The sequence below is a fragment of the Phyllostomus hastatus genome, unplaced genomic scaffold (assembly GCF_019186645.2).
Source record: "Phyllostomus hastatus isolate PE091 unplaced genomic scaffold, TTU_PhHast_1.1 phas_scaffold_1066, whole genome shotgun sequence".
In the NCBI taxonomy this organism is placed as follows: domain Eukaryota; kingdom Metazoa; phylum Chordata; class Mammalia; order Chiroptera; family Phyllostomidae; genus Phyllostomus; species Phyllostomus hastatus.
Genome location: NW_025334004.1, coordinates 26,917,373 through 27,437,411, shown reverse-complemented (window position 1 = coordinate 27,437,411; position 520,039 = coordinate 26,917,373). Strand labels below are relative to the sequence as shown.

At 52.7% G+C, this 520,039-nt stretch overlaps 9 protein-coding genes, 1 non-coding gene and 2 pseudogenes across 21 annotated transcripts; 7 read left to right on the top strand and 5 right to left on the bottom strand.

Annotated features, from left to right (window-relative positions):
• The first annotated feature begins 2,221 nt into the window (after positions 1 to 2,221).
• On the top strand, positions 2,222 to 2,482 carry LOC123829102 (annotated as a pseudogene).
• Positions 2,483 to 27,091: 24,609 nt separating this feature from the next.
• Positions 27,092 to 27,192, bottom strand: LOC123829177 (annotated as a pseudogene).
• Positions 27,193 to 39,641: 12,449 nt separating this feature from the next.
• Positions 39,642 to 61,526, bottom strand: BAG3 (BAG cochaperone 3). Of its 2 annotated transcripts, none has more exons than XM_045854570.1 (4): positions 61,023 to 61,526; positions 45,596 to 45,910; positions 43,796 to 44,200; positions 39,642 to 40,984 (listed from the first exon to the last, which is right to left on the bottom strand). In XM_045854570.1, exons 1-4 carry the CDS (start codon positions 61,206 to 61,208, stop codon positions 40,178 to 40,180), a joined length of 1,713 nt encoding a protein of 570 aa, XP_045710526.1. In that variant the 5' UTR covers positions 61,209 to 61,526; the 3' UTR covers positions 39,642 to 40,177. The 2 variants fall into 2 exon arrangements, with proteins under 2 accessions (XP_045710526.1, XP_045710525.1); XM_045854569.1 differs by having other exon boundaries at positions 39,642 to 40,987; positions 61,023 to 61,525.
• Positions 61,527 to 95,654: 34,128 nt separating this feature from the next.
• On the top strand, positions 95,655 to 113,098 carry TIAL1 (TIA1 cytotoxic granule associated RNA binding protein like 1). Of its 6 annotated transcripts, none has more exons than XM_045853842.1 (14): positions 95,664 to 95,796; positions 97,711 to 97,920; positions 98,415 to 98,476; positions 101,772 to 101,868; positions 106,662 to 106,760; positions 106,991 to 107,045; positions 107,201 to 107,288; positions 109,199 to 109,274; positions 110,102 to 110,210; positions 110,523 to 110,618; positions 110,732 to 110,816; positions 111,072 to 111,195; positions 111,521 to 111,660; positions 112,718 to 113,098. In XM_045853842.1, the coding sequence occupies exons 4-14, from the start codon at positions 101,857 to 101,859 to the stop codon at positions 112,845 to 112,847; spliced, it is 1,014 nt and encodes a 337-aa protein (XP_045709798.1). In that variant the 5' UTR covers positions 95,664 to 95,796; positions 97,711 to 97,920; positions 98,415 to 98,476; positions 101,772 to 101,856; the 3' UTR covers positions 112,848 to 113,098. The 6 variants fall into 6 exon arrangements, with proteins under 6 accessions (XP_045709794.1, XP_045709793.1, XP_045709798.1 ...); XM_045853839.1 differs by having other exon boundaries at positions 106,611 to 106,760; XM_045853841.1 differs by lacking the exon at positions 97,711 to 97,920 and having other exon boundaries at positions 95,718 to 95,796; positions 106,611 to 106,760.
• Positions 113,099 to 135,447: 22,349 nt separating this feature from the next.
• Positions 135,448 to 168,933, top strand: RGS10 (regulator of G protein signaling 10). 2 transcript variants are annotated; one of them, XM_045854382.1, is made up of 5 exons: positions 135,448 to 135,593; positions 146,975 to 147,093; positions 148,279 to 148,365; positions 157,734 to 157,877; positions 168,473 to 168,933. In XM_045854382.1, the coding sequence occupies exons 1-5, from the start codon at positions 135,545 to 135,547 to the stop codon at positions 168,617 to 168,619; spliced, it is 546 nt and encodes a 181-aa protein (XP_045710338.1). In that variant the 5' UTR covers positions 135,448 to 135,544; the 3' UTR covers positions 168,620 to 168,933. The 2 variants fall into 2 exon arrangements, with proteins under 2 accessions (XP_045710338.1, XP_045710339.1); XM_045854383.1 differs by lacking the exon at positions 135,448 to 135,593 and adding an exon at positions 140,903 to 141,012.
• Positions 168,934 to 192,910: 23,977 nt separating this feature from the next.
• Positions 192,911 to 379,746, bottom strand: GRK5 (G protein-coupled receptor kinase 5). 3 transcript variants are annotated; one of them, XM_045854447.1, is made up of 16 exons: positions 379,475 to 379,746; positions 288,234 to 288,329; positions 243,026 to 243,138; positions 231,905 to 231,982; positions 212,782 to 212,882; positions 210,996 to 211,088; positions 206,807 to 206,870; positions 205,875 to 206,015; positions 203,271 to 203,461; positions 201,027 to 201,064; positions 199,136 to 199,225; positions 198,732 to 198,940; positions 195,991 to 196,128; positions 194,852 to 194,989; positions 194,180 to 194,311; positions 192,911 to 193,593 (listed from the first exon to the last, which is right to left on the bottom strand). In XM_045854447.1, exons 1-16 carry the CDS (start codon positions 379,524 to 379,526, stop codon positions 193,495 to 193,497), a joined length of 1,773 nt encoding a protein of 590 aa, XP_045710403.1. In that variant the 5' UTR covers positions 379,527 to 379,746; the 3' UTR covers positions 192,911 to 193,494. The 3 variants fall into 3 exon arrangements, with proteins under 3 accessions (XP_045710403.1, XP_045710404.1, XP_045710405.1); XM_045854448.1 differs by lacking the exon at positions 288,234 to 288,329; XM_045854449.1 differs by lacking the exons at positions 231,905 to 231,982; positions 243,026 to 243,138; positions 288,234 to 288,329; positions 379,475 to 379,746 and having other exon boundaries at positions 210,996 to 211,092; positions 212,782 to 212,878.
• Positions 379,747 to 392,446: 12,700 nt separating this feature from the next.
• Positions 392,447 to 401,087, top strand: PRDX3 (peroxiredoxin 3). The gene is made up of 7 exons (XM_045854111.1): positions 392,447 to 392,542; positions 393,906 to 394,029; positions 396,179 to 396,320; positions 396,887 to 397,022; positions 397,817 to 397,920; positions 399,769 to 399,934; positions 400,235 to 401,087. The coding sequence occupies exons 1-7, from the start codon at positions 392,507 to 392,509 to the stop codon at positions 400,286 to 400,288; spliced, it is 762 nt and encodes a 253-aa protein (XP_045710067.1). The 5' UTR covers positions 392,447 to 392,506; the 3' UTR covers positions 400,289 to 401,087.
• Positions 401,088 to 402,966: 1,879 nt separating this feature from the next.
• Positions 402,967 to 421,523, top strand: SFXN4 (sideroflexin 4). Its single transcript, XM_045854236.1, has 14 exons — positions 402,967 to 403,142; positions 404,307 to 404,372; positions 406,215 to 406,289; positions 407,152 to 407,178; positions 407,267 to 407,321; positions 408,508 to 408,533; positions 409,275 to 409,328; positions 409,410 to 409,466; positions 409,592 to 409,657; positions 410,686 to 410,764; positions 411,633 to 411,748; positions 417,490 to 417,575; positions 419,109 to 419,226; positions 421,120 to 421,523. The coding sequence occupies exons 1-14, from the start codon at positions 403,104 to 403,106 to the stop codon at positions 421,195 to 421,197; spliced, it is 942 nt and encodes a 313-aa protein (XP_045710192.1). The 5' UTR covers positions 402,967 to 403,103; the 3' UTR covers positions 421,198 to 421,523.
• A 1,876-nt stretch (positions 421,524 to 423,399) lies between these two features.
• On the bottom strand, positions 423,400 to 442,478 carry DENND10 (DENN domain containing 10). 3 transcript variants are annotated; one of them, XM_045854561.1, is made up of 9 exons: positions 442,374 to 442,478; positions 439,455 to 439,651; positions 437,874 to 437,953; positions 434,596 to 434,744; positions 433,380 to 433,491; positions 431,516 to 431,616; positions 429,357 to 429,464; positions 427,359 to 427,453; positions 423,400 to 424,944 (listed from the first exon to the last, which is right to left on the bottom strand). In XM_045854561.1, exons 1-9 carry the CDS (start codon positions 442,426 to 442,428, stop codon positions 424,768 to 424,770), a joined length of 1,074 nt encoding a protein of 357 aa, XP_045710517.1. In that variant the 5' UTR covers positions 442,429 to 442,478; the 3' UTR covers positions 423,400 to 424,767. The 3 variants fall into 3 exon arrangements, with proteins under 3 accessions (XP_045710517.1, XP_045710518.1, XP_045710519.1); XM_045854562.1 differs by lacking the exon at positions 437,874 to 437,953 and having other exon boundaries at positions 439,455 to 439,671; positions 442,374 to 442,461; XM_045854563.1 differs by lacking the exons at positions 437,874 to 437,953; positions 439,455 to 439,651; positions 442,374 to 442,478 and adding an exon at positions 434,980 to 435,310.
• A 14,327-nt stretch (positions 442,479 to 456,805) lies between these two features.
• Positions 456,806 to 493,946, top strand: EIF3A (eukaryotic translation initiation factor 3 subunit A). Its single transcript, XM_045854112.1, has 22 exons — positions 456,806 to 457,004; positions 463,495 to 463,685; positions 464,543 to 464,679; positions 465,063 to 465,226; positions 467,055 to 467,254; positions 468,514 to 468,722; positions 470,375 to 470,546; positions 472,175 to 472,279; positions 472,902 to 473,000; positions 474,369 to 474,485; positions 474,735 to 474,920; positions 475,505 to 475,852; positions 476,468 to 476,572; positions 476,656 to 476,769; positions 478,549 to 478,671; positions 479,201 to 479,354; positions 480,499 to 480,683; positions 484,350 to 484,438; positions 484,968 to 485,899; positions 489,792 to 489,993; positions 490,860 to 491,041; positions 492,723 to 493,946. Exons 1-22 carry the CDS (start codon positions 456,956 to 456,958, stop codon positions 492,962 to 492,964), a joined length of 4,305 nt encoding a protein of 1,434 aa, XP_045710068.1. The 5' UTR covers positions 456,806 to 456,955; the 3' UTR covers positions 492,965 to 493,946.
• Positions 473,911 to 474,042, top strand: LOC123829186. Its single transcript, XR_006787572.1, has one exon. It is a non-coding gene; the product is annotated as a small nucleolar RNA SNORA19 (small nucleolar RNA).
• Positions 493,947 to 496,974: 3,028 nt separating the features above from the next.
• On the bottom strand, positions 496,975 to 499,441 carry NANOS1 (nanos C2HC-type zinc finger 1). Its single transcript, XM_045854327.1, has one exon. It carries the CDS (start codon positions 499,356 to 499,358, stop codon positions 498,501 to 498,503), a length of 858 nt encoding a protein of 285 aa, XP_045710283.1. The 5' UTR covers positions 499,359 to 499,441; the 3' UTR covers positions 496,975 to 498,500.
• Positions 499,442 to 520,039: the final 20,598 nt, after the last annotated feature.

Here is a 520,039-nt window from a genome sequence, read left to right as displayed (position 1 = left end):
TGTCCCCAGTCGACTGCCTCAGCTGGCTGGCCTGTCAGGTGTTCCTGAAGCTTCTCCCTGGCTGGCCTCCCTATCTTCATCCCTCCCTTCCAGCTTCCAAATTCAAGGCCACCCTGCCCCTGAATGGTGTCACCCAGGTTATAGTGCAAAGTTTATGATGCTGTTCTGTTTTTTTTTAAAACGAGAAAACCATCATACATATTTTACATCTTCTTTTACATGTGTGGTATACTTATACTAATTGAAGTATACTCACTAGGGTGTTAGGTTCTAGCCAATTCTGTGTAGCTCAGCCAAGCCACGAAATCTCTCAGTCTCAGTTTGCTTATTTATTAAAAGATATGATCACTAGGGTTTTTCCAGCCCTGCAATCAAAGAATTTGAGAAAATGAGTCCACGTAGTTAAGCCTACACAAACAATGATGGCAAATGTCTCAACTTTGATGATCGGTTTGGCCTTCAATGTCAAGTTTATCATTTGTCTCTGAGATTTGGGGTTCTGATCAAACTCTAGTATCCCCTGGTGCAATCTGACTTTTGACATCATCTCCTGTCACACGTGACCACAGCCTTGTGTGTGGTCTGTAAGAACTTTCTTCAGTCTTGTTTGCATATGAGAAATCTCCTACAGGAGAGATTTAAAAACAAAAAAACATATTCTGCCTTCCAGAAGGCTGCTAATTTCTTAAGTCAGCAGTTGGGGGTACTTAAGGTCCCAACACACTCAGAAGCCAATTGTTACATTTGATCAAACATCAGCCAATTTCTCATGGATTTGCCTGCCAGGAAACATGTGCTACTTCCTCCTATAACTTTATCAGGAACAACTGGAAATTGTAATTACCACTTTGGAGCACTGAGACATACATAAAATTAAACAAATATGGAACAGAAAGGGGGAAAGTCCCTCAGGGGACCATTACATTGCTCTAAATGAGGGGGGCTACTTTGTTTAATGAAGAAGACCATCTCTCCTTCATTTCTATGCTTTGGGGGTTAAAAAGTACCGGCTTTTTCATTGCGTGGCCTGATAAATTAGTCAAGGACCCAAGTTACTGTTTAAACCAGCTGGAATAACTAACTCTGTGTGTGTGAGAGAGAAGAAAAATGAACTGTGTTCTCTGTATCTAAGCCCCTTCCAGAGGAAAAATACAGACTTTCACAGTGATAATTTCATATTTTTGGAAAGCCAGCTTTCTCGGTTCCTTTCTGTTATGCACTTACTTTTCAATGAAAAAAGAAGATAAGACAGTTGAAAAATTAGGGAGTTCTAAAGTACAGCATAGGGAATATAGTCAATAATATTGTAATAACTCTGTATGGTGCCAGGTGGTACTGGAAATATTGAGGGAAACACTTTGTAATATATGTGGTTGTCTAACCACTCTGCTATACACCTGGAACTAATACAAAATAGTATTGAATGTGAACTGTAATTAAAAATAAATTTTTTTAATGCAGGAATCAGAAGTAAACTTTTAAAAAAGATTTTATTTATTTATTTTTAGAGAGGGAAGGGAGGGAAAAAGAGAGAGAGAGAGAGGAACATCAATGTGCGGTTGCTGGGGGTTATGGCCTGCAACCCAGGCATGTACCCTGGCTGGGAATCGAACCTGGGACACTTTGGTTCCCAGCCCACGCTCAATCCACTGAGCTACGCCAGCCAGGGCTAAAATAAAATTTTTTAAAAAAGTGTCTTAAAAATTTTTTTAAATACTCCTAAATAAACTAGTTTGAAAAATGTCCAAGGTATACCATTAAATAGAAAAAAAATCCAAGTTGCAGAATAGTATTTTAAAGTATTCCATTTGCATTTTTCAAAGGGGAGGATGGGATAGAGATCATTTTTGACATGTCCAGCACACGCTGACACGGAACGTAACTAGGCGCGGTTGCCTCTGAGGAAGGCAAATGGAGGCGAGATGTGGCAGTGGGCAGCAGTCAGGAATAAAGGGAGCGTAGAAACTTCTCCTTGTCATTTAAAGATAATTTTTAAAGAGAGAGAGAGGGAAACCTTGATGTGTTGTTCCACTTATTTATGCATTCTTTGGTTGATTCTTGTAAGTGCCCCGATCAGGGATCAAACCTACAACCTTGATGTATCTGTACGATGCTCTAACCAACTGGACTACCCAGCCAGGGCTTATAACCATGTGCTTTTAATGCTTTAACACTTTTTTAAAAAAAGCATAAGTTAGTGTGCTCTTTGTCAGCTTCCACTATGGCGTACTGTGGCCAGGGCTAAAAAGTACAGAAGGTGATGGTGCAGCCCATCAGCCTCATCTTCAAATACTTGCAGAATAGATCTCAGATTCAGGTATGGCTTTTGGAGCAAGTGAACATGCAGACAGAGGACTGTATCATTGGTTTTGATGAGTATATGAACCGTATTAGATGATGCAAAAGGGACTCATTCTAAAACAAAGTCAAGAAAACAACTGTGTCAGATAATATTACTCTGCTCCAAAGTGTCTCTAATTAGAAATAGCTAATAAAGTGAGAAATTGTTTCGAAGTTATCACAGGTTGTGTTTTTTAGGTGTCCTTTGTTGGGGGTATAGTCATTAAACATTTATTCATATTGCTTTGATCACCCTTATGTTATTACCAGATGACAATAAATCCTGTGGGATTGTTTTTATTTTTTAAAAATTATACTTATCTTGCACATGTGTGCAATGTATGTATGTAAAACTCATTCTTCCATCGCAACCAAAAAGACATGTTTAGGTAACTTATCACCTAAGGATCTAGGACATTTTGCCTTGACAAGCCAGGAGTCCCAGACCTAGCTGATTTTATTCTTCATACATTGCTTTTTATTTTTAGATTTCCTAATACCTTTTTAAAAATATTATATTTTATCATTTATGCTATTACAGTTGTCCGAATTTTTCCTCTTTGCCCCTCTCCACCCAGACAGCCCCCACTCCCTCAGGCAATCCCCACACCATTGTCCATGTCCATGGGTCACGAGTGTATGTTCTTTGGCTGCTCTATTCTCCATGCTGTACTTTACATCCCCATAACTATTTTGTAACCATGAATTTGTACTTCTTAATCCCTTCACCTTTTTTGCCCATACCTCTAACCCCCTCCCATCTGGCAACCATCAAAACGTACTCTGTATCTATGATTCTGTTTCTGTTCTGCTTGTTTATTTTGTTTTTTAGAATCAATTGTTGATAGATAGATAGACAGGTATCTGTCTATTTATTGCCATACTATTGTTCACATTTTTATTTTCTTCTTCTTAAAGAAGACCCTTTAACATTTCTTGTCATACTGTTTTGGTGGTAATGACCTCCTTTAGCTTTTTCTTGTCTGGGACACTTTTTATGTGTCCTTTGATTCTAAATGATAGCTTTGCTGGGTAGAGTAATCTTGGTTGTAGGTCCTTGCGTTTCATCTCTTTGAATATCTCTTGCCAGTCCCTTCTAGCCTGCAAAGTTTCTTTTCAGAAATCAGCTGACAATCGTATGGGAGCTCCCTTGCAGGTAACTAACTCCTTTTTTCTTAATGCTTTTAGAATTCTCTCTTTAACGTTTGGCATTTTAATTATGATGTGTCTTGGAGTGGGCCTCTTTGCATCCATCTGGTTTGGGACTCCCTGTGCTTCCTGGACTTGTATGTCTATTTCCTTCACCAAGTTAGGGAAGCTTTCTGTCATTATTGTTTTCAAATAGGTTTTCAATTTCTTGCTCTCTCTCTTCTCCTTCCAGCAGTCCCATGATGGAAATACTGGTACATTTGAAGTTGTCCCAGAGGCTCCTTACACTGTCTTCATAATTTTGGATTCTTTTTTCTTCTTGCCATTCTGATTGGTTGTTTTTTTGCTTCCTTATATTCCAAATTGCTGATTTGATTCTTGGTTTCATCCACTCCACTATAAATTGTTCTTTATTTCAACTAGTATATCCTTCATTTCTGACTGGATCTATTTTATGTTGTTGAGGTCCTCACTAAGTTTATTAAACATTCTTAAAACCAGTGTTATAACTCTGCATCTAGTAGATTGCTTGTCTCCATTTTGCCTAGTTAATTTTTTGGAGTTTTGTTGTGTTCTTTCATTTGGGTTATGTTTCTTTGTCTCCTCATTTTGGCAGCCTCCCTGCGTTTGATCCGATGTATTAGGTAGAGCTGCTGTGTTTCCCAAGCTTGGTAGAGTGTTCTAATGTAGTAGGTGTCCTATGGGGTTCAGTGACACTGCCTCCCCTATTACCTAAGCTGGGTACTCAAGGTACATCTACCACGTGGGCTGTGCACTCCCTCCTGTTGTAGTTGAGCTTTGATCGCTGTTGGCACATCCAAGGTCAGCCGTCCCTGTGTTCTGTCCAGGGTCACACAGCATAAGCTATAAAGGGATCTGTAGATGGTGTTACTTGTGCTGGGCTTGGAGGTGCCCAGATGAGGCCAAGCTGTGTACAAAGGCCAGCTGCTGCGGGTGCTAGGTCTGGGGCAACTTAGGTAGAAGTATGCAGCTTGCTAAAGCCAGGTGCTGCTTGTTTGAGAGAATTTAATAAAATCTGAGTCTCGGGCCAAGACAAGTCATTTGTATGGAAAAACCATTGGAAACAGCTCGGGTGGGCCCAGAAGTTGGGTGGGGCCAGGCTTCAGGGAATCATCAGGGTGAGGCAAACAGGGATAGCCAGGTTGATGGAGTCTCAGACATGCCACCTGCCTGCCTTCTCTGTGGCTCTGTTGGGGGAGCGCTCAGAAAAGACACCATGGCTTCTGCCAGCACTTCTGTCTGGGGAAGAACCTGCCCCACATCTCTCCCCCTGATAACGGACAATTCACTTTCTCCATGTATGTCTCCGATGCCTTCCAATCTGCTGCCCCAATGCTGGAGTTCAGAGGGCTTGAGTGTAATTAAGTCTGTGTGTGGGCCACGTAAGAGAAACTGCCTCAGATGCCAGCAGTTTCTATCTTTCACAGTCTCCACCCCCACCAGTTTTTGCAGCTAGAAGATATGGGAACTTATCTTCCTGGCACTGGAACCCTGGGCTGGAGGGCCTGGTGTGGGGCCGGGACCCCTCACTCCTCAGAAATCCCTCCCGATTTTTACCCACCACGTGTGGGCGTGGGACCAGCCCGGTCCACATCCTCGCCCCTCCTACCAGTCTCAGTGTGGTTTCTTTTTGAATTCTGTAGTTGTAGGGCATCCATGTAGCTTGATTTCTGATGGTTCTGAAGGGCGGTTGTTCTATAGTTTAGTTACAATTTTGATGTGGTTATGCGAGGAGATGTGCCATGTTTACCTATGCTGCCATCTTGACTGGAAGTCCTAATATCTTAAATGCTGTTAAAGTGAGGTATAGTTAAATATATAAGCCATCTTTCTGCACTGTATAGTCTTTTAAATGGAGTGTAAGGAACAGAGGTTTTTTGTTTGTTTTTTTTTTTCCTTTGGCACTTTTTCTAAACCACAGGAGTGGCTGTGGCCTGTTCTTCCTCTCTGCCAATTTTAATTCTCAAGCTGATGGCCTTCTGGGGTCTGTACCATTGCAAATCAATAACAATGGCCAAAATGCTTCCTGTTAGATAATCACATTAGAGATTTTTCAAGGAATGCTTTGTTCTGCACCAGAACACAACAGGGGCAAAATTACTTCTGTAGAAACTTGGTATTTACATCCTTGGAAAAATCAGATTTTAAACCCATTGTTTCTTCTCCTGCTTAAAAAAAATAATAAGAAAGAGGGCATGGGGGAATAAATGCTAATAGGAAAAAATACAATAAAATAAATTTAAAAAAATAAAGAAAGAAAAATAATACCTTAATGTTCCATCATTTTGTCAAATCAGCCCTTAGTTTCCAGGGAAAGATAGAGTTTGGGTTTTCCTAATACCGCTCCACCCTTTCTCTCAATTTTACAGCGATTCTTCAGTGAACTGGAGGAAGCACAGTGAAGGGTGTGTGTTGGGGGAAGGGTGTTTGGATGAGCAAAGGGAGTGGGGGAACATGGGTGGGGGGAGTGAAGAGTGGACTGTGATTAGCAGTCTTCAAGATAGTGGTTTTAATGAGGCTCAGAGTGGGCAACCAGAGACCAGATGCAAAAGTGGCAAATATATTTTTAAAATTTGGACCGCAGTCCGATTTCAGAAGTAGAGTGCCGTCGCTGTTTCTTGAATATGATGAGATACTAACATTTAAACTGTCTGCACATTATGCATTATTTCTCATCGCTGTTCTATAAGTTAATCAAGTAGGGGTTCTAGGTTGTAGGGCTAGTGCTTCTAAAGCTGCAACCCAAAGGGTTCTGTCTAAGGCAACATTGAAATTTTAAAAAGATCCATACCACACAATGAAAAATCATTTGAGAAAGTGGAGGTCCCCTGAGTGTGTTTCCCCAATACTATAAACCCCTTAATAAGGTTTTTTTTATATATATAATCTTATTTCTTTTCTTCTCACCGTCGCCCTCATACAGCACAGATCCTCCCATACCCCTGCTGGCCAAACTGCTCTCTAGACTCCTTTTTCATTTCGGCTCTTTGCTGTGAAATCTGACCTCTTAGGGCTACTTCCGCTGGAGAGGCCTGGTCCTCCTCGGAAGGGAGGGTGGCGGGGAGAAACAGCGGGAGGCTAAGCCACAAAGCTCTCCTGCTGCGGAGAAAGGGGACAAGTTGATCCCTCCGCTCCAGCAGGAGCCTGATTTTCCCCCTTGGAACTCAGTGAAACTATTTTCATTTTGAATGGGGGAAAAAAAGGTAGCTCGTAAACCATTTTATTTGGGGCCCTCACATTCAAAGTTCCCACGCTAGTCTCTGGACTTTTCTCCCCTTGTGATTTCACGGTTGGAATTCGAGCGTCTGGCTCAGAGGACAAGGACAAGCTTGGGGACAGGCAAAACCGCCTGCAGAAACAGACCGCTCCGGACCCGTAGGCAATCCCCAAGGCTTCCGCAGACCCGCGTTTTCCGCTGACCCGCCCTACTCAGAGCAAATGCCTTACTGACTTCTGCTTGTTAAGCTTGGAGCTGAGAAGCCAAGGGGGTGGAGAGCGACAAGTGGGGAAGGGTCGATGTGGAGAAACAGGCAGTTTAGAGGAACCCTCTCCCCTGGTTCTCCCCTACCCCTTGTAAGATGTACTTGCCAACAGTGTTTACGCCGCCCGCCTGCCTGCCCGGCCGGTCCACAACGGCGGGTCAAACCCTGGGTCCCAACCACTTCCTGTCTTAACCTAAGCCTTACAAACTTGGGCAAATCTCCCAACTCTCCTAAGTTACCCTCCCTTGTGTAAAATGGAGATAAAATATAAAATGTCTTCCCGAGGTTCTTGTCAGGATTAAATGAAGTCAAGTCTTTGAAAGAGTGCCCTAAACAATGAAGTGTTATAGAAATGTTATTTTATAATTTTTTAAAGATTTTATTTATTTATTTTTAGAGAGGGAAGGGAGGGAGAAAGAGAGAGAGAGAGAAACATCAATGTGCGGTTGCTGGGGGCTGTGGCCTGCAACCCAGGCATGTGCCCTGACTGGGAATCGAACCTGCGACACTTTGGTTCGCAGCCCGTGCTCAATCCACTGAGCTACACCAGCCAGGGCATTTTATAATTTTTTAAATCTGCTTTATCTGTGAAGTTTTCCTCTCTAGATCTCAGGTTACTTGACACATTCATAACATTATATATTATAATTATAAATTCCTAACATTAAATAGCATGTATATTTAGAGTCCTAATATTACACACACACACACACACACACACACACACACACGATTCAAATGTTTTTACCTGGAACCACATCTCTGGGAGGTAGGAGGAATAGATACTGATCATGTAAATAGTAGTAGGCTATTGGTCTTGATTCCCAACCAGAGATGGAGGATTCGCCCTGCAGCTAATAACGATTAAGCTTCACGACTTTTCGATTTCATCCAAAGCCCAATACTTAATTCTGTACTCATTATTTTGTGTTCTTCTTTCTAAAGAGGACCTTCTCTATTTTAAAAAACTCCAGGTGCCACAATCTTTGCTCCCAACACTAGCATGAAAGAGTGTTCTGCGCTTCTATTCTACACTACTGGAGAATTGGGGAGCTGGGGGCCCACTCTGTCTTCTCTTGATATGTCCTCCCTTCTCTGATCATTCTCTTGTGTCATTGTAGTCCCTTCTCTCTTTCCAAATGCAGATATACTTTCCGCTTCTCTCCAGTTCTCTAATTCATCAACAGTCATATAGCTGGGTGCACACACCCACCCACCCACACACCCTACATACTCACTCCTATGGAGAGATAAATTTAGAGATCGGAAACAGCGTGTTCAAAGATAGCACCATTCATCCCAAATGACTCAGAGAGAGAGAGAGCTATTCCCAGCCAGTGTGGAGCCCTTAGCGTGAAAACAGAGCGAGGAAGAATTCTTTGATTTAATAATGGTAGAGTTATAGATTTTTCCAGGAGTGGATCCAAAAGTGCTATTAATAGGAAGAGAGTGTTTTCATCATGGGATATCACACTAGGTTTTCTTTGGAAGAAATGTAACACTCCACGTAGCAAGGTGTGCTTGTCTGTGGGCGATTCAGAAGGAGCCAGGCCACAGCCCTTTCTGGTCAAAGAACTCCCTGGAAACAAGGCACCCCAGCTCTTCCCCAGTTTGCGGGAACCCAGGCTCACTCTCACCACACACACACACACACACACACACACACACACACACACTCCAGAGCCAACAAAGGGACATCCTCAGTAACATCAGGCTGAAGCCCAGAGCAGTAAATACTTGGGGAGACAAGGACAGGTTCCAACCTGTTGGAAGGGTTGGAATTTTCAAAACAGGGACTGGGAGACATCAGACTGGGACTGGGATGACAGGGGGACAGGAGACAGACACTCAAAAATTGCAGAGATCGAACTGAGGAAGCAGGTAGTATCCATTCAGAAGAGTCTCTGAAGGCCTACATGGAGAGGACTTGCCCCACCCCACCCTCACCCCGAATGGCATGAGGAGAAGAGTCAGTTCGAGGAAGACGAAGCTGCCAGCCCTGTTACTGGACCGCTTCAGTTCGCTTATCTGACATTTCAACGAAAGTACAGCCCTGTGGCCAGCTGAGTAATAGCCCCCCAAGATATGAGGTCCTAATCCCGGGAACTTCCAAATGCTGCTCATACGGAAAAGGAGTCTTTGCAAATAAGATTAAGGACCTTGAGAGGTGACTCAGGATCTCGTCCTGGATTGTCTGGGCGGGCCCTCAGTGCAGTCACAGGTGTCCTCATGAAAAGGGGGCTGAGGGAGACGTTACACGCACAGAGCAGAAGTTTGCATGAAGACAGAGCGGAGAGAGATCTGAAGATGCTGGCCTTGCAGGTGCAAATGGCATGGCCACAAGCCAGGGAATGCCAGCAGCCGCCAGAAGCTGGAAGGGGCAAGGAACTGAGCCTGCCCTGAGGCCTCTGAAGGGAACAGGGCCCTGCTGACACCTTGATTTTGTCTGGCCCCGTGAGGCTGATTTTGGACTTCTGCGCCCGAGAGCCATAAGAGAATAAAAAGTGTATTGTTTTAAGTCACACAGGAAGCTAATGCAACCCCTGTTAGAATTCTGTAAGTGTTTGCTCTGCCAAAGATTGGCAGACCTGGGCAGCACTGGCTTTTTTCCAATCATCAGATGCATCAAGATTACTTGTGGTTGCCTTGGCTGGTGTGTGCAGCTCAGTGGACTGAGTGTCAGCCTGTGAACCAAAAGGTCACCCGTTCAATTCCTGGTCAGGGCACATGCCTGGGTCGTGGGCCAGGTCCCCAGTTGGGGGTGTGCAAGAGGCAGCAGATCTGTGTATAATCTCTCACACATCGGTGTTTCTCTCTTTCTTTCTCCCTCCCTTCCCCTCTCTTCAAAAATAAATAAATAAAATATTTTTTAAAAGATTACGGGGGTCTCTAGTGGAGAAAGCCTATTTTGCCAGAGCCCTCCCGACTGCAGGAGACTGCATTAGTTTGCTGGGGTGGCCATAGAAATGATCACAAACTCGATGTCTTAAAGCAACAGGAATGTGTACCGTCAAGGTAGTGGAAGCCAGAATACAAAACAAAGGTGTTGGCAGAACTGCTTCCTTCTAGAGGCTCTGAGGGCGACTCCGTTCCCTGCCTCTCTCCTGCGGTCCGGGGGCTTCCTCCATCCTTGGTCTGCGGCTGCACAATTCCAGCCTCTGCCTCTGTCTTCACGTGGATCTTCACCTGGCCGTCTCCCCTGTGTCTCTGTGTATCGTCTCCTTTTCTGTCTCCTAGGAGGACATGGGCCATTGGATTTAGGACCCACCCTAGTCCAGGATGATCTCATTCAGAGAAAGAGAATTGCATCTGTGAAGACCCTGTTTCCAAATAAGGTCACGTTCACAGATACTGAGTGTTAGAACTTGGACATACCTTTGCAGGGGTTGTGGGGGGGACATGCTATTCTACCCACTGCAGGGGCCAGCGCCCCTACCTTCTTGTTCAGTGGGGAGTGGTAGAGAACTCTAGCAATCATCTAGCCTAATGAAGACTCAGCAAGTTAGCCCTGGCTGGCGCAGCTCAGTGGATGGAGGGTGGGCTGCGAACCAAAGTGTCTCAGGTTCGATTCCCAGTCAGGGTACATGCCTGGGTTGCAGGCCATGACCCCCAGCAACCGCACATTGATGTTTCTCTCTCTCTTTCTCCCTCCCTTCCCTCTCTGAAAATAAATAAATAAAATCTTTAAAATACAAATTTTAGAAAAAAATAATAAAAAAAAGACTCAGCAAGTTGCAGGAACTTGGCGAGGATCAGGCAGCACAGCTCTGATGTCGGGCCCCCTGGGAACCAACCTTGGAGTTGCTAGTCCAGGGGGATTCCCAGCACACCACCCAGCCACACCAGCCTCTCGGTGACCCCCTCCCGCCCTAGGCTCGCACCCCCGGTCCTCCAGTCTCTGCCTCCGTCATCACATGGCCTTTCTCCCTCTGCATCCATATGTGTCTCTCGGTTCTCCTCTTCTTATAAGGACTCCCATCATATTGGATTTAGGGCCCACCCTAATCCTTATGACATTATGTAAACAATTAATTATGTCTACAAAGAGCCTTATTTCCAAATGAGGTCACACTCACAGTTTCCTGATGGACATGACGTGGGGAGACACTATAAAGCTAAGTACGCTTGCCCAAGGGAGATTTGTAGATCTCTTAAATGGCTTTCTTTTCTTTTACTGCCCCTTTTAATTCACTGATTCCTCATTGCTCAGATAAAAATTCATGTAGAGAATAACAGAAGCCCATACAAGTGAACAGTTTTGTTTCCTTCTATTTCTGAAAAGTGGAGTTTTATCTGCTCTTAAGGAAAGGCACAACACCAGCCACCAGGGAACCAAGCACGACAGGAGCCAGACTACTACATTGTGAATATTCGCAGCCATCTCTCTGTCCCAGGAGCGTGTGTTGTCACCACCCGCACAGCGTCCCCTTCCCCGTCTGTGCTAGCCAGCCTACACACGATGACGTACTCAGAGATTTCAGAGTGCTACCAAGCTGATGTCCCAATCGACGGTTCTGCCACCGTCCTTCTCCTCCCTGCCCCTCCCCCTGCCCTTCAAGCTGAGCTCCACAGTAGGCAAGGACTTGTGGCCCGTCCCCAGGTCCCCAGCCGTATAAGCACCTCCGGCTGCCGTAACAAAGTGCCACTGACCAGGTGGCTTAAACAACAGAAATTTATTACCTCACAACTCTGGAGGCTGGAAGTCCAAGAAAAATGTATCATCAGGGTTGATTTCTTGTGAGGCCTCCCTCCTTGGCTCGCAACTGGCTACCTCCTTGCCGTGTCCTCACGTGATTGTCTCTCTGTCACATGTTGTATGCGCCCTATTTTCCTCTTCTCATGGGAACACCACTCACAGGGGATTCAGGCCCACTCACATGACCTTATTTTACATGAATTACCTCTGTAAAGGCCCTAGATATAGACACAGTTTGAGGATTTCAACGTAAGACCATGGGGGAGACGCAATTCAGCCCATACTATCAGGCAAAGATCTCATCTTCAGCTTACCTACCCTCCTCTCTTAATCCCATCATCCCATACCCATTCTTCGGGCCATCCAAAAATGTAGAATCTTTTGGCTAAGCACAATGTGAAATATAGAAAATAACATAGAGCCCTGGCCAAGTGGCACAGCTGGTTGAGCATCGTCCCAAATACCAAAGGTCTGCAGGTTCAATTGTCAGTCAGGGCATATGCCTAGGTTGCAGGTTTGATCCCTGGATGGGGCACATAGGGATGTTATGTGCCCACTTCCTCTTCTCCCTAAGCATATCCTCAGGTGAGGAAGGAAGGAAGGAAGGAAGGAAAGAAGGGGGGGGGGGAAGAGAAAGAAAGAAAGAAAGAAAGAAAGAAAGAAAGAAAGAAAGAAAACATGTATAAACTGAATACTTGTAATAATCCACCCATAATTGATATATTGTGCAAAATTCCTGGATAAATTAGAGTACCTCTGAAAAATGATCATTTCAGACACTTGGCAAGTATTTTGTTAGCTGAGAAAATGGAAAAACACAGAGTCAAGAAATTTAGTTCCATTCTTAATCTAATCTAAAACAGCAGGTGCGAGATACGCTGTGTGCTAAAAATAGCACCATCAGTCTGAATAAGCAAGATGCCTGAGAATAATCACAGGTTTCTAAAAACAATCATAAAAACCTCAGTCATAACCAACATCCAATGTGAAAAAAAAGCGCCTTCTTCTGAAAGCACAGAAAAAAGGTGAAAAGTGGCAACAATAAAGTCTAAGTGGTAGAGATGGCAGAGAGCCATGAGGTTGTGTTTATAGAAATACAAAACCAAATAGCTGTCCATACTTTTCTTTAGGGCCTGAGGAAAGAGAACACTGGGAATGCTCTAGAGAAGAGTTAACCCTGAAGCCAGAAAGGAGCACGAAAAACTATCCCTAGCACCAGGACAGAGGATTCCTCGTTCGACAGGCAGAACGGAACCTTCTTTGGAGTTAGAAAGTATGAGACCAGAGAGCTTATCACTAACGATGTAATTCAGTGATGGGTCCTTTTTCAGGTCACCCATTTATGTCAGCTCCAAGTTCTACGTGACTCACTGTAGTAGTGAGAGAAACCAAAACAAAACAAAATAAGAAAATCCATGAGGTCCACAGAGTGTATATCAATTTCACATATTTAAAAAAAAACCCCACAGTGCTAGGGATGCATCTATAATCTGATAAGTCAGGGAATATAGTCCACCCAAATATCCTTCTCTGCTACAAGTCTATGAATGGGTTGAAATAAACAGCTGAGTTCCTGATAGGCTAGAAAAATACCGCCTTTGCTCACGTGTGGACTCACCGATGATATCAGAGCAAGAATTATTGCTGTCAGGTACCAAGGAGAAGATGTCTTAAGGAAAAAGATATGAATAACAAGTTCGGAGGAAAGGAAAGTCAGTTTAAAAAAACCCAGCTGGGTGGGCGAGGTTGGGGGAAAAAAGGAGGCTAAGGACGATGATGCTGCATCTAATGCAAATACACATTTTTCCACAGCAGCCTCTATAGAGCTCAAAATACTTGTAAGACATGCTTTTACTGTGAGGTAGCAGGAAGTGAGTGTCAGCAGCCCTTACAGATGGTTCCGAGGGTGCCTGGGTTTTCCCGGCAGGATCTCCAGCCCCGACGGAGCAGCAGAGATGACTTACAGGGAGAGTGTCTCTCTTCTTCCTAGGAGCTTACAAACTCATCACCAGAAAGGTTCCCCAACCCAAAGATGTGCTATTGCAATATAAAGATACCACATATTAATGACTATATTAAAATTTCTATTAGAAATCTCCAAGCTGATAAGAGAAAGAAGTAGTCCTGTTTCACAGATTAAATAAGAGAAGGGACGGAGAAATGCGGCCATTCGGTCAGCATGTTAGTTTCCTCGGGCTGCCGAGACACATTATACCATGCTGGGTGGTTGAAACAGCAGAAGTCCATGCTCTCACAGTCTGACGGCTGGAGATCCAAAATCAGGGTGTTGACAAGGCCGTGTTGCCTCCGAAGGCTCTAGGGACCATCCTTCTTGCCTCTTCCAGCTCCTGGCGGTTGCTAGCGCTGCTTGCCTTCCTTGGCTTGCAGACACATCACCCTGATTTCTGCCTCCCTTGTGTCATGGTGTTCTCCCTCTGCGTCTGTGTCCAAATTTTCTTCCTCTTACAAAGACACCAGCAGTTGGATTGGGGCTCTGGTGAGACCTCATCTTAACTTGATTACATCTGGAAAGACCCTGTTTCCATTCAGGTCATATTCACAGCTATTGGGGGTGGGGCTTGAACATGTCTTTTGAGGGGATATAATTCAACCCACAACAATCAGCTTAAACACAGGCTAATTGCTTCCTAGGGGTAGACATGTCAAAACCACCAAGGGCCATGTCTCTACAGGCAAAAAAGGAGATACCACCACATTTGCTGGTGAAATAGCCCAGAATCTTTTTCTAAATAAGCTCTCTAGGAGTTCTCCCATCTCTAATATTCATGATGCTATCACTCGAAACTTATCCCACAGAATCTATCTATTACATCTTATGTGACTTTTCCGTTACGAAATGTTTGTATTCCCATCCATAAAGCTAGTAGCAGTGTTTTTCAGAGGAAACTTCTTCCAAAAGCGATGATCTCCTTTTTATAAAGAAAGGAGAATATCCAGAGACATAAATACCTACGATAGCAATAATTAACATTTTCGAATTTCCATTCTGCATAAGACTCTGTGGTAGGCACCATCAGTCTATTTACTGTGTGTGCATGATTGTCCCCATTTAGGGTTGTGGAAGACGAGAGGAAGCGAGCAGGAATTGCCAAGGTCTCCTAGGCCCTAAGAGGGTAGAAGGGTAGCTACAGACGGGGGGACCCTGCTTCTGACCCAAGAGCAAGACAACTAGGGCTAGAGAGAAGGAGACAGAGTGTGGGAGAGAAAGGCCTGGAAGAGAACCTTCCTTCCCTCTGTACCAAGCAATGGTTTGTGTAGGGGCTGCCGTTTCTGTGTGCGCCGTGTTGTCTCTGACCAATTGACCGAATCAGAATAAGCCGCTCACATCGCCCTGCGTCAGGTGGCCAGGAGCGAGGCACTGTTCTCCTTATCTGTAGAGTGCTTTGTCGGGAGGCTGACGGAAATCATGAAACACAATCATTCTTTCTAAGTCTGTGAAGAACCAATGAAAGCGAGTGATTCATTCGTGGGCGACCCCACATTGTCTTGTTATATGTTACAATGTTCTTTGTCCACTTCCCCTTAGAAAGCATTTATTTACTCAGCAGTGACTACATACTAGCTTGCACAGAACGATAGCTCCACGCAACTGCTGGGTGTCAGCTGGGTTTTTTCCTTCACGACTGCTAAGTCCTAGGGGGCGCGAGTCACAGTAGCTCCTGAAGATGTCATCTCCGGGCAAGAGAAATATAAATAACCAGAGTTCTTCCTTCTCTTCGGGCTTAAAAATAAAATTTCACATGATTCAGTTATGCAATTCCAAAACAACATCTAACCTTCCATTTCCTCATTTTCACCTTCTCTTATGTCACTCCACTTCCTGCTGTTCTGAATTATGTTATATTGTCTTCTCCATCTTTGGGCTAGAAAATTTAAGGAATTTGTTCAAAGGGATGCAGTTAATTTGTGGGAGGACCCGACATGAGATCCCACATGTCTTGATCACCGAGACACAGAACTGACTCCTTCTTTGTATCTACGTGTACATTCATGTAGATATTTTTATATCCCTGCCAAGCTTGCTGATCTCCTGTGCTGTGCAATCATATCAAATCATAGGCTTGGGATCATCAAGGACAGATTTAGAAAAGTTACTCTGGTACTTAAACATTTTGAGGAGTCATTCCTGGGTAAAAGATTTCATAAAAGTTTGAGAAATGTGGCATCCTTATTATTTAACTTCACAAAAAAAAAGAGAGAGAAAGAGAAAACAAGGAGAAGAAGAAAAAGTGGAAATTTTGATACAGTATTACCAATAGTAAAAGTGTTAAGAAAAAGGAAGTGAAATTATACACTCAAAACTACACTCATGGTTTACTCATAGATTTCCCTTGTGAGCACAATCTAATAATAACCAACATTTAGGTCATAGGTCAAACAAATAACTGTAATCAACAGAGGAAAGGCAATGTTTTCCATAAACTAAAATGAGACCAAATTGTATTCAATGGTGTATCCCCACAGTCCTCATAGTTCATTGTTCATAGTTCAGTTAGTTCAATTAGGGGCGTCATTAGTGCTCAATGCACTTTGTCTAATAAATGCTGATTGAAAGAGATATGTGGTCTACAGAAAGTTAAATTACAAGATTGCCTCGAGTCTGGATTCAGGGTTCTTTTAATGCCAGCACATTGTAATTCTAATTTTAAAAATAAGCACAAAAATATTCCCAGTTAGAGATAAAGAGTCCTCAGTTTTCAGCTCCCTCCATATAGCAGATGTCGAGACACGTGTATAGAATGGATATGATTTGAATTCCTTGGTTACAAGGAAGAGCAACCACCTTGAGCTAGCTTAAGCAAAACAGAGAATGCATCACGTGACACGACTAGGTCTCATGGAACCCAGTGTCTCATGGGACTCACGAAATATTCCAGGTGCTCCTCTGTATTTTCCCAGCCTCCCCTGCAGTTCATCTGGGGTCATGTGACCAGATCTAGCCAATGAACCTCAACAACATGTATTGCTTCAGAGCCGAGGCATTTATAAATGACATTCCCTCCTTGAAGACACTGTGCTAAATGAAATAAGTCCGTTACAAAGACACATATTGTATGATTCTGCTTAGGTGAAGTACTTAGACTGGTCAAACTCAGAGGGACAGAAAGCAGAATAGTGGTTGCCAGGGTTGGAGGGGAGAATGAGAAGTTAGTGTAAATTTAACGGGAATAGAGTTTCAGTTTGAGAAGCTGAAAGAAGTTCTGTAGACGGCGGTGACGATGGTTGCACAGAACTGTGAATGTACTTAGTGCCGCTGTGCTGCACGCTTAAAAATGGTGAAGATGATAAACTTCATGTTATAAATATTTTACCATAATAAAAAAACAAAGTTAAAAAAGCAAGGTAGAGAAATTTTGTATAGTATTGAATAAGGAGAAAGAGGAACCTATGTACATAATTGTATATATATGTATATATGCATATATGTATATATGTGTGTATGCATATATGTGTATATATATATGTATGTGTGCATATATGTATATATAAAATCCTCACCCAAAGATATGCTTATTGATTTTTGAGAGGAAGGGAGAGAGAAACATCAGTCGGTTGCCTCCCATACATGCCCCAAACAGGGATCAAACCTGCAACCTTTTGGCGTAGACAATGGTGCTCCAGCCAACTGAGTCAGCCAGCCAGGACATAACGGCTTATATTTTAAAAAGAAAAAAAAAACCTTTATAATTCACTTTCGTAGAAAAGAGGGAATAGAGCAGAGGGGACAGGGCTATAAGCTAGATTTATCTGAATGTATTTTGCTTTGTAGATTGGGCTTTGAAACTCTGTAGGTATTTCACATAATAATAACACAAAATGAACAAGCTTTAAAAAAAAGGGTGGCTGTACCTGCTCCATCTCTGTCTTCCCCTACTCCAGCAACCTTGCAGCCACGCATTCCAAACAGTGTAGGTGCAAGAGAGAAGGGGCTGCTTGACCACTCAGGACTTCGTGAGAGGGAAGACTTCTAGCCTCCCGCACTGTGAGAGAGAGTCCGTTTCTGCTGAATTAAACCACTCAGTTACTGGTAACTTGTTATGGCAGCCACAGAAAACTAGTACAGTGTTTCTCCGGGCACCTGGGAGCCAGGTTACTTCCAGCTTCCTCTCCGCCATCCCTGGGAGGTGGCCCTCAACTTCACGGCCCAAGATGGATCTGCAGTCTTCATGTCCATGGTGCACTAGGGTGGGAAGGAAAGAAAAAGGAGATCCCCCTCCTTATAAGGACATTCCTCATAGCAGCGCTGCCGTTTCCCTCCTGCAGCCGAGCCCGGCTACGAAGGCGGTAGGGAAATCATCTGTACTCTGTGTGTCCAAAGACTCAGCTCAAACTTAGGTTCCTATTACCAAAGGGGGGAAGTGGATACTGGGAGGCAATGCACAGTCCCTATCCCTATGATGAAATTATTTCTAAAGTGTTTTGTAACACCCTAGCATCTCCTTATTTTATGTTTTATTTTTTTAAATCCTCACCCAAGGACATTTTTTCATTGCTTTTTAGAGAAAGAGAGAGGAAGAGAGAGAGAGAAATCAATGCGAGAGAGGAACATCAACTGGTTGCCTCCCATACATGCCTGGACCAAGGAGCATACACACCCGGACCAGGGATGGAACCCACAGCCCAGGCATGTGCCCTGACCAGGAATCAAACCCGCAAACTTTCTGGTACAGGACAACACTCCAACCAACTGAGCCATACCAGCTAAGGCTTCTTTATATTATAACAAAAATATTAATGTCGGACTGAGACAGGATAGTAAGAAGCTAGGAAAATTCCTTGGCAAGTGGAACAGGGAAACTGAGAGAGCTGAACACAATGGCTGGGCAATTTACAGCCAGATACCGAAGGTCACCTCCCTGGAGATAACATCCAGGCCTCAGTTGTGTTTCAGCTCCAGGCCCAGAGAAGCAGCAAAACCAGGTGGGCGAGGGCGATGCCAGAACCCAGTGCAATGACTAAACACCCCCTGCCCTGCCACTGACCAATCAGGAGGCCATGACCCTCAAAGGGCACACCTGGAGAACTGATGAATATTGTGCTGAAACCCTCCCCTGAGGCCTCCTTTAGGATTCCTGCCTGCAAGAAAGAAAAGGCCTCAGGCCCTGCCTGGTGGGGCTCAGTGGATTGAGCGCTGGTCTGCAAACCAAAAGATCCCCAGTTCATCCCTCGTGAGGGCGCATGCCTGGGTAGTGGGCCAGATCCCCAGTTGGGGGCATGCAAGGGGCAACCAATCAATGTTTCTCTTGCACATCAATATTTCTCTCCCTCTCTTTCTTCCTTCCTTCCCTCTCTTTAAAAATAAATAAATAAAGCATTTTTTTTTTAAAGCCTCAAGACAAAGGACCCAGATCTCCAACTCTCCCTTCAGGGAGCAGCTGGTGCCACCTTCCTTTTCCTTCCCCCTACACCCACATGTTTCCTCACAAGCATGCATCTCCTGAACTCCAAGGCCGGTGCAGCTTGCCCCAGGCTAATCCCCTGAACTTGTCCCTGAGGCCCCTTTCCTCTGACTTCCCGCTGAGCTGAGGCAGCCCCGCCCAGGCCCTCCTGTTGCTTCTTCTACGCTAAGCTTTTCTCACCACCCTCCCTTGAGAACACACTCATAGAACTCTAACTCATCCACTTCCAGCTCACTGATCTGTAATTCTTTGCTGCATCCCTGAGAAGAACAGAGCGTCTAGAATCAAGGCTCCTGGAGTTTTAACTAGATCTGGATGTCGAAAGACTGAGGGAGGCCAGTGGAAACCAGCAGCAAGGGCACCCTGACCCAAGGGGCGGCCTGAGCAAGCATGCAGAGGCCTTAGTTCACAGTGACCACTTCTTCAGGTCCACCTTCCCCGGCTCCCCAAATCAGGGCAGCCATCTGACACCCCGACTCAGCCCACAGTTTGCCTTTGCAGCACTCACTGTATTTGCTCAAGTCTGTTGATCTAGTCAAGGAAAGCTCCCGGAGGGCAGGAAACGTGTCTGCCTTGATTACCCGCTATGTCCTCAGTACCTGCTTCCACACTCAGCACATGGCAGATGCTCAAGAAATACTTGTGGTTGAATGAACGCAGGAACTAAGGCAGGAGAGTGCGGGTTCCCACAAGACCAATAACGCATGAGGCCCACACAGAGGTGCCTCGTGCTCTGCGCCACCTCAGAGTGGGCCAGAATGAGGACCGGATGGGTGACTCAGATGTCGGGAAAATTTTAGCTTAGGTGACAGTTAATAAGCTTATAAGTTAATAGGCATATAAAAAGCTATTGTTTCAGGAACTGATAGTATGACCCACCCTGACTCCAGGAGACAGCAAGCAGTCCACCTTTGTGCCTTAGGAGGACTGCAAGCTGTCGAGATGGTATCTGAGCCATTGTGCTCCAGGGGGAGATGCAGATAAAGACCACCCCCTGGGGTGCAGATGAAAGAATGCTGCAGCTTTTATCTGATGAACTTTCCCCCTGAATTCCAAACCCCTGACCTACTCTTTTCTTCTCCTTATAAAAAGAGTTGGTTTAAAATGGAATTTAATTCTGTACCCTCTGTTAGGGTACAGAACCCATCGTCTTGGTCATCTGAGTACAGCGCCAGTAAAGATTCAACCCCTGTCACCGTTCTTTGGTCTGGTCCATTGCTCTGGTTGTGACAGGCAGCCCGAACGCCGGCTTTTCCGGTTTCAGACTGGAGACTGGGGCCAGATTTGGTGAGGAATGGGGGGCTGCTACTTTTCAGAGCAGAGATTTGTTTTGGGATAGTTAATAGGGTAGTGCTATATAGGATTTCCTCTTTTATAAAACGGAAATAATGATACCTATGATAGGGTTTGGGGGAGGATGCAATGAGATCACAGTGTCTGGCCCATGGAAAGTATGTCGTAAACAGTAGCTGTGTCCAGAGGAAGGAAAGGCTGGGATACTCGATCAGTTCACTCATTTGGTGAGGCAGTGACAGAGTCACCCCCCACGCCAGGATGCACACCAATCGATGTCCGAGGATCTCCAGTCAAATGGAAAACCCAAAACAATCCTCATGCAAAACTCCGGTGAAAGTTGGGTTTGAACATGACCTAAACCTAGGCCCAAGGGAGACGTGGCCATCCTCTCTCTCCACTGAAACGCATGGGGCAGGGCCCACAGGACAAGGGTCACTGGGCCTACGCATCCAATCACAGTGGAGATCGTACACGCCCTTCCTCCAGGAGGGCGGCCTGTAAGGGTCTGTTAACCACACAAATCTGAACTTGGGAAGTGAAAGAAGGGTGGGGCCCTGAGGCCCTGCCTTTCAGAGCAGTTACCCCACCCACTGATGAAGAGAGCAATGAAAACGAGAAGAGAGGGGCAGCAAGTTTGGTTCCTCGAACATTCTCTCAAATGGGGAGAGAAGCAGGAGTCTTCTTTCCTGTATCTTGGGTCTAATGAGAAATTAAAATTTTACCTGATTCTCTTTTTTAAAAAAATTTTTTAAAGATTTTATTTATTTATTTTTTAGAGAGGGAAGGGAGGGAGAAAGAGAGAGAGAGAGAAACATCAATGTGCGGTTGCTGGGGGCCGTGGCCTGCAACCCAGGCATGTGCCCTAACTGGGAATCGAACCTGCAATGCTTTGGTTCGCAGCCTGCGCTCGATCCACTGAGCTACGCCAGCCAGGATTATCTGGTTCTCTTTAAGCTGCCAGCCATTGAGTGTTGGAGAGGGTGTTGCTGGGATGAGGAAGGGGGTGCACAAAGGCATGGAGCCACGCAAGAACAGCCACTCTGGAAAAGAGGCTGTAGCTCATTCTGTTCATAACGTGGTGAGCGTGTGGAGAAAACCCAGGAGAGGTCCTGGACAGGTAGGCAAGAACAAGATGGTGCGTCAAGGCTGATTAACTTGAAGAAAGGTGTCCGCTAGAATCTGAATGTTTATGTCTTCCCAAAACTCATGTGCTGAAATCCTAACCCCCAAAGGTAACGGGATCAGTAGGTGGGGTTTGGGGGAGTGCTCACGTCATGAGGGTGGAGCCCTCACACGTGGGGTTAGTGCCCTCAGAAAAAGAGGCTCTAGAAAGTTCTCTAGCCCTTTCCATCTTGTGAGGATCCAATAAGAAGTCTGTGACCCAGAAGGAAGGCCTCACCCCATTATGCTGGCACCCTGACTTCCAGCCTCTAGAACTGTGAGGAGCAAATTGTGACCAACTAGAAGCTCTCCAGTCTGCGGTATTTTGTTATAGCAGCTTGAATGGATTGAACTCAGAAATAAAAAGCAAACATATTTACCCACAAAATACTAGAGACATTCTCATTAAGACACAGGACAAGGACATCTGTTATTCCTGATACCATTCAGCATTTTTCCGGAGGTTCTAGATAACGCGATAACATGATATAGAAATACCTCAGCGATACTGCAGGTTCGGTTCCAGACCACCATAATAAAGAGAATTTCTCAATAATGCGAGTCATAATCTTTTTGCTGATGGAGGGTCTTGCCTTCTGTTTGTAAAAAAGTGCAATATCTGTGAAGTACAATAAAGTGAAGCCCAATAAAATGAGGTCTATTAAAAAAAAGAATAAGGCATGACAATTAGAAAAGACAAGACAAAATCACCACTATTTACAGATGGTGATTGCCTACGTCTTGCTCTATTACAGAAACAATTGGATTGGAAACTGTATTAGTCAGGTTGCTATAACAAATACCAAAGACGGGTGGTTTAAACAACAGGAGTTTATTTTCTCCTGGTTCTGGAGACTGGAAGTCCAAATTCAAGGTGTCAAGCAGGTATGGATTCTTCTAAGGCCTCTCGGCTTGGAGATGGCTGCCTTCTCTCTGAGTCTCCTACATGTGCTCTGTGTGAGCACACCCCCCCCCCCCCGTGGTGTCTCTTCCTCTTCTTACGAGGATAGGACTTCACTTTTATGAGCTCGTTTAACCTTAACTACCTCTTCACAGGCCTTATGCCCAGATATAGTTACATTGGGGATTAGGACTTCGACGTCTGAATTTTGGGGATCCGATTCAGTCCATAACAGGCCATAATCGGGCGTCTTGATATCTTTCCTGCTGCACTGGTCTAGAGGGGGAGGAGAAATAGGAAGGGTGAGAGACAGAGACCCACAGTAAGCAAGCATGCAGACTCTGTGTCTGCCCAGTTTCTTCACTTCTTGGAGAGAAGCGTGATGGGGAGAGAGGGAGCAGTCATGTGACACTAACTGAGGTTCTCAAGCGTGGCTGCTCATTAGAATAACCGGGGAGCGTCACAAAGTGGTCACTGCCTGGGCCCCAGCCACAGAGGTTTTGAGTTAATTGGTCTGGGGAGAGTCTGGGATGGTGTATTTTTTTTTTTTTTAGTTGAGATACACTTCACATACCATAAAACGTGCCTTTTTAAAGCGTACAATTTAGTGGTTTTAGTATAGCCACAAAGTTGCACAACTATCACATCTAATTCCAGAATATTTTCATCATCCCCCAAAGAAACCTCAGGCTCGCTGGCAGTCACTGCCCCTTCCTCCTGATCCCCAGCCCCTGGCAACCACCAGCCGACTTGGGATTTGTCTGCGCTGAACATTCCACGTGAACAAAATCATGCGGGACACGGCCTTTTGTGTCTGGCTTCTCTCACAGGCTTGCGTATTGTTTCTAAACCTCGCTGGGTGTGCAGCCAGGTTTAAGAACCGCTGTGCTAGCAGAGGTCCTTTCATGAGAACAAGAGAACTCCCAGAGGAATTCCTCTGAGCCTCATGGGGGAGTAATTACACAGTAAAATAAAAAATGAAATGAAATAAAATAAAATAAAATGAAATGAAATAAAATAAAATAAAATAAAATAAAATAAAATAAAATAAAATAAAATAAAATAAAATAAAATAAAATAAAATAAAATAAAATAAAATAAAATAAAATAAAATAAAATAAAATAAAATAATTTTAAAAATCCCAGCAGCTCCGGCAGGAAAAGCTGATAAAGAGCTGTGATGCCCCCCCCCCCGCCCACTGGGTGACATGCTCCCCCCTGACCAATCACAGTGGCCAAGGAATAATTGTAAGATTACTTCTTCAGACTTTAGCCAAAGGAAAATAAGAGAGTTGCTGATAGATTTTAAGTAGGGGGTCAGGGGTGGGGGAGAACATAATTAGATGTAGAAACACTTGTCTAGAAAGTTTAAACTGAAAAGGAAAATCGATTAGCCTGAGACAGCATATTGAGAGTCTCATGCAATGATTCTTCTACCAGTGGGGGGAAAAAAAGATATCCTTTGTTATCGGCTGAATGTTTATGTCCCGCAGAATTTCTGTGTTGAAGCTCTAATCCCCAGTGTGATGGTATTTGGAGGTGGGGCCTTGGAGAGATAATTAAGTTAAGGTCACGAGGGTGGGAGCCCATGCTGGATTTAGTGTCCTTGGAAGAAGAGGAAGAGAGACCAGAGCTCTCTGTCCACCATTTGAAGACACAGCATGAAAAGGGCTCTCATGGAATGCAGCCATGTTGGCACCCTGACCTTGGACTTCCCAGCCTCCAGCACTGTGGGAAGTAAACTTCTGTTGTTTCAGCTACCCAGTCTATGGTATTCTGTCTTGGCAGCCCACCCCGACTAACACATTCTCAAAATCCAGCTAGCCTACCCAGAAAACAAAGGAGCCTGAGTGAGGATCTAGTTAAATGACACCATGGGCTCGCAATCAACAGAAGCCAGATCGTGGCAAACTGCAGAACAGATGATGTGTTTCTTTTTACTTTCAGTAAATAAATGCAAGGAAAATAAAGAGATAGAAGGAGAACCAGGGAATTGCAAGACATTTAAAGGCGCAGCAACCAGTCACCACGTACGGATCTTATTTGGATCCTAAATTCTAAAAACTCATGACATATATGAGGAAATTAGAAATCTGGAAAATAGCTATTTAGCGATATTAAAAAAAATTTTAATTCTTTTTAGGTGTAACATTTTTAAAATCTTTCTCTTTTAGACACGCACACTAAAATATTTGTGAATCAAATGCTAGGTTATGTGATACGTGCTTCAGAGTATAGCGTGATGGCCTAGAGATTGCAATAGGGGTGAAGCGGGCCTGGCCTGGGTTGATGGCTGCTGGTTCTGGGTGTATGGGAACACCAGAAAATTACAATAGTCTGTCTTCTTTAATGCATCTACAAAATTTTGCATAAAAAGTTTAAAAGTAACAAAAATTTCTATTTATAGCAAAGCAGTCCTGCCTCCACTTTTATAGTGGTTAGAGTCTTTGCTTATATGTCAAAGTACTGAAACTACATTTCCTTTAAAGAGGAGGAGGAAAAAGAACACCCTGGGTTGGGGGGGGCAGGTGGAAAACTGCAGGAGAAAAGTCCAATTAGGGGGTTATTTGAATGCCCCCCGGGATGATGATGATGATGGCAGGAGGGAAAAAGGAAAGATAAAGAGATACTTAGAAAGTGAAACACTGGGTATTTGGTATATAAAGGAATTATGGCCAATGCTTCCATATCTGGTGTCTGGTTGGGTGTGGGGAGTGACAAGAGAGACGGCCCTTGAGTGTGAGGCCCAGTCTCTGGGTTGGGGCAGAGGGTGGCACCGTTTGCTGAAGTAGAAAACATCAGAAGAGGAGAAAGTTCGAGGGGGAAATGGTAAGTTCAAGTGTTCCCACAGAGACTTGGAGGTTCCCATGGGACACCCAGGTGGAGCTGTGCAGTTGATAAAGAGGCCCGGAAGGAGGTCAGGGCGATCCCTCACTCTGGAACCTGTTAGGGTAGGGCAGGCAACTGGGGCCACGGGGGACAATGAACGTGCGTGCGGAGGGGGACTAGGAAGAAATAAAGAACTTGGAGAGGGAAGGAACATCCGGACCCAGAAGAAGGCCAACTTTAAAAGGACAGGTGGAGAAAGAGGAGCCCACAAAACAATGGGAAGGAAACAGAAAAGCAGAACTAAGGAGTGTACACTTTATGGAGTTATAAGAAAAGCAACCGGGAAAGGGAAATAAGTCCAAGAAGAGAAGAACTTCCTACAGGTGTGAGCAAGCTGAGGCACTCTTCAGTGATACACACGGCTGGTTACTGATTCTAAAGAACGTCCGTAATCGTCCGTCCTTGCGGCCAGGATGTCTGCTCTCCTGTTAGCCTTATAAACACTGTCTGCAGGACATGTTGCTCTGGCCTGGGGCAAAGGCTATTTTGCCCAGTCCAAATATTCCAAAAGTTCAAGGAGCAAGATGTGCAAGCAGTTCCCTTGCAACGGCTGCTCTGGCTCTATTTTATTTTATTTTTTTATAAGAACTTTTTTATTTTTCAGTTAGTTGACATACAACAGTACATTAGTTTCCAGTGTACAACCCAGCGATCATACATTTATGTAACTTACGAAGCAATCACCGGATAAATCTAGTACCCATCTGACACCACGCATAGTTATCACAATATTGTTGCTCTGGCTCGATTTTAAAATGGCTCCACTTAGAGCCCTGTTGGTTAGAGTGTCATCCTCAAACTCCAAGGTTGTGGGTTTGGTACCTGGTCAGGGCGCATCCAAGAATCAACCAATGAATGCATCAGTAAGTGGAACAACAAATCGATGTTTCCCCCTCTCTCCCTCTGGCTGGCGTAGCTCAGTGGATTGAGTGCGGGCTGCGAACCAAAGTATCGCAGGTTCGATTCCCAGTCAGGGCACATGCCTGGGTTGCAGGCCATGGCCCCCAGCAACCGCACATAGATGTTTCTCTCTCTCTCTCTCTTTCTCCCTCCCTTCCCTCTCTAAAAAATAAATAAATAAAATCTTTTAAAAAATAAATAAATTAATATGTCTTCACTTATGTCAATTTCTCACATCAGTTTGTCTATTTTTTTTTTATTTCTAGCAATTTTGTTATCTATTTTGAAGCTCCGTTATTTATTAGGTACTAGACATCATGTATGAAATACAGATATAATTTGAGGTTCTGGGTGACGGTAAGATTTATTTTGGATTCTGGCAGGCAGTTAGGGTCTGGAACAGATACCCTTAGTTTCCATTATTAGAAGGAAATTCTAATCAGATGGTGAATTAGATGATTTCTGATACCCATATCTCCCAATTTTAGAAAACGGGGATGTGGTGTGTACTCGTGGAGTGAAAGAGTGAATGAACTCGTGCCTGTGTTCCTTTCTCTGGACCAGCAGGGCATCCTGTGTTTGCTCCCTTTATTTGGTTTTCCAATGAGGCCTTAGTGTCTGTTAGTACATCACTTGTATAACATGAAATGAGAAATAGTAAAAGAAGTAATTCATTCGGAAGCGGGATCCTGCACTTCACAGGAATGTCTTCCTGAGAAAGCGGGAAAAGGGTACTTGGGCCTGGGGTAAAAATGGAAGGCACAGTCAGGAGTCGCCCCCTATTGGTCAATAAGGTGAAATCCCTCGTCTCAGATTTTATTTTATTGTCTTTATTTTAAATGTGGAACACTTCACGAACTTGCGTGTCGTCCTTGCGCAGGGGCCACGCTAACCTCCGCTGCATCGTTCCAATTTGAGCACGGCGTAGGGGCTGCCGAAGCCAGCACTCGTCCCAGATTTAATGATCTGTGGGACTGAGCCCTCTATGAACAACCGAACAAACTCAGAATTTCAGGAAACCAAGGGCAAGCCGTTTGCTGAAACACACAGGGAGTTACCAATGCTGCTGCGGTGAAGAGCCAGGATCTCAGGGCTCCAAGGTCAGAGGCCTCCAAGGCCAAAGACTGCCAGCCTTAACCTTATCCTCATAAATCAATCCTCCTGGGGATGTCAGACCTGCCACTAGCTTTGGTGACCCATTAGCTGTAAAGAAATATTTCGAACTTAACTTTCCAATGTATCATAAATATATCACACTTGTTCAAAATGAACCACTTCACCCATACATTTCCTCCCTCCCTCCCTTCCTTCCTTCCTCGCTTCCTTTCTTCCTCCTTACATCCCTCCCTGCCCGCCTGCCTCCCTCCCCTCCCCCTCCTCCTTCTCTCTCTCTTTCCTGTCTAAGAAACTTTATCCTTAAAACTGTTCATGAAATAATTATAGAGTGTCTCTTTATTTTTAAACTATGTATTCTCTGATGTCGTGATATTTAGGGTGAAACCTAATGAACAAAATGGAAAAATTACCATTTTTTTACCATTTTTTGTTCCTAAGGGTTTAAAATGTATTAGAGATAATGATCTTTTTGTCTAAAAAGAACTTTGCCACCCCGTAATTCATCAAAATTATCTTAAAAAAATTTTCAGTGTAAGTCGTCACCTATGGAGAGAAATTTCTACACTATTCCAGCTGCTTCTATGTCCAAGGGCAGACCCAGAGTCATCTTAGGATTTTCATTATTTTTTTAGTTTTGAACACGTAGGGCAAGCAGGCACTCGTTGCCCTGAGTGGAAAGTGGCATTATGCTTTTTAAGGGGTTGATGAAAGCTGCCCCTCCCTTAATTCCTCTGGATGAGCATCCAGTGCGGTTGCCTGGGAGAAAGAGTGTAAACTCGCCTGACAGTCGAGGAGCCTCGTGGGGCCAAATATTCCGGGTCCCTCTCTCTCTTTGAGAGTCAAAGGCAGGAGAACCTTTTGGGATAGATGAAGGCTCTTTTGACAGAAAAGAAAACCAAAGTCTCCGAGGAACAATTCTGGGAAGGACATCTGGACTGGAGGCCAGGGGTGGGAGGGTGGAGAGGTGGTTGGGGGGTGTCAAGGGGCTTAGTGAGGATTCATGGGGACACACCTGGAGGCTCAAGGGTGAATGCACACAGGTGACAGTTAGTAGACTCTACTCGGCTGCTGCGTTCTGTTGAAGGCGGCTGGGGCTCCTGTTCTGGTGAAAGTGTTCAGGAGAGTCTTGTTCTAGGGATCAGTGCCTCCTCCACACCACACCTGGAAGGGAATGTCAAAGGTCAAAGTGGAGGGCTTCTCAGGGCGCCTCCTGGCTTTGCCACTTGACAAAGGCCATGGATTTGCAGGCCCCTCTGTTAGCAGTACATATTTTGTGCATCCTCTTACTAGCCATATTCTTTATGCTGAGTAAACTGTGTATCTGTTTGTACTAATAGGGGTGTGAGTTTGCAATCCAACGACCTAGAGAAGTCTGCGTTCATCAGTCCTGGGCCTCAGGCCTGGGCTGAGTCTTCATGGGGATCCTGTGCTGTTTTCTGAACAGGGTGCGGCTGAGGAGGAGGCTCTGGACTCAACTGCTGGACGCATTGGCGTGATCCAAGATAGCTTTGAACTGAGAGCGTGGGGGGCGTCCTGGTGGCAGCCTTAGGGATCCAGGCCGGGCCTCTGCAAAAAGAGCAAGTGTCCACCTAACAAGGAGAGGCCATGGTCAACAGCCTCATGTTTATGGTCAACACTGAGGGTGGCTGGAAGTGCTGGAGAACTAACCATACTTCCTGTTCTCTCTGCCAACGCCTGTAGTGGGATTGACTCCCACTGACCCACATGAGTGCACCCCTGACATTCCTGGACATTTCAGGGAGGAAAGGAAATATTTTCAAGTGGAGACTCAGAACTTTTTGTCCATACAGGCAGGCGGGTACTCCAAAAAATTAATTGGAAAAATTAGAGACCTGACTTTGTGTGGGCCCCTAACAGTATGTGGTTGAAGCAGGTCAGCTAAGTACAAGGTCTCCTAATTTGTCGCACTGATAGTCCCCCAAGTCAATGCCATTATCTTTCTGTGGCCTTCTGCCCTCTTCGTGCATATGGGTCCTGGGGTGGAGCTGGTATCATCCTCGAGTTCTCTGCCTCCAGGGAACCGTGTTCAGACCTCGTCACTTCCTCAGAGGCTCGGCTGAAGGATGAGCGTTTTGTAGCCACGTTTTGAATTACTCGGCTTCATTGCTCTGGCCCCCGCTGATTGGACCAGGGGCGAGAAACTGGCCCAGGGAGACAGTCCGTGAGCTAGTCCGTGAACTCTACCACCTGGCACTAAGAGATGAGCTGCAGTGAACTGGTGGTCTTAAACATTTTAACTAAGATATATAGAGAATGAGATATGGAGACATTGGAATCTTCCCATCCTACTGGTAGAAATGTGAACGGGCGCCCTGGCTGGTGTGGCTCAGTGGATTGAACACTGGCCTGTGAACCAAAAGGTCGCTGGTTCAATACCCAGTCAGGGCACATGCCTGGGTTGTGGGCCAGGTCCCCAGTTGGGGGTGTGCGAGAGGAAACTGATTGGTGTTTCTCTCCCTCTCTTTCTTCCTCCCTTCCCCTCGCTCTAAAAGTAAATAAAAAATAAAATCTTTTAAAAAGAAGAAATGTAAAATGTGCTGCCACTGTGGAAGACAATCTGGCAGGTCCTCAAAAAGTTACAGAGTTACCATATGATCCAGCAATTCCACTGCTAGGTACACACCCAAGTGAAGTACAAACACGTGTCCACACAAAAATGTGTACACAGATGTTCATAGCAGCATCATTTAAAATAGCCGAAAAGTGGAAACAGCCCAAATGTCATAAACTGATAAGGGGTCAACGAAACTCGGCATAAGCACACTCTGTGTTTTCGGCCATGAAAAAGGAGGGAAGCACTGATCCACGCTATGACACGGATACACCTTGAATCCTTGTGTGAAAGAAGCCAGAGTGAAAGAAGCCAGTCACAAAAGACCACGTATTACATGATTCCATTTACAGGAAACATCCAGAGCTATAGAGACAGGAAGTGACTTAGTGGTTTCCAGGGGTGGGGAGGCAGGGAGGGGTAGGGGAAATGGGGAGGAAATGCTAACGAGTACGGACTTTCTTTTTAGGGATGAAAATGTTCTGCAATTGATTGTGATTAACGTTGCACAACTCTATGGGTATACTAAAAATCACTAAATTGTCCTGGGTGGTATGGCTCAGTGCATTGAGTGCTGGCCTGTGAACTGAAAGGTCGCTGGTTCAATTCCCAGTCAGGGCACATGCCTGGGTTGCAGGCCAGGTCCCTAGTTGGGGTCGATGTATATATTGTACATTGATGTTTCTCATCCTCTTTGTCTGTCCCTTCCCGTCTCTCTAACGCTAAATAAATAAAATCTTTAAAAAAAACAAAAAATATAAAAATCATTAAATTATATGCTTTAAACCGATCAATTGTATGGTATGTGAATTATATCTCAGGAAGGCTGAAGTTGAAAACAAGGTATGCGGAGAACGGGACAGTGGAAGAGGAAGCTAAAAGGCTCAGATGAGACCACGTGTAAAGAGAGACCACACGGCCGTGGAGAGCCTGCGGAACCAAAGCTGGGAGTGTACAGAAGCTGTGTCATTCCACTGCCACCAGGGCAGTGGCCGCCCTCTCTGGAGACCCTTCTACGACTTCCCAGAACGCTGCCCCACAGAGCTGTAAGCCAGAAGAAGCCCACCCTGCCCCCCAGGATGCGAGAAATCAGCTCCACCGGCCTTCTGACTTGCGAGTTCATGCCACTGTTTACTCCCACACCGCGGTGATCGTTGGAAGGAAACAGTTCCAAGACTCTGTAGCTCACGGGGTACCATGTTACAGATGTTCCCAGGACTTGTCCCCCGTGATTTTCCATGTGACTGGTTCCCGACTGAGGCCTCTTTGCTGGAGGGTTGTCTGTCTGTCTTACCCTGCCGGTCTCGCTGGGAGAATGACAGCAGACGTGTGGGGTTTTGTGAGGCTGGGCACGCACGCCTTGGACTGTCCCTCTTAATCGTTACCCTTCCACATACAAAATGTCGGGGGACCCTGACGGGTGACTGCTATGGTTAGGGACCAACTGCCGGGGCATGAAGGGCCGGTGGGCTCCTACAGCCCCCACTTCTATGATCCTTTGTGTGTACCAACTGTGGGGTCCAGCTCCCAGCGCCACGCTGCTTCCGGTTGTCCTTTGCTGAGGTCATTCTCCCTGGAATGGCCAGAGATCGCCAACTCCAGTGCTTCCCTGATGGCATCCCCTGCCCTGACTCCTGCGTCCTCATCACTGCTGGGAGAGAAGAACAGAGCAAGTGCGGGAAGGGCCGGCAGTTAGTCCGAGACCTGACCCTGGGTCCCTCCGGGTCCGCACTGCCCTTCAGCTCTGCTCCCCCAAGGCCTGGCCTGGGTGTTGCCTGGGTCCCTGGACTCAAAGATCTTTGCAGTACACCCCGTAGCTTGAGACCCTTTTGTGGGGGCGGGTGTCTCTGTGTTCCCTGTTCTTCGCGACTGTGAAAGCCCTGCCTGGAATGCACTGTGTAAAGCTGTCATCCAGACGTGAGCAGGAGGTAGCAGAGCGGGGGAGGGACGCAGGGAGGGAACTGAGCGATGTGCCATTGCCCCTCCCCCGCCTCTGCCCAGGAGCCGCCTGGAGGCTGGAAGGCAGGAGCAACAGCGCAGACCTGTTCCTTGGCCCTTTGCTCCTTGCCATCAGGCCGCACAAGGGCAGACTCGTAGGAACAGGGCTCAGGCAGGGCAAGCTGTCTTCAGGATCAAATGTGTTACGTGGTGTAGGATCAGGTACATTTATTCTCACTGTTTAACTGAGGGAGAAGCCGAGGCTCACACAGGTTAAGAGCCTGCCTGAGCTCACAGGGAGGCAGCGAGTGAGGAAGCTGGGATGCGAGCTCAGCCTATCGGACGGACGGCAGAGCCCACTCTCGACCACTGCCCTTAAAATGCACGTGGACGGTGCCGGCCGGTGAAAGAGAAGGGACTTGACTGCGAGTCTCCACGTGGGGACCTGCAGGCAGCCCGCTGACGTGCTCAGCACAGGACAGCTTGACGGTAGACCTGCTCTGAACTAGACGCAACAGGTGCTGCTGGCAGCCTTTGGGTGAAAGGGTGAAGGACGGGTGGGCCGGGTGGGAGAAGAGAAAAGAGCTTCAGCGAGACAGAGAGAATGGGAACAGGGAGCCCAGTTCCCTCTCCCTGCAGCCATTTCTCCCCTTGGTTTCTTCCTCTCCACGTGAGGGACAGCTGAGCTGGGGAACCCCGGGCCCCAGTTGTTGCTCTCTCCACCCACAGGGGCCGAGGGACGGACAGGAGGACTGGAGACAGAATTAATTATTCAGAGCACAGTGGGGCTTGAAACTTGCTTACTGGCAGCTGAGGGCCGACTCTGGCCCGCAGATGGATTTTTGGGGGGCCTGCAGGGTTTTTAAAACATTTAAAAATATTTAAAAATTGAGAGATTTCCCCCAAACAGACTTCTGGTATTTTTGAAAATTGGAAAGTGTTTATTATAACATTGGACTCATTGACCCCACCAAGCAACCACTGGCTGGGGCTGAGCAGCACCTGTCTGCCCCCTGCCCACCCCCCACACACACACTGTGGCAGCTGACTCTGCCACTCCTCCACCTGGTGGCCCTGTGAGCACTGGAGATTGTACCCACGGAAGGCCTGGGCTGCCGCAGAGCTGACTGGGTGCAGAAGGAACCCTGGGACTGGAATCCAAGGTTCCTGGAGAACACCAGGCGGTGTTCGCTTTCCCATGTGCCTTTAGGCAGCAGCGCACATCAGATGGATGTTCGGCAGGAACAGGGTCCCAGAAATATGGACCCAGAGGAGCCTGGGGTCTGGAAAGTGGGAGCCAGTGACCCAGGGAGAACCCCAGCAGTATGTATCAGTCAGGGTTCTCCAGAGAAACACGTGCATGTATGTGAGTGTGTGTGTGTATGTGTGTGTGTGTTTTAAGAGATTTATTTTAAGGAATTGGCTCACACAATTGTGGGGACAGGCACGTTGGAAATCTCTAGGTCAAGCCAGCAGGCCGGAAACTCAAGCAGGAGCTGATGCTGCAGTCTTGGGGCAGAATGTCTTCTTTGCTGAGAAACCTGTTTTGCTCGTGAGGCCTTCAACTGATTGGATGAGGCCCACCCACACTATCAAGGGTCATCTCCTTCACTGAAAGTCAGCTGATTGTGGGTGGTAACCACAACTGCAAAATACCTCCACAGTAATCCCTAGGCTAGGGTTTGACTAAATAGCTGGGTACTATCCCCTAGCCAAGCTGACTACACAGTGGTAAGAGCCATGGGTCGAGGAAGGGAGCCAGGGGTCCTTATGGTTTCCCAGTGGGTAAGCAGGAGGGTGAGCTGGGCAGTTGTGATGGTAGGAGTCCTGGGAGGAGTCTCCTGGGAGGACCGCCCCCCCCTCCACCCAGGACTGCGCCCTTTGCCCACAGGAGAGAGGGGTTGCAGAGGGGAATGTGGTGGATGGGACACCAGGGGGTGACCTCAGCTGGCTCCTTCCAGATATTTGGGAATAAAGGGGGTAAACTGAGAAGCAAGAAAGGCTCCTTTATGGTCTGCATTTTAGTAGGCGAAGGACAAGGAAGGAGTCAGTTAGTTGGCAAGGAGGAAGTGGAAAGGCGCAAGGGAGGGGCCAGTGGTGGGATTTCCCTTTGGACGAGAGGGGATCTTCTTCAGCAGCAGGGCTGTGGAGGGATCACAGCCTCCGTGTGGGCCAACCCAGGACATCAGGGCCAAGCCCTGGCTAGAGCAACAAGGACAGGAAAGGGAGTGTTCTAGAAAAGTCCCCCTCTCCCTGGGATACTTTTTCCAGTCCCCTCCTCACCTCCTCCAGGCTGGCTTCCAGTTGCACCTGGAACTCTGCCCCCCTTGTCTGGGCCTCAGGTCTGGCAAGGACCCACGCGGGTGACCTGTGGCCACCTCCCGCTCCCTTCCACTGAGTGCGACAGTATGACACAGCTGGCTCCTCTCCTGTCTCACTCCGCGGGTCCTGGCCCCGCCTCACCCTGCACAGCACTGTGCCCAGGGACTGCAGCGGCTCTTCCTGGCTTCCACGGGTCCCTAGTGGGCAGTGCTGGACAACAGGCAGCTTGAGTAGCAGGAAAGCAGGGGCACGCCCAAGCACGCACAACTGGAGGAATTTAATGTTTAATGTTTCCATAGCAACAGAGTACACAACACGGCAAATTCAGATCATCCTTACACTTCTCTTGAGGCTTACTATTGTTTTTATTTTATGCAGAGGGGGAGGGACCACACTTTTTTTTCCACGTTCACGGCCTCCGAGGGATTCATCGAGCCCTGGCTGTTGCCCTTCCACACAGCTCAGAGGATGTGGGGGCACGTCCCAGAGACGGGGAGCACTGCTCAGGAAGGGCTCGCTGGAACACAGAGGGCGTGTGCGCCTGCCTGAGCTTTTCTCTGTGCCGCCTCAAAGTTGAAAACATGCTGGAACACGGAAAGAAAGGTATTTGCCTGAGTGACTCAGACGTGTTCCAGCATTTTCCCACAGGCTCCTGCACGGCCCAAAATAACTGCAACCCTGGATCCCGTCCCCTGGCATAGGGTTACATTTGTATAGTGTTACAGAACAGTGGGCACAGTGGCCACGCTCACATGGGAGCTGCAAGAATGCACAGCCCAGCATGGAGACCTTGCGGCCCGGCTGGGCCGGGAACCGAGGGAGAACACGGGGACCACAGCGGGAAGAAGTGTGGACTCACCAGGATCACCCAGGCCACCGCGAGGGGCTGTGGTGAACACCCATCTCTCGCAGAGGAGGAGAAAAAAGCCCAGAAAGAGGCAAGTTCAACTTGCCCAAACTTATACATCTGGGGATTACAAGAAAAAGTTGCTGGGGGAGCTGGCCCTGAAGTCTCGTTGGCTAATACTGGTATTTGTTTCGGAATAAACGCCAGGTTAGCCCGGGAATCATGAAGCTCTCAGGTCAAGGGAACTCGAAGGGCCTCCTGGCCGTCCAGGGTGCCTGTGTGCCCAGATCCGGACACCAACACAGGAGTAAGGCGGTGTCAGAGGGGGCCTGCCCTCGGGGTATGTCCAGCCTCGTGCAGGAAATGACTGAAGACCTTACACCTGGAAAACAACTGGGCCCCGGCAGACAGACCACAGGCCGGTGGGAGTTTGGGGGAAGTCGGGTCTGAGAAGGGCGCACTCCAAAGTGAGGAGGTTTCACAAAAAGCCGGGCCAGATCTGGAAAAGGAGGCAGAGTGCGCAAGCGCAGGCACTAAAGGCAGGACGGGACCAGAGGAGGAATATGGACACGGAGGGAGGGAGGAAGGAGAGGTGTTCTAGAAAGCCCTGGACACCAAAGCCAGGGGTCTAGGCCTCCGGCGTTAAAGCCGCAAGTGACTTTCAGTGTAGACGTCCTTACTTACTAGTTCAAGATCACTTGCTTTATCTGGGAGACAGGAACGATCTCACAGAATTTGGACACTTTATATAAAACCAACCAATGCCCTGACCTAGGAAGAGGTGAGTGGTTCTTAGACAGCCCTTTCTCTCTTGGCCACCGCAGCCCAGTCGGTGCTAAAAATGGTGAGACGAACAAGGCCTTTGATGTCTCCTGGGCCTGGGCCTCTGCCCCTGGCTCTGCGGGCGTGGGCACGGCACTTCCTGTTTCCTCGCCCAGTACACGAGGACGTTAACAGCTAATGCTCGTCGTGTGCCAGGCACACGTGTGTCTGAGCTTCCCTTGTCTGAATTCATTCAATTATTCTCCCCCCCCATCCCCCCGCAACCACCGATTTGACAACTGAAGACACCAGGAAGGAAAAGGCCATGTAACGTGTCCATTGACCTCGAGCTGTTCCATGAAGCTGTGACTTGAACTGTGGAGCTCTGAGTCAAGTCTGTGTTCTAAACTGTGTTCTCACAGAGGCCGTGGGGATGATTACATCAGCTCAAACCCTGACACCAGGAGATCCTCAGTGGATGTCTGCCCCCGGATGTGTGCAGGAGTGAGGACCGTTGTGTTAGCAGCGGCCTTGCCGCCAGCTCTACAGCCAGCCCGTTGCCCCCAGGCCAGGCCCAGGGCCCACCAACACAGGCCCTGATACCCAGGCACCATCTCATATGGGCTAAAACTATTCTCACGACATTCGAGGGCTGCCTAGGATGATGTTTAGAGACAAAAATAACATCAACCTAATTCAGTAACCATTCGAGAAGCGTTAATGCTGAGGTCCATTGAGAATAGATGCCCAAGTCACAAGAAGAAATGGTCATATTCTTTCTCTTTGATTCATTTCAGCAACAGTCCCCTGTTGACACAGTTGAGTTTCTGGAATCAGCGGCGCGTCTTTAGCAGTCCCCAAATGAGTTCGCCCAGGAATGATGCTGGCAGACTCCCACGGGCATAACTTCAACCTCTCTCAGCAAGCTAAGAGTGGCAAGTGCACCAGCGTGTACTTCTCCGCCAGCGTGCAGCCCCGCCAGTCAGGCACCAATATTAAACTCAACCCAGTCACGAGGGATCCAGCTCCGGGCTCTCTTAAGCCAATGGGTTCCCTGGGAGTTCCAGTATCTCGGGCCTGTCTTTCTCTTCACTTTTGTTTTCAGGTTAACTTGGTAAGCAGTTAAGAAAAAAATCTACGAGAAATTCTGGGGCTGTGGTCCTTCCCAAGCCTTTAGAAGACACCGGCACAGGAAGCAGGATCTCCTTCCAGCCAGGGGCTTCGAAGTGCATCTGATCCTTGACCTCGGTGGCTTCTAGGAATCCAATCTGGGCAAATAAACCTGGTTCTGAACTGGTTTGGTGACTCAGAGACGTGTCAGGTAAAGATGACCCCAGGACTCTCAGAGCTCACGTTTCCAACCCCCTGTGACCTGGACTCCGAGGAACGCTCTGGCCAGCCTTGGGCCGTGCTGGGAACTGGCCTCCCCGCGCACGTCTGAAGCATCTTGGCAACTCGGTGAGACGTGCGGACGGCCGAGGCCAGCGGGGCAGAGACGCTGCCCACGTCGCACCTCGGCGGGGGCAGCCTGAGGAGGCGTGGCACACACCCCCCCATCACCAGGGTTCTCGACCCCAAGTGTGCCTGGGATGCAGCGTGATCTGAAACTGAGACACGACCAGGACCCCACTGTCCAGATGGAGGTGGAACCACAGCTCGCCTTCTCGCACAATCACAGAAAAAATTACAACTGAACTACGGAACAACTATCCCCCTGAATCGTCAGAAAACTGAGCTGTATGGGAGTCTGACACCCAAGGAATTAGAGAAGTCACATTAATCCAGATGGGCGGGAGGGGCAGAGACACGGGGAGGCGGAATGGGTGGTGGATAAAAATCAGGAGGGATACCTTGTGAGCGAGGGGTCCCAGCCCCACACCAGGCACCCCCAGCCCAGGGTTCCAGTGCCAGGAAGATGAGTCCCCATAACTTCTGGCTGTAACAAGAAGTGGGGGAAGGGGCAGAAGAAACAGGGATTATTATCAGGCATCTGCTCTTAAAGGGCCCGCAATGGATGTAGGACTCACATAGACTCACTCCCTCCGGGCTCCAGCACCAGGGCAGCAGCTGGAAGGGCACCAGTGGCATATGGGGAGAAACTTAAGTATCCGGCATCAGGGCGCATGCTGGGCAACAGCCTCCTCCTAAACAAAACTCCGGAGGCCGGGCAACAACCATAGTCCCCTTTGAGCCCTCCCCCATAGAGCCACAGAGCAGCGACACCATATCAGAGACTCCATCAATCAGGTTCACACGAGTTGCCCTGCCCTGGTGAATACCTAAGGCTGTACCCCACCCAATTTACCAGTGTGCTTTTCTACAACAGGCCACACTACTAAGACAGAGTCAAAGCAGCTCTACCTAATACATAGAAACAAACACAGGGAGGCTGCCAAAATGAGGAGACAAAGAAATATGGCCCAAATGAAAAGAACAGAGCAAAACTGAAAGAACAGAGCAAAACTCCAAAAAAAGAAGTAAACAAAATGGAGATAAGCAATCTATCAGATGCAGAGGTCAAAACACTGGTTATCAGGATGCTCAAGGAACTCACTGGGTACTTCAATAGCATAAAAATGACCCAGGCAGAAATGAAGGTTACAATAACTGAAATAAAGAAAATTTTACAGGGAATCAACAGTGGAGTGGATGAAACCAAGAATCAAATCAAGGACTTGAAACAGGAAGAAAGAAACAGGAAGGAAGAAAAAAAAACATTCAATCGGAACAGCAAGAAGAAAAAAGAATCCAAAAAATGAGGATAGGATAAGATGTCTCTCGGACAACTTCAAAAGTATCAACATTCAAATCACAGGGGTGCTGGAAAGAGAAGGGAAAGAGCAAGAAATTGAAAACATATTTGAAAAAAACAACGAAGGAAAACTTCCCTAATTTGGTGAAGCAAACAGACATCCAATTCCAGGAAGCACAGAGTCCCAAACAAGAGGGACACAAAGAAAACCACACCAAGACACATCATAATTAAAATGCCAAAGATTAAAGATAAAGAGAGAAGCTTAAAAGCACCAAGAAAAAAGCAGAGTTACCGGCAAAGGAGTTCCCATAAGACTGTCAGCTGATTTCTCAAAAGAAACTTCACAGGCTACAGGAGACTGGCAAGCAGTATTCAAAGTGATGAAAAGCAAGGACCTACATCCACGCTGACTCTGTCCAGCAAAGCTATCATTTAGAATGGAAGGGCAGATGAAGTCCTCCCCAGGCAAGGTAAAGCTAAGGGACTCCATCATCACATGCAATGTTAAAGGGACTTATTTAAGAAAAAGATCAAAACTATGAACATTAAAATGGCAAAAAAAGGTCACAACTATCAAGAACTGAATCTAAAAAAAAAACAAACTAAGCAAGCCACCAGAACAGGAAGAGAATCATAGGTATGGAGATCACTTGAATTGTTACCAGTTGGGAAGGGGAAGACCAAGGGAAAGTACAGGAATTAAGAAGTGCAAATTGGCAGGTACAGGGTAGACAAGCAAATGTGAAAAACAGTACAGGAAATGGAGTAGCAAAAGAACTTATATGTGTGACCCATGGACGTGAACTAAGGGGGGGGGACTGCCGGAGGGAATGGGGGGTACTAGGTGGAGGGGGACAAAGAGGAAAAAACTGGGACAACTGTAACAGCACAACCAATAAAATATATTGTAAAAAATGACCAAGGCTCATGTCCTCGTGAGCTGGGCCAGCAGAGACGGCACGAATCCCAGAGCAGACTCACAGACATGCCCACCCTTCCTCACTGGGGCCAGCGAGAGGCCATCTTGCTGCCGCCACTCTCTTCCAAGTTTACAAACCACAAAAAACTCTGAGTCGCGTTATTCCTTTATTTTCCTTTTTTAAAATGTAGCATTGAAGTCATCCAACATACAGAGATTCCTATGGCTCCTTACACATTTTATTCTATCTAAAGTTAGGTATTTGAGCTCTGAGATGAAGGAAATCATCTCATTAAAATGGCAACATCTCTGGAAAATGGGTTTGATATTTATGTGATGGGAAATCGACTCCTCGTCTACCCCCCACCCCCACAAAACTCCAGTCCAGAGCTACAGGAAGACAGCTCACAACCACGGCTAGCATGCGGTGCCCTTGCGGAGAGAGGGCCCCAAACAACAAGCGGTGTGGTTCAACTTCTGCAACAAGCGACTTCTTTATTGTACAGAGTAAGAATACTGAAGAAAAGCATCATTTTCCTTTTAGCCCTTTTGCCGTTTTGCCTCCACCCAGGTTACTGCATACCAAGCGGCTATGAAGAGTAAAAACCGACGGATCTCGAGTCCCTGAAATGCATGCAGTTTAGAATTCCCTAACGCACACAATCAGTTCCCAGTCTCCGAGCCTGCTTGTTACTGAGACTGCGGGGCTGCTGGGCCACCAGCCGCGTCTGTCGTGCTGCCGGGGTTCGGAGTGGCTGCCGCTTTGGCTTCTGGCTGCTGGGTTTCAGTTTTGGGATCTTCTCCGTTTCCGGCACTTTTCTTACCGTCGTCTGCTGCCGCGGCACCCATGATTTCCTGCAGTGGCTGATGGCTTTCAAAGGAGCTGGGCTGGAGTTCATAAACCTGGACTTGACCTGGGACATCTATTGCTTTCTGTTCAAGTTTTTCCAGGATGGTCTGAACCTTCCTGACGCCATCTCTCCTGGCCTGACGGACGTCAGCTCGTCCTTCGGGGTCTACTGAATCCAGGGCCAGCAGCTCTTTGGTCAAATACTCTTCTATCATCAGGTACTTTTTATCTGTCTTCTTACCTTCAAAGTTGTCCACAGCCTGTTCCAGCCCCTGCACCCTCTCCAGGATGGCTTCCACTTTCAGCACACCTGGATGTTTTGGGGGTGCCTCGGCTTCTGCTGGCTTTTGGGGTGTGGCTTCTGCTGGGGCAGGGCTGGGGGCTGCCCTCTCTTCCGCAGCCACATTCTTGGGGGCCGAGGGGGCGGCAGAAGGGGCAGGGCTGGGAGAAGGGCCGGGAACCGGAACAGAGGAAACTTTCACTTCCACCTTCTCAGAGGAGGGCGGGGGCTTCTGGGAAACAGGTTGAGAATCCACCTCCTTTCGGATCACTTGAATTGGGATGTGTCCAGGCAGGACATCTGGTCCAGCTGGGCCTGGTTTGCTTTCGGGCTGGGGACCAAGCGAAGATTCTCGATGGGTCACGGGCTGCTGAGAAGAGGCAAGGACACAGAGATATTTTTAATACCTGGCTGAGAGTCACAGGACGATGTTTATAGCTAGTACAGTACTGGTTAGAAAAACTGAGAAATGGCCTCTTTAAAAAAAGTGTAACAGTACAGAGATTTTCAAAGGCGGCAACAGCTGTCACCAAATAAAAATGTATTACGCGTGTGTGTGACCAAACCATTGGTCATGCTTCTGTGGTCACGCTGGTCTACTAAGCCTTTACCCAATACCTCTCACTGGATTCTTCGTGCAATAAAAAGAAAACCAAAATAATTTTCAAACGTGTAAACACTAAAAACTCATGCTGACCGCTGAGTGAGTTCAGCTCAAAGCAAGGTCCTGAGTGACTCAGACTCGAAGGCGAAGCAGCCGTGGAAGAGTAACCGCCACCTGTGCCTCCCGCACCCTGCGTGGCCAGTCCCCGTGTTCAGGGTGTGACCTTCCCATCTCCTGTGTCCGAAAAGTTACACATTTTTTTTTAAACCTAGGACAGCCTAGTGGTTTCTGCGCAGACTGACATGTTTTTCGAGAAGAAGCAAGGTGCCTAAAATAGTTACCCTGGCAAGAACTCCGCCGGCACGCCTGGGCCGAACTCACGCTCGGCTGCGCACCTCTGCACTGACTCCCGGCCGCACGGGCTGGGCTTCTCTCTAATTTAATGTGACTGTAAGCCAGAGCCGTATTTTTTCTTAAATGAGCTATGCTTAAAACCAAAATATCTTGTCTCTTCCACATTTAGGTGAGTATCTAAACCCCCTTAAACATCTTACACACCCCCATTTCACCCACTGGAAAATAAGAAGTGAACTACATCACTGCTAAAGTATTCCCAATCTAGAGTACCAAATTTCACGATCATGTTCAGTTAGCTCAAATCCTTACAAGTCTCCAAACAGGGACCTTTGAACAAGCTTTAAAAGGGAGGCCACTGCTCACAGACAAGGTGAAGGGAAACCGAAAGAGGGTTAAATACCATTTTACCGTTTATGGGGAACATCTGGGAAAGACAGGCGGCGAAAAAGGTCTTGCTCTGCAAAGGAGCACCTCTTGTCGCGAACTGTGGAGCCTGAGCCAGGACCTGGTGGGCACTTCGCTGTCCGGACGCCAGCGACCCCCTTTCCCACCAGAGCTCCTCCGCCCAGCCAGTGGGGTCCTCCGCTTGGCCCTCACCGCTCACGAACCAGCCACGTGCCCCCCTCTTTGGGTTTTAAAACGGCTAGGTAGGAAGTGATTTTAGCAACACTTAAGAAGGGGCTGCCTTATGGCTACGCTTTCAAGAGTGTCAAGGTCACAAAAGCAAAGAAAGGCCGCCGAAGATCTGTTTCAGACTGTGACAGACCGAAGGGAAGTGACGTTTCAGCGCGGTGCTCACGACCCTGGGTTAGATCTGGGAACAGGGGAAATGGCTACAGAGGAAACTTGAGGACGGACTGTGTGTTGGATGGCAATGGTGCAGGCATGTTGCATTTCCGGATTCTGGAAGTCTACTGCGGTTAAGAAGGAGGAGGTCTTCCACTTGGAAAAATATTTACTGAAGTAGTCCGGGTAAAGGGACATGACACCTGCCAGTAAATCTCAAACAACTGAGATACGCAGGTGATGCAGAGAGAAGAGATGACACAGCAAACGTAGGAAAATGTTGACAGTAAATATGGGTGAAGGGTATAATGGACTTTTTTTGTATGATTCTTAAAACTCCTCAGCAAGGTTGAAGTTAATTTATAAACAAAAAGCAAAAAAAGAAATCGTAATAATAAGAGAAGGGTGCTGTTACAGGGCTCCGGACAGTGTCGCTATTGGAGGTAAAAAGACCCTTGTGCATTTGTTTACAGGGGGACTTCCTCCTAGAGACTGTGGCAGAGAATTCCTCCCGCTGCGTGAGCTGCAGCCAGAGGCGGCCTGGGACTGCTGGACGCCCTGCTGCCAGGGCACAAGCTGCTAAAGCTCCATGACCGCTTCCTCCGGGAACCCGGGCCCGCCCCATCCACTGGAAGGTGAGTGGGCTGCGCCTGGGACTTCCACCCGACCGGAAGGCATTCCCACCCACTCACACGGCCCACTCGTCAGCCAGGCAGCGTGGTCCTCCACTGCGGAGGAGGAGACAAGAGGTGTAAGGCCCAGTCCCTGCTGCCCAAGGCAGAGCTGAGTGGAAGGGAAAAAACGCACCCTTCTGAGATGCGCAGAGTGATCGCACGCTGAACTGTGAGGCACTCGCGAGGTGCCATGAGAAAGGGGAGTGGGCTTCACAGGGGCAAGACTGGTGTGCCCCCTGCAGGATGGGGGGAACTGGAGGGTGAAGGCATTTCAGGGAGTGGGTTCAGCACGAGCCAAGACTTGGAGATGGGAAGGACAGAATGGGTTTGCAGCGTGGAGAAGGAGCATCAGTGAGGAAGGAGGCAAGCTGCCTAGAAGACCGGAGACGAGGCCGTGGCTGGGGTGTGGACGGGGGTTTGCAGGGCCCTGGAAGGTGCACACTAAGTCACCTGGGCACCAGGTGTGTGAGTGATGCTGCGTTCTGCCCAGCCGTTTCCTGCCGTGGTGGGTGGAGCCTGCCCCTATTGCAGCTGCACTGAAAGATGAGCGAAGGCTGTTGAAAGTACTGAGGGTTTACAGCCAGCCCCGGTCCTGCATGTCTGTGGATGGCCAGCCATTTCCAGGAATTACTTTCCTCTAGTCACATGTTTATAACAATCTAGGGAGGGCTGACGGGGAACCCAGAACCCTTGCACAGAGCTCCTTGCTCCTGAGCGGATGCTGCCATCGTTAGTCTGGCGACACCAGCTCTCATACCTGAGGCCTGTCCACCACGGTGTGCACACGCTGGGGCGATGGGGAGTGCACTGGTGTGCCGCTTCTGCCCGGAGAGCTCTCCCGGCTGGACGCGCCCCGGACAGACGACAGGAACGGGGATGCGGCCCGCACGGGCCGGGGCTCCCAGTCATCCCCCTGGATCTTGTGGAACACGGGCTGGTAGGCCTGGTATTCGCCCTGCTGAGCTGGGTAGTGGGTCTTCTGGGCTTGGTGGAAGGAGGGCTGGGCTGCCGGCCGGGTGACGTTCTGCTCGTGGATCACAGGAATGGGGATGTAGCCCCGGGGCAGCTGGTGGCTGCCCAGGCTGCTCCTGCCGGAGGAGGAGGGCAGGCTGGCGGTGGAGGACGAGGACGAGCAGTCCGAGGCAGCTGGAGACTGGGATCGCTGCAAGACACAAGGGCAGAGGCGTGGCTCCGTGAGGGACCTCCGCCTGGCACTCCGACCGTCCCTGTCACGCGTCTAATCAGGAGAACAGGTTTAACAGGACCTCCCCCTGCAAGCCTTTCTGTTCCCCAGCTGTAGTGTTAGGACTGGGAGCCGTGCAGTCCAGAGGCCTAGGTTCAACTTCTTACCAGCTCAATAGCTGCCCGAGCCTCGTCTACGATACAGGAAAGGCTACCCTGTCGGGCGTCCTCCCTGGGCTGGCCTGACGTTTCAGTGATCTACCTGCACGTGCCTCAGCGCAAGTGCCACGAACAAGAAGTGCTCAACACACTGTGTCTGTTATTCGATGTCACTTCATTTCCTTTGTCCTTAACCCTTTTCCTGCTAGTCCACAGAGAACTCGGGGTCTTGTGGGGCCCAAGGTCGGCCAGGCCCTTTCTGCAGCTGGCTTCTAAGGGTCCTGGCTAGCTCAGATGTGCTACGATTTTTCTGACGGATGCGTCGTGTTTGACTTTTACAATAAAAACACTGTAAGTATAGGTACGCTTCTATAAAAAAATGCCAAGAGCCTCCCGGTGTGCCCCCAAGGAGACAGTGAAGCCAGCCATGCTGCCTAGAGCTGGGGGAGGCATCCCGGGTCCGGGTGCAGACAGGGGGCGAGAACTTCTGCTGCAGAACTGTGCCTGTGGACACCGCGGGCTGGTCTGCAAACAGGAAAAACAAGAGGACTGACTGCTCAGGAACCGCGCTTGGGTCCCCTGGCCCTCCAATCTTGGCTGAGAACTGCATTAAGAATCATTCTTTGACATCTGTATACAAGTACTGCCTTTGGGTTTAAAACCCTATCACAAAACCGCTGCCTTCCGGATGCCTGACTTTGGGGTTCCACATAAACTGTGGGACACTGTGAGGGCAGCTATGCTGTCTCACTGTCACACCAATGTAGCTCCAAGCAGCCAACGCCTCTCCGTGAACAGCGAACTTAACCTAACTAACACGCAGCATCTCTGTGCTGCTGAACCAGAAAGCCCAGTGAGATAAAGAGCATCAGATCGGGAGCCGGAAGGCCGGGCTCTCATCCCAGCGACGGACAACACTTCTCCCTCATGCATCTGGGCCAAGCTCTTCACCCTTTCTGCGCTGCAATCCCTGAGCTACAAAAATGAGCCATGATCCCTGCCCACCTGAACAACACACACCTGTGAAACGCTGGTGGACAATGTGGGCGGTCAGGCTGTCTTTGCTGGGTGACCTCTGACGCTGCAGGCCAGGCCCGGATGCCCCGCACTTTGTCGGGTGCGAGGCCCAGGACGCCGACAGAGCCTGGGGCCAGCCTCAGCAGCAGGCCAGCTCCCGGGGTGCACCCACGGGCCCAAGAGCCAGGCCTCTCCTTACCTCAGGTCTGTGGGAGGCCGGGGGCTGGGCTGCCACAGCTGCTGCGGCCTGCCCACTCGGTCTCTCCGGCTGGGTGGTTTCCGCCACACCCGGCAGAGGTGACTGAGGCCTCGGGGCCGCCTCGGTGCGGAACCGCTGCGCCCCGAGCGGAGGAGAGGCAAAGACCGGGTGCGGCTGCCGGCCCTCGGCGCCTTCGTGGAGGACCGGAATGGGAATGTAGCCTGGTCGGAGCTGGGGGTACACGGCGTGGCCTTCCCTGGCGGGCAGCGGCCTGGAGCCCTCCCGGGAAGGGCCGTTTGCAGAGGACGGAGTTTCCTAAAACAAAAAGGGAAACGCAGACAGGTTGGAAACTGGGAAAGAAACCCCTGTGAAGAGGAAAAAGCATGGTGTTGAGTGTTCCCACCTTCCAGAATGATCCTGGGCCCGGCAGCGTAGGTCAGCACAGCTGACCCTACAGGGAGCAGCCCAGCCCATACGCCCGCCCCCCTACACCCAGAGGCTGCGATCGGGCCGGCAGTTTCAGAACTAGAGGCATCAAGGGAAATCAGACGGGCCGGGGTGTCTGCTGAGCACAGAGGCGGCTCCTTTTCCCACACCGGTAAGACCGGCTTCTTTCCTGGGTGACGACCAGGCAGCATGGTACACAGGACAGCCACTGACTGTCTCCCAAACCCTCAGGGACCCAGATCAGGAGACGCGAGGAGGATTCGATTCCAACTCGAAAAATTATAGCCGGCTTCTGTGCTTCCTCAAAAGTCCGCCCGTCTCCTAACAGTCCAGAGGGGTGCTGGCCCAAACACAGGCCTTTGCAAAGATGGGGCAGCAGGGGGAGGCCTCCTCCTCCTCTGGAATATTTTCAGAACGAGCTGCAAAGAGGGGGAGATACAAAGGGACGAAACAGGAGCCCAGGAAGAGAATAAAACCCTGGGATTAAATGTGCTGTATTTCCGATGCCCACAGACAAGAGCCCGCTTGGCGAGGGGCTGCCAGGGTCCCTCCCCGTCCCCTGATGAAGTTCTCCCTGCAGCAGCCTGGCTATTTTGGGACCCTCGCGAAGGCCAAGTTCCAGATGTACCACGGAGAGAGATCTCGTTTCGGATGACAAGGCTGGCCAGTCACTCACCGGGCACTGTCATTCTCACCGAGCAGAGGCTGGGCAACCAAAGCAGCCGGGGAGCCCCCAGGCTTTCGGTCCCGGCCACCTCCTGAGCGTTAGAGGGTCCTTTCAGCCAGGAGGGGGGGCTGTGGATTTGTGCCACTCCCACACACCCAGGCGGGTCGGCGATTAAGAAGGGGCCACCCCTGCTTGAGGAGGCATCTCTGAACCGTGAACAGACGCCAAAAGCCAAGACTCTAGGAGCTTGCGGGGCGTATAATTCCCAGTGGGACAACTCGGTCGCCAGTAAGGGAGGCTGAGGCCCGATGCGTTTTTTGGGTGACGCACCACTAGAATCCTGCCATGCTTCTCTATCTGTGCGCACCAGGCGGCTGGCCCCTGAGTTTAGCCCTTTCAAACCCTCCCACTGCTCCCCTCCCTCTGAGCCCCTGCACAGAGGGCCTCTAGCACACAGGAGAGCCAAGGGTGTCGCCGTGCCCTTGGGGACACCGACTAACAGGCACTCTCAGATTAGAAGACCCACGTGCTCAGGGCGGCTGCATTATTTTAGCCTGCCCCGCCCTCAGGTCACCCAAGAGCAGGGAGCGGGTCCAGGCCTCACTCTCAAAACCGAGTTCCTGCCGGGAGACAGGCACCGGGAGACAGGCACCGAGAGGAGGCAGCAAGAAGCGGCCCAAAAACCCTGAGCTCCTTGGCACTCACTCCTAACACGCCGCCCGGGCGTTTTTATCCCCTCCCTGGGCACCCTTCCTCCAGGCTCAATCCAGGGCCTGGACAAGTTCGGGGGGTTGGGGTCTCTGCTGGCTGCCCAGGGGCCTGGCTCCCTCCAGGCCACCACGAAAGCCTCCCGCCACCCGAACACCCCACGGAGCTGAGCAGTCATCAAGCCCACAGACTGCCTCCTGGAGAACGTGCTGGGTGCTAGGGGATGACCAAACCGGCAGGCACAATCCTTGCCAGCTAGGGGTTCATCCAAGGCAGCTCAAGGCGGCATGGAACAAGTGGGGGGCCCCGCAGGTGGGGAAACTCACAGGTTTTTCCAGCCAGGACAGGACTCAAGCTCATTCTGACCCCCGTTAGTAACGGTTCTGGGCAATGCTCTTAACCTCTGTGAGCCTACTCCCCCGGCCCAGAGAGTGGAGCCAGCAACCCCCATGCCGGGACTGCTGTGAGGTTTCATGACAGCAGCCACGGGGGATGCCCAGGAAGCCGAAACACATGTGCGTTTCCTCCTGAAACAGGCCTGTTGATGCCACTCAGACCCCAAAGCGTGGAAGGAAGCGAAACGGAAGGAAAAGTTCCCCGTGGTGACTGGAGTCAGAATGGTGGCCGCCCCGGAGGAAATGGGAAGGACGGGAGAGGGTCTAGAAAGAACCTTCTGGGGGAACAGAAAGGTACTCTATCTTCTTCTGAGCAGTGGTACATGGGTGTGCACCTGTGTACAAAACTATCCAATCTTGAACTTCTCTGGGACCCCCACGGTGCCTACTCCCTGCCATAGCCCACCCACACCGTCGGTTTTCACAGATGTGGAGCCTACCATCCCCGCACAGCCAAGGGCTGGCTGTGCCCCCAACTCAGAGCCTTCCTGGGCCCACGAACCTCAGACGGGCCTGGCTGAGGCTTGGCTCCCCGCAAGGGCACTGCAGCCAGCCTGCCAAGAGCTGTGCGTTGACTGCATCTCACCAAACACATTTTGTGCTCAGTGCTGAAGAAAAGGGAAGGAAGCAGAGGGTGGGAGTCCCTCTGCCTGCCCAAGGGACTGTGACAGCAGAGACAACTGACTTCCCGGGTCTCTGAAGAAGTTCCACTCTGAGGTTAGTGGGGGAAAGCACGTGGTCACCACAGGCAGGGGTGGGGTGTCAGAGTCTCAGTGGGGAAGGGGGTGATGGCCTTTGAAGGTAAGTGCTGAGCTGAAGAACGGAGGCCCAGAGGGCTGAGCTGCAAGGGAGACCCCGCATCCACTGTCCTATGAGCTGTGGACGAGACACGGCACCAAGGTGGGAGGCGCCGAGAGGAGAAACCAGGACACGTTGGGAAACAAGAGCAAGGAAGTGAGGGCAAGGCTGGGGCCCAGACCTGAGTGCTGAGCCTGGTGCTGACTGAAAACGGGGCTGTCCCCTGGCACGGGAGGGGGGTGGGGGGCAGGAGGGCTGCTCATCCTGCAGGCCAGGGGCCGGCGCTCCTGGTTCCGGGTGCATGAGTGCCCCATCTATCCGTCTGATAAAAAACCACGCCTCTCTCTTCGTGGGCCTCCCGCCTAAAAGGCAGCGGCTTCCCTCCCACTTGGGCGCGTGTTTTTGTTTAGAAAGGCGCTGCTTTAGGTAAATTAGTAAACCACATCAGTTTTACAGGACAGGTGGCTGAACGCTTCCGTACGGATGAGTGATTTAAACCAAAAATGAGACGCCCACCACAACAGGGTCTGCACCAGGAATGCAGACGCCACCTGCTGTTTCTCCTCCGTTGTTAGAGCCCAGGCAATGGCAAGTGCTTTGGCGTCTACCTAAAACCACCACCCAAAAGAGGGAATTGAATTGCCCTTTTCTATCTTCCATGGGTTTTTTTTTTTATTATTACAATCCAGTAAAGACAGATACAATTTTGTTTTGTTTTTTTTTTTAAAGATTTTATTTATTTATTTTTAGAGAGGGAAGGGAGGGAGAAAGAGAGAGAGAGAGGAACATCAATGTGCGGTTGCTGGGGGTTATGGCCTGCAACCCAGGCATGTACCCTGGCTGGGAATCGAACCTGGGACACTTTGGTTCCCAGCCTGCGCTCAATCCACTGAACTACGCCAGCCAGGGCTACAACTTTGTTTTAATGAAAGAAGTTGTAAAATATGACTAGATGTCTCTTCAGTTTCATACGAATTGGCCCTGGCTGGTGTGGCTCAGTGGATCGAGTGCCAGCCTGGGAATCACGGGGTCGCCAGTTCGATTCCCAGTCAGGACACACATGCCTGGGCTGCAGGCCAGGTCCCCAGCTGGGGGTGTGTGTGAGAGGCAACTGATCAATGTATCTCTCACACACTTATGTTCCTCTCCCTCCCTTCCCCTCTCTCTAAAAGTAAGTAAAATAAAAAAAAGAAAAAAAAAAAAGAATTGTTCTCAAGTTCAAACACAAGTTCAGAAGAAGCCTACTGGTTACACCAGAAGCTTGTACAGAAGATTCACAATCTGTCTGCCCCCTTCTGATTTCAATGGGGACCTCACCCCCTTAGGGTTATTCCATGTGATCACGTGATAGGGACGGGGCACAATCACGTGATAGGGACAGTCAGGCGAGGGCTGATCCTCCTTGCTTCAGGACCTGCCTGCAGTAAGGGGCAATGATAACATCACAGAAATTATTTTCCAGTGCAGCTCAGTCCACGGCCCTTATCTGTGGCCAGAGGCAAGGAACACGACACACACGTGCAAACCCAATTTGGAGCTAGCCAGCATCCTGACGTCACTGTCTCACCACATGAATGTATATAATCAACTGTTTAATTCTTCTTCATCTGTGCACACAGCAAAATCCTCTGGGGCGTGCCCCAGAGAGCGCCAAACAACTCCGTGAGACACCCAGGACAAAAAGCAGGAAAAACGACCCCAGATGAGCCCAAATCTGCTCTACTGAGTAGAAGACGTTGTTATTATTAATAGAGAGGCCTGGGGTCAGGTTCTGAGCTTGGGTGAGCCCTTGGGTTTACACACACCTTGTCTGCTCATTAACAACACACCCAAACGTCATTTCCTGTTTTTGATCACAACATGGGCACCACGTACGGCCCAGCGAGGAGACACGGAGGGAGGCTGCAGTTGGTCCTAACCCTAGCTCGCCCCTAGATACTTGTGCTGCGTAAGCAGCTCACGTTTCCTGCCTGGACCTTGGTTTCCTCGGCTGTAAAACAAAGGGGAGGCCCAGATGTTCTGGAAAGCAGCGGTCCTCAGCCTCCAGGGGGCTTGAGGAGCACCCAGGAAACGCAGGAACAACGCAGATGCTAAGCCCAGACCCGACACAGTCCGATTCCACGGAAGGGTGGGGCAGCCAGCTGGACGGGACTGAGGAACACCGATCGCAGTGAAGTTCCTTTCAGCTCTCACAGGCTCTGGGGGCCTCTGACTCCCAAGGGCCCTTCCAGCTCTAAGCATCTACCTGAAGCTCAAAAACAAGGAGAAGCAGATGCCACAGAAATCTAAAGAGGACCCTCCGAACTGCCTGGACTCCAGGGGCCCCTACCAAATGAAGAGGGGGAAGCTGCTCACCCCCCCGCTTCCCCAGAAGGGCTCCTTCCTTAGAATCAATGCAGGGATGACTGTTCTCGGGGACTTGCGAGGAGGATGCCAGCCTCTGGGCTGAGGTGTCGCATGTACATGGCCTCAGCCTCAACCCATCCACCGTTGGTTCCCTGCATGCACAAAGAGCGAGACCCTGAACCCTAAAAATTGGCCTCACTAAAAGCCCCCAACCTCAGCTCCCTGGTGCACACACCACGGCTCCCACCAGTGTGGTCGAAACGGAGACACCACAGCTCCCACTAGTGTGGTCGAAACGGAGGCAGCAGCGGCCACAAGGGAACTCTGGGGCCTCCCCCGGAGTTGGCCGGCGGCTCTGGAGTCTGAAGTAGGGCACTGACTCTAATAACTGGGTTTTTAGGCCGGAAGAGCCTTCACACACCGGTCAGATGTTGACTTTTACTAACGACACTTCAAAACTTCTCCAACGAAGAGAAAAAGATGGAGGGAAACAAGAATCCTGGACACCCCCCACGTGTCTAGGACCCAGATCAAAATTAAGCGGCTTGGTGCACCTCTCGCCGGCGGGAAACCAAACAGAAGGCAAGCTTCCTTCTAGAGCACAGGCAGAGAGCTGAACCTCAACAGCCTGCCAGAACTCGCCACAGGTATCGCGGGCCACGGAAATGAATGAAGTGTTACTGCCCATTCGATGCATAAACAGTCATTTGCATGCCCATGGCCAAACTCAGAATTCTTTCAGTTCCCACTGGATTGTGATCAAGGGTCTTTCCCATGGCCCAGCCCCGTTCTGGGCACGTTCTGGGCAAATTCTGAATAATAAGTGAAGGCCACACCCGCCCAAGTCCACTTATGGCACACCTGCTGAGACACGAGTCTGTGCCGACCACAAACTCCGTACGCAATCCAGTCACAGTGGGCGGCAGCGTTTAGCTGGTACGTGTTATTAAAACACGCGCATCTTGTCCTAGGACTCATGAGACAGACGTCGCTATGAGCTTCTACTGGCAACCCATTGCCATGCAACTCAACACTGCTGCCCTGCACAGCTGTGCCCAACAAGCAGGACAACCCAGCAGGAGCCCCGGTCTTCCAGTCATCACCCTGGGCTCTGGCCCCGCCTCCTGCTCGCCAGCTGTGTGCTCTCAGACAGGACTCCTTGCTACTGCAGACTCAGTTTCCCCAGCTGTAAAAATCCCCACATCTGCCAGGGGTTTTTGGCAAGATTTAAATGAGGTGCGGCACAAGGAAGTCTTTGTAAACGCTGAGCTGTTCCGTGCCCTACACCATCACGTTTCTCCATCCCACAGTGGCCAATGGACCCAGCTCTGCTGACCCACCGTGGGCTGGACCTGTTGTTTGCAGAGCCTAATCCCTCGGCGGTCTCATCGCGTTGGTAATGAGACTGTCAAGAGTTCAGAGGCCCTACTGCTGAGTCTTAAGGGCACTGATGGGCAAGGACACCATCTTCTCTGCTGAGAACTGTATCTAACGTTTCACAACCTGGAAGCAAACACAGCCAAAAACAACTCTAGGCGCAGGAGTCCTAAACTCCCCCTCCCTCCAACAGGCCCCAGCCAGCTGCCCTGAACAGGCCTGCACCGAGGACAAAGTCACTGCTGAGAATCCACACTCAACCTGCAGTGACTGTGGTTCGTGGCGCACATGCCCAGGACCCAGCCAGGCCAGGCTGGGGCGCAGGAGGATCTGCCTGGGAGCAGAAGGTCGGCTGGTGTCCCCCCCAAACTCCTCAGTGCACCCCCCACCAGGGGAGTGATTTCCAGGCCAGGCACCAGCACCTACAGCTGCGTGCTCCCCTGCTGGAGGGAGTACTTGGGGCTCAGAGTCACCACCCGGCTTCCCCGGTCCCCCACCCCCTGGAGTCTTCCTCCGGGGTTCCATGGGGATGTGGCCCAAGGTCACACAGGAAGTTACTGCAGAACCAGGCTGAGAACTCTGGTCAGGAAACTCCCAGCTCCTAAACTCACAGCTACAGGGAAATTAAAAACTACCGACCTTCCCTTCAGAAAACAGGAGGAGTTGGAGCACCTTCTTGAATCATCTAAAGCCAGAATCAGAGATGGAAAAGTACCTGAAATTTCCACACCAGGAAGCACACTGGTCTAAAGTTAGATTAAGCGACCTCCTCCTGGTACATTTCCATGGGCTTCTGGAGCATTTCTCCCATACTAGCCAATCAACAGGCTCTTCCACCTGCTAGGAGCCAGCCACGCAAGTGTCTGTTGGTATCAGGGCACAGGGCTTCACTAGACACGCATCTCTGTATAAAACACAGTTTCCCCAAAGAAAAAACCTGTAATTCATCAGCTGTGACTCAGAGAACCCCTCTGACTGATGGTGTCAGCCTTGGGGGAATTCCTGGGGGACTCTCCTCCCCACCCTACGCAGCTGCTCAAGGCATTCCTCCCCAACAGCCACACTCCCCAAAAAGGGCAGTGACGACTAGAGAACCCTCCTTCTCCTTCTGCATCGTGACATTTCTGCTCCTTAGAGCTGGGTCCAGAGCGGCTGTGCAGATGGCCAGCCCCAGGCTAATGTGACTCAGTTTCTCCCCCAATACTGACTGGCACCTAGTTCCTGCCTGGCTAGTCCTTAGGCCAGTGCAGAGATGGGCGGGTCAGGGGGTGGGGAGAAGGGGTCAGGAATGAGTCCACAGGCTGCCGGGGCTGTGGCTGCAGGTCTGGCTGTGGCTCCAGAAGGCCCCACAGCCTTCGTGTGACGCCCGTGCTGCATCCTTGTGCTACTGCCCAGCGATGCCCTCCCCTCATGAGGGGCACAGGAACATTCCAGGAAGGGTGATGAGGACGCGTGGACACTGGTTGAGGGATAGTCAGTTAAAGTGACCCAAGGGGGATAATCAGCACCTTCCATGTGCCACCCGCCACGATCCTCACCACCTGCTGGATGGGTACTGCTGTGTGCCCATTTCACAGAAGGGGAGACTGAGGCTGTAGGAGGGAGAGTGGTTTATCACAGATCACCAGAACCTGACGCCAAGGCCAGGATGTGTTAACCTGACACTGCTCCTGCCACACCCATACGCTTTTTGTGGCTGATGTCTTCAGAGCCTTCATCCTCCCAGTGTACAACGCAGGAAGAGAAAAAGCCCTTCATTTTGCCCAGGCGAGCCGGGCTGAGGCTCAGACCTGGAACATTCAGTTCAAGTGCACTCTGGGTCAGGGAGCCGGCGCTGGTGCTGAGTCACTGCCTGGCTGAGGCAAGGCAGAGAGAGTGTGGGCACTCGGCTTGCTTCTGAGTCCCCACAGTTCCAACCGGGCAGCAGAGCCGGCCTCGCTCTGACACTCAGGACCCGCAGGACTAATCTGTACGGTCCAAAAAAGGAAGTGGCTGCCTTCTCTCCTGCATGTGCATGGGCTTCTGGTCACTCAGTGTCCAAGAAGAATCTAAAATAACTGGGGAAAAACTACCACTGTTCTACTTCACGGACGCCGAGGAAGTTATTTTGAAATAGGAGATGTTTGTTCTTCCGCACGATCGAAGGAATCTGCAGAGGACAGTCTCACCTCAAGCACCAGGGCCACCGCTCTGTGCTGGGAGCTCCTGGGTCAGGTTCCTGATACAGGCGGGCCGTGAGCAGTCGTCTGCAGTCCTGGGCTTTTCTGAACTGACAGTGGATAAGCAGCTCACTCCGCAGTGTCTGATCTTACTGACAGCCACAAGGGACAATTACCAAAAAGCTCCTCCTGCCACAGCACCGAGAGGCTCTCCGTGCAGCTGTGGGTTAGGGAGTCTGGCTGCTGTCTGCCACCAGCCTCTCGAGCAGGCCTGCTCCAAGATGCTGTGTCATTGGTGGGGACAAAAAAAGACTTTCTCCAGACGGATAAGAATGAACCTCTGCCGTCCGTGGATAAAAGGCCATTCAGAAATGAGACGAAAGGGACCCTGCTCTTAGGGGGCATGTGGGACCCCAGGACAACACTGCAGCGCTGGGGAACCAACAGAAGGCTTCCTGAGACACACACACATGGTCTGCGCTTCTGGAAGGGCCCCTTTTCTCTAAGCAGCCTGCCCGCTCTGGGCCCGGGCCCGTGTTTTACTCTTCTCCGCACAGGATCACTGCATCGTTACCTTTACCGAGCCTGCAGACCCTGCCAGGCGCAGAGAGGCAGAGAAAGGAGACAGACGCACACTCTGCCTCTGGAACTATCCCCCCCACCCCCACAGGGACGCGGCCCAAAGGCGAAGCAGCAAGTGCCACCTCTTGGAGGAAAGATTCAAACTAAAGTGACGTGAAGTCCAGAGCAGGGACAGCCTGCCTAACCCGAGAGATGTAGGCAATGTGTCGTGGGGAATGGCACTGAAGGGGGTGTGAGTGTCCTCTGGGTGGCACCCACACGGTGACTTACAGAGAGCAGGCGCTCAGGAAATTTGGGATGGGATGAATGAGGGAAGGAAGACTTGGGCCCATCTCCTAAGGTCGGACCCAGGCTCAGGAAGCGAGCCCACGTTGCTCATCCGCTGTACAGAGGTGTGCTCGGGCTGTTTGTCCGTGGGGCCGTGCCTGCTGAGCTCTGAGTGTGAGGGACTTTCAGGAAGGCGCACCAGGAGCCAACCTGTCTGTCACCCCTTGCTGGCTGCAGCCGGGTGGGGTGGGAGTCAGTCACTGGCCACAACAGCCTTTCTGTTTTGTCACAGCGGACAGTCCTCAGGCCCACCACCTCTCCAACACTGTTTTCTCATGGAGACAATGCCCCTGAATGTTTCCATTCTAGAGAGCTGCTTTGAGGATTTAAAGACACAAGGTTTGTAAAAGCACCACAAGTGTCTGGCACGTACGTGTAAATACGCTGACAGACAAAAAAATGTTAGGTTCATTTCTTCCTAAAGACACTCTCTGGGTAAGCGTTTGCAAACTGCCTGGCTTCCTGAAGAGCTGCCAAGCCCCTCCCCCCGAGAAATCTTCACAGGAGTATGCGAAGACTTAATAACCCCAGACAGCTCACCCGGATGGCACAATGCCAAGGTGGGGGGTGGGGGGAGGTTAACACCCACATCTGCCCAAGGTCGGCACCTGGAGCTGAGCTCCCGAAGCCCAGCTGTGAGCCTGAGAGCTGAGGCCGAGGCCGGCCCCAGGGTGCAGACCTGACTCAGGGCGACGGGGGCCAGCAAGGTCTGGAGAGGTCCTGGCAGGGAGGTTTCTCCGGGTTTCGCCAGCACCAGAGGGTCCTCAGAGGTTCCCAACAAGCAAAACCTCTCTACCTTCTGCCCCCGCCTTTTCTCTGTCAGGTGCCTTAAATCCTGAAAAGCAGTGTTAAACCGGCAAAAATGTGAAGGAGAAAGAGTGGGTTTGGATTGTGCGTGGTCTCCCATTTTTGATGATAAACATCTGATAATTTTAAACCATCACAATAGGAAATGATAAACACATAGAGTGGTTTACAGAAGGCAACCATGTGTCATTCTAGAAAGGAGGACGGCATCAAGACTCCCGGGGGCGGGGGGGGGGGGGGGGCGGCGGCGAAGCTTTCTGACTCACAGCCAGCCCCAGCAGCAGCCAGCGGCTAAGCCTTCCCGAGCCTGGCTAACGTCACGCACCTGCAGTTGCCGTGCGCCGACCCTGCCTGCGTCAAGGGCACATCTGCCTGACGGAACAGGGGACAAGTGATGTTCAGTGCCTGCATTAGCCAGACACGGAATGTTCTCCAGAGGGGGAAAAGGCAGGCCCGGATGGGCTGGACTGCTGAGACGTCTAGCCATGCTCTTTATCCACTGTACCACCCCCCACCAGTCACTGTTCACCAGCCGCAAAGGAACCTGCTTCTTGGTAACCGCAATGTGCTGGACATGCAAAGGAGAGAACGGCCACTCCCTTCCTGGCTGCTCTGACCCTTCCAAGAAGCACAAGAGCTGGCAATCGATCCTCAGAGAGCAAAACGATCTCACCTTCAGGAAAAACCAGGAGGCCCTGCCGAACCTGAAGCAGAATAAATGGGTGTCTCTGCCGCAAATCATAGCTCAGAACACATTGTCAATGCCCCCTGAAAGGATGTTTCTACCTCTCTCTCACAGGGCCGAGCATACTCTGTCAAATTATTATGGCGAGCTTCTGCTGGGAGGGCAAGGCAGGAAGAGAATGCCGGCTCACCTCTTCCTGGGGTGCAGGAGGGCCCTGGGGCCTGCCACACCACCCCCACAGTCGCACTCCCAGAAGCCAGGTACTGGGGAGTCTCACCAAGGAAACTGGGAGCTCCCACAAAGCCTCTGCAGGTCAGACGGTATGCAGGTGTCCCGTGAGGGACTCCAGGGCCTACACGCAGGCGCACCGTACTCTGAGTCACGACCTGCCACCCTTCTTCCCCACCAGTGAGACCACTGCCACTCACTGCCTCCAAATGCCAATCTAGCGGAGTCAAGAATCATCAGGGAGGGTTGTTTGTTTTTTTTTGAGTGACAGATTTCTGGACCCTCCCTGAGTGATTTGGATTCAACACAGGGAGCAGATGGAGTGGGGCAGGGGTACAGGGTGATGCAACTGGCGGTCCGTGTTCTTAAAAGGCTTCCCCGGAGACTGCCAGGCCTGGAACCCACGCTGGTGACCTCTGAGATCCGGAGAGCTAGAAAAACCCTGCTCCTGGAGAGAGCAGGGTCCCCGGGGGTTGCGACCTAGCAGTACAGCGACCTGCTCCAAGGTGGCCTCCAAGGTGGCCGGCCTCTGTTTATTCAGTGAGGAGAGCCCAGAACGGGGGAGGGGGGGGCTGCAAGGGAACGGGTCACCTCCTGCCTCCAAAGCGAACACCAGCCTCTCTGCCAGGGAAGGGGCCTGGGCTGGTAGGAACCTGCCAGGAGATTAGTGGGAAGCCCGTGTGTGCGGAAAATCGACACCCGGGAGGACTACAAGCAGGGAGGGAGGTTCGCTCAGAGTGGAGCTGGGTAAAGCCCAAGGTCCTTGCCTCCAGCAGGCCTGCCTCTGCACTGAAGGGCAAGGCACTTGTTTTCACTGGCCGCCCCCCTCCCCTGCCCCCGTGAAAATAGAGATAGAGAGTCATGCTCTCCACTTCAGGGGAATGTGGGAGGATCCACTGTGAGAAAACTGAGGGTAAGACCAAATGAAAGCCATTCCTTTAGCAACACTGTTAAACGGTAAAACACACGGAAGCTGCCTTCCCCCAAAGAGGGCTTTCTCGGTTATTCCTGCTCGGTGAATACCTCTTTATGGATTGACAGCATCCCCTTTGAAGGTAAGGATGCTCAGAGGCTCCTCTTAGCCCAGGTCCTCCGAAACAACCCTTTGTTTTGTGCCAGAGCCTTTTCTCATTATGCATTAACCAGTTTCTGCCCTGGCTGGCATAGCTCAGTGGATTGAGCGTGGGCTGCGAACCAGTGTCGCAAGTTTGATTCCCAGTCAGGGCACATGCCTGGGTTGCAGGCCACGACCCCCAGCAACCGCACTTTGATGTTTCTCTCTCTCTCTCTCTCTCTCTCTCTCTGTCGCTCCCTTCCCTCTCTAAAAATAAATAAATAAAATCTTAAAAAAAAAAAAAAGAAAGAAACCAGTTTCTAATATAAAGTAATACTGAAGGGTTTTTTTCATTGTATTCAGCCTGGAGACGGATGTAATTCATAGAAGTGAAACTGCATTAGTCACCCCGATATTCTGTGTATATCAAAGCACAGGTTTGAAAGCAAGGAAGCCCAAAGAGCTAATGAACTGAACATTAGTTTCTGCCTTATGTGTTGGTGCCGTACTAACAAATCTCCAATAATTAATTTGGTAACAAGAACTCTTTTCTGGAGTGATCACAACCAGCCACCACCATTCAAGTAATCACAGCACAGAAATCAGCCACCCAATACTTGGTGGCCAGGAGGATACAAAAACAATCAAGCATTCCAGCCCATGTACTTCATGGTTTCATAAAAATTCAAGATGCTTCCACCTGCTCCTCAACAGATATACCGCCTCTTCTTACGACTTTTGGGTGTGGTTCTTTCTTTGCTCTTCGTACCAGCTGACTGACCTCTGAAACACACTTGAACTCCCTGAGCTTCTCCGTATAATAAAGAGGCTGGACTAAAAGTTCTCTAAGGGCCTTTCAGTCAAAAATTCTGACTTGAATTTTCAAATAAGCTTTTCCGACGTCAGATTTCTGATGCAGTTGCTCTTATTTTCTATTTGTTTTGAGAATAATGGTGATCCAACCTGTTTTTTTTTTCCCCTGCCTTCATGAAACCACAGTCTAACCCACCCACCCACCCACCGGATGGGCACACAGGGATCTCGACTTGCTGGGTGAGTTTCGTACTGAAAACAAAGCGCTGGCAATCGGCGTCGGCTACCACGCTCCCAGGGGATATGTTCAAACTTGACCTTCGCTCACAACAGAAGGTGCCAGCAGCTTCTGCCGGTCCCTGACTCGACAGGAAGGAAGCCTCAGAATGATTTTTTTTTTTTTAACCACACTAAAGGTCTACATCCACACAGGTTGCAGTAGCAGAGCTTGCCTGAGACGGGCGTTCGTCTCCCCCAATAACAGACTGAACAGATGCACACAAATGTGTCATTATGTCTCTTGTACCAACTCCAGCTGCCTGCACAACTTTCAGAAATAAATATATCATCAATTTCTTATAAATGCAAGTGGCTGAATGCTCAATGTCTCACGATCCCGCATCAGAATTTTATCAATAATTTAAAGAAAAAAGTTCAAAAAATGAAGGTGAATAATATAAATCTATCTTCTAAAATAATAACACTTTTAAGTTTGTGAATGTTTATGTTTTCAAAAATAACTGACTAGTTCCTTATAGCTTTTTTTAAATTGATTTGAGAGAGAAAGAGAGACATCACTTTGTTGTTCCGTTTATTTATGGATTCGTTAGCTGCTTCTTAGTATGTGTCCTGACCTGGGATCGAACCTGCAACCTTGGCCTATGAGGAGGATGCCCTAACCAACTGGGCTACCCAGCCAGGGCCTCTTTCCCACTTTTATTTTCATTTTGCCTAGAAAACATGAACAGCTACCCTATAAGAATACTTCCTTTTGAAAAAGCTCAAATTTATAGAAAATGGCAATAATTGTACAATGAGTTGTCATTTTTAAAATCAGTGGACTCATTTCACATTTTGTATTTTCAAATCTCATGCTCCTAAGGGTTAAGTGTATATCCTTACATATATGTAAACGAAGCGTACTTCTGTGTTCACGAAAGTATTACTACTCAATTATTCGTGTATTAAAAACAAGTCCTAGATGCTTGAATACCATAACAAGGAAGGGAATGCACGCCCTTTAAAAATTTTTCTCCTTCTCGCCAGTGTGAGGCAGTGTGGTCAGGCAATGGCCAACCATAGGCAGTCTCACATCTGTAGTTCCGAAACGCCTGGAAGAAGGGAATCTTGTTTTTTAACAAGTCATGCTAGAAGAGATTGCCATGGGAAACAGTTTCAAACAATACAATTTTAATTCCAAATGTAAAATGGAAAGAAAAAAGAATGCATTTACATGAGTCTCCTGAGTCACTCTGCCTGAGACAGGATAGTAAAGTCAACGTACGCCTCAACCAAGTTGTGGAACGGTGGGTGGGAGGTGAAGCTCCAGGGACCACCACCCAAGCTTACCAATGCCCCCCTGGCGCCGGCCGAAGAGTGCTCAGCGCAATGAAACCAGGATCTGCCTTTGGGAAGCCCGGCTGCGACCGGGTCTGCCCCGGGCCTCGGGTGCTGACCAGGCCGGCTGTCCCTCGCGCAGCCCAGGCCAGGTCCAGCCACCCAGCCCTCGGCCCTTAGAATCCAGCTGGTGAATGGGACCTGGCGCCACCGCACGGGTCACGCTTCCCGGGTTTACCCCTAGAAGCCCCCTGCGGCCCCGGGTGGGGGCTTGTAAGGGCGCAAAAGGCCGACCCTCGGGAGCTGGTGCCGCCAAGAGGTCCAGGCGCCCCAGGTGGCCTTCACCGACCTCCGGGGCTGGGGCGCGGGGTGCTGCGGGCACCCGGCGTCTCGTGTCTCCGCATTCCGGCCCAGTCCAGCCGCCCCCCCCCCCTACCCAGCCCCGCCGCTCGCCGTCTAGAGGGGGGCCTGGCTCACCTTAGGGCCCTCAGGGGGCACGCGTGGGTCGTTCCACGTCGTGGTGCGGCTGTTGTGATCCACGAAGAACGGCCAGCCGGTCTGCGGGTCGATCTTGATCTCCCAGCCGGGGGGCAGGGGGTCGCGGTCGCCCGCGCCGTTGCCGGACGCCGTCTGCACCATCGGCGAGTGGGTGGCAGCGCTCATGCTGGCTCGGGGGGTCGGCCCGGACGGGAGGCCGGCGGGGCGCGGAGTCGCGGGGTGCCGGGTCTCGGGGTGCGGGGCCTCAAGGCGCTGAGTCGCTCGCGGGCCGCGGCCGGAGCAGGAGCCGTGCGCGCCGCCGACGTGTCCGGGAAGCCGGCGCCGGGCACCTTTATGAATTAAAGGAGGGGGTGACGTGGCCCGAGAGGGGTGGAAGTGTCTGGAAATAGCCTCCTCGCTGCCAGAGGGGAGAGGAGGAGATAAAGGGAGGCAGCAACTGGCCGGCTAGAAACTTCTGGTCCCATCCAGAGAAGTTGGCGGCGGCGCGGCTTGGAAGCGGAGCTCCGCCCTGAGTCATCGGCTATAATCGAGGCCCGGCGGGGCGGGGCCTCGGCGCGCGCCCCTCCTCCCCCGGCGCCGCGGTGGGGGTGGGGGCCGGGCTGCGCCCGCGAGAGCCGCCTGTGGCCGCGGGCGTGGTCTCCGTGTCCCAGACCGGTTTCGGTTTTCGGGCTCGGTCCGTTTTCTCCTTGGGAGCCGCGCGGCTGTGCCCGGGACTGGAGTCCGCGCGTGGAGTGCCTGCTGCGGCTCTTTCGTGTAAAAACAAACTCGTTTTTAGCCTTTAAAAGACGCTGGATGTAAACTAGTTTCGCCCAGCCCTTACCCCCTCTGCTCCCTCCTAGACTGATTCTCGGAATACTGGCGTCTCTCGGTTACGTTTTAATCACTTTGTTTTTGCCCAAAGGGCTCTGGAATGTTGATGTGACACAAGGAGCCCAGGGAGAAAATGGAAGTGCGAGTGGAAATTCACCTGCCTTCCTTTCGAAACCTGAAGAGAATGAAAGATTGCATCAGCGCGTGGTTTTGTACTCCTGAACCTTGTGTCTCAAATACAGAAACTGTCATTGCAGCAAGCGACTGTAAGGGTTTTACATTCTTTTGGGTTTGGGTCATTTTCACGGCAGAGGTTGGTTCTTGCTGTCTTAAATCTTGACCTCCCTTTGGGAAGTAAGAACCAAATTGAAATGAAAAATTCGTGTTTGGTTGATGCAGTGGTGGTTGCGCTTGTAACCTCAACCAAGCAGCCAATTTTGGTGGCGGGGTGGGGGAGAGAATGTGTCCTCAGAGGGAGAATGTTTGGGGAGGTTCCCTTTTAGATCCTTAGGCATGCGGGCTCATTCCCATCCCCAGGAACATTTGAGAAGTTGCCTTGGACTGATAACTGGACTCAGTTTTCCAACTCAAATTCAGAGACTATGCTGGAAGCCTCAGAGACAACACCTCTTGTCTCTTCCAGCCCTCAAATTACTGCTTTTGGAGCAAATGCTAAAGAGGCCTGCCCATCATTTCCGGTGGCACGGCTCCGGCTTACACAGGTCTCATCAGCTCTGAAGTCCAAAAGCTCAGTGTTGCACAAATACAGAGACGGTTGAGCCCCAGGGACTGACTCAGGTCACCAAACCCACAAGAGACTGTTGTATAAATTAGTGTAGTGCACTAATTTACCATAAGAAGTATTACTATTGAAGGAGATGGACCCTGGAGGTCACTGGTCAGTAGCTATCTTATCCTTTCTTATGTTTAAAGCCCCGGGCACAGGACTGGGCCAGGAGTTCAAACTCAATAAATATTGATGTTTACCAAAGATTGAATCGGAAGTGAATTTTTTATTTCTATTTTCTTTGCTTTCCAGTACAACTACAGCCCCGGGAGCATTCTTTGCGGGGCCTCCCTGCCCCACAAGACGAAAGCAAGGAGGAAGTAGGTTCCTCTGGGATTAATATAGCTGCTTCTGAGATTCTGAGAGTCATGCTCCCCCAGGAGCTTCTAATGGGTTTGTCTAACACGTAGCATTAAAGCCTTGGAGAGCCGGCTGGAAGAAGCTCCACTGAACCATGCTGAGTAAGGAGGAATATGTCTGTCCTTAGTAGGGTTTTTTTTTCTCTCCAGGTCTTAGGATACACATTTCCCAAGTTTAGTAGACTGCATGTTTGTGTACCCTCAACATTTGTATGTTGAAACCTGTTCCCTAATGTGATGCTCTTGGAGGTGGGGCCTTTAGGAGGTGATTACGTCATGAAGGCTGAGCCCTAACAAATAGGAGCAGCGCCCTATAAAAAAGACCTCAGAAAGCTTCCTCACCCCTTCCACCCCGTGAAGACAGAGTGGGGAGACAGCCAACTGTGACCTGGGATGTAGTGACCTCAGCAGACGCAGAATCCACTGGTGTCCTGATCTTGGACTTCCCAGCCTCCGGAACTGTGAGGAACACATCTCTTGTTCCTTAGCCACCCAGTGTGGTATTCTGTCATAGTGGCCCGATTGGACTGAGATACCAGGCCTTCCGGAATTCATTTTCCCAGATCAGAAACCTGAACACGATCCTGGATTTCTGTTTTTCTGTCACCATCCAATCATCACCAGATCTGCAGATTCCACTTCCTCAGTATTTTTGACACTGTGCTCTCTCTTTCTTCAGTGCCACCAGCCTTGTCCTCGTCACCCTTAGCTCTCATTTGGATCTGTCAAAGCCTCTAACCTTGTGCAGGTCCCGTCCGTTGCTGACATGGCAGCTGAGTGATGTTTTCAAGCACAAATGGGCATTCCGTGCATTTATTGTCCTCTCTCTGGTTAAAATGCTTTAATGGCTTCCCACTGACGCCCCCTATGTCCAAGTCCACACTCCTTGGCCTGGTGTGCAAAGACCCTCCCTCCCTCCTCCCTAGTGCGTGCTCTGTGCTGGCCCTACTGAACTGTGTCACGCATGCGCTGTGCTTTCTCTTGTCTGCACACACAGCTTCTTCCATCTGCCCGGCCCCCTCCCGCACCGTGCTTCCCACGGCCGTTGCCTGGCTGCCTCCTCTTCACATCCAGGCATTGCCTGCAGCATCACTCTCCTTCACCTTCCTAGTCTGGATCGTGTACCCCTTCTTGATGCCCCCACACAAATCCTGGGCCACCCTATCAAGTGCAGTACTTGCCAGTGTTGTTCGAGGGTCTGATTAGCTTACAGGTTGAGTTTCTTGAGGACAGACGAAGAATCTTAATCGCCACTGTGTCCGCAGCCTCTGGCACAGTGCCTGGTCAACAAGTTATAATAACAACAATCGTAATGGCTAGCATTTATTAAGCACTTACTGCATGCCAAGTGCTGTGTTATGGGCTTTATGTGGACTATCTTACTTAATCTTTGTGGAGGGGGCCGTGATCCCGTTTCAGCAATGAAGGACTTGCTCTCCCAGAGGCTGGATGCAGTGCAGGAAATGAGTCTCGGCTGTCGTTTGGGGATTGGCTCAGTTGACGGAAAGTTCCCTGATCAACCTCCTGAGGGGCATCATGGCCCGCCCTTTTGATCCAATCTGGCTCCCTTCCTCTCTCAGCTCCAGAGCGCCCTCTGGGGGTTGGCTGCTGCTTTCTTTGGCACTGCAGGGCCACTCAACTTCCCCTCTGCCCACTCCCAGCTCCTGCTCTCCCTTTTACTGGCTTTGCTGTTAAGAGAATTCCCTCATAAAGTCCTGCTTGCTCACTATGTCTCACAGTCTGCTTCCCAAGGACCCCAACCGGGATCAATCTGCTCAGCCAGCAGCCTTATGGGTACGTATCAGTATGAGTCTCCCTTTGCAAACAAAACGAGGTTTAGAGACGCTAAGTGATTTGCTCAGTGTCACAAAACTCATGATTTGTAGAGGTGGGATTTGAATTTAGGCCACTGGTGCTAGAGCCCATGTTATTAACCAGGCACTCGATAAATATACTATGTGAATTGCCCTGACGGGTGTGGCTCCGTTGGTTGGGCATCATCTGGCAAGGCAAAAGGTCGCTGGTTGGATTCCTGGTCAGGCCACACGCCTGGGTTGCAGATCTGGGCCCCAGTCAGGGTGTGTACACGAGGCAACTGATCGAAGTACTTCTGTCACATCAGTGTGTCTCTTCCCCTCTTTTTTTATGTTAAATTACCATAGTTTTTTAAAAAAGATTTTATTTATTTATTTTTAGAGAGGGAAGGGAGAGAGAAAGAAAGAGACAGAGAGAGAGAAACATCAATGTGCGGTTGCTGGGGGCCATGACCTGCAACCTAGGCATGTGCCCTGACTGGGAATCAAACCTGCGATACCTGGTTCGCAGCCCATGCTCAATCCACTGAGCTATACCAGCCAGGACTCTCTCCCTCTTTTTCTCCATTTCTTCTCCTCTCTCTAAAAAAACTTAGTTCTACTGGCCACCAAGGAAAATGTTTAAAAAGCTGCAACTCAGAAACAAAGCTGTGTGCACAAACTGCTCTCAGTGCCTGGGAAACAGGGCGGCTGCAGGTGCTGTGGCAGATGGCAGGCGGCCCCGTCAATGGTGTGGACAGGCCTGGCGGGCTCACAGCACGGGTCACGAAGAGGGGACTCAAGCCCAACTGTAACGGCGAGTTCTCCAAGAAAATGATCTCAGTCTCTGCATGATCTAATCCATTTCTAATGCAACACGGGAGCTGGTGTAGGAGAACAGCCAGTCTTCCCAGACCTGTGCAACGTGCGGATCAGCCCAAGTAGTTTTGCTTTGTCTCTGGGCTGTTACAGTTATCAACGTACACAGCCATGCACAGCCCCTCTAGCCAACCTGTCCCAACCCCTTCCACTGTGGGCAGCCAAGACGATGGGAGGCCAGGTCCATCTGAATGGACGCTGTGGCCCCTCTGTAATGTCCTGATGGCCAAGTGCATTGGGACGGAGCGGCCTCAGCAGTGGGAGTTAGAGCAGAGAGGGGGACAGGAGGTGTCTGGTCTGGTTATGCTGTGGAGCCTCAGTGATACACTCTAGAAATACACCCTGGAAGAGGGTGAGAGAAATACGATTTAGCTGCCGAGTTTCAGATTATAGCACTAACTCCACGTCGGTTTATTTTTAAAACCTGAAGTTCATCCACCCTGTGCTCTCTGACCTCCTGTGGCAGGTACATCTTGTGCCTGCCCTCAGGGCCCTTAATCATAAATTGTCCTGTTTTGCTCATTAACTGTCTACATTCTTTCCTGAAAGAATAGCAGGAGCAGTGGAAAGGGGGACTCTGGCATTAAAAGCTAATTAAAAAAAAAAAGTCAGGGTCCGGGCTAAGCATGCCAGGACCTGATCTTGCTCGTTTCAGCCCAGCAGCCCCAGGAGGCACTGCGCCCTTTGCACAGGTGGGAAAACAGGGTTGGAGATGCCGAGTAACTTACGCAAGTCCACACGGCTGACCAGCAGGTAGGTCCAGGATTAGAAACCAGGCCTGTCTGATCCCGCAGCCTGTACTTAACTACAAGGTTAAATGCTTCTTGCCCTTTGCTGCTTCTCTGTCCTCAGTGAGTTCTAGCTCAGCAGCGGTAATGGGTTGAATGATATTCCCCCCAAATTTGTATCTACCCAGAACTTCAGAATGTGACCTTCCTTTGCAGGGGTAATCAAGTTAAGATGATGTCATACTGGATTAGGTTGGGCCCTAATCCAATGTCTGGTGTCCTTATAAAAAGAGGAAAATTTGGACACACAGGGAGAAGGCGATGTGATGGCAGAGGCAGAGACTGGAGTGATGTGTCTGCAAACCAAGGATTGCCAGCAAACACAGAAGACAGAGAGGCAAGAATGGATCCTCTCCTAAATTCTCCCAGCAGAAGAACATGGCCCTGCTGACACCTCGATTTCCAACTCCTGGCCTCCAGGACTTGAGACAACAAATTCCTGTCGTTTTAAGGCCCCCAGTTTGTGGTACATTGTTAATGCAGCCTAGGAAAAAAATAGGGCAGCCTGACTCTCCATCTTTGTCACCCACACAGAGGGCACCGTGTAATCCACAGCCAGAGCCATCCCTCCAAGCATGATTGACAGTTTCTTCCATTTGCCCCCCATCAAGCACAGGAGCTCAACGAGGAAGACTTTCTTCATTCCTCATCTCCCCACCAAGCAGGAAATCAACCCTCTTTCTTTTTAAGGAACTATTTCCTCCGAAAAGTTTCAAAGGCTCAACTCATCTGATATGAAGCTCTTCTTTTTAAGATTTTATTTATTTATTTTTAGAGAGCAGGGAAAAGAGGGAGAAAGAGAGAGAAACATTAATGTGTGGCTGTGTCTCGTGCGCCCCCTGCTGGGGACCTGGCCCACAACCCAGGCAAGTGCCCTGACTGCGAATTAAACCAGCGACTTTTTGGTTCACAGGTGGGTATTCAGTCCACTGAGCCGCACCAGTCAGGGCTGAAATGAAACTCTGAAATGTGTATTTAAATGGTGTTTTTTTCCCCTTCCATCTGTCCTCCAAACCTTAAGGTCCTGTTTCAGTCATGTCACTGAGACTAAACATAAATCACCTGATAGCTTACTAAGCACCAAAACAATAAATAGTGATAGAAATGTAGGAAGGGAGTAAAAAATACCTAGTGACCCATATTCATTCACTTCGGCACACACTGGGGGGCCAGGCTTGGGGACTGTAACGATGAGGGGAATTTATGTAATCTTGGCCCTTTTTGTGGAGACAATGGCCCTGTGAAGGGTTGGGTTATATTACAACCTCGTGAGAGCTGTTGCAGAAATAAAGTCTTCTCAGAACCTGAAAGACGGAGCAATCAAACCAGCCTGCTGAATCTGGGAAGGCTTCAGGGAGGAATGGACATTTGTGATGAAAAAAGTTGTAATTGCTAGCACAGATGCATAACACAGAACTCAGAAGACACCAGAGGATACTGGTTCAGTTTGCTAGGGCTGCTGCCCCAAAGTACCACACGTTGGTTGGTTTAGAAAAACAGAAATGCATTCTCTCAAATGTATTGTCTCAAGGTCAAGGCGTCTGCCGGGTTGGCACCTTCTAAGGACTGCAAGGGGAAAATGTGCTCCCTGTGTCTCTCCTGGCTTCTAGGGGTTCGCTGAGAATCACCTCAACCTGCCTTCGTCTTCATACAGTGTTCTCCCTGCACCCCAGTTCCCCTTTGTATAAAGAGACGTGTCGCACTGGATTAGGGGCTCACCCTACTCCCCCCGACCTCATCTTAACTGATTGCATCTACAATGACCCTACTGGCAACTATTTTTTGAGATGGTGAGGGTTAGGACTTCAACATATGAATTTTATGAGTCATAATCCAACCCATAATAGGTACTCAGTTAAAAAAAAATCTCCTTCCCTCTGATGTTCCAAAGCCTCCCAGGTCCCTCCCTGCTCCAGAGGCAACCAGTACCGTCAGGTTACCGGGTATTATTCCGGATTCCTCCATGTATTGACCGACATATACGTGCGCAGTCTTCACTCACAAATGATAGCGCACCGTGCGCACCGGCATCCGCCTTGCCCTTGCCACTGAACAATACCCCTGTGAAATTTTCCACATCTGTCCACACAGACCTTCCTCATTCCTCCGAGTGGCTGTACAGGAGTCCGCAATTTAATGGGTCCCCTGTTAATAGCCATCTAGTCTTCAGATACTACAAACAATGCCACAACGTACCTTCTTGGGCATGTGACATCTTGCATGAATGCAGGAGGAGTACATCTGTTAATGCCTGGACACAGAAGTGCTTGGTCATTGAACTAGTGCATTTTAAAACGTGAGGTATTTTGCCAAATTGCTCTCTGAGGAGGTCAGGGGAGGTGGGCCTTGCACCAGCTGTGTTCACAGCCCGAGCCTTCCACAACCCCTCCAGACTGTGTTCACTGAGGTCTGATCTTCGCCCATCTGGTACATTCCCTTTGTACTTTTAGTTTGCATTCCTATTATGATGAGCATAATTGAGCATTCTTTTATGTGCTTAGACACTTGGAATTCCTTGTCTCTAAACAGTCTGTACCTATCTTTTGCCCATTTTTCTACTGGGACTGAGGAAGAACGACAAGGATTTTTACAGATGCAGAAGAGGGAGTGAAAAAGGGCACCTGGTAATTGTGGGGCACTTGGACATGGAGGCTGACATTGAAAGGTTGCTTGAGATTTCTGGCCCAGGCCTGCCTCATCCTCTGGCCTAAGCAACAGCCTGCTCTGGAGTTTAGGGGAAGCCTAGAAATCAGACACTGGGTTTAGAATTGCCCATTTGAGACTGTGAATTGGCTGAGAAAGCACGAAGCCCCTCCTCTGAGCCTGGGGGCTTGACTGGGGGGAGGGGACAGATAAGAGGTGTGAGCTTGTTGCACGAATTATCAAAGGCTTGGGAGAAAGAGAAAGACTGAAACAGGTATACGCGTGTATATATATATATACGTCATCAAAAGACCTTCAGAGACCAGGGGCAGAAATTCCTTTCTAGGTCACGACAGACCTTTGCGTTGTTCTTTTGTCTTTTCTTCACTGGCTAAGGCTGTGCTGAGGTCAAACTACATGAACAGACATCGCTGCCTAAACCTGTTATTACCCTGAAAGGTATGACTGAGTCTGGCTGGAGCGCGGTTTGCGGAACGGAGGGAGAGTCAGGGTTATGCGTTTGCTGTTTCTGCTGCCAGGTGTCTGGCACCCTGGGAATCGGGCGGATGTTGGTTATGCCTCCTCTGTCATTTCCGGAGGTGCAGGAGGTTGCCTCCAGAGGGTCTCCCAAGTCTTGCTATGCTATTTCTCCACTCTTGTGGGGATTTACTAAGCAGCTCCTGACAATAATTCCTGAGCTTAGCCTGTGGGCAGATTTAAACATGAAAGAGCTGACCCGTGCCTTCCAAGAGGGTAGATCCTAATTAGGGAAATAAGATTCCTGTGAGGCTTAATTTTATGTAACGACTTGGCCTTGATGCTCAGATATTCGGTCAAATGTTATTCTGGATATTTTTGTGAAGATGCTTTTCAGATGAGATTAAGGTTTAAATTGGAGGACTCCGAGTAAAGCAGATTGCCCTCCCTAACGTGGGTGGGCCTCATCCAATCAGTTGAAGGCCTTAAGGAAACAAAGTCTACTCCCTAGAGCAAGAGGGATTTCGACAGCAGACTGCCATTGGACCCAGACTGCAACTCTTCCCCGGGCCCCCAGCCTGCTGGCCCTCCTGGCAGATGGTGGACTTGCCCCTCCATAATCGAATGAGCCAACTCCTTAATCTCTCTCTCTCTCGCTCTCACCCTTGCTCTCTCTGACTAAAACAACTGCTAGTAAGCTACGTGATCCTCAAGGCAGTATCTGACTTAGCACGAGATGGCAGAGATGCAGAGAAGAAGGAGGAAGTGAGGACCTCAGCAGTCAGGGCGGCCTTCAGCAGGAACTGGAGACCTGAGCAGGATTCTGAAGCAAGGTCAAGTTTGGATAGGTGGAAGAAGGAGAAAGGGCCTTCTGGGAGGGGAAACAGCAGGAAGAAATGTGTGGGGTTTGGCCCAAGCGGGGGGATTCACCCTGGAGACACAGGTGCTCCTAGCACTGGGCGCCTTCCGAGGTAGCTGTCACACCTGCACTGTACGCGTGTTAGTGGGACTATGGCTTCCATGCCCGTCTCCCTCTCAGGCCGTGAACTGGTGTTTTTCCAGCATGTATTCCTCCCGCCTCCCTCGATCAGTAAGTAGGTGTCGAATAAATATTTGTGGGGTGATTAAATCTACTTCGTCCTCCTGTTGAATTTAATCGATGACATAATTAAATCCCTAACTTGTTTCAAAAGGAGTCAAGACATCGGTGAGGATGGTTATGAGAATTACTTTTTTTTTCCCAAGGGGGAAATAATTTTATTACATTGCCTCTCAAAAAAACATACTCACAAGCAATTCAGACAATGCAGAAAAATAGAAGACAGATCATCTGTCGTCCCGCCGCCCAGAGACCGGATGGGACTAAAACAATGTTAAATCACTTTTCACTGTGAGACGTAATGCATTATCAAGGCCATGTTATCAGGTTTTTCCTGGCTGTTGAACCAGCGTATTCATGGAGCATTTACTTCTTGTGCGTTAGGGACCGAAATGCAAAGGTCAGGTAGACAGGCACGCGGCTTCCTCGATTTCTGGAATTGTCTAGCTGCTGAAGGAGAGTCTTCTAAACTCCCAGCGTTTCTTGGCGTCGGTGTTTCTGAACGTCTCTTGGCCGCTGGATGCACAGTCTCTTGTCGTTGCTGTGCCCGAATACGCACCTTGCTTTGCCCTTCCAGGTGAGCACAGCTCCCAGAGCGGGTCTCTGGAGCCGTTTCCATGGCAGACAAACCGGGTCGCTAGATGTGAAGGGCCCTTTTCATTTCTTTTCTTGGATCCCCCTGGAAACTTGGCCACCCTAGATAGTGATTTGGGGGGTTGTTTGTGTTTAAAGAGCTCATTCTTCTACTGGGCAGCAGCGATTCAGGCTGACAGGCCAGACTGGTTTCGCTTTTCTCCCTTTTCACTAACAAAAGGGAACATTATTCTTAGTAAATAAAGAGGAGTGATTAGCACCATTCCCTTTGTTCATGTTTACATTTTTAAAAGTTACTAAGTTTAAAGTCCACAAACAATCTACAAACTACACCCTTGTTTGAAAATGTGTTTTGAATTTTAAACTCATGTGTAAATCAAGCATTTCATCCGGTGAGTCTTAATCTGGCCAGCATTCTTCGTATTCTTTACGGTTCTTCTTACAGGGCAGAAGCTAGAGTTTAACCCCCTTGCACCTGGGAAAAACCTGTTTATGATTTTCCAAAATTCTTCTGTTTCCCAGGCTAACTTTATTCAAAACCTGTTGATACCCATAGCAATGCCCTGCGGTTGATTGGCCACAAGATACCAGGACTGAACTGGAACGGGTGGTGGTTGCCGTCACAGTGTTTATAAGCTGTTGGCCCCTGGGACTCCACACAGGATTCCAGGCCCACGGCACCAGGCTGGTCCCGGCACCCTCGAAAGCTGGGACAGCGCGAACCTGCGTGATCTCAATCCAACCGCATGCTTAGCGCCAGTTATTATGACTATGACTGTTACCTCCAAATGAAACTTTGTGGCAGGTACAGCTTCCTTGGAGAAAAGTGACAGATCAATTAATTGCCACTGAAGTAATCCAAATAACGGCGAACACTTCTGTGGAGCTTTCCACGGGCCAAGCTCTCCTCTTCTGTGAGGATTAATTCATGTGATCATCACAAGAACTCTAAGAAGGAGGCGCTAGTATTATCCCTGCTAGGGTCTGCCTGAATGTTTGTGTTCTCCCCTCCCCAAATTCACCTTTGGAAACCTTACTCCTCTTTCTCACCCCCCCCCCCCATGCTCCCCTCAAGGTGATGGTATTAGGAGGTGGGGCCTGCGGGAAGCGCTCAAGTCCTGAGGGTGGAGCCCTCACAAGTGGGATCAGTGCCCGCGCAGTAAACCAGGCTCTGGAGAGGCCCCTGAGGCCTCCCACCAGGTGAGTAAGTGCAAAGTTACCTGCCGTGAAACAGGAAGAGGGCTTCCACCTGAACAGGACCGTGCTGGTGCCTCGACCTTAGACACTGGCCTCCAGAACTGAGGGAAGTAAATCTCTGTTGATTATGCGCTATCTCGCCTATGCTATTATTGTGTGTCAGCAACCTGAGCAGACTAAGTCCCTGTTTCACAGACAAGAAGCAGAGGTTCACAAGGCGCAGGTACCTTACCCAAGGACACACGGCTGGAAGTGTCAGAGCCTGGATATGAGCCCAGGTGGGCCCGCTGCAGAAGAGCACGTGGCTTCCAAGGTCTCTGCAACGTTGTGGTCCCCTGCCCAAGGCCAGACTTCACCAAAGCAACTGTGTCTCCCAGTGAAGCTCAGGAGCTTGTTTGGCCTCTTAAGTCACCCTGCAGAGGTGGCCTGTGAGACATGCAGTTGGCCCTAGGACATGGAAATAGTAAAACCTGCAGCCAGCGTCCCTGGATTTTGCTCGCTAAAGGCAGGAATCCCGGGGCTGCTGTAAGTGGCTTACCAGTAGGCCCTGAACTTCTAAAAGGAGTCTCTTTTCCAGACATTATTTTCTGAATTGGTTGGGAGGTTGTTTGTAGGATTGATAAGTTATTTGATGAGGAGGACACAGGGAGACTTTTCTTAGGTTTTCAATGAAATCCTTCCATCATGCAGACTTCCGGTCAAGAGGGAGGCATAGGTAAACACAGTTTGCCTCTTTGAACAGCTACAGAAAACATTACAACCAAACTTCAAAACAAACAACACCCAGAACTGTCAGAAAATCAAGCTGTAAGGAAGCCTGACAGCCAAGGATTTAAAGAAGCCACATTCACCCAGGCCGGTAGGAGGGGTGGAGATGTGGAGATGGGTGGAGAGGCGAGGAGACGCAATGTGGCACAGAGAGGCGGCAGCTCAGGTGGTCCCACATTCAACGGTGGTGGATGAAAATCAGGAGGGGCACCTCAAGAGTGAAGGACCCCAGCCCCAGGCCAGACCACACAGCCCAGGGTTCTAGCGCCAGGAAGATAAATCCCCATAACTTCTGGCTGTAAAAATCAGTGGGGGTTGGGCTGTCAGAAGAAATGGCTGGATTTTCAGGAGACACTGCTGAAAGGGCCTGCATGGACTTCAGACTGACACAGACACACCTGCTTTGGGATTCAGCACCAGGGCAACAGCTAGAAGGGCGCCGGCCACTTACAGAGAGTAAGGGAAGTGGTTGGAAAGAGAGCGCGTGCTGGGCAAACCTCCAGCAGCCAGGCAGTGGCACTGTCCCCTCTCTGAGACCTCCCCACACACAGAGCCCCAACGCGGTGAAGTGGGTTGTCCAACCCTGGCAAATACATAAGGCTCCACTCCACACGATCTAGAGGTGCATTTTCTGCAACAGCGTGCTACTAGGGCAGGGAGTCAAAGCAGCTCTACCTAATACGTGGAAAGAAACACAGGGAGGCTGCCAAAATGAGGAGACACAGAAATATGGCCCAAATGAAAGAACGGAACAAAACTCCAGAAAGAAAAAGCTAAACAAAACAGAGATAATCAACCTAACAGATGCAGAGTTCAAAACACTGGTGATCGGGATGCTCAGAGAACTCACTGTATATGGCAACAGCATAAAAAAGACCCAGGTGGAAGTGAAGGTTACACTAAGTGAAATAAAAATCTACACCAAACCAACAATGGAGGGGATTTCGCTGAGATTCAAATCAATGATTTGGAACATAAGGAAGAAATAAGCACTCAACTAGAACAGCAAGAAGGAAAAAGAATAAAAAAAAAAACAGATAGTATAAGGATCCTCTGTGACATCTCCAAACATACCAACATCTGAATCACAGGGATGCCAGAAGGAGAAGAGGAAGAGCAAGAAACTGAAAACTTGTTTGAAAAAATTATGAAGGAAAACTTCCCTGTTTTGGTGAAGGAAATAGACATAGAAGCCCAGGAAGCACAAAGAGTCCCAAATGAGTTGGACCCAAAGAGGACCACACCAAGGCACATCATAATTAAAATGCTAAAAGTTAAAGAGAGAATCTTCAAAACAGCAAGAGAAAAGCAGAGAGTTACCTACAAAGGAGTTCCCATTGGACTGTCAGCTGATCTCTCAAAAGAAACTTTGCAGGCAAGAAGGGACTGGCAAGAAGTATTCAAAGTCATGAAAAGCAAGGACCTACATCCAAGATTACCCTATCCAGCAAAGCTATCATTTAGAATGGAAGGGCAGATAAAGTGCTTCCCAGACAAGGTAAACCTGAAGAAATTCGTCATCAGCAAGCCATTATTACATGAAATATTAAAGGGACTTATCTAAGAAAAAGAAGATCAAAACTAGGAACATTAAAATGACAACAAACTCACAACTATCAACAACTGAATCTAAAAAACAAACAAAGCAAACAGCCAGAATAGGGAGAGAAGCATAGATATGGAGATCACTTAGAGGGCTATCAGTTGGGAAGGGGAAGGGGGAAAAGGTGCAGGGATTAAGAAGCAGAACTGGTAGGTACAGCAGAGACCTCCCCCTGGGTGTTAAGAATAGTTTAGAAAATGGAGAAGCCGGAGAACTTACATGTATGGCCCCCTGGTCGTGAACTGAGGGAGGATTGCTGGAGGGAATGGGGGTACTGGGTGAAGGGGGGCAAAGGAAGAAAAATGGGGACAACTGTAATAACATAATCAATAGAATGTATTTTAAAAAATAAATCATTTTGCCCTGGCTGGCGTAGCTCAGTGGATTGAGCGCGGGCTGTGAACCAAAGCATCGCAGGTTCGATTCCCCAGTCAGGGCACATGCCTGGGTTGTGGGCCACGGCCCCCAGCAACCGCACACTGATGTTTCTCTCTCTCTCTCTTTCTCCCTCCCTTTCCTCTCTAAAAAATAAATAAAATCTTAAAAAAAAGAAAGTGACTTCTGAATAATCTTTTAAAAATAAATAAATAAATAATTTCTTTTTGCGAGTGTGCCGTCTTGCTGCTGAATAAAGCTTTGTTTCACTTAGATGCCTGGGGAATGATACTTGTAGGGATTGCTATGAAAGGCAACTATGAAGGAGCAGTCATTAGTTCCTCATAGGAATCGGGGGATCTTTGTTGTAGAGACGACAGCGTACCTCAGATCACACCCAGCCCCTTTGAACCTCGACCTGAAGGGGAAGGATGGCGCCGGCCTCCCTTCCAGGTTGCTTTTGGGCTGAGCTCTCGTTCCCCTCTCAGACCCACCGATCTCCAGAGAGCCCAAGTCCTTCACCGAGCCTGCCAGCCCCGTCATGGCGTCGCCCCAGACAACCTCACCAGCTTTCCTCCCGTGCACCCTGCCCTCAAGTCTCACCACAGCGTCTCCCTTCCCCCCAAAATAGCCAGCGTGGGTTCCCTCCTGCTGGAAATGCCATCGTCTCTTCTCTTCATCCAGCTCCTCCCCATCGCATCCTTCAAGACCCTGGTAGGAGTCTCCGTAAGGAGTCTTGCGCATATGCCCAGGTACTTCCAGTCTAGACTTACCATAAATGCATCATAGTTACTTGGTTTTGGGTGTCTTTCTCTCTAGACAGAGAGGCCAGGGGTCGGCTTGTTTGCTTTCATTTTTCTTCATTCTGTCCACCTGTGGCCCTCGGTCCAGCACATACCTGGTCAGCAGCAGCTCTCCTGGGTGGGCTTCTCTCCTTGAGTTCTATCCCACCCACTATCTCACCTTAGCAAGGCTGTCCTGACCACAGCCCTGGGCTGGGCTGTCCATGTTTGGGACCATGTGAACCTTGCCTCCCCCAAAAGTCTGAGCTAGGAGCGAATCCCAAGAAGCCAGCCCATAGGCCTGTGATGTGACCTGTGACCTGTGATGGATGTGACCTGTGATGGGTGACCTGGGAGAAAAGATGAACTGAGCCGTCAGGCTCTGCTTTGGGGAATGTAGGGTAAGAAACATGGAAAGAAGTGGCAGGAGAAGACAGGAGGGGTGTGGCTGAGTCGCGTGAAGGGGAGCAAGCAGGGGTGAAGATTTAGGAACACCTGCCAGTAAAGCACCCAGAGCTGCCTGGGCTCCGGGACACCCTCCGGGAGGCCTGGCTGGGCTGTGGCCACTGTTCCTGACTTCTGAGCCCCATTCGCCTTTGTGGTAGCCAGCCTGCAAGACCCTCGGTCATTGCCTCCAGGCACTCGCTCTGTGTGGGCGATGTGGGTACTACCCTCCCACACTGAGTAGGGCTGACTCGGGTGACTAGTAGGATTTGCAGAGGAGATGGTGCAGGACTTCCAAGATAGAGCATAAAAGATACTGCAGATTCTGCTCCGTCTCTTGAATGGCTCTCGCAGTGGCGAGCTGTCTCCATGCCGTGGGGACACTCAAGCAGCCTTGTGGGAGGCCCACATGGGGAGGAGCTGAGCCTTCCCACTGCGGACCAGCACCGGCGAGTGAGTGAGTCACCTGGGGTGTGTGAGGCTCCGGTTAAGCCTTCGGATGACTGCAGACCTGGCTGACACCTTGACTGCGTGAGACACTGAGCTGAAACCGCCCAGCTAAGCTGCTCCCAAATTCCTGACCCACAGAACCTGTGTGGGATAATCAATGTTTGCTACTGTGTTAAGCCACTAAATGTTGGGGAAATACGTTACGCAGCAATGGATAACTAACACACCTTTTTGTTTCTTTACAATAAGAACTCCTTGCCCTGGCTGGTGTAGCTCAGTGGATTGAGCGCAGGCCTGCAAACCAAAAGGGTCGCTGGTTCGATTCCCAGTCAGGACACATGCCTGGGTTATGGGCCAGGTCCCTGGTGGGGGAGGCTCATGAGAGGCAACCACACATTGGTATTTCTCTCCCTCTCTTTCTCTCTCCCTCCCCCTCTCTAAAAATAGATAAATAAAATCTTTTTTAAAAAGAATTCGTTGTGTTGGCTTGTGTGAAAACACTTGCTGTTCACACACTGCTATCTCATGTGGTTGGTGGTTGCCATCCACATGCTGGGGGCGGTTTGTGTCCTGGGGTTGCATTCGCGGCACCGGAAGCACGGGGGAGCAGACGCCTCTCTCCCTCCCCCCTTCTCTCTCTGCAAAACGTGTAGCACATGGCAGACGCTGGACGTGGTACAGTTTTCAAAAGGCTTTCCATGCACATCTCCTGTGGTCCCCTTAGCAACGGACACGTATGTCTGTATCTCACAGGTACTTACAGCTGTAGATGAACTCTCCTTGGACGATGTCTGCATTCACACATGGGTGGGGCGCTTTTCACACTTCTTTCATGTACACACAGGGTCAACAGGTTTCCTTACTCAACCAGCATTCACTGACTTCCTACCATGTCTAGGGAGTTAGAAGACGTATAGAAACAAAGGAGACACTCATCTCTCCATTCAGGAGTTTATAATGTAGTAGGAGCGTTAAGACGTGCCCATGAATGAATAAAATACCGTGCAGAAACTTCTAAAGCCCCAACAACCAGAACTGAGCACTGGCCTAGCCCTGAATGCTGTGCTAAAAGCATCAGAGGGATACTATTTCTTCTAGAATGTGGCATCCACGGGCTTTGGATGGGCAGGGCTTTGCCCTTCACTCTGACACCTGGAACGGTACTTGGCACACAGGAAGTAGTTACTGAGTGTGTCTCACCGAATCCTCACAGCCTTACGAAAAAATCTGAGTGGCACGGGAGTTAGCACGTGGGCTCTAGAATCAGTCTCCTGGATGTGGGTCCTGGCTCTGTTACTTGTAGGGAAGTGATCTCGGAGAAGTCACTGACTCTCTCTGTGGCTTGGTTGCCTGACATGAAAAGCGAGAATGGTAACAGGACCTAGTTACAGCACCTAGTGACAGTGGTACGCGTCAGAGAGAGCATTGGTGCTGCCAGCGTTCCCTGGGGACCGGCCGAGACAATCCAGGTGCAGTGCGGGGAACAGAGCCCGGTGCGTGACAAGCACTGAAAGGTCAACCCTCATTACCGCTGCTGCCACATGACCCCCCTGCACAGAGAAGGAAATGGAGGCCCGGAGAGGTTCAGCAAGCCGCGTCCACGTGTTTAACTGTATCGAGCAAATGTTTCCCGACACGGCGGTGCAGGAAGGCAGACCTAGGTCGGTGTCCGTAAAGATAAGGAAGCGGTAGTTTGCATCAGAAGACGATGATCAAATTAGTGGCGCAGCTCCTCTGAAAGCAGTCTGCTCTAAACCAAGGTCAGCTGGATTGTGGCCAGAGTTGCTCTCACGACTTCCTCTTGGGGGGGGGGGGCGGGGGTGTTCCTGGCAGAGGAGCCCGCCAGCGCCAGCGTGGGGGGAAGGAGGGGGCTCCCTGTTGGGACAACCGCTCTGGGCGACTCACCAGGCAGTTTATAGCACCGTGTAGCTCCACCGGGGATAGCACGATTACTAATCATGCAGTCTGCTGATGTAAACTCTATTTGGATACAATCATGTTTTTAAATAACCTCAAATACAATGATCACCCCGAGGATGAGGCTGGGGGAATGACTAGAGAAATGTCGTTCAGATAGTTCACTAACTAATTACAGAGCTCTGCGAACAGCCCCCGCCGGGGGCAGGGGCTGCTACGGGAACGGATGAGTCACGGAGCCGAGCTCAGGGGCCTGCCGGCGCTCCCTCCTGGCGCCAGCGTCCGGAGCTGGCAGTCCTGATTGACAAAGGGGGGCTCTCCCCCGCCGTGCCGTCTCCCTAGCGTTCGTGGGAAGGTGCTAATCCATGCTGGGGCCGTTCACAGGGCTTCAAGGCTCTCGAGTCCCCTCCCTGGTTGCTCACCGCACTTGTGACCAAAGGCCGCCGGTCTCTCGTTCAGTTAATGAATCTGTTGCTTTTGCTGTCTTTTTTGGCACTGCGTGGAAGAATGTTTACTAGGGGCAAAGGGCACCTCTGCCCTACTGCCGGGAGAACCCTCCGCCCAGGGACTTGAATTCTCAGTGCACAGGACAGGGTGGCCGCCCGGAGGCAGGGCTGGCTGCATTGCCCCAGAGTTCCAGAATCTGTTTAAAGTTGTGGAAGCGTTTGCAAAGCCGGGGGAGGCCTGCCACCTTGGACCACTGGCCCTTGGAGCCTTGTTGTTTTTTTTTCCCCTCGGCTGTAAATGTGGATAATTTTAACGCCCACCTTCAAGACCTCCTGGATCAAAGGACCGGAGGGAGGTAAAGTTTCCAGCGAACAGCTCGGCCACAAGCAAGGGCTTGGGCAGCGTGAGCTCTTGTCCTGCTGGCTGCTGTTTGACCACGCACGCAGTCTCACTGACCTCCTCAGAAGGGAACGGTTCCGCTCCCCTATCCCCTGCCCCCGCCCCCAGCTCCTCCTGTCGCCATTCGGGTCCTGTCCACATTTGGCCCGCCTTGTGAGGCCACAGAGACTGACCACGCACAAATTCTTTTCCTAAAGTTTTCTTTAAAATTTTTATTTATTTATTTTTAGACAGAGGGGAAGGGAAGGAGAGATACGGAAACATCAATGTGTGGTTGCCTCTCATGTAGCCCCCACTGGGGACCTAGCCCACAACCCAGGCACATGCGCCCTGACTGGGAATCGAACTAGCAACCCTTTGGTTCACAGGCCGGCACTCAATCCACTGAGCCACACCAGCCAGGGCTTTTTCCTGAAGTTTTAGAGTCAATGGCAGTTGCACCTTGTCTCCTGAACAGCAAAGTGCCCTGCCCCCAACAATTCCAGGTTAAAATTGGTGGACCCTGTCACCCCCCGACCACTGTTCTGGAAAAAAAAAAAAAAATCTTTAAGAGAAATATAATCGAGTCTAGCTGGCTGTACTACCCCATTTTTCTATTTTCCTCCAAAGTGAAGGCCATTTGGGGGGCCAGAGACAGGATTAACATTTCTTAGCCTGGCAAACACACTCATCTGGGAGCATTGGGGCTCCCACCATTTCCAGTAATTAGTGGAAGGATCCAGGCCACAAGCTCAGAAATTAGATTCCAGAAGTAATATTTCCACCTTGGAAGCTCTTTCAACCACAGCTCAGATACGCGGCAATCTTAGAAGCCCTGGCACCTATGTGACTGACTTTTCTGCGCAAAGGGGACCTTGTTGTGACACGAAGGAGAGGCCACCTGGGGGCTGAGAACACCGCCACTGGGAAGAGCGACGTCCCTGCTCTGAGCACCTGCAGACGTGCCAGACAGGAGGGGAGACTCTGGGCCATGCCAGGGGACGCAACCCTGGGTCCCATCCTTAAACACGTGCAGTCCGGAGTGGGAGGCACGTGTCCATGCAGTAGGCTGGTGCGAGGAAAGCTGTGTAACCCCCCGCTGGGGGTTGAGGATGTGATTGATGTCGCAGCCGAACCTCCAGGATGAAGCAACAGTCAGGGGTGTGAAGAAAGGTGGGAAGGGCATTTCAGGCAGAAGCAAGCGGAGACCCAAGGCCTGAAACCGTGTGTGTGTGTGTGTGTGTGTGTGTGTGTGTGTGTGTGTTTGCACGCATGCACATGCATGCAGCTCCAGGCAGCCCCCAGTATTCAAGTCCAGCTAGACGGGGACTGGCTGGGTACACGTTTGCCCGTCACCGTCCTTTTGAGCACGAGGAAGTTCTCCAGGAACCGCCCCAGGGGCCAGTCTTCAAGACACCAGAGTTCTAGGGCACGCGATGCAGGCCGTGAGGAGGCCTCCCAAGACGACGCGCCCGGGCCAAGCGCCCCCAGCTTCCAGCTCCACCTCCGAGTGCAATGGGCCCGCGTGTCAGAGTTGGGGCCCGACGGGTGGCAGATTGGTCCGAGGCACCAGAGCCCGGGGGAGAGGGGGAAACTTCCGGACACCGCCATCAGAACAGAAAGGTCTGGGCTGTCGGCCACAGGAACAAGAACCAGGGCAGTTTTAGGGGTCCCTGGGCAGGTAGCCATAGGGCTATCGATAGCAGATTCCACTCTGCTGAACGTTTGGAGCACGCAGAGCCTGGCTCATGGGGCGGGAGCCTTGAACTTTGGGTGCATTCGAGGATGCTGCGCCATTTGGGTGAAGGGTGCTCCTTGAGGGAGGGCTGACCATATGACACCTGTGACACCCGGCCACCATCAGCTCACCCATGGAAACCCCTGTGTGGGAGTTTACAGGAGCAGACAGGCCTGAGTTCAAGTCCTAACCTTGCAGTTTGCTGGGACTTAAATTACTGAATCTCACAAAGTGCCAGGTCTTTGCTGGTGATATGGGGATAACGTTGCTCACGGGCTATTGTGCGTATCGAACGAAGTGTTAGCATGAGGTCTGGCATCAAAACGAGCGTTGAATAATAATGGTTTCGTTCAGGAGCCCTGGGTGAAGGGCTGCAGCCAGTCGCTCATCTCAAATTGTTCAGGCTTCCTGGGGCGAGTGCTGCCCTTCAGTTGGAAGGCCTCCTTTGTCCTGGCTGGCGTAGCTCAGTGGATTGAGCTCGGGCTGTGAACCAGGCATCGCAGGTTCGATTCCCAGCCAGGGTACATGCCTAGGTTGCAGACCATGGCCCCCAGCAACCGCACATTGATGTTTCTCTCTCTCTCTCCCTTCCCTCTCTCTAAATAAATTAAATCTTTAAAAAGAAAAGGCCTCCTTTAATGTCGCCGTGGCGGGCCGTGGGGTCAGCTCACCCGGATCACACGCTTAGGAAACCGAAGTTGGTTGTCCCAGAGGGCCTCCAGCCGGCTTTTCCTCCGTCCTGAGCTCCTGTCTCTGCTGAACTCCATCCGGGACTCCAGCAGCTTCTGACCGCCTCCTCCCCACAAGGCTGCCGGAAAAAGGGCACCCGGCTGGAAGTGACTGCAACCAGGGTTTGCCTTCACTGGTTGACACTGAGCATCTCCACTGTCCTCTCGGTTTCCAAATCAAAGAGGGAGTGATTTTAAATTATTAATGAGTTTGTTTTTTTAATAATGAAAGTAATGCAGATCCAAGGTTTAAAAGAACACCTCAAATCGTACAGGACACTGAGGCTGAGTTACTTTATTTCTCTGGGCTTCAGCTTCCTCAGGTGTAAACGAGAGCTAATAGTAATTAATACCTTCCTCCAAGGGGATATGGAGATTTAAATGAAGGCATTTGAAAAATGCTCGGTGCTGTGCCTGCAGAGAGCAAGCCCCTGGCAGGCTGGTGAATGTGATCACAGCCGTGCTCCTTCTGGAGGTGACAGAGGGTCTTTTTCCAGGAGGATGCCAGAAGAAATACACATGCATACACATGCACACGGAGGGATGTTTACTCAACACTCTGCGACTTGCTGCTTTCAGTTGACAGTAACCTTGGACGCTTCCACATCAGTGCATACCGATCGCCCACGTGCTTTTTAAATAACGGGGCAGGCTTTCTTTCATTGAGTGGTTTACCACAATTGTGTGACCAAAGGCGAGCGTTTAAAATATATCATTACGTCTTTGTTCAGAGGTTTTACATTAAAAAAATGTATGCATCCATGTAAATAATTCAAACACCCTCTTCAACATTCACAAATCCCACGAACCTGACCCTCCTCGTGCACCAACAGCGCTGCTGAGAGGCACATCAGAGCTCTGAATCAAGGGTACAGCGGCCCTGGCTGGTGTGGCTCCGAGGACTGAGTGTCGGCCTGCCAATTAAAAGGTTACCGGACACATGCCTGAGTTTCCGGCCAGGTCCTCAGTTGGGGGCATGCAAGAGGTGACTGACAGATATAGCTCTCTCTTTTCCCTTCCCCTTTCTCTAAAAAAAAAAAAAAAAGGAAAGATTTTTTTAAAAATGTTTTATTTATTTATTTTTAGACAGAGGGGAAGGGGGGCAGAAAGAGAGGGAGAGAAACATCAATGTGTGGTTGCTTCTCATGCACCCCCCGGCTGGGGCACTGGCCTGCAACCCAGGCATGTGCCCTGACTGGGAATCAAACCAGCAAACCTTTTGATTCACAGGCCAGTGCTCAATTCACTGAGCCACACTAGCCAGGGGCCAGGAAAGATTCTTTTTTAATATTTAAAAAGAAAAAAGAGCACGTGGACCAGACTGGACACATATACCTACTGAGGTCAGTTAAAAACAGAGTATGTTACTGTACTTATTGCAGATTAATTTGGAATAGAACAGAATGTTAAAAAAGGTGTAATAGTCATTTGTTAGAGCTTTTAACTACAATATAAACGGACCAGTGGTTTTACTATTATTTTCTATTTGGCTTCCTGGCACCTCGAATTCAATCAGTGTCCCGCTGTTCAGAGGTATTTTGAAGTGTGTGAGTCTTAATTGAAACGGTGGTGCCTAAAACTGGAGTTAATACCACGAGCAACAGGGAGTCCAATTCATGGAGGTGAATCGTTACTAGCTGTGCCTTTCAACTACCTTTGGCTCCTGGGGTCAATTGCAATTCTGATGGCGGGCTGGGTGGTTGGGAGTCGGATGGGGCCAGAGCTGCAGCTCCAGCGATTCTGCTGAGCTTTGGGTTCGCTTGGAATGTAACAAAGGAGACTTCTCTCTACAATAATAGAAGCCAGAGAAGAGTGGACAATATCTTCAAAATGCTGAGAGAAAGTAAACAGAAGCATGGAGGTGAAATACGAGAACAAGCGTTTTGATTGCCTTATGACTCTTACCTGGGGATAAAAGGATCTTACTTCAAATCAAATACAGGGAGCAAAAGCGCAAGAATCACCAACAGATGCTAAAACCACTGGCAACGATGGTGGGGAAAGGATATTTACATGGACTCACATGATGATCTCACAGATGACGTTTTAAGGACAAAAGGTAAAAGGTGTCTTTCCAGAGGAGACACCTGGTGGACATCATCGTCACCAAGAGATCCAACTTAACATGACTAGTAACGGGACACACCAACACCACGTCGCTTCTGATGGGGTGTGTTGAGGACAGAGCGTCACCTATACACAGTATTGCGACCAAAAATATTTAGCCTGAGTGTAATTTGAGGACACAGTAAGACAAATTCAAGCTGATGGCCTGAACTTTCAAAAAGTGTCAATGTACTGGAATGGCCAAAAAGTTCATCTGGTTTTTTTCTATAAGATGGCTCTAGTAGCACTTAGTTGTCTTTAACTTCATTCGAAACAATTCCGTTAGATTGTATTGTGACAGCTGTCATATCAGTGTACATTTTTAAAAAAGTATCAAAATTATACATTTTTGTGTAGCTATTTTAATATCGAAGGTGGAAGAAAATATGCAACATTTTTGGCACATTATGCTTTATTATCTCGAGAAAGGTAAAAATGTAACTGAAACTCAAAAAAAAGATTTGTACAGTGTGTGGAGAAGGTGCTGTGACTGATTGAACATGTCAAAAGTGGTTTGCAAAGTTTCGTGCCGGAGATTTCTCGCTGGACGATGCTCCATGGATGGGTAGACCAGGTGAAGTTGATAGTGATCAAATTGAGACATTAATCGAGAACAGTCAACATTGTACCATGTGGGAGACAGCCGACATACTCAAAATGTCCAAATCAATCAAGTTACTGGTGCAAATGAAAAATGTGTCTTTTATTTTGCAGAAAAAAACCATCTGGGGTTTTTGGTCAACCCAATAATTAAAGAACAAATACAATTATGACACATCAGTATCTGAGACAGGGGAGTGGAAGCAATGACAGCCTAAAGTTACCTCTTCAGGGAGACTGGAGGAGGACCCTGCGTGTAGACGGAAACCCGGGGTGCGTAATGTATTAATTCTTAGGTCGGGTGGCAGGTTCCTAAGAATTCACTGTGTTATTCTCGATCATATCATATGTCGTCTTCAGTGTGGGTTACATATTACATCATGTTTTAAAAATAGCATTTTGGTTGGGGGAAGTCAGGAATACCCAGGTTCTGCCTTTAGCCTATCCCTTCTACCTGGACCTAGCTCCAAGGCGGGTATATGTACAAAGGAGGCAATGGTGACAAGGGCCGGGGAGTTCCAGGGATCAGTGACCCCTGACTGATCCCCTGAGGGTCCCCAGACCCTCGTGCAGGGAGCAGAGGGGAGCTGGGCTGGACAGGCGCCGCCCCTTTTTCCGGTGTTGGTGGGACTACGAGACCTGCGTACGGGTTCTGAGGTCCAGGATTTGCTATCACACTTGACGGGAGGTGAAGTCAGGATGTGCCCAGAGGACAAGACGGAGGGAGCTCCCAGAGCCAAGTGCAAGGCTGGTGCGGGCTGAAGGGGGAGGGAGGAGGTGGAGGCAGGGCGGTCAAGTATTCAGGGGGCAGGCCTGCCCTTTCTCACTCCTGTTACCGCTGTGCCGGAGAGGACTTAGGAAAGAGCCATACCGTACTCCACGGTCCCTTTTACTCAGTGACTGTCCCCTGCAGGAGTGGCCCCCTCGGGAGAAAGTCCTGCTAACGTCAGGGTGGAATCAGGCTTGGGTGGCAGGAGAGCAGGAAGCGACCCTGGGTTCCTTCTCCTGGGCAATGTGCTCCAAACGGGGCAAGCCCAGTTTAATGGCATTTAAATGGACGCAATTGCTGGGGCTTGATGAATGTGACATTGCCTCCTTTCTTTCCCTTCCACTCAAGGAGCCTCCTGTCTCTAGGATGAAGGGCCTGCCCAGTCCTTTTTGATCAGCCTTATTCCCTGTGGGGCGAGAGTGGCTGGGTCCTCAGGGACAGAGCTCCCCCTGCTGGCTCACCAGCTGGAGCCTTCCGGATGTTAAACAGAACCCTCCCGGGGGTGACATCTTCAAATTATTGTCCTCATCAAAATCTACAACAAGGTGTTTATTAGAGAGCACAGTGATCTATTGCTGTACATTGGTAACGTTAATATGAAGTGTAGCAAGGGCTCTGGAGTCAGCCTGGGGCCCTGATTAGCAGCGACCTTTGGAATATGGGTCTCTGTGAGCCTCAGTCTTCCCGCCTGTCAAATGGGTATAACGATGCTGTATTAGTCAGGGGCCGCTGAGGCAAACAGGAATTAAACTAGTTAGACACGCACTGGAGGAACAGACAAACTAAATGGGTAGCCACCATCCCTTTGGTGGAAGGAAGGGGTTGGGATGATCGGAGCTGTTTCGGTCATCCCTGACTACAAGTCACCCCAGAGCATAGAGGTTTGGTGATCTCTGGGTTGGCCAAGCAGGTCGTCTGCTGGGCTCACCCGGGCTCGCCTGTCCCTCATGGGATGGTGGCACAGCTGTCCTAGAGGACAAGTCCCAGTGCACAAGTGCTCCCCCAGCCTCTGCCTGCCTCTTTACTGGCATCCCCTTGGCCAGAGGAGGCCACCCGCTCAGCCGGAGTCACGGCGGAGGCCAAGGTGAGGGCATGGACTTCAGGAGGACTGACGGACTCCTCAAGGGTCACTGGTGTGACCATCAGTCACGAGAACCTGCCAGTTCCCGGGGACGGGGCTGCCAGCTGCTGGGAGCTCGCAGGAGGCATCTGGGGAGTTCAGGCTTCTGGAGAGTGGGCGCACCTGGCTGTGCGGGGAAGGTGCAAAGAGGTCGGAAACCAGAACCATTTGCTGCTCCGAGGGAGTCAGCAAACAAGCCGGAAGGAAGAAGTCCCATCTCCCCTCCTCCATCTTCCAAGTCCCCCCCCACCCAGGGACCCCTTATTGGGCAGCTGACCAAGGAGAAATGCAGCTTGCAGACCCCCAGTCCTGGCCCGACAGGGCAAAACGGTGGGCGCAGAAACCACCTCACTGCCTGGCAGGCGTGTAAAAGGCCAGCGCCGTTTGCACAGTGCCCGGCACAGACGAAATGCACAATAAGGGGTATAACTTCTCGTTATCACTCACTCTTATTTTTAAGCGTAACTGCACTGAACGCTCACTATAGTGGGTACCACGTGGTGGGGTAAAATTTAGAGATAACTAAGATGTTATTCCACCCCCACATTTCCTCCCTGCCCCTTGGCCCTCACCCACCAAGGGAGGGCCAGGGGCCAGGCCTGCCCTAAAAGCCACGGAGCCCGAAGTGGACTCTGCAAACACGAACGGAGACAGCGGTCTGGACAGCACACAGTTCAACGGCACGAGCTGGGCTTCCTGAGCGAGAGAGCGTTCCCTCCCGAGGTCTCAAAGACCAAGGGCCCGGAGGGCTCAGAGCACGGAGCTCACACCAGAGGGGTGGAGCGGCGGGGAGGGGAGGAGGCCCGGGAACGGTGTGTTCTCTGCCCCACAGGAGGCAGTAGTGACCAACTAGCAAGAGAGAAAGAAGCCAGAGGGCTTACCTGGATCGCACACGCAGGGCCTGAGAGAGATGCCCACACTCTGGGCCTCTCCGGGAGTTGCGAGCGCACGAAGTGCTGTGGCCATGACGAGAAAGGACAGGTCTGTGTATTCTGTCCCCAAGAGCCAGGAACGGCCTCGTGTCTGCGCAGCAGGACATGCACACCCCGCTCCCAGTGGAGTGTTGGAAAGAATAAAATCAAGGCACTATGTACAGAAGTGTGTGTGGGGCTCATGAACGGGGGCTGTGAAGAAGAGTGGGCACGACCCTGGTACTGGCGCTGGCTGGGAGTTTCTAGCTGCCACTCTTAGGCCGGAGGGAGCGAGAGAAAGGACCAATGACGCACCTGGTGAGCGGTGCGTGGAGGGCTGCCGGACAGGAGTTCTAACAGGAGGTCCAGTTTGCAGCCAGCCCACGGCAGCCACGCAGCCCACGGGGAGTTGGGGGGACACTATCCTCTTTCTCTCCCTTCCTTCCTCCGGGGACCAGGGTTGCCAAATCAGACGGGAAATATTTATGCTAAAAAAATTGTTTACCTGAAATTCAAACGTTAACTGGGTGTTCTGTATTTTACCTGGCAAACACAGCCAGCATTCCCCACTGGCTAACTCCGGAGAGAAGCCAGAGCACAGGCCAGTTGACTGATGCAGCCCCAAGGGGCCCTTGGGTTTTATCCTGTAGGGACAAGGGTGTCCAACTCGCGGCCCGCAGGCCCCATGTGGCCCAGGGTGGCTATGAATGCGGCCCAACACACAATTGTAAATTTACTTAAAACCTTTGTTTTGCTCATCAGTGTTCATTAGCGTCTGTGTATTTAATGTGCGGCCCCAGACAACTCTTCTTCTTCCAGTGTGGCCCAGAGACACCACGAGGTTGGATGCCCCTGCTTAGGTTGGTCACGTTGCTTAGGCAATGGGGATTGTGGAAGATTTTCAGGAAAAAGACAAGTACTTTATTAAATAATAGTTTACTTAACGTGCACAGCAACACTATTCATAATAACATGAAATGCACACTGATAAATGAATGAATAAATTGCAATGGTCACATAATGGGTTGTACAGCAGTAAAAATCAATTACAGCCACAGGCAACAACATGGATGTTTTCCTGTGTTATCAGTCTTCGTTTATTGGTGGGTTTTTTAATACAAATTTCTTAAATAATAATATTTAAATTAAAAAAATCAAAGCATGTTTAACTTATGTGGGATACATACCTTAATCAAATTACTTACTATACTGCAGAATTATTCTCCATCTCTGTGTGTCATTAACATATTTAAGGAGGCATTTTTGTGTTACCACACAGTTTCTTCTCAATAGAAGAATCTTCTTTGTACAACAGCCTCCTATTCATTTTTACAATGTTTTTATGAAGGCATAATTTGCATACAGCAATGTAATTCACAAAATTAAACCACAGAACAGCCCTCAGCACACAAAGTGTCCCCGCACCACAGTCACCCCCTCCTTCGGGCCTCGGCCTCTGGCGACGCCGGCTCCGTCTTCCGTCCCCCCCGTCTGCCTTCCAGAACCGGTGTGAACGGAGTCCAGCCGTAGGCGGCCTCCCGACCCAGTCTGCCTTCCAGAAGCTTGTGTGAATGGAGTCCAGCAGTAGGTGGCCTCCTGACCCTGGCCCCTTTCACGGAGCGTAATGCATTTGGGACTCACTCCCAGGGTGCAGGCCCATTTCATTCTTTTTCATTGCTAAGCGTTACTCCACTGAATGGATGACGGACCCGTTGTTCATTCATTCAGAAGTTTAAGGACATTTGTGAAATGCATCCGTCAGGGTTCTCCAGAGAAACAGATCCATTAGGACATATATATATATATATGCATGCATAAAGACATCTCTATCTATCCGTATCATCTACATCAACATCTACCTACCAGGAAAGATAATCTGCAAGTACAAAACCAAACTCACTTTCCCTAAAACCTGTCCTTCTCCCTGTGTTTCCCAGCTCAGTGCCAGGCCCCACAGTCTGCGTGGGCAGCCCAGCCCCACCCCAGGAGTCGTCCCACTTCCCTTTCTCCCACCCTTCTTCCTCCGTGCACTTGTATCCACGACTTTCCCCATTGCTACCAGCTAAACCCACTCACTCTACGTCACCCTATCTCTTGACCAGACTGTTGAAATTATGTCACAGAGCTATCTGAGCCTGAAATCTCTCATTCCTGCAATAATCGATACAACCGGTTGAGTTATCCTGCTACAGTACACATCTGACATGCCCCCCTGCTTAAAGCCTCTGAACACATGTGGAAGAGGAGAGGACCAAGAGGAGCCAGGACACTTCTAAAGAGCAGGAAGGAGGAGACTAACTACCAGAATTCACTTCTTGTTTTAGGGACTCACTTACAAAGACACGGTTTTGTACTTACAGGCACACATAGGAAATCCGCAGCTCTAAGAAAACCTTGGCCAGGCCACTGGAGAACCCCAGAGCAGAGAGAGTTGCCCCTGGAGGGGTCCCGCGTCAGGCAGACAGGGCCCCGCCCGCTCCAGGACCCCTGCCATCTCCTGTCACCGGCTGGGAGCAGCCCTGGGGGAGAACAGGGTCTCCGCGTGAATGCTGCAGCGGACGTGAAGTTGCCGCCTCCTGACGTGGAGACGACCTGCAGGCTGCCCAGGGACCACTCTCCTTGTGCAGGTTCTCTCTAGGAGGAAGGTCTGAGTAGGACACCGTTATGGTCACCAGCGTCACCTACCAGGGTTTAACATGGGCACGGCTTTGTTTCTGGGCTCTCTATTCCACACCAGCCAGGGTTCTCAGCAAACAAAGCGTTTAAAAAGAATGGCTCTCCATATTAAAAAATATGAAATTAGCCTGGCTGGTATGGAATAGAGAGCTCAGTGGATTGAGCACTGGCCTGTGAACCAAAGGGTTGCTGGTTCGATTCCCAGTCAGGGCACATGCTTGGGTTGTGGGCCAAGTCTTCAGTAGAGGGCGCTCAAGAGGCAACCACATATTGATGTGTCTCTCCCTCTCTTTTTCCCTCCCTTGCTCTCCCTTAAAATAAATAAATAAATAAAATCTTAAAAAAAAATATATATATATATATATTTGGATCCTTAACTCTACATGTATATGAAATTTAACTCCGAGTAGATTAGTGACTTAAACTTCAAATACGAAGTTTTAAAACTTTTAGTAGACTTTATAGGTGAGTATCTCTTAGAGTCTGTAATTTAGCCCTTGAGGAAAGGGAATAGTTCTTAAAGACACACACACACACACACACACACACACACACACACTGGATTGAGTACTTTGAAATTAAGAATTTTGATCATTAAAGGCATTTAAAAAGAGAGCCAAGTTACAAACTGGGAGAAGATATTTTGCAATATATCTGAGAAAGGACTAGCATTAAAAATTCCTTCAAATCTATGAGAAAAGCACATATAACCTAATAGAAAAATAGGCAAAAGATAGGCAAATAGGCTTTTTTTTTTTCAGAAGAGGAAACACACACAGATAATAAAATATGAAGAAATGCTCAATCTTACCGATCGGGTAAATGCAAATGAAGACCACATTGAGCTAAGACTTCGATTGATGAAAAGTCTGGAAAAGCAAGTGTTGAAGAGGAAGTGGATCCCTTCAAAAGCCCTCCTACACAGTGCTAGTGGGAGTGCAGGTGCATGTCTGCTTTGGGGAAAAAAAAAAAAACCTTGACATTATTATTTTTTTTTAGTGATTTTCTTTTAAACTTTAAAAAAAGAGATTTATTTATTTATTTTTAGAGAGGGAAGGGAGGGGGAGAGAGAGAAACATCAATGTGCGGTTGCTGGGGGTCATGGCCTGCAACCCAGGCATGTACCCTGACTGGGAATCGAACCTGCGATGCTTTGGTTCACAGCCCGCGCTCAATCCACTGAGCTACACCAGCCAGGGCGACATTATCTTTTAAAACCGAACCTTCACATAACTGGGACCGGACCATTCTGCTTTTAGGAACGGACCTGAGCAGGCCAAGGAAAGCCCTCACGTGTCTCTAACAGGAGACACGGGCAAGAACGTTCCCAGCAGCACTGGGAAGACCGGGAAGCAACTCGGTCGCCCATCAGTGAGAAATCAAAGTGGGGTACGTTCACACACTGTAATATCATACAATAGCAAAGGTGATTGAACTACATACATAAAGATGGCTGAATCTTACCCACATTATGTTACATTCAAAAAAAAGTATCAAAAGGATACGAAGGCATGTTTTCCCTTTGCAACAGACTTTATTTTTTAGAGCAGTTTTAGGTTTATAGAAAGAGTGCAGGAGTTACAAAGTTCCAATATACACTCTTCCCACCAGCATAGTTTCCCCCTTTGTTAGTGGTCCACTTGTTGCAACTGATGAACCAATATTGTTATGCTACTAATGAAAGTCCATAGTTTACATTAGGATTCACTTTGTGTTGTGTGCTTCTCCGGAATGTCACATCGTTGCAATCACACAGTGTGTAGCCTTTTAAGACTAGCTTCTTCCACTCGGCAGGATGCAGTTACAAGTCCTCCATGTCTTTTTGTGGCTAGACAGTTCATTTCTTTCTGTCACTGAGTAACATTCCACTGGCAGGAAGCACTAGTTTACCCATTCATTATGGAATCTTGGTCGCTCCCAATTTTTATGAATAAAGCTGCCGTAATCGTTCATGTGCATGTCTGCATGTGAACATAAGTTTTTAACTCACCTCGGCAAACATGATGGGGCTATGTTTAGCTGTGTAAGAAACTCCCTAGATAGCTTCCAAAGTGGCTGCACCATTTTGTGTCCCCACTGGCAATGAATGAATGCCTGTTTCTTCACATCCACACCAGCATTTGGTGTGTTTTGGATTTTAGCCATTTTAACAGCTGTGTAGTGGGCGCATTCCTTTGATTACGTCAAAAACAATTCAGCCCTGGCTGAGTAGCTCAGCTGATTAAAATGCTGTCCTGATATGCCAAGGCTGAGGATTCAATTCCCAGTAAGGACACATACAAGAATCAACCAATAAATTAAAAAAAAAAAAGCAGTCCTGACTGGTATAGCTCAGTGGGTTGGGCATCGTCCTGCAAATCAAAAAGTCACTGTTTTGATTCCCAGTCAGAGCACATGCCTGGGTTGCAGGCCAGGTCCCCAGTGGGGTGTGTGCAAGAGGCAAGTCATACATTGATGTTTCTCTCCCTCTTTCTCCTTCCCTTCCCCTCTCTAAAATAAGTATTTTTTTTAAGGAAAGGAAATGTAATTGCTGCCATTACAACTTTTTTCAGGGTGGAGGGTTCACGGCTATATTTTACATTGTTTAAAAGTATCTAACTTAATAAAGGTGGGTGTGGTGGGCTGACCAATGGCCCACCAAAGAGGTCTGTGCCCTGATCTCCAGGACCAGTAAAAACGTTCTGGTAGAAGGGGCTCCGCTGATGTGATTAAGGTTCTTGAGACGGGGAGACTGTCTCGGCCCAGAGTGACCACAGAGGGTCCTCCCTTGTACACGGTGTAACACACAGACACTGACAACAGTGTGGCGACAGCCAGAGGGACGGGGTGGGGGCAGGGGGAGGTGGGCAAAGCGGGTATAAATGGGGACGGACGGAGACTTGCTCCGGGCGATGGGCGCGCACACACTGGGTGCACACACACAGGGCGCAGACGACATCCTGTCGAGTAGCACACTTGAAACCTGCAAGCTTTTGGGGGCTGGTGTCACCCCAATAAATCCAGTTTAGAAAAACAAAAATACACACACACACACACACACACACACACAAAGTGTCCTTCCTTGTAAGTCGAAGAGGCAGGACTATCCGTCAGAAAGAGCTGGAGAGCCTGAAGCAGAGGTCGGAGAGGACAGATGCTGCTGCTTGTGAAGATGGAAGGAGCCAGACGCCAAGATGCAGGCCGCCTCGAGAAGCTGGGAACTGGAAACGGCAAAGAACCCACCCTTCTCCAAACTTCAGAAGGAACCAGCCCTGCCATGACCTCGATTTCAGCCCGGGGAAACTGACTGCAGACTTCTGATCTCTAGAGCTGCAAGGTGACACATTCCTGCTGAAAGCCACTAAGTTGCTTGTAGCAGCAGCAGGAAACTGAAACGAACAGGAGTGGGGCAGGCATGGATCACTGACACATGGGATTGCGGTAAGTACAGCTGTATACCTAGATCCAGTGGAAAAACAAACAAACAAACAAACTGAAGCCTTTGAAGAGCTCCTCACCGCCTGGAAAACAAGGCCCAAACCCACCAGCTCCACATAAACCCTTAACAAATGCCCGCCCTCTTCTCCAACTTAGCTCACGATCCCTATTCCATGCCTTCCCCCCACTCCTCCCTCCGAAAAATAAAAAACAAACAAACAAACAAACCAAGCCACACAGCTTGGCCCCGAGGCTTGGCCTCTGTGCCCCTTTGCTGCTCCCACTGACTCTTACCGGGGCCCAATGCCCTGGCCACGGCCTCTCGGAAGCCTCCCGTGTAGGCAGGAATCCACGCTCCCGCCTGGCTGGCCTTAAAACGCTGCTGCTGCGCTGTTGGCTGCTCTTACCGGGTTGGGGTTCGGGGTCGGCGGGGCCCGCAGCGCGCCGCGGCCGGCCGAGTCGGCCCCTCGGTGCGCGTCTGCAGAACCAGCTCCCGAGGCGGTTTCCCTGGGACCCCTGAGCTCGGGGCTGGAAAAGCCTGTCTTCATGAAGACAGGTTTTCATGAAGTTACAAGAGCCGGTACGAACTCGGTACCGCTCTCCTAGAGGCCTGCGGTGGGAGCTGCGGAAAGAAAAGCGTTTCCAACACTTAACTGCGTGCTGGAAAGAAAAGAAAGAAAAAAAAATCCCAGAGGGCTGCAGAGCCAGTGGGAACGTGGCCTCCCACGTGCTCCAGCGAGACTTCACTCGGTCCACACGATAGATCCGTAGAAACACAACCTTAAGCCTGTGCACACCGCTGCCCAAAGGTTTTGTTTTGTTTTTTGTTTCCACTCTAAGAATTGCATAAGGGGGTAGGAGGGTATCGCCGCTGCACCTTACGCGGACTCATCAAGTCGCTTTAATGGAGGGAGGACGGCTCGTCTCACCCGCTCACCCCAGGAAATAACGGATGGGGAAACCTCTGGCAACGTGTACGGTACTCCGCGACGCAGGCTACCGAAGCTGGGCCCTGCTGGCGGAAGAGCGAGCCCGAAGGACGCGGCCGGCCCTTGGGAAGCCCGAGGAGAGCCTGGAGAGTGCAACTCCCGGGCCACCCCCCGCCCGAGGCCCGGCTGAGCTCCCCAGGCCCGCCGCGCGGGGTGGCGGTTGGCGACTGCGGCCCGGACGTTCTCACAGAGGGCCGTCAAGCCCTGCCAGTTCGGACGCCATGCGGAGCCAGCGCACACACCGAGCCGCAGTTGAAGAAACCGCTCTCGGGGCTGGGAGGAGGCGGAGCAGCAACTCGGGTTGAGCCAACTGAAGAGTCTTAAAATGCTGGTCGCAGGCCTCGGACAGCCCCCAGCGCCAGGCACTCTGGGACTCGTAGTTTATGTCCCGGACAGCTTTTCTGACCACCTCGTTGGCCGGCCTTCTAACATCGCCTTTATTCTCGCCCTCCCCGCCCGGCACGCCGACTCCCTGGTCGCCGCACGTCCTCACGTACGACTACACTACCCAGAAGTCTCTTCTTCGCGTCCCAGCGCGGCGCCCGTCTCCTTTGGACTACAGTTCCCAGAAGTCCTCTGGAGAAGTGCTTCCCTCTCTCCTTTCCAAGACCACAATTCCCAGAGACTTCAGTTTCACGGCGATTGTCTTCTTACTCTATCTCTCCCTGAGCTGGCCAGGCTTCGAGCGGCCAAGAGGCGCACGGCGACGACGTGACCCCTCGTAACCGGACACGGGGTTCCCTCAGCGGCCCTTTTACCCCCTCGCTCAGTTATCCCCTTTGCAGGCCGTCGCGTCTGGCCTGAGCGGTGACCTGGCGGGCCGCGCCTGCGCTGTGCCCCGTTTCCTGCCTGGCTGGTGGCGGCAGCCATTTTGTTCATCCTCCTCCTCCTCCTGCTCCTCCTGGTTGGAGCGCAGTGTCCGGAGCAGGCTGGGGGGAGAGAACCCGAGAGCAGGGTTCGGTGCCTTTTCCTCTGACCCCCTCTGGTGCCCGGAGTCCCCCTCCCCTTCCTCCCCACCCCCTCCCCTCCCCAACCCTGCCCTCCCCCTTGTCCCGGGATCACTCCGTCGCACCCACCATGATGGAAGACGACGGGCAGCCCCGGACTCTGTGAGTACCCGAGATGAGGGGTGCCTGGCGCCGAGAGGCCCGGGCACCGCGGGACGCTGTGGGAGGGAACAGGAGAGTGGGGCCGAAGCCAGGACTTCCGGCGGCTCCCTGGCCGGGGTAGCGGGGACGCGAAGTGCATTCCTCATTTGTCCCCTTTTCCTTGGGAAGGAAGCCCTCCCTTCCCCCAACAGTCACTTCCTGGGGCCTGGGGTTTGTTTCGACCTTTTCCTCTCGTGCCCCTCTTTGCACTCTTTTCCTAGGCTGGGTTTCTGCACAGCAGAGGCTGTCAGGCCCGGGAGAGGTCCAGCTCTGCTTGAGGGGCCCTGGGCTGGGCCGGGAGCTGTCCCCTTGGGGGCAGGGCCTGGTAGGGGTGGGACCGGGGGTGGGGCCGCATCCCGCGAGCCCCGACGAATTAACACTCCTGTGCTCCGGGTCCCCCTGCTCCATTCGCTCCCAGCTCTTCTCCCAAGCTAATCTCTCCGAAGAAGCTGCACACTCTTCGGCGGCTCAAGCCCTTACTCTCTGCCCCCACGTGCCCCCGCCCACGCTGTCAGACACATTCGCCAAGCGCCCGCTACTTTTGAAGTGCGAAAGGGATGCCTCTGGCCGCGGGAGCATCTTTCCCTTCTTGGATAACGAAGTTTACTTCGAGCTCTGCCTACGCTAAACTGACAGCCAGTTGTCAAATTGCATTTGCCCTTTTGGTGTTAACTCTTCTTAATCTCTTCGTGTGTCGAGACCTTCAGAGTTGGATAAAATGATGTCTTTTTATCCACTATTCGTTGTGTGTCTTTTAAGCGCTTTTTCTTCTAGCTTGCTGTTGCTTTTTACCTGGAGCCCAATCTAATGAATGAATTTCATCTTCCAACCGCTGATACGAGTTTCCTTCCTAATGAAGACTGATGACTCAGCGTTTGCATTCCTTTCCGGATAGTGTGTCCCTCCTTTCTTTTTCCCTGCACTTTTTTAAAGTCAGTAATTTCTAATTAAACGTTTAAATTGGGAACCTCTCGTTTTCCTACCCTCTGGAAGCTCAACACACCTACCTCCAGTGCAAGGGGTCAGATCGCTGCTTTGTTTTCTCTTGCCTCTGCCTGGTGTTAGGATCACAGTTCACCTGGCTCTGCTGTTCAACAGGGAAGTTACTTTTGGGGAGTAGGTGAAGGCGGGTGGGAACCCAGGAAACTGGACCAGCTTCTCATCTCTGTAGTACCACCAAAGAAAAGTCCGCTCCGTCAAGTACATATCTGTTCGATATTGATCCAGATTTTCCTTTCGTTTTGGCGGGGTTTGCACTTTTTCATTCCTACTTCTCTGTCTCACTAAAGCATTTGTCATCCTATTTTGAGAATCTGAGGGCAACTTAAGAACATCAAATGCTTGAATGAAAAGCCTGCTCAGTGAAACTTTGTTTTGTTCTGTCTTTCATTTCAGCCTTCTTTTCCCAGAACAGAGAATTAGGACGAATTGAAATTTGTCTTTAACATCTCTTGGAGCCAAGGCCTGGTATTTAGTTAACAGTGTGTATTGGGTGGAAGCATCTGGGAAAGCTGAATTTAGGGCCTAGCTAGCATGTATTTTAAAAAGATAAAAGTTACATTGTATCTAAAACTCTGAACTGTCATCATTGCATCATAATAGCTGCTGAATAATTGGTAGATGCTCGTGGCATATTTTTCACTAACTATCTGTTCCTTATGAGGAGACATTCTTGTTTTCGCCATGCTAAATAATGTGCTATTTCAATACTTTTAATTCATGTACTTAACTATCTTTGCATCTGCCTTGTCTTCATCTCCATCGTACCTTAGACTTTCTCCAATAGACGGATAAGGTAACTTCTTTGAAACTTATTTCCTACCTCCGGTTTCCTGGTTTCTTCTCAAACACACTGAAGTTGTCTGTGTTTTACAGCTGGCTAGAAACGCGACGTGTGCCCACATAAGTAAGGAAACGTCCTGAGCGGCGGTGCCCCCGTGTGTCAGTCCATGCTCACACCTCTGTCCTCCTTGTCCTCCTCCCACTCTCCTCGCGGGAAGGGGTGTTTTTTTTTTAGACAAAGACTGCTCCACCTTCCTAGGTCTTCCCCCTGCAGCACTTAGTTCACTGCCTGGAAGATAAGAGGTATTCAAACGTTTTACAATGATTATACTTCTTTTCATTACGTTAGTATTAAGTCCATTTTTAAAGAACTCCTGACTGTGGGCAGGTATGCCTGTCATCCGTACATGGTGCTGTCCGTTGATTTTATATATATTTTAAAATCTTCGAATGTAAAATTTTGAGGTAAAAGCAGATGTTTCACAACTGGGATTTTTTTTTTTGGTCAGATTTTAATTTAAAAAATGCATAGTAGTTTTTTTTAAGTGTTTATTTTACATATTCTTAGAATTCTTTAGATACAAGTAATGTAATGAAAACTTTGAACGTGACTTTAGAAGTTGGTATCTATTAGGGTTTTATTTGTTCATTTATGGAGCTCCTTTTATTTTACATTGTGACTATGGATTAGTTTTTCAAGTGGCTAGTATGTTTTAAAAAAATGTACTCTTAACAAAGCTTATCTTAAACTGTTCCTTAAATGCCTGTGTGTTACTAGTGAGGTTTTTTTCCTGCAGACACACACAAGCTAAGACATATGGTTCTATCATCAGAAAACAATATGGTGTTTATAGCCTAGGTAGGTCTTTAAATATTCATTACCTACAGTATTACTAATTTATTTATAGTATTTAAAGTGGTATAGAATTGCTTTGATGTTGAGCCTAAAGTTTTTCATATAGTTGCTTTAAAGGTCTATTTTCTGATGCTCTCCGTTCTTAATTGACATTTTATCTGGGGGTGGTGTGGGTTGGGTAACTGTGACCTGAAGCAAACAAACCAGACAATGCCATGTGACGCTGGCGTTGGGACGAGACTGGCCAACCCCGGCCTCGGCCTCGCAGGACACACGTTTCAGCCGTGTGGCGGGTGGCTCTGCGTGCAGTGATTGGAGCCACGGTATATCTGGGTGTGTCACGCAGCGTTAAATTGTAACGGCGCCCCGTTGCCGTTGACTCACGCAGTCTCTCCGGTGTGCCAGAGTGAGGAGGAACGGTGGCTCTGGGATTGTACCCTGTCATGCAATGCCACCTTTCGGGCTGCTCTTCCTGGTGCTCGGTCCGAAGGAGGAAATAAAGCAAAGTGTATAAACTGAGTAGCTGAGGGCAATAGCGGAAGAAAATGCTACTGAGTCCCATTATAAAATTGGCTTGCTACACCATGGATCTGTCTGTATTGTGGGTTTAATTAAGCTCTTCATTCAACTTTTAATTATATTCTCTGTTTGTTTAAAATATATGTGTATGTCAATATATCCCTTATCTAGTTGGTCAGTTCACTTGGACCTCCTGTACCTTTTCCACACCCTGCCGCCTACCTAAAATGTGATATTGACAGATTGATTGATTCATTAGAGGCCCATTGAAGGGTATTTTTACAAAATCTCTTATGTAAGAACTTGTTAAGAACAAAAGCAAAAATGTTACTTTATTACAGAAATTTGGCAACAATATGTTTTGTGAAAGTGCTGGTAATTTCAGCCCTGTGGTAGGGCCACTCTTTTCAGAGTGAGAGCACATTCAATGTTGAAAAAGTGTGGTTTGTGTTTTCTCTGAAAGGCATGATCTTAACTTAAAAATCTGCCTGTTGGGACGTAAGAAGGAGTTTGGCAATGTGAACTTTTGTCTGCTGTGAGACTGCCAAGTTCCTAGTCTCAAATTGGATTTTAACCCTGACATTAGGGATACAGGCATCATTTTCCATTGTTAATGCTTTAGTTCCTACAGTTCCTGTTCTTAGAAGACAAAATAGACCTAAGGTATGCCTTCTTTTTTCTCCTTGAGTTAAAAATCTTTTCGGAATTTCCTAAGTGTTTACTCTTTGAATTGACCTCTCCATACAAAAATTTGTCTTCTTCTGTTATTTTTATATATGTTTTTCAAGTAGAAATTTTATATTTAAACACTTGGAACACTTTAGAATATGTGACTGCTTCATAAGCAGAGCAGAAAGAAGTTTGCTGTTTTACCACAGAACTTTTAGTAGAGATGTTTCGTGCCATTTCATGCCATTCTAAACTTAGATTAGCAGTTTGCTCTTTGGTATGGGTGCCTGAAATGTAAGTCAGTATATCTAAGTGTGCCTCTAGAAATTCTTCAAAATCTATACCTGCTTGGAAATAAGTTGACTTGAAATAAAAATCATATGAAACGCTAACAGCTTTAATTGTGACTGTTACAAGTGGAAAGTAATTGATACCCATGCAGCTTTTCCTGAACAAATCAAATGTTTTAAACAGTAATGCAAATTTAAAACTACTTAAAATTTGTCTATCATAACGATCATTGTTTTAACTTAGTTATATCTAGCTTCAGTATGTGAAAATTAGTTTTATCCACACCAATTCTTTTAAAAATCCGCTAACTAGCCTTCAGGTTAGATGAGGGTAACACCTAGGAGGTCAGGGTTACTTGTTCCTTTTCTTTGTAGATAGGTCTGCAAAAAGAAATTATTCCATGCACGCTTGCTCACAAACCCCTGTGAGCTAGAAGGGGACAGGCAGTTGTCTGGCCAGCTCATAATCCTGCGGCCTGTCACTGCTGCTGGAAGAAGTGTGCCCCTGCGTGGCCTGCCAAGGGGTCTGTTCTGGTTGTAAGGGAAAGGTAGCATGACGGGGCCTAAACCAGTCTGCCACTGGTTTAGTCTTCCCTTTAAGTAACACTGGGTTTTAGAGCATGTAAATGAAAGGTATTAGTACCTTTCAGAACTGCAATGAAATTCTTAGATGAACTGCAAAATTACTATTCATTCCTAATCAGTTAATTTTAACTACACATATCCTTACCTGTCCCAGTCTGTTTTTCCCTTTCAAAGTGTTCCATCTTAAAGCGGTTCTGTATTTAACGTGGTGACAAATGATGGAGAGTTTACTTTGGTCTCAGTGCTAAGTGTTCAGATGTTACATGTTAGGAAAATAAAGACTCACATCCATTTCCTTTGCTGAAGAAACTGCATTAATTTTTACAAGTGTCATTTGCTTAGTGAGGTTTGTAACAGGCAGATTTTAAAAATTATACTCTGAGTACCAAAAAGACTTGAAAGTTTGAGAATTAAGTAAACTAAATTAAAAGAAGTCTGTGGCACAAGAGAAACCAAGGTGGTTTTCTCTGGGTGGTAGTCTTTTTTTTCCTTCTCTCTTTTTTAAAGAATTTATCTGGGTTTTAAATGTCTTATACAAAATAATATGTTCAATTTATAATTAAAAACAATCCCAATTTAAATATGCATAGTCAGAAGTATACCTATGTTTGTCTTAAATTTTTTCTGAGTTTCTAAAGAAGTCTTTATATTTGCTTTATCTACATAAATGTGTATTTTGTTGATTCTGATGTGTTTTAGGCTAGGAAATTTTATTACTTTATTCTGCTCTTCTAAAACAAGACATAACTAGCAATTTTATTTATACTTTGGTTGAAAGTCTAAGATAAACTCACATTATAGTCCTTTATATCTAATAATCAGGTGTTTTGATGAATCATTTTGTGTGTATGTGGGATACATTTTTTTTTGAGATACATTATTTTGAATTGTGTTTCACACCCTGAAATTGTAGTTATCTTGAGACTGGTTTAAATTTTTGTTATTTTTATTATAACAAATAAGATGAGGAAACACTATGCTTTTGGTATGCAAGGTTATATTGATTTGTTCTTTATAAAGTGTTTTGAAGTTGTACTTCAGTGACCTAAGACTGTTTGTTGCTTCCCTAAATAAGGAATAACCTTACTTTCTTAGGATCAGGATTAATTGGAAAATTTTTATTGAAGACAGAGCAAGTTAAAGTGAACTAAAAGGTGATGCGTTACATGATAACGCGTTGGAGCTGAAGAAAAGAGCTGCAAGAAAATTGCTGATGTTTCTGTTTTCTTGCCCAGATACGTAGGCAACCTCTCCAGAGATGTGACAGAAGTCCTTATCCTTCAGTTGTTCAGTCAGATTGGACCCTGTAAAAGCTGTAAAATGATAACAGAGGTAAGACCTCCCCAGTTCCAGTGCTGACAGTGGGCATGGTGGTGGTCAGCGTTTTGAGATACTGAGTTGGTTTGTATTATCTTAAAATAACTTTTTAAGCCTCAAGTTATTCTGATGGAGAGATTTGTGTTTGTTGTGTTGACTTACTACTTTGATCTGACTGACAATCTAGGTTTGGAAGGGGGTTTTCTTTTTGAGGACGACTTACCTCGGTGTTGAAAAACCAGATGACATTTCATGCGATTCAACAAGAGTGTTATGGGTTCAGATAGTATGCGTTTAAGTTTAGGGGTTGGTGTGTGTGAAAGAATACTGGGTTAGTACCTGCATAGTGCAGCACTGTGCGTCTTGTGTATTTTTAGTAGATACTACTGACTGAGCAGCCTATTGTAGGTAGGAGTTTAAATTGTTAGCATAATAATTTTGTTTTCCTTTTTTTTTTTTTTGAAAGAAAACTACCTTTGATACTTTTGTGGTTATGACTCTGGCAGTGTCCAGTGACACTTGTGTTTCAGTTTATTCTCTTCCTCTTTGTTTAATCAACACATTTTTTTGGTATTATTTACTGTGTACAGGGTATTATGGTAAGTGCTAGGGAAAGATTGGTGAATGAGTTTCTAGCCCCAGAGAGTTGTCCAGTGTAACGAGGGAGACAGAGGAGTTCGCGGGCACTGATGATACAGGGTAATACATGCCGTGGGAGCAGTTTCCAGTGCGGTGGGAGCACAGGGTCCCAGCACAGTCTGCAGTCTGGAGAGGCTTCTCAGAGGAGTCAGTGTCCAGGCTGAAACTGAAAAGGGTGGTAATGGGAACTGGCTAGAAAGGAATCAGAGGGAGAAGGGATTCCAGGTCGAGGAGTATTGATCTGCTCTGGTAGACGGAGTGGAAATGCTTGTGAGAGCCAGAGAGGGCGTGTAGACATTGCAGCACGCCTGGAGTTTCCAGGGGGTTGAGTAGTCCTGGAGGTGCGGGGAGACGGGACAGGAGGGTTCGGGAGCGGCCGGAGGCTGCTCGGGAGTTTGGTTACGTCCCGAGACGGGGGAAGTGTGGAAGAACCTGTGAAGCACATCGGCCTTTCCATCTTTTTTCCTAACGGTCCTCATCGGTCTTTTCTGGCGTATTGTGGTTTCTCTCCTTCCTAGCTCTGATTATTTATTTATTCTTTTCTCTCTCTTTTTTTTTTCATTAACCAGAATTTATTTTGTGCTAGGCAACATTCAAAGCTGGGACTATGAAGAGACTGGGGCAGTTCTGTGATGGAGCTTGGAGGGCTGGTCTCTGTGGGCTAGGTGGTGGAGGAAGGTGTCGCCTCCTGGAGCGGAGAGGCGCTCCAGGAGGCGACACCTCCTGTCCAGCCTGGACAGGGCTGACAAAATAGCACCATCAGTGTCAAGAGCCGGAAGCGTAGGGCACGGCGCATGCAAAGGTCTTGAGTTGGTAACGAGCGTGGTGTGTCGGCGCGATCGAAGTCAGGATAGCTGGAGGCTGGTGCGTGGGGGCAGGCTTCGGGGCGTGAGTCTGAAAGAGGTGGGCAGGCAGGGCTTGGAATCGCATAGGGCAGTGCAGTCCCTGATAGAGACTGGCTTCTACTCTGCTTGCCCTGAGGTGTTAAATAGGGTGATGCTTTCTGGTGTGTATTTTTAAGTTGCTCTATTTGGAGAATGACTGTGGGGAGAAGGGATCGTTCGGGCAGGAGCGGCAAGAAGGAGAGCAGCTGGGTTATTTCACTCGTCTAGGTAAGAGGTGACGTGGACCTGTTCTCTAGAATGGTGGCTGTAAAAACAGGTGTGTAAATTTGGGGTACATTTTGGAGGTAGATACAATAGGACTAAGTTGGCTGTGGGACATAATGGAAAAGAAGACATCAGGAATGACCCTAAGATTCTTGTTTGTTTAGTTACATGGATGGTAGTGCTGTTCATTTGCTAAAATGGGCATGACTGCGGGAGACGCAGGATGCGTGGGAGGAGTGGTGGGATCGGGAACTTTGTTTCTGCAATGCAGAATTTAAGGTGTGCGTTAGACAGCTAAACGGACTTCATATGTAGCCAGTGGGATAAACTAGGTGGGAACTCTAGAGAGCCAGTGCCGCGACACCAGCTTGCAGCAGTGTTTGAGCCACGGGGCTCAGTGGCATCTGGTTCCTGGACCAGAGGGAGTGCTGAGGGGAAGAGTGGGGGGCCCCGGGGTGGCAGCACTTGGGCAGTTGGAGTCTGAGCCCGGGAGGAGGGACTGCCTTTTGAAAGACCTCCACCCCCACCCCGCCCCCCGCCCTGCACCCCGCAAGGGGCAAACAGAAAAGCCCAGAGAGTCTAGTGGCATGTAAAGAAGAATGCTTAAAGGAGGGCAGGGGAGTTGTCGGCTGTTCTGAATTCTGCGTGCAGGTCAAGGTGAGGACAGAAGAGGGACCGCAGAGGAGGTGGCAGGGAGGTCATCGGTGACTTCCACATGAAGTTTCCGTGGCAGTGGGTTTAGGAGAGAATGGGATGTGAAAAACTGGGAAGGGTCACTAGAAAATTTTGGGGGAACATTTGATAAAGATTCAGTGTTTTAAAAAACCTGCAGGACCAGCCATTTTAGAGGTAGAGGGATTTGAAATGAACTTTCAGAATTTATCCAAATTCTACAGCTCCCACACCTAAATTTGTGAATAGTCATGAGACTTCGTATTTCTCTGTCCTGACCTTCATGTCATCCAGCAAACATTGGTGAGGACAGTAGTTGAGGCCACAGGTGATGTTAGTGTCACTTGCAGTGGTGCGCGGGAAGCTTCTGAAGGGCGTGAACTCTGCTAGGGACTGTGGGGGCATTTATCTTCCGTTCATGCGTTTCATTGCAGCATGTGAAAAATTCTTACTGTTAGATTCTAGCTTTCCCTGTATACTATAATAAATGTATATTATTCAGTCTAAGGCAAACCTGAGTGTTTTTTGAAGATTTTATTTATTTATTTTTAGAGAGGGGGAAGGGAAGGAGATAGAGAAGGAGAGAAATATCAGTGCGTGGTTGCCTCCCATAAAACACCCACTGGGGACCTGGCCTGCAACGCAGGCATGTGCCCTGACTGGGAATCGGACCGGCAGCCTTTGGTTTGCAGGCCGTTGTTCAATCTACTGAGCTACACCAGCCAGGGCCAAACATTAAAAGTTTTTAATACATCTGCCAGCTGGGATGTGAGCGAAGTCAGTGGGGCCTTAGATGGGACCCCACCTGAGTGATGTGAGTGTATAGAATGTGTGTGCGCGCGCATTGTGTTGAGGGGTCCGGCCTGCTGCCGCTTAGATGAACTCGAGTCAGTGTGCGTGAAGAGAGTGGTCACCAGAGCCTGGGGCTGCCGCGGGGCTGCCGTCCCTCTGCCGCGGTTCTCCGCGCTCCGCGGACAGCGCAGGGCAGGGGAGGCGGCACCGGTACCCACAAGCACAGTTCCAGCCTGTTTACCTTTAGCACCCTGTCTTCAGTGAGTGTTATTGGTAAACGTCAGCTTTTTTACAAGAGGAATCTAAGTGCAACTTTTATTTGGAGTCTTTCCCCTCGTTTTCTTTCCTAATTTTTAAGGACAGCGCCATGTGGCTGTGATGGTAGGATTTCGTGTGGGGTCCCGGTAGTTTTCTTGGCGGTATTAATGAGCATGCTTTTCTTCCCCCTCAAGGAAGTGCCTCTGGTTGCTTCGCCACTGTTGTTTTATGCGGCTTACTTTGGATTTTTCTTCTAAAACTTTCCTGGAGTGAAAAACAGTGGTTGTTGAAAAAAGCTCTTTATTTTATCTGACATTTTTATATTTTGTGAGTGCAACTAGAATTCCACATTTTAAATATTATTTTTAGGGCATTTTACCTGAACCATGATGAATATTTTTAACCTTACATAAAAAATATATATTTTACAGTTGTATAGCTCTCTGATGTAGGCTGCAGTTTTATAAAATTGACTTTCATTTAGGTTTTTGGGTGATAGAGTTGCTATAACAGTAGTACTACTTTCTCATTGTCTTTCTAAATACTTGCCAATTACTGTCAAGCGTGAGGTAGAATATATTTAATAAAGATTTCTTGGCAGTGTTTTTGTGATATAAAATTGTAGCTTTGTCCTGAAACATTTTATTCAGACATTTTTAGAAATTTTTTTCTTGACCACTGGTGTGTTTTCCTGGTCTTTGAAGACCAAATTCAAAAGTATATAGAATCTCCAGTACATTAATATATTTGGAAAGATGGGGAATTCATTTCAATAGCTTGTTTTCTGAACTTTTTCAAGTTTTATTCTCATTCCTTTCTGATCTATAAAAAGTACATAATCTCGTCTCATCATATACAGTGCTAGTCAGGAGTAAAGTTTGTCAAGTTCGTTCATTTCTATATTTTTTATCGTCATGGCCTACAGTTAATGAAGGATTATGGTGCATAAATAGAATTCATCCTTTTGAAAATAATGTTGGGAGAGAAGAGCAGTGGTAAGGAAGTAGTCCTCCTCCATCAGCTCCGAACCCGAGGTTTTGTTTGGTCTAATACAGACTTCTGCCTTACACTCATCACACTTCACCAGGGTTCTGCAGTTCGGTTTCGTATTGACAGTCATGCTTCTGTGCTGCTGACAGTCCTGTTGAGGCACGACAGTAGCCCGCGATGTAAAGTCAGGTCTAGCTGTGAATCTGTTTGTAAAGTGTTAGGCTTTCATAAGCTTATGCAATCTCATCTGTACATTCCTAGCTATCAGTAATGTTTTTTCCTGGATTTTCTTCTCAGCAACCCGATAGCAGAAGGGTCAACTCTTCTGTTGGATTTTCTGTTTTGCAGCATACAAGCAATGACCCATATTGCTTTGTGGAATTTTATGAACACAGAGATGCAGCTGCTGCATTAGCTGCTATGAATGGGAGAAAAATTTTGGGGAAGGTAAGATAAGAGAATGAGTGTCTGAGTGTATGTATTCGCATGTCATACTAATTGGCATTCCTTCTGAGCAAGTTTTTAAATGAATATTCAGCTCTGCTGGGTGATGGTTTTGCTTTATTCAGCCTAGTGCTTTTACAAATATTATCCTTGATAAGTGATTTTAAAGTGGTAAGTGTTACTGTTTTTAATGACATGTCTAATAATTGTATTAAATATAATCTTTATTTTAGGAGGTCAAAGTAAACTGGGCAACAACACCAAGTAGCCAGAAAAAAGATACTTCCAGTAAGTACACCTGCTGCATTTTACTGTGGAAGAGTTCTGAAATTATCCTGGCAGCATTACCAGCTTAAATAGGGTTTTTCTTCCCTTAGTGTTGCCTATAAAAGGTTTAGCAGCTGACTTCTTAAGTATTTGATTACCAAATGCTTTGATTTCAGATCACTTCCATGTGTTTGTTGGGGATTTGAGTCCAGAAATTACAACAGAAGATATCAAATCAGCATTCGCCCCCTTTGGTAAAATATCGTAAGTATCATAATTAATATTATACTCAGTAGTGACAGGCAAAATTGTGTATAATTAACTTGTATTAGAATTAAGCTTTTCTTTCCCTGGTTAGTGTGATTTTTTTGTTTGTTTCATTATTTTTGATTAGTAGATGTTGTTGAAAATGTTAATGTCATTTTACTGTTTTGGGGTCTTGTTTTTATCTAATCCTCTGTATAATATGTTTAAAAATTTTAAGTGATTCTGTTTGTTATCTTTGAAGCAAGATGTTTGGGTGGTAAAAACTATTATAACGTTCAACTTTTTGTCAAATGTTTTCAGTATTTGGTGGGTAAAGATAATGGGTTAACCAAAAATAAATGTGATTTATATTGTGTATTAAACTTTTTATAAGTGGGGGAAAATAGCTAAATCCTTGGGTATATCGTGGTTAAGTTGGAAATGTGTATGTTTAATTATAATGATAAATGTGTTTTACTATTATAGCTGAAAAGTAGTACTGTTATAATATTAAAATGTTTCAATGTCCGAGCCATAAATTTGGGATTAATTAGTAGTTTGTGGGGGTGGGGGGTTGTTTTTTCTGTGTTGTTCTTTTTGTTAGTGGTGTTTTACTCTGCTAGTCAGGGCTCACATGTGGTTTGATTTTTAACACAGTTTATGCTCAAGTTTCACTGTATGTTACTTGATCAAATATATTGGAAAATTAAAAGTGGTTATGATTCTATAAAATGTTTATCCTAATTTATCTTTTGATTAAGATCTGCTTATTTTATGTATTTCCTGTAGATGTAAATTAAATGTTCTAATATTACAGGAATATGTTTCAACTAAGAACAACAATATTATTCTGTGTACAATTTGTTGTTCTATAGATTTAACTTATTTGAAAGAAAGACTTAATTCTTAATTTTCTATTTTGATATTTGCTTTGCTTTTTAATCTTTAATGTGGTAAGTAGTGCTGTTTTAAAAATCAGTGTAAAAAATAATACAGGTTGCTGTTTTTCAGTCTTTATTTATACCTGAGACCTGCAGTTTTTCTAAGTCCAAGTCACAATTAAAAGTAATAGCATTCTGGTTATTTTGCAGAATTGCTCATAAGAATGGACAGGATCTTGAAGGCTAACTGCAAGGAACTGTGCACACTGGAACTCAGTTGTAGATTTTTTTCTCATTTCTATTTATTCTTATTATACATTATTTATATATACATACTTTAGTATTTACATTTTAACATTCTATATTCAGTGGAGTTCTATATTTCCAATCATTTTAACTTACTCACTAAAATTTCTGTGTAAATTTGTTGTTTTCGTACTGGTGTGCTTAGCATTGTTGTTAGTTTTTTATTCTCCTTTCTTAAATTTCTGAAAATGTCAATTTTTCAAAATTTACAGCTGCCCAAACTCCAAAATGATGATAGAGAATTGACCAAGAAAAATAAAGAAATCTGTTAACAGGCCATGTATGCCTTTTTAATTCCTATTTTTTCCTCTTTTTCAATTTTTTAATATTTCATATATTTTGTATCACTAGGCAGAAGACATTTAACTATTTAGAGATTGCATGGTAAAGTAGTTAGCATTGTTACAGTAATTTATAGAATCAGTAAACCTTAGAGGACACTAGCCTATAGAGTATTAGAAAAGGAAACTATTGTTCCTGTTAATCTTCAGATTTGAGCATTTAGTTTAGAAAGCACAGGCTATTTGATTAGGTTGCATGTTTATTACATGTTTTTGTCCTACTGCTTTTTTCTAACAGGTAAAGAAGCGTTAGGGAGAGTTCAGGAATGGTTGTAGTTAAATAGGGCTAACTGAAATTTTATTTAAAAAAATGCTCACAATACAGTGTGTGTGGTTCCTTTTAGTTTTTATTTGGAGAATAACTCTTACTTCCCTCATTTAGCTGTGCTTCTTTTCACAGGGATGCCCGAGTAGTTAAAGACATGGCGACTGGAAAATCCAAAGGCTATGGTTTTGTGTCTTTTTATAACAAACTGGTACGTTCTTTCAGCTTAACTTAAATGTAATACAGAATTTAGTCATTAATTAATCTGAAACTTCAATATTCTGAGATGTTAACTACAAACAGCTTTGGTGTAGTTTTTGGTGTTTTAATAATAGAGTATAATTCACTGACTTTCCGCAAGTGTGGAGGTAAATAGCTGGTTATAGGAAGAGTATCAGTGCTGCCTTTGTGCTTTGGTGAGGGTCAGAGGCAGTGCCGGAGCAGGTGATGTAAATGAAAATTGACACAGTTCATCTTGATTTTTTTAAAGCATTTGCATTAACTATAACATGAGATAGTAAAGTAGATTTTATTAGCATTTTAGAACTGTTTCTAAATTAAACTTAAACTTAAATTACCTTTATTTTATTGAAGCAGTCAGATAAAGGATAGGAGTCATATACTTTGCTTAGGTTCATTAAAAATTCAAATTCTGAGAGTCTAAACTCATTTTTTATTGGCAGTTATTTTATGGCATTCTACTATAATGTAGAGACTTCAATGGGTTTTTTTTTGTTTCTTTTGTAATCGATGGGGTTATGGTGTTTTTCTTGCACATTTGAATTGATAAATTTCCCTGATGCTTAACTGCTGTCCTGGTATTTTGAAATCTATAAATAATAATAGTTTTTATTAATTGCTTGATTTAAGTCTTTTCTTGTGGTACTAGCTCAGTTTTGTTTAGAATGTCTAGCGAATCCATTTACTGATAAGACTCACGGGCTCCAACAGTGCCAGCATTTTGTTTTGTCTTACTGGGTATCTACACCAGTATTTCCTGTTTGAGCGCTCTCCCTTTCTCTCTCTCTCTCCCCGTAGGATGCAGAAAATGCAATCGTGCACATGGGAGGTCAGTGGTTGGGTGGTCGTCAAATCAGAACCAACTGGGCCACGCGGAAACCGCCTGCACCTAAAAGTACACAAGAAAGTAAGACACGCCTGCCGTGTACAGTGAACTTGTGGCTGCTTCGCACAATCGTGTATTAGCCTAGTCTTAATTTCTTAAAAATTTCATTAGTATTGCAAGACTCATTTCATCTTGAGTATAATTGTCTGAAAATGATTGGACTTTGATATAAGTGTATTTGGAGCTGTGAACCAGCTGATACTGTAGATCAAATCACAGTATCAAGAAAAAAATTCCGTTTTCCCCCAAATGGGGCATATCTTAACTAAAATATAGTAGTCGTTTTATAATACTGTACAGCCATCAGCATTCTTGTTCTCTCTGTGTGTATAGATAACACTAAGCAGCTGAGATTTGAAGATGTAGTGAACCAGTCAAGTCCAAAAAATTGTACTGTGTACTGTGGAGGAATCGCTTCTGGGTTAACAGGTACAGCGTTTGGTTTTCTGACCTCCTCCTTTGTGGGGCTTCATCACCATTGGTACCGACGTCATGGTAAACGTGAACCTTAAGTCGTCTTTTTGGATGTTTTTGTTTTTCAGATCAACTTATGAGACAAACATTCTCACCATTTGGACAAATCATGGAAATAAGAGTTTTTCCAGAGAAGGGCTATTCATTTGTCAGGTAAAATTTTACTTGCAATACTATTACTCTTGCACGTGACCCATCCCTTTCGGTGGAGGTGGTTGACCCCCCCAGGTGTCCGAGTCTGTTTTGTTGGCACTTCCTTGCAGTGTAGAACTTCAGACTGCCTGCATGGTGTACTGTGGGGTGCCGGTACCAAGGTGGTGCTTGTAGACTAACGAGTGCCTGTTATTTGTTGTGTTAAATTCTTTTTAAAAAAAGACACACCAAAAAACCTTACTTTTTTTCTCTTAGATTTTCGACCCACGAGAGTGCGGCCCATGCCATTGTTTCGGTGAATGGCACCACGATCGAAGGACATGTTGTTAAATGCTATTGGGGTAAAGAATCTCCTGATATGACTAAAAACTTCCAACAGGTAATTCGATTTTTCACAGCACTTTTTACGGTTTCTGTCTTACACGTCTACATAAATGCTTTAGAAGCTGAAACAAAAAAATAAGGCATATATCTGCTTTCAGTTGATTTTATTAATGCTATTTCAAAAGTGATTATTTTGTGGTATTAACTGAATCTTAATACTTTCTTTTCGCAGGTGTCACCACCCCAATAAACTTAGACAATGATAAATAACAGAGTCCTATTCACATAAGGGTGCTTAGTTTTTCTCTTCCTTGTCTCCCACTTTCTTCAAATACTGTGTTCTTACTTGTTCCCTAAAACAGCCATCTGCTTTGTCCTAGGTCGACTACAGCCAGTGGGGCCAGTGGGGCCAGGTCTACGGCAACCCGCAGCAGTACGGGCAGTACATGGCCAACGGGTGGCAAGTGCCGCCCTACGGAGTGTACGGGCAGCCGTGGAACCAGCAAGGATTCGGAGTAGAGTAAGTTTGGGTCTTTCCGGTACAGAAACAGGCACGGTTCTGACAAAAGACAGAAAAAGGTGTTCTCCTAGGGAGGATCTATTTAAGTTAAATATACTGAACTATTTGGAATTATAAACACTTCAGAAATCTTATGAAAAATGATTCATGATGCTAAATCTGTTTCTTACTACCTAGGTGAAAAGAGAGGTGGGGGTAGCATTTGGCGTGTCCTGCTTCCTCCATAAGCAGTTGGTAGAATTTGATTTAATTTCTGACATACTATTTTATGTACTTATTTTTGTATGGAGAAGATTTTTGTCCAGATAGGTTCAGAAATCGAATGATTCATACCTGTTGGCTTGTGTCAGAAGTCTGAGAGAGTTACCCGATTTAAAAAAAAAAAAAGTAGCTTGCTTCCCCGGCTCGGTTGCCCAGTTGGTCAGAGCGTGGTCCCTGCACACCAAGGTGGCAGATGTGACCCCAGTCAGGGCACCTCTAGGGGTCAGCCAGTGAGTGGTAAATAAGTGGAGCAACAAAGAGATGTTTTCTTCTTCTTCTCTCTCTCTCTCTCTCCCCCTCTCTCCCCCCCTCCCCCTCTCCCCCCTCTCTCAAAATAAATAAATAAATAATTTTTAAAGTAGCTTGCTTTTTTGTTGTTGTTGCTGCTGCTGGAGTGGGCTGGTCCTTCGTCCTTTTATCCCCCCGGGTCAGCCCACTCGTTCCTTCTACCTTCTCTTTTCAACATGAAGTTGTGTTTTTAAAGTTTCTTGTAATTTTACAGTGTCATGTGCAGGTAGATGATGTGTTGAATCATTTCGTCATTTTTAAAGAAATTAGTTTTGAGATACTCTTCAGAGAAGTCATTGTGTTAAGTTGTGGTTATTAACAAAAATTTAAGACCAATATTGTAATATGTATTTTACGTATATGGCTATGCATCTTTTTTTTTCGCTCTTTATTACAGGTTTGTTGATTTCTTGTCTATTCTATGATTTTGCTGTGCTTGATTTTTATATAAATGTATAGATAATTTTTCCTTTGTGTTTACTGAAGATTTTCCTTTTTCCTTTCCAAGTCAATCACCTTCTGCTGCTTGGATGGGTGGATTTGGTGCTCAGCCTCCCCAAGGACAAGCTCCTCCCCCCCCTGTAATACCTCCTCCTAACCAAGCTGGATATGGTATGGCAAGTTACCAAACGCAGTGAGCTGGGACTCTGAACACAGTTGTAATTCACGATAGCTTCAGTTTCCTGTGACACTCTGAAGACATGGAAGTAGACATCGGAAAATGGAAATATTTATTTTAAAAATGGAAATGTTTGGAACCTTTAGCACAGCTTTGCTTTGGTGAAGGACACGTGTCTTCTAGTTCTGCCTTTTTAAGTTTTTGTTCATGATGGATATGAACATGATTTTTCTTTGTGTACAAAAACTAAAATAAAGTCAATAAAGACAATTCTGACTACAAATTTTGATATAATAGGAAAAAATGGGTAATACATTTTGATTATTAGATACGATTCCATTTTTATCTTGCTGTTCAGTATTTTAACCCACTGTTTTTAAAAGAGTGAAAACAGGGAGGATCGTGAACCACCGGGAATCACACATAAGTTCGTCCTGAACCTTGGTGTGCCCCCCCTCCCCTGAGGTGGACCGCATTTGGAGTCAGCGGGGGGAAAATTGCTATTGAGAAGAAATGCGTGGTTTTGGAGTCGCGTTGGAGGAAGTACTTTATGCTTAAAGAAACTGAAGCCAGACTGATAAAGAAATTTTGCAACCTAAATAAGAAACAGCATTGAGTTACTTGAGCAAATATTGGTGGTCCACGTTAAGACATATTTTTAAGAATTTAAGAAGTGTTACTTATTAAAACTGTAGTAAATGACATTTCATTTTGGGGGGAAATTCCAAGTATGGTGTTTGTATTAAAGTCAGACATTCATACTTGTGCTTTCACATGAAGTTTAAATGATAGACATTGTAAATATTAACTACAGTGTTTAAAAGCATGCTTCACCATAGAAGTAGCAATGTAATTATTCGAAGTAACATTTAACGCAGTCCACTGCATTGAGTGCAATGGACTGATGAGAATGTTTCAGACTGACATTTCCAAGGTTGGCTACTATGTAAAATTAAAATTATACAAATTACAGAAAAAGCCTTAATTTTAATTTCATACAAATCTTTGATGCATTAGTACATTTTAAAATGTCATCGGAAATTAGATTTTTTCTTTGATTTTTTTTTTCCTTTGCTTTACATCACTTGGTATGTAAATACCTTGACTAAAACCTTATAAACTATTTCAAGGTTCCTATAAATTGTATAATACAAGTGTTTTTTAAAAAATCTTGGGGTGTTTTTTAAAATTAGATATATTTTGCCCAAGAATTTTTTAAATAAGATGGCTGAAACATTAGACCATTCCGTGTACCAATTTGTAATCGGATATTCAGCTTACCGAGTACACGGAGTTGGGACTTTTATTTCTCACTGAACGGCTTTTCTTGTGCGGTGGGGTGCCCGGGTGCCACGCCTGAACAGAGGCGGGGCTGTGTGCCTGCAGGGTTCGAGGTGAGTCCGCCGGGTGGGTCGGTAAGGCTGGGGTCTGCCTCTGAGGTACTTCTCAGGCTATGTGGGTGAAACCTGCCTCAAATTTCTGTCGTAATAGGAATGTAAACAAGAAGACCCTATGTGTTTCAGTTCCGACAGCTAGGGGGTGCAAGTGTGCAGGCAGTGAACGCGAGGTGTCTCGGGGCCTGTGCACAAAAATGAGAAAGCGCTACAGTTAAGTAGTAAGTTGCCACTGATACCGCAGATTGCTGCTTAAAGTTACGTCTTACAGTTTGCTTTGGAATAATGATGGCTTTATACATTGGTAACTACGATAATTCTGGTATTTTCTCCCCCCGTTTAGAAATACAGCCAGATGTTCTTAAAGCTGAGAACGAACGGAGGGGGAAGTCCGCCCGGGGGCCGGTTTCTCCGGCACACTGGTTGTGGCCGCGGCGGTCCCCTCCCGTGCTCCTCTGTCCCAGCGCGTCCCCGTGTTCCTTCTGTCCGTGGTCCGTGTCTCGGGGGGGTCGTGGAAAAGTTCTATTTTATAAGGAAAACACTCAAATTATATCAATTATGCCTCCTAGTGAAAAATTTCTTGAATACATGTGAAACTTGAACAATTAAAGACTTTTTTAATATATTGATAAAAGCCTATTAAATTCTCAGTTTGCCTTTTTTGGTCTGCCAGTAAATTGAGTAGCTTGTGGCGGTAACAGCGAAATACAGCTACGGTGTTTCCTAGTTGTGCATTCTGTGAGTTAATAAAAGCATAAGGACTGATTATATTGCCATAGTAAACATACGAAGTGTCCTTTGTCTTAATCTGGAAGAGAACAAGATTTCATGATCAGTTAAGTTAATGGAAGCATCTCGTAGCGAATGGGTTTTTAAAAACGTGAAGCTCCTTATCCGAGTGGAATGCGCCATTTATTTTTTGTTGTACTTTCCATCACCACTTAGTCCCCCATACTCCCTTTCCCCCGCCGCCACCACACCGTTGCCCACGTGCGTGAGTCCCCGCTCCCTTACGAAATGCCCGGTGTCAGCGTGCAGCTGTCAGCTCACAGACTGAGAACGGTGAGGCCCGTGCTCTCTCCGTCTGATTTAAGCCCAGCAATCATTGCCTTCTTCCACGCTCACTCGAAGCCCCAGATTCTGCGGCATGCAGGCTCTGTCTCTCGTTTTGTAATTCTTTCAAGATGGGTTCTGGTGATGTGTCTCTGACTGCCATCTTGAATAAATCTCTCTACTAGGATTTCCCCACGTGGCATTCGCACTTGATTTTGATGTCTGCTGGCAGGGAGAGGCTAAAGTGACTGGCCAACTTAAGCCCAAAACTGTAAACCGTAGTTGAAGTAAGTCTTTCAATAAACACTAGACTGTATGCTAAGTGGCCTTTTCTTATTGTCATTTATTTATTATGTAATTATTCCTTCCAGGCTGCCGTGAAGTAAGCAATTTTATTCGGAAGGCATGTGGAGTACACACATTCAGGACCTGTTTCTGTGTTCTGTATAAGCATTAAAAGTCCATTAGCTTATTAGTCCCTGACCAGCGTTGCTCAGTGGGTTGGGCGTCAACCCGCAAAGCGAAAGGTCGCACGCAGGTTTGGTTCCGGTCCGGGCCCGTGCCTGGGTTGCAGGCCAGGTCCCTGGGTGGGGGTGTGCAAGAGGCAACTGGTAACTGTTTCTCTCCCTCTCTTCCTCCCTCCCTGCTTTCCCCTCTAAAAATCAATAATAAAGAAACAACATTTTAAGGCTTTAAAAATGCATTAGCTTTGTTGAAGTAAAACTTAATTTCTAGATATGGAGGAGTAGAAACTTCTGTCCTTCTGGAAATATGTGCTCTGTTGAATACTAATGTAATAACAACCTCAGTTTAGAGTCCACACATGGAAAACACTATTCACTCTGCCTAGGTTGATCCTCAGTAGTGAGTAAAGATTGCATTTGACAAAAAAATAAGAGTTCAGTAAATTATGTGGACACTTCTGTGGCAGGTATGCCCGATTTAAATCTCACCTATTAAAGTCAGCAGTTGGGCCCTGGCTGGTGTGAGTGAGCGGACTGTGTGCTGGTCTGCAAACCGGAAGGTCATCGGTTCGATTCCCAGTCAGGCCACGTGCCTGGATTGCAGGCCAGGTCCTCAGCTCGGGGCGTGCCAGACGCACCCGACAGATGTATCTCTCACACATCAATGTTTCCTTCTCTCTAAAAATAAAATCTTTTAAAAAAATAGCATTTGGGCTTCTACTTGGTAGTACATTAAACATTGAACTTGCATTTTTAGTATGCATTGGAAAGGAAAGAATGACTTAGGTTTTTACTAATAATTTATGTAAGCCTTAAATGGTCCAAATGAGCAAGTTTTGTTAAATATGAATTCTGCTATTGTGTAGTAATAAAATGCCCTCCTTAATTGTGTTCAAATAGGTTAATATGAATTAGATTGCTATGTGCTATTTCTAAATAAGGAAATAATGTGAATAATTATGACTTTAAAAAATGTTTGTTATTCCCAATTGTAATATAGTAGTTAAATACTGTACTAATATGAAACCTGGGCTTCTGAAACTGAGTCTGTTTTGAAAATCAATGCAGGTAGGCTAGAAACTCATTCACCAGGTCCTTTGTGTAAAGATCTCTTAGGGACAAGAATGACTTCGTTTTAGAATTGCCTAAATGTGAAGGAAGTTCAATTTCTCTTTAGGAAATAGAGAAGGGAAAATATGTAATATTTATCTTAGTCAAAGGAAGGGGAGGGGGCACTAATAGTAATTGACCCGCTTGCCAAGTTAGGCTTTTGTTCAAGGGAAGAGAGAGGGTCATCCACACAACGCTCGGTAGTTGGGTTGTTACACAGAAAGGTCAGTAATGGTTCATGAAAGGTGTGTATCTAATAAATGATTTCCACAACTTAGTTGTAACACTTAAGCTAAATTTTAACTTTCCCAAATTGCTGTTTGGCTGTTTTTATTTAACTGAGTAGCCGTTGCCTTTCTAAGCCGTTGCTCTGGAGAGGTGACTGTTCACACCCACTGTCAGCATCTTGGCGTCAGCTTGGGGAGTTCACCAAACCTGGAGAACACTGAGGTGTACTGGGGAGCTGTTACAGGAGAGCCTGGACGATTGTGCGTTGAAAAGGAGTCTGTGCACTCGTTGGTTTTGCAGCTGGGCCTAGCGCGCCTGTGGGCGCTGCTTCATTCTCGTGAACTGACGGGGCATGCAGAGGGCCTGGTTGTCGGGCAGTACTGTAGAATCGCGCTTTTAAGGTAAACCAGATTTTGCTGTGCACCATCCTTGCCCAACTGTGATTTTTTTTTTTAATTTGTTTTAGGTTTCTATATCTTTTTTATTTTTCTTGGGTCTTGGTGTACCAATGAAGAGAGGTTCAAGACCTTCTGGACAAAATGGGCATGAAATATGTAGCCATATGCAACTCTGCCTGTTTGGAGGATTGATACTACTATTATATACATTTCATATTTTTACAGTTCATGTAACTGGTTGAGGTATGACTTGAATTGTTGAATTCATGAGTTGGATGTGATTTATGTGTTTACCTTGGCTCACAAAAAATAAAGTTAATTCCTAAGTCTTAACAGAGCTAAACAAAATTGAGAATGCCCACTTAATACATTTTAGTTTGCTTCTTGTTGCAAAAAGATTTTTAGCTAATTTCCTTCGGCTTGGTTATGTGTTAACGTATGGCCTAGGTAAGTCCATGCACATCTTACCAAGAAGACGATGAGACTTACCAAGTTTGCGAAAATAAAATACTATAGACATCTTTGCTTTACTTACAGGCCCTGATCATTTTTACTCAATTTCCTTAAGATGGGTTTTTATTAGCGTGTCTCCTTGTGCATTAGAACGCTGGGCAAATGCTGCTCTTTCAAAGTGCTTCCTTTGAGCATTTTCAGTAAAATGATGCAATCAGGATATCTGTCAAAATCCACATTTAGTTTATGAAAACCAGGACTCCGTTTGCTTTTGTAAATGGACGAGCTCATTCCCAGGTTGCTTTGCTACTTTTATGTTTCCGGTCCTGTCAGCCTGCCTCCATCAGAATGTAAGCTCCGTGGGGGCAGGGACCTCCTTTCGGTAGCTGCACAAACCTTAGGACTTAAGTCACACATGACCAGTACCGGGCGCGTGTGCCGTAGGTGTTCAGAAAGTGTTGAACGCATAAATGCGATGGAGGAAGTGAAAGGCCAATGTGTACTTCAGTCTCCCTTGGAAACAAGAACACCAGTTACTGTTCTACTTTGGCAGACCTTGACCAGAATCAACTAAGTGCTTGCTTGTTAAAATGCAGGTTCTGAAGCCCAAGCCACACACTTGTGGAAGGTGATCTGAAATAAAGTTGATAGGGGCTCCTTTTTCCCTCTTCTGACTCTTGTCAGGGATAAAAACAAACAGACCTGTTGGCCATGGGCACACATTTTCCAGAAAACGGGTGTTTGGGGGAGTTCACGATCTCCGCAGTTGCTACCGAGTCTAGTTGGTCAAGCACCCTCCAGAGCGGGGCGAGCAGGGCACACTCCTCATGGTAACGCACCTGGTGCGCCGTGAGAACCAGAGCCGCCCCTGCGCGCACTCTTCGAGAATGTGGGTGAGACTGGACCGAGGTGCTGGCGGGTGTGGGGAGGGCTGTGGTTTAGGCAGAGGAGCTGCGGGCGAGGCAGAATTGGGTTCCTGGACAGGCAGCATCTGCGTACAACAGACAACTTGGAAATAGCCATAGGAAGTGACGGCTAAGATTCTTGAAGTGGCACTTATATTTATAGCACATAGACATTGAAAGTCTGTGCTTCAGCACATTTACTGAAACTGCTTAGAATAGAAGGAACTTTCTTAATCGTTTAAGCGAGAATAATACGACTTGGAAAAGACTGGAAGCCGCAAGTAGTAATTTGGACAGTTGGTCTTTCACAGTGTGGTCTCCCCACATGAGTGCACAATTAAAACGGTGCGTTATTTAAAGTGTGCTCTGCCTTTCTGTGAAAAGGGGTCAGTGTTTCAGAAGGCCTCATGTTCCACAGTCGTCGTTCCCTTGGGCTGTAAGTGTGCCGTGACTCTAGTTGTGTCGTCATGGTCAAATGCAGAGGTTTTAAATTCTAATATATCTGGAAATTGCTTGCATTGACTCTTACGTGTTCATAACCTCACTCAAACTTATTGTCTCTCTCAAGCAAATGCTTGGTTTTGACATTACATTTGGTGATGATTTTGTCAGGCTCACCGGACTGCAAAAGCGGAAACAACAAAACCGAAACCACATGGCTCTGCAGGTCTTGTCCTCACCTGCTCCCTGTTCCCACCTGGTCTGCACCGCCACCTTCCGTCCGCACGGCTGCGGTAGCTCTCTGCCTGGCCTAGAGCTTCAAAAATTACAGCGCGACCCCCAGAAAAGTACACACACGAGGTCTGTCCAGAAGGTATCCAGCCATGTACTATGAAAAATAGAGACATTTATTGAAGAAGATACGAGACACAAGAAACATTGCACACAGGACTAGGACACCTCAGACGCCTTCAAAGCAGCCACCTTGAGACCTCGCACAGTTCTCCCAGTCCCCATCAGCTGCCCTGTCATGTTTGCCTGAATCTCATCAACAGTCTGAAATCTCTTCCCTTTCAAAGGTGATTTTAGTTTTGGGAAAAGCCGTAAGTCGCAAGCTATAATCTGGGCTATAATGGGACTGAGTCACCTTGGTGGTGTGATGTTTCGCCAAAAAACTCTGCATGAGATGTGATGCGTGAGCAGATGTGTTGTTGTGATGAAGCTGCCAGTCACCAGTTGCCCATAGCTGCGGCCTTCTGAGTCATCCAGATAGTTTCTGTGGAGGAATGTTCAAGCTTCATGCAAAATCTGATGCAGATTTGTTGCTCTACTCAGTCATGTTGAATGGGACGGCCACACAGTACACACGCTCACTCAATGGTGTCTCCCGCCCCCACTGACTGGTACAGTGGAGTCGTCACTATTCATGCACATGCGCGTTCCAGTCCACTCTCCTTGGCTGCCAGGTTACACTGATGTCATGCAAACCATTCTCGTATCAACAAGGGCTGGACTTTCTGGACAGACTGCGTCTATGCACAACTCCGAATTTTCACAGAGTGGACATACTCAGGCCATGGCACCCAGGTTGGGAAACAGGCTCTTGCTGGTACCCCAGAGTCCATGCTCTTTTCTAGTCTCTAACCTCCACTCTCCCCTTAAATACTCACTAGCTTGCCTTCCATGACCGTAGATGAATTTGCGTATTTTTGAACTACATAAATGTGGCATTCAATAGTGTACAGGTGTGGGCAGAAGGAAGTTTACAATTAATAATACAAGAATAAACAGTTTCATGTAAACCTACTTTTGCCTGCCCCGTATATTCTTTTTTTAAAATGGAGTTGTTTTTTATTTATTTTTAGAGAGAAGGGAAGGAAGGGAGAGAAACAGCAATCCATTGCCTCTCACATGCCCCCATCTGGGGACCTGGCTCGCGACCCAGGCCCGTGCCCTGACAGGGAATCGAACCGGCGACCTTTCGGTTCGCAGGCTGGCACTCAATGCACCGAGCCACACCAGCCAGGGTGAGCTTCTTTTGTATCTGATAACTGGGCTTCCTGTCGCATACAGCTAAGTTTCTCAGGGCTGCAGCGTTACGATGTGCCACAGTTTGTCCGTTCTGCTCTTCATTAGACACTTGGATTTCCATTCCAAGCATAGTTGCAAGCATAGTGCTGTGATGACTTTGTATACATGTTTTGGGCAGCATGTATACACTTTCCGGCTGCGTGTACACTAAGGGATGCAACTCCAGGGGACGGGACATGTGCCCGGTGGTCAGTTTGAGTGGGCGTCGCCCAGCAACTTCCCGAAACGGCTGCCTCGGCTTGCACTTGCGATGCGGCAGGAGGTGGACACCCCAGTTCCTCCCCACACTGCCAATGCTAGATACCAGTCTTTTAAAAATATATATTTTATTTAATTTTAGAGAGGGGAAGGGAAGGATCAGGGATGGAGAGAAACATCAATCTGTGGTTGCTCTCGCGTGTTCCCTACTGGGGACCTGGCCTGCTACCCAGGCATGTGCTCTGACTGGGAATCGAACCAGCGACTCTTTGGTTTTCAGGCCGGTACTTAGTCCACTGGGCCACACCAGCCAGGGCTGGATATTATGAGTCTTTATCACTTAACTCTTCTGCTATCTGTGTCTTACCTAATTTCTTAACCCTTCTAGTCTTTTCTGTACAATAGCCAGAGTGATTTTTAATTTTATGTCAGTAATTCTTAGGCATGATGCATAATTCAAAAGAAACAAAAAGGATAGACAATAAAAAAAAATTGTTCCTTCCACTCATCTCCCAGCCTTCGATTTCCTTCTGAAGAGGAATCAGCGTGAACCGGTGGCCTACGTACATGTCCAGAGATGCCCATTTGCATAGGAACATCCTCTCTTGTTCTGAGAAGTGCCAGCATGTTGTGCACACTGTTCTGCACCTTTCTTTGCCACGTAATAAACCCTAGAGACCGCGCTGTAACGCAGCCCCAGGCGCCTCCGTCACTCCCTGCTGCACTCAGCAGGGAGTCCCAGTCCCTCACTCGGCTTTGTGAAGCCCCGCACGGCCGGCCCGGTGCCTGCCTACACCTCTAGCCTTGCCCCATCTTTCTGTCTGTCGGCAAGCTCCAGACGTTTCCTCACGGAGCTCTCCTGCCTCAGGGCCCTTGCACAGGCCTTCTTAATCTAGAAAGCTCTTTCACCACCGTCTACCACGCTCTATTCCCCAGAAAAGTCCTCCTGACTCGGCCTCACCCCCACATCTAATTTAAGGGCCCCCGGTTATACTTTTATTATCTCTTTTTTTATGGTCCTTGAAATGATAGGATACTTACATGTTTATTTAATTAATGACGTTCTACCAGATTATAAATTCCCCAGGGTAGCGATTTTGCCTCCTGTGTACCATCTCACGGTGTCTGTGCATTAGGTGCTTAATGAATACTTGCTGACTGTGTGAGTTCCTAGGAGGTAAGTTTGCAAACTGTTCTTCAAAAAGGGCGTCACGGCAAATGATAGGGGAGGGCTGGGGCCCGGAGGCGTCGGGTGCACACCTGGATCAGCAGTCCGGTTATGTCTGGTAGAGGAAGGTTCGTGCGTTGGCAAAGGGAGCAGTATGCAGGTCATTCCGTTTTCCAAGGCACAGTTGCGGCACCTCCCGCCTTGTCGCTGAGGTATCTCCCAAGGTCTAGGGGGCCACTGAGCACTTCCTGCGGCAGCCACATGGCTACTGCTGGGGATGGGAGCCTATCTTGAGGTTAAAAAAAATTTTAGTTTCTGCCCTGGCTGATGTGGCTCAGTGGATTGAGCGCGGGCTGTGAACCAAAGGGTCGCTGGTTCGATTCCCAGTCAGGGCACATGCCTGGGTTGCAGGCCAGATCCCTAGTGGGGGCCATGTGAGAGGCAACCAACCACACATAATGTTTCTCCTCTCTTTCTCCTTCCCTTCCCTTCTCTCTAAAAATAAATTAAAAATTTAAAAAGAAAGGATTGTAAAGACCTTAAAAAATTTTTTTTTTAGTTTTTGGGAACAATGGTGTAGTCAAACTATATATATATATATATATAATTATTTATATATATAAATAATTATTTGAAAAATTTTAGACAATTGTTTCCACTTTTTTCAATTTTTTGAAAAAAAATTTTCAAAAAAATTTTTTTTTAGTTTTTGGGAACAATGGTGTAGTCAAACTATATATATAATATAATATAATATAATATAATATAATATAATATAATATATATTATATTATATAATTATTTATATATATAAATAATTATTTGAAAAATTTTAGACAATTGTTTCCACTTTTTTTTCAATTTTTAGTAACTTAAATTGAAAAGTGTACTGCAGATATAAAAAGTGAGCGAAAGTAGGTTTGAAGTTGTTTGTATGGAAAAACATATAATACAAGAATAAACTTTTGCTTACTCACAATTGTAAACCTACTTTTGCCCATCCCTGTATATATTTTTATCCAAAAGAAAAAAAGCAAACTGGGGAAATAATAAGTGTTGGGGAGGACATGGAGAAACTGAAACTCTTGTGTTGGTGGGATGGCTAAATGGTGCTACCGTTTTGAAAACCAATGCGGAGGTTCTTCAAACAACTGAAAACAGAATCGCCGTAGGATCCAGCAACTGCCCTTCTGGGTGTAAACACAAAAGAACTGAAAGCAGACACTCGAACAGACACTTGCGGACCCTTGTTCACAGCAGCACTATTCACAGTAGCCAAGAGGCGGAAGCAACTCAAAGGTCCACTGACAGGTAAACAAAACGTACACGCAGACAGTAGATTATTATCCAGCCTTAAAGGGAAGGCAGTTCCAACACAGCTGTACTTCGATGAACCTTGAAGGCATTATGCTCAGTGAAATAAGCGAGTCACAAAAAGATGAACGCCGATATGATTCCACTTCCATGGGGTGTCCAGAGCAGTCGGGTTCACTGAGACAGAAGAAACTGGAGTGGTGGCCTGGCCTGGCCTGGGCTGGGGGGGAGGTGCGGAGAGAGGGGGGTAAGGGGAGGGGAGTGTTTGAGGGTACAGTTTTAGCTCCGCGAGATGAAAATGTCCCGGAGACATCTCACGACGAGGTGAATGCACATAACCTTACAGAACCCTGCACTGAAAAGTGGCTGAGACGGTAAGTTTTACCTTGTGCGTTTTCAGCACAGTCAAGTGTGTGATTTTCTAATCATGTAGATCACAATGAAAAACAAACAGGAGAATCACTGCTGCTTGGACCGAGATCCTGTTTTCTTTGCAGGTGGCAGCCGCTCTCCAAATGCTTATTTTCTCTCCGACAGACTTAGAGTCTCCCAGTGAATTCACTCGGCTTTCTTTTAGTAGGTGACTGTTCTCAGCTAGTTTTCCCCTCGAGAAACGGCGCTCTTCCACGCCTTTCTCCGCCGCGTCAAGTGTCCATTTTATATGACAGAACGGAGTTACATCTCAGCTAGTAGTCATCAGCCTACTAGTGTGGTTCCAGTTGACTCAAATTGCCTTAAGATGGTTTTAATCTAGCATGGGGGGGGTGGATAATAAAGGTTAACTTTTATTTTTTTTATTAGTGACAGAAATGGCAAAGACCAGTAATGACGTCTATATTAATCTGCTTGAGCTACCATAACCGAGTACCACAGACCGGGTGGCTCCAACAACTGACTATTGTTTTCTTGCCATTCTGGGGGCTGGAAGTTCAAGATCAAGGTGTCGGCAGGTTTGGTTTTGATGAGGCCTCTCCCCAGGTCCCTACACGGTCTCCTCTGCATGTACAACCCCAGTGTCTCTGATCTTTGGGGATTTCTAACCGAATGGCATACACGTATTAAACATGGAGAAATAAGGTAGATCACCGGCCTCAGCAACGCTAGGAGGTTTTACATGCCTGCGGAAGAGCAGATTATAGCCTGCGAAGTCAAGAATGGTATGTTTGCACTTGGAGAATTTACTGCTGTTTATGTTAAGAGTGAAACAGCTCGCTGGTGACCCCGGCTAAAAAAGGCCGAGGGAGTGGTGGCTGAGAACAGACTCGGCCCCCGCGGGAACGATTGTTTGAGGCTGCAGATAGTGCCTGGCAACAGATTCCACCTGTATCTACAAATCCCTTCAAAATACGGGCCAGACCCCGCAGGGCCCCTCATAGCCTACTGTGCACGCGTGTGGGTTTACGTCGTAGGGGAGAGTGTCTTGGCGTTCATGACTGGGAGCACGGGACACCAGGAACCATTAATGGACCCTCTCGTCTTTATCAACGGAGATCACCGGACGATCCTGATAACCAGAAAGGGTGCCGTTTGCTTCCCCATAGAGGGAACTCCTTTTTAGGGAAACATCTTTGGGCTTCAAACTTCAGAACTGACGATGGCCAGGTCTCTGGAATTCATGCCTACTCGTGAGAGATGTAAGCTGTTCGACGGCTCTAAAGAGCATATATCAGCTGCTGTGCCAACAGCCTCCGCTGCTTTGCAGCTTGCTTGCAAACTAACTCAAATACGTGCATCTGTATATATATATACACACAGGCATGCCTACATGTACACACACACATCTGTTCATATGTGTATACACATATATATACATAGACACATGCATCTTTTTACCCTAAGTATCTTCAAAATCTGAGTTATGGCTTTGTGTATTATTTTAGCTTTTTAAAAAATCCCTTTGGAGTACAAAAATTCCCATGTAATATTCCTTTAACACCTGATAAAAATATCTAACTTACGAGCAGAGCCAAAGTCCATTTTCTGAGAATTTGATCAATGTGTATCTAGGAAATAGTGATTTAGGAAAGTTTCCATCTGGCTAAAATTTAAGCAAGAACAAATTGATTGGCAGTCCCTGCATTTTTGTCCGGTGATTTTTAAAATACGTTTACTACTTTTTAAATTTATTTTCTATGACCATGTGTACAGTGGGTATAAAATAGCTTTTAGGTGCAATTTGGTGGCTGATCAGAAGGGAGTTGGAAATCAGAAATGGGGACATTTTAATAAATGATCTCTCTCACTTTTTAAAAAAGATTTTATTTATGTATTCTACAGAGAGGGGAAGGGAGGAAGGAAGGGAGAGAAACATCAACGTGCAAAAGAAACATCAATTAGTTGCCTGCTGCCTCTCGCTCGCCCCCATCCTGGGACCCGGCCCACAACCCAGACATGTGCCCTGACCGGGGATCAAACCAGAGGACAAGCTTCTGCTTGGCGGGACGATGCCCAGCCCACTGAGCCACACCGGTCAGGGCACGACCTCTCTTTTGAAGATTGCTTTCTACTTCTTGGTTGGGTTTTATGATTTTAAAAAACATTTTAACCCCTGGCTGGCGTAGCTCAGTGGATTGAGCGTGGGCTGCGAACCAAAGTGTCGCAGGTTCGATTCCCAGTCAGGGTACATGCCTGGGTTGCAGGCCACGGCCCCCAGCAACCGCACATTGATGTTTCTCTCTCTCTCTCTCTTTCTCCCTCCCTTCCCTCTCTAAAAATAAATATAAATAAATAAATCTTTTAAAAAAAGAAAATACAGAATTAAAAAAAACATTTTAGAGTTTTAGAGATTGGTTCATAAACATAGATGCATAACCAGAAAACTTTTGAACAAAAATCAACATTTTATGGCTTTAAATACCTATTAAAAACACTAAAAAGGCTTACTGAATTCTGTCGTGATGAGTCCACAAAATGTCTACTGAGTAGTGACGAGCATTTGTAAGTGTGTATGTGATGCCGTAAACTTCAGCGACGAACCCTGCTGCTTTTGTAAAGTGAGTCGCTTTTACTCAGGCCAGTTTTCATATATGGAAAACGTGGGGCTTCCGGCAAGAGGGAGGCATAGGTGGACGCACCGCACCTCCACGCACAACCGAGATTAGAACAACAACAATTTAGAGGCAGAATAACACCCGGAACTGACAGGGAATTTACCTGAACGGAAGTCGGACAGCCAAGGAGTTGAAGTAGACCTGTTCATCCAGCCGGGTAGGAGGGGCGGAGAGGAGCAGCCGGGTGGGGTCACGGCGCGGAGATCGAGGAGAACTGGGCGCATAAGGCAATTGGGGGCTCGTAGGGCATCCGGGGCGCGCAGGATCGCAGCGGGTAGACCCGGAGTGTGCGAGCGGCGGCTGGCGGACCCAGTGAGGTGGCGACTGGGAACCAGGGCAGAGCACGCAACCAAGGATCCCAGGGAAGGGACTGAGGTCCCAGGAGAATGGAGCTACCGCCATCGTTCCCTCCCACTCCTGCGCCCACATACAACGTCACAATCTAGCGACTGGGGTACCCAGCCCGGTAAACACCTAAGGCTCCGCCCCTCACCGTAACAGGAGCGACCAGACCAAAAAGGAGAGAGAGAGAGACACGTCTCCAACAGAAGAACAGATCAATGCCCCAGGACTCGTCCTTTTGAGTGACTAAGAGATAGCCAATCTATAAGATGCACAGCTCAAAACACTGGTGATCAGGAAGCTCACAGAATTGGTTGATTTTGGGCACAAATTTAGATAAAAAAAAAATGCAGGTTACCATAAAAGAGATAAAGGAAGATGCACGGAGAACCAATAGTGATGGGAAGGAAACTGGGACTCAAAACAATAGAGTGGACCAAAAGGAAGAAAAAAACAACCAAACAGGAAAGAATGGAGAAATAAGAATTCAAAAAAATGAGGAGAAGCTTAGGAACCTCCAGGACATCTTTAAACATTCCAACATCTGAATTATAGGGGTACCAGAAAGGGAAGAGGAAAAGCAACAGATTGAACACATATTTGAACAAATAATAAAGAAGAACTTCCCCATTCTGGCAAAGGAAATAGACTTCCAGGAAATCCAGGAAGCTCAGAGAACCCCAAAGAAGTTGGACCCAAGAAGAAACACACCAAGGCACATCATAATTACATTAGCCAAGGTAAAAATGAAGGAGAGAATCCTAGAAGCAGCAAGAGATAAGGGGACAGTAACCTACAAAGGAGTTCCCATCAGACTCTCAGCTGATTTCTCAAAAGAGGCCTTACAAGCAAGAAGGGGCTGGGAAGAAGTATTCCAAGTCATGAAAGACAAGGATCTATATCCCAGATTACTCTATCCAGCACAGCTTTCATTTAGAATGGAAGGGCAGATAAAGTGCTTCTCAGATAAGGCCAAGTTCAAGGAGTTCATCATCACCAAGCCCTTATTTTATGAAATGTTAAAGGGACTTATCTAAGAAAAGAAGATAAAGAAAAAACATGTATAGTAAAAGGACAGCAAACTCACAATTATGAACAACCACACCTAAAGCAAAACCAAAAAAAACTAAGCAAACAACTAGAACAGGAACAGAACCACAGAAAGGGAGATCACATGGAGGGTTAGCAGCAGGGGGGTGGGAGGAGGAGAGAGGGGGAAAAGGTACAGGGAATAAGTAGCATAGATGGTAGGTTGAAAATAGGGGGAGGGTAAGAATAGTATGGGAAATGTAGAAGCTAAAGAACTTATAAATATGACACATGGACATGACTAAAGGGGGGATGTGGGTGGGAGAGGGTGTACAGGGGGGAGGGGAGTGAAGGGGGAAAATGGGACAACAGTAATAGCATAATCAATAAAATATATTAAAAAAAAGAAAATGTGAAAAGTGTGTTTGTCCTAAAAAGTAGTCGCCCATAATCCTCTTCCCAGATGCTGACTCTTTGAAGCGCTTTCTCGCTTTCTCGGCGCAGGATGGAAGCCACAGCGGTGAAGGGCCCCGCTGTGTCAGAGCTGCATCTCCCCTCCACCCTGGCCGCGCCTCGTCACGGGATCCACCCCCCGCCTCCCTCTGCCTGTGTCCTCCAACGAGCTTTGGGAAGTTTCCAAAACCCAGTCAGGTCCACAAGATATTGCTCGCTATTAGAACTGCCCAAGAGGCGACGACATTCCGAGGAAGTGTTTAAAAGGCCTTGGCAGTGGCGGCCGCCGCCTGGCTGGGCGGAGTCTGCGTGGTCACACCGGACAGGCCAGCACTTTGTGGGAGGCGAGTGTGGCAGGGCGGTTGTGTGCAAAACAACCCAAACCGTGTCACGATGTTATGGCAACTGACCTTGTACGTGTGTGTGTGTCGGTATGCGCGCACAAATAAACTTTCTCCCTTGCTTTTCAGAGGACACTTCTGTATCTAGACTTGAAGGAAGACCCTGGTTAAGATGCTTGGAAGTGCCAAACCCTTTACTCCTCTAACATTTAAAAATATTACAAGGGAACAGTGTTACAAAGGAGATACCTGGAACCCTGATGTTTTTAAAAACCATTTTTCGGGGGTGGCGGGCGGTGAGGCAGCTGTGTAAAGAGTGCTGGAGGCTGAGAGACCTGAATGCTAGCCCGACTTTGCCACTTGCGCCTGTGGTGCCGAGCAGGTCCTAGAGCTCCCTGAGACTCAGTTTCTACGTCTGCGCATTCCTGCGCCACGAGGTTCCGTGGAGACCACATGAAAATATGTCTGCACATGCTTTCTAATCCACGCAGACCGCAGCATTCCTGCCGTAGGTGTTCCCTCTAGGAGGGCGATTACGACCCTCTGAGGGGTTGTTGAATGAGATCAGTATTGAAATAGCTCTTAGACTCGGGCTGGTGTGGCTCAGGGGATCGAACACCGGCCTGAGAACCAAAGGGTCACCGGTTCAATTCCCACTCAGGGCACACGCCTGGGTTGCGGGCCAGGTCCCTAAAAGGTGGGGGAGGGGGGTGCAAGAGGCAAACCACACATTGAGGTTTCTCTGCCTCTCTTTCTCCCTCCCTTCCCCTCCCTCTAAAAGTAAAGAAATAAAATCTTTTAAAAAAAGGCCATGAGGCTTGGTAAAGTGGTCAAGGGTTAGGGGAGTAAGCGTGCAAGAGACGAGACCCAAAGATTGCATGTGCAGTACCTACTTTTAAGAGGAGGGGGAGCTGGCGGAGAGGACAGCAAATGTGACAAGGAAAGCTGGGAGAGCGTGGCATCCTAGAAGTCGAAGGAAGAAAGTGGTTCCAGAGGGAGGGCAGGTCCCTGCCTGACGGTGGGCCAGCTGAGATGGGGCCAGAGCCGACCACCCCAGGCCAGGCACTGTGAACTCGCAAGAGCGGTTCAGTGGGGTGACATTTTAAAAAAGAAGCTGTAGAAAGTTGGCAGGGTTTGTAACAGCGATGCAATTGACGAGCTGAGTGAAGAGAAGAAAGTAAATTGTTACTTCTCTGGAAGCTCAGAGAGGCAGATGCCTAAAATGTGCATCTGGCAACATGTGTAAGAGTCTTTGAACCCTTTGAACGGGGGCGGGGCGGGGCGGGGGGCGCTGGCCAGCGAGCATTGGGAGAGTAGGAGGAGGGGAGTGGGAGGCGGTGGGTGCAGACAGCCCCTTTGAGGCACTTTGCTGAAAAGTGCTGCGCTGAAACAGGGCGACATTGTTGTCTTGAGATGGGATAAATGTGAACACGACTGCATGCGGACGTAACGAATCTGCCTCCTGAGCAGGAATCCCAATGAAACGTAACAGTGCACGGAGGTCTTCCTTTTCGGGGGCATCTCCACCGTGTAGCGGGGCACAAGGCAGAGCGCTGTGCCGGGAGGACCACGGGCCTGGCCCACGGCCCCGGGGGACCCAGACCCATGTCCGTGGCAGTTGAAGCTGTCGGGGCCTCTGTTTCCGGTCTGCGGTGCGGCATGCTGACCTCCCAAGGTCCCTTCAGCTGTGATAGGGCATGAAAGTGTGACGTGAGATGAAAGGAAGATCAAAGATGGGAAAGACGGTCAAGACTGCGAGCTCCTTCCGTGGGAAGTTAGGAGTTTAAAGGAAGCAAAACTGGGCCCGCTCCCCCTCTCCCAAGCACGCCCGCGCCTCGCCCTTCCCCCTCCGCTTCCCACCAGGCGTGTTACCTTTGCCTTTCTCTCTCCTGCGGTCCACCGGCCCTTCCTTTGCCTCTGGAACCAGTCTCGTCAGCCCACCTCTTCTACGGCCCCTTTTTACTACCTCTGTAACGTTCTAAATAAACCTCTAAAAAAAAAAAAAAACAACCCAGCAGAACTGATGTTGTAAAAACCTGGGCTTCAATATTTATAGATTAAACCCAGCAGAGATTTTGACCAGTTTCCAACTGCTGATTCCCCCTCTCTTGGTTTAAAAAGCATATAGACTGCCGGAATTTTGCCCAACAGGAAAATACAGTAATGGAAATTAAACTCACCCATCGTCCCCTCGTCTGGAGATAAAAGGACAGGCGCATCTCCGAGGAGACGCTGAGGGTTCAGTTCCAGACCACTGCCAATAAAGTGCATCCTAACCTTTCTGCTGGTGGAGCAAGTGTCTTGTCTTCGGTTTGTTTGAAAAAGAAAATCTGTGAAGCACTACAAAGCGAAGCACTATAAAATGTTCTGTACAAGTAACATTTTGGCATAGTTTTCAGGAACTAAATCCACTATATTTTCTCCCCTCCCTGAGGGAACATTTTCTCTGTATTTGTATTCTGATTTTTTTTTCAGTGAAAGTTTCATCGTAAGCATGTCCCTACATCACCAAATATTCTTTTTTTTTAGACATACCCACCTTCCTTTTTTAAAAAGATTTTATTTATTTATTTTTAGAAAGGGAAGGGAGGGAGAAAGAGAGAGAGAGAGAAACATCAATGTGCGGTTGCTGGGGGCCATGGCCTGCAACCCAGGCATGTGCCCTGACTGGGAATTGAACCTATGATGCTTTGGTTCATAGCCTGTGCTCAATCCATTGAACTACGCCAGCCAGGACCAAACATTCTTTATGCAGTTCTTCCAACTGTTCAGTATTCCATCACAGGGGTATACCACTGTAACTTAGTCATCCATTAGTGGTCATTTATAGCTACCATAAATAGCTCTGATAAAAGAAGTGTTATGATGTTCAACTCTGCACCTAAATCTTTGCTTCTCTTATTCTTTCTTTGGCATAAATCACCAGCTACAGAATTATTCACTGGTCCAAATGAGTGTAAACAGTTCGAAGGCTCTTACACGTGTTGCCAGATGCACATTTTACGCATCTGCCTCTCTGAGCTTCCAGAGAAGTAACAATTTACTTTCCTCTCTTCACTCAGCTTGTCAATTGCGTCACTGTTACAAACCCTGCCAACTTTCTACAGCTTCTTTTTAAAATGTCACTTTTTTACTACATATGGGCTAGAGTTTGTTATTTGTTGAAACAACGTTGTAGGGGGAACAATTCAGACTGGAATTTTTGTGCGCCCACGTAGACCAGATGCTCCCTTGTTTACTGCCACTGAATGCCACACCCTTGCAGTGTAGGTGGTGACCTTTCCTTGTCCAATCCCGTGAGACTGTGTTTAGGGACACACAGTTGGTCTGCTATATGGCCTGGATTGGTACCCAGATCGCTTGACTCAAATAAATACAATTTGTTTACTTATCGTACTATACCTCACCTGCCTCCAAGACTATTCTTTGTAAGAAACTCTAAAATACATTTTAAGAGACTCTATACTATTATTTACAGCTTAGCAATGTCTTAAAGTTTCTGAGTAGAATAAAAATGATCAAACTGGAAAGTCAATAATCACTCCGGAATTCTGCTTTACCAGAAGACACCTTGGTCTCCTGCTCCTTGTCTGGTCGGAATGAAGGGCTGTCCAACCAAAAGGCCCAAGGGCTTGCTCTCTTTTTGCCCAGATTGGCTGCCCGTGTTTGCGAAGGGTTGAACGTGGGTGATGCTGCTCGGATGGCAGGCACTTCAGCCCACATGCAAACTACAGGTGGCACTGAATCATGTGTTCTGTGTGTGCGTGTGTGCGTTTGTGCGTTTTCTTATGGCAAGTTTCAGGGACAGTGAGGCTCTGTACTTTTACATTTCTGGGCAGGGCACGTCGAAAACTGGCTCCTAGATCTTTAGGCACAAAATAGACACTGTAGCAATTTCAGGACCGTCTGTTTATGCGTGTTGGGGACCTCATCTGGGTCCAGGATGGGCCCGGAGCTGAACAGTCCTCCTCTTGCAGCAGGGGAACCTGCTGCCTTTAGCCGCGGTATCACCGCTGGACTCCATCACAGCGGGGTGGCAGCTTGATCCCCCACGTGGGCCAACAGCAGGAGCCGGTTTTATTGCTATTTCTTTATCATTTTTAATTCATTGGGGTGCGATTGGTTAATAAAATTATATAGGTTTCAGTCATACACTTTTATAATACATCATTTGTATATTGCATTCTATGTTCACCCACAGGATGCAAAATCGAGCTTCTGGCTCCCGCCAACACTCACTCTTTCCCTAGTCTCCGGCCGAAACGGCCTCCCACCCCACCCCGCGCCTGCCCAAAGCTCAAGCAACCTCGCAGCCTGCAGCAGCACTGGGCTCGGCTGCCGGCGCGCGGGGCGGGGCGCGTGCGCGGCTCGGGGGCGGGGCTCGCTGGGACGTGGGCGGGGCCTGCTGGAACCTGGGCGGGCCCGGGTTGGCCTGGGCCGCGATCCGACCCAGGCCCGCGCTGAGGCTTTTCCTGGGAAGTAGAGGCATCGGCTCTGAAAGAGTCACCATCATTTACCGTTTTCCTCCCTAGAAGGAAGTCGAGGGTTCCAGCCCCAAGTGTGCCAGACTGTTCATTCTGCTGGCATTTATGAAGCTTACACAGTACCGTGTTAAGAGTCGCTATGATTTTGGGGTGTCATCTTCTACCAAGCTTGGCGCTAGGTGCTAGGAATCCAAATAACTGTAGTCATCACCAGCCTACTTTAGAGATGCAGAAACTGAAGTCTGGAAAGATTAGGTCTTATCTAGGTCACACAACTAGTGAGTGACAGTTCATCAAGTCCAAGTTTCCTGCTAAATATCCCTGGAGCCCACCCCACCGTGCGCTCGCGCTGCACCACTCTGTCCCAGACCCCTCCGTCTCTCTGCTCCAGACGACCCCGACCTCCCACCTGGCCCGCAGGGGTCTGCTTCTTTCCCTGTTCGGTCTGTTCTCCTCGTTATGTACAGATTTAGCCCCGGAGATGGATGGGTGGTAGGTTTACAGAGGGTTCATGTTGTGACTGCTTTATACTTCACATATGTTAGCAAGTTTTTGGATGTGTTTAATGTTTAATTTAAGACGTTTTAAAGGGAGGGAAAAAAACCCCTAACTTTGGAGCTGGGTTCTAACGCTGTTCCTAGCCATCACGGTCTCCTCCAGTTGCAGTGGAAAACACCTGTAACCTCCACGGCCAGGAAAGCCTCTCCCAGCAGCAGAGGGGAAAGTGCTTAGAAACACTCGGAGGGGAACGGCTTTGAGAGGGGAAGGCTGGGGAGAGAGATGAGAAGCAATCTCAGGGCCGGAGATGGGGTGAACTGGGACGGAGAGGGTGGGTGGAGAAATTAGCCGAACGGGAAGCTCAGAATAGACGATATGAAAGAAAGTGCCAACTAGTGAAAATACTGCGAAAGGATGGGTGGAGGGGGGCCAACGACTGGGGATCGGTTTAGAAAAATAGCAATTAGCACGGCTAAAAATAAAGTCCAATTTAGAGACAAAGCCCAATACACAAGGAGAAAAATAAGACTCGCTAGAAAGGCAGTTCTTCGTAAAGCAAATGCTCAAGGAAATGGGGCTAATGATATCCCTTTGGGGGATGTTTTGCAGAAGAAATGAGATAATAGATTAGAATGGGGCGCGTGGCGCTGAGCAGGTGACTAGCGGCGGGAGAGGGGAAAAAAAAAATCAGATTCAGAGCGCAGTCGAGCGCTGAGCGCAGTGTCCCGACCGGAAGATGTGCCACGTGTCCCCAAAGTTAGAGAACTGTCCTCTGCCAGCCTGTGTGCAGGGCAGAGGCATTGCTCTGCGCTGGAACCCGTGGAGTTTCTACGGAAGTCCCCCGGAGGTCCGCCACTGTAGCCTCAAGGCCAAGGGCAGAAGACGCCCAAGTTGCAGCTTGAACGCCGCGCAGCCGGGGAGAGGGTGCCCACCGTGGAGTCTCGGCTCACTCCGCTTGAGGGCACCGTGCGGGGCCCGGACCCTGGAGACACCCCGCAGGCATTCGCTGCCGTAGGAAGGCCCAGAGCCCACGGAGTCGCGGGGGGGCGGGGGCGGGTGGCAGGCCCAAGAGCTCTGGATACTGGATACTGGGCGGGGGCGGAGAATCGAGGAAGCGAAAGCCCTGGATCACACCCGGGTTTTGCAGAACCACGAGGCCTCGGCTTCCCAGTCTGTGAACCTGGAGATGACCCCGCCTGCCACCCGCGGGGAATTTGTGCAGCACCGGTCCCCAGAAAACACATGGAGAAGGGCACAACGGATAAAAAGTTAGGCACAAATGTCGTACAGGTGGCCGGGTCCACCCCTGTCGGTGCGCCCGCCGCATCGTGCCCGTTTCTCGCGGCTGCAGGGAGAGAGCAGGGCACCAGGGTAGACACTGGAGTTGGGAGCCGGACGGGCGGGGCCCGGGGCAGCATCTCCCGCCAGTCCCGGAGCGGCGAAGGGACTCGGGGCGCGCGAACCTCTGGGTTCCTAAATCCCCGGTAGCGCGGGCTCTTTCAGGGCGAGTGCACTCATCCCAGGCGCAGGGCCGGGTCCCAGGTTTCGGAGAGTCACCGGGCTCCGCCCTGGCCCGCCCTGGCACCCCGGGGCGGGACCCCGAGGCCCTCTCCGGGTGGGCGGGCAGGAGCACGGAGTGCGCCACGCGGCGTCAAGTCAGAAGGGCGGCGGGGCGGGGGCCAGCCGCGCCGGGGCGGTGCTGAGCCGGCTCCTCCTCTCCTCCGCGTCCTCCTCCTCGCCCTCCTCCGGCTCAGCAGCCGCGCGCCTAGCTGCACCACCTCCCAAACCCGGGCGCCCGCGGAGATGTTTAACCGCGCGGTGAGCCGCCTGAGCAGGAAACGACCGCCGTCCGGTAAGCTGCTCCCGGGGCCCGCGGGCTGGGGGGTCGGGGCGCCCCGCGGGGCCTCGAGGAGCCGTGGGGCATCCTTCCCTCCCTCCTGGACTCGGGCGCGGCTGGGCGATGCCGCCCGGACCAGAACCCCGGCCGCCCGCGCCACTTCTCCCCGCGCGGTCCAGCGTTCCTGTGGTTCCAACCGCCGTGGGAGCGCGGAGCCCGAGAGGCTTCTGGGGGAGGAATTTTGGCCGAAAGGAGGAACAGCAGCAGTTTTCTTTTTAGTGATTGGGAGAGAAGGAGATGCAAAAATACCTCCAAACTTTGCATTTAGTACGGGCTCTAGACTTCCAAAGCAGAACGTCGTGCGGGTCCCCGGGGTCCTGGAGTTCTCTGCGCTGCAGGCGTTGGAGCGCAGGACGCCTGTGCGGCGCCCGGAGGAGGCACGGCTTGACCCCGGGCATCTATCTGCCTGGGCATCCGGGCTTTGGCGCCTTCAGCCCTGCACCACCGCGCCTCGAAGGGGGGCCGTGAGGGAGCGTGGACATCAGGGTGGAGAGGGCCACCTCTGTAGTTCGCGCCAGGGAAGCGCTGACATTACAAAGGTATCGCCTTGGCTGTCACTCGGGACCACCCTGAGCTACAATCTGGGGCAACCTGACAGGACAGAAAACCTGGTGAAGATGAAACCATGCCCTGGATGCCAACCTTTTTGTTCGTAATAAAGGCTACGCCCCTTGGAGCGCTTACTGTGGGTCCAGGTCTGTGTTCCCCCTTCGGACAGCCCCGTGAGACAGACAGCGTCCTGACCACCTCACAGAGGGAGGCAGTGGAGCCAGGGCCTGTTAGTAACTTGCCCCCCCCCCCGCCCCCACCCAACACACACACAGAAGTGGATACCTCACCCTGGACTTCAGAGGCTTTTTCCCCTGCCTCCCACTTCCAGAGTGCCTTCTGCTTCAGTAAGAGTCTGCACATGTCAGTCAGTCCCTACCCTCTTTCCACCGAATGTCTTTTTATGGGGGACACTGCGTTTAAGAGGATGGGCCCGCATCCAGACTGGCTGGGCCCTCAATCCCATCTCCACCACTTAGGAGCTGGGGCACCTCTGTGTGTGTGTGTGTGTGTGTGTGTGTGTGTGTGTGTGTGTGCAGAGAAGGTTCTGCGAGATGGAATGATCGTAGCTACGCCTTTTAGAGCACTTAATTGGAGCTGGTTTCCCATCCATCAGGTTATGCAAATCGTGGCAGTCAGTATTTAGGACAGCCCTAATAAAGGAGAACTTCATCGGGCGATTGTAAGGAGCTTGTTTGAGTGCTCATGGTCATGTAAACATTGCCTTGTGGGCTGTGGGTCAAAGCAGTCCCTTGTGGGTGCTCATGTTCGCTCTTCTCTGCTGGGGGATGATCTCAGACCTGGGGAGCAGTAGCCAGAGCCTACACCCTGGAGTGAGACTCCCGCTTCCCAGCCTCACTATCACTTAGCAACCTGGGCCAAGTTCCTCGACCTCTGAGCCAACTGCTAAATTATCGAAAATTTGGGTGCTGGTTGCTCAAGCATGGCTAGCTTGAAATTGGCTATCGCTGGATATTTATACCAGGGAAATTGGCAAATGCTAAACATCCAGCTTTTTTTCTGTCTCCCTAGGGAGAGCTGGTTTGCCAGTACGCCTCTGTGTCTGTTCCCCCTCCATAAAGTGAGTTCCACAGAGTTGGAGGATTAAATACGTACAATGGATGAAGCCCCTAGTGCAACGCCTGGCACGCAATAAGTGCTCACTTATGGTTAGTTGTTATCCTCCCCCCCCCCCCGCCCTCTGTCCCTGTTACAATGGAGCTGCTGTGCACAGGTTGTTCCTTGCTGTGGATCATTGTGGGTTTGAAGTCTCCAACAGAAGGACCGAATTATGGGTCCAGGCATGGTTTTTAGGGTACTGGTGCCTGTTGGCAGGTTGCACCCCAGGAAGATGGGGGCAGTTTTAGGGGTACTGGTGGAATATTCCTCTCTCAGGAACACATTTTAAGGCTGATGAAATGTTGTTGGGTCGCTGACAGGAAGATCAGTAGTTACCAGTTGTGATTTGGTGTTGGATGCCTGGTGTCCAAGGGCCAGATTTCTGTATGATGTTTAGGTTTAAACCCCCCCCCCCAAAAAAAGGACAAATTAGGTTCTGCCAGTTGGTCCTCACCCAGCAGGGGAGAAAGAAGGAGCCAGTGAGAAAGGGGGAGTGTGGGCCCCCAAAGCACGGGTACTGCTCACAAAGCCAGCCAAGTGACCCACAGGACCCTATACGGATTTTCTCTCTTTTTGGTGATTCTGAATTCATGTTCTTAAAGTGGCCCCATGAAGCAGGGTCCACCCCTGCAGGGCCCCTGGTTTGGCCCCGGCCGAGGAGGTCCTGTCTCCCACGGCTTTTTACTCTCCCAGAGGTGTCCAACCTGCAGCCCAGGATGGCTGGGAATGCGGCCCAACACCAAACCATAAATTTACTGAACACATTGTGATTTATTTTCGTGATTACATGTCTCAGTGTATTTAATGTGTGGCCGGAGACACCTCTTCTTCTTCCAGCGTAGCCCAGAGATGCTAGAAGTTTGGACACCCCTGCTCCTTTCTGGTTGGAGACTATGTCTTTAAGCTGAGCGTTTGGGGTTCCCAGCCCCTTATCCTCCTTCCTGAGGTTTCTCAAAATGTGTTCACCAACCAAGTGGGGGGAGATGGGGGAGGAGCTGGTAAAATGCAGCTTTCCAGGCCGCACCCCAGACTCACTGATTTAATCCTGGGCACCAGGGCTGGAGAGCGAGAGGTCACGTCGCTGAAGTGTGAAGTCCCACTGAGGGGTTCTGCCCCCCACCCTGCCCCCCACAACCACCTGCACTGTTGCTAGTAACCACAAAAGCAAAGCCAAAGCCACAGCCCTGGGGCCAGACTAAGGCCCGCCAGGGAATCCCCACCTGCCCGCCAGGCCTCGGCCCACCCCCGGGCCTGTTCTGCATTATCCCACTAAACTTTTGGGACCCGTTTCAGATTTATTGCTGGGCTTAAGTTTTTATTTAAAGATGACAGTTGACATAGCAATTTCAAGTCTTTGTTTTAACAATCCAGCAGCAGAGCAGGATGGGCCCCTGGGGAAACTTTCCCTGCAGAACATCCCTGGCTGGGGCTTTGGCGTTTAGCGGGGAGGAAACCAGGGTCACAGAGAGGCCGGGCAGGGCCCAGGGGGGTCACTGAGTTCGGGTGCGATCCATGCCTAGCTGGCGGAGTCCGCGGTGCCAGCTCTGAGCACCACCGAGGGCGACCTGCGGACTGGTGGCTGGAGAACCTCATGGTGCTTTACTTTCACTGCCTTTGTAGTTGAACTGCTGTCTCCGATCCCCACGGTTAAGGAAACCTAGACAGGTGCCCATTTCCTGGGTGAACTGAGTCACTTCCCCCTGGGGTTGAGTAATCCCCTCAGCCCCCTGACGCTGGGCTCTGGGAACTGGTTGTTTATACTAAATTTACTCTCACCAGTTTCTTCTGCTTCCCCGAGATAGCCTCCCCGGCAGCTGCCCCGGGGGGTGGCTGTGGGGGCCTCGGGGGCCCCGGCAGGCAACAGCAGCAGGTCCTCGATAAGGGCTGTCGGGAGGTGGACACTGCAGTGCAACGGTCCCTTGCAGACTTCCTGGGACAAATTTCCCTTCCAAGCAAGTTCCCATTTCTTGAGGGCCCTGCGCATGGGTCAGCTTTTCTCTGTCCGGTGCAGGGTGCTCAGGGACCCCGTCATCTGGCCTGCCCAGCCCCGTTCCCCTCTCACCCCAACTCTGCCCCTGGATGACTAAACCGTCGTCACCTCTGTGCCTTTGCTCCTGAGGCCGTCCCCTGGCCAGACCCGGGCTCCCTGCGCCAGCAAACCTGCTCCTCCAGGCCCCCTGCCTCCCTCTCTCTCTGCCCCTGAAACGCAGCCTGTCCATTTCAAATTCCCTGGACAGCTGCGGAGGCCACCTGGGGCAGGGACCGGGCCGGAGCCTCCCCTTTCACAAGGGACAGACAGAACCCAGAACTCAGATCTCTGACCCATGTCTGGAGCCGCACAGACTCACACAGTATCCATTTAGTCACCGCATGAAAATATATTTAGAGAATGAGGATGGAGAAGATGACTTCTCTCTTTCCTTCCTGCCTCCCCGCCTCCCTTTCTTCTTCCTTTTTTTTTAAACTCCTGTCTCCAGAAAGGACATTACAAACAAACACCACCATCACCAGCCATCTTTACCATTGCCCGGACGCAAGGATGTGTTAGGGCCCCAGCTAGTAGGAAAGATACAGTCGGAAAGATACAGTCGGAAAGATACATGTGAAGGGCTGTTCTGACGCACAGGCATCCTCTCACACGGTAGGGGGAGAGGAAGGCCTGTCCTCCTCTTCATAGCCCTTGAATTTTGCACCATGTAAGTGAGTACAGTTATGTATTAGAAAAACAGAAAACCAAACCACCAAAACCCCAGACTGTCTTCCTCTATCCACACAACTCACTTGGTGAATATTTCCTTATTCTCATTCTTGTCTCTTCGTGGGCCGGTAAAGAGAACTCCATGCTTGCCTGTGGCACTATGTGGACAGACGGCCGGTCCTGTGGGAACTGTTGGCCTCATCGCAATTAATTTTCAGTTCTGTGAGAAAAGGGGCCCCACCTTTCATTTCTTGCCCCTTCCGGCCCGACTACCTCAGATTGAATCCCAACTCGTCTGCTTCCTTGCCTGCTCCTTTGTAGCAAGTGATTTCACGGCTTCGTGCCTCAGTTTCCTCATCTGTGAAATGGGCCTACAGTGCACTCACCTTCCAGGGGTGGTTGGGAAGTTGGGATGGGATCTAGTAAGCGCTCAGTGAATGCCAGCTGTTTTTATAGCTGTCATTCCCCTCTCTGCCTTGCCCCCCAGTCTGTCAGACAGACACAGCTCTCATGCTCAGCACATGCACCGTCTAGGCGACCCATATGGGAGGGACAGAGCCATGTGCCTCGAGGTAAGGCTCAGGGGAGAGCGACACAGACCAGGAGAGTGAGGGAACGTGCATGCGTACAGCTGAGGTCCCAGAGGAGGCACGGGGGCTTCTGGAAAGTGAAAAACGTGCCAATGAGGCCTTCACTTTCACCCCCGGGAGAGGGCTCCTGGGTAGCCTTATGTTCTCTGGGCCTTTGCTTAGAAAGTGAAGATTCTAGGGAGGCTGCAAATAACAGCCGGGCGTTCTTATTTCCTTCCCTCTGGTAGAAACTAGAAACCAGTGGCCATCTGTTGTTTGGTCCACTCAAAAGAGGATGTTGAGGGTTATTTTTCCTTCGGACCCAAGGGTGCTGGGGAGCCCCAGAGCCCCGGGGCCTGTCTCGCACGACGCGTCTCTGAGAAGGCAGTGGATCTCGGGGCCGCTCGGAACGCCCCCCGTGGAGCCCAGAGCATGGCACGTAAGGAACGGCCCCCACCCCCCTGTGGCAGGTGTCCTCAGCTTGTCCATCCCCAGGGCGCCGGCAGGGTGGAGTGGGAGCTGGGGGAGCGTGGGGCACAGACCCAGGTGCGCTGGTGACCTTTGGAGTCACAGCCCGAGCGGCCTCAGACCCCGAGTGAAAGGCCTCGCAGTTTCCGAGCCGAGCCAGCTCCTCTCCCAGCCAACCACCTGCTCTGCTCTTTGGTGCTCGCTCTTACTACGACTACTTTCACACTTTCATATTTTTATTACTTTCTGCTAATTGCAGTTCACACAAACCTTCCCTCCCTGGGAGTTGCGTGCCTGAGGGTGGTTATTCTCAGAAGCTAGATACTGGAGCTGACAAACATTTAAGTGATATTTAGATAGAAGATACAGTGTTTCCATGACCCAGTTTCTCGGGAGCCTTACACAGATCATGGGTTCGAGCAAACGGATTCGCTGCTTCTGAGTTGGGGCGACTTTTTTCTTTTCATGTTGTATGTGTGACGTGGTCTGTACAGGTGGTCTGAGGTTTGCAGTGAGTGTTGTAGGGTGTGCACTGTGCTCGAGTGTTCTCCAGCAGTGTGGTGTGTATGGGGCGCCTGGGGTGCCTGGCGGGCCTGGCGTACCAAACCACTCAAGAAGTTAGGGTTAACACTTTTGCCTTTTCCTGGGCTTGAACGTTTCTTTTCTTTTTTAAAAAAGGATTTATTTATTTATTTTTTAGAGAGGGAAGGGAGGGAGAAAGAGAGAGAGAGAGAAACATCAATGTGCAGTTGCTGGGGGTCATGGCCTGCAACCCAGGCACGTACCCTGACTGGGAATTGAACCTGCGACACTTTGGTTCGCAGCCCGCACTCAATCCACTGAGCTACTCCAGCCAGGGTTATTTTCTTTAGTAGACTATCAGTGTTAGAGGTACTTGAGACAGACCCTTTGAGGGTGGAAGTGGACTCTGCTGTAGAGGAAGCTGGATATTGAGATTTTGCTACCATGTTATGTGCCTTGAGGGGACTGCCCATCAGGAGCACTGCCCAGACCTTGCTGCAGACGAATAGCAGGAACGCATATTGTACGCAGTCAATTACAGGTGCCTCCTGAGTATGCATGCCCAAGGAGTTAGCGTGTGGGGAAGGTCTCTGGGAGATATGACATCACAGCCCCTATAAATAATGCATGACGCAATATGCTGCGGGCAGCCAGCCTCAGCCATCTGCAACTGCAGGCTGCGCGGCTTTGAAAGAATGGCTCTTCCTGACGCCAGAAACCACACGGAGCCGCACGGATGCAAATGGAAAGCGTATACACATGTGTTTGCATGCTAGATGATTCTGGCGCAGTCTTAGAGGAGTTTTTTTTTGCATGGAGTTGGACTTTCACCCAGTTTCTCCCAGTCTTCTCCCACAGCGTGAGTGTCTCTTCAAGGCCGTCATGTTCTGGCCTCTGGGAGTGTGAAGTTCAACAGACAACAGAAATGAAAAAGACAGCAGGGTCTCGGGGTAAAGGGCATGCGCTCTGCAGCAGGACTGTGTGCGCTTGGCCGTGGTTCCCATTTCCTGGCTGGGCGACCTCGCAGACTGCTGTGCCTCAGTTTTCTTACCTGTGAAGCGGGGATACTGTGAACCACACCAGCGGGCCAGCGTGAGAACTGAGCGGGGTGGCCTATGCAAAAAACTCAGAGCAGCGCCCAGAACACTGTAAACAATTTGTGTTTATTATTAGCTAGTGGCAGATTAATCTGAAGTAAATTTATTTAAAAAATAAGGATTGTGCCTGCAAAACTCTGAAGATCTAAAGTGCTTTCCAGAGCCCATGCGGTACAAAACCATTTTTTTTTTCATTACAAACATGTTTTACAATTACACTAAACAACCATAAAAAGTGAACAGAGCTGGACAAAAGGGAATCAAATGTTATCACCAACAGCTTCTTACTAGCTGGAAGTTCTCAAAGCTGCTCTTACAAAAATATGTAACTTTTTTCTACCTGTGCCTTCCCAACCTACCTTCTTGTGTAATCCATCCAAAATGAAAACTTTATCAATGAAAGAAGGAAAGAAGACCACCCAAGTGCCAGGATTTGGAAGGTGGGTTTTACTTTAATCTTAAGTCCAGAGAGTAAACCTGCTTGCTATGGAGAAAGGTTATTTCTTTCTCCTGCACATTATTGGACTGACTAGAACATTTAAAGTGAGCTGAGGTGGCTTAGGGGAGCCCTTACTTACATATCGGGTTGGCCAAAAAGTGCATATGATTCTTTCCGTAAAATAGAAAACACATTTTTGTTTTCACCAATCACTTTATTGATTTGTGTATGTTGAGTATGTCGTCTATCTCCCATGTGGTAGAACACTGACTGTTCTCCATTAATGTCTCAGTTTGATCGCTATCAACTTCCACTGGTCTACCCAACCATAGAGCGTTGTCCAGCGAGAAATCTCCAGCACGAAACTTCGCAAACCACTTTTGACACATTCGACCAGTCACAGCACCTCTCCATACACTGCACAAATATTTTTTTTTGCATTCCAGTTGCATTTTTACCTTTCTTGAAATAATAAAGCGTAGTGTGCTGAAAATGTTGTGTATTATCTTCCATCTTCAATATTCAAATGGCTACACAAAAAATCACCAAATCTGATGCTTTTTAAAAATGCATGCTGATATGACAGCTGTCACAATACAATCTAACAAAGCTGTTTTGAGTGAAATTAAAGACAACTAAGTGCTACTAAAGCCATCTTACAGAAAAAACCGAAACGAACTTTTTGGCCAACCCAGTACATCAGAAAATAGTGGCTGTCTGCTAAGTAGGGGACAGACCCTGAGACAGGAAATGCCCCGAGTGAAGGGGCAATCCCTAGGGCAGTGCCACATGGGGGGGCCTCTGCTCAGTCTCTTTGGACGTGGGGGTAAGGGCTTGGAGAAGAGAGACACCGTTAAGTGGACCGAGTTTGCAAACGGCAACCTATCCAGACCTGTCTATCTTTCTCTCTCTCTTGTCTTAATACCAGTCAAGAAGGATGCTGGGAAAAAAGCGTAGCCAAAAGCCTTCATCAAAATGGAAAGACAATGAGGTTCTATCCAGCTGTTCCTTAGCTGGCTCACCTTGGATAAGTCATTTACCCTCTGGACTTTTATTTCCCAGGCTATAGAAAATAAATTGACTAGGTTAGATGAGTGGATTTTGAATTTTATTTATTATTATTTTTTTAATGTAAACTCTTTTTTTAGAAGTATTTTTTAAAGATTTTATTTATTTCTTTTTAGAGAGGGGAGGGAGGGAGATAAAGAAAAACATCAATGTGCAGTTGCTGGGGGCCGTAGACTGCAACCCAGGCATGTGCCCTGACTGGGAATCAAACCTGCGATGCTTTGGTTCGCAGCCTGTGCTCAATCCACTGAGCTACGCCAGCCAGGGAGGATTTTGGATTTTAAAACTTTTTGTGCGAATGAAAGCTGACATGGAAACCTAACGTGCCAAAGGATGAGAGTGTGACATAGAGGGTGGGGGGGGTGGCAGTCCTGGAGTCTGGGGACAGCCCTCTTACCTCTTCGTTAACCAGGAGGTCTGGTTAAACACCCTTTGGCTGAATGGGAACCCACTGAACGTATTTATTTGCATGACAGCGAGTCAGTGAAAACCTCAGTGTGGTCTGGTTTATTACTGAAAAGAACATCAAGAGCTTTGGAACCCACGGAGGCCGAGGCCGAAAACCGAGGACCCAGGTTCTGCCACAGCCAGAGAGACGTGCAGCTGCCTAAGACCGTTCCTGGGACAGCGAACTTGTGTCTCCACATTTATTTACTCAAGGGAGGGTCTGCTGGGGAAGTGGGTCAACTGTCAAACTGTGTCCTCGGGGTAAATCAGTGACACGCTCGGGAGAACGGACCCTGCAGCAGCAATGTCTTATAAGAACGATCTCTTCATTCGATGCACACTTCGCTGGGAGGAACCTCCATGTTCAGAGGCATGCCATGGTAGCTAGCATTTGCAGAGAGAGAGAGAGAGAGGGCGGAAGACTAATTTAATGTCCACAGACCGGAGGTTCGCTTGGGAGAAGCATCAGATCCATTTGTGAAGTGTTCGAGCGAGCTTGCCTCTCGATGAGAGGGATGGAGCTGCCCCAGATCATTCCCTGGCGTGCTCCATCACCAGTGCGTATGGACACAGCCTTCCCCTGGGGTCTGGCTTCTGCTTCGCTTAGCCCGAGTCAGCCCAAGGGTGACTCAAATCCAGGTAGTTTTCCCAGATGCTGGGAGAAGGGGTCTCAGCTGTTTGAGAAGTATGTGTTGACCTCCCAGCGGAACACGAGAGGTCACGCAAGCTGAGTTACTGTGAATTCCAACGTACTCGGATACAACTCTCTTCCCAGATCACCTAACGCTGTGCGGCCCCTAGTTATTTGCAGCAGTTAACACATATAATGCTTTTTCACTTGTCCTTTTAAGATGATTTGCTTGGCTGATGTCTTTTATTTTATTAGTTTTTATTTTTCAATTAGACGTGACTTCCCATATTATTCTGTATTAGTCTCAAGCGTACAGCGTAGTGGTGTTACAATCACATACTTTACAAAACGTACCCCCATCCCCGATTTAGCTGATTTCTTACTTAAAAGCTTATTTCCTCCTACATTCAAACCTTTCTTCTTTTTTAAATAGAAATGTGTCTCTAGTTTAAAAAAAAAAAGGCAATGGTGAAAAAAGTATTAGCGATAAAGGTAGCTCATGCGATAGGCCATACGGTCAGGAAGGGGAGAGAGGAAGGGACACCTTCTGGACAACCTGAGACCCGGGGGGTCGCCTTTATTTCACCTGCAGACTGTGGCCCACGGTCACACCGTCTGAACCGGCCACACCGGGTGTGGAAGGTGGGCCCATCCCCGGTGACCTGTCCGGGTTTTCCTTTGCCTTTAGGCAGGGGCCGCCTGCTGCAGAATGAGACCTGTTTGTGTTGTCACTCTCCTCCACGCCAGCGGTGCCCCGTCCCCTCTCCTTTAGTCCAGAGGCTTTTCCGGAGTCTGCAGTCAGAGAGGGCGCACATGGGCAGGAACGGGGGGCCACGCATTCGTTCGGGCTGCACGCGTAGCTGACGGTGTGGCTCCCTGCCACGCTGGCACCTGGGGCAAGAGGAACAATCGGCAATAATAATAATAATAATAATAATAATAATAATAATAATCCTGCCTTTATTTAAAATGTTGGTCTTTTGCTCATAATAGAATGTTTTGCACTAATTCTTATTTTTCAAAATAGTGCACGGACATATCATTTCTCTTGAGACCCGAGTGTTTTGGCCACTCCCTCACACTTTTGTGCCTGTGGTCAGTGCCTCCCTTGCCCCACCCTCGTGCCGGCCCTGGCACATACTTTTATGAGTGTGCCAGGCGAGGAACTAGGTGCTGGAGATACAGGATGGGGTGGACAGGAGCTTTCAGCCGAGTAAGAGTCAGCCGCGCAAATAGGCATGACTCAGCACGATCGCTATATGACGGTGCGGAAAGTGCGGCGGGGAAGGGGTCTCTGCTGAGCCAGGGAGCCTGGGAGGAGGGCTTGAGTCAGACTTGCAGGCTGCCCGCACTTGGCTAGTGGACACAGGGGTGCGGAAAGGATGTAAGGGGAGTGTCGGGAAATGACACCTCCTTTCATCGCTCCAAGCCTCAGTTTTCCTCATCTGCAAAATGGGGGAGAAGGGAGCACCCGCTTCATAAGGTTGTGTGTTGTCAGGGTGAGCATGGGTTCACTGGGCTCAGCACCTAAAACAGATTCGGGTGCCTCACGTAACACTGGTCAGCCGCGGCAGTGGTGATGACAAAGACCATTGCATGCAGTGGCGATGACGACGACCATTGCATGCAGTGGTGATGACGACGACCATTGCATGCAGTGGTGATGACGACGACCATTGCATGCAGGTGTGTCTCTGGGCCACCCCCACAGTCTGACTTTGCTTTGCAGACATCCACGACAGTGACGGGAGTTCCAGCAGCGGCCACCAGCACCCCAAGAGCACAGCCAAATGGGCGGCCTCTCTGGAGAATCTGCTCGAAGACCCAGAAGGCGTGAAAAGATTTCGGGTTTGCCTTTTTCCTTGTTGACGGGATCGATGCGACACGTGAAGGGCAGATGCGTGTGGGGGAAGCACAGGCCAGTTTTTAGCACTGCCCCAGCTCGAGAACAAGAACGTCTCCCCCGTCGAGGCCAAGGTGGAAAGGCTTTCCCCGGTAGCCAGGGCCCAGCACCCAGGGCGGTGTGCAGACTGTTTCCGGATGTCACATAGCTGGGTGCGGGGTGGCGTGGGCTCTGGGGAAGAGATGCCGTGTTTATTGACAGGACCTACAAAGAGTGTCAGCTCTGTGATACCCAGGAGGGGCGGTCTGGGTCTTCTGTGTATCTTGTTCTCTTGTGTGTTGGGATTATTAACAGCGTGAGACAGGCTAGACAACAACCGGCAAAGTGAGGCTGAACTTCAAGAGCAGGCTGATGGATGGGGGAGTGGCGGTGCTGCCTAGAAATAACTTTTTCGGCCAGCTGCAGCCCCAGGTGCTGGTTAGAGGCCGCTCGTGTGAGTTTGAAGAATGCCCTGTGTCTGCCTGAGCTCCCCCAGAGTCTGGCCTCAAGTCCAGGGTCAGGCCGGGACAAGCCCTCGGGCTGTGGGTCCTTTAGTGCCCGGGGAGGGGGCGGCAGGCGGGCTCTTGCCCTTGCTGGGCACTAGGCCACTGTGAGCTCTGTCTAGCTCTGCTGGGGACACTGCTCTGTGCCACTGACCCCCAACATCCGCCACAAGAGGAAAATATACACCTCCAACTTAAAATAGCTCTCATCGGGATGGTTCTGGACATGCTGTCTATGTTTTTTTTTTGTTTTGTTTAAAAAAAAAATGGGCCTGCTTTTAGAGGAATGTACTTTGTTTAAACACTGTCTGGAAGGAACTAATATTTCTTCCACTGCAATTTACTTTTTGGTAATTTATTGTCAGCTTAGAACTGGGAGGGGACACTTACTTCATTTTTACTCTTCCCTGCAATGTCAAAGCCATTGAGTTCAGGTGCACGTGGCATTCTGGCGTTAACATGAAATATGAGCTTGGTTTTTGGGAGCAGAGTTTTCCTGCTCAGAGTGTTTTGGATTTTGCCAAATTCAAATCCTTGAAGGGAAATGCATTCTCTCCCATCCCTGGTCCCTGAGGGGAAATGCGTTATTTATTTGTTTGTTTTTTAAAGCAGATTGCTGTTTTACACTTTGCTTCTCTGTACTTATAGGAATTTTTAAAAAAGGAGTTCAGTGAAGAAAATGTTTTATTTTGGCTAGCATGTGAAGATTTTAAGAAAACGCAAGATAAGAAACAGGTATTTCTTCCACTTTATCATTATGTTCTCCACAATTTACTTTTCTCTCCTTATAAGCTTACAGCCGCCATTCCAAATCTATTTGGAAATTGCCTCGAGAAATCTGATCCACTTGGACTTGGGGGAAGATTTAAGCTCCAGGTTAGGTACCCTGTGTTGCTCAAATACGCCTAATTTTAAACAGAGGGTGTTACTCCATGTTTAAATGGAGCCGTGCAAACGGACAAACAGTTAAAGCAAAAAGGACAACGTACGTCATTCAGAGTTCGTCACCGTGCACGATTTGTTTCTGCGTGAATAGGTTCTTAGGAGGCGGCCCCCGGAGTGGGGCCGGTCGGCGTTTCGTACAGAGGCCGTGAAATGATAAGCAGACGTGGCGGCAAAAGCAGGCTGCCTCCGATGGATCGTCAATTATTCAGTATATCTTTACGGAACGTCCCGGAGTTGGCAGGCGTCCCACGTAAAACGTTCCTGCCTATCCTCCTGGGTGGCTGGCTATGTGCTCTTGGCCAGGTTCGGGGGAGGGGCAGCCAGCATCTTCTGCCGCTGAAGGTTGGGGATAAGGCGGGTGGAAGAGGTGGAAGAGGTTATGGGGAAGGAGGCCGGGGGACTGGGAGGGTTTACGAGGCCGGTGCCTGTGTATTTCTAAGAGGCTACCAGCGAAATGCCAGCAGGGCCCGGTGGGGAAGGTACCTGAGCGAGGCTGTTGGTGTGAGGCTGTCGGGAGTGGTGGGGACTGGGGTCGTCAGGGGCAGCTGCGCTGCCTGCAGCGGCTGCTGCAACTGGTTGTTGAGCTGACTTTGGCAGTGAATGCTTTGGGGTCTGTGGCGATCTGGGCTTTCCCTGCTTCGAGTTCTGCCCACCTCGGTCTTCGCCTGCCCACGCCTGGGCCCAGAACCCTGAGGGGCCTTTCCTCCTGACGCATCTAACCCAGAGAAGCTGGACGCTTGGATTCTTGTGTAAACCCATCCGACTTGATAAGCATGCAAACTAATTTTTAAAGAAAAGTTAAGCCCTGCCGGCCAAACGGGACACATCCCTGGGCAGAGGTGGGCTGCCAGGTACTGAGCACCTGTCTGCAAGGCCCCACTCCCCACGGCCAGCAGTCACTGCGCGTTTGCAGGCCACGGCTTGGAGAATGTCCATCGTCGGCTTCCTCGGAGGGTCTTGTGGACCCAGACACACTCTCCCCAAGGAGGAGCCGGGGGGCCTTCCTCTCCACAGGGGCAAGGCTGGGTTCTGAGGTAGCTTCCCTGTGGGTTGCATTTCCTAGGTCCACCTAGAAGGACGGCCAGGGCATTTGCTTTTGTCCACTGCGGCTTTGATTCCCCCATGACTTTGCCCAAGCCTCCAGGGGGCGTGGCCTCAGAGTGCAGGAGAGAGGGCCCGCTTTGGAAGGCCAGGACATTGGCCTTCCGACAGCCCTCAGGAAGGAGTGCCCACCATTCTCTGTGCCCTGGGCACCCGGGACAGGGCTCCGGGACAGCCTCCCATAAATGCTGGACTGGGCAGTTGTTCGTCCAGCCTCACCCGACACCCCAGCTCAGAGTCAAGCGGTAGATCGGGTGTCCGTTCCTCTGCCTTATCCTTTGCGTGTTGGAGGTGAGAGGAGCCTACAGGGTGGCCAGCCCACCTCTCCCTGGACAAACCAGGGAGCCGAGGCCCCTCCTGGGCCAACCTGGGACCCGAGCCTGCACTCCGAGGTCACCCAGCCATTTCCCCTGCAGACCGTGCCGGCGGGTCTCTCAGGTCAGCTGCGTTCGCCAGATCTTGTGGGGTTTCTGCTCAGGGCCAGGCCTTCCAAAAAGCATGGGGGACACACAGGGAGAGGACGGATGAGCTGCTTTGGGGAACAGGCACCGGGAGGGGAAGCCGCTTGTGAGTGTGACGAGTCCAGAAACGGGAAGTGCAGGTTCTGTGGGAACGCAGGCAGGGGGCGGTCTGGAAAGCCCCCGAGGGGAAGTGACTTCTCAGCCGATGACACCTGAAGCGGAGTCTGGGGGTGGGGTCGTGTGGCTGGACGAGGGGACAGCAGATGGGGAGAAATTTCTGGAGAGGAGAGCTGGAGGAAGACCAGATGGCTGCAGGGTCACGCTCTGCGGAGCTGAGGCTGGGGGGCAGGTGGGGCCACACCTGCAGGACACTGGGAAGCTACGTGGTAGGTGGCACCGGCCCATCCACATCCTGCAGACAGAGCTGCCGGAATCTGGCAGCCCCTGTCTGCACCCCACACCCCTGACACCCAAACTGTGACTCCTTGGAGGTTTGTGTCCCTAAGCCTGGCATGTGCCCAGTGACGGCTGCAGTGCAGCATGTGCTCCTCACCGTCAAGTGCCTGAGCAAGCAGACGGTGCTGGAAGGGAGGAGGCGGCCGTGAGCCCGCGGTGTCCGGGCCTGTCTGGGTGACCGCACGGAGCCTTGTGGCTCCGCCCGTCCACCCAGGGGCTGTGGTGGGACAGATGCAGCAGCAGCTGGCTCAAGCCGCCAGCTGTGGCGCAGACAGAGCCAGCGCGCAGACCAGCCTCCGACTCCAGGGCCTGCGAGTTCCGTAGTGGGTCTGCTGCAGGGGAAGTAAAACCAGGAGCAAGTTCAAAACCACTCACTTAGAGAAGCGGAGGAGGAGAGCCGCACGGGGAGAAGTCGGCCCGGTGGAATTCCGCCATCAGACTTACAGCATCTGGAGTGTGTTGAGGGTTTCTCTCTGCAGCGACCTAAGGCAGTGGGGGGATCCATGCGGACCTCATTTTTGCTTCCTTTATTTTCAATAGGGCCCGAGCTGGCTTGGTTTCCGTTCTTTTACTGGGTGTCTCCAGCCAGATCTCCCCTTCCCACTGGCTGACTTAGCTGGGCTCCTGTATAATGTATTTCTTGTCTGTATCGCTGGCGGTTCCCTCTTACAGGCAGTCTCCAGAGGTTTGCGGTCCTTTTCTTCCCCAGTGTATCCAAGTGCCTGGGTCAGTGCCAGGCACACGGGACTTCCAGCCCTTCCCACTCAGATCAGCTGACACCTGAAGATCCCCCGTGGGTGGGGGCCTAGCCTTCCTGGGTCTCACTTGGTGCTGCCGTTGCAGCCCTGGACTTGAGAGGTGAACCTGAGTCCATCCTGCTGCTGCTGGGTCCTCCCTGGGCTGCGACTTGGCCCCGGGCAGGCAGGAAAGCAGCCCCAGGTTCGGGAGGGTCTCGATACTCTGCCTTTGTGGTGGGGGTGGTGGGGCTCTAGGGACTTGGGAGGGCGTCCCCCCCCTTGCCCCCTCCCTCCTCGGGGTTCCGGGGGTGGTAGCACCTTCCAGGTGTTCATATTCAGCAATCAGCATTCAAAGCAGTTCCCTCTGTTTGCACTTGCTTTTTTTTTTAAAGATTTATTTATTTATTTTTAGAGAGGGAAGGGAGGGAGAAAGAGAGAGAAACATCAATGTGCGGTTGCTGGGGGCCTTGGCCTGCAACCCAGGCATGTACCCTGACTGGGAATTGAACCTGCGATGCTTTGGTTCGCAGCCTGCGCTCAGTCCACTGAGCTACGCCAGCCAGGGCTATTTGCACTTTCTTTATGGGTTAACATTTTTCTATGAAGTGCCTTTTCCCCATGGATTAGCACGTGAGATGTATCTGTCTTCTAAAACAAAGCAGTATTGATGTTTTATAAAACCTCAGCAAAAACTCCACCAAGGTGTTCATTCTTGGGTTACCTCTGAATTCCTTCCTTCCTTCCTTCCTTCCTTCCTTCCTTCCTTCCTTCCTTCCTCCCTCCTTCCCTCCTTCCTTCCCTCCCTCCCTCCCTCCCCCCTCGGCACATGCACCTTGGGCCGGTTTACAATGTGACAAGGACCGACATGGACATGGCAGCCTGTGCAGCTTTGTAAAAACCAAACTGAGAGTCGGGGTGGGGAAGTGGGGGGGTGGTGCAGGGTTTCTAGTCATAGCTCTGAGAGCTGCTTGTCCTGGTATTTAAGTGTGATGGTGCCTTTTAGAGCTGACCAAGTTATGGGGACAGTTTATCGTATTTATTCTTCTTATTGTGTTGAACACTGCAACCAGGTCCAGGATTTTGGAGTGATTGCTATTCTTGGTTAAAGTAATAGTAAAGATTTTCCTAAAAGGCTGAAACACCGCCCTCTTTATGTAAAAAATAAAAGTGTCTAAAAATCCAAAAGTGACATGTGTCCTCCTTAGGGGAAATTCATTCATTCGGCAGTGGGTGCAGTAGAAAGGGCTGTTCCCTTCACCCCTCAGCTCACCCTCCCTCTGGTCTGGGCTGTGTCTTCCCAGCCTTTGCCTCTCGACGTGGGCCTGGCTGGGTCCAGGCTGAGCCCATTCCGAGCTCAGCTGTTCTCGGTGCGGCCTCAGGCCCGCCCGGCGCCTCATTCCTTCCCCGCGCACTTTACCGTGTTTAGATGTTATCTGCCAACTTCCTCTTACTATAACCGAGGTGTCACCGACCTCCCTGTGTACTGCATTTTCATTACGAAAATATTTATTGTTTGCTGTTTGCAGCTGAGTCAAAGAGGATACTACAGTTGCATGTTTCTTCCTGGACTATTTTTTGCTTTGCTTCTTTTCATAGCCCTGTACCATGCGTCTCGATACCATGTTGCACGGGTTCGTGCCTCTCAGTTCACCTCTGCAGTTACGGTTCACCCGGGGACAGTCCTCCTGGGCCCTCTGGCCACAGCCCCCTGGGTCTTCCTTTACCGCCTCTGGCCACTCCCTGGGCCCCTGTCCTGCCCCCTGCACCCAGGCGCTCCCGTCGGAGTCACTCACTCACTGCAGTGGAGGATGGCCAGCAGTAGCCTCTCGAGAAAGGGGATGTGGCAGGTGGATGTGTAAAGATCTTGTTGAATGAAAATGTAATTTCCCCCCTACTCTCCCCCTTCGTTGATGATCTGACAGGGCATAGAACGGAATGAATTCTAGGTTGAAACTCATTCAGAAATTTAAAGACATTTCCCACTGTCTTCCCTTCTGTGACGCATCAGTAGTTTATAGGGGAGCCGATTTGTTTTCTTTGCTGTTTTATCTCCGGAAGAGGACAGGATTTTTTTTTCAACACCAGTATTCTAAACCTGTACCGTTTGGGGCCTTGGAGGGATTGGGGTTCATTCATAGTGTGGGCATTTTATGGAGCCATTTAGTCTGGAAAGGTATAGTTCTGGAAAGTGTTCTTACGTTATTTTTTTATCATTATTTTTTCATCTCTTTGGCTTTTAGTTCCTACTTTTCTTTGGAGATTTCAGCTTTATCTTTAAATCCCTCTGTTGAAAGTTTTATGTGTTTTTTTTTGTTATTGTTTGTTTTCTTTAGACCCTCTAGTCTCTTTTGGGTGGCCGCAAGCCTAATACGTTTGTAGACTAGATACATCTGTGATCAGCTAGCCTGGGAAACATGTGCTGTGGGGTTTGTATGCAGAGTTTAACCTCACCCTCGTGCTCAGTTCGGCGCCTCGTCCTTGCCCTCTTTCCTGCTTCTGTTCCGCAGCCCCCCCCCCTCTGCCCCCAGTCAAGTTCATTAGAGGAGAGACCTCGGGGGCCAGGAGGAAGGGGAGAAGGAGAGAGAGGGGGGCGGGAGGTGCTCACCTGAATGTTCAGAGTTGGGGGTCGGCGACCTGGGGGCCTGACGGTTTCTTTCTGCGACGCCCCCTTCCGGCGGGACTGCCCGATGCCCACGCTTCTGCCACTTTTGAGCGTTTCTCGCCGCCGCCCGCCCCGACCTTGCAGGCGCCTGGGGTCGCTCGGGCTGTCTGCGGCCTCATTCGCTGTCCCCCCGCCGCCTGCTTTGCGTTTCCTGAGCCCGTTCTCGGCAATATTCTCAGATCATGTCCTTGACATTTTCTTTGCCTCATTCTCTGTCTGAGGCTGATCTCAATAAAGGCGGTGGCTTGCGCCTTTGATTGTCCTACGCGGCCTCCCCCACTGTCCACCTCTGGCGCAGTGACAGGCTGGGGAGGACCAGCTGACGGAGATGGGCGCAGGAAGCAGCGTGACCAGAGCTTGGTGGCAGGCAGGGTGGCGGGGTGAGGCAGGTGTCCGGGGAGCTCAGTCCCCAGCTTCCTGGAGGAGAGACGGCAGGACCCACTGGCCAGGAGGGGGCCACTCCTTTCCGTGGTCTCTGCGGGCGGCGGGGGGTGGGGGGGAGCCTAGAAATCAGCCACCTGCGTGGTCCGCAGCTTGGGGGGAGGGTTGGACTGACATCTTGGGAGACCGTATGACTAGGAAGCAGTCAGCCTAGGGCATAACTCTGGGGAACCCCAGAATCTTTGGGGGGGGACAGAGAGATGGGAGCTGGCCAGGGAGACAGGGAGCAGCTGGAGAGCCCCAAGAGGGCAGCGGTGCTGGGCAGGCCCAGGGCCGCCGGGCGGGCGGTGCAGAGGGAGGGCTGAGCTGGCCGGCCGGTGGGCAGGAGCCATGCGGAGGGGGCAGGGAGCGGGTGGGGGCAGGGAGAAAGCAGGGACTCGGTGCACACTCCTGTTTTGCGGGGTTTCAGTACGAAACCGGGGTGGGGGGGGTCATCAGCTCTGGGAGGGTGTGAGTAAAGGGGGTGTTCTTTTATCTTCCCAGTGGGAAAAGTTGAAGCTCGTTTGTTGGGCGAGGGTGAGGAGACAGAACAAACAGCAGCGCCCTTCTGGGCTTCGGGGGGCTGGTGCCCCTGCTGCTCCTCGGGGCCAGTGCCTGGTTCGGGGGCTGACAGGAGAGGGCACCTGCCCCCCCCCCACCCGCACCTGCACGTGCTGGGAGCGGAGCCTGGGCACCCGCACGGCTGGTGTCAGGCTGGAAGGGAGGCCCAGACTCGGGTGTCTGGGAAGAGCTCCTCTGGGTGTCCTCGCAGGCCGCCCTCGAGCTGACGCCAAGGGAGGGTCCCAAGTCCTCCCTTGGGCCCCGGGGGGGTCCTCTTCCAGCACCTCCTGGGGCTGCCAGGGCGGGGTGCCGGGCACATCTGCCCTCCGCAGGGGGCCGTCCTCCGGGTCACAGCCCGAGTCATGGACCTGTTCCTGTCCTGGCCGGAGCCAGAATAGGGTTAACAAAGCTCTGGAAAATCGACCAAAATAGCTCGAGAGACGAGGTTCTTCTTTTAAGTCTTCTCACCATGGACACCAGGCCCTCCCGTGACCAGCTTGCGGTCGGCCGGCTCAGGGTTTCCCTTTTCAGTCACGCTTCCTACCCCGGCCCAGATAAGCCCTGCGGCTGCTGCAGCCCGTTCAGCCGGACGTGGGGGCACTGTGGGGACGCGCACCCCCGATGCTGTCCCCAGACAGAGACCCAGGAGGGGGGGCCTGGAGATGTACCTGCCGGCAGGCCCCCAGAACCCGCCTCCTCTCCTCTGGGCCTCTCCTCCCTCCCACCCCACACCTCGAGCTACTGGCTCATTACACTTCTTTTCAGAACCACCCAGGACAGCCTGGGCTCCCCTGGAACAGCGTGTGTGTGTGTGTGTGTGTGTGTGATTGTTCCGGGGGAGGGGAGGCCTGACGTGCTGTCTGCCCCCCGAGCTTTGCACGGGGTCCGTTCACCTGACTGGCTGACATGTCCGTGGGGTCTGAGAGCAGGCGGGAGTGTCCAAAGGTGGTCCCTCCCGGCAGAACGGCGGTGATGGGAGGGGGGTTTCTTCGAGAGGCGGGAGCAGCCGCAAAGTGCTGTCCCCCCTGGGTCTGGCGGACGGTCCCCAGACGGGCCCCCGGGAGGAGCCGCGCTGGTCTGAAGAGGCTCCTCGTGTCTTCGAGCCTGGCGTTGGTGAGCTGCTCACGACCAGAGTGGATGCGGAGCGGGCACCTGGGCGGGCTTTCTGGAGGACGAGAGGTGGTCGGGCCTCGGCCCCGTGGGGCTTTTTCTCAGGGGGTCCTTGGAACCTAACTACGTTGTTGAAGGACTGCTTTTCTTCTGCTTTCAAGCACCAGGTGGTGCAGACCCCTGGTGTTTTCCATAAGGCCGAAGGGTTTTGTAGACTGGGAAACCTAAGCCAGGCTCTGGAGCTTGGGGGGGGGGGGCCAGGGGGGCAGCGGGGAGGGGAGGAGGGCTCTTGGGAGAGAACAGGCAGTTTTCCAGGCCTCTCAAGACCCCTCACTCCCCCCCACAAATCACAGCTCCAGGCTGTGTTTCAGAGGCATTTATGGCCTGGCTTGCCTGCAGGGTGAGGTCATGCTTTAGGCTTTGATGTTTAAAGACACAGCCCCAGGTTTGCACCTGGAGGTGTGAGTGCAGGCACTTTACTTTCTCTGAGTGAAGAGACGAGCCTCAGGGGGCAAGGCCTGGGAGAGCCAGGCAGGAGGCAGCTGGTTTTAAGACAAAGCACTTACCGTGTACTCGGCCACGGTGGCTTTTCAGAGTGCTAGAAGTGCGCACCTCTCCCACGTCTGCTCACAAGCCTTTCCAGGGCTGGGGCGGCACAGGCCTGCCCTTGGGACTCAGGGCGGCCAGTGAGTGCCCTCTCCCTCGCTCGTACGCGCACGCCATCACCAGGAAAAAACCCTGCCCTGGGACCCGGCCGGCAGACCGCACCACCTGGAGCGGGCAGTGTACGTATCCTGCAGGCAGGGGGCTGGGCAGCAACGCCAGGCGTTGGGGCCACACAGTCCTGAGTCTCCCTGCAGGGAAGCGGCGCCCACAGGACAGTGGCACTTGGCTGGGTGCCGCCAGGGTCAAGGAAACGGGCCTGGCGGTTGGGCGCCTCGTGTGTCCCGAAGCCCAGCGGGCGCCTGATAACGGGCTGGACATGTGTGTGCGCCGTTTCCCTCGATCTGTTTTGTATTGCGGAAAAGTACACGTCGTAACAAATGTTACCACGTTGGCCGTTGTTTAGGGCCGTCATTCCTATCATTGTAACCACGTTAACGTGCGCGGTTCAGGGCCTTCCGTGCATTCACCGTGTTACACGGCCTCCACCACGAGTGCCAAGGTTTCTCGTCATTGGCCCCACATGGAAATCCCTCACCCCACGAAGCAGCTACTTCCCTTTCCCCGTCCCCCAGCCCTGGGCGGGCGGCCGGCCACTCGTTTTCCATCTCCGTGGGTGTGCTGGGTCTGGATGTTTCGGATGAATGGTGTCATGCACATGTGGCCTCCAGAGTCCGGCTTCTCTCAGCACCACGGTTCCAAGGGTCACCCATGCTCTGCCCGTCTCAGGACTGCGTGCCTGGTTATGGCCCAATGGTGCTCCCATGAGTCCTTAATTCGGAGGAGTCCTGAATGGTACACATGTTACCCGCTGTGCCTCAGGAGTCTTTCTGTCATTCTTTACAAATGCACAGCGTAGCAGTTTAGTGACAGGAGGTGGAGGGGCAGCCAGCCACCCCCCAGGCCAGGCCAGGCTGGAGCAGAGAGCTGAGCTCAGGCCGGGAAGGGCCGAGCTCACAAATAACAGGCTCCGTGTGTCTCCCGCAGATGCAGGAGAAGGCGAAGGAGATTTACATGACCTTTCTGTCCAGCAAGGCCTCGTCCCAGGTCAACGTCGAGGGGCAGTCCCGGCTCAATGAGAAGATCCTGGAGGAGCCACACCCCCTGATGTTCCAGAAACTCCAGGACCAGGTAAGCTGACGTCCTGGCCTGCATGGTGACTTGAAGCCCACGTGTGTCCCCAGCCTCGCGCATGGGGGAGGGAGCCGTGGTGGGGGAGTGGGAGGGGGCTGGAATGCAGGCTCTGAAGGTGACCCACAGGAGGCTCCCTCTCGCCTGTGTCCTCGTGGTCTGCGCACAGTTTGAACCAGCAGGGTTACCCGTCTGTTCAGTGCAGATCAGGAGGGAGGCTGGGGCTGTTTGGGGGGCCCACACGGAGGAATCAACATGTGAAAACTGCTGAAGGTGGGACCAGACAGAAAATTCTAGAAAGCAAGCACAAGGACTCAAAGTGACCAGGAACCTGCGACTGTTTCTGTGCAAATATCCAAACATCACCACCTGCGTCCGGGGCCCAGCACTGTAAGCTAGTTCATAACGAGGCCCCTGGTCACCATGATATATTAACCTCCAGCATCACACCTTTGCAAAGCGGGGGAGTCAGGTTTAAAATAGACTTCTGAGGGGTAAACTCGTTTTCTGGCAAGTTTTCGTGCAAGGAATGCCCACGGTAACAGGCAAAGGGATGAAAGTGTGCTCCAGAGGTATTTTCTGAGAGGTGAGTTTGCAGACGGGACTGTCCCTAGTGCGGTCTGTGCTGATGAGACGCTCACCTGCAGAGGGACGCAGGTTTCGAACTGCTGGCGACCCCATTCCGACGGACGAGGTGCAGGCCTGTCCCGGTGCGGTGCCCCGGTGGAGACCAGCCTTGGGCTTGACTCAGCAGTCCTCCCTGGGGAGCAAGCCCGGCACCACCCGGCGGGCTTGTGAAAGCAGACGCGCGGCCCCCCACCCGAGTTAACAGTCAGGTCCCACGGGCCGGGGCAGGCGGAGACTTTGCCTTCCCAACGAGGTCCCAGGAGACGCGGACGTACCGGGAGCGGATGGTGAGAGCCGCGGCTCCGCCGCAGGGGCGGGCCTCCCTTTGCTGGCCTGGAGCATGCGCAGAGCCCAGAGCACGCCCCAGCGTCCCCGAGTCCTCGTCTTTGCTCAGCATCACGCGGGAATCAAACATGCAGCTAGAAAATACAAACGTGAGAAGTAGTTTGAAAATGGTTTCCCATGGACACAGTGGCAAGGGCGAATTCCCCTGGATTCTGAACCAAATCCGGGTGCTGAAGGAACTCGGCCTGGGAGACTGGCAGGCGGTGATCCCGAGGCCGAGGGAGGGGTGTTACGGGCCCGGACTTGTGCGGGAAGTGGCGTACACGGCCAACAGGCCGCTCTGGTGGCTGTAGCCCCGTGAGGACGCCTGCCCCGCCCCCGACCTCTGTCTTGCGCAGGGCTCCGGCTGCACTGCCAAGTGCAGCGGGCGGGGGAGCTGTTCCCAAGCCCCTGTGCTCCAGGTGCATTTCCACTCATCACATGGCTACTACCCAGAGTGCCCTTCCGCGACCTTCCGTGCCCACTTGGCAGGTGTCTCACTGCATCACCAGTGAGCATTATTCTCATTCCGGTGATGAGAAAAGCAAGGTTCAGGGACACGAAGTGGTTTGATAGCACAAAGTCGCCCCGGTCAGAGGAAGGGCTGGAAGGGCTGGAAGCTGACTCATTCTCATCTGCCTGCTTTCAAAGGCCACACTGGTCCCGGCCACGGGAGGCTGGTCACTGCCCCTCAGGGCCCCACGAGCCCAGCTGGAGCAGAGGGGCTGGCGAGGCCGCGTGAGTCCTGGCGTCCCCACTTCCCGGGCTGCAAAGGCCAAGGTCGCAATGAGGAGGGAGGCAGACCGACCCCACTCTCTGCGGGGACCCCGCCATCCCCGCGGTGGGGGCCCCAGCTGCACCCCACTGGAGTCACGTGTTGGGAGGCTTGTAGGTCCAGAGAGGAGGGACACAGGAGGCAGAGGAAGACTTCTTTCAAGTGACAAAAGAAAAATATTTCAAAAATAACTTTTATCTACCCAACTATAAAAGTCATATGTGCTCAACAAGAGAAACTTGGGAAACCAAAATATGAAGCCCCCCAAAAATTATAATCCCGTACCTTGACATGACCACTAGATAACACTTGACCTCTAGACTTCCCTCCTTTTTCCTAGAAACACACGTCCCAAATGCCGCATGGTGCATTCCCAACCATTCAACGCAGAGAAAGTGCTTCCAACCCACCATCCATTGTTAATGAATGCTACCTTGTGTTGCCTCCCTGCCAAGAGACAGGCTGAGGCTTCCAAAAAAAACCCAAAGTGCCTTGATACCCTGTTGTTCCAAGTCATTTATCTGAGGGATGAAGAGGCACTGACTATCTTTCTGAGGCACAGTTGGTGGAGACAAGGTATTCAGGCCCTGAGCGGACCCCACGGCAAGTCCCGGTGAGGGGCCTCCGGGTTCTGTTCCACGTCAGAAAACCCTGCCCCCCGAGGGCCCGCCGGCAGCCACCCACGTGGGTGCCCAGCGCAGTCTGTGGGTCTCTGCTCCCCAAAGGCCCCCGAGAGAGCCCGGGGCTCCTAAGCAGGGGAGTTGGGAGCTGAGGGGAGCCTGCTGGGGACCACGAGATTTTACACCACCTTCCAAAAGAACAAAAAACACCCTTCTCGGCTTCTCTGGCTTCGTTGAGCCCCACTGGCTCTATCTGGGAGCTGTCGGAGCAGCAGTCGGCTTGGGGTTTTCAGGGGCCCCCCACCTGGAAGACTTCCGGTGGCCTCAGCCCCCTGTCCCAGCGGGGGCGTGCCCTGTCCCCTGCAGGCTGCTCATGGGGCAGCCGGGACCTGGAAGCCTGATGCCCAGCATCCTCCCTGAGCACCAGGGGAGATGAGCCGACATCCAGGCATCTCATGGAAACGGCTCCTCCGGCCTTCCTTTGGGTCCTGTTTATTCTTGGTTCACACACAGTGCTGACGGGCTCCGGGTTTCGGTCCGCAGCAGGGAAGTGCTGGTAGAGCCGTGGAGAGCTGGGTGGCAAGAAGTGGTAACTGACGTCTGGGCGGGGAGACAGAAATGACACCAGACCCAAACCACAGCACGGTGACTCAGAGCCACCGGGCGTGGGGCCCCCAGCCCGCAGGCCACACGGGGGGCACCCCTGCGCTGCGGGGTGGTGACAGGATGAGGGATCTCCATGGCCCTAAGCATCAGGCAAAACTTAAAGTGTGGTCAGCACGTTCTGTGAGGAATGTGTTAGACGTTTTAATAAGCATTTCACCGAAATGATATATTTTTAAGTGATTTAATTTTTAATGGAGTTTATTGGGGTGGCATTGGTTAGTAAAATTATCTAGGTTTCAGGGGGTGCAGTTCTCCATCATGTGCATGTGGCACTGTGTGTCCACCACCCAAGTCAATTCTCCTTCTGTCGCCGAGTGCGTGACCCCTCCCACCGTGTGCCCCTCCCCCACCCCTCCCCCTCTGGTAACCACCATTCTGTTGCCTGTGGCTGTGAGGTTTTGTTTGTCAAAATGGTATCTTCAGAGAAGTTTGTCATTCTGTTGTTTGGAAAACTCGTGCGAGTGGAGAGATCGTTCTGTGATACAATTCGACTTGGCAAATGTTTAAGAATGAAACAGTTGGAAGGCTGCTCCGTGACCCGCAGTGTGCCACGTGGAAGATTTAAAACAGAGTTCCGCAGCTACAAGCCCCTCGGCCCCAGTGCACACGCGTGTCTCCTGCCCCGATGCCTCCGGTTTGAATGGGACAGTAAGGAGATGGGAGAGGACGGAAGGGTCAAGGGCCGTTCACATGGCAACCTGAGGATCGTTGCTTTCTCGGGCCGTGAAAGAGAGGGCTGCAGGTCTGGGGGGAGCAGGGCGCTCATTCTTGCTCGTTAAGTCACAGGGCTCCCAGTGCCTGACTTACGGCAGATTTGGGGGTGCAGCAGGACGCCCTCACCCAGGCTTTGGGATGGGCGAGAAGTCTGCTCTGGGGGAGGCCGAGTGGAGGTGGCCTTCTCCACCGAAAAGGAAGCCCTCAACCTCTGATGCTTAAAAAAAAAAATCAGCCCTGACCAGTGTGGCTCTGTCGGTTGGGCCTGGGCCCACAAAGTGAAAGGTCTCTGGTTCGACTCCCGGTCAGGGCACAGGCCTGGGTTGTGGGTTCCGTCCCTGGTCAGGGTGCGCACGAGAGGCAACCGATATTTTGGTCGATGTTTCTCTCTCACATTGATGTTTCTCACCCTGTCTTTCTCCCTCTCCCCTTCTCTCTAAAACAAATACAACCTTTTAAAAAAAGGTAGAAAGACTTCAGAGGGATGTCAGCAGCCCCAGCCACATCCTTGACAGAGGAAGGAGCGTGCATCAGGCCCCTTTTCAGCGGCCTTGTGTCTGCGTTTCCCCAGAACCCACGAAGTGAGAATCACTTCCTTTTCAGATCTCAGGAGGAAGGGTCGGACCAGCTGGCGAGGACCCAGAGCCGGGGGAGGGGCTGCCATGGCTCTGGGGGTGACTTGGGGGTCCTCTCCAACCCCTTGTTTCTCCAAGTCTGCCGTGGTGGCTGGGGCTGCGGATTCTGGAATCCTCCGTCTTGTGGGTGCCAGCTGACATTCGCTCCCAAAAATCCAGTCCGGGCCAGAAACCAGCATTTTCCAATGTGCGAAGCCAGAAAGGGCAGGTCGTAGGTTTTCATTCCAATGGAGGGAAAGTTGGCTGCCTGCATCTGCCACAGCTGTTCGCCTTATGAGGGGTGGGGCGGGAAGGACGGGTTTGAAATGCCTGGAGATTTTTTTGTGGCTTTGAAATGGCGTTTAGGCGAGGAAGAGAGGGGGTGGGCACCAGAAGGGCATTGAGCTCTCCCTCCCATGGCAAAAGACAAACGTGAAATACCTCTGCCCTGCTCAGAAAGAGCGTCCTGTGGGCTTTGGATTTGAGTATTACAGACTCCGGGGAAAAGCGGACAAAGTGCCACCACCCTGGTGTGACAGCATGGGACCCGTGGGCCGTGCGGGGGTTCGCCTCAGCCGGGGTCTCTGTGTCCATCCATGTCCAGTCTCTCTCTGGACTTCGGGTCCCACCCCAGCACGTCTGCCTGCCACCGCTGGGGAGCCTGTCCAGGAGCCTGTCCAGGGTGACCGAGCTTCCGGGGGTCCACTCTGGCACTCTGGGACGAGGGCAGACCTGAGCTGCTTTGTCTTCTCCCCGCTCCCTGCCCAGCTGCCCTCAGGCCTCCTCCCGGGCGCACCCCGTCCCCACTTCAGAAGAGGGGGAGGTGGTCTTCCAGGCGAGGACACCCTGTGGGTGCCCTGACCCAGCAGCCTCTTCGCCGCCCAGCCGGCTCTGCCGTCACTGCACGGCTGGAGGGCTGCAGCGTGAGGGGCCTGCTTCCCTTGCACTTTCTGTCTGTCTGTCTGTCCGAGTATGAAAGCATGTCTGTAGTCTAGGCATCGGGAGAGAGAATCCAGAGGCCGGAGGTCTTGCCACCTTCTTTCAGCAATTTTTATATAAAAACTCAACCCAGTTCTTGCAGCGAATATATGACATCCCCTTAATAAAACTGGCATGAAAAGATTTATTTTTTTTCCCCTCCGTGTACCCAGTTGAAATAACGTGGTGGAGGGTTTTGAAGAGAAGAAAGGACGTGTGTTTAGTTTAGGTCTTTCAGTGTCCTCGTCTCCAGAGAAGTGTTGGGAGATTTATTAGGCTTGACGTGTGCTTAACCGAGACAGTGTGGACATGTCCACGGAGAGGCTCCTCATTCTCTCCGTGGACGAGGCCTGTTGGGGAGGGGGCCCTTGTCTAGAGCAGCAGGTTCGGAGCACTCTCACGGTGGAGCACCCACGGGGAGGCACATCCCAGTCGGGCCCGGCGCCCTCTGGGGTCTCGAGAGGGCGGGTGCCTGGGTTGTGGGATGGGGGATGGCCAGCGCCGCGGTCCTCGGGTCCTCGCGGCTGCACCTGGGCGGGCAGGCTCCCGCGGCTCTTCCCGAGGGCTCCCACCTCCAGCTGCCTGCGGGATCGGATCCCGAGGCAACGATGCCGAACAGTTTACAGTCTGGGCACGCAGCGCACAGATGTGGGGCTGCCAGAACCGGAACCTGCGGAGCCACAGCTGTCTTGGCCAAAAAAAAAAAAAAAAAGGTACAGAATGCAATTTAGCTGCCAGCTTGAGTTTTCCGCCTGAGCGGCGGCCTGCCTCTGGGAAGGAGCGAGTGCCCCGAACGGCCCACTCAGACGCCTCGGCCCGCGGGAGCCCCACCCCCACCCTGGACGCGGCTCCGCGTCCTTCTCTGTCCTGCACACGCGTGGGGCGTGTGGGTTGGGTGGCAGGCACCGTCCAGCCCCCGTGAGGCCAGGTCTCCCCATCAAAGAGTCCTAGTTTTGTAGAACCTTCTGGAACCCTGAGGGCTATCTCATTTTCTGGGCTCCCCGAAGAGTGAGGTGAGATCGATAGTTTGGTTTAGTTTCCACGGGCTGTCATACCAACTTGCCACAGACGGAGTTGCTGCAAACAACAGAACTTCATCCCCTCGCAGTTTGGGAGGCCAGAGGTCCGGAGTGAAGGTGGTGGGGCAGGGGTGGGGGGAGCTGTGCTCCTTCCGAAGGCTCCGGGGAGGCATCCTTGCTCACCTGTCCCTAGCTTCTGGGGGTTGCTGGCAGTCCTCGGTGTGGCCTGGAGCTGCGCCACCCCCGGTTCTCTGCCTCCGCCGGCAGGAGGCCCCCTTCCCTCCGTGAGCCTCTGCGTGCCCTCCTCCCATCAGGATACCACCCCAAGTCCGCCGTGACGTCATCTTGACATCCTCCGCCAACCCCGTGTCCAAGGGGGGTCGCATTCTGAGGTTCCCGATGGAAATGAAATGGGGGGCACTGTTCAGTCCACTCCACCGAGACCCTTGGAGGTATTTATTTGCCATGCATACACGCGAACACACTCCCTGTTAAAATTTTATTTTTCAGCCACGGTTTACATTCCGTGTTATTTTGCGTTAGTTTCAGGGGTGCAGCACAGGGGTTAGACAATCACATACTTTACGAAGTGCTCACGGAACTCCTGAAGAGCCTATCTGGAATCAAATTGTCTTTATTTTTAGTGCATTTACAAATGTTAGTGCTTAGTCACTTACCATTCGCGCACACTTTTCCGTGCTAAACGCTTTTTGCAGGCTCCATTTTTATAGGCCGCCGGTCGGTCTGCCACGTGGGTGACAGTGCAGCATAGGGGTTGGGAGTGTGGCCTCCGGAGCGTGACTGCCCATGCTCGCCTCCCACTGGTCCCTCTTGCTCACCGTTGCGGCCAAAGCGTGCCCCACCCCGAGTCATGTGATCTCTGAGGCCAGGTGCATCAGGACGTGACTGTGTTCGGAGAGTCTCCGAAGAGGTGTTTAAGGTTACATGAGGTCACTGGGGGTAGGCCCGGGTCAGTGCGACTGGCGTCCTTCTAAGAAGAGGATATTAGGGCACAGACACACGCAGAGGGAGGACCGTGGGAAGACGCCAGTGGGGAGAAAGAGCCGTCTGCAAGCTAAGGAGAGAGGGCACAGAAGGAACCCCCCTGCCGACACCTTGGCCTTGGACTTCCAGCCTCCGGAACTCTGAGGAAACGAGCGTCTGTGGTTCAAGCCCGGCAGCCTGTGGCACTCGTTATGGCGCCGGAGCCGAGCGGTACACCAGCCCGTGGGGCAAAGCGCGGAGCCCCTAGGGCCCTGTTTCCTCCTCCGTGTGACCGGGGTTCTCTCGGGGTTTGGGGGAGGACTCGGTGCCGCCTGGTGCTCGGTCAGGAGGCGCCCCCGGTACTCGGGTGACGCCCCGGTTTATTGCACCAGCCCTCTGCTGGTTGCTGCTTGTTGCGTGGTTTCTGTCCACTCACCGGGTGGACATTTATCACGGGGACGGCCACCGGCCCTGTGACCCAGAAGGCTGTGGTCCACCGCTGGGTGCACTGTCTTCAGCCGTGTCCTTAGGGAGACTTTTGGGGAGCATTCTGTATCCTCTAACGGGGGTGTCCCAACCTTTTGGCGCCTCTGGGTCACACTGGGAGAACAAGCGTTGTCTTAGGCCACGTATCAAATACACTGCGGCAGGTAATCCCACCAAAAATCTCACGATGTTTTAAGTAAATTTACGATTTTGTGTTGGGCAGCATCCATAGCCATCCTGGGCTGCATGCGGCCCGTGGGCTGCGGGTTGCACACCCGTGCCGCCACCTTGGCTAAGCACCACCCTTGATGGGCCAAGTGCTCCTAGGCCAGTGCCCCGAAGACCCTTGGCCAGTGACACTGAAGACCCTGTGCAGAGATACAGGGCAGCTCACGGGCCCAGACAACTGAGGCCACTGGGAATGACATCTCTTCTCTTTTTGACATCTGTGGGGTCACCGTGGCCGTAGATGCGCCCCCAGTGACTCTGCAGTGCCGGGAGTGGCCCCGGGAGGTGTGCAAGGCATCCCGAAGACTGGAAGCCCCAGGCTGAAGGTCTCCGAGGGCATTTCACGCCGGCCCGGGCAGGGTGTGGCCCTGATGCTCTCGTTAAACCACTCCCAGCGCCCTCTCCTCCGGCTCGCTGGCACCAGGAGAGAGCCTGCGGCCTCTCGGGACCTGCTGGAGGCTGGGAGAGCCCTGCCAGCCCCTGAGCAGCTCCCGAGCCAGCCAGCCGCTCTGCTGAAGCCGCCTCCTTCTCTCTCTCCCTCCCTCCCCCGCCTCCTCCGGCCCTGGGTGCCTCCAGCCCCTGCCTTTTTTCGTCTCCTCTTTGAAGTGTGAGCCTCAGAGCCACTATAGGCAAACAGGATGTTCCACTCCCACGCGCAGAGACTTCAGAGAGACGCCTGGGTCGAACCGCATCCTGCTGGCAGTGGTGGGTCCCATCTGCCATGCGGCTCTGGGGTGGGAGGGGGCGCGGGGCTGGCGCCAGGAAGGGCACCAGGGAGCTGGCTTCTCAGTCACCCTCTGAGCATCTGGTTCAGACTCGGAACTAGGTGGGCGTCTCCCAGTGCCCTCGGGGGCCTCTTGTGGCCCAAGGGACTGAACCTGGCAGGTGTTGAGGGGTGACATTTGCTTGGCATGTTCGTGGGAGGTCACGTGGTGATAGTGGCATCCCTCATACCCTGGCTATGATTTTTGTATTTTCTGGAAATTGTTTTTCTTTTTTAATGAATAATTTCCCTAAACCTCTGCAGTTCCGTCTGGGATTACAATATTGCTACAAAATAGGTAACTGCAGGGGGTGGGGCGGGGTGGGGGAAGCTTAGGGGGGTGTGGTCTTTCTGCGCAGTTGGAGGTCTTGGATGGAGTGGCGGGAAAGACTCCGGGAAGGGCAGGTCGTAGTTTCAGAGTGGAAAGAAAACCCAAAGCCCTAACTCTTTCCCTGGATTGTTGACTTTGCTGATAGCGAAGTGACCGAGGCAGATCTCCTGTGGCTGGAGCCGCCTTGGGAAAAAGAAGACCTAAGAGCTGAAGGTTCCAGCTCTTCCTCCTCTCCCCCCCTACACCCACCCCCTCTCACCCTAGACAGATGGATGCCCTTGCGTCCTCAGACCCCACCAGGCCTTTCATGCACACCCTAGTTCGTGTGCGTGTAGGCGAAGGGCAGACTTCAAAGATGCCAGGGTTTTCCCACCCGCTCGGTAACTCCGCCTGGCAGGGTGCGCCCTTCTAGACGCCTCTGGAACTTTCCACCTTCCACGGCCGCGCAGTAAGGGAAGGCACCAGGGTGCAAAGTGTGGGCTTTTGGTTGGCAGACCGTCCTGAAAGGTCAGTCACAAGGCCCGAGAGAGAGAAAGAGATGAGGAGATTTCTCCAAAGAGGCTGTACCTCTCAACAGCGGAAAATGCTTTCCTTTCAGCTCCTCTTCTCCCTCCCCCTTTTGAAGGGCAAGGGAGGAGGGTGGGATTGGGGAGAGGGGATGCTGGGAACAGGGACGTGGCTAAGAGAGAGGATGGCTCTGTTAGGACCTGTGGTGTGGCACATGGTGGCAGTCCTCTGATCCCCAGGATTTAGGCCCGGGCTCCATCAGGGGCCATCTGGCCCCTGCCGGGCACACCTTGGGGTCACTTCCAACCCGGACACCGGCTCCTGGGCTCTGTGGGTGTGCAGGTGAGTGCATCCCGCAGCCCAATGCTGCTCCTTTAATCAGAGCCTGTTCCCAAAGCCGCTCCTCGCTTCGACTGGTTTTACTCCCTTGCCCTGCATCCAATAAATCCCACTGTGTCTCTCGGCATGATAATAGGTTTGCTTGTGCTCTTAGATGCCGGGCTTCTGGGGGTCTTGCAATGCTGGCATCCTCTGATATGCCAGTGGCCGGTCCACCACCGCCGTCTCTATGGGAACCGTTTCAGCCCAGCTATCTCAGGGTCCTGGAGAAACCCAGCCCTGGGTCATCTCTCCAAACACCGTGGAGATGCGCCAAGGACCTCTCGATACAAGGCTATGAATCAGCGCTGTGTGAATCCATACTTCCCGTGGAAAATAAAGAGAGATCTGTTCGTGCGACTCCCCAGGCTGTCCTATTCCACTCAGATTATTTCGTGATGACCGGAAACAGCCAGGAAATCTGCCTGGTCCAGCCCGTGACTGACTGTAGCTGTCTCCGAGTGTCTTGCTTGTGTGTGCATTCTTTGGCGTGCGCGAGAGGTATTGAGTAAATATTTGATAGAGTGATTCATGGCCTGGCCAGCCTCACGCTTCAGCCTCCTCTTCCCTCTTCCCCTCAGATCTTCAACCTCATGAAGTACGACAGCTACAGCCGCTTCTTGAAGTCGGACCTGTTTTTAAAGCACAAGCGCGCCGAGGAAGAGGAAGAAGACCCTCCCGATGCCCAGACTGCGGCGAAAAGGGCTTCCAGAATTTATAACACATGAGCCCCCAGAGAGCTGTCAGGGCTGGCAGCTTCCGGGACGCAAAGGAACTCACTCTCAGGATTGTGCAGGTTTTCCAGCTGCTTTGTTACCTGCAAGGACCGAAATGTGCAAAGCCCACCGACGGGATATGTGTATGTCATTAACTGCTTGACCAGTCCGTGTTGCATGATGGCTTATCTTACATAAAAAAAAACCCCAACAACAAATAGCTTTGAAGTTTAAGTTCACAGACACACACACGTACAAGGTGGAACGAGTCCTTACACACTGGACACTGAGCATTGTATAGCTTGATTAAACTTCCTGTGAGGCCACCAGGTGAAACTTTGAAACTTCCAGCCACCTCTGCCCTTTTGAGTCTGTGCTCTGCCTCTGTGGGAGGGGTCCTGCCTGTCCCCAGATTCACGTGGCTCATCGGCTCACGCCGGGGTGGGTCTGGCCACCTCCGGCCACTGCTCACGGGCAGGTTCAGTGCCGGGAAGAGAACAGCCACCCCTACAGCCTCTGCTTTGAGGGGCTGAGTGTGAGCGTCACAGGGTCCTTATTTCTCGTGTGTGGGTTTGTCTGGGTTTTGCCCACAGTCGGCGACGTTTCACGCAATACAGACAAATAGTTCCCCCGGACAGAAGGGAGACCTCAGCCAGGACGAAAGGAAGACCAGTGGGGAGTTAGCTGCTCAGGGCCCCCATGGCACAGGGGTGTGGAATGGGGCTGCGGCACCCAGCCTGTGCCGGCGACAACACGCATGCGCCGTCCCTGTCTCCCATAGTGCACCCGGGGACACGTCTCATCCTTTCTTCTCTGCCCCAGCCTTTGCTGGACTCCCAGCCCGAGACTCCAACAAGGAGAAAGAAATACTGTCTTTTGAAGTCTGTTCTTGGGATGAAAGGCTGTGAGTGAAGTTCTGCTTGGCCCAGACTGACCCAGCCGGCCCCGGGCGCCCCCCAGCCCCCTTCTGGTGAGCCGAGTCCACCAGAGTCCAAGGTCAGGCGCAGTGAGTTCCCTTCTGCTAAGTCTTCCTGCTGGCTGCCTCGGCCAGACCTCCAGTGAGTTCGCCAAACCTTAAACTCCTGTGTGAGAGCAAGGCAACCAGACTCTGTTACTTGTGAGTCTTGCAACTTTTCCATTTATTTATGAATCGCCTGATGTCGAGGGTGACTGTATAATTTACCGGTCAGGCCAGGCCCCTCTTGAGAGAGGAGTGGGGTGAGTTTCATAATTACAGTGGCATCCTGGGACAGTGGCATAAGCTGGGTCTGTCCTGGGGGAACCAGTCCGTGTGGTCACCCCACTGATGACCCTCCCCTAGAGTGACCCCTCGGGCAGTCCCTTAGGTTCTCCAGACTGGGGGAGGGAGGGCCTTGGGGAGACATTCACTGCTGACGACTGACTGGGTCACCCAACTGAACGTCTATCGGAAACTGCAGATGCAGGACCCCTCAACAGGGGGCTTCTGCTTCTTCCCCAGGATGTCTGAGGCCTTCTCCCTGCCTGGGACAAGACGGCGATGCTGAGAATGACACCCTTCATTTGAGAAAGTCAGTCCTTCAAGCAGAGTAGATGGGTGCATTTTAACGCGTGAGGGTTGTCTAGCTCAACTTTGAGTTTACCGGTCAGAAATGTGCAGGGAGGGAGGCAGACCACCCCACTGGGCCAGGGCAGACCCGGGGGCATTTTGGGGCGCACGGAGCGGAGCGGCCTGCCTGGTGCCGCCTTCGGAGAGCCTGTGCCAGCAGGTGGGCTGGGGCCCTTTCTCTGGCTTTCACCCTTTAACCTCAAAGTGAGCCTTTGAGGTGGCGGTCTTGTTATCAGCCCTCGGGTGAAGGAAGCAGCCGGAGTTAGCCGGAAGGTGGTCTACCAAAAGCCAAGGCTCTCACCCAGGCGCTGCCCGAAAGGCTGGGTGCCAGCAGGAGGCCGAGCCACACGTGTTTAACCACAGCCGACTGCCACCAGCGTGAGCTCGGCCACTTCCCCCCGCTCCCTCCTGCCCGGCCGCCAATCAGAACTGAGGCAGGTGCACAGTTCAGCTTCCAGAGGCCGCTGCCAATGGGGGCCCGAGGCACAGGGCATCCACGTAGCCAACTTTCCATGTTCACCCCGGTCCATCTGTCCATCCGTCCATCCATTGGCTAGTATTTAAATTGCGTCCGCGAGGTGCTCGGGACGGTGTTAGGTGCCCAGATTCAATGGTGTTAAAGCAGCTGTGGAATCTTTGCTCCAGGGGAGTTTAGAGATATTTGAAAATACAGGTTTTATTAGTATTCAGATTTAGTGAAGCCAGCAGATGGGGGGGGGCGGGGGGACAACTGCCTTGAAAGGAGGGTGTGTTGCAGTTCCTAAGAGGAAGGGGTGGGCCCTTCCTCAGGCTGCATGGGGACGCCCCAGGCCCACGAGGAGGCAGAGGGAGTGAGGGGGAAATGCAGGCCAGAGGCTGTGCTGTGTTTCCACGGGAAGGCAAGCAGGGCAGGCAGGCTTCAGATTGGCTGGCTTGAATAATTTCCACAAGCTCAGGGGGCACAGGGGCTGTCCCTAGCTGTCTGGGACCTGGCCCTGGCCACCTGGCTCTGCATGACGAGGGCAGGTAGTGTGCAGTGTGAAAGCCTGGGGAGCAAGGCGGCTGCGGTAGGAGCCCCGGAGGTCAGATTGTGCATGGGAGGTGTGTTCGAGCTGGGCTGTGTGCTGTCGCTAGGAACTGGCTGGCCCTGGAGGACGCAGTGCCCCTAGTGTCAACAAGGCCCCCCAGTTGTCAAAGCATCAGGAAAAAGGTCATTCTCAGTACAACAGTCTGCAGGGCCTCAATCCCTCCACCTGCAGGTGAGGTCCCAGATGTGTTCGATGGGGCGTGCGCTTTAAATCTTTCAGTGCAAACGCCTGCCCAAGGCAGAGGGTGAGTGTACTCTCCAGTTAGCCGCAGGCCCCAACATGCCCTGTTGCCTTATAACAGGGAACTGGCGTACTCACATTATCTGCTAGCTCTGTAGTTTGTGCCCTGACCTCCTGTTCCCGTATACAGAGAGCATGGCTGGGTGATGTGTTCCTCTGCGACGTTGCAGTCATTAATGATACCTGCCAATCGACTCTACTGACCTGCCTGGCTCTCTAAGAGTGAGTTGTGGTCCGGGCTGCCCCCGAGGCCTGGGTCCCCGCCCTGAGGCCCTGCACCCTCGAAGCCTCCCCATTGCAGCAGGCGTGTGGGGTCACCTCACACATGCAGAACACCTTTGCAAGTGCTTCTTTCCCATCGCCTCGTACACAACCCCTCCAAAAGTGACAGAACAGCTATTTCTCCCATTTGAGAGACCGGAAGAGCAAAACCAATGCCGTGGCTCACACAGGCATGCGCTGGTGAGAGGTAGCACCTGAGGTGGAGCCAAACCCTTTCCACCCCTGACCCCGGCTCCCTTTTCTGTCCAGCTCCGGTCTGGGCAGGGCCCCAGGGAAGCACGGGGCTGGGGTGGAAGTAGTCTTCAGGCAACGATGCTCATTGACTCACCAAACAGATGTTTAATGAGCACCTACTACACAGCCCAGGCCAAATACTAGAGAGAGGACCATAGGGGGTGGAAGAGGGAGGCAGAGAGCCTGCCTGCAGGGAGCAGGTGGTCAGGAGATGAGATTGAGTCGTTGACGAAACTCTGCTACAAGGTGACTGGCCCCTGGGTGAGGGACCAGTGGCACAGGGCCGGCTGGTTCTGAGCATCTCTTCCGTTCACGAGCTCGGACGTTTTGTCTTTCCCTTACGTATCAGGATGTGAAACTTCATACGCTGGTGGTGAAGTGATCTCTCTCTCTTTCTCTCTCTCTTATTTTAAGATTTTTATTTATTTATTTTCAGAGAGAGGGAAAGGAAGGGAGAACTAGAGGGACAGAAACGTCAGTGTGTGGTTGCCTCTCGCATGGCCCCCACTGGAGACCTGGCCTGCAACCCAGGCATGTGCCCTGACTGGGAATCGAACCGGCAGCCCTTCGGTTCGCGGGCCTGAAGTGATCGCTTTAAGAACAAAAACAAAACACAAGAATGAGTGGCTCCGTTCTCGTGGAGATAGCTTTTTACTCCAGCCCCGGTGAGCTCCGGAGAATGGAGAATGGAGTTAGCTAGTTCCCCGTGCTGGCTTTGTTAACGGGGACAGATGTCCCTTCACGCGCTGGAGAGTCGGGCGCTGATGGATCGGGACCCGCCGCCCAGGTTCCGGCTCTGGCTCTGGGAGCACGCTTTGTTTACGAGCCTTGCAGACCTCACGACCCGCGCTCCGTCTCTGTTTATTTTCCCTGGGGCTGCGGATGTTCTAGAACCTGCGTTTCTTGAAGCGCCAAACGGTTTTGTGGAACTACTAGCTTCCGGGGGTTTAGAATGTGTGTTTCTCCTCCAGGTCCGTGGCACACAATGCCGTGAGCTCTGAAAAAGGCTGCCTGCAGGGCAGGGAGGGAAGAAGGCGCCTGCCCGGCCCGAGGGCCAGGGGAGCGTCCCTGTGGAAAGGCCCCCAAACCTCGGCTGGGCAGAGCAGTTGGACTTCCCTTGGATTCCCAGCCCGTGCACAGCCGCTCAGGCAGAGGCCCGGGGTCGCTCTCCTCCTCCTCTGAGTGAGAGTGCTGTAGGTCGTGCCCTCTCCGGGTGCTCAGAGAGCGCTGATGGTGCTGCACCCACCGGGAAGGGGGATGCTTTTCCCGTTTCCCACAGAGCCACCGCGGAGGGGCACCTGGAGGTGGCCGGAGAGTCTCTCCCCTCCTGCACGACTGTGTCTGATCCGTCGGGGATCCTCTAGATTCTTCTCCCAAACGCAGCCTGAACCGACCTAGCTAGGCCTTCCCGCTTCCCCAGCCCCGGGCCCTGACCAAGCTGCTTCCCTCCTCGCTTGTCTCGATGGCCGTAACAGCCTCCTCCGTGGTCAGTGCTCCTCTCTCCGCAGCCCCTCCCCACCTTCCTCCAGAGCCCATCTTTGAATAGCACAGACCTGGCCGTGCTGCTCGCTCAAGTCAGCCCCCCCCGCCCATGCCTGTGCTTGTTCTCAGAATAAAAACTCAGGTCATGACTATGGTCTCCTTATGCTAAGGTCAAGACAGGCTCGCCTGCCTCACCAGCCCCGTCTTCTGCCCCTCTGGGGCTGTGTCCGCTTCTCGGGTCTTGCCTGAGGACTCTGTTTTACACAGCCCCCCCCCCCCAATGCACCCCTTCCCAGCCTCTTCGGAGCCCTGACTCCATGACTGTTTTTATCTGTTACCAGTTCGTGACCTCTCCCCCCAAGGACAGAACTGAATGGGGTCCGTTGTGTGCCTGGCCCCGAGCAGCCAGGCGGCAGGGCGCCCGCAACGTTGAGTGAGTGAGTGAGTGAGTGAGTGAATGAATGCCAGCATCTCAGGTTTCGGTTGCTCTCCCTCACAGCCTGGCACCTTAGTGTCGTGCCTTGCTAATGGCTAGCCCTGTGACTGTCACACAAAGGCAGACTTGGGAGGGCCGGAGCGGCCCGCCACTTCCTAAGCGACCACCTTGCGCTGAGCACACTGTGACTTTATCGGACTTAGCAGTGGGCGTGGCTCCCAAGGTATCGGCAGCGGCTGGACATTGAACCTGTACTAGGGCTCATGGTGGGTGGGCCAGGACAGGGACCCAGCCCACAGTCTTTTAGGCCCCACAGCCCACCCCCTTTCACTCCGCCAGGCTGGGCCCGGTTTCGGCTCAGGCGAATCTTGAGTCATTCCAGCTAAAAAACAATGGGGCTCTCTCTCATCTTTTGGGGCGAGGGCCGCCATGCCCCTGGTCTTGACCAGTTCTTCCTTTTCTCCTGCAGGACAGGCTGAAGGGGCTTCGCCCGGCCAGCAGGGTGGAGCCGGATGCTCTTCTCTTAAAAAGCCTGGCTTTGTATGTGCAACCATTTTTTCCCCCTTTAGCGATATACCATGACCATCTTTCCGTGCCAATAAACATAATTATACACCATCAAAAAAAAAAAAAAAAAGGCCAGTTTCAAGATTATCTAGGGAAGATAAATGTTTCCCTTGTGCTAATTTCAGCACAGTTTACATGCTGTTTTGCAACATGGGCAAACTGTTTTCTTCTTATTTAGGCATTTAAACTCTGTTTTTTAAACTGTTATGGCATACGGATCGCCTAAGAGTAACAGATGTCTGCTTGATAGAGATGTTCCCAGGGAAAGAATTCACTTCGCTGCTTCTCAGTCTCCAGAGGGAGGCTGACGGTGCAAGTATGTGGCTTTTGGTCCGCATGTGTGGCTGCTCTTACCCCTGCAAGAAGAGGGGGAAGAAAAGCAGGCGGCCTTGTAAGTATCTGCATGCGCAGCTCCTGGTGATTACGGAGGTGAGACCCTGGTCCGCCAGGAGGGCGGTGTTTGCCCCCGCCAGAGGGGGTCAGTCCCCGAACTGTCCTAGGTGGGTGTATGTGGGTCCACTTTTTACTAAATTTGCAGCTTTCCCCAGAGTCTAGGCAGTGAGAGAATTTCTTTCCGTTACTTTTCTTATTATTTTTCTTGACTGTTGGTCACCATGAGAATTTTGGTTCATGAAGTTCGATTGCCTAAACCCTCGCCCAGCTCCTCCACTTTTTAGCCGTGTTGTCTTGGGTCAGTCACAGATCTTCCCAAGCCTCACCTTCCTCGCCTGTTAGGTGGGGACAACATGGGTTCCCCCATACGATTCAGTGAGATAACTGCACAGCACAGGGCCCTGTCCATAGGGAATCAGTGGATATTAGGGACCCGGACAGGCCGTGTGGTCTATCCAAGGTTCTACAGGGAAGGCTCGCAGATTCGGGCTAAGTCCCGACTCCTCCGCTGGGCTCGTCGCCACGGCCTCTGAATGGTGGGAGGAGGAACCCCAGAGTGAGGCGGTGGGTCTGCCTGTGGTTCCAGTGACTGAACCGGAAATGGGTCTGCAAGCAGGAGGGTGTGGCAAAGAGTGGCACAGGGCAGTGGGGGAGGGGGGGCGAGAGTGGTGGGGTGGGGTGGGGGAGAGACCCGGTGGGCCCTGGGATTGGGTAACACAGCCAGGAGATGGCTCCGTTGGCAGCCCAGAGCCAGGTTCCTAGTCCAGCCAGGTGGCCAAGTTCAAGGGAAGGATGTCCGAGAGAAGGTTGCCGGCAGAGGGGTTGGCCAAGGGAAGACCTGGGAGAAGGGCTGTCTCTCCTAGAGGCACTTTGCATCCAAAGGAAGGGTCAGGGAATGTGGTAAATGTCCTTTGGGGAGTCGCTTGTGTTGTCAGCGACTTTCCCTGGCAAGCAGGAATGATGGCTTTCTGGGGAGGAACTGCCCTGTGCCGTCCAGGACGCCCAGGGCTCCGCAGAACCCCACCCCTTGGAGAGGAACAGCAGTCTTCCCGAAGTTCCCTGCTTGGGCTCATGGGGGCGCTGGTGAGCCATGGAGGGCGGGAGAGGCCTGCAGCTCGGGAGGAACCTCCAAGGCCCTGGGCACCCCCACCCGCAGAGGTCTCCCCAGAGAGGTGCCCCGTCCCCAGGCCCGGATATATAAGGGGTCTGTGTGCTAACCAGCTTCTGAGAGCCCAGGTCGTGGGATGGAGAAGCCCTGGAATGTTAGTCCCCTGCCCGCTGACCAGGGCCACCGCCCTGGCTTCCAGGGGGCAGTGGCGCTGCGCTGTGGGCGGGCAGCAAGGGCAGGGACCCGTGTTCTTACCCCTCCCGGCACCCCCGGCAGTCCCGCGGCAGCACAGGGAGGAGCAGGAGGCACCCCTGCTTGCACGCAGGCTTTCTTTCGCTTCTTGTCAGGGGTGCTGGGCTCCTCCCACCTGTCCCGCCACCTGGGCCTCCGCGGGCCCCAGAGACCCCAGATATCCCACCGCGCGGGCAGTGGGAAGCTGTTTCATTCATTTCTAAAATCACTGCAGATTTTAAAAAAATGCTTGGACACAATGTTCTGATGGGAGTTTACTGCCTTTTTAAATAACGACCAGACTTTGTACAAGCAACTGCCTGGTACTACAGATATATTACCACGGAGATCAAGACGTGACTGGCTGTGTACACAGCGGCTTAAAGTTCAAAACGGCTGGGGTATTAAATTCCTCCCTTTCCCATGATCGGATTTTAAAAGTGTATCTCCAGATCCTCATCTTTTGTCGCTGGTGTTTGTTCTGAAAAGTAGTTATTATTTCTGAAGCTTGTTCTCCCGGGATAATAGGCGGAAGTCCCCCTCTTGCCTGCCCAGCTCCCCGGGATGCACTGTTATGTGGGGGGCGAGGAGAGTAAATAAAACTGAGGTGTAACTACTGTTCAGTAACGGGCACGCAGCTTCAGTGGACAGCTCAGTGGCTGTCCACGTTTGCACACATGTCATCACCACCACCAGGGCCAGCCACAGGGCTCTGCCCACGGCCAGGGGCACCAGTGGTAAGGGGCATCTTCTCAAGAATGGCGCCTGAGGGGAACCTGTGACCACGGCCCTGGGACTGGGGGCCCTGCGGGTGCTGGGGGTGGGGTGGGTATTCGCATCTGACAACTTAGTAGCTGATTGAAAAAAAAATACATAATTTAAGATGGTAAGAGTTTTGCTGTTTCATTCCAAAATAAGCAAAATTAACTACCAATGGAACAGGCGCACCTGTGAGCACCACATAGCTTCGCAAACCTTGGAATCAGGTTGATGCCACCACCTTTTTATCCTGTCCCACAATTGCTTTTGCATGATTATTATTATTATTATTATTTTGATCCCAGCCACTACCGAAAATGAGCTTTGCAAAGGTGTGACTCCATCAAGAGGCACGCAGCGTGGTCCGAGGTCGGCGCGGTTAACGCGTGAAGCTGACCCACGGGGCCGGTCATCGCTGTGCATCCCTTGAAAACCGAACACAGCCTGTGACTCTCCTGCTAGTTTGCTCTGACACCTGGGTGCCGCGGCGGGCGGTTTGCGAGCTATGGTGGGTGTGCACCACCTGGCAGCGTCAGCGGTCACGGTCACAGTCGCAGGCTGTTGGAAGGCAAAGCGAACAAGGACAGGCTTGGCTCAGCCGAGTGAAGAGAGAAGAACTTCACCTCCTTCCTGGAGCCCTGCTTCCGAATGTTGCTGCACTTCAGAAACACCCGAGAGACGGATCCGGGTTTCAGGTATTTGTTTAAAGAGGGAGCCCACCTAATGGCCTGGCTCAATAATCCAAAGACCTTGGTGGGAGGACAAGTCCTTTTGGTTCATCTCTGCCACAGAATTCACTCCCAGAGGAGACGATGAAAGAAGACAGAAGTCTCCGAGAACAAGCCTGGGCCTGGATCCAGCCAATAGGGTGATGCCGGTGTCCTTGAGCATGCTCTTCGCTCACCGGCTCTCTCCAACAGGTGCTGGCTGAGCCCCTCCCCGCTGGCAGTCCTTGAGCCCGGGCTGGGCCGACCCAGAGGCCCAGGGATGGAGAGGCCCAGCCCTGCCCTTGAGTCCCTGCTGCGGTGGGGGCGAGGGGCCTGTGTGATGGCTCTCTCTTTCGGGCATGACTCGGCGTCAGGGTGGATTTCGGCAGCGGGGGTGCCGTTTTCCGGGGCTACTGACGGAGGCTGTCTCACGTTCTCTCCTCCCCGTTCCGCACCAGACGAGCCCGTTTCCCCCACATCACAGTAGGCAGGGGCAACTAGGGGCTCTTTGTCTCGGCAAGTGTCAGTATTTTCTTGGTGAATTGTTAAAATTGTAAATTAAAGTGTTGAGGGCCTTTCTATGGTTTCTTTCTTTAAAAATATTTTTATTTATCTTTAGAAAGAGGAAAAGGGAGGGAGAAAGAGAGGAAGAGAAACATCAATGTGCAGCGAGAGATACATTGATCAGTTGTCTCTTGCATGCCTCCAGCTGGGGACCTGGCCCGCAACCCAGGCACATGCCTTGACTGGGAATCGAACTGGCAACCCTTTGGTTTGCAGGCCGGCACTCAATCCACTGAGCCACACCAGCCAGGGCTATAGTTTCTTTCTTTATTCCTTAATAAGAATAATAAGAATAACTGCATGTTTATAGTATTCTGTCCAGCTCACATATACATGATCTCCACTGAAACTAAAACCAGCCTGTGAGGCCCACAGGGGAATGGGGAATGTTGGCCCCATTTTGCAAATAGACAAGTGGGGATGACAGGTTCAAGGTCCCTGGGAAGTAAGTGGCTGGCCGGCTATGCCCATGGTCCTGGCTCCTCCCTTCAGGCTCTTGGTTGTAGCACCTTCCAAACTCCCCCCTGGGAGAGAACTGCAGCTGTGAACCTGAGGAGCCGTCGGAATTCCGGCTGGTCAAGGCGAACTCGTTTTCCTTAAAGACGTGCGTCTGCTCAGACACCTGGGGCCCCTGCTGTACACCAGGCGCTGCGCGGGCAGGGCTAGGTCGTCTCCTTCTCCCTCCCACAGCCTCCACTGGGAGCGGCTGCGCGGGGTGGGAAGGGTGTGTGCCCGTAGGGGGAGTTCGCTCAGGGAGAGAAGTCAAACATCCCCGGGCAGGAAGAGAGTCCCCTGTCCCTGGAGGCATTCAAGCAGAGGCTGGGCAGTCGTGTGGTACGGGGGCGTTCGGACGTCACCTGCGATTGGACCGGATCGGACTGGCTGACCCCTGAAGCAACAGGAGGCTGTGGGTTTCTGTTCTGGAAGTTGCTTCTCAGGAAAGAGGGAGATCACACCTTCGTTTTCACCCAGAGAGAGAGAGCAGGAAGTGAGTTTAAAAGAGAGATTTGGGAGAAGAAAAAAATACCCCCAAGGCATGTTTGTTGCAACATTCGAACCAGCTCTTAAGTTCAGGCCCTGGAGAGCTTTGAGGACATCATCAAACAGAACCATTTCAATGGAATAATTAATATTAATTCAGCAGCCTTCCCCTGGTCCCAGCCAACTTCGTCACTGGGGAGCTGATCCCTGCCAGCTGAGTTCCCCCCCGCCCCACCCCTTGCCCAAGGAGGAAGGGTCCTTTCTAGGCCAGAGAGCTCAGCCTGAGCTACAGAACTGGGAAGACAGAGGGGAAGGGAGGGGCAGCCGGGAGGACTGCAGGAGTGGGGGGTGGGACGTGCTGGGGGGGAATGGGGAGTTTAACGAGTCCCAGAACTCGGTATTTGGATCTCCTTCAGGGTTTTGAGGAAACAAGAGGAAACACACTGGCCTGTGTGTCTTCAACGGCACAAGTCCCCTGAGGCTGGACCGTGTGGGTCTGCGTTGTATCAAGTTTGCTTCATTAACCCTTGGGCTGCCTAAGGGTCGCCCCTGTGGGAGGCGGTGCTCATTGTCGGAGGGTGTGGAGAGAGGGGCTTCTAGTCTTTGACTTGCCTTAGGAGTGGCGCCCTTTCTCCCCCCTAAGAAAACGCCCCCGCCCTGCAGACAGCAACGCACTCGCTCTCCCGAATGAGCTCCTTCGAGCTTCACTACAGGTGTGGAGAGAACGCACGGCTAATGTGCCCATTAGGCAGATGGGAAAAGTGAGGCTCAGAGGCACGTGTGACAGCTGCGTGGGGAGCACGGGGGCCTTTACGCGTCCTTTTTCTGGTTGCCTTTCCCTCTGCCCGCCCCGTGCCCACTGGACTCTCTCCCCACCTGAGCTTGGCTTGCAGAGTCCTCAGGTTGGTCGGCTTCCCCGTCCCCAGAGCAACTCCCCAGTCACGTTGGAACTGAAGGCTGAGCTGTCTGTCATTCTGGGGTTTTATTCTGAGCCTTTCTTTGCTTCTCGGAGACGCATTTAAAAAACCCGTTGAACTGTTTGTGGAAATGACAGGACACTCGGCCTGGCGAGGCATCACGTAGGTGGTGGCGTCTGGGTATCTATTCTTCGCAGACAAAGACACGGCGCTGCTAATTACATCTGTCCCGGCTGGCTGTGCCCATGTGGCCCTCGGTGCGGTGACTGCTCACGGCGTTCCCGGCTCAGATGGGAAAGGGAGGCAGGGCTCCATTCTCTTCGCGGTGTTCACAGAGAGAGCCACGCCAGCGGTCCTGTTTCCATTTTGCTGCTGTCGCTGGGGGGGGGGGGTCAGGACAGGGGGAACAGGGTGTTTCTTGGAAGCAAATGGGGCAGCGCAGGGGGGAGGCAACACACATTGCCACTCAAAATGAAACCGCGCGTGGTTTCGCTTGCAGCAAGTTCAAAGGACCTGCCAGGGAGAGCTGCAGGTGCTGCTTCTGAGCAGCATGAAAAAGAAAAGCGAACAGGCTGCTCGGCGGCCCCTCTCGGGGAGGGACGGTGTGCGGGTCGCTCCTTCCAACAGAGAGAGATGAGGGTGTGGCGTGGCAGAGGGAGGAGAAACAGGGACCATCAAGTGCATGTTCAAGAAAAACCTCTGCACCCGGCGTTCTCCATGGAAACGGCGGCTGGGACAGAACAGGCGTCGCGCCGGAAGATGCTGAGAAACGCAACAGAAGGACAGAACTTTTTGATGCCGCTCAAGTTCAGGCTGCAGAAACCGCAGCTTCTTCAGAGGTGGGACCAGTTCAGTGACGGTTTTTTCCTTTAATGTGGGAAAAGCATTCCAAGATGCTACTCACCCTGCAGCCCTGACTTTCATGATCGCACTGGTCTAGAGGGGGCGGGGGCTGACGGGGTCCTTCGGTTCAGAGCAGCAGAAACCACGCTGCTGGTGGGGTGTCCCGGCCCAGCCCCCCGGCAGCGGCTGCCCCAGGATCGGAGGGGAACCGCTCACTCATTCCTTGTTCGCCCCGTCCATGGTTTCCCAGAGCGAGGGCGCAGATGCGCCGAGCTGTCTGGGAAGAGCTCCCAAGATGTTGGTTTCTAGGTTTTCTGTTTGTTCTTTTCCAAGTAAACACACCCACATGGGATGCTGTTGGTTCAGGGGTTGTTCTGTGACTTCCGGCGGTGTCCAGCCTTTTGGCGTCTCTGGGCCACACAGGAAGAGGAAGAGTTGTCTTGGGTCATGCATGAAATACACTGTGACACATAGTCACGAAAAAAATCACATAATGTTTTAAGTAAATTCCCGATTGTGAGTTGGGCTGCACGCATAGCCGCCCTGGGCCGCAGGTGGGATACCCCCGCGCACGGCAGTGATCCGTCCCCAGCAGGGGCTTCCCCGGGTGGCCCGGGCCGCGCGACAAACAGGCATGTTTAATAGTCACATGCAGTGAGGCGCCCTCACCGAGGGAGACGGAAAGGCCGCGTCACTCCCGGGTTGCAGCGCGGGTCGGCGCGTGGGACCGCCCCAACTATCGAAGTGCTCCTTTCTCTCCCTCTCCCTCTCCAGTGGACAGAGTTTCATCTCTGTGTGAGATGAGCTGATGAACTTTCTGGTACCCAGAGACTCTCAGATGGTGGTGGGGGTCCCTTTTCCCGAACCCCAACCCTACCCAACACCCCCCCCCCCTGCAGCAGCCTTCCCCTCCCTTTTGCATCCTCCCCTGGGTCCGAGCTGACCTGCCCCAGCTCAGACTTGCCCCCCACTTCCCTGAGGACATCCCAACCCCGGGACCCTGAAGACTCCACTGTCACAGGCCACGACCTTCCTTCTGGGCCCTGCAGCCAAACTGCCGTGGGGGGGCGGGGGGGCGGGGGTCTGTTCGGGCGGCCTCAGCCACCAGCCATTTCCTTTCTGTCCCTCTCTCCCTCTCCATGGCCAAATTGATCAAGTCCATATTTTCCTTTTACATATCTAGAGACAAAGAACAAATGTGTTCAGTTTGGTTTGTGGTTCCGTTATAAACAAATACCAGGACGTTCTCCCGGCCCGCTGCAGCCGGCTGCGGTCGGTGGATGGGTACACACGGGTACACACGGCGGGGCCTCGGGCCTGTGCTGGCCGAGGAGGCGGAGGGGGCGGAGGGGGCCGAGGGGGCCGAGGGGCAGAAGGGTAGAAGGTAGAGCAGGGATCCAGAGGAAAGGGTAAAGCCGGCTGCGAGGAAAGCGCTTCCAAACCACTGGGGGCTGTAATGGACAGGAGGGGGTGGGGGACTTCCGGCGCAAGAGGCCATTTGCCTCGCTGCCCTCGTGACCTCCCACGTGGCGTGCCGGATCGGCACGTGGGGCTCGGAGCAGGACAGCCAGTCACGTGGCCGTGATCGCTTGCGGATCAGCCGTTGGGGGAGCGTGCGCGCCCCAGGAATCGGCGAATGCTGCGGTCACCGCTTTCGCCCCTCCACGGAGAGCCTGCTGGTAAGCTTTGCCCGCACCCCACTGAACACGTGCGGGCACAGGGGGTCGCTCTCACAGACGGTGTGATAGCTATTTGTCTTTGTATCTGTCGATCTGTATCTATCTCATCTGTTTAATTCATGGGACAGGGCGGGGGGAGCCATTCAAAAAATCTAGAAACACCTTCTCCGATGGGCCACTAGGAAAAACAAATGGGCACGTGGCGAGCTCAGACCTGTGCGGTGGGAACGTGAAAATCGAGGGTGAAAAGCGATAGAGAAACACCTGTTCAGCAGATTTTGGAGGACAGACAGAGAAATAAGGTCAAATCCATTCTGTACAGAATAAAAAGTTACTTAAAAAGTTTCATTCCTTCTTCAGCCTTTCAGAATTTCCCCAAATTATGTTGCAAAGGGGTGTGATGTCATGCACCCCCCACCCCCAGTTCTTTAGAAATGGCCCCAACGCCCAACTGCAAGACCAGCCGAGAGGAAGGCAAGGCCTTCTGGGAAGACACCGCCCGCAGCCTGGGTGGGCGGGGACCCGGCCGGCGCCCGACACCACCCTCGGGCCTGGCTTGCGACAGTGTGTGCGCATCACCCAGGCTTCTCCCGTTCACGTGGATGAAAGCTTGTGTATCATTTACAAGAACATGAACAAAATCCCTGAACTACACTCTCCAACCTCAAACCCTCTTGTTGTTTTTGGAATCTGCGTCCAGTCCCGGGCCACTGGGAAAGGGGTGCCTTTGCAGCCGGGCCAGTGACGCAGCCCAGATGCTCGTCCACGTCAAGGCCATGACCAGCCTCCGCGGAAGGATCAGCCTCCGCGGAAGGATCTCCCTCCGCATCGGCAGGGACTTGGCGTGACAGCATCGCACTTCCGTTGTCTTTGTCTCCCTCAGCTGCCCCTTATCGTGCCAGCTTGGGCTCCCTTTTGCGGGACTGGCGTAAAGATGGCTTCAGAACCCAAAGCTGGGCAGTGGGGAAGTTGGCGGGGAGGTTTGTTTGGTTCATTCTGTGCCGACCTAGTCCCAGTTAAAGTGGGGCCGGGCAGCTGAAGAGCTGGGAATTTCAAGGGGTGAGCTTGCTGAGAGGTGCCCGGGGGCTTTGGTCCACGGTGCCAGGTGGCGCCAGACGCACGCACGGTGCTGGGTAGTGCGGAGGGAGTGGACAGGGCCCGACCCTGCCCGCTGAACCTGAACCTGCTGCACCGCCAGTGCCAGGCGGGGCAGCTGGTCCTGCTGGGGGCCACCCTGTGCTCCCAGGACCAGCAGAAGCCAGGTGCCAGACTCATTTCTGCAGACAAAGAGAGAGTTCCTGGCACACACAACACCCATTCCCATGGCCCCTGGGCGTTTCAGCGCTCGTCACAACATCCTTGCCCAGTGTGGGCCAAACACAGCCGGTGCCAAACCGGGCAGGGCTGGATGCGCGGCAGGAAAACCCAGAAAGCGCAGTGAGCTGCCCTCAGACCCTGCCGGCTGGCCTCATGCTGCTCCCAGCCCTCCCTGTCCTGAAGCCAGAAGCTCTTGGATGACCAAGTTCCTTGAAAGGGAGGGGCCCTGGGGCAGCAGTGGACAGACTGGTTCTTGGTGACTCAACGTGGGAACATGTTAGAAACAAGTTAAATGGACCAAAGGAATGGGTGGTCAAAGCCACCTCACGTGGCCTCCGGGGGCGCTGCCGACGGCTTCAGTGTGCAGCTGCTGGGGGCCTCCCTCTGAGCCCTCAAACCCCATCTCCCCAAAACCTCAGGGAGCTGGGGCTTGGCCCACGGGGCATGGACTTTGTTTCAGAGATGGAAGCCTGAGGGTGAGAGGGGGTAAAGGAATGTGGGGTGAGGGGGAGCAGGTGTGAGACCTTGGGAGACCGGGAGGTCAGGCAGAAAGGCAGAGACGAGAGACAACAGGCGACAGAGAAGGAGCGGAGGCAGAACGACGCACACGGACATGGGGAGCGGGCGAGCGAGTGCAGAGGAGAAAGAGAGCGAGGCGACGGGAGGTGTGTTCCAGACCCAGCTCCTCCCTCCCGCAGAGGCAGGTGGGGGCCCCAGGTGACCGAACCCACAGTGTCCCCCGGGGCCTGGGGCAGTTTGGAGGACCAACCCGGCCTCCCTGCGCCCCCAGGGACGGGGTGAAGGCCATGCAGAGGCTCAGCAATGCTCAGACTCCTCCAGTCCAGCTGCACGCACCCCTCACCACGACCCCTTCCCCCTGGGTGTGCCTTCCGGGTCTGCGGCGGCACCGCGGGTCTCCCTCGGGGCTCGGGGGCCATGTCAGCAGTCGAAATAGGGCCACCGCTTCCTGCCTCAGCTGTGTCAGCACAGAGGGACAGAGGGTCAGAGACTCACCTGGCTCAGCCGCCATCACTGCCTGCTGGAGGGCGGGCTCTTCCACCACCTCAGTGACCGGAGACACTGGACCGCCAGACAAAGAGAAGCAGGCCGAGGTGGCCCTGCCTCTCCCAGGCTCAGGGGCCACCCCCTCCAGCCTCTCTTTCCCTCCTATGATCCTTAGGGAGCTGGGAAGACCCCCTTCTGCAGAAACACTTCTTCCACCTGAGCCAGAGCTCCTCTCAGCAAATGTTGCATTGGCCCCTCAGGGCAGCTGCTGCTGTTAGAGCAGCTGAACGGATGAGGAAACAGATTCAGAGAGGTTGGGTGATCTGCCTGAGGTCACACAGCTAGTAAGTGGCAGAGCCAGGATTCGATCCCAGCTCTCTCTGCGTCCCAAGCAGAGAATGAACAGGTGAATGAGTGATTGGTCAGCATTTAGAATTCTAGAAAGGCTGAGAGGTCCTCAAGTTTATGAGCAAACTCGTGGCCGCTCACCGAGCGTTCACAGCATGCTAGGTTCATGTCGTGCCTGGTTTCCACTGGCTGCCTGCCCTCTGAGGTGGCTACGTACGGCAGCCCTCAACCTGAAATGTCAACCCCACATGGTGCCTATCCTTTCTCCTCACTTTAGTTTCTATTTTCTTACATATGAAATAAAACTTTCAATTGTCAAATAATTATAGATGCACAGCCATATGCAAAGACAGAGCAGAGAGGTCCCATGTACCCTTCACCCAGTTCCCCTGGTGGCTGCGGCTTACGTCACTGAAGTACAGCGTCGGGGCCAGGAAGCTGACCTGGGTCCACCTGTGTGGATGGCTTGGTGCCATTTTTTAAAATGATTTTATTTATTTATTTTTAGGCAGAGGGGAAGGGAGGGAGAAAGAGAGGGAGAGAAACGTCAATGTGTGGTTGCCTCTCGTGCACCCGCTACTGGGGACCTGGCCTGCACAATCCAGGCATGTGCCCTGACTGGGAATCGAACCAGTGTCTCTTTGGTCGGCGGTGGCGCCCAATCCACTGAGCCACACCAGCCAGGGTATTGATGCCATTTAAAAAAAAAAAAATCCTCACCCAAGGATATGTTTACTGATTTTAGAGAGGGGGAGGGGGGAGAGAAACATTGGTGTAAGAGAGAAACATCGATCGGTTGCCTCCCATACACGCCTAGACTGGGGATTGAACCTGCAACCTAGGTACGCACCCTGACTGGGAATCAAATCCTCAAGCTTTTGGTGTATGGATGACGCTCCGACCAACCAAGCCCCCGCCAGGCCTCGATGCCATTTTTGTGCTTGTGCAGCTTTGCGTGACCGCCATTGCGCCCAAGACATAGCACTGTCCCATCATCACAAAGATCTCTCTCACGCTGCCCTGTGGCGTCACCCCGAACCCCGGGCAGCTGCGCGCCTGTCGCCTGCCTCTACAACTCAGAGATTCCGAGAACGATGGGTAACTCCCTGGAGACCCACCCGCGTTGCTGTGGGTGGCAATCCCTTCCTTTTCATTGCTGAGTTGTGTTCTCCGATGCTGGATGCACCTACCATGGGTCACGAAGAACTCACCCATTAAAGGCCGTTTGTTTGTCTCCCGGCTGCATCGCTTTCTCCTGGGCATGTTGAATGGACACGGGATGTATCTATTCCTGTGCCTTTCCACACCTGCCGGGAGGTGAGCCCCACGAGAGCAGAGACTTCTGCCCCTTGTGTCCCTCTTTGTTCGGGGACGGTGCCTGGCCCACAGTGCGAGCTCAGGAAACATTTGTGGAGCCAGCTGTGCTGAGTCTTCCAGAGAAAGGCATTTCGTTTGGGGAAGTGACCTGCCCAAGGTCACAGTCAGTGGGGTGCAGAGCCTGGTCTTGCACCGGCTGCCTCGGCTCAGCACCCCTCCCCACCCCTGGCCAACCCGGCTTCCTTCTCTCTGGCCAAGTGTGGGCAGAGCGGCTCCCGCGTCTGTTTCCTTTGGTGTAAAGGACGGGATGGGGTAAAAGGCAGAAAGCTGTACTTGAACAACAATGAAAACAAACAAGCAAAAACAAAAATAAAGGACGCCTGCAGGGGTTTTCAAATGAAACTTGGCTGACAACCCACAGGGAAGGAAAATAAACAAGAAAAAACTGAAGGGAAATAAACAAGAAAAAAACATGAGGACTGAGAAAATGTTGAACTTGCGAAATTGATTCTTTTTTCTTTTTTCTCTTTAACATGGCGTGCTAGGCACCACTGGGGTCCAAGAGAAGACTAAAAGGGGGTTCACACCCTGACATAATTTACAGGCTGGTTAGGGAGCCGCCGACACAAAACGCTTGGTGCAGAGTAAAGCACGATATGAGTGCGCGCCAAGCCGCCGTTCCCGTACCGGCCAGACCAGCGTCAGTTGCTGCGTGTATTTTCTACAGCTGCTGTCACGGCGACCACAAACGCAGGGGCTTAAATCAACACAGATGTCTTACATTCTGGGGGTCGAGAGTGTACAGTGGGCTGGCCGGGCGTGGGGCGGGGCTGGCGGGGACAGCGAACACTTGCAGTACCCTGGGAACCTACGTATATTATATCGGCCTGTGTTACATTGAAGCAACATTTTAAAATAATAATAATAAAAACGATAAATGAATATGAGCTTCCTATTAGGAAACCCCACTGGACTCCAGTCTTTGGCTGCAAGGAGGAATTACGGGGAGGGGGCAGGGAACCAGGGGCGGCCTCTGCGGGTGGCGGGCAGTGGGCCAAGGACGGGGCACTGAGGGGCGGGCTGCCAGCGCTGTGGGATGGTGCTGGGGCCAAGCTTCTGCCCAAACAGAGCCGCCGTGTGCCAGCGGCCTCATTCTTCTGTGAGCTCTCCAGGGTTCAGGGGGACACGTGGGGAGCCCGGGCCGCTGGCAGTGGGAGCGGAGGCTGGAAGGTCAAGAACTAAGGAGGCCGTGAGGGGTCAGGAGACGACAAGGTGCTCAGGATTCGAGGAGCAGGCTCTTGAGGTCCTGGGGGAAGCAGACAGGTGAGCACAGGAAGAGAAGCCGACAGCCCAACCAGAGGGGAGGGGACCTGTCACACAGGGAGGGGGCGGGGGGGGGTGTCCTGGATGGTGTGAGGGGCCGGGCCTCCAAGGCCACCTTGGAGGCGGGGCCAGACTTCCAGAGGTCCCGCCTTATGTTTCAGATTTGGAGTTCCGCGAGACTCCTGCCTCTCTTGCAAGCCTTTGGCTTAACCAGCCCCTTTCTCTCTCTCTAATTCCAGAGTCTCCCGACACGCAGAACCCTCCTCACCCCTTTCTCTAATTGGGAAATCCGGGCTCTGCTTCTGGGAGCCTCGGGGCGGAAATGGATGCGATTCCTCCAATCCTGTGCGGCGTCTCCCCCCTCTCGCCCCCCGGGCCAGGAGTCCGGCAGAAACAGGCCCCCAGCCTGGGCGCTGCCTCACCCAGGGCCTGCTGGGAATGCCTCGTGCTCCCGGGGCTGGGTTGTGGGCAGGAGTGTGGGCCTAGGACCCCGCCCCGTCCTGAGGTCAAAGATGGAAGGGGGCCCAGAGGCAACCAGCAGGACTGCCCCCTGCAGAGACAGCCTCTAGGCGGGTGCTGTCCTGTCTCACCAAGACACCGAGGCTGCGAGTGGAGGGACCGCTCAAGGTTGCACAGTCAGAAGGGGGCTGTCAGAGCCCAGGAGCCCAGGAGCCCAGGAGCCCAGGAGCCCGGGGCCTCGCCCACGCGGCCACGGAGCCCAGCAGGAGGGAGGGGTCTGCAGAATTCTCAGGCCCTAGGCTGGGGCTCCGGGTTCTGAGGCACTCAGGGGTCCTTCCCTGCCGGTGACCCAGTCCCAGCGTGTGATGGGCTCAGCGGAGGCCGGACACTCAGAACAGCCCTCTCCGAAGAGCCCACCTCAGAGTCATGACCTCTGTCACGTGAGACACGCCGGGCAGGGGTGCGAATGCCCTGCGGGATGTCGGGGTGCCAGTGCTGCCTTCTCCTGGCTCTGGCTTGGGGCCCCGTGGCTGGGGTGCTCCTGGGCCCCCCCCACCCCGGGTTTGGGCTCAGAAGCCAACCGACCTGGAGAGGGCTCAGGTGACAGCCTGAGGCTCTGCCCACTGGACATGGGCTGTGAGAGGGCGGGGCGGGGGGTGGCCAGTGTTCCGGCCACCTTTGGGTGGGGCTGACCCTGCAGAAAGGGTCGACTCAAAGGCAGGTACTGGCGTCTTGGGGGCAACTGTGATACGCGGAAGGCACAGAACAACAGCCCGGCGGAAGGGAAGAAACGGTTATTTTCATTAAGGAATTTATTTCTCTTGAAAAGCCGACAGTGGCTGGATCTGGACACAGCAGCCCTGCGACAGGTCGGATGGAACACACAGACTCAGAGCAGCAGACAGAGCCGTCCCCTCTGCAGTGACCTCCCCTCCCCCAGGTGGAGCTGTTTGCACTCACCAATGTTACATTTCCCTGGAGGGGAACACAGAAAAGAAGCCTCCGCCTACAAGATTGTTTTAACACTACCAGCAGCCACTACACTCTTCTAAATCGAGAACAGTTGTTTTTAATCTATTACAAAAGACGACGTATCAATGGGCCGGAAAAGGCATCTAGATGCTTCTTTGGGGAAGTGTCTCCCCCTCGCAGGGACGGCCAGCTGGGCACATGTCTCAACCGCCGTCCGCAGCACCGGCCTTGACAGTCGGACGAGACCAGACCCCGGGAGCCCCAGCAGGGCCGGCCCGCACGGCGGGACCTCGGAGGCTGGGCTGCCGGGGCCAGAAGGACGCGAGCGCTCTCTCCACCGTTCACGATGCGCAGCGCTGCCGCTTCCAAACGCTCTCTCTCCTTCCGCAACGAAGGCTACAAGGTGAGGGGGTCCCGCCACTGAGGGTGGGGACGGGAGACAACCGGGAGCGGTCCCCCTACGGAGGGTGCAAGTGCCCGCGTGGGTCTGTGAGCACGCAGCAGCCTGGCAGGGCAGCCGGTGTCGCCCCGCCGGTGTTCCCCGCCCCCCCCAGACTCCCGGCTGTCCACGTGGCCACAGCTCCCTCCATGTCGGGGTCTGTCTGGGTCAGCAGCCCGCCCGAGAAGGTCGGTGGGAAACCACCGATGACCCGAGCCTTTGGGAGAGGACAGGTGCAGGGGAGAATAGGGAGCCCCCTGGTGCGCTGGGCCGCCTGCAGAGGCCGGCTGACCCTGGCTTCCTGGAGGGCGGACCCTCGGCCGCACCAGGGCTTGCTCGGCTCACGTCTGCTTGTGCCAGAAGTCACCTTGTGCTCTGGAGGGCTGCTTGTGTGTGTGTGTGTGTGTGTGTGTGTGTGTGTGTGTGTGTGAGAGAGACCAGGCCACGCGGCTCTCCCCCTGCAGGCCGGCCTCCCCCCTGACCCTGGCTCCCAGGCCAGGTGCTCCAGTGGCCAGGGCAGTGCGTTCCGGGGACAGGCGAGCCTGCCTGCGCTGCCAGAGACACAGCGGCATGGTGCTGTCTTGTGGTGCGTGGCGCTTGAAGTGCACGGTGTAGAGGGCAGTGCTCCTGGCCTGGAGAGAGTAGAGACAGCGCTGAGGAGGGATGTAGGGCCCTCCTCTGCGACGGTGGGGCCAGTCTCCGTGAGGCCATGGGGGAGGCCATGGGGGCGACCATGGGGGAGGCCAGGAGAGCCCCGGGTGGGCTGAGCCAGTACTCTGACCCTGGCGGAGACCTCCCCTGCCCCGCCAGGGGCGGAAGCAGAGACGCTGCCGCAAGACCCCGTGCCTCGCCTCGAAGGCACCCAAGTCAGCGCACGTCCGGTGAGACGATGTCACTCCCGGAGGAAGGAGGGCTCTTCTGGGAGGAGCTCAAAGGCTGTAAAAGAGATTTAAACCCACTCCGTCCAAGGAGGCCTCACCCCGGGCAGGTGGGTGGGTGGGAAGGTGGTGTTTTTCTTTAATCAAAAAATACCTCTTAAAAAAATGCAGCTTCAGGACACAAGTGGGAACAGAAGCAGTGGGGGCGGGGGTGGAGGGGGGGCGGCAGAAGGGTTGGGGGCGGGACCCGTGGGGACTCGGGGACGCGGTGGGAGGAGGGCCGATCTTCAGGCAGTGTTCCAAACTAAGCCTTCCCTTCTCCCGGGAGAAGCAAGGGGCCCAAAGGAAGAGGAAGCCTGAAAAGGCCAGTGATTCCGTCCCCGGGTCCTGTGGGCACTCGCCGGGGACCGGAGAATGTGAAGGGAGGCCCCAGCACTGTGTCCAGAGCTCTCACCACGCGGACACACTCAGCAGATTCACGCCTCTTTCCTGCGCCTTCAGGGCCCTTTCCTTCTGCGGTGGACAGGGCGCCGGGCCCTGAGGTATAGAGAGAGGCTGGCCCGTCCACACCCGTCCGATCGGCGAGGGTTAGGCTGCCGTGAACTGGGTGAAATAAAGGAAACTTCTGGACAGAAGCATTGTGACTTGGGCTGGTGACTGTCCCAGGAAGATGACTGACCTTGTCACAAAGAAAGGACGGTCACGAAGAGCTTGGGGACCTTAAAATACTGGTCAAAGGGCTTTCCGCTTCTTGGCAAAGACTGAATGTTAGCCATTTGTATTTATCTTGTATGCAGCCCAAGCAGGGTCACGGGAGCAGCCTCTCGAGACGAGAGTGGGTCTCGAAGGAGAGAATACTGAGCACTAACGGGGTTTGAGGGGAGCCGACTGTCCCTTCTCCCCCACTTGTTTGTCAAATCGCCCCAACACGGCGAGTCCCCAAGGTCAGGCCCCTTCCGAGCAGCAGGGCCCTGGGGTCATGGGCGACTTTCAGGAACAGTCCCAAGGCTGACGTGCTCGCCCCTTCCTCCCGCCTCACGGTGGCCTGGGCCCCACCTGCAGCCGCGTCTGGGCCGGGCACAGCTGCAGGCCCACTGGTGGCCGAGGCAGTGGCGCTCACCCCCTGTGTCAGAAGGACCTGCAGGGCCTGTGAGGGGTGCAGCTGTCCAGGCTGGGGTGGGGATGCTGGCGCAGGGCCCTCCCCCGGAGCAGCCCCGGCAGCAGCCCGGGGGCCGAGGCCAGGTCCGACTGAGGCCGACTGGGTCTCTGGGACCCCGTCAGGCCGGACAGCGGGGCCGGGCGGGGGCTCTCCCTGTCCCAGAGGAGCCGCGGCGGCAGACTGGCTCCTGTCACCTTTTGGAGACGGCAGGGGGCGGCCAGGGGCTCCCTAGGGCCGGACGGCCGTGCTGTGCTGGTGAGGGGCTGCACGCAGAGGCCCTGGTCTGGCAAGGCCCCGAGTCCTCCTGGGGCTGCACGTGCCCCAGAGATGGGGGTCGCAGCAGGAGGTGGCCTCCGCCCCTCCTCTCCCGACAGGTGACAAGGAGCTCATCCTGAGCTTCTTCGGTGGCTGGGCCTCTCCTTGGGCATCCCATCTGCTCGAAGAGCCGGCTCTGCCCCTGCCCCCCCCCACCCTGGGGACAGCGAGTCTGTGGCGGCCCTGGGCAGCTCTCGAGGCCCCGTGACCCTGTGCACACTTCAAGTTCGTGCCCGGCTTCCCTGGGCAGGCCCCTCCCCCTCCACAGACTCACTCCGGGTGACCCACGGACCCCGCTCCAACGCTCCCGTGGGCCACGAAGGTTCGGGGCGCTGGGGGCTCTGGGACTGCTCCTTATCACCGCTACGCACCTCTTCAAGACAGAGGAGAACGAACACCCCAAACACGTGCCTCTTGACAACACACCGGCTTGAGCAGTCCTAGCCTGCCCGGAAGGAAAGAGGCCCAGAGAACACCGCGCTGAAGACGCCCGGGTCGGCACGCGGCCACCTCCCGGCAGGAAGGGGAGGCGGCAGCGCCACCGGGAGAGGGCGCGCCCCGACGGAGTGGCGGCTGGGCTGGAGGGGGGAGGGTCCCCGGGGCGCCTGTGCGCATTTAATTCCGGTTCTCGCAGGTCAGCACGGGGAGATGTCCGCGGGAGGGAAAAGTTATAGAGATGGATACGACCAGTGCTTTACAGGTGAAATGTGAATCATTTTCTACATTTAATAAAAACGTTTTCTCATTTGAGGCTGTGGAAGTCTGGGGTCACATTTTTTTGGGGGGGTGTAAGTCCCCCCGCCCCCTCTAAAATGTCTGAAAACGCATGGCTTGACAGTGGCTGCACAGAAAATATACACCCTCAGAGTCTGACTTTCATTTAAATACAAATATACAAAATGTAAACTGAGACGATAGAGAAATTTACAAAACTTTCCTTTAAAAATAATAAAGACAAAATTCAGTTCTAGGTATGACGCTATTAAAATACGTGCACGTCGTCGTATCCGGCTGGACTTCTATTGCGATACTCGACAGAGACAAAGCCAGTCCGCCCCGGGCTGGGGGCCGCCTCCGCACCCCCAGACCTGAGTGGGAACCTCTCGGAGGAGCCCCGGGGCTCTGCGCGGAGGGGGCGGCGGCCTCCTCCCTTCCCCGTCTCCCGGGGGGCTCCCCCGTCCGCCCAGCCGGAGCAGGCGCTCCGCGGGCCACGAGTTCTGCGTCTGAGGACAAGGGTCCAGGCCGGTCCCACGGTGGACGTCCAGGCCACGCTGCCACTAGCTGCTTCCGGTGGAGTTAGAGCTGACATGGTTTGAATTTATGTGGTGGTTATAACTGGTCTTGGAATTGGGCGAACTCTTGGCACTGTTCTGATGCTGCGGGGTGGGGGGCGCGGGGAGATAGAGGGGGAGAGAAAGCGAGTCAGTCCGTGTGGGGTCCGGGCCTGCGACCCGGGCACCCCAGGGGCTGGCGGCCGCACACAGGGGCCTGGGAGTCGAGCGCCCTCCCCTGCAGACCTGGGCAGCCAGCGCCGCCCCTCTCTCTGGGTGTGTTGCCCCCCGTCCCGGGAATGTCCCCCTGTCTGGGGACATTCTGCCGCAGGAGTGAGGCAGGCAGTGGGGTGCTCCGGGCACGTGGAGGCCAGAGAGGCAGCTAAGTGGCATGTGGCTCACGGCACCCCCTGCCCCATCGGAAAGAACTGACCCAAAACGTCAGTGATGCCCCGGGGGGAGACCCTGAGGAAGGTCTACTTGGGGCCGGCCCTGCCTCTTCCACCCCGGGGTCCCCTCAGCCAGGGGCCTCAGACAGGCTGCCTGTCCCCTCCAGGCTGCTGCCGACCCCAGTCTGGGAGCCCCCCGACGGAGGTGGGCCGCTGCAGCTCGGGTCTCCACGGTGGGCGTGCCTGGGCCCGGTGCCAGGGTGGCGGCCAGGACCGCGGGCGCGGTGGCGGCGGGGTCTCACCTGACGCTTGAAGATTCTCTGGAGCAGCCCTTTCTTGGGTGGTTCCGGCGGGTGACTTCTGTTCAGGTCCGGCGGGAGGGCACCGTTGGGTCCGAACACATTCAGCTCCTTAAAGCACTCCGTTTCTATCATCTGCAGGGGCGGAGCGCACCCCCGGGCACGTGAGGGCCGCGGCCGTGGTGGGGCGGAAAGGCGTCCGGGCTCCCAGCCCTGCGCCCACACTGCCCGGAGTCAGGTCCCACCAAGTCCTCCACCGCCCTGGGTCTCACCGGGGCCCAGACCCAGGCGGCTCCTGCCCGCGCCCGCCTTTCCCCGGCGGCCTGGCTGTGCCCTTCCCCGAGAAGGCAGGAGCCTCCACCACTGCGCCCACAGCCGGGCCCTCCCCACGCACCCACGCCCCCCGGCCAGGCCCGGGGAGCCCCCGCCAAGCCGGCTGCAGCTCCGGCCCCGCCCCATCGTCTCCAGGCCACGGATGCAGCTCCCGCGCCAGGGCAGCCCCGCCTGCCTCCAGCCAGGGCTCCATCTCCCTCCTCTCCCAGCCGGACTCCCCAGCAGAGGCACCTGGACCAGCCACTCCTGTCCCGCTGGTCTTCCCTCTTCCGACCCCACCCCACGCGGCCCCAGCGGGCCGCAGGGACTCCTGACCCCGCGCACCTGCCCCGCCCCGCTCACCTCGCTCTGCCACGGGATGGGCACGGAGCCGGTGGAGAACTTAGAGTAGAAGTCGTCGTCCGTGTGGTCCAGGTTGACGCCCTTCACGGTGGAGAACTGCTCGATGTCCAGCACGTCCTTACAGTACACGGCGCGGGGCTGGGGGTGGGGCGCTCGGTCAGAGGGGCCCTGTCCTCAGCTCCAAGGTCCCCGCCAGGCCCGGGGTGTCGATGGGGGAAGCAGAGGGCCTGCCCGGGGCCGCCCCACCCCCCGAAACCTGTGCTGGCCTGTCTCGGGTCAGCCAGCAGGACCCCAGCCAGGGTGGCGCGGTGGAGCGTGAGCTCGGGGTGTCCAGGCCCCCTGCTGCCCTCACCCACGCTGCAAGGCACCCCATCTCCAAGCTCACACTCCTGGGCACCTCCGGGGATCCCCACTTCCCAGTCAGGTGGTCTCTGCTCCCCTAAAGCCCACGGGATGGGGATGGTGGAGATGTTTCCAAAGTCATCTCCGCCTAAACGGGGGTGGGCAGCATGGGGCCTCGGGCCCACCCCCCCTTAGAGAAAGTGAATGCTGGTCCCCAGGGCCAGGCCAGCCAGGGAGAGTGTCCCAGAGGGACCTCCCCCGCCCCTCTCACATTATGGGGCGCAGAGGGGCTCGGCACCCAGGCTCTGCCGCCAGACAGGCCCGGGCTGGGGTCCCAGCTGTGGTGCGTAGGGACTTTGGAAACGTCAGCTACCCCTGTAGGCCTGTCTCCTCGCCTGCCCAACGGGACACAGCAGCACCTGGGCCGTGGGGCCACTGCGAGCTGCTGCTGCTGTGTCTCTGGTCTCACTCGCTCACCAGACGCATGCTGGGGGCCCTCTGTGCCGGGGCTCACAGAGGTGAGCCCCGCAGGGCCCTGCCCTCGGGGAGTCGAGAGTCACGGGGAGCCTCCCAGGGGCTCTGAAGACGAGGCCCCCAAAGAGGACATGACTCCAGGATGGATGCAGGGGACCCCCTGGCCCTGGTGACAGGTCTGGGCAGGTGGCTCCTGCAGGGCAGAGGCCACCTCCTGCCCATGGATCTCCGGGGCCCCCGGCTCCGGGCCCAGAAAGGACGCTCAGCCAAGTCCAGGCTGAGACCCCGGCACAGGCTCAGCCCGGGCTGGGGAGGCCACTCACGTCGGGAACGAAGGGAGGGTCCATCATCCCGGCTTCCAAGCGCTTGAAGTTCATGTTCCTGAAGAAGGGGTGTCGCTTGACCTCTGCGGCCCCTTCCTCCCGGCAGCCCAGCCTCTGCTTTGGGTCTTTGGTGAGTAGCTGTGACGAGACAGAGCCCCATGAGGCCGCGCCTGGCGGGCCCGTCCTCCTCCGGGAGAGGGTGGGCCTGTGGCCGTCTCCCCGTCACAGGTGCGTCCCCGAGACTCGTGGATGTGCCTCCTCCAGCCCTCTCCAGCCTGGGCCCCCCGGGCCCCCCGGGCCCCCGAGAGACGCTGCCTGGCCCTGTCAGGCCCTGTCTCAGGGCCACCTCCTGAGCCGCCGTGGGCTTTGGGGCCCCCAGCTCCCGGCATACGTGTGTGCAGGGAGCCCCTGGGGGCGCAAGCTCCATCTGCATCTCCCCTTGGCCACGTGCCCGGTACCGGGTGCATACTGGGTGCCCACTGGGCACCCATGGGGGCCTGCTGAACCAGTGTTCCCTTCCGCCACAGGTAACTTACAACGGGCTCTGGCTGCGGGTCTCTGGTCCATTAACTCAACCCGCAGCACACTGTAGACTCGGACCCGGGTGCAAACGCTGTGGGGGGAGGGGAGGGGCGGGGGCGGGGGAGGACAGCGAGCGTCTGGCCCCAGTAAAATCAGGTTCAGGGGCCCCTCCAGGCAACAGATGCGACACCATGGGGCCGGAGGAAGGCGAGCTGGCTACGAGCCTGCTTGTGGGTCAGGGAGGCAGAAGGGGCAGAAGGAGGGAGCTAGAGGGGGTGGGCAAGGACTGGGGAGCTGAGACTCTGCAGGGGCCGGAGGAAGAGGGTGCTGAGGTGTGGGCTCACAGAATGGACCCAGGGGCAGGGCGGTGAGGTGCATGCATTTCTGGACCCCGGGGACGGCGGGAAAGGCCTTGAGGCCGCCAAGATGGAGTGAAGGGCGGAATCTGGGGGCCAGGGGCCGGCTTCCCGGCTGTGTGCGCAGAGCCCTTCGCAGGCAGGCGGGGCTGGAGCTGCTCAGGGGGGCCCCCAGGGGCTCCCTCCGCCCTGCTGTGCCCTGAGCTAGTGCCCGCTGGAGGGGGCAGGGCGAGCCTGGCGGCCGGACCGAATGGACTGCGGCGACGGACACAGAAGAAGCCCAGGACCAGAGTCCCAGGACTGCTGGCTCTTCTTCCAGCAAACCAGGACTAGGGGATGTTGGTCTGACACTTGGCACCCAAGAGCCCAGGTTCGCTGGGTCCTGAGGTTTGGCCGCCGCCTTTCTCTCAGTAACCAGCAGGGGGCAGCAGAGGCACAGCAGCGCCCTGGTGCCGTGCCGCCAAGGGTGCCGGAGCGGCCGGCGAGGAGGGGGCCCCCTGTGCCTTTCTGTCCTCTTAGCACCTCTGTGCCCCTGTTGGGGTCTCTCAGGACCTGCCTATCCGAATCCCCGACCCTGGCCTGGGGCGTCTGGTGGTGCTCTGACCTCCCTCCCACCCTCTGTGGTCCACTGGAGAGAGAACCTCTCCCTAACCCCCCGACCAAGTCACGGCTTCGATGACCTGTTCTCCTGGAGGCCCCGGGCGTGTGGGCAGGCGCCCGGCCGCAGCTGGCCCCAGGCCCCGGGGTTCGGGCGTGCCTTTGCACGTGTGCCCGCATCCTTCCGCCCGCGCCTCTCGCACACACCAGTGACAGAGCCATGTCCCCCTTCTCTGGAGGCGGTCGCAGGGCAGATCTAGCCCTAATCTTTCCTCCCAGAGCTCTGGGACACCAGGCCGAAGCTGGAGCGGAAGCGGTCTGGCAGCACGTGGGGGGCCCAGGGGAGGGGCCTGCTGGGGAGGAGGAGCCACTCCGGAGGGTTCTCGGGCCGCTCGGCGGAAGCTGCGGCTCCTCATCGGCCCCGGGGCCTGCACCTCGCCACACGCCGCACGCCGGCGCACTCGCTCAGGCACGTGATTCAGAGGCGGACGTCCAGCCTGACCACTGACCGCTGGCCGCTCTGGGTGCAGCAGCACCGGGAGAGGAAGTCTGTGGGCTCGTGGGTGTGCAGAGGTGCACACTCGGGCCCTCCTGTCCCCAAGGGGCACGGCAGGGCTCGGGAGCCTGAGAGCAGGAGCAGAGTGGCCGTTCCCCCACAGGGCCCCTGGCCAGGCGTGGGCCCGCTTGGGCTGAGGGGCAAGGGCACGGCTGTGGTCCAGGGGTCGGCCCCAGCCACCACCTGAGTGTCACTCCCACATGCGCCTGCCTGGACGGGGCACTCTCACAGTCCACAGACGCTCCCATGCAGGTGTGCCTGGCATTCCATTCAGTGGACAGAAAACTCGGTATAAGGTGTTCAGAGACTGACAACGTCATTGCTTCGAGCCAGTGCGCAGGGTACAGAGCTGGGAGGAGCAGGAGGCCCGAGGCCAAGGTAGGGGCTTGGCCCAAGACCCCCTTGTAACGTGGGGATCAGCTGCGATCAACCTCTTTCTCCCCTGTGCTGACTGCCCCCACAAAGCTGGATGTGAGGGCGCCACACTGTTCGGCTCAGCCCCCTCCCCTTGCCAGGGGCCGCCAGCCCCCGCCCCAGGCTTCCTCCAGCGCACAGCAAGCAGCACCGGCTCCTCTGGCCGCCCACGCCCCAGTGCACCCTGGCTCTGTCCTCCTCGGCCCGGCCCGTTTGCTCAGCTGGGAGGGGGTGGGGGAGGGGAGCCTCCGCTGGACGGGGGCCCGAGGACAGCGTCTGGATCGCCAGCAGCTCACCATCTTGCAGATGGACTTGGCCTCCTCGGAGAACTTGTGGGAGTACGCCTCCTCCGTCTCCAGGACCCGGCGGTCCACCTCCTCCCGCTTCACCTTCTCCTTGCGGCCCCGGAACGGGGACTGACCCTCAATCATCTCGTAGATGAGGCAGCCCAGGCCCCAGTAGTCGGGGCTCAGGCCGTATCTCTGGTTGTTCAGGACCTCGGGAGCTGGGGGCAGACAAGGGGCGTGAGGAGAGGTGAGAGAGAGCTCGGTGTAGCCAGGTGACACCCTGGGGCCCCAATGGCCCCCTCTGCTGGTTAAGATCTCCCGCCCCCCACCGAGCCCCTACTTCTGATGAGAGTCCCCCAAAGGGGCCAGGGACTCCGAGGGGTGGGCCCGAGGGGGGCCGCGCCCACACTCACCCATGTAGCCGACGGTGCCCACCCGGCCTCGGATCAGGTCCCCCTCGGGGATCTTCACGGCCAGGCCCAGGTCGGAGATCCTGATGTGGCCTGGGGGGGGGGGGAGCGGAGGGTCAGCAGGGCCCAGGACGGCCGTCGGACGCGGCCCACCCGCCCTGGGCAGGGGCACAGACGGGCCACGCGCACCAGGCCAGGCCCCAGGACTCTGAGTGCTCATCTGTCCCGTGAAGGGGGGCCCCCGGGGAGAGCCCAGGTGCCCCAGGCTGCGGGGAAATCGCTGCCCCCCGGGAGAGGGACGTCAGATGCGAGGGGACGCCTGCGTGCGGCTGGACGGCGGCCGGCCTGCCTCACATGAAACGCTCTCTAATGGGCTTCTTGGAAGGCTGAGGTCACGGAGTTTAAAACGCCTTGGCCCGAGGCTGGGATTGCTTCATGGAAAGAATGTGAGATTCTCCTGACATTTTGCAACAATTTGCTTAAGGGGAAAAATCATAAAGCAGTTTGGGAAGCAACTTCCTGCCCTGCCCAGATGGCCCGTGGAGGTGGTTTTCTGCCGCTGGAGAAACTTGGCGGGAGGATGCCCGGGCCCTGGAGACGGCGCTGGGGTGGCGCTCCCGGCCCCCCGACTGAACCCGAGGCAGGGACGGGGGCCTTGCTGGGCGCTCAGCCCGGGTGCTGTCTCGCCGGGTGGCCCACCCAGGGGTAGGGGCGGGGGCGGGTCATGCCACATCTGACCCTGCAGGGGGGACACTCCCCGTCCGTGGATAGATACCAGGGCCCCCATGGCCTGGACCGCGGCAAGGCCCAATGAGCGGGACCCTGGCCGGGTTGGGGCTGTGTCCCCCAGCTCAGTAACCCCTGACGAAGGCAGGAAGGGGGATGGGACCGCGTGGAGCCCAGCCGTGGGATGCAGGTCAGCAGTGGGCGGGGGACTGAGACCGGCCAGGGTGGGAGCTGCGCGTGGTGGCATCGCCAGGCCACCAGCGCGCTGAGGGGACCCGGTCTCCCGTCTCGGCTCCCCACTGACACTGCTGGGTGACCTTGGCAGCTTGGCCCCTCTGAGCCTCAATCTTGTCTGTAGAGTGGGCACAGCACGCCAGCCTGGTACCCCCGCCCCCCAGCCACTCCCCACCGGTCAGTGCGAGAGGCTGTAGGTCGGGAGGGGCTGCTGTGGCCGTCCTCGTCCTTGTCACCCGTGCGAGGAAACAGCGAGGGGACGCACGGATGCTAGTTACTGCCTCCTCTGTGGCCGGCTGCGGCTGGCAGAACCATTTCCCCTCCAGTGATCCTGTCAGAACCTCACCACCACCTCCTACCCTCTGAAGCTGGTGGGGCCAGACTCATTGTTTCCATTTAAAAGTAAGAAAAATGTGCCCCAGCTGGTGTGGCTCCGTGGCCTGAGCTCTGGCCTGCAAAACAGAGGATCGCTGGTTCGATTCTCCATCGGGGCACACGCCTGGGTTGCGGGCCAGGTCAGGTCCCCAGTAGGGGGTGCATGAGAGGCCATCACACATGGATGTTTCTCTCCATCTCTTTCCCCCTCCCTTCCCCTCTGTCTAAATAAAGTCTTTAAGAAATGAAAACAAGGAAAATGAGGTTCTGAAATTCTGGGCCCCTCATCTCACTCCCTTCCACTCCTCGTTTCTCTCTCCTCTCTCTCTCCGCCCAGCCACACTGCTTCTTCTCCAGGCGGGAGCTGCATCCACACCCACGGCCCTCTCCAGGTCCCCAGGGCTGAGGACAAAGAGGGGGTCCTTCCCTCTACTTCCCCCTGCCCTCCCGCGGGCCCAGGGTCAGTGCCCGAGTCTCTGAGAGGCCCTCTGCTTTGGGTTGCGATGCTCGCCTCAGCTACAGGGTAGGAAAAGGCCTTCCGCACCACTCCCCGACTTACCGTAATCGTCTAACAGGATGTTTTCGGGTTTCAAATCTCTGAAAGGGAAGGACCACAAGCATGTGAGTGTGGGCATTCAAAGGCACCCTGGAGTCTGGCTGGAGCCCCGTGGGCCTGAAGCTGTTGGTCTCCAGGCCGAGACAATCTTGGGCTGATTTCTGTCCTCCCACTGTTTGCCACCAGCATCTTCTCGACCCTGGGGAGCGACTAGGAAGGAGGTTAGGTGAAGACTGGTGCTGCCTCCTGTCCATAGGGCAGGGGATACCTCTGGCTGGGGGGGGGGGGCGACACACCCCTCCAGGGCTGGGGAGACCCTGAGGTCTCAGGATGCCCTGGGATGCCCTGAAGGCAGAGAAGGGCCTGGGAATAGAGGAACAGAAGTGACTGAGAACAAAGCACTGGCTGTAGAACTGGGACAGGAAATTGTGGCGAGGAGGGTGGCCGCCCCCAGGAGAAGGACCCTCTCAGTGTGGGCCCCCCAGGAGCCAGCCGAGCTACAGCCTGGAAGAAAGCACAGCCAGAAGGCACAGCTGTAGGTGTGGCCACCTCCCCCTACCCCTAATGTCTGCCTTCTCTCTGATGGCACAGTCATGCTCTCAGGGAAGGGAACCTGTCCATGCCCGGCAGGGGGAAGAGGCAGCAGAAGTGTCTGGTTTTACTAGGGGAGGGTCCCCCAGGGGTAGACGAACAGCCAGCAGGACGGTGTGCAGCTCAGGTAAGGCGCTGGGCTCTGGATTGAGGACCGGTTCTCAGCCAACGGGCTTCGCTCACCTACCTGCCAGCAGCTGGCCCTGGGGAGAGGGTACAGCGCCCAGACGCAGCGGGCCATCTGCCAAGGCGCTCGCTGGGGCTTGTACGTGGTCATTCATTGCAACATACTTTTTTTTGCTGTTGTTACTTATTTTGCGTTCTTTGATGTGTTGACAATTCCAAAGACAAGCAAGCACCCGTGTGTCAACAAACGAACTGGCCAGTGGGCACAGGCTGGAACCGGGCCCGCAAGAGGCCACGGCCAGTGGTCAAGCTTGAACTTGGAAAACTGCCCCACCCCCCTTTTTAACTGAAAGGCAGTCAAATGGAGGATGGTTTTTCCAACCCTTAGGAAAACTGTTCGGACTCTCTTCTCCCTTGAATGACACCCAGACCGAAGCACAGCTGGGGAGGGGGTGTAGAGGGAAGGGCATGACATCCGGGCCTCCCTTCCTGTTTCCGAAACCTTCTTGGTCTCCCAGGACAATCTCCACCAGGAGCTCCGTGGCAGAGGTCTCCAAACCGGGCTGTGTGTGCCTGGGGGGTCCGTGGGGGCTGCCCAGGAGAGCCCTGCTTGCCGGCAGTTTCAGGAGTGTGGGTTCCAGGTCCCTAACATCCAGACACCCTGCCTGCCTCTGGGGTGCCCCCTCCCACCTGCCCCCTCTCAGCGGCTCTGCCCCCAAAAGACAGAGATTGACTCCGAGGGTGCCCTGCTCCAGGGGTAAAGACCCCAGGGGTGCCATTAGAAGTGGGATCTACTAGTGAGAATTACAGTGGCAACTCGACAGAAGAAACTACTGACACTTAGAGCCTTACGGTCAAAGGAAATTAAAAAAAAAATCTTATATGTAGCCACCTATTTCAATGAAAGGCTTTTAGGCAAAAATATATATTCCATTATGATAACATTTTGTGAGGAAGGAGGGAAGTAGAAAATGGTTGGAAATTCCTCACCATTAAAGAGTTTTATGCTTTTTTTTTTTTTTTAGATAAATGATGCTGGAAATCAACTGGCTACAGCAATCGGATCCCACCGATACCTTTAAAGCTGCGAAGGAACTGTTCGATTTCAGAATATCAGTGTCGGCCACTGTTTAGACACAGGATAGACTATTTTAGCAGTCTTCTTCTGAAAACGTGCGAGCGCGCCGCGTTTCAGAATCTCTGCGGAGGGCGGCGAGACAGGCATGAAGGCCGCCGCTCCGAGTCCGGACGCCGGTCCTGTAGGACCGGGCCGCGAGGGGCGGACAGAGGCCTGGAGTCTTCCTGGAGCGGGGTCCAGGGCCTGTCCCCCAGGCGCCGCTGAGCGACCCCGGGCACTGGCCTGGGGGGGACTGGAGGGCACCCGGATGTCTGGGCCCCCTAAGCAGCCCACCTCCTCACTCAGGGTCAGGGCGGGGGTCTGTCCGACCCGAGCACCCTCACCTGCAAGAGAAGTAGCCTGGCCTCAGTTCCGGGGGAAGGGGCGGGTCTCCACGCCCCACGAGCACTCACCTGTAGACGGTGTTTTCCAGGTGCAGGTCTTCCAAGCCGCACAGGATCTCGGCCGCGTAGAACAAGGCCCGCTCCTCCTCGAAGCCGGGGTTCCCCATGTTGTAGATGTGGAACTTCAGGTCCCCCCCGTTCATGATGGTCAGAACCAAGCACAGCGCGTCCTTGGTCTCGTAGGCATAGGCCAGGTTCACCTGGGAGCACGAGACAGGACCGAGGTGAGGTCCTGCGACCACCCTCCACTTCCGCCCGCCTCCTCCGGGTCCTCGAAGCCGGGGTGGGGGGGCACCGGGCCAGGGGAGCTACAGCAGCTTCACGCCCGCTGGCCTCCAACCCAGCCAGCCTCAGCGCGCCCGCCCGCTGCCCCTCGCAGCTGGGGAAGGACTCACACCTTCCACCCAGGTGGTGTCAGGTGGGGAGGCAAGGGGGAGGGGCAGGCTGGCCGCCTGCTGTTTCGGGGATCCTGCCAGGAAGGCACCCCTGCGTTTACACCACAAAAGCACGTGTGTGCACCAGCTGGTCGAAGCCGAGTCGCTGTGTTGGCGGGTCGAGCACGGCAGGGCCACGCGCTCTTTGGGCATCGTTAGTGCAGGGGCGCCGCAGGGACCAGAGGGGCTTCACCAAGCAGAACACAATTGGCCAAGACCCTTGCACACGGGACACGCCTGGGCAGAGGGACCCTCAACAGAGAGGACCCAGTCCCTCGCCGATGGAGCCCAGCCGCCCCCGGCTCTGTGGATGGGGCCACGGGGCAGCGGCAGGGGGAGGGGCCGGGTCTCCACTCAGCGGGTTGGTACAAATGAAATCTGGCCGCACGGACCAGGCTGGGGCCGGGCTGCGCCATAAAACTTGGGGGCAAACCCCAGGAACAAAGGGTTCTGTCTGAGGGAAGGAGACAGAATGGTGCGGAAGGTGACAGAGCTCTGGGAACTGTGCTCTGGCACCAGCCGCCGCTGCCCCCAGCCCCACACCTGGCCAGGTGGCCACGAGGAAGGACCCCAAGGGGAACGCTGTGGAACGCCCCACTGGGGCAGAGGACAGGGCTCAGTGGAGGAAGGCCCAGGCCTCGACGATGTGGCACTCCAACCCTTTCCCCGAGAAGGACCCACCATCACTAGCCCCCAAAAGAGCCAGCACCGCCCCTGAGGGCTCCACCACCAGCCTGGAGGCGGTGACCAGTGGTCCCTATTGAAGGGGCCCAACAGCACAGAGGAAGGTTCTGGATTCAAAAAGGCCCAAGGCCAAAATGAGGGCTGGTGTTGGCCTCCACCACCACCTCCCACGTGTCACTGTCACCCTGGGTGGGGCTGGCAGTGGGGACAGCCTGGGATGAGACCCAGCGAGGCACACTTCTGTCCCCTTGGAGAGCCACCCCCTCTCTGGGGAATGTCGGAAGCACTAGGCCGATGGCGAGTCTGGTCCTCACACACAGCTGGTGGGAGTTTAATCGGGGCCACCTTCCTGCAGAGCCACTTGGGGACAGCTACCGACCGGGAGGTGCACACAGCCTCTGCCACAGCAGTCCCTCCGCCAAGGCGTCCGGCCGAGGACGCAGCCCCAGAAACCCGCCAACCGTGAGCCAGGACGGCCGCAGCCCCAGCGCGGTGGCCCCCAGCCAGGGGCCCCTCTATCTGTGGGGGCTGCTGCTGCTGCTGCACGGGGGAGGGCTTCTCTCTTCCTTGCGCATCAAGGGAAGGGCGCAGCTATAGGTCTGGGTATGTCTTAAAAATCTATCTTTTAAGGGGAGAAGTACTGCAGCATAAGAGGCCGGTAAGATGCTGTTGGCTAAACACTGTGAGTCGAACGCGGTGGAGAGGTTGCTCAGAAAGGGGGCCTTCCGAGTCCCTTCCGAGCCCCTTCCTTGTCCCTCGGCGGTGGGAACCTCCACCTCACACACACACCGTTTCCACAGGGACCCGCGGCAGAGGCACCGAGCGCTGCCCCAGCAGCCACGTCCTCCTCCACGTTTCCCGCAGCTGGCTTGTCCCTCGCGGGGACCAGTCTGGCCAGCGGGCTGGGGGCGGCGGTGAGGGGTGCACCCCTGGGCGTACGCCCCCAGGACTGCAGACGGGGTGGCTGTGAGGTGGAGGGGGGCGGCCCGGTCCGACTGGACTGTGTGAGTGACAGATCGGTCCTGGTCATTGGCGGCTGCGGGGAGTCGGGGCGACCCTGTCACTGCCCAGAGCGTGGCAGGGACGGAGAGACGCGGTGATGCGTGCGGGGTCAGGGTGCCGGCACCGGGGTGCGCGCCCCGAGGAAGCCCGCCCGCGGGGGCCTGTGGGAACAGAGCTCCAGGCTCGGCGGGCCTCGGGGTGGGGGGCTTCTTTGTCCACCAAGGAGTTTACAGGGTGGTCCTGCGGGACAGAGGTCTTTGTCCCGCACACAGAGGGGAGCCCGGCTGGCCTAGGGGCAGGGCGGAGTCAGCCACCACGGGCCCGAGGGGCCTTGGGATGGAGGTGACTTGGGGTCTCACTGCCTTTCTGCAGGAGTTCCTCTCTCTGAAGTCCACTTTCCTGGGGGAGGGGGGGCGGAGCTGCCGCACTGGGGCACCGCCCACTTCCCCGAGGGACAGAAGCCCCGGCCTGTCACGGGGCCCCGAACACTCACCACGAAGCGGCTGTTGACCTTCTCCAGGATCTGCTTCTCGTTGAGGGCCATGGACTCCCCTTTCCTCTTTTTGATCCTCTTCTTCTCCAGGCGCTTGCAGGCGTACATCTTACCCGTGGCCCGAACCTGGCAGGCGCAGACCTGTGGTGCCAGGGGAAGCCAAGGGTGTGGGGCGTGGAGACTGACGGAGCCGGAGCCGGCCGTGCCTGACCTGGAGCCGCGGCTGCCCGGGGACCCTCCCCTCCGGATCCCGCTTCAGCGCCCTCTGCCCTCCTCCCCGGAGGCGGGTCCAAGCCCTGGAAGGCGCAGTGCGAGCCATCCACAGCACCGTCTGGGTGATCGGCTGAAGCCCAAAGCCCTGTCCTGCTCTCAGAGACGACTCGATGTTCTGCCCTCAGCTCCCAACCAGATGCAACCGGTGCCAACCGGGCATTTTCAGGTACTAGCTGAAGCCAGAAGATGCTAGTTGGGGGGTCAGTGATGGGAGACCCCCGGGAACCCCGAGTTTGTCATGCAGAGGAACGGAAACAGGGCATTCGGGAGCCAGTCTCAGCTCTGCCCCTCACCGCCTGTGGGCGCTGGGCTGGGTCACCTAAGGGCTCCGGAGGCCAGCTTTCCTCTTCTCTACGGGAGAACCACCAGGCCTGCTCCCCAGCGGGAGGGTCGGACGGACACAGCAGGGCCGCCAGGCCCCTCCCCCGCCCTCATTTCTCCCTCCAAACACAGCCAGGACCGCTGTTTCTCCTCTTCGGACTTGAACCCCGCCCGAGGCCGGTCCACACCCTCCTTCTCCTTCAGACACCCCTGACCCTCCTCTGCACCAGGGGCCCACAACCAGCGAGCACCAGGAGCTCCTTTCGCAGGTGCAGAAGGGACAGGAAAGGGGGCCAGAGCACAGGAACTCTCAGCTGAAGACGTGGGCGCTCACTCACCTCCCCGAAGCCCCCTTTCCCCAGGACGCGGTACTGCCGGAAAGTGTTTTTGGTCACCGGTTGCCTGGAAAAAAGCAAGAATCCCGGGGTTAAGATGGGTGACCCACATGCAACAGACAAAGGCAGCTTTGAAGCGGCCAGCGCAAGGTGCAACTCCATGCCCCGGGGACCCCCAGGAATCGTCGCTGCGGAGGGGACCCCCAAGGGCTTACGCTGGGGCTGGGTGCTCCAGTCCCAGGCCACCCGCCCTTGGTGCCCTGCAGCCTGGGAGGAAAGCAGAAGGCTTGAAAAGAGTGAGCTGCAGCAGCTTCAGGGGACTTCCCCTGTGGTTCCCCCTCTCTCTCTCCCATATGCAAATCAGGGCGCTAAACTCAGCAGGAAGCTGTGACCCCTGAGCAGGGAGAGGGGAGGGGCCGGGAGCCACCGAGGTTCAGAGTCCCAGGGAGGACACGCCTGAGACCGGAGACAGGACAGGGCCCTCCCCACACCTGCCATCTCAGCCTGCCCCATGCCCGGCAGGACGGCCACACCCCCAGCCTCTCCACCCGCAGGGCCCTTCATTGCGTCTCCCCAGAGCTCCCACACGAGGAGAACCCTCTGCCGGAAGTGGAATTTAAGAAGTCGTAATCACTTGCGCTCTCTCTCTCTCCTCCCCACCCCCCGACCTTCTGGTGAGAACACTGGGGAGTTACCCCCTCAGCACATTCAAGCACACAACACAGCATTGGCCTATTGCCACCACACTGCACGTCGGCCCCCCGGGCTCACTTGTCGGGGTAACGGACACTGTGCGCCCCGACCAGCACCCCCGCCCCCGACACCGTGTCTCCTCGCTGCCTCCGAGGGTTTGCCTTAGAGTCCACGTACAAGCGAGGTCACATGCTGCGCGTCTTTCTGCGTCTGGCTTATCTCACGTAGCAAGCGCCCTCCGAGTTTACACACGCTGTCACGTATGACAGGGCCTCCCTCTTTTTAACGGCCCAGTAATATTCCAGAGCCTGTGTGCACGTGTAAACGTGCACCACATTTTGCTCCCAGGTCCGCGGCAGTGTCGTCCGTGAGAGCCGAGGTATGGAAAGGACCTGAGTGTCCGCCGACCGGCGAGTGAACGGTAGACGAGCAGCTTTGCCCCGTGAAGACTGGCTCTTGGAGCTCCCGAACTCTCTCGGGGCATCTTCCCACCCCGCCCTTAGAGTCCTGACCCGGTGGGTGGAGGCTGGAGTGAGATTGAATGGGGCTGAAGAACCGGGTCGGCTCTGGAAAGACGGTGAGCCTCTGGCCGCCCAGCAGCTCCCGAATGAACCTTCCAGGGAAACTCTCCTGGCTGCTGGGTGCTGGAGGAAGCCGGGGCTTTGCCGGCAATCACAGTGCTGCTCTCCCAGGACGGCCCGAACCCCGGGGCGTGGCCTGCACGTGGCCTTGGCAGGACTCTCCGTCGCCCTGCATCTTTCCCCTGCACAGGAGCTGCCAGGGCCCTGGAGAAACCCGCCACGTGCCCGCCACGCGCCTTGGGAGCGGTTCCTACAGCTGCCCTGGACACCACAGGAAGGCACCCGGGCGGACCAGTTTACGGCGGCACGTGGGGAACAGACAGTCGGCCGGCATCACCGCAGAACCCCTCTGCTGGGGGGAATGAGTGTAGTAATACAATGTCTGGGGAATTTCTCGGTTAACCTTGGGAGGGAAAAAATCCCTTTAATATTTCAGCAGTACAGCACTCAGGGGCCATGGTCTTGGTAGCAGGGGGACGGGAGAGGGCAGGGCGTCCTTCAGGACATGTCTAGGCCAGGGTCCTGCCCTGCAAACTTCCGCAACGTAATGCACAAGAGCTTCACTTCTCAGACTTAAAAAGTCCACTTCTCCATCTCACGTGCTTGGTGCAGGTGAGAAATATGACGGTCGGGGCCGCAGCTAAAGGACTGTGTTGGAGCCGAAGTGCTGGGTGGGCCAGGGGTGAAGCACTTGAGTGAGGGACCCGGAGTTCAGGTTCCAGCCTTGCCAGGCTCTTGCTGTGTGACCAGGGCCTGTCCATCAACCTCTCTGAGCTTGGCATCACCAATCACATGGAGCTACTGAAATGGCATTTGCATCCACAGGGCTTCTGAAGGCTGCTGTGTGTCAGATGTCAGTATTGGAACTCTAGGACAAGGGGATGCGTCCCCTCTGGGGGCTCTCTGTTCCCAGTTCCCACTGCCCACAGCGCCCTGTACATGGGTTCCTGTCGTTCTCACACCAGCCTGGAGAGGTGAGACTGTTACTGTCTCCTTCCTGCAGGTGGGAACTCTTAGGCTTTGAGAGGTCAAACGAGTCGCCCAAGGTCACGGCTGGTCAGTGCTGGGGTTGGAATCGGAGCCCAGGAAGCCTGCGACGGAGCCCACATTCGGCGTCCTGACCCCACACTGCCACACCCGGCAAAGTGGGTGCGGATTGGGGTCATGTGTTACGCAGCCCAGGGCTCCGGGGTGGGGGTGGGGCTCGATGAACACATCCCACCGCTGCCCTGCGGTCAGCAGAAGCGGGACCAAGCCTCCCCTCCCTAGGGTCAGCGGCTCCTCCCAACACCAGGCGTACGAGGAGGCCGGCCGTGCGGACGCTGACCATCCTGGTGATGACCACAGCCGTGCTCAGCAGTGCACCTCCTGGGGCCCAAAGGCTGACTTGTCCTGGGCACGTGCCGCTGACCTCATCTCGTCTTCATGCCCAGCCGGCAAGGCCGGCACCGTCATGACCCCACGGACAGAGCAGGAGACCGTGGTGTGGGGAGGGAGCAGGAGACCATGGTGTAGGGAGGGGAGAAGCCCCTCCGAGGCCCCTTGGGCTCCCTGCCCAGGCTGTGGGCTCCCTGCCCCCCGGCCAGTGCCTGGCCCGGCCCTTCGCCCCTCGGTCTCCCCTGCCGCAGCCGTGACGTGCGGGGGCCGGGGGCCAGCAGAGAAGGGCATCCACTGCTCTCTGTCGCCCCCACTGGGCGGGGCGGAGAGAAGAAACTTCATCCGGTGGCTGGCGGGCCAGGTGCTCCTCCTTGGGGCTCCCCGAAGTGGGCGGGGAAGGGCGTGGACGGAGCTTCCAGAGGCTCCCGTCCTGTGGCGTCCTGAGCACCTGCCGGGCACTCGGCCGGCTCAGGGGTGAGCGCACACGCAGGGTCAGGCGGGCTCCTCGCCCTCGGACCGCAGCGTGCCCAGAGGTTCACGGGCGCCAGGCCTCGCTCGGGGCACAGGGCACTCCGGGCTGAGGGAGGGGAGGCTCCCACCCACGCCTCCCAGCTCTGCCCAGCACGGAGGGGCCAGGGCACCCCGCCCCGCACACCCTGAGCCGTGTGGTGAGCAGAGCCCGGAGCTAGGGGCGCGGGGCCAGGGCCCCTCGGTGCGCCCCGGGCCCGCTGGGTGACCAGGCCAGCCGCGTCACATCCCCGCTGTATCTCTCCTTCCTCATTGGCCACATCGGCCCCACCCGCTCACTGGTGTGTGTGTGTGTGTGTGTGTGTGTGTGTGCCCTTTGCAAAGAACAAGGCAGCAAAGCAAATAAGCAAATGCACTCAGTCTCATCTGCTAATGGGGGTGAAACGATAAGAGGACGAAAGCCTGCTGCCGGATGGGAAACCGAGAACAGTGCCGCTGACGCCGCCGCGGGAAGCAGGCCCTGGGCGGGCGCAGGCAGGGCTGGAGACTGGGGGCTGCCACTTGGGGGGGAACTTGGCCGTCCCTCTCGGCTCAGAGCTGGGGCTTTTTGACCCCGGAATTCCTCCGCTAGGACTTCCTACAGTTGTCCTCGTAAACATAAAGATACACGTGCAAAGCTTTCCACTCCTCAGGAAAGGCTGCACACTAAGCCGACCCATCGGTGGGGGTTGGTTAAAAGAGGGACGCACAGCTCCCTCAGGGAAGACGGCAGCCCCTCGTGTGCAGGGCTGGGAAGGGCTCCCCAGCACAAACCAACAGCACAAGATGCCTGGAGAGGCTGTGCGTTCCCGTGTGTGAGCGGGCAGGGGTGTGTGTGAGCACACTTTCGTGAGCACACAGCACGTCTAGGAAACAGAACTTACTTCACAGGAGGAGATGGTTCCTTTTATCTGGCCCACGGGCCCACGGAGGTAGCTGGTTTTTATGTGACTTCGCAGGGGAAAGAAAACCTGGCCCCCTCCTAACACGCACCTGGGCACACACTGGGGGGCAGGAGGGCCGGGGGCGCTCACCTTTCCAGCCACTTCCACTGCAGGAAGCGGTCGAAGTACATGCTGTCCAGGTACTCGCGGAAGGGCCCCCCACTCAGGTAGTCGTGCACGGACCTGGCTCGGAGGGAAGGCAGAGAGGGACACTTCATCATCCTGGCCCCAAGGCCGACGGGCAGACCACCCCCGGCGGCGCGCACACAGGGGCCGGGAGCCCCAGCCTTCCAGAAGGTGGTTTGAGGTTGCCTGGCTGACCCCGCGCCGGGCACTGGCGTTCCTGCCCTGGGCACACCCCAGACCCGGGGTGCACCAGTGAGTGGGCGGGTGGCCTCGTGACAGGGACTTCACAATGGTAAATAACCAACATCACATAAATGACCCAGGGTCCGGGGGTCGGGGGTCAGGAACATCTCTCTGCAGAAGGGACAGGAGACGAAATGACAGCAGAGGCCATTTCACTGGGTACAGGGGCGGGGTAGGGAGTCTGAGATGGTGGGTGGTGGGGGGCAGAGCAGGGATGTGGGCCCCGAGGCCCAGGCTCCGGATCTGGTCCAGGACCAGCAGAACCGCCAGATTGTCATCCCCGCAGCAGAATTTATGGGTCCCCTGCTGTGGGCCTGGCCCCAGGCCAGACCTGGGGGGTTCTGAGCCTGGCCACGGGCACGGGTGGGCCTCCTCCCTTTGAAAAGTGGAATGCTGGCCCGTCCGGCCAGGGCGCTTGGGGCCCGAGGAAGGCAGGGCGCACGCACAGTTGGGGCAAGCTGGGGGCTGCGTCGTGCCAAACCTGAAAACCGGGGCTGGCCCGGGGGGCCGGGATGGCCCCTTCCTCGGGAACAGCCCGGGGACCCGCCCCGGTGTCAGGCCAGCCCCTTGGCCGCCTCCCAGAGGGCAGCCACCTGGTCTCTTCCGGCTGCGGGGGTCCCTGCTCGGCCCCTCACAGGGCTGGGCCCCAGCTGCCTCCCCGGAGTGCCCGGCCACATGGTCACGCCCCCGGCATGTGGAGCCGCCGGCCCTCCCGTCCTCCCGACCTGGCAGCAGGCTCTGGGACCGTTGGGACTGGGCTCCCCGTCACCAGGGTCTCTCTCCCCAGCACCCAGCGCCAGGCACACGGCAGATGCCCAACTGACGCCTGTGGATCCAAGGGCGGACAGGGCCCACGGTGTGCCTCTTGGCAGGTAGGCACGGCTGTGCGCAGGCACGTGTCAGCATATGGGGCGTGGCGTGCGTGGGCGCGTGAACCTGTGTGTGTTATGCCTTCACTGTGTGTGCGAGGGGCTGGGTGGGGCCTTAGTTGGCACACAGCCGGCACCACAGCCACCGGCAGGTCCGCTGCCCAGGAGGGCCGCAGCGTGGCCTGCGGAGGTGACGGGGTGCGGCCGGGAAGGCAGCCTGTAGCCCCCTCCTGCAGCAGCGCCACCCGCTGGGGGTGGTGGCAGCAGTGGGGTTGGGGGGTCTGGGAGGGGTTTCCAAGCTACCTGGACCGGGTCACATTTTTCCACATTCCTCGGTGTCGGCAGCCTGGAGAGCCACTGCTCTCGACACCCTTTGAAGCAGATGTGTTCCTTGGACTCAGCCCCTGGTATCTCCTTCCCCTCTTAAGGAGCACACCGACATCTGGGTGGCTGGGCTGGGCCCTTGGCCCCTGGAGACCTGCCCCCGGTGCCCAGAGCTCCAGGTGGAAGCTGGAGGCGGCCCCATCTGGGCCGCTGTGTGGATGCCAGAGGGGCGGAGGGGCCCGATGCCCCTGGCCCGGGAGGGAGGGAGGCTGGCCTGCAGGGGCCCGGGGTGGCCAGGCCGCCGAAGCACTTACTGTGCGCAGGCAGAGAAGAGTTCCTTGCTGGGCCTCTGAAGGAGCTTCTCCTCCGTCTGGGAGACCAGGTCCCGGCCAACTTGGGCGATGAAAACTGGGGACTGGAGGGAAGAAGAGAAGAGGAGGTGGTCAGTGCGAGGGAGGAGCAGGGTGTCCGGGGCCACCCACAGGTGCTGGGCGTGGGTGCGCCTTCCCCTCCCTGCCCGAGCCGGGCCCTGGGCCGCCTGCCCGGCATCGGGTGGTGCAGGGGGGTGCCGCAGCAGGAAGATGGTGAATGAGCCCAGACTTCAGGTCAGATTTCTGCTCCGCCCCTTTCAGGTGGTGTGACCCCCGGAGGTCGCACGGCTCCTCGGAGCATCACTGCCGTCGTGTGCAGAGCATCGAGGATGATGCCCATGTCCCGGGCCCGGGGCTGGAACCAGACAGGCTGTGGGAGCGCTCCTGGCAGAAGGAGCTGTGAGCTGAGGTCCAGGTCTCCAGCGAGCCCCCCGAGCTTGCTGACGCCCCCCAGCCCCTCTGAGCTGCCCCCTCAGAGGGCAGAGTCGAGACGAACCCCTGCGCAGCCTCAAGGTCATGTACAGAAGGGTCTGGAAGGGGTAGAAGGGCAAGCGAACAGGACGGCACAGCGGCTAGGGGAGGGGGCCCGGCAGCCACGTGACGTGTGGCTTTGGCACTAGCCCGGGGCCCGAGTCCCCCATCTGCTGCTGGTGGCTGGGGGACCTCGGTTTTGGCTGTCCGGCCTCGGTTATCAGGAAGATGACCAGAAACAACAGCTTCTCCCAGAACGAATCGGTGACAGCTTTAGGTCCGGCCTTTGGCCCAGATCCTGGCACACGGTGGGAAGCGTGCGGTAAATGTCACCGCTGTCACTTCGTTCTCCTTCTCGGTCAAGCCGCCTGGCCCGAACACTTCCAGTTGGAAGGGTGGGTGCGAGTTTCTCCGTCCTCCTGGGAGCAGCAGGCCTCCCCCCCCCCCGCCCCCTGCCCCCCTTCCCCCCCCCCCCCAACAGGCTCCCTCCACCAGCGGGGCCCGCGGTGAGTTTCCAATGAATTACGGGAATAACGAAGAAAGCTGCCAGGAGTGGGCTCAGGCGGGTGGGGCCTAGATGCATCTTTGCCGAAGGTGCTGAAATCGGAAAGACTTGCTTTCTCCTCCCAGCTCGTGCCATGCGACCGTGGGGCTGACCGTGGGGCTGACCGTTCTGCTAAGCCCACTGGGTGGTGCCTGGTGTGGGGGGGCGCGCGGCACTGACCCTGAGGGTGGAGGCGGAGCAGCCTGGTGAGCGAAACCAGGGGCTCATTTTCTGTTCCCCCCCGTTCCGAGTGCCCGCCTTCCCCCTTGTTCCCTCCCCTCCCGGGCCCTGCCCCGGGCCCTGCCAGCCCCTGGGCGGGGGAGGCCTCATGGGTGGGGGTCGCCGCCGCCGTGATGGAAAATGCCACCCGTATACACACGCGGTGCACACAAAGCCAGCCACATCACACATCCCGGAGAGTCTCCCAGAGGGCGGCCGTCGCCGGTCCTGGGTGGGGGTGGCTCCCTCCCCGCGCTGTCCACTCCGTCTGGGGGCCCCTCCGTCCCCACACTGACAGCGCAGTGAGACCACAGAAGAGCAGCCAGCGCACACTGCTGGCTTCTGGGGCTGCCCGCCGCCCCTTCTGCAGAGAAGATGCCCGACCGAGCGGCCGGGGCCCTGAGCTCCGGCCCGACCCCTGACCCCTGCCCCCTGCCCGTGGCCGTTTCGGGCCCCCACCTCCTCCCCTGCAGCAGGAAGGAGCTGCCCCAGAGAGGCCCTGCAGGTCCTTCAAGTCTCAGCGATGGATGGTTGGGGTTTTTTTTTGTTTTAGTTTTCGCTTCTAAGACTTGGGGAACTTTGCTGGGAGTTCTGGCAGCGGAGTCCGTCGGGGACCAGGAACGCCGGAACGTCGGAGCAGCGGCACATCAGAACAAGCCCCGAGGCCGTGGGCACATTCGCTTCGGGGAGAGAGCTGGGCTGCTGCGGCGCCCTGGTGTGCGGGGCGCGGCGGCTGGCCCAGAGCGGAGGCTGCCGTGTGTGTGTGTCAGCGGGAGAGGACGCAAGGACGGGCCTGGGGAGGGTCCGCAAAGACGGAACAGAGATACGGGTGGGGGTGGGGGTGGGGGCGCTGCTTTGTCATGGGAGGTCACCCAGGGAGGACGCACCGTATCCGCAGGAGGCCCAGCCTGGTGCTGGGCGCAGTGCGAGGGGAACCAGGTGGGGGGTGTCTGTTAAAACGTGACCCCTGTGTGGTCCTCAACTGCAAAGCACTTTCTCTCCAGGAGGACACGCACGAGACCAGGTGAGACCCTCACAGGACACTCCTTTCCCCTTTCCTGGCTCCACCTGGCCATGTGTGCAGGGGGCTGCTTGGAAACTCTGTGGTTCTCACACTTCCTTTTTTTTTTAGCAGCAAGGCTCCTTTCTCCTTGTCCAAATGAAACTTATTTATAGACCCAACGTTGAAAGCCAACAGCAATAATATGACGGATAACAATGGTTTGCCTTTGTGGAGGCCAACCCTGGACAGATGCCGTGTGAAACGCCCTCACAGGTGAGGGGACCGAGGTGCAGAAAGCTGACGTCATTTGCCAAGGGTAGCCCGACGTCGGGTGGGTCAAGAATGAGTCTGGCTGGAGGTGGTAGGCTGCCCGGGCCACCTGTGCTCCCCTCCCCCACCCCCCCTCCCAGGAGGCGTGGTGTGCGCCCTGGGGCTGACCAGGACACGAGGGGACCCTCCAGCAGAGGCAGGCAGAGCTTGTACTGGAGATGGCCCAGCTCAGGGTAAGCAGCCACTGGGCTCAGATAAGGGGGCGGTCTTCCTGGGCTGGGGTCATCCGGGAAAGGCTTTGAGGGGGATGGGGTCAGGGCCTTCCCACCTGCAGGCCAGGACAGCCCCCTGGGCTGCCTGCTCCATCACGCCGCGGCCAGTCTCTGGCACCGGCTGGCGGGACGGCCCAGGGGCCGCGGCCCACCAGCCAAAGCCCTCACGGAGTTAGTGAGCAGGTAATAATGTGCTCGGTTTAACCACCAGGGGTTTAAGCTCAGTCCTTGGCTCCACATGAATGGATTAAGGGATTCCAACCAAAGCCCCTTTCAACTGACTCCAGGGGAGGGCACCTTTGCCAGAAAGGAGGGAGGGAGAAGCTGGTGGCCCGCTTAGGTCAGAGACAGGACCCTGCCGGGAGTGCCAGGGGGGCAGCCGCACACAGGGGCATTTCAGGGCCGCTTGCTAATGGGATCGGAGGGTGCCCGGCCCTTCCCCTCAGGGCCAGAAAGTGCGTTTCAGAGGGAGACAATCAGGCAGGCTCTCCCTGGCCTTCCCGCAACGGGGTGCCTTGGAGACAGAATTCCAGGACTCCACGCCATGTCAGATCTCTTTCCAGCACGCCGTTCCTTCTGGGCCCCGGGGCCTGCGAGGCGGGCTGGGCAAGGGCGGGCGAGCTCCAGAGAGCAGCGTGCGTCATGGGCTCAGCTCGCTAAGGGCTCGGGAACGCAGGGGAGCGGCGGCTGGGCAGCCCTGGGGCTCTCTGTGCCAGGAACTGTCCCTCCGGGGCAAAGCTGACGGTCAGGACAGAGATGGGCGACGTCCTCCTCCGTGTCAAAGGTGCCCCCTAAGTTCTAACCACACGGGAAGGGCCCCAGGCCCTTAGGTGTTCACGGAGCAGAAAGCAGCCGGAAGGTCTGGCGCCCTGGGCCCCGGGACCCCTCGGGCCGGCAGGGCTGTGAAGTGACACTGACTTCTCTGGTCGCAGAGGGTCTTCTCAGTCAGCTCCGGCCTGCGGGCCTGGGCCGGAACAGGACAGCGTCAGTTCAGGCACCTCGTCTCCCTAGAAGTGCATGGGACTGGGTCTCGGTGGCGTGGCCTCTGGACTGGAGGAGGGACCGGGACAGGGTCCCTCTGCTGGAGGCCCCACGCGAACGAACGCCTGGCCCCCTCGATGGTCTCGCGCAGCTCAGGCTCACCAGCTGGCCGACCTCGACGGGCCCAGCTCTGCCGGAAAGTCCACGCCGATGACAGTCGTCAGGAGGAGCCGCAGCTGCCCCGAGGAGGGCTCTGCGGTCCACTCCTGGGGCAGTTTAAGACAGCAAGCCGTGCCTGGGGGCGTGGCTCTGCACACCCGCTTCTCCCGCCTGGCCTGCGGGAGGGAAGGGCTTGTCTTCCCGGAGGAGCTGGAGGCTGCAGGGACACCTGTCCGGCCCCTGAAGTCACAGCTGGAACAAGGGAATCTGTACCTCGTCTGCTCTTTGGCTAAGTCTCCTCCCTCCCCATTTCCTCCCCCAGAGACAGGGGCAGGGGGGGGCCACACAGTGGAACAGAGATGGCATTAAAGCTTGGGGGTGCTTTATCCACGCTGTGAGTCTGCGCTTCTGAATAGAAGGCCCCTTCACACAGAGGGGGAGGAACCTGCTCCCTGCCTCCCACCCCCAGAATGGGAAATCGACCGTGAACCCACCACCTCCTGCACCAGAGGAACCAGGGGCACATGTGGGCGGAGCCAGGCCGCCAGCAGGTCCTGCTGGTGGGACAGACACAACACAGTGACACGTGCGTGTCGGGCTGCAACCCCCTGGGAATCCCGGCTCCTCCTTACCCCCTCCCCCAATGGCCCAGACCCACACTGCTCTCCCTGAGATGTACGCCGTGGGTTCTGGACACCCGGGCAGCCAGAGGTGAGGCCGCACGGGTGTCCTCCCGGGCCCCACCGTGCCACTTGACAAGTACGTTGGGCAGCCCCCGAGGTGGATGCACGGGGCCTGGTGGGCTCTCCACCTTCACTGCTCTCTAAGCCCCTCTCCCCCCTTTTGTCCCTGCCCCGCTGCTAAGTTCTCAGGTCCCCACGCTGCTGGCGCTGCCCATGACCCTACACTGGGACATGTGGCCTCGGCCAGACCCTTCATCCTCCGCTCCGCCAGACGGAAACCTCCACAACATTCAGACACAATCTGACGACCGTGAGGGTGTGATGCCCGAGGGCCTCAGGAGGTCTAAAGAGGCTGGACAGGACTGCTGAGGACTAGTCCTGGAGCTGCGTTTGCATGTGAGGGGTCGGGGGGAGCCCGTGCCTGTGGCCTGGGGTGACTTGTGGGCCAACAGAGATGACCTACTAAGGGCTAACACGGCCCCGGCACCCCTTGGTGCTGCAACTGCTCAAGGCGTCACCGCTCCCAGGTCCTAACTGCAGCTTCTCAAGGGCCTTATCTGTGCTTAACTTGAAGAAGGATAATCTGGGGTATCTCAGGTGCTGAGCGTGCTGGAGGGGGAGGGGTGGTGGTGGGGAGGTATGGGCCCAATCTGGGCATGAAGTCACCCTTGGGTGCTTTACTCAGTACTCAATCTAGGAATTATGTGCCGATCACCCACCACACCCAAGGCTCTGCCTCCTCAGATGCTCCAACACCCACCCTCGGTGGGCTCTGCCTGAGCCAGCTGGGTGGCCAGCACGGCAGTCAGTCCACAAGGTGGCGCCGCTGAGCCCCTTGCTCCTATGCTTCACGCACAGACACCTGCAGGTAGACCAGCTCCCCAGGCCTCTAAGACCAGGTGCACACGGGGAATCATGACCCAGTTGACTCATCTCAGACCTGCAGAGTGCAGCCTTTGCAATAACAACTGAGGGGAAAAATGAGAGATCCGTTGGGAGGGAGTCCTGGGGAGGGGAAACGAAGGCTGGACCCTGAGAGGCAGGTTGGACACACCCGGGTGGAGGGGACTGCCTGGGCCGAGGCCTGGAGGCCGGCCGGAGTAGCGAGCAGCAGGGTGGCCGCTCAGAGCAGGAGGACTCCTCTAGGCAAAGCTAACGAAGTGGGATCGGCTGCCACATGCTGATACCTCTCGTGAGGCTGGTTCCCACTGGGCGCTGAGAATCAATCAGCCCTGGGGGCGGCATTGCCAGGGCCTGGCCAGCGCCTCCTCTCCCTGCGTCAGTGAGAGACCTCAGGTCTGAGGCCTCGGTTCCCCAAGCCTCTCCTGGCCTCGAAGCCTCACTTTGAGACGTCAGGGCGGAAGTGGGATGGACCGCATGTGGCTGCGTCCTTGGAGGCGCCCGGGGCTGGAGGCACGTGCGACGAGAACTTCAGGACCACCCCCCCACCACCTCAGTAGCCATCAGCCCTCCCAGAGTCAGCAGCCCGGGTGCACCCTCACAGCCTTCTGGAAACACGCAGCCTCTGCTTGTTCGGAGAATCGGGACCACGGTGGAGCAGCAGGTGGAGATCCCAGAGGGTGCTCCGGGGAAGACCCCTCAGGGCCCAGCTGGGGGCACTCATGGCGCCGATGGGGAACTGACAGAAAAGGCCACAGGGGGAAGGGACCCCTCCACGGCCACACGGCTGGCCCACGGAGGAGCCACCCAGACCAACACCCGGGGGCTGCAGGGCGGGCCTCAGAGGGGGAGGGGGTTCTGAGCCGGAAGGGTCCTGAGCCAGCTCTGGGGGAGGACAGAGCTGGCTTTGCTGGCCCTGCTCAGACCAGCTTGTCCCCTCTTCGCAGATGGGGACACGCACACTGCAGTCCTGGCCCCCCAGCCCCTCCTCTCCACGCCCACCCCGCTGCCCCGTTTCAGGAGTTCCCTTCCCCCACTGGACTGGCCAGCCCGCCCCCACAGGTCTCCGCACCCTTTGCTCGTGCGCTGACACGATGGCCCCAGAGGGAGCCGCTGGGCACCGCGCAGCACGGCTGGTCTCCACCGCCCAAGGCCTGGCCCCTAGCTCCCTTCCCCGCTGCTGCCCCTCTCTGCCCTCGGCTCGCCGACGCTCGCGCCGCACACTCGCTGCCCCTGGACAAGCTCCGGCTGTTGCTCGTTCTCTTGGAAGGAGCCCTGCCCGCCCCGTTGCTGCACGTCCCAGTCCCACCCAGGCCTCAGGGCCCACCTCCAGCACAACCTCATCCGAGACTGCAAGATGAGACTCTGAGCAGACAGGACCTGCCCCCCCCGCAGTGGGACAACTGCCCTCGTCACAGTCGCGGCCCCTTCCTGAGCACCTACTGTGTGTCAAACAAACCCTCGGAGGCTGACAAAGGTCATGCTTTTTCATCCTCTCAGGGCCGGTATTAGTATTAGTATCCCGTTTCACGGATGCAGAAATGGGCTCGGAAAAGGTAAGCAGCTTGCTGGAGGCCACATAGCTAGCACGGGGCAGGCGGGGGGGGCGGCGAAAGCTGGGCTCAGCCCCAGGCAGCCTGGTCAGAGAGGCTCACCCCCGGACACCATCGCGTCCTCCAAGACGGTCGCAGTCCTTCTCAGACTGTGGGGGGATGCGACTGTGGCCGTGGGGAGCGAGCCCTTCGTGGAGACCCTCGGGGGCTGGAGAGTGTGAGGTTCAGTGCACGCTGCCCGTCGTGGCAGCTGCCGTGTGTGCAGCGCCGTCGGTGTCCCCCACTCCAAACACGCACGCTCAGGCCAACGGCCAGCATATGCTTCGCTCCAACACACGGAAACACCCCACCGAGGACTCGGCGGCGCTCATTAGCCGTGGCTGCACCAGCGAACAAAAGGTCAGCCCAGGAGACCGTCCGCCCTATCTCCAGACACAAGCACTTGGGCCTTAATGATGTGTACATTTTCGTATGTGGGCAGCTGACATTCCCACGTAAGCTATTTGCAATTTCCCAGCGTGGACAGACTGGGCTTTCAGGAAGAGCCGAGCAGGGAGAGGCAGTGCACTCTGGGAGAAAGAGGCGCCACGGTTTCCCCTTCCTCCCAGACCAGGGGCTGCCTAGGGGGTTGCAGTCCTGCTCACACCGGGATGGAGGCAGCAGTTTCTCAGGGGGGCACCCCATTTCCCTCCCAGGACAGGGATAGGGGAGGGGTGCTCCCATAACCACACCCCCGCCACCCACTGACCCTGCCTGAGGGGACCCGGCCAGCCAGCAGCGGGAGGCTCTGAGCACAGAGCCGCCAGGGGCTGGCCACGGGTGAAGGCGGTGGGGCGGGGTGGGGGGGGCCGGGAGCCAGGCTCCAGCTATGGGCGCTGACCGTCGCCAGCCCCTTGACATGCACTTTCTCACAGTTTTGTGCTTCTGCCGCCCCCCCAGAACACCGCCGCACAGTGGGGCCTGTCCCAGGGTCACAGACTGGGAGGCTGAGCCTCCCAGGCCCTCCAAAGGGTGGGCGTGCGCTCGCTCCTGACTCATCGGAACCCAGCACGGGGCTTGGACATCGGCTCGCGCTCCCCACACAGCCCCCCGGACAGAGGAGGACACGGTGGGCCTGAGATCCAAATCCAGGCTGGCCTGGCTCCCAACCCGTAACCGCTCCACTCGGCTGAAATGAGCGGATGATGTTCCTGGCACGTAGTAGGTGTTCAGTACGTTTGTGGAATGAGTGTGTGCTCACATGCACACTCACAGAAGGAGAGGGAGGCAGTGAGCCAGGAGGCCTGCCCACCGGGAGCACCTTCATAAGGTCATCTGGTCTACCCCGCCTGCACGACCCCTGGGCCAATCAGAGTTCTTGGGGATTTTCTTAGTTACAGCTGGTTGGGGTGCCCGTCTGTGGCAGAAACTGTGCACTGGGGACTTGGGGGTGGCCAGCAGGGGGAAGGGGGGCCAGGGAGAACCTGGAGTTGACCTTGGGAGGAGCGTCCTGGTGCCTGAGGCTCCTCCACCCAGATCCAGCCGAGCCCGTCCCACAGTTTCACTGAATCACACCCCCCACCCTTCCCGTAAATTCCTCCTCGTCTGAGTCTGAGCGGCTGGGTGAAGTCTGCCACTTGCCGCTGCCGAGATCCAGACTAATCCGCCATCTGTGAAATCAGGAGTGAGGCCAGGTGACGGGGAGGACCCTCCAGGCACTGCCCAAGCCCCCAGGGGCTTCTCCTCGCCTTGATTTTCTCTCCCCACCCTCCAGCTGGCTGGTTCCGAGCTCCGTGATCTGACTCAGCCGGCTCCCGGGACACGACTGGGCGCAGGACGCAGCAGGGCTGAATGGAGGGGAGGCGGGGCCATTCTACCCCAGATCCTGGCTGGAGAGGAGACCTGCTCACACAATCGCACCCTGGAGACGAAGGAGGGTTGCTGAGCGGCAGTCTGGGTGGGACAGACGGACAGACGGACAGACAGCGTTTCCTCACTCGAGGTCTGCCCGACAGGAAGAAAAAGCTCCAGCCTCCCACCTTCTTAATCAAAACCTTCAGTGCCATGTGGCAAAGCCGCTGCCGCACCGCGTCCGTCTGGGCCAGTTCCTCCGTCTGGGCCCGGCCGGGCAGCAGACTGGAGCCCGAAGGAGCACAGGACCAGAGGGCAAGGGCAGGGTTTTGTGTTCCCGGCCGCTGGGGAGACACCAGTCAGCCCAGCCAGACGCTCACAGGGGACGCGCCGCGGGGCCACCGTCCCCTCCACTCGGGGCCTGATGTCCGTTTCCTGCAGCTCTCGGCCGAAGCACCCCCAGCCCCTCCCCAGCGTCTGCACGGTCAGCCTGGCAGGGAGACCGCTCGGCCGGGCACCGCGCCTGACGCAGCCCCATCGGGCAGGGGCACACGGCTGCACCGGCAGCAGGTGGCCGCAGGGCTGTGGGGTAGAAGCCAGAAAAACGACAAGTGCCCCGCTCAGGAACTCACCATGCCCCCTGTCAATCCCGAGGAAAGGTGCTGCCCCTCGCTTCCCGCTGGGGTGCACAGTCTCCAACAGAAGCGACAGCCTAAAGCGGAGGAGGCTTAAGGTGTTTCAGGGCCCTTGGCCTGCGGCCCTGGGAGCGGCGGCGGAGTTCTCGGTGGGAGGAGAAGCCACGTGTCACCGGGAGGCACTTCCGGTGCAGTGAGCCCTCCCAGGAACGGGGCCTGGGTCGCCAGGCTCCCGTCCATGCTGGCGCTTCTCTGCCCGTTCTCGGGAAACACGGCCTGCCTGCGTACCTAAGGATCCGTCCTCCTTAAAGAGGACACGCCCCACGTCGCCTGAGCCTCAGCCCCACAAAACCGGCTTCCTCCCTCCCCTCTGCCAGCGCTCCGTCTCAAAAGGGCCCCTCTCCAGAGGGACATCCAGGGGTCTCCCTCCTGGCCGAGTGCCATCAGATCTCCAGGGGCCTGACTGGCACCTTGACCTTTCTGCAACGAACAGCCAGAGACCGGGGTCCGAGGGCCCGAGGGCTCCCTGGGGCTTCTCGTGGGGGCAGGGGAAGGTGAGGAAGGCCAACGCCCCGACGCTGGGTTGGGGGGCTCCCGGGGCCCCTGTGAGCCCCGCAATCCCATTACAGGGTAGATACACGCCACCGCCAGGCAACCTCCCCAACGCTTCGGGCAGCGATCCCGTGCGCCCGTTTGGGGGTGACCCTGGGGATAGCTGCCGGCTCTGCAGGGCCAGGAAGACGGTGAGAGGCACCTGTCTCTGTCCACGGGGCTGCAGGTGGCACTTCTGCTGCGGTCAGTCACAAGGCCAGGGGCCCGCCGCTTCTCCAGCTGGGGTCGGGCTGATCCGGTCGGCCAGCCACACAGGTCCCCACCCCTCCATGTCCAGGTCAGGAGCTGCACCCCAGGGACCTCATGGACCCACTCGGCCAGCGGTGGGAGTTCAAGGCTGATGGGGACTGAGAGAGCCTGAGTGCGGTGGCCCACGGGAGGGACGCCACAGAGAGCTGTCCACATTGGACACGGAGAAGAATTCGGCCGGGTAACGAGGAAGCCCTTTCTTCCCTCAGCCCTTGGCGTTTGCACACTGGGAAGCAGGACTCTGAGAAGGCCTGTTCTGGCGGGCAGACACCGCTCTGGGCAAACTCAAGGCGGCAGGACTCAGGACGGCTCTGAGGACCCCGAGCCACTGCAGGCTCGCAGACGGCACGGAGTGGGGGGCCGTGCGGCCAGCAGACCTGAGTGGGGTGGGGGGGGTGTCCAGCCCTCCCCTGCACTGCCGCTGCTGACCGGCCCTGCCCTGGGTCACAGGCGTCCCGGCGCCGGGTCAGCAGGGTGGAGAACACAGCCCCGGAGACATGACCGAAACCCTTCGAGAAGGGGAGAGGCAGTTGGGGGCTTCGAGGGTCTTGACCCACATTTCCTCTGCTGTTCAAGTGGCTGCGCAGCAGCCAGGGCAGAGGGTTTTCGGGGGTCGGGAAGCGAGAGGATGTTTTCAAACACTGGCAGAACCTAGCGCGGGGCCCCGAGGGCCGGGCCACTTGGACGAGAAAGAAAAGAAAACACACAGGCAGCCCTGACCCAGACCCTGACTCTTGACGTCAAAAGCAAAAAGTGATAATCAGCAGAACGGAGCGTGCCTGGGGGTGTGGCGGGGGGCCAGCTGGGCCCCGTCAGTCCGGTAATCCCGGCCGTGGACCCGCGGGCCCACGGAGCGCTGTTTACACAGGCCGGGGCTGCTCTGGGGGCCCGGAGAGGTGGGCGTTTCCCCGGCGAGTGGCTTGAAGGGGGCTCTCCTCTGGGTCGGAGCAGCCCCACTCGGGCCATTCTCGCGCGCAGCTCAGATCCGAAGGGCTGGGGTGCGGGGTGCTCGGGGGGGGGGGTGCCCCCTCATTCCCTGGGTGTGAGAGGCAGGGCGCAGCGAGCCGCCTTCCTGTCCGCCAGGACACCCTCTCGTTCCGCGGCTCCCAGAGCGGCTTCACTTGAAACCGTGTTGGAAGTAGCTTGGCCTTGGAAGATTTTTCTCCGGCCAGGATTTCATCCCACGGGGCTTGGGGGTGAAGGAGGGGCAGGAATCTCCTAAGATCCAACCGACTGCCCTCGCCTGTGCAGTCATTCCTCCACCCAAGGCCCACCTGCCAGGCCCCACGGGGACCGGCCCCGCTGCCCACCCAGGGCAGAGCCTGGGGGGAGGGGGGCGTCCCCAGGAAGCCTGCTGCTGATGCCTCTGTCTCCGGCCACGGTGAGGAGGGGAGCTCTGGGCAGGAAACACTATCCACACGTGGGAACAGGGGTCAGAGCCAGAGCCGGCTCGGCCGGCATCAAAGGAGCACCCGGTTTTCTGACCTGGAAGGTCGCAAGAAAGGAAAAGGGGCCCAGACGGGCATGCTCCGGCCCGCGGTGAGGGGCCCCCGCTGGCGCGTCAGTCTCAGGGTCATCGGCGGGGGGCGGGGGGGCTGGAAAGAAGTCAGGCTTTGGGCATAGGGAACTGGTTTTCCAGGAGAAGCTGGGGGAGAAGATAAAGTATCTCCCTTAAAGGGCAATTATGTGGTCGCTTGACATGCTGTGTGGGGAGCCTGTGACAGGGGCAGATGCCAAGGACACAGCACAAAGCGGATGCTGGTGCCCGGGTTCAGGGCCCGGAGCTGGACAGGGGCCGGGGGTGGGGGGACCGGCCGGCGTGTGCGTCCTCAGTTCGGCCCACCTGCCCTCTCGGGCCTCCTCGTCCACGAAGCCCCGGGGAGGCTGATCCGATTAACGTTTGGGAAGACAGCACTGTGTTCCGCAGAGTACGAGCTGGTTCCCGGCCAGGCAGCAGGTTTTATCCTGGTCAGGGGAGCTCGGAGTGGGAGGGGCCTCCTGGGCGGCATCTGGCCCACCCACCTCCTCCCCCGGCCCAGCGCCCAGGGAGAGGAGGCCCCTGGCTGTGAGGGGCACGGGCAGAGGACAGGCCTGGGTTCAGTGCCCCGCGTTGGCCCCCACTGGGTGTCCTTGGGCAATTGCTTAGCCTCTTTGAGCCCCCACTTCTTATCATTTCGGCTGGCTGTTAGGAGAACCCAGCGAAACATAAAACACAGAGTGCGGGGCACACAGTAGCTGCTCAGTAAACGCTAGCTCTCTTCCGTCTTACCCTGGGGCAGCTCGTGAGCCCAAATGTGGCCGTATTTGTCTTGATTTCCTCTCTCTGCCGTTCCCAAAAATGGAAGAGAAAGAGACCCAGCCCCTGCCCCTCCCCAGACGCGGCTTGAGAAAACTCCAGGAACTCAGTCCCTTTCTCAAGTTTTCTCTTCAGTCCGCCCCCACCCTGGAGTCCTCTTGCAGTGCTGGGGCGGGAAGTGGGGAAAGACGGGGTGCAGGGCCGGGCTGGCCCAGCTGCCCTTCCCGCCCTGCTCAGCAAGGGCTCAGGGGAAGGGGGACCCCAAGTGAGCTCGCCAGCTTCACTGACAACAAGATGGAAAAGCCGCTCTGGGTGCTGGGAGCTCAGAGCCCACAGAGGTCGGGTGTGCACTTGGAACAGATGGGTTTATTTGCCCGAGCCACTCATGTTTGGTGCCCTAGGTTGCCCTGGAGACCGACTCGGTCAGCTAGATGGTGAGGCGGATTCTACGTCAGCTCCCCCAAGGCCAGAGACCCCAGGAAGGGAGAGCAGGGGACCAGCCTGACTCCCAGGCCAGTGCTCGTGGCTCCAGGCCGCACTGTCTTCCCACAAGCCACCATTCCTCAGCTGTGCCATGGCTGGGAAGGAGACCGGTAGCCCGGCGTTTTCCAAAGACGACGAGGTGGTGTTTTGAGGTACAGGGACACAGTTAAATAGCACTGAGTCACTCAGTGAGTGGTTCTCCAAGCCTCCCGGCCTCAGGAAGGCAGCTGCAGCGTCGAGCGACCCTCTCGCTGACGTGTCCCTGATTCCCGCTGACCTCCCTGCAAACAGAGAGAGGAGGCTTCCGGCTCAGCGCCCTGGGCAGGCGGACGAGTAGCCAGCTAGAGTTCAGTACTGATTTCTCCAGTCGCCCTTCCATGTGACGAATCAACGCTGGTTTTGCAGATCCATTCCTGATCTGCCCGGTTCCCTGTTCAAACGCACTGCATTTTCCGTTAAAAGATGGGCTCATCTGAGGAAAAGTGCTACATGAGCCATCGTGAGGGCGTGTGCAGTCACAGCAGAGGCTTCCCTGTGAAGGTGTCGAGTGAGTGACTGACGGCCACGGGCCCCACAAGCACCGCTGTCCCTGTCCCCGTGTGCAGAGGGGCGGGCTGGGGCTCCACGGACGCATAGCTGGGAGGTGGCAGCGCTGGGCTGCCGGGAAACCGAGGACAAGGACCGAAGCTGCCAACTGCCCCAGAGGCCCAGGGACTGTCCCCCGCTGAGAAGCCAGGCCTGCCTCCAACCCTGTGCTGCTACCCGGGGGAGGTCGGGCCGGGCCAGCGAAGCCACGCTGTGCGCTGGGGTCCGCAGAAAGGGGGGCTTGGAGTAATTATTATTTCCTTTCATTCAAACTATTTTACTTTTTAAAAGGTGGATGCTTTCCGGAGAGCCAAGCCAGCACTAGGAGCACATTTCTTCTGTGCGGGAACTCGGGCTGATGGGTAACTTCCCCTGAGCGAGAACAGGCTTCCCCGCCTTCCCTGGGCATTGTTTCGGAAGCAAAGAGGTGTGCGCCTGTGCAAGCCGCCCCTCCAGAACAATATCCCCCCAACGGACCTCCAGCAAGAAACGCTCTCTAGGGGCCCCCTGCCTGGGGCACTGTCGGCACCCCCCACAGAACGCGGGCTTCGAGCCAGAAGCCTGCGCCAACACACCTGTCCAGGTCACCGTCGGGAGACACCCACGCAGGGCCTGTCGGCAGAGCCCTCCGCCAGGTCTGAGCTGCCCTGAGCTCCACTGGTGCCGCCTGCTGGGCCACGGGGCCGGGGTGGGGCAGCTCAGAGCTGGAGACTGGGCTCAGTGGCTCCTGGGCCTAATTAAAACGAACCACGGCAACAATGCGGCCAAAGTGGGATCCCCGGGGGCGCCACTGAAGCCTGCCTTCGAGATCCTAAACCAGCCTCTGCCCTTCCCTGACCTCGGTTGCCTGACCTGTGAAATGGGTGCACGATGCCCATCGTGGGGAGCTGCTGGGAAGATGGAAGAGCAGGTGTGGCAGACGCCACGGTGGTGCTGGACACAGAAGGCCTCAAGGACATCGTCATGCCCATGAGGACAAGGGCTGGAATGTTCCTGAAGGGCCAGGTGTGGCCCACCCATTTCCCATGGACGATGGCTGGGCTGCAGTCCTCCAGAGGAAGGCGGATTTGGGGCCCTACTGTGCGCTGCGGTTGCTTTGCCTGTCCCCACATACGTACGCCTTGTCCCCCCGCCCCCAGCCGAGGCCGTCTCACAGGGACAGATAAGACCAAGTAAGAACAAGCCACAAAAGTGACTCCGAGATCCTTAAAAATTTAAAATCTTTATGCTTCAAAGGACACCATCAACAAAGAAAAAAAGACAACCCATAGAACAGAAGAAAGTAGTTGCAAACTGCATATACCTGATAAGGAACCTGTATGCAGAACACACAAAGGGTTCTTAAATTCAACATTACGAAGATAAAAATCCAATTTAAAAAATGGGCAAAGGCTTTGAACAGACACTTCTCCGAAGAAGACACACAAATGGCCGACAGGCGCGTGAGAAGGTGCACGGCACCATCAGTCACGCGGGAAATGCGAACCGAAACCACAGCGAGCTGCCGCGTCACACCCACCGGGACGGGCACGGTGGGGGGGACGGGAGACCCCAAGTGCTGAGGAGGGGGCGGGGAGGCCGGACCCTGCACACGCTGTGGGTGGGCGTGCCCAATGGCGCTGCCGCCCCGCACGGTCCGGCGGGTCCCCGAAGGGTTACACCCCGTTGCCACGAGACCCTGGGTCCCACTCCCGAGCACGTCCCCAGCGGAAGCGAAAACGTGTCCACGCCAACACGTGCACGTGAACGTGCACGGCGGCCTCATTCCCGACAGCCTAAACGCCGGAGCAGCCCCGCGTATCCGTCGGTTGGCGAGAAGACAGGCGAGATGCAGCCCATCCACAGGGCGGGGCGGGGCGGGGCGTTCGTTCTTCCGCCGCACAGAGGCACGGAGCACGGACACAGGCCACGGCGTGGACGGATCCACGGACGTGCTGGCGGAATAAGGAGTCGCAGGAGCCCACGCACCGTGCGGCTCTGTCTGTAAGCGATGCCCGGAACAGGCGAGCCCACGGGGGCAGAAGCGGACGAGTGGTTGCCAGGGGCTGGCGGGAGGGGGGGGGTGCGGAGGGTGGCTGCTGACGGGCGCAGGGTTGCTACTGGGGGCGACGAAGGCTCCCGGAGCCACCAGGTAACAGTGGTGGCCGCACCACGCCGAGTATTTCACAGACCGTCGGACCGTAAAGGGCGCATTTCACGGCGCGTGAACCATCTTTCCACAAAGCCAGCGTGCTAGAAATGGAGTTTGCAGGGATGGATGACTGCAGCATATAACGCTGTTTTCAGGATCTCGGTATTGCTGTCAGTCATTTCCCAGCTCAGGGCAGCCCCGCCCCTGCGCACCTGTCGCCGGTATCACTTCTGATCCGCAGGCACCTGGCAGGGGAGCGCGCCCAGGTCCCCACGGGGCCCAGCACACGTCTGACTCCGTCAGGGGCCCCCAGGCAGGCAGCCCCTCGGAGCTGACAAGGGCGGGCTGGGGGGGCGTGTTGGGCAAGTCCTGTGGGGGTGGTGGTGGCATGCAGTGTTCCATGCACGTGACTGACCATACAGGGTTTTTTTTTTTTTTCTCAGAGCCCCTCAAAGGCCAGTTTTCCGGGGTCTGCCCTTTGAGAAATGGCTCTTGGAGCCGAGACACCTGAGCTGCATCTTGAGGGCCCAAGGTATGGACGATCTGGGCTTGGGGACAGTAGCTCTGGGGGCTGTCCCATGGCCTCAGCCAGTGCTGGGGCCTCGGCCACTCACTCAGTGCCTCTCCCAGCCCCTTGCTCCCCAGCACCTGGGGCATCTGCAGGGCTGAGAAGTAAAGCAGGCTCCTGACGGCACAGCCGCGGGAAGGGCTGGGAAGGCGGTGCCAAATTTACTGTAGGAAAACAGGCGGCCCACGGGACCACTTCCACCACCTCCCCCAGGCCCCTGGGCCGTAACATATGGTGCGGTTTAAATTTAAAAAACCGAGGAGCACTTCAGGAAAAAACGTTGGCAGGCTCCAAGGCACTTGTAAAACGTCTGCGCTGACGGGGGAGTGGGGGGTGGGCCCCTCCTCCCGCCCCTCCCGGAGCGCTGAGCCGGGGCACAGAGGCCTGGAGGGCCAGGCTGGGGGCCCGTGAGCAGAGACTTCAGAACGAGGTGGGTTGGGACGGGGAGAGAGGGAGGCAGCCCCTCCGCAGCCCTGGGAAGGCAGACAGAGACGTGAGGCCAGGCAAAGAACCACGTCATCCTGGTGGACGTCAGCCAGGCTGACAGATACGCAGGAAGTGGGCAGTGAGGGCAGCGAGGGGGCAAGGGAACACAGAGCACACAGGGCTCCTGGGTCACCGCCAGCGGGGCTCAGTCCCAGCTGTGTGACCTGGGACAGTGACAGCCCCTCCCGAGCCTGCCCACCCTCGCCTGCATGGTGCAGGCCACAGAATCCCACCACGCGGGGACACGAGGACTAAGTGAGACGGCGCCAGCACAGGGTGGGTCCTCGATTCATGATAGTGGCCGCTGTCCGGAGGGGACCCAAGCAGGTGGGCAGTCCTGAAGGGATGCGGACGCAGAGCTGCGTGGTCAACGCCGAGCCACTGTGGGAACCGCCTTTGCCGAGGGCGGCCGCGGCTTCCACTGGCTGTGCCCATAGCAGGCTCCTCCCTCCGCAGCAGCAGCGTTGCTGCCGCCTGGGAGTGGGACTATCTGTCTCCCATCCCTTGGAGGCTCGGAGCATCATGAGAGCACCTAGGCAGCGTCGAGCTCCCTGCAGGCGCCCAGCCAGTGAGCGGTCATCCTTAGCCCCCTGGGGTGCAGGGGCTACTGTGGGTTTAAACCTCCCATGTCACCTGGATGCCCTCATAAGGGGCTGCAGGCTTTCAGCAGCCCAGCTGTCGCTGGAGGAGCTGCTGCACGTGACCTGGACTCCCTCTGTCCACGAGCCCACCTGCGTCCCGGGCGGGAGCCCACCTGCGTAACCGCGGCACCGGTTTTGGTGCCTCCTGCCTCGGCTCACTCGCCGGTGGGCACGGGCCAAGGGGCCGGCGCCCTCCGGGAGGCGGGCCGGCAGGGCCTTTTGAATCAGGCTAATTAAGGCTCAGCTGGTAGCACTCGTGGGGGGGCTGGGAGCTTCCCTTCTTCAGGGGCTGAGTGTCCCCTCCGTCAGGGAGGCTCTCCGTCGCGCTGGCAGCTCACGTCCCTCCCTGCCGAGAAGCGTCTCCCGCCTCGTGCCTCCCTTTGTTGGGTTCCTGTCGCGGATCACCTGCCATCCCCTCCGTGCAGGCTTGGCGGGGACAGAGTCTGTGATCGCCCAGTGTGCAGGGACTCTCTGAGATCATCTCGTCAAGCCTCACCCTTTAACAGCAAGACCTCGGAGGCCCGGGCAGGGGAAGACGGGGTGTCACGGTAAGTTGGGGGTGGGACCGTCTCCTGACCCACAGGCCGGCGGTGCGCTGCCGCCCCGGCTGCACCGTGTGTGGATGGATGGACGGACAGCCAGGGCCCCGTCACACAGGCCACGGTGACTGTAATCCACCAGCAGCCTGGGACCCGAGGAGCACCCGTCCTGGGGGGCTGGAACCCACCAGGTCCACATCCTGGGTGAGGGCGATGCCACCTCTGGCCCACGGGGGTGCAGGACGCACACAAAGCTGTTTGCGTGCGGGCCTCACCTCAGGCTTCCAGGGCCTCCGGGAGGTGGGCTGGGCAGGGAGGGCCACTTTTAAGAAAGGGAAACTGAGGCCCAGTGAGGGAGCATGACTGCGTGGGTAGAAGAGCTGGGATTAGAACCCCAGGCTCCCAGGCCAGGCTCTGTGACATGGATGGAGAATGCATTTACCTGGCAAGGTGGGGTGAGAAGACACAAGTTCCAGGGGAGCAAGGCCACCAGGACCCTGGGGACAGGAGCGGGCCAGGGTGGAAAGAGCGGCGTGGCTGCCTCTCTCCCTTCAGCCACAAGGGGGCGCTCCTGGGGTGGGGTCAGGGTGGCCCCTCACCCTCGGTAAACTCCAGGACCTCCTGCAGAACACTCTGCACTCTGTTACGTGTTCCACTGACACCGCCTCTGCCAGCGCAGCCTCTGCCACCCTCTTTCCCTCCCATCACCCCCGACCCTGTCTGCGCCACACCGACCCCTCACAACCACCCCGGCTGGCCTGGCCTGGACCGCCCATCTCAGCCCTGCCAGGCGTGGGCACTCTGAGGAGGACGAGGATTCTGGATGTCTGGAGCCCAATGGCAGCCCCCAGCCCGGTGCTCCCCAGCTGCCCGCACAGCCGGGCACAGTTCTGGGACCCCCTATTCCTGTGTCGGGCTTCTCGCTCCTCCCACTGGGGGCCTGGGGGGCCTCTTACCTTTGGGGTGAGGTACTTGTTCATAATCTCCTTCCCTTTTTCTCCCAGTTTTTCATCTGGAGTCACTTCATATTCTGCCTAAAAGAGAAGAAGGGAAAGGACAATAAAAAATTTGCTGATGAGCTCCTTATAATCGAAGAACTTTCGAGGTTCCCGGAGGAGACACCCTGGGGGTCACCTGACCAATCCCCTCCTCCTACAGGGCAGGATGCTGAGGCCCAGAGGGGCAGAAGACCTGACACCCCGTCCAGCCCACTCTGCACCTTCGTGGACGCGTACTTAGGACAGTGGCCTTCCTTCCGGCTGCCCATCGGAATCCCTGGGGAGCAAACGCCGGTGCTTGAGCCCCACCCCGCCCCGTACCAGGTCAGACCTTCTGGCGACGAGGGCTGGGCATCCAGGTTGCGATGCCAGGAAGCTGGGGCCGAGATGCCAGGAAGCTGGGGCTGAGAACCACCAGCATAGATAAATCAGAGGAAGTCGCTGGGAAATAACAAGCCGCCACACTGGAAGACCCACCCCCGAGAGGCTGCCTTAGGTCAAGCAGGTTACAAGCTGCCTGACCTTAGACAGTTGCCTTAACCTCTGTAAAGCGCACTTGGAGAAAGCGCTCACTTGTAGGGCGATGGTGTAGCTAGAACGTATTAAAGCTCTTAGCCCAGAGCGGGGCGTGTAAGAAATACTCAATCAACAGCTGCCACACTGATTACCTTGCTATCACCACACCTTGCAAGAGAAAACAACCACCTGGAGGTCTTACCTCTTGCAGCTTTTCAGCTCACAAAGTGAACATACAGAGATTTTTCAGACGCTCTTGTCTGAACCTCAAAAGAGCCCAGGTGGTGATGTGGGAGGCTGGCAGGAGCCCCCACTACACCCCCCACCATCTGCATGTGGAGAGCAGGGTGGGGTCCTTTGAGGGGAGGCGGCGGGGCAGGGACATGGACCGCCAAGCCCGGAGCTCTTTCTCAACAACACCGAGGAATCTGGGACTCCAGATCGCAGACTGAGCCAGCGAGACCTGGCTGTAAAGAAGCGAGGCCTCGGGAAAGAGGGCCTTTCCATTTCCCTTGACCCAAGAGGAGTCCCTTCACTGACACCTGAAGCCCTTGCCAGGTGCAGGAAAGACCAGGACTTAAGAAGAAACCTGGGTAGTAAGCTCGCCTTTCTCATTTCCACCAGGGAACTTCCACATCTACCCCTCAAGGGTGTGCCGGTCTCAGTCTGAATGTACAGCTGTTTCAAAAGAAATGACATCAGCACACAGCGACCGAAATGCCTTCCTCTTCTGTCTCGCCGTGGAGTCAGACGCCCGCCCCGCTCCTTTGGCTTGGTTCAAGGCAACCTCTGGACCCAGCGTCCGGGGCCCAAGTGTGTCCCCAGACCCCCCTTGAGACCCTCCTGGGAAGGGGGAAGCGCGGGCGGCACTGGGAATGCCCACAGAGGCAGCCGGGCACATTTCCACCCAAAGCAAGTGAGTTTCCTTCTATGACCATTTCTCTTCTCTAACGGAGAATCAAGACGCCACAGTTTTCTCCAAGGAAGAGACACTGACGCGATGACCGTCTGAATCACAGGACCGTGGGATGGTGGTTCGGGAAGGACCCCAGCCCCTCACTGTCCAGAGCCGGACGCCGAGGCTCAGGGAGGCGAAGGACTGGCCTAAGGGTGCACAGCGGGCCGCAGCAGGGCCAGCGCGGAAGCGCAGGCCTCCTGACCTCCGCCAGGCCCCCGCCTCCGCACCCCTCTCCCCCAAGGCCAGTGCCTCCTCACCATCAGGGGGAGCCCCATGGGATCGGTCACTTCCTGATGGTCTGATTGGATTACTGATGTCTTGAGACCGTTTATGGAGAGGAGGCAGCTCTTCCTTCCTGCTGTTTCCTCCCTCTGTGCCCTCCAGCAATGCCCCCAAACTGATGCGCACTCGAACGAGCACACACCTCCGCACTGTATGGAGTAGATCAGAGACTCACCCTGCGAGGTAGGTATCATATGATTCCCAATTCACAGGGAGAGAAACGGAGGCTCTCGGAAGCCACATACGACCAGTTCCAACCCAGCAGAGCTAGCAAGCAACAGGGCTGGGGGCCGAGGCCACAGCACAATTGACCACCCTTTTTCCAGAGCGAGGAGAGAAGCACCCAGTGTCTGCTGCCCTGGACGCCCCGCCTAGTGGTCTGGCACCCTGGGAATGTACCCAGGCTGCTTTGCATGGCCAAGACCGCCTCTTGGGATAACTCAATCCCATGCAGAACCCTGGATTTGCACTGTCCCAAAATATACCTGTGAAGGCAGCTCTATGTGACCAGACGGAGGCCCAAGTCTCGCTAATCAGCCTCAATAACCAGCGGAAAATATTATTGCTCTCGGTATTAAAGCCCAGGTTGAAAGAAAATACCATCACTTTCAGGTCAGCTGCCTCCCGGCAGAGGCCGGCGGGTGGCCGGGCGCCACGGTTCCACTGGGAGGCAGCCGGGAGCACCCGGGGACAGGCATCCCGGCCGGGGATCAAAAGGCCTTTCTTTGAGAGTCCACATCAGGTCACTGCCACTTGAAGAACGTTTGTGTTGGGAGGCAGAGAACCAACAGACGGCTTCCAGCCGGCCTTTCCACACTGATTAAGTCACCTGGAGGGACAGGCCATGTCTCCACGGTGCCCGCCCCCCCACCTCCCCGCGAGGGGCGCACAGGAGACCCGTCCCGAGAGGCCACCTGCACAGAGGAGGCATGAGGGCAGCTCAGCTGGGTGGGCGGATCACACCGCCCAAGGCAGGGGACCACCCGGAAACCCACCGCCAGGGCAACGCCCTCGCCCAGGTCGTGGGCAACAGCTGCTGAGATGAGCTTCAGCCGGAAAACATAAGCAGCAAAGAAGAGGCTGGGCCGCCAGCCTGGATGTCACCATTAGAGCCGGCTTGGGAGACGGTGGCCGCCCCATGGCTTCGGTGACCGGGGAGGTGAGCCATGTGCAAGGCACGCCCCTGGGACCTCATCTGTGGGAGGGCTCCCTCCTGCCAGAGAGGGTGGTGGGATTTGTCCCCGCCCCCGACAGAGGGGACACGCACTGCCCCCTCTGCTGGGATGTCCATGTGAAACCGTCCGCTGGCCCGAGCTCAGCCAAAGGGCGCCCACGCCGGTCCACTCGGAGGGGCCATCACCTCCCAAGATGTACCCGAGGTGCCCCCCTCCTCGAGAGAGGCGCCCCCCTCCTCCAGAGAGGTGCCGTTCAAGGAGCCTGTGCTTGGCACGGCGGTTCCTGCCAGACACAGGAGCAACCTTTGAGGAGACGCCGCCCCCACACAAAGACCAAAACCACACTGAGTTTAAGGCAAAAAGAATGATTCATGTACCTGCGGCTGCCAAAGAGCATAAACACCTGTGGACACCCTAGTTGGTGAACCTGCCATCTCACCCTCTGGGCCGGTCCTGGTAGCGCCGTCAAGCCCAGAAGATGCTGGAGGAAACACGTCTACTCTCTTACGACACAGTTCCCTCGGGCGATTTTTTAAAATGTAAAGGCTGCAAGCTGGCACAGGGGGACCTGCCATGTGTCCAGAGAAGCCGGTGGAAAGAGCGGAGAGTCTGAGCTGAATTCCTCTCGGCCCTGACTGGCTGCAGACGTCACGCGCCCCCCCCCAGCCCCGGCCCGGGGACCCTCGGGGCCCGGACAGGAAGCTGAAGTCAGAGACGCTAGGAGGCCTTGCCACCTCCGTCCGGCCCCTGTAATTACTGATGTGGTCAGCTTTTCCAGCGTCCTCACGGTGGGGACAAGTGACGTGCCTGGCTGGCTGCCCTGCTTCCCCAGGGCCCCTTCTGGAGAAGCACCCGGCTCCGCCCCCACTGGACTCGCTGTCCTGCCTGGGCTGCCCACAGGGGCTGGAGAGGCCTCCGCTTGCCCCGAGGAGCCGCTGTCCTCCCTGCAGCGGGGCAGGCTGGTGGGGGGGGGTCGGCAGTGGTCTGCTGGCTCCCCCCTGCACACAGGGGCTCCTGCACTCCGCTTTTGAAGACCCATCAGACAGGCTCTCCTCTGATCTCCGGCTGCCAACTGAGCAGCCCGCTTGGGTCTGGCTGGGAAGGGATGCACTGGCCCCCCCAGGACAACAGGCGGGGCAGGACCATGGAGAGAGGGGAGGGAGGGGTGGGCCGCTGGCCACACTGGGGATGGACTGAGCAGTAGGAGTGGCCCCAGGGTGACCCCGGACCACACTGACAGGACCACAGCCACCAGCTCGTGAGACGCATCCTGCCCGGGGCACGAGCTAAAAAGGAGGAGGGAAGGAAGGGGCACACCTCTCTCCTGGGCGGAGGGAATAAATTCTCCTGCGGCTGCCAGAGGAACTGCGCTCTCACCTCCCGCCGCCCCATCGTCCTCCCCACCCCGCATGGGCCACGGTCCAGCTGCGTCCCCTCTTCCCCCAGCCCCCCGCAGCATTTCTCTGTCCAGGCAAAGGTCTTCCCCTCCCCCCACTACTCTTCAGTTCTCAGAGAAAAGAATCCCAAGCTCATCTGGTGCGGACGAAACTGTCCTCTCCTGGCTCCCGGAACCCAAGGATGGGTCGGATGGCCAAACTGGGGGGAGAACGGAAGTGCAGCTGCGCTCGGGGCGCCAAGGACGGGGGTACGAGCACTTCTGGAACCCGCTCTCACCCACCCGTGTGCATGTGTGCAAGTGTGTGTGTGAGCGTGTGCGTGCAAGCCTGTGCTGGCCTCCTTCTCCCGGTGCTGCCTGTGATGTGTCGTTCCAGTGGCAGAAGACACAGTGACACAGTGGCCGACGGCTCCCGGGTTGTTTTACTTTAAACCTTCTCCACCAGAGCAGGACTTGCCCTCACGTCTACAAAGCCTAGGAAAGGCACGGGCTCCTCCCTGCTCCAACCGCCTGGTTCCGGGGTGACGTCGGTAGGAACGTGGCAGCCCCTAGGAGAGCCGTGCTGTCTGGAAGCACGGGCGGGCATCCAGGAGGGCCATGTCATGAGGGGCACTTTTCTTTTAGTTTTTAGTGTATTTTGTTATGATACTACCATTGTTCCAATTTTTCTCCCTTTGCCCCCCTCCAGCAACCCCACCCCTCAGTGTATGTCCATGGGCCATACATACAAGTTCTCTGGCTTCTCCATTTCCTATACTGCTTTTACCATCCCACTGTCTAGTTTGCACCTACCAATTACACTTTTTAATTCCTGCACATTTCTCCCTGTTCTCCCTGCTCCTGCTCCCTGCTGATAACCCTCCGAATGATCTCCATACCTATGATTCTGTTCCTCTTCTGCTTGTCTGCTTAGCTTTTTGTTTTTGTTCTTCAGATTCAGTTTTCATAGTTGTGAATTTTTGCTTTTTTAATCTTGAGAGTTTTGATCTTCTTTTTCTTAAACAAGGCCCTTTAACATTTCATGTAATGACGGCTTGGTGATGATGAACTCCCGTATGACCTTTACCTTGTCTGGGAAGCACTATTAGGGGCACTTTTCCGAGATCGCCCTGCTCCCAGGGTCCGGCTTCACCAGCTGTTCGAGGGTCTCTATGTCCGTCTCAACACTGACTCCTTCCCCCCACCCTCCCTCTTTGGGGAGATCACAGCAGCGACGTAAAGACGAACACTGGGTAACTGCCTCTTCTCATCAATGAAAGAAGCAGAGTACTTAGTTCCCCCAGTGGGCCCCACCAAGTCACCCCACAACGCAATTTCAGGACAACCAGGTGCATCTAAATCCAAGCATGGCTTACTAATTTCAAGTTCTTTTCTGTAGTTCTGGGCCAACGAATGGCCTGGGGTGCCTTTTGGCCTTTCCTGATGCAAGATTTCGCTAAGTGCAACTCCGTGTCATTGCCAGTCTCTGTCGTTAACAATGGAGGCTTGACTCCTCCTCGCTCCTGCTGTGCGGGGGCCTGAGAAGTCTCTTCCATGCTGAGCGGTACTAACCTGGGCAACCGCAGTGCGTTAGGGGCGTGGCAGGAAGGAACCTCCGAGACCAGCCTGGAAAAGACACCGCAGCCTCCACCATGCACTCTCTCAAGCCACTCGCTAAAGGGGAACGCTGGCCATGCTGGGAGGACACTCAAGCAGTCCCACGGACAGGTCCCTCCGTAAAAGAACCGAGGCCTCCTGCCGACAGCCAGCCCTGGCCCACCAGCCACGCGCATGACCTTGGGGACAGACCAGCCTCCAGCTGCCTGCAGCCCCAGCCAGCACTGTGATAACCTCCTCTGAGAGACCTTGAGCCAGGGGCACCTCGGCGAACCGTTCCCAAATCTTGACCCACAGCACTAGGCAATAATAAGTGCTTATGGTTGTCTTCAAGCCGCCAAGTCTTGAGCTAATTTCTTACACAGCAACAAGTAACAGGCATCTGAACTCACGGCTAGTGTGAGTTCATGACTTTGTTAAATTTTTGGTTATGTGTTTCTTAATGTCTCGTGTAACCCGAAAGCACGCTCCGTGAGGGCAGGACTGTACTTCCCCGGCTCACCGTGTCGTCTCCAACTGCTGGGACACTGTGCGACACACTGGAGATGGCCAACAAACACGGGCTGAGTCTGGCCGAGGGCCTGCCAGAACCCCAACCCCAAGAGAAGACCCCCAAGTGTGGGCACGGGAGGGGGTCAGAAGAGCCAAGATGCCCTCGAGGCTCCCAGGAAGGAGGTTAGAGCAGAAGTACGTCCGTCTTTAAGAAGTCCCTGGCAGGACAGTATTGGCCTGGGGGGTCCACACCGACCTGGAACCCCGTCTGACCCCTTGACCAGCTGGGCGAATCCTCTTTGCCCTCCTGAAGCCAAATCTAGTCGTCGCCTTGACTGAGGTTGGTGGCTCCCTTTCGAGGTGGGAGGGGGCGGGGGGCTGAGGCTGAGTGACCCTGCAGTCTGGTGGGAGGTGTACAGACCGTCCTGCTGCGCCCCCAGCCCCACCCCTCAATCACCGGGCCCCGTTTTAAAACGGCCACAGCCTCTGCTCGACCTGAGTAGCTCGGACACGAAGACCAGACCGAGCGGAGGATCAGCCTTCCCCGCGGGCTGCGTCGGAGCCCACGGGGACGGGGTGTTTTTAATAAGCGGCGCTTGGCAGAGACTCAGCCCCGAGGTGGGAACGGTGAGGACGGCGCAGGCCGAGCCAGGAGCCCTGGGCGGTGCGCGACACCGGGACAGCGCCACCTCCTCCCTCCTCCCTCCTCGGAGTTCCAGTCAGGGCGGAAGGAAAAAAACGGATTTCAGACGAGAACTGCGCCAGCTCTGGAAAACTCAATAAAGTCTTCGTGCGTAAAAGAGGTGTTTCCAGAGGCCGGTCATCTGACGTCAGCATGGGCGATGAAAAGGCCCCGCCGATTCCCAGAGATGCGGACCAAACGCGAGGGGGCGGGGCCAGCCTCCTGTGAGTGGCGGCGTGAAGGCGTGAAGGCTTACGTAAAGAGCGTTTGTCACGTCAACACGGGGAGCCACGCTCACATTTCAAAAAGGCTCCCGGTACAGGCCCCAGCCGCGGGGGACGTCTGCACGGCCAGAACGAACACGGGCATCCATTGGGTGTTTTCTTCTTCTCCAACTGACCGTAACCGTCTAACGAGGCACGTGGCTGGAAAATTCCATTGGCGCCTGGGATGAGCCTTGCCCTGCTCTGCCTCATCAACTCTAGACAGCCCCAAAGCTGCCGATGCCTCATCCTTTCCGAGCGGGGAGCAGCCCCGGTCAGCCCCTCGGCATCCACACACCTCTCCGCGGTGAGCGCGTCCAGCCCGCGGCGCTGAACGCCAGCTGTCCGCTCACATCCCCCGTCTTCCACTCCCGGCCCAGTCCTTTCCCACAGAGCTCCGCCCTGAGCGCCCTCCTCCCCTCAAACACCCACTCGGGTGTCTGACGGTCCCCTCCAGCTGCGAGCACCTAAAATGAAGCTCCTATCCGCCCCCACACCCAAACGAGCCTCCCACAGCCTTCCGCCGCCTCCATCCTGGCGTGGCTCCGGTCACCACTTCAAGGTCACCCGTAACTCTCCTCTCTCACCCTGACGCCTCAGGGGACACTGTTAACTCTGCTCTCAAAGTGGACCCCAGTGCCACCACTGCCAGCAAGCCACTGCATCCACGTGGCCTGGGCCACCATCGGCTCCCACCTGGACTGCTGCAGAGCCCCCCCCATCAGGGCTCCCACCCCCACCCTTGCCCCCCATAGCCTGTTCCCAACACGGAGTCAGAGGGTTCTTTAAAGACCTGAGTGAGGCCGTGCTGCTGCCCTACCCACAGCCCTCTGGGGCTCCTGTTTCACCGAAGTCTAAGTTTTTGACGGCACAGGTCTGGCAGGACTGACCCCTCTTCCAGATCCCTCTGCCCTGCTCCCTCCACTCCAGCCACCACTGAGTCTTCAACCACCCTGGCAAGCCAGAGCCGCCGCCAGCAGGGGGCAGGGCCAGAACACAGGGCCCAAGAAAGACCCGGGGAAGGTGGAGGATGAAAGGGCGGGCAGGGGCCTGTCGGCAGAAGGTCTGGTAAGTCAGCTTCAGTCTTGGACTCTGTCCTGGATGTCGGTGCTTCCCAACCATGGACACCCAGTACGGGCGGGAAATCTGAAAAATGCCACTGTCTGCTGCAAAGGATGGCCAGCCCAGTGGTAACGAGCGCCCCCGAGCCACACTGCTGGTCTGCAGCTGGTCTGCAGGCGCTGCTTCCCAGCGAGAGGAGCGGGGCTCCTCGGAGAAATGCCGAGCTCCAGGTGCAGGGCGGGAAACCCCAGAGCGGCCTCCAACTGCATGTTGCACCAGGCAGCCAGGAGGCCGCCAGAGGTCGCCGCCGGGGTCCTCTCGGGGGCTCGGAAGCCCCCCTGAGGGCTCCCACTGGCCAAGGATGGAACACCAACACAAATAATGACCAGTGTGCATCAAAACGCGCCTCGTTTAAATCCGCCCATTTAACACCCTAGCAGGTTACTGCCAGTGAACCACTTGGTACTTTGAAAACATAAACACAGGGAGGGAGCCAAGCATTTCCTGCAGGCGCTTTACCACCGGGTAACCAGACAGGAGCAATCGGCAGTGTTTCCGAGGCAGCAAATGCAGAAGGAATGACAGAGGCAGAATGTCATTGTATTGCAGCCCCTAATTAATCAACAGGGTTTGGTACTGAGCACCAGTGGCTGCTGCCATCTCAAAGAGAAGGACACCCGGACAGCACGTGTCCCCTGACAGAAGAACAGGAAACCACCTACGAAGTCAGTGCCTTCACCCTCGGACTGAAACGAGCCTCGGTTTCCGGGCTCAATGAAGTCGATTTGCAAGAAACCCAGAGGAACCCGCGGAAGGGCCCACGGGGACGAGGGCGCAGAGGGCAGACCGTGGGACACGCCTCTGATGGACCAGGGAGGCGGGGACGTGCCGCTGAGACGCGTGTTTTTAGCAAGCACGAGAAACTCAGAAACGGGGCCGCGGACTAACGTGGAGTGATGGGAAAGAATTACGTTTTAGCCATGGCAATGGTTTTGGCGCGGGGGGGGGGGGGGGGTTGCTGAAGAGCCCTTGTCGTTTGGAGCTGCCTGTGAAACGTTCACAGACCGAACGACGAGTGTGAGCTCTGCTGCAAAACGCCACGAGGGGCGGGGGAGGGTGGAAGAGGACTGGCCTCGAGGTCCCGAGTGTGGATGTGGGGTGAGGGATGCACGGGCGCTCACAGTGCTCTTCTGCAGACTTTCACCTTCGAGAGTTCGAGATTTCCCGTAACACGAAGTCACAGAGACCCTGGGCCCCACTCCCGGAGACACGTTCGCGAGTCTGGGCTCCGGCCCGAGCCCTGGCGTTTTTCCGAGGCTGCCCCGGTGCTCTGCCATGCGGCCGAGGCCGAGAGTGTTGCAGCCGCTCACACGGCACACGCAGAGGAGCGGCACCGAGACTGAGACGAAGGGTGCGGAGGGGGCGGAGCTGGCCTGGCACAGGTCAAGGAGCTGAGCACACGGCCCATGATGGGGTGGGGGAGGGGATGAGGATGAGGAGGACTGGCACAACGCAAAGAATCAGGCTTGGGTGCCTGTGGGGTGCTGGTCTCTGGAGCAGGAACCGTGCCAGGGCCAGCCGTCTGGGGGGCCGGGGGAGGGGCTCTGAGATGGCTTAGGATATGCGGACTTTTTGAGGGGGCCCCTGTGACTTCTGCAAGAGACACTCAGCGGACTGTTTGGCTTGTGAGTCTAAAGATCCACATTAGGACCCTGAGGAAGACGCAGAAACTTAGGCCCCAGGCGGCTGCCCCCTAAACCAGAACAGAGGTCAGGTGGCTGCAGACAATGATGCCGCAAGGGCCTGGTGGAAATGACAGCCCCTGGGCCCTGTGCCCTGGGAACGGGCGTCTAGACGATGCCCTTCCTGTCGTGACTGGTCTCCGCCCTTCACCCTGGACAGAAACCCACAGGGCAGGCGGCCGGGCTGACCAGCCCTGCCGTCCTGAGCAGGTGCTGATGCACCCCCTGCCCATCCCCACATCGGGTCCTCAGAGCCCAGGCCGCTCAACCGCATTTGTTACACACGTGAGTGACCAGGGCATCTGCGGGAAGTCGCCACAGTGGGTGGGACTCACGGCCACGCGTGCCAGCGGCTGTCAGGCTGGCTGGACACTGCTGATGTGTGTTCATCCCATGAGCAGGTGCTGAACCCCTGCATGTGCCGGCACTGTGCCAGGCGGGGTGCCCCGGAAGCCAGGGGCCTGGCCTCAGGGAGCTCGCCTTCTGGCAGGTGAGCAGACAAGAAAGGAGCACACACACACAAGCTCTGGAATTTTAGAAAATAGATTCTCAGCTTGGGGAGGGGCCGTGGAATTCAAGAGCGACCTTGGAGGGTTGGGAACGCCGTCCAGCCGGCCCACACACACGGCCTCGAGTAACCCGGGCTCCTGGCGTCAGAGAGCTGACGGGGCCTCACTTTCAAGCAGCGGGAACCGAGGCCCAGAGCGGGAGGCGGCCGGCCCCCGGTCGTCCGGTGGGTGCAGGCGGGGAGACAGGTCTGCGTTCGTTCTCAGAGTCTGCACCGGACGTTTCTGGAGCAACCGTTTGACTCCCTGCACCCTTCTACGCCACGTGGTCCACCTTCTCCTCTGGACGCAAACGACCGCAGATCACAGGGGACCACAGGCCCTCCCTCCGCCCGGAGCAGGGACTTACCACTGAGTCCAGAAACTGGATGTAACACTCCAGGCCGGGTCTTGTTTCACAGAACTGCCGGAAAAGCAGCCTCCCGATCGGCTGCTTGTCACATAAACTGCAGTAATCTCTGTCTGGAGACAAGAAAACAAGAGTGTGGTGAGACCCAGGCGGGGGCCAGGCAGGGCCATCCCACCAACCCACACCTGGGTGTCATGCCCCAGGTGGATGGAGCGAGGCGGCTGGCACACTCCCGGGAGCCCTTCTTTACCTCGGCGCTCTGCAGACCCAGAGGGGCCAAGGTCAGTGTAGACGCAGGGTGTTCACCCTTTTGGCGTCTCTGGGCCAGGCTGGAAGAAGCTATCTTGGGCCACACATTAAATACATTGCAACACATAATGACACACACAAAATGTGATAATGTTTTAAATAAATTTACGATTTTGTGCTGGGCCGTATGCACAGCCATCTCAGGCCCCGGGTTGGATGCTCTTGGTAGAGGAAGGTGCCCGTGATGGCCCAGCCCCTACTCCCAGCCCACGTCCCGCTCCGATGCCCTCACTTCTATCTGGAGATGCCAGCAGTTCTGGGGACCACGGCTATCCCCGGGCCGGCCGACCAGCATGTCACACTCCCTGATTACAGTGACCAGATAAGGGTGGCAGGCATGAGACCCAAGCCAGGAAAGCCAGACGGGAGCCCAGACTCTGCCTGGCCTGTTTAGTGGCGGCGCTTCTCTCCCTCTGGGTGCTGGGTGCTGGGTGCTGGGTGCGCGGCTGCGGCCAGAGGCTGCCGCCAGGAGGCTGAGGCTGACACAGGGAGGAGGTCAGGACGGGGAGAATTACAGGAAGCAGACTCCGTGCCCTATGATGTCACGAGTCTCTGGATCAAACCATGCCTGCAGCCCAAACATATCTGAAAAACTTACTAATGAGCTTAGCTTTGGGCAGTTTGAAAAATTTTTCATTACCTGTAACTCAAAGCACCCTAATAACAATAGTAAAAAAAATTCACTTTTGCCAAGTTGGAGCAAAATCCAGTTTTAGGATGCTTCAGATTATAAAAAACTTGCATTTTCCAGCTGAGGTGCTAGGGGCACAGAGACAGAAAGTGACCAGCCCTCAGCCACTCGGGAGCCAAGAGAGTTCGGAAGTGAAAATGCATTGCAAGACTCCAAGCCCAGAGGCCTAGCCAATCACGTGCTGCGTGACTTCAAGAAACTCACTTGCCCTCTCTGGGCCTCAGTCGTCCTCTGAGAAATGGAAAGGCACGTGTTGGAAGTAAGATGGAGGTTGGGGCGAGGGGCGTCCCTCCGTGGCTCTTCCTGCAATGAACGGCTCTGCCAGAGGCTCTCCCTGGCCAGGAAGATGCTCAGAGGACTGACTGAGCCACGCTGCCTCAAACCTTCCCGAGCACTGCAGGTTCGCCCTTTGCTTCTGTAGCTGCACCAGGCACCGTCAGGTGCTGGCCCGGGGCAACCAGGAAGAGGATGGGTTAGGCCTGGGTCAGGAGAGCTTCCCGGACGGAAGGATGGACCGTCCTTGTCACATGCAGAGGAGGGGCCGGGAAAACTGCCCCCCGGAGGGCTTTGCTCGGAAGTCAGGGAACACGAGGGCAGATGGGAACACGCCATCACGCCAACGCATTTCCACACCCGAAGAGCTCGGCCGACCTGTATGGAGGCTGGGGCTGTGAGGGTGGGTTACCGAGCTAAACCGCCGGGTTCCAACCTCAGCCCAACCACTAACCGTCTGTGTGACCTGAGGCAACAGGCTGGACGCTTCCCCCCCTCAGTTTCCTCACCTGTAAACTGGGAACAGTAACCGTGCCCAGTTCCAAGGACCATTGTGAGGATTAAATAAGACAATGCAGAGAACGGACACAGACAAGGGCCTGGCACATAGGACATGCTGAATAAACACCATCTATTATCATCGTGGGCGTGGGCTCTCTGGCCTGTCCCCTCTCCCCACCCCTGGGGAGCCTTCTCTCTCTGTAAAACCACAGCCTGAGGTTCTCAGGGAGCTGACTGCTTCCCAGCCTCCGGGATGGGCACGTGACTCGGCCCTAGCCAATCAGAGCCCTCTTCCCATGGCCACATCGATAGGTTCCTGTGCCCTGAATGCGTCTTGGAGTCCTTCCAAGGTTTTTGCTAGAACTTCCAGGAAAGACACTTGCTCCTCTCCGGGGTGACAAGGCCATAGGACCGGTCATCACAGAGCTCCCACAACCGTCTTTCCCACCAGGTGGCGAGAGTCCACGCCGACGGAGGCCAGCAGGGGGGGAAGAGAGCGGAGTGAAGTGAGGAGCCCGGTGCCACAGGTGCCCTGGGGCCGGCCCCCCAGGCCGGCCCGGTGCCTCCACGCCGATGCCCCTGCAGAGGCTCTGCGGAGCCCAGCTGGTGTTGGGTTTCTGCGTCTTGTGATTCAAAAGGCAGACGACGAGGCAGGTGGGCAGGCGGGAGCGGTCCACAGCACCCCTCCTCCGCAGGTGCCGGCCTGTGCGCAGGGGCTGTCTTTGTGGGGGGTCGCCGTGCTGAGTCTTCCTCACATAAATGTCGCTGAAAGAGCCTCTCATTCCCACCAGTGGATACTTTGCTCAACCGGACCCCCCCTCAAGTGGGCTGGGGGCTGAACTAGCCTTGAACCTTGACTCCGCCCATCCTTCCACGCACACAGACGGCCCCGAAGGGCCACTCCAAGGAGCACATACCCCGCCATCGCCGAGTGCCGGCATCAGTGGGGGCGGGGCGGGGCGGGGTGGGACCGGTCCCAGCCCTCGGGCATCTTGGATTCTGCTAGAAAGGCAGTTGGGGGGTGGGGGGGTGGGGCGCTGAGCAGACAAGATCCCAAGTGACAGTGGTAAAATGTCCAGTTGGATGAGTGTCAGCGCCGCCACGGCAGGGGGTCCGGGAGGGGGGGAGCCCCCTGGCGGCAGGTCTGTGGCCTGCACCTGTTAGCACGCGCCCCGCCCCCGCCCCCGCAGGCAGCCTGCGTTCTCTCTGCCTCCGCCCCCCCCGCCCCACGCCCACAGGTGAGAAAAACAAACGCCCCGTGCTTCCCACCCGCTGCGCGTCCCCAGCGCGAACACAGAAGGAAAGTAAATTGCTTTCTGTCAGGCTCCAGTTTTATTCCGTGATGGCAGGGAGCCCCACACTGCTTACGTGATGGAAGCCCCCCTCCCCCCCCCGTGTTCCGAAAGCAATTATGAGACTTCGCGTGCTGCGCTGCAATCGCCTAGGGGTCCATCTGACAGCGCGCGCTCTCTCCATATGGCGCTTGCTGTCAGTGTGGAAACAAGACTGTCATAGACTCGCAGCACAGTAAACACCACGTGACCCAGCCCAAGCTGTTGGCACCTCGGTTCCGGCCGCTCCCAGCGGCGCAGAGGATCCCAGGCGAGAACACCGCCCCCTGGGAGCCCGGGAGGAGACCACAGGCTCTGTAATCAACTATTCAGGTCATCTTCTCAGCCTTGAGTGACGATACCCGGGCCTATCTTCCGAGGAAGCACCACGGCCACCGCCACCACCAACGGCAAAACCGACGTGCAGTGTCTGTGCTTCCTTTAGAGACGGAGACCGAAGCCACAGAAGGGAGAAAAGGAGTCTGGGGGTCGGCCGAGGTGACGGGAGGAGGCACAGAGCAGAGGGTGGTCTGCGGCGGGGGGGGGGGGGGCTGCTGTGGCGGGGGGTGGACAGAGGGGCAGAAGCCTTCCCTGCCTGCATCTCTGTCTGGGGGGCGGGGGGAACCTCGGGACACGGCGCACTGTTACATGTGTGCTGTGCCCCCCCCCACACACACACACACACCAGCTCTTCCGCAACACGAAAATCCTGCTCCGGCCACGTGCTTCCTGGGTCCTTCCCTCCAAGCCAGAAAGACGCTGTCGTTACAGGAGATTTGACGGGCATCAGGGCCCCCTGCCCCCAAAGTGTCCACCAATCGCCTCATCATTCTAGCCTCATTCTTTCAGGTCCTTCATTTCTCAACAAACTCCCTTCCGAGATCTCTTGCTTTTTGATGTTAGAAGGTTCCTTCAACTTTAAGACTTTTCTGGAATTCAACACCTGGGGGGGGGGGTTGTGTGGAAAAATGGGTGGGAAGAGCTAGCCCTTACACTCGCCGGCTGGCTGGTTACCGGTCCAGGAGCAGGCCTGGCGTCAGCAGCTGGGTGTGGTCTTTGTGATGGGACACACGTGGCCTCCGCTGCCGTGGGAGGTCTGGTGGGAAGAGCAAATGTAAGCAGGTCCCAAGGAAGCTGGCTGAAAAGTGGCTCTAAAAAGCCCGTTAGAAGCTCCAGGACAGTGAGCTGTGCCCTCGGCCTGGGCGAAGTGCCCCAGGGAGGGGCCGGAGCCCGCTGTGCACACCGGAGGGCGGCGGGGGGCACCCTGGGATGGCAGGCTGGGCTCGGGGGCAAGGGGACACGGATGGATTCAGTGTCCCACTGGGGCGTCCGTGGCTGTAGAGCACGAGCGATTCAAGTGGGGTCCACGGAAAGGTGGCCAAGATGGGTGGGGAGCAGGGGTCTGAGGTGTTCACGGCGAAGGTCACTGCGGTGGGAGCCATGGCCGCCTGAGGTGCGAGCCCGGCCCCCAGGCAGGGAGGGCGCAGGGCCTGTGGTTGGGAACCTGCTTTGGCGACGAGCCGGACTGAAGGAAACCATGTGTCATTTGCTCCTTCAAGGGCTTCACACCTCCCCAGAATGCTGCGGGCTGGCCGGGAAGACAGGATGGCCGGGAAGACAGGATGGCCACGCCTCCCTGCAGCCCAGGCACTGCAGCCGCGCCCTCGGGCAGGGCGTTTGCTCCCAGACAGGCCCTGTGGCGGGTCGACAGGCACGGACTCAGCCCTGCTGGGCACTGGGTACCGAGCCCTGGAAGCGGCCGCAGAACCACAGGTCTCGTCTCTGTCTTGAGCGGTGGGCACGCCCACTAGCTGGGTGGGGGTGGGGGGAGGCACGTGCACAGACAGGCTGGGAAGGGCGGCCGGGGAGCAGAACTGCACACAGGATAGCTGCTGGTGAGTCCGAGGAGGGAGCACACGCTGCCCTCGTGACTGGGGTTGGTTTCGGGGGCAGCGCCCCTAGGACAGCAAGTTGGGGCGTGGGGGTGGGAGTGGCAGGGTCGCCAAAGGCAGTGCCAGCAGGGGAGAGGCTGAGGGCCGGTGAAGAAGAAGAAAAATGTCAGAGCCAGAGACAGGGGCCGGGGGTCGGGGTGGGGGGCAAGGAGAAGCCGCCGCGGGGAGGTGAGTTCTTGTGTCAGGGCAGGAACTCAAGGCTAGGTCTGAGGTCACTGCAGGGCGCCTTCAAGGATGGCTGCAAGTGCATGGAGGATCCACAAAAAAATTAAAAATAAAACTACCAGATAATTCAACAACCCTATTTTTGGGTATTTACCCCAAAGAACCGAAATCAGGATCTCAAAGAGGTACTCGCTCTCCTGTGTTCACTGTGGAACTAGTCACGATACCAAGACGCAGAGACAACCCCAGTGTCCGTCGGCCAGTGGGTGGACTGGACAGTGGTGCGCGTACCCAGTGGAATACTGCTCGGTCGTAAAAAGGAAGCCACTCTCGCCACCCGTGACAACACGAGTGAGCCTCGAGGACCGTATGACAAGTACGAGTCGGAAAAGGAAGAAAGCCAGTCACAGAAAGCCACATGATCCCACTTACACGAGGCACCTGGACCCTCCAGGCTCGCAGAGACAGGGAAATGGTGGCTGCCGGGGCCTGGGGCGGGGGCAGGGCGAGTGGCTGTCCCAGGGAGATAGAAGTCCTGGCTGTGCGTGAGGGTTCGGTTCCAGAGATCTCCTGCACAACACTGTGCCTACAGTTAACGGTCATGTACTGTACACTTAAAATTTATTAGGAGGGTAATCTGATGTTAAATGTTCTCAGCACGATATTTTTTAAAATAGAAAATGGCTCCAGGAAAATGGATGCCAAGGGACAGGTGCGTGGGGATGGGAGGTGAGGCCCCGCGAGGGGAGAGGAACCAGAAGGCGCTGTTAAGTAGCTGGGGGTACCTGGGAGTGAACGCACCTGTCTGGGAATGCACGTGCAAGCGTGCGTGTGTATGCACACCGATACCCAACGCACGGCCAAGTCGCGCCCAGTCTTCCTACCCGGGCTGGATGCGGAACCTACTGAGCTGTCAGCCGACAGAGGGCGCAACCAGACCCGGGCCCCCTCTCGCCACCACCGGGGAAGCAGGGTGCTTTGCTGAGACCCTGCCCTTGTGTCCTAGCCTGTGGTCGTCGTAAGCCACTGAGGGCACGGTCGCCTCAGGCCCATTGTCAAGGACACCTGCCACAGACTGACTGTGTCCCCTGCCCCCGAATGCACATATAGAAACCTAATCCCCGTTGTAGTTGAACGTGGGGCCTTTGAGAGGTGACTGGGTCATGAGGGTGGAGCTGTCATGAATGGGATCAGTGCCCCTATAACAGAGACCCCCGAGAGCTCCCTCATCCCTCTGACGGTGAGGACGCCGCGAGATGATGGCCATTTATGAACCACAAAGCAGGCTTCCACCGGACGCGCCATCCGCTGGCACCTCGATCCTGGACTTGCCTCCCGAACTGAGAGAGATAAATGCCTGCTGTTTATAAACCGTCCAGCCTGTGGCATTCTACTACAGCTGCCCAAATGGGCTGACTTGCTCTCTAGTCCTCAGCAAGCCCCTGAATCCTGTCTCCCGCACTGCACGGGCAGCCGGAGTGCGCTGCCGCTCCCGAGAACCAGCCACACACTACACGGCAGGGCCCGGCCCAGACTTAGCGCAGAGCAGGCCCTGCGCGCCCAGCTGCCGTTTGAGGGGATCGCGTCTCCTCTAGCGGACTCAAGGCATGGAGGCTTTTCCTCCTCGGAAGATGCAGGAAAAAAAGGAGGGGAACGTAGCTGGTGAGGGGGCCTGACTGCATCGGCACCAAAGAAGGAAAAAGCCGCTCCACCCGCGGCTGAGCTGTCGGAGGACCCCACACCCCGGGAGGGCAGGGGCCGGGGCCCGGCAGGCCTTGCCCTCCCTCCAGCTGAGCCTGCCTCTCAGAGAGAAGCCACACGTGTCCCCCCGGCACATGGCCGAGGTTAGAGTCTCACAACCCACAGCCCATTCCTTCAAGACTCATAACCCCCAGTGGGGCTGGAAGCAGGAATGATACTGATAGTGAAGACAAATAAATGCTGTCACTGTTTTCATTCCTTTCCAGTGACATGAAATGGGAACATACTTTCTTAATTAGGATCCTGTGGTATGTGGATGCTTGGAGGGCCACCAGATTTTCCCAACCAAGGGCCAGAACACAGGCCCGGCTCCCCCCAGATGGCCGGGAACCCAGGGAGCGAGCCCCCCCCCCCCCCGGCTCAGAGAGTAGCCTTCCACACCCCAGCGGATGGGGAGCGCGCAGAAGCCCCCGCTGGGAGGGCGGAGGGGGTGGTCGATGACTGAAACCTGCTTGGGACTGTTTTCTGTGTCGCCCCAGGCACTCCTTGAACTTGGGCCAATGAAAATGCATGTTCCATTTCAGAAGTAAGAGCAAGAAACACGGCTTCCTGAGGAAATGGAACCGCTAACACCCGAGCCCTTGGAAATGAAACCACATGTTTATTGTACGTGGTGGTGGGGTGTACGGCGGGGGGGGGCAGGGGCCATCCAAAAGTGATTTCTGGAGCCATCTCTACCTACTGGGGGGCGATTTTGTTTCATTTCATTTCATTAAACATTGCTTTACCAAAATACCAGGGGTTTTGTGGGTTGTTTTGTTGTTGTTGCTTTTGTGAAGGGGGTGGTTCCTGATAGGTCCGAGGGCAATTCAGGAAAACAGATGGAAGCAGACTGGCGTAGATGGAGCCCTGTGCTTTGCCCTGCTCCTGGTCTAAAGCAATGAACAAAAAAAAAGTGCTCTGAAAACAGCTTTCTCTTAAAAATTCCTGCCAAAGCTGGAAAAAACAATTGGGCGTTTGCTCGGAGGAAAAAGCGCTCTGACGTTTGAAGGGCAAGATAGCATCACGGATAACGGCAATCCTCCACGGCCCGCCCCTTGGAAGGAGCGAGAGAGGAAAAGGGAAACATTTGGTATTTGGTTAGCAACAGCTGAGTGGGTTCCGATTACTTCAAGAAAGATGTTTTTATGGGAATAAAAATGACATATGGCACATTACACAAACACGCCCAGATTGTGCCCCGTTTCCCTGTGCCTCCTTCTGTCTCCCTCACTCTGGGCTCCAGTTTTACCGAACGTCTTATACTCGTCACTGTACCCAACCTGCCAGTCACACGTCTCTGCAGGACCGAAAATATTAAGTCTGGGTCTTCCAAAGGTCGGTGGCACCCGGACACAGCCACAGGTAAAATCCACCCAGTTGTAGGGTGCTGGGGGCTGGGGCCCCAAGTGTGGGGAGGGAGGAAAGGAGAGCCTTGTCTGTGGATTTGTGAAATGAAGGAGAGGTGGGGTGCAGGGTGCTTCTAGGGGTGCAGGGCAGCGGCCCCTACCAGCCTCACCCCTTTAATGAACCTGGTCTCTGGCTTGACCCCAGCAGGTGCAGTTGAACCCCAGGAGGTACCTGGGAGTCTGGGGCAGGCCTGGGGGCCGAGCCGGACAGGACACTCAGTGTGGGCCATCCCCCTGGGGCCCTCCAGGCAATAACCAGCCTCCAAAGTCGGGCAGGGACCTGTCCCTCATTCTCAAGGCCACAAAAAGCAAAGAACTTAGATGTTCTCTTGTAGTGGGGACGGGAGGGAGCACTGGGTGCAAGCGGACTCAGGAGCGGCTGGGTCGGCTGTGCAGGTAGTGGCGGGAATGAGCCTGGCATGCTGGAAAGGTGTGGGGACAGAGTTGGGCACTGGGTTGCAAGCCTGGCTCTTCTGGCCTGTCCCCTACGTGCACTGCTCTGTGACCGTAAGCCTTCCTTCTGGGCTCGCCCAGGGCTCTGAGCCTGACACCCCAGCGGCAGTGGTGGCTCTTGAAAATACCAACTGAAGGACACACTGACGCATAGCCTGTCATTGCTTGCTACGAACGAAGCAAAGGTGCTGGGACCGCCAGACAGGTCCCCTTTCAGTGCAGAGCCTGGGTGACAGGTGGGTGCTCAGAGCTCCATGCTTCGCCCTGCCTGGTCTGCAGTGGAACCGGCGCCTGGGCAAGCCTTGGTCGACGGTGAGGGGCCCCCATCCTCTTGACCCAGGGCTCCCCTCCCTCTGCTCACGGCCATCCTGGGGGGAGCCCATCCCCTTAGAGCCACATTCTCTCTACAAGCTTCTCACTCCTTGGAAAGAAATGTCCATGTGGATGGAAGTAGCTTTGGTAATTAAAACACCCAGGCCACACCCAGCCAACTGCATCAAACCTCTGGGGGTGACGTCAGCAATTTTTAACAGCACCCCGGGGATTCCCACAAGCCTGGGAAGTCCAGTTCAGCCCTGGCCGGGCAGCTCAACTGGTTGGAGCGTCATTCTGTACACCGAAAGGCTGTAGGTTCGACCTCTGGTGGGAAGGCGTACGAAGGCAACTGATCTATGTTTCTCTCTCACATCAACGTCTCTCTCTCTCTCTCTCCACCCCCCTCTTCCTCTCTCTAAAATCAATAAACATATCCTCGGGTGAGGATTTAAAAAAAAAAACCCTCCAGTTCAGCTTTTTATCCCCAGCACCTGGGGCGCCTGGCACCGGAGCAGGAGTGCGTGTGTGCGGAACGAGTGACTGAACAAATGAAGGAACAGATCAGTGAGACATGGCGGCGACACACCTCCGAATCGGGGAGCAGAAATCTCAGGCCCTCTCGCTCGACAAGCAAGCCCCCACCCCTGCAGTGAATCAGCCAGAACCGCAGCTCTCTCCGGAGTGCCTGGATGACAGAGAGTAGTGGCTCCTGGTGGGGCTTCCGTGTGTGCGAGGGGAGCAGAGGGGCTCGGCCGAAGCCGGGCCAAGGCAGGCCGAGTGCTGCGCCGGGAATGGCAGCCGTGGTGACTCAGGGCCCCCACGGAGAGCTGGGCTGGAGCGCAGGGCCCGGCCTGACGTGCCACTCCCAGAAAGCTCAGCAAGGGGCGGGGTCTGGACTTCTCTCCAGCTCCTCCTGGGACCCCTGTGTGGCCTCAGAGCCACCACCCTTCTCCTCTCGGGACCTCGGCCTCCCGGTTTACAGATCAAGGCTGATGAGCCAGGGACGCTTGAATGCCCTGCCTCCCAGTTTGGTCGTTCCACAGGGAGGAGCTGGAGGGGATGGGGACATTGAGGGCACAGGCCTTTCTCCAGAGTCGGGTCAGCTGCCTGCTTTCCTATATCCGCACTGGCCCGACCACCAGCAGAGTGAGCGTGAGCTTAACAGACAGCGTTTCTGGAAGGCCTGGGAAGGGGCTGTTCTGGGGGGCTGGGGCCCCGGCTTCCATCAGCTTGCCATGGGGCCCGGTTGTTATTCCCCCTCCGTCTCTCTCCAGTGGTCCTCTGACTTTACCCTTGGACGACAATGCCTGCCCCACCCCCTTACTGCCAGCTGCCCTGGACTGCTGGGGGGTCACACAGGGCGGCAGGCGTGGGGGCGGGGCTCTGAAGCCATCCAGGACCCTGGGATGCTGGCTTCACCTGGAGCTATGAGCTAATGAAGCAAAAGCCACAGCGGGGGCGATGCCAGGAAGTGGCTGGACAAGCGTAGGGGTCGGGGTCGGGGTCGGGCCAAGGCAAATAGCAGCCTCGGTGCAGAGACGCAGCTCGTTTCTTCCTGGGCCTCGGGCCAGGGCTTATCGAGGCTCACAGCTGTGCCGGCCTGAGGCACTGGAGAAGGGATGCCTGGGAAGGTGAAGGCAACGGGTGTTCCCCTGCAAGTCCTGGCGTCCCCGGGTCTGAAGACCTCAGCCACGCCGATCCTCTCCCGCGGCCTCCGCCCCGGGCTCCGCCGACCTTGGCCTGTGCACTTGCGGGGACAGGAAGCGCCCCATCTACAAAGTGTCCAGCCCTCTTCATCCGAACGGTGTTAGATCTATTCTTAATTTGAGACCAGAGTTGTCTTTCCCTCATGCGTGCCCCATTGGTCCTCGTTCTTGGGGGACCAGTGCTGGTGGCAGTCATTCTCTGCTTCTGGAGTTTTCTATCAAACCTCCAGTTCCCTCAGCTGCCTCCTCGTGGCTCCCAGAAGCCTGGCCAAACCGCCGGAAGCCGACGGGGGGCCTTTGGTGACTAAATGTGGAGCCACGTCAACTCCTTCCTTCAAGCCGTCTTGGCCTAGCGCCGACCCAGACCCAAGCGGGGCTCGATCTGGGAGGACGGGGACGCACGTGTGGGCGTGCACAGGCCACCGGTGCTCTCGCTCCGAGGGAGGAGCAGGGCAGAGGCGCGCTGCTGCCGTGGAAACAGACACGCAGAAAGCGGAGTCTCCGTTCAGGCTCCGCTTCTCTGCGTCGCAGCCCGGGTGCTGGGATGCTAGGCACGGACGGGCACAGAGCCGGGCAGAGCCAGTTTCAGAAAGAGATGTCCCTTTGGTCAGGAGGTGGCCTCCCCACCCACCGCCACCTCGCGTGTGACAACAGTGAAATGACAGCTGCAGATGAGCGGCTGGGGGCACCACAGGCACCGCGCTAGGCGCCTGCCACGCTTCGCTTCTGGCGACCTTCCCAACAGCCCTACGAAGCAGGTGCTGTTCTCGGCCCACTTTCTTAGACGCCAAAGAATGGGGAGCCGAGGAGTCGTCTATTAGCACAAGGCCCCAGAGCCAGCAAGGGGCGGAGGTGGGGCTTCAACTCGGCTCTTCCTGGCAGCAGAACCACTTTCCTGCATCTTGCAGCTTTTAGGGATCCCCCGCAGCAGCAGGTAACAACCCGCACCCCGGCACTCAGGACCCTGAGGGGTGAATGACGTCCTGCCAACCTCCAGAGGCCCGCCGGGGAGAGGGGCGCTCCGGTGACCTGGACGTACCCGTGTCCACGAGCCCAGGGCTGCTCCGCATGCCGGGCCCGGAAGCTCCCGGGTCCGGGGACAAGGCCATGGCGGCTCAGAGGCCAGCTCTCGGCGGGACTCGTACGCTCCACGGCCGGGCGAGCGCAAGAGAAGTATCTGGAAAACACTCTTCTCTCCCCTCCTCCTCCAGAAAGCCGGAGCGCACCACCCCCGCCCTGGCCCTGAGCTCCTTCAGCCCGGAGGCCTGCACCGAGCTCGTGATCATGCGACGCACGTGCCACCTCACCCCTTTGGCTGCTGTCCCCCGTGTCGGCCTTGTCCCCTCACCTGAGCTGTCAGTTTTCTCTCTGCACTGCCACCCACGTCACACCCCTGTGGAGTCTGGGACAGTCTGCACACTTCTGGGGTGACCAAAAAACATGCCACTGATTAAAGCAGGCGCAGCCGTGAGAAAAATCATTCACTGGGATCCTGTTTACACTTGTCAAAACAAATCCCTTGCTCCTGGAGGGGACAAACCTTCAAGTCCTCGGTGTCCAGAAGCCAACACTTGGCTTTTAACAGGGGGCTGGAACTGCGCTTCTCGCCGCATTCCTGGGCTCAGACCTACACCGAGACGAGTCTTGGAGCCAACAGGACAGGAGCCCAAGCAGGGCCGGGCCCAACTTGCAGCAGGCGGGGCCCAGGCTGCCGTGTTTCCTGCGGCCCCCGCTCCAGAGCCTGGCCCGGCGCGGGCACGCGCTGACACTCAACAAGTGAATGAATGAGCAGATTCACGACCGAGCTCATCCGTTTGCTAGCCACTGGCTGTATGCTAACGTACTTGTTTCCAAATCTCCCCTGCGCCGGGCCAGGCGAACGGATGGACCCGCCACCCAGGAAGCGGAGCCCTTCCAGCTGGCGACACCCTCCTCCTGCCCAGGGCAATGACGGCAGAGCAGAGAACGGGTGTGCTGGAGGGAGGGAGGGAGGGTGGCCACAGAACCCTGCAGAAAACCCGGAGGGGGAAGCCGGTCTGACCCCCTCGCCTGTCAGATGGGGAAACTGAGGCCCGGGCAGGGGAGGGGTCTCGTCCTCGCCATCACCCAGGGCTTGCTTAGCCGGCTCGGCCGTGCGCCAGCGTGAACAGGGAGGAGAAGCCCTTTATTACGACCCAAAGACCCTCCCCCGGGGCTGGCACAGTCGAGCCTTTCAGACCTGCCCCCGGGGACCGACATTTCAAACGCCGCGAAGTGGAGCTGCTTCTGTCAGCCCGAGGGCCTGGGATCGACGCCCCACAGGTGTCTCAAATAAATCTTCCAGGGCCGTCTCCGCGTGGAGCCAAGTAGACGCTTTTAATCATCCAGAGGGGAAAAGGCACAGGCCTCACGCTCGCTCGTTTTTATCTGAGCGAGGGAGCACGGTCAGTTTGTCAGCAGGCCGTGCCACGTCGTGCCAAACACCACTTACTTCACACCAAAGCTTTCCCCGCTCCGCAAACACAGAACAGGAGTCTGCAGAACCCCGGGCACACGCTTTTCTTCCTTCCTTCCTCTCTGTTTGGAGAGTGGCACGTATCTCCTAGCTGTCTAGACTCGGTAAGCTCCGTCTCGGCCGGGAGCGCGGCTCTCGGTCCCCGGTGCCGCCCCTCCCTCCGCCTGCCAGGCTGGAGTCAGGCATTTTGACGAGACACGGAGCTGATGCTCAGCCGAACCGGCGGGCCCCGCAGTTACTTAGCACACGACAGACAAGTGGGGGAAAGACAAGAAGGGAAGACCCAGACGATCAAAGAATGCCGTTGTGGTGGAAGCCCTGGGTCTGGCTGCTCTGGAAATGTAACCCACACGGCTGTTTGTTTTCAGTGATTCTTTGCCAAGAACAATGTTCAGATGATTGAAAAATTCCACACTGAAACCCCCGATGCTTGCTTAGTTTTCCCTCTCAGCACCTGCACGGGCAGCAGCCTTGCTGAGAAAGTGGAACTAACCACGGGGCCGGTGGCCCCTCGGCCCCTCGGGCTGGGCACACCGCCTCGGGGAGCCCTGGGAAGGCGTCTCGGCTGGGGGCCTGGGCCCTGCCAGGGCAGGCTGTGGCTGTGCCTGTGGCTGTGCCTGTGGCTGCGTCTCGCTCTAGATGAGTCGTGGCCAGCTAGAGCAGGCGGCTGGAGCACAGAGGGAGGGAGGCGAGCCCGTTCCCAGCAGACAGGGTCTGCACGGGGCTGGCAGCTGACAAACAGGACCCGCGTGGAGCGGGCATGGAATCGGGAACCTACGTGGCACGGCCACGTGACCGCCGCTGGGAAAGAATTCAGCCCTTCCCAAAGGGGGCTCAGGGTCAAATCTCCATCCTGGAAGCACAGCTCCCAGACACTGTTCACGGTGGGGGTTGAGCTGGGGGAGCCAGCGGGCCACCCTGAACCTCTGGCCCACATCAAAGCAGCTGCAGAGCTCCACCCCGGAAGGGAACCCTAGACCTAGCCGTCTGCTGGTGGTCGGTCACTCGGTCTCCAGCTCCCATGTACCTGCATCCAGGTGTGCTCTGCTCAGCTGGGGTTGCATCTGAGAGGCCGGGACCCTCTCTCCCAAACCCCCTTTAAGATTGATTTGCTGAGCACCTACTTGGTGCCCTGCTCTGAGCTGGCCCAGGGCGCCCAGGGATCACCAGAAACGCCCACCGCCTCACTCGCCCAAGGAGCTCCCAGTCCAGCTCTGGGCTCCTCTGCTTAGAGCTGACCCAGAATTCCTCCCGGGTGAGAGGCAGTGCAGAAGTGAGGGGCGCGGACCACCTGGACTCACGCCCAGGCGTGCAACATCTGTTCATCGTGTTTTCTTGGTAACAGACATTCCTGCTTTCAGCGGGGCACGTGGCCGCCCAAAAGGAAGACTGCATTCCCCAGTCACCTGTGTGAAAAGAGGTGGCTAGACGACCAAGTTTTGGCCAGCGGAATGTAAGCAGAAATAATGGGTCCGAGTTCGTTCTGATTATGGCCTTACAGGACAAGGTCCACCCTTTCCCCACCCCCTTCCCGCAGACTGGAGTGCAGGCCCAGCGGGGCTCCATCTCGGACCGACCGCGGAGAAGAGGGCAATATCCCGGGGACAGAAGGGACGGCACAGCCACGGAGAACACGCGCGGCAGCCTTGACCCCTTCCCAAACACTGTTCCACGGAAGAGAGATCAACTTCTACCCTATTTAAACCCGTGCCCATCTGGGTCTTTGTTACAGTAGCTGAACCTGTTCTTCTCGGCCTGATGCTACCCCCTACTAGCCGTACGATCTTTTTCTGAGATTCCCTTTCTGGGTCCTAAAACGGAGACAAAAATAAAATGACCTGCCTCACGGGTAGGATTCTATCAAGTTGTGTGGCATGTGGTGGGCCTTGAGTAGGTACTGTCCATCCACTGCTCCCGTGAGGAGCGGCCACTGGGCTTTCCTGTCCGAGTCCCCGGTGCCCGCCTCCCTCGCCGCCCAAGCAGGAGACAGCGTGAACACCCCCCCACACACACACAGGGGTTAGCCGGACCCAGGCGGACCCCTGGGCCTCATCTCCTAAATCATGGTGGAGTTTTGGATGCTCCTCTGCCCCGGACTGGGAGGCCGACGTGTTACGTCAGACACCACGTGCCCACCCGACCTTCCTCAGTAGGACCCACAGCGCTCCAACAAGGCCCCGGAGCCCCGTGCCCCGCTGAGCGCCCCTGAACTTGAGCAAACGGAGGACTCCGCCCTGGTGGAGATAAAGGACCCAAGTCTCAGAAAGCACGTGTTGGCTTTCAGAGATGACGACCTGCAACGCAGAGCCCAATGTCGCCCCATGTCGCCCCCCTTCCCAGAGATACCCTGGGTGATCCACGCTGAGAGAGCATTCCAGCAGGAGTCATAGTTTGGACGCTGGGAGGTTCTGAAGTCAACAGAAGTGTGTGTGCTGTGTACTCCACAAAACAAACACTCCGGTTCCAGGAACCAGAGGCAGCGCACTGGGAACCGCACTTGTTTTCCCCGGATGCAGAGGTTGTGCGAGACTGCCCTGGTCCGGGCCACATCGACTCCCTCGGACTCCAGCGTCTCTGGGGCTCCCCAAGGGCGTGGGCAACGGGCAGCCCTGAGCTGGCCACGCGAGCACCTGGGATGACACCGCCTCCACTCGAGGGGCTGGGAAGGCGGGTGCTGTGCGCGCACGCACGCAAGGGGAAGGCATCCAGGGGTTTCTGACCCCGGGCCTCGGCTTCGCTTAAATGGCTAAACACAAGATTGTATACAAGGCTGCTAAGGGCTTCCTAAGAACTGACGCGTCTTGTTTTAAACATTGGCTTCGTGCTTGCAGTGCTGTGCCTCTGGCGGTCACAGAGCACGGAGTGGGGGCAGCCCGCAGCTGGCGCCCGTCCTGCCTCAGGGCAGGAGCGGCCTCTCGGCTCTGCACCCCCCGGGAACCTGCGCCAGTGCTGGGCACCCAGCACGGTCCCAGTCTGGGCTCCCGTAACCTCTCCTGTGAGGCCCTCCACACAGCTGACCTTTGAAGTCTGCCCGGGCGATGGCCTGATTAATTTCTGTCCCCACCTCCCGGGTCCGTCTGGTCCATGACTGTGTCCCCCAGGGCCCAGGGCAAGGCCGGGCACATGGCGGGTCCCAGAGATGGCAGCATGGACGAATGCGGCTTGCTGAATACGGGAATGATCTCAACCCTGACGAAGATGAAGTCTCTCTACCTCGGCGGTCAGACAGCAGCAAAGGCCATATACTGATAAATGTGTGGGGGCGTCCATCTGTCCACGTCCACCCACCGGGGGCAGGAACACTCACACCCACCAGGAGCGGAGGAGCGGCGTGCTTTCAGACTCCATTCTCTCACTTGGTGCCACCCTGGGGGCAGGGGACAGCCCTGCCCTGGCACAGCCAGCCTGAGGGCCTTGCCCTAGGGCACACAGTGTCAGCAGAGGAACTGGGGTCTGAGTCTGGGTCTTTCTGGCTCCAAAGCCCCTGCTGTTCCCAGAAAGCACCGGGGAGGCGGGAGCCACTTGGCCAAAAGACCTTCCCCGCAGCTGCAGCCGGTCTGCTGTCCCCGAAATGAGCCCTGCCTCGGGGATCAGAGGAAGGGGGGGCGGCCACTTGCTCCTCCCTCAGGAGGAGGCCATCATCTCCCATCGAGGAGCAGTGGGGCCCAGGCTCAGCCGCGCAGAGGCCTCATTCAGCCAAACGGGAGATGCGGGGCCTGGGGACAGAGTGTGGCCCGGAGCAGAGGGCCCTGGGCCAGGTGCAGACGAAGAAGATAAGGGATAAGGGACGGAAGAGGGGGGAGGTGGGTGGGGGGTTGCAAGGGCTCCAACTACATTAACATTTTCCCTTTCAGATGAGCTGTGGCTTACACTCTGAAAAGCAACTCACTGAACACCTTTGGAGCCCACCAGGAGCCCGGGGTGCTAGCCAGGGGACAGACCTAAGTGAAGCCAAAGACAGGCTCTGCACCCCTAAAGCGGACGGGCTCACAGGCTCTCCTTTGGGGTAGCCCCCGGCACTGTGGCCTCCATGGAGAAAACTGTGACAAACAGGAGGTCCTACCAAAGCGGCAGAGTCCCCCAGTCTCCCCCAGCCCCCACCCCCAGCCTCCCCCACTGTCCCTCAGTGCTCCTTCCAGCCTCCTGGCTGTGCACGCACTGCAACCCCACTCGGAACCTGTACCCGCTGTGGACCCCACGGAGGACTTAGTGTACGAACCCATCCTCTGCCTTGGGAACATTGCCCACATTCCAGAAGCAGACACAGCTGGAACGTGCATTTAAACCTGGCAGTGTGGATTCCCTCCACGGCCACAGCCACGCGTGAGTCCGAGACGGGAAGACAAAGACACGGGGTGAGGGAGGCAAGAAAGTTGACAGCAGGGCTCCCACAGGCGCCGCTGTCCCCGCACAGCACCTCCCTGCGAGCGAGCGTGCTCCAACGGAGGGGGGCGGGGCTGGCTGCCGGGGCTGGCTGCCGGGGCCGGCGCCTGCTCACACAACTGTCTCTTCGCTGAAGAAGGGACCCCTGGGCTCTCGGCTCCACTTCTGCCCTCCTCTGCCCATCTCTGCCCACCAGGAATTCCATTCCCTTCCGCGTTACAGACCTGGAAATGCTACCTGATTGGCTGCATCAAGCTAGAGCTGATCTGTGGGCCGGCAGGGACCAGACAGTCCCCTCTTGCCACATCAATTGAGAGAAAGCGTCTCCTGGGAAGCAGCCGCAGCTCCTCTGAATCAGTGGGGTGGGCGACACATGAGGCTGCCCTGAAATGGCCCGAGTCCCAAATGCACCAACTACCCCAGCCCAGCATATGTGCACACACACCCAGAGTCTCACCCCCTCCTCCAGGCAGGCTTCTTGAGCTGCCCCAGCCCTATCTCTGGGCTCCTGCGCGATCATGCCAAATGACTCCTTCGGTGTGCAGTAGCTGCCCCCTCCTGGTGTGATCTGGGGTGGGGGAGGGGGGGCAAAACAGTGGAAGGGGCTCAGGATACACTGCAGACTGAATTGTGCCCCACCCCATTCATATGTCGAAGCCTTACGCCTCAGTGTGGCTGAATGTGGAGACAGGGCTTTTAGGGGGGTCATTAAGATGGATGCGGTCACAGGGATGCAGTTCTAATTCAATAGGACTGGTGTCTTTATAAGCAGAGGGAGTGACATCAAAGACTGTGAGCTCTCTCTCTCTCTCTCTCCCAGCACAAAGGAGAGGCCACGTGAAGACGCGGCGAGAAGGCAGCCATCTGTAAGCCAGGGAAAGAGGCCTTACCAGAAACCAACTCTATCAGTCCCCTGAGCTCGGACTTCCCGGCCCCGGGCCGAGAAAATAAACGCCTGCTGGTTCAGCCGCCCGGCCCGTGGCGTCTTGCCCGGCAGCCTGAGCTGAGTAATACAGGCTGTGTGATGCGGACAGTGAGGCTCGAGGCTCAGGGCTGCCATTTACGAGCTCCGTGATCTCTGACGACCATCTGGCCTCGGTTTCCTGGTCTGTAAAATGGGGCTGTGACTCTCTCTGCCCTGCCTGCCTCCCTGAGAGAAGGACTGGGAGGCCCAGGAGAAGGCAGTCAGGCTGCAGGGCTGGGGTACGGGGTGGACACAAGTTCAATCCTGGCCCACCACTCACCACCTGGGAGACCCCACACCAAGCACACCATCAGAGCAGCTACGTAAGCAGAGCACTTGCTATGTTCCAGGCATAATCCACCTGCTTTCCTGGGTGAGCAAGGGGGGATCAGGACCCAGTGGCTCGTGGGAGTGACAGTCAGAGGCTAACACAGGCACAGCATTCCAGCAGGGGCCAGCCATGCCCTCGGGGCAGCCACCCAGGAGCCCTGCCTCCCAGCCCTCACTGCCCCCGGCCCAGGGCACTCACTGGTGTGCAGGGAGCTGGGCGAGCTGGCCCTTGGCTGCTTCCCCGCTGCACAATGGGGAAGTCAGCCGGGGTCTGGGATAGGAGGGGCCGAGCCATTTCAGGCCATCCGTGGCCTCGTCCAAGGCCCGCATACTTTCCACACTGAGGCCTCTCCGCTTAGGGTGTGATCGATGCAGCCACCGCGAGGCCCGGAATCTGCTCAGCAGATGCCGCCTGGCCCGGTCTGGAAGGCTGCCTCAGCACCTTGTCCGAAATCCAGTCTCCGTGGGGCCACGGTGTCCGAATCAAGGAGCATGCCCCCACCACCCACCACCCACCACCCACCACCCACCACCCACCACCTGTGGCTACTGGCAGCGGAGAGGCCCTGATACCCAAAGGGGGAGCCTGGGTCACCACGTGGCCACGGGGGCAGGCGGGGGATGAGAGGGGGAGGCAGGGGGGGACCCTCGCTTGCACAGAAAGAAACGCAAGCAGAGCTGTGAATGATGGGGCCAGCAGGGGTGCTGAGTCTGAGCCGTTACTGCTGTCATTGAACGAACTTCAGTCAGAATTTCCCTGGCACCTGGACGCAGGTCTTTGGAGGGCAGCCAAGCCAACGACAATTTAGACTCTAATGCTTTCCCCCCGCGAGGGGCAGGAACTCAGGAGGCAGCCGTCCAGGTCTGCTCCAGCACAGCCCATCCCCCGCCACCCCCAGTTAGTGGCCGTGACCTCCTCCAGCATCTCCCGGACCCCAGGCACCCGCTGGCCCGAGGGGAGGCTCCCACCGGGTGCCTCAGTCTCTGTCTCCCAGCGGACAGATCTGCAGACAAGGCGTGCGTCCCGCTGAAGGCACCTCCTCGCTGTGCTGAGCCGGAGAAGGAATCTGACCAGGGTAAGCAGGAGGCCACAGCCCATCCTGTCTCCCATTCGCCGCTCTTTATTTTGGGAACAAAAACAGGCTTCACCTGCACTTACGGTCACCTCCATTAAATCTCTCTTCCTCCCTCAGCCCTGCCCTATCATTTAAAGGGGAAGGAAAAACATTTACCGATCACTTTCATTACTGCGGACAGGGCCTGGCCTGTGGCATCACTTTCATTACTGCGGACAGGGCCTGGCCTGCGGCGTCACCTCGCTCACTCGGCCGGGGCTCCCGGCTCCAGCTCCGGCTCCCTTTGGACCAGCTGCTGTCACACCTCACTGGTTGCTACAGATCTTTCCTCCCCGGCCTGGCCTCGCCCACAGGCTGCCGTTCGGCGGCAGGCATGGAAACTCCCTGTCCCTGGGCCGGGTCTTCTTGGACAGCACCTTAGAGGTGCTGGAAGGGCCCAGCACTGGCGGGTTGCACAGGGGAGAGCTGGCGAGTACGTTTCAGTGAAGCAAAGCCGTCCTCTCTTGTCAGTCTGAGAAGGGCTCCCACGCGGGAAGGCAAGTCCTCCCCGCAGACCTCAGACAGGGGTGGGAGTCCGTGAGCACAGGGAGCAATGGCGGCCGGGCCGTCTGCCGGGTGCTGAAGCACGCAGAGGGCTGTGGTTCTGTTCTGTTATTTGCTTTTTATTGTTCATAGTTTGCTCTGTTCTAGGCTCTTCCCTGTGAAGGGTTCTGGGGCACAAATGGGGCACAGCCTGGGCTCGAAGGAAAGAGAAGGAGCTGGAAAAGCTCAAAGCTTGTCTGAAGCTGGATTTGGTCCGTGCTGGGAGCAGACACCCGTCCGGGCCCAGTTACCGGGCCAGCCTCGCGAGGAGGCATCGGGAAGGCAGGCCAACAGGACTCTGGCCAGCCCAGCCTCGGAAACCAGACGGGACCCCAGAGATTAAGAAGGGATGCGCAGTGAGCAGGGTCTAGAGTTGGGGCTCGGAGCCCCTAAACCGGGGCACGGACAGCAGTGGGAGAAATGAAGCCCCAACCAGTGGCAGAGCGGGGGGCCTGCACTGGGGGGGACAGCTGGGACCCAAAGCTCAGCCGTCCGGCTCTGACGCGGCTCCTGGGGGGCACAGGCCTCTCTCAGCAGAGCCATCTGGGACAGACACCGTCAAATACGGCTATGTTCCTGCAGAACGTTTGTTAAAAATATAAAATTCTGGGCCCAGAGAGTCTAGTTCTATGAAACTTTGTAACTACTTGTTTCTTAAAAGCCCCAAGGTGACCCCGCTGGCGTGACCCTCTGGGCTCCCCAATGGACCACTGCTTTTCCGTCTGACTGAGGCAGAGGGCATATAGGCAATGGTATTGTCACTAGGTCTTTTCGGGGTTGCCCTCTGCACTCGGAAAATGTGTGCTTTGTCTGAGCCTATTACAATGTCACACTCCGTTTGCTCTTCTCGGTGTCCTCTTTAGTCTGAACACAACAGCACTTCCTCTTCCCAGCCCTTGGTCCCATAGAGCTGGGTTGTAATACCCCAGTTGTTCAGTAGGTGTCGCTGTAACACAGGAGGAACGCGAGCCAGCCTCCAGATCAAGGTTCTCGGGCCTACAGACTGTGTTAGCACCCGCCTCCGTAAGTTCTCTAGATTTAAGCATTTCCAACAGGAGTTGTTTTAGAGTGAAAATAACTACCTAGCACCAGTTGTTCTCAGGGCTCAGAAAATGCCACTTCATATGGACTGCCTTTTCAGTCTCGCCCTTCCCCGCCTCCCACCGCCACCTACAGTGGCTCTTGGACTTGAAGGACCGAGAACACCTTTGCACCTCTAAAAGTGACCAACAGCCCCGAGCAGCTTTTGTTCGCGTGGGTCATAGCCTAGTCACATTTTCCATATTAGAAAACAGAAACATTTAAAACACGAGAATACACTGGCATGCACCCTATTAACCATCAGAGCGATGATGTTATCACACATCGCGAAGGCTCTAGAAAATTAGCACGCACTCGCGAGAGAGTGAGAGTGAAAAGGGAAAGGAACGTTATTCTGAGTGATGGCGCATCACTCTGAAAGCAGTTCTGACCTCGCTGGAAGGATCACTGGAAGGGGTTCAGGGTCCCCTCAGGGTCCTGACCCACATTTGGAAACTGCTGCTGTACTAGTTTGGAAGTTATACCGTCTGTTACTAACAAATCCAAAGGTCATCAGCATCTCTGCTTCCCTTCTGAAAGAGACATAATGAGCTTCGAGCGCTTTAATTCTGACGATGGCCCCCCAGCTCATGTGCTCTGCTTGTTTGGTATTTTAATTCTGTCCTGTGTTTACTGAATCCTTCAACGGAGACATCATTGTACACAACCAGCATTTGCTTAAATACAGCCAGATATTTACCGAGGATTTTGCCCATCATTCCCTCTTGCACCTCAGACCTTCCATCTGGTGTTTTCTCTTGCCTGAAGAACGCCCCATTGTGAAATGAATTGGTAGAAAATTATCCAAGCTTTGCTCTTCTTTCTCTGGCTTCTGCCTCTAATGCTGCTCTTCTTCTCGAAAGGAACTCCCACTGGGTACAGAACTGCAGGCCATCGGTTACTTTCTCTCGGCATATTGAAGCTGTTTTACCATCCGGGGCTTCCATGATTGTTGCAAAGTCATCCAACAGAAGATGCATCACGGTTCCAGACAGGAAACCCTGCTCTTCTCTCTGGCCACTTTCAACATTGTCCCTTTGTCTTAGGTGCCCTGCAGGCTTATGCTGATTCTGTCTTATTTTTATTTAATTTCTATTTATTTTATGGCTTCTTTTTATTTATCATGCTTGGAATTCGTTGAACTTTCTTTCTTAGGTTTCATGCTTGTCAAAGATTGCGAAATTCTCAGTCATTATCTCTTAAAGCCTCGCCTCGTTCCCATACTCTGTATTCTCTCCTTCTGCCAACATGAGAGGATGCGTATCAGACCTCCCACTGTATCCTACGTCTCTCACCTGTCTTGCATTATTTCCATTTCTGTGTGTTTCCGGACTGCATTCTAGTTCGTTTCTTTGAATGTATCTTTCACTTGTCTAATTTTTTTATCCATTAAGTGTGGTCTGCTCTTTAAGGTATCCATTGCATTTTTACTTCACTTATTAAATTCCCATCTTCATAGCCTCTTCTTCCTTGCTCACACCTCCAAGTCACTTACTTTGCAAAGTACATATGAGCACGCCACATGCTCTTGTACAGCAGGACTGACACTCCTTCCACAGACGGGTAGGTCTGTGTCCCCTCCCTCCAGATTTGGGCAAACTCTTGTCACTACTCCAACCAACAGAACACGGTGAAGGACACTCTCTGTGACTTTTGGGGCTGGGCCACGAAAAGGACGCAGCTTCTGCTTGGCTCTGCACCTCTGGCATGCTCACTCACCCCTGAAACCAGCCGCCAAGCTGTGAGGAAGCCCAGGACCCATGGTGAAGCCACGTGGAGAGGAACCAGGGCCCCATCAACAGTCAGACACGTGAGCTAAAGTCTTCCAGCTCGCAGCCTTCAAGTCTTGACCAAAACTAAGCCATCCCTGCTGTACCCTCTGCATTCCAGACCCACAGAGTCTGTGAGGACAACAACTAGGTCGTTTTATGTCACTGCATTGCTCGGCCATGGGACATTCCCCAGTGTCTCTCCGGTGCCTGACCTAGGTCTGGCACATAGTGGGTGCTTAACTATTGGTCAGATTTATACAACGCATTAGCTAACGCACTGCTCTGCTGGACTCCAGAGCCAACTCTTCAGAAAAGTCCCGTTCCCTTCATTGGAAGTCTCCGACGATCCCTGCTTTACCCCCCCCCCCCACCCAGTCTGCCAGTAAACGAAAGCCCTCAGCTCACCCGTAGTTCCTGCCCCACCCAGTTCCTCAGAAGGCTAAGGGGTGTGGCCAACCCTGCTTCCTGCCCTCTGGGACCCACCCTCAAAGCAAATAAAGCACCCATCCTTCTGTGTCCCAAACAAATATTTATAGTGCCCTTGGCAGTGTGGCTGCCATTTTGTTTTCCACCAGGTACTTCCAGGACAAAAGGGATGTGGGGAGAAAAAAGACATTTCCAAAGGGCACCTGCATCATCCAACCTGCAAATACAGCCAGCAGAACTGGTTTTAGGAGGGAGTGACGTTACTGCTAAAAATAACACTTCGCTGTGTAATGACATTAGCAGGTAACAGGCCCCGGCCCCGGGCCCCTGCGCACCGGCTTCTCCGGGAGCTGCCCGCTTTCCGAAGTGCGTCAGTTCCTCCTCGCCTCGCCCCGCGGGCCTTCGCTCTGAGAAGCCAGAGCTGGACCTCCTAAATCCAAGGAAAAGGGATTGCTAAACATAGGCAAAGCCGGGACTTAAGAGTTTTCATTAGAAAGTGACAAGGACTTTCTATTTCAAGAACAGAATGTCTAACCGTGTTACCCAGGAAAAGCTCTCCAGGACCTGCTTAAATGGTAAACACGAACTGGTGTAATTAGCATATTAATAGCAGTTTGATTTCTGTCGCCACAGGACACCCTCTCCAGCCTCTTCACAATACTGACTTGCTCCGAGGCAATTACAGAACCCCCAAAGCTCTGGAGCGCGGGGTCAACGCTCTCCACTTCTGCCTCTAACCAGCTGCAGCGAGGCTGCCTGACCGAGAAAATGGGGAAATGGGGGTTGATCCCACCTCTGGCACCCATTTTACCCCTAACATTCTTTCCACAGTCTTGCAAAAAGGCGAGAAATTCTGCCAAAGTGAAAAGGGACCGTTTCACAGAAGACCCCCAATCTCAGCGGAGGGGGGCTTCGCCTGAATAACAGTGGACCTTTCGTGAACAAATCCTCAGAGCAACTTCGGCAACTCAGGAGAGCACCCCTGATTTTGAAGAGCTCTCCGAATCTGCCATTCCCGGCACCCAGCCAGCCTGCATGCCCCAGAACCTGAGAGGTGGAAGGGGCAACCCGGGGTCCCTGGGGCCTGGAGGCAGGGGGTGCGGAGGGAGGGGAAGAGGGAGGGTGGCAGCATGTGTTTTCCAGGCCTCACATTGCTGTGAGCTTCACAGATCCCTAGACTCACCTCGGGCTTGTGAGCACCATGCGGGGCTCAAAGTCAAGCTCAGGATTCAGTGCTGAGCTGCGGAAAAGCTGGCTCTGTGGCTCCTGCGGTCACTGCACCAGAGCGTGGAAGGTTGGGGGGCTGGGCTGTCTTACACTCAGAAGAGCGGCTCGTGTCTTTTTGGAGGGGCTGATGGGACAACAGGTCGGGGCTGCCTGGGATGGCGTAGCTGCTGGCCTAAGCACTGCAACTCCCTGGTCCAGTTCGACACCAGACCGACACGCCACACTGCCCCCACACAGACCGAGCTCACTGGGGCCGCTCCAGAAGCAAGTCCCAGTGCAGAGCAGGCTTTCCCCTCTCCGCTCAGCTGCTGTTCCCTCATCCTCCCCTCACAACAGCCCGGCACACAGTGGGCAGCCTCCCCATAGCCAGGGCTGGCCCAGGGGAGGGGGACAGGCTGTTAGGTTCAGCTCCCAGAAAAGCTCCTTACAGGCGGTCGACTCATTGAGAGAAACGTACGTGTACCCTTTTCCCTCTTTTCCTTGTTCCACTGCCTGGAAGAAGAATGTGATGGCTGGAGCAGCATCAGCCCTACTGGACCCTGAAACGTCTGGAGCAGAGAGACAAAGGACCCTAGGTCCCTGCTGGTACAGAAAAGTCAACCCACAACCTACTTCACTTATGTGAGGGAAAAAATGTGTAAACCATCCAGCCAAGAATCACAGGTATGTGATTCACAGGACACTCTGCCTTACCACCCAAACTCCCTTTCCTAAATCCTACCCTCAGTCAAGACCACCTCCTCTAGGAAGCTTTCCCGGATCATATCCTAGGGAGAAAATCATTACTTCTTCATCTGGCTGGTTATAGTGCTTTGTCATATGGCATAGTGGTTCATGATCGATCAGGAGTCAGACAGCACAGGGTTCAAATCCAAATTCTTCTACTTACTAGTCATGTGACCTTGGGCAAATCATTTCATCTCTCTGAGCAGCATTTTGGACAGTGGTTAGCTGGGTCAGTACCACGTCCATCTCCAAGAGTTCCCTGAATCGTGCATGACAACAAAGCTACAGCTCCTGACCTCCTGTCAGCACACAATAAACTTGAACTTGACTTCCCCAGACGTCAGCCATCTGTGAGCCACTGTCATGATTTTTCTCGCCACAATCTCCCACTTATAATAGCACCACTTAGTTAGTTTCAGTGTTTGCTTGATATTCTTCTTTAACTTGGGTTTTCATCGACTCTCTCTCCCACCTTTTTTCAACTTAGCCTTTCCAAGCAAATGCCATCTGGGAAATTACTGCTTCAGTTATTGCTTTTCAATGACGTGCATTAAAATAAACGCATAACCCCAGTTCATCCGGGGACCACCTAAAACCGTCCCACACGACGAGCTGTGCGCGGCCTCCCGCCCTGACGCGGCTCCGGCGTGCTGAGGGATGACTCGCACGTGCACCTTCTACCCCGTCAGCAGGTCTCCCTGAGGGTGGGCCAGGGGGCCTTCATCTCTGACCGACCCCGACCTGGGACCTAGAAGGCGCCCTTGAACATCTGCCCGACGAGCAGGAGAACATTCTGTCACAGCCGGCCTCCACCCCGGCACATCCCAAGGGCACCCCAATTCTCCTTCTGTGTCGGGTGCGTGTTCTATCAACAGTGACACCTCAGAAGGGGCTGTCAGCAGAGGAGTTGTCAACGGTGTCCACAAACGTTTCCATGAACCTTCAGCGGCTTTTGCTGTCTTGGGATTTGATTCATTTCACGGCGCCCTGGCAAGACCCGTCCTGGCCAGTGACCCACGGCAGGGACTTCACAGAAAGGAGGAGCTTCACGGAGCCGGACAAGGAAAACCTTCTGGAGGAGTTTTGCACCGCCACGACAGCTGAAAACATTCTAGCAACATATTTCCACCCGGGAGCACGGCCCTTGCGCAGGGCGAGAGGTGGCAGCGGCCTGGGAGCGCCGGACCCCAGATCAAATGTGAGCTGTGATGGGCTGCCTGGGAGCAGCTTCCGCGTCGGAGACGCTTGCAGAATGATGGAAATGTGTCGATGGAAAATAGCGCATTCGTCCTGTGACGAAGTAACCAAGCAAAATGTGTCTTGGCACGTATAGAATGTTTTATTTGGCAACGCAGACGGGAAGGTAACTCACTTCTCCCAACGACCTCACCTCTCCACGGCCCGATGGTGTGCTGAGAAAACGAGACAGGTGGAGGCGGCGGCGGCTGCTCGGGGCCAGACAGCCAGGGAGCGCGTGCGGAAGGCGCTGAAGCCGGAGGATCCCCACGACGGAGGCAGGAAGCGCATCCGGCAGGAATGGGCTCATCTGTGTCCCCCCCGGCCCACCTGCACAGTGTCCTCACCCCAGCCCCAGCCCCAGGCGAGCCGTGCGGTGGCCACCCCCCGACTGAGCCCCCAGAAGCCGCAGCGAGCAGTCTCGGGCCAGGCCTTGCCCGTGAAGCAGCGACTTGGGCCGCTTCTAGGAGCCCTGGTCTGAAAACGAGAATGAAAACGTCGCTGGCTCACTGGCTGGTCTGGACACTACGTGACCCGGGGGCGTGAAGAGAGCTCTGCAAGCTGCACGGCCTCCACTGGGAGCGACAGCCAGTGGCAGGGGGCGGAGGAACCCCCCCCCAGGCCCGTGGCGGTTTTAAGGATCCTAGGAATCTCAGGAACTCAGAGAACGAGGAGGTGATGGCAGCTGAATCCGTCCGGGAGGAAAGAGCTGGCTTTCAGCATTCAGGCCCAACTGAGGGGAAAGGCGGCTGCTGGCCAATGGCCCCAGGAAGGCCGTCACCAGGTCTGCAGAGAGGCAGACCCAATGCCCAGTCCTGACATCCGTCTCCAGCCCCAGTGACGTGACTTCCACACCTGAGAAGGAGGGCCACCACCCGAGTCTCAGTTGGCACTCGTGAAGATCCAGGGAAATGTGGATGTGTCATGTGTTGACCCCGTGGTTCAGGCGAGGAACTGCTTCTGGAAGGTGACAGACTTGCCCAAAGCCGTGCAGTGAGAACTCAGAATAGCAAAGAACCCGACCCAGTCTGGGTTTAAAGACTCTGCTTTCCTCCCAGAACCTTTGGGAACAGCCAGACGGAGTGTCACCTCGCACTGCCTCCCAAAGCCACGCCTCTCCCCTGAGCTGGGGCTCGGTGGGCCCATGGCTAACCCAGCCCCCGCAGCTGCCTCCCCCTGGCATAGACCGGACACCCTCCTTCCCACCCTCCCTCAGTCCCCAGCCATGAGCCCTTCTCCCACCACAGCCAACAGACCACATTTCACCTCTCTGCCCAGAGCTTTCCCTCAAATTTTCTCTTATGATGGCCACAGTGCGGGGAGGCAGGAGAGCAAAGGATGATGGGAGATTGCTCAACTGCCATCTCCTGCCAACAGCTCAAAACATCTGTCTCCTGCGGACGGCCGGGACCTCCACGCAGCCCTCCTGTTTGGTCGAGGGGGCAGGCGAGCAGTCCTGTCCTCTGGCACCCTCAGCACGCCTGAAGCTGGAGGATCCCCAGCCTATTTATTCTTTTCAATCGAGCGCTCCTCTTTTCTGGGCCACGTCACCATCTTGGTTCCCTGCGGATGCTCAGTCATTGCATCATTTCACCAGGGACAGAGAAGCAAAGTGACGCAATACACGACGTGGTTGGCCTGCTGCCGGTGCTGCGACTTGTGATGTCTTATTCCCCCCCAGGGCACTTTCCGATGGGCTGTCTGGCCAGGCTCTCAGACAGTTCCCCCCGAATGGGAAGACGGCCAGCTGTGCCCGGCCGGGCAAGCTCTGCCCGCCCCCTAGGCTGGCTGCTCCACAGCCGGTTCCACCCAGGCACAGCCTCGCCTTCCAGAGCCCCGGGGCAGGCTGCGTGCAGCCTGGCCGTGCGCAGCATGTTGTCGGCCTGTCCAGTGCACTCTGCTCATCTGCCCCTTGGAGTCAGCAGGATGGGTGCTAATCGGCTCCCTCTCCAGGGAGGGCATCAGAGGTCAGAGACACCTGCTTCCCAGGCGGAACAGGGAGCCTTTCCTCCTTCTCCTGTCTAACGAATGGATTTGTACATGGCTTGTTCGAGGCCCAGAAGGGCCCACAGCTTTTCCCAATAAAAGCACATGTTCAATTGTTCAATGAAAGACAAAGAACAGGAAGCACGCGGCCACGAGGGAGGGAGGATGAAATGAGCTCCCTGCGGGACGTGTAACGGAGCAGAGCTCCACGACGCTTTTGGCAGGGAACTTGGCCGCGGGCTTCCCAGCAGCCTGAACAAAGAGGGATGCTGGTGGGTGGTTGCTGGCAGGGCACAAACGAAAGCCAGGCCTCGGGGCTCCTCATTAAACACTCGCACAACCACATCGACTGTGTGTGCAGGGCGGCGGCACATGCTGGGGGCGCAGGGAGCCGAGACACAGCCTCCGTCCTGGAGGGCACGCAGGCTGGGTTGGGGGGGCAGGAGCTCGCTCGTGGGCTCCACACTGCCCTCCCTCGCAGGGAAGGGGGGACACTGGCACAGAGCAGGATGGGCTCCCCTGGCACCCATGGCCTGGCCATGCCCACGGGCACAGGCGAGGCCGCCCCCTCCCTCTCTGCTTGCCAAGCTGTCCCCGCCTTCTAGGGAAGGTTCAGGATGTCAGGGAAAGCCCTTCTCTAGTTCAGCGTGGCAGACAGCAGCCGTGCAGAGCAAGTGGTTACTTAGCTCTAAGGCAGGATGTGAGGAGGCCAAGGACCAAGAGCAGGCCCTTTCTTGCATAGGCCAGGAGCTGCTCCTCCCCACCCCCGTCCCGGCACGAGACGCCACTGCTGGGCCTTCCGGGCTCCTCCATGAGGGCACTGCAGGGCCTGGCCACTCAGCCAGAAGCCCCGGGTCCCACCTGGTCTCCTGCTGTCCTCAGCCTCCAGCCTGTTCCATCCATCCTCTGTGGTGCCTCAGTTTCCCACCCCCCTGCAAAGTGAGGGCGTGGGGCTCCCAGAATAAGGCCTTCCTGCTCTGACATGCCAGGAGGGATCTAAACCTGTCACTTGGAAAGCTGGCCCAGACCTTGGGTCTGCAGCCCGGGCACTGGCATGGCCCCCGGGCCGGCACGCAGCCTCCCTGCACGGACGAATGAAGGGGTCTCCAGGACGGACCTGGGAGCTCGGTGGCCACTGGGAGGGGCCGAGCTCACTCCCTACTACAAACCAAGGCGGTGGAGATCTCGCCTCTCCTGGGGGGACTCTCCACACCCCTGAGAAGGCCTCACAACCGAGGGTCCCTCTCAGCAGTAGGCAGGAGCAGGGGCAGCAGCTGTCCAGCCCCCTGCCTCATTTCCTGCCTCCGTGGACCCTTGGAGTCACCGGCCAGTGGCCTTGAGCCAGACCCTCAGCTCTGCCGTCCGTAGAGAGAGGGTGAGGGTGAGCTCCCCGCGCAGGGAGCACAGAGTGAGTGTCTGTCCCCATCTGAGGGGAGAAGGCTGAGGCCCGGAGAGCGGGTATGGGGGAGCTCCCTGTACTTCCGCTCGGGGCTTCCACAAGCCTAAAACTGCTCGGAAAAGAAGGCCTGTTCGTTGAGAACAAAACAGGACAAAACCCACAGCTTGGAACTGGCATGCGCGGCTCATCAAGGCAGAGAACTGGTAAGTGGGAGCCCGCAGAACGGGGGACCCCTGGCCCCTGGCCCCGAACAGGCTCCACGCCCCACTGCCTCCCCTTCGGGTTCTGTCTCCAGGTCAGAGTCACAGGCCCTGACCCCGGTGGTGGCGGGTGGGACACAGGAGAGCCCGCAGCCGGCCTGCAGGGCACTCGGGCGGGGGGCGGACTTGCACGTGCTCATGTGCAGGCACGTGGTAGTGCAGGGGGTCCCGGGCACCGGGCTGAGGAGGACGGCCTGTGTCCCGTGGACAAGAGGGAATCCCTGCAGACTGTTCTGGAAAGCCGGAGGGCAACAAGACGGCACAAGGCTGGTCCCCCCTCGGATGGCCAGGTGCCGGCTGTGCCTCCGCCCTGGGGACTGAGCGGTCAGCTGGAACGCACCGGTGCTCAGAAACGGTGACCGCCGCCTGACGCTGAGGTGGGCGGATGACCCAAAAGACGGCAAAGCAGTGCGACCTCTGCAGGACGGCCGCTCCTCCGGTCCTGGGAGACCAACCACAGGCCGGCCCTAGCTGAGCCTTGGGAGGGCCCTCTGTCGGGAGAGAGCAACAGGGAAGACGGGCTCATTCTGGTGAGCTCTGGGGTGACCCAGCTCCCCCCAGTGCCTCAGCCAGGACCTGGGGCTCAGGTGAGCAGGGAGGGCCCCCACCCCTGGGAGCTCTTCCCAGCAGGGCCCCGGGGCCAGCCACCCTTCTCCGATGGCACCACCGCAGCCCACATGTCCCAGAGGGGCCTCGGGTCTGTCGGGGGCCGTCTGGCTCCGCGGGTGGGCCGGCGGGCCGACGGCAGTGTCGCACACGCAGGAAGCCAGGGCCGGCGGGACCACGCTCACCCGCCGTGCACCCAGCCCCGTGGGCTTCTTCCTTCCTGCCCAGGAAATGAGGCATCTGACCCCCGAGGTCACAGCCGGGAACTAACGGAAATACGTGGCCAGACCCTGTGGACTGTGGAGGTGTGTGTGTGGTGGGGGGGGGGGCTGCCAGGCTGGGTGTGGCTCCGCCTGGGGTGGGGGTGGGGCTGCTCCAGAGGACCCATCCATGACCCTCCCTCCCCCACCAGCCAGGCCCTCTCTCGTCCACCCTTCCTGCCCCCACTGAGGGACTCCCTTGAGGGCTTTGTGGACACCTCATCAGCTCCGAGAGAGGCCCAGGCACCGGGCAGGAGGAGTTGGCACCCAGAGGTGACGGCCACATCGCCCACCTCTGAGGAGACAATCAGATACTGGAGGTCAAGTTGTGTTTCCGGTTTTGGGGGATGGGGTGGGGGGTGGTTATTTAGGGTGGAGTCTTGATGCTTCATAGGAGACATGGCGGGGTGGGGTGAAATACAGAGGGTAAGGCCTCAGCCACCCTTTCACCGAGCTCCCCTGGGTACCCAGCACCAGGCAGGGACTTCCGAATGCACCGCCACACTTACACCCCTCAGCAGCCCTGAAAAGTGCGTGGTGTGGCCCCCATGTCTGTGAACGCAGGCCAGGGCTCAGGCAGGCCCCCAGCCTGGCTCTGCCTCGGTGTGGTGTGTGACCCCAGGCAAGGGGCTTCCCTGCCACAGACCCCAATTTCCTTATTTGCCAGTGAGCCTAGGAATAGCACCCCCCTCTCCGGGTTATCGGCCAGACATGGGGGGTGATGCTAAGTGCTGGGCACAGTGTCTGGCGCACAGTAAAGCCCCGGTCAGTGATCTCCACCAGGGCACGAGCATTTCTGTTCTGTCCCTCCGCTCAGAGAAGTCAAGCAAGCTGCGCCAGGTCACCCAGCCCCTCACAGGAAAGCAGGGACTGGCACCGTGACCGGAAAGGCCATGTGGTCGACAGCCATGCTGGGAGAGGGCTGCCTGAGGGCGTGACGAGCCTGAAGGCTTCCAGGGATGGATGGGGGTTACGGTGACGGGACCCCTCTGGGTGGCTTTATGTAGCAAGTCAGAGGCCAAGTTCAGAAGGGCAGAGGACAGGCCAGGTAAGCAGCCCTGCCTCCGGGCTGTGTGGTTTGGACGTTGTCCCAGAGGCGGCGGAGAGGACCCTCAACGTGGATGTCTCCAGAAACAGCAGTGAGCTCCTGAGGCTAAAAGCGGGAACAGGAAGGTCTGACTGGCTGGGCAGAGAGGAAGAAAGAAGCGTCCAGAGGCAGGACCACGAAGAGGCCACTGCCCTTCTCCAAGCAGGGTGACAGGGGGCCAGGCAATGGGGTGGAGAGGAGGGGCAGACCCAGCCAACGGGACGGGAGCCCGAGGTGCCTGTGGGTGCGGCTGGGGAGCAGCCGCAGACGGGAACGGGAATCCTGGAGGCATGTGGGCCGGGGGGCGGGGAGGTGGTCGGCACATCGTCAGGCGAGCACAGCTCAAAACTATTCCTTTCATATTCAAGCCACGTGGGGACAGAGGGTGGCAAAGGTCCAAGGGAGTGAATGAGTCTCATTGCTGGCTGGCCGGAGGAGGCGGCCAGGGGAGCGGCAGGGGTGGAGAGCCCCCTCTGCCCCCCACACCCACGTTCTGACCCCCCGCCAGCTCGGGTCTGCAAGCCCCGCACGGAACGTGACCGAGAGGATCTCTCCGCGGGGCCCAGGCACAGCACGGGCAAAGAAGTGGCCTGTGTGACATCCGTGCCCATCTGCCACCTTCCAAAAGGCCCTGCAGGGGGAAGAGGGAGAGAAAACAGACAGCAGGGGAGCGAGAAACCACCCCCCAAAAGAGGAGGGGAGGGACAGGTGGGCAGCAGGAATGGCTGCCGGCTCAAAGGCCTCACAGGTGATACGAGAGGCGCCCCACGACCGGGCGTCACGAAGAGAAGCCTGCTCCCGGCCTGATGCCGCCGCCGGCCAGAGGAGCTCCAGCCGCTGCGGCCCCCGGGGCCACGGGTGCTGTCTTCAGAAGTGGGGGCCCTTTACCGCCCACTCCAGGTCCCGGGCTGGGCACTCGAGAAACGCAGTCTCGTTTCTCCCCGGCCTCGCAGGTGAAGAACGAGTGTCTGGAGCAGGGAGGGGATCTCGTCCTGCCCTGGGAGCCCAGCCTGCCCTGCCCCAGCCTCTCTCTCCGCTCTCCGCGCTCACCCTGCCACAGACCCTGGGACGGCTCCCTACCACCTGCCGGACGGACACCGAACCTTTCCGCTGGAGGTGCGGGTGGTGTCTCCGGCCTGACCCGCCTCTCTTGGGCCTTCTCCCTCACGGCTTCCGCTCCCCCAGCCCGCGAAAGCGGTGTGCACCTCGCCTCCCGCCCAGGTCCCCTGTGGTCCCCGCTCCGTGGAGAGAGCATGGCCTGCACAGCCGAAGTCCACGGCCAGCACGGCCTTGACTCAGACCCGGGTCTCTGCTTCTCCCAGAGCGTTGTAAGTGAGTGGTTTGCTCATCCCCCTGAATCCCTGCACCCTCACCCACGAAACAGGGGTGGGGGAGATGCGCCTGGCCCACAGGGTTTCGGAAGGATCCACCGAGCCGGTCTGCAAAGCGAGCGGCCTGATGCCGGGCCGCACTGAGTACCCAGGAAATGCTTGCTGGTTGCAGGATGCAAATGATGCGGAACCTGTTGACCCCAAGTCTCCCCTTCTGCCCACTAGTTGGCTGGAGCCTTCCTGCCCACACGCACGCACGCCTTTATTTACTTCCCGAGACGCTCCCGGTCCCATCTTGCAGACAGGGAGACTGAGGACTAGAGGCATTAGACCGCTTGTCCAGAGTCCTGGCCAGTCAGGAACAGAGCCCGGCTCCCACGCAGGTCCCCCGCAACCTCCGGGCACGTGGTACTGAGGACAGACGTTTGGCAGCTGCCCACGCTCACACGACTGTTTCCCAGCGTCACCTGTGTGCTTCCTGCCCTGGCTTCCCAGCGAGGGGCGGGTCCGTAGGGGACAGCGAAGCAGGCCTCACCTCTCCCCTGGGGACCCTCCTTGGGCCTTGCCCAGAGTGAAAGCCGAACAGGGGGCCGTGGAAGGGACTGTCCATCACCCCATGTGCCTCAGAGGCCCCTCCTGCTGGAGGAGGAGTGGATGGCTGGCTGGCTGAGACGGCCTCTGAGCAAGGGGAGGGGTGGGCCATGCAGACCCTCCACAGTCTGCTGAGAGTCAGCAAAGTGACCCGAGGGACGAGAGTCACATTCAGGTTACATAAAGGCCATCAGTGTGGCCCGGCCCACGCTGCCAAGAGCCACTTGTGAAAGCAGCTCCGCGCCACCTGGCAGCTCCCCGGATCCCTGGCACAGAGCGAGGGCTTAACAGATGAATGAACGAATGAATGAACAGATAAACTTAGCACCAGCAGGACCTGGCAACCGCCGCTGCGGGGGAGCCAGGAAACGGGGCCCTGATCGGAACGGGAGTGTGACAGTGGCGATGGCGAGGAGTAACAACAGTGACGGTGGGTGCCGGGGAGGACGACGGCGAAGCAGCTGCTGCCCGTGAGCCCTCGCTACGTGCCAAGCCCGTGGGGAGCCTTCCCCCCGCCCGCCTTCGTTTACTCCCCGAGACGCTCCCGGTCCCATCTTGCAGACAGGGAGACCGAGGATTAGAGACGCCAGGTCGCTTGTCCAGAGTCCTGGTCGGTCAGGAACAGGGCCTGGCTCCCACCCAGGTCCTCTGTTGTCACCCGAGCTCACACTCTTCACTGTCTCCATCCCGACGCGACCGAGCCGGGCTAGCCCCTCGCTCCTGTCGTCCCAGCTGACCTGCCTGAGGCAGGGGCTCGGTGTCCACGGCGGCTGGGCACTCCTGGGTTAGCAACGCCCAAGCCCAATGCCGGAAGAGGAACATGAAGGGAAGGCTGAGTCAGGGGGAGGTGGGGGTGGGGGGGTGGAGATGGAGCAGTAAGCAAGGGTGGGCAAGGCAGGCACATGGGCTTTAGTAAGACCCATGGCTCCGTCCTGACCACAATGGAAAGCTGTTGAGGCAGGTGGCGGTGCGATCAGGTAGCTACTTAAGAGAGGATCTCCAGCTTGACTGGAAAGGGGTGCGCCTGGACGGACTTGGAAGCAACACAGGAGTTCAGGCAGGAGAGGAAGGTGGCCAGCACGAGGGGAACAGTGGGGCTGGGAAGAGAGGGACCAACCCAAGAGACACCATGGAGGCAGAGCGACCTTGACCGGGAGAGAGCCTGGCCGTGCACCCTGGGCAGGGGCGGGGGAGGGGAGGCTCCGGGTCTCCGGGCAGCTGGAGGGAGGTGGTGGTTTTCACTAAACTCAGACACTGGGCACCTTCAGAAAAACGGGTCACGGTGCACCAGGAAGACAGGAAAATGATTTCAGCCGTTCGTCTACCCCACGGGTCCCAGGACCACGTTGAAATGGGCACAACCGTTTGCAGAGCGCGTTACAAATCACTTTGTACCAGGGACCCCTTTGGCCGCCTGATCGTCCACTAAGGTGGGGATTACTGGGCCCCCTTGTAAAGGAGAGCAAATCAAGGTTGAGTGACCTTCCCCAGGCCTCTGCCTCCCAGTCCAGAGGGGATCCGCAAGGGCGTGTCTCAGTTTAAAGGGACGCCTGACTTCCGGGCAGGGAGACAGACGACAGGGGTGCAATTCTCTCTCCATAAGCAGAGCAAACTACGAAAAGGCCAGAAACCAAAACGTTAACAGCAGTTATCTCGTGGGCAATTTTTAGTTTTCCTCTTTTTAGATTATATTTTGGAAATGTTCTCGATGGATGTATATATATATATATTATTTTTGTAAAGAGAAGAAGAGCTGAAAGATCATTCGAAGAATAATTTTTAAAGGTGACGCAAGGACAGCACATGCGTGACGCAGGAGGAGCAAACCGACGAAAGGCAGCATCTGATGCATTCCTCCGTCTTGCGTCTTCCTTTCTCCCAGCGGCAGGGAGTCCACAGGAGCTCTTGAGGGGATACGTTTTTTTGTTGTTGTTCTTTGGTTGCTTTTTTTTTTTTTTTAATTTGAAAAGTTTACATTGGCCCCAGAGCTCCTTCCACCCACATTCTTTCTTCTCGCCCCGTCTTGGGTGCTAGCTCCGGGTCCTCGGAACAAGGAGCGTTTAACGCGCTGGGACAGACGCCGGGGGAGCCGCCGCCGCCGCCGCCGCCGCCGAGGTGTTGCTGAGCAGACAGAGCCCGGAGCCGAGTTCCGTAAATAGAGTCTGGGCAGAGGCCGTGGAAGGTGTTGTCCCAGCGCCTCTTTATGGGGCCGCACGCTGTCGTGCTCGGGCTGCTGAGGGTCGGCTGGCCTCCTGGGCTGGCTTGAGGTCCCTGTTGCTGCCTGAACCAGCTTGTTTCCCCCTTCCTTCAGCAGCGGCCCTCACACCGGACAGAAAAGCCCTTCCCCTGCCTGCGACGGCAGTGGACTGGGGCTGGCAGGCGGGGCCCGGAGTGGCACCAAACCTCGCCTGCTCTGTCCATCAGCAGCATATTTCAGGCTGATGGTGTCTGCAGATGCAGAGGCGGAGATGGAACATTCCAGAGGAGGCGGAGGAGGCGGAGGTCACTGTGCGTGCTGCTCGGGTTTAGCTGAGTGTGCCTGGCCTCCCCAAGGACAGTGTGGGCCTTCTCACCCTGGGAGCCGGCCTGGAAATGTCACCGTGAGGTACAAAGACGTCCCTCTGAATGATCACTGTGATGACAGAAGATGTGGGGGGGTACACCAACTAGAACAATATGCACACAGGCTAGACACGAAGCCTTTTAAAATCAGGCTTATTTACGCGGGGCTCTTGGGCAAGGGCTGACATTCAAGGTTGCCCCAAGGAAGAATCACCCACAGGAAATAAGTAAGCCGTAGACGGGATAAGCTGGGGGGTGGGGAGGGGCGGGGCCTGATGCTGGGCGGAGGGCAGCCAGCTCGGGGTCCCCCCCCCCCCGCCCACAGGTGTAACCGCGCACCTGGAGGACGGCAGCGTGCGAGAAGCAGAATTCTGCGTTTTAGCAGCAGAGGCGGCCTCAGTGCCTGACGCTCCATAATTACGTGTCAGACAGAAACCCATACATCACGCTCGCGGAGACTTTTAATGACATGGGAAAACGGTGTTGAAATTTTATTCATAAAAAGAGTAAGAATCAAAACTGTAGGTACAAGCACAGGGGAAAGGCAGAAAGAAGGAAGAAGGTGTTATGGGTGGCCCTTCCTTAAAATTTTCTGTATCTTTTTAGCAAAATAGCTTGCCAATTACTATGACTTGAACAATAACAACAACAACAACAATGAGGGGGACTGAACAGCACCAGGCCACGAGGTTTGGGAAGCAGCTCACCCTCCCGCAGCCATTCTGAGGCCTGTGGGGAAGCGGTCAGCCTGGGCTGCAGGGGTTAACCCCAAGCCAGGGGCGGGAGGGAGGGGAGGGTGTGCCCTCAGAGCTGGTGGGGATCAGGATGCCCTGGCCCCTGGAACTCGACCCCCACAGACCACGGGAGGAGGTGGGCAGCAGGGGTTGAACTGTGTCCCCCCATAAAAGGTACACGGGAGTCCTAACCCCTAGTACTCGAGAATGTGACCTTATTTGGAAATTGGGTCTTCACAGAGGTAATCAAGTCAACACAAGGTCATCAGGTTGGGCTGTAACCCAAAACGACAGTGTCCTTGTAAAAGGGGAAAAGTTGGACAAGGACCCACACGCCCGGATACAAGGGAGACTGCCCCCGGAAAACGCAGGCAGGGATGTGGTGGCGCTTCCACAAGCACGAGAACACTGGGACCCCAGCAAGCCGCCAGAACAAAGCCAGGGGACAGGCCTGGGACGGATTGCTCCTTCTGGCCCTCAGAAGGAGCCTGTGTCTTAGCCTTCTAGCCTGCATCTCAGACTTCTAGCCTGCATCTCAGACTTCTAGCCTCCCGCGTGTGAGATAATAAATTTCTGACATTTGAGCCCCCAGATTGTGGCACTTTATTGTGACAAATGGAGACAGTGGGGGGAGGCCTGCCTGGAGTCAGGTCATGGGGAGACCTTAGCGGGTCACTGGTCTCTCTGGGTCTCGGTTTACGTGTGTGGGAAATGGGAGACCTGGCCTAGAGCAGTGGGCTTCAAACTTGGCCCTAACCCTGGAAAAAATCTTACATGGAGGCCCAAACATAAAGGAGAGAAAGCAAACCCTAAGGAGGTAGAAGCTTTCTCTGGATCACGCCCCCACCCCTCCCTACGTCACAGCCTTTGAAACCCACAGTTCCAGCTCATCTGTGAAATCCCCGTCGGGGCGCCGTCTTCACAAGTGGGACCCACCGACTAGGGTCGCGGAGCGTCTCCCGGGCGGCCCCCCGACTTCAGGCGGCTACTGATCTCGGCGCGGTGGGGAGACTAACACCCAAAACACCGTGGGCGGACAAGCCTGGCTGCCCTCTCCCTGCCGAGAGCTGCAGCTACACACAGGTCACCTGACGTCCTAAATCCGCCCCATCTAAATTTATCCGGCCCTTCAAGGGCGAGCAGACGCTGTGCCTTATCAGGGCACGGCAAGTGGCAGGACGACAGACGTGGTGCGCCCTTATCGCCCCAAGGACAAGAATGACGTGTCCCTGACGGTGAGATCAAGAGCGCTCGTGCCAGCCGGGGAGACCCGAAGAGGCCGGGGTCATTCTGGCCCCTGGGTGGGGCAGGACCTGCCCCAGGGGCCCCGAATCCTTTCCAGACCCTGACGTGTGCCCGGCACGGAAGCCAGGGAGCAGCAGTGAGCAGAGAGGGAGGGCGTCTGAGGCACAGACCAGCCCCTGCCGCGTCTCCGGGGGCACCCCAGCCACCCCATGCCACTCAGTGGCGCCGATGCGGTGGTGGCGGCAGCGACCACCGTGGGCTGAATTAAGAGGCCGCTGCTGATCAGACAGCAGAGTTGGGCAGCCCCGAGAGAGGCTGCAGACCCCAGGGGTGGGGTCCAGGGTCAGACTGAGCTGATCCAGGCCTCGGCCTCCCTCCAAACCCTCGAGGGACAGAGGTCCTGGGACCCCAGCTGCTGGAGGCTACGGGGTGAGCCCTGCCAGCCAGCACCCCAGAGGAAACGAGCCGGGTCCCCTCAGCCACGGTCCCGTGGAGGCTGCAAAGATGGTGAGGCTCTGACCGTCCTCTCGAAGTCTACAGACTCACCAGGGGACAAAAAATCAACAAGAAAAGAAGGAAAAAAGGTCGCCGTCCCCACTGTCCCGCTGCGGCATCAGACAGCAGATCCGGTCTTTATTCACTCAACTTCTCACTGCACAAGGAGCACGCCAAGTTCATTCCCTTTTTAAACACCGCCTTACAGATCAGGCAAACCTCCATGCTTTCCCCGTTAGGACCCTGGGTGCAACCCTCCGAAACGACCACATGTCCTCGCAAAGAAACCCGCCACGCCCAGGGGTCTGGACGGAGTACGACGCTATCAGCTTCCCCGGGCGTGCTGTGGGGCCGAGGGGAGGAAGGTGGAGGGAGGGCTACGGGGATCAATCTGAGTGGGCCTCCGGGAAGCGGAGGCCGGAGGCAGGGGCTGAAGACGGGGCAGGGCCCAGAAGACCCTAAGGTAATGATGCTGGGGCGCTGGGCCCACGTGATGTCAGCGGAGAAGCAACTAGCTCCAGCCACCACTTGTAGCCAATTTGGCTGCTTTGGGACCCTCCAAAGCTCCCCCAAAGGGTCTTCAATCTCTGTCCTCCAGCCACCAGAACCACTACGGCGATGACAGTGACAGTGAAGACAATGACGACAGTGGAATGGCATGGGCTAGGTACTCTGCTGGCCCTCCCAGCGGCTCTGCCAGCTTGGAACTAGTGTCTCTGTTTTACAGACAGAGAAACTGCCCCCCAGAGAAATGAAACACCTGGCTCAACGCCCCTCGGCTCGGAGCCGCAGAGCCACCACCTGACCCTCGTGCCCATGACCGAGGTCCTTCCACGAGGCCGCACAGCTCCTGTGGCCAGTGGTACCGCTCTTGTGCCTGCAACAACGCCTAGCACATAACAGGAGCCTGACAAACATTCGTGGGCCGGTTTCCTGTTTCACGGACACTCGCAAAGCCGAGGGGGTGAGCGGCCAGGTCCTGGGCCGGCTCAGGGCCGTCTCCACCCTGTCCCAGTGTTTTCTGTAACGCAGAGGGTCCACGCTTTCTTCTAGGAAGCCCCCGCCGCTCAGAGCTGCTGCCGCCCCCGGAAGGAGTTAAGGCTTTGGTAGGAGGCTCTGCCCCCGGGCGAGGGATGGCTCCCCCGTCCCCGTCGGCCCACGGGGGCCCGGGGCACCGCGGCAGCCACTTTCTGCGAGCAGCCGCCTCGTAAGCGTCAGGCCCGCCGGGGGGTCCGGAGGGGGCCGTGATTTATTATATAGCTTTTGGACAGTCCTGCAGAAACACTGCCAGACAGTGGAATAATCAACTCTTTCACTCGAGTCCCCTCCCACTTATTTTTTTTTTTAATGAAAGAATAAAGTACGCAACGAGACTGAGCTAAATAAATAAAAAGGCCACGCTTTTCCCCAGCGGAACGTTCTGCGTCACGGAGGAATATTTGCAGACCTCAACAATCTTCTACCTTCACAATGACGTCCCAGCCTTCGGGGTTCTGGCTGTGCTGAGCCCTCCTTTGACTTGAGCCCTCTAATTACATGTCTTATGTGAACAATTAGCTTGTTAACTAATAAGGTCCTCACTTGATGTTCCGCCCAGCAGACATGAGAGAACCCCTTCCTCCCCGTGTGGTCCGCCCCCCCGTTCCTGGTGCTGAGGGCTCTGGGAAACCCAGCATCACCGTGAGAACCAGACCCACTGCAGCCCCCGGGGGAACGGGGCCTGGGCCGGGAGCCGCGGGGGCCTTCCCCACTCGGTGGGGGAGAGACTGCGGCCCCAGCCTTGTGACTGTGCCGAGTTTCCTTATCTGTCTGGTGAGGGCCAGGGGGAGGGGTGTTCAGGTGGGTGCTTTCTAAGGTAGCTTCTAGGTCTGAACTTTTGTGACTTTAGGTGCAAACCCCTGGCTGAGATTAAATTTGGGCATGGCAAGAGCACGTCACAAATCATGTTTTTGAAGAGCCCCAATTTCCACTACCTCACCTCATCCGTTCCTTCATTCGCCCAATGCTTAATGAGCTCCTCTTAGGTGCCTGGCGCTGGTCCAGGGGTGAACCAGACAAGACACAGCCACTGTTGTCAGGGGACATGCAGTCCAGTGGGGGGACAGGAGAGGCGCACGTCCACCACGAGACAAGAGGTGACTTCAGGTGCAGCTACGGGCAGGCAGAGAACGTCGATGAGCAGCACCGTGCAGGAGGCAGCAGCGAGAGGGAGAGCACGGCTCCTCCCGAGAGGCTGGCCGGGAGGGCCTCTCCGTGGAGCCGAGGCCTGAGCCGAGGCCTGGAGGCCCCTGCAGAACCGGTGGGCACGGCATTCTGAGCGGTGGGACAGCAGTTGCAAAGGCTCCAGGCTGCAGACCAGCTTGGGTATTCGAAGGGCAAGAAGGCGACCAGCGCAGCTGGTGACTGGGGAGGAGGGAGTGACCCTAGACCCAGGCGGCAGCCAGGGGAGGAAGGGCATTAGGGGGTCCCTGGACCTGGACGGAGAAAAACGTCATCTCTTTCCACCAACCTCTACCTGAGGACGAGCGCCCCCCACAGTCGCCGATGCCAACAGCCCTCAGTGATGTGAGCAGCGCCAGGGACTTGCGAGCGACAGAGACACAGACCCACTCACGTCACCGTCGGCACAGACAGCTGGAAATGTCCCGCTCCCCACAAGTCCAATATTGCAGCAGCAGCGATTCGACCAACTGCCGGCCTTGTCATTGAAAGTATCAACAAAAAGCTCATACACTTCAATGTCAGGTATTTAAAAAGTATCTAATAACTGTATCTAGTAACCCCATGTGTTTCATCTGACACACGTAGAAGCATTCTTCTGAGAAGGGATCTCTGGGCTTCGCCCAGTGGCCAAAGTGCCTGGAAGCCGAGGAAAGGGCTGTGGGCTCTGTCCCGGGGGGGTGGAGAGTGGGGACAGCGGTTTCAGCAGGAGGTTCAGCTGTCATTTTGCAGAGTCACCCTGGCGGCCGGGAGGGGCTGTCCCATGGCTGCTTAGGGCCGTCCTGAGGGCCAGAGAGGGCGTGGCTTTAACGGACCCCAGCTCTGGGCAATCCAGAGGGGCAGCATCCCTGGGTCCTCCTGGGCTCTGCCCTTCCCTCGGATCAAGAGCCTTCGCACCACATCACCCCACTCTGTCGTCCGGGCCCAAGGGGCCCCATCACCCTGGCCGGTGGCCTGTCCCGGGGCATCCTCCCAAAGAGCTTCGGAAAGTGAGCTCATGAGTCCACAAGAAAAATAAATGCAGCATCTGCCACTGTTTGGTTTGCGTCTTGGTCCAGAGAAGCAGCGAGGTTTTCATGCAGGAAAGCCTTCCAGCGGGACCCCAGCAGAGGCTGGGCAAACACCGGGGCGGCGGACGGTAAACAGGCGGGAAGGCCCGAGCGCGGGGCCCGTGGCCACGGCGCGGCCCCGGGTTTACGGCGGCCTTGCCGCCTCCCCCGGCCTCTCCTCCCACCGCGCCCACACACAGCCTCTGCAGTGTCCTCCGGAACAGAGGAATCCATGTTCCCACGCCAGCACGCGCGAGCCTCGCGCCCTCCCGGGGGAGTGGGCCCTGCCAAGAGGCCCATCCGTGGACCTAGAGGACCCGTGGAGTGGGGTCTGCAGGCAGGGAAAAGTTGAGGTGGACCCTATGCTCCCGGGTCCCCCAAACCGGCAGTGATGAAGGCCGGGCCGGGCCGACTGCAAGGTGAGGGGCACCTGGGCAATGCCCAGAAGCCCCGTGGGGAGCAGAGCGGGAGGAAAGGGTGCTGGCACTGGGGGAGTGGGGGCCTAGGGAACCTCCAGGCTCAGGTCTCTCTAAGCCTAAATTGGCACGAAGGATACAATGCCCCTGGGAGGTAACGGCCAGACTCCAGGGGGCTCCTCTCTCTGAAGGCCACTCACAGTTGTCAGTAGCAAGGCCCTCCCCTCCTCTCCCAGCCCCAGGACACGGCCCGCCTTCCCTCCCACCTGCCGTGTGCCTCCAGCATCAGAGCAAACACGGGCGCCCAAGCCCCAGCGGAGGAAGGGGTGGGGGGCTGTCACGCATTCCAGAAAGAGCTAGGGGGCTGAGGGGGCTGGGCCCCGGGTCCCTCAGGGGGCTCCAGCAAGACCCCTTTCACATGTGGCCTGGTTCGACTGCACCTGGGATCCTATGTTCGGCTGCGGACACGGAGGCTCAGCGAGGCTGTTGTTGGTCAGGCGACCCGCAGAAAGGCTGGGGTTTGAACCCAAGAGTGTCTGGACCCAGAGACCCTGACCCCGTGGCCAGCCCCACTCGAAGCTCCTCGAATGCCACGGGGATCCTGACCTGAGTTTTGAGGGCTGGGAGGTGGGGCTTGAGGGCATTTCCCCGCCGTTGGCACCCCAGCTTCGTCACCTGCTCACACCTGCCTTTGTGGGGGAAGGTGTGGCCTTTCACTTCATAAACACCCATTAAGCAGGCTCCTCCTCCATGCTGGCACGTGGGACTCACAGAGGAAACCACTGTCACCTGCTGTCACAGAGCCACTGAAGAATCTGGGCGGCGGGCCCTGGGGCCAGAACTGAGCAGGCCTGGGACGCCAGGCAGGTCCCTCCCGGCCTGGGAAACCGCTGGAGGCCAGGCCACAGGGAGAAGCTGTTCATCAACAGAACAGCTGACTGGCCGTGCGCAGCCTGAATTCCCGGGCACTCGGGGGGAGCTCACCCAAAGCTTTGGGCAGAAGTCCCAGGAGCAGCCGGGCCTGCAGAGCTCTGGAACCAGGGCCATCCCACAGCCAGCAGGCCTTCATGCAGCAGGGTAGGGGGGCACCCCAGGGCACACAAGGGAGGAGGGCCAGCATCCCCTCCAGTACGGAGGAGCCCGGTCCCACCCACCCCTCGGGAGTCCTCCCCGGTCACTCAGCCTCCTCACCACATGCGTGCCCCGAGTGGGGCTGGGACGCACCTCATCAGGTGTGAGTAGCTATGCCGGCCCTGTGACAGACAAGCCCCCTCTGCTGCTGGAGGTGCCTGGCCACATGGGTGCCGGATCAAGAGGACTGGGCTGTGCCACTGAGCAGGGCGGCCCCTCGATGAGCACTGACATCCCCCACAAGAGGAAAGGGGAGCCCAGATGCTCACCCCACCCTCGGTCCCAAAGCCTGGGCTGCTTCCCCAGGGCAGGACCCATGGGCCCCCAAGGAATGGTGCAAAGCTGCGAGTTGGGGCTCAGGGCTGGGCCTGGCCCCCTCGGCCACCCTCCCACAAGCTGTGTGACTTTGGGCCAGTCACAGAACCCCTCTGGACCTCGGTTTCCCCGTCTCAAAGGTGGAGTAAAACAACAGTACCTGCCTCAAAGGATAATAGAAGTCATTCTACCCAGTACACGCCAAGTAATAAGTGCTAACCACATCGTTCCGTCGGTCGGCAAGGATGCCAGCCCGGAGCCCTACCTGGAGCCACGGTGTTCACTGGCTGGCACACGACTCACAGTTCGGGGCCAACGGGCTCCTCGCTCCCCTTCCAGGCCCTCCCCCCCCGCCAGCTCCCGGCAGGCACGATGCTCACCTAGGCTCCTCCGGAGGTCTTCACACTGGCTGATGTGCGGGAACTTCAGGATTTCCTTCCACTTCTTGCTCTTCCCTTTGCGTTTTCCTCCGCCTCCTGCAGAGATGGGGGGGGGGGAGATGTCGGGTGATGTTGTCCTGTCCCGGTCAGCCTGCCCCCCGCACCCTGACTGGGAGACAGCTGCGGAGGCCGGCGGGGGGGGCGCTCCAGGTCTGGTCAGTGACACCCCAAGCCCCAGGCACACACACGCCTTCCCGCTCTGGTCTCGACCCTGTCCTTTGAGTCCCCTTGCTGCTGCATTTTGTCCTCTTGCTTCTCGTGGAGTCGCCTTCCCCAACGGGAGGCCAGATGTTGGGGACAAGGACTTCAATTTCCACTTGTCTTAGGTAGTCCCTTCCTCTCCGTCCTCACCAGCCCCAGGGTCTCAGAGGACACACTTCCCAAGGCTGGCAGGACTCCCGAAGGGCCCTACCACACCTCATGTCCTCCGCAGTGTGTGCACGTGACGAACATGCACGCACCAGGGACATGTCCACAGTGGGCGTGCACACAAAGAGCACGCACATTATGAACACACAAACAATGAACAGGCATGTAATGAACACACAGTGAAGGTGCACACGTAATGAATGTGTGTGACATGAACACATGGCACCATGGCTAGGCACATGTAATGAACACACGATGAACCCGCCTAATAAAGATTTACATGTAATGAATACATGTGTCATGGAAACACAATAATAGGCACACACAACGAAAAGGCACACGTAACGCGAACATGCACTGAACACGTGGGACCAAGTGAGCTGCACACACGCGGGGCGTTCCCGTCCCCCCCGCCACTCCGAGTCCGGGCGACGGTGGGCGGATGTGAGAGCACTCAGGTGCGCGAGCGGCCAGGGGGCGCTGACTCTGGCCCACGTGGACGAGCCCAGCAGCACTTGGGCCCTGGCCCTGGAGGCGCCTCTGCGTCCTGTGGCCAGCCCTTCAATGACTGAGATGCTATCGCCTGTCCCCACCCTCTGAGTGGCCCTCGGCTCTCATCTGTGAGCAACTCGCCAAAGGTCAAACAGCCCTTTAGGCCCTTCAGAGTCTCAGGGTATTCCCCTCCTTCGTGTGATCAGCACCCCAAGAACCTATGGAGCTTGGGGCCCGTTAAAGAGCTGTAAGATCCTGGGGCAGGACCTTGGCGCCTTGGGCCCACTCCCTGCTCTGGGCGCGTGTGCAGTCTCTAACCTCCCCAGAGCGGGTCTGCGCAGGGCAAGGACCCCTCTCTGCAGCCAGCACACCCAGCGGACCCCAGCGCCTACCCCCTGCCCAGCGTGCATCCCCAGGCTGGCACACGGCCACTCTCGGTGACTGGGGATGCCTCACTCGCCCAAGCTGCCCTGGACAGCTGAGGCCACGTCTCCAGTCAGCAAGGGGGTCAGCTTCTGGGGAAGGGGCCAGGACCTCCATCCTAGGAGCCGGGGAGTAGGAGAGGGAGCTAATGGGGGGAGGACAGGACACTGGTCCATTTCTCTGCAATCTGCTCTTCCGGTCTTCAACGTGGACAAACAACCAGCCCCAGCTCCCTGGTCCCAAGACTCTGCAGAGGGCAAAGGCCTCAGACTCCGAAAGGCAGAAGGAAGGAAGGTGTACTGGGCACGTGCTGTGGCCAGGCCCCTTACACATTCTCTTGTTTAAGCTTCATCAAAATGACTCTTTGGGACGAAATCCCTGGGCCAGTCTCACGGATGAAGAAACGGATGTCCGAGGTTGCCTAGCTCACCGGCTGATGGCCTGTCTGACCCCACACCCGCTCTGCACTCAGCCGGGGCACACACGCACACACACACACACACACACACACCGCAGAGCCCTCCCCGGCCCTGCCTGAGGCCACGCCCCTCACCGGCACCCCCCGGAGTCCTCATTCCAACTCTATGATGCAAAACTAGCACGACTGCCATGTGACAGGTGAGGAAACAGGCATGGGTGGCGGGGGGAGAAAGGAGCAAGTGGCCCAAGCCTCACAATTCAACACAGGCAGAGCCGAGACCCCAGCCCGAGTGGAAGCCAGACCCCCCTCCGGGCGCACTGAAAGCAAGCGGAATTCCCAGGGATCGAAGGGAAAGAGGACCTGGAACGGGACCTCTCGAGCTGGGGCCTGAGCCTGCGAACTCCGAGGAGAGACACACCCAGACCCGGCAGGACTGCGGACTCGCCCTGTCTGACCCGCAGGGAGGTTGTCCGTCCGCCTGTTCCCGAACCAACAGTTGGATCTAAACAGCAGGAGATTCCGCACACGAATCCATTTCCCACCTCACTCCCGTACCCAAGCATCCCACGTGGCGACTCTGGGCTGGACGCAGGCGGCTGCCCCTGCGGACAGGCCGTGTGGCCCAGGTTCGGGAGCCTGCCCAGCTTCCTGAGGAGCAGCGGTCAGGTCGTGTCCCCCCACCCCGCCCCCCAGAAGGCCGCAAAGCCAGTGCTGCCATCTCAGCCGCTCACAGCCGCGAGGTCTGGAAGGGCCGCCAGCATCATCCAGTCGGGGTCCCCTCCCACTCCCCCAACCCCATGCTCGTCGCTCCCAGACCCGGCTGGGATGAATCACCTTCCGTGTGTGTGGTAAGACGCACCCAACACAAAACGGACCCTTCACCATTCTTAGGCAAACTGAACTCTGCACCCATCACGCAACCCCACACCCGCCCCCCCGCCCCCGGCCCCTGGCGACCACCCCTCTCCTTCCTGCCTCTGTGATTTGGGTGCTCTCTCAGGGCCACACGGAAGTAAAATCGCGCAACGTGCGTCCTCCTGTTACTGCGTCAAGTCCTCCAGATTCATCTCGGTCGTGAGCGCGGGTCGGGTTTCATTCCGTTTTTGACACTGAATACTATTCGGCTGTATGTAGAGACCACGTTTGGTTTTATCTATTCACCCGCTGATGGACACCTGGGTGTTTCCACCTTTCGGCTGTCGGGAATGGCGTTGCTACGGCCGCAGCCCTGCTCTCGGTCCTCTGGGACGCGCACTACGAGAGGGATTGCGGTGGGGGGCGGTGGGGGGCCTCTCCTCTGCCCCTCGAGGCTGGGTCATTCTTCTCCAATTCTAGCAATTAAATCTACGTGAGACAGGTGAACAAAATAACCAAGTTTAATTAAACGCGTGCACATGGGGACCCCACACCCATGGGAGGCTCAGAGGCCGACAGGTCGAGTGGGGTGTCACACAACCGCCCAGCGGAGGGTGAGACGAGGCCCCCGGGGCGGCAGAGGCAAGGAGGCTCGCGGCAGGATGGCGAGAAGGGCGGGTCTTCGGTAATTACGAGTTTGCCCTGCCCTATCGATAGGGCATGAAAAGTTATTTCCGGTAATAACTCTTATTTTTTTAAAGATTTATTTATTTATTTATCTCTAGAGAGGGAAGGGAGAGAGAGAGAGAGAGCGAGAGAAACATCAATGTACGGTTGCTGGGGGTCATGGCCTGCAACCCAGGCATGTGCCCTGACTGGGAATCCAACCTGCGACACTTTGGTTCGCAGCCCACGCTCAATCCACTGAGCTACGCCAGCCAGGGCTGTAATAACTCTTATTATGGGCAAAGACTCTCATTTCAATTCTTCAAGGGAAAGGCAGAAGTTTCTTGGGAGGCCATTCTCGACTAATCTTAGCTCAAAATAATCACATACCACAGAGGCACATGCTGGGGTGACTCATTCTGAACCCCAACACTGGATCATAAGGTCATTCTATATTTACCTTGTTGAGGAACCAGTGAAAGACTCTTAACAATAGTCTCCCAGGTTACACCCCAGTAAGCTGCACCCCGACTCTGTGATCTCCAGGACCCGGGAACGCGACATCTTACAAGGCTCCCCGGGGAACTCTCTAGAAGCCAGTCTGCAGAAACCAGGAGTCTGTTTTACATGTGCACTGGTGTGTGCACATGTTTTATGAATTAACTTACCCATTAACTTAAGAAAGTGAACACAGATACATTAATTCGTTCAACCAATATGTGTTGAGCATCTGCTAAACGCTGAACACCGTGCAGGTGCTGGGGACGTAGGGACGGCAAGATGTTTGGGGTGACACCCACTCGGAACCTCCCCCTCTTGGGGCACCCAATCTGGCAGGAAAGACAGACATCAAAGGCTTTATTTCAGTAGTTCTCAACCACCCTCAGAAGGGGGTCCCCCTGAAAGGCCCCAGGGGCCCGGAATGGCCCCCAGGTCCTCTAAAAGCCCCGAGGAAGAAACCCGGCTCCTCCGTAACCAGGACGGGCTGGGGCAAGGTCCGCATCTTAACACACAAAACCTGCCTCGGGGAGGTCACCACGTCCAGACGAGTATTTGGCTCTTAAGCATGCTGGCGGGCTATCAAATGGCGCGTTTCATGCCTGAAGTGTCGATACTGTTTATTATTTCAGTCGGACTAGATTGTTCCCCGGCATCCTGAGACGGCCAGGCCCACCACGCGCCTGCAAACATTCCCTTCCCATCCTGGCCCGGCGGCCCCAGATGCCCCAGGCCCCCCGCCCCACTTGGGAGGGCTGTCAGGCCCCCAGAGGGCTACAGCCACGACCCCCCAGCCACTCAGGGCCCAGCCAGGCCCCAGCAGCGGGGATGGCCTGTTTCCAGGCCTGCCCATCACCCACGGGCCAGCCCATTCTCCTCGGCCGGGATGGGAGCCCTTGACCCTCATCGTCTCCCCGGGCTCCATTCCCCTCCCCGCAGCTGCTCTCACTCAGGGCCTCTGCACTCGCCATCCCCTCCGACAGGAACTTGGCAGAGGGCCCCCGCAAGCTCGCACATGCAGACCGAGGGCCCTGGATGGAGCCAGGCGGAACCAGAGGCAGCACAGGTGAGACCGCAGAAACAGCCACCCTCCCTTCCAGAACAGTTGAGGGCGCGACCTCAGTTAAAGGCACGAGGACACGGGGTGGGCATGGCACAGACTGCAGCGGCCCCAGGATCCCAAGGAGGGCCCCCTCCTGTCCTCTCATGGAATGGTCTGTGGGTTGCCAGGGGCCAGCAGGCTTGGAAAGGTCGGCCTTACGCTAATGCGAGGGAGCAACTTCATTAGAAACCCGAACGGTGCTGCTCGGTGGGTCTTTAGAGCACACAGGCGTGGAGAGGTGGGGGGAGCCACGAAGCTGCTCTCGGCCCGTCGTGATGGAGGCCCGGGAGGTGCCCAAGTCCCCTGGTGACCGTGGGTGCGTGGGAAGGATCGCGCTGTGTTCCAGCCTTGAGGTGCCGATGACTCAGCCGCTCCCCGCGGCCAGAGGCAAGGCAGCGCCTCAATTCTGCGGTGACGTCTGTGCAGCTACAGAATCTGTTCAGTCCCTCTCTGCCCAGGTGAGCTTTCAAGACTCGGTTTCGACAGCGCTGCCAGCCGGGTTGGTTTTCCAGAAAACGACACCGTGCGGAGGCCGTGGGTGTTCTCAGAGGCCCCGGGCACAGTGGCCAAGGCCAGTTTTCCTGACGAGGGAGGGTCCCCCGTGCCTGCCGCCTCCACCCCTGCCCTCCCCACCAGTGACGTTTCTGTGGCAGCCCACCTGGGCGCCGCCGCCTTTCCCACCACCGGAGTGGCGCCCCCCCGAGGAAGCTGATGTGGGAGGTATGTTCAGAATCTCTTTTCATGCAGCCTCAAACAAGGCGAGATACCAATTATAGGGCCTGATTGGGGGCTGCGTCACTGAGTGTGAGTCAAGCCTTTTCAGAAGGGACGCGACTCCAGCCAAGTGCACTTGAGGTGACCTCAGCCTGCAGGAGCCCTTGCCCAGCCCAATGCACTTGGCAGCCCCTGTGAAAGGGAGACAGGCCACTTGGGGAGCAGGAGAAAGCACCACCCCTGTGTCCTCAGCTTTCTCATCGGGGATCCAGGCAGATTGTGCCAGGGCAGGGCAACAGAACCTTTTTTTTTTTCCAAAAGAATTTTCCTTGGAGATCCTGGCAGGTAAAATAGACAATAAGAGAGCCGACTGGCGGGGGGACAGTAGTGGGGGAGGGGGGGTGGAGTTTGTAGACACAGGGCCAGGGGTCTCGTCCTGTTTTTGTGGGTCTCACTTTCTGGAAATACCTAGCACTTGCAGGTTCTCTGCCTCTGGGCACCCTGATCTGGGGAGCTTCCTGGATGCCCCCCCTGAATCAAGGTGACCCCTCCTCAGTGGTCCCCCACCCCTGTCCCTGGCTCCTCAATTACTGTACCGTCCCACAGTGCTCGAGCCCAGAGATCAGGCCCTGGCGGCACCGGCTGGAGAGACGCCCCCACGGCTACCCAGTGACGGAATGTTTAGAGAAAACGGAACACGACGGGTGGCCAAAGGCTCCTCAGGCCCAGGTCTCCGGAGACGCGGACCGAGCCATTGACACTGGGTGGCCCGAGCCCACGACTGCTCAGGGCAGGAAGCATCAGCTAGCCTTGGTGTCTCAGTGTGTCCAGCCCCTTCCTGGCTAGGCATAGGACCCCAGGGGAGGGCAGGAGAGAGAAGCAGACAGGTCTGGGGGGGCACAGAGCCCCTTCTTAGCCAGGAAGTGCTTTCCACATCCTGACAGCACCACTAAGTTGGCCACGGCGGGGGGGCACTGGCCCTCCTGACCACTTCAGAGACCTAGGGATGGGCCCAGAACTCTGGATTAAGCCCCAGGCCCGGTCAGAAGGCTGATGACCTGGTGCTGGCACAGCCAGGCCAGGAGGCAGCCTGTGCAGTCTCAGTAAAGCAAGGGGGCAGGGGAGGAGGGGGAGGCCTGGGGCCTTTCTGGGTCCTGCTAACTGGCCTGGGAGCTGAACTCAGCTGCTAGTCAGGGGCTTCTCTTGTTCCAGGGGATCCCACCATGAGGGGGGGCAAAACCACGGTGGGCACATGGAAACAGCATTGACACACCCCAGGCCTTGAGGCCGGCCCCACCCTGGGGACCAGACCTGGGGAGGCAGAGATTCGAGGTCATCCTGACCCCAGAACATCTCATGGTGTTGTAGCTGTCGGCTTCAAGAGCCTGAAACCTCCAGAATGTTCTTCAGAGGAAGCGCAGCACTGCAGTGGCGTGAGGCACGGGAGGTGGCACGGGGCCTGTGGGGCCTGCGGCCTGTGGGCGGGTCCCAGCACCTCCGGGCCCCACCTCACGGCCACACCACAGTCGGATTTCCAGAGCAGAGAAACCTCAGCCACACCAGAAGGATCCCACACCTCAATTAGGGAAACCCAAACCAACACCAGGCCTGGCGGTTGGTCGCCATGGGGACGAGAAGAAACAGCCCCTCCCCAGCACACGGAGCCTGAGAGAAAGTGGGCCTCTGATGTGGCTTGTGGGGGGTGCGGGGGGAGGCTGGGGGACAGTCCTTCCCAGGAAACCCTCGCTGCCAAGGGCAGCAGTACGGCTGGGCCACCTCGGCCAAAGGCTGCCGCCCTTGAGTGACAGCTTCAGTTTACCAGGGCTCGAACGCCCACGGCCCGGAGGCCTCTGCGCCGCAGTGCGAGGGGGTGTCTCTGCATTCATCCGAGCCCTGCCACTCACCGGTTGTGCGGTTTTGCTTAATCACGCGGTGGTTTGTCCTGCAAAGACGCTGCTACCCAACTCGCACTGCTGTGTTGAGAGTTAGAGCCAAGCGTGCAAGTACCTAGCACAGAGGAGAAGGCCCACAAAATGTAGCCATTATCACCACCACCCCCGCTTACCACCATCCTTGACACTATGACCTCTATTACCATCATCACCGTCACCAGTGTCATCGTCACCATGCATCACAGCCCCCACCGCTACCATCAACATCGCCATCCCCACCACCACCACCACCACCATCATCATCATCATCACCATCCCCACCATCAACATCGCCATCCCCACCACCACCACCACCACCATCATCATCATCATCACCATCCCCACCATCAACATCGCCATCCCCACCACCACCACCACCACCACCATCATCATCATCATCACCATCCCCACCATCAACATCGCCATCCCCACCATCATCATCAACATCACCATCAACATCACCACCATCTTCAACACCATCACCATCATCACCACCACCATCTTCAACATCATCATCATCATCACCAACATGACCACTGCCATCACCACCACCATCACCACCCTGCCTACCATCAAAATCACCACCACCATCCGCCATCGCCACCACCACTGGCATCACGACTTTGCAGACGAGAGAACTGAGGACACAGAGCTGAGGACACAAGGGACAGACGGTGGGTCTCAAGCCCAGCTCCTCTGACTCCAGGTCAGCACTGCTCTCCCCGAATGCGCCCGCACATGCACATGCATTATTTCCCCAACAGCGCGGTGCCAGCACCTGCCCCGCCGTGTGCCAGAGGGAACCACGGGGCAGGCGTGCCAGAGCCTCCGTGATCTGTACCCCATTACAACTCTGACCTCGCCTGCTACCCCACCTTCCCTCGCCCCCCACCGCAGACATCCTGGTCACCTCCCCCCCCCCCAGGACCTTTGCCCCAGCTCAGGAGTGGGCAGCTTTTTCTGTGAAGGGCCAGGTGAAGTCCCTGGGCCACAGAGGATACGTAAACAAATGAAGGTGGCTATATTCAAATAAAACTTTATCACAAAAACAGGCAGCAGGCTGTTGGCCCCAGGGACTTCCCTGCAGGAGTCACCACCTGAGTTTATCTGTCCTCACTGCCTGGAACCCTCTTCTTTCTCGTTGGGAGAAAACCTCCTCAGGGCTAACACCATCAGGTTTTACCACTGTCTCTATGGAGTGACCCTGGCCACCTTTTTCAGTTGAATAAGTCGTGTGTTAAAGTAAATTCATATAACATAAAATCCACCACTTTAAAGTGCACAATTCAGTGGCACTTAGTACATTTGCAGCATGCTACCACCACCTCCGCCTAGTTCTAAACATTTCTGTCCCTCCAAAGTCACACCTGCGGATCACACAGTTCTTAATGTTGCAAGAGGCCTCCGCCCACTGCCCCCCTCCCTGACCCCTCCGCCTTTCTTCTACTTTCGTGTTGAACTTCTGTCGCACCTGTCGCCTTGTCACATTCTCCGCGGCCTGTGGGTGCTGTTTACTGCTCACTGCCTGCCCCCGCCCCCGCTCCCGTCAGAGGGCAGGCTCCCTTCCCCAGGGTGGGGCTCTCTGTTTTGGGGGGCCCAGAACAGCACTTGGCTCATAGCAAATGCTCAATACGTGGCTGATACACAGACGGATAAGTGGATGGAGAGGGAGGACCAGAGGGAGGACCACAGGGGAAATTTTCTTCCAAAGAAAATTTAAAACAAAAAAACCCACATCACACCCCACAGTCTTTGCTGAGACTCTGCGTTTCTTCCTGAAAATGTGCCTTCCCCGGGAAGCGCACGACCTCCCCGGCGCTTCCCCTCGGGTGTCTCCCACCTCGCTGTGGCGGTCATCTGGACCCCGCACCAAGGGCCCCTTCTCCTAGGGCAGTGTGGGGAGAGCTCTCATCAGGCGGGCAGGGCCGGACTGCTGACTCCTCTGTCCACAAGCTGAGTGGCCACCGGCCACCTCCGCAACGTCTCTGAGCCAGAACAACCTGGCTGTGTAGTGAGTGGTCAGATACAGAGGGCACCTGACGTCCTAGCGCCGTGCCAGGAGCCGCGCAGGAACCACGCGGACACGCTCACTCGCAAGCCCTCCCACCCCCCAGCCCGGCTCCCCCGCCCCGCCCCCCCCGTGGCTCCTCCTCACCTCCATTCCCCTGGGTCTCTTCGGGACTTTAGAGAACATTTCCTTCCGAAGAAAGCAGACCCCTGTTCTCCTCTTGCAAACACTAATGACCTTCTTAAAAATGTCCTTTCCAAGGAAAGTCATTTTTCGAATGTATTTTTGGGCTTCGTACGCTTTGCCCACACCGGTTTTCACAGTTGAGAAAGTCTGGCCACAAAAATTAACTTTTCACTGCAGAAGTAATCCCCTCCTCTCAGCGAAGCCCAAATTTGGCCACTTTTGTCTCTGCAATGTTTTCTCTGGGTTAAAAAAGAAGAGAAAGTGGGGAGGGGGCAGGGGGCGGTGAGCCGACCCCTGAGAAAAGCCACTGGCAGTTGTAACTTGGCCCCACAGCACAACTGTGGCTGTTTTGTTGGAGAAATAAACAGGACTATTTGCTCATGAAAAAAAATGCCCCAATTTTTCATAGGATATTCATAAAAATATTTGCATTGCCCTGTGAGTAATAATTACTTCTGCTGTCCCCAGAATTTTTGCATCACCTACTTAAAAGAAGCTGAACAGACTCTTTTGAAACCCTTCCCAGCCGAACCCACCCAGTGACCTGGAATGTTCTGATGGCGACATGACTGCTTGCAGAAAAACGCAGAGGCCCGAGGCGCAGACAGGTCGGGGGGGCCAGGCCCAGGCGCCTCAGCGCCATCATCTTTGCGTCTCATAACACAACAGCGCAGCGGGTTTATTTTGCAGATGAGGAAACGAGTACAGAGAGGCCGAGTGTCTGGCCCAGGGTCACCCAGCCACTGAGTGGCTAAGCTGGGATTTGAACCTATAAATACCCGGTTATTTTGAGGGTGAGGAAGCAGAGAGAAAGAGGAGAGAAACATCAATCATTTGCTTCTCATATGAACCCCGACTGGGGACCAGACCCCCAACTCAGGCATGTGCCCTGACCGGCAATTGACCTTTTGCTCTGTGGGACGATGCCCAGCCAACCGAGCCACCCTGGTCAGGGCAGAGTGCCTGGTTCTTAGCTCTTGGTCCGGGAGCCTGACATGGAGTTGGCTCGAGGCACCGATGAGAACTGCCCCCTGACAAGGTTCCTCCAAGGCCTGAAGCCACGGAAACCCAACCCCAGCACAACACAGAGGCCCCTGCAGGGAGGAGTTTCCGACACGGAGGTGAAGTCTCCTGAGCTGGGGTGCAAGAGGGAGTTCTTGATTCCCACCTACCTTCCCCGAAAGCATGCTCCTCCCCTGGAGTGAAGCATGGCATCACTCCAGCCAAACACTGGGGTGTCACCCTGATCCCACCCTTCCCGGGGTCTCTGTGGTACACAGCCTGCAAGGTGGCCCTGGAGACTCTAGCCTCCTGGCTGTCACGGCCTGTGCAGTCCCCTCCCACGCTGACCCTGTGTACCCACTGGAGTGTGCGGAAATGAGGAGGTACGACTCCCGGGCCAGGTCTCCCACGTCACGGTGCCTGCTGCCCTGCTCTCTCGTGGGCCCCTCGCCCAGAAGGAAGCCCGGTGCCATCTCGTGCAGACACGCAGGCAGCCCCGCGGAGAGGCCCAGTGCGGGAGGGGCCGAGACCTGCTGCCGTCAGCCAGCATTAACTTGTCTGTCCGGGGGTGGGGGGGAGCCACTTCGGACAGGGACCCTTCAGCCCCACTCGGGCCTCAGGTAACGGCAGCGCCAGCCAACACCTTGACGGCAACCTCATGAGACATGGAGCCAGGACCACCCATCTGGGCCACTCCCAAAGTCCTGGCCCACACACACCATGAGATAGCAAATGCTTATTATTGTTCTAAGCTGCTAGGTTTTGAGTAACTTGTTACACAGCAGCAGCTAACTAGTACAGTCTTCCGCCTACAACCATCCATCGGGTCTTGTGGGTTCGCTTTCCAAATGACACACGGACTCTGCCATCTCCCCCTCCGCAGCCACTGTCCTGGCTCGGGCCACCACCATTGCTTGTCACAGGCCCACCGCAGCAGCCTGTGGTCCATCTGGTTCCATGCAGCACGCTGGCCATTGCCGCCCGTATCAAAGCGAACCGCTCCCAGTCTCTCCAACGGCTGCCCACGGCCTTCGGGACAAAACCTCCGCTCTGTTGCCACGACCTACAAGGCCCCGCAGGCTGCAGCCCACCCGCCTCCCTCCCCGACCTCACATCCACCAGCCCTCCCTGGCTCTGAGCCTGCGAATCGGCTGTTTCTTCTGCCTGAAACACTCGTGCCACGGCTCCTCCTCTGGTTTCCAGCTGAGAAGTCGCCTCTGTGGCGAGGCCTTCGCTGATGACCCTGTCTGGTGGCCGTGCCCCGCCACCACACCCTGTTTATTCCCTGTGCAAACGGTGGTGACTCAAGTTATTTCACTCATTAATCTTTTAGCTTCTGTACTATCTATCATCCCACCTCTGTCCACTCCTTAGAAGGTTACTCCTTGAAAGCTGGAATCATGATGGTGCCAGGCACTGGCCCCAAGCGGGTGTGCAATGAAGGGCCGTTGAATGAATGAATGAATCAATCAATCAATGAATCCCCTGTCTTCATGTGACCCCAGGAAAAAAAAAACCCTATCATTTCAGAGCTTAGAATCTCCAGTAAGGAACCCATTAACTAACTTTCTGTATGACTCTGGGAATCCCTTCTCCTCTCTGGGCCTCAGTTGCCCCAGGTGAGAAGCTGGGCTGATGAGTTCTCAGGTCCCAAGGGTCCTTGTGATGGACCCACGTGCAGTTAGGCCATATTCTGGGAGAGCTAAGAGAACCCCGTTTTTTGTGTCCCTGGATGGCACCAGAGGGCCTCGCCTTGGGTTCCACAGAGCTGGCACTCTGTCCTTAATGGACCGCTTGATCTCACATCTCTATGGGAAGAACGATTTTCCTTTGGGCTGTTTACATTCCTGACCCAGTAAAGCCCTTGGGCCACTTCCACCACTGAGCACAGCCCTGCTGCCTGAGCATGAACCACGGCACCTCCCTGCAAGGCCCCAGCGGGCAGCCCACCACCTGCTACCTCACCCTTGACCCTGACTGCGCTTGTTCGGCCCACAGGGATGTGCTGGGCCTAGAGCGCAGACCCCACCCTGGGCGATCACCCACAGGCCACCGAAGACGGTCACTGGAGAGGTGGAGTGTCCAGCTGGGGACTTACAGAAGCAGGGTCCATGCTGGGGCTCCAGCTCCCCCAGGACCTCTCCCCCTTCCGTACCCCGCCCCTCCTAATTCCCATTACACCGCGGAGTAAACAGGAGCAAGGCAGTCGGGCTTACAAAACCTTCCTCTGAGACACTTCCTTAATCATAGAATGGCCAGGGAGGGCCCCGTCTGGCAGATTAGACTTCCACTGCTGGGAATTCAGAATCAAATTTGAGTTCAGATAGGAAAGCTGGCTGCAAGGAAATGAGTGCCTCGGACACGGTTGTGTTGGCTTCCTACTGATGCTGCAACAAATTGCCACCGATGTAATGGCTTAAACTAACATGAATTTGTTATCTTAATGTCCTGGAGGTAAGAAGTCTGGAATCAGACTCACTCACTGCGCTATAATCAAGGTGTGGGCAGGGCCGGTTCCTTCTGGAGCCTCCGGGGTTGAATCGGTGCCCTTTCTAGCTTCCACAGGCTGTGGCATTGCCTGGCTAGTGATGTCTGCCCTCCGTCTTCAGAGCCAGCCGTGACTGGCCGAGTCTTTCTCCAGCTGCCCCACTCTGACCTCCTTGTCTGTAGCCCAGTCTCCCTCCGCCTTCCCCTTACAAGGACCTGGCGGTGCCCCCGGACCCACCTGCATGACCCAGCATCACCTGCCCATCTCCAAATCCTCAACTGAACCATTATCTGAAAAGCCCCTTTACCATGTAGGTAACACATTCTCAAGTTGTAGGGGTTGGGATGTCGGCATTTTGGGGGTACGGGGGGCATTATTCAGCCTACCACAGGTCAAGACCGCGTGTTCCAGGGACAGACTGCCCAGGTTCGAACCCCAGCTGTCACTGACTCGCTGTGTGACACAGGAGCCATGAGCTAAGGCATGGAAAGCACTGAGCAGGGTGAAGGAAGCGCAGTGAGAGGGGCGTGTAATTATCCTCTCTTCCCCATCAGGCTCAGAACTAACAGCTGTCAGAGCTGGGAGGGGCCCTGGTGATCACCCAGGCCTGTCCCTCACTGAACTGTGTCCTCAGCTGGGGGCACAGAGGCGAGTGAGTCACACGGCACTTCCTCACGCAATCCCCAGAACCTAGTCACACGGCCAGTCACAGACCTGCACGGAAAAGGGTCCAGCGGGCCCCGCATGCGGCTCTGCATCCACAGGTGCTGAGGGACGCCGCGGCAGGCGAGTCACACGGAGGGGGTGGGAAGCACTCCCTAGCAGAGGGCCTGCAGGACGCACCTGCAGGGGCGGCTGCCCAGGCCAGAATCTCACACCCGCGTTCCCACCCCACCCACCGGCTCAGGGGCCAGAGTCAGACACTAAGCATCCTTCCTCAAGAAAAGGTCAGCAGGACTGAGCTCGGCTAGGGACGCCGAGACCCGTGTTCAGGGCCAAGAGCAAGTGCTGCAGACCGCAAGTGGGAGCCAGGCCCCTCGCTTCCTTCCCTCTCTTAGTGACCTCGAATTGGACACCGCCCCTCTTTGGGCCTCCGTTGGGCTCAGGAGCCCCTGACCGAGTTTCAGAGCTTTCTGAAGGAGCTGCACACGACTCAAAGCTGGAGCACGTGCTGGCGGGCGGGTCCGAGCACTGCAGCTCATCGGAGCGTGCCGATGAGCCGAGGCTGCGCAGACCCACTCGGAGGTGTCCGTGATTAGCGAGATGGGGGAAACGGTGACTCATCCCTCAAAGATGGCCTGTTCAGCAGGCAAATTCCTCCACAAAAGAGGAGAGGAATCACCATGGGTCCTTGGCAGAAGCGCAACCAGGCTCTGCTGCTTTGGGCCACAGAGGGCTGACTCACGAGGCTTCCCCCCCCCCCCCACAGATCTGGCCAAGGCAGGCACTGCCCCGGTGGTTCAACTTCCCCGGCCATCAATCACACCGTCCTCCGGCTGACACCCAGGAGACCTGGAAGGCCTTCCCAAGACTCAGTAAAGGGCCCTTTCCATAGTCTCAGAGGCGGCGGACAGCAGGCTTTCCAACAGAGAGGTGCCCACAAAGGGGCGGCCCCCAGGGCAAAAGCCAGGCCTGCACTTCCGTCCTTACTGGAAAAGGTGCCTCCTGCCCCAGGGCCCTTGCACATGCCCTTCTGGGTGCCTAATACACATGTCCAGCGTCGTTTTTTAGAAAATGAAGTATTTCAAGCTTAAACAGAACAACAATTTGAAAAAGCATGCAGACTTGCAGGTTTTGTGAAAATATTTCATTCACCCACTTCCTGTTGAAGAGACACGGAGGTCATTATTTCCCGATTTTTACCGTTGCGTGCAAGCTGCTCTGAGCGCTCTGACGCCCCCTGCCCCCCACTCTGCCCGGCAGCGCCTTCAGGTAGCAGTTGATATCCCATCATCCCCGGACCCTCCTCATCAGCCTGGGAGCCAGGTCCCCACGTGTCTCTCCACCCCTGCCCAGCCACTCCTTCAAAGCACATTTCGTAATGTGGCTCTATCGGGTTCCCCTCCAAGAGGACGGGGACCATGCCCCTTTTGCTCACCCATGCCTAGCGGCCAGTGCCTGGGACACTGCCTGGCACACAGCAGACCTCAGTAAGTGTCCATCAGTGAATGAGTGAGCAGAGGTGCCACCCCAGAAGCCGGCGGTCTGCGCTCCCTTCCAGCCAGGACTCAGAGCCTGGCACAGCGGAGCCCCGGGAGCTGAAGGGGCAGAGGCTCGAGGCAGGGAGCACAAGGCGTGGCTGGGACCTTCATCCAGGCTTCCCCAGGCCTCCCCGAACACAGACACCCTGTTCCCCCACAGCAGGGTGGGCGAGCGCACTTCCCACCACCACGCCCAGCTGCAAGAAGCAGCTGCCCTGGGACACTGGAGATCCGGGCCCGGGCTGCCCCTCACCCTTCACATCCTTGAGCGGCTGGAGTGCACCTGCCCCCACCTGCGGGCCACACTGACCTTGAGCTCAGGCCAAGGTGCAGGTCCAGCAATGTGCCTTCACTTGCTGTCAACCACTTAGGGTCCATTTCCAATGCTTCAAGAGAATGCACTGGGTGGAAAACTGGGGGGCCGCCAAGCAACTGATGATAGGAAGACACGTCAGCTGCCGTTCTGACCAGTGCTGTGCATAGGCCGCCCTCTCTCTATTTTCCCCCCAACTCGGCGAGGGAGGCCCTGCTCTGACAGATGAGGACACCGAGGAATGGTGGGCCATTCGTTCCTTGCTTAGGAGGTGCCAGGGCTTAGCCCAGCAGGTGCAGGGACCGGGCCATGGTGCAGACTGGAGACAGAGGGACAGACGGACATGGGCACACACCGTGACGCGGTACACTAAGGTATTCTAAAAAGACAAGCAGCAACAAGCCTCCCTGCTGGTCCATCCTGGCTCGGCCTGCTGCGGACCTTGTCAGAAGTCCAGGCACCCAGTGCAGACCCAGGTTCAAGTCCTGGTTGTCAATGCTTCTTAGCTGTGTGGCTTTGGCAGGCTGCTTCCCTTCCCAGACTCTGCTTTCTTCCCTGTGAAATGGGCTAATGCTTGCTGGATTGGGAGAACCACCGAGGAAACGGGTGGGAAGCCATTGGGCACTATGAGAATCCTGGTAGCTTCCCAAGCCGCCAAGGGCAAAGGGGCTCCAAAACGCCACCCACCTCCTGAAGCTGCCCCTTTAAGGGCCGGGACACTGAAGCCCAGAGATGGAGGTGAGCACTCAGCCCCTCCCACCTTTCTGAACACAGGGGCTGCGGAAGGGCACGCAGCACCCACCCTGGTACCACAGAGGTCACAGGCCATGACCGCCTGGGGGAGGGGTCAGGGCGGGGCACAGCCCTAGCCACCCCGCCTGCCCCGGCTTCCTGTGCTCCCCGCCCTGAGGCTGCCAGCTCCTCATCAGAGAGGAAGCTGTCTTTCGGACACATCTGCTTCCCCGGCGGGCGCAGTGACTTCTTACTTTTATTTACTCTCCTCCAACTCAAAACGGCCTGTACTCGAAGTTCCTGGAGCGGGGCTCGGTCACGGCCTGGCCGACAGCCTCACTGAGAGACAGAGGGGGCATCCTGGGTGTGGCCCCGTGCCCACGCACACCAACCCACACACACGCACACAGGGGCACGTCCGTCGTCCCTCCTGTAATTCTGACACTAGGCCGTGAGGTTTGGCTCACCCTGCCCATTGCGCAGGTGAGGAAACGGAGGCTCGGAGCCCCGCCTCTGGTGACACAGCAAGGGGACAGTCGGGGTGTCCAGCCAGGCCGCTCCGCCTTTCAGAGACAAGCACCGCGGATGCAGCCAGGGCTGTCTGATAGGGACCTGGTGCGGCCACACGGGCCACTGAAAACTGGCTGGTAATCCCGGTAAACAGAGAAGAAGGAAATGCGTGAAATCGATTTTAATAACACATTGAACTCAAGACATCCAAAATATTATCATTGGAACACATCATCAGTATAAAAAATTGTCAATGAGGCGTTTTACTTTTTTTTTTTCATGCTGAGTCTCTGAAACCCAGTGAGTGTTATACGCGATGGTGCATCTCCGTGCAGACTGGCTGCGTCTCAGGGGCCCCACGACCACAGGCGGTGAGTGGCCGCTGGCTCGGACAGCACCCGTCCAGAGCAACAGAAAAGCACAGAAGACCAAGGGCAACTCATCCATTCACTCGTCCACCCGTTCATCCCCTCACCCCTTCATTCAGTGCATCCCTCAGCCTGCCAACCGACACTTCCCGTGAGTCTCCAGCGGCCAGGCGGGGTTCGAGGGGTGGGCGTGCAACTGGAATGAGGCAGAAGCAAACTCCCTTGTGGTGGGGGGGGGGGCGGGGCATGGAGCAGGCCGCCGTGAGAACACCACACCACACCGCACTGGCTCGGCCCCAGACTCCCAGGGCCTGTGGCCACAAGGACACAGAGGGTCACCAGTCAGGCCAGGACACCTGAACCGAGGTCTGGAAAATGTGGACACATCACACCCTCTTCTCCTGGACATCAGAACGGGGACCGCCCCCACCCCCGCTCAAGGAAAACAGGCACAATAGCCTCTTGGTGCGATGTTCATCCCTAGACCCCAAGGGAGTCCTTGGGGTTCCTCCGAACTGGATGAAGCAGCTTCACTGCCCCCCCCCGCCCCCGCTCCCCCTCGGCGGGAACAGGCTGGTGGCAGACAAGGTGGACCTCGGTCAGTGTGACCTGCCACTGCCAGGGCAGGAAGGGGGCAGGGCTGAAGCACCTCTGGTGGCCACCCACAAGGCAGGGCCCAAAGGTCTCCTCTCCCTGCAACTCCCACCAGGCCCGAGCCCCGGGAGCAAGCCCTCTTGGCAAGGAAGGAGAGAAAGGGGGCTGAAGGGGGAGGGAGGGAGGGAGAGCCCAAAGGCCCCTCCCTCCCTAAGCTCTTCCAGAAAATTCCCTGCACACAGAGGCAGCACCTCAGGCGGAGATGTCGGTTCTCGGGCCCCATGCCTAGTTGTGGACGGCATGGGGCAGGCCCTCGCTCGGGCACGTGGCTGGTGAGGGGACAGCATGGCGCACCAGGGACAGTGCTGGGCGCTGGTTAAGACTTAATACCTGGAGCCCTGACTGGTATAGCTCAGTGGATTGAGTGCGGGCTGTGAACCAAAGTGTTGCAGATTCGATTCCCACTCAGGGCACATGCCTGGGTTGCAGGCATGGCCCCCAGCAACCGCACATTGATGTTTCTCTCTCTCTCTCTCTCTCTCTCTCTCTCTCTCTTTCTCCTTCCCTTCCCTCTCTAAAAATAAATAAATAAAATCTTTAAAAAAACAAAACAAAAAAACTCAATACCTGGAGGCAAGGGCCTGTTGGTGAGCTTAGCCGCTCAGTAGCTGGGTGACCTCGAGCCAAACACTCTGAGCCCGTCCGTGTCCACGTCTCCGAGTGGCAATCACGTGCTTCGCCGCTCGGGGCTGTCAGTACCTGGGAAGCTCCCGCATGGCCCTTAGGCCCGTGCGAGGCACGTGCTCGGCCACTCGCACCCTGGCTGCTGGCCCATCGTTGCCGTCACTGAGGGCCCACCGGCAAGCCGCATGCTTTTCCTCCCAGTGTTCACTTCTCTGTCCCCGGCCACATCCCACTCCTTGGGCCCATTGGCCAGGGCTGCCCAAGGCCGCCTCAGTCCAGGTAAGTCGCTTCCTCCGACTCCAGGTAGCATCGCACTGTCCAGCCCCTGGCTCAGAAAGGCAGCTGGAGTCGCGCCTCCAGGGGGGACGCGGGACACTTGCAGCAGCCAGGCACCGCGCGGGCACTGTCGGGTAAGCAAGGACCCTGCGTCTGCCTGTGGGGAGGACGCCCTGAACCCTGCAACCTGGGAAGTGGATCAATCAGAGGAGCCCCACTGAGCCCTGAATGCGGGAGACACTCTAGAAGCTTCCTTTGCCCTCCCCTGCCTTACATTCCACACGGGGTCCATCCCCACGTCTGCAGGTCCCAGAGCAAAACGCAGACCTGTCTCCTCCTTCCATCTCCATGGCTGCCATCCCGCACTTCCCCTCCACCAGCCGGCCTTCCTGCTCTCCCACCTGTGTTCTCACCCGCTCCAAACTGTCTCTGCCAGCAGCCAGAGCTACCCAGACCCCAACTGAACGGAGGAATTCCCTCCCTCAGAGCCTCCAGCGACTTCCCAACCTGCTGAGGGTGAGGTCCAGAGGGCTCGCACACGCCAGGCCCACACTCCACTCCAGACTTCCTGTCCTCCTCCCGCTCCCGCTCCCACGTAGGCGCCCAGCTCACTCCCACCTCCGGGCCTTGGCTCCAGCTGCGCCCCGTCCAGGTGAGCCCCGTGCAGGCTCCTCTCCCACACCTCTGCCTCCAGTCACACGCCTGCCCCCCGAGGCTTCCTGGGCCCCCTCTAAAGTGGCACTGTCACCTGCAGAGTCTGTCCGATCTCGTGGACTCCACTGCATTCCTCATCACCAGGAATCATTACTGTGCACGGAGCTATAGGCTGTTCACTGCTACACGGCATGACCTTCTTCACTTCCTTGCTTACTACCGGCCCATCAGCCCATCCTGAGGGCAGGGACAGTGTCTGCCTGGGCACACGGTCCTCCATAAGTGCACGTGACCATCCTGCTCACTGAGCAGGCCTGGAAGGGTCACAAACCCCACTGAGCCTTGAGCTCTCCTGCTGTGAGATGAGACCACCGGTCACTGGCTCTGAGGGGGGATGGGAGGAGCGGGAGGGGGAACCAAGGAAGGGGGAAGGGGCAGCAGATGCTCTCACCACCGGAACAACCTTTGCCCCGGGGATAGTGTCCACAAGCAGAGTTAGGGCGTTGGTCACCCTGGCGACAGGTGGTTCTTGCAAAGGCCCCTGGCAGAGGCCCCAGGGAACCCCAGACCTCTGAGTGGAGAGAACCTGGCCGGCCCTGCCCTCTCCTCAGGCTCCCGGGCTACCCAGCCCCCACTCACACACCTGGACAGTGCTGCCTTCTGGCCCCCGGAGTATTTACATTTTGATTAAGTCTGGTTTTAAACCACCAGGTAGTCTGGCTTGAGGCCGATGCACCCCAGCCAGTCCAGCTGTAATAACAAAGTGCCCCGTCGGGGGTGGGGGGGTTGGGGCAGGTAACAACCGTGGGACCCAGGGAGGCATTAACCGCATTTCCAGTGCCCCCCCACCCCCTCCTCTGCCTTAAGCCACCTGCTACAGAAGAAGAGCAGTCAGCGCCGGTGAGCAGTGGGTAGAGCACTTCAGTGAGCCCGGATAGTTCAGCCTCGGGAATAACCACGTAGGGCAAGGACCACGCAGCACCCTGGCCAAACCTGGCTGCGAGCAGGGGGACGCGGCCCTTGGGTTGCCCCCTGCTGCCGGGCGGTGTCTCCCCCAGGAAGCAGGAAGTGCGTCTTCCCACCTGGGGACTTGCACCCAGGCCCAGTTCCTCCGGTTGGACGTACCCCGAGGACCCACTAACAACCGACGGCTGGGAGACCGCAGGAGGCCGGGAGGGAGCCCAGGTGGCTGTCTCACCCCCTTCGAGTTTCCTCGACAGCATGACTCTGGAGGCAGCAAAGGACACCCTGAAAGACTGGGGACTCCTGAATTCAAAGTACAGCAGACCCCCGGATCCGCAGTTTCAGTCGCCCTTGGTCAACCATGGCTTGAAAACATTAAACGGAAAATTCCAGAAATAAGCCATTCGTAAGTGTTAACTTGTGCCCTGTTCTCAGCAGCGTGATGCAGTCTCAGCACGCCCCACTTTGTCCCACCTAAGCTGTCAGCCGTCCCTCTGCCCAGCGCGTCCACTCTGTATACCTCCCGGCCGGTCGGCCACGGGGTGGCCTCCTCAGTCATCATGATGCTCGGCTGGCCCAGGATCGCCGTGCTTGTGCTCAAGGCACCCGTCTTTTACTTAGTAATGGCTCCGAGGTGCAAGAACAGTGACCTTGGCAATGCAGAGCGTACGCCAAAGAGAAGCTGCACTTGTCATCATGTGCAGGTAGGAACAGGAGCGAACCTAATACACAGAGGGTTCAGTTGGAGCCACAATGGCAAAGAGATTTCATGAAGCTCGTAAGCCCCAAACAGATGGCAGTGGCTACTGGAGCTGTGGGACTCAAGACAGGGGTCAGGCTCGGGGGTCACGAGTGCTGTGATTGATTAGCAATGTCTGCCACTGGCACAGGCAGAGGGGGAACAGGGCTCTGCATGCTACATGCTTGCTGCCTAGGGCTTAGCTGAAAAGCAAAACCAGCGGTGGGAATCCAGAAAGCCCAGGATTCAACTGGTAAGGACACATGGTCGAGGTAACTCACAAAGGGAGCCGGGGGCCTCGGAGAACCAAAGAGAGAGCTACTGGCAATTTCTAGAGCAAAGGGTCAAATCACTCCCAGAAGGATCAAGTCACTTCCTCAGCAGCTGTCAGATGGGACATGTCCCAGAGCCAGGCCCCATCTGGGCTGTCATTCAACCCAGGAGTCGCTCCCAGCTCCTCCGAGAGACACGGTTCCAGGGTTCTGTGGGAGATGGGAGGGAGCATGACCTCTGGGGCCCGGAAATGAATACCCAGGGTTACCAACGCCGTTTGCTGCCGCACCGGGGAGGTGGTGGCACGGCGGCGGCGGCGGCGGGGTCTCCCTGATGACAGACGTCCCATTTAAAGGCAGGAAAGAAAGGAGGGGCTGGGGCGCAGAGTGCTCCGCCAGAAGGTGTCCGTCAGTCAGGGCTGTGTGGGAGGGAAGAACAGGCCCGCCCCGCGCAGAGCACCGCAGGCACTTTCTGGGGACAAAGTGGGCCCTTCTGCCTCTGCGCCTGCACCCCAGGCAGGGCCCGAGGACAAGGCTCCCAGCACGACCGCCTGAGGCAGCCTTCCCAGGAAAGCCAACCCCGTGGAGGTTTGCTAGCTGGGTTCGCAGCCCACGGAGGAGGGGCCCAGAGGTGAGCAACCCGGATAATTACAGGGTTGGGAGGAGGGCGAGTTCAAGGCCTCCGGCAGCCACAGGCCGAGGGTGCCTTCCAGGGAATGCGGGCTGTTTCCCAGAGGAGCGAAGGAGAGTCTCCTGTTTCCACACAACAAAGGGGTGTGGGGAAATTCACTTGTGTCGCGTCACAGAGGATTAATGGGAGACTGCAGGAGGAAGTTCCGGACTGCACCGCGCTAAATTGGAGGAGGCGGCTCTTGGGGCAGCATCTCAGAGTGTGGGGCGTGGAGGTCTCTGGGGGAGACCCGTCCGGAGGGGCCCCCGCCTGCATCTGCTGAGCTGTGTGACAGGAGGCGCAACCCCCACCCCACGAACCTCAAGGTTGCCGTGGGCATCACGTGTGTGTGTGTGTGTGTGTGTGTGGTGTGTGGAGACAGGGGAATACCATGCAGCAGCGAGAACAGACCAACGGCCACACCGCGCAGCCGCGTGGCTGGCTCCCAAACCAGGAGTGAGTGGAACAGCCAGACTCGGAAGAGCAGACACTGCAGGGTCCCATGAAGCCCGTAACGCACTAGGACCTGCTTCACTAGGACCCCACGGGGTGCCCCAGGAACCCCCCTGAGAAGCCATTAAGGTGGGACAATTTTGTTTAAAAAGCAGGTCCCGTCCAGAGTTCAAGGCTGACCCGCAGAGTCGGAACCAGCCTGGGGCAGACGGTCCTGGAGGGCCTCTGCGGGGCTGGGGCCAGGAGGTGTGCGCTTCCAAAGCTCCCCCCGCCGGACGCTGCGGTTTCCGAACCTTCCCACGAACGGTGCGCCTCGGTAAAAGTCTCACCCCGACCTGGCTGGGCGTCTTTTGTAGGCCCTCAGGTCAGCACGGGACTATCAGGGAGAGTGTTCTGAAACGCAAGTGCGACCTTTACATCTCAAGTGCCGTTGTCCCTGAGAGACAACGCCACTGGAACCCGGGAAGACGTGCCTGCCCTCTGGTCCGGGAGCCCCCGCGGCGGGCTGCCCTCGCCGCCGGAGCTGAGTGCACCGTGAGGACAAGGGGCCGCTTTACAAGGTCTGCCTCGACAGGGGACACGGTGGCCTGCTGGCACGGGCTCTGTCACTGTGTCATCGTGAGAGCGGGGGCCCCCTCAACCCACCCCTTCTCTTCCCCACCCTCACTGATAACGGGAGAGCTTGGCTAGACCTGCAGTTTTCTGACTGCTTCACTAGGACCCCACAGGGTGCCCCAGGGGCCCCCCTGAGGAATCATTAAGGTGGGACAATTTTGTTTAAAAAGCAGGTTTTTAAGACACGTGAACCAATTTGGAAACCACTGAGTTAGGGGAGCCCAGGGCTCCTGAAAGAAGAGCAGACAATCTGTCCCCTGCGACAGGAATGCTAATCTCTAGGATCAGCGTCCCGACCTCTGTCAGAAACCCGCTCCTCATTCACCCATCCATTCACCTTGCTGGTTGATGAGCACCTCCCACTCCAGGCACTGAAGACGGAAAAGCAGACACGGCCTGGCTCCTGCACCCCAGGAGCTCCCAGGGTGGTGGGAGGCGGCCGGGTTGGCCCGTGGAAGGTCAGACCACCAGGAGCGCAGGGAGGGTTGGGGGAGGCCCCGTGGTGGGGAGGACCAGAGTTTGCCAGGAGTGGGCGTGTGGCTGTGGGGAAGCGGTATCCCCGGCCGCAGGAACGGCATGTGCAGAGGTACCGTGATGAGAGAGCAAGGCTGAACCACGGCAGGGGCAGGGCAACGGGGTCCCAGAGGCACATGGCAGAAGCCGACCTAACTGTTCTTGGTCACAGGACTTGGGGACACAGGCAGCAGGGCGCAGAAGAGGAGGGGCACGTTTGCAGGGAGCGAAAACACCAGAGGCCCGCCGGAAACACTTACCTCCGTGCTGCCTGGGAAACCCAGACGGAGGCAGTGGGGTCCAGAGGGAGGTCTGGGCAGCAGCGGAGAGAGGTGCGGTCAGGGTGGGACCGGGGAAGGAGAGTGGGGAGCTCGGGCCTGCAGCGGGCTCCTCCACTCACCAGGGCCGTGGCCGGCTTAAGAAACCCCAGCCCTGCTGCTTTCTGCTCCCCCGGGCAACTCACACTAGGGCGCAAGGCAGGAGCGGGCCTGCCTCATTCAGCACCTGGAGTCAGGCCAGGGCACAGAGGAGCTCGAGGAGCTCGAGGAGCTCGAGGAGCTTGAGGAATGAGCGAGCGAACCGCCCTGGGCTCACAGGGCTGCGCTGCGAGGACGGAGCAAGCAAGAAGTCAGCGCTGCGGTGCTGGGCAGAGCGCCTGCACGCAGTAAGTGCTCAATAAATGTTAGCTGGGATTCGAACTCAGGTCTGGGCAACCTTCTCTCACCACCACACAGCCATCTCACCCAGAGCCAGGGCCCTTCCCCACCCAGGGAGGGCCAGGAGCAAGTACAAATGCACCTACTCCAACCCTGAAGTCTGAGCAGCGCCCCCCCCCGCCACCGCCCCCACCCTACCCCCTGGGTTCTGCTGCTCCTGGGTCTCAGCGTTTCCCCTGCTGTGCAAAGAAGGCAGGGTCGGGGAACGGGATGGGCGGGGTGGGGGGGGGAGGGCGGGGGGCAGGGAGGGAAAGTACTGCTGCTCCCAGACCCCAGAGGATTAGCAGGTGACTGTCAAACATCTGAAGACACAGTGCTCCTGTCACTGCGAGACCACAGTAGACACACACCACGCCCTCCAAACGAAGGTGTGTATTTCAGGTTTAACCTCACAGCAGAGCACTGTTCCCACTCCTGCCCTGTGAGCCGCTGGGCACAGGCCCTGAAACGAGGGGTGGGCCCCCCACCGGGCGCGGTGCGGAGAAGCACAGGTCTGCGTTGCTGGGAAGTGGGGAGGCAGAAGCACAGCGACCCCTTTCGCAAGGGAGCAGCCCATTGGCTGCCGCCTTGTGCCTGGCACTAGGCAGGTTGACGTAAACAGACTGCTGCTGCCCGTTGACAAGGGTCCCTAGAGGAGAGCCCGAGGGCTGTGGGTCGGAGGGTGCTAGCTGGGTGTCCACCCGCCCCTGCTCCTCCACTGAGTGCAAACCCTGCGTTTTAGGTTTTGCAACGGCCCCAGGGGGAGCAGCGTAGGTCCGCTAGTCCCACAGGCAGCACGGCCAGAGGAAACCACACTGGATCACAAGTCGGGAGCCTGGTTCAGCCCGCGGGCACCTCTGTATGACCCCCCCCAGCCTCAATTTTCTCATCTGTTAAATGGGAGGCAAAAATACTGCCTCCGCCGCGTTCACAAGATCGAGGCTAGATTCCAAGACGAGTGAAGCAAGCCCCTTGCTTGCTCACTCCCTGGCTGCATGACCTCAAACAAGCCGCACAGGACTGCTCTTGCTTCCTTTCTGCATCTGTAAAATGAGACAGTTCTTGCCCACAACACCGCCAGGAAGATCGCACGAGAGGGTGCCCGAGGCGCCCGGTGCAGTGCCCGGTGGCAGGGCAGTGCTCGGCGGCGTGCAGGGCTGAGTTATTAAAGGCGCCTTGTAAACCAGAACATCGGTGTGATTGGAGGGCCCCGCCCTGTCCCGGCTGGCAAATGGCATCCCTAAGTTCGGGTAGAACTCCAAGTGCACTTATTCCCTGCGGGGGCGGGGGGGGGGACCTAAGCTTGGGGCTTATTTATTTATTTTCAGAATGCTCCTAAAGACCCTCAAAATAGCCACCCGCCCAAGGCAGCAGCCCAAAAACAATGAGCGGATGAGTGGCGGAGCGAAGGCACCAGCCATTGTGACGGCGGAGGGGGAGGCCCGAGGAGGCAGTTCCTTCCTGGCTCCAGGAAGCAGCTCTGCGCCCACAGCACCCATCGCGGCCGGGGCACGCCCTCGGCAGCCTGGCCACACCCACCCTCCCAGGCTCGGCCCGAGCTCACAATCCCAAAGGGAACCTGCACCCCGATGCCTGTTCCTCCGAGGGTACCAGGCCGAACCCCCAGCCCGGGGGCGTGGCTAAAAGGGCAGCACTGACTTCATTAAGTTTCCTGCCGATGTGGTGACACTTCGGAAACCCAGAGGAGCCCTCCTTGGCCTCTGAGGCCAACTTGCAGCAAGTGGGGGCGATCAATCCACAGGAAGCATGAAGGTCAAGGAGAAAACCCCGCATCGGATCACCCAGCACTGCTCGCCCACTATCACCTGCCCACAGCTGGCCCCGGGGCCTCCTTCAGGTTGTCCACACTGCCGGAGACCCCTGCCCCAAGCCCTCGTACCACCCTGATGTCCACTCACCCCTCAAGAGCCCATTCAAGCCTCACCCCTCTGCAACGCTGCTCCTGCTACTGGCACCGGTCCCTCACGCTCCTGCGTGAGCCCCCCACTCTCCCAGGCGCACTTCCTGAGTAAAGGTGCACAGCACCGGCCGGCTGCCGGGACACAGGGCTGAGGGCCCCGCTTTGGGGGAGTCCAACCCTGAAGACAAGCCAGACGAGGAAGCGGATGACTGTGCCCGACACTCGGGGCTACCGGGCCCGTGTGAACATTCTGCAGGAGCACTTCTAGAAGGGACAGCCAAGCCCAAGGCAGCCAGAAGGCTCCCCGGAAGAGGGCTGTCTCGTCACGGCCTGAAAGAGCAGGCAGGCATCCAACAAGCAGGGGAGGGTGCAAGGGTATTCCAGAGAGAGAGAATGCAGGGGGTCAGGGTCCTCAGGAATGGCTGGATGAGGGGGTGCCTGTAAGGGACAGGAGTTAATCAACAAACTGTTGTTGGGCCTCGGGGACACTCGGGAACGGGATGGGGGGGTGGCATCTGGCACAAAGACCAAAGAAGCAGGGAAGCTGCCTCCTCCTGGCCTCCGCTCATTGCTATCTGGTGGCCGGGGGCCAAGGCACCAACCCTCTTTGGGCCTCAGATCCTACATCCTCCAGATGAGCATTCAGGGGCTGCAAATATGTTCCCACCATCTGTGACCCCGCGATGGGAGGGGAGCGAGAGCAGAGCGGGTGCTGCCCCCGGCCTGCCCAGATACGGTCCCCAAAGCCAAGACAAGCAGCACGTCCCACGTGGGAGGGAAGGCCGGTTCACAGCCCTCGGCAGCTCAGCCCTAGGTCATCGGAAGGAGAGGGAGAGGGGTCACAGTAATGACCAAAACAGCTGAGGGCTCAACTAAAAGGAACCTCTCGGATTCACAGAGCAGGAGCCTCCTACTCGAGGCTCCAGGCAAAAACAGAGCCAAGTGGCCCCACGGCACAAAAAAAAAAAAAGTGAGAGAGAGAGAGAAAGAAAGAAAAAAACCAACCACCTTACTCTCCCCATCCACCAAATCCCTTTTTTTAAATGAAAAAATTCTTTTTCAAATGACAGTGAAGAAAGAAAATATGCTCCCTTACCATATTTTCTCATGGAGTTAAAAATATACGTGTCGGAGGGAACACAGTTTTGTTTAAGGTCAGAGGGGGGGAAAGGCATGTTTTTTGAAATCTTAGAAAATAAACAGACTCAGCCCCGACCCGCAGGCTCTCTGGGAATGTGACCTGAGTGCTGCTGGGGGCTGGAGAGCCGTTTAAAGGAAAGTTCAAGGGCACACTTGAGGCCGAGGACTAGGCGTTTGAACACTGTGTCCCCCTCTCCAGATGACCAGCCTGCTGATGACTCAGGACTGGAGTGTCCAGGAGATGAGAAGGGCAAGAGCACAGCGCAGGCAGCTCCACCACCCTGGAACACAACCCCAGGGGGCAGCGAGGGCCCCGGGGGCCAGGTCTGTACTAAACAGGGCTCATCCAACTGAGCAAGGCTATGGGGACTCACCCCGGGCCGGCAGAAGTGTGACCAGTGAGGGGCAGGAGAGCTGCTGTCCGCCCAGGAGACAGGGTCACACTGGGTCGTCTCTTGGCCTAGCCACCCATCTCTCAACAGTAGCTACAGAGCCACGACACAGCCAGTTCCGAGGAAGGTCAGGAAAGCAGGCTGATACATTTTATTAAACAACTACTATGTGCTAGACCCTGAACAGGCACTGCAATACATCCAGCAAGACAGACAAGGCCCCAGTCTGCATGCAGTTTACCTTTGGGTGCTCAGAGCCCCCGCACTCTTTGCCCCACCCCCAGCAGACCTTCCGCCAATCCCGCTGGGTACTGGTGCTTGCTGAGCTGCCGGGAGGCTCGGAGTAAGCCATGTCCCTGCCCCCGGGGCTCAGAAACTCCCAGGGGGCTTTGCAGGTAGTTAGGGTGGGGAGGGGAGCAGACCCCACACTACTCCCCAAAACACAGGGGGTACCCCCATTTGATTACTACACACTTACAGGGTCCCCTCTGAGTTAACCCTGGGAGCAGAGGACACTTGGGAGGACCCCCTCAGTCCAGAGAGGGGGAACCAAAAGCCAAGGGTGAAGACATCCCTGCCGGCAGAGGAAGGGGCAGGACTCTGCAATCAGGCAGGGCTCAGTTTGAATCTAAGACTCACATCGCCTCTCTGAACCTCTGTGCCCCCCACAGTAATGTGGAGATGACGGTGCCAACCTCATGGGTGGGCAGGGTGGCCAGCTTGACACTGGCATTTGACAAAGCAGAACGATGGCCAGTGGCCTAGCTGGACTTTACAGAGGTGTGGACAGCAGGGTCTGAGCGCAGGGGAGGGGGCCATGCAGTCGGCCAAAGGAAGTTCAAAACCTTTTTTTATCCTCACCCCAAGGACATTTCTCCACTGCTTTTAGAGAGAGGGAGGGAGAGAAAAAGAAAAAGAAACATCGATGTGTGAGAGAAACATTGACCAGCCGCCTTCTCGGATACACCCCAACTGGGGATCGAACCCACAACCTGGGTATGTGTCCTGACCGGGAATCGAACCCACAACCCTTTGGTCCATGGGACAACACTCCAACCAACTGAGCCATGCCGGCCAGGGCAAGTCCAAAACATTTTAAAAGATGCAATGTCTTCTGAACTGAGCCTGAGATAGGAGTACAAACTCTACAAGAAAAAGCAGAGAAGGCATTCTAAACCCAGAATAAACAGGCATCCCCCTCACCCTGGGGGACTTTCTACCACTTCCACATCCTAAAAGGAAAGGTTTGTGACTCATTATTAATACCAGATAGATGGGTGCAGTCGCTCTCCCCTTCCTCCCCCTTCCTCATCAACATACCCTGACGGAGCACTTACTGTGCCAGATGCTGCTCTAGGCGCAGGCGGCAGATTAGCGGACTAAACAGACACTTTTATTTCACCCTCACAGCCGCGCAGAGTAAGTTCCGCCAGCGACCATCACCCACCCCGGCTTACAGAGGAGAAAACGAACAAGTTAGGGAGCCTTAATCTAACACAGGTGCCTTGAGTCTGAACAGGCAAAGCACCTGCCCACCTTTCCTTCCAGAACCTTGACACCCAGGCAAGGGAATGGGTGGCCAACCCCCAAAGTGTCCGCTCGCAGAGGCGCGCCGGCCGGCATGGCAGGCCGAAGGGAGTGGGGGCGGGCTGCCAGGGACAGCAGACCCCCAGCTCCCTCATCACCCCAGCCAGCTGCTCCCAGTTTCCGTGCAAACCATCATTTAGACTCCAGAACGAACCGCCTTTCCCCTGCAAATTACAGCAAGGTGAGAAGCAGAATCTACAGAGGCCCCCAAAGTCCCGAGAGAACTGAACTTGCCCTCGTGGTGGCTTAAGGAAGGTCAAGGGGGCTGTGGGGTCCTGGAGGCCCGTGTGCCCACCAGCCACTCGGACGCTGTCAAAACGGCAATCACAGGCCGTGACAGCACGTGAGTCTAGAAACCTAACCTGCAAAACACGTTTTTCCCCCAAGCAAGAGGGCAGATTTTTCAGCAATGTATTTAATCAGATTTCATTTCAAAGGACTTAAAGCACTTTGGGAACTCAATTAATGGGAGGGATTGTTATTTAGTGAGCTCGAAATCGTCCTGAGGAAATATCCAGAATCAGTGAGGCTGGCCGAAGGGCTCAGGAGACTGCACCCTCCGTTTCTGAGTGCTCGAGATTTTTCAAAATGAGGAGTTTGCAACACCCGGGAGAAACGACAACTGGGTACCATAATGCCGTGGCGTGAATGTGGATAAACGTCTGCAGTAGGGTGAGTTAAAGTAACCCCTGGATTTGTGGGGTGCTTTGCCCTACAAAGTGCTTCCGCAGGGGCCGCGTCAAATTAGAACTTGCAAGGCAAGTAGGGGTTCCTGGCCCCACTTTGCAGAGGGGGCCGCGGTGGGGACTCAGGCTTGCCCGAGGACTGTCCACCAGGGAGCTGCGCGGTGGGGACTCAAACTCGGCCACAGGGCTTCCCCTGGACCTCGTCCCTCCCGGCTCCCGCCCCGCCCCGGCACTCGGAGCCCCAGCTCCACCACTCCCGCCCCGGGGAAAGTGGCGGTTATCAAACACTCGGGCTTATTTAAACCCTCAACTCCTGTGCCTGCCACCACCCCGGTTCCCGAACCACTGCAGGCTTTAAGCACTGCGAGCGCCATGGCCCACACAAGCCATGCTGGCCTGACCGTCGGCCACTCCCAGGGCCCTTGGCCCGGCACCCATCTCCCCTGCGGGACCTTTCTACCGCACACTTGTTTGGCCACAGACGGCCCTCGCTATAAACGTTTCCAGCGGCATAAATCCAGTCATAACAGAACACTTCCCCTGGCCAGCCTTAGCCGGTCCAACCCCGACTCACCTTTCCAGAGAACTCCTGTGGATACAGTCTGGCCACAGAGTCCTCTGATCTCAGCCCTCAAGCCAGGAATTTGGGGGTGGGGGGGCTTGGGGGCGGGAAATGGTGGGTAGGGGCCTCCCTCCTCCCGTGGTCCTCAGGAGCAATCCGGGGCATGTTTGAAGCCACAGTCTTATCCCCTTTCCTTCGATGCCCGTCTGAGAAAACACCGGTTCATCGCTGCCCTCCCCCACTCTGTCATTTCTGGTCCTCGCTGCTGCTACAGGCCGCCTCCAAGCCCCAGGTGCCCCAGATGCGTCGGCCACGTCGACCCCATGATGCATGGGTCTAATGACTTCACTCGTGACACCAGCCCGGAGACGTCCTCTGTTTGTATACTCAGAGCCTCTGTTATGTCTGAAACCTCATAACCTTTCCCCAGGAACACATCGTACCTGTTCTGTGCTCCGGGAGTTTTGCAACTGCCTTCGGCCAAAAGCAACACGGCTCAGAGCCAAGTCCCCACGCAGACTAGCAAGGCCTCCCCGCAGCTCAGGGGCTGGGGGGGAGCTCAGGACGCCTATGCTCCGCCCGGCCCTGCCCGGGTCCTCCCAGAGAGAGGGCAGGATGCAGGATGTCCAGGGCAGCCCCCGGTGGGACACCCTTTGCCAAGGGGGTGGCTCTCATCTGGAACTCCCCCCTGGGGAGGAAGACCCAGCGAGCGCTCTCTGGAGCCCCCGACCTGCCCAGGCCTGCCCTCTCACCTCTGTTACTCACTCCCTTTCACTGCCGCCGCCCCAGCCCCCCTCCACTGCACAGGACAACCCCTGATCTCCGTTCGCTGCCGGATGGAGGGGTCCAGGGCTGCCCACCCTACGTACACAGAAGCCCCTGGACACCAGCAGCTACTGAGCGCTCGACGCATGACTCGTCTAAACGGAGATGTGCTTCAAGTTCAAACACACACTGCATGTTGAACCCTTGGCATGAAATAAAAGGTGAAATACTGTAATAATTTTATACTGATTCCACGGTTCAAATATTTTGCCTATAGTGGATGAAATAAAATATATCATTAGAGTAATTTCTGCTGTCTCTTTTACTGTTTGAGAGTGATGTGACGACTAGAAATTTTGCACCTTCACAGGAGGCTCCCGTGACTCTCTCCCGGACAGCGGCTAGCGCAGACGCGTCCACTCCCTGGGCCCAGCCTCGGCTCGGTTCGCTAGCCGTGTGACCCGGGGCAGGCTTCCTCTGCTCTGTTTCCCAGCTTCCCGCCCGCACTCGGGGCAGTACGAGTCCCCACGGCCCAGAGCGGGGTGCGGATTCCACTCGCCGTCACCGCGGTTCCTGGCACTCGATAAATGTCGGCTGTTGTTACTCACTCGGCGAAGACTTACTGATCCCCCTCTGACGTGCCAGGCTCCACGCTAAGCCCTGGAGACGCAAAGAGGAGCCTCACACGTCCTCCGGCTGGAGGCGGCCCCGGCTCAGGCCTCGGCGACCCAGGTCCGTCTCTCAGCTAGACTAACGGCACGACCTCTGGCAAGTCACGTTGTGAGGTGTGGGGCTCACGGTCCCTTCTGCAGAGGGAGGGACGGGATGCCCAGCTCAGACAGATGCTTGACACTCCGAGATCCCGTGACAGTCAGGCCACGTTCCGGAGGGCGGGCGTCAGAGCTTCCTCCACCCCAAGGGCCAGCCCTCCCACGGGGACACGAGCATCTGTGCCTCAGGCCCCGTCAGCCCTCGGCTGAGCAGAGCGGGGACACAGCATTCCTGGAAGAGGTAACTCCCAGCCCCGAGGGTGTGTGTGTGTGTGACTTGCTCCCTCCCCGGGCCTGTCCCTGTGTCCTCATTTCCCTGCCTGGGTCTGGGGACGGGAGGGGGAACTTGAACTCACTTTCACAGAAACCTCAGTGTCACATATCTTGCATTGTCTCCAAATGTGAGCGCGCTCGGCCACAGCGGCAGGGGACACTCCTGTCCCACCACAGCTCCACTCTGCCCGGGGCATGTGACAAACCAGTATTCCTTACAGACGGTGTCACTACCCCGTGAATATGATTGCCATGCAGTTTTTGCTCAAAAAAACACTGTCTTAGTACAAGTAAATAATTTTAAAAACCAGACTTTTTGTAACCTTCTTGTGGAATTTTAAGTTTTTTTCAGTGAACTGGGAACCTCAGAACAAAATAAAGAATTGGAAGCAGGCCAGGCCGCTTGCCACCTTGGAGAGGCCCCAAGGTGCACCCACCTTTCACAGAAGGACTGGGCTCCAGGGGGCACTTGTGACCGCTCAGCCCCAGAGAAGGGCCCGGACCCGGGCCGGCGGCCTGGCCCACCAGACCGTAGCTGGAACAAATGCCCGCTCTTCCTGGCCTCCCACTAACCTGCCCCCTCACAAGCACTTGTCTTTAAGATTAGACACGCAATCTCGTTTGCTCAGGCCCTGGCCGGGCAGCTCAGTCGGTCAGAGCATCGTCCTGATGCACCGAAGTTATGGGTTCAATCCTGGTCAGGGTATGTACAAGAGTCAACCAATGGCCCTGGCTGGCGTAGCTCAGTGGATAGAGCACAGGCTGCGAACCAGGCATCACAGGTTCGATTCTCAATCGGGGCACATGCCTAGGTTGCAGGCCATGGCTCCTAGCAACCGCACATTGATGTTCCTCTCTCTCTCTCTTTTTCTTTCTCCCTTCCTTCTCTAGAAATAAATAAAATCTTTAAAAAAAAAAAGTCAACCAATGAATGCATCAATAAGGGGAAGAACAAACCAATGCCTCTTTGTCTCTCTCCCCCTTCCTCTCCCTCTCAAATCAATCAATTAATAAATAATGTAAAAAAGAAAGTGGCTCAAATGCTTCTAGAAAGCCTCCTAGAGGTCTCCAGGGCCCCTACCAGCCCTGACCCCGACCGACAACCCCATCAGCTCTGTGCCCAGCCGCTGCATGCGAGAGCAGGAGGTTGTCACAGGTCGTCTGGGCCGACCCTTCACGCCCCAGCGAGAAGCCTGGACCCACAGAGGGCCTCCGTTCACCCCCTCATCTGCCCCGCCCCCCACAGCTCCAGCCCCTGTGGTACCCGGGCCCTGGCCTAGCTGTCGGGACACAGCGGTATGAGATCCGTCTAGACGGGTCAGGGCCGCCAAGGGAAGTGGGTGCACAAGTTGGGGGGACAGCAGACCTGGGGTCAGAGCTGTGTCTCCTGGGGAGCAACGTCTAAGCGGAAGCCTGAAGTGCGAGTGGGAATTGGCCTGGGAAAGATCTGGGAGGACGTCCCGGGCCCGGGGAACGGTACCTGCCCAATGAGACAGTGAGAGGGACGGCTCCGTGCACACGGACAGCTGAAGTATGCAGTAGTTCACGGCCTGAAATCCGCAGGGGAAGACAGGGAGCGAACCACTGCTTTGGAGGGTGCGGCTCGGACTTGAACTCCGGGAAGACTGTGCTGGGTAAACAGGCAGAAGGAGGGGGCAAACCCAAAGTCGGGGCCCCTCACAGGAGGCCACAGTGGTCATCTGAGCCAGAGACGTGCACAGACATTTCGGAGGGAGAATCGCCAGTGTTAGTGATATGTAGGACGGGCTTGAGACACAACGCCAGGCTTCTGGCCTGGTGACAGGCCACGCAGGCTGCTCTCCGTGCCATGCGACAACCCCTGAGAAACAAGAGGTTTGGTATCCGCTGAACCTGCCCACCGGGCTCAGTCGGGGCTGCTGGCTTCTTTGTCACTGACCCACAGTAGAAGCGTTCAGCCAGGCATCTCGGCCACCATGGGGATCAGATGACCCGATGGCCTGATTCAGGGATGGCAGTGCTCGAGGGCACGCTTCCAAGTGGGCAGAAGCCCAAGGGGGGAGGCGGCCACTCCCCACCCTGAGAACCTGAGGCAGCCTGCCAGCACGGGCGGCTGAGCACGCTCACGCCGGGGAGGGGGTGGTGCGGCCAGGTCCCTCCCTGTGCAGAGGATGCGGTGTGGGGGAGGCGAATCCCGGGGCGGCGGCTCCCACACAGGCCGGCAGCCGTGGGCTGGGCACACAAGCATGGGGGAGCCAGACAGAGGCACGGCCACCACAAGGGGTCCACGGGTGCCTTTGGTACGCCTGAACCCTAACGAGAGCTAAAGAGCAACAGGAAGGGGCAGAAGAGCCGTCTCAGGGCAGAGATTACTAACACATGTAGTGGTGAGGGTCGCGGGTCGCTGAGTCGGACCCACGAGACCTGCCTTGGGAGCGGCAGGGAGGGGCGGTTCTTCCCAAAGGCAGGACTTGCGCTGGGTCCTGGGCAGGTGCAGGGGTGTTGCAAGAGAGAGAATGGAGCTAGCCCAAGCGTGGAGGCAGCCATGCTGGCAAGTCAGCCTGGCTGGAGCAGGGGCCCGAAGGAGAGAGGCCTGCACGCAAGAGGCAGGCCTTGGGGGTCCGCCCCGCAGGCGGTGGGAAATCCCTACCTGCAAAGCACCCTGTGAGGACGCCAGTTTAGGAGTTCCCCCGGAAACCAAACATATCACCCGACGGTTCCACTTCCAGGTGTCGACGCCAAAGGACTGAGAACAGGGACCCGAATACAGGCCTTGCACCGATGCTCAGGGCAGCTCCACTCGCAACGGCCAAGGGGCGGAAACAGCTCGTGTCCCTCACCAGGGGAAAGGGGGAGCGAAATGTAAACGAAACGGGGTGTGTGCACACCATGGAACGTTATTTGGCCATAAAAAAGAAGAAATACTAAAAAATGCTACAACGTGGATATACCTTGTAAAGATCATGCCAAGTAAAATAAGCCAGACACAAATATTATGTGATTTCACTTCTACGAAGTACCCAAAACAGGCAAACTCATAGAGGCAGGAAGTACACAGAGGTCTCCAGGAGCTAAGGGGAGGGAGGATCGGGGAGTGGGTGTTTCATGCATACAGAGTTTCTGTTTGGGAAGATGAAAAGCTGCTGGAAATGGGTGATGGTGGTGGTTGCACAACAGTGTGAATATAATCAATGCCACTGAACTGTACCCCTGAAAATGGTTAAAACCGTACACTCTGTGTCACGGGTACTTTACCACACAGACACACGGAGAAGCCCAGAGCTGTGAGGACCACTGCTGAGCGATGCCAGGGGGGTGCACGGCGCCCAAGCTGGCGCTCACATCCTGCAGGGGGCAGAGCCGACCAGAAAGACCCCACCTGTGAGCTGGGGGCCACAAGTGTGCCAGCCCACAGACCTGGAGAGTGGGCTCTGTGTGTGTGTTACAGCACCAATGGCCGCGATCATCACCTGCGAACACTCGGACAAAGCACGCCGGGGATGGCTCCCTACCAAACATAATCTGTCCCTGCACCAATAGTTTAAGTCGCTCTCCACCTTGGCCACAGCTGTTCTGCACACACAGGAAGAGCCTCTGGAGCCAAAGGTCCGAAGGCCTCCAACGCCCGGGGACAGTACGTGGGCCTTCCGTTACCCACGGGTAAAGCCCCAACACTGCTGGCTCTCGCACTCAGGGCTTCTCCCATTCTGGCCCCGGAACAACACTCGGGTACCAGATCCATGGGTTCGAAACCGCAGGAACCCAAGAGAATAGGGAGGCCAGGCCATAGGGTCAAATCCGCCGGTGCGGCCAGGGCACGGGATGCTCGGCCCCTCCACCCCCGCCAGCCCGAGGTGCGTGCACACCAGCCGCCAGCCTCCCCAGCAGCAGAACAGGGACTTCACGCTCTCCCGAGGCTGCTCTGTTTTCCACACGCTTCCCTTCCACGTCACCGCCCCTCAGAAAACGGCGTGAGCGACTCCAGGGAGAGCACTTGCTGGAACACCGAGGGGCAACTGACGTGTGTGTCACGTGTGTGTCGGTGCTGCTGGCACGGGCCCCGGAACACGATCCTGCTCCTGCCGGGCTCACGCCGGCCTGACCCACGGAGTGCCAGGGGACCGCAGCCCCCACCACCTCCTTCTCCAGAGATGTACACGATGCGCGTGCCGGCGAAGAGAGGCCCAGCCTACCTTCCTCCCTCCCTTCTCCCCTCCACCCCGCAGCACTGAGCCTGCCCCCTTCGGCGCCTCCTGCCATCAGAAAATATGCCCCTCCTGCCCTCCCTCCCCTCCCCCCGGGGTGATCAGCTCCACCAGGGACAGAAATGCAGTGAGCACCTACAATGAGCACCTAGCTCAGGGCTTGGCACCTAAAGGGGCCGGTAAATGCTGGGTGCTGGATAGGAGGGGAAAGGGGGCCTCGGATCCACCTCTTTGGGGATGTCAGATTCCAGCCATCAGCCTAGATGAGAGGGCCACAGGGGTGTCCGTCTCCTTAGGGCCTCTGTGTGGGACACCGTGGCATTAGACAAGGCCGTGCAGAAGCGTGGGTGGTTGAAGAGGTGCACAGACAGCAAAGCAAGAGTCTGAGCTGCCGCCTCTGCTCCCCCAGCACCCCCACGAGAGGGGCAGCCTAGCCTGCAGGGAGACGCCAGGGCCAGGCTGGCTCCGAGAGACCAGGTGGAGGAGACGGGCTCACACAGGGCCTGTCACTCAAGGCCAGCCACAGGGCCGGGACATGATCTCGGGAAGGAAAAGCTCCAGGAGAATCCCTGGGGAAGCTTATTTAAAAACACAGCTTCCTTGTACAGCGGTATAATCACTTTGCAAAAGTCTGTCGATTTCCAAAAAGTGACCAAACCTATGCCTATCATGTGATCCAGCCGTGCCATCCTGGGCGTTTGCCCAAGAGAATAGGAAACACATCCAACGAAGTTCCCAGCAGCTTTGTTACAGCAAAACACCCGGAAACAACCGGACTGTCCCAACAGGTGTGTGAACACGCAGCAACGTGGATGAATCGCAGCACGCTTATGCTTGAGTGAAAGAAGCCAGACAAAAAGAGCACGTACTATATGATTCCAATTATAGAAATTTCTAGAAAGCGTCAACTCACCCATAGTGACAAAAAGCAGGACGAGAGATCGCTGGGGGTAGGGGTGTGGCAGGGAGGGATGAGGGGAGGATGGTAAAGGAGCATCGGGGAACTTTTACAGGTGACGTGTTCACTGACTGGTTGGTGGTGGTGGTCTCAGGCACGAGCAACCTGTATGTCCCCAGCTTCTCAAAGCGCCTGTTATAAATGTGTATAGTTTACTGCCTGCTCGACTATAGCGCAACAAAGGGGTTTTAAAAGAATACAGATTCCTGGGTGCAGGCCTAGAGAGTGGAGGCCGGTCGCGGTGGGGGTGTTACAGAGAAGAGAAACAGGGTGGGGGCGCAGGCCCTCCCCAACACCCCGGAGCAGAGTGATGAGGGCCAGCCACGGGAGCCCAGTTGTCCCTGCAGGTCACTGACAGAACGCGCACGGACATCGAGTCCCCACACGGGCATCCCTCGCTCCTGGGAAGGCAGACGGGCAGCAGATTGGTCTCTACGCCACAGCGTGGTGGTCCGTGAGCTCCCTCTCGAGTCTGGCTCAGCGGATCCAGGCGTCAGCAACCCAGGGAGGGTGTCCACGAGGGGGTCCCAACCGAGCCACCTTCTGGACCCATCACCACCTCCTTCTTCACTGGAGGACATTTGGGTTAAACATTGTTCACCAGATGAGGCTAAAACCCGGCCACGTGCTCCAGAAGGTCGGCCAAAGGGTCATAAATATTCCCAAGTCACGAGGACAAAGGATGGGGATACGGCCATCAGGGAACTCCAACTCAATTTCTAATAAAGCTCAAGGTCAGGCTAAATGCTAAGTCTGACATTACTACAGTTATATCTGCTTATATATTGACTTTGTGGGTCTTTCTCTTTCTCTTCTCACTCACACGCCCAGGCATAAACACTGGAAAGAAACATGCCTGAACGCTAAGGGCTCCTGAACTTCACTCCTTGGAGAAAAGTTTTCTGTAATACGTCACCTAAAGCCCATATGGTATAACCTTCTTTGGCCAACATAAATTGGTCTAGAAGTGCCGAACAGCGTACTACGAGTCTGTCACTGACAAATGTGGTGAACTGCACGAAGCCACGGGCCTTTCAGGGAAGAGCCAGGGATTAGAAGGTAAGCCCCGGGGTTGGGGCTCAGCGTGGCCCAAACCAGCTGTGTGCTGTTAGGCCTTCCACGCGCCCTCTCTGGGCCTTCTCACCTGTGAAGGCAGGACTTGCGCCTCCCCACATCCCTCCTCACTTGGACTCTGACCGTCCAGAACTCACCTCACCTCCCGCTGGAGTCTCCTACCCTGTCTGCTGGCTACGTTGCAAAACTAACAAAGTCAACTTCAAGGAATCCCCAAACCACCTCTGACTTCACTTTAAAATCTCACCCTTTACAGCAGGATCTGAGCCGCACTCCCTTCCAGCACAAGCCCAGGACGCCCCATCCCTGGAGCTAAAGGTGTGGGCGAATGAGGAAGACAGACCCCGGACATCCGGCTGCCGGTCTGCATCTGGAGCCCTGGCCAGCAAGACGGTCCCCACACCCCTTCTTTTCCTGTCTGATGTCGGCGCTAAGTGCTCCATGCCCATCTTGCACATGCTCAGCCCTCTCCCCCAACACGTGGAGCATTTTTACTCCAGCGAGTAATTTCTGAATGCCTTCCAAAGGCACCCATCTAATTTCTTGGCGTCTCCCCGGGATCATGAGCCAGGCAGAGCAGCAGCCAAAAGCACAGCATGTCGTGACTTTAAAACCGTGGCGGCAGAAAAGAAAAGAAAATACATTCTGCCTTGAGGAATTCAGACTTGACCCCGGTTCCAAAGATCACCGTTTATCACAGGAAATAAAGGGCTCGGCGTATGTTTTTCTTCCTCTGTATCAAGTCTCCCTCGCAGGAAAGTTTAAATAAGTGAAACGCAAAACTGAAAGGACTGGCTGTCTCCAGGAAATGGTAACACGAGCGGCGGTCATGGAGCCCGCCCTGCCCCTGCCCCTGCCCCTGCCCCTGCCCCGGGAAAGGAGCCTCGCCCTGGCCGCCCGATCCGTTCCAGCAGGTCAGGCGCAGGTCACAGCCAGCCGTACGACATCCAGGTCACCGCTTGGAGAAGAGAAAGCGAAGGTGCAGATCAACTGAGTGCCCTGTCCCTTCGCTCTGGGTGCTTATCTGGGCTGCGACCGTGGCGCCCGGAACCTCGCCCCGCACCCTGGGTGGCGGTCACACCACCAAGGGATGCTAATGGGCAGAGACGCCACCTACTGAGTCTGACCTATGTGCCGGGAACTGTGCGTTGGTGCCTATCTGCTTCCGGCGTCCCCACATCCAGCAGTTGGGACCGTCATTGGCCCATTTCACAGGCCAGGAAACTGACAGCCTTAGCAAGCTACCATGTGGCTAAATCATAATTCAATCCCAGGCTCTTAACTCCTTTGTAATACTGCCCTTCCCACAGACATGTACAGTAAAAGGGCCTTTGCATTTCCACAGCAACTTCCTTGTAAAAATGGGGACCTGCGGCCCACAGAAGCCAGGAGATCTGCCCAAGGCAACCTAGCGGGAGCTGGAACCGAGGGGGGATCCCTCAGCACTGACAACCCTTGTCAGTGCCCTTGGGCTGCGGCACGACCTCAGCCCACCCAGAGGGCACGCACTAGCAGGGTTACAGGAGGCCCCTCCGCCAAGGGGACAGAGAAACCTAAAACTGCAGCCTCCTCCCGCAGGCAAAAGCACCCCCCTGCCTCCAGCTGGAGGCAGCAGTCTGGAGGGAGAAGTACTCCGCTGTGCTGCAGGGGACACGGCAGAGCCACCGAAGGGACCGCCTGTCCTGAGTCTCGCAGGCGTGCGGCAACCCAGACGCCTCTTTACAACACCAGGGGGACACATGGCATCAGCGCGCCAAACACCTTGCGGGGGGCGGGGAAGCACAGAGGGTGAGCACCCGATGAAGCCATGGAACCAGCATCGCACCTGGGGTCTCTCCGCACGGCTCCCACTGACGTGCTCTCCCTGTGACGCTGGTGTGTGGCCCCACCTGGACCGTGTGTCGCTGGCTGGCTCACAGGCCCCAGCCTTGTCGGGTCAGACATCTCAGAGATAAGCGTGGTCTGTGTTCCTGTGCCCGGGAGGGAAGCTCTGGCCGCCCGTGCGGCCAGGCCGGTGTGGTGATCTGAGCATCGGCCAGGACCTGGATCCCCCTCCTCGGCGGCACGGCTGGGTTGGACCAGCCCCTGATCGGACACCAACAACGGCTCAGCCAAGTGCCCCTCCAAACCAGGCCCCTCGGGGCTCTCTCCCTTCTGACACAAAGCCAGCTCTACCAAGCGGAAGAAAGAGAGGGCACACGTAATCAAAGGAAGGCTGGTCAGTTATGTCAACGAAGGGTGACGGTGACGCCCGCGAAAACCCAAGGGATGAGACGACATGGGAGAAAGTCTAGGTGACCTAGGTTCAGTGATGACATTTTAGATACCACACCAAAGGCATGATCCCTGAAAGAGATAATCACCAAGCTGGACTTGATGAAAATGAACAACTCGTGCTCTGCAGAAGACCATGCAGGAGCTGAGAAGACAACCCACAGACTGGGAGAAAATGTTTGTTGAAGACACATCTGATAAAGAACTAGTATTCAAAACAAAGAACTCTTAAAACTCACTCAGGAGCCCTGACTGGTGTGGCTCAGGGGGTTGGGCGTTACCCCACACAGCAAAAGGTCACTGGTTTGATTCTCAGTCAGAGCTCATGCCTGGGTGGCGGGTGTGGTTCCTGGTCGGGGTCCCTGTCTTTCTCCCTCCCTTCCCCTCTCTCTAAAAATAAATAAAAAATAAAATAAAAAATTTTTTTAAAAAGGAGCTCAATAAGAAAAACAATTAGATTAGAAAATGGGCCAAAGATGCTAAGATATACCTTATCAAAGAAGACATGGAGATGGCAAATAATAACATGGAAAGATGCTCCACATCATAAACCATCAGGGACATGTAATTTCCCGCCACAAGACACCACCACACAACCATGAGAACAGCCACAGTCAAGAACACCGACACCACCAAATGCTGGCAAGGGCGTGGAGCAACAGGAACTCTCGGCCGTTGGTGGTGGGAATGCAAAATGGTATGAACACTTTGCAGGACAGTTTAGTGGCTCCTTACAAAACTAAGAGTACCCTTAACCATACAATTCAGCAATCGCACTCCCTGGTATTTACTCAAAGACGTTAAAATCTTATGTCCACACAAACACCTGCACACGTATGTTTATAGAAGCATTATTCATAATTGCCAAAGCCTGGAAGCAGCCAAGATGCCCTTCCGTGGCAAATGGATAAACTGTGGCACATTCAGACAATGGAATATCAGCACGAAAAAGAAACGAGCTGTCAAACCATCAAAAGACACGGAGGAAACTTGCGTGCATATTAGTGAGTGAACGCAGCCGATCTGAAAAGGCTGTGTGCTGGTTGGTTCCAGCTCTGTGACCTTCTGGAAAAGGCTCAGCTACGGAGACGATAAAAAGGTCAGTGGTTGCCACGGGTTCCGGGACAGGGAGGGACAAACAGGCAGAGCACAGAGGATTCTGGGGGCAGTGAAACTGCCCCATGATGATACTAGACGATGATGGCTGATACCGTAATGATTGATACACGTCATTCATTATACATTTGTTCAAACCAGTAGCATTTGCAACATCGAGAGAGAACCCTAAGGTAAACTGTGGCCCCTAGATGGTGTGCTGACCTGGGCTCTCCGATGGTGAGACGTGCACCACACTAGGGGTGGGGGGAAGCGTTGAAAATGGGGGAGGGCTGTGCACATTTGAGGGTAAGGGGGTACATGGGAACTCTCTGCAGCTCCTCAATTTACTGTGAACCTAAAACTGCTCTAAAAAAAATAAGTCTTAAAAAGAAAACTAAATGTATTGGTGTGGCTCAGCCACTTTCCTACCATCAAATAAACCCTAAAACCAGAGTCAAAACGTAGGTGGCCAATGGGGACAAAGCCTGGGGAAGTAAGAGCAGGGGCCCACCTGCACCTGTGGCCTGAAGAGCCATCGCCTCGGCCCCCTGGGGGAGGGGGCTGGAGAAAGCCTGGGGCCGGGGCACTGGGGTGTCTGGCGCCCCGCCCCCCACATCATTCATGCCCACCATGGACTTTATACGGGCGAGTTTACTTCAAACCCTTTTAAAGGGACTCGTGGGGTCTGCACTCTCTTGAGGACACCCACTCCTGGCAGGCACAGCCTGCGGTGCCGAGGCAGGCAGCAGAATCCCACGACAGGGCTCCATCCGGAAGGGAGCACACCAGGGTCCCCCCCCCCGCCACTCCGGTTCCCCGAGCAGGACCACAAACGACGTGGGCAGTTCCGAACATCACACAGGGTCAGGCCTTGAGAAGCTGAAAACCCGCGATCATCTCTCGGTGCCCACCCACTTCCTTTGCAGGTGCAGCTCACCAGTCAGGGCACCCCCACCCCCAGGCCTGTGCGCTGGCCCAGGGCCAGGCCCCCCTGAGCGGAAGGAAGCGCGGGCACAGCTCACACGCGCGCCCCGCCCCCCGCCCCCATGAATCAGGGAAGAGAAGCGCTCAGAGACGATGAGGACCGCAGCAGGTCCTCGTTCGCAGAGCTGGCGCGGGCGGGAGCAGGGGTGCAGGCCCGGGTCTGTCCCCTCCGGTACCCGAGTCCCTAGCTGCCATCCTGCTCAGCCGCGTACCCCACACACACAGGCAGAGACACTCGGGGCATTCGGAGCCACTTCTGACGGACAGCAGCCACCGCTGCCTCTGGGAGGGTCACGTCGGCCTCCAGTGATGGCCTCCGTTCCACTCCTAGGTCAAGGTGGTCTGCAGGGGAGCCTTTCCCTATAGCACGGAGGGTCTCTGAGAGGGGTCCACAGACAGAGCCCAGCAGCCAGGCAACAAGAGCAGAGAGCATGCATACATCAGCACCAGGCTCCTGCTCGGTGACCGCCAAATACTAACCCCTCCACGCCCAGCAGCCTTGTAAGTGCTGCTTATCAAAGAGAAAACACACTCAATCAGGTAGGTAAGCCACTTCCTCAAAGCCCCACAGCTAAGGAAAGATTTGGGGCAGGGCTTCAACCTCGGCTAACCTGGTTCTCAAACATGGGTCTCCCCTGACTGGTGGGAGGCCCAGCATCCCCTCCAGCAACTGAACCTCAGTGCACACGGGTGGCAGGGACCCTATGAGTCATCTGTGCGTCCTGAACCATCCAAGGTCTGCAGGCTCGCGGAGCCGGTGACTCAGTGCAGCCGCCAGCCCCGGCCTCCCGATTCCTCTTTGTCAGGCACGCAGATCTGTGTACGCCGACTGTCTGTTTAACCAGAGCAAAACAAAGAAGGCGGCGCAGGCGAGCAAAATCTGTAGGAAACACATTGTTTCAGCGAGTCGCTGGCGCAGGAAGCAGTGGAAGGGGAAGGCCACGCGGAGATCTCTGCGAGGAGAGGCTGGCCCTCGGGCCCCGACCCGCGGGCCCCTGCTCGGGCGCGCAGCATGGGAGAGGCCAAGGCGCCTCTCTGAATGACCAGCACCCCGAAGGACGTGGAGGATGTGACTGAGCACGTGCGACCAGGGTGGGACCTCCGGCCCACACTCTCCTCCCTTGCAGGGGTGTCACTGGAGTCAGCGGTCGCCTCCCCCGGGGCCCGCCGTCCTGTCTGACAACCAGAACTTCGCTTCAGAGAGCGTCTCTCCGCTGTTCAGCAACTTCTAGGCGGGTCCTGTTATTATTATTAACAAAGATAAGATTACGACTAATAATAACCCTCCTGACATTTAGATGCATTCTGTCCTATCGGTGCAGCCATGCTCTCTGAGGCAGGGTAGGGTTCAAATTCCACATGTGTATTGCTCCCGACGCCTACCAGCCCAGTCAGCCTGAATGCAGATGCCGTTTCCAGAGCCTTCTTAAGAACTAAAACGATCTTTTTATTTGAACGACGTGCCAGGCACACTGCAGTGTTGAGCTGCTGGAAGGAAAACACTTGTTGTTTGACTTCACAAAACCATACTTAACTCTCAACGTCACCCTCAGAAGAAATCTCTGAAAACCTCGAGACCTCCTCCCCCTCCCCCCAACCAATTCACACAGTCACCGAACCACCGTGTGAAGGTCTGGGAGCCAGGCCCCGGCTGTGGAGTCTGCGCTGTGGAGTAGGCAGTGGGCAGCACGGACCGGGCCCCCACCAAGTCAGGGAGGTGGACAACACGCCAGTAAACCAACTAATGCACAGGTACAGACTCTGGCGAGGGCTGCAGAAGAAAGAAACGAGCAGGGGGCTGTGATTAGGACTAAAGGCACTGGCAGTGGTCGGCAAAGGAGCCCAGCTACTCGGCACAGCACGTGAAGGCCCCCTGAGTGGGTGAGGTTTATGCCAAACCCCGAAGGTCAGCCAGCAATGGGAGGGGAGAAAGGCAGGGGAGAGGGCGGAGGGGCGGGTAGCGGGAACAGCAGGCAGCAGGCACAGCGGGCAGAAAGGCATGTTCAAGGACCTATGGGAGGCCGGGGGCCGCAGGAGACAAGGCAGAGAACCTGGGGGAGGGGCAGCTGGCAGGGCAGCAAGGCCTCCCACCCCTTCGAAAGGTTAACAAACATCTGGTTCTGCCCTTGAATGGCCTTGGCCTGTCCCCGCACCACCCGAGGCCTCAGTTTCCCAGCTGCAGAGTGGTCCAGGCCTGGGGCTGGCGAGCCTCTTCCGAGACGGTTCCAAGGGCGAGGCCTGGAGAGCAGAATTCAGCAGCTCATGTCCACCCCGACATGTCCTCAGCATCCTCTAACGGAAGTGTGGAAGGTCTCAGAAGAGGGTCTGCCCACGGGGACCCTCGATAACGTGAGCCCTTACTGCTCCCGTCGCAGGGCCGAGCACGCAGCTGTCGCGACCAGGAGGAGCCTGGAGCACATGGTCAGGGTCCGTGGGACGCTCTCAGGAAACCCCTTGGGGGCTGGGGCCTCGGGACACCCACCTGTGCCCATGCTTCCTCCTTACAGGAAGCGGGCCGTGACCATTGTCTATTGTTCCCAAGCCAGTCACGCCAACTATCGGGGCAGAAGCCGCACGCCGCGGCGAGCAAGGAGAAGGTGTCAGGTCTACAGACTTCCTGGGAAAAGTCCCTCTTTGTTTAGAAACCACGCCGGCGCGTCTCTATGTTTCCATCGGAGAACAAAGCGGACACTTGGCCCGGAAGAGTGCGGAATGAGGTAAGTCGTGATCTGCCCGGAGAAGGAGCCAGAGTCCCCTCCCCCTCTGCAGGGCGGCCCCGGGCTGAAGGGGACTGGGCGGCCAGGGGAAGGCACCCCCTCTGGCATCCACTGTCTAGTCACCCCAGGAGTGAGCTCTGCTGGAGGCCAGGCCTCTGCGGGCTATCAGTGAGCCCTGCAGACAGGGCTGGACCGATTCTATAACGACTAAAGACGCAGGACAACCCAACCCCTCCGTGTCCCCCCGAGATGGGGACCATGGGGACAATGACAACTACTGCCACAGGACTCCTATGGCAAAGGCACACACTTAGCCGGCATTTATCACGTGCCAGGTGTTAATGTTTTAATGTCAACAACTCTGTTATTATCCCTCTTCACAAGTGGAAACACAGAGGCACGAAGACATGCAATTAATTGCCAGAGGTCACATTCCACTTGGTAGACGAGCCGGGACCCGAGCCCAGGCTGCCTGCCTCCCCAGCACAGAGTCACACCCCGCCCCGTGCGGTGGACGCGGCAAAGGGGGCCTAGCTCCTGACGGGCGGCACTCACTACCTGAGGAGGGTCCTCGGACGCCAGGACCGTCCACGGAAACCCGCACACGTGGTCCGCCCAGAGGCAGAGGAAAGCCAGGTTAGGACTCCCCGAACAGTGGACTCACTATTCGCACAGAAAAACACTGAACTGGATTTTGTTTTTAAATAACCTGGTTATATCGCCCTGATTAACACAAAGCCTGTTTGGCAGTTGACTTTGCTAATTCTGTTTTCCCATCTGCTGCTTCGGAAGCAGGTGAGGATGAACAACACACACGCAGAAGTTCTCTGTCCCGGGGCGCACCGGCGGCGTGTGCGTGAGGCCGGCGCACAGGACACGCAGGGTCGGCATCGGCTGTCTCCACCATGTCCTTTGTCACCTGGTCATGACACACAGCCCGAGGGTGCCAAACCCAGGCGGACTTCACAGAGGACACTCCTCTGGGGATCAGCACAGACGAGGGTGCCCTGTCCTCCTCTCCCTGTGTCCGCAGAAACTCAGCCGGCTTTTATTCACGTCATATCCTCAGGGGACACCGTTTCCTGTGAGGCCGCATCTAGGGTTTTGGGCCTGGCTGGGCAGAGAGGGTGGGGGGGACACCTTTTCCGACGCTCGAGCAGCCTTCCTGGCCCCACGTCACCGCTGGCGTGGCTGTGCCAAGGCAAAGGTCCCAACCAAAGCCACAGCTTTAAAAACATCCCCGGAGGGTTCTTATCTGACCCCTTCGTTCTGTGGAGAACAAAACTCAGGCCCGACAAGCAGACGCCGGACCTACTTGCCCAGAACCCAGGACTGGTCCAGTGCTGCTTCCCCTGCACCAGCACGGCCCCTTCTAAGAGCACGAGGGGGAATGTGGGTTGGTTCGGCCAAACCGCTGACAGACCATGAGCAGCCCGCCTCTCCCAGGCACGGCGGGGCCTAAGCCCTCCCCGTTCCCACTCACCCCCGCTCCTGCCCCTCTGGACTGGTCAGTGAGAAGGGCCCACCGAGGGCCTGCTTGGACAGGGATGGGCACTGGACACAAGAGACTCCCACCCCTTGGCTGGCTGGTCCCTGTGGCCTGGAGAGCACAGATGAGCTCTTTGTCCGGAGGACAGTGAGAGCCCGGGGCACTCACCATGGGGACATGAGAGCCAGAGGACCACACAGCCTGGGGAGAAGGCTGCCATGTTGGGGCAGGTGCTCAGTCAGCACGAGGCCCCTGAAATATGCAAAAAATAAAATGACCTTTGTTCCTTATGCTTCCTGTCCATTTTGCATCCTCACGGGGCCCGTCTTGAGATGCCTGTTGCGTCTGCGCAATAAACCCCCCTCACTGAGTTGGCTCTTATGGAGTCTCCCTTCTTAAGACCAAACCAGCCTAAATGGAACTCGCTTATTCCACACTGGCGCGCAAGACCCAGGGCTGAGTTCCCCGTGGCGAGGGAACGGAGGGGCAAGCCGAAAAGAGCACATGTGATTCCTGTGGGCCAGAGTCATGTCCAAGGGCAGCCCTTCTGGAGTGACAGCCAACAGGAGGGCCCAGGCCCAGCCTTCAGACCTAAGCGGCATTTTCCTTGACCTAGACCTGGACTACAGAGGGGTGAAGGGTCTGAGAAATGCTGGAATGGGGGCGGTGCCACGGAAAGGATTAAAAAAGAGCATCTCACAGTGCGCAGGGTGTGGGTCCAACTGCTTGCCGTCCATGGGATGACCTGGGGCCACGAGGTTAGCTTTCTAAGCCACTAGCTGCTCCTGCATTAAAACCTTCTGTGGCTCCCTACTGCTAAAGCCCTACCTGTTCGCTGAGGCACCCGGGCCCTGGCTCCGGTCTGCAGCCCCCTGCCCCTTCCTATCCCACCGGGCACCCCCTCATCCTGCCCTCCCCACCAGCAGCCTGAAGTTCCCTGCAAAGCCTTGCTCTTTTGTATCACAACTACAGGGAGAGGACACAACGGCCACCCTTAGGTGACCCGGCCTCAGACTTTGACCGTCAGTGTAACCACCATCCTCAATTCCTAAATCAGGGCCCGGTGAGCTCAGCCTCCGGCGGCGAGGGTCGTCCAGCCCCTGGTGGGTACCCCCGGTCAAGGCGAGAAAGCCCGCAGCCCGGCACCTGCTGGCCCAGTGATTACGAATCCAGCCCCCAGACTGTAAACTGGCAGGAGGGGCCATCTACACCAGGGCCAGATTGAAAAACACATCAGCCCACCCCCACCCCAACGCCCCAAACCGGCCAAACCCGGGCCCTGCGGGAAAGCAGCAGGGAAGGCCCCCGGGTGTCTCAACCAGCTGCCCGGTGAGCGGCGGCCAAGCCTCCACGTACAGCCGCCGTCCCCACATCCCACCCCAGCTGCACGGACTGACCGTGTTCCCTGGGCCCACCCTATGGCTTTACTATTTAAACTTCCTTACCTTGAAAAACATACACGTTATGAAAGGGAAGGAAAAGCTCGTTGGATGGTGGCGGAGCATTTGGGAAGGGCTCTCCGTGGTAAACAACCAGCATTGTTTCTAAAAGTAGGTTAAGAATGCAGACCGCTCAGGCCCACGGCAGCCTCAGATAAACTTCCCGGAGACAATGGGCAAGGCTGCTCCACCTCACGACACCCCCCCACCCCCCGGCAGGAGCCAGGGGTGCCCTCTGTCGCCAAGTGGCCCCAGGCTCGGCTGGGGGTCAGGAAGAGGGTCCTCATAGAACTTCTCCCTTTGTGAGCCCCGGGGAGGGAACCAAGGTGGCTGAGACCATGGGGCCAGGACTGCTCAGAGCAGGCCCCAGGCCCAGACTTCAGTGAGCAGGGCCCTGGCTGGGCAGCCTGAGGTTCGACTGCAGACCAGGACCGGCGCAACCCGGCGTGTTCACAGCAGAGCGGGCACTCGATGGGGGAGGAGAACCCCAACCGTCTCGGTCAGCTGGGGCTACTGTAAAGAGTACCAGACCGGGTGGTTTCATCAACAGACATTTATTTCTCACAGTTCTGGAGGCTGGGGAGTCCAAGATCAAGGAGCCAGCCGACTAGGTTCTCTGGGGAGGGTTCTCTTCCTGACTTACAGATGGCGGCTTTCTTGTTGTCCTCGTGTGGCAAAATAAGAAAGTTCTGGTCTCTCTTCCTCTTCTTACGAGGGCACTAATTTCATCATGGGGCCCCACTCTCATGACCTCATTGAACGCTGATCACTCCCCAAAGGCTCAGCTCCTGCCACCACCCCAGCGGAAGTCGGGGCTTCCACATCGGGGGTTCGAAGGACACGACGCTCAGTCCACAGCACCAGCTCGGAACCAAGATCCTCGCTCAGCGCTTCACCCTCCGGGGAGCCTCAGCAGAGGCTCGCTGGAACCCGGGCCCAGTGTCCACAGCTATAAAACAAGGCTAGTGATGCTTAACTCAGAGGAGTTAGCAAGATTTTTTTAAAAAAACAAACATTAAGGAACCGAAAGCAGAGGACGGAGTCTGGCACAAGAGCAGGGCCCCCAAAATTATGGGCGGGAGGGGAGCACTGTGAGGCCAGACACCCGTGCTTGACTCTCAGCGGGGGGGGGGGGGGGGGTGTCCTGGGACAGGAAGACGGGTGGAGGCTGCTGCTGCTGGCCCCCAGAGGCCGCTGCAAGCCCCCGCCAGTGGCTCGGAGTGGCACGCAAGGAGGGACGGTATCTTGGAGTCTCTTGCCAGCCGGACGCTGCGCTCCCTCAAACAGGTGTGTGCCTTCCTCCTTGGACCTTAGGACGCTGTACAAAGTATTGTTTGCGGTTGGTAATAGCAACAGTTAGCATGTAAAGGCCTGGTAGGGGCTAGGCCCTGTGTCAAAGGCATCCTCAGTGGGGCCTCGATATTCTCCCCACTTTGCAGTTGAGCAGACTGAGCACAGAGTAGCTCAGGGAAATTACTCAGACTGCTGTTAAGCAGTGGCTGGAAATTCAAACCCAGGTCACCTGAATCCAAAGAGGACACCAGCTTCCACTCCACCGTCCGCTGAATGCACATGGTTTTCCTGTTGTAATCTCCGTGGTCCTGCTCTATCTTTCCCTTCCGTGGCCCCGGCTACGGGTCTGATAACGGCTCCCCGTCTCCTGGCAACCTTCCTGGTGGGGCCCACACACTGTGTTGTCCTAGAGCTGGCTCACCCCAGTGCGTGCTGATGGAGCACGTCTTCGCCCAGCCCCAACAGATGGCATGTGCACACACACACACACACACACACATGCACAAGTGGGATGCCATGCTCAAATAATTTGGGGAAACCCGATTTACAAAGTGAAAAAGATGCATTTCATTCCTCTGCGGGGCTTCTCAGAGCCTTTGGTGCACACATGGGCGTTGGAATACCCAGAAGGAAATACAGTAAGCAATACTTCCCAACATGTTTGACCATAGAGTCCTTTTTTCTCAGGTATACCTATTAACATTTCCTGCCATGACATTTCACAAAACATTTGTGAAATGTGTACGAATGTCTTACACATTGGTCTTACAAAACATTTGTGAAATGCAGATCTAATCAAAACCCCACACTTACAGATAAAGAAAGCAACGCTCAGAAAAGCGCAGTCGCTTGCTAAAGGTCACAAAGGAAGCAAGCAGATCAGGGCAGAGCTTGAGCAAGAGTCACGGTTCTTTGACTCCCTGTCCAATGTCCCCTGAGGCTCCATCTCATCATTATGACTATAAAAGAATTTTGATTAGGTGCCTCTTAGTCAATGCCTTAAGCCAAGGCCAAGTAATTTTAAAACAAAAGGTTAAGACATTCGTACACAGTTTTTCAGGCGGTACAGAACCGAACCGGTCTCTGACTGCAGAAGTTCACACCCAAGCTGCCGTGAAGACCACCACCGCACTCCCGAATTCCGAGAGACCACCTCAGCCCTGCTTCCTGCTGGGCCCCACCGGCTACTGAGAGATCAATAATGCACACACGCGCGTTTCACAGCACCGAACAGGTGTACCCAATTGTCAGCGGGCGTTACAGCATTACAGTGAGCTCCTGAGAGTGAGCTGTCAGTATGCCAGAGGCGGCTTCATGGCAGAATGGTAACAACACATCACGGGGCCCGTTGCGACTTCACTGCCTACAGTGACAGTGCTTCCGATGTCGGAAGCAGGTTGAAGAGTTTCAGAGGTTCAGAATCACGGAGATGCTGAGTCTGGTAAAAACTGGCTTTTTAAAAAACTGATCTCGAGAGAATGTTTTATCGTATTGTATGCCAGAGGGAAGAGGCCAAGACCCCCTCCGGGCCCCTGTTCGAGAAGTGTGCTGTCCAGCACAGCAGCCACTGGCCACTATATCAACTTACATTGTAATCGATTCACATTAAACTGAAATAAAAATTCAGTCCCTCCACAGCATTAGCCACGTTTCAAGTGCTCAGCAGCCACGTGTGGCCGGTGGCTATTGCACTTGGACAGCACAGACAGGGTACACGTGCTCCGCCACAGAAGGCCCCACCAGCGAGCACTGCTCTAAACTCGGACGCACCTCTCTGCTCACAGCTGACTGGCCCCGGCCACCTGACTCAAGGGCAGCCAACGGCTGGCTAGTGTGTGTATAGGATGACCAAAATCAAGGGCTTTGCCCATTAGAAAGGCAGTGATTCACTCGCCAACCAAGTTCTCTGTCAACTGACTGAACTTACTAGCTGGTAGTGGTAAATAAGAGACAGATTGACCGAAATTATGAATCATGGCCATGCTGAAAGAGGGAGCGTGGAGAGCAGCTGGAAGGAATCATCGACCACCTGAGGAGTGTGTCACAGACTGGCCTGACTTCCAAATGCCCTTCCCCTGCGACTCCGTTGGCCAAACCCAGCTCTCCTTGCACCCAGAGCCGCCGGGAGTGCCCAGAAATGAACGAGACCCGGGCAGCAGCCCGCAGCCAATGACTGACGGGAGACGGCTCGCAGCACCCAGCCCCTGGGCCCTCGAACGGGAAAGGACTCAGGCGCGTGCTCTGTTCCACATCTTGGGGTTCCCAGTGGGACACAGGTGAGTCGCCCCCGGCGGTAACTTGCCTGACCGCACATCTCTTACCGGCTTCCTTCCTTTCCCTCACTTCTCCTCTGCCCCCGCCGGTGGTTCCCAGGACCAGCTCCCCCAGAAACCACGCACACGCAAATCGCAGCCTCAGAGTCTACTTCGGGGGGACCCAAACTACAACTGGTAAACACAGTGCGTGCGTCTTGGTTCCTTGAAGAAAAAAAAAAAAAAGCTAAGTGCAGAGAGGCCCTGCTCAGTTTTAGGGACCGGACCATGATAAAAGATAAGGAATGCTTGTCCGTCACTGGTGGGAATGCCGAGTATTCCTGCCCTTTGGGAAGCAGCATGGAAGTTTCTTATAAAGTTAAACATAAACTGACCATATGACCCAGCAATCCCACTCCTGGATATTTACCCAAGGGAAATGAAAACTTATGGTCACACAAAAAGCCGTTCATGAATGTTTATAGTAGCTTTATTCATAATCACCCAAAGCTGGAAACGACCCAAATGTCCTTCAACTGGGGAATAGATAAACAATGGAATGCTACTCCGAAACAAAAGGGAACTGATGATATACACGTCAGCACAATGAATCCCAACGCATTATGCTAAATGAAAGGAGAGTCAAAAGGCCACATTCTGTGTGATTCCATCTATATGACATTCTTGAAAGGACGAGACACGGGGACAGAACCGGGCTAGCAGCTGCCAGGGGCTGGGGGAGGAGGGGAGAGGATTCGGAAGGCGTCTGGGGGAATTTTTCAGGGGGTGACCACCGGGGTGTTGACGGAGGGAGTAGTTACCTGACTACGCATTTGTTAAAATGCGCAGAACCGTGCACTTGACAAATGTGAATTTTACTGCCTGTGAATTACAACGGACTGAACTAAGTGGGGGAAACAAAAGGCAACAAAGGCGAAGGACAAAAGGGCCAGGGCCTCCAACATGCTCTCAGATGAGTTGTGCCATAGCCCGTCTTCACTGCAGCCCACGCATGGCTGCAGATAAAGACTCGCACCCACGCCAGCCAGGCAGTGCATCCACCCACCTTTCACCCACAGGCTCAGCCGCTCGGCCGCAAGATAGGACCCCCACCCACCGCTAACAGCACCGCCCTCTCTTGGGGCATGCCCCCAGGGCAGCTATGTCAGATTTGGGGAGCTGGGGGAGAGGACATTCTCCTTCCCTCCTCTGGGTGCAAGGAGGGCTGGGTTTGGCCGCCGGAGTCGCAGGTGAAAGGCGTTTGGAAGTCAGGCCGACCTATGACTCGCTCCTCAGGTGACTGATGATTCCTTCCAGCTGCTCTCCACGCTCCCTCTGTCAACATGGCCGTGATTCATAATGTCAGTCTGTCTATTATTTCCCACTACCAACCACTGCTTAACCTTCTCCTCAGGCCCCCTAGAAATTGTGCACAATATGGCCAGCCTACCAGGGGGAGAATGCCGACCAAAGTTTCCACTGGAGAAATCAGAAATGACTCCCAAACGCTCCCTGGAGAACTCAGGGAGACAGTGGGGGGCTGTGACTGGGGTTAAAATGAAAGGGCACCCACAGGTGAATGGATACGGAAAAGGCAGTGCCTCCGTCCACACCATGGGACCTTACCGGGCCACGAAAAGGAACGCAGTGCTGACGGCACCGCGACCGCGTGGGTGAACCGTGAAAGTGCCATGTCGGTGAAAGAAGCCAGACTCAAGAGGCCACGCGCTGCACGACCCACGCATGTGAACGGCCCCAGGAGGCAAACCCATAGAGAGAATGCCGGTGGCGGTGGCCAGGCGCTGCAGCAGGGCCACGTGGGGAGTGACTGCTCATAGGCGCAGGGCTTCTTTTCGGGGCGACGCAAGTGTGTTGGAACCAGATAGTGGGGATGTTGGCGCAATATTGTGAATGGACTGAAAATCACTGAAACGTACGCTTTAAAGTTTTATGGCATGTAAATTATAGCTCAATTAAAAAGAGAGAGAGAGAGAAAGTGCTCCAAAGTGAAACGCTCGTTACCAGAGACACAGCCTCTGCCTCAGAGTTGAAGGAAGGGAGGGGAGGGGAGGGGTGAAGGTGGGGGGTGCTGTGGCCCAGTGTGGCTCCTCCCCCAAGCCCACAGGCCTCAACCTGCCATGCCAACCTCAGGCAAGTTTCCCGAACTCTCTGACCCTTCCAGGCGGCTTTCCACAAAGAGCAGGAATGGCCAGGAAGATGGAGAATTAAGGGGGTGGTGGGGAGAGTGACCGGGGACCCCCCGAGCCAGAGCTCCACTTCTGCCCACACCCCGCACAAAGCTTCTTGCTCACAGCGGTTTGCCCCATCGGACCGTGAGCCCCCAAGCAGCAAGCAGAGCAGCTCTCCCCACTCACCGCTGCATGTGCAGCGCCCGAAACCGTGCGTGACGCCCAGCGTTGCTGAAGGAGTAAGACAAGAGTGGAAGGGGTGGGGAGTACGGTCTAACACTTGTCACGATATACTGACTGCCTGACAACTGAAGTAGGACAGAAGAGACAAAACCCTTGTCTGGGAATCAAGACGTAGAATTCAAGTTCTAACCGCGCAGCCCTGGACCGGTCACGGGTCTTCTCCGGCCTTCCGCTCCCTCTCTTTACCATCGGCCATGTGGCCAAGATGACCTTCCAGGCCTTGAGCTGGAGGATCCCAAACACTGCATGATCCTGGAAGCCTTTCCAAAGGCGCTTAGAACCAGGGCAGTGCCACTTCGGGGGGTGAGCACCAACCCGCAGGCCCCATGTGTGTGTGGCTCATGCTCTCCAGTCAGGGTTTCGCTGGATCCAGAGGCAAGAGTCAGAGGAGACACATCAGCCTCGCCAGCGGAGGCGTAATATTTTCCATCAGGTGTCACGGCATTCCGCGCTTCCTCCTCTTCCCCGGGGGCCTCTCGGGAAACGCTCAAACAAGCGTGCCCGTGAAAAGGTGCACACGCACGGAGACGCACACACCGGTGGGGCGAAGAACCGACCGCCAGAGCCCGAGAGCCCAAACACTGAACACGCTCCGGGCCCCCCTCCCCCCGGCAAAGCTCCAGATGCTGCATCCGGGAGGGAGATGCTGCATTCCTGCAGAATTGTGTCATTATTCACAAAGAAGCTCACTCTCAGGCCTCACATCCACCCGAGAGCTGCCTTGGGCTGCCCAGAGCCACAGTGGAGAAAGAGCTGGCCACTCACACCACTTCCACGGTGCACTGCGACCTCCAGACGAGCTGCGTGTGTGCAGAGGCGGGGCCCGGCTGCCAGTCCAGCCTGGGAGCGGCCGCGCTCTCCACGCACATGCGAGTGCCTTGTCAGGGAGCAGGCCCAGCAGGGGCTGGACGCCGTCAGCTGGGCACCTCAAGTAGAGCAGCTGCCCCCAGGGGCTCAGCTGCTGGTTAAAGGGGGGTGTGCACAGACCTCGTCCCTCTCTCACAGGCAGGTGCGGGGGCTGTGGAATCCACCACGGGGGAGGAACAAACATCATCACTGGTGCGACTTGTATTCTCATGCAAAACTGAGCCTGAGACAGTTCATGGCAGCTCCGATCCCACAAGCTCTTCCTTGGAATTGGGGGGCTCCATCAAGGGCCACTGTCCTCTCAATAGTCCCCCAGACCCGAGTGCAGAGAGGCACCAGGGGGGGTGAGCACCCCCGTGTCACCCTGGGCTATCACTGCTGAGCCATCTCTAGGCTCAGAAGGACTCAGCACCCGCACCCCCTCACCAGCAGGTGAGGCCAGCCGAGGTCTGAAACAAGCCTGAAGCGCTGAGAGGGGGTGTCCAGGACAGCCAGGACAACACCCCCTACCCAGTGTGGGACAGGGCTTGGCAGTCCACGCTGACTGTGACCCTCGCCCTCCAGTGTCTGTCACTTTCCCTAAAAACTCATGGCCTTTTGGATACTTGATTTACTGGCCCCAGGGGAGGAGAATGACTTATTTGATAAATAAATCTGGGCACGTTCCCAAGTTCAAACCTTCAACTATAGCCTCATCTCTAAATTTGTTCAAGGGAGAGGAATGCACTTTATTGGGGAGTCTTCTAAGACCCCATACACATAAGGCAAAAACCACTGAGTGACCCTAAGCCCCTCACTGACACCTCCAACCCCAATCAGAAACGTATAACGAAAAGCGAATTCCAGAAGGCCACAGTTCCAATCTCAGCAATACCAGCTTTGCCTGTAAGTCAGGAAAAACCAGAAATGTACAAAGTTCTAGTTGGAAGGTGGCTTTATGGAAAACGTAAGAATAAGAAGGGCCCTATTTAGCCAAGGTTGCACTCTGCCTGGGGTAGCCCTGGAACCAGACACAGGCCTCCAGACTCCGGGGCCAGCACCCTTCCCCCCGCACCCCAGTGTAGCCCCCTGCACCCCAGTGTAGCCCCCTGCACTGGGTCTCAGGGCTCCGGGGGTGGTGCAGATGAGTCCCAGAGGTGCTGCTACAGCCTCCCGCTCCCTGGCCCTGGGAAAGGGCTGCACTTCTGGATCACTGTGACCCCACTCGCTGTGATCCGCTCACTGGGACTCTCCAGGGAAATCCATCATCTCTGCCCTTCAGGTTCAAAGGGAGAGACAGAAGGGCAGCTCTCTGCCCACCACAGGCGTGGGCTGCCCGAGGGTCAGAGCGCAGTGACAGTTAGCTGACCACGCCACCAGGACACCGCAGGCTGGGGCTGCCCGGCTCCCCCCCACACGGACCCAACGGAGGGTCTTCCATTCACACACCTGCTCCGAGCAGCCCCAGCACAGCAGTGCAGACCGGAGGCGACAGGGACCACCAGGAAGAGGGCTCGTGGCACTCCAAGTGGCATGCCTTGTTTCAGTTCCCTGGGCCTGGGTTGAGCCTGGCACACCTGTCCAGGAGTAGCAGCATCTCAGCGCAGTGAGGGGGGGGGGTGAGAGAAGACCAGGCCCCTCTGCGTGGGAGAGCTGTTCGTGAGACATGAGAGGGCAAAGGAGCAGGGTGCAAGTTCAAGATCCCCAAGATCCAGGGCAGTGAGGCTGCCCCCAGAGGACACCCATCAATGTCTGCAGATGTTTGTGGTTGTCGTAACTACGGAAATATTAGCAGCATCTGGAGAGTAGAGGCCAGGGGTGCTGTTCAACATGCTGCAAGGCACAGGACAGTCCCCACGACAAAGGGTGATCCAGCCCCAGATGTCAACAGTGTCAAGGCCGGTACATACCTTCTGGAGGAAAGGTTTTATCCTTTTATTTTCTTTTCCTCAGACTCCTTTCATCATTGCTCTATGAGATACCAAGAAAATAAGGTGGGAGTATGACAACTACAACTTCAAATAAATGTCACAGCTTATTAGCATAGAAGCTTTGGCCCCGGCCAGTGAGGCTCAGTTGGCTGGAGCCTCATCCCGGAACTGAAAGGCTGTGAGTTGGACTCCCAGTCAGGGTGTGTGTGCCTGGGTCGTGGGTTCAATCCCCAGTCCAGGTACTTATGACCCCCAGGTGGGGGCGTGTATGGGAGGCAGCCGATCAATGTTTCTCCCTCACATCGATGTTTCTCTCTCTGCCTCCCTCTCTTCTTTCCTCTCTCTCTAAAAACCAATGGGGAAAAAAATAGAAGCTTTGGCTTTTTATCCATTACAATGACTGTTAGCAACTGGGCTGCAGACAGGGAGGCTAACCTTCGGGAAAATAACTCGTAGTAAAAAGGCCTGAGAAGATGTCCTGAGCATGATCTTAAGAAGTGCGAGCCTCAAAGAGAGGCCCTGATGATGGCACGCACACCCGACTTGAGCTGGCTTCTTAACTGGGTTGAATAAGAAGCACTCTTACGGAGTCCTTTGGAGACAGCCGACTTAGTGTCTGACCACGGTTTTAGTCAGGGGGCCGCGGCTCTTGGTTCCGGCAGAACATTCCGTCCAAGGCTCCACATCCCTCGTGGCAAACTGCTGTCTCTACGAGGTCCCGACGGTTCGACCGGGGGCAAGCAGCGTTTTGTTGTTCTTTCTTTTTTTACTGCATTTTTTCCCATGATCCTTTGTTGTTGTTTCTTAATATGAGGGTGGGGGAGTGAGGGCGGGAAGGAATGCCCGTGTTCATCACCGACAACACACACGAACCCAGAGACATTTTTCCCCTCGCGCACAAGCCGAAGGGTATCTGGTCAAATCCGCTTTGCGTTTTGCAGATGTGTTGACGGAACGTGAGAAATGCGATTGCCAAGGCCCTTGACAGGAGCGTGGGGAGCTGCCTAAAAATAGACATCTCACCCACAGGAGGGCTCTCTGCGAGAGCTGCATCGTTCTCGGCGTGACTGAGCAGCACGGACTGTGACATCGGGGCAGGAAAAATATAGTAACTGCACTCTTACAAATTCTCTTAGACGAGGGGGAGGCAAAGGCAGCCATGACCGAGCCACTCCCGGCAAAAGTCACTTCAAATTGTCCAAGCAGTCCCTCCCCCGGCCCCGAGATGCTGATGTGGTGCAGCAAGGATGGAGGACGCGTCTGCGCTCTCTTTGTGCCCTCCTGGAAGGAGGAAAGTTGAGTAGAAAGTTCGGTGGAGTCCCCACGGGGCATTCAAATCCCACTCTGCATTATTAGTTTCGGGACTTCGCGCAGGTCAACTTTGAGCCCCTCAGCCTCCTCATCGGTAAACAGAGGTGGTTGTGAAAACCAAAAACGAGAATGGGCAGGCCAAGGGCTCAGCCCAGGAGAGGCCCTCACTCAGCAAACGGTGCGCACGCGCGGACTCGAGGAGACAGCTCTCCAGGGAGCGCCCACCCAGAGGTCTGGGCACGGCGGGCACTCGGAGGGCAATTCCGCCTCCTCTGAAGAGCCTGGATGGAGCCCATCGGGCACCAGCTCTTCTCAGACTCAGTTGTCTTTCTTTTTTTTTAAAGATTTTATTTATTTATTTTTAGAGAGGGAAGGGAGGGAGAAAGAGAGAGAAACATCAATGTGCGGTTGCTGGAGGTCATGGCCTGCAACCCAGGCATGTGCCCTGACTGGGAATCGAACCTGAGACACTTTGGTTCGCAGCCCGTGTTCAATCCACTGCGCTACGCCAGCCAGGGCAGTTTTCTCATCTGCTCCATGAGTCCCCATCCAGTGCTGCCAGGAGTGTGGGAAAGCAGAGACTCCCCTGGTGGGGGTGAAACTTGGGGAAGCTGTTCTGAAGGCAGTGTGATAGGACTTACCACCAGCAAGTCCACTCCTGGGTGTCTGTGAAGTCCTCGCACACGGGCACGAAGAATAATAGTAATTAATAATAACAATAATACTGATGTAACAATAGTAGCTAAGCTTCGTTGAGCATTTTTAAAGTTCTAAGTGTTTTACAAGTAATTTATACATGTACATTTGATACATGGTCCATCTGGTATGTTCAACCTGAGATCTTTATTTCATATATGTAGCAAGTACCTTGACCCTACAAGCCAGGTATTATTATTATTATCTCCGTTTTACAGAAAAGGAAGCTGAGACACGGAGCGATCAGTAACTTGCCGTAGGTCGGGGTCAGCGAACGTTTTCTAGGAAAGGCCGGACGGTGAGTGTTTTGGGGGGGCCAGACGGTCTCCGTGTCACAACTGCCCGGCTCTGCTGCCGCGGCACGGAAACGGCCCCGACGACAGGTAGACAAACTGTATTTTTATAGACACTGAATTTTCAACGCCATGTCATTTTCATTGATCAGGAAATATTCCATTTTGACTTTTTTTCAGCCATTTAAAAACAAGAAAATCACTCTTGGCTCACAGGCCACACAAAATCCCGAGGAGGGTGCATTTGGCACGTTCATAACCTCCCGCGATCATTACTTCATTTAATAGCAAAAAGAACGAGGAGGGAGATATTCATATATGGAATGCTCTGCAGCACTAAAATGCATACACACATGTGGCGATGAGAAGCAGCTCTGGACACGCTAAAAAGCAAGTTGTGCCCTGACTGGGTACCTGGTTGGTTAGAGTGCCATCCCTAGTCAGGGCACACACAAGAATCAACCAGTGAGCCCTGACCAGCATAGCTCAGCTCACTGGGCTGGGCGTTGTCCTGCAAAGTGAAAAGTCACCGGTTCAATTCCTGGTTGGGGCATATGCTTGGGTTGTAGGCCTGGTCCCTTGCTGGGGCACCTGTGAGAGGCAACCAATGGATGGTTCTCTCACATGTTGATGTTTCTCTCCCTCTCTTTCCCTCTCTCTAAAAATAAATAAATTCCCTTTTCTAAAAAAAGAATCAACCAATAAATGCATAAAAAAGTGGAACAACAAATCGATGTTTCTCTCTTCCCCCCTCCCCCCTGTAAAATCAATAAATTAAAAACAGCAATTTGTGCATCAATACATACTTCATGACTACTTGTGCATGAAAAATAAAACTAATTACTTGCATGTGTGTACACATGTACACACACACTGTTCATGGGCACGTGGACAGTCGACATCAGAAAAATACCCAGAAAGGAGAACAGGAAGCATTAGCAGCCAGGGAGGGCAGCGGGGTGGCGGCCATGGGGGGAATTTCGAGCTTTTCCGGGTATGTATGTTGCTCTGTAATTTGAACCTTTGACATCCCAAATGCATCCTTCTATTACGCGTGTAATAAAAGAAAAAAGACACTTTGAGGTCCTAGTTACAAGGCACCGCTTGCTAACATACTTTGAGCTCTGAGCAATTTCCATATACCCTGATCTAAACAAAAGCTGGTTACAATTCATTCCGGCAGGACAGAGAAATTCTTTCCAGAGGGAAAACAAACAAGCAAACAAAGGCGGCATCAGCTGCAGGAAGGCAGCTCTGCTGGTCTGGCTCGGACCGGCAACGGGGACTTTTCCTCGCCTGTGTGTGCAGCCCGACCTCCTCCCGACACCACCACCCGTCCAGCCAAGGTTGTCAGCTGGGGGCGAAGCCTTCCAGGGTGGGAGTCCGGGGTGGGAGTCCAGGCGGCGCTTTTGGGCCTGCGAGAACTTTAATTGATGAAGTTATTTTGGTGTGCTCCTCTGGCAGGGGCATGGCTGAAGGGGGAGCCGCTGGCTGGGGAAGTGAGACCTCCCTCGCTGCCAAGTTCTACATCCAGCCTCCAGGTCATCTCATTTTTTTTTTTTTTGGATGCTTCCCACAGTCACATTTTTTGTTTGTTTGTTTTACATGAAAGAGCACATTCGCTTTCCCCAAGCCAGGTTTACCATTTTCCATGGCTCTTACTAAACACATCTTATTGAAATGGAATGTTCTCTGCGTTTCCGCCTTCCCCTGGCCTGGCCGCCTCTGTGCGCTGCATGATCACATCTGCAGAAAATGCAAGGGTCCAAGACCCTCTCATCGGACCCCAGGACCCCAGGCTCATTCTCAGACCCGGGGAAGGCCCTCAGCCAGCTCCTCGGCACCCCCTGAAACAGCAGCTGGCTGAGGCAGTCTGGAGGTGCTGCAATGCACATCCGTGAGGAGATGGTCCTTCCCTGGTGACATTCCCATCAGAGCTGGGAGGGCCTTCTGTGGGCCGAGCCACGAATAGTCTCAACCCCAAGCAACATCTGGCTTGGAGGGTATAGGAGGGAGCTTTAAACCTCTCAACCAGGCATGCCACACTACTCCCAAATTCATGACGTAAGTGTGTGCACTGCCAAAACTGGCAAGGCGCAGCTATCCTGGCCCGTGTTCGAACCCCGCCACCTTGTTGTGGCCTCCGGGTGTCATCCCTGCCACGTGCCATGTCTGCCATCCTCAGCTGACTGAGCTGTGAAGGAGCATTGCTACCCCTTTGCACAGGTCAATGTTAATTCTTTGCTTTTGTGATGCGATCCATTTTACACTCCCGCCACGTGAAGAACAAAAAATAAACTGTCACAATTTAGCAGGCAGACAGATAGATAGGGTGTGTGTGTGTTTTTAAAAAAAATGTAACATGAGATCTGCCCCCTTAACACATTTTTGAGTATTCAATACCGTATGGTTAACTACAGGTGCAGTGTTACAGGGCAGAGCTCTAGAACTTACTCATCCTGCATAACTGAGACTTTTTTTTAAAGATTTTTATTTTACTTATTGATTTGAGAGAGAGAGGGAGAGACAGAGACAGAGAGACACAGAGAAACGTCGATTTGCTGTTCCACTGATGGACGCGTCCACTGGCTGACTGCTGTGTGTGCCCTGAATGGGGGGTCAGACAGGGGCGATGCTCCCAATACCTGGGCTGCCTGGCCAGGGCGACAAACTGAAACCTCACACCAGCTGAACAGCCTCTCCGCGTCTCCCTCCTCCTCCCCCCACCGCCCTCGCAACCACCGTTCCACTTTCCGTCTCTGAGCTTGACCACTCTAGACCACTCACATAAGAAGAGTCACACAGCAGTTGTCCCTTTGTGTTGGCTGCTTTGACTTAGCATAATGTCCTCAAGTTCATCCCTGTCCTTGCATATGGCAGGGTTCCCTCTTTTTAAAGGCTGAGTAATATTCCACTGTCTGGATATGCCACATTTTCTCAATCCATTCGTCCGTCGGAGAACATTGAGGTTGTTCCCAGGTCTTGACCATTGTGAACAACGCTGCAGTGACCTTGAAAGTACAAGTATCTCTGTGAGAACACGACTTCAATTCTTTTGAATATATCTCCAGAAGGGGGATGGCTGGATCTTACGATAGTTCTATTTTTAATTTTTTCAGGAACCTCCATACTGTTTTCTATAACAGCTACAATATTTTACATTTCCACCAACAGTACAAGAGATTCCAGTTTCTCCACATCCTCACCAACACTTGTTATTTTTTCTTTTTTTTATAATGGCCATCCTAACAGATGTCAACTGATATCTCATATAGTTTTGGTTTGCATTTCTCTGATGCTTAGTGATACTGAGCATCTCTTCAGGTACCAACCTGTTGGCCATCTGTAAGTCTTCTTAGGAGACATGTCCTTCCCAGACCATTGTCCACTTTTAATTGGGTTATTTGTTTTTTTGCTGTTGAATTACAGGCATTCCTTATGTATTCTGGATCTTAATTAGGTATCTGGTTTAAAAATATATACATTGTTTTAGAACAGTGCCTTATGGCCTATTTGAATATAAAATTTTCAGATATCTATATCAGGGGTTGGCAAGATAATGCCTGTGGGCCGAATCTGGCCCAACGCCCATTAAAAATAAAGTTTTGTTGACATGCAGCCTTGTCATTTACTTAGGTATCGGCTACAGCTGCTTTCAAGCTTCAACAGTAGAGTTCAATAGCTGCAAGAGGTCACGTGGCTCACAAGCCTAAAGTATTTACTATCTGCCCTTTACAGAAAATGTTTGCTAAACCTGATACCTAGGGTCAAGTCTTAAAAGCATATGTCTATTTTGGCCCCAGTCATAACATGACAGGAAGAACAATTTTGGGTCAGATCATTCTCTTTTAAACACTGTGATTATTGTCACCGGACACACCTGTAAACTCCATGCTTCCACCACCCAGGCATATCGGTGACTGGTAGCCTCTGGTCCAACCAGGAGATGCCTTCCTCGTCACATGGCTAGGGTGGGCAGTCGTGGTATACACTCGCCTGGCACTTCTTCCTCCCCTTCTTCTCTGAGAGCCAGTCCACGTGACCCCCACCCCCCTGTCCTCCCTCCAGATCTGGCCCTGGGACAGGCGAGGGAAGGCAGGTGACCCCTGATGCCAAAAGAGTCCCTTCCAGGCCTTTTCGGAAGAGATTCTCTCTTTGCACTGGGATTGCTGAGAGAGCGGCCGTGGGCCCTCCATTCGGCCAAGCATGAAATGGGGGAGACCGGCAGAGCGGAGAAATGGGGACAGAAAGGACCCCAGGAACATCGTTTCGCTCTCTGGGCACATGCGGCCTCATTTTTGTTTGATCCAGTTAGATTAACGTTTCTATCACTTACTGCCAAAGGATGTCTGAGGGCCATGCTTGTGATCTTCCCACGTTCTACTCCTTGCACGTAAGAGTTCATGTTTCTACATGATCTTAATGATTTTCATCTTTAATGGGCACCTGACCCATCAGATGGGACAAACCCCTACCTGGCCACCCAGCCCACTGACATCAGGGCAGGCCTCACTGGGTACCACAATCCTGGCACAGCAAACCTTCCGTGCAGAGGGCACTCCTGGGCAACATGATGTCACTGGCAGCCCTTGTTACATAAAAGACCACCCCCAGCTAGCCACGTGCCCACCCAACTCACAAGCCCACATAGTGCCAGCCAGATGCCTCCCCAGTCTCGATGAGGCACGGCTCGCGTACACTCAGCCACGGAAGACCCACGCCGCTTCCTCCCGCCTGCACCTCGTCCCTCGCAGCCAAGATTCCGGGCCCTCAGGCTCCCCCGAGGGCACTACAACTTTTCCCCTTAGTGCTCCGCCTTTGGTCTCTTGGTCTTCATTTTTTCTTTAACCGAGTATAAGTTACTTGAGTTATTTGCCGGTTATCCCCTCAAAGAGGTCATTTCCAGGTCAAGGCAGATACCAGTCGCCGCAGCGCCTGGGACCAGAGCCGGTCTCAGCACCTGTTTGCTGGGTGAATGACCGAATGAAAAAATGAACGCGTCCTGGGTGCCAGCCAGCATGCCACTTTTCACAATCACATGTGACACGGCCTCTTTCTACAGCCACGCCGGCTTCACGTTGGCAAAAGATGCTCGCAGTGAAGTTTGTGGCTAGCAGTATGGGGCGGAATGTGAAGAAGAACCTGTGTTAGGAAAAGGTCCTTGAACAGGTTGGCAAAGCCTCATTGCACCTGTCCGTTGCTGACCAGGCTGGGGAGAGAGTCCACGAAGGGCCATCTGGCATGTGTCTCCGACGGGAAGGAGCTCAAGGGTTCCTGCTCCTTTTTGCCCAAAGGAGACAGCAGTCCTCGTGACCACACAGGGGCCACAGGCCACCCCCGCACGGTGGCATGGACCATCCCAGCTCACAGATGCCCTTCGCCCTCTGTTTGGTTCTCACCATAAGACTTAGAGATAGGTGATGGTGCCATCCCCATTTTACAGATGGGGAAACTGAGGCTTCAAGAAAACTATTTGCTATGGGTCACTCTGGCTAGGAAGTGTTAAACTAAACAAGGAGGCCCCTAGACCGAGGTGGCTCTAATGCCCTGGCAGCCAACATAAGCAAACCAACACCCAAGTCTGAAAAGGCCTCAAGGTTACGAAAACAAACGCTAAGGATGACGGGTCACAACCAGCCGACTGGGCGATAAGCTACGGCCAGCCCAGTGACGTCCTTCCTTTGCTTCCACACAGTTCCCTGTATAAGGCGCTCCCCAGCCCCTTCCAGAGGAGCCTCCTAACCGCTTCTGGTTTGGCAAGGCCTGGTTCGAATGGATGTTTTTGCTCAATTAAACCCTTAAGACTTTTTTTAAAGGTTTTATTTATTTATTTTTAGAGAGAGGGAGAGGAACATCGATGTGAGAGAGAAACATCGATCGGCTGCCTCTCACACACACCCCAGTGGGGGGACCTGGCCCGCACCTCGGGCATGTGCCCTGACAGGGAATCGAACCTGTGACCTTTTCACTGTGTGGGATGATGCCCAACCCACTGAGCCACGCTGCTCAGAGCAAGCCCTGAGAGTTTTAATATGACTGTTCATCTTTTAACAGAAATGACTAGAACCTAGATTTGTTTTCAGTCCCTAGTCCCCACTCTCGCAACCAGCCATGGTCAAGGGCGGACCAAGTGGCCCAAGGAAGCACGGAGAGCCCCGGCAGGGTCCTCTGGCTTCTTCTGACCGCGGGGCCCTTTGGCCCAGGCATCTGCATTCCCCCGTGTTCCAGCCGTGCAGCATCAAGCCGAGGCCCTCTCTGTGTCCTCTCTCCTTTCAAAACCACGCCCCTTCTGGGCCTGCCCCATGCCAGCAGAGGCAGCTCCAGGCTCTCTTGCAGCCACTTGGGTCCCCAGCACATTTAGGGGAAGCTCCCCAGTTCTTTAATTTCTGTTCTACTTGTTTTTTTCTTTTTTATACACTTTCTCAATACCAAAACTTCCTTCCTCTCTTTGTAGCAGGAAATCAGACTCTGAAGGTTGCAATGCCATTTAGATTACAAAATATATATGTGTGTGTGTGTGTGCATATATATATATGCAATAAAAAAAAACCCACATTTTTCAAATGCCTTGGTTTCAACACCCCCTCCCCAAACAAAGTTTTCTACTGAGCTTTTCCTGCTCTTTCATGGCAGAATGACTATAATTTATTGTCCAAACAGGGACCCTTTTAAGAATGAAAGGGGACACTATTAACCCTGACACCAGCCACACAATCACGCCTCTTTGGGGGGAGGGGGAGGCCAGCAGCCCAGAGGAATGTGGCGTACACCTCCAGACAGCAGGCTGAATCAGGGTACGTTAGTGCCGGGCCTTGGACGAGGCGAGGGCCGCCAGTCCCCTACCGCGCGAGGGAGGAGTCTCTTGGCTCCGCTCTGACACGGCAGCTCCAGGCAGCTCAAGGCCCTGGAGCAGGTTCCACGTGTCCCACAGAAGGCGGGCACTTTCCTGCCTGCTGCCCCAAAAGCCAAAGGGTCCAGCTTTAAGGACCTTTATTTTCTAGCTATAATTCTAAATGCGGAGGCTGTAAAGCTTCCTAGATCCTGAAATTCCCCAGGAGGGTGAAGGGTGGGGTGGCCAGCTCAGAACAAAGGAGGCTGGGGGGCTCTCGGGGTCCATCCCAGCAGCCGGGCAAGGGGAGGCCACGCCCATCGTTCCAAATGGAATCGAATCTCTGCCCTTTCTTTGAAACCTCCAGAGGAGACCGTGCAGCCTCCCTGGGTGAGCCATTTCAAAGTTTAACTGAAACCTTCAGGGCCAGGCACCCCTCCTCCAGTCCACCCTCCGCCCAGGACACCAGCCCCGTCAGACCCTCCTGCCGGTCATCCAGGCAGCCCCCATATGCTGTGAGGGGCATCTCCTCCTCCTGCAGACCAAAAAACCCTCTCTGGGCCCAGAAATACTCAGAACATGAAACGCACACACGCGCACACAGATCTCCTTCCTCCCTAGCCCTGCACCCTCCCCACAAATTTTTAATCCCCAAGCAGATTGTAACTGGAAAGACATGAAATGCAAGAAGCAAAGCTTACAGCCATTTCCAGCCATTAGCAGGTCAAGGCGAGCCCCTCCCCCTTCCCAGCCTCTCTCCCCTTGACAGACAGACAGCCCATTAAGGGCCTTTCCTGTAAGAACATGTAAACAGCATCACTCACGCTGCGCTCCAACGCAGGTATTTCCCAGCTCACCTGCCGCCCTTCCCTTTGTTGTGGAATGTTCACATGGGGCGTGTCCGCCCCCCCCACCCCCGCCCCCCCACGCACTCTCCCCGCCTCCCTCCCTCCTCCAGTCTCCCTGAAGTTCAAGGGTCTTCCCCTTGAATGCTGCTTCTATCGCTTGACTCTGCGTGTAACTTTTCATCTCTTTGAAGGAAGCCCTTCCATGCAGTATGCGGGAGACCCAGGCAATGCCTGCCATCTCCTTGGTTCCAACATATTTCTACTGCTAAGTATTCACATGGGTCCCTGCCAGTTCGTGGCATTACATGAGCCAAATCAGTGCCTGCTAAAACTATGTTTTAAGTAAACTCTGTGCCTGCAAAGTTGCTTTTTTTTTAAGAACTTATGAATTGCATAGCTTAAAGTTTGCAAGGCAAACACACTATGGAAGAGGACAGGAGTCGCGCCCGGAGGTCGGTCAGGCAAAGGGGGCTGACCGGGTGTGAGGCGAGCAGGGAGCGTGCTCTGCGGTGACCTGGAGCGCCTGGCACCTTGCCCCCGTAGACAACCAGCGGTCAGTCACAGACAGACGCCGTCCTGAGAAGGGTCTTACCTGACGTTGCCACGACTTCCAACTTTCTAAGAGAAGTCTTAGGTCAGGCATGTTATGTGAATTTTTTATTGATTTTCAGAGAGCTACGAAGGGGGAGAGAGAGAGAGCAACATCGATTTGTTGCTCCACTTATGCATGCATTCATTCGTTGATCCTTGTATGTGCCCTGGCTGGGGATCGAACCCGCAACCTTGGCATATTGTGACAACACTCCAACCGACGGAGCTACCCAGCCAGGGCCATGGGAATTTTCTGATTTTTAAAACAGCATGTGTGTCAAACAGTTTGCAGCCCCTGCGCTAGATGACAAACAGGCCCCGGTGCCACGAGGGCCCCAGAGCTATTGGGCACGGCTGCACCATTATCTAGGGGATGGGGAGGAGCCAGGCTTGGGGATGGGGAGGAGCCAGGCTTGGGGGTGGGGAGGAGCCAGGCTTGGGGATGGACGTGTGGCCAAAGGCGATCCCGGACCCCACTCCTCAAAGGCCAGCTTCTCTGCAGGCTGTAGCCTTCTGGGACAGTTTCTGGGAATGATCTTATTTTTTAGGAAGGAAACAATTAGGAAATGAAATTCACTTTACTGTAATTCACTTTATTCAAGTTCACGTTACAGAAATTCACTTCACAGCCAGCTTGGCTGAAACAGATCTCTGAAAGATATGATGGGCGGTGGCCTTTTCCCAATAAAAATATACAAGACAACTGAGCAGAAAGCCCTTAACTAGCTCACAGGTCCCTGTGACGGAGCAAAACCCAGTAACTCAAATAAATAATCCTAAAAATCAAAGGCCTGTACCTTCTTTCCCAAACCCACAGCGGGGCAGTGGGCCCAGCTGTGAATCTGGGAAAATAACTGAGAAGAGACATGATGCTGGGCAAGTTGCTTACTCTCCTTGAGCCTCGGTTTTCTCAACTGCAAAATGGGGACAATGATAACTCATTCCTAGCAAGACCCCTGTAAGGACTAAGACATAGAGCATTCCAAGCTATTGCAAGACAGTAACACCATCCCCTAGGGGATGGGGTTGGAGATATTAGCGCTTTTTTGGTAACAGAAAGGGAAACAATGAAATCAAAGTCCTAAAGGGAAAAACCAGTGAGAACACATTTAGTACTTAGTACAGTATACGGCACACCTTAAATAACCCACAAAAGTCAGCTCTTAATTAAGACAGCTCCCCAGGGTTGAGGCCAGAAGTGATCTGCAGGTCCCCGAGGGTGGGAGCAGGGTGTCCCCAGGCAGGGCACTGCAGAGCCCAACTCCACAGCCTCTGGGAGCAGCCAGGCCCAGAGCCACTACTGGCCAAGGCTCATGCCAACTTCCAGCCAGGCCCCAAGGCTTCTGGATTTTCTGCCTGCGCTTGCCTGGCTCCATCTTCCCCTGTCCTAGCGGAGAGGGACTCTCTGCCTTTCAGGTGACGCAGGTATAATTGGGGCTGAGCCTGGGGAGGGAGGAGGCCCCAGGGCTCCCAGCCCGGGCCACCCACTCTAGCTCTCCAGAGCCGCGCTTCTGGCCTCCAGCGAACTGGCACTTGGCTTCCATCAGCCTTTGGTCGTCTGCCGGCCTCAAGGAGCCTCCTGGAACGGAGTGGGCCTGGCATGGGCCAGAATCTGGACACTGGATTTATCGTTCATTCAACAAGTATTTATTGAACACCTAATGCATACAGTCACACAACAAAAAGCAGCAGACACATGTCCTGTCCTCCAGAAGCTTCTAGGCTACCAGTCCCCAGACCCACTGGTTGTTCCTAACAATAACCCTAAGGATAACATATTTTCAAAAAGAAAAAAAAAGTCAGAAATTACTCAAGCAGATGTCCCTACACCTTCCCACTAAAATGATCCTTTTTGTTGTTGAACCAATTCATGCATTTGGAGGAGGGTGAGCAGCCCAAATGTGTACTGTAAGGGGCTCTCAATGAAAATAAGATTGTCACGCCCTGGCCGGTGTGGCTCAGTGGGTTGCGCACCGGACCTGCAGACTGAAGAATGGCTGGTCCCAGTCAGGGCACCTGCCTGGGTCCCCAGTTGGAGGCACGTGAGAGGCAACCACACATTGACGTTTCTCTCCCTCTCTTTCTCCCTCCCTTCTCCTCTCTCTAAAAAGATAAATAGAATCTTTTTTTAAAAATTTTCCCACACGCCCACTCCACAGCACTTGTAACTGTCCAGCCAGCCCACAAACAGTAGTACACTGAGCTTTCTTCTTCACCAAGGAGCTCATTTACATAACCCTAATGTGATTTTGCTTCTAGGCCTTACTCTCTTGCTTTAACATTTTCCAATTACTTACATTTTAGTGAGATCCAGGATGTGGTTTTCCAACGATAACAGACAAATCAAGTTGCTATTATTCTCTGTCCGCAACGTTCACTCTCCTGATTTGTTTCTTTAACACAAATCTACACATGAAGAACGTCATAATCCATGAAAACCAGACTTAAGAATTGCAGTTATCGCCCATCCTGGGCTCCCCAATTAAATTTAAGGCACATGAGCATTTTGAATCCATCTGAAAAAGTAACCTCAAAATATACTTCTGCCTCCTACCGGTTGCAGAACCTGGGCAGAGTTCCTGAATCCCCCGTGCCTCTGTTTCCTCATTTATAAAATGGGGTTAGCCAGGTGTACCAACTTCATTGATTTCCAGTAGGAACTCAACAAAGTAAGACATGTAAAGCAAGTTCGAGCTACTTTTACTGACATTTTTCAACACCAACGTGATGTAGTGAAACATGGCGATTGAAAGGGCACCAATGCTGGGGCCTGGGTTCAAATCCAGGCTTTTCCTTTCATAACTGGAACCTCAGGCAAGTGAAGGTATCTCTCTGAACCCCTACTTTCTCATCTGTGGAACTGGGATAAACATGCCCCAGTATCGACCTCCAAGGGGGTTTACAGAGTGCCCTGTGATGCATAAGCACCGTGCCAAGTTTATAACTATTTTCATGATGATGAAACCAAGGGTTATCAGAGGTGTTACCTGCTCTGGGAGGAGCTGGCTATGCAACGAACTTGCAGACATGCCCGGGCTCCCACAGGGAAGCAGATTTGGCCTGTAACGAAGGTCTGTGTAGACAGGCAGCATCCACTTCCTGACTCACACACAGCTATTGTTCCAACACCTTGGGTTCGCATATCCATGGTGACCAGCGTGTTTGTTTACTTGTTTCCCGATTTTATTTTTTTTCTTGCTATTACTGGAGTCCCGCGAGGGCAGCCAGGTTGGGGATTGTATTGTTTGTGGCAAACATCAGATGCACCTGCCTCTGTGTTCAGGCAAAGTCTGGGCTAAATGCTTACTCAGCCTTCCCTGACTCGGGGTGCCTCCTCTTCATCCACGACCCACCCCACCAGGCCTGCCTTCGCGGGCCCTTTAAGGCAGGTGTCCCCTAAAGATATGGCTTCTAACCCCGAGTGAGTCAGCACCCTCTGACTGTGAGAGGCAAGTCTGTGCTTTACCTAAACAGGAAGAGGTGGAGGATCTATCTACATCTGGTTCCCAGGATGGCTGGAGGCCACAACCAAACAATGTGGTGAGGGCTCAGTCTCTTTCCCCCATGTTGCTGTTATTCTCAGACAGATTATGGCAACGGCAACCAGCATTTCCAGGCTTCCCGTCCACCAGCCTGGCGACACCAGCAGCAGAACAGTCCTTTCTGGGCCATAAATCACATCTCCATCCCTGACCAGGTCTGTGAGGTCCAAGAGAGAAAGAAGCAGTGCTCTGATTGGCCAGGGTGAGGTCACATGCTCACTGATGGGGCCAATACGCAGTCATCCACAACCAACCTTGTGGATGGAATATGAGGGAAGAGTGGTCCTCCAAGGAAGTGGGGTGCTGCTGCCAGAGTAAGAGGGAACGGGTCCTGGCAGGGAAAAACAACAAGCCATCTGCCCCCACGTTCCTCACAGCTGCAGCTGCTGCGCGGGCACCTCCCGGCTCCTCACCTCCAACCTGGAGGCTCTCTGCAGCCGCTGAGGCTCAGTGCCAGCCATTCCTCCACTCAGTGAGGCCCAGGCCACAGCTACATCTTTTCGAGAGCCGGCAGCACCTCCCAGCTGCCCCGCAGTGTCCCCTGGGTTCAGACTCAATACTCTTGTCCTTCCACACACCTCCACGTCCCATCAGGGACCAGAACTATAGGTTCAGCCTCCCCAGGCTGCTCCTACCCACCCCAGCCCCCCTGTTTTGGCAGGACCCTGGCCTGCCCCCCACATACTTCCCAGAATGGCTGCTCATTCAGCCTCACGGCCTCTGCTGCCAGATGCAGCATCTTCTCTCTCAGCCGGTATCAGCCTCCCCTGCTCAGAAATGCTCAGTGACCCGATTTTGCCTAAAAATTTAGCTCCTGACTTCTCAGCCGGACACTCGGAGACCTCACCATAGGACGGTCCCCTTGTCCAGCCTCCCTGCTCCCTGTGTCCCCACCCCATGCTCCAGGCAAATACCGCCTCGCACTCTGGCCGCCCCGGTCTCCGCCGTGCGGCTCTGCCTTCCCCACTGCCAGGACCCTGTCTGCACAGCGCTCCGCCCTGGAGCCGCATGCAGTGGAATTCTCCCCCACGACGCTGGCTTTCCCATCAAATCCAAGCTCCAAGCTTACCTCCTGCACAGCCTCAGATGAGTGCATCGGCCTCTCTGTCAGATTTGTCCTGTGCAAATGACAGGACATGATGCATCCGATGGTAACGAAAAGTACGTCTCCAGAAAGGTCTCTTCACAGAGCCCGGAGCCGGGTAAGGGCTCTGTTAACAGTGGCTTCACACTATCAGTCACCAGCCCTCAAGGCCCAGCTCAAATGACACGTCTCTGTGAAGCCTTTACTGAACCCCCCCCCGCCCCCCATGGAGACTGACTATGTCCTCATATACTACACTGCAATGCAGCTGGCCATGTACCCGTCCTCCCCCCAACGAGAATGGCACTCCTGGAAAGGGAGGCGCGGTCTCTTTCATCTTCACAGTCCTGAAACACCTCTGCTAGCGTCGAAGCCTGCTGGGCAAGTGGACTCTGACTGCGTGCATCCCGCAGCATCCCCGCCATTAGCGGGTCATCAGTGCCCCAGACAGAGCTGACGGGCACGCAGCCCCCACTGGGCACACCCCCCGCTGGCTTCGGGAGCCCAGGCCGTCAGCGTCTCTGTCCTCCTCAACTCCCCGCTTGTCAAACGAGCCTCACACTGCTCTCTTCCCACCGACCGGCGCGTGAAGACAAAGACGACGTGAGCGAATGGTGGCGGTCACTGTTCCGGCGAGCACACGCACAGCGCCTGCACGCCCACGGCGCCAGGTACGGTCTCATTCTCGGCCCTCGGCCCCCACTCCCCACCTCCCAGAGGGGACGCCTGCTTTACGCACCAGACCTGACCGGAAAGGAATTGAGGCTTTTCCCCAAACTCAAATCCAAACTTAAAAGACAAAGGTTGGTCACCATCTGGCGGAGTCTGAAAAGCGTGCTAGGCACACCGAGGTATTTATTACACGGGATCGATCAAGCCAGTCAGTCAACAAAGCGGTCCGAGGAGAAATTTCAAGAATCACTTAGGCCAGACAGCTGGACCAATCCTGTGACTTCCCACCGTGAAACATTGAGAGGGATAACGCTTGGTAAGATCCAGAGGGCCTGGCGTGTTTATTTGTTTAAAGGATTTTATTTCTTTATGGTCCCATCAAGGGGTCTTACATCTACACGGTACAGACTGTCATCTGCACACCACCCCACCGAATAAAAGTATCTTTGTTTCACTAATTCCAAGTGCAACATATGCTCACCGTACAAAACCCAAGCTTTCCCGACGTCTGTTCGCTGTGCTATGACCATCTCTCTGTGTCAAAGAACAGACTGCCGTAGTTCTCAATGGCTGTGTATGAGTTCATTATTTGAATATGCCAAAATTCACTTTATCAATCCTCTACTTGTGGTCACTGGAATTATTTCCAATTTCTCTTATAAACATGCTCTAATCAACCTCCTGCAAATCATTAGCACACCGATTTTTCCCTTAAGTGAAATCTTAGAGATTATATTCCTAAAGCCAAGGGTTACACAATTTTAAGCCTTTTATCTATTGTCAAGCTGTCTGTGAGGAAGACTTATCCATTTACACTCTTATCAGCGATGTGAATGTATGAAAGAACTTAGTTACCCACACTTCCTTAACCAAGGATTATCAAGGTTTAAGTTTTTGCCAGTCTAAGGTTTTGCATGTAAGATTGTGCTCACTAGTGAGACTGAGCATCTTTTCATGAGCAGTGATCCCGGTTTACTGCCTATCTGATCCATAACCTCTTTTCTCCCCTAGAAACAACCTCCCCACTTACCACCCGCAGCCTCTCCGGCCGTAACCAGGGCCACTGTGTTCTTCTAACTCCACCCCTATGACCTGCCACCTGAGGATCTGAGAGTCGATGCCTCCAGTCTTTGGTGGTCGTTCCAGAATGATCACTGACACCAGACAGGCCAAAGGGGGTCACCACCTAGGGTTTTCCAAATCAGAACTGGGGAGGGGAAAAGCAGCCTTCTCTCTGCTGGCGGGAGCTGTAAGAGGTGAAACTACGAATGTCTCCCCATCACGTGGAGAAAGGAGTAGGGGAGTAGGAAGCTGGTCGATGGAGAGAAGCGGAGGAGGGCGATGAAGAATGCCGGCAGGTTCAAGTTCCAGGTTCCAGGGGTTCCGAGGTCGTCCTGGTCCCTGCACTTCCCTCCTTCCCTTGGCCTTGCAGGCGCCCTGGTCTCTTCCCAGACGAGTTCTCACGTCTGTCTTAGTCCAGACTCAATGTCTTTCGCTTGCACCCGAGACTCCCGCCCAATTAGCAGATCCCCCTCGCTGGTCCTTCTTCTGGGAACTCCCTCTTCACATTCCTTGCTCACTTCTTACTGGGCGTGTCTTCTTTCTGATTGATCTTCGTGAGAGTGCCTTACATACTGAGGCTGTTTTCCCAGCTTGTCGCTGACTTTTTACTTTTGTCATGGTCTCTTTTCTCAGAGAAATTTTTTGTTTTGCACTGCCAGATACATCCATCTTTGTCTTATGACTGCACTCCCAAACTGCAAGGAATAGTCACCTACATTTTCTCCTAAAATGTTTCTAGTTTCATTTTTAAAACTCTAAATCTTCAATGACTCTATAGTTTTTTCAGTTCGTATAGTTAACCCAACACTGTATCCTTCCCAAGGATTAGTTAACCAGTTACCTCAGCACCCTTCAAATCTGTTCCCATTGGTGTGAAACGCTTCCTTTATTGCACGCTAATTTACATGCACTTGGGTATCTGTATCTAGACTTTCTATTTCATTCATATTCTTTATGTGGCCTCCATAATCATTAGGGCCTTGTCCCTGTGTGGTGACAGAGATACGGAGAGACTAAGTTACTGGCTCTGGGACCTCAGAGAAGTTAGCAGCAAAGCAAGGACAGAATCCAAATCGCCAGTCTCCACCTCTCACCGCTTCCAGATGCAGAAAACTTAAGCAGGAGGGAACCACCAGTCCCCCTGGCATCATCCTTGACTGTGAAACCGGTGTCGCCAGTCAAGATAAGGTGGGCATCTGGACCAAACAAATGAAGTTGCACGCGAATGAAGAAGTGGGTCAGGATTTGCCAGGGACCCATGGGAAAGCTGGCACTGCCCGTCCCACCTCCAACCTCTTCCCTGTGGGCAGCACTGTCCCCGGCCACAAGCCTGAAAAAGTAGGGGATGCTCGTCAATCTCTGAGTCCTTGAGGGATGCCTCCCGGGCCACGTGACAATGTTTCCCCTCACTCATGTCTAGATGGAAAATTCTTACATTTTCTCAACAATATTGACATTGTTTTCTTTGGCCAGACATGGCACTGTGTATTTTTAAACTTTCCAGGAAGGCTGTTTATTAAGATAATACAGTACGGAAAAATCAAACTGTTTATTTTTGACTTTTGATTTAATTTTCCTCTCTATAATCCACTAAAGAAAATACTAGAATCATGCATTTGCCTTTCTTAGATTGCAGACATCGGTTACATTAGCAGCAGTGAGGTTCTTTCCTGTTTGTTCCTGTTACACTTGTAACCCCTCCCCACTCTAATTCTTTCCTTGGGGTAATTTTCATTTTAATATGTAATGCCTGCTCTTCAAATTAACATCAGATCTCATTATGAAGTACCCACAGTTGAATTACTATCAGTGGGAAATGCACCAGCAAATCCTCAAGATCTAAAAGATGAAAAGAGCTCGAGAAGTCACCTGGGCCAAGGTACACATTTAAAGAGCTAAGAAAATGTTTGGCTCAGAGAGGGCAAGCAATGTGCCTAAGCTCACACAGCATGCGGATGGCACATTCTCCCCTCCCCTGCAACCTTTCCCCTGGAGGCATCAACAGAGCTTTCGCTGGAATCAGAACATCTTGGCTTGGTGCATTTAACAGCTAGATAAGATGTATTACCTTGAAAAGAAAAAAAAATGGGTGTCTTTTGACCCCACCTCTATGAAGTTATTAAACAACTACGTCCTTGAGCTTTGCCAGATGTGAGCAACACCACGGTCTCACCTGCTGGCGGATGCTAAGCTGAGGCTGAACGTGTCTGTTGCCCGAATGTCAAGGGCAGCGAGAGCGCTGGCCTGACCTGGGCATCTGGAGGCCAGGGTTCTGGCATCGATTCTACGGTAGGTGTCACCGTTGTCAGGATTCCAATGTTAGGAGGACCCTCTCAGCCAAGGGTGGTACGTGCATTTGAGGGACCACCAAAGAGCAGAGCCAGCACCTGATGGACGGGTGAGTGCAGCACCAGGCACGGCCGGGTCTGACCTGCAGACCTGGGTTTACCATTGCCATCTGGTGAGACTCCAGGGGACACAAGGAAAGAAAAAACTCCTAGCCCCAGTCCTTGGGGAGTTAGAGATTTCACGGGGGAAGCAGGAAGCCTAATGATTTCTTTCTTCAATCCAGCAGTTCAAAGGGGGATGGGCTGCTCGAGACGGGGCGCGAGTTCCCAAGGCTGGAAAGCAAGCTTTGAGCAGACGGCAGAAACCCACCACCCCACCGGGGAGGCCGCGGAGGGTCCTGTTTGGGGAGCCAGGCTGGGGCCCAGTCTCCAGGATCCTCAGATGAGAGTCGGGAAACCTTCGGAGCTGCGGTTCCCACGCTTGGCCGATCCTGAGGCATTTTCACAATAAAACGGAGCTCTGGATGCTACCCATGCATGGGCTTCTGATTCAGAACGTCTTGGCTGGGGCTTTGCGTTACGAGTTCAATGGTGTCCCCCAAAATACGATTTTACACTGAAGCCCTAACCCCCGGCACCTCGGAATGAGACATTATTTGGAAGTAGGGTCTTGACAGAGGTGATTCAGTTAAAATGAGGTCATTAGGGTGCGCCCTAACCCAATACAGCTGAGTCCTGAAAGGGGGAAGTTTGCGCACAGGGACAGACACGCCGCCGTACAGAGGGAGGCTGTGTGAGCCAAGAACCCCCGGGGCCACCAGAAGCCAGGAGAGGCCGGGACAGATACTTCCTGCCACCTCCGGAGGGAGCGCAGCCTGCCCGCACTTGGTTTTGGAGCTCTGGCCCCCAGAACCGGGAGACGATGAATTCCGTGGCTCTAAGCTGCCCATCTGGTGGCACTTTGCAGCCCTCGGCACCCTAGGAAACAAACGCAGCCTGGGAACCAGGGAGAGGGCTGCCGAAGTGCCCGGAGGAAACTCCAGGCCTGGGACAGATCCTGCCTGAAGGACTGCTTCTGCTCCAGCCCTGAACTCTGCCGCCCATGTGGGCTTCCTGCGGTCCTTCTCTGGAGAAGGAAGGAGCTGGCTGTGGGGTGGCGGAGCCCCTTCCTGCATGCTGAGATGACAGTGAGCCCACAGCCATGTTTAGACTAATCATCCAATTAACGGGCAGCCTTTCTCTGTCTGGTCTCGCTGCCGCTTCCAGGCAGCTGTGAGCCACCGGAGTGCAAGCCAACAAGCTACAAATGCTTCCAGGAAGAAAATGCCACGCCCTCCTCCAGTGCTTACAAAAGTACTGAAGACCCCAGCCTCTGAACCATGCCCTCCTGCCCAGCTCCTCTCAGAGGGAGCGGAGTGGGGCGGCAGGACTTGTTTTGGGCTGTGCTGTTTTTATCTGCACTATTGATTCTCAAGGTGGGACTTGGAGAACGCTCACGTAGGCAAATCAGATGCAAACCTGCAGTCAAAGCAGCTACCACCCTGGCCAGGTGGCTCAGGTTAGAGCGTCGTCCTGATACGCCAAGCTTGTGGGTTCAATTCCCAGTCAAGGCACATGCAAGCATCAACCAAAGAATGCATCAATAAGAAGAACAACTCTCTCTCTCTCTCTCTCTCTCTCTCTCTCTCTCTCTCTCTCTCTCTTCCTCTCTCTATAATCACTAATTTATTTTAAAGCAGCCACCAAAGGGAGAACCCACAGAATCCCAGAGGAAAACGTGCCAGATCAAAGGCGGGCGCAAGCTCTGGCCTGATGGCTCAGCGGGTTGGAGTGTCAGCCCATGAACCAAAGGGTTTCTGGTTTGACTCCCAGTCAGGGCACATGCCTGGGTTACAGGTTTGAGCCCTGGTCAGGGCGTGCACAGGAGGCAACCGACGGATGTTTCTCTTTCACATCAATGTTTCTCTGTCTCAAATCAATTAAAAAAAAATTTTTTTTAAGTCAACATTTTTAAAAAATGACAGGAGCAAAAGGCATGACATAAAACCACCAGCAGCACACGCGGCACTTCTGAGAGGTCTAGGAAAGGGCACCCCTCCCCCAGGACACATTCACAAATCGACCATTCCCAGGAGGTGAGCGGGGCCCCCCAGAGCCGTGCACGGTACCGCCGAACACGGAAGCCCCCACACGTGAGAACAGACACCACGGGCAGGCGCACGAGGGGGGCGGGGGGAGCAGTTTCTTGCCGCGTGGCCTTGGAGAAGCACTTCACCTCTCCGCGCCTGATTTCCTTCTTCCTGAAGCTGAAATAGCAATGAGTGCAGCTGCCGAGTCTGGGCTGCGGTGGCGATCACAGGCGAGAATACGGGACCCCCTTACAAAGCTGTGGGCTTGCTACCTGGGCCTGTGCTCACTGCCTGCTTACACATTCAAAACCCAGGGGCAATCACAATGTCATTGCCAAATGAAATCTTTGACTGAACTTGATTTCCCTAAGCTAAGCTTTGAATAGCATACAAAGGATGACTGAACACTAGGGGTGGAGGGAGCGGGGGATGTCAAATCCCAAAGGTTTCAAAAATGTCCCATCACATGTCCTCATGTGTATCATGTGCCTTTCTCTTAAAAAAAAAAAAAGATTTTATTTATTTATTTATTTTTAGAAAGAGGGGAAGGGAAGGAGAGGGAGAGAAGCATCAATGTGTGGTTGTCCCTTGCACACCCCCTACTGGGGACCTGGCCCACAACCCAGGCATGTGCCCTGACTGGGAATCAAACCTGAGACCCTTTGGTTTACAGGCCAGCACTCAATCCACTGAGCCACACCAGCCAGAGCTCATGTGCCTTTCTCATGAGATAATATACTTTATACATCTCTAGGGTCGCAACTCCATTTCAGAAATTATTACTAATCTTCCCAAAGGGAGGAGACGGGGGAAAGGGGAGAATGCTATTAAACGGATACCACCATTGGGAAAAAGAACAAACAAACAAAAAGTCTTCAAATAAATGTATACAGATGTTACACAATGGGTAGCATATCCCTACACTGTTTACATTTAAAAATTGGAGACCCTACGTGGCTCACTGTATAGGCTTTGGTTGAGTATATTATTAAACTAGTGTAAGACCATCGAAGACGCAGACCCCTCCAGAGCAACCCCTCAGGGTCTGCTGGAAGGCACCCAGCATTCCATTGAACCGGCTCCGCGTTTCCAAAGTCTTTCACAATTTCCCCTGACATCCATCCATTTCATGGGAAACTATAAACACAGACACAGGAAGGCTCTGCAACACGCTGCCGGCTGAAAACAGCCGCAGGGCAGCGTGAAGACTACAGCAGCCCCGCGTGTGCAAAGTGCTCTGTGCATTCACACGCGCATAGACATAGAAACCGGGGGAAACGCCCACCTACACGCTGCCGGCAATGACCTCGGAGGGAGGGCTGCAGCCGGCTGCAGAGCCCATGGGAGGCGAGAGAGATTCTTGACTTTCTTCTGGACGTGCCACAGCATTGTTCGAATGTTCTGCAGCGAGCATTGTCTGTGCAGATTTCTTTATGTCTTAAACGTTAGAATGACTCCGCGTTCGTTGTGAGTCACAGCTGCACACGTGACTCTTTTCCAAATGTCTCATCTGTGCTAGCGTTGACACTCCCGAGAGCTGGCGAGATGACGGAGGGAGGTGGCGGTGACGGAGGAGAAGAGAGTGTCTCGTGCAGAAGCCTGGCCCTGGGTCCAGGCGCTGGCACCAGCACGGTGCTTTGGGGTGCGCCGTTAACCTCCGACTGTCCAGTTCTTCATCTCTAAGAACGGGGGAGCATCGAACTCACCTCACAGGAGTGTCAAGATCAAACAGAACAGTGGACACACACTTCCGAAACGGTTCTTTTAGAGAAAGGACGGGAGACTCCACTGCCTGCTCGGTCCTCCTTGCAGAACCCAGCGTGCTGCCAAGTACACAGCAAGCACTAACGCAACGCTGGGTTTGGGACACCGGGGAAGACGCTAACCCATTTCAGGGCCATTCCCATTGGAAGTCTGCTTCCACGAAACCCCCGAGTTCTCGTACGTGAGGCAGATGCTTGGGGCGTAAAGGCCCACCCCGGGTGAATAAAATGATAAGCAGGCACAGGTTCACTTCTAGTGCTTGCCCAGGAAGAACTTGACTCTGAGTGGGCCCCTCAAATCCTCAGCCCCCTCACAGTCATTCCTGAAATGCTTGTAAGCTGCCAAAGAGACTAGCGAGAATACCAGGCACCACGCTGTAAAACAATTAGTCACCCAATAGTTACAGCAATGTAACCTGAGAAGTGCACTGGAAGCATGCCCGCAGACTAACCCTCACCTGGGTACCCCGTGGGCCATTGAGGAAATCAGGTGGGTCCTTTTTAAAATTTTTATTCCGCTGTATGTTATAGAGCATTGAGCTTTAATTTTTAAAATCCCTCTAAGTGGATACTACTGATGGGAAGACATCTGGGGCAAATACCTAGGCCCGGTGCATTCCATCCCAAGCGATGGTTAGTGGTTTGGAAAATGAGCGTGCGGCGAAATAACCAGTGGTTACTAATTATTATATATCACAGGAGTTGGCAGCCTCCATAAAGCCCGGTCATGTCGGCCTCTTCCTCTTCAGAGAGGATTACAGAACTGACTGTTTAGAAATTTCTTCTCCGAGTTAACATACGTTTTCTTTGTCTTAATTGGATCCAGCCTTTTTGCCCACGGACAGAGAGGCAACTTTTCTGTAACGAATGCATCCTTCAAAGGCCAGGTCATCAGCCCTTCCTAGGTCTGGGAGGATCACTGGTGCGGCTCCCCACTTTCTTTCCATTTCCTCAGCCTTGTCCTAGGAGTGCCGTGAGCAGCACGTGAAACTGTGGCCTAAGCTACCTTCGGTTTAGCCAAAAAAGGTATGAGTGTCGCGGCATCAAACATCTCCTCCGACCCACACAGAGCTTCGGAATTGGGGAGAACTGTTTGCCCCAAATGTTTGGCCTAATGCAAATATTTACTTCTTCCAAAACAAGTCAAACAAACCACTTCCAAACTGGGGATGGAGGTGGGGGAGTTTGCCAGACATTTTTCGCAGTTAAGATAAACATTTGGAAAACATTTTCCAATTCGCCCTATAGCCTTAGTTAATCATGCTTAGCCATGTTGAATCATGTCCTCACTTACCGTCTGCTGTGACATCAAGACCATTTCTTGAGAATCATACTTTCTCTGCCCCCCCCCCCATAACTCAGACGTAGCATCAGTCAGTCATTTCTGGAACCGTTTATTGAACACCTACTATGTTCCACTCATCTGACAGCTACGCTTCCTCATCTGTGACTCAACGGGACTTGAGAAAAGCTGGGTCTTGCGACACTCTCTGCCACTCAAGCCAGCAGCCCGACTCTTTGTCCACGCACTCACATGCCGTTTCCCCCCGAGCTGGAGCTCCTTCCCGCGGGGGGCTGGCTCTCTGGGCACCCCAGCGAGCTCCTCCTGAGTGCACGAACAGACAGTACGTGGGGGCAGAGCACGTGTCTGCGTCAGCCAGTATAACGCTGTCTTTCCCGGGCCACTTGCCGACCCTCCTCCAGCTTGTTTCCATTCCATGAGGGCTGAGGCCCACGCCGCGGTGGCATTCCACTTCTGAGCGAGGTTCCACGAGACCTTCCACCAGGTACGCAGGCCGATTTCGCTGGCTGGCTTCTCGAGCCTGCCGTTGGGTTAGTTCTGTCCTTGGCCCCCCTTCCTTCCAGAAGTGGTCAAGCTCAGAGCTTCACCTTCTCTGCAGGAGGTCAAAGACTTGACTTCCTGTCCCCTCATTACCGAGTGTGACTTCCTGTCCCCTCATTACCGGGTGGTGACATCGCACAGCCCCCTCTCCAGCATCTCAAGTTTGACAGTGACCCCCAAGGAAATCCATGGTCCTTAGGACTCTCTCCCTCCCTCTCCCTCCCTCTCTCTCTCTCTCTCTCCTTCTCTCTCTCTCTCTCTCTCTCTCTCTCTCTCTCTCTCGCTCTCTCTCTCTCCCTCTCCCTCTCTCTCTCTCTCTCTCTCTCTCTCTCTCTCTCTCTCTCGCTCTCTCTCTCTCTCCCCCCTCTCTCTCGCTCTCTCTCTTTCTCTCGCTCTCTCTCTCTCTCCCTCTCTCTCTCCCTCTCTCTCTTCCTCTCTCCCTCTCTCCCTCTCCCTCTCCCTCTCTCTCCCTCTCTCTCTCTCTCTCTCTCTCTCTCACACACACACACACACACACACACTGCTACGGTTGCTAAATGCAAACCCCCATAAGGTCACCACTGAAAAAAGAAAGGGGTCAACCCAGGGAGCACTTTTCTGGGGGGAAAAGGCCGCTTCACACATTCTCTTTAGGAGACGGAGGGGACACCCCGCAATCCGGCAGAGCCATCGCTGGGGGGGGGGGGTCCCTCCCCACCTCTCCCACCCCAGCCCCCTACATTTTTAGGTAAAGGAAGCTGCAGAGACATTAGCACGCACCTAAGGTGTCGCCCTCAGGAAGAGGTGTTTGAGGGCAAGGCTTTCCCGAGGGGTAGTGAGCCCCCGGGGAAAGAGGCCCTGGGGCGGAGGGGACCGGCACAGGTAAACCCAGGCCCCAGCGGGATCTGGCCTGCCCAGCGCCCACCTGCTGGCTCTGACAAGGATAGGTGGTCAGGCCACAGCCAGGGCCATGTCCCCACCACCAGCCATCTGGTTGAACACCTGTCCCTCAGGGGCAATTCTCTGGCTTCTCGGGAGCCTCCAAAGGCCATGCTATTAGGAAGAATGCCAAGAGGCTGGCCTTGCTCTTTTGACATGTTGGTGCGCGCTGGGAGGGGCAGGGGCAACGTGGGCAGAGGGTAAACGGGGCTCCAGGAAGGACTGTAGCCCTGTAGGTGTGCGTGCACACGTGCAGGCGTGGATGTCTAGCACACACACACTCCCTCCCTTCAACCTCGGACTCCTCTGGGTTGATTAGCATCGCTGCTTCTCAAGTGGAAACACCTGCTGGGAGGGTTCGCCCATCAGTCAGTCAGAACCTACCAGGAATGATACTTCTTCCCACTGCTCTCAAACTGGCCCTTAGCTGAAAGCAAGGCCTGGAAGGAAAATTATATTCCCACCTGGCCCCTTTCTCCAGGAAATCCGACAGAGACCACCTTCCTCTTACACGGCTGCAATCGCAAGGGGGTTCACATTTGGAAACTACACCACCCCGAGACAGGGGTTTGGTTTGGGGCTTACAACGTCACAAGGGAGAGGAAAGACTTATTTTTGAACACTTAAAGAAAGGACTTTGGAGGGCGCTCCGCAGAAGCCCACAATTCCAGTGACCTTGGACAAGTAACTCTCTTTCGTCTCAGTTTCCCCATCTGCTAACGCAGGGATACCTCTACCTTAGGAAGTGGAGGACAGATGGGGAGACTGGCTGAGAAGGTGTGGGGTGTCAAGGCACCAGCGGGCCTGTGGGCCCCTGCTTCCCCATGGCACAGGAGTGCTCTTCTCTGTGTATCTCAGTTGCTTCTGCTTTCTGCAGAGACCCCCAAAGTTGTCCTTTGGGCTTCATTTACTTGCGGCCTTCAAAAAATATATATATTGCTAATCCACAGATTACAAATTCCTAGACACAAGGCAGGCCCTACGGAAATTAGACTAATTTGTTACTGACTTCTGTCAGAAAGATGTTACCAGTTGCCTCTTTGGCACAATTTCAAATAGAGTCCCTGCCTCAGACCCCACAGAAACAGCAACTAGCTGTTTCATTGTTTCAAATGCTAATGTTGTTTTCTAAGAGGACTCTAAATGAGCTGTGTTAAAATGTTGCAAATCTCACAGGAAACAGTTTTTAAAGTACGTACAAGAACAGTGTGTTTTTGACATCTTCCTTGTGATCTTATTTCAGTCTGTCCTGTTCAAAAATGCAACCCCTTATAATTGTTTTACCTATTTTCACCCTCATGGGAGCGCCTTTTTGAAGTCCATGGAAAGAGGTCATTATTTTCCATTTTTCTGTATATTTACTATACACACAACTTAAATTTTTTGCTTAATGCAACGATACAGAACATCCTCATACCAGGAGTTTCAAGAAGGAACATGGGGCTCTGTATGTATATCTGTAACATGTGCTTAATTTGAATCAGGAAAGCCAGTTGCTCAATCTAGGCAAATTTCCCAGCAAGATATGAAAAAAAAGAAAAGGAAATAAGGGTGGCTCACTACCACCACCAATATCTACTATTGTCCCTGAGCTGAACTACTCTCTGGAGCCAGTCCTACTCCCTGACCCCCCATGGCCCAAGTCCTTGCTGTCTCCCCCTCCCACCGCCCCCCCCCCCAACATTTACCTCACTCTGTCTCCTTAACCTTCCCCCAATTATCATGTCAGAAGTTATGGGGTTGCCACACTCATTTAATTCGATGTGCAGAGCTCCAGAGCAGCTCTGTCCAAACGAACTTTCTGCAGTGCTGAGAACGTTCTATATCTGGACCATCCAACACGGTAGCCACTGGCCTCATGGGACTACTGAGCCCTTGAAATGTGGTTCCAGTGCTTAAGGAACTGAATTTGCAATTCTAATTAACTTCCATGTACATGGCCACATGCAGCTACAAGCTACCGTGCTGGACAGATGGCACGCCTTTAGGAAAAGTAAAGGCCTTTAACCTTTCCAGGACACTGCCAGTAACTGGCTACGTCAGAGGACATGCCCAAACCCATCCCAACAAAAAGCCAGAGAGAAAGGTGGCCTCCGCCACCTTGACTCCAGCAGCCTGGCCCCCCCACCCCATCCAGGATGCTCCCCCCAAAAAGCACCGAAGCTCTGCCCAGCAGGTGCCGCTGCAAGCCAGCCTCCTCTCGGATCTTGTCATTCCAACCAAAGGCTCTTCTTGCCATTGTTTTTCACAGTTCCCACTTGTCGGACATGACTGTTGTAAACACACAATGTCTTGGACGATTAGCAGTTGTCTTCCAGATTTGGGCCTATCCCTCAGGCATGACCCTTGGATTATCCTTAAATCCTATGTGGGTCCTGCAGGTTGCTGCCCAAGTTCTCGGTGTGGCGGAGTCACTGCTGTGGACCCAGATGAGCAGGTCAGACCACAGCCAGCTTCAGCTCTTCGGGGGGCAAACCTGGTGTTCCTCATACCAGATTTCCCCGTTGAAAGCCTGAGCATACAATGATGCCCAGCTCCATCTCTTCCCCCACCTCCAGCTGCCTGTTCCCGAGGCCGACATCCAAAATGTCACCTCCCACGGGGTCCTTCGACCATCAGTGTTGGATGTATGAATGGTTTTACCCTTGCAAGAATCTCAGAAGATTTCCGTTGTTACGGAAAACCGTAACAACGGTTTTCTCAAAATGAGAAACTGAGGGGGCATGGGGACACGGGCTCTAGTTAGGAAGTAGCTGCTTTCTCTTTAAAAGGTAGCATGATTTAGCAAAATGGAGTTCTTTCCCCCCCCCCGCCCCGTGTTTAGATAGTACTGAATGGAACAATATGTTTTCACCCTAAAAAGATAAAATTTAAACAAGCTTGATTTACTGATTAAAATCTCTTCCATATTTATGATGTTCTTAACTAAAACATTTCACTGAAATATAGCAGGGTGTGTTTTAAAGCAGAAGTCACTCCTATTATTTAAGCCCATATAATCCACGCTAATCATTTAAACACCACCTCTTAGAACCCTCATCTCCACTGTCCTGTTCTGACGTCAGGTGTGGGGCTCAGGGCAGTAGGACGGAAGAAATCCCTAGTTTCCTTTTCTACGTGCGACCTATTTGTACTCACTTTCTATTCTTTTCATCTCTGAGCTGCGTGAGCTATGGCGGCGATATTTTCTGTAACCACAGGACTTTTTTACTTCAAAAATGCCTAGATATTATAATACTTTACCTTAAGCCACAAATGTACTGGCAACAAATGTTCACTTTAAATACTGCCTGCAGCCCTGGATGGTTTCCTGAGGACACTGGAAGTCCCCGGGTACGGAGTGTTGAACAGCCCCTTGGTAAAGGTGAATGTGGTCATATGTTGAACCCTTTCCTGAAATTCACTTGGACGTTACGAAAGTATACAGCCTAGGCCCCAAAGGTACCATTTAGCAAGCCACGACAATAGTGACAGCTTCTGAAGACATCATTTAAACAAGAATTAGTTTGGGCACTGCAAGAATCTAGCTTGTTTGGAGTTAAAAATCTGACAAGGAGCAGCTAAGCTCTTGAAAGATGAGAGTCTTGTGGGCATTTAACTGATGCTTGTAAAAACAGGCAGCTAGATTCATTAAAATCATTGCTTGAAATCTTTCTGTAAGAGAGCAAGGCCTTCTGAAAACACTGCTTTTGGTTTCTCTGCCTCCGACTTGTCAGTACTGAAAAGAAACTTAGAACAAATGCAAGGCCGTTGCATTTAATGGCATCACACTTCACAGGACAGGCAGTCCTTACCCACCTTGAGCTGCCTATGCCAGGAGGAAAGCCGTTATTGGGCTGTGTTCGTCATCATGAACTTGGGGTGTGAGGGGAAGGGAGGGGGGAGGCCTGGGCTTTCAGCCCTGCTGTGGAATGCTAATTCTGTCCAAGTAAGGCCTGCCCCTCACCGGCAAGAGGCTAGATGTGGGCTCCCTCTCTCCTCCAGCCCTCCCCAGCCTCTGCCAGCCTCCAGCTTCACCTCTGCCCCACCTCTGCCCGGGCCCTCACTCTGAATCACCAGGAAGAGCCAAGCCCACAAGTCATCCAGTTATCAGAGGAAATGGTTCTCGCATATTCTGGTTTTCAGCAATCGTGATCAATGGCAAAGTCATTATGTTTCCCACAGCTCCCGTCCCTGTACTCCGTGTCTGCCAGAATCACGCTCGGGAAGCCGGGATCGATGTTCCCTCGGTCATCTCTATTGATCAGATGTGACTGCTGCGGGCCTGTGGGGAAAGGGAAGGTGGGCCCCTGCAAAATTTCTTTCTACCTCTGGTCCCTCAAGAGTAAGGCCACAGGTCTGAAATATGAGAAAAACACGAAAACTTCCACTGCGACAACAGCAGAAGAAATACACCAAAGGCACTCTGCACAGGCTCTCTCACTACTATCATCTCAACACTGGCCGGCTTGCCAGTTTCCAGAGACTCTGAAATGTGAATACGCAGGGAGATAGAGCTGGTCTGAGCTTAATCACTTAGCTCATCTCTACAAACCGGCGTGAATTCAGTCCCAGCTTCCTTCTTCTTTCCTTCTTTCCTTCTTTCCTTCCTTCCTTCCTTCCTTCCTTCCTTCCTTCCTTCCTTTCACCACTTTTTAGGAGAGTAATCTAAAGTTCCTAAGAGTGACCAAATTGATGTTTTCTCATGAGACCAAGATAAACAAACAGGATACATTTGGGTGGTTTAAAATTTTCTTATTTCAAAACAACTGTCACAAAGGTGCAATTTGCTTGCTACGTTTTCTAATTACTAACAATGAATCATTTTTACACTAATATACTTATGGATTTTTCTTTTTTATCGCTATATTCATGTTTTCCACTTTGTACATGTTTTATTATGGTAAGAATCTAAATTTACAATGAATTTAAAAGTCATCTGTCTTTCAGAATGCATAATAAAAACAAAAGATAAGCCCCAAAATTATCCACCAACATGGATACAACTACAAATTCCTTTACAGCATTTGCAAAGTGTGTCTGTCTTTCTTCAAGGTCTGTTTCCTAATTGTTTGGAATAAATGTGACTTTTACTTGAAAGCATCATTTCAGATTGTGTACAATATATTTTGTTAAGTGCTCTAAATTAAATTTCACATTCACCAACTATATTTCTCATCTGTAACCATTCACAAGAATCTTCAAGTAAGAAGTGTTTTTAAATATTCCAAACAACACAGGTTTTTTTTTAAGATACTATAAATACATCAGATATTTCACTAAACTCATTAGGACTTTCATTCCTGGATAACACAGTTATTTGCAGAATTGGTTAATTTAAAACAATGACTTCAAATATATGAGAACTGAGAAGAAAAAAATAAATTGCTTTTATTTCTATAAGCGTCCATACTAATTAGAACATGTGCTCAAATTTTTAATAAAGATGCGGCAAGAAGAGAATGAGAGCACTTAAAATCATGGGTTCTACTTACACAAAAAAAAGAGGAAGAAGGGGAGAGATGCAAATTTAAAAATGAAGTTTCTATGTGAGTGGTTAATTTTTCTCATGCATGTGTCAGTCTCTCCATTTCCCTCCAGGCAAGACACTTTCCATTTCAAAGGCATCATCAAGAGCTACTTTCTCACCAGGAGATGACCGCCAAACTCTCAAAGAGAAATGGAAAAGGTTCTAAAAGGACAAGGAAGTGTAAGGCACGTTATTGAGTGCTTTTAATCATTGTAATGGCGTCATTCCACACAAACCTCCTGCCTGCAGTCTCTTCCTTCCCTAAGGTTCTGATTTGTTGTTGTTGTCGTTGTTGTTGTTGTTGTTAACCCAAAAAAATCAGGCGATGAATTCATTTCGGTGAAAAAAAAAATTCTAGGGAGACCAATTTGAGGGAGAAAATTGGTAACACTTTGCCCACTCCAAGCAAAACACTTTGAAAGAAGCAACCACTTGCGAAGGAAAGGAGAAAGCGTGCCCCAGGCAGAGGACCGTGGGGAGCAGCAAACCGCGGGAGCAGAATTCCCCGGACAACTAGAGAAACCCGGGAAATTCACACAACCTCCAGCACCGTCCTATCCAGTGATTTCCCAAGAATTAATTGCAGAACGGAGGGAGGGAGACAAACTTTCCCAGCCCCGGGCCTTGAGATGTACGACCAAATCCCAGCACTAGGTGGCGACTGCAAAGGCTGAGAGCGGGGGCGCGAAGGGGAGCTGACCGGCTGTCCCCCAAGCCCACCCCCACCCCCCCCCCGGCTTCTCCCCCTTCAGGACGAACTGCCCAGCACAGAGGAGAGCCCGCTGGCCCCCACCTTTGCCCCTCACGCTGTAATTTCGAGTAGGCAAAAAGAAAAAAAATCAGGCCTTAGAACCTGAAGTTGCCAAGTAGCAGCCTCTCCTCCAAATCTGAGCAATGGGGGGGGGGTGGATAGACCTGCATATTTTAAACTCTGCTGGGGTTTTCGAAGCAAACCTCCCAAGCAGCTGCTGCAGGCTGCTTTAGAGCGACAAGTGACGGCCCAATTACGACGTGAACGCCAGGCAGAATCGCTGGGCTGTGCATCACCCAACCCGCACAGCGTGTACAGAGCCACACGGTGATGGAACCGGCTGGATAAACAGAAGTCGTTTTATTGCTGGCCAAAAATTCTTCCTTCATTCATCCAAGTGGGTGAATGAAAACATTAAGAAGTAGGTATGGCATTTGCTCCCCGAGTATCCTTCTGAAGTCAAGACCTCGCTTAGGCTGACTTCTTACCTTGGGGGTCACATGAAGCCTCCTCCCATGAAAAGGAAAAGCCACTTCCCCGTTTAACAAAAAGGCTGCACGCCAGAGCTCGACTCTTGGCAAAAGAGATATTACATAAATTCCAGGTGTTCCTAAATATGTATGTTTACAGGCACACAATTATTTCAGGAACCATCTGAGTTTCTGGGCCACTTTCCCCCACCCCCACCCCCCATCTCTAGGAAGCTACAGAACGCGTGTTTATAGCTTTGACTTTAGGGTCTTATCCACTCCATTTAGACACTTCCTGCCAGCTACATGCAGGAAATGTACTGATTTGCACCCAAAACGCATTTAAGCACCAGCACACTTACCTTTCTTTTCTTAACTGAGCCAAAAATCAAACAATTCAGTGACCGCCCCCCAGCCCCCCTCCCGCAAAGGAAAGGAAAGGAAAGAAAACCACCTCTGAAATCCTGAATTATTTTCTAGGTGATTTGCACAGCCATCCTCTCGTTATTCTAGGAATAGGCTAATTCCTCAACATCTTACTTTGCCTTTAAAAGGCTTCCTTCCACACGACGGGATTTCCCTAAGAAACATTCCCAGCGGATGGTTTCCAGCAAGAGCCTGTATCAACTCAGCCTGCGCAAGCAAAGACTTGGCTTCTGCCAATTCCACCCCCCCCAACACACACACACACACACACACACACACACACACACACATTCACACTCATAGAAACATCCCGGGCAGACTCGAGAAGCTATGTTATCTGCATGTTTCATGTTTGCCCCCCTCTTCCTGAATGAATGCTTTTCCAACTGCCCTTTTCAACAGCTGCCGCGATGTCTGTAAGGTTAGAGCAGGAAATCGGGGGGTATTTGAGCATCCTACCCCCCGCGACCTCGATGTTTCTCCTTCTCTGCCCGAGTCCGGATTCCGTGAGCCCAAGGGCAGGAACCCTGAAGCGCTTGCAGAGTAGCTCTCAGAGGCGTCCTGCACGCGACCAACTCGCTGCGGGCATCCTGCACGCACACGCCCCAGCCCACACGCCGCCCGGCACCCGCACCCTGGCCCGCGGCGGACGAGCCGGGCTCGCAGCAGCCCTGCCTCTTACCTTCCCTGGCTTTCAGCAAGACCGTGTTGGCCACGATGTTTTCCAGCTCCATTGACAGTCGGCGCTCAGCGAGGGAGCCGGCCGGCGGGGCTGTCAGCGCCTAGGGGTGCTGCCGCTGCTGCTGCCGCTGCTCGGGCTAACGCCGCTGCTGCCGGAGCCGGGAGCCGGGAGCCGGGATCCCGCCTTTCCTACCGCATTATTCCTGCTCCTGTCCTTCAGAGTTTTCCCCCTCTGCACAGAGGAGCCGCCGCCGCCGCTTCTTCCTCCCTCTGTGTCCCCCCTCCCCCCTCCCTCAACAGTCTCCCCCCCACCCCCCACCCTCCGCGTTTCTCTGTCACTCCATTCTCCTCCCCTCCGGCTCCCTCGGATGCTTTAATGCCTCGGATGCTTCTGCCTCCCCTCCGTCCCTCCCGGGGGTGTGGTACTAGCAGGCTCGGGCGGCCGCACTGCGCAAGCGTCAGACCGGGCCGCGCCTACAGTCTCGGCGCTCGCGGCGCGCGGCCTGCTGGGACTTGTAGTCTTCCCTGCGTTCCGCGCTGGGGCTGGGGTGGTACGCGGCTGCGGGAGTCCCAGACCCGCCCCGGGACCCGCACTCAGCGTGAGGGCGGGCGCGGCGCTGCGAGGGTCGGTGGGGGGATCAAAGGCAGCCCCGCTGAGCCCGAGCCCTCAGTCCTGGAGCTCGCACTCGCACGCCCACACCCCGCGCTCCGGCTCGTACGCTTCCCGCCCTGCCGAGAGCCGAGGAAGCGAAGTCCACAGGCCACGGCGGTGGTGGGAGAAGCGTCGCGGCCCGGCAGGCGCCAGTGCGGCTCAGGCTTAACCTTGGGAGTGCTCGCTCTGGGAGGAAGGGCGGCCCGGCGGGACCGTGAGCCGCACCCCCTTCCTCTGGGCCGCGCCGGGCCCACGCGTGGACTACAGCCCAGAGGCAGCGAGGCGCGCCCGCGGGCCTCGCACCCGGCGGCCAGCAACTGCGCGCCGTCGCACACGCACACGGGCCCGTTCGCTGACAAAGGTGTACTTTGTTTCCTCCAAGGGCGCGAAGGGGTCTGCGACTCGGTGGCGACCCGCCACCGGCGGCCGCGTCTGTGGCCGCGCAGCCCGAGCGCCCCCCTGCGGTCGCGGGGTGGAGCGTCCGGCGGCGGGACTAAGCGAGCAGCCTTTCCCGGAGCTGCGGACGGCCCGCGCCCTCCCGAACCACCGGACTCTAGGGGTCCCTGCGTGGGAAGCGGTCCTTTTGGCTAATAAACTGCCTTCTAGCACGTGGAGTCCGCAAAGCAATGAATCGCATTACCACCAAACTCATTCACGCTAAAAACGCGGACGGGATCACCTGAGTAGGCAATGGGGAGTGTTCACGGGTAACATCGCCTAGCTGGTGGTGTAGGAAACGCGTTTTCAAACTCCAGGCTCATTTACACTGGGGCTCTGGAGCCTTTCCACTGTGTGCTCAGAACATCAGGCTCAGAACATTCGGCCTCGCTTCCTCTGAAGGCCCCACTCCTGGGAAATGGGCCCTCGATCACTCCGGGGGTCTGCGACGAGTGTCCTCTGGGCTGGGGGAGGGGCGGACGGGCCCCAAGAACAATGAGGCTTTTGCCTCCTCTGCATCCTGCGGGCCGGATATCCGTTCAGAAGCCGGCTGTGGGCCTTCTCTGTGCACAAGGAGGAAACCTTCTGTCCCCAGGGCTGCCAGGAAGTGACAGGGAGGTGCCCGGAGAAACTGAGAACAATTATTAGGCATTGGAGAATATAAAGAAATTAATAGACTTTCCAGGCCTTGGAAACCAGAATGGTTGCTGATTCTGACAACACAGGACTATTTGTTTCCTAATGGCCTACACCCACCAACACCGCCACTTCCTAGCGTCTGGATGTGGGTCAGTGGGTCTCCCTGAGCCTCCTTCGTCTCCTCTACAAAGTACGAGCAGTAACAGTTTACCTGTTAGAAGGCGGGGAGTTGAGCAGATAACTTCTTGGGCATCTTCCACTCCAGGAATTACTGTCCTAAGCGACCCAGGCTTGGCCTTGGCTACCTATGCACATGCTCAGAGAGAGAAACTTGTAGCCGAAAGGTCTCAGAGAGAGAAACCTAGGGCTGGCGGCATCTCAGAGCCACCAACTGCAATGACCACTTGCTGGCAGCCTAAGCTGATGCAGCCCTAAGTATTATTTTGGCTGGCATAAAAAAGAAAAGAAAAGAAACTAAACTGAATTTAAATGCCTTTTTAAAAAAGATTTCTAATGTATTTTTTTAGAAAGAGGGCAAGAGAGGGAGAAGGAGAGAAACATCGGTGTGGGCTGCTGCCTGGGACCCAGCCTGCCACCCAGGCACGTGCCCTGACCGGGATCCAACCTGCTGACCCTTCAGTTTCAGGGCGGGTGCCCAAGCCGGAGCCACACTAGCCAGGGCTAAATGTGAGTGCTTTCAGATGGCTTGTGCTCCATAGCAGCCTTCTCAAACTTTTATGTGCATACAGATCATTTAAGGATCTCGTTAAAATGTTGATTCCATTTCACTAGGTCTGAGATTGTTGTTTCTAACAAATTCCAAGGTTCTGTCAATCCTGCTGGTCAGTGCACCACATTTTGAGTAGCAAAGCTCTACAGCTAACCATAATCCCCACCACCCCCTAACGTATAATACCCAGCCCAGATCACCAGGGATTTTACCTATCTTACTTCTATAGGCACTTGACTTTGTAACGCTACCCACACAACCCCCTTTTACAGGTGTGAAACAGGCCAGGTGGAATAAATAGTTTCCGCGTGATCACTTAGCCAGCAAAAGCCTATCGGCTTCTCTCCCTGCCACATGGTAACACGTCCTGCCTACAAAATACATGGCTGTACTTCAAGTATTTGTGCCTCTATGAAGAAATTAGGACATTCCGATGCAAGAATGAAATAATAATGGCTAGATTTACTGGATACCAGCTGTAGCCCAGGTCCTGCACTAAGTGCCTCACGTGGATTACTTCACTGACCACAATATCTGGATAAAGTAGAAAAACATAGCCCCATTTTATAGATAAAGCCACCTCGTTAGGAGGAGTTTTTATAACTTGCTTAAGGTCACATATCTAATAATAAGTAAACGACCCAGGATTTGAACCTAGCGGTCTGACTCAGAGTCTATGCACTTCATTTCTGGCTAGCTCAGGCTGGCAGGCAGAACTTGGTTGCAATTGTTCCACTTGGCTGCCAGAGTGGCCTGAAGTTGTATTGTAAGAAGGCAAAGGAGACAGTTGGCTAAATGATTAAGTCAAAGGGGTTTGCCATCCCCTTCCATAATCCCACCATTACAGCTCCATTCCTTTCAATTAACTGCATCAACTACTCACAGTCCTCTTGAAAGATAGGGTTGATTCAAGGGAGAATCGCCCATTAAATATTAGTAAGTAAGTAAGGAACCTTGCTGGCTGACAGCAAGCATGGAAATCCGAATGGAGCACTGGGTGGGTTTGAAAGGGATGGGAATACGCCAAAGACAAATACAGACTCCCAGTCCACTCAGGGTCCGCTGAGCTGGGCAGGCAAAAGAGACAGGGAACCTCCTCATTCTGTCAGCTCCTGCACTGCATGGATGAAGCTGCTCCGTCAGAGTTCTTGTAAACAGAAATTGAGTATTCTGGGTAGTCACGAATCTCTCTCCACCCTAAAATATGGATTGCTTTGGCCTGCATAATCGAACTGGCTCTTTGAATAAATAGTGCCGGAGCTGGAGTTCTCCTGCGTGGCCTCGCCTCACAGCTTCCCAGTCGTGGGGAAACAGCTGGAGATAGTGCTCTCGTTCTCCCACGTCTTCTCTCGTCTCCAGTTTCCCGTTACATGCCAAGCACAGCAGGGAACACAAAGGTGATTTCCCAGAAGAGATCAGCACTAGGGAGGAAGGCAACTTGGGAGGCAACCCACCAAGCGAAAATGGAATAAGAGCCATGGTGGACACGTATACAAAGGGCTTGGAAACGGAGACAAAGGAGTGATTTCAGGCACCTGGGAAGATTCTAAGGCGGAGGCGTGAGAGTGAAAGTGGGATTGGAGTCATGAGGTTTCCAGTGGCGTTCCCTCCTGTCTGAGGAGTCCCTTCATCGATGGCCCCCAGTAGGTACCAAATTCAACATTAAAAATGTTACCATGCTGCAGAGCACCTATCATTCTTTAAAGTCAAGTTGCTTTAAACTTTTTTCTCATCCTAACCAATCATATTGGTGAAGTGACTGGTAATAGAAATACCACACTTTGGGGAAAACTGACCTCCAAGCAACACACTGGGAAAAAAAAAAAAAACTATTCCGAGCAATGGGTCTGAGCAGCCTGTGGTTCGAGATGAGCCAGCGGACCTTACCAAACCTGTTGGGAGGCTGTGCCCTGGTGTTGCTGGATGACTACGACCTGTGACATCTGAACACCCTCCTTGATAACGAGACTTTCTGGGCTCATCTGCTAGGTTTCTTTTTTTAATATTTTATTTATTTATTTTTAGAGAGAGGGAAAAGGGGGGGAGAAAGGGGAGAGACACATCAATATGAGAGAGAAACATCAACCAGTTGCCTCTCATACGTGCCCCAACCAGGGACTGGCCTGCAACCCAGACACGTGCCCTGACCAGGAGTTGAACCGGCAACCCTTCACTTGGCAGGACAATGCTCAGCCCACTGAGCCATGCCCGTCGGGGCTCTGCTGGGTTCTCACATGCAGGTTCAGAAAAGAGACTCCTGGTGAAACACACGTTTGCTGATGGGCCCAACCACGCGTGGTTTCTGTGCTTCTGGTCTTCCGTGAGAATACGAGGCCTCCTTCCCTGGTGCCGTGTCCAGTTAGGCGAGTCCCCACAGTAGACGTACTGGGGCACTGAGTTGTTTACAAGTTGTTGCCTCCATTATATTTAGAGGAGGTCTGTTGCCCGAGGTCAACTGCTAAGTGGGTGATAAGACTACTTACTTAGGTAAGTGTCCTACTCAAAGGCCTGAACACAGACAGTGCCTTACGTGTAGTGAGCATTTGGCGATATTTGCTGACTCAGAGCAAATACGGCATCACTCAACCCCACTTACATCTCTGGGATGCTGGTGATTCCGTATTGGTTAACGATCAAAATTCCCATATCCCCGCCAGATCAGAGAGGAAAAACGGAAAGTAGGGGAGGTTGGCTTCCCAGTGTCATAGGTCGACACCCTAGAAAGCCACGGGCGATCACTCGGTGCCCGGAACTCCCAGCTTTCCAGCTATGCCTCCGTCCCCACACGCAGCTGTCTCCCAAGACCAGCCCCGCAGTTAAATTGGTTTAGATGGAGGACAAATGTTCAGATTGGTAAGAAAATCACACAGCAAAAGTACAAAAATTAATTCAGAGTGCGAAGAGGAAAAATTAGTTCTTTTCACATTATCTTCTTAAAAGCCAATGATTTTCAGTTAATATGGATAAGCAAAGACTCCAAACCATCACTTACAGTCTTTTTATGGCCAGCATCTGTCAGGTGATTACCCAACCAAAGCCAGGTTCATGAGTTTGAGCATGGTAGCCTGCAACAGAAATGTGGATACAGCCCTGGCTGGTGTGGCTCAGTAGACTGAGCGCCAGCCTGTGAACCAGAGGGCTGCCAGTTCGATTCCCAGTCAGGTCAATGCCTGGGTTGTAGTCCAGGTTCCCATTAGGGGATGCATGAGAGGCAACCACACATCGATGTTTCTCTCCCTCTCTTTCTCCCTCCCTTCCCCTCTCTCTAAAAATAAAAATTAAAAAAAGAAATGTGGATGCAGTCTTGACAACAAAGGTAGAGTTGCTTCTTAAAGAGAAGGAGGCGGTGAGGTGAACTGAATGCAGTGTGGAAAGCCCTTAAAACCAGGGGACTCATGACTCGTAGGTGAGACGGGCTCCAGCAGTTTGGACCTTACTGCTACAAACTTTCTCCGGTTCCAGAGCCTCTAGGTTTCATTATCGTGCAGACCATGAGACAAAGCTTTTACTGTCCTACGATGCCTGTAGGTTGCAGACGTCTAAGACACATTACAGGTATGTGAAAATTTCATTGATCCAATAAAAGGAGGGCATGCTTGCTCCCTCTTGAAGTCTCCTCTAGCGACTTAAATGCTAAATCGAATCTAACAAAGGCTTAGAGTTTTAGAAATGTTATGTCTTACACAGACTGCTCTTTAACAATGACATAAAATAGATTATGGTATCCAATTTACCCAACTGATTTGGAGCAGCTTAATTTCCTCCTATAGAAGCCAAGGCAGGGTTACCGTGCTACAGAAATAAGTTTTGTGCAAGAACCCACACGGCTGTCAGAGTCTCCTCGATGGAGAGAGGATGCCATCTAGCACGGACTCCGGAGAGCAGCAGCCAGCCCCCGGATGACAAAAGCAAACCTCAGGCTCCACATTTTGTGGTCTGAAATGAGTCCGTTGAGTGTGCTAGGCCAGTTCACTTACAGTGCAAACAGTTCCCACATGCTACCAAGTGGGCTCCGCTTATGAAGTGGTTACTGGGCTATAGAACATTTCCATTACTTACATCTCCAGCTCCACAACCCTCTTGTGCTCCAGGAGCCGAGCAGCTTTCCAATGAATCTCCCTCTCCCCCGGCTGAATTTGCCCTCTCGTGTTGTGGGGAAGGTGGGGCAAATGTTGGCATGTTCTGATTAAGGACACAGGATATTCGTTCCATGAAGAGCTGGACCATAACTCATTTCACTAGTCATCCATAGATGAACATTTTTATTATTATCAGTCCTTTATGAGAACAATAAGACAATGATTTTTTAATTTAGTTTAACTTTTTAAAACTGATTTGAGAGAGAGAGACATTGATTTGCTGTTCCACTTATTTATGCATTCATTGATTGCTTCTTGTACGTGCCCTGACCAGGGACTAAACTTACAACCTTGGTGTATCAGGACGATGCTCTAACCAACCGAAGCACCTGGCCAGGGCAAGACAATGATTTTTTTTAAGAGTTAATGAGCACATTTTTTCTTTTTGTCTTCTAGCTTTTAAATTTACATACAGTAAAATAAAATTCACTCTTTTTAGTGTTTAGTTGTATGAATTTGAACAAATGCATACACTTGTGTAACCACCAACACAACCAAAACATAGAATAGTTTCATCAACTTCTGATTTTGTTTTCATATTTCTCTTTCCCTAAAAATAAAATCTGAGTTTCTAAAATCATTAAACAGAATTGACATATAACTCAGCAATTCCATTCTTGGGTTTGCAGGCCGGCACTCTTGGGGTATTCTCATATACCCCAAAGAATTAAAAACATGTGTCCACACAAAAACTTGGACACAGGCATTCATAGCAGCACTTTCAGAAGAATCAAAGGGTGGAGACAATTCTAATGTTCATCAGTAGATTAATGGCTAAGCAAACTGTGCTCCAGCCACACAATGGAATATTATTCGGCCGTAAAAAGGAATGAGGTGTTGATTCATGCCTCAAAGTGGATGAAACCTCAGAAACATTTTTCTAAGTGAAAGAGGCCAGAGACAAAAGGACAGATGTTGTATGATTCCGCTCCCATGAAATATACAGAAAATTCATTGAGATGGGAACACAGACTGGTGATTGCTCAGGGGCTGGTTTTGGGTGAAGGCAGGGGAACTGTTTAGTGGGTGTAAGGTTGATTTGGGGTGATGAAAATGTTTTGGAGCTGCACAAATGGGGTGGTTCCCCAACACTGTGAATGTCCGAAATGTTACTGACCTGCTCCTTTAAACTGGTTCATTGTATGTTGTGTGAATTTTACCTCAATAAAAATTAAAATTTTAATCCAAGTAATAGTTGAGAAATACTTCAATTAGACCAAGTGATGAATGATTATTAATGTGCTAACAATTTACAGTTTTCAAATTGCACTCCCCTACATAATCAGTAGGTAGTTATTATTTTTTTGCTCCCTTTTTATTTCTTTATTTATTGATTTTAGAGACAGAGAAAGAGGAACAGGGAGAGAGAAACATCAATTTGTTGTTCCACGTATTTATGCATCAACTGGTTGCTCCTTGCATATGCCTTGACTGGAGATCAAACTTGCAAACATGGCGTAGCAGGACAACACTGTAGCTGACTTAGCTACCTGGCTAGGGTGCATCGGAAGGTATTGTTACTTCAATATTATAGATAAGGAAATTATAGGTCAGAGAAATAACAGCATGCATGACCAGAAAGTTGCCAAGTTGGGACTTTAGGATGAGTTCCTGATTTCACTCCACTGCATAGCCTTCCCGCATGATAGAAACGTTGCAGCGTTTTCACCAAATGGCACCGGCCTCGCAGAAAGAGAGAATACTGGCAGGAGGCCTGGAGTTTGGGGGAACAAGTTGAATGGACAGAAGGAAAGGCAGAGGAGAAGAGGAAGAAGAAATCAGCAACAGAGGACCCCAGCCCTAGCGTGATGAAGGACATCACGACAGGGGGGGACAACGGGCAAACAGGCAGGAGATGGGGTGGGACTCCGAAGGAAAGAGGCTTTGGGCCACAATAAGCACCCCCATTAGGTAATTCCAGATTAGGAGCTTTGCCGCCCCAGTGACCAGAGGGACTGCTCCTCAGGCTCCCTTCCCCCAGCCCTCTCCTCCTCCCCCTCGCTGATGTCATTTTCCCACTTGGAAGGGACCAAAGACAAAACAGAAACTGAGCAGTGTCTTTATTTTCAGTCCAACCTCCCACCCCACCCCTACTCATCCTCTCTCCCTCGGCCCCCACATCTCTCCCTCTGACTCCCGCATCTCTCTCTGTGGCCCCCACATCTGACTTGGGAGGACACCCATATGGACCACCCTTGATCTTGCCTTTCTTGCCCCCATCCAGTCCTCCTCCTCCAACTGGCCTCTACCCCTGGCTTTTCCCTGGAAGAGATCAATCCCCAGCAATCAGCCTTCCCTGCTGAAGACATTCAAGTATTATTCAGCACAGTTTAGCTCCTCTTTATTCCCAGCTCTCCCTTCCAGAGTAGGAATGTGGCTTCATTTCAAATAACTAAAAGCCCCTCAAAGTGTTTTCCCAAAATAAAAGCTTCTCTTCCCCTTCAGATGAATTTTTCCTCCATCCCTACCACCACTGCAACAAAAATACTGCTTGCCTAAACAGTCTGCATCTCCTTTTCCATCACCAAATTTCAGAAACATTGGTGCCAGGTCACAAAGCATATCCAGGGGTGTCCAACAGGCAGCTTGTGGGCCCAATGTGGCCCAGGATGGGTCACACAATATCATAAATTTACTTAAAACCTTCTCCCCGCCCCTCACCCCACCGCAGCTGGAGTGGCTCAGTGGATTGAGTGCCGGCCTGCAAACCAAAGGGTCATTGGTTTGATTCCCAGTCAGGGCACATGCCTGGGTTACAATGGGGCCAGGCCCCAGGTGGGGGGCGAACAAGAAGCAACCACACATTGATGTTTCTCTCCCTCTCTTTCTCCCTCCCTTCCCTTCTCACTAAAAATAAATAAAATCTTTTTTTAAAAAGGATGTAGCCATAAAATTTTTTAAAAAAACCTTTTTGCTCATCAGTTTTTGTTAGTGTTTGTGTATTTAATGTGTGGTCTAAGACAACTCTTCTTCTTCCAGTATGGCCCACAGACACCAAATGTTAGGACACCCCAGACACGGTACCATTTTTGAAGCATTTTATGGGCTCCATTTCCCTGTCCTATGAAGGCTAGCTCAGTGAGGGGCCCCACATCATGCACAAGAAGCAGCTGCTTTTCATGACCCCACGCTTTTTGCCCTGGAAAGAGGAAGAACTCAGCAAAACCCAGAGTGATGCCTGCCATCTCTAATTGTAGCCCCAGCTACCAGAACATTAACTTGTGGTTCCAGGGAGGTATTTTCCTAATCATCATAAAAAGTAGCGTATAGCTTTTCATTTGCCTTTCCCTCCACTAGGCCCAGAAATTCTCCCAAACTCACGAGGGAGAATTTCCGTTATTTTCTACTCTTTTGGTAATGAGGACAAGGTCAGTGTGTTTTTTCTTTAGGGGAACAATTTGTGTCCTTGTTGTGACAGCTAGAGAAACCTGAATAGAAAGATATTCTTTTCCAGAGTGAGTGCACAGAGAACATTGGCCATCGTGTCACCCACTGTTTATTCATTCTTTTGCCAAACTATTTCTGAGCAAGTCGACATGAGCCGGGCACTAGCCTAGCCGCTGGGGCCACAGAGATGAATAAGACATGAGCTCTACCCTCAAGGAGTCCACAGTATGCTTAAGGCCCAGACAAGGCCAAAGAAAATTCCACTGGGACATGACAAGAATGATGAGAATGTGAAAGGCGCATGTGCAATGCTTTCTAGGCACCCGGGAGGGTTCTCCCACCTGGACGGAGAGAGGAAGTGGTCAGGGACCGCTCAGCCGAACAGAACTGATATTGGTGATTGAATACCAGTCACGGTTTATCTGTCTCGGAATGCACAAATGGAGGGCTCTGCGTGTCCTGCCAGGAGTTCTGGCTGTAGCCTGAGATTAGCTGAAGGCCATTTACTTTGTAATTCTAAACAGGCCGTAGGAAGACTCCCACATGAAATTTCTTCCGGTCTCTGGGCCTGAGGTTCTAGGGTATTTCATTCCCGTTAGGGCGAGGGAGATCAACCTTTAGAGTGAGATCAGCAGACCAGGAGACCAACATGTCAGCTCTCGGGGAGTTCTTGGTTCTCCTGTCCCTGAGCCCACGAATCCCTGTGTGCCTTGAGGAAAGCTCTTTAACCATCTTGTTCTACAAAGAAGTGATAAGCAGTGAGACTACCTCTCTAGTGGCCAAAAGGCCTGGGAATTGGGCTGCTGTGTTGGGCCCATGGTTGGTGAGAGGGATACAGTAATGTTTTGTTGAGTGTGCGCCTAAACTGCCAATGTGAAGGAGTTTGGAATAATCAAGACTCATGGAGATAAAAATTAAAAAATGTCCTACTGTGATTTATATTGAGGGGCAAGGCAAAAAGATACCTATTAGACAGTACGTTCTTAAGATGAAAATTAAATCACATATTAAAAGAAAACATTTTAGTCCTGGCTGGCGTAGCTCAGTGGATTGAGCGCAGGCTGCGAACCAAAGCATCACAGGTTCCATTCTCAGTCAGGGCACATGCCTGGGTTGTAGGCCATGACCCCCAGCAACCGCACATTGATGTTTCTCTCTCTATATCTTCCTCCCTTCCCTCTCTAAAAATAAATAAGTAAAATCTTTAAAAAAAAGTACACACATACTCTTTTTTTTTAAAAGAAATAAAACATTTTAAAAAGTAGACAGAAGTTAATATGATAGAAGAGAACTTTTTTCAAAATTGTACCAAGCTATTGGACACCCAGTGATTAAAAAAACTGAATTCTGCATCCATCTTAGGGGGGGGTCAAGATTTCCTTCTAGTGACAGCTAAAACTCGTTTCAGGTAGATGGGCATCTGACAAGTGTCTTACTGTTGTGGTCACCTTTATTACTCAAAGTTAGCTTTAAAAGAGGAAAAAGTTTCCCAAGTAAGAGCCTAGTACAGGATCCTTAAGGCAGAGAAGGCTGAGCTGCAGAGAGGAAGTGGGTAGGTACCTGGCATCTTCCCCTTCCTTGACCTCACGTCCCTCCAGCTTCCAAAAGAGCATAATTTGAGTCTGTTTGGAGATCAGTGCCTGTGCAAGAGCCTCACTCTTCACTCCTGAATGAAAGGAAACACTTCATCACTTGGAGAAAAACAAAATGTATTCAAAGTCTGCTCAGTTGTTTGAAAATGTAGCATGTTTGCTTGGGTGCAACATCGTAACGAATGTCTATCTAATCCTCCTGTGGGCCGAGTGCCCCTGTAGGTCTTCTGCAGGTCAGCTGCCTTCTCACAGCTAATGCTTGAGGTAGAGGCTACGATTATTCTCATTTTACTGTTGGATGTGGAAACAGGTATAGAAAAGCAACTGGTCTAGTCATGAGGGATTCATGATGCCCAAGACACTCGCCCTACCCTCCAAAACTGTACATGACAGGCCAGCAATCTGGTCCCATGTCCTGGTGGCTCCAGAGACATGCCACTAACCCTTAGAGCAGTGTTTTGTCTTGTTTTCCAACCTGGGGTGATTTTTGTCACCCAGGGGACATTTGGCAATGTGTGGAGACATTTCTGGTTGTCACATCTAAGTGGGTGCCCTCTTCCCACAAGCTTGGCAGGGAAAAAAAGAGAGAATAGGGTGGGCAACACCAGGCAGGTCCCCAAGATGGTGAACCTCGATTGCAGGGCTAGAACCCACTGGGCCTGTTCTGGCAAAAGAGCAGAAGGTACGAATGTACAGAAGGGGATTGACATAAACAGTGACTAACATGCAGGTGATGTGCAGACTCCACGAACTGAGTCGGTAATGCAATGACTGGGGCTTGGAAAATAACCATGTACGGTCTGCAACTTGTCACATTTAAGTCCACTGTGAGCTTTTTTTACCCGTTTAGTCAGTTTGCTCTGAAGTACTGTGCTCACCAGAGGACGTAGTTTTCCTAAATCGACAGAAAATAAAACTTAAATTTGTCCCAATTCTCCCAGTTTTGGGAAGAGAGGACAAAATGGAGGCCCACACACCATCCCAAAGGTTTTCAGGACATCAAAACCTTGATGTGGCTGACCCACTTAGCTTGTTAACAGACTAAAATTGCACTGAAATTACTTCCATTTCATGCAGAAGCCGAAATAGGAAAGAGGTCCTTTAAGAAACAGCTATAAACAGTAAACCGTACAGGTTAACAAGTAGCAAATGTAGAAATAAGTATCTAGCTCCCCCGCCTTGAATTAGTCCTTTTTAGGCTGGGGCAAAAATTAAAGACAAAGTCTTACTTTCTCAAGTACTCAGCTACTCTGAAGCCATAACAGTAACCTTCCCCTCGCAATAGGGACTGAGGGACCCAACCAAAGGGCGGCAGGGCCGTGTGGCTCTTCCCACCCGGGCTCCAGCGCTGGCCCCGCCCCCTCACGACGAGAACCCGCCCTTTCCGGCCCCCGCCTCCGCAGGCCCCGCCTCCTCTGCTCCGCGATCCTCCTCGCGGCTCCGGGGTGCACTGAAGATGGCGGCCACGGTGGGAAGGTTGCTGCGGGCTACGGTGAGTGGCAGCCAGCAGGGAACAAGTGCGGAGGCACTGTGGTGGCTGCGAGAACGTGGCTCCCAGACTCAGTCCCACTCCTTTGCGGTCCGGGGGATAGTTCGCTCTTGGAAGGTGTCAGCGGGTAACGGACCCAGCAGCCTTCTCCTCTAGGGAATGCTCCTCGCGCCTGCGCAGAGCTTCCCTTCCCCGGCCCTCTCCTCGTGGTCCCCTCCTTTAAGGCATTCTCGCTCGGAGTTGCAGGTCCCCAGTCCTCTCTCTACCTGAGCACACGCATGGTCCTGCGGGCGGGCTACCTGCCTCGGGTCCTGGTTCTGTAACAGACTCTATGACCTTGGGAAGTGACTTCGCCTTTTCGAATCTCAGTTCACTTTCCTTACCTTCAGGTGGAAAGAGTGATGCCCACATCAAGGTGTGGCTGGGAGCATCCACCAACGGCTGGATGGAAACCGAAGTGCTAATGTAACCAAAGTGCTAAAACGCAAAAGGCGCTCTTCTCCCACCCCCTAGATGTGCCCCCACGCTTTCCTCCTGGCAAAGCCCAGGACCCTCGTGGTACCCACCCACCCCCTTTCTCACGGCGGGGTTCAACGCAGGCGCTTCTTCCTGAGTCATGCTGGGCATTAAAATTGGGCAAACCTTACCCTTGAGCCCCATCCAAACTTTCCTAGAGGCTGAACTTTGCTCTACTTGTTTGCTTGTCGGTGGGGCTGGAAAGGCCTTGTCTTTTCTAAGGAAAACCTTGACGTGGTAGAATGTCTCAGCATTTTCGTCCTGGCAGAAAGGCTTAAATACACGGGGCCTGGCCAAGTCCCCTTGGTTTTTGAACCCTCAGTGTTGCTTTTAAGAGCATAGGGTCTTTCTTTATGGCCCTCCCTTGCAGTGTTTTTTTGAAATGTATATATTTAAATAAAAATCATCTATGTTTAAGATGTACAACATGATAATTCGATATACTTAATTAAATGATTACTACAGTCCAGCTAATGAGCATCTCTCTTCATGTAGTTACCTTTTCGTGTGTGTGATGAGTGCCCCTGAAATCGGCTCTCCTGCCATGTTCCCAGTGTTGTTACTCAGTATAGTCGTCACGCTGTACATTAGCTCTCTGGACTTACCCATCCTACCTAACTGCAGCTGTGTGCCCATGACCAATATCTTGTGCATTCTTGAAGAAGGAGGAAGTAGGAGGGAATGTGAAGAAGCTGGAGACCCAGTCCATGCTCTTAGAGTTTTGGTTCGGTGTGGGGTCCATAGGAACAAGGACAGCTGAGGCCCCCATTGGCCTGTGCCCTTTCCGCAGGGCCAGCCTTTAGCCACCGTTCTGAGACAACTTCCTCATACAAAGTGTTTCTCTTACCAGGCTGCCCGACACATGAGCGCCATCTCTGCCTCTGCAGCCCTTCGGCCTGCTGCTTCTCGAAGAACGAGCTTGACAAGTGTGTCGTGGTCTGCTTCCAGCCAAGCAAAATTTGCCTTTAGCACCAGTAAGTGTTACGCCTTGTGCTGACCCAGGCGGTGGAAACATGAGTCATCTCTGGACAGGGGCTCTGAACCCTGGCTGTACATGCTTTAGACTCACCTGGGGAGCTTTTAGAAACACACCTGGCCCCAGGCCCACCCCGGACAAATTGAGTCACTCTCTGGAGTGACTTCCAGGATATCAATGTTTTGTAAAATCTCACCAAGTGATTTTGCCCTGGCTGGTGCAGCTCAGTGTATTGAGTGCCGGCCTATGAACTTAAAGGTCACCGGTTTGATTCCCAGTCAGGGCACAGGCCTGGGTTGCAGGCCAGGTCTCCAGTTGGGGGCACATGAGAAGCAACCAATTGATATTTCTTTCCCTCTTTCTCCGTCCCTTCCTCTTTCTAGAAATAAAATCTTTAAATATTTTTATTTATTTATTTATTTTTAGAGAGGGAAGGGAGGGAGAGAGAGAGAGAAACATCTGTGTGGTTGCTGGGGGTCACGGCCTGCAACCCAGGCATGTACTCTAACTGGGAATCGAACCTGCGACACTTTGGTTCGGGAATAAAATCTTTAAATAAATAAAAAGTAAAATCTCACCAAGTGATGCTAATGTGCAGCAGCCAGGGTTCAGAATCACTGAGGCAAACCGCCCTTGTGTCCACTTCCGTGTTGGTTACCCAGGTTTGAATCCTGGTGGAGGAACACGGGTAGGGGTGCGGGGAGATGACTCAGATGCTTCTGTGGCAGGGAGGGGTGTGAGGTAAGTGGGAGGGGCAGGCAGCCTGTCAGCAAGGAGACTTTTGGATTCGAACCTGTGTGCAGGCTCCAGTTGGCCATGGCAGTCCCTGGGCTCCTCCATGACCTCAGCGTGAAGCATAGCTATTACTTGAGAATTACACTCCATTTTCTAGAATGTGGGCTTTGCTGCGATCAGCCTCAGATAATGAGTGGCATTGGAAAATGCCTCCTCTAGATTTGTCTCACATTTGAAAAAGCTTGTGATGGTGTGGGGGGTATACTTTAGCAAAGCCTTTGTTTACGGGTGAAATGTTCTAAAACGGGTCCCCAGCCTCCAGCCCGAGGACCGGTACTGGTCTGGGCCTGTTAGGAACCAGGTCCCGGAGCAGGAGGTGAGCTCGAATGTGATGCGCTTGAATCGCCCCAAAACCATCCCCTCACCTTGGTCCATGGAAAAATTGTCTTCCCTGGTGCCAAAAAGCCTGGGGACCCCAGTTCTAAAAAGTTTTACAATTTCACCACTGTGGAACATTCCAACTTTCTGAGGCGTGACTTGCTGCCACACATTGAAAACTTTCGTTGTTACCTATTCCAGATTCCCACCTGCAGCGGCTCCTGTAGTTTCTGCGGCGCAGGCGTTTTGACACACGATCTCTCTAGTCTCTCGATCTCCTTTGTTCCTCACTGTAGATAGAAGCAAGTCCTCTCTAGTTCTGACACAGCTCTTGAATTCTTTTCATTGTTCCTGGTCTTCCCTCCACACACCCTTCCCCTCCGCACTTCTCCCTCCGATAGGGAAATCTCCTGCTACCTTCAGTGCCCCTCCTCCAGCTCCTCTCACCCTCCCCCACCCCAGACTAATCTGCCTAAGAACAGCCAGCTTCCATCTATGCGAAAACCTCCAGTAACTCCTTTATCTCTTACTTTAAGAACACTCCTCACCCTGACATTCGGGGCGTAAGAGCGTGGCCTTCAGCCACTCTTGCTTTGTCCACCACTCTTCGTCCTGCCCCACTCACCTGCTCTCTCTGTTCCGACCGCGCTGCGCCTCGGCCAGACCCCACGCTCGCCTCCTCCTTCCTCCATGCCATTGGCCCTCTCCCGTCTGGACTTGGCAAAATCAGAACCGTATTTAGGATCCATATCCAGTCTCATGTCTTCCTCAATTCCATCCCTACCATCGCTGGTCATCTTTTTGGTTAGTTTTCCATGGCACTTTTCAACTGAATTTGTGTACAGTCCAGAACTATGGGAGGAAAATTAATTTACGTAAGATGTACAGTTGAACTGAATCTCCTAGTTAATTTATACAACTAATGCATTATTGTTAATTTATACGACTAACGCATTATTGGGAGAGCTTTAAATAAAATTATAGGTGCTTGCATTAGCAAATGATAAACTCCATGTGCCTGTGGTTTTTTTCAGGTTCCGCATACCATGCCCCGGCCGTCACCCAGCACGCTCCCTACTTTAAGGGCACAGCCGTTGTCAAGGGAGAGTTCAAAGAACTAAGCCTTGATGACTTCAAGGGGAAGTACTTGGTGCTTTTCTTCTATCCTCTGGATTTGTGAGTGTCATTTCTGCAGTACCTGAATGTCGTTCTGAGAGCGGGCAGAGGTCCCCACTTGCATGCTGACGCTGTCTGCCCCAAGGCAGGCTCCGTGCCAAGAAGGGTTCTTTCTGAGCCTCTCTCACTGACGGCCTTGCGGGCGCAGCTTGCCTCTGTAGCTAATTTCCAAGTGTCAGATTTAGAGGGTGGCGTGGCGTTCTCTTTCACACGGTTGGTGGGGTTTTCGTAAGGGCGCTGCACGTGCTCGGGAGCGGCGGCTCCTGCAGGCCAGTCTGTGGGGAAGTTTTCGCTGGTCTGGAAGAAAGTGAGGAAAGCACAGATAATAAAGGGAGTTTCCTCATAAAGCTACTTAATTTAAACAAAATTGTTCTTCATTCTTAGACTGTGTCTCCCCACCCCTTCCCGCATTTCCGGACACAGTTCTTAAATCGAAAAGTGTGTCTGGGAATGGTCCACCATTTTGCCTTTAGGCAAATTAAACTAGTTTTTACACTATCTATTGTTCATATTTTAAATCCTTGTTTTTAAACTCTCTGACGAGAATTACTGCCCCTTTTCTCCAGCACCTTTGTGTGTCCCACGGAAATCGTTGCTTTCAGCGACAAGGCCAACGAGTTCCGAGACGCGAACTGTGAGGTGGTGGCCGTCTCCGTGGACTCCCACTTCACCCACCTCGCCTGGATCAACACGCCGAGGAAGGTCTGGACGCCGCGTGTCTTGGCTTTGCTCTTGGGGTCTTAAAACAGAAAAGACCCCGCCAGAGACTAACCTGGGGGTCGTTAAAGCAGGCCTCGTCTGAAATGGGCTGTTTGTAGGCCCTCGCCTGCTGGCAGATTCTGCTAGCTGTGCCCTCAGGTCCCTTGGCCTTGCATGCCTGTTTACTCCCCGCTGCACTCTTATTTCCACGGTCCAGATGGTGACGGGCAGCTGGCTCTGCAGGGCGGGGGCACGGCTGGGTCTGTCGCCGGTGCCCTGTCGATCCCATGTGCCCTGCGTGGCTTGTGGGGCGGTGGGTAGATTCTCTGACTTCAGTGTTCCGTGTGCTCAGTATTTTTGCCTAAAAACGTGCTCGGAAGAATCAGAATTTCTAGCTAAGATGCTGGACTGTCAATAACAAATTATTCAGGGTTTTGTTTTTTTTTTTAATACGCTTTCCTTTTTCTGCTTCGAAGTAGAAAAAGAAAGCCCTGTAGTGTTAGCCGGGTTTAAATCCTGCTTCTGTCCCTTTCTAGCTGGGACCTAAAGCAAGTCCCTTAACCTTGTCTGCCTCAGTTTTCTGATCTTCGAAAAGGTGGTGACAGTAGTTTCCACTCCAGGGGCGTCGGGAAGGGGGAGTGAGCTCACGGAGCTGAGAGCGGTGCTTGCCCCGTCGCTGGTGCGCAGTCCCTGCTGCCGGTTGCCATTATCGCTGGTCTCGGACGCCGTGTTACCTGGCCGCGCAAATGTCGCGAGAGCGCCCGAGTAACAGCCCGTCTCGTTTGCATTTTTGTTAGAGCGGCGGCTTGGGCCCCATGAACATCGCGCTGCTGTCGGACCTGACCAAGCAGATCTCGCGAGACTACGGCGTGCTGCTGGAAGGCCCTGGGCTCGCGCTGAGGTGAGAGGTCCTGTTCCTCGGGATCTGCGTGTTTGGCATCATGCCACTTCTTAGGGAATGTACGGAGACGTTTGTAGGGACCTTGGCAGAGCATTCTGGAAACCCAAAGTCCTTAACTTGAGCTTTCTAATAAGCCCCAGTGAATGCCCCTTGCGAGGCTTGGCGGTCTTTCAGAAATGGCCTAGACACGTCTGCCCCGCACCACCCTGTGTCTGTCCAAGGACGGACATGGTGTCCTGATGGTCACACTACTGCACTCTCCTGTCTGAGAGCCGCCTTGGGGGGGGGGGGGGGCGCATCCTGGGTTTCCGGGGCAGGGGGACCGGCAGGGCCGAGTCGGCACCCTGGAACGGGCGAGCTCTCGGAAGGCCCTGGAATCAAACCAGCCGGGTGTGTTTGTGTTTAAACTCGGCTCCTTAATAGCTTAATAGTGTAACTTTGGGCAGGTTACTGCACCTCTTTGGGTCCCAGTGTTTTCCTAACCAAAAGGAGGATGTGCCTCCCAGGTTGGTTGTGAAGACTGAGCGAGATGAGGCGGCTGAGGTTGTTAGCACTTTATGACCCCTGGTTATGACCCCTGTGTCAGAAGGTCATTACTGTCCTCTTTCATTCATTCTGTGGTTACATTTTCATTCCTTTGAGTGCGGAAGCCTGCTTTCTGTCTGTAGCAGCCCCGCATGCAAACCCACCCGTCCTGGGAGGGATGAAAGCTTTCCTTAGAACTGGCACCTTCATGGCCACTGAGGGAAGGGGAGGGATTGGGTGGAACTTGACCTCCAGGACGCAGGTGAGGACCCCAGACTGTGGCTTACAGTTTGGCTTGGGCCTGCTTCCCTTTTGCGTTATACCCGGAATTTTAGCTCTGGGGGTCACGGTGGAGCATGGGCCTTTTTTAACCCAAGGCGATTACTGTCTTTCTTTGCTAAAGTAAAATCCAGCTCAGACAGAGTTGGCAAGGTGAGGAGAAACAGTGCTGGCTTTTTCCTCCCTGGATCCTTCCCTGTCGGGTCTTACTTCTTTCACAGTTACCTCCCTACCGGTTTCAGTTAGGACTGGCGGGGGAGAGGAGCAGAGTCTGGCTTGTACGATAAGGCTTTCTTTCTGGAGTCTGTGGGCCCTGCTCCGTCCCAGCTCCGTGTCTGCACCTGCCCCGTGGACTCCAGTGTGGCTCACCTCCAGGAGCACGCCACGGGACCTGGGAGCCTCAAAGCCAAACATCCGGGGGCCAGGCCCAGGGAGGGAGAAGCACCTTCCTACCTTGTGAGTTTTCTCTGGCTCACCTTTTCCCAGAGCGATTGACACTTGGAATGCCACACCCTTCGTTTATTTGTGTATTTGTTTTTAAATTTGTATTGTATTTATTGGCTGACATTGGTGAATAAATGTGAGTTTCAGGTGGGTTCTTCCTTCAGATTTCTGCTCCGTATAGACTTCTTTCTGCAAGGATTTTCCCGTGGGATCTCCACCCTGCTTTATCCAAGAATTCACTCATTTCATAAGTATTTACTGAAAACAGATAAAATACATCTCTGTCCCTTCCCATTTGCCTGTGGTTTCTTGCCAAGAGCTGATACAGCAGCCCCAGGAATGCTTGCTAAGTCACTAATAAGGAAAGAAGTCTCCGCTCTCTGTGACTTTCAGATACTGTGTGACATTCAGGTCACATTTGCCTGTTTTCTACGGTGGCCTGGTCCAGTCCTGCCTAACAATGAAAACTTTGTTTTTCAGCAAATGATAGCACTTAATAAAGGCTTTATTAGGGAGCATTAAAGACAGAAGAGGGTGGAAGTTAGAGTCTTTCTAGTTCTGGCACTGCTGAGGCACTAATGGGGACAACTTGTGACGCAGAGGTCTCTTCATCATTGACCCCAACGGAGTCATCAAGCATCTGAGTGTCAATGATCTCCCGGTGGGCCGAAGCGTGGAAGAGACCCTCCGCCTGGTGAAGGCATTCCAGTTCGTGGAAACCCATGGAGAAGTCTGCCCAGCAAACTGGACCCCGGACTCCCCTACGGTAGGTTTCCTTTCCGAAAGCCCTGGGCCCCCGACTGCCTCCAGGGCTGCTGGTCTGGAATATCCACAGAAGGTATCTGCCCTTGGAGCAAGGCTGCAGAGGGTGTGTGAATGGGCGAAGCTGCCAAGAGGTGGGACCAGGGGTTAGGCAGACGGGCGCTGTAACTTTTATCCATGTGTTTAAAAGGAAACAGACTAGCCTTTAAAAAGTTAAAGAACTTTAGTGTAAAACTTTAGAGCTTTCAACTTGCTTTTGAAACTACTGCCTTAAAGTCAGTTACCTAACTGTTTGTGTTTTCAGATCAAGCCACATCCGACTGCTTCCAAAGAATACTTTGAGAAGGTGAATCAGTAGATCATCCCGTGCGTACCTGCAGCTTCTCAAAAGAACCACAGTTGGAACTCTTAGCATTTCAAAGATGATTATGTGTAGAAGGCAAGAAAGCAATTATGCTTGCATTCATAAACATTACTCTAAATGTTTTTGTACATTGACTAAAGCTTTTTAAACATAGTTAGTTACTAACATGAGTCCTTTGTTGGTAACTCTTGATGGCCAGCTGTGTATAGACGGCCTGGCCCACCACCCGTTTCTTCAATCACGTCTTCCATGGGAGGCGCGCTTAGCCCTGCTTGAACCTTTGTGTGCCCCAGTGCCGGACAGGTACCAAAAGCCTCTGAGCAAGGGTCCTGGAATTCTCTTCTCGAATTTCTTTTTATTAAACTGAATTTTCTTTTGAGGTAACAAAGATCAAGGGTCCTGAAATTCTCTTCTCAAATTTCTTTGTATTGAACTGAATTTCCTTTTGAGGTAACAAAGATCATAGTTTTAAGTTGTTAGCATCAGCAGTCTAGTTTAAATTCAGCTCTTGGAGCGGAGATATATGATGTAACAAATGTGAATCATGTATTTAAAAAAAACACAATGGCAAAGTGACTTCACCGGCCATGCATGTTGCTCGTCCCTGAGATTTGTAGTTTGTGTAATTTTATTTGTTAGCTGACTTGGTGTCTACATACATTTCTAAAGATCAGTCGAAGGTGATTATAGGGGATATTTATTGAATCCATGGATTGCATTTTGAAATCAATGTAATTATATTTTCTGAAGCACTCAATGTAAAGTATATAATAAAAATAAACATTTTAAAATATTTGCATTTTAACACCATTAATTGTTGGTTCGGCTTATGTTATTGGGCTCTAGTTTTCCTCCCGACTATGTCCACAAACTTCTGAGCATTTAACCTAACTCGGGCCCCACCCCCAGGGAACTCAGGTTAGGGGGCGCGAGAAATAGAAGCATGTATTCATTATTTCGGTAAACCCTACAGTGCCTGCCGTGTGCCAGGTGCTGTTGTGGCGGCCCAAGAGTGACCAAACAGCGACAGACCTTTTCCTTCATGCACTTGCATTTTAGAGGGGGAAACACGGTCAACAGAACAGTGAACAGAAAGTTTGGGAGGAAAACAAAGTGGAGCGAGGTGCAGGTGTTCTAGGTAGGGTCGTCAGGGAAGCTCTTGGGGGAGAGACGGTCTCCCCAGGCCTGTTTTCTCACCTGTACAATGAGGGCGATCATTGTGCCTGTTTCAGGGTTTTGATGAGGATGAAATGAAGTCACGTGTCCGAAGTGAGGGCAGTAGGGGGGTAGGAAGGTTCCAGGCAAAGGCCCCAAGGCAGGAATTTTGGTGGGAATGGAGACTTGCAGGGCCTTGGGACTTCACAGAGCAGTGGGGGAGGAGAGTGGTGATGAGCCCAGAGTGCCCCAGGGGCACACCAAGAACTTGGGATTCTGTTCTGAGATGGGAAACAGGAGGGTTTTGAGAAGAGTTACATCAACTTGTTCTCATAGGATGGCCAGCTCCTTTAAGACTAGATTGTAAGGGTCCAGAGAGGGCAGCTGGGTTGGGTTTGTCACACCTGTGGGTAGAGCGGACAGAGTGACACAGGTGTGCTGACTACTGGGGTACAATAAATACATTCCTGGGCCACAGGGGGACAGTGGGGCGAGGAGGGGCTCTTTACCTAGCTATGGGCATCAGGGAAGGCTTCCTCAAGAGGAGAGGAACTTTCACGGTTGTTGAAAAGTGAGCCAGGTCAGCTGAGGGAAAGGAGCTGTGGGCCTGAAAAAAACCCTGATCTGGTTTCAGGTTCCCTGAGGGGAAGGCAAGGAGGGAATAGGCTGGCTGGGTGTTGGTGGCCCAAACCCTGAGGCAGGTACTATTATTACCCTCACTAATGGTAAACAGAACTGGGGAGAGTGACTTGACTAGGGTCACACAACTAAGAAATGGGTGGTGCTGGGTCCCCAGCCCGGCACTCCTGAGGATCCCCCCACCCCAGCCATCACCCTAAACATCCACACTGGCTTCCACCAACCCCTACCTACCATCCCAGTGAGGGGGTGGAGGAGGGGGCCTCAGGAAGAAGGGAGGTTCATTTTTTCTCTCTACCAAATGCCCCTGTTTGATCTGGTTATCAACAGAAAGACCTGGTTTTGCCCCAGAGCTGGAGGAAAAACTTACCCAGGGCCAGCTTCAAGGCCCGGGCTGGGTTTAACGCTCTGATCTTGGCTCTTCTCGATCTTGTTACATTTTCAATTTTCACTGGGCCACGAAAATTATGTAGCCAGTTTTGACTATCCCCAATATCTGTACCCTGGGCTTCAGAGGGCAACAGAAGGGATTTCCGAGGGTATGCCCCAAAGCTTACGTTGGTGCTGTGATATGGGGGTTCTCTGGGAGGTGACCCCTCCCGCCCTGGAAGCGGCCAGGCTACTCTAAGGGAAGAAGCATGGTTGAGATGACTTGGTCTGTGAGAAAGGTGGGCTGATAAGAATAGTGGGTGCGCGGTGACCAGGGGCACTAGAAGGCAGTGACACCGAGCAGCCGGTGTGCAGGGCCCTGGGAGCTCGGGAACGGTGACAAGAGCGGCCATGTGCGGCCCTGGCGCGTGTGACACTAAGTCGCGGGAACGCTGGCCCGGGGATTGGAACAGGGGGCGCGCGTGCGCTCGGGGCGGGGCACGCTGCCTGGCTCCTCCTCCGCGCCTGGCCTGGCGGCGGCGGCGGCGGCCTCTCCAGCCATCACGTAGGTTCCCAGGAAGAGAAGCCGGAGGAGGAAGCCCGGGGGCACACGGCTCCGGGGGGGCGCAGCAGCACCGCCGGCCGCATGGAGCCCAACGTGCGCTTCTGGATCACGGAACGCCAAGTACGGCCCGGGACCCGCGCGCCTGGGGGTGGGGCGAGATGCGTGGAGTCGCCCCGCTGGCCCGCGTGACCTTGGGCAGGCCACGTGGTCGCATTACCCGCCTCCCCACCTCGCAACCCCGAGAGAGGGCGTAAGGGAAAGCCTGGCTTGCCGGAGGCCAACATCCACGGCTGCCATCTCTGCCCCAGGCCTGGCTAGGAAGGGTCGCCTTGCAGATCGCCCTAAATGAGGAGTCAGTCTCCTTTCGCAGGTGTCTGCCCACTGCTGCCTGAGCTGTTGCCGAACATCGGGTTGCCTCTGGTTGGAGAGGAACGGGTCCTCCCGGGAGCCCCAGCCTCCCAACCCCCGTGGGCGGGGCCGCTCACGCTGTGAGAGCAGTCCCGCAGGCCCCGCCTCCACGCAGTGTCTGGGCCGGCGCCGTCCAATAGCAGCAGGATGGGAGCCAAGCAGATAATTTAAAGTGTTCTGGCAGCCACGTTACAAAAGGCAAAAAGAAACATCCGAAGTTAATTTTAGTATGTTGTATTTATCCCAGTAGATACAAAATATTAACTTTTCAATTTGTAATCTGTATAAGATTATTAGTGACATAGTTTACGTCCTTTTTTTTCCAATTATGGTTAAGTCTTGGAAATCTTGTGTGTATTTTACACACACAGTGCATCTCGATTTGGCCTGGCCGTGTATCAACGATTCCAAAGCCACATGTGGCTAATTGGACGGCGCAGTTCTGGGGTGTTCTCCTTCAGCCCGCATTTACCTAAAGTAGGGCCCAGCCTGTTTTTTTAAGTTGGGGAAACAGAGAAGGGACAGGGAGCCCAAGGTGGCCCTGCAAAGCCAGAACTCAAAACCGGAACCACGGTGAAGTCTGGAGCAAAGCATGCCTCCTTTCTCCACCGGCCCACCGTTTAATTCCTGCAGAGCAATTTGGCAGAGGAGTGGTTCAGAGCCCAGCCCCCCGAGTCTTTTCCTGACCCGGTTCCCTTCACCATGTTCGTGAACCCTTCCAAGCCGCAGCTTCCTCACCTGGAGGATGGGGTTTTTAGGAGACGCTGCAGGCAGACATTCCTACTGGGTTCTCAAAAATAATGTTAGCAGTTCTTATTACTGTGTATCTTTGTTGTTCTGCTCTGTTAACCTCTCGGGTGCTTTCCCCCTCCTAAGTCTTTTATTCAGAGAGTTCTTCAGTGGACAGAGTTATTGGATCCTACCAATTTGTTCATTTCCGTTGTAAGTATTTGTTTGTTTGTTTGTTTTCAGACATCATGAATTTTACCCTTTATACTGAAACGAGAAGTCTGTGTGTCTCTTTTGAAAGTAGGCGAAATACGAGAACCCCCACACACGCATTAGTGCGCTTTTATTCTTTCCAGTGAGCTTTTGAGACAGGAAGGGTGGCGAGTGAAAGTGGACAGACAGAGAACCGGTCCTCCTGAGCTCTGGGCCGGGTGCTGGAGGTTCAGAGAGGGTTGGACAAACCTCCCTGGGAATGGAAGACAGACGGGCAGTGCTGGTCACAGACCCTGACCCAGGGGTCGAAGGGCGGGGTGTCACAGGGGATTGGGGGAGGGTGTGGAAGGGGGGCTTGGGGGGGGCACTGTAAGTAAAGCCCAGGGGAGGAGAGCAGGTCACCCAGTCTCTGGGGCTTTTTGTGAGGGGGATCCAAGTGGTTCCTGAAGGTCCTTGTGTGTGTCTCAGACAAGACGAGTTTGCACTTGGCCTGCAGGGCAGTGTTTCTGTGACACAGGGTTTCTTTGGTGACCGTGGGTTGTGACCAGAGGGGTCCAGGCTGTGAGTGAGGCGATCAGCTCACAGGACGGCAGAGCCTTTAAACAGAAGTCGAGGGTTGGAACCAGGTGTGGCTGGGGGATGTGGCAGAGAGATCCTGTCACCAGCAGTGACCCTTTGGGCCAGCCCCAAAGGGACACGCCCATCCTCATGCTCAAGATGGTCCATTTAGCCTTGTTCATAATAGAGAGAAACAGGAAACAGCCTGAATGCCCAGCAGTAGAAATATCTAATATGGTATATTCATACAGTGGAATACTGATTAGCTGTTAAAAGTGATGATCTAGTAATCAACACAGGGGAAGTAGAAACATACAATATACATGTACATGGTGTTAAATGGGAAAAAATAGTTATCTGTGATGTTTAGTGGAAAAGCAAGATGCATAAATACTGTATGCAAATTACAAAAAAATCCAACACTTCATATTTATTTATGAATACATGTATTCATGTGTGTATGAGCAAGAAAAAAGGACTGAAAATTTATACCTTGAACTCGTAATAGTGGTTACTCTGATAGGATGGAGAAGAAAATGAGACTGGGGTGCTGGTTCTTTTGGGGGAAAAAATTAGAAACCAATATAACTGAGTGTTTACAGTTGTTAATTCTGGGTGAGGGAAATTATAAGTATATAATCATTCTTTGTTTTTGCTTTTTTAATTTTTTAAAGATTGTATTTATTTATTTGTAGACAGAGGAGAAAGGAGGGAGTAAGGGAGGGAGGAAAACATCAGTGTGAGAGAGAAACACTGATCAGTTGTCCCTCCTATGCTCCCCGACAGGGGACTGAACCCACAACCCAGGCATGTGCCCTGACCAGGAACTGAACCGGCAACCTTTTGCTTTGTGGGACGATACCCTGCCAACTGAGCCACACCAGTCAGGGCTTCTTTGTATTTTCTGCATTTAATTTTTCCCCTTAAATTACGTACAAAAGAGGGGAAATAAGACTGAACTGACTAGATGAGGGGGGAGTGAGAGAGAAGGGACTTCCAGTTTCTGACTCTCGCAGCCGAGTAGACGGTGGTTTCGTTCCCTGAGACAGTTGACAGCAGAAAGAACAGGGAGGTGGCCGCGCCAGCGGGGTCAGCTGCTGGGGCTGGCTGGGAGGTCTGATTGACAACATCCTGGCACTACCCTGATGGGAACTCCTAGGAGGTAGAAAGCCTTAACTACAAGTCCCATTGAGATCAGGTGTGATAAGCATGTCATTTTTAAATCTGTGGCTAAACCTGTGCGATGTTGAGCTAATGGCTTGATGCCTTTGTATTTGATTTTAGGCAAAAATAGAGAAATCGAGGCAACTATTGCTAAGAAATGAAGATGCATCTATTCATGACTTGGGGGACCAGCGGGTATGTATCGAGTGCCCTGGTGCACCTGGTTCAAGACTGGTCTGTGGGTGACTCTGCCTTCAGATGATGGTCTGAAGTCTGCTGGCGCTTTGCCATCGAAAACGAGGGACCTGCTTTTCAAAAGTGGGTCAATTTTTTCCTTGTAGTTAGAATTCCTTCCCATAAACCAGAGTAGTAGTAGGTGCCAGGAGTTGAAACTAGTAATAAGGAGAAAATCATAGGGTTTCTCCTGTGCAATGGATACTAGTGGGGCTGCTCTATAGCCGATTCCTGTAGCCCTGTGGCGGATTCCAGCATTCAGGCAGGCCTCAGAAATCCGAGTCCATTTCCTATCAGAGGCAGTGTTCCGGGACAGGACTCCATTCCCGCCTGAAGACTCAAATGCAGTCTTTGTCACCTGCCTTGCTGTGAGTGTGTGGGGCTTTGCAGAGCCTACAGACAAGCAGCCCAGTGAGGCAGCCTGTGGAAAGCTCGTAGATTTAACAGGGGTTTTCCAAGAACCTGCTGGGGCCTCTGGGCTCCCGGGCTGGCTCTGTTGCACGTGACTTGGGTAACGGCGTGTTGTCCCCACACAGCCTGCCGAGGGGTAGGTTAGGTATCGGCCTTGAGTGCTCCAAGGTCAGAGCCTTAGGGCTTTTTCACGTTTAGGTCCTTTTCCTTACGTTTCTCTTTGGTTACGCTTAGTTCATTTGTTCGTTCGGCTCGTGTACTCAAATTTGTCCGTCCGTCTGGTATTTGGCGGGGGTGCCCTTCGCTCCCCGAAAGGTGGGGCAGAGGCAGCATCAGAAACGAGCCTGGAGAGGTGGGTTTTCGGCCAAGCCACCCACCTGCAAAAGCTATTGCTTGTTTTTTCTCTTTTTAGATACGCGAAGCTTGGAGGAGAAGTCTGGTAAGTGTCAGCCCCTTCTTCATCATTTTTAGCCTCCTAAAATAACGAAACCAAACGTCTCGCTAACCGCCTGCTTACCTGTTGGCAGTCCACAGTGCATCCTGACAGCAGCAAACTGATCCCCGTTCCTTTCCGACCTGCAGGTGAGCCGACGCTGGTTTTCGGGGGTGGGCTGGGCAGGTGTGATGGGAAGAGCTACAGAACTCTGCCTGCCGTGTTTTAACTGTTCTTTTCCGAGAAGGGTTTCTGACACTGAGTCTGGAAGCCACAGTTTAAAAACAATGTGTGAGGGGAATGGGGAGAGCGGGGTCCGGGGCTGTGGAAAGATCTGGGCTTTGGGAGTGAGGGCGCTGGGCTGGTGCCGGAAGCTCCCATGCCCTCACCAGGCTGCCGCCCCCCCAGCACCTGCACGTGCTCACCAACCCAGAAGCCCTCCAGACTGCTGCTGGTAGCCTTTCTATTTTTAGATTTTATTCATTTATTTTAGACAGAGGGGAAGGGAGGGAGAGAGAGAGGGAGAGAAACATCAATGTGTGGGTTGCCTCTTGCATGCCCCCCACTGGGGACCTGGCCCACAACCCAGGCACGTGCTCTGACTGGGAATCGAACCAGCGACCCCTTGGTTTGCAGGCCGTTGCTCAGTCCATTGACCCACACCACCAGGGTCTGTTAGCCTTTTTAAATGGAGGCTTCATTGTTTGTCCTGGCTGGGGAAATCATTGGCCATTGGCGATTAGCTAAACTTGCAGCCCCTCTCTCATCCCTTGAGTTGGAGGTTCGGGGAGTCGGGCCTGAAAGGTCCAACCCTCTCATCACTTGGTTGGTTGCCCTGGCAACCAGCCTCCAGCCCTCGGGACTTTCCTAAAGTCACCTCATCACCACAAGCTCCAGTGGGGTGGAAGAGGCATGTTTACCAGACTGCCTTTTTCTCACTCTGGAAATTCTAAGCATTGTAGGATCTTTTGTACTAGGAGCGGGGAAGGAGGGGATTTCACGTTTTGTATTATAAATCACAGTGTCCCAGATGTATTAAAGTCACAGGCAGGGCGAGCAGGTGCCTGTTAATGCTGTTTTACCTTCAGTGACGGAGACTCGGAAGGCTGGTGGCTGGGACCCTCGTTAGGTCTTTCTGTACTGCAGTGATTTAAATTTTTGCTACATTCATATAGTTATATTTATTAGGAAAATTAAAAGAATGAGTGAAAAATACCCTTTGAGGTCCATGCATTCAGGGGGCTGGGGGCTGCAGAAGAGGTTTTAGGGGGACCTCCAGCCGGGGGGTAACCCCTCCGGCTTCTCTGCAGCCGCTGACTCTCTTCTCCCCCCCAGCTCTCCTGCCTTTCACGACGCCCATGGTGAGTAAGCCCCTCCTTGCCGTTGTGTCCGCGGCGGGGGCAGCCTGGGACATGGGGAAGATGTCCACCTGTCTCCTCAGTTCCAGCTCCAGTCCCTGTCCCGTGACTGCCGGATAGACAGTAATGGATTCCTCACTTCCGACCCTTGTCTGCTCTTCGTGTACCCCCACCCACGTCTCGCCCCCCAGCCAGTCAGGCATCCAGCGCATCACAGGGTGGTCCTTTGAGCGCCTGCTAAGCCCAAAGCACGCTGGGAGGAGAGCCACGAGTTAAGATGCCACAAGCCCACAGAGTGGCCTTTACCTTCTCTCCCCAGGTGCTTCACCCTGACCCAGGCCCTCACTGGGACCTGGAATTGCCCCCAGCAGGCCCCAGCCCACCTTGGCTCTCCCTGGGTGCTCCTGCAGAGTGACAGCACTCCCCCACCAGCCTTGCACACCCACCCTGTGTCTGTGTCCGTGTCCCCTTGAAGTGCACCCTTCTCAGCTGTCCTGCCCAGGTGCAGGTCTCACAGGTGGACCACCGAGGGACCCCAGTGTCCTCAGTGTCCAGGTGGCGCTCGTTCAGTTTCACTGTCCCACGGACCGGACCGGTGGCTCCTGCATCATCACACCTCCCTCTCCTTGTCCCTGCCCCTGGAGGTCCCAGTCCTGCATCTCCCCTGGGGACTTCTGTGCTCTTACAAGCTCTCATTCCTCCAAAACACTGTAACTGTACATTTGTTTTGTTTTCCCTCTAAAGGTATTTTTGTCCCTGGTGCCGGGGAAAAGCCTGAAGTCCATGATTTTACCTCAGGTAGCAATGATTTTGATATTGTGATGACTAAGTTTTGCTCTGGAAACCCGTGTGTGATCCGCTTGCCTCTGTTTTCTGCAGCTGTCTTTCTGGAGCTACAGCGCGGCATTCAACATCATCAACGGGAACGCGAGTTACGTGAGTGCTGCGAAGGCCGCCTCGGGGTTGCAATTTTGTATCGTATCTTTGGGAGTTTTGTTTTTATTATCTTTCCTGGGTAAAGCTGTGCTGTTGGCTAAATAGATACTGTTGTTTCTCCCTAGAATCGTCACCCATATGAGAGTGTATTACTAGGGGCAGGAGTGGTTGCTTCTACGACCTTTTTTGCAGTAGGTATTTTAAAATTCTTTCTATTGTTCTTGTTCCTCAGAATAAAATAAAAACTTTATTCTGATTACAAATCTATATCCCATTTTAAACAATTCATACAATATGCCTAAGATGTAAAGAAAATAAAGCCATCTGCAATCCTATCACCCTCATATAATTATGTGAGTATTCTGAGTTATATTCTAGGCATATCCTACTTTTTTGAAAAATTAGTCCATGCTCCATAAACATGGTGTACACATTGTATATTGCGTTGGGTGTCAGGATATGGTAATGGTTAAAAATATAGACTTTAGAGTTGGATAAGCCGAGGTTTATATCCTGGCTTAATTCCTGAATAGCACAGTGACTCTGGACAAGTTAATGTCCTTTCTTGAAACCTTCGCACATCCTTCTGAGGATCAGGGGAATAGCTCAGTGCTGCATGGATTCAGACATACACAACGAGCCCTGGCTGGTGTGGCTCAGTGGACTGAGTGTCGGCTTGGGAACTGAAAGGTCGCCGGTTCGATTCCCAGTCAGGGCACATGCCTGGGTTACAGGCCAGGTCCCAGGTTGGGGGTGTGGGAGAGGCAACCAATTGACATATCTCTCACATAACAGTATTTCTCTCCGTCTTTCTCCCTCCTTTCCCCTCTCTCTAAAAATAAATAAATAAAGTCTTTAAAAATAAGTAAAAAATAAAAATACATGGAGCTCCCTGGCTGTGGTCTGACCCATGGTAGGAATGAGGTGGATGCTGGTTCCCTGCTATCGCATGTGGTCAGCTGGTTTTTGGTCTCATGCAGTAATGATTTTTCACCCTGGCTGGTGTAGCTCAGTGGATTGAGCGCGGGCTGCAAACCAAAGCATCACAGGTTCGATTCCCAGTCAGGGCACATGCCTGGATTGCGGGCCAGGTCCCCAGTGGGGGGGTCATGTGAGAGGCAACCACACATTGATGTTTCTTTCTCTCTCCCTTCCCCTCTCTAAAAATACATAAATAAAATCTAAAAAAAAATAATGACTTTTCTCTCTTCCTTTTTAGTTATTCCCTCATTTACTCCTCATAAAGTATGAGCTGAAAAGCATTTTGCTAAGAAGAACCTTGCCTGTCGTCATTCTCGGTAAGCGGGAGGCAGGAAGTCTTTGTGGCCCTTGAGCCTTTCCCCATCTCCAGGGACGGACGCTCAGGTCCCGAGGCCGTACTGCGGCTGAGGACAGCCACCGTTTGCAGCTGGCGGGTGCCCCCAGGCCCAGATCAGATCTTTGATTGGAGAGATGCCATTTTTCCCGTAGACACCCCTTTAGTTGTCAAAGGATGAGCCCAAACCTGGAAACACAGATTACGTTTTAAAGACTGTCTGTACAAGCCCTCTACACGCATTGTTTTACCTGTGCATTGTGACCCTGACAGCAGTTCATGGGTGGGCAGTATCACTGCATTTACAGGTGAGGAGACTGAGGCGGGGGGAGATCAAGTAACTTTCCTAGGGTCGCAGGGAAGCAGCAGAGATCTAACCCCTGCCAAGGGAGTGGCAGAGAGATTAACCAACTATTTTAAGTTTGCTAGCCTACAGGTTTGCTAATTCACGCTCCAAATTTGGGTTTGGGAATCAGGACTTTGAAGAGTTGGCAGGAAGTTAATGGTAAAATTTGGGAAATTGTTACAGAAACCTGGTCAAAGTGGCTTAAGTAAAAAGGGGGCTACATTTAAGGGGTCCTAGGGTTTCTCCTGGCATCCTGTCAGGGAGCCGGGCTAGAATTTCCGGGGTGCTGGAAGCCAGGGCTGGGTCGCAGTCGATCTGAGACTGACAGGCCAGCAGCTCTGACCCAGCTCCGCAGCCCAGGACACAGCCTGGTTGGCCCAGCACAAGTCAGGTGACCACTGGGGGGAAGCACAGCCACTAGAGAAAGAGCCTTGACCCCAGAGAAGACGTCTTCTCACTGGACTAAAGCTCATCTCTCTGTTGTGTTCTCTCCCTTAATCCACAGCCTACATCAGTGCAATGAATGTTCTTGCATCCCGAAGTTTGGAGACCACGCGAGGGATTGAGGTCATGGACAAGGAAGGCAAGGTCATAGGTTATTCCAGAAAAGCCGGGACAAAGGTAGGGGGACGCAATGGTGCTTACCTTTTGGGAAAAGAATTGAATTTTCTGTTTGAGAGCTGGTAACAAGTTCACATTTCCCATCTGACTTCTTATCCTATCTTCCCTCATTCTGGGGGAGATTCTGTGTCGTGCACTCTGATGTTTAGATTGTGCATTAGCCCTGGCCCGTGTGGTTCAGTTGGTTGGAGCATTGTCTTGTAAACCAAAAGGTCGCAGGTTCGATTCTTGGTCAGGGCACATGCCTAGGTTGTGTGTTCGGTCCCTGGTAGGGTTGCATGAGAGAGGTAACCGATTGATGTTTCTCTCCCTCTCTCTCTCTCTCCCTTCCACTCTCTAAAATCAGTAAGTGTGTACTCATGTGATGGTAAAAAAAATTAAAGCAAAAGATCGTGCCCTGGCTGGTGTGGCTCAGTGAATTGAGTGCCAGTCTGTGAACCAGAAGGTTGCTGGTTCGATTCCCAGTCAGGGCACATGCCTGGGTTGCGGGCCAGGTCCCCACTTGGCGGGGGGGTGTGAGAGGCAGCTGATCAATGTATCTCTCACACATGGATGATTCTCTCCCTCTCTTTCTCCCTCCTTTCCCCTCTCTCTAAAAATAAATAAATAAGAATTAGGGAAAAAATGATCGTGTATTAGCACGGGTTCTCTGGAGAAACAGAACCAATAGGATGCCTATCTGTCTGTCTGTCTGTCTACATAAATATACATGGTGAGATTTATTTTTAATAACCGGAGGTGCAGTTGTCCTGCTGGGAATATGTAGGGCAGGCCTACAGGCTGGGAACTCAGAAGTGGGTGCTATGGTCTTGAGGCGGAAGCTCTTTGGGAAACCTCAGGTTCTGCTCGTAAAGCCTTCAGCTAATTGGGTGAGGCCCGTCCATACGGGGGGCGGTGAGCTGCTTTACTTAGTCAGCTGATCTTAGAACAGCCCCACCTGGGCGGGGTGGGGGTGAGCTGCTTTAAAGTCAGCTGATCTTAGAACAGCCCCACCTGGGGGCGGGGGGTGAGCTACTTTAAAGTCAACTGATCATAGAACAGCCCCACCGCAACAGCTCGATTCACATTTGAGTAAGTGGGAGCTGTGGCCTCGCCGAGTGGAATGACTGTTGCAGATGGGTGTCTGCCAAGGGCCAGGCCTCTCTGAATGTGAGATTTTTTTAAAAATTTATTTTTAGAGAGAGAGGAAGGGAGGGAGAAAGAGAGGGAGAGAAACATCGATCGGGTGCCTCTTGGATCCCAGCTGGGGACTGAACCCTCAACCCAGGCTTGTGCCCTGATGGGGAATCGCTTTGTGGGACAAGGCCCCACCGACTAAGCCACAGCGGTCAGAGCGAATGTGAGATCGTGTTCTTCAAGCTCAGCATCCGCCCTCGCAGCCTGCTCTGAACTTACGGAAGTCGGGGACAGCCTCTCTGCCTCTCCGAGAACCTCCCTCTCCCACTCACGGCGCATTTCTTCATCTTTAGGGCCTGGCTTGCTATCAAGGATGGCCTAAGAAACCCAGTGCTGTGGCCCAAAACTCTTCAAAAAGTCCTCAATGTTTAATAATTTTTATTATCAAATAGCTGCTTCTTTTGCTCATTTCAACACAGTGACTTGTGTATACATTCAGCTCTGAGGACCTCAGGGAGCCTCTGATAGTTTTATTTTGGGTACGGACTTTGTAAGAAAGATTGTTTTAAACAAATGAGATCTTTTGGGGGTCCCTGGGAAGTGACTTCAGCTGAAGAATTGTAATGGGAAGCAGTTTTTCGCAAACGGCATGAGAAGTAACAGGCAGCAGCCCCCGATACGAAGCAAGAGAAGGGCCAGCTGGTCAGCCTTGTGCCCAGCATGTGGGCGGCAGAGGAGCTCAGAGAAAGAGGGTGCTCATTCAGTCAGGAAATGCATCATGGTTCCACCCACGAAACACGTCGCTCTGAATTCTAGCAGTGATTCACAAAGCCGAGTTACCAACCATCGGTAACGTGCTACTGTGTCTCTACCAGTCCATCAAATTAGCATGTCTCTAAAAATAATGGCTACCTTTCTGCATGAATTGCAGCAGGGACGTGGTAATTGCCAGTATCAAGGAAGGAAACTTCTGCCAGAAATAAAAGACTTCATTTTCAAAGTGAAGATTCTGTGCCTAAGAAACCACCCTAAAGAGATGTTTTTAACAGCTTTATTGAGGTGTAATTTACATACTATGAAGTTTATTGTAAGACTATAGCTGGGCCCTGGCTGGTGTGGCTCCATGGGTTGAACACCAGCCTGCAAACCAAAAGATCACCAGTTCGATTCCCGGTCAGGGCACATGCCTGGGTTGCGGGCCAGGTCCCTTGTTAGGGAGGTGTGTGAGAGGCAACTGATCAATGTTTCTCTCCTTTCTTTCTCCCTCCCTTCCCTCCTCTCTAAAAAATTTAAAAATTCTTTTAAAAAATTATAGTTTGATGAATTTTAATAAATTGAAGCAGTTATGCAGCCATCACTCTAGTCCAATTGTAGAACATTTCATGACCCTAAAAATTTCCGCCATGATGGTCGGTCACGCTCCCATCCTACCCATAATGCCAAGGAAACACTGACCTGCTTTATGTCTTCATAGTAGGGCCTTTTCCAGAAACTTCATGTAAATGAAGTGTACATTAGTTTTCTGTGTCCAGCATCTCCGACTTTTGAGGCTCATCCACAGTTCGCCCAGCTTTCTATTGCTGAGCAGTGTTCCGAGGTACATGTGTACCACATTTTTGCTGTTCCATCCTCCAGGCAGTGCATACTGGGCTGTGTCCCGTTTGGAGCCATTATAAACGGTGCTGCTTTGAATGTTCATGTGCAACTCTCTGGACATGTGAGGCCTGTCCAGAAAGTACCCAGCCATGCACTAGGAAAAGTAGAGGCATTTATTGGCGAGGCTACAAGATACAAGAAACATTGACCGTAGGACAATGACCCCTATGTCCCCTTCAAGGGAGGCACCTTGCGACCTCACTCAGTTCTCCCAGTTGCCATCAGCTGCCCCGTTGTGTTTTCCTGAGTTTCATTAGTGATCTGAAATCTTTTCCCTTTCAAAGATGATCTTAGAAAAAAGCCAGAAGTCGCAGGGCACCAAATCCGGGCTGTAGGGAGGTTGAGTCACCTGGGTGAATTGATGTTTCACCAAAAATCTCTGCACGAGATGGGATGCATGAGTGGGTGCACTGTCGTGATGAAGCTGCCGATCACCAGATGTCTATAGCTGCAGCCTTCTGAGTCGTCCCAGTAGTTTCTGTGGAGGAATGTTCAAGCTTGACACAAAGTTTGATGCAGACTCATTGCTCTGTTTGCTCAGTCATTTTGAATGTGATGGCCACACAGTACACATGCTCACTCAATGGCATCTACCGCCCCCACTGACTAGTACAGTGAAGGTGTCATTGTTCATGCATGAACATTCCAGTCCACTCTCCGTGGCTGCCTGGTTACATTAGTGTCATGCAAACCATTCTCATTATATTAACAATGGCTGGACTTTTTCCAGACAGACCTTTTATGCTTGCATTTCTCTTTAACTCAGGTTTTTTTTTTATCCTTTTTTATCTTTACCTGAGCACATTTTTTTCATTGCTTTTAGAAAGAGAGGAAAGTGGGCAGGAGAGAGAGAGAGACCAAAGAAATATCTATGAGAGAGAAACATCAATCAGTTGCCTCTCATAGGCTTCCCAGCTAGGCATCGAACCCACAGTCTCAGTACGTGCCCTGACCAGGAACAGAACCTGCGGTTATTTGGTGTACGGGGCGATGCTCCAACCAACTGAGCCACACTGGCCAGGGCTCTTCAACTCTGTTTTAACTGCAGGGTGTTGGCGATGTTAGGAACTCTTCCTACAGCTGAAGAGAGAGCCAGTGTTTAATCCACGGTTGTTGCTCAGCACCGCTGGCGCACCAGGCACCGCACTGGGGTCCGCACACCCTCACCAGTCCCAGTCCCTTCTCTCCAGGGGCCGGGAGCGCCGGGCCTCCCAGTGGGGAGGCATCTCAGGCCCTGCTAGCTATCTAGGTATCTAGTCCATCTCGCCGGGAGGAACCTCACTTTTTTGCATGAATGCCAACTTAGGGTAAAAGAAGGGTTTGATGGTCTGCTTTAAAAAAAATAAGTTTATCTTTCTCTTAAGAATAAAGTGTCTGCAACAGTGCGTAAGCATAAGCCTTCTTTTATCATTTCCCTGCCACTGAAAGGTTTATTTTCTTTGGCTAAAATTTCAGAAACTGCGTAACCAGCAATATCTGATTGTAATAGGGCACCTTCGATCAGATTTCAGGAGACCAGTCCACGTTGTTCCCCCTTGACTGGCCTTGGACGCCGCCCCGCCGTCGGCTGTAACTGGTCTCCCAGTGCTTCCGAATGACGGCTGTGGCTGTCTTGCTGGGAGCGTCTTCCCCGTGCACAGGGGACACGGGAGACGGGCTGGCCTCGCCCCACGGATGCCGAGACACACCCTGCTCACAGTCGCTTTTCTCTTCCTGAAGTGGAGCAATTTTATGTCACGTTTCTGGGAGTTTATTTTGAGAGCCACCCTCCCTGGCTCCCTCGGCCATCGTGGGGGAGAGGCATTTCCCGCAGAGGGGTCAGGCATGCCAAGCATCCGTGTGACAGGCAGACAGCAGGTGTGGGCAGGGGAAGTGGAGCTGGGAGGGAGGGAGGTGGGGGGAGGGAGTGGGGGCCTGTGCGCCTGTTTGTCTTGCCCCGAGCGGCACTGGGTGTGGAGCTGTGTCTTACCCAGGGCCTGGGTTCTGGAGTTCACATGGTGCCATCTGTACCCATAATTCCCCTTGAAAGTCTCTTACATTGTCCTTGAGTACACAGGATTTTATGCGTATAGCCCATATAGTAAATTATATATTTAAATGTTCACTACATAATGTATATAATAGAAAAGGTGACAAAACGTCCTATGCTTTACATACATGTTTGTGCAAAATTGCATAGCACACTTTTATTATTTTTTAAGATTTTATTCATTTTTGGACAGAGGGGAAGGGAGGGAGAAAGAGGGAGAGAAACATCAGTTTTTGGTTGCATCTCATGCACCCCCTACTGGCGACCTGGCCCACAACCCAGACATGTTGCCCTGACTGGGAATCGAACTGGTGATCTTTTGCTTCGCAGTCCAGTGCTCAGTCCATTGAGCCACACCAGCCAGGACACCCTAGCACACTTTTAATTGCACAAACAGAAGATGGGTGCGTGCAGGCAGGCTCATGCGTGTTCCCTGTGGGCGTGACCCCGTGCTGGTGCACTCTGACCTGGCTTTTGGAGCATTCCTCCGCTGGAAGGGGTAGGAATAACTGGGGAGCTGTTCGGGATAGGGAGGCCAGTGGCAGAGTCCTGGATTTAAAGGAGAACATAGCTTGGTCCTCATTGGCAAAAACCGGCATTTCTGCCAAGGGGCCTGCCCTTTGGTTCTGAGAGAGGATTTGTCTGCCAGGTGCCTTTGCTCATCCTTAGTATTGTATTTGGCGTGGTCGGCGGACTGACGGAGCCCATTGCAGAGTCGGGAGGGTGGGGCATGAATCCCATCTGCGGTCACTCCTGGCACCGGCCCCCGCCGCCCTACGTACGTGTGCATGCCGGGTGCTGCCCCCACCTCTTCCCTGGTGCGTTCGTTTTTTAAGTGAGGAAGGAGAGTTGCTCTCTGCTTGTCTCTGTCGTGAGTTACAGGACGCCTGGAAGTCATCTCACCCCACGTCCTAAGCTGCCTTCCTTCCCTCTCTGCCAGGCCGTGAGAGATACAGCCACGTCCAGAGCCTTGCTGTTTGGCACCTCCGCTTTGATTCCTGAAGTCGTCGCAAACTTTTATAAACAGTAAGACACCATCAAAATCCTTACAGAAACCCGTCACACCTGAACCTGGCGGGTGGGGTGGGAAGACGGTGCTTCCGTGGTCTTCCTACCAGACTCGCTCACTACATGAAGACGGTCAGATTAACGTGGGGCAGGCGTGCCCGTCCCAACAGACCTGGTGCGCACGCAGCCTCGGTCGGCTCTGTGTTCTCGGGCGTGTCCCAGCACCTGCTGAGGCGTGTTGCCTCACTTCTAGAGTGATGGCTTTGGGTGCTCCGCAGGTGTCCCCACTCTGATGTGCTGTGAGCGTTGCCCGAGCCTCTGTCCCCGCCTTCATGCCAAGCATGTATTCAATCAGCTTAAGCGGCCCCGGATTCGGTAGACTGTCATCCCTTTTGAGAAGCCAGAAGGGGGCTGTGTTGGTTGAGATACCGGGCACAGGCGGGAGGTGGAGCCCACAGCCGCTGAACACGAGCTGTAGTGCCGGCCCAGTCCTTTCCGCTCCTGCCACGCACGGGCTTCTCCATGTTGATGAGGGATGTGACTGTCCCAGTTATATCCTCAACCACGTGCTGAGGAGAGAGAAAAACACAGCAGACCCCAGGGGAGGCAGGAGTGTCTTCCACTCAGTTCACAAACTCCCAGGGAAGGGTTTTATTGGCCCACGTGGGGCCAGCTAGGAAGCCCCTGCTAGAACCACGTAAGGAGCATTTTTCCATGAAGTAGCAGCGTCCTGGGCAGTGCCAGCTGTACTTCCCACGATCACTCCGGGTGGCTGGGCGTGGGGACTTAGGCTCAGTCAGCATCTTCCTGGACCGCCCCAGCTGGCCTCAGAGCTGGCTGGCTCCTGGGACGGTGGGGCCCTCCGGTCAGTCCCTGGACGCCCGTGTAATGGCACTGGCTGCCTGGAGCAGAGAGAGGGTCCTGGTTTCCCAGGGGCCTTGGAGCGCGCCCAGAAGGACCATGTGCCATCCCACAGCCGTGATAGTGTCCAGGCTGGAGTGACCACCATGGCCGACACAACCCTTCCATTTTGCACCTGAAGAAACAAACCCAAAGCTCAGAAGGGGGACGCGACTTGCCTGAGCGCAGCTGGTCTGCCCGCAGCAGAACCCTGCCCGCACCCCTGGGTCCTGGGCTCTGACTTCCGGGCTGGGGTGCTTTGCATCTTCCCACAGTGTCTCTCACACTCTCAGAGGTCGGGGTCAGAACGTCACATCTGTATCGGTGTAGCCCTGGGTGGAGAACACGGGCTCTAGGATCTGACCTCTGGCTTTTGAGCTTTGGGATTTTGGACAAATCACTTACCGAGTTTCCCCGTGTATAATGCGCATCCATGTTTGCGTGCACGTTACACACGGCAGAATATGGTGACTGGACGCTGGCTGCCTTCTCTCGTTTACCTGAAGGAGATGATGGGTGGTGGGGCGCTCCAGTGAGCACATGCACGTGAAGTCCTCACTCCGGGCCCGACGCCCGTGAGCCAGACAGCTGGCCGCCGGCGGGGCAGAGGGCGGGCCCCTGAAGGAAGCCCCGTGCCCCCGTCTCTTCCAGGACCCAGTTGTTCAGGCGGTACCCGCGGTCCTTGTGGACCTTGAAGCTGTCTTGCACCGTCTTGGTCATGGGGCTGATGGTGCCCGTTTCTTTTAGCGTGTTCCCCAATATCGAACGGGTAAGTGCCCGCGTTTGTTTGACTTTCTCCTGAAAAGTAACTTTCTCTTCCTCTCGTTATGAGAGTGAAATATTAATTATTCTCTTTCTAAAAAATCTGCCAAAGGTTTACCAAAGCCTAAAAGAAAATAACATTGTTTACACAGAATCCCATCTCCCCCCAATCCCTTGTGCAGTTTTGAATTCTGTTTTTAACAGTATATCAGAAACATTTTTATGGGGTGTTTCAAAAACAAACTTTGAGATACTTTAATCTATCATATTCTCGAGCAACGCCTCATCCAGTGGAAGTCTCTGCGGCGATGGAAATGCCCTGTATCTGTGGTGTCCTAAATGGTAGCCACTAGCTCCAAGTGGTTGTTGGGCACTTGAAAGGTGGCTACTATGATTGAGGAACTGAATTTTAAATTGAATCTGATTTTTTAAAAATATTTGATTTATTTTTAAAGAGGAGAAAGGAGGGAGGAAGAGCAGGAAACATGTGGCAGGTAACCCAGGCATGTCCCCTGACCGGGATTCAAACCCGAGACCTTTCTGTTTGCAGGGCGATGCCCAGCCCACTGAGCCACACCAGCCAGGGCAAGTTTGATGTAATTTTAACTTAAGTACTCACACGTGGCTGGTGGCTACTGTATTGGACTGCGCAGTTCTGTAGACGAGGATGTGTTGCCGTTTGTGGTGAGCGAGCCTGCGTGGACTCAAACCCAGCTCCTCCATGGCCTTGGTCAACTTGCTCACACTCTTTGAGACTCAGTCCCTGTATCTGTTAGACAGAGACGGCTATAATGGTGTCTCTGCAAAGGGTTGCTGCAGGTACCAAAGGGCATTGTCGCTGCTAGTAGGTAGTAGCGATTTCTGGCATTTCTTGTCTGAAAACTTCAAATGCTTGTTTGTGCCACTGAGGTTAAAACTATCAGTCATGCTCTCAAAGCACCTACAGGGCGGGACAAAAGTAGGCTTACAGTCACATATACAAAACAGAGTTTATTCTTGTATTATTATTTAGTGATTATTGTATTGTTTTCTATACAAACAACTGTAAACCTGCTTTTGCTCCACCCTGTGTATTTATGGAATGCTTTTGTTCCAAACCCAAATTCTCTGAAGTTCAGGTTTACAGAATCGTTAACTCAGGCAACTTTGGCAGCATATAACAGAGATTTTACATACTTTAAGATAGTTGCACCCTGACTGGTGTGGCTCAGTGGGCTGGGTGTCGTCCTGCAAATTGAAACGCTGGCAGTTCCTTTCCCAGTCAGGGCACGTGCCTTGGTTGCAGGCCAGGGCCCCAGTTGGGGGTGGTGTGCAGGAGGCAACTGATCGGCGTTTCTCTTTCTACCTCCCTTCCCCTCTAAAAATAAATATATATATATATTTTTTTTAAGGAAGGTGGTGAGGGACAGGGGTAGAGAGAGGAGTAGCTTCTCATTAAAATAGATAAAAGAAAAAAGTATTTTCAGTTCTCATAGTCCCTTTTAGAACAGTTTGTTACAGTCAGATTGCAATAAAAGCGAACTCTGCAAACAGTCCCTTCTGATTTCATGGATACTCAGAGCAGCGCTTAGTAGCAGGACGGGCCATTTACAGGAGGTTTCAAATCTCGTGGGATTGGCAGATCGTTAATAGTTAAAGCTGAGTGATGAGTACATGAGGGCTCATTATGTTCTGTCTGCGTTTGCTTATGTTTGAAATTTTCCAGGAGAATGTTTTTAAGATGTTAGGCTATGTGTTTTTGCTCTGAATTAGACATCACTGGGGGAAAAAAAGTTGGACCGTAAAACAAATACTTTCTGAAATTAAAAAAAAACACCAAAAAGCACCAAAAAACTTGGCTTCGAAGGCAAGAAAAGTTCTTACTAAAAATACTAAGGATTGAACTGTGTTTTTTTTTCAGATACAGTGCAGTAAACTGGAAGAGGAAATCCAGTCTGCAACAGAAGACACAGAACTCTTCTACAACAGAGGGGTGTAGGGGTGAGTTTTAGGTGACTGGTTCCTGCTCGAAGACCTTCCTCTCGAGGTCTCAGTTTCGAGGACGGTGCCAGAGGTCGCCTGGAAACCCCCGAGGTGTCTGCGCAGATGGATGGCTTGCAGTCACACGTGCCCAGACCTTGTCAAGGCTCGCCAGGCCCGCGGCTTTGAAGCCTGGATGGAGGAAGAGGGATGGCAGGCTGTCCCGTCCGGCCTGCCCCCACGGGACTGCCGAGGGGGTGGATGGGTGATGTTCAGGTTCAGTTTTCGGTCTGTCAGCCCGTGAAATGACACTGTGAAATCACTAATAAACTCGTCCCAAGTTGAGCACTGGAAGACGTGAAGGGTCCACGAAGCCCGGGGCACCGGCGTTAAATCGATGGGCCATTTCCAGGCAAACCTGAGCCTCCGGTGGGCCGGTGAAGGCCTCGCCCCCAAAGCAAGCCTGTCTCCCTGCTCAGCTTGCTCCCATTTCGTACAGCTATTTAAAACCTTTGCCACCCGCCACCCAGCCCCTTTCTCGGGACTGGCCAGCGACCCTGCCTCCTCCTGCTTCCCAGTCAGAACCACGGCCCTTGGCCAGCCGTGGACTTCCTGGCCCCAAACCTCCGCCCACGCCCAGCCTTCCTCCTCCATGCAAGGTCGGCGGGGCCCTCGGTTCTGGGCTTGTCCCTTCTTTCCCCAGGGTCTCTCTGCGCCCAGCCTCCTCTGTCTGCTTCTTCCCAGTAGCAGTTAAACTGCTCGAGTCCCCTGCCTCATTGAAAAAGCAAAACCCCCATTCGTAGCCACACATTTTCCAAGATCGTCTACCCTCAGTTTGCACCCCACCTTCCACTCCGCTGCTGGCTTGCTCTCCCCTGGCAATAGACTCACATGCAGCTGCCCCTGCGCTTTGCCATCTGGGTGTCTGCTTGACACCTCCCAACCTCAGGAAGTGTCCCCACCACACCTGCATCAGGCAGGATCACTGGTGGCACCCTTAGGCCACCCTCCCCCCACTCCCACTCAGCAGACTGAGCCGGAGGCCTCTCTGCGACTCACTGCATGGCCACCGCTGCAGCCCAGCTGTCCAACAGCAGCCCCTGCTGGTATCACTCATCTGATTTCTTTCTGGCTCCCTCCAATTCGTGCTCTTCTAAACCACACCTGCCTAAAAGCCTTTAGTGGCTTCTTGGCACTTCAGGGTCCAGTTCAAATTCCTTACCATGCAGGCAGGAGCCAGCCTTTGCCTTACTCAGTTCTTGGTGCACCCTTTCCTCACTCTGGAGCAACGTCCAGCTCCTCCAAGGGGCTGTGCTCTCTGCCCTGGGCCTTCACACCCACATTCCTCTGCTCTGGGCTAACTTCCTTGCTTACGCTTCAGGTCTGACGTGGACATCGGTCACTCCCTCCTGGAAGCCCCTCCTGTGCTCCCAAAGCACTTGCCACACCACAGCACAATGGCCTGTTTGCAGACCCTGTGCCCCGTAGACTGTCCCTTGAGAGGAGGAAGTGTCCTGTGCATCCAGGAGGCCCCCGTGCACTGCACAGTTGGTACCCCAACACCTGCACCCCCGAGGAACGCTGCCACCGCACCCTGCCCCAACTCACCAGAGAGATCTCTGGCCTTTCAGTTTTCTCTGGGCTGGAATGATGGTAAAAAGGGTTTCACAACAAATGGCCTCAAGGGTCAAAATTGGTAAAATCGACCTACTAGGTGGCTCAGGACAGCCCCAGGCTTACAGTAAACGGAAGGACAAATGTGCAAAGGCCCCAGGTGAAGGCTTGCCCGCTGACGGGAAAGTGGCCACGTGAGGGCCTCCTTTCAAAGAGGACACTGGGAAGGAGCCGCTCTGGGGATGGGTGAGGGAGGGTGAGGGCAAGGAGATGATGGGCCGAGCCAAGTGTGGAGGAAAGGAGCTTTCGCTTTCACTTTAATATTTTTTTTTTTTTAGAGGGAAGGGGAGGAGGAAGAGGAAGGGAAACATCCATTGTTGTCTCCTACACACCTTGACCAGGGACCAAACTATGACCCAGGCACGTGCACTGCCCAGGAACTTGAACGGTGATCTGTTGCTTTGTGGGGCGGCACCCAGCCAACTGGGCCACACTGGTCGGGGGCCCCTTCACTGTCAGATGGGTCTTTGAATAATCCCCCAGCACATCTGCAGTTGACAAAAGGTTGTTTTGTTTTGGAGTGGGGAGAATTAGTGAAAGGGCACAATTTTTCATCTACCTAAAACTTTGTTGAGTATCAAAATATTTCCATTTTATTTCTGCATCATACATTTGTAATTTTCACAACTTCGATCATTAGCTAATACAGAAATACAAAAATGAGCAAGAAAAAGATGTTAGTATTCATTTCCATAAAGTGCGGATTTAATTTTAAATTGTTTGCCTTAGTAAACAAAATCTCATTTCGGGTTCACCCCTACCCCAGGAGGGAGGGAAGGGGCTACTTTCAATTTTTACTTAACAAAAGTCTAACACCAAGAATAACTGAAAGACAAGATTTTCTGCAAACATTTTCTGGATAAAACCTAGGACAACAGTAGTGACTGTAAGGAACCTGTCGTAGTTAATACGAACGCACACACTAAAACAACAAGCACATAGCCGTGCCCCGCACGCTCACCGTGCCGTGCTCAGGTCTCCCACCGTGAAGGCGGTGCTCAGTTCGCGACTGATCGGGGACAGTTCCCTCCGCGTGAGGCCGGGCTACCTTCACTGGAGTTCTCTGAAGACGCTCTCTGGTTTTGGCCCTTGCAAGAAGTTAATTCTCACTCTAGGATGTGTGTAAAGTTGCTAGTTCAGTTACACATGTATGTTCAAAATGGGCTGCTTATTTCACTCTGCCATATAAGGACTGGTATCTTTTCCAAGATAATATTGCTAGCAACAAGGTTAATTGAAGAGTACTGATAGCTTAAGTTTGCCAAACGCTTACCTCTGAGACAGTATAAATACGGATTATTAAAGTTGTCTACTCAAGTATAAAATCTATGCAAAACCCTCATAATATAGGCAAAATGTTCAAAGGCCGAGAAAAAAAAAATTTATAAGAAAGTGCAACTGCAGGGTCTTTTGAATGATCTTCTAGACGGTTCTGCAGAAAACTTAGTAGTTTGGCTCAGAAAGTAGAGTTCCTCATGAGGAATTAAAGTTCTTCCTAGAAGAATACAAAGCAAAATTTCAGGCAGCTTTCTGAAAATGAACGGTTTGTGGAGCACAATGAGACAAACTGGAACTTAGGATAAGGAAGGCGTTTGGGCTTGCTGTGATTTACACGAGAACTTGACAGAGCTTTTCTCTCGGCCCCAGGCCCGCAGGCCGCCCACAGCCTGCCTGTCTGCGGCAGTCACGCGCTCCGCCCAGCACTGCCGGTGGGCGTGAGGCTGATCGGAAAGAGAAAATCAGAAGTGTTTTCATGTGTAAAGTTTCAGTGCTTTTCAGGTCAAATCTCAATACTTTCAAATAAATCATTAAAATATACCCTTTTCTTTGTTATTCTCAGTATTTTACACAGTTAATGGACAGTCACGGTCACAGAGCTCTGCATCAGTCCTCAGCGACACCCCCAGACAGGCGGTCAGATTTTCAGCATTTGTTCGGCCGCAGCTAGATGGTAGAGAAAGTTTTCTGTGGCTGGCGGAAATCGTCTCTGCTTCAGTGCCTCCAGATTGAGAACTAGCTTTTCTCCGTCACCTGAAACTTCTGAAAACGGTGCCAGGTTGGCGAAGATTTCTTTTGTTTTCAGGGAAATATCCTTGAATAAAAACAGGAAAACATGTAATATGTCAGCACCGAAAAATCTGAGTAGTTGTTGCATTATAATAGAATTCTTCCTGCTATTTTAAAAAGTTTATCAGATTAACTTTATTTTTTCCCCTTTTTGCCTGTAGTACCCCCTACTGGGGACCTGGCTTGTAACCCAGGCACGTGCCCCAACTGGGAATTAAACCGGGGACCACTTGGTTCACAGGTCAGCGCTCAATCTACTGAGCCCCACCAGCCAGGGTGTTTATTTTTAAATTAGAAAAAAAAAAAATAACTTATAAAAACCAATGTCATGGATAATTTTTTTCTTTGTGCAATTTTTAAGCATGTGATTGGGTGCCATTAAGTACATTCATGGTGTTGAGTGATGATCATTGCTTCCATTCAGAGCTTTTTCATCATCCCAAACAGAAATTCTGTTCCCATTAAACACTCCCCAAACCCCCACCCCCAGCCCCTAGTAACCACCATTCTACTTTTCGCCTCTATGAATCTGCCTACAGAGTACCTCATTTAAGTGAAATCATACAACATTTGTCCTTTTGTGTCTGGCTTATTTCACTTCGCATAATCTTTCAAGGTTCATCCATGTTGTAGCGTGTTAGAACTTCATTCCCTTTTAAGGCTAAATAGTCCACTGATATATACACATTTTGTCCATCCATCCATCCACCCATCCATCCATGGTCATCGTTAACAGTGCTGCTCTGAACAGGCAGGTACACACGAGTCCCTGTTTCTAATTCCTCTTGACAAATACCCAGGAGCAGAATTGCTGGCTACAGGGTAATTGTGTGTTCACCTCTCTGAGGAACCCTGCTACCGTTTCTAGAACAGACCCCTTCCCAGAGTTCTCTTCTGCCGGGGACAGGACACCCAGCACCTGCCACAGGGGCTTCACTCCTCTCCGTCGACTGACATCCCTTCGCGGGGCTGAGGACTCACCAGAGCGCACGGGAAAGTCGTGTCTTTTCCTCGGAGTGTTGACATCACTAACGCATTCAAACATTTTTGTACCCCTACGACATGCCGGGCACACTCATCATACATTATACTGAGTCACTGTGTATCACTTTTAGTCCATGAAAAACACCATAACTCAAATTTACACATCTCACCAGCACTGGGAAGAGTCACTGTTTTCACTACCATGTTGATGGAAGAAGGATGGACAGGCCATGGCGATCCACAGGGTAGGAAAGGAGAGTCTCAGTGCCCAAGTCCACGGGACAAGACCCTCCCACTCCTCCTGGCCGTAGCTGGACGGGCCACCAGCACTGAACAGAACAGCGCTACTGGTGGGTCCCTGTCAAAACCTGTGGTCCCTCACCCTTTAGCACCCTCTAGCTCACATGTCACTTTCTCAGAGGGCTGTCTGATAACCCCTTGTCTCTGTCTCAGCATTCCTTTATCATGGCTCACACTGATCTTGTCACTTCATCTGCTCCACTAACATACAGGCCATAGGGCAGGGACTTGGCTCACCACTGTAACCGCGAGGCCCTGTGCAATGTGTGACATAGTCAGTGCTCCATAAGTATCGTTTAAGTACATAAATGGATTAACGAAGAAGAGATAGGTGCAACCAGAGGAGTAGGACCTTTACATCAGAGGTGCCCCCAGGTGCAGACGGGGGGATACAATCCTAGGCCCCCGGCCCCCACCAGAGTACGAGACGGGTCTAGAGGAAGCAGGGCCCGAGAGGCGAGGCTGGAAGTGTATCGGTGCAGGAGAGGAGCAAGTTGCTGGAAACGCACAGCGCAAATTGACAGCATGCAGAAGGGCGAGCCGGGGTGTGGAGGAGGGGCTTTATCACCACAGGAGGAGGTGTAAACAAAGCCCACTTGCCACGCCAGTGTGGCAAGGGGAGAGGAGAGGGTCCACAGGGACACTGCTGCCAGATGACAGACCCCACAGAGGAGCCAGCCCTGCAGGCTATGACACCAGGGCCTGCTGCGTTTGGCAGGGGCCTGCATTATTAATGCCCCGGAGACGATAAACATATCAAAGCTAGATTAAGACATTCTCTCTAGTCCCGTGCTCAGCAGCAACCTTTTGTTTACAGTTTGTTTCTCCATGAAAATCCTGCCAGGAGGACAGAATGCAATGGCCAATCCAGAACAGCATTCCAGACCACTTAGAAGTCACAATTCTCACCATAAATGCTTGGCTTTGGCACCAACTCCCCATACTTATCTTGTCCTCAGAGCCTGACCCCTGAGTAGCCACGGCAGCCCCCGCTGCCCACTTCCAGCGGGTCCCTCTGCAGACCCGCATGATCTGGAGCCTGCTGGCCTCTCCCAGCCACTTCCCTCTGTCACGTGCACTGCAGACAACAAGCAGCTCCTCGCGCACGGCCCAGCGACACTGGTTCAGGGCTAAGTCGGCAGGTCAAGGACTCACCTGTATAACTTGGCTGTCGGATTTCTCTGGATCTTCTGAAGACTGGACAATTAGCTGGCCAATTTCTTTGTGCAGTTTGCCCATTGTCATGGACTCTGGTGAGATGAAGAATATGTTGTGTGAATATTTAGAAGTTCACATAGTAAAAAATAACCATGTCATCTATCTGAAAACCTGAAAGATCATACAGAGGGAGTTTTCAAAAACCAACTGACAACCCACCACACTTCCATCTTATTGCTAAACGCAAACATGATGATATGCTAGGAGGTAAGGAAGGCGTAATCCTGATTTACATACTTCATGTCCAAATAAAAACACAATACCAAACCAAATTCCTCCTTCACACTTGGCCGATAAGAATTTTTATTTTTCTTCTAGACAACACTGACAAAAGCTTCTGACTACAAATAAGTTGGAGTTTAAGCCAAAAGCCTCACTTTCCTGTCCAGGTCTTTACAGTTAAGAATTCAAGTGTATCTTCCTGGCGGGAAGATTGTGAAAGAAGTGTTTCCTGTCAGTTCTGCAGAAGCAGGCTGAATGTTCAGTGTCTAAAGGCCCTTAGAAACGAGCAAAAGAAACAACCCAAGTTGCATTAATTATCTATGAGGGGGGATCCCCCAAGAAACAGAATTATCTTTCGGAGGGTGGGCCCTTTGTAGTACAGGCTTCCCCTACAGGGTGAGTGTTCTAGGAACCCATCTGTATCAGTGGACCATCTGGCGTTGTTGTGAGAGGCTGCATTCTGCTTCAGTGAATTTCTTTTAAGATTCAGCACATTTGCCCATTTCATGAAGGGTGGTTTGTGAGCGCACCTGCCCATGCTGCGCTGAGTGCTCGGCAGTTCTGACCAAGGACGGCACGACCCCCATGCCTCATCCTCCCCGTTGACCAGATCTTGCCCTAAGCGACTTTTGTTTCCCCTCATGAAAAAAGTCCTCAAAGGGAAATGTTTTGCCAATGTGGGAGAAGTGAAACAAAAACGGCAAAAGCACTAGAAGGCATCAAAATCGATGAGTTCAAAAACCATTTTGAGCAGTGGAAAAAACATCTCAAAAGGTATGTTGCATCAAATGGAGAACACTTTGAAGGTGACTGAAGTTTAAACATGTAAGAATAAATACACAATTTTTTCTAAATTCCAGTTTCTTTGGGTCCCCCCTGGACACTTTCTGCAGCACAGAGATTAGCAGGAACTTCTGCGTGTCACTTCAAGGCACGAGCGCGAGTGGTGCCGCCTGGGACGAGCCCCCTCACTGTACCCCATGGGGTGAGGGCTCCGCCACCGGCCACTCGGGTTGGCTGGGCAGGGGGGCCTCCAGCCCACCGGAGCCTTCAGATGATGGCAGCCCTGGCACTACGCTGACTGCAACCTCAGGGGAGACCCTGAGCCAAAGCCCCCCAGCTAAGTCGGTCCTAAACTCCTGGCCCACCGAAACTATGAGGTAATAAAAACCTGTTGTTCTGAATCACTAAGTCTGGAGGTGATCTGTTATGCAGCAATAGGTAACTAATGAGCCTTGTTTAACAGAAGGCGGAGAAACAAATGAATAGGCCATCTTATGAACACATACTGTGCAATGAGAGCATCCAGGATGTATTACTAACGTGGCTAGGACGGTAAGATTAGTGCTGCGTTCGCAACACGAAAAAAATCCCTCCAGCCCTGGCTGGTGTGGCTCAGTGGATTGACTGCTGGCCTGCGAACCAAAGGGTCACTGGTTCGATTCCCAGTCAGGGCACATGCCTGAGTTGCAGGCCAGGTCACCAGTAGCAGGCACATGAGAGACAACCACGCATTGATATTTTTCTCCCTCTTTTTCACCTTCCCTTCCCCTCTAGAAATAAATAAAATCTTTTTTAAAAAAATCCCTCCAGCTTCAGCACAGTAGGGTAAGAAGGCCCTTAAATACCGGTCTTAGAGAATCAGCCTAAAAAAGAGTTACAACTGCTCGGCTCATGTCTCGTATTAACAACGGAACAGACCAGAGAACGCACCTTTCGCAAGCGGAGCAATGGTAATCTCACTGTCTGCCAGATTCACAAACACGTCATAGAGGTCCGGTCTGTTGCTCACGTCCAAGTCCACAAATCCGGCGACGTAACCTGCATCACAAAGAGGACCAACATCACCGGAGTACGAAGAAATCCTACTGTAAACATATCAAACGAGAACTGAGTCTAGAAGCTGCTTTTTTCCACTGTTGTACTTGTTCAGGGTACATTAGCTGTGCCCTGTGGCACTCATTAAGGCTACTTTATTGTTAAATGCCTGAAGAAATTCACACACTCAAAATATTCCAAAGCCAGACTTCAGTGTCAAGGAAGGAGGCTGAGGGAAAAGCCCTTACTTTTTCAGTTGTTGCTTTAGGGGGCAGAAATGACAGATGAGGCAGAAGGTAGCAAGGGTGCTCTCAGTCAGTGTTCCCCCTTAGAGCCTTGTTTCCAAGAAATCGTAGCCAAACGCCCGTGTTTCTCAGGGACAGTGAGTGGAAGTAGCATCATCTCTCACCGAATTCAGGGCCGATACAAGAAGTGGTAAAGGAATCAGGCAACTCCAGAATTAGCAGACCTTTGGAACTGGTGTTAAGAAAGTGATTCCCAGACTTTTCGGACTTCACAGAGCAGTACAATAAAAAAGTTATTTTTTTTGAGGGCCAGTTTATCATTACTAAAGCTTTACTTTACCAGGCAAGGACATTTAAAAGGAACTGCAACAGAACCAAACACTTAGCACAGGGCACCCAGGCACAGACCTCCTCACGTGAGGAAACGCAATACGGGACACAGAGGCCACTCCTGACTACTGGACAGACTACTGGACAGACTACTGGACAGAGCGGGGGACCTACTCGGCAGTGTTCCCGGACCAAGTGGCCATTTAAATGGGGAAAAATGAAATCAGCTCCCAAACTAAAAAAAAGTAATTCCCTGAAGATCTGAAGATTAAAGACTTAAATGAGGAAGAAAAAATTAAATGAGGAAGAAAACAACTTTTACATTTATTTAAAAAAAAATTGGAGAATATCTTTCTACCCTTGGGATAGAGATGTTTCTTAAACAAAACATAAGGTAAAATCATAGAAGCCTAAAAAATCTCAACACATTAAGATTTTTAGTCCTCAAAAGATACCATGAGGATGAAAAAAATTCACAAACTCAGAGATTTCTGACGCATACAGACCAACAGTAGGTTCATATGCTGAGTGTAGAAAAGTCAGTCAGCCCTGCTGGTGTGGCTCAGCAGACTGAGCGCCGGCCTGCAAACCACAGGGTCGCCGGTTGGATTCCCAGTCAGGGCATAAGCCTGGGTCACGGGCCAGGTCCCCGGTTGTGGGATGTGCGACCCATCAATGTTTCTCTCCCTCTCTTTCTCCGCCCAGTCCCCTCTCTCTGAAAAATAAATAAAATCTTTTTAAAAAAGACTGTAAATGTATAAAGGACATTTTAACCTTAAATCTAAAGAAACGGAAACAAAAAACTATGGCACTACAAAGTTAGGATTACTTCAGACACAGGTAATACTGTATTATTAAATTATTCCCAGAATCTTATTATTAAAAAATTATTATATAAGTATAAAAAACATCATTTTAAAATAACTTTTTGAGAAAAAGTATGCCAATGCTCAAATTAAACTGTAAATCAAACCCTGAGCCCTGCCCAGCGTGGCTCAGTTGGTTACTGTCCTGCAAAGGGAAAGGTCAGTGGTTCAACTCCTGGTCAGGGCACACGCCTGGGTTCGGGCCCAGTCCCCTGTTGGGGCGCATTTGAGAGAGACACAACAGATCGATGTTTCTCTCCCTCTTCCTCCTTCCCTTCCCCTCTCTCTAAAAATAAAGAAAATGTTAAATAAATAATCACTAATAAGAAAACTTTGAGAACTTTAAGTTAAAAATAAGTTGTATTTTGGTGATGGCTACATAAAAATGTTAATGTACTTAATGCCACTGAACTACACACTTAAGATTATTAAGACGATGAATTTTGTTAAGCGTATTTTACTCAATTTTCTTCTAAATTAAGGTTTTAAAGGGGGGGGATCTCCTTAGGAATGCACACACACAAAACTTCACAAAACAAACAAACAAACAAACCCAAATCTAAGAACCAAACAACGGCCCGAGAGAAAGCCGAGGCCCCGCCCCGGGACCCACCTGTGCACATCTGCAGGGCCTCCAGCTCCTCGGCATCGAGGTGCACGTACGAGTGCACTATGGTCCAGTCCTGTCGGTGCCACACCAGGGCAGGCAGGGTCCTGGGGAAGCAAAGCGAGAATGCACATGGCCGCTGGCCTGCCCCTGAGCTCTTCCCACTTCTTCCAGGAGGGAACTGGCCATCACAGGCCGAGGGGAGGACCAGCCATAAAAGGGATAACACCTCCAGACTTCAAATGAAAGTAACGCAATGTTTAAAACTCTGCTTTTGGTGCCAGATTAGCTACATAAAGCTCAAGGTGAAATTTCAAAAGATCTCCACGGTGGCAGAGAGCACGCTGCTAAGGTTCCCTCCAAACCAGCCCATCACGCAGCCTGTCACAGAGAGGGAGCCTGAGTGTGTGCACCAAGGACGGCCCTGTGCGTACAACAATATGTTTGAAGCTGCTCATTTCATGTTTAATTCTAGTCAGACTTGTGAACCACTTTGTGCTTATTTATACAAAATAGGTTTCCTCAAAAAAAACAAAAACAAAAACAAAAACAAAACTTGCAGTAAAATGGCTAGTCCAAGAAGATGTGCTGGATTTGCCTGTGGTTTTGTGATCCCCCCGAGGCCTTGTTCCCTATCTCAGCAGCTCTGCACACCCCAGTGCTGGTGGATCAGTGCAGAAGGACAGGACAACGGGGCAGAAAAGCCAGGGTCTGGGAGCCAGAGCGCGCAGGGCAGAAGTGCTGGCCCCTCCGTGTGAGCCCTGAGGCGATCGCTATCGTGACAATAACTATTCCTCAAGTGCACACTGTGGGCAAGGCGCCTGCTGAGAACTTTACACAGATTATGTTCAATCCTAAAAGTAAGCTGATGAGGTAGGTGCGATCTTCATTTTACAGATGAAAAGACAGGCTTGGAATATTAGTGTCCTGTGTGTGGTCAGAGAGCACATACATCGCCTTCCCAGGATTTTTTTAAAAGGCTTTATTTGTTTGTTTGTTTGTTTATTTATAGAGAGGGGAAGAAGGGAAGGAGAAAGAAGGGGAGGTAGACGTTGATGTGAGAGGGAAGTGTCCACTGGTTGCCCCTCATACACGCCCCGACTGGGACTGCACCCACAACCCACGCCTGCGCCCTGACCGGGGAGCTGAAGCAGCGGCCTTTCACCTTGCAGAATGCCGCCCGGTCAACTGAGCCGCCCTGGTCAGGGCCCTGGTATTTTAACCCAGGTCTTTCTGACTATGAAGCCTTTCTTCTCTCTCTTATCTGACCATTTAGCCTGAATCTCAATGTTCTCATCAATAATACAAGGTGATAATACTTGCAAAATTCTCGTCATAAGTAAATGTAAGGCACCTTATACAATGCCTGCCATACAGTAAACACAGCAAAGATGGTAGTTCTCCTTGATTGTAAAAAAAAAAAAGTAAGAACAAGTTAGATTAGGCAAAAGTAAGTAAATAAATAAAAAGAAAAAACATTTATTATACAAATAAGAGGAGCTCTGACCCGGGTGGCTCAGCTGGTGAAGCACTGCCCTGCAAAGTGAAAGGTCGCCGGTGTTCGGTTCCCGGTCAGGGCACACGCCTGGGTTGCAGGCCCTGTCCCCACTTGCAGCACATAAAGGCAGCAACCGATCGATGTTTCTCTCCCTCTCTTTACCCCTTTCTTCCCCTCTCTAAAAAAAATTTTAAAAAGAGTGTACATTTAAAAAATAAATAAATAAACTGGGCCATCAGATCAAAACGTACTTGACCTCCAGCCTAACTCACTCTGCGTCCACCAGATGTGCGCACAGAGCACACAGCGACCCCAACCATTCCAAACTGGCTGCCAACCAAGTTCACACTTCCTGACGATCAGAGAGGGTACCTGGTAAACTCCTGGACAGCTTCTATTTTGGGGTGATAGACGACAATCCTTTTCTTGAGCATCAGTGCTGTGTGTAAGATAACAGTTTCCATTCCAAACTGAGATACGATGTCTTAAAACAAAAGAAATTATGTTACTGAATTAAACGTTAAATAAGGAAATAAAGTTTTTATTGGAAAGAATTCTTGTCATATGAAGGCAAACTTATTCTCAACACAAATTTAGGTAGATGCTGTAAGTACAGAAGCATCTTCTCTGGTGGACACATCTGCTCCCCAGGAGGGGTATCATAGCTGCCTATGCCTGCCTCCCAAAAGACTCATTATGCTGGGTGCATACAGCCAGGCTCAAAAGAAAGTGGAGTAAATGGTATGAAGGGAACCAGCACCTTTCTGTGTCATAAAACCTCCAATTTAGCCCTGGCTGGCGTAGCTCAGTGGATTGAGCGCGGGCTGCAAACCAAAGTGTTGCAGGTTCAATTCCCAGCCAGGGTACATGCCTGGGTTGCAGGCCATAACCCCCAGCAACCACACATTGATATTTCTTTCTCTCTCTTTCTCCCTCCCTTCCCGCTCTAAAAATAAATAAATAAAATCTTAAAAAAAAAAAGATGAACTACTTTCTAAAAATAAAAAATAAAAAATAAATAAAACCTTCAATTTCACAAATTGCTCACTAACCACCCCCTACACCCCTACAAGTCATGACTTAGTCCTTTTGCCCCTGGAGTTCCCTCTCCTCTGTTAAGGACCCAGAAGTCAGTGGCTTAGCCCCGGGCCGTCTCTGTCATTTTGGACTCTCCAGGAGAGCCGGACTAGGAGCCTGGGTCAGGGGCTTGAGCTCTCCAGATGGAAGAGTCGGCAGCTAAGATCTAAGGAAAGAGAACTATGGAAGTCAGTGGAGACCTGAACCCGTGAAGTGCAGCTCACTTTCTAAATATAGAAAGAACATTTCTATATTTAAAGTCTGATTTTTTTGGAAAGGAACACCACAAAAGCCTGCTTTCCCATGACAGAATTCAAAGCAAACAGGAAAATGGAGAAGGTGAAGAACTCTCCTGTACAAAAAATAAGTATCATGCAGATGATGTATGTGGAAAGACAGAACATCAGAGTGCACTGACAGATGGTCCTTGGCTTCAGGATTTTTGTTGTTGTCAGGACGAAATCACCTGCAATGGGTTTTTGTTTCTTCTCTTTCCTTTTTTTCTCTTTACCTTTGACAGAGCCTGCAAGGTATGCCTTTCGGGCGCCGAAGTCCTTGCTGAGGAAAGAGCCATTTTCTTCACTCTGGCACACCCCCTTTGTGAGAACTGCGATATAGCTCTCCATCATTTTAACGGGGCTCCCGTGTTTCAGGTATATCCTGTAACGAAGGACAAAAAGCCATCACGCTTCTGTCTCGCATGAACCACATGGAGAAACGCACCCAGGCTCGGCTCGGGTGGTTTCTAAACAATTGAAGCCGACTTGCTAACACACTTCTGAATGCCTGAATTTTTTTCATGACATAATTTTAAGATTTAATTTTAAAATGTATTAAATAAAAAACCACTTGAAGGATCTTTGACAATCCTTTGAAGCTGGCCCTGTCTCTGCACCTGGGAAGGCCCACTCCTCCAGTCCGTGCGGGCGGGAGAACGAACCGCGGGCTTGCCGACGCCCCTTATGCTCAAGGACATCGCACTCTCATCTCTTTTCATGTCTTACAGTCACAGCTGGGTGCTGAGTCACAGCTCTGCTTTACTGCCGGCGTTTCCTTCGACAAGAAAGGAGGTTTATGCACTATTCACGGAGAAAGCAGTAATTAGTTGTAGAACCTATATTTATTATCAGAGTTCCCAGAGCTGACTATGTTTAAATCATTAAGAAATCCAACTCCTTTAAGCTTCTGGTGATAAATGCACACTAGATACATTCATCAAGTTAAAAATTTCCAGAAAATGCTGACAGGAAACTGGCTCCATTAATAGCTCGCATGTGAAATCTCTTCCTCTGAGTAACTACATCTAAATTCTGCTTGGAAAGCACGACTGGGTAGACTTGAGCCTCTCAGCAGCCAAAGGGATAGAAAATTGGGAAGAAAATAAAATCACCGTTTAAGATAAATCACTTGAAAATGATACTTATTGTACAGTAAGTTTCATTAAGATAATGAAAAAAAAAAGTGTTTTAACTGCTTACCAAATTTTGACAATCATCAGTTTTTCAATGCACAAATTGAGAAAGAAATCAGAGAACAATGACTACGGTACACCCTCATATTGATAAAACACAGTCAAGCCCATGAACTCATCCACATGCCTGTGTGTGCAGCAAAGACCTCGGCTGGATACAAAGAAAACAGGCCCAGGAGCTGCCTTGGGTGGGTGGGTGTCAGGAAGTAAAACTGGAGGCTGGGAACAGGCGGAAGGACTTAGTTTTCACTGTACATCCTTCTGTACTGTCTGCATTTTTTAATTAACTATGTGCTTCCATTACCACCACCAAAAAAAAAAAAATTACAAAAACACACCATTACCATTATAAAATAGAAACAATACACAGTAATGGAGAAGAGAAACCTAAGAAAGACTAAGGTGACTTCCCACATGACAACTGTGAGCCACACGGGACTGAACAGAGGAAAGAATCCCCCAGAACTCCTCCACAGGAAAACCACAAAGCACAGCCCAGGGGAACGTGTTCAGAAAGTCACCCCCAAGCTGTCACACCTGGCCTGGACAACTGACGCCTAGTGTGCATGGAACCCTGGTTCTCTACCAGGGCCACCAGCTGAGGGGCCAGAAGAGGAAGGGGGTCATGGCAGCTGACCTGTATCCCTTACAGGGAACGACCCTCCCGAATGACCGCCCCCCCCAGCCCCAATGCAGGCCTCCACCGCTCTGTAAGCAGCGTGCTGTGGAAGGAATGCCTGCCTGCTTCTCTCTCTAGAAATGGAGGGTGGGCATGTCCACAGCAACCTCTTCATTATTTAAAAATGTACACCTGAAACTAATACAAGATTGCACGATTCAAAAGTGAAAAAGTGACTGTAGAAGTGTTTGTGTGCACATGCACAGACACCTGCATTCATGGGTAGAAAGTGTGTTCGCGTGCACACATGCATGTGTGCACCTGAGCACATGGGCATGCACACATGCAAGGTCAAGCACGAGAGCTCACTAAGGGGTCGGAGGCCGAGGAGGTGGCTGGCAATAGCTCTGAGTCCTCGTTTCCCTCGCGCGGTGGCAGGAGAGAATCCAGAATGCGCCAACACCGCAGCACCACAGAAGCTGAGAAACCCTTGGGCTTCCTCCCGGTCAGGGAGTGGGGCCTAAACCAACTTCCCCTCTGGGCCCCGTAACACTTCCCAGTGACTTTGGTTATGTCACCTAGCCCTGACTCAATAAATGAAACGGGGGCCCAGTGTTTGTTCGAGACCACCTCTGCAATGTTCTGAGTTCACAGCTTCTGGACAGTGTCCTGTCCAGCAACAGCAGTCTCTCTGTGTAAGCACCATATTAACAGACAATATCTATGTTCCACAGTGAGCCATGCACCTGGAATTTATCCTGTGATGGCAAGAGGTCTTTCTTATCATAGCTGGCTGCAAAAGCAATGAGACTTCATTTTGTCAAACTACAACCTAACTGAAGCCAAGACGGTAACAAGACGGTATTCTTATGCTAGGCCATGTGTTGCACATAAAAGTGGCAAAAAGCAAACCATGTAATGGGCTTATAGTGGGGAAAAAAAAAACTCCCCCCATTCACACCCCCCAAACTACTTATTGAGTGTGAGCCTGAGAGCTGAGAGTAATATATACTAGACTTTCAAGTCTTTCTAGTGATAATATTAATTAAAACAAAACACTAAAATCTTCATTATACAAGAAGCCACTATTCTTACCACATAAGAAATATTTCATGAAGTCCACTAGACTTACTTACCAAGGCAAGAAAGTACACTGGTGTATTTTAGATAAATTTTCTCAACAGCTAGGATGAAACTAAAGGCATCTATCTGAATCACAATTAACCAATGAATCAGTTTTTCAGTTTCTTGGTATTCGAGCTAAGAAATGCTTTCCTGTGTTTTGTGCATAATTCAAAATGCTCGTGAACTTGCCCCAGAGTTCCCCACACACAGACCCTGATGCGCATGGAGCAGCTGACCACTTCATAGAGCACTTCGCCCACCCATCTGCTCAGGCACATTCTGGATGGGAAAGGAGGAGAAGCAGACCAAACGGCAAGTGACTCAAAACCCCCAGGGACAACAGTTGTGCAAACTGCTTCTTCTCCTCCCCTCCACCATTTTCCTAAATGAGAGGAGCAATGTCGTTGAAGCAGAAGAGAAAGTTCCTCTTTATCAAACAGTCTTTGCGGGGCCAGTAGAGATCAAGACAGCTAAACCAAGGGCTGAAATCTGCTTCCTCAGTATGGAAATCTGCATGGAACTACTAAGACCTTCATTTGTGTACATTAATATTCGATACAGTTTTCATACAGACCTACACAATATCCTAGTGAAGGCGGCATATTTCTCTGGGTTAAAATCTTTGGCGGTCAGAACAATAGAAAAATGAGTCACCTGTCCAAAAAAACAAAAAAAACAAAAGAAAGTAAACTTTTTAAAGACACTTTAATAGAATTAATTTTTATTACTCTATTCTAACAAACCTCTTGTACGAGACACAACAGCATTAAAAGAAGACCAAAATGTAACAAGTCCTCAATTGTTTCTTTATACTTTCATATGTATATCCACACATATAAAAATGTTATATATATAACTGTACATGTATGGAATTTAGTACCGAAAAATGTAATACTTTCAGTTTTTGCAAAACAAAAACATTTCAAATATAAAAAAATGTAAATTTTCATTTAAAATCCCTTAACCTCATCGAAGCAGAACTAGGAATGCTCTATCAGACCTACCAACGTAGCAACTATTTTTCATTAATGAAATAGAAGGATGGAAAACAATAATACAGCTCAGTAAAATTCTTATAGTAAAAACTATACAGTTCCTAAAATAGTTCATCCTCTATAGGTTGCTATATAATCTAAGGTGTGCTGTTATAATAAGCTTCACTTATTTATAGGCCTCATTTTATAAAATATAAATTTCTGATAATTATATACCTATTATTTCCATTAATGAGGCAAAATTTAGAACTTTATAAAAGCAAAGCATTAAAGAAATATATTTTTAAAAATCATATTTTAAAGTGAAAAATCTAAAATCTTGCTATTTTTACATAATGAACATATATGAAAGACTTTATGACACCTGGAAAACTATCTTTTTGCAAATTTACATTTTCTAATTACGAATCCCTGTTTTGTCTTTAACTCCTAATAGTTTCTAAATTGTTGCCATCCTGGTTTTCTAAATGTAATTCCTTAAATTTAAACTGCTATCTTGTTATGCTTCCTACAGTCTGTTATTGGCTGTAAAATCATCCCTGCAAAGGTAAAAGAAGTCCTATTCAGGAACATGCCAGGAGCTCAGCCGCTACTCCCCAATAGTCTTTTCATTGAAAAATCCTGCTGGTTGTTTGGGATTGAGGAGCTCACAATGGCCACCACGCAGTGGTTTTCGACCTGTCACATTGATCCTGTCCCTATCGAATGACCCAGCAAAAAGCCTACTGAATACATGAGTTTCCTTAATTATCCTTTCTATTCTTAGTACAGCCTTTCTATCCACAAATGAATAAAAAGATGTTTTCTTAACGATATCAAGAACAATTATATCCTCTAAAATAGTTTTTGATGGTAGAAAAAATACTTCTTCACGCTTCCAATAAGAGTCATGACTTGGAAACTACTTCTGCACTTCTACTCCCTCAGACTACAACCTGAAACAGGCTTCACTCCCGCAGCCGCAGGGCCAGCCATGTAACGCACACCAACAAATACTAGGGTTAACGGGAGTGAAACATGAAGGAGAACATTCCCAATGAATATCACATTTAATGCTTTTCCAGTGAACTGTGAATGACAAAGTCTAAAGCTAAGACTTACGGACATAACCTCACATCACTGTGAATATTTTTGGTTTTTTGACCTTTACGCACTCATACCTTTTTCAACACGGAAGAATCCGGAGCTTCGACTGTTGTGATATAAAACCATGTTCTTCTGTACTGACCGAAGACGAAGGGATGGAGGAGTTTGTTTTCATCCGTAAGGCAGCATTTTCTCAGCAGCAGGTTCTTTAGAGCAGCTGTCGTGGAAGGATAACACCACACCCACAGAACTTCTCCATTTGTGTCCTTTTCTACGGTGGAAAGATGGTCACTGTGAGAATGGCAAACAGCAGCAAGGGAGTGAATTGATTGGTTACTCAGAAACACTTAGTGGAATCACTTTTAACATCCCATTTTCCAAAGCAACCCAGAGCACACGAGACCCCCTAGTTCCCACCTTCCTCTACTGCTCACATAGCCTCGCTTCCTGACCTTGAATTTTACTCCACCTTTTGATCTATAGACTTAAAAAAACTTATTATTTTGTACATATTGTACAATATGTACAAATGTTTGTAATTCTGTTTAAAATTTTAATAACAATAATAATAAAGGTTATCCAATTACATATGTAGTTTCATCATCAAAATAAACACCTTGATAACAAAGCAGGAGCAACCTACTTGCAATAAAAACTCCAAGCAAAAATAGCCTAAATTTTAGAGAAACAGTTATTGCACATACAGCATTAAGAATCTAGGTTTTGCTCCTGCCGGTGTGGCTCAGTGGACCGAGTGCCAGCCTGCAAACTGAAAAGCCACTGGTTTGACTTCCAGTCAGGGCACCTGCCTGGGTACCTGCCTGGGTTGCCCCAGTTGAGAGGCAACTGTTTCTCTGTTGCACAACAATGTTTCTCTCCCTCTTTGTCTCCTTCCCTTATCCTCTTTCTAAAAATAAATAAATAAAATATTTTTTAAATCTAGATTTTGATCTATAGACTTAAAAAACTTATTATGGAAAATATGTATAAAAAAGGCAGAGAGCCTTGACTGTGGTGGCTCAGTGGATTGAGTGCCGACCTGTGAACCAAAGTGTCCCCAGTCCGGGCACATGCCTGGGTTGCGGGCCAGGTCCCCAGTAAGGGGTGCGTGAGAGGTAACCACACACTGATGTTCTCTCCCTCTTTTCCTCTCTCTGGAAATAAATAAATAAAATCTTAAATAAAATTAAAAAAGCAGAGAGAATAAAAAATTCCTCAGCTCCCTCACTCAGCTTCAGCAATTGTCAACATCTGGCCCTCCTTGTTTCATGAAGGGGAGGAGGAGCGCTTCTCCCCTTATTTTGAAGCACATCCCTTTATTTTTCAGGTCAACACAAAAAGCAAAAAACACACAGAATTGAAAAGGATTGCAAGTCATCTTTTTCTTCGCTCTTATCAATTAAAGTCACAGTTTAACTCAGCCTTAATTCAGAAGTACTTTAGGCAGGACTGAGATGCATAAGTTACTTAAGCTTTGCTTTGAAGCAGTTTTAAAATCACATTAGAAATGTTAGATGGATACGAGATTAATCAGGATGATCACTTAGTGAGCTGTACAATATCTAATCACTGGGGTGTACCCCTGAAACTAATATAATATTACATGTCAACTGTAATTGAAAAATAAAAAATGGCCCTGGCTGGCGTAGCTCAGTGGATTGAGCGTGGGCCTCGAACCAAAGTGCCGCAGGTTCGATTCCCAGTCAGGGTACATGCCTGGGTTGCAGGCCGTGACCCCCAGCAACCGCACATTGATGTTTCTCTCTATCCCTATCTCTATCTCCCTCCCTTCCCTCTCTAAAAAAATAAATAAAATCTTATAAAATAAAAAAAAGAAAAAAAATGATTTCAGAAAAGAAGATGAATACACGAAGCCATTCCCACATAAATGCACTCATGGAGACACTGAAAAGTAATCAGCACATTTCGCCAGTTTGTCTTAACCCAAGTAATGTTGTTCTACACTAGGGATAGAGTGTTTAGGGATTTGTAAAAATCTCAACAGAATGTTTTTTCAAAGAGCACCGGCACGCAAGGCGCCGACAGACGTTCATTCAAGCAGCCCCGTGCTCACTGTCGCGCACCGAATGAATGGTTCCTTGAAACACCCAGCCCTGAAACACTGCGCACAGCTCAGACACACGGTCTGGGCGGCCCAAAGGTCCCAGCGTACTTCCTCATCCATCAATTCCTCAAAACCAACGGGGTTAAGCAGACACCCGTGCTACGCGCACGAGCCCTGTCGGGCGATGCGGCCGCCGTCCTCCACTGGCCGCAGTTGGGGCTCTGGGGCTGCTAGACCGCAAGCGTCCCAGTCCTGGCGCCGCCACTTTGTAGCGTGGTCGGTGCACAAACGACACCCTGGGCCTCCAGCTGCTGCCCGCTCAAGTGGGCATCAAACGTCAGCCAACCCCCCACTGGAGCCGGAGGGAGAGTTAAACGGAGATAATTCACGCATAATGCGCAGCACCCGGGGCCGGTGGAGCTGTCCGCCCTGTCTCCAACCGCCCGATCACATGATCGAGACCAGTCGGGGGCCCGGCGGTAGTCTGGCCCGGCTCCCCCACCCTCCGAGCGACCCCGGGCCTGCCCCTCCCTGCCGTGGCGCCAGAGAGCGGCGCTCGGCCCCGCCAGAGTCCCGCCTGAGCAGCTGCCCCCTCGCAGACGCGGGGCCTCAGTCAACTCCCATTCCACGCCCGGTCTGGTCTGCGGCGCGGGGCGTTCAGGAGGTGCGCCTCTCCCTGAACCTAGGAGGCCCGAGGGGGTCCCTCCGCCCCGCCGCCCGACGCAGCGGGTGCCACGCCAGGCCGCGGGGGGGAAGGGCTGGCCGAACCTCGGCGCGGAGGAGGCCGGGCCGCGCAGCCCTCAGCCCAGGCCCAACAGGGAGGGGGTCGCGCCCTCCTCTCCGCGGGAGGCGGGAGCGGGGCCCGTCCCGGACCCAGGCGGAGGCCTAACTGGGGTGCGGGCCTGCGAGGCAGTGCCTGCGTCCTCACCAATGAGCCCGACTCCGAGCATCAGCTGGGTGTCCGGCACTTCAGTCGCAGCCATCTTCCGCCGCCGCTGCCGCAGCGCGCCTCTCCCAAAGCCCGGCCACAGGCCCCACCCCTCCCCCAGATCCCGCCTACCAGCCGGCCCCACCCTCAAGCTGAGGCCCCGCCTCCATCCTAAGCCCCGCCCCCATCTGCCGGGACTGCTCCCAGCTCCTCCATTCACCTTCAGGCCTTGGCTCTTCACCCTCGGGAACTTCCGCCAGGCTCCGCAGCTTCCCTCCATTTCTCTAGTCCAGATTTTTAGCTGCCTTCTCTTCAACCCACTCCAATCTTCCCTCAGGCCTTCCTCATTCTACCTCTCCACTCCAGTCCACTTGGTCCACTAAAAAGAGGTGTCCTGAGGATGGAGGGTCTCCATACATTCATTTATCCATCCATCATTTATCGCCCCCCCGCCCCACCAAAATTGAGGACTTAAAATGGCTTTGGAAATACAGTGTTGACAAGACAGAGCATAACAGTGGGGAGAGACGGACAACTACTGCGTAAAATAATGCCACAACAGCCCAGAGTCATAAACACATTGCAATAAAAATAACACTTCAGTGTGTTCCAGAGTGGCCAGGGGAGTGCTGCTTTAAAATGGTTCTCTCCGAGGAAGGGCTGTCTGACCGAGGTCTGAATGATTGATGGGAAGGAGCCAGACAGTTTGGGTGGGGGGGCTGCAGGAGGCCGCCTTCTGGATCCTCTGCACCTCCGCCCCCAGATCACACAAAACTAACTAGGGAGGGTCCTTGGTGTCTACAGTCCCCATGTCGTTTCACATTTTTTAGAGTGTTGGGAATAAAATAGTTCATACAGACGTACCGATCTAAGAAAAGCATGTGGTGACCACTCAAGAGTTATTATAAATGTAGTTGAAACACTCACTCTCCTCCTCTTTCCTGGTTGCCTTCCCTGCCCCACAGAAGGAACCGCTATTCTAAATTTGGTGATTGTATTTTTACTACGTTTTTAACCTTTGGCATATGTGTATGCTTCACTCAACTGAATACTGTACTCCTTTTCAAACGTCACCTCAATGCAACAATAGCTGACATTTATCGAGGGGCAGGCCCTGTTCTGGGGGTTTTACTTGTGTTACCTCCTCAAACCCTCACGATCCCCCTGCATGTACATCCTATTATGACGCCCAGTCTACAGGTGAGAAAATGGAAAGGTGCACGATTCGTCTAGGATCACGCAGCTTGCGAGTGGCGTGCCGGGAAGCGGGCCCAAGCAGTGGGGCTCGGGCCACACAGCAGAGCGCGGTGCTACCTCCTCTCCGGTTCTGTCGCGTGCTGTTTGGGATCATTGGTAGAATGCTTCCCCCCCCCCCGCCCCCCGCCGCCACCTCAAATGTGTGTTTTTACAGATTTATTCACATCGATAGAGTTCTGGCTCAGTAATTTTAACTGTTGAATGATATTTTGTGTATGAAAATATAATTAGTTTCATTGTCTGTTAATGGACATCAATTTGTTTCCTGTTTTTGGTTTGTTTGTTTGTTTTTTTACTTTAACATCAGTGCTGCTATATTTTGAACAAGTCTCCTTGCTGTACCTGCTCCTTACCTTGGGAAATTCCATGTTATGAAGGCTCAACTGCCATTTCTTCCCTAAATTCAGACAAAACTAATCTCTCACTCTTCCGGAGTCTAATAAATAGCATTTAGCCATACAGCCAGGAATGGCGTATATTTAGGTGTGTGCGGCCCTTCTATTTCTCCCATTGGACTAAACTCCCGGGGCAGCACCAGGAACTACGCACCTTCGAATTCCCTGTGCTTACTATTGTAGTGAATAGTGGTTACTATTTCTAGCTCTCACCAAAAACACACATGTATTAGGGGCTGAGGAGTGGGACACATTCAGAATCAGTTCAGGAGCCAAGAAGACACTTGCACTCATGTTTCATTGGCCTTCATAATTTCTAGGGAGTTTTTAGAGGTAAATAGATCCTCTCATGGGTTTCCATCAACAACCCCAACAATGACGCTAGCCTGCATTAACCTGCACCTCAAATATCTGCTTTTTGGTGAAACACACATGCACACAAGTATGCATGTGCAAGGATGCTCATTCAGTGCTGCCGGTAACAGTGAAAGTGTGCAAATTACCGAGAGATCTGTTAATGAAGAAACTGGAAACATGATGGCTTCTTCCATATTATAGAATGCTATGAAGTCATTGAGGAGAGTGAGGGAGACATATTTGTACTAACTCACTATGATCCCATGCCTGTGTACAACTTCAAGCTGATGTATTTGAAGTCTGTCCACAAGGTATCTAGCCACGTAATAAGAAAAATAGAAACATTCATTAAAGATACAAGATACAAGAAACATTGTACATAGGAAAACGATGCCCTTCAAAGTAGGCACCTCGGGACCTCACACAGTTCTCCCAATCACCATCAGCTGCCCTATCATGTTTTCCTGAATCTCATCTGTGATCTGAAATTTCCTCCCTTTCAAAGGTGATTTTAGATTTTGGAAAAGCCAGAAGTTGCAGGACACCAAATCTGGTCTGTGAGGGGGCCGAGTCACCTGGGTGATTTGATGTTTTGCCCAAAAAACTCTGCACAAGACATGATGCATGAGTGGGCATGTTGTCGTGATGAAGCTGCCAATCACAAGTTGCCCATAGATGCAGCCTTCTGAATCATCCATAGTTCCTATGAAGGAATGTTCAAGTTTAACACAAAATTTGATGCAGATTCATGGCTCTACTTGCTCAGTCATTTTGAATGCAACAGCCACAGAGTACACATGCCCATTCAATGGCATCTACTGCCCCTACTGACTAGTAGGGGCATTGAATTTACTTACAGGGAAGATTGGGTTAGAATGGAGAAGATGACCCAGCAGTCTGCACAGATTCTTTTCTGCTACTCTACAGTTAGTACAGTAAATGTTTTATGGTATAGCTGAACTACCAAGGATTGACAATGCAAAGGGACAAAGAATGTGGCTTGAGCCAGGAACCACACTTCCTGGTGGTCTTATGATGGATAATTGCTTACAGTTGGTGCCAGCACCTAGTCTGATATTTATCTCAGTTGCTGTTCCATTCTGGCCACTTACTGGCAGAAATCTTGGTGACAAGACACAGTTAATCATTAGCTCTGAGGCTCTGGTGCTGGCTGAGACTAGTTAGAGACCTCAGCATAGAAACTAGGAAGAAATTAGGAGGCACACGAAGTTGGAGTCAGCTTTGTTTACATCGACATCTATACAGTACCCCAAACACTGTGAATTGTGTAATAAAAATCCCAGTGTACTTAGAAATGTGTTATATAAGTGTCTATATTTATAAATACTTATAAGTGTATATATGTAATATATAATGCAATTAAATATGTTATAGATTGTTCATAACTGTAAAAAGTTATTGGAAATATTGAAGATATTCAAAGTCTAATAACAGATCCTAATAAAGTGGTTTGCTGACCTGGCTGGTGTGACTCAGTAGATTGAGAACCAGCATGCAACCTGAAAGGTTGCTGGTTCGATTCCCAGTCAGTGCACATGCCTACATTGTGGTCCAGGTCCCCTGTTGGGAGGTGTGTGAGAGGCAATTTTTCGATGTATCTCTCACACATCAATGTTTGTCTCTCTTTCTTCCCTCCATCCCCGATCTCTAAAAATAAATAAATAAAATCTTTAAAATGGTCTGCTTTAGGTAGGTAAGACTTCAGCAATTTTTCCTCCTCCTTTTACTTTATTTCACAATTTAGAAAAGACTGTATTCATTTCTCCCAATAGTTCAAATTTTTTCATTTCTAAAACTGGGATGCATTCTACAATTATAACTTTGAGTGTGTTTTTAAAAAAATTTTATGTATTTATTTTTTTAGAAGAGGGGAAGGGAGGAAGGAAGAGAGGGAGAAAAACTGATCGGTTGCCTCTTGCACACACCCGACCAGGGGCTGGGCTGCAGTCCAGGCTTGTGCCCTGACTGTGAATAGAACTGGTGACCTTTCAGTTTGCGGGACAACGCCCAATCCGCTGGGTTACACGGGTCAGGGCTTTTCTTTCTTAATGGTATACAAAGTGATGTGTTCAATCACTGATGGCGCTTCTAGATTGGATGAGACATGATAAACAGGAAAGCAAATGAGAAAATATGTTAAATCCATAGACCCCAGATCTCCGGTCTTTCCCATTTCACCCAAGTCATTTGCTGACTCTTATAGACATTTGCCCAAAGTATGTAGTATAATTTTTCATGGTATTTTGGCTGGAAGAATCATCTTCCTCATGTTAGCAAGGCTGCAGGATCGGTAAAACTCGATTCCCTTGATGAGCGTGCAGGCATTCGCAAACCAGGCACGGCATGGGCTCAAGGGCGGAGAGGTGAATGCAGATGCAATCCTAGCAGGGTTCCTGCCTGTGGCCACCTTACAACCAGGAGGGAAAAACAGAAAGGCAGAGGGAAGGCATGACCAGACCTACTGCTTCGGGGATTTCAGACCTGGAGACGCAAACCTGAGTAAAAGGAAAACTGTGACGAGCCTCAGAAGTGGAGCAGGATAAAAGTGTGCTGGGTGTACTGCCTCTCCTCGCTGCTGGTGGGGTTGCTCACGCTGCGTCCCCCCCAGTGCCTGACCCTGAGTATTTCCTCAATGATGTGTTAGGGAGCAGCCCCATGTGGTCAAGGCCCAGGGTGCCACCTTTGTCTCTGGCATACAGGAGACACTCAGAAAATACTGAGGATAAAGATGCTGCTCAATAGATTCTAAAGCAAAGGAGCTACGGGAGAGGGCGGTGGGTGCAGGGAAAGGTTAAAGAAGGCTGTAGCCAGGCTCTGGTGGAGTGGGACACTGGGCCAGGGCTGGGGAGGTTATCTGTGGATAGAAGGATGACTGGAGCTGGCGCCTGCCTGCCTCCAGTTTTACCACTCGGTGCTGTCAGACCTGCGAGACCAGTTCCCCAGTTAAGGGGAAAGAAATAAAAGGGTAGAGAGAAGGGGGGTATTCCCCACCTTTAGCAATAAGACTGTCACCAGCACAAGGAACTGGGGTGTGGAAACAGGCAAACCGGAGTCCTGATCCCAGTTCTGCCCTCGTTACTTGCGAAACCTCATGTGTGTTGCCTGTCTTCTCTGCACTTATAGTCTCAGTGATCCGTGGAGCTATTCGTACTGTCCTCTGTGCCTCTTCCAGTGAAGTTCTGAATCAAGAAAAACCTTGATGCTATTTTTATAGGTGAGGATAGCCTTGTGTAGCAGGTCCCCAAGACAACCCCTAGATTTGATTATTTGTTAGGGGACCCTCGTGATTCAGCACACAGCCATCCTCATGCCTATGATTTATTACTGCCAGACGATACAGAGTCAAGTCAGCAAAGGGAAAAGCCACAAGAGGCGGTGTCCAGAGGAAAGTAGGCCCACGCTTCTCGGAGTCTTCTCCTAGTGGCATCACACAGGATGTACTTAATTCCACCAGCAACAAGTCGTGACAACACATGTGAAATAATGGTGGACCAGGGAAGCTCATTAAAGACCCAGTGCTCATTAGACTCGGGTTTTTTATTGGGGGCCAGTCACGTAGGCATCTTCTGCTGAGCACGCATCAAAATTCCAGGCTCTCAGAAGGAAACAGGTGTTCAGCACGAACTCCATTGTTTGTACAAAATGTTTAGGCACAGTCAGTCACCCTTACAAATTCTGGGAATGGTGGGGGCACTCCCGAAAGTTCCCAGACCCCAGCCACGGGCCTCCCTGCCAGCAGACTTTACTCAGGACGGCAGTCTCGGGCCTGCTATGTCCTGTGTGCACAGCCTGCTCCCTCCCTGCTCCCCAGGAAAAGGGGAGGAAGTGGTTGGCATGGGTGCGGGTTGGGAGATGTCCCAACCGTCTGGGCACGTAGATAAGGGGCCCCGACATCTCCCACAGATGTTCCAGTTTCCAGGTCCCCGGGAGCCAAGTGGGCCCTTCACCTTTTCTCCGTAATTGGATTCAATGAGAGGTGAGGCGCGTGTCAGCTGAGAGAGCCATTGGAGCTGGCTCTCTTAGGGTTTCCGGGCCCCCTGGGGCCCCAGGAAGTCACCCCTGGAAAGAGCTTCATCACCTTCCCTGACATCCTGTCCTGACAGTTAGCTGGCTTCCAGCACATGTGAAGTTTCCAGAATGCTCCCAAAAGGAAACGGTCCTTGTTGCGTTCTTCACAGAGTTAGGGTGCCTACACGGAAACTTGAGTAGATCCCAAACCCCAGGAAGCCTGGCTTTGGAACTGTCTTGTAATAAAGGAAACAGTTCAGCAAGAAAAATGTAATGAAAATAAATACGGATCCTTACCTGAATTTTTCAAAGAACATTAAAGAGGATAAAATTCATTACCTACAGTGATAGATCTTAAAATCCCTTTCCTCTCATATTTTAAAAATAAACTTTACATCTTATTTTATTATTTATTTATATGTTTTTTTGGTGCCAAAGCCCAGGATAAACTTTTTTAAAGAATCATTTTAGATCTACAGAAGAGTTGCAAAGATAATACTGAAAGTGACCACATACTTCGCACCCAGTTTCCTGTGTTATGAACACCTCACATCCATCTCACCTTTGTCACAGCTAATGAACCCACACCGATACACTAGTAACTAGAGTCCATGCATATTTCATCCTCATTTTCCAGATTTCCTTAGCATCCATGTTTCCTTAGTTTTTACCTAATGTCTTTTTTTTTTTCTGTTTCAAGATCCTGTTTAGGATACCATGTTATATTTATTTAACACGTCCTCTTGGCCATCACAGTTTCTCAGGCTTTCCTTGTTTTCGGTAACCGTGGTGGTTTGGGGGAGCACTCATCAGGTATTTTGAAGATTGCCCTTCAATGAGGATCATCTGACGATTTCCTCATGATTAGATTGGGCTGTGCCCTTTGGAGAGAAAGACCACAGGGGTCAAGCGTCATCGTCTCCTGTCGTAGCCGGGTCTATCAAGGTGATAGATAACTCTGCTCACCCTGCTGAGGTGGTGTTTGCTGGGTTTCTCTCCTGGAGAGTCACTCCCCCGCCCCCAGCTTTATGCTGTCATCTTCGCACGGAAGTCACTATGCACAGCCCATGGTCGGGGAGTGGAGAGTTATTTTCACCTCCTCGAGCACAGAGCATCTACCTGAATTATTTAGGATTTTTCTCCATGGGAAATGTGTCTGTTCTTTCCCATTTATTTACATATTCAGTCTTTATGTCTATCAGTATGGGCTCCCTCCATATTGCAACTGTCTCTCATTCATTCAGCACAGGCTCTGAAATCTCTCTTCATTCTCCTTACATTTAAATAATTTTCTCCGTTGCCAACTTCTCTCCTGTTTCCCTTTCTTCCCCATTAGCCTTTGCCTAGGCCCTCTGTTCTCCCTCTTTTATCTCAGCCCCTCCTTATCTGAATTGCCTACCCCACTTCTCCAGGTGTCCCTGCAATTCGTCACCCCATGTACCTAATAACGTGGGAAGCGGGGGAAGGCAGGAATGAAGAATGCTTACTGGTCAATATCACAACATTATAGCAGCGGAAAGAAGCTGTGACTATCCCATGCATTGATTTTTGCCCCTCTTCTATTTATTTATTTATTTATTTATTTTTAGAGAGAAGGAAAGGGAGGGAGAAAGAGAGGGAGAGAAACATCAGTGCATGGTTGCCTCTTATGTGTCCCCCTACTGGGGACCTGACCTGCAACCCAGGCATGTGCCCTGACTGGGAATTGAACTGGCGACCCTTTGCTTCGCAGGCCCCCACTCAGCTACACCAGCCAGGGTCTGTCCCTCTTCTATTTATATACATGAAAATGATCTCTACAGAGCTTGTATCAGAAATCGTGCTGAATGCTACAGGTAGTATCTCATTTAAGCCTCAAACAAACTCATCATGCCTATTTCACAGATGATAAAACTGAAGCTCAGAGAAATTACTTTCCTAATGTCACAGTGCTAGTAAGTGGCAATGCTGGGGTTTGAAGCCATGTCAACCCCCAAGTCCGGCCCGCCTACAGGATGAGCTGAGTTGTGGTCGTGACCCTAGTTCTCTAGGGAAGAAAGCATACCCCTGTGTTCTAAAACACCGATGTGCACCTGTCTCCGACTCCTCCTATGGGGCTTTGGCTCCAACAGTCTAAATCTGTACCGTTTTACATGGTTGGCCCTTTTCCTTACTGAGCTGTGCTTTTCACTTCATGCAAGGCAAGATCACTTTAGAATTTTAGCCTCCATCCGTGTTTCATTCTTCTTTCACTGTGTTAATATAGAGAAAACCATGAAGGTCTCTGTATTAGTTTTCTATTGCTGTGTAACAAATTACCACAAACCTAGTGGCAATTTGAAACATTAAATTGCGACAATGTGAGGAGCTAATAACTCACAGTGCTGTAGATTCTAAGTCCAGGTGCGGTGTGGTGGGGTTCTCTGATCAGGGTCTTGCCGGGCTGAAGTCCAGGCGTTGGTCAGGCTGTATTCCTTTCTGGAGGCTCTGGGGAAGAATTTACGTCTGAACTCATTTGAGCTGCTGTTGGAATTCAGTTCCTTGCAACTGTCGGACTGAGGCCTCTGTTCACTGGCTGGCTGTCGGCCAGCGGACTGCTCTCTGCTTCTAGAGGTCGCCTGCAGTTCCTTGCCATGCAGCTCCCCCCATATTCCCTCTCATGCTTTGAATCTCTTTGAATGCTTTAAAGAGATTTTTAGGGCTTATGAGATTGGTCAGACCAACCCTGGTAATCTACCCTTCTTCAAGTCCATTGGAACACATAACATAGCCTAATCATAGGGATAATGACCCATCATATTTGCCGTCCTGGGTTTTATACAGGGCATGTATATCAGAGAGTTGGAGTCCTGGGAGCATCTTAGAATTTGCCTACAACAGTGTCCATTCCTTTATTTATTCACACAGCACATATTTCTGTGCCAGGCACAGTTCTAGGAGTTGGAGATGCAATGGTGAGCAAGACAAACTTGGTCGCTTAAAGCTTACCATCTAGTGAGGTGAGACAGGCAGTAACCAAGGAAACAAAGAAAACTATCAGTAATGAGAACTCTGCTGAGAATTAACAGAATGGGGTTTGGGTTAAATTGGGTGGTCAAGAAAGCGGGAGGAAATCTCTGAGGAGGTGCCATTTTAGTTGCTCCATGAGAAGATAACACAATCAAAGGGTCCAAGTAAAGACTGCCTAATATTCACAAACCCAAGATGAAAGCCACACCCTGTGGTCACAGGGTTCCTTCTAATCATGTTTTGCATATTTAACAGAGAAGCCTGTTTCCAAGCCACACCCAAAGCCACTCTGCACACTGCCTTACTCACTCTGTTTTCCTGGCCCTAGTTGGCTTGTGCAGCTTTGGGCTTGACCTCTTCAGTGCCCCAGCAGGAGCCGGGCTTCAAGGCATGCCAACGATGGCATGTGTAAGTACGTGCTCCAATTCCCACAAACATGCTTCTAACTTCCCCTCAACCTTCTCCTGGAGGTTGGCAAATATGAATTGGTGAAGACTCACGAGTGTATGTGTGTGTACAAATACCACCAGGAGGGACATGTTTCTGATAAAAAAACATACTGAGTTGAATTTGCATTCCAACTGCCTGCTTTAAATTTGCAGAACTTAAAAATTCCTTGAGAACTGCCTGGCACAGGAACAGTGCACCCCACATCTGCCCTTGGGTCGCTACTGTCGAAAAGATTTCCAACCCCAGTTGGACACCTACCTGCATGGTTAAGAATGCAAGGCTCTGAGGTTTCAGACCTTGTTACTTATCATGCAGTTGGAACCATCAAGATGCTCTGATACATACACTGAAAAGAAAAAACAAAACACCTTCTGGGTGTTGATCATGTGCCAGGTGCTGTCCATACACGAACATGAACTGTCCTAGTCATTACTTTCAAGGGACTTCCAGGGTCATCGTAGAGACCAACAGGCAGGTGGGTGATTATAATAGAGGAGGCTTGCTTTAACCAGTTATAGATACCAGAGATAGTGCAGTTAAATAAAACAGACACAAATCCATGCCCTCATCAAGCTTATTATTGTCTAGAGGGGTAGACAGTAAAGGCATAACCTCTTAAAATATATTTGGAATCATGTGGTAATAAGCAACTAAAGGCTATGGAGGAAAATAAGGAGAAGGTGTTTGAAAGTATGGGAGGAAGGTAAGTGGTTATTGCATTGAAGAGTCGAGGGCAAACGTCATTGAGAAAGGATATTGGTGTGACATGGGAGGGACAAAGGGAGGGAAGGGGAGTTGTGCAGGGCCTTGCTGGCCATCAGAAGGACTTTGCCTGTGACTGCACGAGCTCGGGAGCCACAGGGGGTCTTGACCAGGGGACTGACATGACCATCTCACTTTGGTTCTGAGAGATTCCCCTGCTTGCTATGTGGAGAGTAAAGAGAAGGAAAGCAGGGGGAAACAGAAAGTCAAGTTAGCAGGTTACTCTACACTCCAGATGAGAAACGAGGGAGACTGGGGTCAGAGTGTAAGAGCTGTGATCCAAGGGGGTGACAGGTGGCAGATACAGGATTTGTTGAAGGATTGGGTCGGATGTGGGGATGTGACAAAAAGAGTCAAGGATGTCTCCACTATTTCTGGCTGGAGCAACCGCAGGAACAAGGTTGCCATTACCTTACAGGGGGAAGATGACAGGAGGAGCAGGATGGATGCAGAAGGGGCCAGGAGTCTGGTTTGGGGCAGGTGGGGTTATGCTGTGTGTCAAACACTTAGTGGATGTGTCAGATAGGCATCTGGGTGTGAGGCTGGCTTTCAAGAAAGAGGCTAAGTGCTGGTGACACAGTTTTGCAACTTAAAAAGCATAGAGGTGGTATCTGAAGCCATGAGCCAGAACCAGGAGATGAATGTAGGTAGAGGGGGGAAGAGGTCCAGGGGCTGGGCCCTGGTACCTGTCATTCTTAGAGGTCAGGGTGATGAGGAGACATCAGCAAAGGAGGTCGGGGAGTAGCCAGAGAGCAGGGAAGAAAATCAGGAAAGAGTGATTCTGGAAGCCAAGGGATGAAAGTGCTTCAGGGAGGACAGCGTGATCAGCCCTGCGTGAGAGTGGCGATGGGTCTGATGTGCTAGTGTACAGGGGCTGGGGTTAGATCAGAGCCCCGACTGAAGAGTAACAGGAAGTAAGGCAGGTTGCATGAGCTCAGATGCAGGTGGGTGGGTAGGTGGTGGAGCACCAGAGTTCCCTTCCAATCGCTCCACTGTTGGCAGTCCTACAGAAAATGAGGCCATTGGCTGAGGGCAGAGGACTGGAGAGAGGAAAGAGTGTGATATCGTCATCTGGGAGAATGGAGACATAGCCTTGGGAACTGTAATAAGATGACCGAAGAGCAGCAGGGGGCTTGTTGAGGTTCCTGGCTGGAATGTGAAGTGGCACTCACTTGTCAACAGGGTTGTGAATTTCATCCCGCTCGTGTCAAGCTGCCGGCACGGAGTAGGTGGAGGGCTGGACTGCCCAGGGTTTAGGGAGAACAAAGGCAGAGCCAAGCAAGAAAAGAACTGTATGATGGAATCCAAGCTGGGTATGGAGGAAACAGAGCACACAGGGGTGGGGAGCAGTGAAAAGACAGCAGGATTGCTGGACGGATTGTGGGGCCCCATCAGGCGCAGGGCTGTTAGACTTGGAGGGCAACGGGGTTAACTTCAAGAGGTAGTAGCCGGAAAACGAGATACGTGGAATCAAGATATGGGAACTGAGATAGCTGGTGTGACTAGGTCTGCGGTGAGGGTCAGCAAACCATGACCTGCGGGCCACATTTGGCCTGCCACCTGTGTTTATGCAGCCTTGAGCTGAACCTCGGGTTGGGGGTGGGAGAGAAAGCTGTTTAGGGCACTGGAAGACATTGAGTGTGGTGAGAGGTGGGCTGGAGAGACACAGGGGGTCCAGGTGGGAGTGGTGTCTGTCTTCACGGAACTTCTGGAAAGTGTTTGAACTCTTTCTCTCTCTAGCAAGAGATCCACGCCTGTCCTGCCCACTGCTACGTGCCGACGGGTGCTTACTTCCCGTGTCTGACACACGGTATGCCCCTTGATACTGGCGTGTTGAATGCATCCGTGAACCTTAGTTTACCTCTCTGAAACGTACGTTCATCAGTGTGAATATCATCACGACAGCATTCTTGTAAACAAAACAATGAATGTGAAAGCATTTTGTGAACTGTAAAACATAGCACCTGTTTTAAAGCTATAAGATATCATGTTGCAAATATGTATAAGGTAATTTGTCTGTTGTGTCCTTATCGGTTTTTTTTCTTTGAGAATCTTATTTACTCCACTCAAGCCAGAAAAAAAACCTCAAAACATCGAGATAAAGAAATTATCCAGTCATATGTAGTACAAAAGTAGCTTCATTAGGAAAATCCTTCGTCAGCCTGATCACTTCCTTCTACCATTTCCTAAAGTGGCTTCTAACCTATTCAGGGTGCTTGTTTTCTACTAAGTGAGCACTAATTCACAGCAAGTAATTATGCTTTTCTCCTGGCCCAAAGTAGTCGATCCTATCTTGTCCCTGCTGCACCAGTGAACCATCAGGTCCTTGAAAGCAGGCATCTTGTATCGGTTTCCAGCATCTAACATTATGGCTCTCAGTTGGTACTGAATACCTGTTGCTTGGATTTAACAGGCAAATTTATCCTCGAAATTGACATTCTATCTTTACTTATTTACAAATACTGTACTAGGCTCTAGTTATTTTTGCTTAATGCACTTTAACAATCATTGGCTATTATATTACCAAATGCTTTATATACTTTAAATAGCTCAAAAGAGAGAAAAGAAAGCTATAGAGATACTGGATTTCATTTTACCTTCCAGTTTTCTAGTGTTTATCTTGTTTTAGGTCTACCAAATACTGAGTATTCATAAGGTAATTTTACCATTTTCACTCAGATATGATAATGGAAAGTTAAGAATGTTTGGAAAGTTTTTCTGCTATTTAGGACAAGTTTCCTTTTATTTTATTCTGTTACATCTCTATATGGCCTACTAGTTTTCTGTCCACAGCATTTAAAAGCTATAATTACTCTTAGGTGTAGCTCTTTAATTTTGAATTTATTATATACACAAACAAGTCTCTTGATCTTGCTCCATAAAACAGTTGCTACAGCTTCTTAGTATTTGTTGCTCAACCCTGTCTGGCTCTTAGTTTTTGGAGAGTAAGCTCAGACACTTAGTTTAAACATTTTGGAGGAGGAACTCTCTGAATTTTAATTTCAAAATAATCTTTTTTTTTAGAATTTGTGATTTTTTCTTTGTCTCATTTCCCAACTTTTCTTTACAGTGATACATTTACTTAAATAGAAAAAACCTCTTCGCTGAGCCAGAAAAAATGAGGGGGAATGCTTTTTATGTACTGTGGTTTCTTCGTTCATTAATGTAGTATCATCATTAATTCACATATACCCCTCATTATTGCAAAATATGTAATAAAGTTGCAACAGTGTATTCCACTGCTGCTTTCTGAATTCTGCTTCTGAACTCTTAAATTTCACACCAAGGGCTTGAGTAATTAGGCTTGGTTTAAAAGACCAAGTTGGTTCTGAATTCTAGGTATAAGTAGTTAATGTTTGGACATTAGGAGTATTGATCAATAATAAAGACTGCAGCAAAGGGTCTATTACAAATTGATGCTCTTTTCACTAACGCTCATGTTTCTTAGGTTTGTGCTGTGTGCTGAGTGTAAATGCGACAACACGCCATGTATTTTCAAACAGGCGGGCCCGTCCCGCTGCAGCGGGGCTTTTGCCTCCTGCCGGATCGCTCTGTCACTAGTCTGTCCCCATCTTCAAAGTCTCGCCTTGCCTGAGTGTTCCCAATTCCTCGGGCAACGTCTGCGCCATCAGCTTTTAAATGTTACCCGGATATGAAATAAGCTTGCTTTATTATAATAAACTTATTTGTCTGGTTATCTACTGCTTCCCTCCTCCCCACGCTAGTCCGTGGTGTGACAGGCCACCCCTTTTTCCAGTGGTGCGCAGCGCCGACCTCAAGATACCTGCCCCACGATTTCCGTTAAACGGATAAATTCCCCTTTCCACTCCAAGACGGGCCATTCCCTAGGAGGTTGGGACCTGATTGTAACTTCGCCTGACTCCGCACAAAGTAAAAATGAATCTGTGCAGACGCCTGTCTTCCGGCCAAACAGAAACTCTGTCCCAAATCTCACCTTTCCCACCCCGAGTCTCGCTCGAGGAGTGAGGGCCCTGAGAATCGCCTCCCTAACGTTTAACCTCGGGGTTCCAAGACGCCCCGAACGCAGCAGCGACGACGCCAGCCGCCGCCACGTCAGCCGACGCGCGTAAACCCCAGGGCGCCTGCGCGCGGAAGAAGGGCGGTGCGCAGGCGGAGGACCGCCCTATATCCGGGGCTTTGGCGGCGGCGGCGACGCCGCCGTGCGGGCGTCACGTGGCTCCCTCCTTTCCATCTCTGGCTAGCTGGGCGCGGGCCACTGCTAGCGAGGCGCGTGGAACCTCGCGCTGGTTCCCCTTCGTCTCCTCTCCCGCCCCGGGCCACTAAGAGTTCACTGACTCCGTGTGAGCCGACCCTGCCGCCAAAATGCCGGCCTATTTTCAGAGGCCGGAAAATGCCCTCAAACGCGCCAATGGTGAGTAGGAGCGCGGGGCGCACCGGGCTGGGGCGGCCGAGGCCTCAGAGGTCGAGGGTCCGGGGCCTGCTTCTCGGTGCTCCGCTGCCTGACTGCGGCGCGGCCGGAGAGGGGGTTGATGCGGCCTGCCCGCCGACGTCCCAGCCCGTGGTTGGGCATGGTTTCTCTAATCGCTCCAACCGACCGGGGACAGGAACCGTCGCCCTGGGGGCTCTGCCTTCCCCCCGCCGCTGTCTGCTGCGTCTTGGGGGCCGCGGCCCGGGAGACTGGGCTGCCCGGGCTGGTGCTTGCCCACCCTGTCTTCCTCCGCCTGGCTCTTCTGGCCATGGGTCTTCCGTCTGCTTAGGCCCCGCGCCCCGGGCCGCCATCTGGGAGTGCCGGGGAGGAAGAACATGGCTCCCTCCCGGGGACAATGCACGCGAGAACCTCGACTCCACCTCCCGCCGGGGCCGGGAGCCGGGCAGTCCCACCTCCGGCCCTCCCACGGTCCCCTCCGCCCCTTAAATCTAGCGCGGTTCTTTGCTGGGTCAGGGTCCACTTACCCTTCCTCTAGCCACTGTATCTCTGCTTCGGGGACTCTGACCCATTTAACCCGTTTTCAGTTTTTTTCTGGCATTGATTATTGGCAGCCGAAAAGCGTATTCGAAATCACAGGAAGTTGGAACAGAGTTAACACTGTAGGAGGGAGGCTTAAAAGTTTTCTTTTAAAGATAACGAAACTGAGGCCTAGGGAGAGAGCATGGTTTGCCCAAGGTCACTTGGGGAGCTAGTAGTTGATCCAGGGAATAAAACTGTGAGGTCTCCTGACTTCCAGATGAGTCCACAGCGTTACTGCCTGCCATTTCTATTTCCACATGTGCACTTAAGCCGCGGGCCCTCTCGGGAAAACTTGTGCCTGTGTTCAGTAGGCATTTATTACGTTGACATTAAGGGGGTGCAAATGTATTAGGCATATCTCCGGTCTTTAAGAACTTTCTTGTTTAGGGTCCCCGCATCCCCAGACTAACTGTGTTACGGCGTCCAAAGCCCTTATTTACAGCCTCCTCCCAGACATGTTTTGGGTCTGCTCCATGTTGTAGATGGATATACCGTGTGTGTTACAGTATCGTATTTGTAAGCTGGTTTGAAAATTCCTCTAGTGAAAAGTCAGTGTCAGTCATGACAAAATTGATACTACTGATAATGTGTCAGGGCCCGAGATCTGTTTGTCACATGCTTATTATATTAACTAAAAGTAGCAATTTTGGGGGAGGGTTAACAGTCTGGAATAAGGTAATTCTACATTCTATGGAATACAGTAATTGTTTTAAAAAACAGTTAAAACTACAATTTAAGGTCTGATCACTACTCGTTCTAACCAGCCATCTAATGGTTAGAACGGGAGAAGTTTAAGTTTCTAGGAAAGACAACAGATGGAAATTTATCACTACCAAATAAAAAATAACTGTAGCAAACTTAAAGTTTAGAAATTTAGGATTATGTTAAATAACTTGGGTTTACTATTGGATTTGCTATTGTGCATCTGTTTTAAAGTCATTTGGATGCTTTTACCACCCCCCATTCTGATAGGCTGAAGCACTGTAATCTCCATGGCCTAAATACTACACATTTGATGTGTTCAGGCCTTGTTTCCTTTTTCACTCCTCCCTTCTGAATCTTCACGTGAACTTAATATTTTAGTAACTTTTGAAATTTAGTAGGGATACATGATGTGTAACAAATCTTAACCCCCACCCCCACCCCCCACGTTTCCGAAGTTGGAATTGATTTGATTCATAAAGGGGAAGGTGGGGAAAGCATCTTAAAGTAGGCAAGATGAAAAGGGGATACTGCTTGGGCGGGCAGAGTGTATTTTTTTCTGCCGTTTTCAAAAAAGGCTGTGTTGACTCTTTGCAGCCTTTTTAAGGTGCAGGACAGGTGTTTCTTGTGGAGATGATGCCTTACCACTCAGGTAGTCATTTCTGTGCCTTTGATCTTTTGAATAAGAGGTCTCTTCACACCAAGTATCAGGGTGAGCAGAATGTGGACGTCATATGGCGCTCATTACAAAACTAAATAGGGTAATAAAAGCACATTTCAATCAGAGGAAATAATCTCATTTTATCTGAATAAATGTTTTATCTGTGACATTTGTAACCTCAAACACATTTAGACCTAAACCATTGCATTGTCTCAGTAAAATGTGAATACATTTAAGTAGAATAGTCCTTTAGGTCACCCTGAGTCTGTATATCAGGGCAGTTGTTTTTGGAAACAATTGCAGTACTCTGGAAGATGAGAGCTTGGCTCAGCAGTTAGAGGCAAAAAATTCGTACCCAGGCATCACTTGGGAAGAGCCCTTTTCCCAGATTATGTTGTTAGTAGTGCCAAGTTAGCTACTCCTAACCCTATAATAGCTTTTTAATTGAACTATACCCAGGATTTAAAAATAAAGTTGTTACTAAGCCCACAAAATTGTGTTAACATTATAGTCTATCTACTTGGTCTGTTGCATAAATAAACCAGTAAAATTGAAGGGTTCACCTAAACTTTTCCTTTATAGACAGATACGTAGTTTCAGTCATTGTGTCTAAAAGGTAAACTCAGAATGTTCACCCTCCTGCTAATACAGTTTACAATTTCAGATTTTTATTTTTGTTTCACGAATATCAATCTGGAAAGGAGCATTCTTTAAACATTACAGTAGAGCTTTTAGTGTGTGACAGTTCCTTCCAGCCTCAGTCGTCTGTCCCCCCGCCCCTGCCAATTAGATCATTCAGAGGAACTAAATCCTGCTTGTCTGTGTCAGGGTAAAGGCAACGTGTGGTTCATCACGAGAAATCTGTTCCCATCCTGGTTTTTCTCTGAAAGCACCCTTTGCCGGTATCCATGTTGTGTGTGCGTGCACCTGTGTGTGCGATAGTGGAGGGGTTGGTTCTGTAAGAAATTATTTTTTAATGCATGTTCTTTGGCTTTTTTGAACCTGTTTCAGAGTTGGTAGTATGGAATGAGATTTGGAATCATAAATTTTGATTGGCTGTTTAGGTAGTGAGAGATACTTGTAGTTCTATTGCTAAACAAGACATTTTATTTTTTAGAATGACATAAACCATACTTTCTCATTTAAAAATCAGGAATTGGGAAAGTGAATTATTTTTAGACAGTTTAGTATTTTGTCATGCTGGGGCCAGCTCTCAACTTTTACCTCTGTTTGTGCCTATTTTATGTTATAAAATATCGACAGTACTTATATTTACTAGTATAAGATTTAAACCTTCGATATAAGATTGGGAATTGGATAAAATAGGTTATTGGTGCTGATATTGTGATTTTTTTAAAAAGATTTTATTTTTAGAGAAAGGGGAAGGGGGGGGGAGAAACATGGATGCGAGAGAGAAACATGATTTCTCTCTCATGCGCGCCCCAACTGGGTCCAGCCTGCAACCCAGGCATGTACCCTGACCCAGGCGCCAGGCATGTGCCCTGAATGGGAATTGGACTAGTGACCTTTTGCTTTGCTGAAGGATGCCCAGTCAACTAAACTACACCAGTCAGGGCAGTTCTGGTATTCACTTTTTAAAAAAAGATTTTACTTATTTTTAGAGGAGGGGGGAGAAACATCAATGTGTAGGAGATAAAGATACATTGATCAGTGTCCTCTCGCACACCCCCAACTGGGGACCTGGTCTGCAACCCAGGCATGTGCCCTGACTGGGAATTGAACCAGCAACTTTAGGTTTGCAGGCTGGTGCACAACCCACTGAGCCACACCAGCCAGAGCTGTTCTGGTATTCCTAATGTAAAAGATAAAATTTAACTAAAAACATTTGCTCTTCAATTTTTGGTTAATAGATACTGTTTTCTTGTTAAATAATTGTGAAAAATGCCTCAAGTTCTGTTGGATTTTAGGAAATAACCTTATATGCATACTCTAGTAATAGCTAAGTAGGTCCACCCCTTAAAACTGGAAAGATTTATTATTCCAACAAGGTATCTGGTTGTTTTACATCTTCATTTCATTTTGTAGGATTTGGGAGAGGGGTAGTAAAATTGACAACTGAAAATGGACTTTCTCTCTCTCACAATGGCAAGATAAATATTGAGTTTATTAACTTAAGTATTGAAGAGAGGTTTGCATTCATTTACATGTGAGGACTATGATTTGATATAGTATGGGGTAAAGTAGGATATTATGTAAAGATACTTGTTTCAGTATGTTGTGTTGTGATTTGTCCTGTTGCAAGCTTTTTAACATACTAGAGACTTAGAATATTGTTTGTAGCTTTTCTGTGGGGAGGAATGTTCACAATCAACATTCCTGAAAGGTGCAAGAAGAAATAATAGAGAATTAGTAAATCTGTAGATCTAGTGAAACTCTCAAATAAGGGCTCTTTGTGCCTATTCTTTGCCTAACATAGAGTTGCATGGTAGGTAATGCTATATACATCGTTAGTTTAACTCTTAAAGAATTCTTTGTCAAAAACTTTTTTAAAAGATTTTATTTGTTTTTAGAGAGAGAGGGAAGGAGGGAGGGAGGGAAATACTGATGTGAGAGAAAGATTGATTAGTTGGCTTTCATACGTGCCCAGGCTGGGGACCAAACCTGCCAGCCAGGCATGTTCCCTGCCTGACCAGGAATCGAACCTTCCACTTTTCACTTTGCAGGGCAGTGCCCAACCAACTGAGCGACATTGGTCAGGGCACAAAGTTTTTTTTTTTTTTTAAGGAGAAAGATAAACGATTTAAAAAGAATGGAGATGTTGTGGTTTCAGACATTTTTTTAGTAGTGTAAACTAGTGTTTTAGTTTCATTTTTCAAGTGTTCAGTGAAAAGTTATTTTTCAAGTGTTCAGTGAAAAGTTTCTGTCTGAAATGTGGCAGTTTTTCTTTTAAGATTTCATTTATTTATTTTTTAGAAAAGGGAAGGGAGAGAGAAAGAGAGGGAGAGAAATATCAGTGCGTGGTTCCCTTTTGTGTGCTCCCCACTGAGGACCTGACCTGCAATCCAGGCATGTGCTCTGCCTGGGAATCGAACCAGCACCCCTTGGTTCTCAGGCCAGCACTCAATCCACTGAGCCACACCAGCCAGGGCAAAATCTGGCAATTACTGAATTTTAAGTTGAACATAACCAGATGACTTACGTTAAATAACCTTTCCCTCTAGTTTATTGAGGGTTTGTGCAAAGGAAAGCCAAAATTGAGAAAAAATAAGATAAATTTAAACTTTAGTGAGCAATAATGTGATAGAGGAGCCTTTGCTTTTGACCAAATTTCAAAATGAGCAATATATATAAAACATGACATTAGAACTGGATTTTGAAATATTGCCACATACAGAATCCCTTCAGGTTTAAGTGGTGGTAAATTCAAGAATGTAAGTTTCTTTGCTCTATATTCTAAAATGTTTTTCCCAGTTTTTAATTTTGAGATTTATAGAATTATTACAAAGATAGTATAGCATTCCCATATACACCACACATGTTTTCCCCTATTAATATCTTTTATCAGAATGATGGTACATTTGTCACTACTAATGAATAAATACTGGTACATTATTATTAACCAAAGGCCATATTTCATTCATATTTCCTTAGCTTTCCCTAATGTCCTTCTTGTATTTCAGGATCTCATTCAGGATGCATCACACTAAGTTGTCCTGTGTGTTTAGGCTACTTACTGGTTCTTATAGTTGTTTAGACTTTCCTTTGAGGGAATTTTATTTTTTTATAGAATGTCCCTTAGTTGGGATTTGTCTTAATAATTTCTCATGTTTAGACTGGGATAAGTAAAGAGATACTCTGTGCTCATGTGCTGGAAGACTAAATTTTGTTAAGTTGTTGGTTCTTCCCAACTTAAAGTGCAGAATATCACAATTGAAAATCCCAGTGAGCTATCTTGCAGGTATTTAGAAACTAATTCTAAAGTTTATATGGAAAGGCAAAAGACCTGTAGCCAACACGATGTCGAAGAACAATGTTAAGAACACTCACACCAAGTGGCTTCAAGAGTTTACCATGTGTTCTTTTATAGAAATCAAGACTGAAATATTAGCAAAAGACTAGACACATAGATCAATGTAGAACAGTCAGAATGGAGAGCCCAGAATTAGACTGACAAAAATAGTCAGTGGGTCTTAAAGGAACGTCATTCTAATATATTTTTCTGCAAGTCTTAGTATGAACTAGAAAAAAATTACATCAGCCAGAGCACTGGTGACTAAAGTCATACTTCATTTGTGGGGAATATTTTTTCCCCTCATGACCTTACCTTCTGGAATTTTAAAATCACTTGGAATTGAATGAATCTAGCTTTACCTGTAGACCCGATCTTGAGACAATGCCAGGTTTTCAGTTTTACCTTGGATAATTTTGGCATCGCTTTAGAAGTCAAAAATAAACATGACCTAAAAAGAGATGGTAATGAGTTCAGAAATTAAAATAGACTATTTAAAAAGCAAGATTGAGACTTTGTATGGTATATATCACTGATTTTAATTCTCCTGACTTTTCCAGAATTTCTTGAGGTTGGCAAAAAGCAGCCTGCTTTGGACGTTCTTTATGATGTTATGAAAAGTAAGAAACATAGAACATGGCAAAAAATACACGAGCCAATCATGTTGAAATACTTGGAACTTTGTGTCGATCTTCGCAAGAGCCATTTGGCTAAAGAAGGATTATACCAGTATAAGAACATATGTCAACAGGTATGAACAGAGCTGGGTTTAATGTCTGATAAGTGCTTGTTAGTAATTTTGAGTGTACTTCTTAAAGAAAAATTTATTTATTTATTTTTAGAGAGTGAGGAAGGAAGGGAGAAAGAGGGAGAGATATCAATGTGTGGTGCCTCTTGCACGCCCTCTACTGGGGATCTGGACTGCCACCCAGGCATGTGCCCTGACTTGGAATCAAACTGGCGACCCTTTGGTTCACAGGCCATCACTCAGTCTACTGAGCCACACCAGCCAGGGCTCTGCTTCAATTTAAATAATATATTGGAGAATTAACTGCTTTGACTGAAAAGCAGTTTGCTCTAACTTTTAACCTTAACTGAAGGAGATCATACTGTATCTCCTTTGGGTCAACCACTAAAGATGCCCAGAGAAAGAGATTATAATTACTTTTAATCATACTGGTTTTGCTGTTTTAATTTTTGTTAGTCCACAGACATATCTGAAAGTCATAACTACATAGATATATTTTCAATTTTTTCTCTTTATCAGTTAGATTGTAAAGTGAGCAAGCATAAATGGTTTTTTTAAAAAAGATTTTATTCATTTTTAGACAGGGGGAAGGGAGGGAGAAAGAAAGGGAGAGAAACATCGATTGGTTGCCTCTTACACACCCCCAAATTGGGGAACTGGCCTGCAACCCAGGCATATGCCCTGACTGGGAATTGAACCAGTGACCCTTTGGTTTGCAGGCTGGCACTCAATCCACTGAGCAGCACAGCCAGGGCTAGTTTACCTTTCAAAGTTAATGTATGTTGTATCATAAAATTTGCTTTTAAAATATTTTATGGTTTGTTGGGACATGTTTTAAGTTCCTTTTTTGGGGGGGTTAGGTGAACATCAAATCTCTAGAAGATGTGGTCAGGGCATATTTGAAATTGGCAGAGGAAAAAACTGAAGCTGCTAAAGAAGAATCCCAGCAGATGGTCTTAGACATAGAGGATCTGGATAATATTCAAACTCCTGAGAGGTATGTGGGTTAAACTGCTAATAATCTTTTCTCAGTGGTTTTCTTTACATGTGTCTCCCATTCTTATTTGAAGTAGATGTTTATTAGAAGTACTGCTTACCTTTGAAATTTTAAATGTATAATAACCAAAAAGTCATGTTATTCAAAATTCATACAAGTGGAAAATGACAACCTGCAGATAGGTGGGTGTACACTAATCTCAGTGGTTGTACTGTAGATTGGGAACTCAAGTACTTGGACACGAAGAGTGACGGCTTTACATGTGTCTGAAGTTGTAGGAAGAATTTACACTATTTTATAATCATCTGGTTTTGGTGTCTTAGCCATGTGGCAAAGTAGGAAACGATGTCTAAAAGTGTTTTCGACATTTTTTGTTTTTGCAGTGTCCTCCTAAGCGCTGTAAGTGGTGAAGACACTCAGGATCGTACCGACAGGTTACTTTTAACTCCATGGGTCAAGTTCCTGTGGGAGTCGTACAGACAGTGTTTGGACCTTCTTCGGAACAATTCTAGAGTAGAGCGTCTCTACCATGATATTGCCCAACAAGGTAAAACGGGAACTGATTTGAAAAGTTGACTTAAAAATAGGTTTTGCAAAAGATTAGCTGTTAATGTTGACCTCCTTTTCTCCATAGTACTTATTTTACATAGCTTTTATTATTGAAAGATTGCCATTCATTTGAATATTAAATAAGTGAGTATAAGAAATTTGTTTTACTGTTTAAGGTAATTGTAGATGAAATTACTCCATTAATGGCTGAAAGACCTTTTAAAGTAATTTTGGAATTTTTAACTTTTTGATTGCTTTCTGATAAATGAGTTCTACTTTGTCTCCACTGGTGCATATTCTTGGGAAAGCTACTTAACTATGCTCTGGATTTGTAAGGTCTTTTAAAGCCCAGGACTTAAGATTCCATGAAATGTACATGTTTTTCTTAAACAGCATTATTAAACATAGAACAAGCCTTTCTGATGACTCTGGATCATCATGAAAAGTATTCCGTTGTTGGCTGCTCTGTCTGTGGCGGAGTCCATTCTCTCTCTCCAATAAATTCACTCTCCTTTTAAACTGTAAAAAAAACAAAAACAAAAGCATCCAGTTGTTACACTGCCTATACTTCTAATCTGAAGAAAGTATTTGTTCCCCTAATCGTGTCTCTTACCCTTACTGTCATTTGTCTTGCTGCTAGTGCAGCCTTTTACCTACCGTATGTGGGACTTGAGAGTGGTTCTTGGCTTTTTTCTCCTCTGGCCTTAGCATGAGCTTGGGCTGCCATTCCTTTTACCATGGGAATGGTTGGCATTTGTTGGTTCAGGTTTTAAGGGACTTTGTGATTATGGATGTTTTACTAGTAGTATTAGAACCATATTCTGTTTTTGCTTATGGCTAGCATATTTGAATTTTTATTTAAAACAAGTAAACTTGGGCTTTTTGATAACTATTGGTATAAATAATTAAGGTTAAATTGCATCTCTTTGTTTGAGGCCTATTGAAATAGGAATACTGTTTTTTTAGAGAAGGGCAGAGTTCCCCCAAATTATTCTACTATTGCATATATGACAGAAAAAATTACTACTTAAAATTATTAATAAGTGAATGTCCATTTATTAATAAGTAAATGATTAAAATAATTGATACTTTAATGACAGCAAGTAGTGCATGTGCATGTCCATGTACAGAGTTGAAATTAGGTCACCATAAGCCCCCATTTGTGCATTTTTATTAGTGCAAAAGCTTGCTATCTTTGTAAGTTAGATAAAAAAGTTGATTGCACATTTGACCCTTGAACAACACAGGGGTTAGGGACACCAGGCCCCCCATGCAGCTGAAAATCGGGACAGAACTTTGGACTCTCAAAAACCTAACTTCAACAGCCTACTTGGACTAGAAATCTTACCAGTAACATGCAGTGAACACATTTTGTATGTAGTAAGTATGTACTCTATTGTTAAGCTAAAGTAAGCCAGAGAAGAGAAAATATTAAGAAAATTATAAGGAAGAGAAAATAAATTTGCAGTACTTACTGAAAAAATCTATCTGCATATAGGTGAACCTGCACAGTTCAAACCTTGTTTAAGGGTCATCTGTATGTCAGGCTAGAATTTTTTTTTTTGGGGGGGGGGGATTTGAAATGGTGTTACAAAGGTGAGTCCCTGCTAGACCTAAATTTGAATAATTTCCCATTCGCAAACTCAGAACCATATTTTAGTCCTAGGACAGGACTGATGACTGTCTCAAAGGGGGTCAGGGCATACGACGTGAGTTTTTGGTAAGTCTTATTAAAATAACTGACCTTAATACACGAAATAAAACCTCTTCCAGTACTTAAGTTGATGATGGAAAGTACCTAACATGTCTTACATTTATGTTTATAGCTTTCAAATTCTGCCTCCAATATACCCGTAAGGCCGAATTCCGTAAGCTGTGCGACAATTTGAGAATGCACTTGTCTCAGATTCAGCGCCACCACAACCAAAGTACAGCAATCAATCTTAATAACCCAGAGAGCCAGTCAATGCACTTGGAAACCAGGCTCGTTCAGTTGGATAGTGCTATCAGCATGGAATTGTGGCAGGTACGGTGTGAAACACTAGCTTTTCTTCAAGTAGTAATAGCCCATGTTACTTTTATTCCCTTCCTGAATATTTTTATCTTGATATCTATTAGTTACTTTCAGTAGATGGGTCAGGAATTTAAGATTATCTAATGGAGTAGGGGGAGCTCTGGCCCGGGACACTCAGAATATTTTGGTTCTAGTTTCTAATTCAAGTCTGGGCCAAATCGTGTCATCTCTGTTGGACCCAGTTTCTTTCCGTGTAAAGCAGCTCATTCTCAGTGTGGCTCAACGTGTAGTTCAATGCCTGTGCCAGTCGGAACGTTTTACTGGTTTGTGATGAAATAAGTCTAGAGAAGACACATTTACAAAGGTTTTTTTTTTTTAGCAGTAATTTCATATCTGTTTACTTTGATTAAAAAAAAACAGCTTGTCTTTGCACTTTATTTTTGTAGTAATTGTATTGCACAAGAGTATTGGTGGTGACAGGCTGGAAATTAAAAACAAACTCGTCGCTCACTGCAAATAGAGATGTGCTGCACCAGGTTGTCTCCTCCATGTCTTAGCGTTGCTTCGGCTTAGCTGGAATTCACAGTGGGGAACCCTACATTGGAGGTCTCACCGGTGTTGGGAATAGTCCCCTGTTTGGCCTTCCTAATCTTAAGAGTTCCACAAAGACATTTTCACATGATTTTGTAGTCATAAGGTGAACCTTTTATATATTTGATCCCCCCAAATCTAATTGAAATCATAGAGGAAGAAACTAAAAATCTTATCAAAAGTTTTTCAGCCAAGTGAAAATGTGATTTGATTTCCCACTCTCTGCTTATGAATCCTTCCTTTTCTATAGGGGTACCCTTAAAACACCTGCCTGAAATAAAAGTAAGCATGTTCATTATAGAAAATATGGATGAGTAAAAAGAGGACAATATTCATTCATGATCTTAAAACTTGAAAATAACCTCTATATTGTGTTTGTGTTCTTCCAGATTTTTTTTATGTATTCGCCCAAGTGGTATGCGATTATACACAGTTTTCTTAAAAAGTCTGCTGTCAACTTTAAGAGGTTTAAGGATTTAGTATTTTTGCAATAATGACAGTTTTCAGAAATATATCAGATATTAAATTATAGGTGAATAAAAAGAACCACACTTGAAAGCATTTTATTTGCCACTTTTATTAAGTGTTTTGTGCTTTAGGTTTTATAAAGAGGTTTGAATTAGATGGGTTTTTTTGTGCGTGTTTAGAATGCAACGAGTAATTTATACTACTAATTTTAGGAAGCATTCAAAGCTGTGGAAGACATTCACGGACTATTCTCCTTATCCAAAAAGCCGCCTAAACCTCAGTTGATGGCAAATTACTATAATAAAGTCTCAACTGTGTTCTGGAAGTCTGGAAATGCTCTGTTTCATGCATCTACACTCCATCGCCTTTACCATCTGTCTAGAGAGATGAGAAAGAATCTTACCCAAGATGAGATGCAGAGGTAAGAATGTTACAGAATTGAGATTATGAAGCAGCTGTCTACTGCTGAATGCCATGGTAGTATGTTGTGGATGGGGCTTCTCAGCCTCTGCACTGTTGACATTTGAATCTGGATAATTCTTTGTGGTGAGGGACTGTACATTTAGGAAGCAGCATCCCTCATTTCTACCCACTGGATTCCTTAGCAGTCCTTCCAGTTTGTGATGACCAAAAAGGCCTCCAGACATGCTTCTTGGACTGTATTCTTGGTCTTCAGTAGCTGTCTTGTCCAATAACCAACTCTACCAAAGGCACAGTTGAGAAAGTTTGATTAGGAATATTGAATATAAAAGATAGTGTTAAGGTATAAGCTTTCTATCCCCATATAGGTATTTAAAATCTATTCTTAGAACAAATTAGACACTTAAAAATAAATACTTTCCATAAAGTCACTTTTTGTCCCGATTATAAAAAATATTAACTATCGGCCCTGGCTGGCATAGCTTCGTGGATTGAGCGCGAGCTGTGAACCAGTGTCGCAGGTTCGATTCCCAGTCAGGGCACATGCCTGGGTTGCAGGCCAGGGCCCCCAGCAACCGCACACTGATGTTTCTCTCTCTTTCTCCCTTCCTACCCTTTCTATAAATAAATAAATAAATAAATAAAAAATAAAATCTTTAAAAAATATTAACTATGTAAAATATTTAGGGTACATATAAAAATGACTATTTAAAAGGGTCTATAAGCTAGCATTTTAAAGACCAATTTATTTTTAATATGGTATGTAGTTTTCTTGCAGTCATTTTCCTCTTTTAAAAAATAGTTTTCAATTGGACTTAGGTGATTCACATACCATTCTTTCTCTCTTACTGGTAGCCTATGATATTTTGGCCTCTAGTAGAATTGTGTTTTTCTTTAGCTTTACAGCAGTAATAGAACCAACTTAAATGAATTTTTCTAGTGTATTTTTGAAACTCTTGAGGACAGTGTTCACTGTGTAATTTGCTGCCCCTTATGTGATCTAGGTCTGTTTGAGGTAAGAAAAACTTGGTTTCCTTTAAGGTGCTCCTGTAACCTCTCTTTAGAGAGTACTGTAATGAAAAGCACTGGGTTATTTAGCTTTCTGTTGTATCATTGCTGAATCGGGCAGGTTGCCTGAGACCCAGTCGTGAAGGTGGGAAAGCTGGGATGCCAGCCCGTGGCCCTTCGTGTCCAGCAGAGTTCACCTTTCCTTTCCCCTTGTGTTTTTAAGGGAGCTAAAATGTAGCTTTTGTTTCCCCCTCTTAATTGTGTTCACTTATGGTCCTTTTATGTGTTTTTCCCCTTTCCTACTGTCATTTTTTCCCTTAAAGTTTAAAGCTGCCTTCTTTTTGTAAGTAACTGTGAGGTGTGCAAATGTGTTTCTATTGCTTTTTAACCTAGTTTTTTCTGTAGCTAGAGACCATTGACAGTAGTAAGTGTCTGGCTGAAGTTCTGATTCTCCAGGTACTCATTTTAGCATGGTCCATTTCTTAATTAGCTGTATGCTTTGATGAATAACATTTATAAATACAGTTCACATGATGGTATACATATTCCGTTACTGGCGCATTGTACCAGATGATCAAAGAGTAATCTCTTTCTGCCTTTTAAGTAACATTTACAGGTTTAATAAGTTTGTAATTTTGTTCTCAGAATGTCCACGAGAGTGCTTTTGGCCACTCTTTCCATCCCTATTACCCCCGAACGTACTGACATCGCCCGGCTTCTGGACATGGACGGCATCATAGTTGAGAAACAACGGCGCCTCGCAACACTGCTGGGTCTTCAAGCGCCACCCACGAGAATCGGCCTTATTAACGACATGGTTGGTACATGTGTGACAGTCTTAGAGCTTCGAACAAAACTTGGGCCAGGTTTTATGGTTCCTGATGAGATACTGGGGGTTCTGATGCATGGGCGGATTTTAAGAACTGGTGTTGTAGGTCAGCACTGTGTTCATTTGAGGTGATTTGTCTCCAGTGGCTGAGCTGGATTTAAACCTGATGTAGGAGATGAAACATGGGCTAGCTCTGAGGACTAGTATGGACCGTGCCACTCGGTAAGAGAAGAATGATGGGTAGGAAGGTTCATGGCTCTTTCCGGGGGGCTACAGGAAAACTAATCAGATGTACAGAATTGGGAACTAGGATGAGGCTAAAATGCAGATTTCTAGGTTTTACCTAGAAAATTGAGAACAATTTCAGAACATGGAGCCTATACTTTGTATGTTTACAGTGTTTTACACTGATGGAATCTTTTCGTTCAGCAAAACTTTGTCATGTGAATGTCTGTTATATGCCAGGCTAGTGATATGTAAATGGAATTTGTATCCTGGGGAGTTTAGATTTTAGGGATTCTGATTTACCATAGTGTGACTTAGTAGTGATTGTGGTATACCTCCAGCAAGTTACTTCACATGAAAAAACAGGGACAGGTGCTTCAGGAAAGGCCTGCCTTTCTTGGCAGAATTGATCATTTTAGGTAAGAACTGCAATAAATTCCCCCATGTCCATGGGGTATACATTCCAAGACCCCTAATGCATGCCTGAAACTATGCAAAGTACTGAACCCTATATGTACTATGTTTTTTCCTATAGGTATATACTTAAGATAGAGTTTAATTTATAAATTAGCCATAGTAAGAGATTAACAACAGTAACTGATAATAGAAAAGAACCATTATGTCCTATTATATGAATGTGATCTCAAAATATTTTAATGTACTTAACTTTTCACTTAAAGGAAAGCAGTTTACAGCTTTGGCATCTCCAAATTGCTAGTATTGCTAGTCTCACTCTGAGCGTTAAGTAAAATAAGGGTGACTGGAACACAAGCACTGGGACACAGCCGATCAGACCACCTGTGCGGCCATGCAGCATAGATACGCGGGACAAGGGGTGATGAGGGGTAGAGCGGGACAGCGTGAGATGTCATTGCGTTACTCAGGATGGCACACAGTTGAAAACTTGCAGTTTGTTTGTTTCTGGTAACTGTAATACTATAAACAGTGGTGCTGTGATAATTTTTGTGAGGTTTAGTTATTCATAAACTCTGGTATTTTACTTGTTATTGATAACAAGTTAGATTATTTTGGCCACATGAGTTATATTTGTAAATATCTTATTGGTAGTGTTTAGAGTTTTTATTTCTTTTTTAAATTCTTGTGGGGCTTTTCACTGTAGATAGTTACATAATTTGGGGCAAGAGACTCAGCAGTTGTCCTGGATTTCTCGTTAGTAAATGTAAAGATTGAGGCTAGATAATCTTTCATTTTTCAGATTTCCAGTTCGGTTTTCTTCAATTTATCATCTGTTCAGAATCTCAGTTTGAAAATTTCCTTTAGCAGTTCAACCTGTTTTTTAATTTAATCTTTATTGTATTTTTTTCTATTACATTTAATCCCCTTAAACCTGCCTCCCCCAGCAGTTAAACCTTTTGTGTTGTTTAATGTAGGTCAGATTCAATGTGTTACAATATGTTGTCCCAGAAGTGAAAGACCTTTACAATTGGCTGGAAGTAGAATTTAACCCACTAAAACTGTGTGAGAGAGTCACAAAGGTAAGCCTTCGTATTCAGTTTTGTGTTAGGTCACTGTGTAGCCTGCCCTCTTGCTGTTTTAGTTTGTATTTATATTATTAAGGGTGAAGTATTAATTGTCCTGTGTGATTGAATTCAGCGCACATTTCTGTCTTGGTTTCTTTATTTCTTTCCCTCCCTCCCTTTCTTGTTCTCCTTCTCTCTCTTTCTTCACCTGAGGGCATGCTTATTGGTTTTTTAGAGAGGGAGGGAGGGAGGGAGGGAAACATTGGTCAGTAGCCTCTTGAATGCGCCTGGAGGACCGAACCCCTTGCGGGACAACACCCCAGCCAACTGAGCCACACTGGCCAGGGCTTCAGTGCACATGTCATTGTCCGTTTTCTTTGTGACAAGAGAAACGGTGTTTCTGACGTGTGAAACGAGCCTTCCTGGCTGAGTGAGCTGCATGACTTAGCTTAGCTGTTGCTGCCAGTCACCTTCAGACGAGACCCGCAAGTTTCATAATACGTTCTGCATTTCTTTGTGTTGTGTGATGTTTGTGTATGTTGAGAAAATTGGGGGAAAACTGAAAGAGTTTTGTGGATGTTTTAGTGTCTGTCACATAATAAGTATAAGTCTCCCTCAATTTAATGTGTCTTTATAGGTTCTAAATTGGGTTAAGGACCAACCTGAAAAGGAACCGGAACTGCAACAGTATGTCCCACAGCTGCAGAACAACACCATACTCCGTCTTCTGCAGCAGGTAACAATGAGAAATGGGTGTTTTATGTAAGGACTGGGATTTCTTCCGTGATTGTTTTGATTGTGAAACTGAAAAATTTAGGAATGGCCGAGGAAGTGAAAGGCTCCCCACATTCTGCTCCCTGTCCAAAATTAGTCTTAATTTATATTTGATTTGGGGGAAAAAAAGACTTTTGTATAATTTATAACTTTTTCTTTTTTCTTTTCTTTTTTTAATCTTTCTTTTTTTTAATACTTTTTTTTATTTATTCACTTTTAGAGAGGGAAGGGATGGGGGGAGAGAGAGAGAGAGAGAGAGAGCATGCGTGAGAGCGCTCGAGAGAGAAACATCAATGTGTGGTTGCTGGGGGTCATGGCCTGCAACCCAGGCATGTGCCCTGGCTGGGAATCGAACCTGCGACACTTTGGTTCGCAGCCTGCGCTCAATCCACTGAGCTACGCCAGCCAGGGCAACTTTTATTTTTCTTTTGTTGAACACTCTGCACATTTTTTCCTTTTTGGTAATGGCTTTTCATCGCCTGAACGCACCATAACTTATTTATTCAGACTGTTGATGCAAATCTGTATTTCTGGGCTTCTTGCTGTTAAAAAATGTCGCAGTGAGCATATTTCTTATTTCTGTGACTTTTTGTAGCATATGTAGTAGAATCAGTCATAGAGTTTTTGTGTGTTTGAAGCTTTAATAGCTCCTGAAAAGATTCTGTTAAGGGACCCTCCCACCAGTTGCAAACTCAAGCCTTTTCTCTGGCAAATAGTAGGTATTATTAGTCTTTTAATATATTTTAGTCTAACTTATTACTTAAGTTTGACTGTTTTGATCTGTAATATGGTTTAAAGTTCCTGTTTTCCATTTTGTTTCCATTTGTTTCATTTGGGGGAAGGGCTTTTATTATATGTTCTCTTCAGTATTTGTGCACATTTCATTGGCCTGCTCTCTTGTATGTGTGAGCAGTGTTATTTCTTATGTGCTATACAAGTAGTTGAAGGTTAATTAGCAGTATGACTAACTATGTAGTAATGCTGCCAGTCTCCTTCAGACAAATAGTTCTAGAAAATTGTTCAGATGAATCAGGTAGCAGGTCTTTATCTGCAAACATGTAATCAGGGGTTTTTTGTTTTGCTTAATGAAATTATAAAATGGTGCTTTTCAAAAATAGTATAATATGATGGCTTGAAGCGTAGGATTAGATGTGGAGAGCCTTGCTTTGGAATGCCACTTCCAACAGTGTACTGTTAAGTAGATACTCCGAACCTCAGCTCTGTTCTCTGAATAATGGGCATAGTTTCTGCTTCCCATGTATGAGACCGCACGTAAAAAAATGCTGAATAAATGATAGCTATTATTGGTAACCTTGTGTTTTTTATGCAGGTGGCACAAATTTATCAGAGCATTGAGTTTTCTCGTTTGACTTCTCTGGTTCCTTTTGTTGATGCTTTCCAACTGGAACGGGCCATAGTAGATGCAGCCAGGCACTGCGACCTGCAGGTACGTGTTGTGAGGGGGCCTGAGCGGGAGGCTGGGCCTTGAGGGCTGAAAACACATCTTTTGTGTCTCAGCTTTTGGTACTTCGGCACTGTTGTAAAGCTTGACTGAGTAAATCTCCAGGTTTTTTATTCAGCATCCTTTTGTTAATTTGTTTCTCATTCAGTTGAAATTTTTAATCAAAAGTCATTCATTCGAAGAATGACTTTATGTGTGTATGGATTTAACTACTGATAATATTAATTTTCAAAGGTTCGTATTGACCACACTTCTCGGACCCTCAGTTTTGGATCTGATTTGAATTACGCTACTCGAGAAGACGCTCCACTTGGTCCTTACTTGCAAAGCATGCCTTCGGAGCAAATAAGAAACCAGCTGACGGCCATGTCCTCAGTACTTGCAAAAGCACTGGAAGTCATTAAGCCAGCTCATATACTGGTACGCATCTTGGGGAGAAAAGAACTACAGAAATTTTGAGGGGCCCTTGTGCTACATCTCTCACGAAAAGGTTTGAGATGGTGTCTGAGAGAAGGGACTTACATTACCTATTCATTTGTATTTGGTAGTTTCCATATTTTTATCACATTTCTTTATCAGATACACATGTCAGTGAGCTGTCTTCTGTGGGTAAAATAATACAGTCCACACAATAATGAGTGTTGGAATAGGCCACATAGGGATGGTCCCCCAGTAGGGAGTACTGTCTGTCCTTGGGCTTCTCCTTCATGCCCGAGCTGTTCTTTCCTTGTTTGTGCATTCTTTTAATGTTCCTTCTTGGCTAGAGCATTTCAAAGTAGATTGGGTGCAGTGAAAAGTTGACTTTGTAGTGAACAGAGGTGTTTCAGCTGTGTTAACTGCTGTGGGAGGGGTGTTGTGGCCTTTGAGACTGAGAGCTAGCGGCTCGAATAATCACCTTGTTAAATGCGGATGCATAAGGATAACGCATTGGGTTATTTAGTAAATTTTGATGCCTAATACCACGGTGGCTGACTTAATCTTTTTAATAACGTTTGTTTCTGAAGCAAGAGAAAGAAGAGCAGCATCAGCTGGCTGTTACAGCATACCTTAAAAACTCACGAAAAGAGCATCAGCGTATCCTGGCTCGCCGTCAGACAATTGAGGAAAGGAAAGAGCGGCTTGAGAGTCTGAATATTCAGCGCGAGAAAGAAGAACTGGAGCAGAGGGAAGCTGAGCTGCAGAAAGTACGGAAGGCCGAGGAGGAGCGGCTGCGGCAGGAGGCAAAGGAGAGAGAGAAGGAGCGTATTTTACAGGAACACGAGCAGATCAAGAAGAAAACTGTTCGTGAGCGGCTGGAGCAGATCAAGAAAACAGAACTGGGTGCCAAAGCATTCAAAGATATCGATATTGAAGTACGTAGTACGCCACTCATTAAACTCAGTTTTATTCAGCTCTCTTAGAAGCACGGCCCATTACCATTTGTTGGTATATTTTGAGTTATTTGGTTGTTTCACTCATTTTGGGACATAAGATTTATTAACTACTATTGGTGAAGTAAGCCTTGGTTTTTAATGGTTCTGCAATTTTTCAGCATATTGGAAGAGTGAGAAATAGATGTTATTTTTTCCTTATAATAAAGTGGAAATAAGGTATTGCAAAACATTTTTATGTTGCCCAGATTTACCCCTTGCAAACATTTATTCATTATATAAAAAGTAATCTAGGATTTGATTCTAGAAGCAGTGCTCCATTGCATTTCTTTTTTATTCTTATTTATTTAAAGATTTTATTTATTTATCTTTAGAGGGAAAGGGAAGGAGAGAGGGAGAGAAACATCAATGTGTGAGAGAGAAATGGTTGCCTCTCGCATGCCCCCAGCTGGGGACCTGGCCCACAACCCGGGCATGTGCCCTGACTGGGAATGAAACCAGCGGCCTTTCGATTTGCAGGCCAGTGCTCCGGCTGCTGAGCCACACATTCCAGGGCTATATTCTTATTAATGGTCGTGCATTTGTATTACTTTTCAGGACCTTGAAGAGTTAGATCCAGACTTCATCATGGCTAAACAGGTTGAACAACTGGAGAAAGAAAAGAAAGAACTTCAGGAACGCCTGAAAAACCAAGAAAAAAAGGTAAATGAAAAGACTGGTAAACTTTTAACATGTCAAATTAAGAGATTTTTTTTAAAAACTCCATCTTTTTTCACGTTATTCAGATTGACTATTTTGAAAGAGCTAAACGTTTGGAAGAAATCCCTTTAATTAAAAGTGCTTATGAAGAACAGAGAATTAAAGACATGGATCTGTGGGAACAACAAGAAGAAGAAAGAGTAAGATTTCAATTTAATTGAAATAGTTTTAGACTGTAAGCTATAATGAAATCCTTTGCCAGCAATGGGACCATTGATTTATTTTGTATTCTTTGCCAGATATGGTGCTTTAATGATTGCATACGAACAGATTGGTGGGCAGAAATTTTTACAGTGAGATTAAAAAATGAAACTTCTAAAATAACAAAGGACAGCTGGAAAGTGTAGTGTTTAAAACAGCTTTATGGGGATATACTGTACTTTTGCCATGTATAACACACATATTTTTGCCCCAATTTTTGAGGGGAAAATAAGGATGTGCACTAGACATGGGTAGTGCTTAGTCCATGTCTGTAAATATTTTAATTCTTTTGTGTATGCTTATGTGCTAAAAGTGTAACTCTAGAGAACAATAACGGTATCTGTGTTCAAAAATAAATGCTGAAATTTCTTCACAATACAAAAAACAATTATCAAATAAATATAAATTAGTAATTGAATTAAAAAATTAAAATGAAGGATTTTTTTCCTGAAAGTTTGGACCAAACACGTGGGTGCACATTGTACACGGCAACATACGGTAACTCACGTGTCTTGTCACTCACCTATCGAAAGTACGCAGTTGACGGTTTTTAGTGTTTCCAGGACTGCGCAGCCGTCTCATTTCGGCACGGCTCAGAAGTAGCTTGGTACGCATCATCAGTTATCCTCATGTCGTTTCCGGCACCTGGCTGTAGGCAGCCTCTTTTTTGCCTTCAGATTTGCCTATTTTGGGCATTTATGTAAGGGAATCATACAATATATGACTAGACCGCTCCATCTTTACCTTTGTTAATCTCTGTTTACCTAATGATGCAAAAATAAGGTTTGAAAATGCTTGTAGTGGCCGAAGTGGTAGTACAAAGACGTGACCTCGTGCTGGTTGAGAAGAGTGAGGTGACCACAGGCAGGAGACGGTGCACGTTTGTGGGGGCTGCGGTGCGGAGAAGGCAGCCCTCCTTTGGTTCCACCGGCTTGTCATTTTGGGCCTAGTGTTGCCAGTTCTTGCTTCCTTTTTTTTAAGAAGTTGGAATTTTAGTGATAATTCTCTTTAAAATTAGGAAAAATGCTGCAGACCAAATAAAATATTCAAGATGATTTGTTGCAATCTCTACCCTGAAGCCTTACCTTTTTTCACTTGGGGCACAAATAGAAAAGCCTGAACTTCCAATTTTATTTCTTTTTTGTGTGGGTTGGTTATTCATTCATTTATTTATTTATACAGAGGGGAAGGAAGAGAGGAAAATATCAGTGTGTGGTTGCCTCTCGCTTGCCCCCTACTGGGGATCTGGCCCACAACCCAGGCATGTGCCCTGACTGAGAATCAAACTGGTGATCCTTTGGTTTACAGGCTGGCGCTCAACCCACTGAACACACCAGCCAGGGCTACAGTTGTTTTTAAGGAAGAAATACCTTTAATAATTAAACCATAGTGCTTATTACCATTTTTTGGTATTTATTATTTGTATTTACTGTTTGTCTTAACATGTATATTATAGTTTTTCCTTTATAAAAATTTGTGGTACTGTGGGCCTAAAATAAAAACTGATTTACAGATGCCCTGGAACTCCTTACCCATCTCCTTGATCGCATTCCTGGGGGCCTCTTGGCGCAAGGAATAGCCACCCTTCCATTTTTTTGGCAGTGTGGACGGGGCACAAGAGCTGCTTGTACTCGGCAAGGATATGTCAGAATGTGGGGTGAATCAGTACTCAGGTCCTAAAAGCTTTGGGAATTTAACTTTGTATTGTGTATTTGCAGATTACAACTATGCAGCTAGAACGAGAAAAGGCTCTGGAACATAAGAATCGATTGTCACGAATGCTTGAGGACAGAGACTCGTTTGTGACGCGACTCAAGGCAGCACGGCAGTCTGTTTATGAGGTGTGCTTGGGGCACAGGGCAGTGCTCGCGCAGGAGCTTTCATTTCGCCTTAAGGGTTCTTTTTTTAAACACAGTGGCACATTCTGTATTGATCTAACAAATACAGTGTTATCATTCAAATAATGTTTTAATAGAAAATTTCTTAAATATTTTCCAGGCTAAGCAGTCACCCGTTACTATTTTTCTGAAGGTGAAGGGTGGACTGCATGAAATTGGTTGTCGATACAAGCTTTTGTGTACTGTTTAATTCAGAAAGAAACTAAGCGTTCCACTCTTAATGTTCTAATTTAATCATTCAATTTAGTTTGTACGGTTGACAAACTCAATATTGTCAACAATTTAAATTTTTGGAAATCTTACAGTTGAGACAAACTTCAGTCATTTGGAAATTCTGGTTTTTATACTTGAAGGTTGCTTTTTATGGTTCCAAGAAATCTGCAATGCTTTTGTAAAGTTTAAACTTAATTGTTATTTCTAGCTTTTCAAAAAAATGTGATATTTAAAAAAATTTTTGGGTAACCAATTACAGGAAAAACTTAAGCAGTTTGAAGAACGACTAGCAGAAGAAAGGCACAATCGCTTGGAAGAACGGAAGAGGCAGCGTAAGGAGGAACGCAGAATAACCTACTACAGAGAGAAGGAGGAGGAGGAGCAGCGGAGGGCCGAAGAGCAGATGCGCAAAGGTAACCGTGCACCAGTGTTGGAGGTGTACACAAGGTTGGCGTGAGGTCAGACTATAGCAGTTGGATGTAGAAAATGAAGGAATTGAGGAGTCAGGATCATTGGCTTGCTAACTATACCTAACTAGTTCTCAGGTTCTGAGATCTTAACTTAGTTGTCTCTAATTTGTTGCGTTTAAAGATATTAGGTCTTAACCTACTAGCTGAATTTCACGTTTTTGCTGTTCCTTTAAAAATTATTGTTTTTAAAATTTGTGTCATTGTATCTTTAAGGGAAAACCCCAAAAAACCTCGGAATTACCTTCTGGAGGGCGGGCTCCTTGTGGGACAGGCTTCCCCCATGAGATGGGTTCTAGGAACCTGCCTGTATCAGTGTACCAGCTCGCGTTGTGAGAGGCTGTATTTGGTTTCAGTGATTTTTTTTTTTTTGGTTTTTTGAAGACTGAACCATTTGCCCATTTCATGATGGGTGACTTACATGTGCACCCGCCCACACTGTTCTGAGTCTTCAGCAGTATTTGACCAAAAATGGCATGACCCCTGTGCCCTGCCCTCCCTATTCACCTGATCTCACCCTGATTTCCCTGGATGAAAAAGTCCTCAATAGGACATGTTTTGCCGATGTGGAACAGGTGAAACAAAAAATGACAGAAGCACTAAAAAGCGTCAAAATTGATGAGGTCAACAACTGATTTGAGCAGTGCAGAAAAGTCTCGATAGGTGTACTGCATCACATGCAGAGTACTTGGGAGGTGGCTGAAGTTTAAACATGTGAGAGTACACAATTTCTTACAAATAAATTTCGAGTTTTGGGGGTCCCCTCTTGTAAGTAGTATTAACATTTATTTAGGATTACTTGCCAGACAAAGTCTGACAAATAATCCTTTTTCCGGTATTGCGTGTGCTTAGGAGTTGGAGGGGATTCCTAGTATTTTCTTAAGTCATTATAAAACTTAATGATGAGTGGCATAAACATCTCAAGATCTTTCTCAAACATCTTTCCTTTAGCTGATTGTAAGTATTTTTATATTATTGAAAAGCATTTATTCCTGTGTTATGCTGCATGTTCAATACCAGAAGAGTAGACCCAGCACTAAGGGCAAGGTGCGGGTAGGAGGCACACTTTCTAACCTAGTCCCTCATACAGAGCGGGAAGAGAGAGAACGTGCCGAACGGGCAAAGCGTGAGGAAGAGCTTCGAGAATATCAGGAGCGGGTCAAGAAGTTAGAAGAAGTAGAAAGGAAAAAACGCCAAAGGGAGTTGGAAATTGAAGAAAGGGAGCGCCGCAGAGAGGAAGAGAGAAGACTTGGTGATGACCCCCTTTCCAGGAAGGTGAGTGTGTAGACGTGGTTTTCCCCTGGGGTGGCTTGTGCTTCTCGGCGCGTCTCTTCTTGCGCGACGTATGCACGTATGCATGTATGTCAGCGCCTGTGTCGATGTCTGGGCTTAGTGTTTTAAACTGGTTACATTTAGGTCTCTGGTATGGCTTCGTCTTCCCACAGACAGAGGGTTCTTAAGGAGAGGAAATCATACATTAGTGAGGCTAAGATTTTTATAGGCTTTGGGTTATTGAGTCTCATGAGACTAAATAGTTGACAAAATGTAACTCATTAGTGCTATCACAGGGGGATTGTTCTGTGTTCCTTGGAAGGAGTTGCTGTGAATTAAGAGGGTGAGGTGAGTTCTCTGATTTCTTGGCACTCAAAGTTGGGCCTGATAGACCATCAATATTCAGCATCCCCTGGGAGCTTGTTAGAAATGCAGAGTCTCAGGCCCAGCACCAAACCTTCTGAATCAGAACCTGCCTTTTAACAAGATTGCCTAGCAGTTTAAACACTGCTCTATTTGTTATATTTAATTTGCACGCATGCCCAGAACTGACCTATTTCCTCTCTCTCTATCTTGTGTCTCTTTAATTCCCTCCTGACTGGTGGCATTGTTACCCACTTAAATCACAGAGGTCTGAATCCCTCTGTGTCGTTTCTGTTTCTGTATTCCTGACTTAATTCAGAGTTTTCTTCTGTCTGCATTATTTACTGGTCTTCCTATTGTTTTCCCTGGTCATAACCTTCCCCCAGCTTCAGACCTCCCTCTACATTGTGACCTGCTTGATTTTTCGTAGTGCGTATTTGGTCATTACACCTGCTCTTGGGTTTCAAACCTTTCTTTGGTTGGCACTCATTACATAGAACAAAAGGTTTGGAACGTGTCTTGGCAGGCAAGCCTTTCATGTTTACTGTTCTTCATGAGCTTCATCTGTACCATTTTCTTCTTAGTTATCTATACTTCAGCCAGACTGAGCTAGTTTTATGCTTTATCATGTGTCTGGAACATCTACCTGTATGTTCTTTGTTCTCCCCGGGATGTGCTCAGGCTGCCTCTTAAACAAAATACTGCTTATTTTTAAGGTTAAGAGCTAAGCAGCTGGAGGATTTCTCGCCTGCCTTTTCTCCACTCCTTGTTTTATACCCTGCCTTTACCAAGCCCTCGTCTTCATTGGAGGAACCCTTAGTAGGTTACGTGCGTGGTTTTTGATTTCAGTGTTATATATCCTGGATAGGTCGTCAGTTTGGTTACTCCCATTGCTAATTCAGTTTTCACTTTCTTGTTAACGGTGATTGTGGCCTGCATGGTTTCTAATTTTTAGAATTTAACACATTTTTTCCTTTGTGTCTTAAAACATGGTCATGTTTTAGGAGTACTTCTGGCTGGGCAGAAAGTTCTGTGTGTGCGCGTGAAGCCAGAGCAGTCGTGTTACTTGATTTGATTTAATTTGCTTCATCTCGTTGGTTTAGGGGAAGTCCCCCCTCTGAAGAAGGTGAGGTAGCTTACCCACGATGGTGGGTTTGGGTTTGTGACTTAGTTTCTTCTAGTTTTTGCACATCTGTGTTCATCCTTTTGTTTCTGTGTTGTGCCCCCTGCCCCCCCTTCACCTTCTCTTTTAATTGGAGTTTTTTCTCTTCAATTTAGCATGGTAACAGTTACACTTGTTTTATTTCTAACATGTGGTTCGGACCTTTTTGTTTGCTTCCCTGTCCCTGCCATTCCTTCTTTTCTTCAAGCCAGACTTCAGAACTTTATTTTCTTTACTCTTTTAGTGAGGACCATTAATGTTTTCCAAAATCTATGTAAACTTAACAGTCCATAGATTTGGGGAACTCTTCTGTCTCTTCAGAACAAAACAAAATTCTGAGCATACTTTTATTCATGTTTTATTGCAATCAGCTGTATATTTTTGCCTCCAGGGCATTAAAACATGTTCTGTCTTTAAGTATTCATTATAGTCATCCTTGCGAACTTGATTTAGTTTCGAGTACATTTACACTGTATCACCTTTTCCCTTTTGCAGCTAACATTTTGTTGTGTATTTTATCTTCTTACTGTTTTTCCAGAACGCTTTTGTGTGTGTCTCAAACGAGGTCTTGTTTTTATCTCACAGCTGAACAGCGGTGCGGCGGTTCGGGCTGGTTCAGAACCCTCCCCCCTCAGAGACGTGGGGGCCCGAGCGCGCTGTGCTCGTGCACGCGGGGGTGGGGGGTGGGCAGTCTTGGGAGGCGCTGTTTTATGTGTCTGGGAAGCTTGTAGAATGTTCCCCGTCTTCAGTGTGAAGGGAGCTGAGGGCTGTGTTGGGGCACCGAGCTGTGTGGTCTCTGCGTGCGGCCCTGCGTGGCGCACGTGTCCTTCCGGGCACAGGGCGCAGTTCACTCAGCTCAGAGAGGGTGGGGGTTCCTTTTCTCGGGGGCCGGGGGGGGGGGTTCTCCTTTTCTCCACTCTGGTCTCTCAAAGTTCTTTATCCTTTCTGATGTTTGACTTTTTTCAACTCTTCGGCCTTTTGTAACTGGTTTTCTGAGATTCCTGTTTAACTTACATGTTTATCAACAGAGCCTGTTCTGCTGTTTGATCTGTCAAGTGAATTTAAAGGTTTGGTGACCACGTTAAAGTTTTAGAATTCTTTTTGTTTGTTTAATGGCTCTCATGGCCACCTAAAAAAGTCTTTTGAGATTCTCATATTTGTCCTAAAACCTCATAGTTTGAATCCTTTGAGTTTAATTTGCAGGTGAGTATGAAGGGAAGGAGAAACTTGGTCTTGTGGGTGTGGACACTCCTTCCCTTGGAGCGACCATGAGTGACACTGACAGTTGAGGCCCTGCTCTCTCCCACAGCGCTCCCTTGGGGGTGTCTCGGAGAACGCCCCAGACCACCCTGACCCTGGTCAGTAGCTGTGACGGCAGCGGATTTATTTGGCCATTCTAGTTTTTGGAGGTTTCTGTTGCCGAGACTCCTTTTCAATTTTAAATTGAGATCCTCATATTCACCTGCCAGGGATCGCAGTTATTCTTGGTTTAATTAGGTTTTTATTTTAGTCCTTCCACCCCATCCCGAGAGCTTGTTTTGTGTTGTTCTTTTCTGATCGTGGCCGTGGGTTGTGTTTGTAGGAGCAGTCAGGCTATGTCAGAGGTGTTTGTGATTAAAATGGTGTGCATCTCCCCTTGCAAAAGTCGCACCGCATTTACACTTCCACCTTAAGGATGTTGAGCATCTCCCATGCCCTTTCCGTAGTTTGTATTGAGCATGCATGGTATTTTGAGTAGGTTAATGCTCTTACTCTCACCATCCCCTCTTAGACGTTTCACTTGCTCCACCTCTGTTTAGTAGGCACTGTGAGGATGCACGTTTTGGGACACTCAGCTTTTTTCACATAATCTTAAAAGGGAATTGCCAGGTCAGAGAAAATCTGTAGGCATTTTAATGATTCCAGGGGGATGCTGCCAGCTTGCTTTTAAGTGGCGTTTTACCATTTATAAAACCACACAGTACATGAAAATACCAGTTTCACTGTCCTGCCCATCTCATTTCAGGTTAAAAGAGAGACAGTTTTAAAACTTACTTACATTTAAAGACTTGAGATTGCTTAACATAAGTACAAAAGTGTTTGAATGATAATACCAGTAGTTGTAATTGTTGCCAATTTTGGTGCGTCTTACTTCGTCAATGTAGGACTCTCGCTGGGGAGACAGAGACTCAGAAGGCACGTGGAGGAAGGGCCCCGAGGTGGACTCCGAGTGGAGAAGAGGCCTGCCAGAGAAGTGAGTGCGGTTCGGGAAAGTGGCGCCCGCCGATCACAGGTTGCGGCAGTGCCGTGGTGGTGGTGTTCCAGTCTGGTTTATTTTGTAGGAGGGGGGAAGCAGAGCTGTGAAGAATTGTGTGCATGTCTGTTACTGAAATGTTCCTTGTAGTTTCCTTCAGCGCTGCTGTAATTACTGACTCATAATCATCTTGATAAATGAGTTTTGGAACTGTATTCAAGTTAGAGTAAGAATGAGCAGTTTTATAACGACTATTTTTTCAAACCATCCTTTAAAATGAAATTGCCAAGGGACTCCTGGAAAAGTTCAGATACCCTTTTTAAAAAAGCAGTTGTCTGCTTATTTTATTATTTGTTGCTGTAGTATTTTGAATTTAGTATTTATTTGTTTTTATTAGGAGCACATACTGTTTTTAGGAGGAGGATTAATGAGTTTACACTGAAGTGATTTTTGAAAATAAGTGAAACTCTCAAAAGGACTATGTGCTTTTTAAAGAAACTTGCAAGATGTTTGGTGTGTTGCTCTGCAGGGAGTGGAGACGCGGAGAAGGGCGGGACGAGGAGAGGCCTCATAAGAGAGACGAAGACCGCCCGCGGCGGCTGGGGGAGGATGAGGAGAGAGAGTCTTCCCAAAGACCAGATGACGACCGGGTTCCCAGGCGTGGCGTGGACGACGACAGAGGCCCCAGGCGTGGTCCTGACGAAGATCGCTTCTCTCGCCGTGGGACAGACGATGACCGGCCCTCTTGGCGTAATGCCGATGAGGACAGGCCTCTCAGACGAGCTGGCGATGACGACAGGCCTCTGAGACGAGTTGGCGATGACGACAGGCCTCTGAGACGAATTGGCGATGATGACAGGCCTCCCAGACGAGTTGGCGATGATGACAGGCCTCTGAGACGAATTGGCGATGATGATAGGCCTCTGAGACGAGTTGGCGATGACGACAGGCCTCTGAGACGAGTTGGCGATGACGACAGGCCTCTCAGACGAGTTGGCGATGACGACAGGCCTCTCAGACGAATTGGCGATGAAGACAGGGGCAGCTGGCGCCATGCGGATGATGACAGACCCCATAGACGAGGACTGGATGAAGACCGAGGAAGCTGGAGGACAGCCGACGAAGACAGAGGACCAAGACGAGGGATGGATGAGGACCGGGGACTGCGGCGAGGCGGTGCCGATGATGAGCGGTCGTCCTGGCGTAATGCTGATGAGGACCGGGGTCCCAGGCGAGGCATGGATGAGGACCGGGGTCCCAGGCGTGGGCTGGATGAAGATCGAGGAACTTGGAGGAATGCCGACGACGATAGGATTCCGAGGCGCAATGCAGATGATGACAGGGGTCCTTGGAGAAACATGGACGATGACCGGATCTCAAGACGGACGGATGATGATCGGCTTCCCGGCAGAAGGGGCGAGGACTCAAGACCTGGTCTCTGGAGACCATTTGTCAAGCCAGGTAAAATTATGTTAAGGATTTATTTATTTATAATTTAATTTTTATTGCATTTTTATTCATTACCATTTATCCCCCGTACCCTATTCCACTTCCAACACCCCTGCCTCCCCGCAGTCACCACACTGTTGTCTGTGTCTGTCAGTTCTGCACATTTTCCGTCGATCCCTCCAACACTGCCTCACCCGCCCCAGCTGTCAGCCTGCACTGTCTGAGTCCGTTTCTGTTTTGTTCGCTCAGGTTTAGGGAGGGGGGGAGGGCGGGAGAAGGAGAAAGGAGAGAAGGGTCAGTTGGTTGCACCCTGGCTGGGGTCAGATCTGCGTGGCCCTGGCATGTGCTCCGACTGGAATCTAACCCAGCGACCTTTTGCTCTGCAGGCTGCCAGCCAACCAACCATGCCACACCAGTCAGGGCTCAAATGACTATATTTTGATTTTTTTAAATAAAAGGTTATTTTTCAATGGAAAAAAAAAGAAATTTTAATGGATATATGACAAGTTGGTCCATATTCCTATTAGTTTCTAGATAAACTGATCTTTTCTTTTTTCTTGAATGTCTGTGCAGTGACTTAGGTCAAAGCCCACTTACCTTCAATATCCCACACACCAACACAGAGTGACTTTGCCCTTTTTTCTGCTTTGTTTTCCTTTTGCTTTTTTACTGCTTTCAGGGCCCTTCTTCTGTGTCCATACCTTCACTGTCTGACCTTCAGGTTCTGTCCTGGACCAGCCTCCTCGGAATAAGTAACAAAGAGCAAAATACACTTGCCAGCCATGGGGTTATACTCACGGCAGGAGCTCATTTCCTCGTCAGTCTTAGGCCTGATCATCTTCTCATGCTTTACTGTTCTTGAGCAGTTGTGTACAAGTCTGTGAACTTGATTGTAGTCCCCAGATGACTTCTTTCCTGCCTTCAGACCTGGTGTTTCCAAGCGCACACTGTACACAGCACGTCTCCACCTGGAAGCGTCACTGGCAGTTCAGACTCAATAGGTCAAAAGTGTGCCTGAATGCGTGCGTGTACACACACACACACACACACACACACACACACACACACACACGAGCACCTAATTCTCATCACAGACACCACTTTCCATCTAGCTGTGTAAGCTGCAAATCTGGGAGTGCTTTGCTCTCTGTTCTTCAAGTGAAGTCTTCATTTAGTTTAGTTCTCTCTTGTCAGTGTTCCTGAACCCCACCCACTTCTGTTCCCCCTGCATGTAGTTGGCTCTGGGCCTCTCGTTCTCTCTTTGAAGGCAGGCTGGTACTGTCTCTGCGGCTCTCACCCTCGAGTCTAGTCTTCGTGCAGTAGCCAGTGTAGTCTGTTCTAAACGTGGATGTAGGCGAGCAGTTTCCTTGTCTTTCCCCTTCGTGGTTTCTTTTTCTTTTTTCTTTTTTTGATTTTATTTTAATCATTGTCCAAGTACATCTTTCTGTCCTTTACTCCCGTTCCAGCCCACCCACTCATCCCTCCCCACTTCCCTCCCATTACCACCCTCCCCCCTAGTTTTTGTCCATGTGTCCTTTACATTTGTTCCTGTAAACCCTTCCCATTCTCCCCTGAAATATTTCTTCTTCTCTCCCCTCTGGTCACTGTCAGTCTGTCCCCTATTTCAGTGTCTTTGGTTATATTTTGCCTATTTGTTTGTTTTGTTGTTTAGGTTCCTGTTAAAGGTGAGATCATATGGTCTTTGTCTTTCACTGCCTGGCTTGTTTCACTCAGCATAATGCTTTCCAGCCCCATCCACACTGTTGCGAAGGGTAGGAGCTCCTTCTTTCTCTCTGTTGCATAGAATTCCATTGTGTAAATGTACCAGTTTTTTGATCCATTCATTTACTGATGGGCATCTTGGTTGCTTCCAGCACTTGGCTATTGTAAATTGTGCTGCTATGAACATCGGAGTGAATAGGTTCTTTTGGATTGGTGTTTCAGAGTTCTTAGGATATAGTTTCAGCGGTGGAATCGCAGGGTCAAAGGCAGACCCATTTTTAGTTTTCTGAGAAAGTTCCATACTGCTTTCCATAGTGGATGTACCAGTCTGCAGTCCCACCAACAGTGCACTAGGGACCCCTTTTCTCCACAACCTCTCCAACACTTGTTGTTTGTTGCTTTGTTTATGATGGCCATTCTGACCGGTGTGAAGTGGTATCTCATTGTGGTTTTAATTTGCATCTCTCTGATAGCTATCAATATTGAACATCTTTTCATGTGTCTCTGGATTCTCTGTATGTCCTCCTTGGAGAAGTGTCTGTTCAAGTCTTTTGCCCATTTTTTAATTGGGTTGCTTGTCTTAGTGGAGTCATGTAAGTTCTTTATATATTTTAGAGATTAAACCCTTGTCTGGGTATCACTGGCAAATATGTTTTCCCATACTGTTGGTTCTCTTTTTATTTTAATACTGTTTTCTTTAGCCCTGCAGAAGCTTTTTATTTTGATGAGGTCCCATTTGTTTATTCCCTTCGTGGTTTCTGTTGCATACTCCCGTCTCTTCTCTTCTGGTCTCACTTCATCTGCTGTCTAGTTGTGTGACTCTGGGCAAACCACTTAACCTTTCTGTGCCTCATGTAAAATGAGGATAGCAGTATCATTAATTCATGAGTGTTGGGTTTTATAAAGTCTCGGTTAATACTGAACCATTTGCTCCTAGGGAAAATACAAGGTTAGGTTCCTGTGAGCCTTCTGCTTACAGCAGTTTTGTTAACCAGTCAATACATAACTTGTTTCTTATATTTCTATTTAGAGATATCTTATTTAATATATATTATTGACTCATTAACATTGAAAACATGGCCAAAGCTCTGTAATTTATTTCTGAATGAAACTTACCTAACCTCTGTATTTTCTTCCACCCATTGCCTTCTTGTGCTTGGGAACACTATAAAACACTTCAGCCCAATGCTCGGAGGCCCTTTTAAACAGTGAAATTGCCAACTGAAAGCACAAAAAGGCAAAAATGTGGCAGTAACTAGACCTTCAAAAGGACGCTTACTTAAAGTATGAGAGACGTAGCAAGAAGACAGTGCATTGCCTTACTCAGCCTCAGCTAAGAATGTATTGTACTTGACAGTCAACTGAAATATTTTGCCACTTTGCACATGTCTGCAAGTGACCGTAAAAGTTCTCCAATTTACTTTTGGGAGTACAGATAAACGTTAGCATATAGGCAGACTAGCAAGTACGAAATCTCCTTAACTCAGAGCTATGGATAGGATTGAATGAGGTGTAATATATCAGTTCGGAATAGTGCTATGGCACCTAGTAATTGAGTGCTAACAGGGATAATAGTGTTTAGCCTTACAACTGTACTATGTTTTCATTGAAATCTCTAATCCCCTTGGCCTCTTTGTGTGCACATGGAAATAAAATGTTCCTAGATTTGGGCATTCCATGGGTAAGTATGAGGTATTGGGCAGGGTCAAAGGATTTAGTCTTGTTTCCTGATTGTGTGGGTGGTAAATGGAGGACAGGAATATGAAATAAAAGGGTGGTTTTGGTTACAAAGGTTTTGAAAATGTTGCGAGATATAAATGAGAATATAATTGGAGTTCTGTCTCAGAGATCTGGCTTCTACCCTTCACCCTTTAAGTTCTCTGCGTAAGTAAGTTGTTTATCATCAAAACAGATTTTTTACACTCAGAATATCTGCATACAGGTTATTCGACCCAGGCTTATGTAAGTTTCTTATGTCACGTTCCTGTGTGTTAGAAAAATGGGATGGGTGGTCATATAAATAGGAGCTGGGGGTTTTGTGAAATGAAGTAAATGGCTTTAGTTTTTTTCTTTTTTAATGAAGTTGGAGTGTCTTAAATTAGTACTTAGAATACCTCTATTCATTGTTGCCAATCTGTATTTCTTGAGTAGAAAAATTTTTTGTATTTTTTTATAAAAACAGGTGGATGGAGAGAGAAAGAAAAGGCCAGAGAAGAGAGTTGGGGTCCACCTCGAGAATCAAGACCATCAGAAGATCGTGAATGGGATAGAGAAAAAGAAAGAGAGCGAGAGAGTCAAGATCGAGACGAGAGCGGCAAGGACCCTGAGAGAGAAAGGGACAGAGAGAGAGACGGAGACCGGGAGGACCGTTTCAGACGGCCTAGGTTTGATGCTCTCCTTGAAACTGTCTGTGGGGTTCTCGTTAGGATCATCTTGCACACTCTCGTGCGTTCCCAGCTGCTTTTGAGAGATGGAGCTCCTCATTCTTCCCCTGCCTAAATGTATCTATTACAATCATAGCTTTTTTATTTTTAGAGAATTTTAGAGGTCATCTAATTGAATGTTCCTTCTTGACCAAGTGTGAGAAGGAAAGCAGGAGCTGTGCGCCTCTCTGCAGTTCAGGCCGCTCTTTGGCGGTGGAGCAAGGGCTGGTCGTCTTCGTCAGCCCATGGCTTTTCCCCTGTGGCTTCGGTCAGTCCGTCTTACCGCCCTGACATCATTAAAAGCCCCTTTTCTTCTTTTTAAATTGAACTTATTGGGTGACATTTGTTAATAAAATTTTCTAGGTTTCAGACAGCTGCTTTACTTTTATTAGTGATAATTTCTACTTCTTTTGGCCAAAGTGGCTTTGTACCAATAAATCTAGACCATCACTGTTAAATAGAGTTTTCTGCAGGGCTGAAAATATCGTGTAGCTGTAATGTCCGTGATGGTAGCCAACAGTCATATTTGGCTGTTGACCATTTGGAATACGGTGAGTGTTACTGAGGGAGTGTCTTGACTTCATTTAGTTAGATTTAAGGAGCCACGTGTGGGTAGTGGCTGCTGTGTTGGATAGCACACACCCAGGTGTTCTTACTGACCTCCGTGCCTGAGGCATGAGACCGAGAGTAAGGGATGAGTTTGAACTTGATCCCTGCTATTCCATTCCTAAACTCTCTGGGCACCACGGTGTACTATGATAAGTTTACTTACCATTACCCACGTAGTCTAACACCAGAACCTAACATACCATTGTGAATGCCCGCAGGGACGAAGGTGACAGGAGAAGAGGACCCGCTGAGGAATCCTCGAGCTGGAGAGATTCAGGTCGCCGCGACGACAGGGACAGAGATGACCGCCGACGGGAGAGAGATGATCGCCGTGACCTAAGAGAAAGACGGGACGACCGAGACCGCAGGGGGCCTCCTCTCAGATCAGAGCGTGAAGAAGGTAGGTTATCTGTACGGCGGCTGAACTGCCGGAGACCCGTGACTTCTGGGGGATTCTGGGTTTTAATCATCTCATAAATGTATGTGAACACCAGAAATGTGCCAGTGCTGTTTGACTTAGAATTCACAGCTCTCCTAAAATTACTCAGTGGTCGCTCATGACACACTTTTCATTTTCACCAGTAACTATTGGTTTGGATATTTTGAGTATGTCCGCTGTCTCCCGCGTGGTAGAACACTGATTGTTCTCAGTGTCTCGGTTTGACCTCTGTGAACTTCAGCTGGTCCGCCCGACCGTGAGCATCTTCCAGAGAGACACCTGCAGCACGAAGCTTCGCAGACCGCTTCTGACGCGTTTGATCGGTCTCAGCACTGTCTCCATACGCTGCACAGATCTTTTTGCGTTTCAGTGGCGTTTTTACCTTTCTTGAAATAGTAGAGCATACAGTGTAAGTGTTGCATATCTTCTTCCATCTTCAGTATTAAAATGGCTACACCAAAATTAATTAATTTTAATAATAAGCCATTGTACGGAAAACAAATGAACTTTTTTGGCCAACCCAATAGAGTAGTACACTAATTAAATTGGTTACTAAGCAAAATATATATAAAGAGTTTATGTAAATGAGGAAACAGTTTATCACTTTTTAAAAAGTAAGGTCATAGATTAGGACAAAGTATAAATATTCTTTCTCTGAAATTGTGACAGTTGAAACTTTAGTAAAAAATACTTTTAATATTTAAAATGACCATTGCCCTTAAATAACCGTCTTACAAGCTTCTAATACTTTATTAGTACAACTGCATTGTAAGGGTATTTCTGAGCCAGAAACTTTTTTAATTTAAAATCCTTAAAACTCAGCCATGTTATTATCACTTTGTTGGAGTCTTTGTAGAATTACTGGTTTGGCCAAAACATTCGTACGGTTTTTTTCCATAAAATAGCACATTTTTCATATTTTCATCGATAACTATATTGATTTGGATATTTTGAGTATGTCGGCTGTCTACCGCATGGTATAAGGCCGATTGTTCTCAGCTAATTTCTCGGTTGGGTCACTGAACTTCACCTGGTCTCCCTGCCTACGGAGCATTGTCCAGCGAGAAGTCGCCGGCATGATACTTCACAAAGCACTTTTGACATGTACAGTCACAGCACCTTCTCCATACACTGCACACATCTTTTTTTGTGTGTTTGTTTCAGTTGTGTTTTTACCTTTCTTGAAATAGTGAAGAATGATATTTCATCTTCAGTATTAAAATGGCTACACAATAATTCACCAATCTTGATAAGTTACTGTCACAGTACAACCTAACCAAATTGTTTCAAATGAGGTTAAAGACATCTAAGCACTACTAGAGTCATCTTACGGGAAAAAAAACCAAATGAACTTTTTTAGCTAAACCAGTAAAACAATTAAGACACTTCCCAGGCTAGTGATTTCTTGTTTGCAAATTTCAAGTGTATCTCTAAGTCTGCATGTTTTCAAGGTTTTGTTAAGAAAATGTATCAAAATGATTATAATATATTTAGCTTTTATTGGTTTTTAATGCTAATTCTGTATTGATCTTTTCAGCACAGGATTTCTGAGTAATTTGAGGCATTCCTTTTGCTGAAGTTCTGTTTAGTTTCAGCCAGTAGAGGATAGTACAAACTAATTCTCTTTCCTTTAACTTTTTAGCAAGTTCCTGGAGACGTTCTGATGACAGGAAAGATGACCGGCCAGAAGAGCGGGATACCCCTCGTCGTGTGCCTCCGCCAGCTCTTTCCAGAGACCGAGAAAGAGACCGAGACCGAGAAAGAGACCGGGAAAGAGAAGGGGAGAAGGAGAAGGCCTCGTGGAGAGCTGAGAAAGATAGGGAATCTCTTCGTCGTACTAAGAATGAGACTGATGAAGATGGATGGACTACAGTGCGACGTTAAGTCTCAGAACGACAGACTCATACTCCTGTCTTACATAGGTTTGATCACATCCGAGGATTACTATACTTGTGCTTCAACCAATCTAAATTGGATTCGTTAATGTTGTCTCACCGTAACACAAAGCATGAACTTGTACTAATCCTATATAATAGATCGATCATGCGCCGTTTCCACAGAAGGTTGGAAAACCATGCCATTTTCTGGAATTTAAGGTGTTGCATTATTTCATCAATCACTTGTTTACAAAAAAGGAAAAATAAAAAATAAATTTAAAATGTGAACCCTTCAGGTATTGAGTAATACCCGTATCTTGGTATAGAACTGATACTTTTTTTTTTTTTTTTGATTTTTGAAATATATTAATTTGGAATGAGGTAAGGTTCTATTATAGAAAATGTATTTCAAGACTAAAGCAAGGGGCTAAAGTAATTGTCACACCATTAGCAGCTGAGACATGCCTCTAGGTGTTTGGGGTACCAACTAAATATACAACGTTTAGATTCACTCTGAGTGCAGGAAACTTCACAAACATTGGATGCAGTGGGATTTTCTGTAGATTTTACTTGAGAGAAGGTGAGTATAAAGCAATCTGCAGTTGTTGTAATGGCAAGAGTACTGCTCACGTGTGAATCCAAGAGTTATAGCTTTTAAATTTTAAAGTATTTGGTAAACCTTTGCTGAGTTTTCTTTTTTCTGTTGCCAATAGCAAACTGCTTTTCCATTAATGGAGAATTCAGCCTTTCAAGCATTTTAAATAAGACAATATTTATAAGTGTGGTTTGGAGGAATTGTTTAAATTCTTTTTCTTAATTTCATTTCAGGATAGATTCTTTCACCAAGTAATTTGTAGTAACGACTGTGTTGACTTCAATTTTGGAGTGTAATGGCTATGCTCAAGATTAACTTTGGTCTCATTGAAGCCAACACAGAACTTGCTGCTGTGTTTTTTCTTTAATGATAAATAAAATACTTACAGAATTTGTTTCTGTGTTGATTTGTGATTATATTTAAAGTGTTTTGTTTATAATGGTGAATTTGCATATTCAGTTTGTTTTTCACTTGACTTTTACCTGCACCAGTAAATGTCTTAGTTTTTAGTGTCAGAGACAACCTAAGTGCACTGTCAAGCAAACGTGGATAGGATGTGTCCCCAAGACGATGTCCTTCATTAATGTGGACCCCTCGGCTCCTCTGTAGAGCTCTTGTCTCTGTGAGCTTGTGTGCATTGTGGAGTGTGCGTGCGTGCGTGCGTGCGTGCGTCTGTTCTACCAGCGTGGGTTATCCACTGAAATCAGAAAAGTTGTAATTCAGAGACGGTTAGTAGCAACTTCATAGTAGCTATAGGCACTTACATTATTTCTGATACTGAGTGGTAAGAATTCCTGTTGGTATAGCTCTAAGGCCAGAAGAGGGAGTATTGATGCTTTTTTACTTAAATATTATCAGATGCAGCCTTTTCTGTTTGATGTTACCAAGGATAGACAGCACCTTTTACATACTTAGCTTTCTTTTCAAAACAAGTAGAAGTCTTTAAAAGGTCTTGTGGGGAAAGGGCCTTTTTTTTTGTAACAAATAAAAGAAGTTGGGGCAGTAACCTACTCTGAGCTGACACCCCCTGCACCTGAACTCCACCCCCCACCCCCAACATGCGCGTAGTTTCTCACAGGTGTCAAAGCGGACCAAGCAGCCTACTGACTAATGTGTAGAAGTCTCCATGTTCCCAGTGGCTACTGCATTTTTAAATGAGAATACCGTTACTGTTAATGCAAGTGGATAAGGGTGAGTGGAGATAGACATTGGCCAAAAAAAAAGACAATAATCCCACTAGTTGTCCACAGTGGCCACCAGGAGGAAGTTGGCATCTGTGTGGGGGAGATGTTTTTATGTTCAGAACTGGCTGTGTTTTGTTTTCTACTATTTTGACTGTAGATTGATTGATGGTCTCCTAAGGGTAATTGACATATGGGACACTATGGAAGGTATGTTTCTCATGTTGTGGCCTAAGAACAGACTAGAAAATGACAACTAAAATTTCCCTTTTGCCGAGAGTATATACATTTGTGGTGTAATTTTAAAACATGTCATTTTGGCTTATAATAAATCTATGCCAAATGTTGTAGTCAAAGTTAGTCATTTTGCAGCTTCCAAAAAGGACTTCACAGGAGAATTAAAATTCAAAGACATAAAAAGCCACTGGAAATGTCACTCCAGAGGACAGGCAGGTTAAGGCAATGCATGACTCCAGAATTGGTGAGGCTCTTCCAAGGGTTCCATACGTTGTGTTGATTTTAGCTAAATGTATAGCATGTTTTTTTTTTTTTTTAAGATTTTATTTTTCAGAGAGGGGGAAGCGAGGGAGAGAGAGGGAAAGGAACATTGATTGCTTCTCTAGCGCCCCCAACTGGGGACGTGGCCCACAACCCAGACACGTGCCCTGACTGAAGTAGAACCAGCAACCTTTCTTTTCGCAGGCTGCACTCTATCCACCGAGCCACACCATCCAGGGCTATTGTATGCTCTTATTGAAAATAATTTTTTTTATACTGATTTTTAGACTGAAGAATTGGCAGGTTACATTTAAATATGGGTTGGCCAAAAAGTGTTCGTTTTTTCCATACAGTGGCTTCAGTAGCTCTAGTAGTGCTTAGTTGTCTTTTAACTTCATTGGAAACAATTTTGTTAGATTTTGTTGTGATAGTTGTCATTATCAGCATACATTGGAAAAAAAACCAATGTTGGTGAAATTTTGTGCGGCCATTTTAATATTGAAGATGGAAGAGTATGTGCAGCCTCTTTGGCGTATTCTTTATCATTTCAGGAAAGGTAAAAATGCAACTGGAACATAAAAAAAGATTTGTGCAGCGTACGGAAATGATAACCGGACAGATTGAACACGTTAAAACCAGTGTGCAAAGTTTCTTGGTATTGACATTTTGGTCAAGTAATTCTTTGCTGTGGGGCTGTCTTATGCGTTGGAAGATGTGTAGCAGCACCTTGGCCTCTACCCACTAGAAATCAATAGCTGGAGATAGCCCATATACTGAAAATATCCAAGTCAATAAAGGTATTGGTCAAAATGAAAAATGTCTTATTTCACATAAAAGACATAATGGACTTTAAAGCCAACCCAATACGTGAGTGTGGTTACTATACTTTTTAATAAGACAGCTCTACAAAATTAATGGTAGTAATACCCTCTTTCTATATCTCAGTATTTTAATGTTAGCTGGAGAAGGCAAATTTCAGGGTGGGGGCAATAATATGGGTTGTGTTTTGAATGGATTAAAATAATGATTGCCAAACTGGTTGAGGGTCTTCTGGATACCCTTCCCAACACTCCTGACCTCAAGACCAAAATCCACGTTCAGTGTGTTCCTCATCAGGCACGTCCCACCAAGTGACTTTGCTGCATACCAGGGACCTGGAAACAACAGTGCCTGTCATTTGGCTCCTGTTAGCAATGCAAAGAAACTGCCTGCCTCCTCCTCCTGGCCTGAAGACTGCACTGATCTGTTTATAGTGACTCCTGAAAAGGTCAGGAACAGCAGAAGGAGGGGTAAGGTGAGTTCCTGTTCACCTGAAAAGTACCCCATTAAGCACAACCAACTCACGCTGGTATACTTTCTAGCCACACAAGGGATTCTGTGGCTTTATTAAGCTACTTGAGTTGAGGCCCAGTCAGTCTTGAAGTCCTTCCACCTAGGGCAAGACTGGCGGGAGTGGATTTTTCCTTCTGGCCAAGAAACAGTGTGCATGTCCCGCATCCCTCGCCCTTGTGACGCACCTTCCTCTAACAGAAAGGCTCGCGAGCCTACCCAAGGGTATTTACTCCAGCCTCCAGTACACCTTCCAAGTAGTGTTCAAGCCACTTTGTTGTGGAGGGTGTGAGCTCTTCAATAGGAAAGCCATCTGATCTCTTAAATTCTCCTACTGGAATCTTTATATACTTAGATTAACTATCTCCTGCTGATATTTTCAGATAGGCATTTTGTATTTCAGGTGAATTCATCTTTATTTCCATTTTTTGCCTGTCTTGATAAGCTGCCTGTGATGGTGTGGTATCCAACTTGGGGGATTTAAAAATGATGGCAGAGTAGTGTGGTTAAAAACCTTTGCCTAAGAAGCAGGTGTAACCTCATTTATGTATAACGTAGGGTTCCAGAAACACTGGGGTCTTCCAGTGAGAATGGGAACATAGGTTTTGTTCCTTGTCTCCAACCCCCAGGTCCATAATTACGGCTTATTCTGGTTTGAGGACCATTCAATCAAGAGTGTTCAACCCACAGCCCAAGGGCCACATGTGGCCGAGAATGGCTATGAATGCGGCCCAACACACAGTTGTAAATTTACTTAAAATACGGAGTTTTGTGAGTTACCTGTTGCAATGTATTTACCATGTGGCCCAGAGGCACCAAAAGGTTGGACACCCTAAAGCCAGACAGCCCAGAGTGGAACCTTCTTGAACACAGGTATTTACTACATTAACCTTCCAGAGTGCAAAGGGTTTCATCTTCCACTTAGCTTGAGAGGCAGCAGCTGGAGTGAGTTTTCCACTACTCAGGAACCCTGAAATTGAGTGATTCAGGGTCAGTTCTCCCCCTCTTGATCTTAGTATCTCAGCGTTTTTAAAGAACTGGAAATGGGGGTGGGCACAAAGACAAAAAGCCAATAGCAAAGTTATAGGCAAGATTAATGAAATCATATACTGTTACTGTATAAATACACAAGTCACTTTTTTTAAACAGCACCATTTCCAAGTGTGTACACAATACGATTATAACGGCACAATTTTTCAGGGTGGAAAATGCTAGTTGCTAGTTCAGTAATGAAAGATCTGGTACCTAAGAATAAATTGTATTCTATCTGCTACAGACTGTGCATTTTTATACCTCCAGCTAGGACAGAAACAAGCCACAAGGAGGGAATACCTCCTCCAGTTAATACTGGAAAGTATACCAATTCTTCACTTCTCAGAACGGACGCTACCAGGGGCTGGCTTGCTTCACCTGGAATTACAGTAACTGATCAAGGACAACTAAAAAATGTTTCAAACAATAAAAGTCATTTTGCCAACATTCCATAAAACCATCAGTTTTAAGTTCAATTAAGAGGCTTTTTAAAAAAATATTCTAGACCTAGTAAAGTGCCTCCATTAGTAAAATTAAACATCCAAGATTTGATTGAGACCATTTCATATGGACGCGCATCTAAAATAGGTCGACGTGTACAGTAAAGAAACAGCGCCTCTAAGTTGCCATATTTCAGTTAGTGGACTACACACAGACTTCACTGTCCGGATGCGCACAAAAACTAGAAACTAGAGACAAATCAAGATTTTAGCGTCTTCACTCAACCGCAGTACTCCGAACGGCCTGTTTTCTTTGAAAAACAAAAAAAAAAATCAGAACGACATCCCAAGTTGAAGCAACCGCCGAGCTCCACGCCTTCCCAACAGCGAGGAAGAGATGGCGCGCAGAGCAAGAATGAGAGCCGGCAGGCGGCGACCCCGGTGGCGGCAGGTGGCGGCAGGCTGGGCTCAGCGCAGCTTCTTGCCGGGCAGCGAGTCCCTGGCGCCGCGCGGGGGCGGCCGGGCGGTGGGCGGCGGCGGCGGCGGCACTTTGGAGAGCGGGCAGTACTTGATGGTGTGCGCGTTGTCGCCGCTGGCGCCGCACAGGGGACACGTGTAGCGGCGCAGCACGGGGCACAGCACCCGCCCGTCGGGTCCCTTCAGGATGTGGGTGGTGTAGAGCGCCACCGCCTCCTTGTTGTTCCGGCAAAACACGCACACCTGCAGCTCGGGCTTGAGGAGCCGGGCAGCTGCCGCCCCGGGGGCTGCGTGCAGCCGGGGCTCGGCCGCCCACGCCGGGGCTCGCTCCTCGCGCGGCGTCACCTCGCCGGCGGCTGCGGCGGCGGGCGCGCAGCCCAGCAGCACCGCGGCGGCGCGACCCGCGAACGGGCTCAGCTCGGCGAAGCGCTCCTCCAGCAGCGCGGCCTCAGCGGGGCCTGCGCACAGCTCCAGCGCGCTCCCCAGGCAGCGGGCCCGGCACCCCGGCTCGTCACTGTCGTCCTCGTCGTCGTCGTCCTCTTCGTAGTCCCGCGGCCCCAGCACAGGCCTCAGCGCCGCGGGCCCGGCGTGAGGGGAGCAGCAGGACGAGGAGGAAGAGGAGGGCGGAGAGCCGCCGCCGTCTCTGTCTTCTCCGCGGGCACAGCCGAAACGCCGCTCGCCGTCCACCGCCTTGGTGATGAGCGTGGCGAGCCCCAGATAGTCGTTCCACGAGCTGAAGGGCTGCGGGTGCGCTTGGCCCTGGGCGCTCACGTAGCGGGCGCTGGGCACGAGCGCCATGGGCGGGGGGCCGCGGCGGGGCGAGGGGGGCGCCCAGGGGAAAGCCTCCATGAGCGGGCTGCGGGCCGCGCGGGCCGCCTCCCCGCCGCCGGCGCGGGCCGGACGGAAGGGACGCGCGGAGCTTGCCCGCTGGCCTGCCGCGGGGGTGGGGCCGCCTGGCCGCCTTTTATCAGGCCCCGTTCCTCCCCGCCCCCCGGCCTCGCCGCCGCCGCGGCCCTGCCCCCTGCTCTCCCCCGCCCCGGCCACCTCGCCCGCGCCCCGGACGGAGGCGGAGCGGAGGCGGGCACGCGCTCCGCTCCGGACCGCGAGGCTCCCGCTCCCAGCGCGCCGCGCCAGCCTCCCCAGCTGCGGGGTGGCTTTCATTCTGGGAGGGGGCGGCCGCGGCGCCGCCACGAGCCCCGGCGCCAATTGGCTGCCGACCAGAAACCCCCTGCGCCACGGGTGCCGCTCCGGACGCTGATTGGTGAAACCCGGGGAGGGGCGTGCCCTGCCCGCGCAGCGCGGCCTGGAGGGGTAAGTAGAGGAGAGGAGAGCCGGGGATGGGCGTCTGCTGGAAGCCGCCTTCCCCTGAGCTCTGCGTCCTGGGCTTGAACAGGTGACAGACCGGGGTTTCAACAGGTAACTAGGCGTCCGGCGCCCTTGGCCTAGTGCTAAGTCAACTCGCCCAGGACGGGATAGGTATGGCGATGGGGAAATGACCCAAGGTCCACGCACCCCCTTCCAGCCTCTAATCCCCAGGCCAGAAGCTCCTTCTCGCCTCCCACCTCCTCACCAGCATCAACAAGAAAAGCTGTGGGGAGGTGGAACTGGGCGTGATCTAAGGATGCAGTTTCGGAGTCAGAGCCACCCAACAATCAAGTAACTTAACGTTTTGCACAGCACTTTGGAGAGATTTCAACTGGATGAAATCCTCGCCCAAACCTCTGAGGTTCACACAGATTAGGATTCTAGCCTTAGTGAGTAGTGGAGGGACGGAGCACTTCCTATAGCAGCCTCCCAACGAGTGTTCAGAGCCTGGGTGCCATTTAACTGGTGACTTACAGAGAGGTAGGAAGTGAGCCAGAACACCTTCCAGCCAGCCCTAGGATTGTGTGTGTGTGTGTGTATGTGTGTGTGTGTGTGTGTGTGTGTGTGAGAGAGAGAGAGAGAGAGAGAGAGAGAGAGAGAGAGAGAGAGAGAGCAGCTCTGCCCCACCCTCTCTGCCAGGCGGGCGGTGGGGACAGGCTCTGTTTCGAGATCTGGGTTGTAGGTGCCATATGAAAAGCAAAGCATATTTAGCACCACAACTTCATACTTTGAAACGAATACAACATGTTTGTAAAAACAATGGAAGAAATAGGATTTTTGATTAGGAGGGTGTGCAGGGGTCATGCCCTTCCTGGGAGAAGGGGCAACACTGTTTTGTGTTTTCATGGAAGGGTCCTGGGAAGGGGCCTTTGTAGGATTCTGTGGGGCTGGGAACACGTCTCTTTTGGTGGCCGGGCTGGTGGGGCGGGGCTTGCCCTCCCCCGTGGCTGTTGAAACAAGGGGCTGGCAGCCCTCATCAGGCAGGTGGCTGTGCCCAGTGGCTTGAGAACAATGGCCCAGGGGAGGACGCCCAGGACCTCTGCTGCCACCAGTTCCCGTCAGAATGACAGTGAGTCAGCATGTCAACAGTGGACGGGGTCTCTGGGGTTAGTCAGATCAGTCTCACTCCCCTCCTCTCAGGGAAAAGGACTTCTTTTAGGTCACGCGGTGAATGCACTAGCAAGAACTGGGTCCTGTCACGCCTGGCTTGGTGGCCTTCCTGCTGTACCGTGGACCCAAAGGTATTTCACACCAGGAGTGCACGTGTGCATCAGCAGAATGCAAGTGTAGAACACAGGGGGCACTAGAAGAAGGGGCCATACCTTTGGCTTGGGCCACTGCCCTCAGGGGCTGTCCAGGGGCCAGGCGATAGGCAGGCCTGGGGAAGGACTTGAGGCGGTAACATGATGCCCCTTCTGGCCACCTGTTCCTGTGAGGGGTCGCAGGTTTGTTTTCCTGGTCTCTTCCTCACTTCCTCCTCCCTAAAGCTCGGTTTTAGTCCCAAAACCAGGCAGTCATGCCCTCCACTTGCCAACCCGGTTCCTTTTTCAAGTTTGTGTTGGCACCCCAGTGAAAAAGTCATTCCTGTATTTCCTCTCCTTCTCCCACCAAAAATAAACAAAAGAGCCCGTACGGCGTGGGGCTCCTGCAGAAGCGTGGCAGGTTTGCTGACACAACTCTGAGCTCTTACCACGAGAAGGAGGCCCCCGGAGGGGTGTGAAGGTTATTATTCTATAAATGGAAAATTCCACTCTCGTCGTGCAGCCCTGCAGCCTGCATACTTATGCTCAAGGCATGCAGACCTTGCACGCGCTGAGGGGTGGGAGCCGCTCTTCTGAGGACGACTTCTGCAAGGAGAGTTTAAAACCACCAGCTGCTGTGTCTGACCCCTTGGGCGGCCCAAAGAGAGGATGGCCGAAGGTGAGGCCCCTCTCCTTTCTACATGCCGTCAGCCTGGGGCTTTACAAGGGGAGTGGACACCTTTCAGAACAAATGCCTTGATTCAGAGCTGCAGGGCGGGTGGGTAGCGATGATCTCCAGAAGGTGCCCTGCCAAGTGGAAGGGAGCTCCCGTGTCCCGAGGTCTGGCGGCTCCGTGCTGCTCAACTTGTGTGCCGTGGCCTTGGCCATTGTCATATGCCAGTAGGTCTTCGACTGGAGAGGACATCTGGGAGTGGAGCCCAACGTGCACGAGGGCTTTTGTTTTCCGGCACACGCTGGCCTCGGGGCACCGGGTGGCCACGGGAAGGCTGGGGTGGGTGCCTGGTTCAGCTCTGGGTTAACTGGGTGGTTGCTTTTGTCTCCCAGCACAGGCTGCAGCCTGGCCACGAGCTCTCTAGCTCTCTTTGAGGTGGTGGGGCCGACTCCAGAGATGTCCTTAGCACCTCCAATGAAGTCTGCCTTTTGTTCCCTTTCCAGAGGTCTGAAACGAAACAGGCAGGAATAGCCCGAGTGTGACAGTGTCTGCGAAGGCCACCCTTGGATTGGCGGAGGCAGGAGATGCGATCTGGACGGGCCTCATCTCAGAGGTGAGAGGGCGTTGCTGCTCAGCGGCGGGCCTGCGGGCGCAGGCGGGAGGCTCGGGCAGGGCAGAGGTGGGGGCTGAGGCGGGCTGCGGGGGCTCTGTGTCCCCCCCCCCCGCCTCTCCGAGTGGCCCCCAGCCTGGGCCATTTCCTTTGCTGGCGGCAGCACTGAAGCAGGGGAGGCAACACACAGGCCTCAGGCTTCTGGAGGCTCTTCAGAAACATGAGGTCAGCCCTGGGGAACGAGGCAGCTTGGCGGCTGTCCAGGCCGCTACAGAGATGCCGTTTGTCAGGCTCTGGGTTCCCGCTGACATGCCTGCCAAGCTCTTTCGAGCGGCAGGGAGGGCTTTGGCCCCTCAGCTGTGGGGCATGGATGCGGGTGAGGGGCGTCTGGCCCCGCTGGGGGCTCTCCTCTGTAATAGCGTGGACTTTGTCCACACTGCGCCTCCCGCCAAGCTCCGAGAGGCCTGGGGACGGCGCTCCTGCCCTTTGGGGGCTTAGAGTTGGCCACAGTCAGTTGAGAAGGCACGTGGGGAAGTGGTGGGAGCTTCCTGGGCCTTCTGCAAAGTCGCATGTGTCCTTGGATGAGGGACGAAACCACGCTGGGCCCCAGGGCCTTCCTGGCATTAGTGAGGGGCTCCGGGTGTCAAGTGGCAGCCACTTGCCCCTTCTTGCTTCCTTACTCCTGTTCCAGGTGAGTCCCCTTCCTCGCCTCAGGGATGGGCTGTGACGGGTGGAGGCCAACAGAAACACCCATTTCCCCTGGGCAAGGGCGGGGCTAGGCGAGGGCCGGTGGCCCTGCCCCAGCCCCTGATACACAAGCAGAGGTGTGTTAGGGGGACTCCGGGGGAGAACCGGCTGCCTTGTTGAAAGAGAGAAAAATGAGCCGCCAGCCCTTCCTCTGGCCCACCAGCAGGTTGGGGAGCTGAGGCCACTGTGAGGGGCAAGTCTGAGGATGGAGCGCTGGCACGCTGGGCTGGGCACGGCTGACCTCGGGACATTTCCCTTGACGACTTGTTACACTAGATAAACACCTTGGTTGTTGCAGCACTGAGCCCGGTGTTCTGCCACCTGCAGCTGAATTCATTCTAACTGGAGTGCGGGGTAAGTAGCATGAAATGAATGCATTTGGTGAAAGGCAGGCTACAATGTTTCAGCCAGAGGGAGGTGACAGCCGCGTCGGAACTGCGTGTGTGGACAAGGGCAGGAAGGAAATCAGAGAACCGAGAACCAGGGGGCTTCGGGGAGTCTCCCTGCTCACGGGGGCCCGGCCCTGCGGCAGAGCCTCCCAGCTGGCAGTGGTGCTAGTGAGGCCGCACTGTCAGGCCAGGTGCTGTGCTTTACAGCCCTGGCTCACGGCCCTTGGCACGACGGCCACGTGAGGCAGGTACCGTGATCGCCTCGTGTCACTGCAGCTGAGGCGAAGCCTGCACACACAGCTGGCACGCAGAAGGGCTCACGCAGAAACCTGTGTCCCTCGTCCTGCAGAGCTGGTCCTACTCGATGCACCTGGTCATCCTCTGGCCATAGGGCTTTGGGGACCCCTGGGAGAGGCTGGCCAGCAGCACAGGCAGCGGGGGCCAGAGGAGAGCACACAGGGAGCTCCCCATGTCAAAGATCGCCCCCCAAACCCATTCCAGGTCAGAGCAGTCCGGGTTTTCCCGATTACCCAGTCAGTAGTGGGCACTTGGGTGCTGTGAGTACTCCTTTCTGTGTGCGGCACACCTACTGTCCCCATTTGGTTTAAAGCAGGATAAGCCTGGAGGCTGACAGTCTGAAAGGCAGATGCGCCAGGGCTGATGGTGCTGACGATAATAGTAACAACGATAGCTCTCGGGAGAGGTGCCCGCACAAGGCACTCAGCATGAACTGGTATCCTTTCCTAAATCCTCCCAGCGGTCCTACAAGGATACCCCCTTTCACAAAGAGGAAATGAAGTTTTGAGAGGCAAAAAGAGTGCACCCAGCGCCTCCCGGTGGGCTGGTGGGTGGGGTTTCTCCCAGGTCTGTGCTGCGAGCCACCATCCTTCTCCACCATCTCCTGGCTCGTGGACGCGCCTCCCGTTAGAATTCACTGTATCCTGTCGCCCCGCCTCCTCGTGTGCTTCCCTAAACGGGCCCATCGATCTTCTCATGCTCCTCTTCAACCCCTGTTGTCTGCCGGGGGGGAGGAGTAAGCCCTGGGACCCCAGGTGGCGGAGTTACCCATGAAATGGTGAACTCTGCAGTGGAGGTTGCTCTCCGGGGGGCCTGAGGTCGGGGCAGGGGGTGAGACCAGGTGGCCAGGCAGGGTTGCTGTGTGCAGTCCTGCAGGCTGTGCACCGCCCCAGGGCTTCCCCCTTAAGGGGGCGCCTGTCCCTGCACAGACGTGGGACTGCATGTCCCAGCGAACCTGTGATCGTTTTCTGGCCGATCTGGAGTGAGGCGTCCTTTTCTCATGGAATCAGTCTATTGGGACAGTTGTCCGACAGGCGGAAAAAATTGTCTTGGGGATGAGGTGCCTTTTCCCAGTTTGCCGGAAGCTTTGGCTCTGGCCGGAGTGTGAGATGAAGAGGCCGCTTGAAAGCAGGCTTCAGGTTCGCCATCGGCCGGGCGCCCGTGGGCCTCGCCCAAGCTTCAGGTGAAAGTGCCTCCCTAGTTGAGCTGATCGGGCGGGTGCTGGTCCCGGAAGGTGCAGTTGGATCAGCTGTGCTGCAGGGATGAACACTTGAAAGACTGCTGAAGTCATTTTAGCCATCTTCTGGTCTTACCTGGCGTGCACGTGCATTTTCCCAGCTGTCCCGAGTTCCCAAGGGGTTTCTTAGGCCCCGAGAGTGCCGGTCCATGATGGTGAGCTGGCAATAGTGTCCACCCGGGGGCTTCCGTGGCCCAGTGACTGAAGAGGAGGCAGGTGGTGGCCGAGGCTGGTGTAAATCGAGCAGCCTCGAGCAAGCCATTCCCCTTCTCTGGACCTCGGTTTCTCTCATTTAAAATAATTGGATGGCCTAAGGGTGTTCTTGGCTCTCTCGAGCTAGAAAGTTTATTTGTTCACTAGCAAGGCCTGGGACCACATGGCGACCGAGACTGACCTTCTCCTGAGCGCCTGCAGTTGACGCTCTAATTGGGCAGACAGACAAGCAAACAGGTGCTGATGCTGTGGTGGGACGCTAATTGGTTTTCTCTGGCTGCTGTGATCAATTACCTCCAACACAGTGGGGCAAAACAACACGCACTTGTTTTGTTGCCATTCTGAAGTCAGAGGTCTGCCGCGGGCCTGGCTGGCCTGGAGTCAGGTGTCTTCTGCAGGGCTGGTCTCTCGGGAGGCTCTCGGGGAGAGTCTGCTTCCTTGCCTTTTCTGGTTCCTAAAGGTGCCTGCATTCCTTTGACTCCCCACCCCCTCGCCCCGCTCCTTCCAAGCCGGCATCAGCAAACTGAGTCCTTCTTACCTTCTTAAACTACCCTCTCTCTTTTTTTTTCTGCTTCCCTCCTTCACCTCTTTAAAAATTGATTTGAGAGAGAGGGGTATCAATTTGTTGTTCCATTTAGTTATGCATTCATCGGTTAATTCTTGTATGTGCCCTGACTGGACCGAGGATCGAACCTGCAACGTTGGTGTATCAGGACAATGGCCTCACCAATTGAGCTACCTGGCCAGGGCTGCCTTCCACTTTTAAGGACCCTTGAGAGGACATTTTGTTCATAATCCAGGATAATCTCCCTCCTTTAAGATCAGCTGACCAGCAACCTTAATTCCACCTCCAACTTTAATTCACTTTGCTGGGTAAGGTAAGAGGCACAGGTCAGTACGGCCACTGTTGTGCTAGCCACAGAGGATGCAGGTGACCGATCACCTGGAGCAGGTGATCATCCTCTCAAACGAACCTCAGTTTCTCCATCATAACAGGTCCCTTAACCTCGGCACCACTGACATTCACTGACGTGAAGAAAGATAATTCTTTGCTCTGGGGGCTGGTCTGCGCATTGCAGGGTGTTCACAGCGTCCCCAGACTCTGTCCTTTAGATGACAGTGGCCACTTCGTCCTTCTCCGCCACGGGACAACCCGAAACATCTGCAGACTTTGTCACACACCCCCTGGGGGCAGACCCGCCCCTGGTTGAGAATTCACCTGGAAAGGGGGAGCTTCATGGAGTGGTTGTGGGGGTCGGACAAGAGGGTGACGGTAACAGGTTTGGCACAGGGGCTGCTGGGTGGTGAGGTCCCCCTAAGTGGTGGCTGTCTGCCTGTATTTGACTTTTCCGAGGGCACGTGACTGTTACCGTAATTAAAAGTTATCAGAAATAAACATTTAGCAGCAGGCGCACTAGGCTTGACGCTGAAATATCCCCAGAGCCCCAGTTACCTTTTCAAGGAAAATATTACCAATACGTTTTTATTACTCAGGTACTGGATTAATTCCTATTGTGCAAAATTCTAACAATATAGACAAGGCTAATATTTTCCATCCTCTCCCCAACCCCCACCCTCTACCATTTCCTTCCCAGAGGTGACCCCTGAATGTAAGTGCCACGGGGACAGGCTCTTGATTTGTACTTTTCATCATTTTAGCCCCAGAGGCTGGCGTGGTGCCAGGCACACTGTAGACATTCCATTCATGTCTGTCCAACGAATGAGTAAACGAGCGAGTTTAGTGTGTATTCTGATATTTAAGAAAAAATTGTTATATACATTTTTAGTGGTGGTGGTTATTTTTTTACCCTAGTTCCACAGCTTACTAGCCATATGGTCGAGTTACCTAACCTCACACAACCTTAATTTCATCTGCAAGCCAGGGTTAATAATACGACGGCGTGGGGCATTTAAGAGCTATGACAGGTCTTCGGCCAGGCATTTGAATGGGCACACACGCACATTCCTTTAAATGGAATACACGACGTGGTGTTGTGCAACCTGCTTTTTTTCACTTAGCACGTCTCCGGAGTTTTCCGGGCCGGGATCTATAGTGCTGGTCTCCCCGCTCGTTAGCCGCTAGGAGGACGAGCTGTGGTCTATTTAAGGGTTGGTGTCCGTCTCCCTGCTCTCTGACGCCCGGTGTCTGGCAGGTGCTCCACGGGCAAGAATCTTCTGCTGAATCATTGGGCAGAGCGTCCCACCAGCTGGAGGAGCCTGTCCCTATTTCAGTTTCCATCCACCGTTCGAGTCTTGGAGTCTTTTTGGTTGGAGTGCGTCAGAGTCTGGTCTGGAAGTCTACCCGAGATTATTTTTAGCCGTTTTGGCCAGGGGACCAGCCGCTCTATGGGAACGTGCCCTCGGGGCCTGAGGCTGGCCCGCACGTGCCGCCTTCAGCAGGCGGTTGGTCACAGGCTCTGCAGGGTGTGCCTGGGCCTCGGGTGCACTCGGCTCGGAAGCTGATGCGGAACCTTATGTGGAACCTTGGGTTCTGAATCTCCCAGCAGGACTGGGGTTCTCCTGGGGTCAGCTGTCGTCAGTGGGTAAGGGACCGGAGGGGAGTCCCGTGTTCTTTTCGGTCCTGCTCGGACAGTCTCTGTTGTGGTGGTTGGCGCTGGTGGGACATTTTCGCTCAGGCCTCCGCCGCCGCCCCTCTCGGCTCCACGCAAGCTGTGCATGTGCACGTCTTAGTGCCTCTGCACAAGCTGTCCCTCTGTCAGGAACACCCCCCTCCTCCTGCTGTCATTCAGAGCTCAGCACATACGTCCCCTCTTTGGGAAAGCTTCCCCTCTCCCACAGCGGAAGAGTTGGCCCCTTTCTTCTCTGAGTGCCCAGGGACTTTGCACCAGCTACGTTCTGGTCACAAGGCAGGGCTGACCGCTGCTGTCTGTCTGCTGCCCTCATGAGACGGGCACTTGTGAAAGCAAGGACCTTCGTGCCCTCCTTGTGCCTGGCCCATCTCGGAACTTTGCAAGGGTCTGCGGGGTAGGGAGGGAGGCTCAGTGGCTGCGGGATAAAGATGTTCAGAACAAGCAGGTGAGCTGAGGGAGTGCTGCGCAGAGGAGAGATGGGGTGACGAGGAACCCGGGCTGTCTTTAAGAAGGCCACTCCTAGCTGGCTCTGCTCAGATGACCCCTTATTGCCTTCAGAGTGGTCCTCACAGGCTGGTGCAGGAGACCCAGGGCGGCAGAGACTTGATTCAACTCTGCTGAAACCTCTCTGTGATCCAGAAACATATATTTTTTAAAGATTTTATGTATTTATTTTTAGAGAAGGAAGGGAGGGAGAAAGAGAGAAACATCAATGTGCGGTTGTTGGGGACCATGGCCTGCAACCCAGGCATGTGCCTTGACGGGGAATCGAACCTGCAATGCTTTGGTTCACAGCCTGCACTTAATCCACTGAGCTACGCCAGCCAGGGCAAGATCCAGAAACATATTTAAGGAGGATGGCAATCATTTCAGTGACACTGTATTTCTATTATTTGTAATATTACACGTTGTTACGGACATGTGTGAGACCAAGCATCTGGAAGCATTCTCCACGGGGGAGGCCACGTCAGACATGCATCCCCACGGCCACTTTTCTAGGGGGGTCTAACCCCCAAAACCTCCTCTGCCTGGCGAGAGGCTGAGGAGCGAGCAGTGAGGACAAGGCCTTGAGTGACAAAGAGAGCTCGACTCAAGCATACGGGGTGGAGGAGTAGCTCCTCTCTGGGGACCTGTGAACTCTCTCTTCACGTACGTGTGTGACAGGCGCCTTGGTCTGGTTTTTCAGCTCAAACCTTGTGATGGTGGTGACACGGGAGGTGGGGCCGGGTTGAGCAGGCCGCTGAGGGCAGCGAGAAGTGGTGCCTGAGGGTGCGACACGCAGGGAGGGAGCAGCGGTCTGTGAAATGCTGATGCGGGCGTCGTGAGAGCAGAGCCGCCTCGGGCAGGGCCGTTTCGCATTTGGACAAATCGTCCGACTCGCCTCCAGTCACCTCTGTGGATTTCACTGTACGACGGCGGGGTGTGATCTTCTGGTGGTGTTAGTTCTGAATTACTGGGGAAACATTAAAGTTCAGTGAGTCTGTTTAAGAAGGCAGGCAACGCATAGCGCAGTCGAGAAAACGATTTGCACGTAGTTTGGTGCTTGGAGTATATTTCAGGTGCCTGCAGTCCCTTATGGGACCTCCCTCCTTTTGCAGAACCAGCAGGTGGGTGATAATAATGGTGGGTAACGTGGCCAGCACTGCCTAAGAGCTCTACCTTGTTACCCGCTTTAATCTCTAACAACCCAGGGAGGCAGGCATTAAGGGTAATCCCATTTTATAGGATGTGGAAGGTGAGGCTCAGAGAGGGAATGCAACCCATCAAGGTCACACAGCCAACAAGAGCTCGGGGGGACTTTGAACCCAGGTTAACAGACTCCGAGGCCAGAGCTCTGGGCCCCTTGGCCCAGCTCTGCCGTGGTTTTCCTCTCTCGCCCCGGCAGACTGCCGCCCTGTCGGGGGTTTCTCCTGCTGTCCTTCAGTCTCCCCCATCACTCAGCTCTCTGGCAAGGTTCAGGTGATGGAGTTGCCACCCCGGAGCCTGGCTGCATGGCCAGGGCCCCTGATGTCCCCTGCTGTCACATTTGCTGACGAGTAAAGAGGTCCCTTCCTGGAGCCAGAGCTTGCATCGTCCAGCCACAGGAGAAACATCCCAGGCATCCCCTGACAGCCTGAGGGTGAATCCTGACTGTGTGGATGAGCCCCAGGTGTGTCCATGGCCTTTGGCTGAACCAATCACACCTTGTCTCTCCACCAGAGGTAGAGTCTGGGGGCGTCGCTCTGCACGGGGAAGGCCCAGCGGGAGGGCCGAGCCCTGGAATCTGCTGGGGCTGTAAGGCGTGATCTTGCCACCGCCCCCTAGGTGCTGCCTCAGGCCACCCCAGGTGGAACGCAGTGTCACCTACGGAAGGGAACTTGGCGGCAGCCCCGTCTCAGTCTGGGATGGTCCCTGAGTGAGCTGGAGCTGGGGGGGGGGGGCGACTTTGTGACCCACTGGCAGCTTGTACCTCTTTCCCTCCTCTGGGCCTCAGGGTCCTCACCATTAAGCTAAAAGTCAGATAATGGATGGAAAGCCCTGCTACCTGTCATGGCCAACGAGGGCCACCAAACTGCGGGACCACCCCCCTTCCGTGAAAGGGAACGTTTGGCAGGCCGAGTGGCCTCTGTATAGTTTGTGTGAAACATATAGAAATATATAAAAACACGTAAAAGTGTAGAAGGGCATTTATAAAATTGCTAACGATGGTCACCAGGTGTTGGAATTATGGGTGATGATTTTTTTCGCATAGTAATCCAGTACTTATTTTTTAAATTTTATTTTTCAATTACAGTTTATATTCAGTATTATTCCACATTAGTTTCAGGTGCACAGCATAGTGGTTAGACATTTACAAAGTGCTTATACTTATTTTTTAAAAATGCAGAAAATTCAAGCCCTGGCTGGCGTAGCTCAGTGGATTGAGCGCAGGCTGCGAACCAAAGTGTCGCAGGTTCGATTCCCAGTCAGGGTACATGCCTGGGTTGCAGGCCACGGCCCCCAGCAACAGCACATTGATGTTTCTCTCTCTCTTTCTCCCTCCCTTCCCTCTCTGAAAATAAATAAATAAATAAATCTTTAAAAAAATACAGAAAATTCAAACCGGGGATATTAGACTCCAAACACCGTGCTCCCGGCGCGTCCGTGCCGCCTCCTCTGCCGCTGAAGCCCGATAGCGGCTGCCCTCCCTTGTCCCCGGAGCTCGCGGCCAGCTCTCCACGGCGACCAGGTCCACCTGCCGGGGAGGTCTCGGTTGCCATAGCTGCTGAATTCTCTGTGTGGCGCACCTGAGTGGCAAACTCCACTTCCCAGACAGCCCAAGTGGAAGTCTGGGTCCCGTGTGTTTTGTCCACCTCTCGCCACTGCCCCCGCCCCCATGTCCAAACGCCGCGCTGACCCAGGAGAGGTGAGAGTAGGAGCAAGGCGGGGCAGGTGAGCAAGACCTTTGTGGGTCTCCTTCGCTTTCTTCTCCGTCTTCGCTCGGGCTGCTGTAACAGGGTGACACATGCTGGGCGGCTTGTAAACAAGAGAAATCTATTTCTCACTGTTCTGGAGTCTGGAAGTCCAAGGTCAAGGCCACAGGGGTTTTGGGGTCCGGTGGGGGCCTGCTTCCTGATGCGTGGATGGCTCCCTTCTCCCCGCGTCCTCACATGGCCTCTCCTGTAAGGGCACTGATCTCACTCGCCAGGGCTCTAGCTCTGGACCTAATCACCCCTCAAAGTCCCGCCCCCAGATGGCGTCACGTTGGGATTAGGTGCCTGCATGTGAAGTGGGGGCACCAACCCTCGGTCTGTAGCCTTCCCCTTCCCAGCCCCTCTCTGGGCTCGCTCCCGTCCCACGCTCTTCCCTCCGCTCTCCCAGCTTTCGTCCTGGTGGATCCTGCCCGGCCATCAAGGCCAGCGCAGGGGCGTCTGCTCAGCAAAGCCACGGGCCGCCGACTGGGGCGGTGGGTCCCTCTGCCCGGCACGCCTTCCCACACTCCTCTGGGTTTCGCTGGAGACTGCCCTAGTGCCACGTGCTCCTGGTGGGGCTGTCGGTCACGGCTCTGCCCCTGCCACCGTGGTGGTCAGGACACTGGTGGACCAGTTGGACAGTCCAGCTCCCGTGGCCACAGAGATTGGCTCAGGGACGGGCATGTGACTCACAGCGGACCAGTCAGACTCTTCGCTGAGATTGGTGTGAGAATGTTGCGAGCGAGAGGTGCTCCCCCTCCCCCCGGCCGTGGCTCACCTGGCATGCGGTGAGTTCGCGGCTGCAGGGGACCAGCCTGCCTGCCTTGGAGGGGCACCTCTGTGCCGAAGACAACCACGCACAGACAGCGCTTCTGTGTGCAGCTGAGCCTGAAGCAGGTACCCTGGGCCTCCTGTGTTTTGTCTGAGCTGGTTAGACGGGGTTCTGCTCCTGGCGTCTGAAGGAGACCTGACCGGGACGACCTCCCTGACCCCAGGGCTCCCCACCGTGTACAGTTTTGGGGTCAGTAACCCGTGTTCTCTTCTGTGCACATGGTCACCACTTGCTGCTGTCCTCCTCAGCAGGACCTCCCACAGCCCCTAGGCCATCGGTCATTCCAGTTAGTGAAGGGCCACCGAGCGCACGGGGGAGGGGCGAGCCTACGGCCGCCTTGAGATCCATCCTTCCTGCAGCTGCTCCCACTTCTAGCTAAGGACGTGCTGGGTCTGAACTTCCCTTGCAAGGAGACTTTTGAGGAAAACGAGCAGACCTAGCCCCACCGGCCTGCCTTCCTGCTTCAGGAATGCGGCTGGGCTTGTGGGCAGAGCCTCGGAGATCCTGGTTGGACCGGCCGCAGGCCAGGAGGACAGACAGAACAGTTTCTGGAGCAGCGAGAGGGCCCAAGGCCACCGCACTGGCACCTGCCAGGGACAGTTGGCATCAGGGTGCATCTCGGCCCCTTAGAAGGCAGCCAGGAGGCCAGAGGCGGGTCCTGTTGGGGTCTTGGGGCCACGGCTGGGGACAGCGGGTCTGTTGGAATGAATGGAGAGCTGCCAGGAAGCTCGACCATCTACAGCTTCAGCTCCTGGGGGGAAGTTCCGATTTATTTACTGCGCCGCCACCCTGGGCACCGTCTTCAGTGTGGCTGCAGGAATAAAAGTTACGGCCTTAAAAAAAAAATGGAATCAGAGGAGCAACGTGCTTCCAGGTCTGCAACTTCAGAAAGCTTGGCAGGTAGTTGGAGAAACGTTTCCCTGTAATAAATTAGACAGTGTTTTATTTTTCCTTCAGCTAATCCTTGGTAATAAATTCTACTGTGGGGTGGTGGGGCAGGGCTCTTTTAAGGAATCCTTTCCTGAAACATAACACCTGCTGGTCTCAAGGGCCGGAGAGGGCCCTTGATAAGTCTGATATTGATGGAGATAAAACATTTACAATTTGCCTCCATTTCGTTTTGGTTTGTGGAAGTCCCCCTCTCCTCCTTACACTGACTCTTAAGTGAGTACCACGGTTGTGACTCTGATGCTCAGTGAGCCCACGGTGACTTTAACAGGAGCGCAGCTCGCAGGGAAGTCACCTCCGTATTTAGAGATTCTGTTCCCGTGATGGAAGGGATCCAACGCCATCAACTCGCCACTGGATTGCCGGCCGGTCCCCTTGGGGAACGAACGGTGACACGCCCGTAGCCACACGAGCCTGGGGGAGGTGAAGTCCGTGTGGCTGAGCTCGCGCCTCAGCGCCGTTCACCCGAGTGCCACGGCTCCGTGGTCACCGGGAAGCCTGGCGGTTCCCCAGTGCGCGGGGACCCGGGGCCTGGGGGAAGGCTGCCTTGGGGCAGCAGCGCTCCTTCTCAAGGGGCCTGCGGCAGATTGTCACGCTTTTGTGCTGTGACGTGGAGACTCCTGACTGAGCAGTGGAGTCTGTGATCTCTTCCCTGGAAGAGGGACTTAGTTAAAAAGCTCCCAGCGTGGCTGCGATGGTCATTACGTGCCAGCGTGAGCTGGTTCAGGGGTGCTCAGCTGGCAAAACACTGTTTCTGGACGTGTCTGCGTGGGTGTCTCTGGATTAGCGTTGGAAATGCTGAACCGAGTAAAGCAGACGCCCCCCCACCCCCGCCCCGTGGGTGGGCGTGATCCAGCCCGCTGAGGGCCCAGACAGAGCACAAAGGCAGAGAAAGGGCTAGTCCCCTCTGCAGGAGCTGAGACGCCCATCCTCTCCTGCTCTCAGCCTGCGGTGCCCCTGGTTCTTGGGCTTCCAGACTCGTACCAGGTGTTACACCATCAGCTTCCCCACCCCCATTCTCAGGCCTTCATTCTCGGGCTGAATTATGCCAGCGGCTTGCCTGGTTCCCCGGTGTGTACACGGCAGATTGTGGGACCTCTGGGCCTCCACAGCTGTGTGAGACGATCCCTAGAAGAAATCCCCTCTTATTTCAATCTGTTTCTGATCGGATCTGCTTCTCTGGGGAACCCGACAAATACAGTGGCAGCAGTCATGGTCCTCGGCATCCGGGGCTAGGCCACGAAAAGCACTCCGGGTTCCAGCCGGTGCTCACCGCGGAAGCCGTGCCAACCTTGTCTGTGGTGATTCAATACCATCCCGTGGCCTCCACGTCCTGAGATTGCACCCTCCCTGTGGAACTCAAGGAACCCCGCTGGGTGTCCCCCTCGTGCCCACAGTCTACAGAGAGTAGCCGCTGTGCAGAGGCCTTCGAGGGTGCCGCGCAGCCCTCACCGAAGCTGGTCATGAGTGTGCAGTGTCCGCCCCACGCGGGTACTCCGTCCTGGCTGGTGTCCTTGCTGATACGGACCAGTGGCCGCTGACCCCCCGCACTGCGAGCCAGCAGCTGGGGCCGGCTCAGGGGAGCGTGCCGTCTCTGGGGCCCAGAGAGGGAAAGAATCTACGTAGTGTCGAAACAGAGGCCACAGAGGGAGGCCAGCCCGAGCCCCTGTGAGGAGCGGAGGACAAGGGCCACGGCAGGAGCAGTGAGGGTGCCACCCAGGGCGGGCCGGAGGCACCTGAGATGACCCTCGGGGTCCCCAGAGCAGGGCTCTTCCTCCGGGGCAGCTGGGCTGCAAGCCCGCGACGGGGAGGCCGATTGTGGGGCCTGTCTCCCGCCCGGTGGGGCCCCTCCTCTGCCCTGTCCACCTCTGTCCTCCTGAGTACTTGTGGCCGTATCATGGGGATGTCCCTTTTGGGGGATGCCACCTCTCAAATCAGCCACCTTCATCCTGCACCTGATGTCTGGAGCCCACACAGAGCCTTGGGGTCTCAGGGCTGCTCAGGGACCCTGGCGAGGCTGGGAGTGGCCAGAGAAGAAGAGCTGGCGGGTGGGGGGCAGGTGCCCAAGAGACCCCCCACAAGGACCCTGCTCCGAGAGGAGGGTCCCAGTGGTCCAGTGCTGTGGTCCGCAGTCAGAGGCAGTTTTTCCCTGCAGGGGACCATTGACGATATTGGGGGACATTTTAGTTGTCCCAATTGGTGGGGATGCTTTTTGTGTCCGGGGGGCAGAGGCCAGGAATGGTGCTGAACATCCCACAGTGAACAGAACAGTCCCCCACAGCAAAGGATGGCCCAGCCCACGGTGTCCTGAGTGACAAGGGGAGAGGCCCTGGTCCAGGTGAGGTGAAGAGCCTTGGTGTGGGGGGGCCTCACAGGGTGTAGCAGAGACCTGTGTGACTCAGTGGCCAGAGGGAATGAGGGTCTCTCCGGAGCTGTCAGCTGGACAGAGTACAGGGGGTGCCCACCTCAGCCCACGGCAGGCTTCAGCACCAAGTGGCATTTGGGGGCCAGTGGAAGGGGAATAGAGGGGTTGGGGACCCCCCCATTGATTAAGTGTTTACTCCCTGTGAGAGGGCTTGCAACAGAAAGGAAGCTTAGCCAGAGTGCAGCTCTGCTGCAGACCTGAGCACTAGGTCTGCTGGCGCAGTTAGCCTTGGTGGGGTGCTGTGCGCATCACCCCACTCAACCTCGTGGAGAGTTGGGCTGTTGCCCCTTCTTATTGTAGGGGAAGCCGAGGCTCGGAGCAGGGAAGCGAGGGGCCCGAGCTCTCAGCTGTCAGTCAGTGGTGCTGGGATTGGAACCCAGGTCTGCCCGAGTGCAGGTGTCTCTGTTTGTGGGTAGAGTTGTGGAGGGCCCCACTCTCTGAGCCCGAGTGGATCCGGGCCGATCCCCGGCCAGGGGCGGGGCTCCGGCCCACAGCAGCAGCTCACGGACCCTAGCCTGGGTCGTGTTTGCCCGACTCATCCCTTGCCAAGGCCTTGCCTCTGAGCCTGGCCCTTATTTCTTCTAAGACAGGGATGTCAAACTCATGTTCACGGGGGGCCACATCAGCCTCGAGCTTACCTTCAAAGGGCCGAATGTCATGTTATGACCGTGTAAATGTAACCACTCCTTAACAGTTGAGTGAGAGCTCGGCGCTGCCACCAGGTGGAAACAGGGTGCCGGCTGGATAAAGCAAGGTGGAGGCCGGATTCGGCCCACGGGCCTCGTGTTCGCCACCTGTGTTCTAAGGAGACGTAGGACTCTCGCAGCCTCATCTCCAGGAGGTTGCGCCCTCCCCTGTCCTACACTGGGCAGCCCTGGGGCGGGGGGGCTGGGTTATGGGGGCAGCAGCCCAAGATCCACTCTTTGGCGTAGGTTCCCCCTGCTCTTTCTAGGCACTAGCTGGGCGTCCAGGTGTGGTCCTGCAAAGAGGCAGGAGCGTCAGCTGCCGGGGAGGCCAGAGGCTCCTGAGGTCCTTGGGGAGGCCTTCTCGGCCACATGTCCTCGGAGTTACTTCGTGACAATGATGAGGCCCCTACGCTCCCCCACCCCGGCCAGCTAGGCGTCAACTTCTCAGCCTTTACCCATGGCCTAAGTCCGCTGAGCTGTGCCCTGTGGGTGTCTCTCCCCCAGAGCACACCCTTGCTGTAGAGGAGGACAGAGGCTTTACCCTTAGGTCCCACCCCCGAGGCCTGCAAACGAAACTGACAGATGCCGGATGAACAGGGGAAAGGTGTCAGGATGTTAGTTGATGTTGACGTTTTCATTTCTCTGTGCGTGGAGGCCTTCACAGAAGAGAAGTAAGACCCAAAGAAACGGCTGGACCTGGGGTTTTACGGGCTATTGTAGTGCATCGGGGACCCTTTGGCCTTCGACAGGTGATCACTTGTGGGAAAGTAAGTGCAGGCAAAACGGGTGGAAGGGAAGGGGGGTTTAGTAGGGTGTGCTGTGAGGCCCGCCTCAGCGCTGACTTTCCGGCCCCAGGGCCAAGGGTTGCGCTCTTGGAGTGGGACAGGGGAGGGAGGACACTTGTGCCCTGCTCTCCGGCAGGTGGGGGAGGAGCCGTGAGTTTGCTGCCCACGTGTCTGCAGCTCCGAGTTCTGTGCCGGAGTGGCAGGGTTTGGGGTGGCAGGGTTTGGGGTGGCAGATTCCGCTCTCCCTCCCTGCTCCCTCTCCTCCCCCCACCTTCCCCTCAGGGTCATATGTTTGCCCACAGGCCCACACTTACTTCTGTCAACAATGTCATAATGCTTCCAAAGAACCCTTGGCAGCTGGGGTCAAACAAATTGCCCCAGAGAAGGTGACAGTGCAGGAGAGAGAGAGGCAGGAGGGGTCAGGGGGGAGGGGGACCTCTTGGGCCCCAGGCCTAGGAGCTGGGCCCTGCTCTTCACTGGCTGAGAGGCCTCGGGTGTGTGGTTTTGCTTGTGCTGAGCCTCGGGCGCGTTATCAGTACTGTGGGGTAGGAGCTCCCCAGCCAGCTGGCGTGAGGACAGAGTGGAGATGAAGGCATTCTGTAAGCCATGGAGTGTTGGGTGGGGCCCACTGGCCTCTCGGCCTTTCCTCCTAGTGCTGACCTTGAATTCTGGCCCGCTGTCAGGGACAAGCTGGGATGGGGACAGCAGTGAAACAAACTGACTCACTCCAGCTCAGGGAAGCTAGCAGGGTGTGCAGGGACTGTCTGAAGGGCGCCCCCTGGTGTCCATGGTGGTGGTTCCCCCTTCTCTGCTGCACGCGAAGCAGGAGCGGGTGGTGCTGGTGAACCACCTCCTGCTCTCCTCCCGGCCAGGCCCCTACCTGCTCAGGAGCCGGTGCTGAGGAGTGCCCACTGCCAGTTCTCAAGCCCCGAAGCTCACACGCCGCCGTGTCCTGTTGACGAAAGCTTTGCCTCCCCAAGGTTATGAAAATAGTCTCCTCGTCGCTTCCCAGAACACTTTTGTTTTACTTTCCATGGTCTATATACTTGCAGAAACATAAAAAGAAGCACCCTAACATTTGCTTAAAGGTTGGTTGCTGCGGAGTCAAATTCAGTAGGGAGCAAAAAATAGGTAATAACACCTAAGCTTTGGTTTCCTTAGCCGGGAAGTGGGGATAATGGTCACAGGGTTGTTGTGACATTATGGGAGATAATTTGAGGCAGGTGCTCAGAGTAGGGGCGGGCACGCAGTGAGTAGAACTCAGTGTGGGTGCTAATGGTTGTTGCGGACCCACCTGGTGGTTCCTGTGGCCCTCTGGTCCTGTTTGACAGCGACCGTCCTGGAGGGGAGGTCCATTTTTCCACTCTGGCGGTCCACGCGGCCTGGATTTGCTCGTAATTGCAGGCAGTTACAAGTGTTTCTGCAGGACAGAGTGGATCTGTTCTTTTATCATTTTAATCCTCACTCAAGGGTAGGTTTCTTGGTTTGAGGGAGAGAGATGTGAAAAAGAAACATTGATTGGTTGCTTCCTATATGTGCTCTGCACCCCAACTGGGGATCAAACCCAGGACCCAGGCATGTGCCCCGACTGGGAATCGAACCTGCAACCTTTTGATGGATGGGACGGTGCTCCAATCAACTAAACCACTTGGCCAGGGCAAACTTTTTAAGAAACAGCTTTTCTTCTGTTTTGCATAGAACCGTGATGGAGAGTGGAGAAACCTGGGGATTTACGCCACGCTCCCAGCCTTGCACGGCTTTCCACTCACCACTGCGGCCGGGATGTGTCCTCTGGACTCTGTCCCTCAGAGCTGGAGGTGTGCATTCGATTTTGTCTGGCCATAAACATTTCTCCCTGTGTTGCCAAATGCCAGGATTTGTAAAGCTGAACTCTCCGCTGTGGACCGAGGAATGTAGTGGACGGAAAGAAAAGAAGTCAGAGTTTCTCGGTATTGGGTGTCCTGGGAGGTGCCTTGAAGTCGGGGTCCACGTGGGTCTGCTGTTGACCCAGCGGTTCAGGCAGGAGTGGAGGTGAGCGGAGGGATTAGGGGCCCAGCGGCGAAGCCGTTTGTGTGTGGCTCCCGTCTGCTGGTGGGGTGGCAGCAGGCACAGCTGCGGCCAGGTGGGGACCCGGGTTCCTTGAGAAAGACTCCAGACAGCAGGTGGGGAAGGAGGCGTCCGGAAATCCGGACTCGTGGCTACAGGCAGGTTGCCAGCTCCGGTGAACTCTTGACGAACCGTTTCAGTGTGTTATCCTCCCTAAGGTGGAGGGAGCGCAGGGGGAGCAGACAGGGGCCGTAGCACAAAGCAGGAAGGAGGCTCTGCTAGTTTGGAGAGCGCGCCTCCCCGCCGACGCCCGGCAGGGTTTGACACACTTCCTTTACAGGGCCAGATAGCAGACATCGTCGGCTTTGGGGGCTGTAGGGTCTCCCTTGCATATTCTTTTTCTTTCTGATTTTTTTTCTTAAAAAAATGTAAACTGGTTCTTGGCTTCCTGGCACGCAGAGAGAGGCCAAGGGCAGGATGGGGCCCATGGGCCCCGGATGGCCAACGCTTGCATCCCATCACCCTAACTTCCCTCACAAACCCTCCCGAGAGCTGGGTGATCTCGTTTTATTTCCTTAGTTTCCTCCAACAGGGGGGGTCCAACCTTTTGGCGTCTCTGGGCCACACTGGAAGAAGAATCGTCTTGGGCCACACAGTAAATACATTCCGACATGTAATCATACACACAAAAATCTCATAATGTTTTAAGTAAATTTACAGTTTTGTGTTGGGCCGCATTCAGAACCGTCCTGGGCTGCGTGAGGCCCGCGGGCTGCAGATTGGACACCACTGCCCCTAGAACGTGACCTCCCCAAGGACCAAGGCCATGGCTCCTTTATTCTCCGCTCCGTCCTTCAGGCGGGGCCTGCCACAGAGCGGGCACTCCAGTCTGGGCGGGAGGATTGGATGCGGTACTAGTTCTGATTTCACCTCTGGCTACTCATCCATGAAACAAGGGACGTGAGTTGGGTGGTCCTGGAGGGACCTTCAGAGCTCAAGTTCAGATGTTCTAAC

What these genes read in the sequence shown, in the direction of transcription:
- BAG3 (XM_045854569.1), bottom strand. Translation starts at nt 61,208, where the DNA reads ATGAGCGCTGCCACCCACTCGCCGATGGTGCAGACGGCGTCCGGCAAC. An exon ending in TGCCCCCTGAGGGCCCTAAG is followed by an intron (nt 45,911 to 61,022) that starts GTGAGCCAGGCC and finishes TTTTTGTTTTAG; the next exon opens with GAAACTCCGTCCTCTGCAAA. An exon ending in CCGTGGTGGACAGGCCTCAG is followed by an intron (nt 40,988 to 43,795) that starts GTATGAGAGCTG and finishes GCCTCTTCTCAG; the next exon opens with CAGCCCGTGACCCATCGAGA.
- TIAL1 (XM_045853837.1), top strand. Translation starts at nt 95,765, where the DNA reads ATGATGGAAGACGACGGGCAGCCCCGGACTCT. An exon ending in CCAGAAAAAAGATACTTCCA is followed by an intron (nt 107,046 to 107,200) that starts GTAAGTACACCT and finishes CTTTGATTTCAG; the next exon opens with ATCACTTCCATGTGTTTGTT. An exon ending in CAGCAAGGATTCGGAGTAGA is followed by an intron (nt 111,661 to 112,717) that starts GTAAGTTTGGGT and finishes TTCCTTTCCAAG; the next exon opens with TCAATCACCTTCTGCTGCTT.
- RGS10 (XM_045854382.1), top strand. Translation starts at nt 135,545, where the DNA reads ATGTTTAACCGCGCGGTGAGCCGCCTGAGCAGGAAACGACCGCCGTCC. An exon ending in AAGGCGTGAAAAGATTTCGG is followed by an intron (nt 147,094 to 148,278) that starts GTTTGCCTTTTT and finishes CTGTACTTATAG; the next exon opens with GAATTTTTAAAAAAGGAGTT. An exon ending in AAACGCAAGATAAGAAACAG is followed by an intron (nt 148,366 to 157,733) that starts GTATTTCTTCCA and finishes TGTCTCCCGCAG; the next exon opens with ATGCAGGAGAAGGCGAAGGA.
- GRK5 (XM_045854447.1), bottom strand. Translation starts at nt 379,526, where the DNA reads ATGGAGCTGGAAAACATCGTGGCCAACACGGTCTTGCTGAAAGCCAGG. An exon ending in AGGTCAACAGCCGCTTCGTG is followed by an intron (nt 203,462 to 205,874) that starts GTGAGTGTTCGG and finishes TCGTGCTCCCAG; the next exon opens with GTGAACCTGGCCTATGCCTA. An exon ending in ACCCTCCCTTCGTTCCCGAC is followed by an intron (nt 194,990 to 195,990) that starts GTGAGTGGCCTC and finishes CCCCACCCCCAG; the next exon opens with CCCCGCGCCGTGTACTGTAA.
- PRDX3 (XM_045854111.1), top strand. Translation starts at nt 392,507, where the DNA reads ATGGCGGCCACGGTGGGAAGGTTGCTGCGGGCTACG. An exon ending in TTCTTCTATCCTCTGGATTT is followed by an intron (nt 396,321 to 396,886) that starts GTGAGTGTCATT and finishes CCTTTTCTCCAG; the next exon opens with CACCTTTGTGTGTCCCACGG. An exon ending in GGCCCTGGGCTCGCGCTGAG is followed by an intron (nt 397,921 to 399,768) that starts GTGAGAGGTCCT and finishes CTTGTGACGCAG; the next exon opens with AGGTCTCTTCATCATTGACC.
- SFXN4 (XM_045854236.1), top strand. Translation starts at nt 403,104, where the DNA reads ATGGAGCCCAACGTGCGCTTCTGGATCACGGAACGCCAA. An exon ending in CTTGCCTGTCGTCATTCTCG is followed by an intron (nt 410,765 to 411,632) that starts GTAAGCGGGAGG and finishes CTTAATCCACAG; the next exon opens with CCTACATCAGTGCAATGAAT. An exon ending in CCAGAAAAGCCGGGACAAAG is followed by an intron (nt 411,749 to 417,489) that starts GTAGGGGGACGC and finishes CCTCTCTGCCAG; the next exon opens with GCCGTGAGAGATACAGCCAC.
- DENND10 (XM_045854561.1), bottom strand. Translation starts at nt 442,428, where the DNA reads ATGGCTGCGACTGAAGTGCCGGACACCCAGCTGATGCTCGGAGTCGGG. An exon ending in GCTCGGAGTCGGGCTCATTG is followed by an intron (nt 439,652 to 442,373) that starts GTGAGGACGCAG and finishes TTTCCACCGTAG; the next exon opens with AAAAGGACACAAATGGAGAA. An exon ending in CATTGCTCCGCTTGCGAAAG is followed by an intron (nt 427,454 to 429,356) that starts GTGCGTTCTCTG and finishes TCATCTCACCAG; the next exon opens with AGTCCATGACAATGGGCAAA.
- EIF3A (XM_045854112.1), top strand. Translation starts at nt 456,956, where the DNA reads ATGCCGGCCTATTTTCAGAGGCCGGAAAATGCCCTCAAACGCGCCAAT. An exon ending in TCAGCATGGAATTGTGGCAG is followed by an intron (nt 467,255 to 468,513) that starts GTACGGTGTGAA and finishes TACTAATTTTAG; the next exon opens with GAAGCATTCAAAGCTGTGGA. An exon ending in ACCCAAGATGAGATGCAGAG is followed by an intron (nt 468,723 to 470,374) that starts GTAAGAATGTTA and finishes TTTTGTTCTCAG; the next exon opens with AATGTCCACGAGAGTGCTTT.
- NANOS1 (XM_045854327.1), bottom strand. Translation starts at nt 499,358, where the DNA reads ATGGAGGCTTTCCCCTGGGCGCCCCCCTCGCCCCGCCGCGGCCCCCCG.